Here is a 576,716-nt window from a genome sequence, read left to right on the forward strand (position 1 = left end):
TCTAACTAAGGAGTTATAGAGAATTATATTCGAAGTGTCGTTCGTATCGTATCAGATAGAGCGCGATAGTTTTAATAAGTCTACGGGCTCGGCTGTCTTGGAGTAAATAAAACTTAACTTTCATCACGGTCGATCATCACCTGTGACTGGTGATCTTTTGACAATAATTGGAGATTTTAGGTTGGTGGACAGAATTGGCCCAACCAGATTATTTTAAACAATCACCTATATTATAGGTTATAGGTCATATATAACATACTCACTGTGATAATAAATACGATTATTATTTAATTAATATGACATTACAAAACGTAAATCGTTAATTGACCATTGTCTTTCCCTACGGATAACGTTTAATGATGCAATGTGGAGTCAAGTGGGTCCTTCATAATTTTGAATTATTTAAATTTAGAACCAATTAAATTAGTTACAACTAGGGATTTCAATCCCGGGATCCCGAGCTATTTTCGATACATATGAATCCCGGGATTGATAAACATAATACCGAAACTTTCAGGATTGATTTTTTTATCCATTTTTATGGAAAATAAAATAAAAACGAAAATACAACAGAAAAAATACTTTTAATAACAAATAACTACATTAGAAATAAACTGAGTTTGAATGAAGTTTGATTTATACCCATGTGTAAGTTGCCGATTCATTTTATTTTTTCACATGAATTTATAAAAATCAGAAAGATTGGAAAAAAACAATGCTTCGCACTATTGACAAAGTAATTCCACCATGATCTCATACGTTTTACGGCAGTTTCATATAGTTTCATATTTGGCTAACTAATTAGATTTATGGAGCGGATAGGCCAAAGTACACCATGATTTGCTTTACTATTTTAAATCTCGCTAATCCATTCATTAAGTCATTACCATCAGAACCAGCAATCTCATATTAAATTTACATTATTATTTATATTACAATATTATTTACTCCATTAAACTTATGTATTTCTAATATTAATATTAACAATAAATGTCCTAAATAGTATAAATTATACTAGATTTATTTTTGACCGATTTTATCAATGTTATTTGTAAATATAAAAAAATTATATTAACAATGGAAAAAAATTCCAATCCCGGGATTGTTAAATTGTAATCTCGAAATCTTGGGATCAGAATTTTGGCTCGGGATTGGATTCCCTAGTTACAACTATGGATTTTTTGGTTACATGTAAATTGTACAGACCTACAAACTTATCTAAAGAATGGCCAAAAATGGAACTACGAACTACCATAGGACGCCATTTTTAAAATGTCATTCGAATGTCAGATTTTGTCCAGTTACGACTCTTGATTGGGTAGTTTTCGTCAGTGGCTCTCCCATCCCATTCTTCAGATAAGTTTGTAGGTCTGTAGCACAGTTCGCCGTGAGATCGGAAAGAGATGACCGTATGGTATAAGTTTTAAAATACACGTGAATTATAATTAAAATATATATAATCATCATAATATCACATTAAATTGCATCGCATAACCACATATTTTGAAATGTTAATATGGTGTAAGTAAAATTTTAACTATTAGAGAAAATTTGTGATGTGTGTTTATCTCACTTCGCTGGTCGAGGCGCCAGGCACTCCCTAAGCCCGGGCCCCCTTCTGGGGGCCACGGTGTCAATTAATAACCCCGGCTGGTGATGATGATGATCATGACTTATATATATATAATTTTTCCTACGTTACCTATGTACTTACATAATATATAACATTTTCCAGTTCGATGCATTTTGTGAATATCCAAAACAAAGTTCAATAGAATTACTAAAGTAATGAAAAGAATCTCAGATTTTTCTTTTATCAAATGATAAGTAGGTACCTGCCGATGCCAAAATACTACAGTGTTGAAATCTGGTATTTATTTATACTCGAATATTTTCTTTGAAGTGTTTTTCAACGTCAAATTTATTTTTGTTCAGTCGATTTTAGATGATTACATTTTACAAACATGAATGTATCTGCATATTATAGTAAATTATAACTGTGTTCGAATTCAATTCTAAAATTTTTATTTAAATTAGGTGAGAATTAAAATTAATCATTATCGATTGAAAACGTTTGTTTATAACATCACACGATAACCAAAGAAAATACGTATTTAACCTTATGTGGGCAGTAATAAAAAATCGTTCTCTACCAATTAAAGTAGGTAGGTAAGTAATACCTTGATTTAAAAATATACAAAGATTTTTTTGACCATGTCTGAACCTAATACGATCATATGGGCCTTTACGAGAAATTGATGTTAAACACTTGCCCAACGTATAGGTACATACTCTGTCTTAAACACATTGAAGTTAATCCCTCCGAACCAAAACCTGCCACGCACCACACCCGGTCTTAATCGAGCGTAGATACCCGAAGAGGAGATACCCAGGACTAAGGTTGCTACCAGGGAACTCAGAAATAATGGGAGCTGAAATACACAACGGGTAAGGCGATAGCAGGTAACCGACTCGAGTAAGGGAGAATCCGGGTTAAACTTACACACGTGTTAAGAATACGTTTTACGTCGAATACTAAAAACTGCTCTCGGTTTATGCATTTACGCTCATTTAATGTTGGTGTATTACACACACTATTGCACGTGCACAATGCGTGCTTCATTTTCGTAGGATACTCACACATTCAAAAGCCTGCTTCACCATGCGGCGTGCTGAATATTGCCTATCGGTATTCTATTTATTATCTGTTCTGTGGTTGCTACGCTCAAAGTGAGCTCTGACTGAGTTTAAAGTTACTTTCTAATGCAAAGTCTGTCTTAAACACAAATTAAAAAGCAATGTGTGTATTTACCAGACATAGTATTTGAACCTAGGACCCATGACGTTATATACCGACACTTACCGCTCGGCCGTCGTGGGTAAAAAACGATACAAAGATTATCGCTAACTAATTCAATGCATTTCCATCAATAATTGACAGTTGCATGCGCGAATGCAATGCCCCCCAGGAACGGAAAAAATATAAGTTATTTGGCTGAATAGAATATTAGTTCTTTTGCACAACGGCATTCTCAATGGGTTAACCACATTCCTCTCGGCATTCTATCGAGACCTGCGACCACTGGGCGGCCTGAGGCACTCATAAATTTAATAATGTGTACACACATCAGAGGCTCCCAATGTTTGCTTTAATATTCTGATGCGGCATGTCTAAAAGACAAAACAGCGCAGACGATACAAACGGACACTAACGTTTCTAATAATTATATGGTTGCAGCATCAGTCCCATGCGGCTCCGTCTCGGGACGGAATGAGCACTTAAAATCACTTCTTTCAGACATGTTTAAAGCGTCATAGAAAGCGGCCGTGCATATCCACGGTTGTGCATATATGACGGGTGGTGGTGGGCACTTTAACGTAGGTGAGCGGATACATAGGGCGCTTAACGTTCGCGGACAGCAGAGCCAGTCCGAATTTTTCTTTTCTTTCTTAACTTCCTTCTTTAAGTACTACGGCGCAAGGTTGTAGCATCATTCCCGTGCAGCTCTGTCTCGGGATGGAATGAGCATTTGAAATCACTTCTTTCAGACACGTTTATAGCACCATGGATAGCGGCCGTGCATATTCACGGCTGTACATACATGATGGCTGGTGGTGGGAACCTAGGTAGATGAGCACCCGACGTTACAGCTGGTGACCAGGTGTTTATCGCTAAGCTCACAATGTACCCGGAAACGTGCAGGGGTCCGCGATTGACGAGCACTTATAAGTAGTAGGTAGGGTAAATATGGAAGACAGTGGCAGCTGTTAGATTTTGTTAATTCCACCCTCTCCCGCCGCCGTAAAAATCAATTATAAATTACTATTATTATAGATGTTTTTTTTCAAAATTTACCCCCTAAACCATTTTCAGACAGTTAATACCATCAAAAATAATATACCTAATTTTTTGAATTTGAAGTCACACCTGAGATAGATAGATAGTACCTATTTAGGAAATTTTCGCCCGATAGCTAAATCGATGAACCTAACCACTTTGATCCAAACGGTTGTCAGTTCAAGTCCGATAAGATTTTTTTCCAAGGATTTTCTTCTAATAATATGAATGTTTCAGAAGATTTTAATACCCACGATGGACGCACGGCTTACGCGTCGGCCTATAGCGTCGTGGGTCCCAGGTTCGAATCCTGGGTCTGGAGAATACACATATATTGTTTTTCAATTTGTGTATCAGTCATAATCTTTGCCTTCTTTATGATTAGCTTCGTTTTCTTTGTTATATATACCTTAAATTCATTTTATTTTTCGTAATTTTTTCGTGCTTTTCTCTTCCTCGTACCTTGCATTCGAGTAGATTCTTTAAGCTCAGTCAGAGCTCACTTTGAGCGTAGCAACCTCAGTCTTGGGTATTTTCTCCCAGGGCATTCCCAGGAAAAATTGAAATAGGTAGATGCTTGACATCGCCATTGTAGGGTGCCATGATACGCTCGATTAAGACCGAGTGTGGTGCGGGGTGAGTTTTGTTTTGGAGGGATTAACGTCAATGTGTATGTGTCAGAGTATGGACCTTATAGGTTGATCAAGTGGCTGACATTCATTTCTCATAAAAACAAAATCTGTCGTCCACTATGTGAAGGTCCATATTATGATCATATTAGGATCGGACATGGTCGGAAGAATAATGCATTATTGTATTACGTGGTGAAGTTTTAACTGCAACTGCATTTTTTTTTATTGAGTTATTTCTGGCATGATTGAATTCTGTGAAAATAGGATAGTTTATTTTGAGGTGAGCATAGTATTTATTATTGAATTTGGCCCAAACTTCCTGCAGACCATTCGTAATATAATATATTACCATGTGCATGCATACTAACCGCACGTATCTACATACGAGGTAGGTACCTATTATTCATGCGAACTAGAATCTAATACAGATGACAGTTATTTCGGTATCGCACGTTGTTGCCGCTAGAGGCAGCACGTCCTTGACGACTGTATTTAATTTGAAATTAGTAAATAACATAATAAATATAAATTAAAATATTACGTTAAATATATCTAAAAAGTAAGAAAAATATATTGAACAGGCCCACGTTTTCGCTTGATGCAATTATTGAAAATTGAACATTTTTATTTTTCGTAAAAATCGATTGATTTTAGATTGAAAAAAAAACATTAAAACTATAATTAATTGACAAGAGAGATTCACTAGTTCCAAGAAAACTTATTAAACAACATTAAATCGATAATTTTGTTTCAAGAAATTACTTGGAACAATAAATATTTATTTTAGTAAAACCCTTATTTTTAGCCATTTTTTCAAATTTGTCGCTTTCTCTTTGAAATAAAAAAATATATTTTATTTTTCCCATTGTATTTAGATAGGTATCGATCGATTAAAATATGTTTAAAGCTTTAATTTGATAATGAATTTCTATGCCTCTCCCCCTTAATAGTACATTTTATCTCCACATGAGTATAAAAATGAGTTCTTTTAAAGAGGTTCACAATTTTTTTCGTCAAATGCACAATTTTGAAATCAAAAATATTAGGCGGGCCGCCCCCCTTTTGTAAATATTTTCTGTTTTTAAAAAACCTATATTTTAACTAAATAGGTAAACATTATTATTACTCTTATTAATATACTAAAAAATAATATTTAATTTTTTCACCATATTGTGATTTATGAAATTGTTTTTTTGAAACTAAATCCTGCAATCTAGGCTCAAATTTTATAGTATAAATACGCAAAACAGATGCGATTGGTCATCTGTTAATTTTGATCTTAAGTTTGATTTATTAAAGCTTATTGTAAAAAAATGTATTTTCAGAAATATAGGTACATTATTTCAAATAAAGAAACCATTTGATTAGCATGTTTAACTATATTTGGATATACCCCAAGTGAAAGTCCTCATTCTTGCCAGAGGATATTTAGTTGTAAATGTAATTTATACTATTCGATATGAAGAATAATAATTACAAGATAAAAAGAACTTTTTTTAAATCACGTTTTTAAATTTTCTGTTGAATCATATAAACTAGACAATTCTATGTATTAATGATTTAGGATAAATAAGGCAATTGTCAACAAATATTTTTTTTGCTATTTTGCAACAAACAAATAAATATAGAATACTAAAATGTCATTTTGATTTAAATAGTAACGCACGTATATATTATTAATAATTTAGTTGCTAGGACCACTACCTTAGCAACCAATAATAATGGATTGTATTACGGATTTCTTCCGAAATAACTTTTCATACAAAACAGAATTAACTGAAAATAAATTCAATTCTGCTTAAAGATGGCTAAAAGTATTAAAAGAATGCACTGTCGTCGTGTTCTGATATATTCTAAAAGTTTCAAATGTATAGTTAGTCAGGAAGTTAGTTAAAAATCTTCAATCGTCCAATACAAATCTTGGACAAACAAGAATTTTTTTTTACTAGACACACAAGAAAAAAATTGTATTGGATAAACAAGAATACGCGCTAATGGTTCGTGGAGACAGCTGAAACAAAGTTTACGTAAACGCATACGTTTGAGTTGCGCACGCCACTCACGCCCCGCCGTATGCTGTCCACTCAGGCCGTACACCTACACATTTATTTTTATGAAATACACATTTATTTTGATAGGTATGTTTAATATCTTCAGAAAATTTCGAGCGCTCCGGATCGTAAACTTTTTCATTTCGAGTGCTGATACTTGGTCTTCTCAATGTTAACCTTTAGATTTATTCGTTTCGCCGAATCCTTAAGAGGAGTGAATGCACGGCGAATAAGTGTTTCTTTTTCCCAGAGCACAACCAAGATCATCCGCATGGTCTATTTCAAAACACTACTACTGCTAGGTACCTACTTACTTTAAAAAATACAAATAATAAATATAAAATTATATAATATAAATAAATGGCATAATTAAAGTTTTTGTATATTATGAACAAAATAATAATTATTAATAAAGCAGTGGCGAAGAGTGGAGGTAGGCTGTTAAGATCCGACATAAATAGTGCATATTAAACTTCGTTAGTCATACGTATTTGTGTTTATTGAACTAAGAGCGGCATGCACAATCTAAGATTTCAATCGCAATCGCCGAAAAGGATGACTTAAATATAGACTATACTGAGTATAGAGTTAAGGAATCTTTAACCATAGACAACTTTTGTTATGACCATGCCTCTTTCCGTATTACCATTTTACCACTGACAGCTGCTGTCAAAATAAATTCGCGTGCTATAAAACAGTGCATACACTCATATTCATTAAACAATTTATCTCAATATGGATATTGATAGTGTTAATTCGTTTGGCATGTACTTGCAGAATATTATTTTACTTGTATACGCCAGCCCGCAGAAATACAAGATGTCAGATGATAAAATGACACTTGACGCTAGTGTTACCTTGTTAAAAAAATATCTTTCGGTGCCTGTGGAATCACGTATAATGACTTATAACGGAAACATAAGAGTATTATAATTAAATATTAATATGTATTTATAGTTATTGCATTTATAAAATGCAGTAGTCATATTTTTGTCATCGTTTAATAATTATAAAATAATTTACCTAAACTATAGGAAAAAGAATTTTTAAATATGTTATTATTTTCAATAGAAATGATCTTAACTAAGGACAATGTTTCTGCATAGTGTTTTTTGCTAAGGAAATTTTAGTTATGACAAATGTTTCTGCATTCCGCTCTAAGACTACAATTTACAGATAGTGTTGGTTAGTTTTTAAAAATCAATTAAGCCCTGCCTAAACCAAACCATATAAGTTTTGGTATATTTTGGGCGATACGACAGAATTGTGCGCACTTTTTCATTCAGATATTCGTTGAATTAGAAATAAATTACTTATAACTTATTACACAATATGCTGATGGTTATTTTTTAAATTCATTCCGCCCTGTTTAAACTGAACTATAATAATTATAATCTATCTATAAAATATCTAAAATAATCTATGGTTTAATAGAATAATTATTTTAGATATTTTATAGATAAGTAGACGAGTATTTTTTGACTATTATCAAAATTCTGGTTTTGTTGCAGAATAGAATTTTAAAAACTAACCAACACCATCTGTAAATTATTGCAGTCTTAGTTAAATGAAAACAAATACGTATGACTGACAAAGTTTAGTGTTCACTTTTTATGGCGGATCTTAACAACCTACCTCCACCCTTCACCGCTGTAATAAAGTCTATATTATACCGCGAGAGTCAAAATAAGTATTTAATATTACGTTGTTATTAATAATATTAAAAATCCTTGAAGCGTATAAAATTGTATTGTTAAAAATGTTGACATCAGACTGTAGAGACCGTTTTGATGTTGTGTATTTTAAAACTAGTAAGTGAAATTTACAGAAATTTTACTCGCAATTCGATATTAAATTTAACGCTGCATGAAATAAAGTTTTCTCACATTGCCAGTAGCATATTAAGAGAATTTAAGGCCACGGGAATCTACATAATATATAATTCTATATGAAATGGAGCTTTAATATCGTTAATTCTATCCCGAAATTAGACTCGATATAAATAAAAAAGGATTTAAGTTACACTTTTGTAGAAAAATTGATATGTATTAAAGGGTGGGAATTAATCGCACAATGCAATAATCAAAATTCACAAAAAAAAAATAACTTTAACATTTGGAAAGTAGTTTTCACATATATTAAATGATTTCACAAATAAATAGATGAAATCACATAAAATAGTTTGTTTCACAAAACAAAAATCATAAATCACTCATTGTAAATATAAATTCACTCAATTTTGACAACTGCACACATTTGTAAAATTGATCATCACAAAGAAAAGGTAGAAATTCACAAATGTCAAACTAATAATTGTAGCAGCAATACAATTTATTAGAAGGCAATCGCAAAAATGATGCTTAGGTGTCAATATAATTAATGTTTAACGCAGTAATATAAATATGTGTATATTCATGCTGCTGTTGTTTATATATTATTTAATGTAAATCTACAACCAAATAATACCACCTAGGTGTATCTTTTTCGGTTCATCGATATAAATTTTGGTAAATGTGGCGCAGATGCCGTTATAAGATTGTATAAGTATCATTTTTGAACTTAACCTAACCTAACCTATTCTAACGTAATCTAACCTAATATAACTTAACCTAACCTAACCTAACCCAACTTAACATAACCTAACCCAACCTAACCTGACCTGACCTAACCTAACCTAACCTAACCTAACCTAACCTAACCTAACCTAACCCAACCTAACCTAACCTAACCTAACCTACCCCAACCTAATATTAGGTACCTAATAATATAATCTTAGATTGTGATAATGAAGTATCAAAATCTATGAGCATTTCAAATTTTAAATTAACAATTATTGGATCGAAAAACCTATGTGCCGACAGAAAAAGGTATTTATTATAATTGTCTACTGGAATAAACTGTTTTCGTAAAAAAAATCATAAAAGCTTATGACGGCATCTGCGGCACAATTACCTAAGTTTTAATTAACGTCACTTTCTAAATAGGTATTTATAGTATTATTTGAATCTGAAAGTAGGTGCCTAATACATACTTATGTTTTGCCAAAATATTGTTTAAAATCATTAAACCTAATTTTCATAGTGTTTGTATTCTTTTACGATTAATTGGTTACAATAGTATATTGATACGTGAAGACTACTTTTTCCTTAGTGCAAATCGATCATTTGAGTGTTGTAGTTGATTTGTGAATATCATCCATTTCCGATGTGACGAACATCTTTTTAAATGTTGTCAGCGCTTTGTGAAAACAGTCTATTCAATTGTGCGAATATATATTCCCCTTTATTAAATTACATATAAAATACATTATTGTCGAAAGGGAACTTCTTGTTCACGTATTAAAACTGTGAACTAACAATAAAATTATTCCCTCCAGAGCAGCTAATCGCTTTTCCGTTTTCCAATGAGGAACGCCCTCAAATTTATCATTTTAATTTACGCTACATTTATTTTATATTACTATAGTTTTGTACAACACGGAAGTGTTGTACAAATCTATCAATTTACGTAATTTGAAGCTTTTTATATTAAAAAATATGTCGAAAATGATTAAGAGTGATGTTAGAATTATTATTAGTAAACTTATGGTTTATTGCGAAAAAGAAACAGAGTGACATCTAAAAGGAGAGCCGATACATTATTTAAACAGGCCTTGATAACGCGCTGCCGCCATGACAGGTACGTCACTGAGAAATCTTCTATATGCGACTACAGTGACTGTTATCACCGATTTCTTCTTTTCGGGCAGCAAAATTATAAATTATTAAAAAAACCGTGACGACGCCTAAGAGATAACTTAGTAAATCTAAATTTTACCATAAAATAATATATTAATAAGATGCTCTAACTTGCTCTAAACTCCAAGGGCCAAGCGCGTATTGATAAAAAAACAATATTTATTTTATTTTGTTAATTGTCAATTCATGGTGGAACTGCATTGTATTGTTGTTTGATTTAATAAAACGCAATTTGAATGAACATGAAAGCAGAGAAGATGTGATTGAGGTCATTAAGTAAATAACATGGCAATGGGCCGACAAGTGGACAACCATTGGGCAAATGTCGTCATAAATTGGTACCTAAGGCTCACTACACAGCCATAGGAACGTCCTAAAATCTACTGAATAGACGAACTCATAAAGTTTGGAAGATGTGCGTGACAGTGAAGAAATAAGGATCGATAAGAGTAGATGGAACTAGGAGAGGCCTCCATCCAGCAGATCAACCCTGGTTTGTGATGATATTAAATTTAAACGGTGATAGAGCGAATGAATATTAATCAATTCTTATTAAATTTCCCAAAGTTTCATGGATTTAACTTACTATAATTGTAAAGTTTATATATTATATTTTATTTTTTCTGAGAAATAATAACAAACTTCATTGTTGAAATTAATACTCAGTGATGATTGTATATTTTTTTCTAAGAATATTTTGCAAAAGTTAGAATAATACCAAGAAAATAAATTTAATATTTTAGTGTACTGTTTATATTCAATAAGATGTTGAAAGAGAGCTGAATTTTTTCATGTATGTAGGAACTTGGAAATTATATGTAATTTTTTTTTGTTACACTACTTAGATCGCTTTTGTTTATACCTAATGTTGAATTCTTTTTTTCTCAAATTCTGAACATTTTCTTCTGACATATTTTTGAAAGGTTATATTATTATAATATAATGCGAGATAATACTATTATTAAATAATTTTAGGATATGCAAACTACGGAGATTTTTACTAACGTTTTCTTTGACATAGTTCATGTTAAAAATACATTTTTATATGGTGTATAGTGATTTTATACTACTTATTATATTCAAGTATACAGTAGTTAATGACATGGTTAATACATATTTTGCATTTTTTTAAGTAAAGTACACGTTTTACCATAAATAGTTTTGAAAAATTTCTTTAAAAGATATAGGTAAATATCGTCGCCCCAAAAGCAAAAGAGCACATGTGCAATTTTGACGGTTTTGAGTTATGAATGCAGTTTTCTTCGTAATTTTTTTCTCTACATTATGGGCAAAACGGCATTTGCGAAGCAAAACCCATGAATTCACAATTGAGCAAAAAAAATAAAGGTTACTTGTGTATTTGTAAACTGATCTTCATTTAATGTACCTATAGAAAAAAGGTAACATTATGTACACGATTTTAGGAACTATGTGAAATGTTTACAAAAATAATATAAGAAAAAGGTAACAAGTGTAATTATATTGTAATAAGTGATAAGGGCCTTTGTAAAAAAAAAATCGTTGCAGAAAAAGGGCACTTGTGAAATTTGTGAAAAATTTAAAAACATGTTGGCAGCGGACAAAGAGGCCCAAATAAATATTTTGGAAGATCACAATAAGCGTAAAGTGGACGATCGCAAATCAAAAGATGAAGATATAGCTATTCATAAATGCATATAGGAAAACGGTAACATGTGTCTTAAAACCTCTTAAAAATAATCAAAAATTGACAAATTATAAAAAAAATAAAAATTGCATTTCAATTTTGAGTAATTACGTCACATGGGTTCCAAATTTCATTTCAAAATATTAAGTAATAACCTCTCCACGATTTTTTTTTCACTCCAAAAACACTTAAAATGCGTTTTTCTCAAAACTCAATTTATGCACAAGTGCCGTTTTGCTTTTGGGGCGACGATAATATACCACAAGTTACCGAAATATAGGTTAATAAAAACGATTTCAAAGTGATCAATCCTGTCGTCGAAAATATTCAAATTTAGTTTATTTGTAGTTCTTATTCCACTTAAATAAATAAATTTAGACCGGGTTCGTCTGCCTCAGAGTGACATTTTCAGTTGAAATTTGGCTATTGTGGGTTCAAATCACCTCCCTTATAGTTTGACGTCATATATGTATGCCCCATATTACGTTTGCTCTTATACAAAGAATATTATGTGAGCAATGTTTGTTAGTTATTCCCTTATTCTATTAAATCCAAACAGAATAAAATATTACTTAAAATGTTACATGTACCAAGTTTCTGAAGATATTTTAATTTTTCGGGCGCGTGTGAAATAATATACAATTCGTCACTGCATAGCGCGAACTTTAAAAATAAAATCTTTCGCATATTATATTGCGAGGCAAGAAAGTGCTATTTTTCGTTGTACGGAGTCTCATTTTGACGAGAAAACTTTACGACACTTTAGTGTCTTTGTACTGATAGACTATTTATTTAAAACTTTACGCAACGTTATATGAAACGCAAGTTATTTAGATTTTATGTTAAACACTCGTAAAAGTAAAAGAAAATATATGTAATTGGAACACACTTTTTTAACATAGTGAAATATTTATATTTATTCAGAAAAACAGAGTGTTGTTATCGATAGTTAGTATACCGTAAAACCCCCTAACTTCGCCAAGTGTCCCTAACTTCACCTAAATCAATTAAACACTAAAAACTCATGTTTTTACTATTGCACCACTTTAAGTCACTGAGGCGATTTTAAAGATAATATTCGTCCTGTCACCACACAATTTTCAAACCGCCATTATTTTCGCCGTGTTTGTGTTAGTACCGTTTTTTCGAGTCCGGTTTGAAGAGATTTTTTCGGAATACCTCTGAACTTTTGCTGATTTCTACGAATCTTGTAGAGGTAGGTTCTTCATATTTTTAATATAATATAGTGATATAGTCTGCTTGCCAAATGTAACGTGCGATTTCCGATATTTATAATAAAACATCAATTATTTGAGTATGCAATGTCAGGCTATGTTTTTTGAACTACTTGTTCCTACACTTCCCCTGGCTTTAGGGTTGTCACAAAAAAAACGATTTTCTTGAAATAAATGTGTTTTTTTTATTTTTATTGTTTTTAGACTAAAAACTATTCATCACTTTGAATCACCAGTTAACAATTTTTCTCATATTTGCTTTATTAAAAATTTACTATGTAAATCAACACATAAAAATGATACTATAATGCTTTGGGTTTTGGCAGCCCTAGCGTAAATTGGTAGGTTGTATGAAACAGTCATTGAAGTGATTCCTATCTTCGCCAACGTAGATATTTCTTTAAAATATGTCAAATTGTCTCTAGCATAAGACCTGAATTTGCTTAAGGCTATTTTTTAATAGATTTCGTGAGTATCCATAGACAATATTTTTTTATTGTACCTACTAAAACACATTGGGCGAAGTTAGGGAATCGTGCCGTAACTTCGTCTATATAAAAAATAGTGATTTATTGTATTATTTAGTATGAAAAGAGTATTACTTCAATATAAATAAAATTAAACACTATCATTGTGCATTTCATAAGATCTATAAGACTTCATATTGGTGGATATTTTGGTGGCAAAACGACTTTCTGTTAAAAAACCGGGCGAAGTTAGGGGGTTTTACGGTATCGTTATAGATAGTTAGTATATCGATATATTACCGAAGTGTTATTGTAATCACTAATCATCAACCAGTTTGAGCTTTGTTTAAATGTCCTCCATTGAAAGTGGTCTTTTGCATTCATAATATACGCGAGAAGGGACCAGTCTAGAGATGAGTTGGAAATACTGTCAGCAGTTTGTGTACTCAAGTTTCGGATGAAACTACCCATACTCAGTATGTGTGGTCCAATAAACTTATTCCAAAAAACTTGTGATGATATCATCGCGAGTCGCTGTTCTGTGCACTCGCCAGTTGGTAGACTTTAAACACTTTTGACATAACATACATTAAATGCGCGCGAACGAGAAAGCACTTGAATATAGGTTTATTTTAATTTATTAGTCTATTGCGTTCGTTATTTTGTATCGCAGCATAGTGGTGAGATGACGCACAGGCTTAGGCTTATTATATGACCGCTCAAAACATGTTTAAAATTAAAAAAATCACTGTTATTCATTTTTGTTAACAAGAATATTGTAACCTAACAGAAAAACAACTCATAAATTTAAAATGTGTTTAAAATTTTATAATAAATGGGACTTTTCGACAAGTGGAGCTCAGCGTATTTTTAGCGATTCTATTGAAGCCGATACACAGTCTGAGTTCCCTGAGCCGATACGTATTTCAAATACTAATATGGAGTTGGTTTAAGTTTCAGTTGAGTATGAAACTTTTGTCGCATACGCACGCCAAACGCTCTATATCATGGTTTCCCAAACTACAAGTCGCGACCCACCAGTGGATCGCAAGCGAATGTTGAGTGGGCCCTCGCCATTGTCTACATGAATTAAAAAAATAGGAAGTGATAAATTTGATATTTCATTCAGCTATTTATAATTCAGAAAAATTTAAATAAACTTCAGTTACGGAAAATATTGTGATAAAATAATAATAATTTGAATTTCCAATGCACTACAGATGGCAGCACAGTCGCGGAATATTGCCAGCTAGCGCTGGAACTAGGATTTTTGGCTATGGTTAGCATTAAAACTAAATATCGAAATAAATTGGATATATCGGATATGGATATAAAGTTGAAGTTGATGCTAAAACTCTAATGAAGAAAAATAAGAAACAAATTAATACATCCTTCCCATTGAAATAACTTTGTAAAAAAGGTAGGTGTAGGTATTTCAGTAATATTTTTTTTTTATTTAAGTTGTGTTTCTTATTTCAACAGTCTTTCATTGGTAACACTTATAAAAAATATTTTTTTTATTTCAATTAGAACAAATTTAATAAGACAGCATTAAGTATTTCCACGACTCGCCACAAGGAAATCTGAGCATTACCAATATTTATACCCTCTTTTCTCTAAGACAGCTAAGAGGTGGGTCCCAAGATTGGAAATTTTTGTTAGATGGGTCGGAGCCCAGTCAACTTTGGGAACCACTGCTCTATATAGTATTCCAAATACTAGTAAGTATTTTGGAACAAGTTTCTATACTAAGTATTTTTTATACTGGTATTAAGTATACTTAGTCTTCAAAATCGGCCAGTTTTCCCATCTATAGATCAGTCATCCTTAAGCCAAGCTACCAAATACCCGATTCAAAATGTAACTTCCCAAGTTTATTTTTTCTGGGGAAAGAGTGCATGTTGTAATCTCGCAACCCTGGCAATTAGTTAAAAATTAACTGTGGTGTGAACAAATAATAAAATTATGAATGTGCTTTGTTGAATGTGTAAATTATATCAAAATAAATGTTTGATCAGTTCCGACCGTAAGTACACCCAGGCCGTGGCAATAACTAAATTTAGATCGTATTGCAAGTTCTTTCTTATACTTATAATGCAAAATGGTAAACCGTTTATAAAAATGGTCATGAAGGAAATATACAATCGTAATTCATTTACTGGAAAAGGGTTACCACATTGCATCCGAAGTTACGCAATAACTAGCACTACCATCGGAACTCGCCCTTTAGAGCCGTGGCCTATAGTCTATACGCCATACAAATTCTGATAGATAAATCTGATATGCCGCTTATGCTTTTTAATGATTGTATCATTATATCGACGTATTTTTGACGTATGTAGCATCCATAAATTAGTTTAACTGTTAATTTATTGACGACACTGCGTAATAATAGTTTTTTTTAATTGATGTCATTATAAGAAAACAGCTCAAGAAGACTTAAAAAATATTAACCTTTAATGACGCTTGTAAATTGTTACATCGTAATGAACAATGTTGATACTAAATACTACATGCTACTGTTTTAAATTCTATTGACCACTGCGTGAGGTACTCGTAATTATTAAAACGGGACAGCATGTATGTTCCAGGTATGGTCTTGTCCACATGGCGCGTGTCTCGCCGCGAGTGCATGTGAACACCTCAATGAGGTCACCTGTACCTCGACCGCGCGCGACAGTCATCACGGCGCGAGTGCACGTGGACGGCTCAATGAGGTCACATGTACCTGGAATGTGCGCGAATCAAAACGCGCTATTTGGACAAGGCCAGTAATATGATATCTTAATTTAAATCAGGTAGGTACATTGATTCTAAAAATTTATTATAATAGGTATAGCTTAAATGTTTGTAAGTCATGTTGAAAAATAGTGAAATAATGATTGCATTAGCTGTTATTTATTTCTTATTGGTAATTCAATAATTTAAGCTAACCTCAAAGTCGTAAACTTTGAGATTTAGTTGCCAATTTTTCAAGGTTGCAAATTGACAAAAATGCGGTGCATTTTCTTTGACTTAAAAAAAACTATGTGATAAACATTATTATTGAGCAAACACTAGTTTATCTGCATAACCACTACAAAAACACCGACACCTAATATTGATTTTTAGGTTAATGCAATGTTTAAGAATAAACAGTTCAAGTCTAAAGAATATTAAAGCCGTTTAGGTTTTGTCAAAAACAACAAAAATATTACCGCATAATATACTATGTAACAATAGGATCAAGCAACGTAAAAGTGTATTATCTATAAAATATTGTTAGTAAGGCCTTTAAATTCTATAAGTAATATTTAAAACAGTCTGACTTCTATATTATTATCTTTTTCTTGGTCGTTCCCTCATGGCAGAACAACCAAGACTCTCTTGCCAAAATGACCATCTGATTCACTCGGGCTAGAGTGAATACCAGTAGCAAAGGGTGGAAGTAGGCTGTTAATTTCCGCCATAAACAGTGCACATTAAACTTTGTTAGTCATGCGTATTTGTTTTTATTGAACTAAGATTACAATTTACAGGTGGAATTGGTTAGTTTTTAAAAATCAATTACGACCTGCTTAACGAAACCATAATAGTTTTGATATATATTTTGGGCGATACGACAAAATTGTGCACACTTTTCTATTCACACTTATTTGTTTTTGTTGGATTAAGATTATATTATATTACACATATTGTTGGATCATATTTTTAAATTCATTAAGCTCTGCCACAACCAAACTATAATAGGTAAATATTATTCTACTTTAAAATATCTAAAGTCATGTATGATTTAATTGCATAATTTTATATAATGTATATAGATAGATGAGTATTTTTTGACTATTATCTATTATGGCGTCGTTTTCGCAGGGCTTAATTGAATTTAAAAAACTGACTTCCACCATGTGGAAATTGTAGTCTTATTTCAATGAAAACAAATAAGTATCACTGATAAAGTTTAGTATGCACTATTTATGGCGGATCTTAACAGCCTACCTCAACCCATCTCTTTCACTTGATCGTTTCAGCGCACCGACGCTTTTCCTCTGCTTCGCCTTCCCTGAGGCTATCCAAAACGTCTTATTTAGGTATCGTTCCACTATTGAAGCTTGATTTGATATAAATAAGAAGGATTTCAAGTTATAGGTACACAATTATATTTTTTATCAAAATCGATGTTTTTTAAAATGAATATCAAAAAAAACTATGAATTAGTCAAAAATCTCCTCATTACAATATAGGAAACTTAATAAACTAAATTTTAATAATAAATAAGACCGTAAATAATATAATATTAATAAGATGGGATCTTTTAACCAAATCAGTTTTAATAACATTTTTTTAAAATTGTAGATTTATCTTTGACTTAGAATAAAAATATATTACTTTTAAATGTTTTCAGATACATATTTTATTAATTAATACAGTTTAAATTGTAAAGTATCAAAAAATGTTTCAAATTGCAAGCTTTGTATTTTTCCGCTATAAATATGCCTCTGGTATATAGATAATTCGCGTTAATATGTGAAATACGCCATAATAGTGTGAGAAAAAATACAGATTGATGAAATCCTGATTGGCTAAAAAGACATTAAAGTCAGAATATAATTTACCCAAAAGTGATTTTTGAAAATAGTTTTTTCATAATTGCAAGTGATTATAGATATCCAACTATTTTTGTGTATAGATTTATGATTTAGAAGCACTTGACATTATTAAGAGCATACTTCAGTGAAACGGCAAATAATTTTCAACAATAGGTAGGACGTAATTTCGCACGCGTTGCCAATCGGAGAGCAATAGTCGACCTGTGAGCATGTCAATTTGTTTTGTGATGGCGTCGGAGAAATATATTCTTTAATCATGTAAAGATGACTAAAAAACGTTACGCGTTTACTCGAAAAACAAAACATGTCAATGCATATATTATTATTATTACTAATTTAACAATAAACATAGCATTAAATGGACGCATGTTGAATTTTTATGACGAATTATTCACGCGCATAATATGCGCGTCACATAGTTGCGATCTTTTTAGATCATGCCTCAGCTGAAATATAGCCTTAACTAAAAATGATAACATTGAAAAATATGAGTTATGACTTTAGGCAACTCAATTTGGTTTTTACGCTTACTATGTTTGAAAGGAAATATGAGGCGTCTAATTCCAAAAAGCGATAAGTCCACATTTGGTCAAAATCGAGAAAAAAATACGCACGTATTCTTTGTATAATTTTACACAATATGTATTGATCTATAAATTCCAAAACGCGACATAACCCTACGAAAAAAAAATTTAGTCTCGATTTATTACAAAAAGCGCCAAGTCCGTGTTTCATATTATTTAAAGCTAGGTTGATTTCGCGCCTCTGGGAACGTTCAATATTGAAAAGGGCGTCTCCCATGCTGTAGCATCTGGTTAACTCATGAGAGTGCCATGGAAATATGTGCCTTATGCGGAGTAAATTAAAAAGTGAGGTGCAAATAGCGCTACATCAAATTTTATTTTGCCTATATTTATTACATTTAAGAGTTTATCGGTTGAAACAAATTGCCATTTGGTTCTAATGTCGACATAGAATACTACGAAAAAAAATAATCTCACGTTAAAACAAATAATTGAAGTTTCAAACATAAAAACGTTGTTTCCCGAAAATATTGAATTGTGGACTTGTCGCTTTTTGTAATTAGATGCCTCATATGTCATTAAAACTACTTATATGTCATATAGGTTTATAATGATCCAATTTTTACTTTTATGTTTAAAATAATGAAAATTTTTAAGTAAGTTTTCTCAATGACTGAATCATTTTTAAATGAATAGGTTTTTCCACACCAGACGAATATCCTGAATTGGTATGGAATTATCACATACAGCGATCGTGCCCCATATACAAAGTTCTTAATGGAAAAGCGTAAAGGCTTTTTTTTCGTTTTTCCATTTTTTTCGTGTTGTGTGAAATGATTTAATTATTTGATAAGGACGGTAAACACCATCATTATTTTGCACTTATTTTGTATGGATTATGACATTCTTCTTGTTTTTGACATACAACTTACATGGTACATCATATTATAGTATACGAGGCCTGTAATCTAGTAGGTGATTTATTCATAATTATAATAAATTACATAACTACTACTATGAATATTTCTTATTCCGTATACGTGTTAAGCACAGTTAAAAACTTTTTTCTATACATTCACTTTCAAAATTTTTATTCAGAATCTGACATATTGAATATATGCATAGTGTAACCTTAAAAATTCTGAAAAAAAAACGATAATCAATTATGCACCTCTGGAGAATTTTTGATCAACAGCACTTATTATTTTTAGTATCAGCAGAATTTCCGCACTTGCTATAAATTTGTCAGTGCTGGACTAAACGCATTTGCACTATCGACTGTTTTATTTGCAAACCGGCTAACTCCACTTGAGCAAATTAGTCAGGATGGATTAAAAACTTAATAATTGAATTACAAATAAGCTACACTATGAGTCAATACACTATTGTATCTTCAATTCTTTGTTAATTTATACCTCGAAATAAAATTCATTAGGAACAATACAATGTATGTATTGAATACATACGGGATACATGTAGGTATGTGTTATGTGCCATTCAAATTCTGTAACTGTTAGTGAGTCAGCCAGTCGAATTCGAACGGCTGAAATAATGAGTTCATTATTATTTTTACATGTTAAATCTTGTTCATTTCTTAAGTTTGTTGCATCATCTTTATTGTTCCTTTTTAGTAGTATACCAGTATATAAAACACTCTTCAGTCGGACTTCTCACAAGAAACACATATTGTACCTAGTAATATTCAACCTTATATTAGTATACCAGTAATAATATGTTATGTGATTTTGTGTTATAAATCGGAAATAAAGGACAACATTAAATATAATTAATAATATCTTTTAATAATTCCAACCCATAACATATGCATATATTTGAATAGTACCATTTAGTGGTTATTTTACTTATGTGATGATCGCATTAATTTTTTCGCTTATGCAATACTCGCATGCGATCCTCAGACTGCATTTCGACTGCTAAATCTGCAAACCGGCTAACTCCACTTAGGCAAATAAAATTGTTCAGGAAGGAGAAAAGGAAAAAAAACTCCAACTATCGAGTGGAATTTAACAATTCCAAAAATACACTTGGATTTTTATTTTTACAAAACAGCTACACTATTAGTCAATACACTAAATTTCAGCTTAACTTTTATATAAAGAGCGGAGTTGTTCCATTTATGATATTGGAAATTTGGTACTTGCAGTTGGCTGTTTTGTGTGAATAACGATAACGCATTTATTATTTATAGTTTTAGGGATTTAAAATTTTGTGTAAGCATAGAAAACATGCTTTACAACAAAATGCCATAACAATTTATTTTTTTGGTCAAAAGTGCAGTTAGCTGGTTTGTAGATTAAGCAGATCGAGAGTGACTGATTTTTATCTTGGGTTTTAAAAAGAGGTTAATAAATCCTGAGTTAAAGTAGGTAGGTACTTAAATCATATTATGTATAATTAAGGCGGTTTTAATAAAAGCATAATCTTTTCTGTGTTAGTTAACAGGTATACATATTACGTCTTCTTGGCTTATTAGATCATGACGTTATAATATTCTTATAATATTTTAAACGCTACAACTGGTCATGATGCCCAATAGTGTAATAGCAGCAGTGAAATAATTAAGCTTTAATGGCCCACATGCTCAACGTAGGTCAAAATGACCTTTTATGGTATTTTCAGAGCATAACCTTGGATATTCCTTAAACGTTGTAGATAATCTATTTATATAATTTTGAAGCCTTATTATCCTTTATTTTAAACATTTGATGACTGCATAAAGCATTTTTATTACATAAAATAGTATTCTTTTAAACCTCTCGCTCTAATGTTTTAGAATATAGTCATATTTCAGTACATCCATGTGCAGTGGTGTTAAGATTTTTTATATTTATTAATTTTTAAACGCATTAACAAAACCATTAGTAAAATTAATGTTAACATTATATAGTGACCTATTTACGATAAAAGATATATTTTATAATCTTTGTGATCTCAAATTTGACAAGAATTAGGCATTTTATTATTCAAAAAATGGGCACGATTAACACATTTGAAGATAATTCTAAAGATACTGATTATAAGCTATGTTTTTGACCATTCAAATATAATTATTGACCTAAGAATAAGGTAGTATTATTTTGAAATACGATAAATGAAGTAGGGAGTAACATCATGTTAACGAGCGTGTTTGAACATGTACCTAACCGATTTTTTTTTAAAAGTTCTATTTTGACTAACGCTGATCATGTGGGCCCTTAAAAATCATATACATGTATTGTGACCTCACCAGGAATCGAGCCCGGGCCTCCACACCACCTTACGCACTGGAGTACGGACTTTTTCATTAGTAACGTGATCAGATCAGGAAAATCTTGTCGTACTCTGGTATAGTAGTTAGTAACGTTAAGTTAGTAAGTTAGTAGTTAGTAACGCCGCGCAGTTAACACATACATAGTGTTGTCTCACAAAATTTTTGTTTTGTTTTATTATTTCTTTGAAACAAAATGGCTGAAATTACTGAATTAACGAATATTATAATCAAACAAAGTGCCCTCATAGAAAAACTTATGAATAAAGTGGAGGGAATTGAGGAATTCCTCAAAATAAATTCATTTAAATTAAATAAATCAACTCCCAGTGACTCAAATAGAGTAAATACAGTGTGTACTTCGCCAGCAATTACGTCCGCCGTAATTAGTGATAATACGGTGAAACCAATTAGTACAGCAAGTTCGAAAACGACTGTTGAAACGCGAGCGCAAAGTAAGCGCCGAGCATCGACGAAACAACAAATCGATGCAAATTCAAAAAATGCCGCGTTAGAACAATTGCGTCCTGGAAAAGAAAATTATCCTGCACTCGGGGTTATCCCAGCAGTCGCCCCAGAAGAGGACTCCTCATCGTCACCTGAGGCCTCACAACCGAAACCAGCTGAAGATTTACCTACGCCTAGGATTGTTGATGGATGGGCCACCGTCGCACGGAAGCGGCGTGTTGCGGTTCGGGGAAACCTCGCTGGACGAACAAAAACTGTTGTGAAGCAATATCACATCTGCCCGCTTCACAGAGATACAACAACGGCTGATGTTTTAACCTATTTAAATAAGTTATGTACCGCTGATTTCACAGTCGTGAAAATCAAATCAAGGGGGGACTATGCATCCTTCAAGGTAGGTATCCCTTCTGATGTCACGGACACTGTTTTGAAGGCGGATAACTGGCCACGTCATTCATTCATAAAAGAATGGGTGTCGAGAGTGGAAACTCCACGGTTGCCGGTTAGCTGACTTCGGAACAGTCACCGTTCAGATAAACTGTTTTTTTACTATCAGAATGTTCGCGGCTTGAAGACAAAATCTGTGGATTTTTTGAACGGCGTATTAGCTGACGACTATGACGTCATAGCGTTAACTGAAACGTGGTTTAATGGCAGTGTTTTCAGTCGTGAATATTTTGGTAGTGATTATGCTGTCTTTAGAAGGGATCGAGACTCCGGAACAGGCCTCAGGCAGGGAGGAGGCTGCCTCCTGGGAGTTAGAAATATGGAAGGGTTGCAGGCCGAACGTTTTCGTATTTTGGAGACTTCTAACGAGGACCTTTGGGTTAAACTAACCTGTAACGGAGAAACTGTCTACGTTTGTGTCGTGTATTTTCCTCCAGCAAGTGAAGTGGAGGCGTATAAACTTTTTGTTGAAAAAATGTTATCTAGTAACGTCGTATTTGGGGATAAGAGGGTTATTGTGATGGGAGATTTTAACCTAAACTCAGCGCGCAGCGGTGAAAGGGTCAAGAGTGAACTGGAATTTCTGTGTGCTGTTTTTGGATTTTCCCAGTACAATGATATTCTTAACTCTAAAGGTGGACTTCTGGATAGGATTTTCAGTAACGCTATTTTATCAATTTCGAGATGTACATTACCTTTGATACGAGAGGATGTGTACCACCCTACATTGGTTTTTTTACACGTATTTCATGCGATTCGCCCGCTGCGAACGGAAATTCCCTCACACGGAGCTAACTGGTGTGGGGGATGGAAGTTTGATGGTGGAAATTTCAAGCTGCTTTACTCTTTAATGAGTGAAGTAGATTGGAGTGAGTTGCGTGAGATTTTTGATGTGAATGAGGCGGTACAATACTTTTATAATGTTGTATATAATGTGTTTAATAAATGTTTTTCAAGGAAGTCACTATGTCGAGGTGGAAGACGATATCCGAAGTGGTTTTCACGGGAAATTATTAGAGACATTAGAGTCAAACACTACTATCATACAGCTTGGAAGGCTAAGCATGGTCAGCATGACTATGAAATGTTTGGCCTTTATCGTATGAGAGTGAGACAAGCTGTTCGGCTGGCCTATCGAACATATATGGAATCGGTAAGGGATTGCATTCGCGAAAATCCTAAATCGTTTTGGGATTATATAAAATCATTAAGAAAGGATGGTGGATTTGCCAATTCGATGACTTGGAAAGGCGAAGAGGTGACTGGACATGGAATGGCAGAAGCATTTGCTGGTCATTTCAGGTCCGTCTACGCAAGTAGTATTCCGAATCTGGATGTCGCCTCAACGTCAAGAAAACGATCGTGCGGTGCCCAATCCGTTGACATCTTCCCAATTGATGAAGGTGACGTGTTTCGATTTATTAAAAAACTTAAGAATACGCGCTCTTTGGGACCGGATAACGTCCCTACATTTTTTTTAAAAGGGTGTGTTGATTTTGTCAAAGGCCCACTTGCATATATATATAATCTTACAATGGAGACAGGTATCTTTCCGGAATTATGGAAGATGTCGAAGGTGACTCCAATTCATAAGAGTGGTACAGAGTCGTCAGTAGAAAACTACAGGCCGGTAGCTGTTCTCTCTGCACCAGCAAAAGTTCTGGAGATGATCATGCACAGCATGATTTCTCCAAAAATTGAGTCATTTATAATGAATGAACAGCATGGATTTAGAGCAGGCCGATCAACGGAAACCAACCTGATGGTATTCACTGATTATGTGTCGTCAGTACTAGATAGAGGCAGCCAGGTTGACTGTTCTTACAATGATTTTTCGAAGGCATTTGACAGAGTCGATCACGATATTCTAATGGAAAAACTCCAACTTATTGGATTGTCGGATCGATTTTTAAAGCTATTCGGGAGTTATTTTAGGAACCGTCAACAATACGTTTCGTACGGCCTTTATCAGTCACAGACCTTTTACACATTTTCTGGTGTCCCCCAGGGCTCAAACTTAGGGCCATTGCTGTTCACGATTTTTATAAATGACATAGCATTGGTAATTAAAAGTGCTATGTTTTTGTTGTTTGCTGACGACTTGAAACTCTTCATGGAAGTTGTCACCTTGGACGATTGTCGTCAACTTCAACTTGATATAGATAATATATAAGATTGGGGCAGGCGTAACAAACTGGACTTCAATATTGATAAATGCAATGTTTTATCGTTTACTAAAGCCTCACGAGTATTGTTTTTCCAGTACTCGATGCATGGCAGAGTTCTCTCGCGAATAGCATCTGTAAGAGATCTTGGAATTACATTTGACGGTAAACTGACGTTTAGTGGTCATATAGATACCATTTGTAAAAAGGCGCTAAAGATGTTGGGCTTTGTCTTGCGTACTTCCCGGGTCTTTTCGGATGTTACGGTATTAAAAATTCTCTATAACTCCTTAGTTAGAAGCAGACTTGAGAGTGGGTCTATCGTTTGGGCCCCGCATCAGTTGAAGTACGGCCTTATGGTGGAGAGAGTCCAAAAGAAATTTTTACGACTCCTTTACTTTCGGTTGTATGGATATTATCCGTGGCTCTATCCGACTGATTTTCTCTTAGGGATGCTTACATACTGTAGCTTAAAATTTAGAAGGGATCTTTATTTAGCTACGTATTTTTTCAGACTTATACGCGGCGTAAATGTGAACTCTGCCATTCTTGGTGGTATTGGCTTGTGTGTCTCTGATAATTACCTTAGGAATCGAGGGCATGCGTTGTTTGTTCTCCCACGGTGCAGAACTAACCTGCCATTAGTAATGCCAATTGGGAGGGCAGTAACCATGCTTAATGAAATCGCTTCGGATATTGATATATTCCACTTACGTGAGGGTGAATTTAGGTGGACGTTGTTTTATAAGTTTTTAAGATAGGGTTTATCAAAGTTCACTCTGTGTGCTTCCATCTACTTTTATTTTGTTACTTATTTAATTTATTTTCTTATTTTATTACTTTTTCTCTGTATTTTTTTTTTTTTTTTTTAATTATTAACACTTATTTTATGTCATGTCGTGAACGCTTTGAATTTATAATTTGTTATGTTCATTATATGTAAAATAAATAAATTTGATTGATTGATTGATTGATAGTCACATCTGAAAATCTCAATTTTTCTGATAGTCTGTCCCTCGTTGATTTTAATTTTAGTGTTGTTATTTTGAAGGTATCATAATCTTCTTTTTATTGTGCCATCCCCTAGCGGAGGTTGGCCACCATCATTGCGACTTTAAATTTTTTGTCGTCTACTACCCGAGACAGTTTAGTGGAGCTGCACTCGTACCAATCACGGATGTTATTAAGCCACGAAATGCGGCGCCGTCCTCTGCTACGTTTACCATTAATCTTTCCTTGAATGACAAGTTGGGGAACGCTGTAATTTTGTCCTCTCATAATGGATGATTTCATAATATCTAAGTATTATAATTTATTTTATAATATCTAAGTTAAATTCGTCTATTCAATAATTATAAACTATCCTAAACACCAAACCATAAAATGTGCAGGAAAACGAAATTTTGAAATAAAGAAAATATACTTAATTCGATTTTAGTTCAGTAATATCGATATATTAAAAAAACATTTTTGCGTTTCAAATTACAATTAATTTTGGGGAATTTTTTCCAATTTCAAATTTATGAAAAATTCAATACATTGGCAAATAATGTCACTTAGGATACTACTTAGGAAGTGGCATGAAAATATTTGTTTCATAAGTTCAATACAATCCTATGCATTTAGGTTTATAATTAATACAGAAATGTTGGAAATTTCATAGACTAGTGGATCGATTGATGTAAAAAAATGTATTTCGAAAAATTGGCGTTTAGTTTAGAATTGAATATACAATATTTTGACCTGACTTGTACAAATTTAAACAATAAAAACATTAATAAACATAAATACAATATGACAATATTTTTTCTTGGCATAAAAATATTGTAGCATTTGAAAGTCAGACCGCATTTCTACGATGTTAAAAACAGTTATGTACAATTTATAAAATTCTCAATTACTCAAGTTGGATTCCTATGCACTTGAATTCACTTAATCATTAGCTGAAAAAAATGTATTTGATTAATAACAGTCTAATAATTTCATAAATACATAGATATTATTGCATTACCAAGCCGTGTGAGGCGATAAATATTATGGTGATTGTAAGTAATTTGGCCCGGTAATTTTTTGTAAATTTTGCGCTGTATCACTATCGACTGACCAGGGCAATAATTGATCCTTCATTCTTGGTAGGTATTTTTTTTAGATAGTTACGATAGAAGCAGTCATCAGGGGCCTTATAAACTAGATATAGTATTAAGAAAACGTAAACAATAAAAAAAATTAAAACCTTGCCATTTTTTAATATTTAAGGCCAAGAGAAATATGCAACTTCTTAACTTCTTATATTTAATTATTTTGTATTGATCCTGACAGTGTTTATTACTGTACTCCCTTCTCTATGTTTAACTCATATCTCTATGTCATCCATTTAAAGCTAACCGAAAGTTTTAACGTTACAATATACTTATTATATAATTAAGTGGCGAAAGGTGAAGGTAGGCTATTAAGATCCGACATAAATAGTGCACTCTAAAATTTGTCAATCGTATTTGTTTTTATTGAATTAACACTTCAATGTGTAGGTAGTGTTTATTAGTTACATAGACATCTCTGTAGTGGCAAAGGGCGGAGTTACGCTGTTAAGATTCGCAATAAATAGTGCACACAATTTTTTTTCAGTCAAATGTACTTGTTTTCATTGAACTAAGACTAATAGGCCATCCATGGACTGAAACCGTATGCGGTTTCGAACCGTGTGCTATACTAAGCTTATATTTTCTGGTCATGGAAATATATTTCCACAAAGTATATTATAAGCATCTGATCGTATCCGTTTATACCATACACTTACAGTTACAAGTTTAGTGAAAATATATTGTCATGAACCATAATCATAAGTTTATTATGGCACACGGATCTAAACCGAATACGGTTTCAGTCCATGGATGGCCTCTAAAACGCTTTGCCAATGACATAGTAATTTTCTCGCAAGACTCAGAAGACCTCTAAAGCAGAATGCAGGAACTCGCTGAAGTAAGCAACAAAGTAGGTTTGAAAATAAATGTAACAAAGACGAAAGTCATGTTCAACTGCTTTGCAGGCCAAAAAGAGATCCTCATCAATGGCACTCAGCTCGAACAGGTGAAAAGCTACATCTATCTGGGACAACACGTGTCTATAGATGGATGTATATTTGATGAAATCGTTCGTAAAGCTAGGCTGGAGTGCTTTTGGCCGCCTGAATAATGTCATCAAAAGTGACCTTCCACTGTGCCTAAAGCGTAAAGTGTTCAACCAGTGTGTGCTTCCCGTGATAACATATGCGTGTGAAACATGGACCCTAAGTAAAAGAGAGATCCAGAAACTTAGAGTAGCACAACGTGGTATGGAGAGGTGCATGCTGGGCATAACGCGAAAGGATAAAAAGAGGAATGAGTGGATAAGGAAGCACACAAGAATTTGCGATGTAATAGAGTTTATTGAAAGCCTTAAATGGAGATGGGCTAGACACATAGCTCGAAGAAGAGACAATCGTTGGACAAATCTAGTCATCCAGTGGTATCTAAAAAGTACAAAACGTCCGCAAAGTAGACCTAGAGGCCGCTGGATCGATGAAATGATAAAGTTCTGCGAAAGTACGAGGCAACGCAATGCACATGACCGAGAGAAGTGGAAGCAGCTTGAAGAGGCTTTCATCCAGAAGTGGATAGATTCAGGCTGATGATGATGATGATAACTTAAATATGTAGATTGTATTATTTGTTAATTACTAAAATTCAATTAAACTCCGCCTAATCCAAGCCATAGTAAATAATAGTAAAAAAATATTTATTTATCTATAAAATATCCAAAACTATGTCATTAAACTATACATAAATTTAGATATTTTATATATAGAGGATTATTTTTTATCGATTATGGTTTGGTTAGGCAGGGCTTAATGAATTTAAAAAACTAACCAACACCATTATTTGTAATAATATATATTCTTAATTCAATGAAAAGGAATAAGTAAGACTGAAAAAGTGTGCACTATTTTTGTCGGATCGCCCATAGCATACCTAAATTATGGTTTTTTATTTTTGGTTTAGGCCGTGCTTAGTTGAATTTTAAGAACCAACCAGAACCATCTATAAATTGTATTCTTAGTTCAATGAAAGCAAATAATAATGACTTACAAAGTTTATTGTGCACTCTTTATGTCGAATCTTAAAAGTCTAATTTCACCGATATGCAGAGCTTAATTAGTATTTTTAATGGGAAAAGCTCTTTTGAATATTGGCTTTAAAAACTAAGCACTTTGATTAATTAAGTAAGTATAGACGAAATGGTCAGTTTAATCTTTCAAAAGTAAAATAGCAACACTAACCAACGTCTTTCCTGGAAGGTCAGACCACTGTGGAATAAACTCAGTAAAATATAAGTTCCTGTTTATGAAAAGCTCTCACGGAAAGCGTCTCAAACTGAGTAATGGTGTCCAAAGTTTTGCAGTTTTGTTTAGAGATGATATTGCGATGTCGAAAGATAGTATCAATACTAAGTCAATACAAAAAAATATAAACCCTAACTTAATGTCTTCCTATAAGAATATTTCGGAGGTGTTTTCAAATAAATATCTAATTTATACTAAGCACACTCGAAAATAGTAAAGGACAGGGATGGGCAGATAATATAATATGGTCAACGAGAGCTACATTCTGGATTTTCATATATACAAAGAGCCACACCATAATCATGTTGTCACGTAGTATTAAATTATTAAAACAAATTAAGGGGGGACATGCTCAGCGTACGTCAAAATGGAGCTTTTATGCTATTTTCAAAGCATGATCCTGGATATTCCTTAAACGTTGTAGATAATCTATTTACATAATTTTGAAGCCTTATTATCCTTTATATTTATTTTAAACATTTGATGACTGCATAAAGTATTTTTATTACATAAAATAGTATTCTTTTAAACCTCTCGCTCTAATGTTTTAGAATATAGTCATACAGTACGTCCATGTGAAGTGGTGTTAAAATTTTTTGTATTTATTAATTTTTAAAAGCATTTATAAAACTATTAGTAAAATTTATGTCGACATTATTATAGTGAAATATTTACATTACATTTATGCGACGTAAGTCTCATACTCAATTGGAACTAAAACCAGCTCCTTATTAGTATTTGAAATATCGGCTTCAATAGAATTGCTAGAAATACACTGTGCTCGGCTTTTTGTAATGTCCCATTTTATTAAAAAAATTTAAAACATTTTAAATTTATGAGTTGTTTTTCTGTTAGGTGATATATTAGTATTTTGTAGTTGTGAACATTATCGTCACAACTAAAAAATAAAAGGAAGGTTTCTAAATGGGATTTAGAATAGAGTATAGTTAAAAGCAAAAGAGAGCATGAGACATAAGCAAGGGCCATGAGTTACCTGCATCCCTTTCAAGCTGAACAATAATTACTTCCGCAACTTCGCAACTGACAACTGTAAAATTTAATTAGAAAACAAGGAATTACACGGCTGAAGGCGCGTGCAATCTATGGTTAAAGATGTAAATAATAATGTCCTGGGCGCCACACAATCGTGAGACCGTGAAAGATTATAATTATGTAACAGTGTGGAATAAAGTGGGAACAATAAATAAAAGAGCAATTTATATACTTGACAGAAACTTTATTATCGTCAAAGCAAGAAATTAGAATTACATTAAAAGGTTATTAAGCGGCTCGATATTGAAATTTGGAAATACTAAAAGAAATACGAGCAGCTAAGTTAGAAAAGAAACATTGGAAGAGTAGTGAATCAAATAATAATAGTTTTAAAATACCAAATTGGAACGACAAGAGGCTTCAAGTACTGCGGCTGCAATCGTGCTCCGTTAAGTGACGTCCATTATAAATTTTGAGTAAAACTCAAGCGAAACACGACTATACTCGACGACAGTCAGAATCAAAATGCCTTGTTGCTTGTTTCACACCTCGCGACGTCCGTTGCGGCCGGAAATTCTATCAGCGACATCTTCCAAATCACGTACGCTCCATTGACGTGGCCATAGATATTCGTCGGGGTTGCCAGAGGTATGAATGTTAGTTATGTTATAATATTCTATATTTACTATGTTATAATATTCTTGTTAACAAAAATGAATACAGTGATTTTTTTTAAAATTTTAAACATGTTTTGAGCCAAACTTGTACGTCATCTCACCACTGTGCTGCAACACAAAATTTATGACCTATTGTTCCTACGTTCGAATGCATATACTAATAAATTAAATTATAGATACTATTTTATTCAAGTGCTATATCTCTCGCGCGCATTTAATGTCAGTAATGTTGAAAGTCTACCAACTACTTGCGAGCGTTTTTTGGAACAAGTTTATTGGGCCACACATACTAAGTATAGGTAGTTTCATCCGAGACTTGAGTACACAAACTGGTGATAGTATTTCCAACTCACCTCTAGCGCACACTGGAATGTCGGGTCGTTATGACTTGACCCAGGTATACTCCGTACAGATCTCGGGAAACCCGCAGGAAATCAGGGAGATTGTCGGCGAGTGAGGCCCGACGTTCTAGTGGGCGCGCGCTGTAACTCAATGGAAGATCATTTCAACATACAGACGGCCCTTGGCTCTCGCACGTAATTGGTTCCTGAAAACCTGTTCGAATGTTGAATTTTCAAAAGTGGAGGAATGTAAAAAATAACATTAAAAAGTGTACTTTAAAATATTTATTATGTATCAATGGGTATATTGTATAATAAAGTTAACGAGGCATATTAGCAATCAGGTGTTTTCTTTATAAACTTGTCAAAAGATAGTTGAATACCAACTTTTTACGTAATTGAGAAGTTGACAGGGAGCAGACAAGAAAGGAGCGACTGTGTATGGAAGCGCAACAAGTTTTTGCATTATCAACAAAAATCTAAATTTTTAGAAATGCACGAAATAGTGAATTGTGCGAAAGTGCTTGCGTTATATCAAAACATATTATATAATAATAAACTCGGTCGCTTGCGGCCCGCGGGCCAAAGACTTCTCATTCCAGACATAGACAAATAAAAAGAGAGACAATACTGTAGAACATATTATTTTTTTCCTACGCAAAAGTAAAACCTAAGTGCGGCTTTGCTAAGTTAACGCCTCAATGATTGCCAGTTAGTATCGATCTATCACAAAATGTATTGATACACGAATAGAAACACATCACTTTTGACTACCGCAAAACACTGAAGTCCTATTTGTGGCATAAAGTTGATGGCGTAAAATATACAAGAAACGTCGGTGCGCCTTGCCCAAATAAAACGTATTTTAGTGTACGGGTGATTAGTATTTAGAAGCGAGCTGTATTTTGTTTATTCTCTTTGAGAAAATATACAAATGCTTAGTCGTTTTTTGCTGAAATGAATATCGATTCTATGAATGAAAATGTGATGAGCCAACGATTAAATATCGCAGTGATAAACTGATAAATATGTAATAAACTATTTCTTTTATTCAACGAATAAGACACAAGATTCTATATAGTGTACATACATAATTTGAAAACATCTCATGCATATACACCAGTGGCGAAGGGTGGAGATAGGCTGTTAAGATCACTAAACTTCGTCAGTTATACGTAAGTATTTGTTTTCATTGAACTAAGACTACAATTAACCGACGATGTTGGTAAGTTTTTAAAAATCAATTAAATCTTGCAAAAACCAAGTCATAATAGATAATAGTTTAAAAAAATACTCGTCTATCTATAAAATATCTATAATTATGACATTAACACTCCCGTTGCCATGAAGAACTCGCACTTTATTTAGGCCCTTAAATCATGGATACCCCATTTATTATTATATACAAAAAAATCTACTTTTAGCTATTTGTAGATAAAATGCTTATGCGTAAAAATAAAAATGCACAAGTAGTTTAATTGAATGTTTTCTATATAAAATTAATCATTTTCCAAAGTCTGATCGATATTTTGATAAGACAGTGATAGGGCTATGTAAAAAGATATACGTTAGAGAAACCCACATAATAATTTTGTAAAGTGAGACACTATTATAAAATGTTATTTGTTAGAACAGCGAGACCAATTTATGTGTTTGTTCAATTTAATTATATGACTGATGGCTCGTATAAATCCTCCCATAATATAACGAACCTTGAAATTTAAAATGTTCCGTGCATCTGACGATAAATGCCAAACTAACCCTTAATGTAATGTTATTAGTGTTTATTTTATCATGTTAACTTTGCTTCATATGACGTTTATTCCTAAACACTTACCTTAAATTCCCGGTATCTCGGGCATGTCATAAAAACCTTTTTACCCAGATTTAGAAGAATACCAACCCTTATTACAAGGTCTGTAAAGTTTACATCAGTTTGTGGAACATGTGCATTTGAAAATATACCTACCTCGAGTGACCTGCACAAAAACGCACAGCAAGCGGTCGGTTTTCCTTTGTGCATATGAGTACTTGCATATTCTACCTCTATAATAAATTATATTGTAGTTATAAATTACTAATAATAACTTATGCCCGAAAAGAATATTATTTAGTCAGGACATGCATTTCAAATACAACTAGATATTCTTTTGTTTATGAAGTATGTAGGTATACAATAGTCGCAGAAAGTATTTTTAGTATTTTCAATAGTATAGTATACACGACATTCTCGTGGTACGAACCACTATGCTTTCTTTCAGTTGGTTACGTCTAATGAATAAGTGCTTACTGATATTTATTTTTATCTTTTTTATTTAAAAAAAATAATATTAGTGAGTAGGTACATGTCTAAATAATTAATTATATTGAAACTGTTGCATTTACATGTAGTTATTATACTATAACATTAACTCCATGTTATTATGTCCCTGAAATCAGTGAATTTATTTAGGTAGGACTAATACATTTAAGATTACCTACTAATTATTAATTTTGCTTTTAATGTCATAAGTACCAAATAATATTATTTTATTATAAAAATGTTATCATACTCAATCTGATGTAGGTATAAACATAATATAATATTATTTCTCTGCACCCCAAGTCTGTAAAATCAATTCATTTTATGTTGGTATACCATTTTGGACATAGTCCGTACATAATGGTATTGACTAAATTTAATGTAAATTGCAAAAAATACCTCTATCACATGTATAAAATGTTTTTATGTATTTTGTATATATTATGTAGGTAATGTTATTCTTAATATTTTGCATTTCAGAAAGTGAGTATTTTTCTTAGAAATATAATAGTAGGTAGTTTTATTATTTCGATTGTTTTATATTATAATATAAAGTTATGAGTCACCATTTAAATTTTAATTAGATAATATTATGTAGATATATTCATTTGTAGTTTGTATAATATGTTATGCTTAGAAAATTAAGTTAAAACGTAGTACAATGAAATAGTCGTAATGGGAAAACCACAGATTTAAAAAAACCCGCAATTTAACTGTACCTCCACGGTGGTGTGGAATTCAGTACAATTTTTGAAGTAAGGGGTCTTTCACACCGTTATCTTCCACCTAAGTAAATCTAATGATTGTTTTATTATATGTAGGTAAGTATAATGTTTAGTATCTACAAAAATACACAAGTATTAAATTACGGTTCCTATCAAATACATCAGTGATTTCCAAACTTAATGTTATTACGCCTCCTTTTTAAAAAAAAAATGAAACTTGGCGCCTCCCCCCTTTATTTCATTAAATAATTCAGACACCTTTTTAAATAGTCAAAAATGTAGGCACTAATACAAAAATAAAGAAAACTTAAATATATAAATAATAAACAAGGTTTTACTACTTATATTACTACTTATACTTATTTAAATTAATTTATTTTTCATGCGATGGATGTTTAAAAAAGATTTTGCGAAAAGCGAGCCCCTAGGCCAGGATATTTGTCGGGCCCACCTACCTATCTCTGAGGTTAAGGGCAGTGTGGTACTATAATGTAGTGTTTCCTAAATTATACACATACACGGGAGTTATCATTACATATATCACTCATGATATAGGTATCACATCAAACGTACAACTACCTACATATTTAATATATCATAGTTTTGAAATCAAATGATTTTTTTACTATTAGAGTAAATTTGTGAAATAAATAATGGGGAAAGTGCATTAGCAAACTATCATAACGCTCAGTAAATAGATTTTTGTTTGCTTCAATATATCTGGCGCAAAATCATTTAAAAGTGGAAACATGACGATTTTTTTTTTAAATTTTGATTTCCAAAGCTCCAATTTTTTATGTATGCCTTCACTTTGTCTTTTTAAATCAGTCAATGCATTAGTGGTCCTTGCATTGATTTATTCACTTTTTTTTAATTTGAACTAAATAGACAAATTTAACAACAGTTATCATTCGTTAACAAATTTGCCTCAAATTTCAATATTATGATTTGATCCTTGTATATCATTTTTTCACGAGATAGCCAGCACACTCAACAATAGTATAGAAGTGAGGTATTAAAAAATTAGTCTACATATTATCTTCAGACAGTTTAACAAACAACGTTTTTTAGGACTGTTTTTATGTAGTTTATAACTAGCGGCTGTTTTATAAACTTTATTTGCAAACTGCAATCATGACGTGGCTTTATTTGTGTAAAACTTTTCGTGCCTACCTTCGCAACACTGCGCACCTACCAGTTTGGCAATATATAATATGTATGAAAGTACATTTTTATGGAGATACAATATATTTATTTTAACATAGACTAGAAAACCTCTTGTTATGAAATTCTCGAAAGGTGGGTATATTATAGACTTACTACATGCGTATAGGTACACATAGCGTAGTGATTTAATTTTTATTATGTGTAATTATTTCAGCATAATAAACATAACATTAAATAATTTTAGTGGAAACTATAAGATTGAATTATTTTTGTTTTTAATTATTCTTATATAAATATTTAACGTGTTTTGAAATTATATTATAGGTGAGATACCCGGCTTCGCACAGGGTCGCTTAGTGGATACATTTACCTTAGATATTTAAAAAATAATAATGAAATTATCTTTTTAATATTAAAATATCTGTGTAATACAATATGAAAGTAATTCTAATAGGAGTAAAGGTCAAACAAAAGAACTGTAAATTAAAATCGAATCCAAAATATGCAAACGTTATTAATAGTATTAATATGTAGTAAAAAATTCAAAATTGGATGGAACAAACAAACAACAAACTTTGTATTTTATATAATACTAACCATCCCAGGTGTGCGAACAACAACTGAGAAAAATTTCATCGCAATCTGATGAATGTTATAAGAACGCATACGAATAGAAGAAGAAGAAGAAGAAGATAATTGTACTAATTTAGAAACCTTCGCGGGTGTTGGCACAATTACTGACGAAAGTTTTATTAAAATCGGATGAATGGAATAGGTACGCATACGAATAAAAGAAGAGGAAAAATATTGTTGTACTAATTCAGAAACCTTTGTAGGTGTGGGCACAACAATTGACGAAAGTTTCATTCCAATCGGACGAATGGTATAGGAATCATACGAATAAAAGGATATAGAATAAAGACGATGAAGAAGAAGAAGATGGTTGTACTAATTCAGAAACCTTTGCGTGTGTTAGCACAACAACTGACGAAGGTTTCATCGCAATCCGATGAATGGTATAGGAACCATATGAATAAAAGAAGATATAATGAAGAAGAAGAGATAGTTTTTCTAATTCAGAAACCTTTGCGGGTGTGCACACAACAACTCACCAAAATTTAATCGCAATCGGATGAATGGTATAGGAACTATATAAAATAAATGAAGATAGAATGAAGAAGAAAAAGAAAATGGTTGTTCTAATTAAGAAACCTTTTCAGGTGTTAACACAACAACTAACGAAGGTTTTATCGCAATCGGATGAATGGTATAAGAACCATATGAATAAAAGAAGATATGATGAAGAAGAAGAAGATGATTTTTCTAGTTCAGAGATCTTCGCGGGCATGCGCACAACAACTGATCAAAATTTCATCGCATTCGGATGAATGGTATAAGAACGCATATGAATAGAAGAGGAAGAAAATAGTTGTACTAAATCATAAACCTTTGCAGGTGTTACCACAACAACTGACGAAGGTTTCATCGCAATCCGATGAATGGTATGGGAACCATGCGAATAAAAGAAGATATAACGAAGAAGATGGTTTTTCTAATTCAGTAATCTTCGCGGGCATGCGCACAACAACTGATCAAAATTTCATCGCAATCGGATGAATGGTATAAGAACGCATACGAATAGAAGAAGATAGAATAGAAAAAAAGGTTGAAGAAAATTGTTGTACTAATTCAGAAACATTCGCAGGTGTCGGCACAACAACTGACGCAAGTTTCATTGCAATCGGACGAATGGTATAGGAATCATAAGAATAAAAGAATATAGAATGAAGACGACGAAGAAGAAGAAGATGGTTGTACTGATTCAGAAACCTTTGCGGGTGTTGCCACAACAACTGGCGAAGGTTTCATCGCAATCCGATGAATGGTATAGGAACCATATGAATAAAAGAAGATATAATGAAGAAGAAGAAGATAGTTTTTCTAATTCAGAAACCTTTGTGGGTGTGCACACATCTTCTTCTTCTTCGATGACGCTACAGCTCAAGTCGAGCCCTGGCCTCCTCCACCGCTATCCTCCAGCCGGAACGGTCCTCCGCACGTCTTTTCCAGTTCCTGATTTTTAGTATCTGGTTGGCATCTTTTGTAACATTATCACGCCATCGTGTGCGTGGCTTTCCCACTGGCCTTTTTCCTCCTGGGTTTCCTTCGAGGATCTTCTTCGGTATCCGTGACTCAGGCATGCGCTGGACATGGCCTGCCCAGTTTAGCCTCTGGAGTTTTATGAAGTTGGAGAGTTTTGAATCTTGGTATAAGCGGTATAGTTCCGTGTTGTACCTAATTCTCCACTCCCCATCATCATTCATGGGTCCGTATATCCGCCTAAGGATCTTTCTCTCAAAGCAATCCACCATTTCAGCTGCTTTTACATTTAGCGTCTATGACTCGCACCCGTAGTGCACACATCAATTCACCAAAATTTCGTCGCAATCGGATGCATGGTATAGGAACGCATATGTCAGACAGACTTTCATTTGTATGTATAAGATATAGTCTATAATCTGCGCGCAAGTGCAAGCAATAAGTTGACAAAGTTTTATCGCAATCGGATGAACGGTATGGCAGCGCATAAAAAAACGAACAAACAAACTAACAAATATTCATTTTTATATTATAGATTATAATCAGGGAATCGATATTGCAAAATTATAAGTATTTTTTTTATATACTAGGGAAATTATCTAAAAGTAGGTAAGATATATCTAAAGTCTTAGAGGTATAGACTTAATACGTGCGTATAAGTTCAAGTAGCGTAGTTATTTATATTTATTAATGTGTATTATTTCAGCATAAGAAACATGATATTAAAATATATTTAGTGGAAACTATACGATCAATCGGAGTATTTTTCTTGATTAATTGTTCTTATGTAAGTATATTATTTTAATGTGTTTTAAAATACGATTTTTAAAAATACTTAATAACATGATACAATAAGATCACAGTGTTTTAAAATTATATAGGGAATCGATATTGCAAAATTATAACTATTATTTTATGTGGTGAACGTGATAACGCAAGTCCACACAGATGTTATCCTACCTAATAACATCCCTCGTTCGCTTCGGATGAATTAGCCACCCCCACTCTCCGTGAAATGGCAGCGTATGTTGGTTGTTCCATTTAAAACAGACCGAGACACGCCGTGGCTTAGATATGACGTACTTTTATCGATGTCCGATATTATACACGATTATAAGATAATTGCATGTAATATACACAGAATAAAATGTTAAACGATGACTAAACAGTATTTAAAAACATACTTTACCTTTTGAAGCAATCAATTAGCTTTTAAAATGCCTTAAAATGCCAAATTTCTATCGGGACACTGAGTGGACGGCATGGGAACGGGCGTAATTTTTTTATCATGGTAAGGGAAAGGTTAAATCATAGATAATATTGAAAATTTTATAGATGGAATAATAATATGCAGTGACGTCCAGTGGGGGTAGGCAGATTGAGTGTCGCTTGGGGGCGGCAGTTACTAGAAGGGCGGCAAATCGAGAAGAATCATTAGGTATATATAGAAATATGTACCTACCTAAACTTAGTAATCACGGAAATATTTCTCCATTAAAAACTGGTTGGAAACAAAATGTAATAATTTAACATATTAGAATGTTTAAGCGGAGTCTATTTTTTGTCGGGTTTGCGATGTCTAGTTTACTTCCGTTCTCTTTGGACATCAAATCCTTGATGATCAGCAATGACACGTGCAGATTTGAGAATTATATTTGAATTATATGTAGGTACATACTTACCTAATTAATTTTTCCAAATATTTTTGCCAGTTACTCGCGAGTTTTGAAAGTTGAATTGTATATTTAAATGAATCTGAAATCCGTGGACTCACAATATTGTCTATTGAAAAGTAGAAATAGCATTTAAATTAGATTTACTGGTAAGTATATATTTTGTTAGTAATGTATCCATACAGCACATTTCTTAGATATTGGACTCATGGAAGGATGATAAAAAATACTGTATAAAAAATGGGGTGGCATTTTGGCGCTGCCTAGGGGCGGCATTTTGTCTAGGGACGTCACTGATAATATGTGTATATGGTATGGCTTGGTTTAAGCAGGGCTGAATGGGAATGAATTTTAAAAAACTGACCAACAACATGACGTAATATTATTATGTATTCTTAATTCAACGAAAACAAATAAGTATGAATGAAAAAGTACGCACAATTTTGTCCGATCGCCCAAAGAATACCAAAAACTATTATTGTTTGGTTAGGCAGGGTTTAAATGATTTTTTTTTAAATTAACCAATTTCATCTGTAAATTGTAGTCTTAGTTAAATAAAAACAAATACGTGTGACTGACAATGTTTAATGTGCACTATTTACGTAGATTCTTAACGTAAACTTAATCTTTTTATAGCGCAATTCGATAAGTATTTCATGTAACAGCTACTGGTTAAAATCGCAGTAATTAAGTAGGATGACCGTAGCAAAATTGGAAAAGTACAGTGGCGCGAATCCGGATATAGGTTCGAATTTTTTTCTACAAAAAGATTTTTCTAGTGTGTATAAATGCATGAGATGTTTTCAAATGATGTATTTAATTTAACAATTTATTTGGAAAAAAATATAATAAGAAACATATGAGAATATAACGATTTCTGCTTGTGAAAATACAAAACTATTTGACGATTCAATTCACATACGTAAACATTGTAAATAATTGCAAGTTCAATATATTGACAATACGACACGAAACATAATATAACCAAAAATATATAACACTGAAAAAAATGTGATAAAAACGTTTATTAATGAATTTTCTGCAAACATTACCAAACCAGTGGTGGACAATATGTATGGATTTAGGAATGATTTAAACAATTATTATTAAATTTCATTATAGATATGAAAAAGACAGGCACGTATAAAATGGGAAGGGGGTCGTATCCAGAACGTCGGTAACAACCAACAAAAAAACAAACAAATTTTTATTTTTATGTAAAAATTATGTAAATTCAATAAAGAATGCTACGTTCTCAAATCTTCGGAATTCATTGAAAAAAATGATTATCAGGAAGTGCAAGTACCTATGTTAAAACTAAAATTTGGAAAGACCTATTATTGCTAACGCTATCAGCGGTTATCGACGGTAGTTTTTCATATTTTTGTATTGAATTATTATAATTTTACAATAAGTTAGTTGTAATAATTGTTAAAATAAGTGCTATGTTTTAACAGCGCCTCTCTTGGATGTGCTAACTTTTAGAGCGAAATAGACAGTTTTGACTGCCACAATACCACAATACAAACATATAATACCCTCGATAACCGCCATTAGCAGTCTTGTGTATAGAATAGATGTGCTGGTGTGTACAAACAAAATGTACCGCGACATTGTTCTCGAGACATCGACGTAGATGTTGAGCGTCGTATTGCTCCATATGTTCCCCAAGTCAGTGCTTCTCAAACTTTTTCACACCATGGCCCCCATCATCATCATTATCAGGGGCGCGACAACCCGGTGTGGGTCCTGGCCTCCTCCAACAGCTCCCTCCACCTGTCCCTATCCAGTGTGGCCGCTTTCCAATTTGGTACCCTCAGAATACGGCAGTCACTGGCAGCTCCATCTAACCAGCGAATCTTTGGCCTCCCTCTTCTTCCACGTCCTATTGGATTGCTGGACATCACTCTCTTTGCCGGTTCATTGTCATTTATACGGTGCACATGACCTAGCCATCGCAGTCTCCCAATCTTAATCGATTGAACTGCGCTGCAATCTTCGTACAGTCCGTAGAGCTCAGCATTATATCTTCTCCTCCAATTGGTGCCATCCCTGATCGGTCCATATATACGGCGGAGAATTTTTCTTTCAAAGATGTTCAGGGCTCGTTCAATTCGCAGAGTTAATGTCCAGGTTTCCGATGCGTAGGTGAGCACTGGCTTTACAAGTGTCTTGTAAAGAGTGCTTTTAGTTCGACGAGATAGTAAGCGGGACTTAAAATGTCTTAACAGACCAAAGTAGCATTTATTCGCAGACATGATTCTCTTGTTGATTTCTTCCGTAATATCATTATGTCGAGTTACAAGAGATCCAAGGTATATGAAACTGTCGACCGTATCAAACTTGTATGCACCAATATCTAACTTTGGTGCGACTTCTCGTGGTGTGACATAGACAGGCATGTATTTAGTACACCTTGGCCCCCGAAATCAAAAACCCACAAAAACAATTTAATGAGAGGGAAATTATATATTTGTATATTATTTGTACATATCGGATAACATATTGTGATCGTGTGAAAATTCGACCTCGAGATTTTGACTGATTACGAGTATTATCAGGTCCACTGATCACATTTTACCATGTTTTTTTTAGCTCGTATTCTTGTTTGTCCCGTACAGATTTTTTCTTGTTTGTCCAAGATTTTTAACTAACTTCCCGACTAGCTAGACATTTGAAATTTTATAATATATCAGAACATGAAGGGAATGCATTTAAGCAGAATTGAATTCATTTCCAGTTAATTCTGTTTTGTATGTTTCGGAAAAAATCGTTAAAAGTAATATTTACTACTCACTATATTATTAGTTGCTAAGTGGGTCCTAGCAACTAAATTATTAATATATACGTGCGTTACTATGGAAATCAATATGAAATGTCAAAATGACATTTCAGTATTCTATATTTATTAATACATAGAATTGTCAAGTTTATATGCTTCAACAGAATATTTGAAAACGTGGTAAGTATATAAAAAATTCTTTTTATCTTTTAATTATTTATGGTTTTTTTCAAATACTGAAATATTTTGCTGCTTCCTGGCAGAAGCTCCAGTGCCCCTAGGGGGCTGTGTACTCCAGTTTGAGAAGTAATGTCCTAGTGCAGTGGTCGGCAAACTCATTAGTCAACAGAGCCAAATATCAACAATACAACGATTGAGATTTCTTTTGAGAGCCAAATTTCTTAAACTTAAATTATAATGTAGGTACACTGTTGATTAACTTAATAAACTTTAGTTAAGTCTTAATTAAACTCTAGGAACACTGAATAAAACTTGATATCATACGTAATAATGATCTTATTTATTGATAAAAATTAAATTGTAAGTATGATATCCATAACAATGACTGACAAACACTCGATGTGAATAATGGCCTTGCATCTCCTTGGAAAGTTTGAGTAAGTCAGGTTTGTATGTTGTCCCGACAAATAATACAGGTCGGTAGGCCATTTAAGTTTTGAATAAGCGCGAAAATCTCGGTCCATTCAACTTTTAAATTCACGGTTTTCGTCTTCCGTTTTTCTTTGCTTATTTTTTGTAGCCATGTCAAATAGGGCAGAGGGCATTTGTGGCAGAGCCGCACTCAAGGGGCCAAAGAGCCAGATGTGGCTCGCGAGCCGCGGTTTGCCGACCACTGCCCTAGTGAATACATGGCTTTATCTTAACATGTGAAAAAATGCGTTCGTGTTGTATTTATATTCCCGTAACGTATTTACACGTCAAAGACTATTAATACGAAGAAATAAAAAAGCAATATATTTTTTTCTGTCTTCTAGCATTAAAGAAAGTTAAAGCAATTATTATAAACACAGCCATAAAAATGTGAAAACGTATTCTAGATTTTTTCCCGTACTTAAAAGTTATCCGTAAGTCGGCGAACGACAACATAAAAGGCAAAATAAAAATTGATAACATCCCAAAAGTTATGTCAACTTTTCGGAGGTAATTTTGTTTGGAACTCGCCGAACAGTTTGTGATTCAAAATACCTCTGAGCGGAAAAGTAAAACAAGAAACAAAACAAAAATAGCTTGTCGCTCTCACGTGGTCTGATCCAAACCTGTCCAATCAAGTGTACGTAATAATCGTGACTGTTCTGGCAGAAAACACTAATTCGAAAAAATTACATATTGAGTTAGTTATACCAAAATGTTCCTTATTTAAAACTGTACCGTCTGGAAACCTTCTTAATAAATAAACAGTCTTTATTTTAAAGTCATCCTTTTTACGATTACTTAATAAACTCACATGATAGACCAATTCAAACATTTTCACAACTTCAAAGTCAAATTACTCAAAACTAGTATTCTCCAATTAGTGTGTTCTGCTAGAACAGAGACGGTATGTAGTATTTACAATGACATTATTATTGGACAACGTATTCAATACAGTAACTAGCAAGAAAATTTGCGCATAGAGACATTCCCACATGTATAGGTAGACGTCACGCAATTTCCATTATGCGATATCAAGCATCGGGAATTTATAGCAATATCACCTTTATTGTAATAGCGTTAGAACAGTGTTTCTAGTATCAATGTTAATTTGAGCGAACCCGTTCGAACCGAACCATTCGGTAGACCCGACACTAAGCATCGGGAATTTATAGCAATATCACCTTTATTGTAATGGCGTTAGAACAGATTATGCCATTTGGCAGACCCGACAAAAAAGTGATTGTCATTTTTTTCCAGATGTTTCATCTATATTAATGTCATTGAGTATTTCATTACTTTTCATCGCAATAACCATTTCAACAGTAATTTTCCATAAACGCGTACTTATCTGATTTTTTTTTTGTCAATTTTGAGTTACATGGTCAAAAATGCTGAATAGCACATATTCCACAAACACGTACCTACATTAAAATATACTTAATAACAAAATAAATTTAAGCAATAACAAAAAAATACTTTACAAGTAAGTATCACAATAAAAGAATTTTATATATATTATAAACTCATATCTTGAGGTACGACCAGCGTTGGCAAATACGTGGCACGCTACAAGTTTACAACGGCACGTCTAAAACCATTTGAATACGTGTATTAAATAAGGCTCTAAGTACCAAAAAGTAGTATTGCCTGTAGTTACAAAATACCGAGTCATTGCAGTAAAATTTCATGACGCAGACCTTTTGAAAAATGTAGTTTTACAGTGTGAAACAATCACGGCAGCTTCTATAATTTTAGGTATTAATAACTCGCAAGTGTCAACACACCATCGTCAGCTATGTTATATTGAATACCGTTGACCACTGCAGTGCTACTTACACCATTACAAATAAAACACCCAACGGACGTACAACGTCGACAGGTTTAATTATTTTGCTGTATTTTTTTGACTTGCTTGAGGCACTTAGACTATAGTTGAAGTTATTAGTGTTGGTATGTAGAACATTTTTCTATAAAAATGTCAGTTTTATTTTTTTGGTACTTAGCGCCTTAATTAATACACGTATTCATTTTTTCTCCCACGTACTCATGTGAAAGAATTTTTTTCTATATTGAATCATGTACATTCAAAGACTAGAAATAGGTAGACAAAGGAAGATTCGGCAACATGTATTAAGTTTGCAATCAACGACATATCAGCTTGATATAAAAAGTCGCGCAAATAACATAAAACCTCAAAGAAAAATGAGTTTGTTATTAAAAGTTTTTATATTACCTTATTTTCTTTTATTTTATGTGTATCATTTTTTTATATATTCAATAAACAATATCGATTGTGTTTAGGAAAAAGGGCGTAACCCTCGATTTTTTGAAAAGTGCTTTTATTTTATATTAGCAATGTATACAACTAAATACACGTTCTGTTAAAAGGAAGTAAGCCGCAAATGCCGATTTATTATCTTTTTTTACTTTTTACCGTTTTAATTGAGCTTTAATTAAGTATTAATTTAAGGAAAAAAGCATTTACCGTCAATTTTAATGATTTTTCTGTAATAACTTCTTTAATTATTAGTAGAATGAAAAGATATTACTCTAAATCATCAATCATCATGCACCCAATGTCTGTGTCTATTTTTTTTTATTAATATTCAACCAAAATTATTCAAAAAACGTTTTTTGCCTCTCCTGTAAAATTTGTTCTGTATGGGTTACGCCCTTTTTCTTAAATAGTTACCAGTGCCTAATTGTTTTTTTTTTATATTCAATAAATATGATTTAGATTATAAATCATAACGTGTACACCTAAAAAGGAATGGCACGCGCCACGAACAAGGGGTTAATTTTTTGGGGGTTTTACACAAGGGGTTATTATCCGTGGGGTTTTTTTCCGGGGTGTAATTATCGCCCTAAAACCAATCACGAGAAGCACACTTTGAACACTACGGGTTATGTTTGTTCAATAAAATACGTATGTATATTAGTCATTCAATAAAGGATAACTAAATTAAATAAATATTATTGTAAGTATCTAATGATATTATTTACCGTGGTGGTTTTTATTTCAATTTAGTGTCAAAAGATTCATTTTGCGAATCGCATATACACCTGTCAAAATGTGAATTTAAATACACGCCCGAGGTGTGGTGTCAATATTTCACACCTGAGAAATTCAAATATAGAAGAGCAAAGTAATAAAATGAGCGTTTATCGTATGTGATGGGAAAAAAATATAACAAAACGCCTTCGAGCCGCGGCCCGTGACGTCTGGGTAAGGTTAGGTATATCTATTCGTGCTTGCGGCTGTTGTCACGATATTATGATGTTATATCTTGGAAGTGAAACCGTGATAGATGAGCCTTGTTGATAGAAACACAGTTTCAGTGGTGGTTAAATACATTTAAAATACTATGTTTTTGTTGTTTGCTGACGACTTGAAACTATACATGGAAGTTGTAACCTTGGACAATTGTCGTCAACTCCAACTTAATATAGATAATATATTAGACTGGGGCAGGCGTAACAAACTGGACTTCAATATTGATAAATGCAATATTTTATCGTTTACTAAAGCCTCACGAGTATTGTTTTTCCAGTACTCGATGCATGGCAGAGTTCTCTCGCGAATATCATTTGTTATAGATCTTGGAATTACGTTTGATGGTAAACTGACGTTTAGTGGTCATATAGATACCATTTGTAAAAAGGCGCTAAAGATGTTGGGTTTTGTCTTGCGTACTTCCCGGGTCTTTTCGGATGTTACGGTACTAAAAATTCTCTATAACTCCTTAGTTAGAAGCAGACTTGAGAGTGGGGCTATCGTTTGGTCCCCGCATCAGTTGAAATACGGCCTTATGGTGGAGAGAGTCCAAAAGATTTTTTCAAGACTTTCGGCTGTATGGATATTATCCGTGGCTCTATCCGACTGATTTTCTCTTAGGGATGCTTACATACTGTAGCTTAAAATTTAGAAGGGATCTTTATTTAGCTACATATTTAGATATACGCGGCGTAAATGTGAACTCTGTCATTCTTGGTGGTGTAAGCTTGTGTGTCTTTGATAATTAATTACCTTAGGAATCGAGGCCATCCGTTGTTTGTTCTCCCATGGTGCAGAACTAACCTGCCATTAGTAATGCCAATTGGGAGGGCAGTAACAATGTTTAATGAAATCGCTTCGGATATTGATATATTCCACTTACGTGAGGATGAATTTAGGTGGACGTTGTTTTATAAATTTTTAAGATAGGGTCTATCAAAGTTCACTCTGTGTGCTTCCATCTACTTTTATTTTGTTATTTATTTTCTTATTTTATTTCTTATTCTCTGTATTTTTATTTTTAAAAATTATTAACACTTATTTTATGTCATGTCGTGAACGCTTTGAATTTATAATTTGTTATGTTTATTATATGTAAAATAAATGAATTTGATTTGATTTGATTTGATTTAAAGCCAGTATTGCCAATTTAGCATTTTTCTTGCCAGAATTAAGATTTTTGAATAGACACAAAGCTTTCAAAAAATTGAACCAGGCATTTATGGCATTAAATCTTACATTTTTAGACATCTCCTTCAAGAAGCGTTTGGAAAGAATGCTTACTCACTCGCACTTATGGTTCGTTTTTGTTCAGGCCTTGGATATAGCCGACTGTCTGAGATTGTGCAATGCCTGACGAATTTTTCTCAAACATTCTTTAGTTAATAAAACTTTATGAACGTACAAATTAACATAAACTTACCGACCCTATGTACTTAGGTCAAATTAACTTAATAATAGTAATACATCGGTTTACAAATTTAGTCTCACCAATGGATTATTATTGGCGATAATTTAAGTAGACTGTATTTTGGATTGTTTGGATAGGTAGGATGAGTTGAAAAACTCCAGGCAATAACCTTTAGTTGGTGGAAAGCAGGAAGTCCCACACACTTGGCTCCACAAGTCACTCACGGATACACTACCATGGTAACTTGATAATGTCACTCGTGAATTTTGAGTACACGGTCTGCACAGGTGCGTGGTCACCTTATAGATCTGTGTTTATTGGTTTAATAAAATTGTTTTTTGTTATTGGTTTTGCAGTCAGATTGATACACATTTAAGAGGTGACAAGAATAAATGTGTTGCTAGATTTCAAAATCAGCTAAGTCCACCTTTAGGTATTTTTGTCTTTTTTGTGAATTGCTGAAGAACTACTACTTTCTAACATTTCTGCATTATCGGAATGTGGAACTTATAAATTTTAAATATTCTGTACTGAAAATAATATAAACTTTCACCATTGTGGCTGTGTACTTGAGAAAACAAAAAGCTGTTTTCCTCCTATTCATCTATTATGGACTTGGCTGATTTTGAAATCTAGCGACACAAATATATATGGGCATGATTTAGACACAATTTACACAAACAATCATGTTTGTGACAGTATATACATACGTACAATGATTTGAGTTATCCCATCTGCACCTACCATGTATATGCAGTCGCGATTTGTGCAGGGTCGCTTTCCATGACGCTTTAAACGTGTCAGAATGAAATTATTTTAGCGCGACAACACGAACCTGCACGGGACTGATGTACCAACCATTTAATTTGGTGCGTAAAGAAAGAGTTTATAAAATAAAAAAGAATCTTGACTTGCTTTGCTGTTATTTATCTTTAATGACATGAAGTGTCCTCTGTACCCGTGTACTGAAACTCTGCCGAAACAGAGGAGTTAGGAGTTGAAAGTGATGAATCTAAGGAGGGATCGGAATTATTCCGTCCTCGATATGACGCAGCATTTTTTTTAAATGCCACAAAGTTGGCCATGCTTGATATCAAGTCGGCGTGGCTAATCAGGCCTGTGTGTGAACGGACCCTGTCAAACAGCTCCTCTCGGTCGAATCCCATCAGCGGGTAGTCCCAGAGGATTGTTCAGTGTCTTGATAGTTGTACCCGCACGTGCATTCCGGTCCATGTCTTATCAAACGAAAACCGTGCAGTTTGGCTGCGAAGTCACCATGGCCAGTCACCCAGTGGCTTACCCAGTGTATTGATCTTAAGGCCGGTTCGTATTAGTCGAGTAATTTACCACTAAACGATTTAGTAACGGAAGTGTCCGAACACAGTACATTAGTGAGTGACGTATCAAAATAAATAGAGCACTGTCTCGTGGCTTGTTAGGTATTTAGTGAGAGGTAGTGAGGGTGCTACTCGACCCAAAAATTAGAATAAAATGGATTGACTCGACTAAATGATTTTACTAAATCACTCGAATAAATTTATCACTAGCTGTTGGGCCCATCGGCCCGTCCGACTTGGTTGCTACCAATGCCAATTATCTTGCATTTAACAAAATTGCAGCGTCTTATTGCGGGCGTGAAGATCTCTTCACATAATTTTTGCTGTCCGTATGACCAGTTTCGTTTTCTTTGCTGTATACACAACGTAACTTTATTTTCCTTTCGTAATTTCCATGTGCTTTTCTTTTCCTGGCACTTTCCATTAAAATAAACTCATTAAACTCAGTCAGAGCTTACTTTGAGCGTAGCAACTTAAGTCTTGGCATCTTCTCCCAGGACACTCCCAGTCCAATTGTTTCAGATGCTTCACATCACCAATTGTATGGCCCCGCGATACGATCTATTAAGACCTAGTATGGTGCGGGGCGGGTTTTGATGGAGGGCGCTTACTTCAATATTCATAGATGTTTAGTTACTAAATTACTTGCCACCGACTAATCTGTACCGGCCTTTAGTTGTTTAATCTGAAGCCTGCACGACACATCTGGAAATAATTACAAGATTAAAAGAACTTTTTATATACAACGTTTTTAAATTTTCTGTTGAATCGTATAAACTTGACTTGACTAGCCTAAACGATCAAAAAAAATTGTACTTGATAGAATTAATACTGAAATGTCATTTTGACATTTCATTTTGATTTCCATAGTAACGCACGTATATATTAATAATTTAGTTGCTAGGACCACCCACTTAGCAACCAATAATAGTGGATTGGATTACGAATTTCTTCCGAAATAACATTTCATACAAAACAGAATTAACTGAAAATGAATTCAATTCTACTTAAAGATGGCTAAAAGAATGCATTGGCATCGTGTTCTGATATATTCTAAAAGTTTCAAATGTCTAGCTAGTCGGGAAGTTAGTTAAAAATCGATTGCAAGATTAGTACCGGACAAATAAGAATACGACCTAATAAAAACGTTGTAAAATAGATACGTTTATCATCCTTTGGTGGATGCCGACCACTATATAATATTAAAATAATCGATTTATCGCTCGTTTTTTGTGGCATAAGTTATATTTTCAATAAAAGCTTTACAAGTGAACGAGGCCCACACGTTTTTATATAAGATACAATACTAACGACTGTGGAAGACGTGCAATAAATTTTCATGAAATGAGCGAGTGTGGAAATCACCAAAGGATTCCCCTTTGACACTGTGTATATATTTTCCTTTGAAAGAGCGAGTGGAAATTTTCTCACGCTAGCCGGTTCGGTGTACCAATAAAAACTCCAAAACAGCTTTCCGACTTTTGTCAAACAGAAAAAAAGGGAAACACACTCGGGGTATTTATTCTTTTTACTGCGTATTTTTGCAACATTTTTTCAAAATTACATTTAATGTATAATGCACCGATAAGGGTTGCGATTTTAATCTTGTTCCGGTATTCGCATTTTTTTTAATCCCCCAATATCCTTGGGATAAAATATACATAATATATATTTAAAAAAAAAACTATATTTATACCGAAAGAATAAATTATCATAAAAAAATACAGTACATCTTTTATAAAACTTATAGTAACATCTATCGACGTAAAATAGAACTAACAATCTCTATAATGAAATACTTATCACATGAACTGATCATATTATTATATTCAATTCAATTCAATTTATTTTTTTAACATATTGTTGACAGTACAAATTATAAGTTTAAGACGTTCACAACATGACATGAAACATTATAAAGAAGGAAAAAAGTAATAAAAGCGATAAAAATAATATAAAAAGAGAACATAATATAAATATACAAAAGCAGTGAAAATACAATTATACAGCCATATATCACCCACGGTGGCCGCGCGGCTTAAGTGTTGGACTATCACGCCGTGAGCTCAGGTTCGAATCCTGGGTCTGGCAAGTACATATATTGTTTTTCAATTTGTGTGTGAGTCAGGGTATGGACCTAATAGGTTGAGCAAGTGGCTGACATCCATTTCTCGTAAAAAACAAAATCTTTTAATACAAACCTCTACCCTGTGGAGGCCCATATGATCGTAAGGGATCGGACATGGTCTGAAAAAAAAAGTTCAAAGAAGTATACCGAGTTTGGTAAGGAGACCCTATTTTGAGAATTAATAAAATAGCGTCCACCTAAACTCACCTCACGCAAGTGGAATATATCAACACCCGAAGCAATTTAGTTGAACATAGTTATCGCCCTCCCAATTGGCATTACCAGTGGCAGGTTGGTACTGCACCTTGGGAGAATAAACAACTGATGCTTTCTATTTCTAAGATAGTTATCAGGGACACACAGATCATCACTGCCCAAAATGGCAGAGTTCTCATTCATATCTCGTGTAAGTCGATAACATATAATTATTAATCAATATCAAACCTTTCATACAAGTGGTTCACAAAATAATCTCTCAATACAATAAATTATTGTTCCTATGTTCCTAGCATACTGTGTTTGTCAGCAATATTCATTAAACTATCAAAAAATAAAGCTATACTACAATGTAATATTAAAATAGATATGATATAATAAACAGCTATACAACAGTTCTGTGTTTATTAATCAATTATGTATCCATATAAAAAGCTAACATTAACGACCAACTAAAAGGGTCGTCACACCAAATTAAAATAAGGAAAAATTATAAATGGTGACCCCGACGGAAAGTAATCAACAACTACACGCTTGTTATAATATAATATCGTATTAATGTCAAATAATATATTATTTAATATGAGTATTATAATATTTAACAATATTCGATTAAGTCATGAGGTTGTGACTAATATTCACTTTTCGTAAAAACAAAAATGCATTAATTATGTAATACAATCTCCAATCTGTGAAGGCCCATAATATGATATTTTGAAAATCGGACAAGTTGTTAAAAAAATATTTAAATAATTATGTCAACCCAAATTTATAACTCAATTACAATATGTAGGCACGAGGCGCTAACTAGTTTTGAGCCCCCCTACGATTAAAAAATAAAAAACGGACATAGTAAAAATAAAATCTATTTTCTAGAACCACATCCTGTAAAAATGAAGATGTCAGTGGAAACACGTAATAATATTTGAGGTTTATTATTTTGTGTATAAGCACGTACGATCTGTTTCAGTACTAGTGGTTATGATTAGAGTTGGATATTTCCCGGGAAAATCTCAATCTCGAGATTCGGGATTTCCCGAAAAGAATTATCGAGAATTCCCGAGATATCGGGAAATTTAAAAAAAATCTGTAAAAATCCTAAAATCAGTGTAAAAACAAACAAATTCCAAAAAAATATGATTTTTTTTATTTATTTAAGAAGAAAAACAAAATAGAAGTAGGAAAACAAAAATAATTCAAAACATTACTTATTAAAATAGAATTTGAAAAAACACAGACTGTCAATCGCTGCGTCTGACAATCGCATGCGCTTTTGAGACACAGAATTCCCTGATGTTGCAAAAATTGCGCTCATTTTGAGTCGACGTTGGCTTAACTGTGATCAGTCTTTGAACGTTTTGTGTTTTATGTCCACTTTTTTCATATAGAAAAAAATCCCGAAATGTTTAAAATTTCAATTCTCGAGATTCGGGATGGGAAATCACGAAAATTTTTCGAGAATTCCCATCGAGAAATTCCCGAAACCCAACTCTAGTTATGATATAAGTAGTCTTTTTTGGCGTCAATTGCAGGTATTTTGATATGTTTTGGGTAATAATTTATACTCAATTTGTGCGAAATACTAGGGCATTTTAATAGTTATATGACTGGTTTGAACTGTTTCGAAGCTCCTTTTAAATCTTCTCTCAAATAAATTACTTCATCTGCGACAAAAGAAATCGCCGCTGGTTACAAATTCCAATAAAAAGACTTACCGAATATGTTTTAGTACATAATGTTACTAAAACATTTAATAACTATTTTCACTTAAAGCGGAAGAAACCGGTCCTGATTATTATTAAACTGTGTGGAATAGGTACCTACTACACAATATTGTATTTTATTTAAATTCATCATCTTCATCAGATAGAATTGATCCGCTGCTGCATGAAAGCACCTCCTAGCTTCTTCCATTATTCTAGGCCCCTAGTTTATCCAGTGGGTTTTAAGACGTTATTGTTATCGTTAAATGCCCTTTGGTACCACTATATAACGGCATTTAATCAGAGGTTTATTTTAATTAATACAATGTATTTAATCTAAGAATTGATCGTTAATACCATAAAAGATTGTCTTGTATGTACGATTTTGCAGAAAAAAGTTAAATCAGATCTTGTACCTCAGGTATTATACTTTTCAAAGCATTTTTAACTTATGAGTTTATTCATAATAATTTATACTTACCTGAAATCTCTAATATAAAAAACCGTAGTTTTCAAGCAACTGAAAAATCTTAAATGGCGTTTGTACGAAAGTACATACTGATTTTCGTTCACATATTATATAAGTAGTTTTATTTAAAACGTTTTATATAACAATATTATGTAATCAATAACAATGACCTGTCAAATCCCTAAGTTATGTCGGTACCTACTAGTAATTCTTTAATTTTGACTTATTGAAGGGATGCCACACGTTATTTGAATTATTTATTTTATTTAAATTATTATTTGAATCAGAAACGGACTCTCAGCAAAAAAATCTATATTTTTCACTTAGTTTAAATTTAAAGTCAATTTGTTTAAACATCCCAAGTTTGAAGACGTTTCAAATCCCGACGAATCCCGGTATCAATTTCCTCAAGAAGTCTTCATACAGAGCCCTCGACGTCAGTGCAATCTCCATACATATGACCTATTAAAAGCTTTCTTGAAGCACCACAAGAAAATTATTAAAAATATCCGCAGGGATTTTCTTTTGCGATTCTTTGTGTGTTTGACGTTTTCGACGAAATCTCCCTATTCTCAAAAACTAATCATTTTTTAACGAAGTAGAAAAAACTCATTAATGAAAATAATTTTCATCTAATATTTCTTATAATAGCGTGGGCATACCTAATAATATAATGTATAATATTTTAATATTTTTTCTACCCACGATGACCTAGCGCTGGATGGGGCAAATAGACGTGTTCAATAGACTACGAATATAGAAGAGGGATTTTCAACATGCTGTCTTCAAATAAAACAAATTGTTTAAAGAAAAAAGGGTCACTCGGGCGATCACACAAAAGTCGGCTTATAATGTCGTGGGTTTCAGATTCAAATCTTGGGTCTGACAAATATTGTTTTTCAATTTATGTTAGGGTTCAATGAAATTGACATTTATTTAAAAAAAAAAAGAGTATTATTGCATTACAGTAATTGCTCAATGCGCCATAATACATACAAATTATTAAAAAAATGACTCAATTACAAATAACAACCAAAATAACAAGAAAGTAGAAAAGAAAGTAGGTATGTGCTTATGTAGATATTAAAGTAAAATGATAAATACAATTATAAATTTAACCTATATAATACTTCCACAAACATGATATTAAAAAAATAATCAACTTTAATGATGATCAAATAAGTTAATCGCACGACACACAGCATCATGAAATATCACATCCGTTCTGCGACGTGGTATCACGAAGACCGTAGAGTAAGTTACGAGTGATATTGATGAGAACATGAACAATAATATTTGCCAGTATATACGGATTGTAAATGAATCCACGAAGAAATAAAAAGAAATGCACATACATAATTATTCTGAAAATACTCATGAAAAAATATAGCTAATAGAAAAAAATATTTTTCGAAAAAAATAAAACACCCGGCTGGAATCGAACCAGCGTATCTTGGGTTTCGCACCCTGTTCATTACCACTATGCTACGACTGCCATGCTTAATTGCGACAAACTTTGATTTTACTATTGGCTTTTTATTAATATCTGCTCATTAGTGCTCTCCAAATTGAGTTACGGTAGGTGATCGATTTTTATATTCACAAGCTTAGTAAACCACTCATATATATATATATATGAATATTCAGTAAATTCCAAGATTGATTCCATTGATCCCATTGATTCCTTAATGTAGTGTGCAATTGGGAAATCTGCTGACCGCTGCATTGTTGCATCTTCGAAGCATTTCGATTACCAACCCGAGGTAGTCGAACCCCATCGAAGTAATATGTCACACCTGTAGATTATGCTGATTTTAGATGCGATGATTGTACAATAGTTAAATGACTTACGTTATCGAAATAACGCGGACAAGGCCTGAGACGTTACCCGCTGCAGCAGGAATAACTGGAAATTGGAAATACTTAGTCACGTGTATGTTATGTCTTACCATGTTTTCTTTGGTATTTCAGACTATTATATGAGCAGCTGCATCGGCTTGGCGGAGTACAGTAAAATAAAAGTGGGTCACAACTTAAAGGTTGGAAACCCATACCAGGTAGTAGATTTATTTTTGAATAGGGTAGCGTGTGAAATATATATAATTAATTATTGTTTTGAAGGGGTAGATGGAATGTAAACATAACATGTCGGCATTTTGATGAAATCTTGTATTATAAATAACCAACCGAGATTTGATTGACACCCGTAGAATTTAATTAACCGGCCGGTTCTCTGCCAAAGCGAAATAGTCCGCGGATATGGCCGGGCATACAATGCCGGCCATACAAAAAACGCGGACTTATTCGCCTGTCTTTGAAGACCGAATGCCTGTCTCGGGCGTTTGTTTTGAATAATTTAAAATTCGGAAGAATACTGGTCAATAATGAGACATTTAGCATAATATTATGATGTCTAATTGTGTTTGATAAACTTTCAATATATTTAAAAGAAAATAATAAGGTTTGTTTTTGCTAAAATATTTGCGGCCTATCACTTGCCGCCATACAAAACCTTCCGGCACTTAAGAGCCTACATGCTCAGCGTAGGTCAAAATGGAGATTTTATGGTATTTTCAGAGCATAACCCTGGACATTCCTTAAACGTTGTAGATAATCTATTTATATAATTTTGAAGCCTTATTATCTTTTATATTTATTTTAAACATTTGATGACTGCATACAGTATTTTTATTACAAAAAATAGTATTCTTTTAAACCTCTCGCTCTAATGTTTTAGAATATAGCCATATTTCAGTACATCCATGTGCAGTGGTGTTAAGATTTTTTGATTTATTAATTTTTAAACGCATTTAAAAAACCATTAGTAAAATTAATGTGACATATTTACGATAAAAAATTATATTTTATAATCTTTGTGATCCCAAATTTGACAAGAATTAGGCATTTTATTATTCAAAAAATGGGCACGATTAACACATTTGAAGATAATTCTAAAGATACTGATTATAGGCTATGTCTTTGACCATTTAAATGTGATAAACATCCTGCGAATAATGATTGCTTTATAATAATTATTGACCTGAGAATAAGATATATAATATATTGGTATCAATATTTTTATTCAACGAATAATTCACAAGATTTTAAAATGTAACATTGTTTACTCATGATATATAATATGAAAACACCTACTAGAAAAAAATACGACGCCTGACCGGACTATAACTCGTATCCATTAGATTCCGGCCATTGTGCTTTACCAATTGAGCCACCTACGCCATTTCTAATTATACATTGAAAAAATATATAATATTTTAGACTTTCACCGTTGTTTGTTACTGTAATAGATTTTTGGGTTTATTTATCAGATTACCAGATCGAATATCACTACATACAATAAATTTATCAATGTATTATCTCTTCAGCATGACCTCTACAACGGGCCCGAAACGTTGAGGAAATAAGGAGAGAGAACACGTGGTATACACCCAAAAATCTATTACGAAAAAAAAATTGTTTATTAAACATTATTAGTTGTGATTATTTAATAAATTGACGCTCCTCACGATGGCCGATCGGCTTATGCGTCGGCTTACAATGTCGTGGGTCCCAGGTTCAAATCATAGGTCTGGCAAATATACATATTGTTTTTCAAATTGTGTTTGGAGTCAGAGTATGGACCTTATAGGTTGAGCAAATGACTTACATATATTTCTCGAAAAACATAAAAGAAACCTCCATTCTCTGGACTATATATCATTATGATCCAATTAAGATCAGACATGGTAAAAAGAAGAAAGAATTTAATATGTATGTAAAATTTTGTTTGCTTGATAGAGATATTATCTTAATTAGTACATATGTATCATTCGTAATTGTCAAGAATTAATCAGTCATTGAATAGTCAGAATTTTTTAAAGTAAATACCAAGCGATGACCCAGATTAGTTGTACGTAATTTTTCCTAGTGCAAAAAAAAACAAACAGTTCCGTCGGATGTTTACTATTACTTTATTAAAATAATAAGCAGTTACCACTCTGTGGCATCCAAGCAATTTTGTTTGATTGGTCAATGTTTATCACAGATATCAATCTGTATGCATGTTCAACGTTAACAAACAGTATCTACAATTTTATAAAATAGACTTCAACGAAAAAGTTTTTTTTTGTTATTTTGTATACGAGGATCTATCAATACGGTTATGAAATAATAAAAAAATGGAAAATTGATTTTTTTTAATTCAAAAATAACTTTGACTAAGTACCTAAATTCATTTCCGGTAAAATCAGACTTGAAATAATATATTTTTTTAATAAACAATTATTTCTTTTATTCAACATTTTATATACTGAATATACATAATTTGAAAACATCTCATCTATTCTCACTATAAAAAATCATTTTGTTGAAAAACAATACGAAACTTGACGGGACTTGAACCTGTATCTGCTGGATTAGCGCTAGTATGCTTTTCCAATTATTGAACATAATATATAATATTTATCTGAAAACACTCATGAGAAAATATAGCCAATAGAAAAAATAGTTTTTGTAAAGAGTGTTTTCAGAATTATGTACATAATATGTTCAATAATTAGAATGGTACATTCTTAAAATCTCGTGAATTATTCGTTGAATAAAATAAATAAATAATTTTCAGATAAAGCTACGGGAATCTTATTGAATCACGACAATTTTAACTAGTAATTATTGATATATGAATGATAATTAGGAGGATAATGAGACGAATGATAATTGGCAGATACAGGTTCAAGTTCCGTCGGGTGTATTTTTACAACGATTTTCTTAGGTCGTATTCTTATTTGTCCGGTACAAATCTTGCAATCGATTTTTAACTAACTTCCCGGCTAGCTAGACATTTGAAATCTTTAGAATATATCAGAACACGATGCCAATGCATTTTTTAATACTTTTAGCCATCTTTAAGGAGAATTGAATTCATTTTCAGTTAATTCTGTTTTGTATGAAAAGTTATTTCGACAACATTATTGGTTGCTAGGGTCTGGGGTCCTAACAACTAAATTATTAATATATACGTGCGTTACTATGGAAATCAATATGACATGTCAAAATGACATTTCAGTATTATTTCTATCAATTACAATTTTTTTTGATCGTTTAGGCTAGTCAAGTCAAGTTTATATATTTCAACAGAAAATTTAAAAACGTTGTAGGTATATAAAAGCTTCTTTTTATCTTGTAATTATTTCTTTTTTTCTTCTGGGTATGCTATCAATGCAATCCCTGTCCACCCGAAGAGTGATTGTGCTTTTAAAGCATTTCTTTTTACTTCTTTGTGGGTTCATTTACAATCTGTATATACTGGCAAATATTAATTTTTATGTTCCCACCAATATCACTCGTAGCTCCACGGTCTTCAAGATACCTCGTCGCAGGACAGATGTACCTAATGTTTCATGATGCTATGTATCGTGCAATTAGCTTATTTGATGACACCATAAAGGTTGATTTGTTTTTTATTAACTATATAATGTTTGTGGACGTATTAAATAGGTTAAATTTATAATTGTATATATTATCATATTTCTTTAATATTTGCATATTATACACATGCTGTCTTTTCTACTTTCTTGTTATTATTAGTTGTTATTTGTAATTAAGATATTTTTATGTATTATGGCGCATTGGCCAATTGCTGTAATGCCGCAATACTCTTTTTCTAAATAAATAAATAAATGTAAATACATTATTTTTCTACAAAATGATTATTTCTGGTGTGTATATGAGATGTTTTCAAATTATGTATATTGAAATAATATTATAATGGTTCTGTGGTACAGGTATGATTTTAACTTTAAAGAAATCTACTTGTTTTAACTGTTAATATCACACGAATATTACGACACCTTTACAAAATCGTTGAGAAAATTAAATTTTCTTACATCCCGATGAAAACCATTCCAAGCTCAAAATTTTCCGACTTCACTGTGAATCTAGTAAAGCTAACATTTTCCAAACAGCGTTTGATTAAATTAACTCATGTATAGCGGAATATATTTATAGATTCAAGGTAGAGATTCTGCACTATACATAGATGTAGGGATAAGATTGCCGTAGTAAGCTGCACTTCAATTTTCTTTGGAAAGAAAATACTAAATTTATGCATACGTCAGTAAAATTAGCTTTTCTTATTTACACCGGTATATAAAACGTCAGTAGGTTACGTCAGGGACTTAACTACGAGTTACAACAATGTTTTATTACTGAGGATAGTAATCACTGAAATTACAGTCGTTGCCAATAATATTATTTCATCTAGAGCAATTGTACGCTGATTTTGTTGCTTCAGTCCAATGACATTAATATGGACGAAGCATCTGGAAAAAAAATGACACTCACTTTTTTGTCGGGTCTGCCGAATGGAATACCTGATCTGTTCTAACGCCATTACAATAAAGGTGATATTGCTATAAATTCCCGATGCTTTTTGTTGGGTCTGCCGAATGGTTCGGTTCGAACGGGTTCGCTCAAATGAACATTGACACTAGAAACACTGTTCTAAAGCCATTACAATAAAGGTGACATTGCTATAAATTCCCGATGCGTGATATCGCATAATGGAAATTGCGTGACGTCTACCTATACATGTGCGAATGTCACTATACGCGAATTTACTTGCTAACTACTGTATTGAGTGTGTTGTCCATTAATAATGTCATTGGCGTCAGTACATAAGCCGAGAGCACAAAAAACAGGCGTCTTTTTGACACGTGTTTAAGTTTATCGCATATTTACTTGCTAGCTACTGTATTGAGTGCGTTGTCCATTAATAATGTCATTGCTTCAGTCGCTTTAATTTAGTCACTTTCTTGATGATGTGGGTCTAGTGACCTATTCAGTGATCACTTTTCTCTACAAGACATTCAGAACTCTTATTATTATGTGAATAATTGGAGAACGCATTTCTAGAAGATCGCCTAGAGAATTTTTTAAGAGAGAAACCTTTGCGGGTGTGCGTACAATAACTGACGAAAGTTTCGTAGCAAACGGATGAATGGTATAGGAACCAAACGAATAAAAGAAAATAGAATGAAGAAGAAGAAGAAGATGATGATTTTTCTAATTCAGAAACCTTCATGGGTGTGCATACAACCACTTACCAAAATTTCATCGCAATCGGATGAATGGTATAGGAACGCATACGGGACAGACACACAGACAGACAGACATACAGACAGACAGACATTCATTTTTATATATTAGTATAATAGCCTATACTCTTCCCGCAAGTGCAAGCAATAAGTTTACAAAGTTTTATCGCAATCGGATGAACGGTGTGGCTGCGCATTAAATACGAACAAACAAACACACAAACAAACAAACAAATATTATTTTTTATATATTAGATTTGGACAAGTATGCAGCCCTCGTAGTACAGTGCGTAAGGCGCTGGTATTTCATCCGGGAGTCCCGAGTTCGATCCAGATGAGGTCACAATATTTTTATGTGATTTTTTCAATGCCTGGGGGTTTATGAATGTTTTTTTTTTTTTTAAATAAAATACACTACTGTTTCACTATACTATCATTGGATATCATGGCATGTTGTAATGATAACAGAGAATATATCGTCTCTGTTCTGGCAGAACACACTAACTGGAGAATACTAGTTTTGAGTAATTTGACTTTGAAGTTGTTAAAATGTTTGAAATGTTCTGTCATGTGAGTTTATTAAGTAATCGTAAAAAGGATGACTTTAAAATAAAGACTATTTATTAAGATGGCTTCCAGACGGTAAAGTTTTAAATATGGAACATTTTGGTATAACCAATGACATTATGGTATAACTAACTCAATATGTCATTTTGTCGAATTAGTGTTTTCCACCAGAACAGTGAAGATACGTATTATTAGTATATACGACAAGCTATTTTTGTTTTGTTTCTTGTTTTTCTTTTCCGCTCAGAGGTATTTTGAATCACAAACTGTTCGGCGAGTTCCAAACAAAATTACCTCCGAAAAGTTGACATAACTTTTGGGATGTTATCAATTTTTATTTTGCCTTTTATGTTCCCATTATGTTGTCGTTCGCCGACTTACGGATAACTTTTAAGTACGGGAAAAAATCTAGAATACGTTTTCACATTTTTATGGCTGTGTTTAAAATAAGGAACATTTTGGTATAACTAACTCAATATGTCATTTTTTCGAATTAGTGTCTTCTGCCAGAACAGTGACGATATTAAAAAAACCGTGCTCTATGGCAGGAGGAAATGTTCAAATAAGAGTTACAAGAGAGAAACAAATATCTGGCGTTTTCCTCTCTACCCAGATTTCGCGCGCGCCTTCTGTCACCTACATACAATATGGTCGATAATTAGTAGTTAGAGTGTGACCTATGTCTGGTGATCAGGTTAGGATCTGGTGGTGTGGCATGTGATTTGAGACTATGACTTAATTGTGACCTTTTGAAAAATACTATAATATATTTTTATGACTTATGCAACCAATATTCTACTCCTTCTTCGGCCATATCCGCCCCTTAATTGGAGCATATGAACACCACGCGGCGCCTCCAAGAATCCCTGTCGCTTGCCAGTCTTCTCGGTTCGTTTCAGGTCAAACCTGTATCCCGTAGTTCCACTGTATACACTCTATAGATAGTATTTAGCGGCCTTATAGGATGCCGGAATCCGGTCGGCTTGAAGAACAGGCAAGCCAGGTTGAGGTTCTCTTCTGGCATCCGCAGCACGTGGCCGAGCCAGGTCCAACGTCGCTTCTTCACTCTCATCGTGATGAGAGGCTGCTTGGGACGTTTTCTTATCTCCTCGTTGCTCCTTAAGTCATACCGCACATCCAGCATCCGTCGTAAACATCTGTTTTCGAAGCTCAGTATAGGTTGCCTTAGTATAAATAATGCGCGGACGGGGCGTAAACCCAAGAGATGCAGATTCGATTCCTGCCGGGTGGCTTACTTTTTTAAAAAAGATTTTTTCTATTTATTATAATATATTTTCTCAGAAGTGTTTTGCAAGGTTAATAATTTAATAATTTTCAATAGTTAATTCAAAATATACTACTTTAATTATACGGTTAACCGCGCCATCGAGTAGTGAATCTACAAATACCCGAAAAGTCGAGTAGTTTGACACACCTATTCCTAATAAATATTCGATCATGTTTTATAACAAGAAAATTTTTGCGCAGAATTTAGCAATTTTCACCAAATAGGTTTTTGATCGAAAGCTTAAGGGTGAAGCTCGATTCGTGAGATTGCAGGGTTTATGTACAAAGTATAAAGACGTATACATTTTAATATTATGTTATTATTCCAAGTATATTATAATTTTATTACAAAGATGAATGCTTACTTAGGAAATTAATGGTTTATGAAACGGAGTTTATTGCTTTGCCTTACTGTAAATATACGCCCTCTAACTATACCAGAAATAGATGGGTACACTCCATTTAACGTTGTGAGGCAGATGGTAACCTCAAATTATACTAGTTTATATTATATTAAGTGTTAAGTAAATAATTAAATTATTTAAGTAAACGTCGAATCTATTAAAAGCTTTATTAGTCTTTGATTATTTAGTTGGAAATGACAAATAAGATTTATTATTTATATTAGGTATGAAATGCGGTACCGTTTTCAAACATCTTAATTATTGGGAAAATCGATGCAAAAATGCTTGAAAAAGTTTAGTGTGCAATATTTATGTCGGATCTTAACAGCCTACCTCTACCCTTTTTCTACTTCATTATCACCGGTATCTTTAAGTGAAATGGTCTCTACACCAATAATAATTAATTAATCTATCCACTAATGAGGTAAATCAACATAGGTGGATTATTATTTAATATTACCTACTTGAAAACAGGGTTAGACTAAGATTGTTTTGACTACAGACTGTAAATAAAAATATATAACGTCAAACTTTATTTAATTATAAAGTAATCAGTTTTCAATTGGCGGAGCAAATAAAACATAGTTATTAGAAATAATTCGCTTACAATACTTAAAAGCTAGCTAGCTCTCAAAATGAGACGCCTCCTTAGCAATCGAGATCTTAACCTAGGTCTGAGACTGCGTATGGTACGTTGTTATGTGCTCTCAATTCTTTTCTATGGTATGGAAGTATGGACGCTAAACCAAGAGATGTCACGGAGCCTTGAAGCTTTCGAGATGTGGCTGTATAGACGCATCCTCAAAATTCCTTGGACTGACCGGGTGACAAATGTTGAAGTTCTCAATCGAATGGGGAAGGACCGAGAAATTCTACGTAGTATCAAAACCAGGAAACTACAATACCTCGGCCACATTATGAGAGGACAAAAATACAGCATTCCCCAACTTGTCATTCAAGGAAAGATCAATGGGAAGCGTAGCAGAGGACGGCGCCGCATTTCGTGGTTTAAGAACCTCCGTGATTGGTACGAGTGCAGCTCCACCGAACTGTTCCGGGTAGCAGACGACAAAGATAAGATCGCCTTGATGGTGGCCGACCTCCGCTAGGGGATGGCACAATAAGAAGAAGACTCAACTGGAAAGTAACAGATAGATACAAGTCAAAGTCTTATTCGGTTAAATTCTTTTTTTTAATGGGCATATTTCTGACATTTAAAATATTTGTGTATGTTCAATAATAAGAATCTAACATTATTAAATTTTGTATGTACGCAAAATTGAATAAGACCAAAAATATTAGGATACCGTAGAATATAACGGGTACAGAATATACACAAAATACATAAATAAATAGTAACTAAGTCTTAATATTCACCAAAACATACTATTGTGTATATTTTAACCTTACCATTACGTACTGTATTTATTACCTAAGCCTTAGCTTTCAATATAAACCACAACCGTGTCTATCTGGAAGCTCCCAGGATAATAATTTTAGGTTAGCAAAATGTTAAATGCTCATCTCTCTTCGAAATCACAGGCAACTTAGTGAGAATGGAATAAAGCAGCAATATCCAACCATTTTGGATTTACTGTAAATAGTGCGGTTACTGCTAAAAGTTTGTAAGTCTCAGAAACATGTTACGGAGTGATAGGTATGGGTTTACGGAGAGTGTTGATTTACACTTTTCCACTTATTAAAAACACCGATTCAGGGACATTAAGTATATTTCGCTTGGCAAGTAACAATTAATTACTAACAACATTTGTAAACGCGCGATTTGGCGCGAAAAAGGTAGCGAATCGTATTTAGAGGCGACGTAAGGGCTCAACAAGGGTAGGTAGCCGACTGCCTGTATCTACTGTCGACCCTCCATCCGCCCAGGAACAGATAACGGTAACTTTATTTTTCTTTGTTTCGCTGTGCATCATGGTCTAGCATTGACTCATTTACAATTAAGTACAATAATATCATTATATTCCCAACTCTGTCGATTGGAGGATTTTTGATGGGGGATTTAGGCATTTTATGGTAATATAATAAATATTATTTGGTATCAGGAGTTATGATGATTTTAAAGTTTGACATCTTCTATAAAATCAGTCATAATCTAAATCTAATTGAATTAATGTTTTGTTTATCAGTTTTCTTAACTATACACAAAAGGTTATTTAAAAAAGAAACGGTCATACTTACCAACTTTTGGCAGATACGATTTTACACATTTAGTTAGTTTAATGTAAATTTATATTGTAATCAAGAAAAAAAATCGTATGACTGTGGTTCTGTTGTCAGTGTAGTTAATTAATTCAGAAAATTAAATCAACCATATTATAATGCTTCAATTATTTATCGACTAAAGTGAACCTATTGATTTATATTATCTTCCAAGGATAGGAAAATGTTTTGAAAATAGCATTTATTACATAAAACACTTTGTAAGTATAGTTACAAACTTTTGGCATGATGATATATTTTGATACCAAATTTTATATCGTAATTAGCTTTACAAACCGTTTGCTGTACCTACATATCGCACCGTGAGTGTAAAACTAAGGCATCTGCAAAAGACATATTTTGGATATATTGGGCTTTGAAGTCTTCGTTCTGTTAGGAGAAATAGAGTTTCTAAAAAAACCATAATATTTGGTTTATATCTACATTATATTGCATGTTCTTTCGATTACTTCACTTTTACATTATCAAGTTCACGACTTTTGCAGTTGTTTTGCGTTTTATGTCGAAATTGAAAAATTTGCAGATGCCTTAGTTGTAAAAAGTTCGTCGATTGGACGTAAACATATTGTTAAATATCAATTTACAAACTTTTCCCTGACCAAGTCGTATTGCAAAATCAGCAGTTACAAACTTTTATTAATAATAATATGCCCACATGAAAACATACTTTCCCGTAGTTAGATAAGATCCAAATTATTTTATTCAACGTAGATAATTTACCTGAATCCTATACATAATTGATGATTAACTGAAATTGTTTCATGTATTATATAATATACATAATAATATATTTTCATGAATATCGACAGGAAATGCGAATTGATAGAATGAGCTCGTGAACAAGTGGTTGGAGATCGCTGGATTAGGATATGGATCGGTGGTTTGGAGCCAGAGCTGCTATCGCTGGTTACTAGGCCACTCGATCTGAATTAAATTGTTTTAGAGACAGGCATTAGGGCTATAAAATAGATACATTAATTTGTATGGACTAATAATTAATTGAACTGAACCAATAAAATAAACACCCCGCACTGATATTTAGTGTGTTAAAAGCGTCGATGACATTGAGCTACTTTACAAGCTGCTTGTCAGTGAGTTTAAAAGCGGGCGAGTCAGCAGTGCGATTGTGATGATGGCACACAAAACTTTCCACTCGCTCAGAAGCCAACGATCTAGCGAGTTGAAAGTGTCATTTTGGTACTATTTTGACAGGACGTATTGAGTAGTTCTTTTTTTTACCGCCAGGTTCGCCACAATCGCTCTACTGCGCATAAGCAGATAGGCCCATACGCCAGCGTGTAGCGTGTAAAGTAGCCCGGCTTTCAATTTTCTCGGTAGATAGGTTACAATCTGCTTGTTAGATAGTTCGATGATGACACTGGGCGAGTTTTGCAGATTGTAAATTCGATGGCTTGTAACTTGTAAAGTAGTTAAATGTTATCGACGAATAAGAAAATACAATTTATTAAATATCTGTAGTAGGTCGTTGTCTTGTACAATAGCACCTGCCCCGTTTCAAATTTATCCTTAATTAGCGACGGGAATAACACTGACATAATATTTAAATACCCGTAGCCAATTTTTGAAGCAATCAGTATCTAAGCTGTACAAACACCTTGCTTCGATTTTGTATGAAGATTTTTATTTCTGCTTCGATTTATACAACTCCATCTAAAAGCAGCGGAGGGTTATGACTTCCACGTTTCCCCGTTAGATGCGCTAGTTTGTCGCTTGCAGTAGTCCATTTGAATTTCGTAGGAAGTGTTATTTTGTATTTAAATTCTTATTAAAGTATTTAATGTTATTTTTTTTTGTTATTGTTACATATTTTATTAAAAGTAGGTTTGTGAAATATACCAAAATTTCTGTTTACATTCTCGTACTTACCTTTGTAAAGATCTACCATCGTAAGTTGGCAGCCGGTCGAATTTGAAGCTAAAATTGTTTATCGAGGATAAATTTGTTATAAATGCCATTTAATTTTACAACATGTTTCTCGAATTATGGATTGCATAATATTTGTACAGAAATTTACTACCAATAATAAATTATAAATTACTATTTTTTTGTTAGTTATGGTAAAATTCTCAATGTCATACTAGCGCCCTCGCTGAAACGCCAATTTATGATGGTAGATCTATAATATCATTATTATAAGGTAAATAATTGACGTAATCATCTTTTTTAATGATAAATTAACTACGTACTTTATGAATAAATTGTTTTAATAATGGTACCATAGGCGGCTCTCGTGGTGTAGTGCAAAAAGCTCTGACCTTCTATCCGGGAGCTCTGGATTCGATTCCCGATTTTTTCAAAGCCTGTGTGTTTGTGATTGATCAAAATTACTAACAGCCTCGTGGTACAAAAAAGCAAGGACGTGGTTATTAATTATTAAAAAAAAATGCTACCATAAAGGTTAATAATAAAATACAGCTGTCTTGGAGTCCATAGACTAAAATGTATTGCAAAATAAAATATGTAGGTACGCCTAATATTTATTTACGTGTCATTTTCTGACACTGTTCGAAGCACTATGCTTACTTATTAAGCTATATATTTCTCGTTTTCAAGCAAGTTTTCATATTTTATGATACTGCTATTTAAAAAATTGGGCTCTTGGGAGTTCACTTCATGAAAGATAGTATTTCGCAAAAAGAGCTCGCTATCCGAATGGGAATAGCTGTACCAATATTCAACTCGATGTAGAATGTTTGTAACTTATTGCTATACTCAATAAAAACCAAATGACGTATGTTTGAAACTTACATTTTGAAAATGCTGATTTATGGTAGACATGACATGACACCTTACAAAGGCTTAAGCGCCGGCTAGACGCTCATGCTGTACCTCAAGCTTACCTGCGCAAACCAGTTTGTATCAAGAAGCCCGTGTGTATGGACGGGAAAACGTAATTTCCATGTGCTTTACTCTTCCTGGCACCTTGCATTGTCAGAGCTCACTTTGAGTGTAGCAACCTCAGTCTTGGGTATTTTCTCCCAGGGCATTCCCAGGCAAAATTGAAATAGATGCTTCACATCGCCACTGTAGGGTCCCGTGATACGCTCGATTACGACCGAGTGTGGTGCTGGGCGGGTTTTGGTTTGGAGGGATTAACTTCAATGTAGCTCGCACAAACTATACCGCGCAGGCAAGTCGCTGCCGTCTAGTCGGCGCTTTAGAGTAACCGTTTACCGAGCTTCGAGAATAGATGCTTTCGGCAGATGCTGGGTGGTATAAATTTTGAAGTTATGAGAAAATAATATTCCTCTCAATTTCAAAGTAAAAAAGCAATGTTGGGCCTGGAAAATGATTGATTTTTTTAGTTGTTCTCACATAATGTTTAATCTCAGAAAAAATGATGTGTTTAAATTCTGTTCATTATATGGATTACCCCTTAGAATAGATATTGTAAGATATAAGAAACTATTTTTCGGCATTCCTACCTAAACCATTTCAATGAGATAATAATATTTTATTACAACGTTTTTATTAGCTCGTATTCTTGTTTGTCCGGTGGTTGTTTGTCCAGTACAAATCTTGCAATCAATTTTTAACTAACTTCCCGACTAGCTAGACATTTGAAACTTTTAGATTATATCAGAACACGATGGCAATGCATTCTTTCAATACTTTTAGCCATCTTTAAGCAGAATTGAATTCATTTTCAGTTAATTCTGTTTTGTATGAAAAGTTATTTCGACACCATTATTGGTTGCTATCGGGTCCTAGCAACTAAATTATTAATATATACGTGCGTTACTATGGAAATCAATATGACATGTCAAAATGACATTTCAGTATTATTTCTATCAAGTACATTTTTTTTTTGATCGTTTAAGCTAGTCAAGTCAAGTTTATATGATTCAACATAAAATTTAAAAACGCTGTACCTAGATAAAAAGTTCTTTTTATCTTGTAATTATTTTTCTACAACATGATTTTTTCTGGTGTGTATATGAGTTGTTTTCAAATTATGTATATTGAAATAATATTATAATGGTTCTGTGGTACAGGTATGATTTTAACTTTAAGGAAATCTACTTGTTTTAACTGTTAATATCACACGAATATTACACAATACACCTTTACAAACTCATTGAGAAAATTAAATTTTCTACATCCCAATGAAAACCATTCCAAGCTCAAAATTTTCAGTTAATTCTGTTTTGTATGGAAAGTTATTTCAGAAATATCCGTAAAAAGTAAAATACTATTATTGGTTGCTAAGGGGGTGGTCCTAGCAACTAAATTATTTATATATACGTGCGTTATTATGGAAATCAAAATGAAATGTCAAAATGACATTTCAGTATTCTATATTAAATATTAGTTTGTTTGTTTTTTATTTATTTCGTATCAAGTACAAGTTTGAGCATATTGAGCATAATAATTCAACAGAAAATTTAAAAACTTTGTATATAAAAAGTTCTTTTTATCTTGTCCATCCATCTCTTCACTTTGTAAGATATATTTTGCTCAAAATAAACCATTTATAAATCACTTCTTAATAATATAATAACAATCTTTAAGTAGGACAATATTTCTCTTGTAATGTCGTATCATGAAAAACCAATAAAAGCAAGTAAATCCCTTTTATCCAACTGATAAAGCATTTTTATATTGTAATATAAATGTCGAATAAACTGGGGAAGATATATAAAATGTACGATATGAGATCTTCATTATTCAATGTCGTATTCCTACGATCATTGCGATGTTATCAATCTTTGTAATCCTGCGACAAGAGTTTATCAGTGGGCAGGGAAAATATATGCGAGGTCTAATAATTAGGTTGACCACATTATGTTCTTTGTTATCAAAATGGGACAGGCTGGCATTTTAAGACGATTGTTTTCTTTATTAACAAACCTTTATCAACTACACTTGGGGTCCATTATTTTATAAACATAATTTATTGATTGTTTAAGGCTATATCTCAGCTGAGGCACGCTCTAAAACGATCGTGACTACGCGACGCGAAGATTGTGGAAACAACGCTTGCTGAACGAAATATAATTTGTCATATAAATCCAACAGGCGTCCATTTAATGTTCTGTTTATTGTTCTATTAGTAACAATAATTATATATTCATCGACATATTTTCTTTTTCAAGTAAATGGGTAACGTTTTTAGTCATCTTTACACGATTTAAGAATTAATACCCCCGTCGCCATCATGAAACAAACTGACGTATTCACACTTCGAGGTTCGCTCTCCGATTGCCAGAGAGTCCAAAATTTCGTCGCGCCTATAGTTGAAAATTATTTTCGTATCGTCTTAATTAAAATAAATGGTGGCGCTTTTAGCAGTGGACTATAATTTGAAGGTGATTGTGGATTACGGGTCTAGGAAGGGGGGTTTACATAGGATTCCAGACACTGATCTTTATGTTGAGGGGGCTGGCGCGCTTCGGTGTTCACGCATTCACGCACTGATAAACGGACAGTACACTTTGAATAGATGATATATTATGAGGTTGATGAATGATGATGATAAGTTCAGGATGGATGATATAGACGCAACGTTCTCTCAAACCGTTACAGACTTAATGCAAGGAAGGTCGAGCAGGTATGTTTTGAATCACTTGGTAGGCTATACTTCAGTTGAGGCATGGTCTAAATAGATCGTGGCTAGGCGATGCGCGGATTGTGCAAATGACACGTGCCGAACGAAATGTAATTTGTCATAAAAATCCATTATGTGTCCATTTAATGTTATATTTATTGTTACATTACTAATAATGATAGTATATTCATTGGCATGTTTTATTTTTTAAGTACATACGTAAAGTTTTTTAGTCATCTTTACACGATTTAAGAATATTTTCATCCAACGCCATGACAAAACAAATTGACGTGCGGACACCTCGACTGTCGGTCTCCGATTGGCGACTAGTGAGAAATTTTGTCACACCTACTGTTGAAAATTATTTGCCTTCTCACTGAAGTACGCTCTAAAAATAGCGCGGAAACAAGCACCTGTTCGTATTCTTGAGCTGAGTGACAATAATAAATAAAGGGATTTGAGTAGGTGGGAAATAAGGATGACGGTTCCCACAATCGGCCCAACCAATAAATAATGTAAAATAATATTATGATGTGCCATAAAATAATGCTATACTATTCTCGATTCTGGCAGCACTAATTTTCGATATTTGAAAAAAAAACGATTGTTTTGTTTATTGTGACGTTAAAAAAAACAAATGAACTGACATTATTACTCTGACAGATAATCTGTTGATAATAAATACCAGTGCCCTGAAAATCAGATTATATTTTCGAAGTAATTAGTGAAACAATATGCCTTTTATATGGTTTATAGTAATTATCGTACACCTGTGCCCTGATTTCAGAGTTAACTCGTTTTGAAGAATAATAATTGTGTTTTGTGATAATATATATATCGAGTATAATATAGAAAGAATTTGATTTGTTACAGATTGACGAAAAGTTATAAAGAAGTATGGTGTCGGATAGGAAACACAAAAAAAGCAGAAATTATATCTCTGAAACACCAATTTCTTTAAAATAATGCTCGATTCAAATTAAGACAATTCGAGAGTGCACAAATCGAACTGCGAGCGTTAAAAATAATAAAGATTCAAGAATATAGGGATAAGGATTATTCTGTAGGTTCAGTTTAACTGTTGAATTTTATATATTTTATTTCATAAGTGCATGAGTGTTTATAAAGAAGTAAATAAATATTCTTTAAAAACATAATTATTATAATATGTTACTAAAATTCTAGAAAAATGTTTCACAAACTGGATTTCAAGCTATCTTATTTTAAAGGCCCACCATGTTCTGTAATGGTAAAAAATTAAGCAATCGGCCTATTATAATTGGAATTGTAGTATAGACGGAAGCTGTTTACGAATGTCATTATAATGGAGTTGATTTTCTCATTCTAGAAATAAAAATTTCAAATGGATAAAAAGAATTATTTTAAACATCATTGTTATATGTTAACAATACAATTTTATAATGTTATATATATATTATATCTATGAATTATGTGTATTTCCTGTATAGCGCTGACAATTTTCAAAATAATAAAATTTTACTTAAGTATATTATTATGTAGCATTGACGGTTCTAAGAATATCTGAAATATGAAGATGACGAAGTGCATTGTAACTGAAATATTTACAGTTTAATGGGCCGGATAACCTAAGGTGACAGGCAAGTATATTAGTCTATGCAGGCGGCTATCATAGTGCAGTGCGTAAGTATTTTATTTATATTAAGACTATTTTTATACAATCTTGCAGTCTACGTATATATCAATCATAATAATACGGATTTAATTGATAATATCATCGGTTTTGAAAATAATTATATTTTAATTAGAATAAACTATGTCTTTTATTCAACGAATAAGACAAAATATTTGAGAATGTAACATTATATATTATCGTCACTGTTCTGGCAGAAGACACTATTTTGAAAAATTGACATATTGAGTTAGTTATACCAAAATGTTCCTTATTTCAAACTTTACCGTCTGGAAACCTACTTAATAAATAAACAGTCTTTATTTTAAAGTCATCCTTTTTACGTTTACTTAATAAACTCACATGATAGACCATTTCAAACATTTTATAAACTTCAAAATCAAATTACTCAAAACTAGTATGCTCCAGTTAGTGTATTCTGCCAGAACAGAGACGATATATACCAGTGGCGAAGGGTGGAGGTAGGATGTTAGGATCTGACATAGATAGTCCACAATAAACTTTGTCAGTCATACGTATTTGTTTCCATTGAACTTAGTCTACAATTTACGATGGTGCTGGTTTGTTTTTTTAATTGAATTAAAATCTGCGAAAACCTAGCCATAATAGATAAAGGCAAGGTTTAATTGATATTTAAAAACTTACCAACACCATCTGTAATTTATTGTAGTTTTAGTTCAACAAAATCAAATATGAATGACTGACAAAGTTTAATGTGCACTATTTATGTCGTATCTTAATAGCCTACTTCCACCCTTCGCCACTGTTTTATAATGAATATACATATTTTGAAAACATGTATATTCAGTATAATTAAAAATGTTACATTCTCAAATCTTGTGTCTTATTCGTTGAATAAAAGAAATAGTTTATTAAATTATTGGCAAGTCTAAGTACAATTTAAAAACTAGATAATGGAGTAATACACGTTGTTGGTTAGTAATTGAGGAATTAATTGATACTTATCTTAATTTAATATACTAAAACTGATAGCCTACATATTCCGTAAGATGCTTATGGGGCTCAATAGCTCAATCCGTGTCAGCCAATGACATTATTAATGGACGACGCACTCAATACAGTAGCTAGCAAGTAAATTCGCGCATTCGCATGTATAGGTAGACGTCACGCAATTTCCATTATGTGATATCACGCATCGGGAATTTATAGCAATATGACCTTTATTGTAATGGCGTTAGAGCAGTGTTTCTAATGTCAATGTTCGTTTGAGCGAACCCGCTCGAACCGAACCATTCGGCAGACCCAACAAAAAGCATCAGGAATTTATAACAATATCACCTTTATTGTAATGGCGTTAGAAGAGATTATGCCATTCGGCAGACCGGACAATAAAGTGAGTGTCATTTTTTTCCCAGATGATTCGTCCATATTAATGTCATTGGTGTCAGCACATTGATCGGCGATATTAAACATCCACTTCCCGTAGTGTCCAATTATGACAAACTCAGTAAATAACTGACTGAAATGCTAATTTCCGCGATATCTATTTTTCCACATAGTCAGCTATATCCGATAACTCAAACTCCATATAGTAGCTGATTCAATTGTAATAATTATTTCCTAAAAATTCTTTTCAATAAATTATTTTGATTGTGGGTACATCAATAAATAGCGGATCATAATTCATTGGAGATGTCACTCGAACATAAGTTCCCGGTCTGTTAATATCTCAGTCTCTGTATCGTTCCGCACAACATCTCATTCTACCGAGATTCGGACCTCGGAATGGTATCATAAGTATTGTAACCTAACTACTGTAACATGCTCTCGTACCAACTGTTTTTGCTGCAAATAAAACTCGCTCCTGCATAACTACCAAATCTCGACCTCTTCATCTATAACGCCATGACTCCCACAGCGGTGATCCCCATATGTCCGTAGCTTAATTATTGGAAAAGCATACGTGCGCGAATCCGGCAGATACAGGTTCAAGTCCCGTCGGGTGTCGTATTTTTTTCTACAAAATGATTTTTTCAAATGTGTATATGCATGCGATGTTTTCAAATTATGACGTATATTAATTTAATTAGATTTAGTATAAATGATTCTAGAAATAGGTTACATGACGAAGTGCATAGTGACTGAAGTATTTGCAATCAAAGAGGTTTTGTCATCAAAGGTAACATTATAGTAACGTCTGGAATGATTCAAATTCAAATTTATTTATTTTTACATACTTAACCGTGAACATTACAAATTATAAATTTAAGACGTTCACAACATGACATTTTTAAAAAAAGGAACAGTGTAAAGAAGAAATAAATATATGCAGTATCACAAAAACAGTATGAAAAGTAAAGTAAAATGTATAAAAAAATATAAATTATAATGAGCTAAGTGGACCTTATTTTAAGAATTACGTCCACCTATACTCATCCTTACGTAGGTGGAATATATGAACATCCGAAGCGATTTGGTTGAACACAGTTATTGCCCTCCCAATTGTCATCGCACCCACGATGGCCGCGTGGCTTAAGCGCTGGCCTCTCGTGTCGAGGGTCCCAGGTTCGAATCCTGGGTCTGGCAAGTACACATATTGTTTTTCAATTTATGTATGAGTCAGAGTATGGACCTAATAGGTTGAGCAAGTGGCTGACTTCCATTTCTCGTAAAAATAAAAATCTGTTAATACAAACTTCCACTCTGTGGAGGCCCATATGATCCTATTTGGATCGGACATGGTCGAAAGAAAGAGAAAAGAATTGTCATCACAAATGGCAGGTTAGTTCTGTTCCTCGGGAGAACAAAAAACTGATGCTCCCGATTTCTTAGATAGTCATCAGGGACACATAAGTCAATAAATAGTACCGAGAATGGCAGAGTTCTCATTTACACCACAAGTCTAAAAAAATACGTGGCAACATAATTTCTAGCATTTAAAATACAGTATGTACGCATACCTAAAAGAAAGTCAGTTAGATAAAGCCACGGATAGTGTTCATATAACCTCAAATAAAGAAGTCTCAAAATTTTTAATCAACGTGACGGTTAGAAAACGGTTTGAAATTGGAATATAATTTGGTCAGCCTAGGTTCAATACATCGTAAATGGCATACAATATGGCGCCAGTTCTCGAAATACTACGACTGGCTGAACAATTCAACTTCCCTAACTGTTACGGTTTATTCTAGAGAAAAGGTTGCACACTTCACATAGTTTCCGAGATTGTATCTCAACCATAAACTAGGTACGTATTTAGATAGCAATCTTGGTATCAATGTCAAGTACTTTTTCGGTTCAAGTCGTACTTTTTTACTCTACGTCTCTGTGTGATTTCAGGAATATTTACTTTTTAACTGAGCCTGATAAAACTGAAATAATGGCTCAATTACATGAACGCTTAAAAATGCGTTGTTTTAGAAACTTAGTATCTCGAGAATCTAGCGATTGGAATAGTAACAATTCGCAGAAAGTATAATATTATATACTGTCATATTAATACTATCGACCGATGGTACTTGATGGAATATGAATTTAAATTCTAATGGTTTTAAGTTTTAAACTATTCCATTTGAGTCGTTTTTTGCCACCCGGGTTTCGCCTTTCGGCATCTTCAGGCACTGTGTACACTCACCAAAAGGCAAATAAACACTGACCACGAATACTATTAACTCTAAATTATATAACTAATCAATACAATAAAGTAAGTAACAACTCCATTACCTACCTATCAAGTCAAGGGTCACGATAAAAAATATATCAAAGAATTTATAAATACATAGTTGAAGTGTTAGTAAAAAAAACCCCCTATCTTATTAATAATAATACACTCGATAAGCATCATAGAGGTAATAAGCATATTATAATAAATCGTCAATACCTAATAATAGATCATTAGTATTTATACACCATAAAAATACTACACTTAAGAGGTGTAAATCGTCCATTCTAGGAACAATGGTTACGTATTGGAAATTAATGGAGTTATCTTACTAATGAGATATTATATCTATGATATCAGTCTTTAAAGGTTATTAGTTAAAAAAATAATATTCAATAGTATTCTTACATGATACCTACCAAGAAATATTAGAAATAAATAGAGCACAGTTGCAGAGCCTACCTATCTTGAATGATCAACTTAGCTTTCCTAGTAGCCCATTGCTCAAGATTTAAATTTACGGACGATGCCTGTTGTCCATGTGACGGCCACACATCTCAAACTATGTGGCATGGCATAAACGACTGCCCTATACTAGAAAAGGGGCGATGGACTCTCAGGACTCTATGTAGATATAACCATGAAATTGACTTCAAAAAACTTTACGAACTGCTAAACAACAGAACAACACACGAACACTAAATAAACACAGAATATTTATTTTAATTCTGGTCATAAAGAAAATTAAGATATAAATGGATCCTCCCCCACCTTGTGCAAAAAAGCAAGGGCATGGTTATTTATAACACCTCAGACATACAATAAATCATATTTTTTTTTCAATTTTACACTCATTTTGTGGAAAATATTCATTTTTTAAAGATTTATACTTTCGAATAATGTGGCAGCTGTTCTGATTTATGAAAAACGTCCACTGGTCTGTTAGAAATACCGACGCCCAGCGGGACCTGAACCACTAATTGAGCCATGTGCATCCTATTTAAGTATACTGACATTTACTTGTCGTATTTACACTTGAACGGCTCAACACTGCGTTATTTTTTAGCTTTTGTGACTTAAATTAAAGTATCAATTACAAGATATTCATTCATATATCAGGTATATAATATCTGAGGCGTTTTCAAATTATGTATTTCCAATAAAGAATGATACATTCTCAAATATTGTGAATTATTTGATATTAAATAATATAATAAATAGTTTATCAAATTCTAACCTCAATTTATTAATTGTTTATTTTATTTATTAGTGAGTTACAGAATTATAAACAGTATGAAATTATAAATGAGTGGTCCATAAGCCGAGTGAGCCAAGTCCATTCTTTTGAGTTTTGAGTAAACTAGTTTCAAACATAATATTTGAGTATTTATAATTCTTTATGGGTAAGTGACTAGTTTACCTCGGCACGCAGTTTATCAGATACTGCAGTATATCAATGAAGTGAGAGCTCTATAATAATATAGTAGGTATCTTTAATCTAGAGTGAATGTGGTAAAAGATTTTTGAAGTTATACTTCTTGCTTTTCTTCTTCTTTTCTTCTTCTTCTTCTTTTGGCGCTTTTGGGAAATTAGATCAGACTATATTTTTGGCGTGTGACATGTAACACATTATTTATTTTTTCACACAAAAAAACGCACTCGATTGGATTCGAACCACCGATTGTTCGATTATCAGCCGAACGCACTACCTTTACGCTACAGTATGATACTGCAATCGTGGCGTTTATACAGTATAATATTATAGTTTTGAATTGTTCCGTTAGCTAGGCAGCGAATTTATTATTATATGTACGAAGAATTGTTCCGTTGCCTAGGAAACGAATTTATTATTGTTTACCAAAATAAAATAAAAACAACAAGAAATAATTAAATAATTTATTTAGTGATATAAATTTGTGTCTAGAAATAAACCAGCGGCACTCAAATAAGCGGCCCTTCTTTATTGTAGTTTTTATTGATATGGGGCTATTAAAACGTCAATTCTATCTTATATCATACTTTATTATTTGACATATTTGAAACATGGCGTCTCGCGCAATGATGTGATCATAGCCGACCATATTGACCATAGTATGGATTATTTTGCTGGGTGAAAAATATTCCTTCGCGTTGTGAGCTGTTCCTACTACTTTTTATATTTGATTAGCTATCAAAACTAAGCTTAATATTAAATTTTCAAGTGTGATAGGTACGTTACTTTTGTTTGGTATTACATATTCAGTTTATGTGAAGACTATTTTCTAACTGTTTGAATATTGTTGGTTGATGTGAATTTTCACTAACGCGGTGTGCGATTATTTTATTTTGTTACGCCAAAGAAGTATAACTTCTAACGCGCGTACATAAGTACACACAATGATTTTTTAAACATATTATTTGTCTATGTATATTGAAGCGTATTATTGGAATGTGTCTGATTCATATCTAAAGTAAACGGCCCGGTGATTTTATCTCTGCCTGGGTGGAGTTTCCGCTTTGGTTGCGCTAGCAAATGACCCTTTACCTCTTCTTCCCTAACTTCTACCTTGTCTGACTCCCCGCGAAAACTTTTCTCTCTGTCTCCACCGAGAGAAAACCCAAAGTAAAAGTTGTTTTTATCTTTCATTCTAATAACAATAAATTCCAGTGAGTGTTAACTTGAATAAATTCTGCGTAAATTTGTATAAAAAAATGATTTACATTAGTTGACAAAGTTTATGCTCCTGTTGACCTTTCAAAGCCATAAAAATGTTAATTTATATTTTACATTCTCAGCGTTGTTACGTTAAGTACGCAAATTTATATCTTAAATTATATGCTTTAAATACCTACAATACAATGTATGTATTGAATACATATGTGATAAACGTAGGTATGTATATATTTTAATAGTACCATTAAGTGGTTATTTTAATTATGCGATGATTGCAGTGATTTTTTCGATTAGGCTAATGCCACATAGGAAGGTACCTTGCTTGGTGGCTACGTGCTAGGTGATATATCCTAGCAAACGGACGCACACTATACTATCGCAATGGCCACACTACACGCTTCTCTCCTCGCTACGTGATTATTAGTCACCCAGTGAGGCTTCCGGCGAACAAACGTGTTGGTTGTTTTTATTGTGTGATCTAGTGATTTTGCAAGATGGCGGATGTTTCTTCAGTATGACAAATGTAAAACACCGTATATTTTGAGGTTATGAATAATGACGCATGTGATGAATTGACATTATGCACCCAACAAGTTCGAATTTGAGACTTTCGAAATTTTAAACTTAAATTACCTCTGAGAGAAGTAGCTTTCTGGTTAGTTTTGAGAGTGACATATCGTTGTAAACTTGATCGCTCACAAATGTCAAATGAATTTGTACCTAAGCACATAGAGTGCAATGTAGCAGTCGTGTTTTTAGTAGACAAGCATAGCACCTAGCGAAGCATATACCTATGTGGCTAGGCGAAATGCACCGTGACATGCACCTCAATGTGGTTCCTGCTTTAAGTTGCGATTACACAACAAACGCGACAAACTTAGTCTATGGTCTCGTCATTCTGCAGAATATTTTGAATGATCATAATAATCTATAAATTTAACGATGAAGAGTGCTAACTCTAATGTATTAGTATTTTGAATTATTATTCATTAATTAATTTTAACAGTTTCTTCATGTGCATCCGTTAACATTACCTGCAATATTGCATCTATATAATTATACTATTTTGAACAGAATCTAACCTGCTGACTATAAACAATAGATAATAATTTAATAGAAAATCCATAGAGAAAACCACTAACCACTAAACACGCGGTTTTTACAAGCGTCAAAAATATTTAGGCATGTAGAAAATGATAAAAAAAACGTTTTAAATACCAAGAAAAACGATATTACACATTTTTTTCCTGTAGCGGCAGCTTACCGTGACAGCACGTGTCAGTATATAACGTGATAATAATGTATTTTAACCTTAATGCCCATTTAGATTTGTTTACACCGGCAGTAGCGAAGGGTGGAGGTAGGTTGTTAAGATCCGCCTTGAATAGTGTACAATAAACTTTGTCAGTCATACGTATTTGTTTTCATTGAACTAATACTACAATAATTTATAGATGGTATTGGCTAGTTTTTAAAACTCAATTAAACCCTGCCTTAGCCAAACCATAATAGTTTTGGTAGATTTGGGCGATACGACAAAATTGTGCACACTTTTTCATTCGTAGTTATTTGTTTTCGTTGGATTAAGAATACATTTAATACAGATGGTGTTGGTACATTTTTTTTAAGTTCATTAAGCCCTACCTAAACCAAAGTAGAAGAGATAAAACATATTATTCAAATATCACTATTTATGGCGGATCTTAACAACCTACCTCCACCGTTCGCCACTGTTCACCGGTAAATATTATGGTGTACCTAATATCACTTTCAAGACTGTAGTAAATTATTCTGCCAAAAGTTATCATATCCATATTATCTGTTTAGTTAGATACAAAAGTAAATAAGGTTGTTTCATTAAATTAATTTATTCCACCACTGGTTTCAGACCGAGACCCCAAATTAACCGAAGTAACCTTGCCTTGTTTATTTGTTACAGGATTAAAGATGTTGTCCCCCGAGTTTATGGAGAATTTGGACGTGAAGAAGTTGGAGTGTGATGCCCTCAATAATAGTACTGATCCTCCCCAAGGTATGGCTCATGTTTTCTCTTCAGTTCTGTTGTTTTACTTCACTCGAGCTAATGAAATTTGTGCTAAATATATTATGAAAATATACCTGTATCATATTACAGTGTATTTAAACGTTGTATTATAAAATATTTTATTATAAACATTTATATGAATTTGATATTGAGTTTGAATGGTATCTTTACGCCTTTCGTGTGTTATTTGAATGAGATTGTTATACCTATTGATATATAAAAATAATTTTAATAGAATAGTACAAAACTTAAATCAATTAGAGTTTAAATTCAAATTTCATCAAGTACCCTCGATCGATAGTATTAATATTAATAAAAATATTATTGATTTAATTAACTATTTTTTTTACTCAACGAATAATTATTCATAAGATTTATGAATGTAATATTCTAAGTATTGAACTTACATAATTTTGAAAACACGTCTGTGAAAATGTATTATAACCAAAAGAAAAAATCTTTTTGAAAAAAGTAAGCGCAGGAATCGAATCTGCATCTCTCGGGTATCGCGCCTTCCGCGCATAGACAACTTTGCTAACGCTGTCATACTAAATGCGACAAATTTTAACTATTGGCTTTTATATTATTCTCAGAAGCGCTTCCCAAATTGAGCTACGATTGGCTATCGACTTTTGTATTTTTTTCTGAAAATTTGAAACTGGGGACCTTTCTTATTTTTTCGGTTTAATTCATAAATCGATGTATTTTCTTTTATTGTGCTGTTAATTCATGTTGGAAATGCATTGTATTATTGGTTTAATTTAATAAAACTATTTTTTTTAGTTATTATTCCACTTTTAAAGAAATTTAATATTACATAATATTTTCAATAAATCTGGACCAGTTTCGTCCGCCTCAGAGGGATATTTTCAACTAAATAATCTGTATAAAACAGGCATTTACCAAAACAAATTCAAAATGCGACACAAATATTCTACCGATACATTGAATTATTATCCGTCCAACAATATTTAGTTTAGCGTCGTCCTTAATGATGTACTAATATGAATATCCAGTTTCGTTTATTTTTATTTTATTGTTATTGACAAAGTATTTCAATGCATTTCCACAATGAATTGATAGTTAACACAATAAAATAAATTAATAAAAAAAAATATTTGGAATATTATAATATATAGCACGTTTTGGTTAACAAAGTTAAAACGGTTATTTTAACATAATATCACTCAACTCCAAAATAAATAAGTGATAAATATGATATGTCGTATTAAAGCAGTTAATTACCCCGGGAAGCTAATTTTCAGGTGGGGGTTTTTTTAACACGGCCGATCATGGCCGCGTTAGCTGCGAGCTAATATTGTTGAATAGTAGATACAGTAGAACCTCGATATAACGGAATAATGCGGGTGAGGAGATGTCCGTTAAATACGAAACTCCGTTATATAAAACATACTGGCGCGAATCCAGCAGATACAGGTTCAAGTCCCGTCGGGTGTCGTATTTTCTTCTTCTATAAAACGATTTTTTCTAGTGTGTATATGCATGAGATGTTTTCAAATTATGTATATTATCCCATATTCTTCCACACTTGACATCGGTTGCCTGTTCCTCCACACCCGTTAGGTATTTCAAGTCCCGTTATTTCTGAGTTATCTGTTCGAAAGCTTTTCATGAGGCGGCTGAGACCCATATCAGATTGTATAGATCAGTGGTTTCCAAACTTTACGTTACTACGCCTCCCTTTTTAAAAAATCTAATCTTGCCGTTCCCCACACCCCCTTTATTTCATTAAATACATTTTTACATAAAGCGCTTTTTTCTAGTAAACGGGCTTGATATATGGATTGCATTGCATCTAATGCAGAAAACTCCGTTTCTCATAAATATGATGTTACAATCAGTAGCAGTACCTACTTGCATTGCTTTTCTTGACAAAGTATTATAAATAATTCTCCAGTTCGATTCAACCAACATTGAACAAAGGTTTTTGTTTCCATATACGTAGCCATTTTTATTAGTCAGGAAATACACTACAAATAATTATAAAATAAAATTCTACATGTGAATTATCATCAATCACACACATCACACAATCACATCAAATTAGATCTCACAGACACATATATTATAAAATGTTAATATTATGCAACCGAAACAGTGCCGCAGGTGACCTTTTTTACTAATATAACGACTTTGGGTACTGTTCGGTTATCAGGAACACAGCGGAAAACACATTTTGAAAATACCCGATATACTGGATTATTTGTTAGTTTGGGTTAGTTTAGGTTAGGTTAGGTTCGGTTAGGTTAACCTAACAAATAATCCAGTTTATCGGGTATTTTCAAAATGTGTTTTCCGCTGTATTCCTGATAACCGAACAGTACCTGAATTTGTGGTGTGTGTTTATCTCACTTAACTGGTCGATCCGCAACGCCGGGCTCCCAGGCTGGAGCCCTGTCAGCCCCCCTCTTATAGGGGCCATGCACAATAGTATAGAAATTAGGTAAAATAAAATTAGTCTCCATATCTTCATACAGGTTTGCAAACAACCTAACTTTTATACGACTGTTTTTATGTAGTTTGTAACTAGCTGCCGTTTTATGAACGAATTATGAATTATTCAAACTGCAAACCTGTGGCTACATTATCGTGTTAAACTTTTCGCGCCCCTCAGTTTGGAAAATCGCTGGTATAGATAATGTAAAAAATCATCCCCAAGAGAAAATAAGACTCACGCTGTTTTATTTTAGTAAGTAGGTACCTGTGTTAGTAACATTACCCTTAAATATTATAATTAAATTAAAATGAACGAAAATTCCATTTAAAATTAAGTGTTTATATTATTCAACTAGTGCCAGTGAACCTAAAAATAATTGTATTATTTTAAGTGTTAAGGGGGGACATGCTCGTCGAAGGTCAAAATTGAGTTTTTATTGTATTTTCAAACCATGATCCTGGATACTCCTTAAACGTTACTCCCTACTTTAATTATAGTTTGTCAATTTATGGCTACGGCCGTATGTTGTAGCTTAACCACTAGGGAATGACAAAAGAAATGGCGTATTTCAAAAAAACACTACCTTATTCTTAGGTCAATAATTATTATAAAGCAATCATTATTCATAAGATGTTTATTACACTTGAATGGTCAAAGACATAGCTTATAATAAGTATCTTTAGAATCATCTTGAAATGTGTTAATCTTGCCGATTTTTTGAATAATAAAATGCCTTATTCTTGTCAAATTTGGGATCACAGAGATTATCAATATAAATTTTTATCGTGAATATTTTACAAAAATTATCTCGTAATAAATTATACTAATGGTTTCATAAATGCGTTTAAAAATTAATAAACGTAAAAAATCTTAAAACCACTGCACAGTTATGTACCGAAATATGACTATATTCTAAAACATTAGAGCGAGAGGTTTAAAAGAATACTATTTTATGTAACAAAAATACTTTATGCAGTCATCAAATGTTTAAAATAACTATAAAAGATAATAAGGCTTCAAAATTATATAAATAGATTATCTACAACGTTTAAGGAGTGTCCAGGATCATGGTTTGAAAATACAATAAAAACTCAATTTTGACCTTCGACGAGCATGTCCCCCCTTAACAATAACCTAAATTCTCATTTTGTAATCCCCATGATATGTTAGAGATCCTACATGGCTTAATTATATTTAACTAATATAATATTTCCTCATACCAATGAAAATAATAATATAATCATGATAACTTGTCATTATTACAAGGTCGTCATGAAAATGGTGTAGTATGAGAAGAAAGAAAATATCAAATACAAATTGAGTGGTTCATATTGGTTACCAATCTCATTGATCAGTATTTTTAAGACACCGTGAAACGTAAAAGTTTTAAAACTATTGACTTAGTACAATCTGTTTCGATTATTAAAAATGTTTATATTTTTATGTCGATGGTTGAAAATATAAGTTATCCGTTAGGTACATTAATCTTATAACTACTTTCTTTGTAAAACCTTTAAAAGTCTTTGAATACGAAAAATATTAAAAAGAAGATAATATTTTGTAAAATATTATCTCATCTGTTCTTTTTCACATTTCTATTAACGGTTTGTTCATTATGTTTTTTGAGAGATAACAGACACTCTTTTACATTTTTGTTTAATATCTGACTAAAAGATTATGTTCAAGGATCAGTGAAGATAATCGCAATATGCTTTTTAATCAGTTAGTATTTTTTTAATGAAAAATTCTTGTTTTCAAGGAGCTGTTAAAACAAAACGAAGAAAAATAAATACAGGGTATCTACCACGGAACTCAGAAATATTGGAATCTGAAATATCTAACAGGCGTGGAGTGACAGGCAACCGATCTTGAGTGTGGGCGAATATGCGATAAACTTAAACACGTGTCAAAAAGACGGCTGTTCTTTGTGCTCTCGGCTTATGTACTGACGCCAATGACATTATTAATGCACAACGCACTCAATACAGTAGTTAGCAAATAAATTCGCGCATAGCGACATTCGCACATGTATAGGTAGACGTCACGCAATTTCCATTATGCGATTTCACGCATCGGGAATTTATAGCAATATGACCTTTATTGTAATGGCGTTAGAACAGTGTTTCTAGTGTCAATGTTCATTTGAGCGAATCCGTTCTAACCGAACCATTCGGCAGACCCGACAAAAATCATCGGGAATTTATAGCAATATCACCTTTATTGTAATGGCGTTGGAACAGATTATGCCATTCGGCAGATCCGACAAAAAAGTGAGTGTCATTTTTTTCCAGATGCTTCGTCCATATTAATGTCATTGACAGACGCTCATTCAATATTTGTGTATTAAATTTGAATGTTGAAACATACACTATTGCGAGTCTATAATGTGTGGTTAATTTTCGTAGGATATTCACACATTAAAAACCCTGCGTCAAAATGTAGTGTATTGGAGTAAAAAAAAAGTGTATGTAACATCTACATTGAAAATCATCATCAGCTTGAATCAATCCACTGCTGGATGAAGGCCTCTTCAAACCGCTTCCACTTCTCTCGGTCCTGTAAATTGCGTTGCCAGGTACTTCCGCAAAACTTTATCATTTTATCGATCCAGCGGCCTCTAGGTCTACCTTGCGGACGTTTGTACTTCTTGGATACCACTGGATGACTAGATTTGTCCAACGATTGTCTCTTCTTTGAGCTATGTGTCCAGCCCATCTACATTTAAGGCTTTTAATAAACTCTATTAACTCGCAAACCCTTGTCAGCTTCCTTATCCACTCATTCCTCGTTTTGTCCTTTCGCGTTATGCCCAGCATGCACCTCTCCATACCACGTTGTGCTACTCTAAGTTTCTGGATCTTTCTTTTACTTGGGGTCCATGTTTCACACGCATATGTGATCACGGGAAGCACACACTGGTTGAACACTTTGCGCTTTAGGCACAGTGGAAGGAACACTGAAAATATAACCATTTTTTTCTTGGACCATTATGCGGGTACTTGTAATATTATAACTACAGAGCTTTTCCAATCAAACACTAGAAAGTTTTGCGGAACATGATAATTATTATACTTTCTCGTATTAAAGGTTCAAATTACTTAATCTCAATGGAAAAGGTGATATTTGAAAATTGCCATCAGACGGACAAGATGCATTTTGAATTTGGACTTCAACCGTTATACTAGACTGCAAAATACTAGTTTTGGAATTGTTTATAGAATAATATGTGTATGCCCTTTTGAATAATATGGAATACAATTCATATTTGGTTAAAACGGGACAAGATGATTTTTGGAAAAGGGCGACTTAAATTTATTATATACTATTATATTAACCCATTGGAGACAATTGGTGCCAATTTGGCACCGCTAAATACAAGATGCAGGACATGGTAAAAATCAAACATTTTTAATCATATTTTTATTTTTTTTAAAGTTGAAATTATTTAAAAATAGACGTAGCTACGAGTATCATTTTAGAGAAAAAATAATTGATTTAAAAAATCTATTTTTATTTAAATTTATAAAAACATAACAAATGGTTATCCATCTAAATATCTTGAAGAATATTAAATTTAGCTCCGGTTTTAGTATATCTTTATTTTATAACATAGTTCAGTAATGAACGTTTTACCTTTGTCATTTTGTTTCAAAAAGGATTTTTATTGATTCCCTGATATACAAAGTTAACTTAAAATATAAAAAAATAATAGTAAAACTCAATATCTACAATATTTAAAAGATTTATTTTAATCTAATGAATAATAAATTAGTTATATAATTATATCAATCATAGTTATCAGTGTGGCTTTTTAAAGTGATCCTGAAAAATCTACGTTGTCTTCAATGGGTTCAAAATTCAAAATTGTCAATAATTGAAGTTGAAATGGGGATTCATAGTCTTTCAATGTTCAACGAATAAATCCATACAAGGGAATTATTATATAAAAACCGGTGACTATGAACGTGTCCGGAAACTTGTACGTATGCAGTTCGCCGTATCACACTTCACCGTCAAATGTTGTATCATCGGAAATATATGGCCGTATAAATTAAAGACCGTCCAACCTCTTTGGATCGTATAGTACTGACATAAAATTCACATCTAAATAAAACACGGTTCTTGTTGGTTTACACTTTACAAGAAGCCAGCAGCAAACAAATTTTGAAAATAACCGTTATACTGGATTATTTGTTAGGTTATGTTAGTTTTTCATTCTTGAATTTTTCCAAAATCAACTATGAAAATTGAATCATTGTTCATATTGAATCTAATTCCTAATTAAAATTGGAGACCGTATAGTATACGGTCGTGTCTTTCCGATCCGAAAGCTCACGGCGAACAGTGCCATGGTGAAATGTTTTAAGTACAATTTCATCATTATGTCCAAAGTTATCGTTTCCGGAAATTTGTACGTATGCAGTTCGCCGTATCACACTTAACCGTGAAATGTTGTATCGGAAATAATACGCCATATATTAAAGACCGTCCAACTGACATAAAATTCATGTCTAAATAAAACACGGCTCTTGTCGGGTTACACTTTACAGGAAGCCAGCAGCAAACAATTTTTGAAAATAGCCGATATACTGGATTATTTGTTAGGTTGGGTTAGGTTAGGTTTGGTTTTCATTCTTGAATTCATGAACTTTGCCAAAACCAGCTATGAAAATTGAATTATGTTCGTATTGAATGTAATACAATTGGATACCGTATAGTATACGGTCATCTATTTCCGATAGAAAGCTCACGGCAAACTATGCCACGGTGAAATGTTTTACGTTCAATTTACATGACGTAACCGACTATGAAATAATATTACGCAACTAACGTTCTTTCGAATAGTATTCAGCAAGATAGATGTAGTTTAAAATGAACTTTTTTACACGTCATCAGCTAGTTTATCATTCTTCTAAGCCTCGAAAGTACGCACCGTAATTATTATGAAGCCGGCAAAGGGGCTCAATAATAATTTAAAGCCGGCATTTAATAATTCTGGCGCGGTTCGTGGGTTCTGAACCCGGTCAATTAATATTCAGGGAGTGTTGCAGACGGTTGTTGGCGGCGTGGCAAATTTAAAGCAAAAGGTTTTCGTACGGTGGGTAAGCTGAATGCCAAAAATAGCAACCCTGAAAACAACCCCACGGATAACAGATACATAGTCAACTATGTAGGGTTAACGTAAGTGGCATTTTTACTAACCTCATATCGTCGGTAATTTTCTACAAACACCAATCTCAAAAAACACAACTTTTCAGGAGAGGCAAATAACAACTTTATTCTCTCAGTTTTTAATTAAGAAATAAATTTTCCTTCATGAAATATCCATTCCGTATAATTATACAGATTTTCATGAAAAAAGTGTTATGTTTCTTCAATTTATCGCACTATACTTTCGACCGATCAGTCATATTGTCGGAGATACGAGAATGCGTTGCAATTTTACTGTGAATATTACTGCAGGAAACACGTATCTTGACTTACGAGAAAGAGCTTCAGTATAATCATCTTTTGGAGTTCAGTATTCTGTATACTCACAAACACGTAACTCAAGATACGAGTTTATAATATTTATAATAGTCTTTTATTGTGATACGAGTTTATGTAATTGCTTAAATCTATTATGTTATAAAGTATAATTTGAGATACGTATTAGTGGAATATGTGCGTATTCAAATTCTGAATTTATTACATCAAATAACTCATAACAGACAAAAATTGATATACGTGTTTGTAGAAAACTAGCGACGTTATTGAAATGTGCGATCATTGGGCGAATTTAAAATGCATGTGCTGAATTGGGCATTAGCATTGACAATTAATCTCCGACGAAAAATCCCTTCAATTTGATGGTTTTCGTGAGTTATCATTAATTTAAGATAATATGTTCTTATATACACAGTGTCGCAACCCAGAAAACAATCCCACGGCCAACAGATACATAGTCAACTATGTAAGGTTAGCGTAGTGGCATTTTTACAACGATTTTCTTAGGTCGTATTCTTATTTGTCCGGTGGTTGTTTGTCCAGTACAAATCTTGCAATCGATTTTTAACTAACTTCCCGACTAGCTAGACATTTGAAACTTTTAGAATATATCAGAACACGATGCCAATGCATTTTTTAAATACTTTTAGCCATCTTTAAATAGAATTGAATTCATTTTTAGTTAATTCTGTTTTGTATGAAAAGTTATTTCTATAACATTATTGGTTGCTAGGGGGTCATAGCAACTTAATTATTAAATAATATATACGTGCGTTACTATGGAAATCAATATGAAATGACATTTAATTATTCAGTATTTCTATCAAGTACACATTTTTTGATCATTTAAGCTAGTCACGTCAAGTTTACATGATTCAACAGAAAATTTAAAAACGTTGTATATAAAAAGTTCTTTTTATCTTGTAATTATTACTGACCTTATATTGAAATGTGCGATCATTGAGCGAAATTAAAACGCATGCGCTGAATTAGGCATTAGCCACAAAATATATTAATAAATAGAAATGTAAATACCATCGCCATGGATCAAAGATCTGAAGCAGGGTAGTTTATGGCTTGTCCACCATAAAACCCAAGTTAAAAAAAAACACGTCGACTATTGACTGTTGAAGGTTGAAAGGACTTGACATTAATGTGACAAACTAAAATACATACTATTAACTTTTGAAAATAGCATAATGTTCTTTAACACATGTTTAAGTTTATTCCATATTTTTCCACAATCGAGATATTTAGCCTGTTATATATACCACACCTAGTAGGGTAAGCCAGTTTCCATTAATTTTGTGTTCCCTGGCCTTAGCATTGACAAATTCAGACGAAAAATACCTTCAATTCGACGGTTTTTGTCAGTTATCATTAATAGTTTAAGATAAGTTCATTATATACAATGTCGTATCGAGGAATTAAACTGCCGCCTCTTTAATTGTAAAACCAGATTATATCTAAATTATTCAGTAACCATATTTATTGCTGTCGTCATTTTTTAAAAAATACTGACAAATAAAATAAAAATCATTAATCTTAGGTACTTACTAAAATACTACTAGTCTTGAACAGGCACATATTACCAGTGCACCATTTATAATAAAAAAACCTCCTTTCCATGAAACTTATACTCAAAAGGATTATCTTTTATTCCTTTCTATTTGCCGCCTTGTATGATGAGCTCTACCCCCCACTAGGACAACACTGTATAAAAAAAACTCGTCGGTCACTCAGTTAGACACTATCCATTATTATCTGCGGAAATCCATTGTTCTTGGAAGAGATCGTAATTTCTAGGTTATGTCATAAATGTAGTATTTCTTTAAGCATGGCGCCATTTTTATTAAAATATAGTTCTTACCCTTTTATCGAATATATCGAACGTATTCTCATCCCCATAGTAAGAGTCCAATAATTGAACCCGTAGGTCAAAATTGGTTGCAACATCCATTTATTCTCCCTTATCATGCATTTAAATAAACATACCACAACAAAGTATAGCTTGATAGTTTTGGAATGAAACAAACTAGGTTGGAAATCTTTTGAGGTACCTGGAGAACATGGCCAATCAAGATCCAATATAGCTTCTTCACTTCAAAAGTGATAAGAGGCGGCACGTTCCAAATTATTATTTCTTTACTACTGGTCAAGTCACATTCAGCAGAACACACTCAGAAATTCAGTATACAGTAGCTCTTGTGCTGTGTATCTTTACCCTAAAGCAGTACTATCAGAATGAAAACGTCAAATGTGTTGCTACATTATTCAAAATTAGCCAAGTCCACCTTTAGGTATTTTTGACTTTTTTGTAAATTGCTGAAGAACTACTGCTTTCTAACATGTCTGCATTATCAAAATGTGGATTTTATTAATTTTAAATATTCTTTACTCGAAGTAATATAAACTTTCACCCTTGTGACTGTGTATTTGAGAAAACAAAAAGCTGTTTTTCTTCTATTCATCTATTATGGACTTGGCTGATTTTAAAATCTAGCGAAAGAAATATACAACATTTAGTTTTCTAGTTGAATATCGGTCCAGTCTTTACGAAGTATAATTTTCCTCGATGTACTCCCCCAGGTTCTTAAAACTATCGATACTTTCGATGTATTGACACACATTGCATTTTTTAGGCTTCATGACTCGTATTTGAATTTGGCCTCCCATCGCACAAATGCGGCCCTGACAGAGTCCTTATTAGCTAGTTGCGTTATCAAATTATTGTGAACACTGACTGCGTTGCTAGCAGTGTTGCCAAACAACGTCCCGCTTTTTAAACACAAATAGATTGTTCCATGCGGGACAACTAAATTCATGATTATTCAACAAATACAACTAAGACGTCAAGGTTAAGATAATATTATATCCAAGTTATCCCGGAAAAGGAGACTAAAAATATTTTCAAAATAATTTTATTTATTTTAAGCATATTGCTATACCGAACGGGTATTTTCTCAGATGAATTTAAAATGAGCTATCGAGGGTAGTTTTGTATCGAAGTATTAGTTAGTTAGTTAGTTGATTTATTAGTTTAGTTAATTAGTTAGTTGTAATTGTTACAATAAGTGCTATGTTTTAACAGCACCTCTCTTGGGTGTGCTAAGTTTTAGAGCGAGATATACAGTGTTGACTGTTTAGAGTTTAGACGGCTAACTCATTGTAACAATTATAATACTTCGATACAAACATAAATGAAAATCTACCCTCGATAGCTGTCGATAGCAGTCTTGTATATAAAATAGATGTGCAGATGCAAGAATATGTTCTATTGAGTTGATAACATAGTTACTTGTTCAATTTAATATGATATTATACTAATGTGCTAAATTTTACCAATAGGTACATTATCTCATTTAGCGCTAACACCGCGACTGGCGCGTTTTGAGTAGTTTGCCATTAGATATAATTGACGTGTTATTTATATGTGGTAACAAAATCACTGCTAACCTTTTAATTACCTTTTAAGTAGGCAGAAAGAAACTCTTTACGAAGTAAAATCTTCAGCCAAGTACAAAATAGGTGAGTGTCTGGAAAATATATTATTTGTGTCGCTACATTTCAAAATCAGCCAAGTCCACCTTTAGGTGTTTTTTACTTTTTCATGAATTGCTGAAGAACTACTGTTTCCTAACATTTCTGCATTATCAAAATGTGGAATCTATTAATTTTAAATATTCTATACTCGAAATAATATAAACTTTCACCCTTGTGACTGTGTATTTGAGAAAACAAACAGCTGTTTTTCTCCTATTCATCTATTATGGACATGGCTGATTTTTAAATCTAGCGACACATTTATTATTATTATTTTGATCGTTAAAGTGTTTAATAGTTTGTGTTGTGTCATTTATGATTGCTATTATAGAAATAATATTGAATTACTCGTTTTATAGGTTATTCCGCTATTTGATTCTAAATCCCGATTTGGTAAAATAATAACATGGCAACCCTGGGTTCTAGATACTTACATATAAATGAAACCTCCCTAAGGAGGTGAACAGAGTATCTATATCTGTTACAATAATTGTTTTGGGTAAAGTAATTATTTCAAGATAACATCAGAGACACCAAGTTATAGCATTGATAAGAAGCGAGATGACACCATTAATTACTACTTCAATTAAAGCATCTATTCTCAACCTTTGTGTACGTAATCAATAATGGCTGGGTATATCACAGATTTTTTTCTTGTGTCTTCTCTTCTCGCAGAAATTGGCAATCAATTTCGTTACTTATAAATGTATCATCGAATAATTTGTTTTTCGTCGGGGTGTTTTCGGTGTTAGGGAATTTCCTGAAATGTGTACCGAAAGGGACGATCTGTTAAAGTCAGTCCAGCCAGATGTTGGGCCCAACGGTCCCGCCTGACCTGGTGATTACAGAGACCAATTTTAATGGTTTTAAAAAAATTAGACGTCTTAATGCAGATATGAAGATCGTTTGGCAGTTGTACATCAGCATTTGTTTTATATTTTATTATTCTTTTTGTCTGTTCTGCAGGCTTCTCTCTCCCATGGATATACTTATTATTTAAAGTAATGCTTAGAGAATCTCATTTTATTGAGAATGGCTACAGCAAGGAGCCCAAAACTTCGAGGAAAGAATGAGGAAAAACACGCTGTAACAACTCAAAAATCTATCACAAATATTTTTCTTCTTCCTAGTGCTACAATCCTAAGTGAGTCCTGGCTTCCTGCAGCATCTGTCTACATCCTAGTTTGTTAAAAGTCACTTACCTCCAGTTTTAGATGCTAAAAATCATATAACCTACGTGAAGATACCTTCACTTAGATTGTTCGGCAACTTTGTATTAGCTTTTATTACTTACTACAATAATTTTAAATTTTGTATCTGCATGCGTCTCTCTTCTATGGGTACTGTTAAATTAAAGTCATGTAAATTCAATTAAAGCATATTTGAGTGCATAGAGATCTCAATATTGGGTAACTGGTCCTGATACACTCCTAGTCATAAAAAAAAATCGGTTCATATCAAACGTAGGGTCTTGTGATTCGTGCGGTGCGTGGCGGTATGCTTTAGTGGGGCCATTAATTTCAATGTTCATGCTATTCACGTTTTTAGTATCTGTTATCACCCTTTTACTGAGATAAGTATGCCAATAATTAATTGCTGAAAGTTATACCTACACAATGAATCACTGAGATTTTTTTAATAATGTATTTAGAAGAATAATAGCATAATATTATATTAAATTTATAAAAAAAATTGTCCTGTAACTTCAAAGCAACAGTAAGATATCTGAAATAACCCGCATATTAATACGGTTATACAAAAAAATCTTACCATTATCATCTGTTATAATATACACCGTAGAAAAAAAAGAAATATACATAATTAAAGTTAACGATTTGATATGTATGAAAAAAATCATCAAAGTTCAATTATCTTAAAACTAGTCTTTTTGACTTATCACTGTGTGTTTTCACGTAGCAACATAATATGAACATTAAAAATGTACAGATATCTCCTAGACCAGTGCTTCTCAAACTGTTTCGTACCACCCGTGGCCCCCGAAATCAGAAAATAAAAATTCAAGGCTCCGCCCCCAAAAATTTTAGTCTTCAGTAACTAACAGTACTTTATTTACCATTAATTTTTATTATAAGTACATTTTTATTAAATAATTGAATGAGAGGTGTGTGATTTCATATTTTTACGCAATACATCAATATCCGGTACAATGATTGAAATGCTAAGTTTGCTCCAAAGTCTCCGTTGAAAAACACGACCTGTGTTTATTTTTCATTACCAGTAATGATTAAAATGCTGCTTTGCATAGGTATGTTGTCGTAAAAGGAATTATGGTTAACAATGCTGCTTCCGCGATTGACGGATATTCTTGCTGCCGGCTTATCCAAACTTCTGCAAGACTTATTTCATTAAATTCGACTTCAAGGGAATTATCTGATATAATATCCTCTTGAGCTGCTCACGTTATAATAATATAATCATATTTTAAGGACTTAGAAAATGGTGTTCTTATCCAATTATACTTTGATCTTCATCTAAGTTAGGGAAATATTATCGTCCAGTGATCACGATCAATCCTGGGTCTGGCAAGTACACATATTGTTTTTCAATTTGTGTGTAAGTCAGGGTATGGACCTAATAGGTTGAGCAAGTGGCTGACATCCATTTCTCGTAAAAAACAAAATCTGTTAATGGTATGCTATCAATGCAATCCCTGTCCACCCGAAGAGTGGAGATTAAAACGTTTCTTTTTACTTCTTCGTGGGTTCATAATTATTTTTACAATCCATATATACTGGCAAATATTAATTTTCATGTTCCCACCAATATCACTCATTACTCTACGGTCTTCATCATACCTCGTCGCAAGACAGATGTTATGTTTCACGATGCGGTGTATCGTGCGATTAACTTATTTGATGGCACCATAAAGGTTGATTTATTTTTTATTAACTATATAATGTTAGTGGACGTGTTAAATAGGTCAAATTTATAATTGTATATATTATCATGTTTCTTTAATATTTACATAAACACATGCTGTCTTTTCTACTTTCTTGTTATATTAGTTGTTATGGTACTGTTCGGTTATCAGGAATGCAGCAGAAAACACATTTTGAAAATACCCGATATACTGGATTTTTTGTTAGTTTGGGTTAGTTTAGGTTAGGTTAGGTTGGGTTAGGTTAGGTTAGGTTAGGTTTGGTTAGGTTAATTTAACAAGTAATCCAGTTTATCGGCCATTTTCAAAATGTGTTTTCCGCTGTATTCCTGATAACCGAACAGTACCGTTGTTATTTGTAATTCAGATATTTTTATAAATTTGTATTTATTATGTATTATGGCGCATTGGCCAATCGATGTAATGCCGTAATACTCTTTTTCTAAAATAAATAAATAAGTAAACAAACTTCTACTCTGTGGAGGCCTGGTCGGAAAAAAAAATATTATGATTTTTTTTTCAAATACTGAAATATTTCGTGTTTCCCTCGCAGGAGCTCCAGGGCTCCCCCAGTTTGAGCAGTACTGTCCTAGACGACTAAAACAAGATTAAAAATTGCGCTGACGCAACAATCCCTGATAATATCAAATTTTTATCCAAAATTGAACAACACGATATTTTTAATACTTATTCATTTCTTTACTGATGTACAGCTTTTGTCATTAGTTAGATTTACATAACGTCGACACTCTATGCATAAGGCATTTAACATTGTCCTAAATAATTCATTTTTTTTACATTTTACTCTGCTTAATTTTTTATGAAATCCAATTCAATTATATTCCAGGTACGCATTTACCCGAATGTAAAAAATACTGTGGTTATTTACTCAAACATTCAACGTTTATTTAGCGGCTATGAGATTTTCGCGTGTTTTCTTCGGTAAACTTTGGAAAATATAAATTCAGCCATTGTTATTCGGCGGCCGGTGCCTCGCCAATATTTTACTATGCAAATTTCGAAAACACTTTTTTGAGTTATTTTTTTTATTTTGGATATTGTGTTGCTTGACAGGGGGGCCGGGGCGCCCACGCGGAGCCCGCGACGAATACTAATGTTGACACTGTATTTGTTTAGCGACTATTATTTAATAGATTTCGTGGAAATTTTATTTGTAATACTTTGAGAATAAAATATAAAATCCAATAAATGATATTTAAATCTGCTAATGAAAATTTTCTCTGTGCCTTAGAAACAGCTATTAACAAAAAATTGAACTGATGATTTCAGACGATAATTAAGTACTGTTCACTCGAAATAATTATCATATTGCATTGTATTAGATAATAATGATTAGTCGATATCAAACCTTTCAATCAAACAGTTTACAATATTAAAAAATCTCTCAATTGAATAATCATTCCTCAAATACTGTGCTTATCCGCAATTTACATTAAGATGATACATCAGTGAAACGGCAAATAATTTTCAACTATAGGCGCGACGAAATTTTGGACTCGCTGACATTCGGAGAGAGAACGTCGAGTTGAGAACATGTCAATTTGTTTCGTGATTATTGTGTATTAATTCTTAAATCGTGTACATATGACTAAAAACGTTACCCATTTACTTGAAAAAGAAAACATGTCAATGAATATATTATTATTGTTACTAATAGAACAATAAACAGAACATTAAATGGACGTATGTTGGATTTATATGACAAATTATATTTCGGTCGGCATGCGTCATTTGCATCCCTCGACCCGCAATCCGTGCATCGCCTAGCCACGATCTTTTTAGACCGTGCCTCAACTGAGGTATAGCCTTAAACTATAAAAATAATAAAACCATAATATCATGTAATATTATAATAAAGGTACACGAAACAATAAAAAAATATTAAAACAGTAACAAAATTGGTGATGGTTTGATGGCTTCATGAGCAACAAGGAGATTAGGGAACGCACCAAGCAGCCTCTCATCACGCTGAGAGTGAAGAGGCGACGTTGCAGATGCCAGAAGGGAATTTTAACCTGGCTTGCCTATTCTTCAAGCTAACCGGATTCCGGCGCCCCGGAAGGCCGCTAAATACTATCTATAGAGTGTATAGGGTGGAGCTACGGGATGCTGGTTTGACATGGAACGATGCAAGAAGACTGGCGAGCGACAGGGATTCTCAGAGGCGCCTCGTGGTGTCCATATGCTCCAACTAAGTATAAGATATGGCCGAAGAAGTGTTTATTAAAATGAAATATGTATCCATATATAGTTGGACATCATACCAAAATAAAATACCAAACAACTACAATAATTAAAGATGATCCCGACGGAAAGTGATGAACAACTACAGTGTTGACATCATATAATAATCTGAATTGCCGAAGCATAGAGACTTTTCCCCATAAGGCAAACATCTACTAAAATATATTACAATATAATAATTATTTAAAAACTATGATGTTACTATTCACTATATGGCATTAATTAGGTGATTATAGATAGGGTCAGGTGTTAGCCAATTTTATTGATGACATCCTTGTACTTATAAACAATAATAGTTATGAATAAAATTAGTTTTGCACTAATTCGAAACCTCAACTAAGAGGCCATCCATGGACTGAAACAGTATGCGGCTTAGAACCGTGTGCCATACCTAGTACTAAACTTTGTTCATGGACTATCATACACTTACAAACTAAGTGAAAATATATTTTCGGACTACATTATCGGTACCTACCTACCAATTTTAATGAATCTAGACTTTAGATATTTCAAAAGATTTTTTTCTAAAATAACGTACTTGCAACTAGGGAATCCAATGCCGAGCCAAATTTATGATCCCGGGATTGGCATTTTTTCGAGAGTTTATATTAAATTTTTGTATAATATACAAAAACATTGATAAAATAATAATGTGAGAGTAAAACAGTTTTATTTATTTATGAAAAGATAACCAATACAAGTTCAACTAAAATAAAAACATTTTGTGTTGGCAATAAATACAATAGCAAAAATGAAATATTTAAGTAATTAAAACATTATTCTGAATAATATGCCCAAAGTAATACCAAAGCATGAAGTGTATATTTTTTTAGTTTTTTCTGATGTTGTTACCATTGCGTAAGGTAGCAAAGAATGGTTATGTATTATCAGGTGATATTCCCTATGGCCAGTGGGTCTCCAGCTAGCATTTTCTGGTAGAAACGTCTCTTAAATGTTTCTTGATTTATTTACTCTATTTATCAAATCATATCACGGATGTTACCAGAATCGTACATATTATATGGAATTTTTAATTAATGTTAAACTATTTACAAATCTAAACGATTTTCATTTACAAAATTTCGTATAATCAATATTATGTTTAGCGTTTACATTTATTACATGAGAATGCTGTTTCTGATAGTAAAGACTTAATCATTGGGTTAGGCGGATTATAAATAGTAAATTAAATCATGGTTTATGGTCTTTCCGCTTCATAAATCTAATTTGTCAGCCAAATATGAAACTGTCGTAAAACGTATGATACGAGTATGATGGTGGAATCACTTTCTTAAAACTGCGAAGCATTGTTTTTTTTCCAATCTTTCTCATTTTTAATAATTTATGTGAAAAAATAAAATGAATTGGCAACACATGGGTAATAAATCTAACTTCATTCAAACTCACTTTATTTCTAATGTAGTTATAGTTTATGTTATTAAAAGTATTTTTTCCGTTATATTTAAGTTTTTATTTTATTTTCCATACAAATTGATAAAAAAAATCAATCCCGAAAGTTTCAGGATTATGTTTTCCAATCCCGGGATTCATAGGTATCGAAAATAGTTCGGGATCCCGGGATTTGAATCGCTACTTGCAACAATATGAGTAGGGGTGCGATGATCCAAAAATTAGCCGCTATCATGGAATTTTATGGGCTCACAATTATAAAGACATTGGAAAAGACAAAAGGGCTTGGCAAAATATTAAAGTTTTTAACAAGATTGGGAAAAGGGTCTGAACAACGAATCCTCACTCATAGGAAAAGACGCTATATGACAGCGGGTTGCACTCGAAGCCTTGATAAAAAATATTTGTTAAATAATATTCACGAATCGGTAGTATGTACCTACTAATACTCACACGACATGATTATTAGGATTCAGATTTTTAAGATTGTGGCGGTATGACTTCGAAAAGATACCCATAGATGGCGCGGCCCATTGACTAGACACCGTAAGCGCTATGTAGACAGATTAGGTTTTAACTCTATTTTTAGCGGCATGACTTCAAAAAGAAACCCATAGATGGCGCTGTCCATTGACTGGACGTCGCAAGCACTATGTAGACGGATGAGGATTTAACTGTATGTTGAATCCGTAATTGATGTCTCTCGGAAATCTCTCGTAGTCTTACAGTCAGCCAGTTTAGTCTGATTAGCTCTGACCCTTTTGATCATACATGTCCTCTATTTTGAGACTAAGCAACTTACACTATCGAGATTCGTTTCTAGTGATAAGTGTGGTATCTAGTTGTCAAATGTGATACCTACCTACCTAAACTGAACTAATCATTTGACAAGTTAATCTGGTTATTTAGGCGAGCGAGTCATCTTATCTTGTTAATCTTTTTTGTGTACCGTTTGAAGTATTCTCTGTTATTATTGATTAAATCTTTGTGAACTTTGCATGAATACTAAGCCGGAAGTGTTTCTATTTTTTAACTAAAACATACTATAACTGGCGACCAACGCGGGCCCAGAGTGTTTCTATGTTTTAAATAAATAAAAACCATCCTATTATCTACAGGCAGTATATAAAAACGAAAAGGTATAATATTTTTTTAAATCTTCCTAGAATATTATTTATTTTCATCCCGAAAATATGCTATCATAAAATATAATATGGCAGCCTCCAGAAATTAAAAAAGTTTTGATTCATTCCAAGAAAAAATAATATACATACAAGTGGACAGTTCAACGAGGTCTCAAGTCTGTCTTATTGTAATAACTTTTCTCATAACTGTCTTTAAAAAGACGTCAAATTAATTGATTTAAAATTTCAAAGAAAGTCGTCGTTTGTCATGCATTTAAAACATATTTATAACGGTTTGCTATTTGGTTATCACGAAATTTTGACATTAATTTTGTTAATAAACTATTTTTTATTCAACGACTAAGACACAAGATTTGAGAATGTAGCAATATACATAAAAAGCATACTGCCGCGAATTCAGCAGATACAGGTTCAAATCTCGTCCAGTATGAATATGCATGAGATGTTTTCAAATTATAGATTTTGTTGAAAAAATTACCGGATTTTTGCGTTCTAATGAAACGTAACGTAAATAAAGCTACAGTTTCTAAATATATATGAAAAAAGATTGACTTTTGTGAAAATTGCGATTTTAGTATATGTTATACATGCCAAAATAATGTAGGCAATGGGGATCTTAACATTTTCTTCGCACTGTGCCAGTTATACATATTTTTTTTCATTAAGTTTCTTACACAAATAAAATAGCAATGTTAATAAAATTAGTTTTTAAAATTTAGTTAAATCCTGCCTAAAATAAATCATAAGGGATACATTAATATACATGTATGATGTACCTAATGGCACAGATAAAATTTTTCAATTTACGTTTTCTAAAATTGCCGATCTGCTTTGAAAATATTCCGGTGGGTGGCTCATCATATATTTTACAACCTGATAATAAATCGATTGCTCGTTTACATTAACCTACGGCTAATGGCTATCTCTGTCTTGGGTATCTGCTGCTGAGACATTCGTGATAATCGATACCAGGATTCAAGCAACAGGAGCGACAAGGGTAAAAGAGATAATTTGAGAGAGATGACAGCGTCAAAAATACAAATACACAGTACGTAGGTGCGTATACAAAAAAATTGTCATAAAAAATAAACGACAAACAGACTGCTATCTTTTACAACAGTCAATATTTTTAGAAAAAGATTTTTTATGGTTTACACATTGCTGCCTGATAGCAACGGTGAGATAAAGTGAAATACTTTAATTAAAGTATGCCAATCGATTACTGACAGTTATACCTACATGATGAATTACTGAGATTTTTTTAAAATATAAATACTCGATTTAAAATTAAAATAGCAATATTAAATTTATTAAAAAAAACGTCCTGTAACGTCAATGCAACAGTAGGATATCTGAAATATCCCGCTGTTAATGCTATAGAAAAAACGTTACCATTATCATATATAATAAACCACAGAAAGAACATATTAAACGTATACCTAGTTAACGATTTGATTTGTATGAAACAAACATTAAAGTTAAATAATCTCGAAACTAGTAATTTTGACTTAACCCACTGTTTCTTTCAGGTAGCGACATTTTATGAACATTAAAAAATGTATGTACATAAATCTTCTAGACGACAAAGACAAGATCCAAATTGCGCGGGGGGACATGTTCGTCGAAGGTCAAAATTGAGTTTTTATTGTATTTTCAAACCATGATCCTGGACACTCCTTAAACGTTGTAGATAATATATTTATATAATTTTGAAGCCTTATTATCTTTTATAGTTATTTTAAACATTTGATGACTGCATAAAGTATTTTTGTTACATAAAATAGTATTCTTTTAAACCTCTCGCTCTAATGTTTTAGAATATAGTCATATTTCGGTACATAACTGTGCAGTGGTGTTAAGATGTTTTACATTTATTAATTTTTAAACGCATTTATAAAACCATTAGTATAATTTATTACGAGATAATTTTTGTAAAATATTCACGATAAAAAATTATATTGATAATCTCTGTGATCCCAAATTTGACAAGAATTAGGCATTTTATTATTCAAAAAATCGGCAAGATTAACACATTTGAAGATGATTCTAAAGATACTTATTATAAGCTATGTCTTCGACCATTCAAGTGTGATAAACATCTTATGAATAATTTATTTATTTATTTGAAAAAGACACGTTGAGTACATAACAAATTATTAATTCAGGACGTTAACAACATGACATTTAGAATAAAAATTACAAGTAATTAGCTCGGAAAAAAAGAAAGCAAAAATAGTTTTATACAAAAGAAATAAAATTTAAAAAAAACAACAATGATTCAAAAAGTACAAATTAGACAATAAAATAGAATTAAAAAAACAGAATATATAATGGATCGCCAAAAATATCTACATCTCTAGGGAGTGCATTGACCAACCGCACAGCCCTCGCTATTGGTGCCTGGTGAGCCTGACATGAGGAAACAGCTTTCACCCAAAATAGGTCATGGCTGCGACCACGCATGTAATTGACGGGTGTGTAAAAATTTATATATATATTCTATATATATATTCTAATATATTCTAAAACATTAGAGCGAGAGGTTTAAAAGAATACTATTTTTATGTAACAAAAATACTTTATACAGTCATCAAATGTTTAAAATAACTATAAAGGATAATTAGGCTTCAAAATTATATAAATAAATTATCTACAACGTTTAAGGAGTGTCCAGGATCATGGTTTGAAAATACAATAAAAACTCAATTTTGACCTACGACGAGCACGTGGGCCGTTAAGAACATACATAAGTGAAAAGGCAAATATTTTTCAACAATAGGTGGGACGAAATTTTGCACTCGTCGCCAATCGGCGAGCGGCAGTCGAGGTGTGAGCACGTCACTTTGTTTTGTGATGGCGTCGGAGGAATATATTTTTATATCGTGTAAAGATGACTAAAAAAACGATATGCATGTACTCGAAAAAGAAAACATGCCAATGAATATATTATTATTATTGTTACTAGCATAACACTAAATGGACGCATGTTTAATTTTTACAGTCCACGCATGGCATAGTTACGATCTATTTACACCATGCCTCAGCTGAGGTGTAACCTTAATTATCCAAAATTATACAAGACGATAATTTTAAAACTTCAAGAGTAGATTTTTAAGAGTTTTATCTCGAGATAAAAATATTTTTTATTTTAATATTGTATAACAATGTTATTAATGTTTTAAGTTCTGAAGGGGAGTCATATTATTTGACAAACATAGATTTATGGTATTATTGTTTTAATTTAATAAAACCCATTTTTTTATTAGAATCTGCTTTTATTTAGCTTATTGCTTCATTTTTTGTTATAATGTTAATAATTTAGAATACTTTGTTTAGCTCAATGATGTAGTATGAAAATATGGAATGTTACATTCTCAAAACCTTGTGAATTATTCGTCGAATAAAAGAAATAGTTTATTAAAAATTGTTAGCATGTTCAAGTAGACGTTATAACTAAAATATGTGGCGAGAGCCGGGCGTCGGTTAACTATGGTAATCAATGTTCCTTAATTTAATACACAGAAACCGATAGTCAATAAGAAACGCACTTTGATAAGCATTTCATGTGCGACCAACTTGTTTAAATTGTCGCAATTAGATATGTGGCTCGTAGCATAATTGGTTAATGCACAATGGGGCGATACCAGTGGTTATACGGGTTCAAATTCCGTCGAGCATCGTATTTTTTAACAAATATGATTTTTTGTAGTGGGTATATAAGAAAGATCCCCAGTCCAGATCTAGGGTAAAAAAGGCTAAAGAAGGAAATACAGTCAAAACAATGAAATTATATACCTAATGTTTGAGGCTTTCGCGGGTGTTTTTTATCATAGTAGATTTTTGGGTTTCCACCATGTGTCATTCTTCCATCTTCACTCGACGTTTCGAGCTCGTTGCAGAGGCTATTATCAAGAGATGATATGTTTTATGATGAAAATGTAGTGTAGGTATGTGAATGTAAACGTTGCTCTAAGAATGTCAAAAGGAATCCGATTAGCTAAAAGCAAACGTTGCTCAGAGTAATCTGTCAATCGTTACGACCAGGGATACCGGCTCGAATATTGGATTTTGCTGATAGTGCCGGAAGCCATGACGTTTTTAACCGTAATCCATCATCCCTATTAATATTTTCAGGGTTTCTATGGATTTCAATGGCCTCCTTTACCAAACGTGCGAAATATCCTTTATTCCGACCCAATATCTTGGTTTCAAAGTCAAATTTGTGTCCTGTATCCATCGAGTGCTCGGCAATTGCAATTTAAACAATGAAATGAAATTAAATACTTACATTCTGTCTTAATTAATGATTTACTATTTAACAACAAGTTTTTATTTACTTTATGTTAAATTTTTGCACACATTATTTTTGTTCATGAGTTCTCTTAAGTTTTTCATAAAACCATCTTGAATAAATCATAGCTGGTAGGTTTTTATTATCACGAGATTATGGATTCAGGAACTTATTTTTACATAACCATAAAACTTCCCTACTCAATCATAATAAAGATAACGCGTTTGTAAAAGTGATTTCTTTTGTGTGGATTTTCATATTACCTACGTTGGCGCAAACACTAAAAGTAAAATTTAGAACAATATACATAATTTATTTGAAAACAACAGAATCTTTCCAAAATTTAGTTATAACGCATTGGCTAATAATTTATTAAAATATATTTTTTGTTCAACGAATTATTGAAAAAATTTGAGAATGTAATATTTTTATTGTCCTATCTAGGTAATCCAATCCCGAGCCAAAATCTTGATTTCGGGATTACTATTTGACGATCCCGGGATTGGCATTTTTTTCAATAGTTAATATAAAATTTCTATATATACAAATAACGTTGATAAAATCGGTCAAAAATAAATTTAGTAAGTATAATTTATACTATTTAAGAAATTTTTTGTTAATATTGTGTACGTTCAATCTGAGAAATACATTGGTTTAATGGAGTGAATAATATTGTAATATGCATAATAATAATGTGAAAGTAAAACATTTCTATTTATTTATGAAAAGATAACAAATACAAGTTCAATTATAATAAAAAAAACTGACAAATGCATTAAAAAACATGGTGGAATCACTTTGATAAAAGTGCGAAACATTGTTTTTTCCAATCTTTCTTATTTTTATTAATTTATGTGAAAAAATAAAATGAATTCGGTAATAAATCAAACTTCATTCAAACTCAGTTTATTTTTATTGTATTTGTATGTTATTAAAAGTGTTTTTTCTGTTATATTTTCGTTTTTAATTTATTTTCCATAAAAATTGATAAAAAAACTCAATCCCGAAAGCTTCGAAAACTTTATATCTATTTATATAAACTTTTTAGTCAACTTTTAAGATAATCTGCCAACTGCTCTGAAATGAAGTATATTGCATAGTATTCTTTCGCTAGGTGTCGCACTAATGACGTCATAATATTATGTTCTGTCAAAACCATCAGACTTCACGCTTATGTATTATGTTTATATAAGAAAATTTGTTTTATAAAAATGCCTATATGCTATCATTACCAATTAAATTACCTGTATCCTACATAATCACAATAGAATTTAGTTGATTCTGACTAGGTAGGTAATACTTTTTTGTAATTTGAAGGTATTAACAATAACTTACTACTTAGGTACCTATCTTATTAGTTATTAAAGTAGCTTGATACTGGTTCACGACTCCTTCAGGTTTTATGGAATGATTAATTTATTTTAATATGGATACTATAGCGGCACGACTTCGAAAAGAGATCCATAGATTGACTGGACCCCATTGACTGGATATCGCAAGCGCTATGTAGAGAGATTAGGATTTAACTCTATGTTTAGCGTCGTGACTTCAAAAAGAGACCCATAGATGGCGCTGCCCTTTGACTGGACGTCGCAAGTACGATGTAGACGGATTCGGATTTAACTCTATGTTGATTCCGTAATTAATATCAATTTATTATGATGATATATTATCTTATAGCCAGTCAGTTTAGTCTGTTTAGTTCTGACCCTTTTGATCATACAGGTCCTCCATTTTTAGACTAAGCACCTTCTTTCTTTCGACCATGTCGTCCGATCCTATCGGATCATATGGGCCTCCACAGAGTAGAGGTTTGTATTATGATTTTTGTTTTTTACGAAAAAATAATGTTAGCTACTTACTCAACATAATATTATTAGGTCCATACTCAAACCTAAGCACCTTACACTATCGAAATTAGTTTTTAGTAATAAGTGTGGTATCTAGTTGTCAAATGTGATACTTACCTGAACTGAGCTAATTCTTTGGCAAGTACATCTGGTTATTTGGTCGAGCGAGTCATTTTATCTTCTTAATCTAATGTCGTGTACTTACCGTTTAAAGTTATTATTATTATTGTTGATTATACTCTGTGATTTCTCAATACATACTAAAACCAGAAGTGTTTATATTTTACTAACTAAAACATACTATAACTAGCGACCAACATGGGCCCAAAGTTATAAACAAATAAAAACTACCCAATCGAAGTACCAGATGTTCTCATAAAAAAAAATTAAACACTTCATCGGGCGGTAATGATTCACATTGGAATGTAGGCGATTAAAAAAACTCCCTATACACTCTCTTAGTTATAGTCTAAATAATACTCTAAACTCTTTGCTATATCCACTTTTTGCTTCGATTTATTAGGCCCCGATTACACTGACTAAACTAGCCATCCAAATACAATTGAACTTTTTGCTCTGCTCAAGTATTAATGAACATCATTAAGGTTTAAAGTTACATCGCCCATTTGTATTTAATTAGTTTTGTAATTCGATAAAAACACCGCCTGTTTGTACGGCGGTTGTAATTAACTCATTTAGTTGAACGATACAGTGTTTTGTCTATTCTAGATTAGTATTAGTCCTGTTCGAACGAAATTTTCGAGAATTGAACAAAATTTTGTCAAACGTAGGTACTATAATTATATTTTTAAGCATTATTCACTATTATTAATAAACTGTTATAAATTTTGACCCTGATCAGCATTAAGTTAACTTTGGCCCGATGCATGAAATGTCCCACCAAACCACACCGGTCTTAATCGGGCGTATCACGGCACCCTATGTTTAGTTTGAAGGATCATTTTTTATGACTGGAAATATCTCAGGAGCAGTTACAAGACTGAGGACGCCATGCACTCAAATGTGATTTGACTGAGAGTAGCACAGCGTGATATGGATAGGTACATACTGGGCGTAACTCGAAAAAACAAAAAGTGGAATGAGTGGATAAAGAAAGAGATAAGGGTTTGCGATGTAATAGAGTTCGTTAAAACCTCAAATAGAAATGGGCTGGACACAAAGCTTGAAGATGGGATAATTGCTGGATCATCCAGTGGTACTCAAGAGGTACAAAACGGCAGGAAGGTAGACATAGAGGCCGCTGGATCAATGAAATGGTTAAGTTCTGCGGACGTAGGTGGCAACGTACCTCACAGGACCGAGAGAAGTGGTATCAGCTTGGAAAGGCCTTCATCCAACAGTGGATAGATTTAGGCTGGTGATGATGATGATGATGCCATGACTTTCAGTAAGTTAAGAGTACCCATGGGAGAGAGGAGCACCTAAAGGCAAAATTAAAAATTGTAGTAAGTAACAAAAGCTAATACAAAACTGCAGAACAATCAAAGTGAAGAGGACTTCGCGTTAGCAATATGACGCCGCAAATTTTCTAAATGCAACAAAATTGGCCTTTGTGGCGACCAGGTCGGACGGTCCAATGTGCTCAACAGCTGGTTGAACCGAATCGAGCAGCTCTTCCCTTTCCGTAAACATTTTAGGACATTCCCGGAGGATATGGTGGTTTGCAAAAGAAGAACAACAAACTAATATGTCATTTACTTCGATCATAACAATATGTAGTTGGTTGGACCAATTGTGGTAACCCTCATTCCTTTCTTCCCACCTACTTCCAAATGCTTATGCATTATTGTCACAAGACCGGTCGACCAGCAGTTACGGGTCATGAGACGACCGTGATTGCTTAAAACAATTAGTTAGCTCGAGTGACATCAAGAAAACGGTCGCGTGCGGGCTTATTATAGAGCTTAGCCGTCGTTAATCACAGAGTGACTCAAAACGCATATGTTTGACCTTCGTTGCGCTAAATCTGATACAGTTTGAGCGAACGTCGCGTCTATCATCCATCCTGAACTTGATCATCGAAAACCAAGTAAAACCGTGAGAATGACATTCCAAACCGTCCGTTAACCAGAGCGTGAACACTGAATTGGCTCCAGCGCGCGCCACCCCTCTCAACATAAAAGATCAGTGTCTGGCATCTTGGTTAAACCACCCCCCTTAGATCCGTAATCCACAAAATTAGCGTACACTACTAAAAGCACGACCAGTAGTTTTTCCGTTTCTGTCGTCTGTGCGCCTAACTGTTTCATAAAGCTTTGGGATTAAAATAACAATAAAATAGTTAGTAAACAGTTAGTAGTCGCAAGTTATCTATTAACTGCCGTGTGACCATTCCTAACTATTAGTGTTAAATTGTAGTCATAGTTGTGTGCAAATGGAGTTGTACCCGCTAAAAGCACGAGTCGAGTTACAAGTCGGGGAAAGTTTAACAGACCAAAGTTGTTGTTTTGAGTTCGCGCGAGTCTCAAGTCTTGAATCGTGATGCGTATTGTTCAGAGGCGCTTTGGGACTTCCCCGGGAGAACTTTCTTCTGCCTGTGCAGTGTTCAGATTAGATTTGATCGTTTGATTCAGGCGTTTTAAAGTTATTTTATCTTTTATTTGAGGAAATTAACCTTTAAAGTTAAAGTGAACTCTACTGAATATTATGTTCATACCTAAAAGTTTCATGACAGTTTATTTCTGCACTTTCTAATGGCGTTTTAATGTTTTTAGCGATTTAAAAATAAGTACAGTCTCTTCTTGGTCGTTTCCTTGGTTACATGTAAATATAATTGTACGTAAAACATTTCACCATGGTACAGTTCGCCGTGACCTTTCTAATCGGAAAGAAATGACCGTTTATTATACGGTCTCCAATTTTATTAGATTCAATATGAACATTAAATCAATTTTCATAGCTGATTTTGGCAAAATTCATGAATTCCAGAATGAAAACATAATCTAATCTAACAAATACTCCAGTTTATCGGCTATTTTCAAAAAAAATGCTGCTGGCGTCCTGTAAAGTGTAAACCGACAAGAACCGTGTTGTATTTAGACATGCCTTTTTTATCAGTACTTGAAAATTTGTTTGCTGCTGGCTTCCAGTAAAGTGTAAACTGACAAGAACCGTGTTTTATTTAGATATGAATTTTATGTTAGTACTAAATAGGTACGACCCAAAGAAGTTGGATTGTCTTTAATATACGGTCATATATTTCTGATACAACATTTCACGATGAAGTGTGATACGATGAACTGCATACCTACAAGTTTCCGGACACGCGTTTCCTTATGGCTTAGGATCGTGACCATCTTGGAATTTTATCATCTTTTGAGCAACCAAGACTTTCCACCCCTCTCAATCCTCTGCTTCTCTCAGGGCAGAATGACTGCTGTGTTTTAGATACACGGAATATTAATTTATCTCTTTATCACTTACTATTGAGTTAAGCCTAGTACCCACGAACGTTTTTGCTCGACGGTTTTGGTCGATCGAGCATGTTGACTTGGAAGAATACTCGTCGTTGCGTCCACATAGTCGAGCAACTCGACACAAGACGCTGTGAGGCAACCGTCACACCGCCACGACTTCGACCATAAGTGAGAGCGAGGCCACACAAGGCTTGCCGGTGCTTCCTCACTTCCTCACTCAAACTGCATCGAGCAAGAGTTACGGACCTTGAATCTTTTTCGGATCAAGAAGTTTGCTCGATCTCGAACAAAAAAACATCGAGCCAGATGGTGCACACGTGGAGACATGTTGGAATGAGCGTAAAACCGTCGAGCAAGAACGTACGTGTGTACTTACTATTAAAAATATATGATTTTTTTAATAGGGCAACACTTTGCCACCTCAAAATATAATATTATTCCACTCAGTCGTCAAGGCAAGGCACTCTATATTATATTTTGGAGGTAAACTATGAGTTGGAAGCGATAGAAGGTCGTCTTGCTTGAAGAGTTGTTTGGAGGAGAAAGTTTATTGATAGATTATAATCGCGGGTAATGATGTACTAGTGAGATCGATGTGATCAAGAGATTGATTATATTAAGGGGGGACATGCTCGTCGAAGGTCAAAATTGAGTTTTTATTGTATTTTCAAACCATGGTCCTGGACACTCCTTAAACGTTGTAGATAATCTATTTATGTAATTTTGAAGCCTTATTATCCTTTATAGTTATTTTAAACTTTTGATGACTGCATAAAGTATTTTTGTTACGTAAAATAGTATTCTTTTAAACCTCTCGCTCTAATGTTTTAGAATATAGTCATATTTTGGTACATAACTGTGCAGTGGTGTTAAGATTTTTTACGTTTATTAATTTTTAAACGCATTTATGAAACCATTAGTATAATTTATTACGAGATAATTTTTGTAAAATATTCACAAAAAAAAATTATATTGATAATCTCTGTGATCCCAAATTTGACAAGAATTAGGCATTTTATTATTCAAAAAATCGGCAAGATTAACACATTTGAAGATGATTCTAAAGATATTTATTATAAGCTATGTCTTTGACCATTCAAGTGTGATAAACATCTTATGAATAATGATTGCTTTATAATAATTATTGACCTAAGAATAAGGTAGTGTTTTTTTGAAATACGCCATTTCTTTTGTCATTCCCCAGTGGTTAAGCTACAAAATACGGCCGTAGCCATAAATTGACAAACTATAATTAAAGTAGGGAGTAAAATTATGTTAACGCGCGTGTTTAAAAGAGTTGTTAAGAGAGTTAGAGCGAGAGGTTTAAAAGAATACTATTTTATGTAACAAAAATACTTTATGCAGTCATCAAATGTTTAAAATAACTATAAAGGATAATAAGGCTTCAAAATTATATAAATAGATTATCTACAACGTTTAAGAAGTGTCCAGGATCATGGTTTGAAAATACAATAAAAACTCAATTTTGACCTACGACGAGCACGTGGGCCGTTAAGGAACTGAGAGACTTGATTTGAGTAGAGTAATGGTTAACTATATCGGGTGAAGAACTCGTGACAGTAGTAATGCGTCTTGTGATGGACTCAATGAGTTGAGTGAGGATTTATGTATTATCCTTCCAATTTATAAAATTAATGCATTAGGTACATATATTGTTAAAGATAATGTCACAATTACCAATCATAACAGACCCTACTGATCTAGTTATGATTTAGGAAATGCTGACGATATTATCGCTCTATTGTTTTGTTTCGACAGCAAAACATACATATTAAAGTATATCACTCATTAAATAATGCTGAGTGGAAAATGGAAAAGTACTTCATAAATAAAAAAATAATAAGTTTGAGTATTATTATGTTTTAAAATATATTTTTTTCTTTCATAGGTACCTATTGCGTGGGAACATTTGACAGCTGGGTATGCTGGCCGCACACTCTTGCCGGAACCTCCGCTTATGCAACATGCCCCAGCTTCATCACAGGATTCGACCAGAGCCGTAAGTAACATGTTATTAAATTTATAATGTAACTAGTTGATACATGTACCTACCAGTTGGAACGGGTGGAGGTAGGCTGTTAAGATCCGTCATACGTATTTGTTTTTATTGAACTAGGACTACAATTTAGAGATGGTGATGGTTCATTTTTATTAGTTTTTATTTAGGCAATTAATTTTAAAAACTAACAAATACTACCCCCACATCCTGAAGCGGGCCCCCAGGCTAGTAACTTTGGTGGGCCCCCCTAACTATCGCTAAGGATAAAAGCAGTGTGACACTCTACAGTAGCGTTTTTCAAATGGTGTACGCGGTAAAATTAATGTGTATATTTAGTGTTTTTTTTTTTTTTAATATATATTTTAATATATCCATTTCAATTATGAGGTTGTCGAGTATCGATACACAATTAAAAATTGTAGCGTACAACTAAATATTTGTAAATAAAAACATTATTGAAGGAAAATAGCGCTTTATTTTTTATTATTATTAAAGCAAATTTTTATTATTAAAGCAAATTTGTGATGTGTGTTTATCTCACTTATCTGGACGACTCGCCTTGCCAGGCCTCTCCTGAGCCCGGGCACCTAGGTTAGAGCCCTGTCAGCCCCTCCCTTGTGGGGGCCATGCACTGTAATCTAAGTTCAATGAATGTATTATTCATTTGACTGACAAAGTTTATTGTGCACTATTTATGTTGAATCTTAACAGCCTACGTCTACCCTTCACCGATCGAAAATCTTCATTTACTGCAAACAGGTATTTGCATTGCATTTGAAAATAACCAATAACTAGTACTACCATCGTAACTCGCAATTTAATGCCACGGTCTATCTATTGTAGTGGGTCTTGGGTGCGATCGACCAACATAATATAATACCGTTGGACATGCTTGATCTAGATTCTAGACTTACTTCCTAAACTCTAAAGATTCTGTACTTAGCAGTGTAAATTAAAATATATAAAATATCCCTGTGTTTCCCTATCTACTCATTTGCTTATGAAAATATTCCATGAAAATAAATTTCATTGTATCTGAATTCTGTTAGTAGAGCCACGCAATCTGGTTGAATATCATGCACAGTGTAAACCTTCTCGCTTATTTTCATCTGAAAAATAAACCCCTAGGGCTCAGTTCTGTTCCTCAGTGACTGGCTGACTCTATTTTATGGTGTTACTGAATAGTGATGTCCTATAAAATTATTACAAACGGTTCGCTAATCTGAAATCTATAATTTTAATTATTTGTAGGTACCTATATCGAATTATTTAAGCTGGCACTATAAACCGATCGGGTCCATCGCTAACTGTCAGCATTGCTTTTGACATAGTCTACCAACCTCCTCCGGGGGTGGCCCAAAACCCTAGTTTATATACGGGCTTCTTCATAAACTTTACTCTTGAATAGCTCTAGATTCATCACACCTAACATTATATCACCCGAGTCTTAGAAGAGGGAATTATCGTTAGTAAAAAAAAGACAATAATTTTATATCTATGAGTTCAAAACCAACTTAATTGAATAGTTTATTTTCCATAAGGAAACTTTAAATACTTGATTATTATAATATAAAATTTAGATATACTATGTAAGAAGAATTGTTCTCAGAACCAAACTGGCAAGGTATGTATTTGGGCGCCTGGATATTATCTTTAAAAATGATCAATGTATTGCTACCAACGCTCACGTATGCATGTGACACATAAATTCTTAATGTAAGAGAAACACATAAATTTTGAGTTGCGTAACGTGCATATTGGGTATAATGCGTAAAGATCACAAAAAACAATAGATGGAAGCAGATTAAATGGAAATGGGCTGGACATGTCGCTTGGCGAGTGGACAACCACTGGACAAATGCCAATATACAGTGGGACGGGCATTAAACGCTCACAAAGATACCCTAAAATCAGATGGATAGACGAACTCATAACGTTAGTTGGGTGTATTTACGTGGCCACACGAGGGTCGCGTGGCTTAAGCGCCGGTATATAGTGTCAAGGGTCCCAGGTTCGAATCCTGGGTCTGGCAAGTACACATATTGTTTTTCAATTTGTGTATGAGTCTGTGTATGAACCTAATAGGTTAAACAAGTGGCTGACATCCATTTCTCGTAAAAATAAAATCTGTAATTACAAACATCTACTCCGTGGAGGCCCATATGATCCTATTAGGTTCGTGGTTACATGGTCGAAAGAAGAATGAATTAGGGATCAAGAAGAATGGAGGAACTGGGGGAGGCTTTTATCGTAGCGTGGATTGCCCCCGGTTGATGATGATGACATTGTTTTAAAAGAGTTTTTGCTTGTTTCTTTGTTTTTAGATCAGTTTATATTCAAATAAAATTGAATCTTTATTAAAATATTTGGTTAATAAGGTTGGTCGATAAGTTTTTATTTTCATTTGAAATGGAATGAACTGTTTTTCGTAATTTGTCATTATTATTTAAATATTATTTCTATTGGTTCGCATTGAAAATTACAAGAAGTGGTGCGCAAAAGCCGCCAAGGAACATCACTACCTCCGAACCTTTAAATATTTGATTTGCTTGGAACATATTTTAAGAAGGCAAACACTCGTTACGCTGGCTTCTTTGTTTGCGTAAAAACTCACTTGCATTAGCGCGCTCTGACAGGAAATCTCGCCCCGCCAACTACCGGCTCTGTAAACTTGAAAGGCGTGTGCACATTATTTATTTATCATTTCATTATTCTACTTTTTGGGCGGTGATGTGCTTTTGCACCGTTGATGTTAGACGATATCAGTTTTTTTTATACTTAATTTGGGAATAGTTAAAAGAAAGACATATAGGTACGTATTAGATTGTATTTCAAACCAGGTTGCCTGCCTGCCAAAGTTACGATTAAAATTAGGCATATCCAACTCGTCGACAGCGGGATGGATTTTGACTGAGCTCACGGAACGTCCATAGGAATTGAGTCGTGAAAATGTAAAAAGTGTGTACCTACATTCAGTAATACAATATAGTAAATATAGTAGTCTAGAGTACATTGAGATTTTGAAAGCGAAGTATTAATGATTCCTAATTATTTATTTACATATTATTATCCAGCTTACGTGTAAGTCATTTTAAAATGAACACTGACGAGGCCCACATGATCTCTTAGTATCGCTTAATTCCCGTATGATAATGAGAATGCTTGTACTTTAAATTGCATTAACCAAACAATTCTTGTGGATGTAGGCTGTGGTGATCCGACAAATTTAATATAGTGGACACTTTGTTATTCATACTTATTTAAATTCTAATGGATTCAATTTCTGTACTATTCCATTTAAGTCGTTTCTTGCGACCCGGGTTTCGCCTTTCGGCATCTTCAGGCGTCGTGTACACTCACCAAAGGCAAACACACACTGACAACGAAAACTCTTAACTCTACCTTATATAGTAAATCAATACAATAGAGTAGGTAAAAACTCATTACCTACCTATCTAGTCAGAGGTTACAAAAAAAGAGAAAAAATACAACAAACAAATTATGAATAGTTGAATTGTCAGTAAAAACCTAATTAGTAAAAACCCTATCTTATTAATAACAATACACTGGATAGCATATTGATATAATAAATCGTCAAACCCAATTAGGTTACGCGCCCCTCAATCTCAATTCCTTCAACGAAATTGATTCTAAAAACTACATATCTTATTTCAGCTATCATAAACCCATATCCATTACTTCTAACGATTATGTGGAGCAAAAATAAAATAAAACCATTTTACCTTTTCTTTCGAATTTGAACAACCAGCATTCAAAGAATCAGTAAGCAAAGCATGTTCCATGTTTAATAATGTGACTAATGAACTAATATGGTCTGTGATATTCTAAAAATATGTAGGTACGTAGGTAGTGTAATAATTTAAAAAGCAATTTAGTAGGTCATCGATTATTTTTGGGGATGCTCGGACCGCGTATTCGGAAATTCGTTCGTAAAACAGTTCACCGCAGGACACCTATTTGTGCTCCGCAGTATGTGAAACATGAGTTCGTGTAACATTTAATCAAATGCTGAGTTCTTTTGTTTGTTCGTTTCGTTCATGCGAATTTTATGAGATGTCTTTACTAGGTTAGGTTAGTGACACACACATGATTTTCCGCCCCTGTGGGGGGCACTCCCATAGGGAGTAGTGCCTCCCAGCCGCTCGGTCTGACCCTGGTAGTCAATGTGCCACCGGTGTAATGATTACGACCCTCGACAAAGCCGAACAAAAACAGACAATATGACATATATGTATAAGTCCCGCAGTTTGCTCTGGCAGGTCCCGCTACTTCCCAGGGTGAACTGTGGATGTATAAGTCGGTCACGGACCATGTATATATAAGGTAAAGTGTCATAGGATTAAATTAGGATTAAATGTATATTGGATAAAGGGGTGAATTAAAATTAGATTAGACATAATATAAGATTTGATTTGTTATTATAATATGTAATGTAAATTGTAAATTAATATGTAATGCAAGGGTTAACGAGGTAATAAAGGGGGACTTATGGATGGGCGTTAGTAGTATATAGTAGTTAAAATAATTAAGATAATTAAGGGGGGACATGCTCGTCGAAGGTCAAAATTGAGTTTTTATTGTATTTTCAAACCATGATACTGGACACTCCTTAAACGTTGTAGATAATCTATTTATATAATTTTGAAGCCTTATTATCCTTTATAGTTATTTTAAACATTTGATGACTGCATACAGTATTTTTGTTACATAAAATAGTATTCTTTCAAACCTCTCGCTCTAATGTTTTAGAATATAGTCATATTTCGGTACATAACTGTGCAGTGGTGTTAAGATTTTTTACGTTTATTAATTTTTAAACGCATTTATGAAACCATTAGTATAATTTATTACGAGATAATTTTTGTAAAATATTCACGATAAAAAATTATATTGATAATCTCTGTGATCCCAAATTTGACAAGAATTAGGCATTTTATTATTTAAAAAATCGGCAAGATTAACACATTTGAAGATGATTCTAAAGATATTTATTATAAGCTATGTCTTTCACCATTCAAGTGTGATAAACATCTTATGAATAATGATTGCTTTATAATAATTATTGACCTAAGAATAAGGTAGTGTTTTTTTGAAATACGCCATTTCTTTTCTCATCCCCTAGTGGTTAAGCTACAACATACGGCCGTAGCCATAAATTGACAAACTATAATTAAAATAAGGAGTAAAATTATGTTAACGTGCGTGTTTGAACATGTACCTAACCGAATTTTTTTTTATTTTTTTTAAAACGGTACATGTTTAAACACGCGCGTCAATATCGTTTTACTCCCTACTTCTATTATAGTTTGTCAATTTATGGCTACGGCCGTATGTTGTAGCTTAACTACTGGGGAATGAAAAAAGAAATGGCGTATTTCAAAAAAACACTACCTTATTCTTAGGTCAATAATTATTATAAAGCAATGATAATTCATAAGATGTTTATCACACTTGAATGGTGAAAGACATAGCTTATAATAAATATCTTTAGAATCATCTTCAAATGTGTTAATCTTGCCGATTTTTTAAATAATAAAATGCCTAATTCTTGTCAAATTTGGGATCACAGAGATTATCAATATAATTTTTTATCGTGAATATTTTACAAAAATTATCTCGTAATAAATTATACTAATGGTTTCATAAATGCGTTTAAAAATTAATAAACGTAAAAAATCTTAACACCACTGCACAGTTATGTACCGAAATATGACTATATTCTAAAACATTAGAGCGATAGGTTTAAAAGAATACTATTTTATGTAACAAAAATACTTTATGCAGTCATCAAATGTTTAAAATAACTATAAAGGATAATAAGGCTTCAAAATTATATAAATAGATTATCTACAACGTTTAAGGAGTGTCCAGGATCATGGTTTGAAAATACAATAAAAACTCAATTTTGACCTACGACGAGCACGTGGGCCGAAGTAATATTAATATTAATCATATTATGTACATCGATATCGCTATATGTTTGGTTGATAGTCTGACATCCGTCAACCTTATATAAATGTGTAGCATATGGCGGTATCGGTGATCAGTGTGGATTTGTAAGAAATACAACCACCCCTAACGGATAAAAAGGCAAGATTATTAAATCCAAAGGCAGTCTGTTTTGTCACTTGTGGGTTCCGGAGGTCGCTTCGGCGACGCTTGTTGTCCCGGGACCCTCACGATCACGTCTGCATAACTAATTAGAAATAATTAAGTTAATGTTAAATAATTAGTTAATAATAATCAAGTTAATTTTTAAATAATTAAATAATAATATTCGAATTAATTTTTAATTAATCAGTAATACATGTGGTTATTTTTGTGACTTCGGATATTAGTTGACTCTTGTTTATTGAGACTTCGAACTGTGAACTTCGAATATTAATTGATTTGACTTTTTCTTTTTTTTACTAATTGTGGTGTATGGATAATAACAATAAATCGAGTTTCTTTTAATTATTATAACCTTTGGGACTTTCGATACCAATGTGAATGATACCTTTGGACTATAATCCTTGATGAAGGAATGCCATAAGGCCAAACATATTCTAATAACAATAAAATACGAGTTCTGAAGATTTCATCTGGTGTTTAATTGACTTTGTGCCCCGTGACTTCTTGGTTACTCCACGTCCATGAGGTTCCTGCCTGTTCCTCCACATTAATGAACCTCCACTTCCAAGTGCCTGAGCTAGTCAGGAAGTCGGAGGCCTTCATTAGGTTAGGTTAGGGTTACTTGTTAATTGGAACAGTACTATTTGCAAACTATCGCCGCATTTTGTAAGATACGTACAAATGTATTCCACGGTGATATGTTCAACGAAGAACTACTCGTCATTTGATAAAATGTTACACAAACACATGTTTCACGTACTGCGGCGCACGAATAAGTGTCTCACGATGAACTGCATACGTACAACTTACATGTAACCCTCGGACCGCACGTCACTGATATGTAGCCATTTTTGCATTTATGTCTCGCTTTGAAAATATAACTTACTCTATCACATAATTAAACATTAATCTTTTAATTATCCTTTAATCTAGAATAAAATTTATAATATAGTATTTATTTTAGAAAATACAATAAACAGTTTACTAATTAGGGGGATATAATGAACGAATACTTAAGTGCCTGTCTACCTTTCCAATTGAAAAGCGTACTCAGTAATTACTTCAACAAGAATTCATTGTGTTAGATTATCTATAAATACATCTTTCAAAATAATATATTAGTCAGCATGGAGGGTGTTTGGTAGCATATCACTAATTAAATCAGGCGTAAAAAGGATTTATCCAAACAATTCAAAACGTTTAAGCGGATTTTGGAGGGAGAAAATAACACGGTTAGACGTTGCAAAGTAATATGTAACATAAATTTTCACAGCCTACAGGCGTATTTAGTAATTTACCTAAGTGGGAAGTAATTATGTAGGTGTACTATATTTTATTTTTTGGAAATAATTTTGGTAATGCAGTTAATTTAGGTTCTGGTGAAGACTGCTGGAGAATATCATGGATGAAACACTAAAACAGTGCCTTGGTACAGTCGAGGCTATATTGTATTATAATCGGTAAAATATCGAGAGCGTTGACAGCTTCAAATACCTGGGAGTACACATCACGGGAGATAGCATTTTGCAGAGAGAGGGAGAGAGAGAGAGCTAGCTACCTAGGTTCCCACCGCCACTCGTCATATATGTGCAGCCGTGAATATCCACGGCTGCCTTCCACGATGCTATAAACGTATCTGGAAGAAGTGCTTTTTTCCAAATATTAAATGGCAATTGAAGATAACCAAATATCTGACTTCTAACCATCACACCAGTCAATTTGTGACTGGACACGGTGGGTTCGCTGGCACGTTCTTTGAGCTTTGACTTCTAAGGCGTCCGACATGTCCATGCGGAGGGAGAATTTACGATGCCAATCACATCATCTGGTAATGTCTTAGAATGTGTTCCGAACGGGAGACAATGCTCAGGTCGGTCCAACCAGCTGTTGAGCCCATCGGGCCGTCCAACTTGGTTGCTACTAAGGCCAATTATCTTGCATTTAAAAAAATTGGGCGTGAAGATCTCTTCACACAATTGTTATATTATATACACTAGAATCTTTTTTATTTTTATAATTTCCCTGTGCTCTTCTCTCCCCGGCACTTTGCATTAGAAAGTAACTTCTTTAAACTTAGTAAGAGCTCACTTTGAGCGTAACAACCTTAGACCTGAGTATCTTCTCTTAGGGCATTCTCGGTCTAAAACTGAACTAGATCCTTCACATCGCCAATGTAGGGCCACGTGATACGCTCGATTAAGACCAAGTGTGGTGCGTGGCGGGTTTTGGTTTGTAGGGATTAACTCAAATGCTACAACCATGCACCGTAGTGCTTAAAAAAGGAAGTTACGAAAGAAGGAAAAAAATGTTATACAAATGGGAATGGCTGGAGCAACATTCAACTCGATGCGTAGTATCCGGGACTCACAATAATTGTACTCAGTCAAAACTAAATGCCGCCTATTCGACGCTTGCGTTCTGACGGTGCTGCTGTACGGTAGCGAATCGTTGCACCTTACGAAGGCTCAGAGCAACCGTCTACTGAGCTTCGAAGACAGATACTGGTTGTGCGGCGGGGTTATATGACTTTAAGGGTAACGAAGAGATAAGAGAACCGAGAAGTCTCTCATCAAGCTGAGAGTTGAAGAGGAAACGTTGGACCTGACTCAACCACATGCTGCGAATGCACCATCAACTTGGCTTACCTGTTCTTCAAGTCAACCGTCCTGGTAGGTCACTAAAATCTATCTATAGAGCGTATACGGCGGAGCTAAGGGAGGTTGGTATAACCTGGAATGGTGCAAACAGTCTGGCGAGTGACAGGGATTCTTGGAGGTGCCACATGGTGCTTATATACTCTAACTAAGGAGCGGATATAGCCGAAGAAGAAGAAAAAGAAGAAGAAGAAGATATATTAGGGAGAGATGCTCGGCTTGCAACGAATTACATGTTTTTTCTTGAGTGGGTACACTCATATTCAAAGCATTTTAGAGTAAATGAACTGACTAGGGCAACTTCACAAAATAGACAATATTAAATACAATCCCGATAGACTATATTCAACACGCAACATTTTAAGGCAGGGTTTTGAATATGTGAGTATCCTACGAACATGAAACACGCATTATGTACGTGCAATAGTGTGTGTAATAAACCAATAATAAATGAGCCTCAATGCATAAACCGAGAGCAGTTGTCAGTATTCGACGTTTGACATATTCTTGACACGTGTTTAAGTTTATCTCGGATTCTTCCTTACTCGAGATCGGTTACCTGCTACTCCTTACCCGTTAGGTATTTCAGTTACCATTATTTCTGAGTTCCCTGGGTAACTTGTATTTTTAAGACATTGAATTTAAATTTCTAAGTAATTGATCTTTGTAAACAATTACTGTTATATGTATTAAAATAATAAGTAAGGCATTTGTTGTAATTGAGTTAAAAATTGAGGCTTCTAGCAACTACCCTATTTTGCTCTCCCCTCCATCTGATATGGCTAGTATATAATATAATGTACACCTGTAATTTTATTATTGTAGTTATGTTCCTAGGTAGGTATTAATAATTATTGGCAAACTGTACTGATAATATTGTGGAACAGGTTAGAGGAACTAATCAGTATGGGCAGACTGTCTCCAGCTGATAGTTGACAGAAAAGTTATAATTGAGTGGAGAGGTTGGGAATTTTCAATGGAATAATCATAACATCACAGTGAAAAAAAATTATAGGTCTTAATAGTTATATTTATTTCTACGAATTCTTAACTGTCAAAGGCTTACTTTACTACGTATTCATTAAAAATTTTCATTTCAAAGTTACGATCATTATCAAATTCTGAAAATTTATTAAGAAGTACTTAGAATTTTAATTCTAATATTACGTTCATCCCTTATATAGTATTGATGATTATTTTTTTTCGACCATATCCGATTCTAATAGGATCATATTATCGGCCTCTACAGAGCGGAGGTTTGTATAACAGATTTTATTTTTACGAGAAATGGATACCAGCCACTTGCTCAACCTATTAGGTCCATACCCTGACTCATACACGAATTGAAAAACAATATGTGTACTTGCCAGAACCAGGATTCGAACCTGGGACTGACGACGCTATAGGCCGACGCTTAATTCGCGGCCATCGTGGGAGTATATTGCTATACCGAACGGGTATTTTCTCAGATGACTTTAAAAATGATCAGCGCATCTATTATATACACAAGACTGCTATCGGCCGATATCAGTAGCTATCGAGGGTGGTTTTGTATCGAAGTATTAGCACTTATTGTGACAATTACAATTAGTTAGTTGTAATTGTTACAATAAATGCTGTTTTAACAGCACCTATATTGGACGTGCTAAATTTTTAAACGAATTAAAAAACAATATGTGTACTTGTCAGACCCGGGATTCGAACTGTTATGCATTAGATCGATACGTCGATAAGAGATTCTAATTAGAGAAACCGCAACTTCCTGTGATAACAATAGCATCCTCTGATATCAATAATATTGTCAATTAAAATATTGATTCATTTTATTCTAATTAATTCTAGAAAACCACAAAACAATAATATCATGTTATTTGTGTTTGATAATTGGAAACATCTAGAACATTATTCAATCTATATATGAACGATTGCACACGTAATTAATTTGTTAGTTCCCTGTCGACCATTGTACCTCACACATTGTAAGCTGGCTTTCTGTCAGTTGTAATAAATCTGTATTACTGTAATTTTTCACCGTTTAATAAATCGAACATCTATCAGAAGTTCTTATCTTTCAATTTGATATCTCCTGTGATTATTTCCGCCCTCTTTCGCTATTCCTGACAAAACAAAAGAGACTTTAACAGAGTCCTATTTCATAGTCCTCTGTATAATAATAATAAAATAGCAAATAATACCTTACAAGTATAAAGACTATTTAAATTCGTATATTACGAAACCTAAAAGTACTAGTGGAAGTGATTAACTATCTTACTTAAACTACTCCGCTTTTTGGGGACGTAACAGAACGACGCTATAGGCCGGCGATTAAGCCGGCGAAATAAAAATATAAATTTCGGTAGTGATATTTTTTGATAAAATTCACCATGTTAGCAAAAGATGTGTTGTAAAACTTTTTATATGTCGTGTATAGTAAGGTACTAAGCGATAAACTATGATAAATTATGTAAATTGCCAAGCAATATCACCAAGTAGACACTGAATATATTGAAAAAAAAATGTACATTTTTCAGACGAGCAACCAGCAATCCACGGCTTTAGAAGCAGTCGGTACTAGAGATGGGAAAACTGGTCGATCTTGAAGACCAAGTATACTTACTACCAGTATAAAAAAATACTTAGTATAGAAACTTGTTCCAAAATACTTACTAGTATTTGGAATACTATATAGAGCGTTTGGCGTGCGTATGCGACAAAAGTTTCATACTCAACTGAAACTAAAACCAACTCCATATTAGTGTTTGAAATACGTATTGGCTCAGGGAACTCAGACTGTGTATCGGCTTCAATAGAATCGCTAAAAATACGCTGACTCCGCTTGTCGCATAAATAAACACATTTAAAATTTTAAATTTATGATTTTTTATTTTCTGTTAGGCTACAATATTCTTGTTAACAAAAATGAATAACAGTGATTTTTTGAAAAAAAATTAAACGTGTTTTGAGCGGTCACACAACAAGCCTAAGCCTGTGCGACTTCTCACCACTGTGCTGCGACACAAAATTTATGACCTATTATTCATACATTCGAACGCAATATACTAATAAATTAAAATATACGAGGGTGGGTCAATAATTCCTTAGAAAAAAGCATTAAAACAGTTTTTATTTTTGTATTTTTTTTTTATTTCTCAACATAATCTCCTTGGAGCTCAATACACTTGGTTAGACGTTTCTCAATATTTTTTAAACCGTCAGAAAAATAAGTTTTCGGAAGGTCCTCAAAATAAGCATTTATCCGATCGATGACTTCTTCATTTGAAAAAAAACGTTGTCCACTTAGCCATTTTTTTAAGTTTGGGAAAAGGAAAAAGTCACTGGGGGCTAAATCTGGCGAATACGGTGGGTGGTCGACCAATTCGAACTTCAATTCTTCAATTTTAGCCATTGATCGTAAACATGTGTGAACACGGGCATTGTCCTGATGAAAGAGGATTTTTTTCCTGTTTAAATGAGGCCGTTTTTCTTCAATTTTGTTTTTTAGCTGGTCCAATAAAGATGCATAATAATCCCCTGTTATTGTTTTTCCTTTTTCCAAATAGTCAACGAAAATAATTCCACGTGCATCCCAAAATACAGTAGCCATAACCTTACCAGCTGATTTTACGGTTTTCGCCTTCTTTGGACATGGTTCGCCTTTCGCAATCCACTGCTTTGACTGTTCTTTCGTCTCGGGAGTATAGTGGTGTATCCATGTTTCATCTACAGTCAGAAAGCGACGAAAAAATTCATCCGGATTGCGTTGCATGAGCGACAACAGGGCTTTAGAGGCCACCACCCTATTGCGTTTATTGTCGACTGTGAGCAAACGCGGCACCCATCTTGCAGAAATATTTTTCATGCCCAATTTGTCATGTAAAATAGAAATGACGCTACCTTTTGAGATCCCTGTAACCTCAATTATCTCACTCAACTTTAATCTTCGGTCACTTAACACCATATCGTGGATTTTATTGATCATTTCTGGTGTAGTCACCTCTACAGGACGTCCTGAGCGTGGTTCATCCTTTGTTGATGTACGACCACGTTTAAATTCATTTAACCAGTTATAAATAGTTGCAAGTGAAGGAGCAGATATGCCGTGAACTAAATCCAACTCATTTTTTATTTCCTTTGCTGTTAACCCTTTTATATTAAAATGTTTAATAACAGCTCTAAACTCAATTTTCTCCAAGCAAAAAAAAACAAGCAATTTTTTTTTTAAATGTACGAGAAACACACAACAACCCGACCAATCTGATTGAAACTTCGCAGCATACTGAATCGGTAGTGCCGCTGCATGGAAACAAACCGCTTACAGTACTAGTCGCGCCACCTGTCGGCTTTTCTAAGGACTTATTGACCCACCCTCTACCTATATTCAAGTGCTATCTCGTTCGCGCGCATTTAATGTCAGTTGTGTTGAAAGTCTACCAACTGGCGAGTGCACAGAACAACGACTCGCGATGACATCATTACAAGTTTTTTGGAATAAGTTTATTGGGCCACAAATACTATAGTATGGGTAGTTTCATCCAAAACTTGAGTACGCAAACTGGTGACAGTATTTCCAACTCACCTCTAGTCGGTACTGCCGTAGATACATATCACTGCAGTGGCGAAGGGTGGAGGTAGGATGTTAAGATTCGAAATAAATGTGCACTACTTTGTCAGTCAAACGTATTTGTTTTCATTTAACTAAGATTAAAACATGTAGATGGTATTTGTTAATTTCTACAATTCAATTAAACCCTGCCTTATCCGAGTCATAGTAAATAATAGTCAAAAAATATTCGTTTATCTATAAAATATTGGTAAACTTATGCCATCAAACCGTATATAATTTTTGATATTTTATAGATAGAAGAATATTTTTATCGATTATGGTTTGGCTAAGCAGAGATTAATGAATTAAAGAATAAAACAACACAATCTGTATTGTTAATCTATCTTTAATTCAACGGAAAACAATAAGTATGATTGAAAAAGTGTGCAATATTTTTGTTGAATCGCCCATAGCATACCTAAAATATTGTGGTTTGGATAGACAGAGTTTAATTGAATTTTAAAAACTAACCAGCACCATCTGTAAATTGTATTCTTAGTTCAATGAAAACAAATAATTATGACTGACAAAGTTAAACTATGGACTATCTATGTCAGATATTAACAGCCTACCTCCACCCCTCGCCACTTCATCGCGGTGTATGGGGTTGTTTTTCTTGAGTAGTTATGTTTATGAAAAGATTTGACTCGTTCTACAGATTACTTAAAGTGCTAAAAGTCTCGAAATAATGTTATGGAGTAATTACAATTTGAAGCTTAACATGCCCTCTAAAATCAGGCACAATAGCGCCTGTACACGTGCATGGATTTACTGGCAGCAATAGTGAGTATTTTAAACTATCGTGACAATAACTGATTACACGTAAAAGTGAAGACTATCTCTCCAATTCATTCTTTAAGAGTGAGCGAGACGCGTTGTTGTCATTTTATGGTACTATTTCGTACTATTTGACAGAAAGTGAAAATCGGTCAACCTGAAAATTCGTTCGTATTTCATTTTTTTGCCGGCAGGTTCGCCACTGTCGCTCTACTGCGCAGGCGCAGATCGAAAAAATCCTACTGTCGCATGAAAATTCACAAGCTTCCAAACTTTTTTGATTCATAGATGCAAGCTTGCAACTGCATGATAATACAGGTTTACCCATACATTTTCTTGTTATGACCTCGGTAATACTTACTGTCAACAGTAAATCCGTGCATTGTAATACCTATATTATTATATGGGATGACCTTGTTTTTTTTCTAGCATACCTATTTATATAATATAGACACATAGTCCGTTGTTAAGTCTAAATATTTAAATTATCGACTTACTAACATTTGGCAGCACCCCACGATATACTTCCGTTGGTTCATATATAAGTTTCGGCAAATAAGTTTTCACGCATTTGAAGACAAAAACGGTGTGTGAAAGTATAATTTATTATTTTAGTAATATTTCTTCCTTTTCGTCTCCTTCTTATAAATGGTTATTACCTATTTAACTTCGTAACAAAACGCTATAAAGTTGTTTCTGGTTTTTGAGCATTTATGTTTGTATTTCATTATTAAGTAAGTTATTGTTTGTATTATAATAATAAACTTATTGTGTTTGTTTAATAATTCCACAGTTAGCTACATCTAAAAAAATTAAAAATAACACACAATTCTTTTGAAAGATAAAGATAGTTACGTGAATTGTAATTGTTTTTCATTTAGTCATCGAATATAAAAAATTAAAAAAACAAATACAATCAAATACCTGAAGTTTGAGTCTACATAATATTATATCCCATAAATGAATAATTCATGAATTATTCAGTAATCGTTTGTTTTTTATGTTTACTATATCGTAAACTATTTATATAGGTAAATATTTTTTAAATTAACTTTTAAATATTAGGTATAGCTAAAACCAAAGATGTTGAAACTTCCTTTTAAATATATATATCGATTATGGAAAGGAAAACGGCAATAATCCATACATAAAAATTTTACAGGCCCCACAAAAACTTTTTGTTATGGTTTTCAGTCATAGTTAAAATACAAAATAGTCATAACCTTGAAGTGCATGATATTTAATAATTTGCTTTTTATTGAGTTAATTAAAAAAAAAACCAATAAAAATGATGGTTAAGTCGTTTTTCCAACGTCACATCCTTCTTCTTTTTTTAATAAAATGTTAGCTAAATTTAGATAATAAATTGGACACAGCGTGTATTTAGTAGTGAACAAAGTTATTATGCAATAAAACCTATTTTGAAAAAAAAACTGAGGGTTACGCCCTTTTTCCTTTCTTGAGTCGAAATGAAAAAATGAAAAAATTACGAGTAGCGCAACGTGACAAGGTGCATGTTGACTGCAACGGGGAAAGATCACAAAAGAAACCTTTAGATAAGGTAGCAGGCAAGAGTGCACGATTTGATAGATGTCGCTAAGCAGATGAAATGGCAATATACTTTTAGTTCAGATTTGTTAGGAATGGTTTATCCTGTAGATATAATAATTTTATGCTCCATATCTATGAAATAAGGATTTATTCAAAGTCTTTGTAGTATTAGCTGATAATATTAATAGATAAGTATACCTACACTTATTATATTGTGTACAGTTTTAATATTAATTTTAATCCCTTAGTAAAATACTATGCGAGACGTATTATACTATCTTTACTTAGTAATTTTCACTAAATCCCTTTTCTTTGTCATATTATGGGAGTGTATAAAAATTCACTCTTCTAGTGCTACTCGCTTGAGAGAAAATAATAATATTTCAAGGCAGACAGAAGATATGTGGCAATTTCTACTCATGTATGCTAAAATCGTAGACAATGCTTGTCCCTACTTTATAAGACCTAGTGAGAAACGGGTGCCAAACTTTCAAACATAATAAGTTAAAACAAAAGATAAAAATAATATGTTATGAATTAATCGTTCTCGGGGGATGGCCAATATTCAAATATAATTAAAAATACATCAATTTTGAAAACAATTCTGAGAAAATATATTATAACCAATAGAAAAAAAAGTAAGACACCTCGCAGGAATCGAACCTGCATCTCTCGGGTTTCGCGCCCATGTATATATACCACTATGCTATAGGCGTCATACTTTATTGTGATAAATTTTAACTAATGGCTCTTAATACTCACTGAAGCGCTTTCCAAATTGAGTTACTATTGGCGATCGGCTTTTGTATAGTTTTGTAGTAGTATAGTAGTATCCTATAGTACAAGTAGTATAGTAAGAGTGCGCGGCAGTATGAAGTTAGCTGCGAATCAATCAGCTGTATACAAACGCAAGTTTGAGAATAGAATTATTCTGTTGCCTAGGCAACGAATTTATTATTGTCGGCCATTTGCAATTCCTTACGTAAACAAACGATTAAATGTCAAAGTAACAGTTGTTCCTTTAAAAATAAAAAAAATACGAAAAATAATTATATAAGATAAATATTTAATAATATAAGTTAAAGTGTATAGAAATAAACCGACGGTGCTCCAATAAACGGCCCTTTTTCTTGAGTGTGTTATTTAACAAGATACTTATAGCTAGTTGAAGAATCTAGGTTATCACAAGTTTTGTTTTTGTTTTGTTACGCTAAAGAAGTATAACTTCTAATACGCGTACATAAGTACACACACACCGATATTTTTTATTCAACGAATAATTCACAAGATTTAAGAATTATACCATTATAATTATTATTGAACATACATAATTAGAATGTAACATTCTTAAATATTGTGAATTATTCGTTGGATAAAAAAATAGCTAATCAAATATAATAATTATTGAGTCGATGTAAAAAAAACTGGATAAGCAATTTCTTCTTGGTCGTGCACTCATGGCTGAGGATCGTGACCACATTTAAATTTCGCCATCCTTTAATCGACCAAGACTTTCCATCCTTCTCGATCTTCCGCTTCTCTCAGGGCAGAATGGATGGTGCCCCCAGTCAGCTCTTTCACTTGGTCGCTCAATCGCGCAGACGCTCTTCCTCTGCTTCGCCTTCCCTGGAGGCTACCCAAAACTACCAGTCTTCCCAGGTTGTCCGGTCCGCGCCTGACAACATGTCCAAAAAACTGCAGAATTCTTCTCAGCCATATCGTCGAGAGCCGTTCCTTTATCTCCAGTCTCTGGATGATTGACTGGATCGTCCTGTACTCCGTCCAAGAAATGCAAAGCATTCGGCGCCAACACCACATATCAAAGGCATCAATTGCCTTCCATTCTCTTGCCTTCAGGGTCCACGACTCGACTCCGTATAGAAATATCGAGAACATTACTGTTTGCATAAGCATCCTTTTTGTGGCAATCGAAATTCTCCGATCCTTCCATATAGTAAGGCGTGTCATCGCATTTTTTGCAATCTGTGTGCGCCTTCTTATTTCCTACTCCAATATAAAATATTGTCCTCTATAATGAAGGAAGTATGTTCACAAGACAAGTGGGGGAAACTAGACGCTAAACGATTTTTCTTCATCAAATTACAAACATTCACTGTTGGATATATGCCACTTCCATTTTTCTTCTCGCATCAAATTCAAGTCTGCCACTCTTTTGATGTGATCTGTCCATACCAAAGGCTGTTTTTTAATACTTAAAAATACTTTTTTTTTTCGACTTATACGAGGTATAAATGATAACTCTGCCATTCTGGGCAGCGTTAACCTGTGTGTCCCTGATAACTATCTGAGAAATAGAGACCATCAGTTGTTTATTCTCCCAAGGTGCAGAACCAACCTGCCACTGGTAATGCCAATTGGGAGGGCGATAACTATGTTCAACGAAATTGCTTCGGGTGTTAATATAAAATAGGGTCTGCTTAACTCATCCGGTGTACTTCCTTGTACCTATCTAATTTATCCACTGATCTATCTCTTTTTTTATGTTATACTGTTTTATATTTATGTTTCTAAACGTCATGTTGTGAACGTCTTAAACTTAAAAATTGAATTGAATAAATTGAAAAGTCACTTTCACGGCTTTAATTCTAGAATCTTTCTACCCCACTTTCATCCCTAACTCACTATCCACAGTCTTGAGGTAGATACTTTGTCGTTTACCTTGGTTGATTGAAAACGAAATTAAAATTATTAAATTTCCACTTTTTAGTTTGACTAGGTCAGCATCAATTGAACACAGCTCCTCGATTGACCGGTAGGACACCCATTGCGTAAGGCAGGGTGTCTTAACTTTTTATTTGATTTCGTGACCTAAGAAGAGATAAATACAATAACATAATATGCAGACAACAATTAAATAATATATTGATAAGGTACAATATATTCGTTATTTTTTGAAAAAAAGAATCTATTAATTGTATAAAAAATATAATATTCTTCTGTTTTTGCAGTTGTAATCACTGAGTTGTCAACTAACGTTGACAAAAACATGCCAGACGAAGTACAATAAAATGATAAATTTTGTGAAAATAAAATTTCAAGTAAATTTACGTATTCTACCAAGAACGAAGACAATACCTAAATTTAATATCGCGTATCGAAAAAAGTGCAGAATTCGACAAAATGTCTATAGTGGAAAAACCACACATTTTAACAGAAATATATTTCAAAATTGACAACAAATGCCTATAATATTGTGTCAATAGCGTTCAAGTTTCGTTACATTTTATTATTCATTTTAAAAATAGGTGTTATCTGACAGTATTGTACAGATCATCATGATTAGAGTTGGGTTTTTCCCGAGAAAATCTCAATCTCGAGATTCGGGATTTCCCGAAATGATGAAATTTTGAATTCTTGAGATTCGGGATTTCAAGAATAGGGTTCTCGAGAATTCCCGAGATATCGGGAGATTAAAAAAAAACCTGTAAAAATCCTAAAATCAGTGTAAAAACAGGCAAATTCCAAAAAAATATGATTTTTTTCTTTATGTAAGAAGACAAACAAAATAGAAGTAGAAAACAAAGATAATTCAAAACATTGCTTATTAATATAGAATTTAAATAAACATAGACTGTCAATTGTTGCGTCTGACAATTGCGTACGCGTTTGAGACACAAAATTCCTTGGTGTTAAAAAAATTGCACTAATTTTGAGTCGACATTGGCTTAAATGTGTTAAATGCACCGATCAGTCTTTGAACGTTTTGTATTTCTGTCCACTTTTTTCTTGTAGAAAATCATTTTTTCAATTAATATTGATAATAAAGAAATCCCGAGAAAAAATTCTCGAGATCCGGGATTTCCCGAAATGTAAAAAATTTCATTTCTCGAGATTCGGGATGAAAATCTCAAAAATTTCTCGACAATTCCCGTCGGGAAATTCCCGAAACTCAACTCTTATGATGATCATCATCAGCCAGGGTAGATCCACTACTCCCTCCTTGGCACTCTCCACTCTTCTCGGTCCTTAATTATTCGCTGCCACGTATATCCACCGAACTTTATGAGTTCGTCTATCCAACGGGATTTAGGGTGTCCCCGTAGGCACAGTTAGTGATACATACATAAAATATGTAGGGAGAAGCCAGAATTAGTTTTGGAAAATTTAAAATACGAGAAATTTTCTGTTATTTTCGACGCGTTCTGATTCGAAGGGTTTTAAAAATGATGTCTGTACATTTATGATATAGTATTTATTACAAAAGTATTGTTTTTGTTGAAAATATTTCGCGATCAACTCAATAAATTATGTCAAATGATCCGATTTTAGGTCGCTATTTGCAAGTTAAGAACTCCTGGAGTAAGGTATGTGTCAGAAAATCCCTCTTAAAATTGTAGCGTAGCTCTTTTGAAACTTCAAAGGATGGAAAAGATGAAAGCGCTCAGTCTTAAATTATTTTTTTGAGACTCCACCGAGAATTCAGCGTAATAATCATATTATTATATGAAATTAAATAATAATTACAATAAAATTACGATATTAAATAATGTTGCTTAAAAAAATAAACAAAATCTTACTTATGTAGTTATATTTGAGTGTTTCAGAACCATAGTGAACCAAGTCCATTCTGGTTATTTTTGAGTAAGCTAGGTTCAAACATAATATTTGAGTAGGTATTTCCAATTCTCTAAGGGTATGATTTTCCTTACAAAATAACTTAAATGTACTCAAAATAACACTTAATAGAATAAAATTGTAATCATATCATTACAGAAATACTCAAATATTATGTTCTTATCGCGACTGTACACGTGCATGGATTTACTGGCGGCAGTAGTGCTTATTTTAAACTATAATGACAATAACTGTTTACACGTAAATGTGCTGACTGTCTCTCCAATTCATTCTTTAAGAGTGAGCGAGACGCGATGTTGTCATTTTATGGTACTATTTGACAGCTAGTGAATATCGGTCAACCTGAAAATTCATTTTTTTTGCCGGCAGGTTTGTCACCATCATTCTACTGCGCAGGCGCAGATCGAAAAAATCTTACTGTCATATGACAATTCAGAAGCTTCCAAACTTGTCTGATTCATGTATGCAATCTTGCCAACTACAGGATAATACATATTGTGTACACATTTTCTTATTGTCAACAGTAAATCCATGCACGTGTAAACGGGGTATTAGATTCAAATGTTTTCGGTAAGTCATAGCTGTACAAAAGTCGTGAATTAATTACAATCATGGCCCCCACATCCTGAAGCAAGCCCTCAGGCTAGGATATTTGGTAGGCACCCCTGTCTATCGCTGAGGGTAAAGGCAGTGTGACGTTCTACAGTAGCGTTTTCTAAATTAATGTGTACTTTTAGCTATTTTTTTGTATTTTTTAATAAATCCATAATATGATTAAATTAATGGAGTTGTCGAGTATCGAGATAGCATTAAAAGCATGACACATCATATTTAAAACATATTTAAAAATACTAATATAGAGCAAATTTTTGATGTATGTTTATCTCACTTATCTGGTCTCTGCACGCTGGGCTCCTCCTGCGCTCAGGCACTCAGGCTAGAGTCCTGTCAGCCCCCCCTTGTAGGAGCCATAACTACAATCAACCATACCTACTTTCATCAATGTTGTATGTTAGGGGCTGGCCTTTAATCCGGGTTCGATCCCGGTGAGTTCAGAATATATATATCTGATTTTCTTAAAGCTTTGGTGTTTGTGATTGTTACACATATATTACTAAATACACTACTGTCATTGGGCCTCTTGGCCTATTGCAGTGTTATAAAGAATATATAATATGTATTTATAAGATATCAGATTTTGATTCAATAATCTAATATATAAAAATTAATATTTGTGTGTTTGTTTGTTCGTATTTAATGCGCAGCCATACCGTTCATCCGATTGCGATAAAACTTTGTAAACTTATTGCTTGCACTTGCGGGAAGAGTATAGGCTATACTAATATATAAAAATGAATGTCTGTCTGTCTGTCCCGTATGCGTTCCTATACCATTCATCCGATTGCAATGAAATTTTGGTAAGTGGTTGTATGCATACCCATAAAGGTTTCTGAATTAGAAAAATCATCATCTTCTTCTTCTTCTTCATTATATTTTCTTTTATTCGTATGGTTCCTATACGATTCATCCGATTGCAATGAAATTTTGGTAAGTGGTTGTATGCACACCCATAAAGGTTTCTGAATTAGAAAAATCATCATTTTCTTCTTCTTCTTCATTCTATCTTCTTTTATTCGTATGGTCCCTATACCATTTATCCGATTGCGATGAAACCTTCATCAGTTGTTGTGGTAACACCCGCAATGGTTTTTGAATTAGTACAACCATCTTCTTCTTCTTCTTCTTCTTCTATTCTATATTCTTCTATTCGTATGCGTTCCTATTCCATTCATCCGATTGCAATAAAATTTTCGTCAGTAATTGTGCCAACACCCGCAAAGGTTTCTGAATTAGTACAACTATCTTCTTTTTCTTCTTCTTCTTCATTCTATCTTCTTTTATTCGTATGGTCCCTATACCATTCATCCGATTGCAATGAAACCTTCATCAGTTATTGTGGTAACACCCGCAATGGTTTTTTAATTAGTACAACCATCTTCTTCTTCTTCTATTCTATATTCTTCTATTCGTATGCGTTCCTATTCTATTCATCCGATTGCAATAAAATTTTCGTTAGTAATTGTGCCTACACCCGCGAAGGTTTCTGAATTAGTACAACCATCTTATTCTTCTTCTTCTTCATTCTATGTTCTTTTATTCGTATGGTCCCTATACCATTTATCCGATTGCGATGAAACCTTCGTCAGTTGTTGTGGTAACACCCGCAATGGTTTTTGAATTAGTACAACTATCTTCTTCTTCTTCTTCTTCTATTCTATATTCTTCTATTTGTATGCGTTTCTATTCCATTCATCCGATTGCAACAAATTTTTCGTCAGTAATTGTGCCAACACCCACGAAGGTTTCTGAATTGGTACAACCATCTTCTTCTTCTATTCTATCTTCTATTCGTATGCGTTTCTATACCATTCATCCGATTGCAATGAAATTTTGATCGACTGTTGTGCTCACGCCGCAAAGGTCTCTGAATTGTTACAACTATTTTCTTTTTCTTCTATTATATCTTCTTCTATTTGTATGCGTTCTTATACCATTCATCCGATTGCGATGAAATTTTGACCAGTTGTTGTGAGCACGCCCGCGAAGAGTTCTGAATTAGTACAACCGTCTTCTTCTTCTTCTATTCGTATGCGTTCCTATACCATTCATCCGATTGCAATGAAACTTTGGTGAGTTGTTGTGCCCTTGCCCGCAAAGGTTTCTGAATTACTACAATCATCTTTTTCTTCTTCTATTTGTATGCGTTCTTATGCCATTCATCCGATTGTGATGAAATTTTGACCAGTTGTTGTGCGCAAGCCCGCAAAGGTTTTTGAATTAGTACAACCATCTTCTTCTTCTTCTATTCGTATGCGTTCCTATACCATTAATCCGATTGCAATGAAACTTTGGTGAGTTGTCATGCGCATGCCCACGAAGGTTTCTGAATTATAAAATCATCTTCTTATACTGTTCGTATGCGTTCCTATACCATTCATCCGATTGCGATGAAACTTTTGTCAGTTGTGTGCGGTTTCTAAATTATTATTATATAACATACAAAGTTTGTTGTTTGTTTGTTCCATCCAATTTTGATTTTTTTTTACTACATATTTATAACATTAATAACGTTTTCATATTTTGGATTCGATATTAATTTAGTGTTCTTATGTTTGACCTTTACTCCTATTATAATTATTTTCATATTGCCATATTGTATTACACAGATATTTTAATATTAAAGAAATAATTACCTCTTATTATTTTTCAAATATCTAAGATAAATATAACCACGAAGCGACCCCGTGCGAAGCCGGGTACTTCAGCTAGTATTTAATAAATACTATATTAATTCTGTCTAATCTAATTCTAATTCTGATCGTATATATATTGTATTCGTAATATTAAAAATTAATATATTTCGTAGCCAATTAATATCCAAGGAACATTGAGATACATCACTGTATCATTATGATTTTAATATACATTTATAAATGGCCACTACAGATTTAAATATTATATATAAATATATATATATGTAGGTAATATAATGGGTGCTGGCTCATTAGGCCTTAAGGGGATGGCGTGCGTAAAATCACTATTACAGGCAGTTTACAACCCTTAACTCTGCGGTATCTTTATTGCTTAAATTTAGCCCTAATGAGTCTTGAAGGAATACATATACGCAAGATGTTGCTATTATAATTACTATCAGCAACTATAATCTTTTACTTAAGTTCTAAACTTTGATTAAACAAAACTTTCTAAAATATTAAAATAAAACTATTTAAAAAATTATAATGCATGTAATATATATTTTAACTCTATAATCTGCACGATTATGTAGCTAAGCTAAATGTATCTAACTTTTAATATTTTTAAAGCAATTTATATAATATACTTTTAGGATACACATAATATGCATACAAAAAGGGTTGACAAATAATATTTACACCGAATGGGAGTTGAACTTATATCCATCGAATTCCGGGGGCTATGCTTTACCATTAAACTACAATACACTCATTACAATTACGAAGAAAAGTCGATGGTTATGCATATAACTAGAAGTTTCAAATTAAAAATAGTATAATAGCATTTTTTACACAGAATGGAAATATAAATAGTTTATCACTAGTAGTACCAGCTATTTCGCAAGCCGTTGCGGCTAGCTTGGTGACCTAACCACACAGTGGTGAATTTTAATATAATTATGAAATATTATTGTTTGTATTTTAACTGTTTTATTTCAATATTTTTTTACTAAAAAAATATGAAATATACATAAAATAATGATCTGAGTTAATATTATATTTCCCTGTTTGATCTTAGGCGAAGCGGAGTGGAGGTAATATTAACATATTTTTATAATGCGAAGTTGTTGATCATTCGCAAAATTTATTGGGTCTTTGTACTGGATCAAATACAGGTTGAAAAATAACATGAATAATTAATAAAATTACACTCTCGATATCTAAAATAGTGTAACTCATAAGCTTTGGTTTACTTTTTAACAGATGGTTAACAACTATAAGTCATGATGTCATTTAAAGGGAGTGGTGTACTTGAAAGAGTTCCCACATGGTCATTACGTTTCTTTGTTTATTTATGTACAGCATTTTTTTAAAGATTACAGAGTTTTACAATGTTATAATAAACTTAGATTTTAAAAGGCAAGAAGTCAGTGACTTATCTAATCTCCTTAACATCTGGATAATACAAAATTACGTTTTTTAACATTAACAAAATACAGTATTTAGAGCGTGGCAAAACATCGACTGACTGAGAAAAAATCATAGAGCGGTAGCTTCATCCGATCAGATGCCTTTCATTTTAGTTTTGTGTATCATGCGAAAATGGCGGGTCATTTAAAGTTTATAAAATTTAACCCGGCAGGTTTAGGTCGAAAATTATTCCGACCATCATAATGCATCGGTTTACAAAATAAATGCCACCTTACGGTATTATCAGTTGTTGGGCCCACCCTGACCCGATCAATACAAAGACCAATTTTGTTGCGTTTAGATATTTTGCAGCTTCATACTGCCAACGTTTTCAAAGATATTTTCACTTATATTGTTCGGCAGTTTTGTATTTTAGCTTTTTCGTTACTTATTAAAAACTTAAATTTTGCCTTCACGTGCTCCTCTTTCCCATATGTAGGTACACTTAACTTAAAGTTCAGTAAATTTAGTCACAGCACATTATAGTGCATGGCGATTTCAGTCTTAGTAACTGCTCTTGAGATATTTCCAGTCATGAAAAAACGATGGTTTTCATTTAAACGTAGGGTCCCGTAATCCCGTGAGTGTGGTTTGATAAGGCAATTTACTTCAATGTCACCTTACGCATTACCACGGTGGTGAAAATAGTTATATGGGTTTATACGTGAATGACTGAGAATAAAAACGTAATTAATAATTTATTATAATAAATATAATTATTATACTTATATATTTTTCCGACCATGTCCGATCCAAATAAAATCATATGGGCCTCCACAGGGTGGAGGCTTGTATTAAAATATGTTTATTTTTACGAGAAATGGATGTCAACCACTTGCTCAACCTGTTAGATCCAGCGCTCGAAATGGAAAAGCTTACGAACCGGAGCGCTCGACAGTTTTCTGAAGAACAATACATAATTATCATAGTTAGAAGACATAGTTATCAAATTTTATGTGTATTTCATAAATATAAGTGTGTTAGATTTTCTATTATATGGCCTACCTAGCTATTATAGCTCAGACGGTCAAATTATTTTTTCCACGAGACAGAGCGATAATTTTACCGATTTCACGAACAGGAACGGCGCTTCGGTGCGCTCCGGTCCATTTCGAGCCCTGATTAGGTCCATACTCTGACTCATACACAAATTGAAAAACAATATGACGTGTACTTGCCAGATCCAGGATTCGATCCTGGGACTCATGCTATTAGAGGCCGACGACTGTTGTTACATATTTTGCATCTACATAAATAATTGCAAGTTTGATGTTCTGTGTAATGTGATACAATCTTCCTCACGATTTCAAAAGCACTCTACTATGTAAGAGGTTGCATTATTGTAGGTATCTACTTCCTGATGCATATCATGAAGAGCTCGCCATTATATAGCCTTCCAACTTGTTATCTTATGTTAATGTAATAAAGACCAGGCGGGATGCGTCCCTATTTGAGACTAGAGGAGTTCTGGAGAGAAAATGTCTTTGAACCTAAATAAGGCTACTGCGATATTATTTAGTAACATGCTTTTAGAGTCTAAAGTCCTTTAGACTAATAGTGTCCTTATTAAAGGTAGGCATATATGCTAATAATGGGCTTCCCTTAAATGTTGACAATTCTATTAAAAACTTATCACATAAGGTAGTAGAGTTGGTTCTTCATAACTTTGCACTCCGGGCTCTTGGATGGAAATGATGTAATATATCTTTTTATTGCATAGTGTCGCAAATTTGCGACATTTCAAACTATTTCGATATAGCCAATGCCATCTGTGTAAATTATCAAATATTATCCTTTTTCGATGCCTAGAAAACTGCTTTACCATAAACATCCTACTTTACCGGTTTTGTTTGGACATTTCAAGAAATAAAGCATTTCTGTATTATAGTCTATGCATTTCTCCTTTGACAGTTGACGAATTCGTATGTGCGCGAAAATCCGCATTAGTAAATAAATAAAAAAATATACAGAAGATTGATATTGGTTGAATAAAAATATCTACACATAAAATAAGTGTGATCAAATTGTTATCATTTGGTTTTGTATTTTGTCATACTGAAATGTCAGATTTCCTAATGTCGTAAATCTGCGAAATCACGCAGTAATATACACAATTTAATGGAATTTTCTAAAAAAAATAATATTATTTTTCCTTCATTCACAAGGCATTTTGACACCAAGAAAAAATAAAATTTTTCAAAAAAAAAAAAATCATGCAGTGAAGGGATATTGTAAAAATATTTTTTACGTATTATATTATTATCTATTTCTTTTCTTATTACTACATTTATTAATACTAGTGAATATCATTTGATTTAATGTTATGCGAGGTAATTAGGCAAAGAGGCGAATCGGTGTAATAAAAAGTGCAAAGTTATAAAACGTATACTCTAACATATTTGCCTAATCCATAGTCGATCATCATCCGGGGTCAATCCACTGCTGGATGAAGGCCTCCCCAAGCTTCTTCCAACTCTCTAGGTCCTGTATCATTCGCTGCCACGTATTTCCGCCGAACTTTACCAGTTCGTCAATCCAGCGGCTTTTAGGGCGACCCTGTGGCCGTTTCGTGCCCCTTGAGTACCACTGGATGACGGCATTTGTCTAGCGGCCGTCCTTTCGGCGAGCAATGTGCCCCGCCCATGTCTATTTCTGCTGGTTGGCAACGTCTATTACATCGTGTACTCCTGTCAGCTTCCTAGCCCATTAGTTTCTCTTACGGTCTTTTCGTGTGATGCCCAACATGCACCTCTCCATGCCTCGCTGTGCAACTCTTAGTCTTTGGACATCTCTCGTGTTGAGGGTCCACGTCTCGCAGCCATACGTGAGCACGGGTAGTACACATTGGTTGAACACCCTACGCTTAAGACATAATGGTAGGTCACTCTTGAAGATACTATTCAGACGTCCGAAAGCACTCCATCCCAGCTTTGTTCTTCAAGCAATTTCATCGTGCATGCTTCCGTCTATGGGCACCTGCTGTCCGAGATAGACGTAGCTGCTGACTTGCTCGAGTTGGGTGCCATTTATACAGATAATCGCAGGGTCAGAAAAACAGTTCCTTATCACTTTTGTCTTTGAGACATTTATCTTTAGGCCGACCGTTTGACTGACCTTGGAGGTCTTTCGGGTCTTGTGAGATAACAACAACAACCATAGTCGATAATAGTAAAAAAATATTCGTTTATCTATAAAATATATAATTAAACCATACATAAGATTATATATTTCATAGATAGAAGAATATTTTTTATCGTTTATAGTTTAGTTTACGCAGGGCTAAATGAATTTAAAAAAAATGAACCAACAATATGTGCAATATGTATTCATAATCCAACGAAAACAAATAAGTATGAATGAAAAAGTGTGCATAATTTTGTCGTATTGCCCAAAGTATACTAAAACTATTAAGGTTTGTTTTAGGCAGGGTTTAATTGATGTTAAACGCAATGATTGCCTGATGGTGAAGTATATAATATGGACCTGCTGTATGAAGAATTAACTTGCTGAAACCTTCTATTGATGTGATTGCGAAAAAACTGAAAGACTCAGTTACACAGAAATGGCATCAGTTATTCATGTTATTCCCAGAAGAAGATTCTCAACACATTTTCAAAGGTTAAAACACAATCGCTGCGGACTTTTAATTACTTTTTAATTACCGTATTTGAATAACATGCTAATTGGATCGATCGGCCGCTTAACGGGGACAAGCTACCTAACCGAAAAAAAAATATTTTTTTTTAAAAACGGTACATGTTCAAACACGCGCGTTACCATGATCTTACTCCCTACTTCATTTATCGTTTGTAAATGTATGGCTACGGCCGTATGTTGTAGCTTAACCAGCGGGAAATGCCAATATAAATGGCGTATTTCAAAAAAATACTACCTTATTCTTAGGCCAATAATTATTATAAAGCAATCATTATTCGTAGAATGTTTATCAAATTTGAATGGTCAAAGATATACCTTATAATCAGTATCTTTAAAATTATCTTTGAATGTGTAAATCTTGCCAATTTTTTGAATAATAAAATGCCTAATTCTTGTCAAATTTGGGATCCCAGAGATTATCAATATAATTTTTTATTGTAAATATTTCACTATAATAATGTCAACATAAAATTTACTAATGATTTTATAAATGCTTTTAAAAATTAATAAACATAAAAAATCTTAACACCACTTCACATGGACGTACTGAAATATACTGACTATATTCTAAAACATTAGAGCGAGAGGTTTAAAAGAGTACTAGGGAAGAGCTACAATTATTGGCCAGTTAAGGATTTTTTCAACTTTGTTAATTTTTTGTGGACAGATATCATTAGGAAGGTGAAATAAAAAATATTATTTGTTAAATTGTTAATCAATTAACAGAACATTTAAAAAAGTATTTTACATCATTAAAAAAATAATCAAAAAAAAAAGCAGAAATCTACAATTATTGGCCACTTTTTTCAATCATTGGCCACCAAAAGATGCAATTATTGGCCACCCCGAAATTGCTGTAATAACATTATTTAAACAAAAATTAAAAAACAGTTTATGTAATATTATGATCACACATCATTATTAAGTGTTCAATCAAGTACTTAATGCAACTTTATCGTCATTTTATTAGACATATGTAACATATTACTTAAAAATACAAAGCACACATTCACATTGAGTTACAGTGAGATATATTTAATTAAATACGTAGAGCTTGTTAGAAATTGATTTCAAAAATTCAAAATAAATCTTATACCTAGCTAATAGAAGTTAACAAACATCTTGACGTAGCATAGAGGATAAATGAGAATCATTGAAGTTTTCTCACAGTCGCAACAGCATACAAAACTTTTCAGTAGAGGATTTTTGCGGAAGGAATTTTAGTGTGCTTCTTGGTATTTCAAATCTTCTTGTTACTGAACGCAAAGACTCTTCACTGTGGTCTTTCATATACTCTTTTGCTTCTTTTATTCTTCAGTTCTTGACTATATTTCATTCGTTTATTTTGATGAATTTTTATTCTGGAACAATCAAGAAAAAAGTTTCTATTATCGGCCATCAAAGCTACAATTATGGGCCAGGTGGCTAACATTTATCTACGAATGTCGGAGAAATATATTAAAAACAAAGATAATTAATAATACTGTTAAAACACTATTCAACTAATAAAAATAAATGTAATACTTTACTAATTAGTCACATATTCTATTATTAGCAAGGCCGGCCGATAAAGGAAAATCGACGTATTTTGAAATCAGCTATTGGCCACCATCATAATATACCTACCCACCTATTTTTTCCAAAATATATGTCTAATGATGTATACATAAATCAAATACATAGATACTTGTCAATTGGATTAGCATTTTGTATGATATTAAATGTATAACATACCTTTTAACATAAGTCATGTCCTTGTACAATTTACAACAAATCGCACTTATTTCACGGTTTCGCTCGAACTGTCAGATAAAAATGCGGTTTTGAGGTTGTTTTATAATGCTAAAAGTAACAATTATCTGTTTTACCAACGGAGGAATAATTGACGAGATTTGAAAGTGGCCAATAATTGAAGCTGGCCCATTATTTTATGTAATAAAAATACTTTATGCAGTCATCAAATATTCATATCCACGGCTGTGCATATATGACGGGTGGTGGTGGGCACTTTAACGTATGTTCTATTAGTAACAATAATAATAATATAAATTTACATGTTTTCTTTTTCAAGTAAATAGGTAACGTTTTTAGGCATCGTTACACGATTTAAGAATTAATACCCTCGTCGCCATCATCAAACAAATTGACGTATTCCCAGCTCGACGTTCTCTCTCCGAATGCAAGCGAGTCCAAAATTTCGTCGCGCCTATAGTTGAAAATTATTTGCCGTTTCACTGATGTATCGTCTTAAGTGAAATATTATGTTTTATGAATCGACTAAATCGCACGGATAAAATTGACGAAATATGATTTCGCTGAGTTTCTATGTGCGATGCTGCTAAGTGGCGTATTATACCAATGCTTCTATATTTATTTGCACTTTATTATAGCATATAAAACACACATACTCTTGCAAGAAACATCACATTGCTGACCAAATTTTTATTACGCAACGTGACCATTATGTTGTAAAAAGAAAACAGTAACCATAAACATTTCTCCCCAGTACAGCAAATAAAATATTAACGGGCAATTCCGTAATCTATTAACTAGTCATTATGGTGAATATAATTCTATACCTAACTATAACGGAAGGTGCAAAAGTCACGGAAGAAAATTATTCAGTAACCTCACCTAATAATATCTACCTACAATATTAAAAGTTTATGTAAACTTTTAGATCGAAAAAGCTTAAATTAAAGAACAAAATGAGCGTAGTTATACACATAGCAGCCAGGACACAATTTTGAAAAAAAATGAGTTATTATGATTTCCATAATCTCGCACGTTTGTTTTACATTATGCACAAATCAGCCGAGCCGCTGTCTTACAAAAATCTTATATAAATGCGTTTTAAGGATTTTGAAAATCGCAGAATATGACATTTTCGATCTGCATAAAGCAACCAAGCTGCTGTCATACAAAATGTCATATAAATGCGTTCTAAAAATATGCCATATTCGATCTGCAAAAAGCAACCACATGATAATATTATGTACTTACCTAAATATTAAAATCCTGACTGTAAGGTGTGTTTTTCTACATTCAATTAATAAACATTATTTTCTCAATTACATTATATCTTTTTCATTTTATTATATATAATATAATATATAGATTTTTCATATAAAAATTAGTGCCAGGCAGCTATATATTAATGTATAATTTACAAGTTTTTCGAATTATTTTAAGAATTTTGAAATTCCCATAATACTTGAATAACTTAGAAGGTATTTTTTAAAGAAAATAGATGCAAAAATAACGTATTATATTTTTTTTATTACAGAAATAAGAGTTAGCTGCATTCAAGAATGAACATTCTAAAAACCCCGTTTTGCACAAAATAGCCTGGCTAAAACACCTAAATTTCATAGATTTTATGCTTTTATCTCTTTATAAAGTACACAAAATCATATTTATATATAATATCTATCATTCAAAATATATAAACAGTATACAGAGGCTTTGTGGATTTAAAGAAATGCACTTTACATAAAAGTGGTTCTATCTTTGTTTGAGGTTTGTGTGGACTGGCTGCTTTGCGTATAACTACGCTCATTTATGATACCTAGTTACAGCAGTGATGAAGGCTCCACACTAGGCAAATTTTTAAAGCCTACCTTCTTAGAAAAATAGACTAAAGACATTATAAGCTTCTAAAATAAACAAGCCCACCTGTCGTCAGAATCTTTATTACAGTATTAAATTTAGAATTCGTCTCAAATTAATGTCAAAAAATGTGCGACAGCGCCAACTATATAATTCAGATTTATTTGTATGACCGTCAGGTCACATGACCTCAGACCCGTCTACCGAAATGTATGCAATACGATAGGCTCGAAAGGCGACGCCTAAAACTATTATAAAATATTATTGTCTGCGACTGTAGCTTTGCCAAAAATAATAAATTATTAATAAGATATTTAAAAAAAAAATGATGAGTATAAAGTGCAAACCAAATTGAAGTGCATGTCGCCTACTGTCACGCCGTGGCAGCAACAAATTTAGTGTACGGTTTTGTAATTTTGCAGAATACTTTAAACGAGCACCATCTCCATAAATTCACTGAAGAATGACACTGATGAAGAGTGCCAACTCTAATGTATTAGTGACTTGAATTATTATTAATTTTTCATACTGATTTCAATAAAGTTTATCAGTATCTAAAATGACTTGCGAAATGACATCCACAGATAATATTTTGAACAGAACCCAACCTGCAGACCATAGATAATAGACAACACTCATATAGAAAATACATAGTGCCAACCGTTTAAAACAAAAAAAAAATTGATTTTGACATGATAGTCGAAAAGTGTAGGCATGTACAAGATGATTAAAATGTTCAATGAGTCATGCAGGTGTCGATGCAGTGCAGTTCAACGTGAGGTAACCTCATTGTTAATCTAGTGATTTTGGCAGATTTTGACAACTGACAATATTAGTTTAAAGGTTCAAAGTGTGCTACGGAATGGAAGCATCAGTCTGATAACATTTTAAACACAAAGATAAACGACATAACACTCTTTTTTCCTGTATCGGCAGCTTACCGTGACGTTACGTGATAGTCCGCAACATGCACCTCAATTTGGTTCGCGCTTAAATGTTTAGAAAAAATACAGTGAGCTATTAAAATTTCATTGATTTAGTGTGTCGGTGTCATTAGTGTGTACTAGTATGTTTTTAAATCAATAAATAAGGGATACCTATTAGATTAGGTACCTATCATAAGTTTAGATTTATTGTTTGAGATTTTATAGAATAGGCATGTTCCCACAGTTTTCTTGTAAGAAATAATAATACATTGTGATGTTATATCCTGGGGTCGATATTTAGGATGTTTTGTGTGAAAATCTATTGATTAGAGGGGGATGCTCCCCTGAGCATTGACCGTGTGAATGTATCGCATATAAATTATGTGTATTAATTGTAAAACTTACTATATAATACGGTGCGTGCTACCATTAAAGGAAAATTTTGTTACAGATTTCATACCGATCATACGTATGTTAAATACCTGTTAATACTATTGTCAAAAAGATGAATCAAATAAAGTAATTTAATAAGATAAATTTGTTAACTACTTATTTTGAACTAATTATAGCAGACTGGTCAAACCGTGCTATAACAGTAAATAAATAAATTAATGAATGAGTGAATTGCCCCACTGTCAGTGGCGAAGGGCGACTTTTTGAAAGAGGTAGGCTGTGGGAGTAACCATGCTTGTCAGATATATTTGCGGGAAATAAGAAGATAACCCAATATTACTACTGATGAATAGGTACGCTAAAACGAAGAAATTTTAAAAGCTTAATTGGTTTGTTATAATTAGTTCGTAAAAATAAGCAATTAGTTTGAATTACTTATGTATTTTCCTAAAAAATTATAAACGTAATATACGCTCAAAATATATTACCTATATCTATGAAAATATCCGTTGTTGTATATATTATGTTCCATAACAGTTTATAATTTAACCCGTAAAACTATACATTTTAAAATACTTCTATATTTAAAACACAGACTTAGGTAGGTACAATATCAGATATCTAAATTGTCTAATGAGTAAACTAATAAATAAATAAAAATCACGAGATAAATTATTTTATATTTTTAACAACAATCAATACATATTTATGTGATTGAATCCCATAGAAATTATTTTTTAAATTATCTTCTTATTAATTATTTTGAATAAATGTGCTCTCGCGACGTAAGCGCTAACGAAACAGTTTGTACATTTGTATGCGGGACGCCAGATATTTTGAGATAATGAGAAAAAAACTTCATATTGAAAAACCCGTCGGTTCACGCGAAAATAATCCTATACAGTATGTGAAGCGAAACGCGGTGAGTTCTATTTTTTTTAAACTTTCGAGAGATGCCATAGATGGTGCTTATTGAAATATGGGAAAAGATCGTAAAACTATGACAATTATTATACGATAGATGTCTTTGGGCATATTGAATATATTATTATTTGTGATAAAGTATATACATACGTCAACGTGAAAATAAAAAAATATTTTTATTAAGAAGGTATGCTTTAAATAATCACCTAGTATGGAGTCTTCGCCACTGCCCACTGCAATATGGCTTACTAGAAGTTTGCTTGAGAGGTGTTACTTATAATGAGTAAAGGTCTCCATTTTATTTATTATTTGAAATACTACCTACACGCGTCGATCGGCTGATGAGAGAATCAACAAAAGAAAATATATGTTCCAGCCAGCCTCTCGCGTGAAGTGTTTCTCCCCCCAATCAGTCACGTATTCGCGAGACTCGATATAGTACAAGTAAAAGCGTATATTATATTATTTTACGAGTATGTTTCGTTGTTACACTTCAGAACGTATATATCAGACAGGAGGCTTCGACCCAATTCAATGGGTCCACGCGGTCTCGCATATTGAGTGGAAATGAATTTAAAGCGTCAATTACATTGAGCTTTTTTACGAGCTGCTTATTGGCAAATTTCAAAGCGGGCGGTTCAGCTACTGCGACTTCATGATTACACACAAAACTTTCCATTCGCTGATAAGCCACAAGCCAGCGAGCGATTTTGACGGAACGTAGTTCGTTTTTTTACCGGGAGGTCGCTACGCTCCATAACAATGTTACCATTAAACGTCAAAAATGTAAATTTCAAAATGAGTAGTTCGTTTTTCCACCACCATCGCTCTACTGCGCAGACGCAGTAATCCCACACGCCGGCGTGTAGTGTGAAAAGTTGACCGGCTTTCAACTTTTCTAGGTGGAGTGTTTACAACCTGCTTATTAGCTTATTCGATGATTACACTGGGCGAATTTACAGGCAGATTATAAATTTGCCAATAATCAGCTCATAAAAAAGCTCAATGTAATTGACGCTTAAGTGAAAACCTCAGTGATACGCATATCATAGAGTTTCAAAAATTTTCACAAATAGCAATAGTAGCACCTACTAACACTGTCATCTAGTTGGATCCTGTGTGAGGATGCTCTGGGAGTTTTTCATTTTAGGATAAGAGTTGATGGGGTTTTTCGGGTACTTGGATCACACCATTATTTACCAATTAAAACAAGAAAACATATAGCTAGACTAGTTTGATGAGTGCCGCATGGGTACTGGTAACAGTGTAGTGAATATTGACAAATAAATGTTGGTTAGTAGATAGCATGACGTGCTGCTCCAATTCTACTAACTGGCTACCTCGCGAGAGAAATATCAAAGCAGGACAGCATGTATATCCCAGCTATATACCTACCATCCGAATTATCATACGACCAGTAAGTTGTCCTTTATGGGTCGGAATCCTGGTGCATGATCAAAAACATGGAAAGTATTCTGTAATAACTATGCAATATGTGAAATATAATAGAATAATTATCGACTGGGATCACGGTTACATATAAATTATACGTAAAACATTTCACAGTGACACAGTTCACCGTAAGCTTTCAATCGGAAAGAGATGACCGTATACTATACTACCTAACCTAACCTAACAAGTATATAAGCTATTTTCAAAATTCGTTTACTGCTGGTTTCCTGTAAAGTGTAAACTGTTAAGAACCGTGTTTTATTTAGATATGAATTTTATGTCAAAAGTACTATACGACCCAAAGAGGTCGGACGGTCTTTAATTAATGTACGACCATAATTATATTTTCGATACAACAATTCACGGTGAAGTGTGATACGGCGAGCAGCATACGTACAAATTTCCGGACACGGTATATTCCAGCTATATACCTACTATCCGAATTATCATAAGACCAGTAAGTTGTCATTTATGGGTCGGAATCCTGGTATTCTTATCTCTATTTATTAATTTTATAATCTTATTTCTATAATTCTATTATAGAAAGTAACGCCCACGGTGGCCGCGCGGCTTAAGCGATGGACTATAACGCCGTGGGTCCCAGGTTCGAATCTTGGGTCTGGCAAGTACACATATTGTTTTTCAATCTGTGTGTGTCAGGGTATGGACCTAATAGATTGAGCAAGTGGCTGACATCCATTTCTCGTAAAAAACAAAAATCTGTCAATACAAACCTCTACTCTGTGGAGGCCCATAATATGATCCTATTAGGATCGGACATAGTAGAAAGAAGAATATTATAGAAAGTATTCCGTAAAAACTGTGCAATAAGTGAAATATAATAATTATCGACTGGGGTCACATCATTCCCTCTAATATTTCCTTTACTACCTTGCTTCATAAAATCAACCCTTATTTCACCCACCTTCATTTAGGTACTCCTTCAACCCCCTCCTTCCACGTGTTGCTATAACGGAGAGGTAAAAGGCAATTGATGTAAAGGAAGCACGTGTAAAAATTACCACAAAATAAAAATCTCAGCATAATGCAGCTCTAAAGAACGTTAATGTTTGTTAGGTCAGATAGAGTGGCAAACCGTGATCAGCCAGCCATTTTCTTTTAGTGTTTTGTTGAGAGGTAAGTGATATTGGATAAAAAACAAAAATAAAAATTTTCGGTTTGATTTTGAAGCCGAACTGATAAACCGTTTGAATGTTGCATATCGTCACCTTACTATTAAGACCTCGTATGTCCGATATTATGAAAAAAATGAAGTTTGTTCGACAAAATTTAAACAAAAAAACATTTTAAATCATATCAAAACCTTAGTTCTCTAGACCATGGGTCGGCAACCTTTTGCCACGAAGGGCGCAATACAAATTTTGAACATAGCCGCGGGCGCATAATATATATATATATATATACTTATATTATACTTTTCTTTAATACTGATATCTATTAAAAATTCCAATAGAACTTAAAGTCTTGATATAACCCCGAAAATCACAGAAATATGCATTAATAATAATAATAATATGGAGTGCTATAAATTAAGCACCATATTGTTAATCAAATTATGTAAATATTTATTTAATAGAAGATGCACGTATTAAATCGACATAAATCAACATAAAAAATATAGATATAACTAATATTTCAAGTGTTAAAATAAAAAATACAAATAGGTTGGTACTAAAAAAGTTAAACAATAACCAAGATTCGAATTTTCAATATTATTATAAATTGAAATTGTTAATATGTATTTTTTTTTTTTTTTTTTGTGATTTTACCGAGGCTTTGACTGCGACTCGCTGTCATATCGCCTCTTCTCTTCTAGAAGGGGATCCTTCGATCAGGTCCTCACTCCTATTCTGTTAAATGGTTTTATAATTATTTTGTCTAGCTCTTCCGTCTTTCTTTCTTTCTTCTTTAGACGCCAGTGTTTTATGCACCAGAATCGCTCTCCTCCGTATCCATCCCTTCTGTATTTTCGATACATCGTGTAATCATTGAATTTCAGATAGTCTAATTCAGACCTCAGCCAAGTCTCTGAGATTAATAATATGTATTTTAAAATGGATGTTCGTATATTATTTAAATGCACATACATATGTTTATATACATGCTATGCAAAAAAAAAAACAATGCGACACTCATGGTACTGGAAATTTTCAGCTAAGGTACCTACATACTTAGAATTACTCGTCCTTAACGAACGTATATTTATTTCATTAACGGCCCACATGCCCAACGTAGGTAAAAATGGAGATTTTATGGTATTTTCATAGCATTAGCCTGAACATTCCTTAAACGTTGTAGATAATCTATTTATATAATTTTGAAGCCTTATTATCCTTTATATTTATTTTAAACATTTGATGACAGCATAAAGTATTTTTAATACATAAAATAGTATTATTCTGAACCTCTCGATCTAATGTTTTAGAATATAGTCATATTTCAGTACATCCATGTGCAGTGGTGTTAAGATTTTTTAGATTTATTAATTTTTAAACGCATTTACAAAACCATTAGTAAAATTAATGTTAACATTATATAGTGAAATATTTACGATAACAAATATATTTTATAATCTCCGTGTTCCCAAATTTGACAAGAATTAGACATTTTATTATTCAAAAAATAGGCACGATTAACACATTTAAAGATAATCGGAAAGATACTGATTACAAGATATGTCTTTGACCATCCAAATGTGATAAACATCCTATGAATAATGATTATTTTATAATAATTATTGATCTAAGAATAAGGGAGAATTTTTTTGAAATACGCCATTTCTATTGGCATTTCCCAGTAGTTAAGCTACAACATACGGTTGTAGCCATAAATTGACAAACGATAAATTAAGTAGGGAGTAAGATCATGTTAAAGGGCGTGTTTGAACATGTACCGTTTTTAAAAAACGATTTTTTTTCGACTAGGCTAGTAATAAATGCCATCCGTTAGGTAATTTTGAAATCTATGTATTCTGTCCATTTTAAAATCAGTATTATCACTAAAATACCGTTAAAATCCTTAGTGAAAAAATGGACATCTGCTAAAATTTCTTAGGAAAAAGGCAGTAATTGCACCAATTTATTGCATTTACTGCTTGTTTATTATTACGTTGTTTATATTTTAAAATAATACTGATAAAAAATATCACCGTTTTTTATTAATTCACAGTACAAAAATTTGAAAAAAAAACTCATTTATTTCGAAAATGTGTGAGAGTCAGTTACTGCCTTCTTCCTTAAAAGGACAGTATATACCTACCATTCAAATCATCATTATTTTAACATCCTAGGTACTAATAAAATATTTATCACCGTTTTTTTATTAATTCACAATACAAAAATTTGAAAGAAAAAACACATTAAAAGTACGTCATAAAAGTATGTCATTTATCTTAAAAGTGTGTTAGAGTCAGTTACTGCCTTCTTCATTTGAAAGGTAGTATTTATACATACCTACTAAATTAGTGGTAACTGTAAAATATTTATACTACGTTAGGTACTTATGTTTTTTTTGTAATCCATATAATATGTATTAAACTTTTCCATTAAACCTGTCAGGTATATTATATATTAAAACTACGAGTATTAAAGTAGGAAGGTCGAGCACCTTAATGGAAAAAGCGTCAATTATTGTTCGTCCAAAAGCTTTCAAATAATGGATTTTGCTGCTTAAAAACTTTCGTTTTAAATTGAATGTCTATTATGCCTACGAACAGTTAATTGAAACATAACATGAATAATGCTTTCATCTAACTTTTCCTATTAATAATATTGATATTTGGAAACAATCAATCTAATATTTGAGTAAATAATAATTCTGTATAGTCTCCAGTAGGGATTGCAATACCGGTATTTCAAAACCGATATTCAATTATTTATCGATACCAAAATACCGGTTTAAAAAATCCAAAATACCGGTATTAAGAAAGCATACACGTTTATGTTTTTCGAAAATGAATTTAATGTCATTTTATCATTACTTATTACTTTATTGTATATTAAATTTAGTCTAAGTATAAGTTTTCTACTGTCAAAACGCAAATATATTGACTTAAACCAAAAAATATATATAATACTAAAACAAAATCCTTCAAATATACTAAATTAATAATTGTCACAATGAATTAATATATTTTGAAAAAGAAGACATTCGTGACAAATAGTTCCAATTATTCAATAATTACTATTGATCCAATGTTGGTAGTACATTAAACAAACATTGAATTTGAAAGAGATTTTCCTGTACCCGGATTTATAGTTCTATAGTATATATAATTAGCAATTCTATAGTATATATTATATCTATATCTACATATTTATAAAAGTCAACATAATAAATGTAGGTAGGTACCTTAGGTTGCTATAAATTAATGTTGTTAATAGATTATAATAGTTATATTTGATACCTATTAATACTGGTATTCAATAAGAAATACCGAAATACCGATATTAATATAATTCATTCGGTATTCCAATCCCTAGTCTCCAATACGAAATATGTACATATTTGCAGTATTATTGTAACAAACGTTGAAATGAATATTGAGTTATTTTTCAAATGTCTTTTTCTGTTATTATAACATAAATAATAATGACATTTTAAGGAATAGAAAAGCTATTCATTATAAACTTAAAGTTTTTGATAAAGTAACTTTTATACTTAATAATAGTAAATATTAATTAAATTCTACGATTGTCAATCAAAATTCAGTAATTAATATTATTTTGATAGGTATGTCAAAATTTTGACAATGAAAATTCCGACAGTCAAATGCCGGCATGTTAGGTTTACATTCCAACCACCATCTAAACAAATATTCAAATATCTCTCGCATGCTTCTCTTAACACGAAGTTAACAGAGATTCAAATCTTTCTAATAATGTACTCAGTTCTCAACCTTTTTGGAATCGTGATTGTTTCTATATAACCAAGTTATCTACGCACCCCTCCAAATATAATTAAAAGAGTATTGAACATTCTTAACTTGAAAACACCTCAGATATATATACGATGCCCGATAGGATTTGAACCCGTATAACCACTCGTATCGCGCCACTGTGCATTAACTAATTATGCTACGAGCCTCCTATCTTATTGCGACAATTTGAATTAGTAGGTCCTACATGAAGTGCTTATCGAATTGCGTTATTATTGACTGTCGGTTTCTGTGTATTAATAATCAAAAAATATTAATTAACTTAATTAGTAACCGACGCCCGGCTCTCGCCAGATATTTTAGTTATAACGTCTACTTGAACTTGCTAACATTTTTTTTTAATTATTTTTCTAATGGGTTTATATATCTGAGGTGTTTTAAAGTTATGTATGTTCAATAATTGGAATGTTACATTCTAAAAATCTTGTGAATTATTCGTTGAATAAAAGAAATGGTTTATTAGAATAAACGACACACAATGTGCATTTTATTTATTGTAAAATAAAAGCAGACAAGAGTAGAGGGATGATAGATTCTTCTGGCACTGCAGCCATAACGAAATCAACTTGGAACGGCGTTAGTATCATTCGAAAGTAACAATACCAACACCTAAATGAGTCACATACACTGCCAGAAGCATATTTGACACCAATCTACGTGTTGTGATAGAGGTCGCTAAGCAAATTAAATGACAGTGTTACCCAAAGGCACTAAACGATCACAGAGATGCCATAAAACCCGCTGAATAACTAACTCATAAAGTTCGGTGGGTATACGTAGCAGTGAAGAACTAGGGACCGACAATAGATGAAGAAGAGGCCTTCATCCAACAGTGGTTCGACCCCGGTTGATGATAATTATGAAAATATTACACTCTGTGTGTTTACCATTCGTAAAAAGTAGTTTCTTCTAGTCTAATTTTTATTTTTTTACTTACTTTGTTTGTGAAAGGCATTGCCAACTTAGCGTTTTTCTTGCAAAAAATGCATCAAGCTTATAGCGTTTTTATTACAATAATATTTGATGCCTTTCAGCTTTAAATATGCTGAATATAAGCTAGATTTTTAGTTCATTTATTCAGATACGAGTATATTTAATTAAGGTAGGTCAGTACTTGTGAAATAAAACAATACAATGAAAAAATATGAGCATTCTTGGAATTATAGTGATATATTGGTATCAGGTATTATAATTTAATGTGTCTTTAGGCATATGGCATAGGATTCACGATTATCGAAGATTCCACTCTCTGGTATTACCTAATTATTAATTATCGTAGGTTGTTTGATTAATTATTTATTTTTTGCAAATTTTAAAATGAGTTTCAGGGAAAATGTGGTCTGTTTTTTATGTATGTATACCATTTTTTTTAATTTTTGCACTTTTTTCGGTCAGAAAAAACAGGTAGAGTGTAAATAAGTAAAGTAAATCTAGCGTTTTTCAGCACATTTATAGCCGTTAAAGGCATCAAACAATATGGTAATAAAAACGCTATAAGCTAGATGCATTATTTGCAATTTCTGGCATATTTTTGTCACCGACGGTTGGCCACACTATTTGTGAATATAATATTGATTTAAACTTTTTGGCCACTAGGATTAATCTAGACCAGAGTGAAAAAAGTAGGACCAGTTGTATTTTATTAAAATGTTTCATCCGAGATTCGATAATTTTATTATTAATTTATTATCCGTTTACACGTTTCACTTTGGTTGATTACTTATTCGAGATAGACTGAACTGTGTAAATGCGTATTAACATTTTATACATACGCGATGTGGATCATCAGCCTGAATCTACCCACCACTGGATCAAGGCCTCTCCAAGCTGATTCCACTTCTCTCGGTCCTGTGCATTGCGTTGCCACGTACTTCCGCAGAACTTTATCATTCCATCGATCCAGCAGTCTCTATAGTGCAGGATCCCATAGACTTGTCGTATACATAATATGCGGAACGCATTCTGACAATTGGAATAGGTTTTGGGGGTCACCAAGATATATAATGTCGATGTTGCCAGGCGATATTAGTGGTCAATTTTTTTTTATTGAGGTTTTAATTTTTTTTCTTATAACCCACCAAAAATTGTTCTGAGTTCTTCAATAAAACCAATACGGGATCAGGGATTGATTGAAAATGCAATAATTGTACCATGCCATCAGCATGGTCGTAGAACGGTCCGTCCCGTTTAAAAAAATAAAAATAGCGGGTAGTGAAATGTGTTCAAAATTATCGATTCTTAGGACCCTTCTTGGCTTAAATTATTTTATTTAGTAGCATTTTTGTATATAATCACCTAAATTGGTTTCTTTACTATATCTATGCATATGACATTCGTTTTAGTATTATGGTTAATCCAGAAACAGTGTAGGTTGCATATATAGGTAGGTGAATAAATGAAATAACAATAACCACTAACCACACTAAGTTCCTACATATTTATTAAAGAAAAAGAAACAACAAGTCAAGTGTTCAAACTCCTTTAAGTATCATGATCACAGTTTTTACAAACACTACTTACACATTTGCACAATGCTATACATGTCAAAGCCGATTTCTTATAACTACGTGATAATGTACGGCAGTTAGAATTACATTTGCATGGTTTAATTAAATAATTTGGTAGAGGTTCATTCGTCATTTGTCTTGGATACGAATTATTTTCTCGTAACTCATAGTCAAGTTGTAGGACATCAAGAGGCTCAAATAGTGGAACATATGAGCTTTCCCGTAAATAAACTTATGCTGAAGGCTTTAAACAGTGTAAATACAATGAATCATATGTGCCTATCACTCTTGACAAATTTAAACTAAATTCAATATTTTGGGAAATAAATTTATGCCGAAGCTCATTCGCTATTGGTTTTTGTTTATATAATAAGTAAGTGCAAACTTTTTCCAGGTCTTGAAACTGCTGTGGTCTCCAATAAACCATTTCCTAAAGCTGAAAGTGCATCCTGAACAAAACTCGTTGACGAGATGGTTAAAGCTTGTTTCTTTGTACATATGCAGTCACTAGTGGTGTCGCAGCCGGTTAAGCAATGTAATGCTGGTATAATATTACAAATATTTTCGCCAAGAGGTTCAGCTGCCAATTGGCATTCTAAAACATGGAATTTCTTCTGAGATCCCTCAAACCATAATCCATGGCAACCAATCGTTGCAAGTTTATTCCAGAAATGAATGCCTAAAATTAAAACATCTGTATCGGGACTGTGATAATCTCCAAATTTTGCATTTTTACAGCATAAAATATATGACAGAACATTCTAGACTCCAGAGTCTGCTTCTAAATGATTTTGATTTTAAATCAATGGCGTCAGTGAAAATTGATCCCTGCAATTTAAACCATTGTGTGGGGTCGTCAAATCCACCACAATGTACAGCTCACTTTTTCCGTTGATTTTTGCAAATGTGGGAGCATTTTTGCAAATACATTTAACAAGCTGTAATTTATTTTGAGGGCTCACAAAAAAATCTTTGCAATTAATCCACCACATACCTACTACATACACTAAGGGACAATCTCCAAGGCTTAGATATTATACGCATTTACACTGTTTAAGGGCTGCAGCACAAGTTTATTTATGGAAAAGCTCATCTGATCCACTATTGAGCCTATTGATTTCCTACAACTTCTAACAATTATGAGAAAATAATTTGTATCCAAGACAAATGACGAATGAACCTCTGCCAAATTATTTGGTTAAACCATGCAAATGTAATTCTGACTGCCGTACATTATCACGTAGTTATAAGAAATCGGCTTTGACACGAATATCATTGTGCAAATGTGTAAGTATTGTTTGTAAAAACTGTGATCATGATACCTAAAGCAGTTTGAACACTTAACTTCTTGTTTCTTTTTTTAAATAAATGTGTAGGTAGGTACTTAGTTTGGTTAGTGGTTATCGTTATTTCATTTATTCACCTACCTATATATGCAACCTACACTGTTTCTGGATTAACCATAATACTAAAACGAATGTCATGTGCATAGATATAGTAAAGAAACCAATTTAGGTGATTATATACAAAAATGCTACTAAATAATATAATTTAAGTCAAGTAGGGTCCTAAAAATCGATAATTTTGAACACATTTCACTACCCGCTATTTTTATTTTTTCAAACGGGACGGACCGTTCTACGACCATGCCGATGGCATGGTACAATTATTGCATTTTCAATCAATCCCTGATCCCGTCTTGGTTTTATTGAAGAACTCAGAACAATTTTTGGTGGGTTATAAGAAAAAAAATTAAAACCTCAATAAAAAAAAATTGACCACTAATATCGCCTGGCAACATCGACATTATATATCTTGGTGACCCCTAAAACCTATTCCAATTGTCAGAATGCGTTCCGCATATTATGTATACGAAAAGTCTATGGGATCCTGCACTACTAGTCATATTATTGTGATTACAGGAAGCACACTGCGCTTTAGGCACAGTGGACGATTACTTTTGAAAACATTATTCAAGCGGCCAAAAGCACTCCAGCCTAGCTTTACTCTGTGAATAATTTCATCAAATGAGATCTTCCCTGCAACAACACTGTATATAGATTTTAACAAAAATGTTGGGAAAATGAAAAAAATGCTTTCGCAAAAAGAAGCAAACATTTTTATTTTATTGTTTTAGATTATTTTTAGAAAATACAAAAAGAAAGATATCCTTGCAATAACACTGTATATCTCCCAAGTGGTCAAAACCTTGTAAGTACATCATTTCTTACTATAGAAAAAAAACGGCAACTTAAAAATTGATTTAAATAATGTTTTTAATTCATATTTTTGGTTGTTCAATACATCATGTATTGATGTCATAACTCAGAACTGCCCAAAATCGATATTTACAGTGTTGTTGCAGGGGAGGTCTCAAATATACATCCATCTACCAGTGGCGAAGTGTGACTTTTTGAAAGAGGTGAGCTGTGGGAGTAACCATGCTTGTCAGATATATTTACGGGAAATAAGAAGATAACCCAATATTACTACTGATGAATAGGTACGTTAAAACGAAGAAATTTCAAAAGCTTAATTGGTTTGTCATAATTATTAGTTTATAAAAATAAGCAATTAGTTCGAATTACTTATGTATTTTCCTAAACATTTATAAACGTAACATACGCTCAAAATATATTATCATCTTTGAAAATATCCGTTGTTGTGTATAATATTATGTTCCATAACAATTTATAATTTACCCCTATAACTAGACATTTTAAAATACTTCTATATTTAAAACACAGACTTAGGTAGGTACAATATCAGATATCTAAATTGTCTAATGAGTGAACTAATAGATAAATAAAAATCACGAGATAAATTATTTTGGTACTGTTCGGTTATACCGGAGGCAGCGGAAAACGCATTTTGAAAATAGCCGATAAACTGGATTATTTGTTAGGTTAACCTAACCAAACCTAACCTAACCTAACCTAACCCAACCTAACCGAACCTAAACTAACCCAAACTAACAAATAATCCAGTTTATCGGCTATTTTCAAAATGCGTTTTCCGCTGCCTCCGGTATAACCGAACAGTACCATTATTTTATATTTTTAACAACAATCAATATATATTTATGTGATTGAACCCCATAGAAATTATTTTTTAAATTATCTTCTTATTAATCATTTTGAATAAATGTCCTCTAGAGATGTTAGCGCTAACAAAACAACTTATAGATTTGTATGCGGGACGCCAGACATTTTAAAATTATGGGAAAAAAACTTCATATTGAAAAACCCGACGATTCACGCCAAAATAATCATATACATACAATATGTGAAGCGAAACTCGGTGTGTTTAATTTTTTTAAACTTTCGAGAGATGCCATAGATGGTGCTTATTTAAATATGGGAAAAGATTGTAAAATTATGACAATTATACGATTGATGTCTTTGGGCATATTGAATATATTATTATTTGTGATTATATAAATACGTCAATATGAAAAAAAAAATATTTTTCTTAAGAAGGTAGGCTTTAAATTATCTCCTAGTATGGAGTCTTCGCCACTGCCATCGACTCGTATTTTTATAAATATATATCCTACATTTTATTTATTTTAATCAAGAAAAGTAGGTACTTAATCAGTTACCAGGAAAATGGCATTGCTCTTAAGTCTATGTTGGAATAGTATAATCGCCACAAAACAATGAGAAGTGATAAACACAATCGCTCCAAGCAGTTCCGCCATAACAATTCATTTGCTATTTGCAGACCGAAACCGATTTTACGTACATGTCGTAAAATGCACGCTGCGGCCTCATCATTTCGCATTTTAATTTGCAATATCGATAAATGTTTAATTAGTAACTAATTTAAAAATAAAATTATTCATTAGGAAATCTGTGATAACTGATAATTATTCAGATTATCAGATATCAGATTATTATTGCATTCATCAATATTTTCCTATCTAGATGCAAGCTCTTTTCTCGTTTTATTTCTCAATTCTTATTATAGTTTTCGAATAAAAAAGTCTAAAGCCTTAGACCAGTGTTCCGCAACCGGTGTGCCGCGAGACGATCCTAGGTGTGCCGCGGTGCAATAGCCAAATAAATTGTCGTACGTGGCTGGTAATATATTTGAGCACCTGCATGAACTTAATAAAACAGTGCAAGGTCAGAATGAAAATATATTGACGTGCTCTGATAAATTAGAAGAAGTCAAAAATAAAATGGAACTTTGGCAGAAGGAGTTAAGACAAGGATCTCTACAAATGTTCCAAAGGAACTACCAAACCACCATTGAAAACAAGCAATTAATTTTGGACCGTCTCAAAAACATTTAACTTTGCTGCAAAAGAAATTTCATAAGTACTTTCATACAATAAATGCGACAGGATACGAAACTCTTTTGCAACCAATGCCGAAAATTCTATAGAAGCGCTTTTCCTATAAATTCGAGAGGAATTTGTTGAATTGATAAACGACAGGACGCTAAATCTGAAGTTCGCCGATGTTCCATTGGCTATTTTCTGGATTTTGGTTAATAAAAAATATCCTCGGATTTCCAACAAGGCTATCGCAGCTCAGCTCCCAATTTCGAGTCAAAAAAAATCACCTGCGGCGCAATTTTACTACGCTAGTAAGTATTAATATTTTAAAACATGTGATTGTAGGACACATATTATTATTATTGTATCAATACTCGACAAATAAGTATGCGTTTGGTTTGTGGGCGAGCGAACGCATTCGTTTACAAATGTTTGAGACCATAGACCATTTTGCTAGTGCTCGCCCAAAGTGCTCGTACTAGATGCTCAGAATTAATATATATTTATATAAAGTTATTTTAAAGAAACACATTGACGATACCCCGGTCCTGGAATAGTCTCAAAGGTACTTTATCTTTAACCGGTCCTGCCCTCGGACCGATTAAGAACCTTTGTTTGGCTAGCTCGATACTATTCGGGGAGAGGGTGATCAACTTAAGTTCTTGATTGACACTTTTGGAATACACTTAATCAATATTATTTAACTTTATATTATTTAGAACCATCACCTAGCAATAGGTTGGTGTCTAGGTTATTAATTATCCGATTGACTTTCAAATCGAATTTATTTTCGTAAATATTTACGTAAACGTCAAAGACAGCTGACTATCTGTCACTTTCCTTAGTATCAGATGTTTTTCGTAAAATGTTTCGTTGATTATTTTCAAAATAAAAACTCCTTGTGGTAATTCAGTTTAAATTATTCTCGATAAGTAAATTTATTTTATTTCACCTTATAAGACCGTTTGGTCCCGTTATCAACTGACAACCCGAATCACACACGTCATCTACTGTGACGTCAGGCTGTGACGCGACAGGAATATCCCGCGAACGAATATATCGGGGAAATATCCAAAAACTAAGCGAATTCGGATCGCCTTCGGGCACAACCTCCCAGCAATATTGAAAAATCGACGACTGACGGTATAGAAAAAAACACGTCCCTTTATACTCTTCGAAAGGGAACTCCCCGAGATTTTGACGTCATTTGAAAAATGGACCAATGGGAGATCTTTCTACCTCCTCCACAGAGCTAAGAGCCAAAGTTTTGGACCAATCACAGAAAAGCCGTTTATTTCCCGGCTTTTCCGGAAAATTATGATCATTCAATAGAATAACAATATACAATTAGTTAATATCTATAGGCGGTACAAGTTTGATAACAATCGTAAAAGTCTTTATAGTGCTTTCGACATAGATTGTCCAAATATCTGTTAGTTCGTTTATCGGGTTAATGGAATAAGAAAAATGAAAATATTTTCGCTAAAAATAAAGCGTAACAGAGACGTGAATCATTAAAACTACCGACCGGCTACGTATTCGCAAAGAGAATGGTAGAAATCAAACTTGTCCGTTTCTTTTATGCAGAACTTTTGCGGGCTAATTACGGACAGCCAGAAGGGATTACAATTAAAATTTATTTAATTACATTTATAGAGCACTTCAACTTAAAGGTATAACATTAGTTTCAATCTAAATTTCTATGACAAGTCTTCATTTATTGAGTTTGAAAATTACCTATTTCGGGTAATTTAATATTGATCTGTCAGGGTTAATTGACAGATCTAAAGAACAATTTTTATTTGTAAATTAGGAACGCAACCGAGTCCTCAGACTTACATTATCAGAATTTCCATTTTCGAAATTCCTTCATTTAACTTTTACAAAAGTAGGTACTTAAATTGGTACCCTTTTTATTACGATTCGAAATATTATTTTTTATTTAAATTGAGTGTGCGTAATCAGTACTTACAAAACGTAATCATTAGATTTTAATTACGACAATATTTGATATCATAATTTATTTATTTAAGTTATTTTGCTTTGGTATCGGCAATTAGATCGAGACCAAATTTGAAAAAATAAAATTTATTTTTATATAATTCAAAATCAGATTAAATACAAATGGACATTTATTTACAATGTTTAGCAAATGATATCCCATAAGTCGTTTACAATTTATTATCTATTTTTAACCTTAATCCTATGCATTTCAATTACTTACATTTCACCTTATAAGACCGTTTGGTCCCCTTGAAAGAAAATTCATCCGTAGTTCATTCTGAGGGGCTATAAGTCACTCAGATTGTACTATGGGACTCAATACACAATTACTATAGCTTTGTTTAGAGATAGGCCACGTATTTTCAAGTAAAATCGACATTTAAGGTCGGATCGAAAAGTTGTGACGTCACTAATTTATTAAGGGGAAATGCCGGCTGATGGCCTACATTTTGTGGCCGTGTCAACATAATACATAATAATATACAAATAAATTATCACGAACATGTATCAACCTATCTATGAAACGTAATACCATCTTCTTGCTTATCAGTACGGCTACCACATTTTAATACAATAAACAGAACGATCTTTTCTACTTAATTAATTAAAAATATTTACCATTGACTTTATGATTAACACTAAAAAAATTTATAGAATATAAAATAGATATAAAAAATTTAATAGCAATTTTAGCAACACGCTCTCGCAGGTTATCGACACTTAGTTAAACAAAAAACTAAGATTTGGCAGCGACACCATAGCAAACACATCTGTAAACCTTTTATCGTACTCTAGCGCGTGACGCAGAGATTATAAGGGTGCCGAATACTTTCTCACCCGCACTTATGCATCGTTTTTGTTCAGGCCTTATCTAAAGCTCAAATTTCATTGGCAGATTCTCAGGCCAACCGGCTGCTACGATCGCCCTCGAATGTAAATATTTACTTTTGAGTCGTTACCGAATTGGAACGATTCCTATTTTTGCGCACGATCGTGTCAAAGATTACCGAGAACTTACGAAAATATCCGAATTAACCTTGAGCTTCCAAGTGTTACCGCATGGGCGTGTGTTATTCATTAAATAATGTGACTTATAACACCAACAGTTTTAATATTATTACTGTCACTATTCATAATTTGTTTGTTTTACTTTTTTTTATTGTGATCCTGTTGATAAGTTTTTGCCTATTTTATTGTATTGATTTGTTATATAAGTTAGAGTTAATACTGTTAATAGTATTCAGTGTTAGTAATTTCAGTGAGTGTGCATTCTGCCTGAAATGCCGAAAGGCGAAACCCGGGTCGCAAAAATCGACTCAAATGGAATAGTACAAAACTTAAATCCATAAGATTTTCACATGGTTTAAAATGAATTTGATACCCAGCTATTTTTATTTATATAGATTAATTCTTAGAATCACTTGGTATATTTAACTCAAGGATGACAAAATTGCAAAATGTGAGTTGTGACGCTAGGCGACTCATATTACATTTTGAAATAATATTGATTCATTTTATATTATGTTCAAATTATTAACATAATAATTATATTGTAATATACAGCGGTATATATATGGCAGAAGGGACCATCTGTCATTTTCGAGAATGTTCAGGAGAGCACAAATAATATTTCAATTTACTCTAGTAAACAAAATAATTGAGTGATTATACATCAAATTTTAGTATTGTTTAACCCAGGGGGGGGCAAACTTTTTGGATGGAGGGCAAATTTCAAGAATTCAAAATGAGCGGCGGGCCGCAAGTAAAATACCATTTTAGATATACACTATTTATTATCACGAAAAATAAACATTACAAAAAAAATTAATGAGAAAAATGAAACTGTTGTACATTTTATAACATTTTTTTTAAATTCAGGTGTTAATTTTGTAGTTGATATTCTCAAAACTGCTTGTAAATGAACATCGGAGATATTTGATGGTAAAGAATTTTTATTTAGGTTCATGATCGAAAATGTTTGTTCACATAGGTTGATCCAAAAATAACGAACATTTTTCTTGCATCTTTAAATTGGTCGAATTTGTCTGAATTAAGGGCATTGTAAAATTTGGAGATTTCTTCACGACGATGCAATTCTCTTAAATCAGTGTCACAATGCAGATCAATAATCTCAAATTGTAGCTATGTCGGTACACAATCAATATCTATTGAAAATGGATCGCGTACTATTGCTAAACTTGTCTCAATTTTTCGGAAGTCACCAAATCTTTGTGAAAAATCGTCATTCAGAGCTTTAATAATTTTACCTTATTCTTCAAATTTATATTCTGATATATTCAGCAACTTCAAAGTGGTTCACGTTGTTATTCGATATTGGAATAACTTGAGTTTTAATTAAAATCCATTCAACATTTTACCATATCATGGGCATATATTTTTTCCCCTTGCAACGCGGAGTTAAAAGTATTTAAATGTGTCACGATGTTCAACGTAGAAAATAGTGGTTACATAATATGAGACGAGACGCAACGAAGACGTATTGATATAATACATTTACGAAACAACAAATTCTTAAAATTTTAATCTATTGTCAATTTTTTGAAAAATTATAAAAAAGTTATTCGTAATCAGAAGTACAATTAATGATGGCGGGCCGCAAAAAAATACCCGGCGGGCCACATGCGGCCCGCGGGCCGCAGTTTGCCCACCCCTGGTTTAACCCGTTGGAGTGTTATTTGTTTAGTTTAAGGAAAAAAATAAACATTTTCGGTTTAAACGAGATATTTGACAATATTATTGTAAATAGCCTCTTTTGTCATTAAAATCTTATTGCAATTTTGTCAGATGTCTGATTTTGTCTTATTCATATTGGTAGTGATTGTGTATTTAAATCGATATTTTTTATGTTGTAGAATATATCTATACGAGGGTAGCCATTTATATTTCGGGAATAACAAACAAAAACTATTTTTTTTTATAAATGAAAACAGTTTTATTGTTTTTAAAAATATTCTTCACGATTATTTATACATTTTTCTATGCGTTTAAACCAATCTGGAAAGCATTTTTGCCACTTTGCAGAAGGTAACTCCAAAACATGGTTTTTGATTGCATCAACCGCCTCTTCTAGTGTAGAAAATCGTTGACCACGCAATTTATCTTTGAATGTCGGGAATAAACGGAAATCATTCGGTGCCAAATCGGGGCTGTACGGCGGATGACCAATCAATTTAATATTTTGAGTGCTCAAATAGGAGCTTGTTTGGTCTTGATGAAGGATGATTTGACGCCGATGGTTGCTTTTCCTTATTTCACCAAAAACTGAAAAACTGAACTTCGAAGTGCTTCGAGCGCGAGCAACTTTTGTTGGCTTAAGCTCATTTTGGAAGACCCATACGGTCGACTGCTGTTTACTTTCGGGGTCATACGTATAGATCCAAGATTCGTCATATGTAACAATCTTATAAACGTTTTTTGAAGCACCTTGATCGTATTTTATGAGCATTTCCATGCACCAATCGACACGAGCCTTTTTTGTGCGATTGTCAAATTATGCGGGATCCAACGCGAACATAGCTTCTTCACGTCTAAAGTTTCATGCAAGATCGTATACACGCTTGTGTTACTAATGCCCAGGGATGCCTCAATCTCACGGTATGTCACATGATGATCTTTCATTATCAGTTCATGCACAGTATCGATGTTTTCTGGAGAAACAACCGATTTTGGACGACCTTCACGCGGCTCGTTTGTGAGCAAACGACGGTCCACGATAAAATTCGTTAAACCAGCGATATACCGTAGTTTTTGATGGTGCTTTATTGCCATATAAAACATTACGTTCACCGATGCACTGTTCCCGCAATAATCCACGTCGAAAGCTGTGAAAAATAATCACACGAAAATTTTCACGAGTTAATTCCATTTTTTGGTCGAGATAAATTTTTCAAATGAATTAAAAAAAAGCGTCCGTTTGTTAAAAAATTCCGAGTACTTTTGCCATTAAAGGGTCAAACTTCAGAATACAGAAGTCAAATTGCACCTAGCAACACCAGTGTTGCCAATTCCCGAAATATAAACGGCTACCCTATGTACCAGTGGTTCTCATATGTAGCCACAGTAGCTGCATAAACCCACCAGAGGACACGCTATTTTCAATTCCAAGCTATACTAAATATTGTTCATAAGGTGCATATTTTTGATGGTCTGCATGTGATGCATAACGTGCCATCTGTAAAAGTCTTCAGAAGTTTCTATGGCAGAAGTGCCAACTGGCGTATAGTACGTTATTTTTTTACATTTTAAGATGGCTCTTTCGGCATTTTTAGTATTTATAGTGCACTTACAGATGTGTCCTTTTGCCACATTGAAGATTAATGCATTTCAAAGCTTTGTAGAATAAAACTTAAAAACAGAAAAAATTGCAGATGGTCCCTTCTGCCATCTGACTACCGATTGTCGGATCTTATTAAAATTAACGAAATAAGAAGCCAAATATATCAGGTTATTTTAAGCAAGAAATGCTAAATGCTAATCTTGATAAGGTTATATAAATTATGAAGAACTTGTTATTATACCCGATAAAAAGTCGAATTAAGTTTCCCAAAAAACGTCCTTATGTCTTTTAAAATACGATTTTGATCACATCCCTTATCCAATTTCGTTAATATAGTGCAACAATAAATAAAAATTGGTTGCAAAAACAGCTGTGGCGCAATATCTCCCCATTTCCCGTAACGATAACCGTAATAGCAATCAGCCATAAATACAGATTTAAAAAGTGTAATGAATATACACGACTTTTACGTGCGCGGTAATCCTCCATACCACAGAGAAGTTTACAAGAAAAATAGTACTACCAACTGTGCGAACTTTAAATTCATATCATAACTTCTGGTTGATTTATAACGCCGACATAAACAAGGATTACTCTAACATTAGGAACAGTCTAACATTAACGGCGCTGTAAGGCCTAGTGTTGTAAACTGTAAAAAATATGTCCCGCTTATTTTTTTAGCACAGATATATTATTTTTAAGGACTAAAATGATTATGGCTGTAAAATATGTGCGATATAAGTGAAGTGCTTTTAGAGAAGGCATATTCACTGAGCTTGTATTCTGGATGATAACTTCTTATTACCGTGCCATGCCCTAGAGAAGGTCAGCTACCACCAGGGTGATCTATACCTTATCATTTACTAATAGTTAAGTAGAGCTACCACTCACGGATTTCATAATCCACGAAATGCGGCGTCGTCTTCTGCTACACTTAGACCCGTTTCACACGGGATATCTATGTGGCGCCACTGACGTGGCGAGATTCCGCATTGACACGTAACTGAATGGGCGCGTTCAGACGGAGACACACGAGTGTCGCGTTCATTAATATGTAAATGCGGAATCTCGCCACGCCGGTGGTGCCACATAGGTATCCCATGTGAAACGGGTCTAAGTGTAGCAGAAGACGACGCCGCATTTCGTGGATTATGAAATCTGTGAGTGGTAGCTCTACTTAACTATTAGTAAATGATAAGGTATAGATCACCCAGATCAACTACAAAATTAACACCTGAATTTAAAAAAATGTTAAAAAATGTACAACAGTTTCATTCTTCTCATTATTTTTTTGTAATGTTTATTTTTCGTGATAATAAATAGTGTAGGTATATCTAAAAAATGTTATTTTACTTGCGGCCCGCCGCTCATTTTGAACTCTTGAATTTGGCCCTCCATCCAAAAAGTTTTCCCCCCCTTGCCTTAACCTATGTCTGAGACTGCGTATGGTTTATTGATATGTTCTTTCAATTCTTTTCTATAGTAATATGGACGCTAAACCAAGAGATATCAGGAAGAGTTGAGGCTTTCGAGGTGCGGCTCTATAGACGCATCCTCAAAATTCCTTGGACTGACCGTGTGACAAATGTTGAAGTTATCAACCTAGAAGTTCTGCGTAGGATGATAACTGGAACCATACAATTGAACTACAATATCCAATCTATAACGTTGTTTCAAGCCAGAGCTTCCACATAATATTTTGTGACGACCTATAAACCTGGTGATCGGTTCAATGGTTAACAGTGATGTCAGCTGTCATATTATACTGAATATATATTATTAACTGTCTATGTATGTCGTATGGAGAGTTCCAGTGACGTCCCGTGGGGGTAGGCAGATTAAGCGTCGCTTGGGGGCGACAGTTACTTGAAGGGTGGGAAATCGAGGAGAATCATTAGGTATATTATAATATAGAAATAGGTACCTAAACTTAGTATCTACCTAATAACGAAAATATCCTTCGATTAAAAAAATCAGCCCACTGGTTGGAAACAAAATGTATTTAGAATTAACATACAAGGTTTAACACGACTGTATTTTTTGTCGGTTTCGCTATGTCTAGTTTACTCCTGTTGTCCTTGGACGTCACGTACTTGATGACCAGTAATGACACGTGCAGATTTGTGAATTATATTAGAATTATAGGTAGGTACATAGGTTCTTACCAAGCTTGCGTGTTTTGAATGTTGTCACGTGTATTTTTAAATGTATCTGAAACCGTGGACTCACAATATTGATTACTGAAGTAGAGATAGCATTTAAATTGGATTTAGTGGTATACATTTTGTTAGTAATGTACCCATACAACACATTTCTTAAATATTGGCGTCATGTAAGGATAATAAAAAATACTGTATAAAAATGGGGCGGCAATTTAGCGCTGCCTAGAGGCGGCATTTTGTCTAGGGACGTCACTGGAGAGTTCTGTAGGTTTTTGGCAACATAGCTGAATAACAATTTAGAAAGTCTCATCGTCAGCGAAACCGTTGATTTGGAAGAAAAGTTTGCATATACTTTCGACAGTCTGATATAGTCAAGAAATCTACGGACCTTTCAACACCTTCAGTCAACTAATTCAGTTAAAGTTTATCAAATATTCATCATGATTAGTGAGTATTGTTAATATTTACGTTTATTATAGCCTTTACGTTCAATAAGTAGTTTTCGCCCTGCTGTTAATTTAATATAATATTGTGAAAGTTCTGTGTATTTTGAAGCAAATTGCGTCAACGCGTTTCAAAATCGTTTGATAGTTTCTAATGATTTTCGTACCGCAATCCAAACTTTGCTCAGTTGTCAATACTACTTGTTGAGTCGAGAAAACTCCCCACCCCGAACCCGTTTTCAGAATACAACAGGGCTGCGAGTTCCGGAGCCGAAATTGTAATAAACGGTTACAAAATGGTTGTGAAATAATATTTAGAAATGGCGCCACGGGACGATAAAGTTTCAAAACCACTGACAAAATCAGTAATATCAAAAATAGTTGTAATCATTATTATTGTTTATTACCGTATCCGGAAATTTGTACGTAGATAGTTCACCGCAGGACACTTATTCGTGCGCCGCAGTACGTGAAACATGAGTTCGTGTAACATTATTAATAAAATGACGAGTTCTTCGTTGAACATTTCACCGTGGAATACATTTGTACGTATCTTACAAAATGCGGCGATAGTTTGTAAATAGTACTGATCCAATTAGATTAACCCTAACCTTACCTAACCTAGTAAAGACATCTCCACATGTTGTAGTATACGTTAAAACATACTTTACGGTGAAATGTTCAACGAAGAACTCGTCATTTGATTAAAAATGTTATACGAACTCATGTTTCACGTACTGCGGCGCACGAATAAGTGTCCTGCGGTGAACTGTTTACGTAAAAATTTCCGGATACGGTAATAAACAATAATAATTATTGGAACTACTTTTGATATTACTGATTTTGTCAGTGGTTTTTAAACTTTATCGTCTCGTGGCGCCCTTTCTAAATATTATTTCACAGTGTCCTTATTATCTCAATAATAAGAATGGTGTTCTTCTTAAGCCTTAAATCAATCCGCTCTTTAGTAAACTCAAAATGTTGCCCTTTATTATTTTTATTCTCAGATTTTACGTAAAGTCAACCATTTGTCCTTAAGGTCAAATTTAATATTGTCACTGTATAGGCTAGTTGTCATAACCCTCACTTTCCACCGAAGTGACATATTGATGTCAATGGACTAACTGTATACTCTTACATGAACTGGCCAAGTATCATAAATCCCAAAAATTATTTCATATTAAAATAATTCAAAACTAATTTTTATGCCATTTGTAACTTGACAAAAATATTCCAGCCAAATGCTGTAACCTTCTAAATGTCAGCCACTGGTGTGTCAACAATTTGTAATAAAATAATAAATAAAACCAATGCCTGCAGTGTTTTCATTTCCTGAACAATTTGATATTTGAGGGTTACGACAATTGGCTTGGACAGTGACGATATGATATTATATGTACATATACATACATTGTTAGCGCCATGGGAGAAAATTTTATCGATTCTACGGAATCCAGTTTATTTAAAGTTGTATAATGTGCATTTGTCCCTAAATTTGTTGCTCCCATGCCACGCATGACCTCTTAGCTACACTTGTCGTTGCTGCAGCTACACTAATTTCTCTCAGACTCTATGTGAACTACTCCAAAATATCTTCCTGACAGTATTTTTAAAACAGCAATTAGATAGGTGCTGCTCAAAAACAATTTTGTATATTTATATACAATTTACTGATCATAAAATATTATACATTTATTAAGAATAGGTTTTTACATATTTCACTAAAAAAGGACAACATGCACTTAAATATATATTTTACAAAAAAAATATTCTGAACCGTGAATCTTAATTTGCATTAAAAAAATCTGCGGCTTCATTAGTTGTACTTCTTATCCGGAGCTTGCCAACACTGTGCGCAAAACGACAATGTCATAGATAATATATACAGAAATCTTATACTTATATGCCTAGGTATATATAAGCATTTCATGTAATGAATACTAGTTAAAATCGTCGTAGTTAACTAAGCTGGCCGTAACTTAATTGTAATAGCTTAACTGGGGCCAATCCAGCAGATACAGGTTCAAGTCCCGTCGTGTGTCGTATTTTTTTCTGCAAAATGATTTTTTATAATGTGTATAATATGTACGAGATTTTTTCAAATTATGTAAGTATATTCAAAAATCTTAAGGACAAATCGTGTCAAACTACATCCAAAATAATAACTTGGATTACACTGATAATGTTCTCTATTTGCTTCTTCTGTGTATTAGTAGAAGATTCAATAGACACGGATACAGTATATATTATATAATATATATATGTGAAGCCTCAATTTGATTAAGTCATAATACTTAGAGACAGTGATGGTCTTGAGTAGAGGCTTAAGGTGATTAAAATCTTTTTTTAAGAAGATAAAGTATGCAGTATATGTCATCGCCTGGTACCTGCTTATATATATATATAATATATATATATTATATTATCCTGGAAAACCGCTAAATACCATTCAAGGGATGTATATGATGTAGTTATGGGATGCTTTGGCATTTAAGATAACTGAATATTAACATGATGAAGTGGCAGGAAAACTAATTCAATCTTGCTATATGCACTGTTATGTTTAACTAAGTTTAAAATTAAATTTACCAACAATGTCAAAGTTGTAGTAGCCTAGTTCCATCATTAAAATAGCGATATGTCAGATATTGTTTGAAGTATTTATTATTCCAGTGAATATCTACTGCTGTACAATAAATTGAATTAAACGCTGGGAGTATTTATTATTCATAATACGATTTTCTTGGCAAGTGACTCGGAGGAAATATAATATAATATTATTTCATTAGCGAACAGAAGCATTAAAACAGCTTTAGACAAATAGAACAATTATTATTGTTTGCCAAATAGGAAAACAATAACAGATGACTCTGTAATGTGAATCTAATATTCAAATAAAGCCTTAATTTACATCTTCATTTATATGAAAATCAATACTATTATGATACAACGACTGTTTATGTGGATTTGTGTGTCAAAGGTATTCAATAATAATAATACAGTATATTCAATAAATTCACTATCTTCCAGTGGCTAAAGATGGAGGTAGGCTGTTAAGCTTTGCCATAAATAGTGCACACTAAACTTTGTCAGTCATACGTATTTGTTTTCATCGAAATAAGACTACCATTTACAGATGGTGTTGGTTAGTTTTTAAAATTAAACCATTTATCTTAGTACCTATCTTTAAAAGTATATGACTGGGAATATCTCAGGAGTAGTTACTTAAGACTGAGGTCGTCATGCACTCAAGTTTATTAATTTTCTTCTTCTGACCATGTCCAATCTTAATAGAATCATACGGGCTTTCGAGTAGAGGTTTGTATCGCATAATCTTTTACTCGGTTTTATTACAAAACTGCCGGAATTCAGCGCCACGTAAAACCAATGTCAGTAGGAAACCCGTGGTATTTTTGATTTGGCCAATCCATCTGGAATGACTCTGTAGTTATTACAACGTTTTTATTATGTCGTATTCTTATTTGTCCGGTGTTTGTTTGTCCGGTACAAATCTTGCAATCGATTTTTAACTAACTTCCCGACTAGCTAGACATTTGAAACTTTTAGAATATATCAGAACACGATGCCAATGCATTTTTTTTAACTTTTAGCCATCTTTAAGTAGAATTGAATTCATTTTTAATTAATTCTGTTTTGTATAAAAAGTTATTTCGATAACATTATTGGTTGCTGGGGGGTCCTAGCAACTAAATTATTAAATAATATATATACGTGCGTTACTATGGAAATCAATATGAAATGACATTTCATTATTCAGTATTTATATCAAGTACAAATTTTTTTGATCGTTTCAGCTAGTCAAGTCAAGTTTATATGATTCAACAGAAAATTTAAAAACATTGTATATAAAAAGTTCTTTTTATCTTATGATATAAGTATTCAAAATTATTTAAAGTTATTACGCACAGCTACTAACTTTAATTTCGGATAGCCACATAATATTATATTAAAACACGGGACTTATCTTTTTATATTGACCTTATTGTCTCACTTGTTGTTGCAGACTACATTACGATATTATAATATTATTATATTATAATAATTTTAATGTATTGAGAAGAGGTTAATTAGTTTTACTTCATTTTCGGATGGCAAAAATGTTCTTGTGCCAAATGTTCGATGACACGTGTCTTTATTATTGACTGAAACAGTTAGTTTTATTTTTATGTCAACCAATATTGCCATCTTATCAAAGTCTAATTATTAGTGCACAGCCTCCAAAATTATAGTATTTGTGAGAAAAATATAGTACGCATTGTCATCTGTTAAAAATGTATAAGTATTTTGTGCCTCACAAAAAAATAGCGGAGAATTTGAGAAATTCGAATGCCCTTTTTCATTTAAAAGAAGTGGTTTACTTTGCCTCTTTTGAGCAACTTCGCCTCGCCAAATCTTCTTCTATTACGAAATTATAGTACTTTGCACTAATTTTATTGCACGGAAATATTGAAATTTAGATTAATTTTGGCGTATTTTTTAATGCCATTAGGATAAAAATACATTTTTCCGATATTCAAAATTACAGTATTTTGGGCTTACTATACCTTTTTAATATCGTACATAGTACGCGGAACCAAATTATAGTACAAATACTCTAATTAGACAACATATATAATTTTGAAAACACTTCTGAGAAAATATATTATAACCCCGCAGTTTTAAAAGCCGCTAGTTAAAATTTGTCGCAATTAGGTATGACTCCTTTAGCATAGTAGTTCTGTGTGTATGGGCGTGATATCCGAGAGATGCAGGTTCGATTCCTAGGGTCTTACTTTTTTCAAAAAGTTTTTTTGTATTGTTTATAATAAGTAATATATTTTCTCAGAAGTGTTTTCAAAATTATGTACGTTCAATAATTAGAATTTTACATTCTTAAATTATTCGTTGAATAGCAAAAATAGTTAACTATAATACTTATAGTACGGTTGGCAATTGATACTGCTGCTATTGTATTATATATATCTGCATAGCATTAAAAAAGCGCATCTTAAATAAATCTTTCTGCATTCCAATAATGGGTATTTTCATCCATCAATTTATTCCCATTTAAAATTATACTGCTTTAAATAAAAACCATTTTCTGCTAAGTGAAGCATTTTTATGTCTACAGGCATTTCTCGTAAATTATTTATGCGTTTCAAATGAACCGCAATGGCTATCAAATATTCAAATGCATCTTCACTTAAAGTATTAAAGCATATTAAATTGTAATGACCTTATAAAGTTTATTGATGCACTTATTATTTGCACGCACTTAAGTGACTGCACGCATTATTGTTATTGGTGACACATACATTTTATTCATTTGTTCAGTGGGATTGAATTTAATATTGATATTACACGTGTGCTCAATGGGATATTATATTCATTTTCTTATGATTTCACTGAGGTTTTGACTGCAACTCGCTGTCATATCGCCTATTCTCATCTAGAAGAGGATTCGCCGATCAGGCCCTCACTCCAATTCTGTTAAAGAAGTTTACAATTGTGCCAAGCACTTTTAAATTCGTTAAAATTCTTAAATATATCCGCAATTTGCAGCTGTACTCTGTGTCATTTTTAGGCATTTCCAAAACATCACATTCATTGAAGAGCTGCGAATCGCTTCTTCCCATGAGGACATCAAATTTTTTACCCATTGTGTGTCCTCTTCTTAGCCTCAGTATCAGCTTAAGCTCATTTCTCTTCAAAGGAGAGACACGAAACAGGGCACCAAACGTGGAAATGGTAAAATGGAATTACTCCAATTACCCTTTTCTAGGGATGCTCTGTGGTGAAAATCTGTCCACTTAATTTATTTAAATTTATACTATAACAGACCATGCGGCCCAGTGACTATTATTTATTAAAACTAGGTTTTAACTGAGGCACTTTTAATTCCACCAATCAAGAGGACGTAATCTGCTTTGTGATCAATTAAGGTGTGAATAGTAATACGGTATCGTGTGAAAACAAAAATTTATACACAATATAATGTTGACAACAGTTATATTATATAGAATTTACAAACGGAAAGTTATATAATATAATACATAGAACTTTTCGGTTTTTCCCATTTATTTGAAAAAATCACCATGTGTTACCTGTCAGGAAAACGTAAAACGGAAAAGATTGAAGTGAGATTCGAAAACATGTCATCTTTTGCTCGCCTAACAAATGCATTTAATCATTTAAACTACCGACTCCTGGCAAATAATGTGAAAAAATAACCTTTCTCACAACAAACTTGTTTTCTGATGATGTCGATTTCATTATTAACATCTCAATAACAGTATCGAAGGGTGGAGGTAGGCTGTTTAGATCCAACATAAATAGTGCATATTAATCAATGTTAGCCAAACGTGTTTGTTGTCATTAAACTAAGACTACAATATGTAGATAGTGTTCGTTAGTTTTTATAATTCAATTAAAACCTACCTAATCCAAGCCATAGTAGATAGTAATAAAAAATAATCATTATTTATATATAAATTATCTAAAACTATACTATAAAACGATATATAATTTTAGATATTTTAAAGATAGAAGAATATTTGGTACAGTTCGGTTATGAGGAATACAGCGGAAAACACATTTTGAAAATACCCGATGTACTGGATTATTTGTTAGTTTGGGTTAGTTTAGGTTAGTTTAGGTTAGGTTAGGTTAGGTTTGGTTTGGTTAGGTTAACCTAACAAATAATCCAGTATATCGGGTATTTTTAAAATGTGTTTTCCGCTGTATTCCTCATAACCGAACTGTACCGAATATTTTTATCGATTACGGTTTGGTTAGGCAGGGCTTAATGAATTTTAAAAAACTAACCAATACCATCTGTAATATAATATTATATTCTTAATTCAACGAAAACAAATAAATATGTCTGAAAAAGTATAGAAAAGTGTAGAAAAACCCATAGCATAGGTACATATACTATTAGGTATGGTTTGTTTTAGACAGGGATTAATTGAATTTTAATAACAAACCATCACCACCTTCAAATTGTTTTTTTTATTTCAATGAAAACAAATGAGTATAACTTACAAAGTTTAGTATGCACTATTTATGTCGAAGCCTACCTCCACCCCTCGCCACTAGTCAATGAAGCATTCAGAATTTAATATATCAAATTAATACTAACAAATTGCGGTAAGCCTATCGATCTGAAAAGCAATGTCATCTCAATTAAAATTATTCTCCAATTCAATAGACCCCTTATTAATTCTTTCATAATTAAAATATCCATTGCTTTCAATCTCGAAAAGCTATTAATATCTTAATAATACATCGAAGCCTTATTGGATTTAATGAAAAGTTTCATGAAATTAATTTACTGACAATCGGTATTCAGGAAATTAATTTTGAACCCGTAGAGATGTGTAACATAGGTTTTTTAAATACTCGGATAGTTGAGTAGTTATGTAATCCACCAAGAAGATTTACACGTGTAATGGATTTGTATGAATAGTTCGTTATAAGCATGTGACTATAAATATCATAAAAACTGTCTGTAAAACATAAACTTTGAAGGCGATTTACTAACTACGCTTGATCGATTATACTATTAACAAGTATATTAGAATTATTATTATATTATAATATTAACGATAGTCCGCGATTTTGCGTGAGATACGGGAAGAATTCATACATTATAAAGATATTTCATAAAATATATCGAATGATATCAGAAGATAATGAAGTGTTCGTCATTAGAACCTTTCAATCTAGCAATTGATAATCTTTTTATTGAAAAGTCGTTCCACGCATACTGTATTTGTTAAATAATGACGTAAAATTATTAAATACTAAATTCATATAGATAACTAAAAACATAAATTAATTGATAATATCTAAATATAATATCGTCGCGTTTTTCAGTGGACTGTATTTTTTTTAAGATTGCGATGGTGAATGTGAATGCTGGGGGGGGGGGGGGGGCACTTATAGTCTAGGCGCTAACCTTATTGATCTTCTGGACAAATATTTAGAAAAAACAAACAGATACTTTAATTTTATTATAACGGTAGATTGTCAATAGGTACCTACTTATGTTGGTATATTATGTTACCGCTATTAAGTATCTAAAATTTAAACCTATTATTATTGTTACAAATCAACGTTTCTGTTAATTTCTAATGGATTTAAGTTTTATGTTATTCCATTTGAGTCGTTTTTTGCTACCCGGGTTTCGCCTTTCAGCATCTTCAGGCACTATATGCATTCACCAAAAGATAAATACACTGTAAATACATCTGTTAATTACAGAAATTGTGTAATAAACAAATCTTTGTTTTAAAATAATTGAAATTATGATAACATAGAAAATTATATATTAATTGCCTTATAGTGTTTTATCATAATTTCTGTAATCATTATGGACAGTTTAATATCTTGGAATAATAGTTTGAATACAAGTAGTATTTACAATGATACTAGTGTAGATGTTTTATATTATAACAATAAAACTGACATGATATTGTCTATGGTCATTTATAGATCATAGACAATGACGCAACAGAAATGATATAGTCGTCATTGAGCTTTACTAAAATGTAGTCGACACGCGCTGCTCGTACATGTCTCTTTTAATAACTAAATTCTAAAGTATTATTTAAACCTTTACACTCAAACTAGAACTAATTTAATGTATTTCGTAGTGCCGTGTTACCGAACTTTATTACCATAATATAAACTCAAGAAAATACCAACTCGTGTTTCTATACATCACTTCCCGAACATAATATTATGCCACACACTCACACGATGCAACCATTAGAACAAAATAGCTAATATCGCGGGTAAAAAGATCACATCATACAACATCCCCCGATACTTATAGTATGTAACTGATTGCAGGTTATCTGTTGCCACATCTCTAGATTAGTATCACAATAGCAGCGGGCCGCTTTTAGTACGATAGGACTCCTTTGTCTAAAACCTCTAAGTCTCATACGATCAAAAGGGCCTCGTCTTCTTTCGATTCCTGACTTCATATTTCTTCCTGTGTCACTCGTTAGTCTTTGCAGGCTGCGTCATGACGAATTGGTGCCCCCTTCTCCAGCGTAAATTAAATAGAATTTTACTCAACAAAAGCGATAGAGAGCACATGAGGGGGCGTGAACCCACGTTACATTGAACGGGAGCTTTGCAAACTATGGAGCTTTTATCGACAGTTATATCATCATCATCATCATCAGCCGGAGTCGATCCACAATTGGATGAAGGTATTGTTTTTATTGAACTAAGACTATAATTTACAGATGGTATTGGTTATTTTTTAAAAAATAATACTCTTAAGGTAGAGAGGGTTCAGAAGAAATTCTTGAGACTATAGATGTATATTTGTATTTTCATTACTTTTGTATGTTTATATTATGTTCTCTTTCTATATTTTCGTTGTTATCCCTTTTATTACTTTTCTTTTTATTTCTTCTTTATAATGTTTCATGTCATATTGTGAACATCTTAAACTTATAATTTGTAATGTCAACAATATCGACTGTGTTTAGAAAAAAGGGCGTAATCGATTTTTGAAAAGTGCTTTTATTAGATATTAACAATGTATACAACTAAATACACGTTCTATAAATAGGAAATAAGCCGCAAATGCCAAATTTTTATCTAAATTCAGGTTTTAATTATGCTTTAATTAAGTTTTGATTTAAGGAAAAAAACATTTACTTACCCTTAATTTTAATGATTTTGAATGTCTGTGCCTATTTTTTTTATTAAAATTGAACCAAAATCATTAAAAAAATGTTTCTTGCCTCTCCTGTAACATATGTTCTGTGAGGGTTACGCCCTTCTTCCTAAAGACGTCGATATGTTAAAAATAAATAAATTGAAAATACACCATTCATTAAATAGTCCAACTCTTAAACACAGATATTACAATAAAAACGTTTTGACGATGAGTTTTTAAAAACTACATCGCCTATCATTTTTTATAGCAGGCGCTCTTCACCACTATTGTCTTCAATGCCCTTCTGCCATACGAGTAAATTAAAAAGTTAGTATTATTTCGTCCATAAAAACGTTTGAAAATGTCTGCCACGAAAAGAATATGCTGGTGATATCGCACTGGAACAAATGCTCCCCAGTATTAAATCATGTCGAGGGAACTTAATTTCGCTGTCGAATAAAATCGTGACTCGAACCTACGTATGCGTCTTACCCAATAACCCTCAAAATATATTTTATACTTCAGCTCTCATGTAAGCCTCTGGGAAACTCACATATATATATGAATCATATTATTATGTTATAATAATTTATTATATTATGATTCAATTGACAGACTAAAGAGACGAGATGGAATTGAAAAGGTTGGTGGTAGAATTTTTGTTATTCAATTGAACGTGTGCTAGGGATTGCAATCCAGTATTTTTTGATACCGAAATACCGGTTTTAAAAATTAGACAGTGCCTACCGATATATTCGGTATTGAAAGTTGAGAGATTTCACTATGAACCTTAGACTATAGATACATCTAGACGCCACCCGTTGCATTGCTTGCGTTTGGTTTGTGGGCGAGCGAACGCATTCGTCTACAAATGTTCGAGACCATTTCGCTAGTGCTTGCCCAAAGTGCTCGCACTAGACGCTCAGAATTAAAATATAATTTTCTATTTTTTTACGTTATATAGTATTTTTAAGCTGTCAAAATGCAACCATTAGGTAAAGATATCCATAATTTAAGTTATTTTAAATAAAAACTAGGTCACTGATATTAAAATATATAATAAAATACAAATAAATTATCACGAATATGTATCAACTTACCTATGAAACGTAATACCATCTTCTTGCTTATCAGTACGGCTACCACATTTTAAGACAACGCACATATCATCTTTTCTACTTAATAAACTAAAAATATTTACCATTGACTTTATGTTTAACACAAAAAATATCAATTTTAGCAACTCGAGCTCGCAAGTTATCGACGCCATGTGTAGCGTTTCGCCCCGATTTGATGGCGATACTTTTGGAAACTAGCTCACAGATATGTAGACCTTTTATCTTACTCTAGCGCGTGTCGTAAAGATTGTAAGGGTGCCGAATACTTTCTCACTCGCACTCATGCATCGTTTTTGTTCAGGCCTTGCTATGAACTAATAACTATACACTATAATATTATTTTAATGGACTTGCGTAAGTAGCAACGTTCCCTCTAATTTTTCTATTGTGTGTGCGGATCATCAACGCATCTGTGTAGGGTTGGTGTCATCCGGTGCGGTAAATTAGCACTCCCCCACAAACACACACATACAATTTCTTTTTTAATGACAAAGCTTAAAATTTAAGTTCACAAGTTCGGCGAATTCGAACGCATAATATTCGGGAATATCTGTGTATTTAGATCGTGACCATATCCGGGCCCCCAAGGCCAGGATCTTTGTCGGGCCCTCCTACCTATCGCTATGGTTAAAAGCAGTGTGATGCTCTACAGAATCTTTTTGTGTTCCAGGTAAAATTAAGTTTATTCAGTGTATTTTTAGCGATTTTTTGTATTTTCCAATAAATCTACTTGAATTATGAAGTTACCATTAGAGCAAATATGTGATGTGTGTTTGTCTTATTTATAAGGTAGTCGCGCCACTCGGGCCTCCAAGCTAGAGCCCTGTTAGCCTTATCTTGCCATGATTTATATACATGATTATGCATATCTTGTACAGAAAGCGTAGAAGCTTTTATTTTTATAGCCAGTAGTACATTATCGATTAACACTTTGACTAAATCGCAACCAGATGTTTTGCGCTCAGCGATCTCAATCCTATTCTTTCGTTCTTCGGGTGTTTCCGTCACTATTTTCAAAAGTCCACCTCTTTTCAAATTTTTCAATATCGTAACAGCATCCCGGTGTATTTTTTGACTTAAACGCCTTTAAGTTTAATATTAAACCTCCATTCAATCCACTTCTTTCCAGACGTAAATTCTCCTTGCATATTTGCTGCGGAGAATATGATGCATTTAACACAACCATCTGTATCCGAATAACAAATATAACACCAATTCTTACTTTTTGCAAATGCATTGAAGATTGCATTTCTGTTTCGTCGATTTCAGAGAGCCATTCCAATTTAAAGTTATCGCAGGATTTCTTCTTAATGATCGCATTTGAAATATCACATCCACCCCTTTTTGACATTTTTAGGGGATAAGTTTTCTATAATTAATAAAAATAGTAATTGTACTATATATTATTTAACTGTGCTAGCAATCACATTGTTCACTTGAATTGTTTGTTACGTACACTAAACATATCTGTGGTTATTTATTACAAAAATTGATTATTAGTTTTGTATTATAAATATTTTAAGTAAAAAAACTGCTTTTTGGCACGAACACTTTTATCGTTTCAAAAATGTGATGTATTCACAATAAGGACCACTATGAGACTGTACTGACAATGTTTCTTGCAAGTTGAAACATGTGAAAGACTAAAAAATGTAGAGGACCCGGTACATATTTAATTTACATTTTCGCAAACTTTATTTTACAATATTTTTTGTGAGGCTGTGCGGGGGATGAAAACATGCGTGCGGACGTATTTTGGTAGGTGTGCGCGCGCACACGCGCACACCTTAGAGGGAATATTGGTGGGTAGGTATCTTTGATGGTAGATTTAATGTTTTCTACGGAAGAAGTTACTTATACAATAATGGGGAAATACATTTTTTTTAACAAAGCAGTGGGCAATATTGTGTTTGGCTTTGCTTCTTACGGGATAAAAGTAAAGAAGTTATTAAGTTTAAAAAGTGCAATACATTAATAAAACGTTACGTGGGATTACCAGTGGGGCATATATACATCTAAGAATACTACATAATATAAATTTATTGAAAGATCATTCGAAGAAAAAAGTGCCAATCTTAGACTATAGATACATCTAGACGCCAATCATTGCATTGCTTAAAGAAGCTGCGTGCCATGCGTTTGGTTTGTGGGCGAGCGAACGCATTCGTATACAAATGTTAGAGACCATAGACAATTTCGCTAGTGCTCGCCCAAAGTGCACGCACTAGACACTCAGAATTAAATTATATAATTTTCTATTTTTTTACGTTATATAGTATTTTTAAGCGGTCAAAATGCAACCATTAGGTAAAAAAATCCATAATTTAAGTTATCTTAGAGAAACACTAGGTCACTTGATATTAAAATACATAATAATATACAAATAAATTATCACGAATATGTATCAACTTACCTATGAAACGTAATACTATCTTCTCGCTTATCAGTACGGCTACCACATTTTAATACAACACACAAAACCATCTTTTCTACTTAATTAACTAAAAATATTTACCACTGACTTTATGTTTAACACAAAAATAGCAATTTTAGCTACACGGTTATCGACGCTTAGTTAAGCAGCAAAATAAGATTTGGCGGCGATACTATAGCAAACCATCTCCCATATCTGTAAACCTTTTATCTTACTCTAGCGCGTGTCGCAGAGAATATAAGGGTGCCGAATACTTTCTCACTCGGACTTATGCATTGTTTTTGTTCAGGCCTTGGTGCCAATAGTTCAACTACTAGGTATTTGTAAACATCAGCATCTCTTTATCTATTTTTAAAGGTTTACACGAGTACATATTTTGATATTTTTGCTATAAAATATTAATTGTTTTTAAGACATCTTTATATTTAGGTATATTAATTGGTAGATATGTTTTTCCATATATTTCACGAATACCGGTGTTCAATAGAAAATACCGAAATACCGGTATTGATATTTTCATTCGGTATTGCAATCCCTAATTGGCGCCATGTCTGAATTATTTGAGAAAATATAATATAATTAAACACATAATATATATATATATATATATATATATGTAATATATATCAAACTCTGTCTTTTAAACTCTTTCAGCTATTCCCCAAAGATCAAATCTCAAACCAATTATGTTCCTCATATTCGTCAATGATATTGAAAATGCCACAGATAGAATTGAATTTTTACTTTTTGCAGATGAACAAGTAAAGCACATTTTCCAATATTGTGATAATACGTATTATAGGACAATCGATTCTGATATTATAACTTTATTCTATACATTTTAAATGAAAATTAATACGTTCAAAATCGCTACGATCAGTGATAAAATGAATAGAATGAAAATTTATCTTTCGACGTAGTTATATGCATCTATTATCATAACCAATCACGTCATAAAATATCTTTTCCAAGCTTCATTGCACATATTTATTCAATATACGAAAAACTGCATTATCATATTCCATTTTCATCCGCAAACGTTTTGCGTTAATATTATTTCTTTTAACGAGGAATTCAATCGTGTAATAATTCGTTTTTTTCGTTATATCGTGGTATAAATGGCTACAGAGCAGTGGCGAAGGGCGGAAGTAGGCTGTTAAGATCCGACATAAATAGTGCACTTTAAACTTTGTCAGTCAAACGTACCTATTTGTTTTCATTGAAATAGTTCTAAAATATATAAATAAGTGGTATTAATTGTTAGTTTTTTTTTAATTCAAATAAACCCTGCTATATCCAAGCCATAGTAGATAATAGTCAAAAAATATTCGTTTATCTTTATATAATATCTAAAATTATACCATTAAACCATATATAATTTTAGATATTTTATAGATTGAAGAATTTTTTTATCGATTATGAAGAATTGATGATCTGAACGGGTTGGCCTCACTCGTTTCGGCATTTTACGACACACAAAAACCCATGGCACTCATGGGAAATGGGTGCAGTTATTCTGAACATTCAATAATATTACGACGTGGCATGTCTAAAAGACAAGAAAGTGCAGACGACACAAACGAATACTAAAGATCTTAATAATTAATATGACCGTTAGGTCACGTGCATTATAATATATAATCACTTGTGGATTTGACAGCTAGTAATAATTAACTCGTCGATATAAGGCATAAAGCCCACCAAAGTGGACGAATGGGCGCAGTCGGCGTGAGAAACGTATATACATAGCCATAATCACACGCCTCTTGCCGCGCATTACCTCTCACCTATGTAAACAGCGGCGCCGATCACATTTCGTTTCGTGTTTCTTTGCAAAGCTATAAAATTTAGTAATTTATTTGTCCGCTCTAAATTCATTTTCACAATGATGTCATTGTGCTAGCATAGTAAGTTATTATTTGTAATAACAATAAGCGATGTAAGCGCACGGTGTAGAATAAATTAAAATATGTGTATGCAGAAAAAGCGCGCGCCTGTTTGACGACGCTCCTGCCGCTGAGTAAATTAGTGACCCTCGCGCCCCTTTCGCATGGTATTTTCGTTTTATTGTCATGCTATGACGTCAAAGGACGCCGCGCTCGATTCTGCATGCGTTGAAATATAAGGCGCGCGTGGCGTTATGGTCGTCATACGCTGAGTACACTCTATTGTATTCATCGTGATTCACCGCCCAAATTGCAAAAAAGAGCGCGCACCCCGCACGTCCTATTCTATGGGCGCTATCGCTAATAATAATCCTTAACTCCTGTAGACCATGTGTTTATCGCTAGACCAAAAAGCAGAGTGTTTGAGTATAGGGAATGTATACGGAAAAGTGCGGTGATCCGCGGTGGAAGCGATGGGAAGTTTTACGTAGTAGATAGATTATATTAACTACGCCCCCGCCCACCGCCTTAAAAAATAATATGTAATAAATTATTTTGGATAATATCTTTTCAAAATAATTACTAGGTACCTAAACATTTTTCTGTGTGCGCACCTATTCTGATGTTGTTCCAAATTATTTACTATCATGATTTAAAATTTTCTTGCATTCTACAGCATAAACATTCATAATATGGAGTTAAAACAATACAAAGGGAATGTAATTTTACATTAAAAACACACAGCAGTTCTTTTGTTAAATACGAACTATTTCTAAATTACATTATATTTAAAAAAAATGCAATTAGTTTTAAAACACTGCAGCATGATAAATCGCAGTCTACTTTCAAACTTATTCAATTCCAACGGCTGATAACTTTGGAAAACATAGTTTTAAAGCTCCTGGTATAATTTATTCTTCAAAGCAAACCTCGAGTCCTTTGTAAAATTTTAATCAGTCCCAAAGCATATTATCATATTTAAGTCCACCCCATAATGAATTCTACATAAGTCAGTTTATCTGTATGTACAATATGTAGTGATATGTTGTAAAAGTTTTCTTCGGAAAACTGCATTTGTAATTCCAGTTTGAATTAAATTCCACAAGTCCGGACGCTTAATACCAGTGGCAAAAGCTCCATAGTAGGCGATTATTTGAAGCTTACCTTCTAAGAAAAATAGATAGAAAGTATTTAAATCTAAATACTAAAATAAAAAAAATGCGTGGGAACCAATTGAATAAATATCCTCAGAATAATAATTATTATTTAAAAAAATATTTAATGAGAGCCACCTATCGTCAAAATAATGTAGAATAAATTAATAATAAGTGACAAACCAGCGCCTCTAGCGAGTATTGAATTAATGTCGATTCACTCGACAATAATTTGCCGAGCTTATCGTATGAACTGCGTTCCAAAAGCATTGGAGCAGTCTGCTTTTATTCATACGAATCTATAGGCTTATAAGGCAAAGCTTATATATTTAGTGTCGAGGACTGTCGCATTGACGCTTTATTCAAATAATAATTAATAATGCGATAATTAAACAAAATAATTAATATTTGTTATTTTATACGTCATATTATAAAGATAGAATAATTTTAAAAATAATTAATAATATTATCTCGTGATTATTATTTATCATTTAATTCAATCATAGAACATTATAAGTATATTATTTGTTTGTTTAGTTGTTTGTCATATTGGGCTGTTGACAATATTTACCGATGATATATTTTTAGGCGTATGTTACATGTAGGTATAGGAAATTACATAATTTATATTTATTGCTCAATAATTCTACATCGTCAGTGAGCTATTGAAATTTCATCCATTTAGTGTGACGTTGACATTAGTGTCTACCTATTCATCCGTAGTAATATCGTATTATTTCCCGTGAGTATATCTAACAAGTGTGCTCTTTTTCTTTGATCTCCACAGCCTACCTCTTTCCAAAAGTCACCCTTCGCCACTGCTTAATTCTGCCCTGCTACGTAAAAAGACAGTGTTTTTGATTTTAGTCAAATGAGAACCCACATTATGTAAAACTGTTGTGTCACAGAGTGTTGTGTCACAATCTCTAAATAACGGATTGTAATACCTAATGAATATTTCAATTCCGGTATTTTGGTATTTTGTAATTGAATACCGATATTAATCCCGGTATTCATCAAAACATATTATTATAGACAAATAATTACAAGATAAAAAGAACTTTTTATATACCACGTTTTTAAATTCTGTTGAATAAGTATAAAATAATTTAGGACAAATAAGGTAATATTGTCAACCAATCATTTTTTGCTATTTTGCAACAAACAAACAAATAATATAGAATACTGAAATTTCATTTTGATTTCCATAGTAACGCACGTATATAATAATAATTTAGTTGCTAGGACCACCCCCTTAACAACCAATAATAGGGATTGGATTACGAATTTCTTCCGAAATAACTTTTTATACAAAACAGAATTAACTGAAAATGAATTCAATTCTACTTAAAGATGGCTAATAGTATTAAAAGAATACATTGGCATCTAGTTCTGATATATTTTAAAAGTTTCAAATGTCTAGCTAGTCGGGAAGTTAGTTAAAAATCGATTGCAAGATTTGTACCGGATAAACAACTACCCGACAAATAAGAATACGAGCTAAGAAAAACGTGGTAAAATAAGAACCAAGTCAATAAAAATCTATATGAAAAACTATTTGATGGCAACTCAAAGTACATACCTACGTTTATTATATTGACCTTTATAAATATGTATAGATCATAATATTTAACTGCTAGAATTTTCACAAATAATATAAGTTCAGGTGCAGGAAAATGTTTCTCAAATTCATTGGATGTGATATCAGCGTTGGATCAATAGTTATACAAAAATTATTGGAGATATTTACCGCCGTATCCGGAAATTTGTACGTAAACAGTTCACCGCAGGATACTTATTCGTGCGCCGCAGTACGTGATGAGTTCGTGTAAAATTTAATCAAATGACGAGTTTTTCGTTGAACATTTCACCGTGGAGTATAATATTTGTCTCGCTACATTTCAAAATCAGCCAAGTCCACCTATATGTATTTTTTACTTTTTTGTGAATTGCTGAAGAACTACTGCTTTCTAACATTTCTGCATTATCAAAATGTGGAATTTATTCATTTTAAATATTCTATAGTCGAAATAATATAAACTTTCACCCTTGTGACTGTGTATTTGAGAAAACAAAACGCTGTTTTTCTCCTATTCATCTATTATGGACTTGGCTGATTTTGAAATCTAGCGACACATTTGTACGTATGCTACAACATGTGGCGAATTTTATGAGATGTCTTTACTAGGTTAGGTTTGGTTAGGGTTAATCTAATTGGAACAGTACTATTTGCAAAATATCGCCGCATTTTTTAAGATATATACAAATGTATTCCACGGTGAAATGGTCAACGAAAAACTCGTCATTTGATAAAATGTTATACGAACTCATTATGTATACGACAAAATATCGAATAGTAGGGCAGGTAATTGAATTGACAATCGGCACTTTATTACCGAAAAGACACATTTATTTCGGTACTAATTAATTAACACATTTGACAAAGCATTATAATAATTTTGATAAATACAACATATTATTATGAATGTTTTCCAGACCTGGAATTCAAACACGGCACTGACGAATTTATAATCCGATACGTTACCGCTTGGCCATCATGATCAATGTTTAATTGAAATATAGAGTCGCCGTCTTAGATGCCGTAGTTCGCGGGTTGGATCCCGAGGTAGGCAAAAAAACCAAGATGTTTTTAAATGTATACTTATTATTCGTAAAACTGTCTGATTATATTACAACCTCCACCGGTTAGGAGGGACCTTGATAATTTAGGTACTTAGTATAATATATAATATTATTATATATAATTTAATTCAATTTTTTTCTAGTACCTACGCCACTGGAATGCGATGGATATTTAATTTATATTTCATTAATTTAATCTCTTTTCTCGCATGTATGCGAAAACCATTTTCTCATTCGCTATTTAGAAAGTTTGAACGCTTTGAGAAACTTTTATAGTAGTTTCCGACAATACGTACACTAAGCACTACAATACTAAACACCCTATACTTCATAATAATTTATGAAGTACCAATGGCGAAGACTTTACTAGACGATTATTAATCGTTTATGCGATTCCAAAATATAATACTTTACTCGTATACAGTGGCGGCTCAATGACTTTCTAGGTGGTGGGGTTTAGCCATTAATTATTAAATATACATACCTACCTACTTCCTCATAATTATTATACATTATGTACAGAGCTACGATTTTATTATTGGGAAATGAGTATTTTTTTAGAATAAATAATATAATTAATTATCCGATTCATTCCTTAATCACATCTAAAAAGCGTGCATAAAACTATTAACCTAGTTAATAATAATTATTATTATAGACTTATAATAATATTATCGGTTTTGAACAACGACATACAGCGAACTTTTTTTACTCACCAAGGGGTTATTTAAATCGCTCCCCGGTATACGTGTACTAACGCTAATGCAGTCGCATCCTTTGTAGAATGAGATTTGTACCGCCACGACTGGATGTCACCGAGCGTTGCCGACTCAAGTAGAAAGCCGATACATTCACAACGACTGATACTAATTTTTCTGCCCCTCCCATTGTTTTCGATGGATGACCTGTCAGTGCCTGTCATTGTTCTATAGAGTGCTCATACTGACGCGTCTGTCGTATTCACACTGGGAATGGTTTGATTTGGATAGATGAGTTACATAATAAATAGTACACTAGCATTAACACACCTTCTACAAATGTAATGCATAGATCAATGGCACATATTTTTGGAAAATCGAGATTACCACCGGTTTTTGTGTGAAGGTCTAGTCTGACTTTGACAGCTGATGAATAACAGGAATGTATATTATTTATTAATAACACTGATAGTTATATTTGATGTGAGAATTTTTTATAATTCAATTTGAAACAAGAAAGGGCGAATCAATATGTCAAACAATCTGGGATCTGATTTTCACAGCTGAAAAGTGGACCACTCGTTGCTTGTGCAAAAGATTATGTTCAGGTTTTATTAATCTAAAGATGGCGGTGCACAGAGTCATCCCGGTCAGCGAAGAATAGCTTCCTAATTCGTATTTGTTTGATGTGGGGATGGTACCTACGAAGCCTTAAAGTAGAGCCGCCCCTGCTCGTATATATAACAATATTATCATACGGCGATAGTAGAAAAAAAAATCTTAAGTAAAGCATGTTCAAAATTAGAGAACTGGTCATATATAATGGGCCATAGTGAACCTGGCAAGGCATTAATCCACATAATAGCTTCCCGTTTGGCCTTGTGTATAGCTGAAACTCCTCCGGGGAAGGCATGCATGCTACATGACTCCACAATATGCTCCGTGTTCTGAATTTAGATACACTCGCAACGTAAAGTCTCATAAAAGCCCCACTTATGAATCATTTAAGCAAATCTGGAATGCCTACAGCAGATTTGGTTCAAACACACTGTATATTTGCGTGGAAGAATTAAGTCAGGAACCTAATGTTTGGAACAGGTAGTATCATAAAATAGCTTGAAAAAGCTTTAAACGGTGTCTGAAAATGCAACGGAAATATTGGGCGTACGTCACGCTGTCACGGCGACAAATTTAGTCTATGATTTGGACATTTTGCAGAATATTTTGAACGATCATCACCTCTGTAAATTCAATGATGGAGCGTGCCAACTCTAATGTATTAGTATTTTGAATTATTATTCATTACTCATGCTAATTTCAATTAATTTCAACAGCTTTTATGTGTGCGTACGTTAAAATTACTTGCAATATTATACCCATATATTATACAACTGACAATGTTCGTTTAAAGTAAAGGTTCAAAATGTGCTACATGATGGGAGTATCAGTCTGATAACATTTTAAACCAATAAAAACGACATTATAAACTTTTCCCATACCTGTAGCTTACTGTGACGTCGCGTGATAGTACGCGACATACACCTCAATAAATTTCACACTTAAAAGTTATATTTTAGTGTATGGATTAAAACCAATGACAGGCCAAGTTAACATATAAATAAGAAAATAACCTAAAATATGGTAATGACATAATCATATTATTTTATGAGTAACCATTATATAAGCATTAATAAAACGACTTATTCTTTAAATACGTAGCTAATTATTTATCCTTAAAGCTACTTACGTCAATTATTTAGTTTATAGGTGTTATAAAATGGTATCCATGTAGGTACCTATATTACAAATAATAATAAATACTAATAATATAATAGTAATAATTTAAATACAAAATAAGACTTCCAACGATAATATTTAAAAGCCAAAAAGTAATGAATAACATAGCCTAAACTAGATATTCAATCTATTTTCGATCTGTCAAACATAAAATAGACGACCGCTAGCGACAAACTAGCGCCTCTATCGGGGAAGCGTGTGAAACTCATAAGCCTCTGCGACTGTTAGATGTGGTTGAAAAAAAGCAGAAATAAAATAAAAAAATTAAAGCAAGTTACATTAATAGCTTAGATATTATTGCTTGTTTCAAAATTTGGCATCCAGGAAGCTTGTCCAGCGGATCCACAATTATTATATGGGAGTTCTTTACGCTTTTAAAATAACATTTTTTTTAGATATTACAGTCTGGTTCCAGCGCATCTATTTTATTCAGAAGACTGCTTTCGGCCGCTACGGCAGCAATATTAGAACTTATTTTTACAATTACAATAAGTTAGTTGTAATTGTTACAAGAGGTGATACTCGTATGTTTAAACAGCACCTCTTTTGGCTGTGGTAAATTTTAGAGTGAGATAGACTGTTTAGACGGCTAACTTATTGTAATTGTTACAATAAGTTAGCCGTCTAAGCAGTTAATACTTCGATACAAACCTACCTTAGATAGGTGCCGTAGCGGCCGAAAGCAGTCTTGTGTATAGAATAGATGCGCTGGTCGGATATAGGTATTATAAAAAAATTAAAAAGGTAGACCAAGTGTGATTTGAACTTTATAATATCTTTTCACTATCTGTGTAACTGCTTTTGTTCTTTGAGCTATCGATTCGCCTACGACTAATGCGAATTAAATCTGACATTGAATATAATGTTATTTAACAAGGTTAAGTGGTCAAGGAGAGCGGCCATGATGTTCAGACTTAGAGCAAGGTGTATGAATTGTTTTTAAAAAGTATACTATACAAAATATTTTTATTATATGCAAACTATAGCGATTTTTTTATATTGTTACAGGAACTGCACACAAAGAATGCGAATCAAATGGCACTTGGTTCAGACATCCTTCATCGGGCAAAGAATGGTCCAACTACACAACTTGCGTGAATGTGGATGATTTAATGGTAAATAAATGTCTTATTACATCAATACGTCTTAAGTTATAGCGTTACCAACCAGTGTCAAAAACGGCAGTTTCCATTTTGGTAAAATGTTGGCGAGTCATTAAAAATGTGTTTGTATACTAATAATAATAATAATATATTACATTTTATAGTAGAATTTTTATACTGATTTCATAACATTTAAAAATATTTACAAGATAAAAAATAACTTTTTATATACCACGTTTTTAAATTTTCTGTTGAATCATATAAACTTGACAATTCAGTGTATTAATAATTTAGGACAAATAACACAATTGTCAACAAATCATTTATTTTGCTATTTTGCAACAAACAAATAAGTATAGAATACTGAAATGTTATTTTGATTTCCATAGTAACGCACGTATATGTTAATAATTTATTTGCTAGGACCAATAATAGTGGATTGGATTACGGGTATCTTCCGAAAGAACTTTTCATACAAAACAGAATTAACTGAAAATAAATTTCAATTCTGATTAAAAATAGCTAAAGGTATTAAAAGAATGCATTGGCATCTTGTTCTGATTTATTCTAAAAGTTTCAAATGTCTAGCTAGTCGGGAAGTTAGTTAAAAATCGATTACAAGATATGTACTTGATAAACAACAATAATACAAGCTGAGAAAAACGTGGAAACGTGGTAAAAATGGAAACTGTCGTTTTTATTTCTATAGCCTTTATATACCTACTAGAAATCTGTGCTTAATCAATTAAGCCAGGGCATCTTATCTAATAAGAATATTTTATATTAGGTATATTTGAGGTATTTTCAAATTATGTTGTTCAATATTTTTGATATATGGGGAATGTCAAGTGACAGACATACATTAATTCTATAAATTTGTTTATGCGAAATCTATAAAAAAGTAACTATTTTGTTTTACAAATTGACGTTTTATTTGGGTTAGAATCAATCCATAACATGATTTTTTTTAAATAGTCATAGGTACGTATAGAGTTGGGTTTCGGGAATTTCCCGTCGGGAATTCTCGAAAAAATTTCGAGATTTACCATCCCGAATCTCGAGAATTGAATTTTTTAACATTTCGGGATTTCTTTATTATCAAATATTATTGAAGAAACGATTTTTTTAATTGAAATAAATTACCAAATTTGAGTTTGAGTGTGTCACACAGTGTATGAAAAAAGCGGACAGAAAATACAAAACATTCAAAGACTGATCGGGGCATTTAACACAATTCGACTCAAAATGAGCGAAATTTTTCAACATCAGGCAATTTTGTGTCACAAAAGCGTATGCGATTGTCAGACGCAGCCATTGACCGTAGTTTGTGTTTTTTGAAATTCTATTTTAGTAGGTAATGTTTTGAATTATTTTTTTTTCCTACTCCTATTTTGTTTGGCTTAATACTCCACAAAATCATATTTTTTTGGAATTTGTCTGTTTTTACACTGATTTTAGGATTTTTCACAGGGTTTTTTTTTAAATTTTCTCGATATATCGAGAATTCTTTACTGAAAATCCCGAATCTCGAAGATTGAAATTTCATCATTTCGGGAAATCTCCAATCTCGAGATTGAGATTTTGTCGGGAAATACCCAACTCTAGGTACGTAGATACATTATATAATTAAAACTGTCAACATGTCTCATAAATCTTTGTTATGATTTTATAAACTCGCTATCGGCTATACAATTATTTCTTGTTAGACAATACTTTATAATGGTTCTTCCACAAAATAGTGTTATATAACTCTTGTCATATTGAATATGATCGTATAGGTAACGTAAAACAAGGTTCTATCTCAGAATATGAGTAAAAGCTGCACATTAATTAATTATTATCAATCAATTATAGACCAAGAAATTATCTATCCGATTTACTAAAAACAATATATGAAAAAACTTAGTCATGTTATATAATGAATTTAAAACTGTCAAAATTTTAGTTTTTTCGGTCTCCTGAATATTTGTGATTTCAGACTTATAGCGATTTTTCTTGTGACCGTCAAATTGAATTATTCATTATATTATTTGTTTATTAGTTTCCTGTCTTGTCTTATAAATCGTGGCACTAATTCATGGTTCTTGTATTTCTTTATTTTCAGAGAAGACAAACTGTCGTAGCTGTTTACGAAGTGGGCTATGCAATATCACTTATAGCGTTGCTTCTTTCCCTTGGCGTCTTAGCATATTTCAGGTATGTATTACCTATTATTTAAATTATATTTGCGCCAGAAACAAAGTCTTAGGTAGTCGTAGTAGGTGATAGTTTGTGTTCAGCAATCTTCGGATATGATTGCTGAATCTTTAAAAAGTGAATAAAAACTGTAAAAAGGTGAACTCAGAATAGGTCATGTCCTATGGTGCGTGGTGGGTCGGTTTACCCAGATAGATGCGTCACTTAGTGTTACAATATTCTAGTGTAGTCGACGTTGAAGATAAATCTTCCCGAATCGCCACAACAAACTCGACTTACTATTTATATACAATCGACACCTGCCAGTGGCGAAAGGTGGCTTTTGGAATGAGGTAGGCTGTGGAGAAAGCACACTTGTTAGATATATTTACGGTAAATAAGAAGATAATCCGACATTACTTCTGATGAATAGGTAGATACACAAAAATCGATGAAATTTTGAAAGCTCACGGATTGTATAAAATTAAGCAATTTATTTGAATTATGTATTTTCCTAAACATTTATCCCGTAAATCCAGACATTTTAAAACACTTCTATATTTAAAACACAGACTTATGTACAATATCAGATTTCAACTGATATAACTGACCGAATAAATTGTCTTAGTCCATGAATGAACTTACTTAACTAACTGATTAATAAAAATCACGAGATAAATTGTTTTATATTTTTTTTAACAACTGTCAATATTTATAAGTGATTCAATCCCAAAGAAAATATTTTTTTAAATTATCTTATTAATTATTTGGAAAAATGTGCACTTACGTAATATGTAAGCGCTCCTTAAATAGCTTACCGATTTGTATGGGCCGCCGCAGACGTCTTCAAATTATGAGAAACAAACTTCATATAAAAAAAAACTTTCGATTCACGCGAACGCAATCCATACAATATGTGAAGCGAAACGAGAAGTCGCTTATTTTTTTAAAACTTTCGGGACATGCATAAATGGTGCTTATTGAAATAGGGGAAAAGATCGTAAAATTAATATGACAATTATACGATAGATGTCGATGGGCATATTGAATATATTGTGATTATATCATTTAATATGTCAATATAAAATTAAAAAATATTTTTTTAAGATGGTAGGCTTTAAATAATCGCCTAGTATGGAGTCTTCGCCACTGACACCTGCAGACCACTTTTAAGGCCGTACGATATAGTCCAATCCTGTAGGATCATAATCACATATTGTTTTGAATATCTAGTTAGACCTGAATGATGGAATTATTGACTGTATAGTAATTAATATTGTATGATAATTCTCACAGGGGCGAAAATAGTAATATTCATCTTTATAAAATCAGTCTTAATGTTTTTAATGTATCATGAAGTTACTGCCAAATGTTGGTAAGTCTCGAAATCATGTTATGAAGTAATTGCAATTTACAAGTTTGACATGCCCTCCAAAATCAGGCATACCTTACTGCTAATTTATTTGTGCTTTATATGTGGATGTTCTATATTATATCGGATGGCCTTGATTTATTATTACCATACATATTTATATAAAGACACATAATCTGTCTTTAACTCTAAACACCTAAATTATTGACTTACCAACTTTTGGCAGCAACACACGAATTAATATTGTTTACCTACACAATATTGTAAACTAATATAAATGTTATTATTATATAGTGGCTTGGAATGAATGCTGTAATATTATTTGTATGTAAGGTTTAATTTTGAATAGGTAACTTATCTACAGAGACAAAATATTTTGTATAATGTTATATCATTTTAAGTTTGCAACTTTGATATTACGCCTCACATGTTGATAATATTTTCTCTGCGAAAAGTTACTATACCTAAGTAATATAATTAACCTGTGCCTGTCTTAGAAGGTACGGTTTGTTAGTATATTGTTGCCAATTTGGTTATCATTAAATTTTATCGATAAGAGCTGAAAGTTCAAAATGAAGGTCGCAGTGTTAACCAACATTAATAGTGATTAAATAAACTATTTCTATTACTCAACGAATATTTCACAAAATATCAGGATATAACATTATATTATTTATTGAAAATAATATTATATAATTTCAAAACATATCATGTACATAATTATATTATACCCACTAGAATAATTATTTTTGAAAAAGAAATACGACATATCGGGTGTGCTTTTCCAATTGCGAGTTTCATTGATAGCTACCTTGATTTAATATACAAAACCGATAACCTACATTATTAACGCAATATGATAAGCATTTTATGTAACAACTACTAAGTTATTAAGAGCGTACAAAGTGAAACGGCAAATAATTTTCAACAGTATGTGGGACGTAATTTCGGTCGCGTTGCCAGTCGGAGAGCGATAGTGACATGTGAACACGTCAATTTATTTTGTGATGGCGTCGGAGGAATATATTCTTAAGAGGGCTCGCACATTAGAGCTCGCCGCATGCGTCTTACGATGAATTCGTCGATGTGACGTCATCGTAAACCAAGAAACAAACGTTATCAAATGGAGCTTCGCAGATTGGCCGATGCAACTGCCATGCTGCGACGCTCCTGTATGCGACGAGTTGCGTTTGCTAGAGCCTGCATGTCGATATCGACAAATGTCGACTCCGCGTATGCGCACAGCCGCACAATCAGCCATTTCTGTCTCTGTCTACACTGTCATTGCTCGCTCATCGCTGGTCACCGCGTTTGACGTTTGTTCATACAATCAACACAATAAAAATGGCAGACGAGAGACTTCTCCTTAAATGTTTCCGGTACCAATACATATTAATCACTGTTTCCGCGTCTGATGACATATTCGCGCAATGGCGTCGTCTAGCTAGAGTATATTTTGACGTTTCGGGAGATTACGCGCGACTGCGGCGAATGTCGATGTCGCTAGAGATGTGCGAGGTTGTATCATGCAATACTGACCGGCGGGTCTAGGAAGTTTTGATTTATGGCCGTCAGGCACACAAGGCGAATTGTGATGTGCTAGCCGGCTTAATCGTGTAAAGATGACTAAAAACGTTCCGCATGTACGTGAAAAAGAAAACATGTCAATGAATATACTATTATTATTAGTAATATAACAATAAACATAACATTAAATGGACGCATGTTGGATTTTTAAAACAAATTATATTTCGTTCGGCTCGCGTCATTTGCACAATTCGCACATCGCCTAGTCACGATCTTTTTAGAGCATGCCTCAGCTGAGGTATAGCCTTAACTAGGATATCCGTTAATTATTATAAATGCACATTGGATCGAATCCAGTGGTTACAGGTTGAAGTCCAGTCGTGTGTCGTATTTTTATTTCCAAAAAACATTTTTTCTAGTGGGTAAGTATATATATTAGATGTTTTCAAATTATGTATGTTTAATAGTGATTAAATTATATTCTATCACACTATGTAAGTAGGTGCTGACGGTATAATTTTCATGTTATATTGTGATGATTTTGAATTTTTTTTAGGTCAGCCAAAATGATCAATCACAGAAAAATAAATGAAATATGAAACTTAAATAAAATAATTAATGATTATCCCTATAATAGGCGGATACAGAAAGCATAATTAAATCCAATTCAATTAAATAATACTAAATACAGTTATGAAAAATACATTAGACTATTTAAAATTATTAATATAAAAAAACACTACTTATAATATAAGAATGAAAAATAAAATACCTATATTAAAAAAATATAAAAAATATAATATAAATATAATGAGAAGAAATGTTATATAAGAGAAAATACAATAAAACATTATAGTTATCTAGTAATAATGAGTAGTATAGTATGCTTTATTTATAAAATAGAAACATTTCCGGTTTAGTATTTATTCAGAGTTCACAGAGATTTAATCAATATTAACAAAAAATAATTCAAACGATACACGAAATTAGGTTAACAAGACAAGATGACTCGCTCGACCAAATAAACAGATGATCTTGCCAAAGGATTAGTTCAGTTCAGGTAGGTATCACATTTGACAACTAGAAACCACACTTATCACTAGAAACGAATCTTGATAATGTAAGGTATTTAGTTTCAAAATAGAGGACCTGCATGATCAAAAGGGTCAGAGCTAATCAGACTAAGCTGACTAGATGTAAGACTGTGAGAGATAAAAATTACAGAGTTAATAGAGAGTTAAGTCCTCATCCGTCTACACAGTGCTTGCGGCATCTAGTCAATGGGCAGTGCCATCTATGGGTCTCTTTTCAAAGTCACGCCGCTACAGTGGTAAATTTTATAGCAACCTAATTGTTTTTGTTAGTTCACTATGCTCCTTACTCCCATGGGTACTTTTACTATAAAGTATATGTAAACTCAGTCGATGTACACTAAATTACGCAGCGACCGTAGTCTTGGATATATGCACATGAGACATTTTCAGGCATAAAAAAACTACTGATGCTTCCTTCATACCAAACGTGAGGCCTCGTGATACGGTCGATTAAGACCGAGTGTGGTGCGGAGTGGGTTCGTTTCGAAGAGTCTTTGTTTGTATTCTGTAACTACATTCTTGATCATGTTTTCGATAGGTCCTAACATGAGCGATTGTATATTTACAGTTTATAGTATAGTTCTCATCGATCCTTTCTTCATTGTTTTTACTGAGCATTCAGATAATCCATAATATTAAGTTAATCCATAAGAGTTTATAAATGAGACGTCTAATTACAAAAAGTGACAAGTCCACAATTCAATATTTTTGGGAAACAACGTTTTTATGTTTCAAGCTTCAATTATTTGTTTTAACGTGAGATTATTTTTTCCGTTGTATTCTATGTCGAAATAAGAACCAAATGGCAATTTGTTTCAGCCGATAAACTCTTAAATGTAATAAATATAGGCAAAATAACATTGGACGTAGCGCTATTTGTACTTCACTTTTTAATTTACTCCGCATAAGGCACATATTTCCGTGGCACTGTCATGAGTTTACCAGATGCTACAGCATGGGAGACGCCCTTTTCAATATTGAACGTTCCCTTATTGGTTGACTTAAAAACGCGTGAAATCAACCATGCTTTAAATAATATAAAACACGGACTTGGCACTTTTTGTAATAAATCGAGACTTAAAATATTTTTTTTCGTAGGGTTATGTCGCGTTTTGAAATTTAAAGATCAATACATATTGTGTAAAATTATACAAAGAATACGTGCGTATTTTTTTCTCGATTTTGACCAAATGTGAACTTATCGCTTTTTGGAATTAGACGCCTCAAATATAGTATTTCATTCTAGAATAACACTTCTTGGCGAATTTGATTCAACAATATATTTCAATGTTTGTGTTACTATAATAGTAAATGAATTTTAATAATAACATTCATTAATATATCATTGAATGGTTAGCGATAATATTTAGATTAACTCGATAAAAATTGCGAAGCGGTATAAAATGTTTCCTACGTGCTTTTAATTTATTTTAAGATCAAAATGAAGCTTCGGAAGTAAATAATGAACATTCAATTTTCATTGAATACTTTTCTTAATATTTATATTAACTACTTTATAAGAAAACCACATATTATCATTCATTAATTGCAATTAAATACTTCGAGATTGCCAAGTCAAAAGTGCCATATGGAAAACTAATTTAATTGTTTTACCATATAATTATGTTAGGTACTTATTTCATCATTATCATCAGCCGGGGTCAATCCACTGCTGGATGAAGACCTCTCCTAGTTTCCGTCACTCTTTTCTGTCCCAAATTCGTAGTTGCCACGTACTTACATTCACGAACGTTATGAGTTCGTTTATCCAACCGGTTTTAGAGCTTCCCTGTTTGACGGCATTTTGTCCAAGGGTTATCCTCTCACCAAGCGACATGTCCAATCCATTGGTTACATGTACATTGTACGTATTACATTTCACCGTAGCACAGTTTGCCGTGAGTATTCTTATCGGAAAGAGATGAAAACATTACGCGTTGTTCGTGGAACATTGTAGACAATAATGTACCTAACCAAACCTATCAAATAAGCCAGTATATCAGCTATTTTCGAAATTTGTTGGCTTCCTGTAAAGTGTAAACAGACAAGAACCGTGTTTTATTTAGACATGAATTTAAGAGGTTGGACGGTCTTTAATATACGGCCATATATTCCCGATACAGATTTTCACGGTGAAGTGTGATACGGCAAACTGCATACGTACAAGTTTCCGAATACGAATTATTTTATCATTGTCATCAGCCGAGGTTGATTCACTGTTGGGCGAAGGCCTATCGCAGCTTCTTCCACTTTTATGGGTTCCTAATTATTCGTCGTTGCCACGTAGGCACACCCACAAAACGTTATGAGTTCGTTTATTCAGCAGGTTTTAGTATTTCCCTGTATGACGGCATTTGTTCAGCGGTTGTCCACTCACCGCGAGAATTTCATCTGCTTAGCGACCTCTATCCCATCGCGTACTCTTGTCTGCTTCCTTATCTATTGTTTTATTTTGTGATCTTTCCGTGTTATGTCAAACATGCACCTTTTCATGACAAGCTGTGCTTCATGCAATTTTTGGATTTCTCTTTGATTAACAGGTCATGTTTCACATATTGTATACGTGAGCGTTGGTAGCATATTATATTGGTTACACTTTATCAATAAAACACAATGGGAAGTCACCCTTTAAAGATACTATTCAGGCGTCCAAATGCACTGCATTTTCTGCAATCAATCTCGTCATAAATACTACCGTAACTGGGCATTATTTCTTTGTCAAAGATAGACGTAGTTGTTGACCCGTATGATTTAAGTGCCGTTAGTGAGAATTGGTTTTGGTTCACCAAAACAGTCCATTATTATTTTTGTATATCTTTGTAATTAAACACAACGCAATTTGACAAGCATTTCATGTAAAAATTACTAGTGAATTCCAACGTAATTGGATAGGATGATCGTAGCTTAATTGGTAAAGCATATTGGCGGAGCGCGAATAATTTTGTTGTAAAATGGATGACTTAGCTCAAGTCTGATATAAAGATTATGTGAAACTATTTAATGTTATTTAGAGGTATAATTAAAACAGCTATCACAAGGTAAACTAACCATAGTATATTATTTTCATTGACGGATTTAATGCTGTTTATAATAGAGATTAACAAGATTTAAAAAAAATATATATCATTCAATACGAACAGGTATGTTCCTTTTGTAATTTATGGGTCGATGATTTTTTTCATTACTTAGTCCAGTGGTCGCAAACCACGGCTCTTTGGCCCCTTGAGTGCGGCTCTGCCACGAATACCCACTGCCCTATTTAACATGGCTACAAAGAAGAAGCAAAGAAAAACGAAAGACGAAAACAGTGAATTTATAGTTGAATGGACCGAGACTTTCGCGTTTATTCAAAATTGAAAGGAGAGATTCTATCTGGAGAGACACTTTACAACTAAATACGCTCTCTCACGTCATTTAGCACTAAATTTAATATCCTGTCGGTGATGCAAGAAGAAAGCAGTTTAGGAACTTTAGAAGAGTTAAGAAAAATCAAGTTCTGTATTTAATTACTGAATACAATCTTCCAACAATGTTAATATTGCAAGTTTTGTGGTTAGTAAAAAGATTTATAAGGGAGGATATCAAGAGTAAATTGAGAAGTCGTCTTATTGATGAGAACCTGGAATCGTGTTTAAAATTAAAAACAACAACATACAAACCTGACTTACCCAAAATTTCCAAGGAGAGACAAGGCCATTATTCACATTAAGTGTTTGTCAGTCATTGTCATGATGATTTAATTTTATAGATACCATGCTTACAATTTAATTTTTATCAATAAATAAGATCATTATTACGTATGATATCAAGTTTTATTCAGTGTACCTGAAGTTTATTAAGTTAATAAGCTGTGTACCTATATAATATAATTAAGGTTTAAGAAATTTGGCTCTCAAAAGAAATCTCAATCGTTGTACTGTTGATATTAAATTTGGCGCTGTTGACTAACTTTGCCGACCACTGACTTTGTCTATCAGTGATTCCCAACCGGGTTACAGGTAGAAAAGTCATATCGAAAGAAAAAGTGTCGACACTAAAAATTTTATATTTTATTACTAGGCACCTGAAATTCAGTGAGTATTATAAATACTATTCACAATTTATATATGCCTTATTACTAGGGATTGCAATACCGGTATTCAATTATTTATCGATACTGAAATACCGGTTTAAAACATTCAAAATACCGGTATTTTCGGTATTAAGAGAGCATACACGCTTATGTTTTCCGAAAATGAATTTAATGATTTTCTTATTACTTTTTAGTATTAGTACTATACTGTTGATTAAATTTAATGTATTAAGTTTTATACGCAAATATATTGACTGAAACCAACAAAATTTAAATATTAATAAAACAAAATCCCTCAAATATACTTATAGAATTGTCGCGATAAATTAACATTTTTGAAAAAGAAATATTTTTAACAATAATTCTTCTATAAATATTGATCCAACGTTCATAGTACATCCAACAATACTGTTGAATTTGAGAGAGATTTTCCTGTATCTGTGGGTCTATTCTATACTTATCGACCGCTAAAGTGATAAAGTGATAAATATTATCAAACTTAGGGTATTGTTGTTTTTATTTAATAAAACGCAATTTTTTTTTGTTGTACTTATTCCACTTTTAATCAATAGATTAGGACCGGTTTCGTCCGTCTCAGAGGGACATTTTCAACTGAATACATTTTTTTAAAACAATATTTATCAAACAAAATCCAAAGCGACAGAAATAATATAACAATAGGTACATAAATTATCCGTCCAATAATACCTTCCCAATAACGTATTAATTTAAAATTATTTAAAACAAATTATTTTAAATATTAACACACCACAAAATATGAAACAGTCTACACTTACAATAACATTAATATCAACAAATATTTATGATTAGTCAAAATTTACAATAATTTTTTTTATAAAAAATAATAAAATAAACAATATTATCAATTATTGAAGTAAGTACAATATGATGTTTGTAATTGTTGCAATAAGTGGTAAATTTTAATAGTAGCAAGAGAGGTGCTACTTTCCCGCACGGTTATGCAGGTCATGTAATGCTTAGAGGTGGCACATCTTAAGGGATGCTAAATTAAGGAAGGAATGCGAACAATAAAACTGTTTAGGGCAGATTAAGGTTGACATTTTTTTATATCGTGGGGCTAAGAGTCTCGAAGTCATGTTATGGAGTAATTGGCATGCAAAAACTTTGAAATGTTTTTGTCAAATAGTGTACTGAAGCAGCGATGTATCAGCTATGTAGAGGTTTCTCAAGATTGAAAAAAATAGTTACGCTAAATAAAAAAAGTTGGGAACCACTGGACTCTATATTATGCCGCTTATTTTGTAAATAGGTATGATGTAGGAATCCAATTTTATACCGAATTGTTTATTTTACTTTGAAATGCGGCATGTGGCTTGCCCACAAACATCGGTTGCCAAGTGTTTAAAGTTTCTGCGGATTTATTTAAGACCAATGTAAAAATCAATGATTTTTTTCTTATTTTCTATGACTGAGGAAAATATTTGTATCCGCTAAAATGTTTTGTGTTCATCGAAATGATTTTTAGGTAATTTGTAATTGTGAATCTCAGATCCAGTGTGTCTCAAGTTTGATTTTACCAAAAATTAGTTTCATACAAGTTTTATGTCAAATATTACCTAATTAGAGTGGCGTTTTTGAAGAATCACTCCATTTTATTGTTTTTAAAATCATAATTTTTGAGTAATTCTACGAGATTTGAGTAATGTATAAGTATGTAGTTTTTTTTTAAATTATTAATAACCATATCCTTGCTTTTTCGTACAATGTGGTTGTTAGTAATTTTGAACAATCACTAACACGCTTTGAGAAAAACACATAAATATTGTCTGTCAGCTGAATGTAGCTGAACCGGGATCGAACCCAGAACTCTCTGGTGGAAGGTCAACGCCTTAACGCACTGCACGAGCCGCCTATATATGTGGTTGTTCGATATTCCAATTATATTTTAATTTGGTATTATGTCTAAGTATAGTTTTTTTTATATGGATACATAGTTGATTAATAACCACAGAACTATTTTTTATGGCTGTTTATTTTTTTGTGTGTATTTTAATATTACAATATGATATTGATAGTATGGCTTTATGATCTTGATAGTTTTTTGTGTATTGCGGACAAAATGCAGTACCTATACGATTATTCAATTGAGAGATTATTTTTAAATTGCTTGACTGAAAGGTTTGATATCGACTACTTTTTATAGAGGCACCTAGCGGAACAATACGAAGCTTGCAATTTGAGGCATTTTTTTGATAATTTACAAATTAAACTAAGTATATTAAATTATAAATATGTAGCTAGCCATTCAGGGGTACCATATCAGTGGATACCAGAAAACCTGAACTGAAATGAGGCTAATAAAATAAAAAATGGGCCAAAGTATGTGGATAGATTTCCACCATAGGGCATCATTAGAAAAGTGGAAATGCAGTAAGTCTATTCTACCATCACCACGGGAGGTGCCCTGGTTTGTAGAGTCTCCTTTGACGAGGAATGAGCTCAAGTTAATACTGAGGCTAAGAACAGGGCACACAATGGGCAAAAGATTTGATGTTCTCATAGGAAGAAGCGAATCGCAACTCTGTGATGAATGTCATGTTTTAGAGGACATTGTACATATAGCACTACAATGCCTTAAATATGAACTTCACAGAGTACAGCTGCGAATTGCGGATATCTATGAGAATGTCGACGAATTGAAAGGTGTCCTGGCGGTGAGTAAGACGGAAGAGCTAGGCAAAATTGTAAAGTTATTTAACAGAATGGGAGTGAGGACCTGATCGATGGATCTCTTTCTAGAAGAGAAGAGGTGATATGACAGCGAATCACAGTCAAAGCCTCGGTAAATAAAAAAAAAATATGTTTCTGAAAACATTAAAAATAAAAATATTTTTTATTTTAAGTCAAAGATAAACCTACAATTTTAAAGAATATGTTATAAAATATGATTTTGTTAAAGGTATTAAATATATTATTATTTTAGGATCATAATTATTATTAAAATGTAGTTTATTAGGTTTTCTATTGTTTAATAAAGAAATTTTTGACTGATTCATAGTTTTAATATTTTTTATATTTATTTTTAAAAACCTTGATTTTCATAAAAAAATATAAATGTGTATATCTTGAAATTAAGTAACAGATCATTAATCACATCTAATTTTTTTAAATGAAAGACTCTGAATCAATACTGAGTGGCTCGATTCCCATGGTTAATTCAAAGCCACGAGTTTCGGCGGACGCTTTGGTGTCTCTCTTATCTCAAACTTTCTTTGACATCTTATATATGTGTTACTAGATTTCAAAATCAGCCAAGTCCATAATAGATGAATAGGAGAAAAACAGCTTTTTGTTTTCTCAAAAACACGGTCACAAGGGTGAAAATTTATATTATTTCGAGTATAGAATATTTAGAATGAATAAAATCCACATTTTGATAATGCAGAAATGTTAGAAAGCAGTAGTTCTTCAGCAATTCACAAAAAGGTAAAAAATACCTTAAGGTGGACTTGGCTGATTTTAAAATGTAGCGACACATATAACTACTTCATTTACTTTATTATTTTTTTCATGTATACGTGATTAAATAAACGTGTCTTTTCAGATCACTGAGATGTGCCCGGATAACTCTACATATGAATTTGTTTGCATCGTTCGCCGTGAACAACGCCCTTTGGCTGGTGTGGTACGGCGTCGTTATGCGTCGACCGGAAGTCACAGCGGAAAATCCGGTAAGTTTTTACTTCCGGTATGAGAATTTACAAACTGTTGCTGACCACATCAAAACTCTTCTTATAAATAATTAATAAAGGAAAGGTGTAAAAGAACCATACTGTATATTTTTTCAATCGGAATATTAAATTTTATTTAATTTATAAAAAAATGCTTTCAAATATAAAATAAATTACGTTTTATCAGTATTACTTGTTATAGCTAAACAACTTAAGCACGGATTTTTTCGTTCTGTGTATAGCCTTATACATATAGTTGGAGCTCCGGGGCTGGGCCCCCTATCTCCTTCGTCTTAGTTGTAAGTTTTGACTTTTGTAGGCTTTGGTTTGGTACGAGTTTATAATATAATTACATACATAAACAGGTACAAGTTTATATAATTACATATACAAACAATACAGTTTTTTTCATCCTGGCCGTGATGTAACCCAGATTTAGGTCACATCACTGCTCAGGTGGTTTCTAGTGAGATCGCTGCTGTGACATTGATAACCTGATTGTCTCCCACGAGCAGTATTTTATCTTTTATACTTATGTCCCTGAGATGAAATGAAATATGTGTATTTATATTTTTTTAATACTAGGGACCTGAGTAAAACACAATTAAATACTTTCATGCGCATATAGTAAGTGTGTAAATGCTGCGTATGTGTGTGAAAAGTCTGTTTTACACGATACAATAATATATTTACAGTTTTAAAATGAATACTCCATCTCGATCGGTGTATTACAAAAAATCTTTACAAAAACAAGCACGAGAAATCATGGTTTTTAATGGGACAAAATATTTAAAAGTGATGAACAAAACAGTACAATTATTATAATGATATGTAGATAATGTATATTTTTATAGAAAATGATTAACACAGTATGTTTTTTTACAACAATTAAATAAAAATATAAATACCAATTAAAAGCCAATATTATTTGTACATTATAAAAAATGTGATTGGGCAATGCTGACTCAAGTAGAAAGCCGTTACATACACAACGACTGGTCTTACTTTTTCCGCCCGTCCCGTTGTTGTCTATGGATAACCTGTCATTGCCTGTCATTATTCTATAGAGTGCTCATACTGACGCGTCTGTCGTGTTCACACATGGCATGGTTTGATTTGGATAGATGAGTCAAATGATAAATAATACACTAACATTAATACACCTTTTACAAATGTAATGCATAGATAAATGCTACATATTTTTTGGAAATCGATATTAGCACCGGTTTTTGTGTGAAGGACTAGTCTGACTTTGACAGCTGACGAATAACAGGAATGTATATTATTTATAAATAACACTGATAGTTAATAATATATTTGATTTGAGATTTTTTTATAATTCAATTTGAATCGAGAAAGGGCGAATAAATATGTCAAGCAATCAGGGATCTAATTTTGACAGCTGAAAAGTCGACCACTCGTTGCTTGTGCAAAAAGTTATGCTCAGGCTTTATTAATCTAAAGATGGCGGTGGATTGGGCCATCGAAATATTAATAATTTATTTAATGTAATATACTGTTCACTTCTACTAAGTCATAAGTTTTGTGTTCTCCTAATTATTTAATTAATAAATACCTCCAGCAATGTATAAGTAGGACTTATTGTGGATTTAAAAATTTATTTCCTTGCACACTCAATAATTCACCAGTATTAATTAACCTAACTATCATAATAATAATTAATAGGTAAAATTATTTTAATTTATGTTTCTATCGTTAATTATCGAATAATAATTGGGCATCTAAGTGAATTACTGAGAATAGAATTATTATAAATTAAAAATATTATAATTTTACCGAATTTATTTTCTCAAAAAACAGCAGCACATGAATCGTCTATACGTGAGTACGGCGACTTCCTGTTATCGCCGAGATCGTGTTGTGGACAGTAGTTTAATAATTATTCATATTGAAAGTAACGTTGACGATTTGCTACGTGTAATACGGGGTGTTACCTTCTTAGTCGCTGCCATACCATCGGAAACAGCTGAATCTAACCGAACATCAAACAGTTAACGTTTATGTTGTCGGACTATAGCAAACAGTTAAGACTGCAGATATATAAATAAGAGACAGCGGATAGACTTATCTCTTACACACAAGGTTAATTTTATTTTCAGTCAAAAGCCTATCAAACTATTATAACACGTACGTAGATTATATGTAAAATTATTTATCTTACTTGATAATTAATAACTATATATATTGTGTCGTACCTATCGATTTAAAATTTCAATGCCATTTCAATTTATTTATTTTTTAACATATTGTGGATTACATATTATAAGTTGAAGACGTTCACAACATGACATGGAACATTATTATAAGGAAGAAAGAAAAAAAGTAATAAAAGGGATAAAGATGAAAATATAAAAAGAGAACATAATATAAACATACAAAATCAGTGAAAATACAATTACACATCTATAGAAGTTCAAAGAAGTACACCGAATTTGCTAAGGAGACCCTATTTTAGGAATTTATAAAATAGCGTCCACCTAAACTCAACTCAAGCAAGTGGAATATATAGCGTATTATAACATAGTTATTGGCCTCCCAATTGGCATTAATTAGCAGTGGGATGGTATTTTTTTACAACGTTTTTATTAGCTCGTATTTTTGTTTGTCCGGTGGTTGTTTGTCCAGTACAAATTAAATCTTGCAATCGATTTTTAACTAACTTCCCGACTAGCTAGACTTTTGAAACTTTTAGAATATATCAGAACACGACGACAATGCATTCTTTTAATACATTTAGCCATCTTTAAGCAGAATTGAATTCATTTTCAGTTAATTCTGTTTTGTATTGAAAGTTATTTAGGAAAAAATTCGTATAAAGTAAAACACTATTATTGGTTTCTAAGGGGTCTTAGCAACTAAATTATTAATATATACGTGCGTTACTATGGAAATAAATATGAAATGTCAAAATGATATTTCAGTATTCTATATTTATTCAGTATTTCTATCAAGTACAAAAAAAGGATTTATTAATACATAGAATTGTCAAGTTTATATTATTCAACAGAAAATTTAAAAAAAACGTGGTATATCAAAAGTTCTTTTTATCTTGCAATTATTATACCATTTTATTTTACTGAATTAATAAATAAATATTTTTACGACATATTTCTTATAAAAAAACATAAATATGAAGGTGATTTCAAAACATCTCTCATTAATCATGAATTTCCACCAAATAAACGCCGAGTCTACTAAAAAATGATAACCATTATTGTTATTAATATCAAACATTACTCGACATTTTTTTTCAAAGAAATATGTCCCCTTAGATCTCATAGAAAATAACGGACCTACTTGAATAATAGTAAGCAGACCAGAATAAAAGTTCTATCTTGAATGACCCAAAAAAGCTTAGAGAAAAATTTCCATTCAATATTTTTATTTACAATGATTTTCAAACATGAAAGAAAAATACTGTTGTTATATTATGAAAATGAAAGAAATTGAAAGTCAATACCATAGAGAACCTAATTATTAAAAAGGCAATTTTGTATGTACGTATGCTAATAACGTTAATTACACTTTTACATCAGCTTAGAATTATTTATTTGTTTGTATATAAACTACGTGTGCACATTAGATTAAATAATTACAAGATAAAAAGAACTTTTTATATACTTACCACGTTTTTAAACTTTCTGTTGAATCATATAAACCTGACAATTCTATTTATTAATAAAAACTTTTTATTGTACTTGATAAAAATACTGAATAAATATTATAGAATACAGAAATGTCATTTTGACATTTCATATTGATTTCCATGGTAACGCACGTATATAATTAATAATTTAGTTGCTAGACCCCACTTAGCAACCAATAATAGTGAGTAGTAAATATTACTTTTAACGAATCTTTTCCGAAACATACAAAACAGAATTAACTGAAAATGAATTCAATTCTGCTTAAAGATGGGCAAAAGTATTAAAAGAATGCATTGTCGTCGTGTTCTGATATATTCTAAAAGTTTCAAATGTCTAGCTAGTCGGAAAGTTAGTTAAAAATCTGTAATTTGAAAAAGATTTTTACTGGACGACTGAAACAACCACCGGACAAATAAGAATACGAGCTAATAAAAAAGTTGTAAAATTCTATTAAGAAAAGATGATGTTCTAGATAGGTACCTACTACTTACTGAATATATCGTTAGTTATATTCTGTAAGTTATAATAGTTAGTTAAAAATCTTGGACAAACAAGAAAAAATCTGCACCGGACAAACAAGAATACGAGCTAATAAAAACGTTGTAATAAAATTAGTATAGTTTCAGAAAAAAATGAGAATGGTATACATACACATACTAATAATGATAAAAGCAATACAACGTAAATGAAACATTAAAATTTAGAAACGAAGACAGTGTCCTCGAATGAGAAGAAAGTACCTTATGCATTGAAACATCAGGACCGTGGAGTTAGGGTTACATGTAAATTGTACATAAAACATTTCACCGTGGCACAGTTCACCGTGAGCTTTCTTATCGGATAGAAATAACCGTATAATAATACGGTCTACAATTTTATTAGATTCAATATGAACATTAATTCAATTTTCATAGCTGATTTTGGCAAAATTCATGAATTTAAGAATGAAAACCTAACTTAACCTAACAAATAATCCAGTATATCGGCTATTTTCAAAATTTGTTTAATGCTGGCTTCCTGTAAAGTGTAAACCGACAAGAACCGTGTTTTATTTAGACATGGATTTTACGTCAGTATTATACGACCCAAGAAAGTTGGACGGATTTTAATATACGGCCATATATTTCCGAAACAACATTTCACGGTGAAGTGTAATACGTCGAACTGCATACATACTCGTACAAGTTTCCGGACACGGTTGTTAGCGGCGACAAATCGTCGCCCCTGCTGAAATATAACAAAAAATCGATGTATGTACGCGCGTTAGAAGTTATACTTCTTTGGCGTAACAAAACAAAAATAAAACTTGTGATAACCTAGATTCTTCGACTAGCTCTTAATTATCTTGTTAAATTACACACGTAAGAAAACGGGACGCTTATTGAAGCGCCGTTGGCTTATTTCTATACTCTTTAACTTATATTACTAAATTATATAATGGTTTCTCGTTGTTTTTATTTTTAAAGTACTAAATGTCATTCTGACGTTTGTTTACGTAAGGAATCGCAAATGGCCGATAGTAATAAATTCGCTGCCTAGGCAACGGAACAATTCTAAACTATAATATTATACTGTATAATCGTCACGATTGCAGTATCATACTGTGGCGTAAAGGTAGTGCGTTCGGCTGATAGCAGAACAATCGGTGGTTCGAATCCAATCGAGTGCGTTTTTTTTTTTTGAAAAAATAAATTATGTGTTACATGTCACACGCCAAAAATACACTTGGATCTGATTTTCCAAACGCGCCTAAAGAAGTATAACTTCAAAAATCATTTTGTGGACTTTTTTACCCATCCGACATATTATATTCTCAATTTATTTTTATTATTCTTTTCAAACATAAATTCCAGTAAGTAAGTGGTCCAATTCCAAAAATAAAAAAGCAGTACCCATTTCGATCACTATAAATCCTTTACTAAATCATTAAAATAGCCAGAAAACGAGTAATTGCTTGTTTATTTTGTCGAGCTTTTTATAAAAATACGGATTTTCTTTAGTTTTATTTATAAAACAAAATGCTGTTAATGGTATAGTGAAGCATGTGTTTGAATTTGCGGCTTTAATAATATTATTTTAACCACATTTTTACCGTATTCCTAGAAATATATAGCGAATAAATAACAACCCGTACTTTTTAAAAACAGTTTTTAACAGCTTTAAATTTAAGTTAGGCTTCGGTCACATAGGTAGGTGCTTCCCTAGTCTTGAGCTAGATGCTATGCTTGTCTACTAAAAACAATACTGCTACATTGAGCGCTAACTAAACTAAACTAAACTAACCAGAAAGCTACTTCTCACAGAGAATTTAAATTTAAAATTTCGAAAGACGCAAATTCGAGCTTGTTGGGTGCATAATGTCAATTCATCCCATGCGTCATTATTCATAACCTCAGAATATACGGTGTTTAACGTTTGTCATACTGAAGAAACATCCGCCATCTTAAAATATCCGTAGACAAAGGCAAAATCACTAGGTGACACAATAATCACGTAGCGAGGCGTGAAGCATGCAATATGGTCATTGCGATATAATAGTGTGCGTGTTCGCTAGGGTATGTCACTTAGAATGTAGCCACCAAGTAAAGCACCTGCCTATGTGGCCTTAGCCTTATAGAAAATTCAGTAGAAACTAAGTTTTAAAAAATTTAAAACTTCTTCCCTTCTTATTATAGTATTGTGTAGGCACTATGGGTAGGTATATGTATAAAAAATACGATGCCTGACGGGACTTGAACCTATAACCACTAGATTTGCGCCAATGTATGCTAAAAAACATTGGTGTGAATATTTCTCAAAAAAGATTTTTTCTATTATATAAATATCTGAGGTGTTTTCAAATTATTATTATTTAGTTGAAAAATCCTGAGAAATTTGTGTAAAATCATTTAGGTATAAATTTTCTCATTTCTAAATTGTTTTGGCGGCAACGTCTGGGTGGTAATAGTCAAGCAGTTTTGATTCGAGCGGTTTTGTTGGGACCCCTTGTACTATATTATAAAATAAAAAAACTATTTTGATTTGTTATGATTAGGCTTAGGATTCTTAGGTATTTAAATATTTTTTTTGAGTGGCCTCACAACAAAATATCAAAAATATCTAAGTATCTGTTTCAGACAATTTTGAAACATTTAAGCCGTATTTGTTAACACCTATTTTCAAATATTTTTGGATAATTGTGTCGCTAGATTTCAAAATCAGCCAAGTCCACCTTTAGGTATTTTTTACTTTTTTGTGAATTCCTGAAGAACTAATGCTTTCTAACATTTCTGCATTATAGAAATGTGGAACTTATTAATTTTAAATATTCTATACTCGAAATAATATAAACTTTCACCCTTGTGACTGTGTACTTGAGAAAATAAAAAAAAACTATTTTCTCCTATTCATCTATTGTGGACTTAGCTGATTTTGAAATCTAGTGACAAGATTATATATTTTTACATATTTTGGGTTTAAGCACCTATTTTCACATAAACACAAAATTTCAATTTCAAAACCCAAACATTCCAACTTTATTTCAATAACAAAAAAAAATAATGGGAAACCGTTCCATAAAAAATGAATAATTGGCATTCATCACTACTTCTAATTATGGTCATCTGGTAAACACAATTTATTGAAATGTTAGAATCATGGATCATCTACAAAGTCACTAGTGGAGCAAATTAATATTTTAAACAATACTACTGCTAAAATAAGAAATGTTCCTGGACCAATTGGAATAAAAATAAGTACGAAATTAAACAGTGTTTTAAATAAAAATACTGGACTTTTCCACTCCAGAAATAGTTTCATTTACAAACTCAATAATAACGTCTGTAGAAATGGAAAGAAGTTTTTCCATGTACCTACTTACAAAAATTTTCTAAGATCAAATCGTCAAAGAATCGCTTTCTAAAATTTTAAGCATTATTTTATTATTTATCGTAATAAAGCGTTTTCTGTTTGTGAATAAAATAATAAATTAAACTGTTAAAATATATATTATTTATTGTAATAGGTACATACTTACTTAAATTTTTAGCACCTATTTTTGTTTTTTAGCACATTATTATGAAATTTTAATAACATATTTTCCAATTATATCTACATGTGTTGGGTCACTACGCTTTGTTCGGTGTGTGGGTTGAGGATGATGATAATGAAGTCTACGATGTAGTAGGATGAGATTTATTAGCAGCGTATCGGTACAATAGTATATTATACAATGATTGTACATATAATCTACTGAGATAGTAACGAGCTAGGTACTTGGATTCGAGTGACATTTAGATAAATTATTCTTCGTTATTTATACAATAAAAAGTAATACATTAACATTAAATTCTGGTACATAATCATATTGGACTAATTATAGAGTCAGCGTTTTAAATCGAGTAGCTTGTGAAATATTATTTATTATTACCATCGTAAGAAAATATGATACCATGAAAAATGATTATTCGGCTAATACACCGTAATGATATAATATGCTGTGATATGATGTAATAATATACCGTATCTAATATCGCCAATCAACTTGCTTATCTAGCTAAGATTTGTTTACTGGAAATTGATTTGCTGGGAATATGTTATTGCAGAATAATTTGATACATTAAACAATAGATATTTGATCGCTACTATACTACAGCTACACATGTTTTAGATACCTATTATTCATTTTTTAGCTCCTAAAAATCCTAAGCCTAGTTATGATTTTCATGATGTGACTGCGTTAATACTATTTTGTAAAATTTAGTATATAATATGATGTCAAAAATACTCTATTATAACCCAACTCTATTTGATTGAATGTAAGTGACGTTAGTCTAAACCATGTTTTTTTTTTGTTAATAATAAATCGAGGGAAATTTTCTTTTATCCCTTAGTTTGCTCTTAGTAGTGAAGAGTTTTTTTTTATTCTTATACACAACGTAATTTCCATAACATGGAAACGTCATTTGGCGTTTGGAAAGTTTTTTTTTCTCTCCGTATTACTTCTTCTCCCATAGGGAATTTCGCACTCGACTTGCAAATACTGGCAACATATGTACGAATTTTGATAAGCGCATATGGGGCGCTCTTCTTAAAAACTGACTATTTCCAAAAACGAAAAACAATAAATGATTAAGTACATTAATTTTATCAATATTATGATATATTGTAATTCAATTAGTTTACCAGTATTTAGAAAAAAAAACACTCTAATAGTGTGTTATTTTGCCAATCAAAAACACATAAGTATCTATTTTTTTGAAAATACATAATTTTGAAAAACACTTTCTGAGAGAATATATTATAACCAATAGAAAAAATCTTTTTTTGAAAAAAGTAATAATTAGAATGATACATTCTTAAATCTTGTGAATTTATTCGTTGAATAAAAGAAATAGTTAATCTATTTTTTTATAAATTAATAAACTATCTATAGCTACCAGTGGCGAGGTGTGGGGGTTAATAGTTGTCGGTCATAATTATTTGACTTTTATTGAATTATGAATACATATTATTACAGATGGTGTTAATTAGTTTTTTTTTTAAATTCATTAAGCACTGCCTAAACCAAACTATAATCGATAAAATACTAATATTAAATATCAAAAATTATTTATTGGCATAATTTTAGATATTTTATTGATAGACGAATATTTTTTTACTATATTATTATGGCTAGGTTACGTAGGGTTTAATTGAATTTTAAAAACTAATTTACACCTTCTAAAATTGGTCGTCTTATTTCAATGAAAAAAATACCCATGTCTGGCAAAGTTTGGTGTGCACTATTTATATCGGACCTTAACAGCCTACATCTACCCTTCACCACTGATAGGTACTTATAATAAAATCAAAATGACTTATAAACTAAGTACGTTATTGCTACCATTGACCGTAATAGAGTTTCGTTTCGATATCTAAAAAGGTTCCGAACTTATAAGATAAACCTTCCTAAAATTAGCGTGAGTAGGTAAGTTAGAATGGTAAGGTGAGATACCTATATAGAGTGAGTGTGCCCTTCGATCTAATGGTTGTATTTCATTACTTCAACCATACATTCAGTATATCTTTTAGTCATGGGCTCTTTCCTATATAAAATACCATTGTTGATTGTTTCTAAAACTCACTATGTTTATATTAGTTACCAAAAAAACTGAATATTTTTTTTATACAACACAAAGGCACGCATTTTATTCATTACTGCACTGACTCTACAAACGAATGATTATTTCTCAAACTATATTATAATGTTTGAGGCTTTCACGGTTGTTTTTATCGTAGTAGATTTTTGGGTGTCCATCGTGTGTCCTTCTTCTTTCTTTACTCGACGTTTCGGGCTCGTTGCAGAGGCCATTATCAAAAGATGATATGTTTTATGATGAAAATGTAGTGTAGGTATGTGAATGTAAACGTTGCTCTAAGAATATCAAAAGGAATCCGATTAGCTAACAGCAAACGTTGTTCAAAGTAATCTGTCAATCGTTACGACCAGGGATACCGGCTCGAATATTGGATTTTGCTGATAGTGCCGGAAGCCATGATGTTTTAACCGTAATTCATCATCCCTATTAATATTTTCAGGGTTTCTATGGATTTCAATGGCTTCTAACTCACTCAATACTCTAACTAGGGCTCCCATAGATCTCCATAAATTATGTCACACTATTTTCAGTATTTTAAAACCCCCATCGCCACATACCCTTGTCATAACTTTGTCACATTTTTAACCCTCCCCTTCTCTAGTCATTAAAAACAAACTTGTTGAAAATGAACGATTTAAGCATAATTTTCCCGCAGGATTTTATTCTCAGATAAAAATGAGGCTATATTTTGTTGGTATTGTTAGTTGTAATATCACATATTCTACAACCCTCCTAGGCTATTCATAAATAATCACATTATAATAATATAAGAATCTATGACATGACGTCATAACAAATGGACGAACCCCACAATTTATTAATATTTTTTATTATATTTTTTTTTACTGCTATTAGTGTAGTAGTTAGTTTTGAGAAATAACTCCATATAATGTAATATACATACTGGCATATTTTATATATTATTATGAAATCGTTATATACGACGACAACACAGTTTTTTCCTATATTTTAGGTATTCTATACATAATATTATTATGAAATATGTTTCGTTATATTATTGTTCTGATTTTTTCTACAGTAATTTACTTATTGAAGTTGTAATATCTAATTCCATAATATATTCAATATTTTCATAGCTACCAAGCTGACCAAACTATATATTTTAATCTACTATATTGATGTTTAACCCTAGCAATACGACGTGGTGTTATAAACTATATGCGTCAAATATGCGTCAAATATGCGTCAAAACTTTCCAATAGTTACCTGATTCATTGCACATAATAATATGACAGTGACCTTTTGAAGTTATACTATATATATATATATTTAGGCGCGTTTGGGAAAACAGATCAGAGTATATTTTTTGGCGTGTGACGCGCGCAAATTTAACGCATTAATTTGGCGTGGGACGTGGGACGGAAGTTTTTCCCGGCGATGCAACATAATTTATTTTGCGCGGCGACGTTCGGGTGTTCCAAATAATGTTGCAACTTTTATTATGATTTTATTATAATTATTCATTACGATTTGAGGCTATATTTATTTAAGTATTATTTATGAGTAAAATTATATATCAATAAATAAATAAATTTTGTGAATGTTGAGTTGGTAAATAATTTAAACAATGGTATGTTGTAAATTTACAATATTTAGACACTTCATACACAAAAATACATATTTTTACAGTTTAGGATAATATTTGTCGCATATCCCATGTCAATTTATTTATTAGCGGTTTATAATAATTGAAGACAATAATAATTATTATGTTTCATCACAATAGCCAATATCACGTTTCAGTTAAAACATTAAATAAGCTATGTTTTACTTTTGATTTGTAATAAATTATTATTGTTTACGAAAATAGTTGTACAGTCATCTGTTTAAGCATAGATGGTCGAAATAGCGCTTTGCTAAATTTTTCAAACACAGGTTTTGAGATTTTTTTCTTCCAAAGTAGGTAAATTCTGCAATAATATTATTTATTCACATACATAATATTATTGCTTACGGTACATAATATATGGATAAAATACCCTTGAGACCGAAATGAATATAATCATAATAACACGCCAATAAAATTTGATTCTTTATTAATTCATCATGGGAACTTCTGAATCGATTATGACCTCTGTATTATAAAGATGAGTTTTTTGTTTTGTTACGCCGAAGAAGTATAACTTCTAACACGCGTACATAAGTACACACACCGATTTTTTTTATTACAGCAACAAGCCACCGGGCCCAATTTAACAGTCGACAGTCTAAAGTCGGCCACAAAACTGAATACTTGAGCGGCATATTTGTGCATTTTTTTCACAAGCCATCAAAATACATGATTGTGTATACGACAATATTACATTGACTGTACAAGCGACATTTAAAGAATTACCAACAAGAAATGAAGCGCCTAGTTTCAAAAGCCCCTAAAACGGTTTTTGAAAATTTTTGAGTTGGATATGGATTTAGATGGATATTTTTGTAACCTATATGATGGCCAAAGATTGAACTTAAAAAAACGCAACAAAACTGTCAATACGTATGATCAAAAATTAAGGTGAAATTCAAATTCCGCTAAAATGGTTGTGTGTGCTTTTCAAATACTCCTAAAATTGAAAGCCAAAATACTCATACATTAATTTTGCAGATTTAATAGATATGATTTTTTCTCATTTTTCTCAAAACTAACTAAAATCGTTTTTCTCATTTTTCTCAGAACTACCTAAAATCGTTTTAGGGGCTTTTGAAACTAGGCGCTTCAAATGCTATGTCCGCATTCACAAGGGACAAGAAAAGACTGAGTGGCCAATAGAGATGGGAAAACTGGTCGATTTTGAAGACTAAGTATACTTACTACCAGTATAAAAAAATACTGAGTATATAAACTTGTTCCAAAATACTTACTAGTATTTGGAATACTATATAGATCGTTTGGCGTGCGTATGCGACAAAAGTTTCATACTCAACTGAAACTAAAACCAACTCCATATTATTAGTATTTTAAAATACGTACCGGCTCAGGGAACTGAGACTGTGTATCGGCTTCAATATAATCGCTAAAAATACGCTGAGCTCCGCTTGTCGAAAAGTCCCATTTATTATAAAATTTTAAATTCATGAGTTGTTTTTCTGTTAGGTTACAATATTATTGTTAACAAAAATGAATAACAGTGATTTTTTTAAAATTTTAAACACATTTTGATTGGTATATAACAAGCCTAAGCCTGTGCGTCTCACCACTGTGCTGCGACACAACATTTATGACCTACGCAATAGATTAAGGCCATGCATTAGTTGAGGCACGGTCTAAAAAGATCGTTGCTAGGCGATGCGCGGACTGCGGGTCGCGGGTGCAAATGACACCTGTCAAACGAAATATTATTTTTCATATAAATCCAACATACGTTCATTTTATGTTCTGTTTATTGTTCTATTACTATACTGAGGACGCTATCAGATTTGCACAGAAATTTGTTGAGGACTCAGAAGGAGTTATTGTGGCAGGCTTCTTTTTGGACATAGCCGGTGCCTTCGACACCGCATGGTGGCCATTAATTCTATCTAAGCTTCGGCTCCGACAGATCCCGGGGGACCTCTTTGCCCTAGTGCAAAGCTATTTTAATAAAAGGGAAGTTATATACGACTCTAGCACTGAATTGATTTACAGGGAGACCACCATGGGGTGTCCGCAGGGTTCCGTGCTTGGCCCCTTGCTATGGAATATACTTTTTGACGATGTTTTGACGTTACCTCTGCCACCGGGCTGCGCGCTCGTCGCGTACGCTGATGACCTTCTTTTACTAGTTGGCTCGTCGAGCCGTCCGACACTCGAGCGCGTAGCTAAGGACGCATTATCGAGAATCCTTAACTGGGGTAAGCTTAATAAGCTTGCATTTGCACCTGGCAAAACGGAAGCTATCCTCCTAAAGGGCAGCTCAAGGATAAACATAAATAAGCGATCACCCGCAGTGCGCTTCGGCGACTCTGCTATAAGGTTTTCTCGAGAGGTGACCTACTTGGGGGTCGTTCTGGACGAGAAGCAGACCTTTTTGAAGCATGCTAAAGTAATTGTGGCTAAGGCCAACTCAGTCTATCAGAAGGTTGCTCGCCTGGCGGGCAACAATTGGGGCCTAAAGCCTCGGGCCCTGAGAATCGCCTACGAAGCTATATTCATGGGCATTGCTGGCTATGCCTCCAGCGTGTGGCACACCAAAGCCTCGCTGACAATTGTGAAGAGGGCTCTGCTTAGCGGACAGAGGGCTGCTCTGATTGGCCTTACTAAGGCCTATAGGACCACATCTTCGGATGCCCTGGCGGTCCTTGCGGGGGTCTTTCCCCTCGACTTGCACGTTCAAATTAGAGGATCGATCACTCTCCTTATGAGGAGGATCAATACAACTCTCGCCGGTGTCCCTCTGACACCGCCATCGAGAGTGGAGGGCGTGAGCTACAGAAAAACTGTATCTGAGCTGGTCTACAAGACCGCATATGCGGCATGGCAGGCGAGATGGGTGGCCTCCTCTAAGGGCCGCCAGACTTTTCTATACTTTCCAGATGTCTCGGTGAGACACATGACGAGGAGACTGGTGCCTACCCACTGGACTAGTCAATTCATGACTGGCCATGGAAACTTTGCGGCCAAACTGCAGGGGTTTGGTTTGGCAGGACATGGGTCGGGTTGCTCATGTGGACTCGACCAGCTGGACGAAGAGCACGTCCTGTGGGACTGTCCACTTATGGGCCCCGAACGAGCGGAGTTGTTTGCCCGGGTCCGACCCCATTCGGGCCCAATAGGACACGCGGACATGGTGGCAACCGAGGCCAATTTTGCGGCCTTTACTAAATTCGCCAGAGCGTACGGGGGGCGGGACACTCTCGACTCCCCTTGCGACTCTTCAAACTAAAGTCACTCTGATAGTTGCCATATAAATTAACATCATGCATTCGCACTTCGGTGCAAGGTTGCATCACCAGTCCCGTGCGGCTCTGCTCGGGACAAAATGAGGGCTTAAATTCTTTGATCTGGCACACGTAAGGGTTATGTTAGCCGGCCGCGTATGACGTGGCTGCATATACATAACGGGAGCGGAGGTGGGAATTTTACACACCATGTTCTATTACTAACAATAATAATATATTCATTGACATGTTTTCTTTTTAAAGTAAATGGGTAACGTTTTTAGTCATCTTTACACGATTTTAGAATTAATTGACCCGTCGCCATCACGCAGCAAAGTGACGTGCTTACGACTCGAGATTCTCTCAGTGAATGGCAGCGAGTCCAAAATTTCGTCGCGCCTACAGTTGGAAATTATTTGGCGTTTCACTGATGCGTCACCTTAATAAATTAAAATATACCTATTATATTCAAGTGCTATTTCGTTCGTGCGCATTTTAATGTCAATAGTGTTGAAAGTCTACCAACTGGCGAGTGCATAGAACAGCGACTCGCGATGATATCATCACAAGTTTTTTGGAATAAGTTTATTGGGCCACAAATACTAAGTATGGGTAGTTTTATCCGAAACTTGAGTACACAAACTGGTGACAGTATTTCCAACTCACGTCTAGTGGCCAACACTAATATTGCTGAATTTAACGGTGCTTGGACAATGCAACTGAAAAGCGTCGTCACTGGATCGTCCAGGATGGAAAAAAATGAAGAAGATCAGATCCCGCTACGGATTGCAGTGTCAGAAGTGGTACAATTTAAATTTGATTACATTTAGATATCACTAATGGAGCTTACATATTTAGGTGATTTATTAAATAAACAATTTGTATTTAGATAGTGTAAACGCTAATACGGAATAATTTTAGAATCATTTTAGCATAATTTCCGCACGTCCGAGCGGTATGCTTGTGTCTGGTGAAATAATTAATGCGTTAACAAACATCTGGCCACAATTATTTAACCCTATAACGCATTCGAAACAAGCGATGCGTTAATTATTGTATTATATAGTTAAAATACCTTGGGATTACATCCTAAATTAGTTATCTGATAACTGATGTAGCATTACATCATAGCAATTTTATAAAAAAAATACACAGTTTTAGAGTTTTGAGGTAAGATATCTACGGTATACCAGTTGGAATTTGTATACAACTTGATACAAAGTTAGTAATTAATAATTATAAGATAAAAAGAACCTTTTATGTACCACGTTTTTAAATTTTCTGTTGAATCATATAAACTTGACAATTCTATGTCTTAATAAAAACATTTTTTTGTACTTGATAGAAAATAAATACTGAATAAATATAGAATACTGAAATGTCATTTTGACATTTCATATTGATTTCCATAGTAACGTTCGTAGGTATATATTAATAAGTTAGTTGCTAGGAACCACTTAGCAACCAATAATAATGTTTTACTTTTTCCGAAATAATTTTCCATACAAAACAGAATTATCTGAAAATGAATTCAATGGCTAAAAGTATTAAAAGAATGGATTGTTATCGTGTTCTAATATATTCTAAAAGTTTTAAATGTCTAGTTAGTCGGGAAGTTAGTTAAAAATCTTCAATCTTCCAATACAAATCTTGGACAAACAAGAATTCGAGCCAATAAAAACGTGGTAAAATAGTAAGTAACTATTGAAATTCGTTTCTAGTGTTAAGTGTGGTTATCTAGTTGTCAAATGCAATACCTATCTGAACTGAACTAATTCTTTGACAAGTTCATCTGGTTATTCGGTCGAGCGAGTCAATTTATCTTTTTAATCTATTGTAGTGTACATTTTGAAGTATTCTCTGTTATAATTGATTGATCTCTGTGAATTCTGAATAAATAAAAAAACCGGAAGTGTTTTTTTTTTATAAATAAACCATCCTATACTCTTTATTACATTTAATGTATGTTAAAACTGAAGTCGGATGTGTGAAATTGGCAGATAATTTGCCTAATTCATGAATAAGGCAACGGGCTTGCATGCTTCATGAAATAGGCAAATTTTTGCCGATTTCATGTAATACGCAATTTCACATATTCGGCGTAACATATATAAATGAGTTTAAGTGTTAACATCATGTTAAAAGGAGTTGTTTGTAATCACGATGGTAATGATAATAATAATCGAAGTAAAACAAATATGTTAAAAAAAAATGTTTTTGGAATACTAAACTAAGATGTAAAACATTCAATTTCAAAATGTTTATCCGTTAAAAGTATGAAAATCACGGATGTTATTAGGCTGTTCCTTCTACCTTTTATGGTGAATAAACATCTGAAATTTATAGCAACAAGCCCTCCAAAATGGTTAAGAATGCTTCCCATACAATATTTAGCTCATAAAGACGCAGTAATGGGCTATAAGAGTGATGGTAAACCGTTAGATCTTCATTTTAAAGTTGCAAGGAAAAAATGTATTTTGTGAATATGAAAAACGCCTTGAAAAAAATAGGTTCAACATCTCAAGTGTTGTGTTACCTCTAACAACCGAATTGCAAGCTAAACATCAGTATAGTCACAATCACATTACCAAGAAGTTTTACAAAAACTCTGCTATGCATCGAATATTGGAGAAACATGGATAAAAGAGTACAGTTAAATATAGTCATCAATATTGAAATCCAATCTAATATAATATATACATATTTATTATCTTTACAATGTTGGAGTTTACAATAATTTTTGTTCAAGGTTTTATATCTTTAACGAAGACCTTAAAGTCTTCAGTAAACATCGAAGCCATGTCGTTTATAATTACGTCATTATGTTTATACAAACCGTGAACAATAATGGTGCCAAGTTTGAGCCTTGAGGTACACCAAAAAAAAATGTTTGCAATTTTTGCTCGCTAGAGTTCGTAAATAATTAATTCCCGAAAAACTTTTTCAACATGATGTCATGATCACCTCGGTCAAATGCCTTCGTGAAGTGATTGTAGAAACAGTCGACCTGATGGCCTTTATTATTTATTAAAAACTATCAGGATTATTATTTTTGACTAACCTGCTCTAAACCCATGTTGTTTGTTAAAAATACAATGGATTCAAGAACTTTTGCTGGTGTATTACTCTATAAGTCTATAACTATAAATCGCAGAATAGTTTTTTTTCTGAGGATGCTCTCAAATGTGTAAATAAAAAATAACCCATAGCTTACGGGCCGCACAAAATTGTGTTTTTGCTAATTACTTTTCAAATGAAAATTAACACGTTAATTACAAAATTAATTAAAAGGGCCAAGTCAGTTTCATTCAATTCAAGTCAGTCCAAGCCAAATGTTTGATCTGGTTACCATAAAGGCATTTTTCTATTATCATTTTTCTAATATTCTTTGTCTTTATGGTAAAAATTGTTAGAATTAAATTCAGTAAACAGTCAATGTATACTTGTTTGGCGATCTTAACTCTGCGTGGCTACTCCTGAGATATTCTGTCACTTCACGTCACCAATTTTCGTCTGGTGATATGCCCGTTTGAGAACTGGTATGGTAGGGGGTATGGGTTTGATTATGTATACACAAATCAGTTACTACAACTAGTTCTCCACTCATGAACCTGCACATTTGGCCATATATTTTCTAACAAGGACAGGTCAAACCAGTATCTGCCATTCTTGTGGAAAGACGTTATATTTCTGCCAGGCCATTGCTTAACACTCAACTTCCATTTGATGATTAGATACAGAAGTTCATATTTCTTGGGATACCGCATAATGTGACGAAAGTATAAAATACTTTTTCCCTTTAGTATTATTTATTTGCAGTTTTTCGTCTTCGTTATTCAACGAATAATTCATAAGATTTAAGAATGTATCATTCTAATTATTGAACATAATATAATTTGGAAAAACACTTTTGAGAAATATACCTATTACTTCCCAAATTTTTTTTTTTTTGAAAAAAGTAAGACACCCGGCAGGAATCGAACCTGCATCTCTTGGGTTATTATCCACTATGCTAAGAGGTGACATACTAATGACGACAAATTTTAACTATTGGCATTTTAATACCTGTTCATCAGCGTTCTTCCAAATCAAGCTACTATTGGCAATCGATTTTTGTTTATTAAATGAAGTGTTTTTCAAAATTTTGTATATTCAATAATTAGAACTGTACATTCTTAAATCTGGTGAATTGTTCCTTGAATAAAAGAAATAGTTAATTAAAAATCATTAGCAAGTACGAGTAAGTTACATCATAAAATATTGGAGAAATCCATGACGTCGGTTAGTGATTGAAGTAGTAGGTACCTACTTTGATTTAATAAACAAAAACCGATTGCCAATAGTAGCTTGATATGGAAGAACGCTGATGAGCGGTATTAAAAGGCCAATAGTTAAAATTTGCCATCAATAGTATGTCACCTCGTAGCATAGTGGATAATGCGCGGATGGGGCGTAAACTCAAGCGAAGCAGTTTCGATTCCTGCCGGGTGTCTTACTTTTTTCAGAAAGATTTTTTCTATTGGTTGTAATATATTTTCTCAGAAATGTTTTTCAAAGTTATGTATGAAGTAATCTTGTAGGATATTTACATATGTTTTGTAGCATCGCTGAAGTTTAAGATAGATTGGTCATCACGATAGAAACAGTGTCTGTGCCACGAGAACACGTAGTGTGAAGTACCTACATATATCAACCACGTGAAGATTCTTAATTGCAATACTATAAAACAAAGGTTATCCACGACACCCCTTTTTGTCGACGGCGGCGAACACTATGCTGGAGACCGCACTAATGACTTTCGTGGTTTACGGTCGAGACTGTTGCGTCGCACTGTATCTACCATTCCGCTTGTAATTTCAGCGCACTGTTTATACTTTGAGACTTCACAAGACCGGCCAGATTAAATGTAACGACAATGCGCGCGAAAATAATTATTACTTAGAACACAGGGTAAGATTAGAAGATTAGTCTGGAAGCCTTAATGTGCAAAAGATAACTCGAGTTGGTTATAAGTATTTCTGAGTTAAAAATCGAAAAAAAAAAACATTTATTTTTATGGTTATAAAGACAATACTGATTATAATATTATTCTATGTGTGGTATTTTTCATAATATTATAGTAGATCCCTTTTCTACTAACGTTATAATATTGAAGCTACCATACTTTTCCTGCATACAATATAGATATACAAAATGAAAAAAAACATTGATTCGATTTATTTTTTTTGTTCCCAAATCATTTAGATAAATGTAGTCATCTCTATTTATAGCACCGAGATGAAAAAAATACGCTTTGTTCGCGGAGCATTGCAGACAATAATATTCCTTCAAGAATGAAAACCTAACCTAACCTAACTTAACTTAACCTAGCATAACAAATAATAATCCAGTATTTCAGCAATCTTCAAAATTTGTTTGCCACTCGCTTCCTGTAAACTGACAAGAACCGTGTTTTATTTAGATATGAATTTTATCTCAGTATTATACGACCCAAAGAGGTTGGGCGGTGTATAATTAACATACGGCAATATATTTCCGATACAACATTTCACGGTGAAGTGTGGATACGGCGAACTGCATACGTACAAATTTCCAGAACCGCCATACCATGCAAATTTTACGTAATCTGGTGGATTCAAGTCCAGATGCCTGTATCTGTGCAATACAATGAGTCGTTATTATAAAGTTCATTATAAACCCTAATCAAAAACAGTATTTTCAAGAAGATAATTTTGTTTATCCAAAATCTAGATGGGTTGTGCTTGATTAGAAAAAAATGTACAGTCCACCTATACGGAGTTGGTGACCTTAGAACGGTTGTAAAAGTATTTGGCCAAATACTGGATACGATCTGGCTTTATGCTTTTGTAGATTTAAATCACTAATCAGCTTTGCGTTAAGCCACATGAGATGGTAAGCCGTATTAACAGCGTCCCTTAATTTTGCAGAATAAGGGTCGCGGGTAGGCTAGTTATAATTGCATTAATTCTACACAGACCTTACGTAACGTCTTTTATCTTTTAAGTCAGTTATAATAATTACTTTAATGTTATATACACGGAGCATATTTCCTGTAATGTAGTTAAATGGGGTCATAAAAATTTAAAGAGGGCCTCTAAACAGTTTAAATAAATTTATTGAATTGTACCTGAATTCATAAATTCAATTTTCAGATACACATAATAGAAAAATTAGAGGCAATGTTGAATATGAGTACTTGCTGAAATTTACGTTAGAGTTTGTCGTATATTATAATTATTATAATCAACGTTGTTTAGTTGGAGGTAGACAAAGAAGTAAGTATACAGTACCTATGGGACTGGCCGCCGCTCCTGGTCTAAAGGAGGCCGGTCTCCGGGCTGAAATCGCAGGAAAAAGGCTCCCGCGGATAATTGTATTCAACGTGCCGGTCAAGACGACGGAGGACGACCTTAAGGAAGCCATTAAGGCCAACACTCAAGAGGCTACGGGTCTCCCCTCGGAGGCATACCGCCATGTTAAACTGAGCCACAGGGCAGGCCCCAGAATCGGAAAATGTCACATGGTGATATCGGTCCCGGCAAAGGTGAGGGAAGCGCTCATCAATGACGGGCGCATATATATGGGATGGGAATCCTTCCCAACCAAAGACTTTTGTGGCGTCGTCAAGTGCACAAGGTGTCACTTATACGGCCACATGGCAAAGAATTGTTCGGCGAGAAGCGCCACATGCGGCCATTGCACCGAGGAAGGACACGATAGGGCTGAATGCCCTAATATTAAGGCCCCCGGAAAGTGCCCGGCCTGCGCCAGGCACAAGAAGCCACATCAACATGCAGCGATCGACCCTGATTGCCCAGCGCGCAAGTACGCAATGGCACAGGAGCGGAACCGAACGGATTATTCGATTCAATGATTCGGTTCGGTCAGTTAAATGCGGGCAAAGGGAAGGCTATAACGGCGGAGCTGATCAAGACGGTTCGGGAAATGGACATCGATTTGGTCCTGGTGCAGGAGCCTTACTCCTACGGCCCCAACCTGGGTTTCAGTGGGGGTCGGGTAATGCACCACGGCCTGGGGTCCATGGCCTGCATCTTCGTTGCGAATCCTACCCTAGTGGTGCTACACCTTGCCCACTTGTCGAGCAAACTCTTTGCCGTAGCGGTGGTCTCCGACCGATCGGGGATCTCCATTGTGGTGGTCTCTTCTTACTTTAAATTCAGCGTAAACATCCTGAAATGCGTCGAGCAGCTCGATAAAATTCTGGTTGCATGCCGCGGCAAACAGATTATAGTGGGAGCGGACGTCAACGTTCAATCATGGCTGTGGGCCCCCCGGGGGCCGCGGTCTGGCCGGGACAATCCGGCGCCCCTCGAGGAACTCGTGGCAACTCACGACCTGACGGTGCTGAATAACTCTAATGGTCCAGCCACATTCTCTACCAACAATGGGGAATCTCACATTGATGTCACTTTGATATCCAATGGTTCTGCCGGACGCGTCGTGAACTGGACTGTCCATTTGGAAGCGTCAGCAAGCGACCACCGTCTGATCACGTTCGCCTACAGGACCGAGAGGGGCCACGCGTCTCTCGCTCCACTTGTGAGCGAGTCACTGCCGAGGCGTTTCAGGACCAAGGGAACCGACTGGGTACGTTTTGACCGCGAGTTTGCTGAGGGTCTGGACAGGATGGCCTCGCGCCCTCCGCCAAAAGACATGCACGCTGCGGCTGAGGACCTCACGAATCTCATTATTGAAAAAGCGGAGGGCACTATCGGAAGGACGACCCCGAGACCGCCGAACCTCGCACCCTGGTGGAAGCCGAGACTGACAAGACTGAGAGACACGATGAGGAGGGCCAGAAGGGCCTTACAAGCAGCGCGAAGATCGCTGGAAGGGCCGCTGCACGCGGACCATCCGCTTGCGGTCATCTACAGGACCACTAGACTCAAGTTCAAAAAGGCAATCAGTAAGGCTAAGAAGGTGCACTGGAGAGAGTTCGTCACTGAAATGGGTGGCAATGATCCGTGGGGCCCCCCCTTTCGCGTGATGAAGCTGGGCTTACGGCCCGGAAAAGTCATGTCGGCGGTACGGCGCCCCGACGGATCGTTCACCAATAGCTCTGAAGAGTCCGCCACAGTCCTGTTGGATGCTCTTATCCCGCAGGACAACGAGTCGCTCGACATTGACAACGACCGATTTCAGCAGCTTCGCGTCTATGCGCTGCTCCCCTTAAACACTCCGCGATCCACAGCCACTACCATGTCCGAGCTAGGGATCCTGTTTGCCAGCCTCCCGATTGGCAAAGCCCCGGGGCTTGACTGCATAGATAACGCGCTAGCGAGAAGTGCGTGGTCTCTTGCCTCACACGAGATCACGCAACTCTACAAAGAATGCATGAGTAGTGGCATATTCCCCGACTGCTGGAAAAAGGGTCATCTCACGGTGATCCCCAAAGCCGGCAGTCGCCCTCCTTGTGACCCGAAAGCGTATAGACCGATTACGCTCCTTCCCGTCTTCGGGAAGATATTGGAAAGATTGATAAACAGCAGGATTGAGTCCCACCTGTCGGAAAACTGTCCAATCTCGCAAAGACAATTTGGGTTTAGACTCGGAAAGTCCACCGAGGATGCGATTCGCTTTGTGATCGATTCTGTGGAGAGCTCTGGCAAGGACCTCGTTGCCGGGATTTTTCTCGACATAGCGGGCGCGTTCGATACTGCGTGGTGGCCCTTGGTTCTGGCAAAGCTTAGGCTGAAACAGATCCCCGGGGACCTCTTTGCCTTAGTTCAAAGCTACTTCAGCAATAGGGAGATAACCTACGACTCCGGCCCCAGCCTGATTCACAGGAGGACCACCATGGGGTGTCCCCAGGGCTCCGTCCTGGGACCCCTTCTGTGGAACATTCTGTTTGACGACGTTCTGTCCCTGCCACTGCCTCCGGGCTGCACGCTCGTTGCGTACGCCGACGACTTGCTCCTGCTTGTTGGGGCGACCAACCGACCGGCACTTGAGCGTGCAGCCACGGACGCCTTGGGCAGAATCCTTAATTGGGGGTTGCTGAACAAGCTGACCTTTGCCCCGAGCAAAACGGAAGCTGTCCTCCTCAGGGGTAGTTCTCGGGTCAACATATCTCGACGGCCGCCCACGGTTCGTTTTGGCCAGACCTCAGTGCGTTTCTCCGAAAAGGTTACGTATCTGGGAGTAATTCTTGATGACAAGCTGTCTTTCGTTCACCACGCCAAGATGGCCGTCTCTAAGGCCAATTCGGCCAATCAGAGAATGGCCCGAATGGCGGGCAGCAATTGGGGACTTAAGCCTAGAGCCCTTAAGGTTGCATACGGCGCAATTTTCATGGGAATTGCCGGTTACGCCTCCAGCATTTGGCATTCTCGAGTAAACTCCTTAACTCTCGTGAGACGCGCACTATTAAGCGGGCAGCGACTTGCGCTGATCTCGCTTACCAAAGCCTACCGCACAACTTCTACTGACGCGCTTGCCGTACTCGCGGGGGTGCTACCCCTCGATCTGCACGTCCAAGTCAGAGGATCGATCACCCTCCTCTTGAGGGGGATCAGCACAATACTCGCCGGTGTCCATCTGACACCACCGCAGAGATCCGAGGACGTTCCTTACAGGAAGACTGTAAGTGACATTGTGTACAAGACCGCATTTGCGGCATGGCAGGCGAGGTGGACCGCCTCCCCCAAGGGGCGGCACACTTACCGTTTTTTTTCCAGACGTATTCTGCAGGCACCAAACTAGAAGACTCCAACCTTCGCACTGGATTAGCCAGTTCCTCACCGGCCATGGCAACTTCGCCGCCAGACTCCACGAGTTTGGCTTGATAGTAGATGGGCCGGGTTGTACCTGCGGGCATGACCACCAAGATGTTGAACACATCCTCTGGGATTTCCCGCTTATGGAATTCGAACGAGCGGAGCTGTTTGCCAGGGTCCGTCCTCACACGGGCCCAATTGGTCATGGAGATCTGGTAGCAACCGAGGCCAACTTTGCGGCATTTGAGAAATTTGCAGCGTCGTATGGGGAGTGGGATAGTCCCGACTCTTCTGTAGACTCATCCATTTCAATTCGTGACACTCAGTATGCGGGTACACAAAGCGCTTAACGTCAGCGGACAGCAGAGCCAGTCCAAAAACAAACATTTTCTTTCTTAACTTTCTTCTTTCAGCACTACGGTGCATGGTTGCAGCATCAGTCCCGTGCGGCTCCGTCTCGGGACGGAATGAGCACTTAAAATCACTTCTTTCAGACACGTTTAAAGCGTCATAGGAAGCGGCCGTGCATATCCACGGTTGTGCATATATGACGGGTGGTGGTGGGCACTTTAGTACCTATGGGACGCCATCGAGAGTGAAGGGCGTGAGCTACAGAAAGACTGTATCTGAGCTGGTCTACAAGACCGCATATGCGGCATGGCAGGCGAGATGGGTGGCCTCCTCTAAGGGCCGCCAGACTTTTCTATACTTTCCAGATGTCTCGGTGAGACACATGACGAGGAGACTGGTGCCGACCCACTGGACTAGTCAATTCATGACTGGCCATGGAAACTTTGCGGCCAAGCTGCAGGGGTTTGGTTTGGCAGGACATGGGTCGGGTTGCTCATGTGGACACGACCAGCAGAACGCAGAGCACGTCCCGTGGGACTGTCCACTTATGGGCCCCGAACGAGCGGAATTGTTTGCCTGGGTCCGACCCCATTCGGGCCCAGTAGGACACGCGGACATGGTGGCAACCGAGGCCAATTTTGCGGCCTTTACTAAATTCGCCAGAGCGTACGGGGGGCGGGACACTCTCGACTCCCCTTGCGACTCTTCAAATTAAAGTCACTCTGATAGTTGCCATATAAAATAAACATCATGCATTCGCACTTCGGTGCAAGGTTGCATCACCAGTCCCGTGCGGCTCTGCTCGGGACAAAATGAGGGCTTAAATTATTTGATCTGGCACACGTAAGGGTTATGTTAGCCAGCCGCGTATGACGTGGCTGCATATACATAACGGGCGCGGAGGTGGGAGTTTTACACACCATGTTATAGTACCTTTGGGAAAGAGATATAAGGTAAAATTCCAAGTTATTGTTGTGTGAATAGGGTGGAATTTTCTAACTACTGTTGCTTAAAAAAAAAAAAGTTTATTTTCAAAGTCATCTGTTTTCATGTGTGGATATTACAAATTTGAAACAGTGACAATCTTAAATGAAATATAAATAAGAAATCGGTACAACAAAACAGTCATCATCAGCCTGAATCTATCCACTGCTGGATGAAGGCCTCTTCAAGCTGCTTCCAGTTCTCTCGGTCCTGTGCATTGTGTTGCCACGTACATCCGCAGAACTTTATCATTTCATCGATCCAGCGGCCTCTAGGTCTACCTTGCCGACGTTTTGTACTTCTTGGATACCACTGGATGACTAGATTTGTCCAACGATTGTCTCTTCTTCGAGCTATGTGTCTACTCCATCTCCATTTAAGGCTTTTAATAAACTCTATTACATCGAAAACCCTTGTCTGCTTCCTTATCCACTCATTCCTCTTTTTGTCCTTTCGCGTTATGCCCAGCATGCACCTCTTGTACACGTTGTACTACTATAAGTTTCTGGATCTCTCTTTTACTTAGGGTCCATGTTTCATACGCATATGTGATCACGGAAAGCACACACTGGTTGAACACTTTGCGCTTTAGGCACAGTGGAAGGTCACTTTTGAAGACATTATTCAGGCGGTCCAGCCTAGCTTTACTCTGCGAACAATTTCATCAAATATACATCCATCTATAGACACTTGTTGTCCCAGATAGATGTAGTTTTTCACCTGTTCGAGCTGAATGCCATTAATAAGGATCTCTTTTTGGCCCGCAAAGCAGTTGAACATGACTTTCGTCTTTGTTACATTTAAACAAAATAGTAACGTCCTCGTAAATTCAACTGATGGAAGTGGAATATATCGATGTTTGAATGAATTTGGTTGAACAGAGCTATTACTCTCATTCTTTACATTATTCAGTTCTGCACCTCAAGGACAAACTACTAATGCTCCCGATTTTTTTGATGTGCATAAGCAATACCAGATCAACACTGGCAATAATGGCAGAGTTATCAATAATTGCAACATTTTTTCTGACGGTTTAAAAATTGAAATTAGTCATTCGCCCGATACAACTATACTATGGGTGGGAACAAATAATATATTAATGTGAATTTGATCGTGCTGCGGAATTATAATTAGTGACGGATGTATTGTCGAGCGTACCAACATTATTAAATTTACTCTACTATATAAGCATGAATGGGGTAGCTAAATTTATCCACAGTAAAATAATACTGACCATGGCGGGTGTCATATAGTTAACAGTAATATATTAATTTATGATTTTACCGAGGCTTTGACTGCGACTCGCTTCTTCTCTTCCAGAAGGGGATCTGCCGATCAGGACCTCACTCCAATTATGTTAAAGAACTTACGACTTTTACAATTTTACCAAGCTCTTCCGTCTTACCCACCGCCAAGGGGGACGTTTTGATTCGTCGACATTCTCATAGATCTCCGCAATTCGCAGCTGTACTCTGTGTAGTTCATATTTAGGGCATTGTACAGTTATATGTAAAATGTCTTCTAAAACATCATATTCATCGCAAAGCGGCGAATCGCTTCTTCCCATGAGGACATCAAATCTTTTACCCATTGTATGATATGTTCTTAGCTTCAGTATCAGCGTAAGTTCATTTTTATTCAAATGAGACTACAAACCAGGGCACCAACTGTGGCGATGGTAGAATGCACTAACTCCATTTCCCTTTTTCTAGAGATGGCCTATGTTGAAAATCTATCGACATTCTTTGGCACATTTTCTTTATGGCCTAATTCCAGTTCAGGTTTTCTAGTATCCACTAATATGGCATCCCTGAATGGCCAGCTTCCTTTGCCAAATTATCCACCCTTTCATTGCCCTCAATATCCATGTGGGATGGGATCCATTGATTAATTATAATAACTGATACACTTTTTTGGTATAACATAGTGCTGAAATCCCATGACAATCCTGTTTTATGAACTATTCATGTTACGCATTAAACTACTGGCAAGGAAAACCACGTGTTATCTACGTGGCATTTTTATATTCATAATAAAAACTTAGCTGCATATTGCACATAAATCCTAACTCGATATAAATAGCGGTTGGATATTTTTATCGCATTATTTTATATCAAACAGCTTGGCATTTTCCCTAGAGCATCCGGTGTCTACTAAAACTTCCGGAAAAAGAGGAAAACCAGATACCTACTTACATAAGTATTGTTTGCTAACTTATTCCGATGGGAGCAGGGATGTCCAACCTACTTGAAATTATTTCAAGTGGGTTGTGATTCCACTATCAAAACTGGCAGAGATCTATTACATTCCTCCACTGATATTCAATATATTAACTGAGGATACTAAAGTTGTGATTATATATTATTGAGATGCATGTCGCGTACTGTTATGCTGTCACGGCGACAAATTTTCGTCATTTTGCAGAATATTTTGAACGAACGCGATCTCTGTAAATCCAATGGTGGAGTAACCTAGTAACAAGTCTCTGTAAAATCAATAATATTTTGAACTGAACCCAACTCTCAGATAATAGACAACATTATTATAGAAAATACATAGTGCCATCTGCTAAAAACAAAAAACATGCGATTTTGGCATGATTCGAAAATGTGTAGGCATGCAAGAAATTGATGAAATAGGTTCATTGAGTCATGCAGGTGTCGATGCAGTCCAGTACAATGTGAGGTGACCTCATTGTTGTTCTGGTGATTTCGGCAGATTTTGACTTCGGCAGAACTTTACTGACAATGTTTGTTTAAAGGTTCAAAATGTGCTACGGGATGGAAGCATCAGTCTGATAACATTTAAACAGCAAGAAAAACACATTACACACTCTTTTCCCGTAGCGGCAGTTTACTGTGACGTCACGTGATAGTACGCGACTTGCACCATCATATATTTCGCGCTTAAGCGTTAGAAATGTAACAATACTTTAATTTTTCAGCAACGGCCCACATGCTCAGCGTAGGTGAAAATGGAGATTTATGGTATTTTCAGAGCATAACCCTGGATATTCCTTAGACGTTGTAGATAATCTATTTATATAATGTTGAAGCCTTATTATCCTTTATATTTATTTTAAACATTTGATGACTGCATAAAGTATTTTTATTACATAAAATAGTATTCTTATAAACCTGTCACTCTGATGTTTTAGAATAATAATATAGTCATATTTCGGTACATCCATGTGCAGTGGTGTTATTAATTTTTAAACGCATTTACAGAACTATTAGTAAAATTAATGTTAACATTACGTAGTGACATATTTACGATAAAAATTATATTTAATAATCTTTGTGATCCCAAATTTGACAAGAATTAAGCATTTATTATTCAAAAATGGCCACGATTAACACATTTAAAGATAATTTTAAAGATATTGTTTTATAAGCCATGTCTTTCACTATTCAAATGTGATAAACATTCTACGAATAATGTTTGCTTTATAATAATTAATTATTGACCTAAGAATAAGGTAGTATTTTTTGGAAATAGGCCATTTCTAGTGGCATTTTCCCGTAGCTAAGCTACAACATACGGCCGTAGCCATAAATTGACAAACGATAAATGAAGTAGGGAGCAAGATCATTAACGCGCGTGTTTGAACATGTAACTAACCGAAAAAAAATATTTTTTAAAAAACGGTATCACATTTGAATGGTCAAAGACATAGCTTATAATCAGTATCTTTAGAATTAACTGCAAATGTGTTAATCGAGCCCATTTTTTGAATAATAAAATGCCTAATTTTTGTAAAATTTGGGATCACAAAGATTATAAAATATAATTTTTTATCGTAAATATGTCAGTATATAATGTTAACATTAATCTTACTAATGGTTTTGTAAATGCGTTTAAAAATTAATAAATCGAAAAAATCTTAACACCACTGCACATGGATGTACTGAAATATGACTATATTCTAAAACATTAGAGCGAGAGGTTTAAAAGAATTCTATTTTATGTAATAAAAATACTTTATGCAGTCATCAAATGTTTAAAATAAATATAAAGGATAATAAGGCTTAAAAATTATATAAATAGATTATCTACAACGCTTAAGGAATGTCCAGGGTTTTGCTCTGAAAATATCATAAAAGCTCTATTTTGACCTACGCTGGGCATGTGGGCTCTTAAAGAAATGCTCTGTGGGGCCAATCCAAGCCTTGTCAGCAAACACCAGTCGAACTGCATGCATTGCTATAGAGGAACTGACCCCGGATTGAATATTCATTAATTCATCTACAGTCAGTGCGTTATTCAATTATGCATATTATGTCAATAAATTGCTAAACGGAATTGATTCGATAGGCATTCTACTGCCGCGCATCGGACTACTAACATCTCTTTTGCGTTATTATTAATCTTATACTGCCATCTTGTATTTTATACACGTATACAGCAATATAATATTCTCACATCTTTATTCACTTGAATAGCCAACAAGAATGTATTTATTCCATTATCAAATTAAATCAAATTTATTTATTTTACATACTATAATGAACATAACAAATTATAAATTCAAAGCGTTCACGACATGACATAAAATAAGTGTTAATATTTTTTAAAAATAAAAATACAGAGAAGTGTGAGTTAACAATACAATAAGTAATAAAATAAGAAATAAAATAAAATAAAAAACAAAAAAAAACAAAATAAAAGTAGATGGAAGCACACAGAGTGAACTTTGATAGACCCTATCTGAAAAAATTATAAAACAACGACCACCTAAATTCACCCTCACATAAGTGGAATACATCAATATCCGAAGCAATTTCATTAAACATGGTTACTGCCCTCCCAATTGGCATTACTAATGGCAGGTTAGTTCTGCACCGTGGGAGAATTAAACAACGGATGTCCTCGATTCCTAAGATAATTATCAGAGACACACAAGCAAACATCACCAAGAATGGCAGAGTTCACATTTACGTCGCATATAAGTCTAAAAAAATATGTAGCTAAATAAAGATCCCTTCTAAATTTTAAGCTACAGTATGTAAGCATCCCTAAGAGAAAATCAGTCGGATAGAGCCACGGATACTATCCATACAGCCGAAATTAAAGGAGTCTTAAAAATTTCTTTTGGATTCTCTCCACCATAAGGCCGTACTTTAACTGATGCGGGGTCCAAACGATAGACCCACTCTCAAAACTGCTTTTAACTAAGGAGTTATAGAGAATTTTTACTACTGTAACATTCGAAAAGACCCGGAAAGTACACAAGACAAAGCCCAACATCTTTAGCGCCTTTTTACAAATGGTATCTATATGACCACTAAACGTCAGTTTACTGTCAAACGTAATTCCAAGATCTCTTACAGATGATATTCGCGAGAGAACTTTGCCATGCATCGAATACTGGAAAAACAATACTCGTGAGGCTTTAGTAAACGATAAAACATTGCATTTATCAATATTGAAGTCCAGTTTGTTACGCCTGCTCCAATCTAATATATTATCTATATCAAGTTGGAGTTGACGACAATCGTCCAAGGTGACAACTTCCACGAAGAGTTTCAAGTCGTCAGCAAACAACAAAAACATAGCATTTTTAATTACCAATGCTGTCATTTATAAAAATCGTGAACAGCAATGCCCCCAAGTTTGAGCCCTGAGGCACACTAGAAAATTATCGCGCATATCACGTCAAATTATTACCCGACAACAAGATCTTGTCGATAACCCGAAAGTCGCTGTAGTCGCATATGGAAGACTTCTCAATGACGTACTTGTCATGACGGCAACGCGTGTTTAAATAATGTATCAGCTCTCTTTTTAGAGGAGATTCCTTATAAAAATGGCTAATGTTTCCCCTTCCAAATCACAATGAAATTATATTATATTACAACTATGTACACGTTTTTGTACACGTTTTACATACAGCTCGAAGAAGTCCATCCAGTGGTACCCAAGAGGTACAAAACGTCCGTAAGGCAGACATGGTTAAGTTATACGGAAGTACGTGGAAATGCAATGCACAGGACCGAGAGAAGTGAAATTCGCTTGGAGAGGTCTTCATCACGCAGTGGACAGATTCAGGCAGATGATGATGCTGACATGTTTTTTCTACGATTATATTCCAATGTTGCGATCAACGCATTAGACATCCCTGCATAATAGAGCACGTACTTGATTTTGGTTTCTAATTACATGGTTAATGTAGGTACATGACTGATAGTATTTTATCAATTTATGGCAAGTAAATAATAATGGATGGGAAGGGAAATATTAAATAACAAACGGTAAGTATCTTAGCAGTCAATATTTGAACTGTGCCGTAAATGTACAAAGTTGATATTATAATGCTTAGTTGTATTATGGTAGTTTGAGAATGAATTTTGCAAGCTTTCATTCATACACGTTACGTTATATGTACTTATAATAAAATTGCTAATAACTGAATCGATTCGACTGCAGTCATAAGAAACATTTTTTCATGAGGGCCAAATTAAATTTAAAAAAAAGTTATAGGAAGCGGCATGTTTACAAAAAAATATGTTTTCGGTACAGAAACAAGGTTGACGTCTTTACGCATCTTTCTCAAAAAAGAAATACCCACCAAAGTACAATTTGAAATTTTTTTCTTGTCTTTTTAGCATATTTAGTACATTCTTGCGACCATGTCCGATCCTAATAGGATCTTATTATGGGCCTCCACATAGGTAGTGGAGTTTTGTATGATATTTTGTTTTTACGAGAAATGGATGTCAGCCATTTGGTCAACCTATTAGGTCCATACTCTGACTCATACACAAATTGAAAAGCAATATGTATACTTGCCAGCCCACGATTGGAACCTGGGACCGTCGACACTATAGACCGGCGCTTAAGCCAAGCGCATCATATTCACAAATCAATATCTTTTAAATAATTCATACTTGGTAATACTAATATGTCGTTTTATTTATTAGATAATAGGTATTTTGCTATGCGTTTCAATGTTTCTACTGTGAGAATTCCATATATGTCACGGAATGCCATCTCACTATTATATAATATTATAATATGTTATACAGAATATTATATGTTTATAATATTAATGCTATCGACCGAAGATGCTTGATGGAATTTGAATTTAAAGACATCAGTGTGTATTTGATTTTTTGGTGAGTGCCTGAAGGCGAAACCCGGGTCCCAAAAATAACTCAAATGGAATAGTACAAAACTTAAATCCATTTGAATATATTATATTTATATTTTGAACTAATAATTATGAACATTTGAAAAACACTTCTGATATTATTATAACCAATAGAAAAAAGCAAGACACTTGGCAGGAACGAACCTGCATCTCCTGGGTTTACGCTCCAATCCGCGCATTATCCACTATGCTACGATATACTATCTTACCTTTTTCAAAAAGATTTTTTTCTATTGGTTATAATAATATTTTCTCAGAAGTGTTTGAATGGTACATTCTTAAATCTTGTAAATTATTCGTTGAATAAAAGAAATAGTTGATTAATAATTATGAATTTAAAAATAATATATTATTTAATAAATATTCTGGTAATCTGGAATTTTCAAATCAAACGTGAAAGTAACATATGTATTTATTTAAAAATAATTGCTTACATGTAAGGATAAGAATTATTGATAATATCATATATTATCATATATTATATATAACTTTGTAAGGAAAAAAAATATTCCGGTACCGGGAATCGAACCCGAGCCTCCTGGGTGAGAGCCAGGTATCCTAGCCACTAGACCATACCGGATGACGGCAACGTTGACTTTATGAACGTAGTAAAATCGAAAAAGAAAATATATTATGTTTTATGCAGTCAGTAAAATTTAATAATAGACACGATCGTTTGTGTGTCAATTTCCCGCGAACTCCATTTTGACAATACAACTTTTCATTTGGAAAGGCGTGGGCAGAAAATTTTAATAGGTATGAAGTAAGTAAAATTTATGATCTGACAAGGCGCAGTGCAAATCGATTTATTTGCGTTAATCCAATTAAGAAGCGTGGCCTAATTAGTGAAGTATTTTCTTAATCGGGGTAAAGGAAGTCATTACGCGCAGGTTTTGGAAACCTTTTTGTCAACATATTTATTTAAAAAAAAATTTGTCATCATTAAAATAACTTACAGAGCTTATTATTTATTTATTTAATCCTTTACTGCATAGTGTCGCAAATTTTAGACATTTAAAACTATTTCGATATAGCCAATGCCATCTGTGTAAATTATCAAATAATATCTTTTTTCAATGGCCTAGAAAACTGTTTTACCATAAACATCCTACTTAACCGATTTTGTTTGCACATTTTAAGAAATAAAGCATTTCTGCATTATAGTCTGTGCATTTCTGCTTTGACAGTTGATGAATTCGTAATCCGCATTTGTAAATAAATAAAAAAATGTACAGAAGATTGAAATTAGTTGAAAAAAAATATTCACACATCAAATAAGGTGTGTACATTAGTTTTTTATAATTGTTATCATTTGGTTTTGTATTTTGGCATACTGAAATGCAAGATTTCCTAATGTCGTAAATCTGCGACATCACGCAGTAACATGAAAAATGTAATGGAATTTTCGAAAAAAAAATATTATTATTTTTCCTTCATTCACAAGGCATTTTGACACCGAGAAATTTTTTTTTTTTCAAAAAAAAAATCTTGCAGTGAAGGGTTAAGCTACACTACCTACCTACCTGGAGCATTGGTGATGGTCTATTATTAAGTAGAGGTTGCTACCCTCAGCAATGAATGTCGTATTGGTTGCGCTTTTAACAGTGGACTGTATACTTTTGAAGGTGATGGTGGATCTAGGGGGGGGGGGGGATTTGTGGGCGAGATACTAACCTATTATGATTTTGATGATGGCTCCGTGGTCTAGTGCGCGGTACTTGACGGTACACAGTTGATCGATGATATATGAGGTAGATGAATGATGAGAGCCGGTATCACGGCTTGCCAAGTATTCAGAAGTTTCGCTTGAATGACGGCCACACTATATCAAACTGACCAGGCCGTGGCTCACGAAAAACTTTTGAATTAGTCTGTATAATCGAGTTAATTATAAACTGTCGTTTAGCGGTAACAGGTTTATGCAACAGCTGTCTTGAATCCACTAAATGTTATTTGCATCACGGTCTATCATGATCCGTGAGTGCCGGTCACTCGGTCTTATGACAATAATACTGGGATTTGAGGGAGGTGGGAAGTATGGATTAATGCATATATAAATGGCCGACTGGTTCAGGACAGGATCAGTTCAGGTCCAGGACAATGGATGACAGGTGACCTCATTGAGGACACGTGGACGAGGATTAAAGGTCCGTGAGCATTGGTAACACACATTGATTGAACACTTTATGTTTAAGACACAGTGGATGGTAATTTTTGAAGATATTATTCATGTGCTCAAATGCATTCACTAAATGCAACGTATGCAATTAATGCAGTTGGTTATGCGAGCATTTCGTCATACATACCCACTATAAATGATATGTATAGCGGTAAAGTAAATGATGAATTAAATATGGATAGTACTATTTTTGATTCAATAAAGCTCACAATATAAAGATATACGTATATCAGATGTTACCTCAGCAATAAATCATTCAAACACATTTAATATAAATCAAATATTTGTTTCCAAATTACATTAAAATTTCTCTATTATTCAACATCGGCTAAGCGAATTCTCAGACTTAGGAATAGTTAGTTGGTTGAAAAAAAAACTGAAATCGGTTCAGTGTTTTTTTTTGTCCGACTTACAACTGGGACCGTTTGTGTCTGGGACCTTATGTTCAAGTCATAAATGGTTGATTTATGTTTCATTACGAAAATTTATTCGCAATTTTTTGTTGTCTAAATCAGTGCTTCCTAAACTTACAACATGCAAGAACCCCTTAAAGCTTAGTGCAGACCAAAACATCTGTACATTAAGGGGGGACATGCTCAGCGTAGGTCAAAATGGAGCTTTTATTCTATTTTCAAAGCATGATCCTGGACATACCTTAAACGTTGTAGATAATCTTTTTATATAATTTTGAAGCCTTATTATTCTTTATATTTATTTTAAACAACAAACAAAAAAATATTTTTTCTTAAAATGGTACATGTTCAAACACGCGCGTTAACATCATTTTACTCCTTACTTCAATTAGAGTTTGTCAATTTATGGCTACGGCCGTATGTTGTCGCTTAACCACTGGGGAATGCCAAAAGAAATGGCGTATTTCAAAAAAACACTACCTTATTCTTAGGTCAATAATTATTATAAAGCAATCATTATTCATAGGATGTTTATCACACTTGAATGGTCAAAAACATAGTTTATAATCAATATCTTTAGAATTATCTTAAAATGTGTGAATCTTGCCCATTATTTGAATAATAAAATGCCTAATTCTTGTCAAATTTGGGATCACAGAGATTATCAATATAATTTTTTTATCGTAAATATTTCACTATAATAATGTCGACATAAATTATACTGATAGTTTTATAAATGCATTTAAAAATTAATAAATGTGAAAAATCTTAACACCACTGCACAGTTATGTACTGAAATATGACTATATTCTAAAACATTAGAGCGAGAGGTTTAAAAGAATACTATTTTATGTAATAAAAATACTTTATGCAGTCATCAAATGTTTAAAATAAATATAAAGGATAATAAGGCTTCAAAATTATATAAATAGATTATCTACAACGTTTAAGGTATGTCCAGGATCATGCTTTAAAAATAGAAAAAAGCTCCATTTTGATCCACACTGAGCACGTCCGCCCTTAATATTTTTTCCGATCCCATTGAAATGCAAAAATACGTAAACATTTATTAGGTGTATTAGACAATATTACATGGTGTACGTAAATAAGCCGTTATATTTGAAGACAATGTTCATTAATTATTCATTAAATACCGGGTGGTATATATTAGCATGGTGGCACTCGGTGGGCCGCGAATTTTAATGAAAATTAAAACCCTATAGACATATCATTATTACCATTTTTGGAAATATATTAAAAGTATAATATTATAATGACTTGTATTTTAGTTAAGTATTTAAGGCAGTGTGTATACCATATATGAAAAAATATTTTAAACAATTTCCAGGGGCTATTATAATTAGTATTAAGTACAACGTGTATACACGCTCATTTTCTATGGTCGGCCTTGCGCGCACGGAATTGTAAATTGCGTAAACGCGCTCGTGGCATACTAATTTATTGTTCAAATTGAGCGTGATTGCCACTGCTGAATATTCTCGCCGTAAATACATCCTAGGAGATTTCCTGGCTATTAATAGTGGATTTGATAGTGTGTCCTGGCCTCTGATACTTCAAAAGAGACTTTCAAGAAACTTCTTCGCGTCATTTCAAAGCTACTTCACCAATAGATCGATCGAGTTTTGCGTAGGATCAACTACAGTATAGAGGCACACCAGCATGGGTTGTCTCCAGGGCTCTGTCCTCGGGCCCCTTCTCTGGAACGTTCTTCGACAATCTCCTTAGAATTCCACTTCCAACAGACGAAGCATATATGGTCTACAGTCTACAACTTTTGAATCACTCATAATGGTACGCATTTTCGGTTGTATGCTTACTTGATACTTTACATTGACGGCTTGTCAAACACTATCTTTGGCATTCCACTTAATTCTCCGGTGTTACTTGTGCAAGTATTGTTAGTGTAGAAGTCGGAAAGGTAAAAGATTAAGTTATAGGGGTAGGCTATAAATACACTACATTTTGAAGCAGAAATTTGAATATGTGAGTGTCCTACGAACCGCACATTATCGAAAACCTTCGAATACACCAAAATTGAATGAGCGTCTGAATTGTATTTATTAATCTGCTTTGTGAGCTTAACCCGTCTCAGAAACAATTGAGTGATTCTTTGTAATAAACGATCTTCTATTTATTCAAATTATTTTTAAATAGTGTTCTAGAAAAATGTTCTAATTTCAAATAAGTATAAAATTAGAGAGAGTATTTAGATATTATACAAATGTATAAATATTTATTCAACACAGTATATGAATCGATCAGTATGATATTAAACACATTTACCCACTTATCCGTACTGATAAAGTATACATTAAACATTATTGTTGATTTAATATAAAAGTGGCGTCCTTTCATCAATGAATAATTCATTTCATTCACTTGCTTAGCGGCAGGAGGTAGAATATTTAAATAAAATGACAGTTACAAAATATACAAAATCACATTGTCGAGATATTGAACATCACAGGATCGTAAGTTTGGTGTGAAGCACAAGTATTTTTTTATGACTGAGAACAAGTGTGCTTTAATTCTCATCTTAATCGATTATAAATGTCAATAAAAAAATGATTACAAATGTTTTTAAAAAACACTATGTCTTGTTATGCGGTATTTTTTGTATACAAAAATACAAACGTGGAACAACACACTGAGTATTATACCCACAGGAAAAACCACATCAAATCTAGATGTCATATTTTAGTAGCTAAGTATATACTCAAATTTAATATAACGTAGAAAAACACAGTTTCTTTGTTTTTTTTTTCAATTTAATATCAGGATAAAATTAAGTAAGTAGGTATATTATTCTGCTTATATGATTCGTAAATTATTTTAATGATGTAAATTATAAACGGTTTTTTCTAAACAGTTTTAATGGTTTTTTGACTCTTCCAAATGGTTGACATTTTCGTGTTAATGTCTTATTCCACGAGGTAGTCGTTATGTATGTATAATAATTTGTTATCTTACATATTATTATTAAATTTATTGTAGATAGTGTAATATTGAATTTAAGTTATCTGATTCATAATAGTCTGATCGTTTCCTCAAGTATGCGACGTGAATAAATGAAAGAAGACATTTTAAATAGTTAGTTCACGTACACATATAAGATAGAGCTAAAGAAACGGTTTGGAATCTGCAAAATTTTTATTACTTACCAGATTTATATGAAAAACGTGAATCGATTGAAACACCAGTTTTCCAATTTTCAATATATTCAAACTAATTCCAAAACTATTGTATGTAGATGTGTAAAAATTTAGTGATACATTGGAGAGCATTAAAATAACTCACAAGAATGCGCGATTTTTCTTTATAAATACTTACATATATTTTAATAAACTATTTCTTTTATTCAACGAATAATTCACAAGATTTTGAGAATCTAACATCTCATAATATATTGAACAAACATAACTTGAAAACCCAAACACAAGTTTATAAATAGTTTTTATTTACAGTATTCATGGATAGTTGTATTTTGGTCTGGACCAAGCATCAGTGGTAAGGGTGGAGGTAGGCTATCAAGATCCAACATAATTATATAGTGCACACTAAACTTTGTCAGTTAATCGTAACTGTTTTCATTGAAATAAGACTACAATGCATAGATAGTGTTTGGTAATCCTTAAAATACAATTTAACCCTGCCTAATTCTAGTTATAGTAGATAACAGTAAAAAAAAATATTCGTTTATACATAAAATATCTAGAATTATGCCATTAAACCAAATATAATTTTAGGTATTTTGTAGATAGAAGAATATTTCTTATCGATTATGGCTTAGTTTAGGCAGGGATTAATGAATTAAAAACAACTAACCAACAACATCTGTAATGTGTATTCTTAATTCAACGAAAACAAATGTGTATGACTGAAAAAGTGTGCACTATTTTTGTCGGATCGTCCATAGCATAGCTAAACTATTATAATTTGGTTAGGCAGGGTTTTATTGAATTTTAAAAACTAACGAGCACAAATCTGCAAATTGTATTCTAAGTTCAATGGACACAAATAAGTATGAATGACATAGTTTAGTGCGCAATATTTATGTCAAATCTTAACAGCATACCGTTCTCAACCCCTCGCCACTGACAAGCATAAATGTCTCGCTAGATTTCAAAATCAGCCAAGTCCACCTTTAGGTATTTTTTTACTTTTTTCTGAATTGTTGAAGACTGCTTTCTAACATTTCTACATTATCAAAATGTGGAATTGATTAATTTCAAATATTCTGTAATCCAAATAATATAAATTTTCACCCTTGTGACTATGTACTTGAGAAAACAAAAAGCTGTTTTTCTCCTATTCAATCCTCAATATAGGTACCTAATAAAAATTATATAAATTACATCTTGCACGTATTACCGATTTTTACAAAAATTTTCATTATGTAGCTTAATCACCACTGTAGTAAATATTATAGTCAACTTCCTGTTTTTCCGGAGCTTTTGTGTTTTGTCGCGTACGTCGAAAGTGCTGGCAGAACTTTCCGAATCGCGAAACGTGGAGCTTTGCAGCAAAGTCCTAAATAGGCACTAACTTTTGAATGTTATGTCACGTTTATGCCGACATGAGCCCAGCTGTAAAAGCCTGGCATAAGAAATTTCTTGTGATGTCCGCCACAACATAGCGAGGGGCCGCTGTGATAAATTATGGTAAAACTTAAATTTTGTAGCCATAGAAAAAATATATTAAATTTAACCATGTTACCTGTTCGAAATGATTTATGCAGTAATTAATAAAATAATATCATTAATTAGAATACAAGTCATTAGTAAGATCTCTTGTCGTCCCTATTTGTCAATTAGGTATTGACGAAGGGTGGAGATAAGCTGTTTTATATGTAAATTATGTACTGTTTTATATGATAAATTCAAAGCACAAGGGTGCATGATGACCTCAGTCTTGGGTAACTACTACTGAGATATTCCCAGTCATACAAAAATACTGATGCTTTACAACCAAACGTAGGGTCCCATGATACGCCCGATTAAAACCGGGTTTTGTGCGGGGCGGGTGTGGTTTGGTGTTGCCATTAACTTATATGCCTCTTCAAGCCAACTGGATTCTGGCGACTTGTAAAACTGCTAAAACCATTCATAAGGAGTATCGTCAAGATTAAGTATGTTGCAATAACTAGGAACCGAAAATAGTAAAAGGATTTAGAAAAAGGTTTACAGATAGTGATGATTATAATAATAATCTATAGAAGATAGCAGTAGCGAAGGGTGGAGGTAGGCTATTAGGATCCGCCATAAATAGAGCAAATTAAACTTTTTTAGTCATACGTATTTGTTTTTATTGAACTAAGACTACAATTTACAGATGGTGTTGGTTAGTTTTTATAAATCAATTAAACCCTGCCTAAATCAAACTATAATAGTTTTGGTGTATTTTGGGCGACTGGAAAAAATTGTGCACACTTTTTCCTTTACACTTATTTGTTTTCGTTGGATTGTCATATTGTTGGTTCATTTTTTTAAATTCATTAAGCTCTGCCTAAACCAAACTATAATAGATTACAAATATTATTCTATCTAGGAAATATTCAAAGTTATGTGTGATTTAATTGCATAATTTTATATATTTTAAAGATAGATGAGTAGTTTTTGACTAATATCTATTATGGATTGGTTTTCGCGGGGTTTAATGAATTTTAGAAACTAACCTACACCATCTGTAATTTGTAGTCTTATTTAAATGAAAACAAATACGTATGACTGATAAACTTTACTGTGCACTATTTATGGCGGATTTTAACAGCCTACCTCCACCCTTCGCCACAGCTATTTGTATTCATGCATATTATGAAAAATTATGTTTTTCAAATACCTACCTTGCAATTTTCGGTCGTATGTACAATGCGTAGGTACATTTTGAAACAAATGAATCTGCAATGCTTCATAAATGACTTTACTATGGTAGAACTAAAGGTTTTTTTTTTTAAACCATGTCCGATCCTAAGGGGCCTCTGCTTTGTATAGTGTTATATACGCATAAAATATTTATTTTATAGTCACCACCAAAATGAAAAATACACTCAGGTTAGAATCGCTACCAAATGTCGTAATACAAACATAGATGAATAGGAGAAAAACAGCTTTTTATTTTCTCAAATGCACAGTCACAAGGGTGAAAGTTTATATTATTTCGAGTATAGAATATTTAAAATTAATAAATTCCACAGTTTGATAATGCATAAATGTTAGAAAGCAGTAGTTCTTCAGCAATTCACAAAAAAAGAAAAAATACCTAAAGGTGGACTTGGCTGATTTTGAAATGTAGCGACACAAATAATAATATTATGATTACATCAATATAATAATATGTCAAATTTAAAATTGATGATTGCATTCTCAACAAGCGGCTCTATCGAGGCCTTTCGGTTTTACCATAAGTGGGACATCACTGAATGGGCTGTAATATGATTGACCCAAAACTTTTGGGAAAATAACGTTTTTTCTTGGACTGTAAAAAGTGCTTTGAACATCTGCCCACCAAAGTGAATAAATATCTTATTGTCGTTGGGTTCTTTTAAAATAAAAAAAATATGTTATTGAGTGATAGAAAACTTTACGCAAACTATTCTATACCTATACCATATTTCACATATTATATAAAATATACAATAACTGTATTATGATAATAATAATATTTCTAGATAATTTTAGTTGTTGATATTGACAGTTATTTTGGCGCCATTTTAAGAATGATCGATCCCAGAACCATCGTGATTCAATTTCAATGTCAATTTATTTATTTTTTAACATTTTGTGGACGTTGCAAATTATAAGTTTAAGACGTTCACACCATGAAATGAAACATTATTATAAAGAAGAAAGAAAAAGAAAAGTAAGTAATAAAAAGGATAAAAATGAAAATATAAAAAGAGAACATAATATAAACAATATGCAAAAGCAGTGAAAATACAATTATACATCAAAAGAAGTACACCGAGTTTTTTAAGGAGACCCTATGTTAAGAATTTATAAAATAGCGTCCACCTAAACTCACCCTCACAAAATAGGAATATATCAACACTCAATTAATTTGTTTTGAGAAGGTATTATTGGACGGATAATTTATGTACCTATTGTTATATTATTTCTGTCGCCTTGTATTTTGTTTGATAAATATTGTTTTAAAAAAAATGTATTCAGTTGAAAATATCCCTCTGAGGCAGACGAAATCGGTTCTAATCTATTGATTAAAAGTAGAATAAATACTACAAAAAAATGCGTTTTATTAAATTAAAACAACAATAAATATGTGTACTTGTCAGAACCAGGATTCGAATCTGGGACTTACGACGCAGCAGGCCGACGCTGAAGCCGCGCAGCCATCGTTTATTCTGTATGTCATTTGGTAGTACCCAATGTTGCGTGGTCCAATTGTCCTCACGTCCAGTAGACGACATCCTTACACACATTTAATGTGGATGTTAAGCTGCGATACAATGACGTAAATGTCCGAATTAAAGTATACTGTTGAAACACAGAATATAAAAATAATGTATTAACGTATATGAAAACAAGAAGTAAATTCTTAAGTACATGCATGCATTATGTATACATTATATATTATATCGATTTCCTTACAGCTTTTGTGAAGTATAAGATTTGGAATTTAGCAGAAATTTCATTCTTAACAAAGCGAAACATATAAAAGGAAATGTATTAATATACGTAACATTAAGGGCGCAAACATCCCTTTCTACAAACAAAAGTTGATTAATTTGAATGTTGTTTGTGCTGTATTACTGAAGTTTGTACGATTTTGCATTTAATTCTGTTTGAGTTGGCTATATAACGAATGAAAATATCTGGATATATATCTGAGAACATTGCGTTATTAGCAAGATAAACACGATGTGTGTTATTAGTGGATATTTTATAATCAAGGTAGAATTCAAATTTAAAAAAAAAACATCCGGTGTGCGAAAAGAAAATATAAATAATTATTCATTGTAGTCTATGAATGTGTAAACAGTCAAGCGATTTTCTTAGAATATTGCCAAATCATCCTTCTTAAATGTTTGCTAAGTAAATTATTTCAGATTCTATGTCTGAAATATTTATTGGCAAAAACAATTACTTGACATGGCATTCATCTATGCGCACATATAGAAAAATAATTATAAGATAAAAAGAACTTTTATATACCATGTTTTTAAATTTTCTGTTGAATCATATAAACTTGACAATTCTATTTATTAACAATTTAGGACAAATAAGGCAATTGTAAACAAATCATTTTTGCTATTTTGCAACAAACAAATATAGAATACTGAAATGTCATTTTGATTTCCATAGTTACGCACGTATATATTAATAATTTAGTTACTATTACCACCTCCTTACCAATCAATAATAGTGAATTGGATTACGGATTTCTTCCGAAATAACTTTTCATACAAAACAGAATTAACTGATAATGAATTCAATTCTACTTAAAGATGGCTAAAAGTATTAAAATAATGTATTGGTATCGTTTTCTGATATATTCTAAAAGTTTCAAATGTCTAGATAGTCGGGAAGTTAGTTAAAAATCGATTGCAAGATTTGTACTAGATAAACAGCCACCGGACAAACAAGAATACGAGGTTAAAAAAATGTGTTAATAATAATACTGAGAATCCATTTTGTTAACTGATCGTGACCATCCTTAAATATAGTCATTTTCTGTACGACCAGGACTCTACGCCCCCATCTTCAGCACACCAACGCTTCTCCTGCTCGTAATATTGGTTGGCGATATGTTTTAATGGACTGTATATTTCAGTGGCGAAGGGTGACTTTTGGAAATAGGTAGTCTAAGGAGACAGCACATTTGTTAGATATACTTACCGGAGAATAAGAAGATAATCCGATATTACTACTGATGAACAATATGACATAAAAATTAAGCAATGAGTTTGAATTATGTATTTTTCTAAACATAGATAAACGTAACATACGCTCAAAATATATTGTCATCTTTGAAATAATCCGTTGTTGTGTATGTGTTTCATAACAATACTTTATAATTTAACCCGTAAAACTAGACTTTTGACATTGTCACAAATAATAGTTGCTATATTGCACGTGACCTAATGCTGTTGACTAGTACGCCAGTGTCTGTTTGTATCGTCCGCACCGCACTATCTCATTTTTATATGACAGATAGTAATATTCTCCTATGCGCCTGCATATATCGTTCAATCCTTTAAAACCTCTCGATATAATGATAATATAATAATATATGATTATTCATACACGAGGATTGTGATCTGGAAGATTTCTCCTTTGTACAGCCTTAACCACAACCCGCTACACTAATATGAAGATCCAGTGGAAAGTACGACCTGTGTCAGTAGATAATCCGTTGAATTTTTGATTTTCTCTGTCCATATGGTCTGAAGAGAGCTTTTTTCATTCTTTCCAACTTTCGACCTGGCCAAAGGTCTCATCTTTTATTATTATGTTAGGTTCATAATTTATATTCATAATTTCAATTTAATTTGTCTCTAGAATATCCAAAAGATTTTCGAACAATTCATATTTAACATAGGTACATAACTTGAAAACACCTCAGATACATACCAACCAGAAAAAATCATATTTGAAAAAAAAATACGATGCTCGACGGGATTTTAACTCGAATAACCACTGGTATCGCGCCAACTGTGCATTAACCGATTATGCTACGAACCTCCTATCTTATTACGACAATTTAAACTAGTAGGTCCAACATGAAATGCTTATCAAATTGCGTTATTATTGACTATCTGAGGTGTTTTCAAGTTATGATTGTTCAATATATAGAATGTTACATTCTCAAAATCTTGTGAATTATTCGTTGAATAAAAGAAATGGTTTATTAATTCATATTATTTAATTTAAAAAATGTGTTTAATTGGAAATCTATTTTATTTATATTGAATTAAATTTCGGTATGGTAGTAATATCAATTTTCGATTTATTTTAAATTATTCTGTAGTATGGTATTTAGTGGTGGTGGGAATTTCCGGAAAGCATGCGAACTTCAGTTTATATAAATAGGCTTCAGACAAACCGTCATTCTGATCTATTAAAGTATGTCAATTAGGTACTCTATATTTTGTGTTATTTCATTTAACATACAGATTTGTATTTATATTGACTTGATCGTAAAATCTGATACGGTCACAGCAAACATAAGCGGAGTACTTTGTGATCTTTAGTCGTCAATTGCCCTCTCCATGTTTGTCTTGGAAGTTGATTTTAAGCGACATCACACAGCGCGATTGAAACGCCATTAAGCCTCTCGCTTCAATCAAAATCCCTTCCAATCAAAGGGCTGAATATTTAATCACCTTACAGAACCAATATGCCCACACAGCGATTGATAACTTGGTATAAATTGGGAAGCGAATATTAATTCAGGGGTCAACAGCACAACATGAATTTAATAGGGCCACGTGCTGTAAATTTAAGACATTCTTAGAATTAAAAACGAATTATCAATAATGGTGTTTTTTTTTAAATTAAATAACGGTATTTAATTTGGTAAGTTTGTAAAGTTGTGATTATATTGAGATGCACGTTGCGTACTATCACGTGACGTCACAGAAAGCTGCTACGAGAAAAAAGTGTGTAATGTCGTTTTTCTTGGTGTTCAAATTATCAGCTTCGGAATGAGGGGACCGCCTTTGTATGTATCAAAAGTATTCTTCTGATACGATACTGGTTGGGCCAATTACGATCCAATATTTCCTACTTACATATCATAATTATTGTCGCCATCCAGGCACTGTAATACCAAGCATGTGTAATAACAGTAATGCTTCAAATTCATTATCATCAAGTTATATGCTGTCAAAGTAAGCTGCCGCTACGGGGAAAAAGTGTGTAGCACCCATCACGTAGCACATTTTGAACCTTTAAACGAACAGTTTGTCAGTTGGCAAAATCTGTCGAAATCACCAAAACAATAATGACGTCACCTCACGTTGAACCACACGCAATGACGTTTTGAACGTTTTCATCATATTCTATACTTTTTCGAATCATGTCGAAATCATGTTTTTGTTTTTAGTGGTTAGCTCTATGTATTTTCTATTAGAATATTGCCTATTATCTATGGTCTGCAAGTCGGGTAATGTTCAAAATATTATCTATGAATATAATATTGTAAGTAATTTTAACGCACGCTTACGTGTAGAAACTGTTAAAATTAATTAAATTAGCATGAATAATTAATAATAATTTAAAATACTAATACATTAGAGTTGGCACTCTCTGTAATTGAATTTAGAGAAGTGGTGATCGTTCAAAATATTCTGCAAAATGACGAAAACATGGACTAAATTTTTCGCCGTGACAGTGACGTGACATGCATCTCAATTTGATCATAACTTTAATGTACGAGAAATCAAAAAAATACGTGAAGCGCACCTTGGCATGGAAAGGTACGCGTAAAGATCACAAAAGACACCAATGGATAAGGAAGCAGATAAGGGTACGCGATGTGATAGAGGTCACTAAGTAGATGAAGAATGGCAATTGGCCGACATTTCGCTCGGTGAGTGGACAACTGCTGGACAAATGCCGTCATACAAATTTATTGGACTTCCTCATCTACTCTCTGTATCAAATCATAACGAACGTATATTTATTTCATTAACGGCCCACATGCTCAGCATAGATCAAAATGGAGCTTTTGTGGTATTTTCAGAGCATAACCCTGGATATTCCTTAAACGTTGTAGATAATCTATTTATATGATTAAGAAGCCTTATTATCCTTTATATATATTTTAAACATTTGATGACTGCATAAAGTATTTTTATTACATAAAATAGTATTCTTATAAACCTCTTGCTCTGATGTTTTAGAATATAGTCATATTTCAGTACGTCCATGTGCAGTGGTGTTAAGATTTTTTAGATTTATTAATTTTTAAACGCATTTACAAAATCATTAGTAAAACTAATGTTAACATTATATAAAGACATATTTACGAAAAAAAAATATATTTTATAATCTTTGTTATCCCAAATTTGAAAAGAATTAGGCATTTTATTATTCAAAAAATGGGCATGAGTCTTAATGAATGATATTTCATTTGACAGTGCTGCGCCCACTTGTTCTGGCGTTCAGTCGTCCAATGCCATTATATGGTAGATACGTATTTTCTAAACTACACTCAAGAGTTTGATAATTTGACCGACCTCTAACCGACCGATTTGACTCGTCTATTTATTTATCTATATATCTATTTTTCGTAAAGATTTTAAATTATATTATAATAATATTAGATTTTATAGATGGCATCACATAATAAAAATTGGACATATTTAAGCAAAAGCCATTCAACCCTGAAACTGCCTATCTGAAAAAATCGCGTTTGAAAGTTGAAGGCAGTACAAAGCTATTTTAAAATGATTTTTTTAAATTTTTTTTCACCTATAGAAATAAAAATATGCTGCTTAATTTGGTATTGCCAAGCTTTTCAAAAAGCTTTCAATAAAGTTATAACACCTATGGAATTTTTCGGGTTGGATGGGGTCTGCAAAATGAAAATCATGTTTTTGTTTGTAGGTACAAATAATAGATTATGACGAACACAATATACAATATTATTTTATTATTAATGTCAACTAAGTAGATAATAAAACATTTTTGTATGTAATTAACTGTATACTTAAGTAAAGTAGAGTGGGCAACAAAGAAAACAATTTAAGTACATATTCATATTAACCAAAATATTACACTTTATTCAAACATGATAACTGATAACACACACATTTTGATCACAATAAACAATAAGTATTTAATGTTGATTATACATACAAATTTGAGCTTTGACTTTCGACTTGAACTTTTTCAACAAAACAATTTTTTTTCATTTATTCTAAGGTACGTTCAACCCACATGTATTTATTCCATACATTTATTTGCATGGTAATTAATTTATTGTGAAAAAGAGCTGAAAGCGCTCAAACCACTTGGATGGATTAAGCGTGTTTTTTTTGAACAATTGTATAGTTGTGGATTAGAAAAACCACCATATTAATTTTTGTGATCGTCGTTTGGGTTGGATGTTTTCAGTAAATTCAGTGCAGACTATCTTTGGTTGGGCCGATTATGATCCCAATCCCATCCTTAAACCCGCAAAAATATGTCACACCTACTATCCCCATTATTATAGTCATAGTCAGCACTTAAGACGATACATCAGTGAAACGGCAAATAATTTTCAACTATAGGCGCGACGTAATTTTGGACTCACTGGTATTTGGAGAGCGAACGTCGAGGTATCAATACGTCAATTTGTTGCGTGATGGCGACGGGGGTATTAATTCTTAAATCGTGTAAGGATGACTAAAAACGTTACCCATTTACATGAAAAAGAAAACATGTCAATGAATATATTATTATTGTTACTAATAGAACAATAAACATAACATTAAATTGACACATGATGGATTTATATAACAAATTATATTTCGTTTGGCATGCGCATTTTCACCCTCGACCCGCAATCTGCGCATCGCCTAGCCACGATCTTTTTAGACCATGCCTCAACTGAGGTATAGCCTTAACAATCACGGGTCATAAGTAGACCGTAATTTAATGACAGTGAGTTATTAGTAGACAACGAGAGAGTCAACTTGCTATAGTATGACCGTCGTTTAAGCAAGAACTCAATATGAGTCTCGTCTATTCATTTATTCAAATAAACATCTATTCAAACCATGTTGCCGGCACAGGGTGTCTGATTATTCATACAAACGTCATCATCATTCATAATAACCCAAGTGTAACAGTGAGAGTGACACTCCAAAACTATTTACCTACTAGTGCGTGAGTGCATGACCCGAAACCATTTACAGCACGCGCCCTCTCAACATCAAAGATCAGTGCCTGGCATCCTGTTTAAATCGCCCTCTTCAGATCCGAAATCCACAAGGATCCTTCAAAATTACAGTCAACAAAAGCTCAACCAATTTTTGAATAATATGTGAATATCTCAATATTGCAAAAATGAGGGTTAGATGGGTTCTACTTAACTACGTCAAATTATATGATATTACTAGCTGACCCGGCAAACGTTGTTCTGCCATATAAATTATTTCTAGTGAATATTTTGGTTGTTAAATAAAAAATAACGAATGTATCGTAAGTGTGTGGGGATGGGATCTATGACAGAAAGAGGAATAGAGCGCTGTAGACGATGACCGCCGATAAAAACAAAAAAACATCAACCATTCATTTTCTCAATTCAAAATGAGTAATGATGTTCATAATGAATGAATTACCAGTGACAGGATCTCGTTATTTAATGTTTATGCAATATCCGTCTTGTCCCTTCCAGAAAATTAGCGGATATTGGAGAGCGTCGTATGAACGGTGTGTGTCAGCGATGAACTCCAGATTATTGTTTCTTCTTCGAATCACGATTTATCGCGTCGATGTGCGGTCGCCAACCATGATTTCAGCAATGTCGTCAACAACAGGCGCATTGAATCGACGCACGTGCTCTCCAGCTGGTGTTTTATCAGTATTGATGACAATTAATAGCGTGATTGTCACTTTGCAATTCGCGCATGTGTGCTTTGAAGAATTTCAATAATTCATTGTGCTCATTCAACAGAGCGTCCAGTTCGCCGACGATGCGCCTGGCATTAGGCAAATTGAGGCCATTGTAGCCGCAACGTGCATCCACATGATTGATGTCCTCACCGCCCATGAAGTAGATTTGTAAAAATTTATGTGGTTCGTTTGGCATTGGCAGCAATGAGCCTACTTTGTGGTATACTTGGCCTTTGATTTTGAACGTAGAATGGAATTGTTGACCATTTGCCGCAGTATTGTGAACTATTTCTGTTGCTCCGAACGAAGTCATTTGGAAGCATGAATTGAATGTGCGAATGGACTTCAGGAATAGGTTTGAATCTGGAACTGTGCCGATGAGCAAGCCGTTCAATGGTTCTGGTGGTATCTCAATTTCTGGTAGTTGCACTTTTCCTGATGCGCAACACATCCCGGCTGACTCATGTTTGAATTTGAGCGCATGACAATGGGGACATTCTTTGTCCATAGCACAAATCAGCACTTTCGGATGAGTGGAATATTCAATATCTAGCTCGTACTCGAATGCGAGACGAAGGAACGAAGCGGATATAAATGTTCGATGTACTTGTTGGCGTTGTCGGTCATTTGCTCTGCGTGTGTTAACTACGAACCGGCGCGCTTGGCTCCGTTCCAATTTTCGTTGTTGATTTCGTTCAGCTCGTGCCTCTTGTGATTGAGATGCACGCAATTGCGACATGCTTACACGCACATTTTTGTTATCTTGTTGGATTTGTTCGTCTGTTCTTTCTGCTCTACTATTTTGCATGTTTGTTGCTTTATTCGTTCGACGGCCCAAATGGCCCCCCTTGCGTCTTGCTGGCATTGTGACTTTGATACACGCACATAAAAATAGATAAATTAAAATAAATCGTACAAAATTTTGCACGCACTGCGTTGTGATATGCCGAATGAAATGTCAAAATGACGCGACGCTTCTCTTGAATTCTTCTCGGACGTAGCGCTATCTGTCATTCAACAACATAAATAATTTCGTTCTGTTTGAAATACGAACGACGGTTAAATTTGTTCATACAAAAATACTATAATTGCGATTAAAAAATAGAAGGGTGGGGGTAAGAGGATGAAAATTTGTAGTTATAGGTATTTTTTTATGCCAAATAATAAAAAAATACAAAAAAAAATGTCAAAAAAATAAAAGAAAAATTTTCTGGATAGAGATACCCTAATCACCTAGCGGTATGAAATATACTTGTTGACCTATTCTCATACCTAACAAATATACATTAAAAAAATCATAAAAATCGGTGGAGCCATTTCGGAGGAGTTCGACCACAAACATCGTGACACGAGATTTTTATATATATAGAGATGTTTGAACTGTTTTGAGGCTCCTTTTAAATCTTCTCAAGAATCGATTGCGTCATATATGCCTCAAATAAAATCGTTGCTGATAATACGCGCCTTCGTAAAGGATTAATTATTTTTTTGTTCTGTAACCACGGATATCATTTATTTAAAATTTTATAGAAAATAAAACTCTTTCATGAGATTAATTTAATTTTAAGTGGTCATTAAAATAATAATAAGTTAAATTCCTTGATGATAAGAGAGAAAGGATCAATATTATGACAAGTATATTTTCCTACTAAGTTTATTCACATTGTAGACACCTTAGTGAAGGTGAAAATATTATAAAATATGTATTATTTTGACTCCTTTCAAATTTAATATTATATTACCATATAAACATAAAAAATATTCATATCTTTTGAAAATCCTTATCGAAAGCTTTTTGTAAATATTATATTTTCACATTTATTCAAATAAAAAAAAAATGAATAAAAATGATCGTAACAGTATCGTCGAAAATTTTCGCAAATATTATTGTTGAAGATTGCCATGGCGTGACGTATAGGGCTGTCAAATCAAAAGAAAAAAGTATTGATACTAGGCATCAGTATCTGGCGACGCAAATTGGGATGAATTCCAGCGCATCTATTCTATACACAAGACTGCTTTCGGCCTTTACGGCAGCTAAATAGGGTAGGAAAGTATCGAAATATTAATACTTATTGTAACAAGTACAGTAAGTTAGCGGCCTGAACTGTCAAAACTGTCTGTCTCACTCTAAAATTTATCACAGCCAAAAGAGTTACTCTTAAAACATAGCACTTATTGTAACAATCACAACTAACTTATTGTAATTGTTACAATAAGTGCTAATACTTGGATACTTTCCTACCCTAGATAGCGGCCGAAAGCAGTTTTGTATATAGAATAGATGCGCAGATGTGGATGCTAGGGGAGGGCGATTTAAATACAAATCAATCCAGATACTAACCTTAATGTTGATTGGCTGTATTGCTGAAGCGGGTTCCGGATTCATGCAATCACGCACTGATAAACGGACGGTTTGGAATGTCACTGTCGCGGTTTGACGTGTATTTTAGGATGGATGATAGACGCGCCGTTCGCTCAAACCATATCATATTTAGCGCAACGAAGGTGGTTAACAGATGCGTTATAAATGAGTCACCCTGTATGCATAGCGGTTTACGGTCAATTCACAAGTGTCGGTATCGACGGCTTTACATGCGTTGAGTCGACGGGGTTTGCAATGTGACTAACTGTCATTTGTTTGTTCACATGCTTGGTATTACAGTTCCTGTGGGTCTATTCTATACTTATCGAACACTAAATTGATAAATAGTATCAAACTTAGGGTAGGTTTGTATCAAAATATTAGCACTTATTGTAACAATTACACAAAATGCTCGTGATGCAAAAAGTGTGATGCTCTACAGCAGAGTTTCCAAAGAAGTATTTTGTGAAACCCATCTGTTACGTGAAGTAAAATAATTAAGGTTATTACGTGAAATATTGTATTTTTAAATAAATCCACTTGAATTATTGAGTTGTCGTCACTCAGCATCGTGTGAAGCACTGATCGCGACCTCCTTTTGTGATAGCCAATTAACATGCGACCCTTCGTCACATTGGATAAATATAAAATTTCATTTATTAATCAGGAAATACGCTAAAAATAATTTGTAAAATAAAACTCTTCACGAGAATCATCATTTAATTACGACTATTACAAGTATATCAATCATCATATTAATATCACATCAAATTTTATTGCAAAACCACTATTTTAAGATGTTATTACTTCTGTTAACTTTTTTACTATTATATCAAATTTTTGATGTGTATAATTATCTCATTTAGTTAGTCAAGACACCGACACAAATTTTGTCATTAACAGCGAACCAATCAAACGTGTGACCCATTATAAATATTTAGGTACATGCGTCAATGAGAAATGGGACCAGTCTCAGGAAATAAAAACTACAATTATTGAGATCGCAAAGAGCGCCTTTCTCAAAATGAGACGCCTCCTTAGCAATCTAGATCTTAACCTAGGTCTGAGACTGCGTATGATACGTTATTATGTTCTCTCAATTCTTTTCTATGTTATGGAAGTATGGACGCTAAACCAAGAGATGTCACGGAGACTTGAAGCTTTCGAGATGTGGCTGTATAGACGCATCCTCAAAATTTCTTGGACTGACCGGGTGACAAATTTGAAGTTTTCAATCGAATGGGGAAAGATCGAGAAGTTCTACGTAGTATCAAAACCAGGAAACCACAGTACCTCGGCCACATTATGAAAGGACAATAATACAGCATTCCCCAACTTGTCATGCAAGGAAAGATCAACGGTAAGCGTATCAGAGGACGGCGCCGAACCTCCGTGATTGGTAAGAGTGCAGCTCCACTGAACTATTCCGGGTAGCAAACGATAAAGATAAGATCGCCTTGATAGTGGCCGACCTCCGCTAGGGGATGGCACAATAAGAAGAAGAAGTTAGTCGAGCTAGCACACCAGACCCCATGATATAGTCCTGTCCTAATTTGATGATTTTTATAATAAAAATTATATGTCTAAAACGATCAGGAAAAATATTAAAATTATTATTTTTGTTTTTATTTAATAAAACGCAATTTTTTTGTAGTACTTATTCCACTTCAAAAAAATGCGTTTTATTAAATAAAGACAACAATACAATGGAGTTCCACCATGAATTGACAGTTAACAAAATAAAAGAAAAAAAATATATTATTAGTATTCTTTTTGTTTATTGCGAAGAAGAAAGGGAGTCGTACCTAAAAAGAGAGCCGATACATTATTTAAACACGCGTTGCCGCCATGACTGAGAAGTCTTCTATATGCGACTACCGCGACTTCCGGTTATCGACGAGGTCTTTTTGTCGGACAGTAGAGATAAAGTAATGAATTATCAGATACTTTAAAGTTTCGTTACTTTTTTGACGTCCCTAGGCGTGGAGCGTTTTTTCCCCAAACGCCTGACAAAATGAAATAAAAACATTCATTTTCCGCTATACCGAATCTGGAATGCCTTCAATCTCGTTTCTGTGAGGTGATGTTAGGTGATAGTATGATGAAGGTTGCCCTTGACTCGATATCCACGCGTGAATGTATTTTTTAGTGTTACCTATTTATAACTATCTTCACATTTTCTCAGGAATTCAAGCCCGGAGTCGGTACAGTCGATTTTAAATGGGAGATTGCTGAGATTGCAAGTGTTATTATTCCAATACTCGATGCGTAGCCGAGTTCTGTCACCTATATCATCTGTAAGGGACCTTGACATTACGTTTGAGAGTAAACTGCCATTTAGCCATATAGTTACCATTTGTAACAAGGCGCTTACGGCTATACCTCAGCTGAGGCATGGTCTAAAAAGATCGTGACTAGGCGATGCGCGGATTGTGCAAATGACGAGAGCCGAACGAAATATAATTTGTCATAAAAATTCAACATGCGTCTTTTTTATTTTATGTTTATTATTATATTCGTAATAATAACAGTATATTCATTGAAATGTTTTCTTTTTCAAGTACATGCGGAACGTTTTTTAGTCATCTTTACACGGTTAAGAATATATTCCTCCGACGCCATCACAAAACAAATTGACGTGCAAACAGGTCGACTATCGCTCTCCGAATGGCAACGCGGCCGAAATTTCGTTCCACATACAGTTGAAAATTATTTACCGTTTCACTTATGTACGCTCTTAAGATGTTGGGCTTCGTCATGCGTAGGTACTTCCCGGGTCTTTTCGGATGTTAGGGTATTAAAACTTTTATTTAATTCTTTAGTTCGAAGAAGGCTTGAGAGTGGATATTTTGTTTGGGCACCGCATCAGTTGAAGTATGGTCTTATGGTGGAGACGGTTTAGAAGAAATTCTTGAAACTTCTTTACTTGAGGTTGTATGGATACTACCCGTGGCTTTATCCAACTGACTTATATTTAGGTATGGTATTATATACTGTAGTCTGCAATTTAGAAGAGATCTTTATTTAGCTACGTATTTTTTTCTACTTATACGAGGTATAAATGAGAACTCTGCCATTTTTGGTAGTGTTGACCTGTGTCCCCCTGATAACTATCATAGAAATAGGGATCATCAGTTGTTTATTCTCCCAAGGTGCAGAATCAACCTACCACTGGTAATGCCAATTGGGATGGCGATAACTATGTTCAACCAAATTGCTTCGGGTGTTGATATATTCCACTTGTGTGAGGGTGAGTTTAGGTGGACGCTATTTTATAAATTCTTAAAATAGGGTCTCCTTAGCAATGTATGTATTACATATGTTCTCTTTTTATATTTTCATTTTTATTCCTTTTAATACTTTTCTTTTTTTTTCTTCTTTATAATAATATTTCATGTCATTTTGTGTACGTCTTATACTTCCACAATATGTCCAAAATTAATTAAATTAAGTATGCCAGTTTGTGCACTTTTTTTCGCGTGTTTGAACATGTAGGTACCTAACCGATTTTTTTTTTTTAAACGGTACATGTACAAACACGCGCGTTAACATGATCTTACTCCCTACTTCATTAATCGTATGTCAATTTATGGCTACGGCCGTATGTTGTAGCTTAACCACTGGGAAAAATCAAGAGAAATGGCGAATTTCAAAAAATACTACCTTATTCTTCGGTCAATAATTCGTGGGTCGGGATGTGAAGTCAGATAAGTCACAAATTGTCATTTTGAGATATAGCAAAAACAAAGTTCAAAAAATTTCCCACATTCCCCTAATTATAGTTATGTTTTTTTATGGGTAACAAATCAAAGTACATGTAATTAGCTTTCAATTATAAGTCCTAGAAGTATCCTAACTATTTTGTTTCATTAAAACTTAATTGGTTTAAAAAAAAGGGAATTGACTTAACTGGATTTGCACAAGAAATGATTGACTTACCTTACTACGCACAAAGTAATATTGTTATTTTTTCATGTTAATCCGACTAATATTAGCAATAAAACACACATTTTAGACATAAATCTTATTGGTTTATTGAACAAAATATTATATAAATTTAAAAGTAGCATTTTTATAACTTTTTTTACTTTAATGTTATTTAAGTAGTGAAAAGGCACACAAACCTGAATATTATAATGGTTCATCGTTATCATTAAACTTCAGTACGGATTTCTTCAATGGTATCAGGTTAAATATCGTTGACTATCTCAGATGTCTCAAGTGACTCATAAAATTGTCTATAATACGGTGAAATGTATGGAAGTAAGTATATCAAATCTTTCGTCTTGTCTCGTCTTATATATGAAATTTGTTAAAATGCAGTCGTCTCGTCGAGAGTTCTTTTAAATTTAACTATTCCCGGTTCGTGTTTGTTGAATTGAAGCCACTTAATATATCTCCAAACAAAATTATTCCCATATGTCTATTTTTCTGAGTGGCAATGGTCCTTTTAATCGATCCAAGTAGTTAAAAAAATCTGCACGCGTCATTTCAGTGACTTTAAAAGGATTTTTATTTGCAGCCTCACACATTATCATTTCTGAAGGCTTTGTATCATCCCTTAAGTTACATTTTTGGTGATTATTACTTCTCGATATTACAATCGAGAACGAGGGTAACAGGTTAAAACATCGTTGTGATGTGTAATCGTGGAAGCACTATTTGAGCATGAAGGGCGGGGTTCTTCAATGTTGGTAAATTAGACTGTAATAATTCTTGAATATTAAAATCAGGATCTTTTATGCTATCAATTGAATCGTCAACATACAAGTTATTGGCGTATGTGGTTGTACCTAGAAGCAAGATTATTTGTTTGGATATTGTGTACGTGTTTTTAGATTTAAATAAATCAAATTCGATAAATTTGATATATTTTTTATTATTTACAAATAATACACATACTTATTTATATAAGTCATAATTTATTATAATATGACTATTTTACTTAGGTTCTGTTGTTATTTTTTTTCAAAATTTCTCAAAACATCTTAAAAAATACGTTAGATTCACCAAAATCAACACTGAGTAGGTATGACGTTTGAAGTTAAGCCAACTATGAGTAATAAGGTAAGTCACACAAAATGTTGACTTATCTGACTACTCATGTGACTTAACTGTGTACACACCCCGTAAAATAAAAAATATGTTTTGACTGAAACTGCATCTCGCCAATGGTGAGACGTACGGCTTAACTGACTACACACAACGAAAGATAATTTTTTTTTTAGTATAGTGGCATTCATATCTCATTTTTGCTGTTTTGTGACTTACCTGACTACACATCCCGACCCACGAATTATTATAAAGCAATCATTATTCGTAGGATGTTTATCACATTTGAATGGGAAAAAAACATAGCTTATAATCAGTATCTTTAGAATTATCTTCAAATGTGTTAATCGTGGCCATTTCTTGAATAATAAAATGCCTAATTCTTGTCAAATTTGGGATCACAAAGATTATAAAATATATTTTTTTATCGCAAATATGTCACTATATAATGTTAACATTAATTTTACTAATGGTTTTGTTAACGCGTTTAAAAATTAATAAATCTAAAAAAACTTAACACCACTGCACATGGACGTACTGAAATATGACTATATTCTAAAATATTAGAGCGAGAGGTTTAAAAGAATACTATTTTATGTAATTTAAATACTTTATGCAGTCATCAAATGTTTAAAATAAATATAAAGGATAATAAGGCTTAAAAATTATATAAATAGATTATCTACAACGTTTAAGAAATATCCAGGGTTATGCTCTGAAAATACCATAAAAGCACCATTTTGACCTACGCTGAGCATGTGGGCCGTTAATGAAATAAATATACGTTCGTTATGATTTGATACAGAGAGTAGATGAGGAATTCCAATAAATTTGTATGACGGCATTTGTCCAGCAGTTGTCCACTCACCGAGCGACATGTCGGCCGATTGCCATTCTTCATCTACTTTGTGACCTCTATCACATCGCGTACCCTTATCTGCTTCCTTATCCATTGGTGTCTTTTGTGATTATTACGAGTACCTTTCCATGCCAAGGTAAAAAAGTAAAAAATAATGTTTTTTAAATTGAAACTGTGAATTTCAGGCTTCGTTTTTGGAAAATGTAAAATTACATAAAAGTTTTCAAGGGTGTTTAATGACATTATATTATAATAAATTTAATTTGAAGTACGTATAAAAAATATATTAAAAAGTAAGCCATGTCTAAAAATAATAAAATTTATATTTTCTATTGTTGATTCTGCAAAATTACATAATAACCTCTGTAGCATGATAGAATTGCTGCTTGTAAATTAGCTACTTAAAACTGTCGTGCATATATTTCATCGTCCACGACAACTTTGAGTGAATTTATTGAAAGCGTGATAAGTTTAACGTTCCCAGAATAACCCACTTTTAACACGAAGTATTACACACAATGTAAGTAAAGAGCTATTTAACATAGTATACAAGCCTATGTATAAACAACGTCTCAGTATTTTTCGTCTGAGGCAGAGGTGATCAAATGTTCAGGGTTTTTGTGAATTCAATGCAAAGCGCTTCCAATAATAACTTTTAATTTGGTGATTTACAGTAAAGTTATTCTGGTTTAAAGTAAAACTATACTGCCCTTCCAAGTTAAAGAGCAAGAATTATGAAAAAATTGTGAAATTGAGTTATCAATAGGTAATTTTGAAAGCTATATAGTATTCTGTTCACTTTAAAATCAGTATTATCACACTTCTTCTCGGTCGTGCACTCATGGCTGAGGATCGTGACCACATTTAAATTTCGCCATCCTTTGAGCGACCAAGACTTTCCATCCTTCTCGATCTTCCGCTTCTCTCAGGACAGAATGGATGGTGCCCCCAGTCAGCTCTTTCGCTTGGTCGCTCCATCGCGCAGACGCTCTTCCTCTGCTTCGCTTTCCCTGGAGGCTACCCAAAACTACCAGTCCCTCCAAGTTGTCCGGTCCGCGCCTGACAATATGTCCAAAAAACTGCAGAATTCTTCTCAGACATATCGTTGAGAGCCGTTCCTTTATCTTCAGTCTCTGGATGATTGACTGGTTCGTCCTATGCTCCGTCCAAGAAATGCGAAGCATTCGGCGCCAACACCAAATCTCAAAGGAATCAATTGCCTTCCGTTCTCTTGCCTTCAGGGTCCACGACTCGACTCCGTATAGAAATAGTCAATAGAAAAAGTCAATAAAAATCACTAAAATACCGTTAAAATCCTTAGTGAAAAATGGACATCTGCTAAAATGATGCATATAGCAAAAAGACAGTCATTGCACCTATTTATTGTAGTTATTGCTTGTTTATTATTACTTTGTTTTTATTTTACCATCCTACTAATAATAAATATTACCGTTTTTTTTATTAACGCATTCGCTGCTGAGTAGATAATGATTTTTTAATTAGAACATTTAAAATGCACGTTAATTACATCGATCGGCCGCCTGGTCATTACGCGCATGTGCGTCTTCAGCGTCCAAAGTATTAATCCACAGTACAAAAAATTGAAAAAAAAAACAGATTATATCATTTACCTATCTCGAAAGTGTGTGAGATTCAGTTACTGCCTTCTTTCTTGGAAGGGCAGTATTAATACTGATCATAGTAAACTAATGATTCTGTATAATCAGGTCAGGGCACGTGCAATCTTATCAATGAATTTACTTAATCGAAAAATGTGACGTCCCTACACTAAAAAAACTTAGATTATACTCACTTTATGTTATATCGCTAATAGATCGATCCATAAATTATTCAGCAACAAAAACTGTACTTATTTGTATTCTTTACGATTATTTTGTGTTGAATGAAATTTTATTTAAAAACTTGCAGTTATCTGTAATGAACAAAGTCATCTTATAAAATAGTTATAGATTTTATTCACAGGTGCCACTGTTAATTTACAACAATATTAAAAATTTTATGTGATCGATTAGAAAAGTAATCAATATTAAGATTAACGAGTTGCCATTGTGTATTCAAGATTTTTATCGTTTTCGTTATTAGCTTGGATAGTATATTATGAGGTACCTAGAGACATCTTGCAGTGTAAAGCAGAAACAATCAGTCTACAATCTCAGTATATTCAATAAAGAATCAAAATGAGAAGTATCAATACTATCGACCGAAGGTAATTCATGGAATATGAATTTAAATTCTAATGGATTTAAGTTTTGTAATGGAATTGTACAAAACTTAAATCCATTAGAATTTAAAATGACAAGGTTGAATTGTCATAATTATAAAAAAGTAATATCTATTCAATAATATAGTATGTAGTTAATAACAATATTCACTGGTGGATGAAGGCCTCTCGAAGATGATTCTATCCTGGTCTGCCCTGCGAGTTGTGTTGTCACGTACCTTAGAATTTGACTATTTCATCGTTCCAGTCTGACATTATTTTTTTACCCCTTGGGCTACAGGATGACTACATTTTTGTCTCTTCTTTGAACTATGTAACGATTTTATTTCTGGTTTTTAGCAAAGTGTAAAGAGTCAATTACATTCTTCTTTGTATTATAAATAATGGTAATACGTTTCATAAAAAATGTTCACGAGATTGTTATATTGCAATATTTCAACAAGCATGTTTGTAACAAATGGCTACATGCCTACATATAATACAATATGTCATCCATATGGGGCCATGGGGGTGTGGTAAAATCTGACAGTGGCGCCATATGGTGAGAAACGCGGGTAAAGGGAAAATTTCGGAAATAATAAATTTTAATATCCAAGAAAATACGATGATTAATTCTTTAACCCTATTTTGAAATATAAGTACATAAAAAAATTGATATATCAATCACCCTTATTGCAATATATTGATAAAATTAGGTAACTAGCTATCTAAAAGAAATCAATGTTTAAGGAAGCATACAAGAGTAGGTACGCGATATAATAGAGTCGCTAAGCAGATGAAATTCTTAACACATATCGTCATATCGTGTACTCAAGGGGTGCTAAACGCTCACAGGGATGCCCTAAAATCCGCTGGATAGACGAACTTATGAAGTTCGGTAGATGTACGTGGCAGCAAAGAACTTGGGACCGAGAAGAGTGGAGAGAATTAGGGAAGACTTTTATCGAGCAGTGGATCGATCCTGGCTGATGATGACGATGATGATGATGATCTACCTAAAAAAATTAGACAAAAAAAAAATATTGGTGGAATAGGATTTCTTAACCTTTTAAGTCGCGACCCAGTATTGGTAAATAAAATAACAGTACTAAACACTTACTATTAGTACTAATTTGAACAATATTGGCATTGCAATAGAGGCTCTCCCAGTCCTCACCTGCCCGCAAAGTAACAGCCACATTGTAATCAGGCTATATCACAATACGTCCAGAGTGTTGCCAGATACGTACATGAAAGTTTTAGTGAACAATTAATTAATACTTACCAAGAAAATGTTACTACTTAAAAGTTAAAAACTTAATCTTGCTTGTCATGAAAATTCAAAAATGGAATTAGTAGGAAAGGTAATTTGAACAAACTTTGTATTTTTTATAATATGTAGATATCAATCGGGGCCTCCTAGGAAAATAAAATCAAACAAATATGTTATGATTTATATTTACTACATAAATTAATCATGTTAAATATACCGTTTTAGCAATTTACATTTTTATTAATTCATTGAGTTGCCTAGAGTCATAACTACTCAAATAATATTTTCGAAAATCGAGTTTTGAGATAATCGGAAAAACCACCAGAGCACTTAAATATTAATGAGTGAGTCAGTCGATTTACATTATTTTTTTAAAATATATATATTTTACTCAAAAGAGCGGAATTCAGAAACATTTGTCATAACTAAAATTTTCTTAGCAGAAAATACTATGCACAAACATTGTCCTTAGTTAAGATCATTTCTATTGAAAATAATACCATATTTAAAAATTCTCTTTCCTATAGTTTAGCTAAATTATTTTATAATTGTGAAACGATTACAAAAATATGACAACTGCATTTTATAAATGCAATAACTATAAATACATATTAATATGTAATTATAATACTCTTATATTTCCGTTATAAGTCATTATACGTGATTCCACAGGCACCGCAAGATATTTTTTTAACATGGTAACACTAGCGTCAAGTGTCATTCTTCACCTGGCATTTTGTATTTCTGCGGGTTGGCGTATACAAGTAAAATAATATTCTCCAAGTACATGCCAAACGAATTAACACTATCAATATCCATATTGACATACATTGTTGTTAAATGAATTTGAGTGTATGGACTGTTTTATAGACATGCGAATTTATTTTGACAGCAGCTGTCAGTGGTAAATGGTAATACAGAAGGGGGCGTGTTCATAACAAAAGTAGTCTATGTTTAAGGATTCCTTAACTCTATACTCAGGATTGTCTATAGTTAAGTCATGCTTTTCGGCGACTTATCCTTAGGAACGAAATATTAGATTGTGCATGCTGCTCTAAGGCTGCAGACATGGTACAGCTTACTATAAGAAATAGAGCTCCCTGATTCGTTAAAAAGCTCCTTGATGACAGAACTCCATTATTCAATATAAAATGTGAGTACCAACAGCCAACTTTGTTAACGATTTTAACTTGTTTTTAAGTGACTTTTGATAGCCAACTATTTTTCTTTATTATTAATGCCTTTAGAGTCATTTGTATTGTTATATTTAACTAAAAAATGACAAACATTGCAAAACGTGAGTAGTTATGACTCTAGGCGACTCAATTGAACTATTACCTGATGACCTGCTCGATGTAGGTACATTTAGAACCTTCAGTATCAGAAGATTCTTTGTAAAAAAAAAGTGTTAGGTATCCCCTCTCGAAAATATGTTTACCATTCTTAGTAATATTTCCTAACTACTTAACATATTATCGTAAAGCATTTCTTTATACGTGCCATGATAATCAAATATCATCTTTGGATTTGAATTAAATTTGAAATTCATATCTGACAATATTGCCTACAGATGTTGAAAATATTTTTTTACGTCTTTTGTCAGTGACGTACCTACCTATCTACGAAAAGATCCGCTGTATATAATTCTACGATAAAAGTAAGACTCTGCAGAAATTGAAAATGTAATTCAATTACTTTTTGTAAATAAAATGCCATCGAAAATAATGATATAAATCACAAACTTCCTGGAAAAGGTTGTTTTTTTCAGCTACGGTTTTCGATGTAATATATTTTTATTGTATTTTAAAAATATATTAGTCATTTAAATAAAAGGAGTATCTTTCTGAAAATAAGGCACCTCATTAGCAAGCCATTTATACCTCAAACTAGACGTAAGTCTGGTCTCACATTGAAAATCGTTTCGACTGGGATATGGTCATAAATCAAAAACAATGTTGCAACTCTCTTCCGTACGCACAGGCAAGGCCATGCCGGGATAGCGATATCACGTGACTAGAATAAACGAATTAAAAAAAAGTTTCTTTAATATGCGCCAATACGACATTTTGTTATTCTATCTGTGTCTATGTCTCAAATGGAAATGGGCTGTACACATAGCTCAAAGAAAGGACAATCTTTTGATAGATCTAGTCATCCAGTTGTACCCAAGAAGTATAAAACGTCCGCAAGATAGACCTAGAGGCCGCTGGATCGATGAAATGATAAAGTTCTGCGGAAGTATGTGGCAACGCAAAGGACCGAGAGAAGTATAATCAGCTTGGAGATGCCTTCATCCAGCAGTAGATAGATTCAGATTGATGATGATGATGATGACCTGTGTCCTATGTCGAGTGAAGTTTGTGAGACGCGACAAGTATATGTTTTTTTCTACCACAAAATATCCCACCGACGCCAAGTACGGCAGTACATTAAATTACATCGACAAATTCGACGTGTTACAGTGTAACGATTTTCAGTGTGCGACCGGGCTGAAATAGCGTATATAAAATCCCAGTCCATTTCTATACCATGGACAAAATTATTATTATGGACACTAATCCAGGGATACCACTAAATTTTATTGGACTGATAGGTAGACAAATTTTGATGTTCTCAAACTAATGGAAAATTGCCTAGGATATCTGCATAGTTTCAAAACCATAAAACTACAACATCTCGTCCACATTATGCATGAGAGGACTAAAGTAATTGATTCTTCAACTTATTATCCAAGAAAAGATCAACGAAAAACGTTGATATGCGCGCTTATTCATTAAATTATTCATATTTTTCATCATAAGTATCGTAGCAGGTTGTCAATAATATAAATATTTATTGGACCAATGTTGCCATGTCAGATAATTTGTACGCAAGAAAATTCTGTGAAATCATTAGGCTGTTCTACAAATAATGGCAAAAAAACTTATTTTTTTCATACCGGTAATATGCACGATTTTAAATATCTTAATGGTAAATTATTTATTTCAAAATAAGTAATGTTCATTTTTTATCTCATCCTGCTGAAGTAATGAGTAAAAGATAGACAAGGCTCTTTTTACAGTAGGAGAATTATTACTAGTTCACATACATAATTTTGAAAACACTCATGAGAAAATATAGCTTATAAAATAATATTTTTCGAAAAAAGTAAGACACTCGCCAGGAATCGTGCTTAATTGCGACAAACTATTGGCCTTTAATACATACTCATAAGCACTCCAGTGAGTATTAAAAGGTCAATAGTTAAAATATGTTGTAATTAAGTATGACTCTTTTAGCATAGTGGATTATGTGCGTGGGCGCGATACCCGAGAGATGCAGGTTCGATTCCTGCGGGGAGTCTTACTTTTTTCTAAAAGATTTTAGCTATTGGTTATAATATATTATTTTCTCAGAAGTGTTTTGAGAATTATGTATGTTCAACAATTAGAATGGTACATTCTTAAATCTTGTAAATTATTCGTTGAATAAAAGAAATAGTTAAGTATTTAAATATTACTAGTTCAGCAATGAGTGCCCGAAAGAAAATAAAAACTGATATTTTTCACGGCGAATGAGAAATTGAGTAGATATAATATATTTATGATGTTTTAATTGTCTTCAGTCAGATATAAGTATGTTTATTCAATTCAAAGAATGATAATGAGGGAGTATGCTAGTTATTATACTGGATATTTGAAGACAGCTTAGATACTTAAAGCAGTGATTTCCAAACTGGGAGGCGCGGAGTGTTGCAAAGGGAGGCGCGAAAAGTTTAATACAATTATTAATGTAGCCACAAGTTTGCAATTTGCAAATGCAAAGTTTATAAAAAGGCCGCTAGTTATAAACTACATAAAAAAACAGTCCTATAAAAGGTTGTTTGCAAACCTGTCTGAAAATATGGAGACTAATTTTATAATACCTCACTTCTTTAACTATTGTGAAGCGCGCTAGCTATCTCATAAGGGTCAAGTCATAATGTTTAAATTTGAGGCAAATTTGTTTTGGAACGATAATTTTGTTGTTAAATTTGTTTATTTAGTTGAAATTTAAGAAAAAAAGTAAGTGAATAAATCAATGCAAGGACCACTAATGCATTCACTGATTTAATAAATCAAAGTGAAGGCATTCATTAAATTGGAGCTTTGGAAATCAAAATTACAAAAAAAATAAGTTCGCCATGTCTCCACTATTAAATGATTTCTACGCCAGATATATTGAAGCAAACAAAAATCTATTTACTGAGTTCTTGGTTAGTTTGATAATGCACTTTTCACATTATTTTATTAATAGTAAAAAAAGTCGCTTTAGGATGTGGGGCCCATGATAGAATACATTTGTTAATGAACGATGATGAATTTAGATTAACTACTATTGAAATTGATTCAAGCACATTCGTCGCATGAAAACAAATTAATTTAAAAAAATAATATAATATAAGTAGGTAGTAAAACCTTGTTTATTTTTATATATTTTTTTTCTTTTTTGTGTTAGTACATTGTTGACTATTTAAAAAGGTGTCTGTATTATTTAATGAAATAAAGGGGGAGGGGAGGCGCCAAGATGAGATTTTTTTTAAAAGAGAGGCGTAGTAACATAAAGTTTGGAAACCACTGACTTAAAGAAAAAAAAAATTCTTCAGGCATCCATAGCGCCTGGCCGAGCCAAGTCCAATGTCACCTCTTCCTTAGTAAGGTGCAATGACTCGCTACTGTAAAGCATCACCGCGAGGATTCAAGCGTCATTACCATCATTTTATTATTCTACTATCATTAATCTACATCAATTATACACCATACTAGCACCCGGTCTTAATCGAGAGTGTCCGAAGCTTCCAATCTTGGTATCCGAATATCTCACAAGCACTCACCCAAATTTGTAGTATCCGTTTGTATCATCCAGTGTCTGGAAACTTGTACGTATGCAGTTCGCCGTATTACAATTCACCATGAAATGCTGTATCGGAAATATATGGCCGTATATTAAAGACATTCCAACCTCTTTGGGTCGTATATTACTGACATAAAATTTATGTCTAAATAAAACACGGTTCTTGTTGGTTTACACTTTACAGGAAGCCAGCAGCAAATAAATTAAAAAAATATCCCATATATTAGATTATTTGTTAGGTTAGGTAAGGTTTTCATTCTTGAATTCATGAATTTTGCCAAAATTAGCTATGAAAATTGAATTAATGTTTATATTCAATCTAATACAATTGGAGACCGCATACTATAGGGTCATCTATTCTCGATAGAAAGCTCACGGCGAACTGTGCCACGGCAAAATGTTTTACGTACAATTTACATATAACCGTATCATCCATGCCACTCTGTTCCATTTTGTCAAAATTCTACATGGCTATATTCAAAGCAAACATTTCCATTCATCTAAATATTTTTTTTTCGTTTCTGGGGGATATATTATTAAATTTATTATTAGAAGTGAAACACTATTAACTGTAAATATATTATATAGCGTTTCTGAGGTAAAACAAACCGTATATTGCACCTTGTTGGTATATAATATGTTATTTTCCTAACACTGTTTATCAATTAATTAATTCAAACGTGTTTATGATGATAAGCAGATGCGGCTTACACAGACTGATCTATCTATAAACGTCAAAATAATAAGCCCAAATTATTTACAGAATAAACTCAAGGTAAACTCGATTTTGGTTTTAGGATTCCAGTGGAATATTCATTTCAAATATCAATAAATAATAATATATCCCTTAGAGACCAAATGGGAAGGACGAATGGGAGAGGAAAAATAAAACCTTTTTTTATTTAGGTAGGTAGCTATTATTTTGTATTGTTGACTAATACATTACTAATGTAAAGTAAATAAAAAAAAAATATCATTAACGTAAATACATAAAGTTTTATAGAGAATATGTATTTTGAAAATTTTGATATAATGTATTTAAAATACGATTATCACAGCTGTAACCAAATTGACTTCAGTACCAAAAAATACAATTTTCTTATTATTACATACCGAATACGTACGTGGTTGAAGTATTATTATTATATTAATTTGGTACTGAAAATACATTTTTTTAATAATGTCAAAATACGCATTTAATTTAAAAATATATTTTTAATAACAAGAATCTAATATTACTACTTAATTTAATCTTATACGTATTCGGTATCAAATAATAATTGGAAAGTTTATTGATACATGTAATATGAAGATGTTATAATTAACAACTGACACCTGACGCCATCTATATGTGAGATGTAAAAGCATTATATCGATTCAATCATAAGGATGGTTTGTTCACTTTGGCAAAGTTTTTGAATCCTTCAATGACGCAGTTATTAGATTAGGTCCTCGTATTTGTAAGGCCTATCAGCAGGGTGCCCGAACTCGACTCGGTGAGGTCACAATATATTTAAGTGATTTTCCAAAACATAGGTGTTTTTTATTGTTTCTCTCCTATTACTAAACCGCCCAACGCCCACAGTGGCCGCGCGGAATATCATGCCGTGGGTCCCAGGTTCGAATCATGGATCTGGCATGTACACATTTTGTTTTTCAATTTGTGTGTGTGTCAGGGTATCAACCTAATAGGTTGAGCAAGTGGCTGACATCCATTTCTCGTAAAAACAAAATCTGTTAATACAAACCTCTACTCTGTGGAGGTCCATACTATGATCATATTAAGATCGGACATGGTCGAAGAAGAAGAAGAAGATTTCTCCAAATCGCAGTCAACTATTTGTTGTAAGACCGTCAGAAGCTCCGGCCTAATCTCTGAAGTGAGTCAATTTAGTGTACGTTTGTTTATGTAGTCACATCTCGAAGGAATACATATTTTATTATGGTATAAATGGTTTATTTTTTTAAAGCATTTTACTCACACTTTGCACACTACAATGGCAGATGTACGAGTATATTATTGCTCAATTTTGGAGAAATTCTTGCAGTACAATGAAAAGTTTACCTCTCCGCCAAAACTACAGCACATGAAGTTTGCTTACGTCATTTAAGTAGAGGTCACAGTAAACTAGTGGTTTCCAAACTTTACGTTACTACGCCTCCCTTTTAAAACAATCTTATCCAGGCGCCTCCCCTCCTTTATTTCATTTAATACATTTTTACACTAAGGCGCTTTCTTCTACTAAAAGGGCTCAATATATGGATTTAATTGCATCTAATGCAGAAAATTCCGTTTCGCATAGATATGATGTTACGAATAGTAGCAGTAAGTACCTACTTGCATTGCTTTTCTTGACCAAGTATTTATTATATTATTCTTCAGTTCGATTCAACCAAAATTGAACAAAGGTTTTTGTTTCCATATAGCCATTTTTATTATTCAGGAAATATGACAAATAATTACAAAATAAAAATTCTTCATGTGAATTATCATCAATCATACACACCACACAATCACATCAAATTGTATCACACAAATACATGTATTATAAAATGTTAATATTTTGTAACCGAAACAGCGCTGCAGGCGTCTTTTTTTTACTGATATAACGAATTTGTGGTGTGTTTATCTCACTTAACTGGTCGACCAGCAACGCCAGGCCCCCAGGTTGGAGCCCTGTCAGCCCCCCTATTTTGGGGGCCATGCATAGAAATGAGGTATAATTAAATTACATATTATCTTCATACAGGTTTGCAAACAACCTAACTTTTATAGGAATGTTTTTATGTAGTTTATAACTAGCTGCCGTTTTATAAACTATGCACTTGCAGACTGCAAACCTGTGGGCCCTGTGGCGACAATATTGTGTTAAACTTTTCGCGCCTCCCTTTGCAACAGTCCGCCCCTCCCCAGGGAGGCGCACCCCCCAGTTTGGAAATCGCTGTAGTAAACAGAGACGGCGTAGGTTTACGTGCAGGCAAAGTCGAGTTGTAATTGTCGGAAGATGTACGGAAACTTCTATAATGGGAATACCTCAATGTCAATGCAAGACAAGTTGCATTGTATTCTCATGCCATCTGATATTTAAATAAACACAAAATAATTAGGTTTACAACGAATTACAACAATTGATTTTATGATTTTTGGCATAGTTTATTTATAAGGTCATTATTTTTATATAACATTTATGTTACACCGAATGTTTGAAATTGCGATTACATGAAATCGGAAAATTTTTGCCTAATTCATGAAAAATGCAAGCCCGTTGCCTTATTCATAAATTAGGCAAATTATCTGCCGACTGCATGAATTCGGCAGAGTATGGAATTCTTAAATTGTCAACATGACAGTAGAAAAAAGTAAATTTAATACGGATGGTTTTATTAGTTATAATTGGAGATAATATAATATTATTATTATTAGGTTAGGATAAGTTAGGTTAGGTTTTATAATTCTGAATTAAACTGAATGTCTATTTTGAGGTTAGCTAGCAACTGTCAACAAACTATCAAATTTTACTATCACACACAAACAATCGACCATTGCCTGATACCTAAGCACGAATTGAGTTTGGCTTAGTTGCAAAAAACATCACCGGAGCGCCACTATCTAATTTGCCCAATGCATAATCTAGGCAGAAAAATTACTGCCAAATTCACGCACTTGCAGATATTTTACCTAATTCATGAATAAGGCAACGGGCTTGCATTTTTCATGAAATTGGCAAAATTTTGCCGATTTCATGTAATACTCAATTTCACACATTCGGCGTAACATATTATATTAACAGTCTAAGCCCATATTATTTTGATACTCGAACATAACCAACTGATTCCGTCGCTTGTACTGGTAAAACTGGCCAAAATAGAATAATTAGTTGCTCATAAATCAATCAAACATCGGTAACTCGTGGTGCAGTGTGAAAGGCGCTGGTCTTTCATCCGGGAGTTCCGGGTTCTATTACCGATGAAGTCACAATATATTTATGTGATTTTCTCAAAGCGTGGGTGTTTGTGATTGTTTCACTTATATTACTGAATACACTACTGAATGTTTCACCACACTACTCTCATAATGTCTTTTGGCCTGTTGTATTATTATAAAGAATATATCAGTGGCGAAGGGTGGAGGTAGGCTGTTAAGTTTCAAGATAAATAGTGCATACTAAACTTGTTCAGTCATATCTATTTGTTTTCATTGTATTAGTTCTTAGGAATACAATTTTCAGATAGTGCTGGTTAGTTTTTAAAATTAAATTAAACCCTGCCTCGCCAAACCATCATAGTTTAGGTATGATATGAACGATTGAACAAAAATGGTGCACACCTTTTCAGTCATATTTATTGGTTTTCGTTGAATTAAGAACACATATTGCAGATGGTGTTAGTTAGTTTTTTTTAAGTTCATTAAGCCATTTAAATCCATTCATCATCCATAATCGATAAAAATATTCTTTTCTCTATAAATATCTAAAATTACATATGGTTTAATGGCAAAATTTTAAATATTTTATAGGTAAACGAATAATTTTTGACCATTATCTTCTATGGCATGAATTAGGTAAAATGTAATTGAATTTTAAAAACTAACAAACACTTTCTACACATTGTAATCTTAATTCAATGAAAACAAATACGTTTGACAGACAAAGTTCAGTATGCACAATCAATGTCGTATCTTAATCGCTTACCTTCACCCTTTGCCACTGATATATATATATTTATATTAAACAGTTGGGTTGTCTGTTACCATGCATTTTCGGTAATCGTCAGCCCAACTGTCATCGATCGTCTTTTAAGTTATGAACGAAAAATAAAAATTATTCTATTTTAGCCTCAAATCTAGGGAAAGATTCAAAATGATATTTCACTATCGGGAAAATCAGCGCATACAATCGGGGTGCGATCACTGAAATTTACATCTTCTTCTTGGCTGAGGATCGTGAACACTATTTAATTTTGCCATCCTTTGAGCGACCATGAATTTATATCCTTCTCGATCTTCCGCTTCTCTCATGGCAGAATGAATGGTGCCCCCAGTCAGCTCTTTCAATTCGTCGCTCCAGCGCGCAGACGCTCTTCCTTTGCTTCGCCTTCCCTGGAGGCCAACAAAAACCACCAGTCCCAGAAATTTACAAACATGACGTTAAAGTGTATAGTTTTTAATTCCTTAAATTTTTCACCGTCTTGCTAGTAATGGTAAGATTTATCAGTAAATCATTGTACAATAGCACCTAGCAGGCTCTTATCATGCCCTGGGGAAGTGAGGGTACTCCGACAATCCTTATGGCAATGAAAAAATATGTGATAGTCTATCAGCTTGTTCCAATCACCCACACCATCGATGATACGTTTGAATCCTCTCAGTGGCCAAGGCAAGGTTGGGAAATAAAAGTCTAGGCGTATCTCTAGCACTGACAAGAAAGAAGAAGAATTCCTTATCACAGTTGTATATAATGGCATTCAACTACAGTAAAATGAATACACTAATCTTTTTAAAACCGTCCCTAAGCGAACCCTTTATATTGAAATAATAAAATCGGATTTTTACTCGTTCCCACAGAGAGATAACAACGATATAAAAATTGGGATCTCTCGAATATATCACTGTCTATTTACGTAATCCCGATTTCCCAAAGGGAAAATTTGCCGTCAACGTCTCAAGGAGAGACTTGCTGCCTTGGTGCCTTCGCTTAATAGTGAGCCCAAAAACAATGCCAACGTATTTCGGCTTACTTTTTTTTGTTCGCCGACTAAGTAGCGTTTATCCGAATAAAGCCGACAAAAAAATTATTGTCAAAGACAGAGTACGACCACTTGGAATTGTCTAGGCATTTTAGTAATAGTTGGAAACGTTTTGTTCTTAAGTTTTAGTAGGTAATATATTAAGGCTTATATTGAATGAAAGGGTATATAATATAATATATTTGACATTCGAAATGAAATACTGGCATAGTATCTACGCCTAAAATAAAAATGATATTTTGAACATTGATGGATCACATTTCATTACATCAACCACTTATATTTGGATAGATTTTACACTAAAATAACGTACTTCTCGAACATACTAATATTTAATTAACTACCAACCAACATAAAATATAATATTAATTATTATAATCAATAGAAATAAACTAACCAACACCATCTGTAAATTGTAGACTTATTTCAATGAAAAGAAGTACGTATGACTGACAAAATTTATTGTGGACTATTTATGTCGGATCGTAACAGCCTACCTCCTCCCTTCACCACTGGTTGGAGCATATGGACACCACACGGCGCCTGCGCCTCCATGAATCCCTCGCCAGTTTTCTTGCGCCATTCCAGATCAGGCGGGCATCCCGTAGCTCGATATATACCGTTTAGATAGTATTTAGCGGCCTTCTCTTCTTCTTGGTCGTACACTCATGGCTGAGGATCGTGACCACTTTTTATTGTTGCCATCCTTTGAGCGACCAAGACTTTCCATCCTTCTCGATCTTCCACCTCGACGCCAAAATCTGGTTGACTTGAAGAACAGGCACACCAGGTTGAAATTTTCTTCAGGCTCTCGCAGCACAGTCGAGTCAGGTCCAATGTCACCTCTTCACTCAGCATGATAAAAGGTTGCTTGGTGTGCGCTCTCTTATCTCCTCGTTACTCCTAAATTCATACTACTACACACCCAGTAACCATCGCAAATATCTACTGTCGAAACTCAATATACGGTTGCTCTGAACCTTCGTAAAATGCCATGACTCACTACCGTAAAGAAGCATTGTCAAAATACAATCGATGAATAGGTGGCATTTGGTGTTAACCAATGAGTGAAAGTGTGTCCCAGACACTCCGAATCGAGTTGAATGTTGCCCCAGCCATTTCCGTTCGGATAGCGAGATCTCGTTGCAAAGTACCTTCTCCTATGTTGTGTACCTACAAGTAATCGAAGCTGTCCACTTTAGGCAATATTATAATTTATTTATTTTTCAATGGTATCTCTAACACTTGCGAAAAATACAAGGAACTTTAAAAAAAAAACATTTAATATAAGTTGGTTGGGCCAAATATGGTGGCTGTCATCCCTTATTTCCCCACCTACCTTATATCCTTATTTATTATTGTCACAAGACCAGGCAACCAGCAATTACGGGCCATGAGACGACCGTGATTGCGAATAACATTCAGTTAGTTCGAGTAACATCAAGAAAGTGGTCGCATTACGGGTTTGTTATAGATTAGCCGTCGTTAACTACCGAGTGACTCAAAACGCATGTTCGACCTTCGTCGAACTAAATCTGTTACGGTTTGAGTAAACGTCGCGTCTATGTCATTCATCCTGAACTTATCATCATCATTCATCAACCTCATATATCATCCATCAAAAGTGTACCGTCCATTTACCAGTGCGTGAACGCCAAACCGGCCACAGCGTGCGCCAGCCCTCTCAACATAGGTCTGGCATCCTGTGTAAGCCCCCCCCCCCTAGATCCGTAATCCACCAACCAGCATCACCTTCAAATTAGTCCACTGTTAAAAGCGCCACCATTATTATTATTTTATATTACTTTTTCATAACTAAAAATATCTGTGAGCTTGAAGTCTTTTTTTTTAAATAACGGTTAGTTCAGTAGAATTTCATACGACAAAATAATTGTATTATTTTTTATATACTTAAGTAATTCTTTCGCATCAAGCAGGATATTTATTTCAATAACCTTAAAAGAATTCAATAATGTCACAGTGACAAATTTTGGCGCGTGAATTGAATGATTGATTGCCCAGAAATAGTTTGGGCGAGTGTGAAGTGAGGCGCAGGTGCATCCGAGCTTTTCACAAAAAGCTCTTTTCATTTGGGACGCTGCCAAAGTTGAGGAAAGTTGAATTGAATCAAGCTTTCGGTCGGTCGCCTTACCGGATATCCGATTCCATTATACCTGTGGGGATTCCTATAGAAACTTCTAATATAAATGCGGGAAATCGTTGAGTATTTAACGAATTTTACGTGTTTTTTGAAAAATATGTACCAAATTTCCCAATTCTGTAATTTGTTTTTGTTTTATTTCCAAATCAAAATAATAAAAGGATGTAATGAACACACATACTTTTGAAAACACTACAGTGGCGAAAGGTGGAGGTATGCTGTTAAGATCCTACATAAATAGTGTGCACTAAGCATTGTCAGTCAAACGTACTTGGTTTCATACATAATTTTGAAAAAATTAAGACACCCCGCAGGAATCGAACTTGCATCTTTCGGGTATCGCGTCCATGCACATATAATCAATATGTTAAAGGAGTCATACTTAATTGTAACAAATTTTAACTAATGGCTTTTAATAGTCACTGAAGTGCTTTCCAAATTGAGCTACTATAGATACTACTTAGATATTATTAACTATGCATAGTCGAATTATTCAGTTTGTGCTCCCACTCAGATTAATTAATTTTTCTCATATTATTACTAAGTAACTTGGAAAACCTAATATTATGGAAACACTGTGATTTTAATTAAACTGAATATTTTTATAAATAAACAATGAATATACTTTAAACATATGTACTACATACATAGTTCTGAAACACTCATGAGAAATATTATAGCCAATAGAAAAAATCTTTTTTGAAAAAAGTAAGACACCCGGCCGGGCAGTGCATTACCACTATGTTACGACTCCCATAAAATACCCAGCAGAAAACGAACCTGCGTCTCTTGAGTATCGCACCCTGTGCATTATCACTATGCTACGACTGCCATGCTTAATTGTGACAAATTATAACTATTTTAACTGCCGGGTGTCTTACTTTTTTCAAAAAAGATTTTTTCAATTGGCTATATTTTCTTATGAGTGCTTTCAGAATTATTATGTATGTTCAATAATTAGAATGGTACATTCTTAAAATCTTGTGAATTATTCGTTGAATAAAAGAAATAGTTAATTAATATTGTACTACATTACAGTGATATTTGATAGTTTTAGCATAAAAAAGATTTAGACGAAAGGGAGTGAACGAAAAGAGCAATGCAATAGTTTAAATGTAAATATAATCACAACAATCACATTTTTTCCGACCATGTTCGATCCTAATATGGGCTCCACAGAGTAGAGGTTTCTCTTAACAGTTTTTTTTTTACGAGAAATGGATGTTAGACACTTACTCAACCTATTAAGTCTAACTCTGACTCAAACATAAATTGAAAAACAATATATTGTGTACTTGACAAACCCAGAATTCAAACCTGGGCCGATAATAAGAAGAACAATAAGAAATTTTATATTATGAAAGTCATTGTCGAGTTTAAATTACTGTTTAATTACTACAGTAATGCTGACATATTTAATACTTAGAAATGAAAAAGCACTATTATAATCGGTATATATTTATAAATAAACCATAGGTATTAGTTTGTACCCACGATGGCCCAGTGTTGCATGTTGTGATTTCATTTAAACATTGTGGCCAAGATCCATACCGGATTTCAGAGCCAAGCAAGTTCACGTAAATTACAACAAAAAAAATCTTGGAGTGATCCGTGACGTCGGTTAGTAATTAAAGTAATGCCTGCCTACTTTGATTTAAAATACGAAAGCCGATCGCCAATTAATAGTAGCTCAATTTAGAAAGCGCTTCAAAGTGTATTAAGAGCCATTAGTTAAAATTTGTCGCAATTAAGTATGACGTCTTTAGCATAGTGGTCTATGTACATGGGTGCGAAATCCAAGAGATGCAGGTTCGATCCTGTGGGGTGTTTTACTTTTTTCAAAAAGATTTTTTTTATTGGTTAATATAATATTTTCTCAGAAGTGTTTTCAAAAATTATGTATGTTTAATTTAGTTTTAATATCACTAAAACATTATAATATTCATAACGATGCCCATTAGCAAGTTCAAGTAAGTTACATAAAAAAATCTTGGAGTGATCCGTGACGTCGGTTAGTAATTAAAGTAATACCTACTTTGATTTAAAATACAAAAGCCGATAGCCAATAGTAGTTCAATTCGGAAAGCGCTTCAGAGAGTATTAAGAGTCATTAGTTAAAATTTGTCGCAAGTAAGTATCACGCTTTTAGCATAGTGGTCTATGTACATGGGTGCAAAACCAAAGAGATGCAGGTTCGATTCCTGCGGGGTGTTTTACTTTTTTCAAAAAGATTTTTTCTATTGGTTATTATAATAATATATTTTTTCAGAAGTGTTTTCAAAAATTATCTACCTATACATAATAAATGTTGTAAGCAAGGAAAAGCTCATTTTAAAATAAATCTCAAAGTTGCTTGTCCACAATCGATCGTATCTACGGCTGGAGTCGAACTTCACAAACCTTTTCCATTTCCAATCGCAAAGTCACGACTCATGGCGACGCGTTGAAAATAAAAGATCTCCGATTACTTTGTGTTGTGTTGATTGTAATTGAGTGTTGTGATATCAGAGCTTAAAGCTCGTGGAATCTGTTAGAGAGACACAGTGCTTCTCATTATGTGGTGATTCGCGTATTCTAGACATTTTTTTTTACTGTGAATTAAACAAAACGATATTATTGTATAATATGGGTTTTGGTATGTGACCTTGTATAATTTTTAATAAACTATTTCTTTTATTCAACGAATATAACACAAAGTTTCAGACTGTAATATTCTATATAGGTACTGAATAAACATAATTTGAAAACATCTCATGCATATACACACTATAAAAAATCATTTTGTAGAAAAAATACGACACCCGACGGGAGACGATTTTTCTAGTGTGTATATGCATGAGATGTTTTCAAATTATGTATATTCAGTATAATATATAATGTTACAATCTGAAATCTTGTGTCTTATTCGTTGAATAAAAGAAAGAGTTTATTAAAATGATTAGTAAGTCTAAGTACGTTATAAAAATTAAATAATGGAGTAATCCGCGACGTCGGTTGGTAATTGATACCTACCTTAATTATTTAATATACTAAAACCGATAGCCAACCTTATAACGAAATTCGATTTACTACTAATTAAAGTCAAATTAAGGTCTAAGGCGCCTGTAGTTCAATTGGTAAAACATATTGGCGCAAATCCAGCAGATCCAGTCCCGTCGGGTGTCATATTTTTTTTTACAATACGATTTTTCTAGTGTGTATTATATATGCATGAGATGTTTTCAAAATACTTGTAATATTTCTTTTCGTACTTTCCTCAAATGTTTTGGGTCCATAACAATGTTGAGTAATGTTCGCTGTCATTTTATTTTAAAGCAGGTCACTGGCAGTATTACAGTTAGTACCAAAAAATATTGATGAAAATATCTATAGTATAATCAATAATGGACTAATGGAATGAACTGACGAATATTTAGAAATTTGACAATCAGTATAGATCGGCATTGATCATTATGAGTACAAATTGAGATGCGTTTATTTGTTCATTTCTAAGCCTGTTTTTCACCCACTTTCTACAATTAACTTACTCGTATATTATGTGAAATATTGATAGTACTAAAATATCAATAGGCCAAAATGCTTTTGATTGTAAATGGCAGAAAAAATGACAGTCTAATACTAATAATGCTGTGGAATGAAATTAATACAAAAAATAGCATGTTTGGCGATAGTTTAGATGGACTGTATTTAGGTTTATGTTTCATATGGATGAAGGGACTCCAGGTACTTACCTTTCGATGTTGGGACTCTTGGAGTACTTCTATATTTCAGGTCACTTACACGCATCTTTGTTATGTTCATGGTGAGCCAGGACACGCCACGTACGGCATTACTCGAAAGCTAGGCGTTAATGTAAATTGAGCTTTGGAAGTTCAATGTTGTTTATGATAGTCGGTTAAATCTTTTATCGCAATTTAATAGAATTGAAACGTATTGATATTTGACCAGCGCTCGAAATGGAAAAGTTTACGAACCGAAGCGCTCGCCAATTTTTTGAAGATATTAACATAGTTAACAAATTCTATGTGTATTTTATAAAAATAAGTTTGTTAGATTTTTGTTACATGACCTATCTTGCTCAGACGGTCAAATTATTTTTTCCACAAGACGGAGCGATAATTTTATCAATTTTACGAACCGGAACGGCGCTCCGGTGCGCTCTGGTCCATTTCGAGCCCTGTATTTGACGACTATGATCCGCTATCCAGGTTGAATGTATAATGCTAACCTAACCGGTACAAATATTATAATTATTTTGTTTGGTATGAAGGTATTAATTGTAATTGTCACATACTTTTTGAAGTTATACTTCTTTTGGCGCATTTGGGAAAACAGATCAGAGTGTATTTTTGGTGTGTGACGAAGTTGCGCGCGCCGATGTAAAACATAATTTATTATTATGATTATATTCATTTCGGTCTCAAGGGTACAACCAAGTAAAGAGCACGTGTTGTAAACATAACCAATATTGTGGCATAATAAATATATATGTTTATAAAGAAATTTCTGGAGACTAACATTTTACACTGTTAATTTATATTCATAAAACTTTATTTATTGGAGTGTATATTTATTTTTCATTGTAAAGATTGTATATCATGATTCGGGGCTATATTTATGTAAGTATTATTTATGAGTAAAATTATATATTATCAATAAATAAATAATTTTTGTGAATATTGAGTTGGTAAATAATTAAAAAAGTATATTAAAATTTGATTTTCTATTAATTCATAACGCGCACTTCTGAATGGATTATAACCATATGAGTCGCTTAGAATCATAACTCACATGTTGCAATTTTGTCGTTTTTTAGTTAAATATGCCAAGTGATTCTAAATGAATTAATCTATATACCGAAAAATAGTTGAGTATTAAAAGTCAATTTAAACCATGTGAAAATCGTTGACAAAGTTCATTGTTGGTGTAATATGTCGTATATTTCAAAGAATAGAGTTTTGTCACCAACGCCTTCCTAACCAATCGGGGAGCTCTATTTCTCATAGTATGCTGTATGTCTGCAACGTTAGGAGTATTAGGTATATATATTAAAAAAAAAAAAAAAGTTATTTGACTCTCTCACTCATTAATATTCTAGGGAGTTCAATACTGTTCTTCTAATTACAAAAAATAGTGCTCTGTTGGTTTTTAGCGATTATCTCAAAACTTGATTTTTGGAATATGTGAGTTATGATTCTAAGCGACTCATATATGGCAAAGATGAGTTTTTGTCCAATATAATAATTAAATTACAATTATCATGTGCTATATATGAGACACAGATGCATCACGTACGTTTTCATCAACCTAATCCACTGTAATAATAATAGACTCAGGTAACGGCTTATTTTGTTTTCTTACTCCAAAGAAGTATAATTTCTAACGCGCGTACATAAGTAAACCGATTTTTTTTTAAATTTAGTTATTGCCAATAATATTATCTTAAAAACCACACTACTGGCATCGTAATACGAGGGTGGGTCAATAAGTCCTTAGAAAAGCCGACAGGTGGCGCGACTAGTACTGTAAGCGGTTTGTTTTCATGCAGCGGCACTACCGATTCAGTATGCTGCGAAGTTTCAATCAGATTGGTTGGGTTGTTGTTTTTTATTTTCGTACATTTAAAAAAAAAAATTGCTTGTTTACAAAAATGGAGAAAATTGAGTTTAGAGCTGTTATTAAACATTTTAATATAAAAGGGTTAACAGCAAAGGAAATAAAAAATGAGTTGGATTTAGTTCACGGCATATCTGCTCCTTCACTTGCAACTATTTATAACTGGTTAAATGAATTTAAACGTGGTCGTACATCAACAAAGGATGAACCACGCTCAGGACGTCCTGTAGAGGTGACTACACCAGAAATGATCAATAAAATCCACGATATGGTGTTAAGTGACCGAAGATTAAAGTTGAGTGAGATAATTGAGGTTACAGGGATCTCAAAAGGTAGCGTCATTTCTATTTTACATGACAAATTGGGCATGAAAAAAGTTTCTGCAAGATGGGTGCCGCGTTTGCTCACAGTCGACAATAAACGCAATAGGGTGGTGGCCTCTAAAGCCCTGTTGTCGCTCATGCAACGCAATCCGGATGAATTTTTTCGTCGCTTTGTGACTGTAGATGAAACATGGATACACCACTATACTCCCGAGACAAAAGAACAGTCAAAGCAGTGGATTGCGAACGGCGAACCATGTCCAAAGAAGGCGAAAACCGTAAAATCAGCTGGTAAGGTTATGGCTACTGTATTTTGGGATGCACGTGGAATTATTTTCGTTGACTATTTGGAAAAAGGCAAAACAATAACAGGGGATTATTATGCATCTTTATTGGACCAGCTAAAAAACGAAATTGAAGAAAAACGGCCTCATTTAAACAGGAAAAAAATCCTCTTTCATCAGGACAATGCCCGTGTTCACACGTCATGTTTACGATCAATGGCTAAAATTGAAGAATTGAAGTTCGAATTGGTCGACCACCCACCGTATTCGCCAGATTTAGCCCCCAGTGACTTTTTCCTTTTCCCAAACTTAAAAAAATGGCTAAGTGGACAACGTTTTTTTTCAAATGAAGAAGTCATCGATCGGACAAATGCTTATTTTGAGGGCCTTCCGAAAACTTATTTTTCTGACGGTTTAAAAAAAATTGAGAAACGTCTAACCAAGTGTATTGAGCTCCAAGGAGATTATGTTGAGAAATAAAAAAAAAATACAAAAATAAAAACTGTTTTAATGCTTTTTTCTAAGGAATTATTGACCCACCCTCGTATTTGTTAGTATACTTATATTTATAAAAGATGATTATAAATTATACCTTATGTGAAGAATATTTATTGTAAAAAATGGTGAACCTTTGCTAAACGACTCCATGATCAAACGACAGACTCTGTACGAAAAGTTTGAGAACCGCTATAAATACTAGACGTATATTACAAAGTTAGTAAAGTCTGTTAGTTCTTTTGAAACACCCTATACCTGTCTGGAAAAGTACCTACTATATAAGTTCTTTTTGTCTGATTGAAAAAGGTGAGATTTTGTATTGAAGCCTTTTTTTACAAAATGGCGAGTCAGGTGAAAAGATGTTCTTTTATTGTTGGAAATTCTCACGATTCGAGAGATTTTTTACACAATGAATGACATTGAAATCGTAATTTTAATATTCCTTTGACATAATTACATTGACACACAATAGAATAATTCCATTTTTTTTCATTCCTTTATACAAAAAATATAAATGGTTAAGACGGTAATAATAAAGACGGTCTTTTAAATAACAGCATATTTCAATTACCCATACTATTTCTAGCGCTCAAGATTGCCAAGCAGAAACGTGTTTACTTAATGGTTTCATGGGTTTCGTGTTCGATTTTTTGGTCTGCCAAATTAATATGTTGATTTTTCTATCTGTACGAGGGTAGTCTCAGAAGTACCCGACCTAACAAAGAAAACACAAACAAATTGGGAAAAAATATCTTTATTTCTCTACCTAGTGTCCTTTTAGGTCGATACACTTTTCCCAGCGATGTTCAATAGCTTCGATACACTGTTTATAGTGAGAATCGTCGAGCTCCTCAAAAATCAACCGCAGACTCCACCTCTTCATTGTTGGCAAATCTTTTACCACCGAGCCACTTTTTCAAGTTTGAATCTTTTTAGACACCCCGAAGGAATTGAACATGCATCTCTCGGGTATCGCGCCCATGCACATAGACCACTATGCTAAATGCGTCATACTAAATTGCGAAAATTTTTAACTAATGGCTTTTTAATACTCTTCTGAAGCGCTTTCCAAATTGAGCTACTATTGGCGATCGGCTTTTGTATTGTAAATCAAAGAAGGTATTACTTTAATTACTCACCGACGTCACGGATCACTCCAAGATTTTTTGTTGTAACTTACTTGAATTTGCTAATAATTTTTAATTAACGAAATAATATGTAGGTATGTTCAATAAATGTTTAATCAATCAAATTTATTTTACATATAATGAACATAATAAATTATAAATTCAAAGCGTTCACATGACATAAAATAAATGTTAATATTTTTTTAAAAATAAAAATACAGAGAATAAGTAATAAAATAAGAAAATAAATAAAATAAGTAACAAAATAAACGTAGATGGAAGCACACGGAGTGAACTTTGATAGACCCTATCTTAAAAACTTATAAAACAACGTCCACCTAAATTCACCCTCACGTAAGTGGAATATATCAATATCCGAAGCGATTTCATTAAACATGGTTACTGCCCTCCCAATTGGCATTACTAATGGCAGGTTAGTTCTGCACCGTGTGAGAACAAACAACGGATGCCCTCGATTCCTATGGTAATTATCAGAGACACACAAGCCAACACCACCAAGAATGGCAGAGTTCACATTTACGCCGCGTATAAGTCTGAAAAAATATGTAGCTAAATAAAGATCCCTTCTAAATTTTAAGCTACAGTATGTAAGCATCCCTAAGAGAAAATCAGTCGAATAGAGCCACGGATAATATCCATACAGCCGAAAGAAAGGAGTCTTAAAAAATTCTTTTGGACTCTCTCCACCATAAGGCCGTACTTCAACTGATGCGGGGCACAAACGATATACCCACTCTCAAGTCTGCTTCTAACTCAGGGGGGGGCAAACTGCGGCCCGCGGGCCGCATGTGGCCCGCTGGGTATTTTTTTGCGGCCCGCCATCATTAATTGTACTTCTGATTACGAATAACTTTATATATATATTTTTGAAAATATTGACAACAGATTAAAATTTGAAGAATTTGTTGTTTCATATATGTATTATCTCAGTAGGTCTTCCTTGCGTCTCGTCTCACACTATGTAACCACTATTTTCTACGTTGAACATCGTGACACATTTAAATACTTTTAACTCCGCGTTGCAAGGAAAAAAATATATGCCCATGATATGGTAAAAAGTTTGAATGGATTTCTATTTAAACTCAAGCTATTCCTTCGACAAATATTGAATAACAACGTGGACTACTTTCCAACTTTGAAGTTGCTGAATATACCAGAATATAAATTTGAAGAATATGGTAAAATTATTAATGACGATTTTTCACAAAATGTGGTGACTTCCAAAAAATTGAGACAAGTTTAGACATTTTCAATAGATATTGATAGTGTACCGACAGAGCTACAACTTGAGATTACTGATCAGCAGTGTGACACTTATTTAAGAGAATTGCATCGTCGTGAAGAAATCTCCAAATTTTACAATGCCCTTAATTCAGACAAATTCGACCAACTTAAAGATTATGAAAGAAAAATGTTCGTTATTTTTGGATCAACCTATATATGTGAACAAACATTTTCGATCATGAACCTCAATAAAAAATCTTTACGATCAAATATCTCCGATGCCCATTTACACGCAGTTTTGAGAATATCAACTACAAAATTAACACCTGAATTTTAAAAAAATGTTAAAAAATGTACAACAGTTTAGTTCTTCTCATTATTTTTTTCGTAATGTTTATTTTTCGTGATAATAAATAGTGTATATCTAAAAATGGTATTTTACTTGCGGCCCGCCGATCATTTTGAATTCTTGAATTTGGCCCTCCATCCAAAAAGTTTGCCCCCCTCTGTTCTAACTAATCTTACATTCCAATGTTATATTCTTCAACATTGTGAATAATTATTCGTTGAATAAATAAAATAGTTAAATTATTTAAAACTGTAGATGTTTTGGTGATATACCTATAAAGATTCTTTGAATATAAAGGAATGTTACCTGAAATACGTTTATTGTAATTTATTCGAAAAAGAATTTTCATATGAAATAAATTTAAGGTATCAAAAAAGGCATGTACAGTGAAATGAAGACATACGGTAGGTAACCCTAATTTGGTATCCTCTATGCTCGAGCAGATACTGTAAATTCTACAAGGCAGGTTCACCAAATCTGGAACGCGATGAATTTACGAAGGACGCGGTTTTATCCCATTTCCAGTATGACACGGTAAATATTTCGGATGCCTCAAGAAGAACATTTTATAAGATATAATCGTGCAAGCTTATTACATTCTTTGTAGAGTATTTAAAGGAATATAACTGGGCGACAATGACGTCCCTAGGTAAACTGCTGCCCTTAGGAACCCTCAGACTTAGAATGTCACTCCCTTTCATTTTTACAACATTTTTCTTAGTTCGTATTCTTAATTGTCCGGTGGTTATTTGTCCTTCCTACAGTTACTATTGACGATCGGCTTTTGTATTGTAAATCAAAGTAGGTATTGCTTTAATTACTAACCGACGTCACGGATCACTCCAAGATTTTTTGTTGTAACTTACTTGAATTTGCTAATAATTTTTAGTTCGAATTCTTATTTGTCCGGTGGTTCTTTGTCTGGTACAAATCTTGCAATCAATTTTCATCTAACTTCCCGACTAGCTAGACATTTGAAATTAGTAGAATATATCAGAACACGATGCCAATACATTATTTTAATATTTTTAGCCATCTTTAAGTAGAATTGAATTCATTTTCAGTTAATTCTGTTTTGTATAAAAAGTTATTTCGACACCATTATTGGTTGCTAGGGGTCTGGAGACGGAGTCTTCACGGAGACTTGAAGCTTTCGAGATGTGGCTGTAAAGGCGCAACCTCAAAATTCCTTGGACTGACAGGGTGACAAATATTGAAGTTCTCAATTGAATGGGGAAGGACCGAGAAGTTCTACGTAGTATCAAAACCAGGAAACTACAGTACCTCGGCCACATTATGCGAGGACAAAAATACAGCATTCCCCAACTTGTCATTCAAGAAAAGATCAAGGGGAAGCGTAGCAGAAGACGGCGCCGCATTTCTTGGCTTAAGAACCTCTGTGATTGGTACGAGTGCAGCTCCACTGAACTGTTCCGGGTAGCAGACGACAAAGATAAGATCGCCTTGATGGTGGCGATCTCCGCTAGGGGATGGCACAATAAGAAGAAGAAGGGGTCTGGGATCCTAGCAACTAAATTATTAATATATACGTGCGTTACTATGGAAATCAATATGAAAATATGTCAAAATGACATTTCAGTATTATTTCTATCAATTTCAAATTTTTTTGATCGTTTAAGCTAGTCAAGTCAAGTTTATATGATTCAACATAAAATTTAAAATCGTTGTATATAGAAAGTTCTTTTTATCTTGTAATTGTTAGTCTCAAATTGTATGCAAATTCTTTCTTGGGCATCTACCGACCTATTTTTTATTAGTCATAATCTACTGAGGATTGGAGCATTTTAAAGCAACGTACGGAAACGTGGAGGTCTGATGTTTCGTGAAAATGACAGGTCGCCATCCTCCGTGATTTTTTTTCTTATGTAATAAACCGACATTGGTTAATACAATACAAAAAATGAATAATAGAATAGTTACCAGGATTTTTAATGCTTCCATAATTTTTTAAGCTGAGATGTAATGGAAAACCGATACTGCTATCAAAAGTTGTAATATTCGTATTAATTACTTCATTTGCCGCCCTTTAAAATATGTCACCTCTAAGCAACGTATGACTTGCTTACCCTTACGAGATGTCTTTGCTGGAAGATACACCTATCTTATCTATGTTATTATCATTATTGTGGATAAACCCACTGCTAGTGAAGGATAAAAAACTCTTAGACCTTTACGTTATATTGCTATGAAAAAGAAAATAACGTAGGGTTAGTGCCAAAAGTTGATTAGTCGACATATTAAGTATTTTGAGTTTATGATCACTTATGTGTATTCAGAAAAATATGTGTGCCTAAAAAAAGATTGCTTCTGATCCAACGATTGGAAGGTACTATTTAAGCTAGTAACATTATTACTGCTTAAGTCAGGGAAAAGTTTGTAAGTCGACACTAGCCTATATCTTTAGATACAATAATTATTGTACACAATTTTTGTACAACAAAAGGTTTGTTCTTATATTGTGAAACCTAAAATGTCAAAATATAGCATCATAATTTAAAACATGGTATGCCAAAGTTTATAACTACACTTACAAAGTATTTTTTTTTATAAAATTAACGCTATTTTTCAACGCATTTTATCATCCCTGGAAAATAAAAAATACTAGTTCCATTATAGTGAATAAGTTGAGTTGATCTAACTTTTACTTGAATAAATGACATACATATATAATACTGACCACAGAATAGAAACGATCAGATATTCGATACTTTTCTTCATTGTTTCCAATACACAATACAATACCTACACAGCAAACTATTAACATGTGTAAACTCTTGTCTGCCAAAGGTTAGTAAGTAGGTATAACCAATTCTCAATAAAAAATCTTTTGTGAATGATTTTTAAATAATAATGTGGGCTATATTTTAACATGCAGGAGTAATAGAATATACTTTAATCTATTAAAAAAATGGATTTTATAGAAAAATTTCAAATACTTTTGACAACGTTTTGGCATTATATTGCCAAACCAAGTTAAAAATAGCGGCATATTTTTACGATTGTCTCCCTTATTTCCCGTAAGAAGTGTAGCTACAAAATATTAAAGAACTTACCTATTAATTATCTTATAATGTCTAATTAAATGTAAAAAAAAAACTTTGGAATTTAGCGTCCGCTGCACCCTGTAGTTGGAAAAAAAATGAAAACGAATTGAAAAATGTAACTGCATTCGTTTTATGTGTAATGGCATGACCGGATACTGGATCTATACATCCGGATTCGAACGGAAACGGAAACCGGCCGGAAATGCCTTTTCACTCAAGCGATGTGCAACATGCAAGCCTTTTTTAAATGCCAGCCTTAATCAAAAATGCAAGTGCCGCTCTTAAAAATTCCATTTACGTAATTGCACCATTGATTCATTGTACTAGTAAATTTCCGGGTGATTTTTAATTTACATAGTAATTCGAATTGAAATCGCCTGTTTAAAATACACAATCTTTATATTATTTTATTACAAATATTTTTTAATAAGAATTATTATATTTATTGTTCTTTCACTTTCTATGTTTTTATATGCAGTGAATGAATAAATTTGTATATTAATTTTATTCTAGTTTTTGTACATCTTTATAATAGTGACATACCTACCTAGTGTAAGAATGGGGGGAGGAGCGAGTCGAATAATAAACAAAAACTTGACGGCGGAGAGGTATTTATTTAAATATAATAAAAAAAGCCGAGTTTCTTCTGCGCGACCTCAGATTAGCGGCAAGTGACGACAATCTGTAACCACATCCTATGCGAATATTATAAAATGTCTACTGAAAGAGAAGAGATGCGCAAATCAGTTCAACCAGCTATTTGGCCCATTGATCCGTCCGATCTGGTCGCCACAAGGGCCAATTTTGTTGCATCTAGAAAATTATCGCTTTCAAGATCTCCTCACTTAGATTATTCGGCAGTTTTGTTTTAGCTTTTGTTACTTATTACAAAGATTTTTTTTTGCCTCTGCTTCCTCCTCTCTCCCATGGTTACTCTCAACTTAAAGTCGTGTAAATTTAGTCAAAACACATTTGAGTGCATGGTGACCTCAGTCTTGGGTAACTCTTTACTCCTTAGAAATGCCCAATTATTAAAAAAAATGATGCTTCACTACAAACGTAGGGTCCCGTGATTCGCCCGATTAAGACCGGTTGTGGTTTGGTGGGGCCATTAACTTCAATGAAATCACGACCCCTCTCATACTCTCATAAGATGACTTCATTTCAATCTGAAAAACGTCGCTGTAACTGTTCTCAGAAATGGGTTACTGGCAAACATTCAAGGATAGATATGTTATAATACTACAGCTGATTTAATTTGGACAGAAACATTATTAAATTTAAGTTAACTCTTAGTTATAAGATAACCCGAATTAAGTTTTGGCCGTATCTATAATATAATATATTACGTTATTAGGTAGGTATACCTTATAAGATTCATTGTCAGTTTGATTTTGTGTAATAGAACCTACTTAAGTATTGAAATATACATTTGATTGACAACTTACAAATAATTTTGGCATCATACAATTATTTAATGAATAGCTGTTTTTGACAAAATTATTGGGAATTTGTTTCTATAGTTTTTCAATATTGTTATTTAATCGACATTGATTATATTGATTTTATTTATTACATTTTGTCACATTTGTCCCATTTGTCACATTTGCCACTAGGCTCGATTTTGTTTCATTTGTCACATCATTATAAAATTGATTTAGCCGACTAATTATATTGATTTCATTTATATTTGTCCCATTTGGTCAAATTTTGTCACGCTGGTCACATTTGTCACATTAAATTTGTTCAGCGTGACAAATGTGACAAATTTGCCATATCATTATAATATTGATTTAATCGACAATGATTATATTGATTTATTATTGTCCCATTTTTCCCATTTGTCACATCATTGTAACACTGATTTATTCGAAATAGATTTCATTTATAATTATTGTCCCATTTATCCCATTTGTCCTATTTTCCCCATTTTGTCATATTTGTCACATTTACCAGTTGGCTCGATTTTGTTTCATTTGTCACATCATAATAACATTGTTTACATAATTATAATATTGATTATATAATATAATTGTCCCATTTATCCCACGTGACCTATTTTTCATGGTATTTGTCCCATATTTGTTCTATTTGGTCACATTCACAATCCAATTCATCTTTAAATTTAAAACGAAATAATTACAAGATAAAAATAACTTTTTATATACAACGTTTTTAAATTTTCTGTTGAATTATTATGCTCAATATGCTCAAACTTGTACTTGATACGAAGTTAATAAAAAACAAACAAACAAATAGAATACTGAAATGTCATTTTGACATTTAATTTTGATTTCCATAGTAATGCACGTATATATTAATAATTTAGTTGCTAGGACCACCCCCTTAGCAACCAATAATAGTATTTTACTTTTGACGGATTTTTCTGAAATAACTTTCCATACAAAACAGAATTAACTGAAAATGAATTAAATTCTGCTTAAAGATGGCTAAAAGTATTAAAAGAATACATTGGCATCGTGTTCTAATACATTCTAAAAGTTTCAAATGTCTAGCTAGTGGGGAAGTTAGTTAAAAATCGAATGCAAGATTTGAACCGGACAAACAAGAATACGAGCTAATAAAAACGTTGTAATAATAAAATAGTGTTTATCGTTAAAATGCAGCTAATTAAGTTCTCTCAAACTATGTATGAACACTCTTTAGTAATTCGGAGTTTTAATGTATTTTTTTTAAATTTAAAAATCGATTTTTATATAAAATAAAAAGTACATAATGATACATAACTTGATATTGTTTTTATTTATATCAATTATTTCAAGCTTCGATATTAGTATTATAATCGCACCAAATCTAGATTCGCATCTGTTATAATATAATATAGTATGTAGTTTTAATAATAAATCAACGTTGGTCGTTCACACACTGTTTGTTAGTTCTCGTAATACTATTTTGTAAACAATTTGTGTTCGATAAATGTTGTGTTATATTATGTTTAAAGATTGAATTAAAATGGCCGATGTGTTGACGCTACGGGCATAATATATTATGTAGGTGCACCCTGAATATCATGCTGTGGTGGGTTGGTAAGGAAACTTTGTCATTGTTTTACAACCTAAACTTTACACTCTCAAAACTATATTAAATGGAAAATATTAAAACTAATTTAAGGTATATTTTGTCGAAGTTAAAATTCCAATTACATACCGACCGTGTTTAGGAAAAAAGGCGTAACCCTCGCAGAACAAATTTTACAGGAGAGGCAAAAAACGTTTTTTTGAATGACTTTAGTTTAATATTTAAAAAAAAAATAAGCACAGACATTAGGTGCATGATGATTGATGATTTGGTGTAATATATTTTCGAACTAATAATAAGCAAAGAAGTTATTACAGAAAAATCATGAACATTGAGGATTTACCCTTTTTTCCTTCAATTAAAACTGAATTAATCTCAATTAAAATCTGAATTTAGATAATAATTCGGCATTTGCGGCTTATTTCCTTTTATAGAACGTGTATTTTGTTGTATACATTGTTAATATCTAATAAAAGCACTTTTCGAAAAATCGAGGGTTACGCCCTTTTTCCTAAACACAGTCGACGCATAGTATATTATCGTTTAAAAATAATTAAATGCGACAAGACTAAAAATACAGTAATATAATATGGAAACACAAAGAATGAGCTAGGGACCCTATTTTAAGAAGTTATAAAACAACCCCACCTATACTCATTCTCATGGAGGTAGAATGTATCAACATCCGAAGCGATTTGGTTTAACAGAGTTATTACTCTTCCAATTGGTTAGTTCTGCACATTGGGAGAACAAACAACTGATGCTCCCGATTTCTAAGATAGTTATCAGCGACACACAAGTCAATGCCACCAAGAACGGCAGAGTTCTCATTTAAACCACGTATAAGTTGAAAAAATACATGACCAAATATTGATAACTTCTAGCACAGTGGTGGCAAACTTATGGCACGTGTTTGAAGAGAAAAAAATTACCTATAATAATAATAAATGATAGATCGCATTGTATAAAAAGTAGCAGGCAAATACTCTTCAAGAATAATCATTACGATTAATTTAAATATTATATAATTGTATAGGTCGGTCTTTAGACTATATGCATCATATAATATAATAATATTATTGGACTAACCGTATCAAGCGGCGAGGAATGCCGCGCCTTGATCCTCTAATTTTGATCGATTTACAATGCTTGAGACCACTGTAGCGAGAGAATACCTTATTTGATTGAAGGAATTCTGGTGTTAATTTGTGTGTAAATAACCAAACTAATAATTATATTAAAAAACAATTCCATTTCTACCAACAAAAAATTACTGCACCAAATAATTAATTAAAATAATAACCAAGTAATTGTGATGTAGGAAAAGGTAGGTGGAAGGTAAGGTAGGTAGAATTGTATGGATAGGAAGGGAATTGGAGGGGAAATATATAAGCAGGTGCGCCTGGGTACGGGGAGCGTGGAAACTGGATAGGAGTTCGATAGAACATGAGACTAAAGGAATGCAGGGTCGTGGGTGGTTTGACATTACCTCAAAAACCTCAGTTACCTATCCGGTTACTTTACTCATTCGGTTGTTTCTGTAATATAAAAGACATAAACATGCAATTAGGAATATCTCGGTTTGAGCGCCACTCTATGAAATGCATAGAGACAATGATAAAGGTAATTTAAATAAAACGCGTGTAAAGAATTTTAACAGACGTATAATTAATAAAATTACTAGCGGGCGAGAGTGTATAAAGGTGTAAAATAAGTTAATCGATTACGAGCGCCTAGCGTAGTATAATTTAAACAATTTAGAACACAAATGAAAGGCTAATTCGGTGGACCGTAACGTAATGAAGTAACAATAAATACCACAATACAAATATGATCTCAGCTCTTCGCCGCCCTCGATTCCCTCCAGGACGGAATCGAGGAGTGCGTTTTCAAATGTTTCGGGACCATCGGCTTCTTTCGATCTCCTGGTCTGAGAGGGATGTCCTTCGGTTGGCCATGATAATCGTCTCCAAACATCAGGAACAGAGAGCCATGTGCCCCGGTCCGAGGCACGGAACTTAAGAGCCGGTCTTCAAGAGAGGTCTTCTTCGCACCAATGTTCAGAACAGAGAGACTGAATTTCACTTCTCCTTGATGTTAAAAAGCCGCCTTGCTTCTTTAGCGCCGTAAATAGTTCAGACCAACTGCGTTGAAACTATCGTAGTGCACATGCGTACTGAGGTCATCCTTTGCCGGGGTGTTGCCATCATCAATAAAGTGTGTCATGTGTAAATAACATGACATAATTGAAAAAAAATGATACAGCTATATTATGTGTGCTATATTCTGTAAGTAGTATCTAGAACATCATCATTTTTTAAATAGAATTTTTAAAAACTTTTCCCCCCATAACTGCTCGGCACGTAAGACAGTTGAAAAATAATATTTGGGAAATTTTGGCACGCGTACGTAAAAAGATTCGCCTACCCTGTTCTAGCATTTAAACTATTACTATCTAAGCATACCTAAGAGAGAGCCATTTGGATAATACCACAGATAGTATTTATATAATCTCAAATAAAGGAGCCCCAAAAAATTGTTTTGAACTCGCTCCACAATAAGGTCGTATTTCAATTGATACAACTATTAATGATAAAAAGGTTAAAACGGACTTTATTCTGGAAATATAGTCTTGAAATTGCAAAAAAATACATCAAACATACGTATAAGTATGAATCGGTTCTGTCTCTTTCATACATGCGAGTAATTTCTTTCGTTTGAGTTACGTCAAGTAGCAAAATTCGACAGAGACACTGTCGCTCTCAGTGTAAATGCCGGAATCATATTAAGCAGTATTTGAAACAGCCTTTTATTTTCATTCCCTTTTTCTTTATCTCGCTTCAACAACTTCAGCGATTTATTCCAACAGACACAATTGTCGCGTCTTGAAGCAGAGCTGTGATTTTTTCCGAACCCCTCAAATCCTGAAGCCTGCTTCACATGTTGGGATTTTGTAATGTGTTGAAAACGTTTTTTTTTTATATATATATCATACTGCCAGGGGATAAAAACACATTTGCACAAGTTTTACTTTGGACGTAGCGTAAAATAGATTTATCAATTTTCTTCTGCTTACTTTTGTGTATTCGCGTTTGATTTATCGTTCGCAGAACCCGTTAATATATCATTCTGCAATATATGACGATTATTTTGTAGTTATGTTTGAAAATATTCTTGTAGTTTTGATATTAAAGGTCTGAGCCGTAACTTGAATATATTGAAAAAAAGTATTCAACATTTTAGGCTGATAGTTACAAAGTCTGTAACCTCAACATTTAACCATTTTGAGATAATCACAAAAAATCATCAAGCACATTTACAACTATAAATTTTTCCTTCTTTTCCTTTCCTTCAACTATAAAACATATTATTATTGTTAGTAAACAATTAGTGAAATAAAATATCATTAGAATTTATAATAATTACAAGATAAAAAGAACTTTTCATATATCACGTTTTTAAATTTTCTGTTGAATCATATAAATTTGACAATTCGATGTATTAATAATTTAGGACAAATAAGGAAATTGTCAATAAATCATTTTTTTGTAATGAAATGAAATTTTGATTTCCATAGTAACGCATGTATATATTAATAATTAAGTTGCTAGGACTATCCCCTTAGCAACCAATAATAGTGGATTGGATTACGGATTTCTTCCGAAATAACTTTCCATACAAAACAGAATTAACTGAAAATGAATTCAATTCTACTTCAATATGGCTAAAAGAATTAAAAGAATGCATTGGCATCGTTTTTTGATTATTCTAAGAGTTCCAAATGTTTAGCTAGTCGGGAAGTTAGTTAAAAATCGATTGAAAGATTTATACTGGATAAACAACCACCGGACAAACAAGAATACGAGCTAAGAAAAACGTGGTAAAAAATCATCTTTACAGTTAATCGTAAAACATAAAAAATGCCGGTTTATAATATATATAAACGATTTTGCAAATACACTTTGATTTAATTATATTTCACTAATAAACGGAGCTCGATTTAATGTTTTAGGAATATACATACGATGGAAAAATACTTACTGAATCAGAATCTAGAAAAATATAAAAAAAACAGTAAAAATGAAGATTTGCGGCATTAAAACTAATGGCATCATTTTAAAACAAAATAAGGACCAGCGCATCTATTATATACACAAGTCTACTATCGGCGGCTATCGAGGGTAGTTTATCATATTTTTATGTATTAAGGCTGTTAATTGTTACAATAAGTTAACCGTCTGATTGACTTTGATCTTCATATATTATAATTAATATAAATTATCGTAATAATTGGCGTTGTAGAGAAATGTCACATATGTCTAAAAAAATGCCAGCATATACGTGCGCCATGAAAAGCGACGCCACTTGGTTGTCCATATGTAAATAGGAAGCCGATTAGTATGGCAAGATTTTTAATCTAGATCGCTTCGTCTATCAGGATTTTGAATGTGAAAAAAAACAGTTATCTAGCCTTATTCAACCCCATCAGAAACGCAACCAACATATTATACTTTTAGGTCCGTTTATTACTATCGAACGAAACCGTTGTGAATAAGTACCTTTATCAAATTGAATTGATCAAAATTTTGAAATTAGCAGGAAATTAAATTATATACACAATACAATTGTATTTACAAAACAATAGACCAGATCCAGCATAGATAACTATTAATTAGTGAAATCAAAAAATCGCGGGAAAATTTTTTCACACCTAAAGATTAATGAAGACTTTAAAATATTAATCTTTTGAAAGATAGATAATATTATATTTCCGTTATTCGATTTTTCGTAAAATTATCAAAATGTTCCGAGGGCCGTATGAAACGAAATATTCGCTGTATTGACAAAACGTATCACTGTGCCAAAAAGTTTTCGTTCGTTTGATCGAAAGCTTTAGAGTAGGTACATTTCTAAAACATTAATAAAAAAACTCCATACTTGATTTTGACAAATAAATCATTACAATCAATAGTTGTTGTGCTAGAGTGAAATTGACAATAATAACGTAAGCTTATACCCCGTGCATGGATTTACTGCTGACGGTACGTATTATCGCGGCCATACGTGTAAACACGTATTATCGTGCAAATTGCAAGATTGCATGCATGAATCAAAAAAGTTCAGAAGCTTCTGAATTTTAACGCGACAATAATTGAACCGTGCAATATCTGCATCTGCGCAGTAGAATGATAGTGGCGAGTCTGCTGGTAAAAAAAGAACTACACCGCGAAGAGTCTCATTTTGAGGTTAACCGATTCTTACGACCTGTCAAATAGTACCGAACAATGACAAAATCGCATCTCGCTTACTCTTGAAGAATTACATTAGTGAGACAGTTATCACTTTTACGTGTAAACAGGAAGCGCCTGGTTTCAAAAGCCCCTAAAACGATTTTAGGTAGTTCTGAGAAAAATGAGAAAAACTCATATCTATTAAATCTGTAAACTATGTAATTATTTTTTACTTCGTAAATTCTAAAAAGTATTTTAGCTTATCGATTTTGGGGGTATTTGAAAGCACACCCAACCATTTTAGCGGGTTTTGAAATTTACCCTAATTTTTGATAATACGTATTGACGGTTTTTGGCGTTTTTTAAAGTTCAATCTTAGGCTAGCATATTATAGGTAACAAAAATATCCATCTAAATACATATCTAACACAAAAAATTCAAAAAACGTTTTATAGGGATTTGAAATTAGGCGCTTCGGTATTATTATCGCGATAGTTTGAAATACACACCATGGACCCCACATCCTGAAGCGGGCCCCCTATCTATCGCTAAGGGTAAAGTCGGTGTGATGCTTCACAGTAAATGGTGTATTCAGTAAAATTAGGGTATATTTTTAATACATCCATTTGAATTATGGAGTTGCCGAGTATCGACACACAATGAAAAATTGTATCACACAACTATATATTTTAATATAACAACACTATTGAAGTAAAAAAAAAGCAGGCGACTTTTTTCACTAATTAAAGCAAATTTGTGATGTGTATTTATCTCACATATCTGGTCGACTCACCAGGGCGGGCCCCTTCTGAGCCCGGACCCCCAGGCTAGAGCCCTGTCAGCCCTCCCCTTGTGGGGGCCATGATACACACTATTGGTGCAAGTAAATGCAGTCATGTGTACATTGGTTTACATTTTGTAGGTATATAAAAAGAATTATTTGAAATATCATAATAATTTTCTAAATTCTTATGTTAGTGTTTTTTGGACGGTAGAGTATTATGAATAATTCTGTATTTTTTTAATATACAGAGAGCTTTACAACTCCTGTTCAAGTATGTGGTTAAATCTTGAAGCTCTCCCAGCTGTCAGATTTCAGTCGGAGGCTTTCAAAAACCAATACTGAAGGAGTGAGACCCGAGCCGAGGCGGTTTTTCATAAATGAGTTTGAAATTAATCTGAGAAATATTATTGATGCTTGGCTATTTATAGTGGATTATCCAGAATTCACGGATTAAGATTATCAATTTAATTTTACGACTGTACCCTAGAATATAATGGATTAGGTACGTCAATATAACGATTTAAAAATGTAAGTGTTTACTTATTGGAAATATTGCAATTATTTAGATATTTTTCTTTCAATAAATAATATTATATTCTCGTTAAAGCTTAAAAAAATATATAAAATGATTAAGTTAATAAGTCGAAAAAAATATGTAGCTAAATAAAGATTTCTTCTAAATTGCAGACTGCAGTATGTAAGCATGATAATTTTGTCTACAACATCGACAAGGGAATGAAAATCAATGAGATAGTCATGTCCACAACATAAAACACGGCGATGACAGGGTTATAATTATTGCTGATAACATACAAATAATTACAAGATAAAAAGAACTTTTTATATACCACGTTTTTAAATTTTCTGTTCAATCATATAAACGTGACAATTCTATCTATTAATAATTTATTACAAATACGGCAATTGTCAACAAATCATTTTTTTTTTGCAATTTTGCAGCAAACAAATAAATATAGAATACTGAAATGTCATTTTGATTTCCATAGTAACGCACGTATATATTAATAATTTAGTCGCTAGGACCACCCCCTTAGCAACCAATAATAGTGGATTGGATTACGGATTTCGTCCGAAATAACTTTGCATACAAAACAGAATTAACTGAAAATGAATTCAATTCTACTTAAAGATGCATTGACATAGTGTTCTGATTATTCTAAAAGTTTCAAATGTCCAGCTTGTCGGGAAGTTAGTTAAAAATCGATTGCAAGATCTGTACTGGATAAACAACAATGGATGGACAAACAAACAAGAATACGAGCTAAGAAAAACGTCGTAAAAAATAATTCTTTTCAAATTAAAAATTATAACACGGTTAAAAAGATCTATCTTCAATTTAAGGTTACTTTATTATTTAGTAAAGAATACAATTTGTGGGGTTCAAGTTGGTAAGTCGATAAGTTCGGTATTTAAATTTAACAACGGACTATGAGTCAATATATAAATATGTATGCAGAAAAACTCAAGGTCATCTGATATAATATAATATAACATGCACATATTATTAACCCAATGTTTACGGGCTCTTTTAATTAATTTTTTAATTAATGTGTTAATTTGCATTTGAAAAGCAATTAGCAAAAACACAATTTTGTGCGGCCCGTAAGCATTGGGTTAAGACGGTACTCACTTTAAACGGCAAATAATTTTTAACTATAGGTGCGACGAAATTTTGGACTCGCTGGCAATCGGAGAGCGAAAGTCGAGCTGTGAACTTGTCAATTTGTTTCGTGATGGCGACTGGGGTATAAATTCTTAAATCGTGTAAAGATGACTAAAAACATTATTCATTAACTTGAAAAAGAAAACATGTCAATGAGTATATTATTATTGTTACTAATAGAACAATAAACAGAACATTAAATGGACGCATGTTGGATTTATATGACAAATTATATTTCGTTCGGCACGCGTCATTTGCACAGCCTAGCCACGATCTTTTTAGACCATGCCTCGACTGCGGTACAGCCATAAAGCATGAAGAAATTAGCATTATGCCTGATTTTAGAGAGAAAATCGAACTTTAAATAATTGCCGTTATCTTCTCTATAACATGATTTCGAGACTTATTAATTTTTGGTAGTAACCCCACGAAATATATAACCCACAAGTTAGACTCATACGATGGTCGAGCGGTTACTAGTCGGCTTATCATGTTGTGGGTCCAGGGTTCGAATTGCGGATCTGAAAAATTAGCATGTTGATTTTTTTAAATACGTGTTTGATGTCAGACTATGAACCTAATCAGTTGAGCGAGTGGCTAACATTTTTTTATTTCTCGTAAAAACAAAAATCTGTTAATACATTGTCTACTCTTTCTTCTTTTCTTTCAATCATGTTCGATCCTAATATGATCACATGGGCATCCACAGAGTAGAGGTTTGTATTAACAGATTTTGTTTTTTCGAGAAATGGATGTCAGCCACTTGCTCAACCTATTAGGTCCATACCCTGACAGACACAAATTGAAAAACAATATATTGTGTACTTGCCAGACCCAGGATTCGAACTTGGGACCCACAGCGTTATAGTCCAACGCTTAAGCCGTGCGGCCACCGTGGGTGTAGAAGAATATATGATCATATGGGCCTCCACAGAGACGAGGTTTGTACTAACTTAAATTAGTAATTTTTACGAAAAATGGATGTTAGCCACTTGTTCAACCTACTAGGTCCACACTTTGACTCCAAACACACATTGAAAATGACCGACCGACCCATGATTTGAAACTGGGACCTTACGACAATACAAGCCGACTCGTAAGCTGCTTGGCCGTCGTGGACGTTACCTATGTAGTATAAGATATAAAAAATATCGGCGTAGCTTATTGTTAATGGGCTGTATACACGAATTATTCAAAAAACGACACACTACAATCTGTATTATCAAACGTTATTTAGATACTGAATATAATATTATTAATTTGTAATATCACAATGATGATGAATCTATTCACGCTTGCAATTGTCTGCGGTGAAAACATTTTTTTTTTGTTACCTATAAAATCAAATATTTAACTTGGTCATATTTTTTATTCCTTTCAGATCTGGTGTCAATGTCTCCACGTCATAATCCAATACGTACTGATGACCAACTACTCTTGGATGCTGTGCGAGGGCCTGTATCTTCACACAGTGCTCGTGTCTGCTTTCGTGGCAGAGCAGCGACTCTTGAGAGGACTGGTTGGCTTAGGATGGGCTTTACCGGCAGTTGCTGTCACCATATACACAGCAGTCAGGGTCAGCAGTAGTGATCCGAATGATCAGATGGAGTAAGTGAATTTGATATATTGTCTAACACATCTGCATGGAACGATTAAAAAGTGACTTTTCAAGATCGGGGGCAATCGTGATGGACGGTGAAACGATAAAATCAAACTGGCAGCAACATTCTTTATTGAACATACATAATTCTGAAAACACTATAATAATATACTAAACACAAAATAATATATAGCCGATAAAAAAAAATCTTTTTTTGAAAACAGTAAGACTCCCGGCTGGAAATGAACCAGCGTCTCTTGGGCTTCACGCCCTGTGCATTATCACTATGCTACGTCTCCCATGCTTAATTGGGACAAACTTTAACTATCGGCTTTTTATTAATACCTGCTAAATAGTGCTCTCCAAATTGATTTTCTTTGATTGGTTTCAGAATTATGTATGTTCAATAATTAGAATGGTTCATTCTTAAATCTTGTGAATTATTCGTTGAATAAAAGAAATAGTTATTTAAAATTATTAGCAAGTTCAAGTAAGTTGCAACAGAAAATATTGGAGAGATCCGTGACGTCGATTAGTAATTAAAGTAGGTAATAAATACTTTAATTTAGAATACAAAAATCGATTGCCTACCCGCTACCGTAACTCAATTTGGAGAGCACTAATGAGCAGGTAGGTATTAATAAAAAGCCAATAGTTAAAGTTTGTTGCAATTAAGCATGGCAGTCGTAGCATAGTGGTAATGCACAGGGCGCGAAACCCAAGAGACGCTGGTTCGATTCCAGCCGGGTGTCTTACTTTTTTCGAAAAAGATTTTTTCTATTGGCTATATTTTCTCATGAGTGTTTTTAGAATTATATATGTTCAATAATTAGAATGGGACATTCTTAAATCTTGTGACTTATTCGTTGAATAAAAGAAATGGTACAGTTCGGTTATGAGGAATACAGCGGCAAACACATTTTGAAAATACCCGATATACTGGATTATTGGTTAGGTTAACCTAACCAAACCTAACGTAACCTTATCTAACCTAACCCAACCTAACCTAACCTAAACTAACCCAAACTAACAAAAAATCCATTATATCGGGTATTTTCAAAATGTGTTTTCCGCTGTATTCCTTATAACCGAACAGTACCAAAGAAATAGTTAATTAACATTCTTTATTACTTCGTTGATACGGAACACTACTAAGTAGTTATGTCCAATAGTTCAAGGAAGCTACAAACTAAAATGTCTTGGAGTGATCCGTGACGTCGGTTAGTAATTAAAGCAATAAGTACCTACTTTGATTTAAAATACAAAAGCCGGTAGCCAATAGTAGCCCAATTTAGAAAACGCTTCTGAGAGTATTATAAGAGCCATTAGTTGAAATTTTTCGTAATTATATATGGTACTTTTAGCATAGTGGTATATGTGTGTAGGCGCGAAACCCGAGATATGCAGGTTCGATTCTTGCGGAGTGTCCTACTTTTTTCAGAGATTTTATTATATTGGTTTTAATATAAAAAGTATATACTTATGTTCAATAATTAGAATGTTACATTCTTAAATCTTATGAATTATTCGTCATCAGCCTTTATTAAATTATTATTGACAGTCAACTTATACAAAATAATACAGAAAAGATGATTTTTATTACATGACAGTACTTTAAATATCGACAAGTTTTTGTGATTTAAGCTATATTCCAGCCAGATATTATATTAAGCTCTCTATGGTGATTATAGTAATGATTTATGACAGGTGATTCTGAAAAATGTTTACATCGCCCTGTTCTTACATAAAATTATTGAGCTTTACATTTTATCTCCATCCCATTAAATAATGCATATTTATGGAGACAGGTAACGGTTTACATAATTTATGAAAGGGCACCTGTGAAGCCTGCGGTTTCCGGATATAGAGTCTGTAGAGAGTAAAGTAGATTATTTTAGTTACATAAAAGGATAGAACCTTGACTCGGCAAGTCTACCAAAATACTGAAAGTTTTCAGTAAGAATATTAATGTACGAAAAGCTTAGTGAAGCTTTAAGCTAAAATAATATTTATACAGTATCATTAACTTTGTCCGTAATATACCTAGGTATTGCATTAAATAAGACAACATTAATTATTATTATTACATAGTACTAATTCATTATCATCATCAGCCTGAATCTATTTACTGCTGGATGAAGGCCCCTCCAAGCTGATTCCACTTATCTCGGTCATGTGCATTGCGTTGCCACGTACTTCCGCAGAACTTACCACTGAATGACAAAAGTTGTCCAACAATAATTGTCCTTTCTTCGAGCTATGTGTCCAAACCAATTCCATTTGAAGTTTTTCGCAAACTCTATTACATCGCAAACCCTTGTCTGTTCCCTTATGCACTCATGTTATGTCTAAAACCTTCAAATGAAATGAATAATTCTAGTGCTAATAATTAATATACAGAGTTCCAGTGGCGAAGGGTGGATGTAGGCTGTTAAGATCTAACATAAATAGTCCATAATAAACTTGCCAGTCACGCGTATTTGTTTTTATTGAACAAGTCTACAATATACAGATAGTGTTGGTTATTTTTTTTTAATTCAATCAAACACTCCGAAAACTAAGCCATAATAGATAATAGTCAAAAAATAATCGTATAATAAATTTTATTTTTATTTTAGTTTAAACAACACTCATTGCATTATTCAGTTGGTCATCTATTAACTAAGCACTAGTTACGTAGCTTCACAGCAGTGAATTCTATCCTTGCACTCCACTCATATTATATAATATTATGTGTTACCAAGCTCAACCAAAAACTTTCTTTGTTATACTCATATGCCGGTTGTGTTCAGGCCTTGATTCAGGTGTTCATACAAAATCCACACCAATATCTATATAACTTTTAGACATCATTGAGAGTTACTGACGCTATTTTGAGGATAAACTATTATAAAAATCACAAGCTTTTAGTCAATGTGCAGAGATTTAACAACCTCTTGCAATTTATAATCATTTTGTAGTGAAACCAGTGCTGTTATGACTTCAAACATTAGGTTCAGTTTTGGGTTCGCATTAAGTATTAAAATCGAATGGGGTTCGATTCTAAAAATTTTAAAATTGAAACCTATGCTACAGGGTTTGGCTTGATTGTCGATATATTTTATTTTCATGTAACAACTCAAAAATTATACTATTTTACCACGTTTTTCTTAGCTCGTATTCTTGTTTATCCGGTGGTTGTTTATCCAGTAGAAATCTTGCATTCGATTTTAACTAACTTCCACTAACATTTGAAACTTTTAGAATATAATTATCAGAACACGGTGCCAATGCATTCTTTTAATACTTTTAGCCACCTATAAGTAGAATTGAATTAATTTTCAGTTAATTCTGTTTTGTATGAAAAGTTATTTCGGAAGAAATCCGTAATCCAATCCAATATTATTGGTTGCTAAGGGGGTGGTCCTAGCAACTAAATTATTAATATATACGTGCGTTACTATGGAAATCAAAATGACATTTCAGTATTCTATATTTGTTTGTTTGTTGCAAAATAGCAAAAAAATGATTTGTTGACAATTACCTTATTTGTCCTAAATTATTAATACATAGAATTGTCAAGTTTATATGATTGAACAGACAATTTAAAAACGTGGTATATAAAAAGTTCTTTTTATCTTGTAATTATTTGAAGACATATTTACCAGGGGAAATATAATATTATACACATAGACAGACACCCCAATTCGACTAGATTAGTAAACAAACTTTTATAAAACATTATGTACATCGGTATGTATAACAGATGAACTGGTTCCATCACATAACAAAAATACTCTTAGAATGCCAAAGTTAATAAAACATTCTGATTTATTAAAAGAATTGATTTATTCTAAGGGTTCCAAGGTTCGTTCCCGGTTTCGTTCCTAGCTCTGATTCAAACACGTGCCACTTGCATTCTATCTCTGGAATAAGTATGAGGATAATGCAAACGGATTTCGCTGCTACAATGTAAATAGCGACGTTGAACAAATGGATGGAATTATTCCGCTCAGAGATAAAAGGTTTCCTTGCATATTTGATTCCTATCTAACCACTTGTATGACGTCGCGTCTACTGTACTATTCTTGGGTCTAGGGAGATTCACCGCCGACAATAATTTACATTCCAACAATTCACAGCTGTGACAAATAAGCTTTCCCACAATCCATGAGGTCAGATGCATACATTTAATGTCGGCGATTTTGAAATAATAACGAAAGCCAAGCACATAAAATTGAATGACAGATGCAAATATCTTAATTAACATGCCAACGCTGCATTCCGCGATCAAAACTGTTACCGTTTTTCACATTACAATAATAATTTTCCGATAATTGGGATTATACTATTTTTAATTGGCATACAATGGTAAAATAATGAAAACTGCATTATAATATAAATAATTACATAATTATAAATTATTAGCATAGTCAATGGCTGCGCTTTTATGTGGACTGTATAAAAGGAGGTTAAGGATTTGGATGTTGGAGGGATAACGGAACCAGCGATGTGTCCAGGCACTAACCTTTGATGTAAAGCTGGTCCGAACTGCTGGCGCTTGGGATGATCTTCTAATTCCCGGATCCTGCATACATACACTTGTTGCTGATTGTAATGTACTTATAGCACTCTTAGTGACGAAGCCCACTAGAAGCCGCGTTCGGGGCGCTCACTACAAAGTAGGCCCCCTCCCACCCGCGCATCACCCTTCACCTATGTAATAAGGGGCACAAGAAGCTCAAAATAATTATTATTATCAGCGTCTCTCATAACAAAGCAATAAAAATATTATATTATTTCTCGGGGCTTGTAATTAAAATTCACGACGACATCATTCTACCAGCGAAATATCGGACACGCAGCAAGTTAACAATGAGTTCACTGTTATTAAATAATGCATACCATGCCCGTCTATCGATAACGCGTCCAGAAGCGGATAAAGTAAAACAGCGCGCGCCTCTTTTGCTTGCCGTGTTCAATGAATGAGCTACGTTATATTTTCGTTAATTCGTCCCGCTGAGAAGCCAAACCACGGGTGAATCATGGGGCGGGCGGGCAAAATGCGTCGTCGAATCCAGTGTGCTCTGGCGTATTTGATTACGTTGTATTTTCGATGATTCACGCGCCACTTGTGAAATTTTGCGCGAGTGCCCCACTCGACGCGTTCTATGGGCGCTATCGCTTACACTTACTTTCAAATGAGTGAACCGGAACTTTCTTTATATGGATGGTGTCACTTGATGCAGCGGTCGAACTGTAACTCGTCTTTATGCAACATGGTTGAATTGTCACTTATGAGTCACCCTGTGTACGTCTACGATCAATTTACAAGAGTCGGTATCACAGCTTGTCAGGTGTTTAATCGATAGGGTTTGTAATGACTAATGACTAATGAGACACGCGAATTGAATAACTGCGTTCACGACGGTCAAACTGTATCAAGTCTTGACTCGCTCATTGTCTTGATGTAACTAACTCTTTATCAATCATGGTCGAGTGATTACTCCGTAGATTCCTCTCCATGATTAGGGGTAGAAAGGAAATAGTGGGATGAGGATGCTTATAATTGGCCCAACCAATCCATTTATATAAATAATTCCCCAAAAAGGGAGAATTTACATATTATGAAGTGCTAGTACCCAGTGACAGCACTTTGCCATCATGGGAAATGCTGAAATTTTTTCAGTTGTATCTCACATATTGGCTGAAAATATTGAAAAATATTTCAAATTAAATAAATCTTTAATAAGAATATTATATTTTTTATCGTATCTTTATCGGTTATAGAGCTTTAAAGTAGGAATAAATATTTAAAACAAATTTGGAATTTAAAATTTTGAATATGATTTATATAAAGATTAATTATGTTTAACACTCTTTAAGTCAATATTATACATGGACGAACATTTAAAATGCATTGATTAACATGGAATACTTAATGAATCATAATACCTATAGCAAACATATTATATACCCCATGCCCACGATGGTCAAGCGAGTAACGCGTCGGCTTATAATATTGTGGGTATCAGGTTCAAATCCTGGGTCTGGCAAATACAGATATTATTTTTAAATGTGAGTTTGGAGTCAAAGTATGGACCTTAATAAGTTGAGCAAGTGGCTAACATCCATTTCTCGTAAAAACAAATATATGTTAATACAACCTCCTCTATGTGATCAGACATGGGTTAAAATATAATATACTTATATATATAAATATATTTTTACACCTCCGTTCAGATCAAATTTAATATACACACATAATATTATTACAAGTGTAAAATTTGGAGAACCAACGTAATCCAAATTTTCCGACTAAAATGGCCTGGTCATTTTCAATTGATGAATTTGGGTGAACCAGCTGGGAAAGTTTTTGATGCGAAGTCGTTTTTGTGAAGCAGTTTTGTCATCAATATTGCAGTGGTTGGGAAGGGAAGAAGGCTTTTAGGCTAGAACCTCTTCAAGCTGTTGCTCTATGAATTTCTGGTATAAAAGACATCATAAAATATAGTAATGGATAATATTATAATAATTGAAGGGAGGCTGAAACTATACAATATATTTGTGATAACTGAGAAATTAAGATGTAGGTAATTTTTCAATCAAAATAACTTAAATACGTGGCAGCGTTTTACTTAAAAAGAAATCAAAATTTTAAATATCTACTTTAACTAATTTATAAAAGTTAAAGTAATAATAATTATTAATATCAATTAGGGAATTTTTAAAAGATTTCACGACATTTTAAAGAGAAGCTTTTAAAAGAAATTAATCATATTGCAAACATTCATAAAATAATCGGATTAATTATTACTCTAAAAGAGTCTCTCTGGAAAATTCAATTTCGCATATTAATTTCTGATTGATTGAATTTCGAATAATTCTGCAAAATATTTCATTGAATACAGTCCGCGAGAAATCTTATTAGCTTCAGTCGGCGAGAAAGGTGTGGTGTGGAAAATTGAGTTTTTGAAATTAAAAAAGTTCTATGGGTTTTCATTTAAAATTTTCGGCCTCTAAATTATTTTTAGTTTTCAATAGTAAATGAAAATTTTATTACTAAGTATTAATAGGTACTAACACCCTATGGATGCTCCCAGTGTGTTTTTGATAATAATGATTTGCCATGCGTTTCGGTTATAGTCGATTCGCCCTCATTTTACCGGTTAAAGCAGTGATTTCCAAACTGTTAGGAGTTTCGCGAAGGGAGGCGCGAAATGTTTCACACAATTAATGTAGCCACAGGTTTGCAATTTGCAAATGCTTATTTTATAAAACGGCCGCTAGATATAAACTACATAAAACAATCCTATAAAAGGTTGCTTACAAACCTGTCTGAAATTATGGAGACTAATTTTATAATACCTCACTTATATAGTATATTGTGAAGCGTGCTGGCTACCTCGTGAAGAAATGAAATAAAAGGGTCAAATCATGATGTTGAAATTTGAGCCGAATTTATTGAGGAACGATAATTTTGTTGTTAAACTTGTCTATTTGGTTGAAATTTAAAAAAAAATGAGTGAATAAATCAATGCAAGGACCACTAATGCATTCACTGATTTAAAAAGACGAAGTGAAGGCATTCATAAAATATTGAAGCTTTGGAAATCAATATTAGTGGTTAGTTTGCTAATGTACTTTTCACGTTATTTTATTAATAGTAAAAAAAGTTTGTTTCGAGACTATTAAATATTTTAAATATGTGGTTATATATTGCAATTTGATGTGATATCTATATATGATGATTGATATAGGTACTTAAATGATAATTTTTGATATATGATGGTATTTAAAAAGGTGTCTGTATTATTTAATGAAATAAAGGGGGGGGGCGCCAAGATTAGATTTTTTTAAAGGGAGGCGTAGTAAAAAAAGTTTGGAAACCACTGGGTTAAAGTATTTTTTTAATTTAGTTTCGATCGAGTTCTCGTATGTGTCGTCAATTTTTACTGTATATCAATAAATTCGTTTGCATAATCGGTGGTCATCCTAAAGCAACAACCACCAAAAACATTCCAATTCTCTCTCCTTCAATGCTATACCTTATTCCCCAAGAACCAAAAGGAGGTTTTTTAGAGCGGAATGCAGAAACATTTATCATATCTAAAATTTCCTTAGTACAAAACACTATGCAGAAACATCGTCCTAAGTTAAGATCATGTTGTCTATGGTTCACCTCGTCTTAAAGCATCGTTCGTTTTTTCACCTCGTCTTAAAAGCTTCGTTCGTTTTTTCTATTGAAAATAATACCATATTTAAAATCTCTCTTTCCTATATTTTAGGTAAATTATTTTTTAATTGTTAAACTATGAAAAAAATATGACAACTGCACTTTATAAACGCTATAACTATAAATACATAATTAATATTTAATTATAATACTCTTATGTTTCCGTCATCAGTCATTCATATACGTGATTTTACAGGCACCGCAAGATATTTTTTTAACATGGTAATACTAGCGTCAAGTGTCATTCTGTCTGACATCTTGTATTTCTGCGGACTGGCGTATAAAAAGTAAAATAATATAAAAAATAATATGCACATGTCAAACGAATTAACACTATCAATATCCATATTGAGATAAATTGTTAAATGAATTTAAGTGTATGGACTGTTTTATAGACACGCGAATTTATTTTGACAGCAGCTGTCAGTGGTAAATGGTAATACAGAAGGGGGCGTGTTCATAACAAAAGTAGTATATGGTTAAGAGTTCCTTAACTCTATAATCAGTATAGTCTATAGTTAAGTCATCCATTTCGGCAACTTAACCTTAAGATCGAAAGTTTGGATTCTGCATTCCGCTCTTAGAACCTACCTGTGTTTTGGGCGGCTTCTGTAAACAAGCTAGAACCGTAAAAGCACCTCTGGCTTTCTCGACTCGGCATTACAGTGAAATCATATAGTTTCAGTTTTCAATTAGAGTGCAACCTAAGTGTACAATGGAATGTGCTTTGTTCAATTTTTTTATTAAATTTGTACGTTATATAATCTATAGAAAACATGGTTATACTTAGGGATTGCAATACCAAATAAATATGTCAATACCGGTAGTAGCAAGAAAAGGTAAAAGAAAAGTAGCAAGTAGGTAGCAAGAAAAAGAAGTACATATCAATGAATATAACTATTGTAATATATTTAAAATACTATTTTATATGACATTTTATAAATATGTATTGATTATCGTATTTTAGAATGGGTAGGTACAGAAAAATCTCTCTCAAATTCAACGTTTGTTGGATGTACATACTACCAACGTTAGAACAATAGTATGTAATAGATTAATTGCAAATGTTTGCAACGAATATTTTCTTTTTCGAAATATGTTTGGCAATTCATCGCGACGATTCCATAAGTATATTTGAGGGATTTTGTTTTAATTTCATTTAACTTTTGTTGGTTTAAAAGTTAATATATTTGCGTTTTGGCACCATAAACTTATACACAAAATTTAATATACAATAATAAAAATAAATAAAAAAGCCTTTTTATTTCTTACAAACAAAAGTAAATGACAGTTAATTGACTATATACTATCTAATAAATATATATATAACCTATGAATATATCTATTATGTATATATATATCTATCTATGATTGTATTATCAAGTTATTTTCTAGTTTATATAATATTATTAATTATTATTATTTTTTAATATTTTTGTGTAATACATTATATATATTAAGATTTTTTTATTTTGTATATAATACTATAAGATAATGTTTATAAATTAAACAGTGATATGTAATTAGTTTGTTTGGTTTGTAAGAACCCCTCTTCGGGCGAAGGCCTCCTCCAAAGAGTCCCACTGGACTCTGTTTTTGGCTATTTGTAGCCAATTTGGGCCCGCTCTCTTTATGATGTCGTCTTGCCATCTCGCATGTGGTAGTCTTCTATAGCATTTCCCTTTTGGGCCGTTCCATGAAGTAATTATTTTTGTCCATCTCTCATCTTGTAGTCACGCTACATGACCCGCCCATTTCCATTTAAGTCTTTGAGCATGGATTATAGCGAAAGAGATTAAATATACAATACAGTACCTAAATAATTAAAAATAACATTAAATTCATTTTCGAAAAACATATATTTTATTTTGGATATTGAAAACGGTATTTCGGTATCAATAAATAATTGAATACCGGTTTTCAAATACCGGTATTGCAATCCCTACTTACACTAATATATTTTGACTTTTTAGTATTATGCTCCAAGTTTCAGACTGTTTTGAGAAGATTCTTTAGGTGCTGCTCAATTCGGCACCATATTATGTTAATGCGATGAGAGAAAAGGTTTTTTCACAAAAATGCTTGAACGAAATAGTAATATTAGAAGTTGAACTAGGAATTCTGCATAATCTAATGCGCTCCGTCCACATTAAGGTTAATGGCCCCACGAAACCATACCACCCCGCACCACACCCGGTCTTAATCGGGCGTATCACTGAACCCTACGATTATATGTGAAGCATCATTTTTATTTTCATGACTGGGAATGTCTCAGGAGCAGTTACTCATGACTATGGTCGCGATGCACTCAAATGTACTTTGACTGTATTACGTGATTTTAAGTAAACTCATTTAGCGCTGACAACGCGACTGGCGCATGGCCATTAGATAGCTATTAGATACTATTAGCATGATAATTAACTAGTTATTAACTGGTCAGCAGTGAATGTGATAACTCCTAGGCACATATAGGAGAGATGAACACGTAAAGTCAATATTAAAAATTGTAGTAGGTAACAAATTAAAGCTAATACAAAACTGCCGAACAAATTGGCCTTTGTGGCGACCAGATCGGACGGTCCGATGGGCCCAACAGCTGGTTGAACCGACTTGAGCAGCTCTTCCCTTTCCGTACAAACGCGCTCCATCCACAAGCAGTGTCTTGCGAAGTTCATCCTGGATAGCTTCTGACATAACTTTGAAAAGCGAAACGATAGACAGTGGAAAAAAGGCATGCAGCTGATCATTATCATGTCAAAAAAATATTTGCACAACGGTGAATAATAAATAATAATATTCTTCAGATATTTTTCTTAAAAACATGTAGAAATAATGCTATGTTTGTTACTTATTTTTCTTACGGTAGATTAAATTCGAATTAAAATATTAATTTATATCCAAAGCGAGCTTGTCGCCCGCGGGATATACCTACGATTAATTTAGGGCATGTTTATATGCCTTCCACCGCAAGTATTATTTTCTTTTATAACTCATTTTACGAAAATATTGAGCTATAAAATTACAATGCTACATGCTTTTTAATTAGATAGGTAAATAACAGCGGGTAACTGATTTTAAATTTAGAATGTGTAAGTAAATAAGTAATCGAAATACAGTACTTTAACTTTTATCCACCAATAGTAAAGTTGTAAAATTGGTTTTTAATAACTATTGTACTTTACGCATAAATGAGCACATTAGTTTCAAAACCTACATGACGACCCTTTTTTCAAATTTTTATGGCAAACTGTTTTCTATTTCAATATAATATTATACGCATCAAAATATAATATACATTCACTTTCGTAACGTTTCTAAATATATAGAGATACTTACGAATGTAACGAATGTAACGCATGTTAAAATTGTATTTAGTTTCTAAACCTACCCAAATCCAAAATGGTTAAATTTCGCATAAGGTTTCATTAATTCAACCAATGATATCAGAAACAGAAATGGCCGTATAATTTTTTCATAAAAGTAAACTTTCAAAACAACCTTAAATCCATACGATTCACTTTAAAAACCCACTTAAATTGTATTTTTAATCATTGAAAATAACATATTAAAGGTTGCTATTACATGATAAATCTTAATAATGGTGTTATTATTATTTATTTTCTTCATTAATTCTTTCAACTAGTCTCTTTTAAATATTAATTAAGCTCACAGCAGTTTTTTTCCAGTTTGTCAACAATTTGGTTCGTGTAGTTAGATAGGTTTTGAATCGCCCATGTCCCCCATAAGTGGGGAGCTGACAGGGTTCTAGTTCAGGGGCCGGTGTGGCGGGTCGACTAGATAAAAGAGGTAAACACACATCTTAAATTTACTCTAACAATAATAAAATCGTCTGGGGCGCTATTTTACTTCGCGGTTACTATTTAAAAATATATGGTTGCGCGATGCAATTTTTGATAGTTGTTTGTTGATACTGACGACAACTCAGGGTCCGTCCTCACACGGGCCCAATTGGTCATGGAGATCTGATAGCAACCGAGGCCAACTTTGCGGCATTCGAGAAATTTGCAGCGTCGTATGGGGAACGGGATAGTCCCGACTCTTCTGTAGACTCATCCATTTCAATTTGTGACACTCAGTATGCGGGTACACAAAGCGCTTAACGTCAGCGGACAGCAGAGCCAGTCCAAAAAACAAAAAAAAAACTTTTTTAACTTTCTTCTTTAATCACTACGGTGCAAGGTTGCAGCGTCAGTCTCCTGCGGCTCCGTCTCGGGACGGAATGAGCACTTAATATCACTTCTTTCAGACACGTTTAAAGCGTCATAGAAAGCGGCTGTGCATATCCACGGCTGTGCATATATGACGGGTGGTGGTGGGAACTTTAACTCCATTATTTGATGTGGTAAAAATTCGCTAAAATACACTGAACTTTATTTGACCTTGAACACCATTTATTTTAATAAACGCAACTGTAGAGTGTCAGACTACTTTTAACCTTAGGAATAGCTAGGGGGCCCGTTTCAGGATGCGGGGGCCATGATGGTGCCCATACACCACGTTTACTAATTTTTTGACACTTCTATGTAGGTATATTTATTAACATCCGCGAGAGCTTTCGACTGATATTGACATAAGTATTAAAGAAAATATTACCTACACCCAAAGATGTCGTATGTTAAAAATCGACTTTTCTATGCGACTCAATAGTTCGCAGTTTTTGAAGCCATCTATCAAGAAATTATTTCATAGTCGCTTGGTATATTTAAATACTTCATAGTTTACTGTTTTACTAGTAGGAAACATAAAATTATTATATATCTACACTCTATAGTCTAGCAACCCTATCTATAGAGCGGACAAAATTAAACTACAATACATAAGTAATAAACCTAATGACGCCATCTTGAATACATCATTCCGTTTTCTAATTCTGTTCTGTTTCAAGTATCTACATTATATCGATTGTGTCTCCCGGGATAATTCTATAGATAAGCTTGTTGCAGTGTACATTTATACTAATTTTAACAACACTGCAATGAAAAAATAATGTCATATAATACCTACTATTTCTTTTGTTTTATTCGTAATATGTATTTTAAATATCGAATTGCATATTATCATTTTTTTCGCGGGTTTTCCAGATGTAATACTCATGTCAAACAGAGATGTCGTTATTTAAATGTTGCCAACTTTAGTATGTATACGATTTTATATTCTAATTACGCAAGCATACAAAATTCACTGATTTAAAATCAATTTGTAACCAAATCTCATTTTTATTAATTTTATGAATAAATTAATCACTGTAGAAATAATATTAATTAAACTACTATATTTAAAACAATAGAATTGAATTTACTAACCAAATATGGGATTTTTGTTTATTTATTTACTGGACGAGGGTTGTAAGAGAGCAAATTTTTAATGAGTTCATAACAGGGGTCACCAACTTCCATATTATCGCGGTTGAATTTTATAATAATAAGGATTCATAAACTATCTGCCAAATTTACATAATAAATGGAAAAAGAACGTTTTAATATAGTTTTTCATTACTATCTGTTATATACATAATATTTTTTTAAATAACCGCGATGCAATCATTTAAATAAGCAAACATTGCATTTTTACGGTTTTTCACCAGTATGTGTCATTTATATAACTAATATAGAAAAAATCAGATGTTTTCTCAAACAAAATGTTTCAGATATAAATTTGTGTTAAAGGGAAACTTAATTGAGCGTAGTTATGCACAAAGCAGCCAAGCTACAATTTTGAAAAAAAATGAGTTATTGTGATTTCCGCAATCTCACACGTTTGTTTTACGTTCTGCACAAATCAGCCAAGCTGCTGTCATAAAAACATCTCATATAAATGCGTTTAAAAGATTTTGCAAATCGCAGAATATGACATTTTTGATTTGCATAAAGCAACCAAGCTGCTGTCATACAAAATGTCATATAAATGCGTTCTTAAAATATGGTATATTCGTTCTGCAAAAAGCAGCCAAATGATAATATTATGTACTTACGTAAATTTTTAAAATCGTTCCTGTAAGGTGTGTTTTTTTACATTCAATTAATAAACATTATTTTCTCAATTACATTATATGTTTTTCATTTTATTATATATAATATAATATACAGATTTTTCATATAAAAAATAGTGCCAGGCAGCTAAATATTGATGTATAATTTACAAGTTTTTCGAATTATTTTCATAATTTTGAAATTCCCATAATAATTTAGTAACTTAGAAGGCTATTTTTAAAGAAAATAATCAAAAAATAAAGACTTTTCTTACAAAAATAAGAGATGCACAATCTAAAAAAAATCATTTTACTCAAAACACCTGGACTGCTAAAACACCAAAATTTCATAGATTATATGCTTTTATCTCTTCAAAAGTTATACAAAATCATATATATATATATATATACTATCTATCATTCAATACAGAGGCTTTGCAGATTTAAAGAAACATAATTTACATAAAAGTGCTTCTATCTCTGTTTGAGATTTGTGTGGCTCGGCTGCTTTGTGCATAACTACGCTCAATTATTATGTAGATTCTGAATAATATTTAGGTACGATTTATTAACAGTTCCGTTACCGTAATGTCACCCTAGGTTACCCAGCCTATTTCAGTTAATATTCACTTCTCCATCTTCATATTTTGGTGATTTCCAGAAATATCAATATTACATATAATTAAAATGTTATTACTTAAAAAAGTCTACAGCATTACCGAGTAAGTTTAATATATATAATTTATAGATATTCTTCATATATAGTAAATGATGATGATGAAACCTTAATGTAAATACTTATGTTACCAACATAAGCATTTTCCTTTTACCTACTGCAATATTGTCAATCACGTACGATAACCCAAGGTGACATCACCAGAACCGACGGAATTTAGCATCGTAAAGGGATGGTTAAGTACCTAGGTAAAACAATTTTTTTTTTATAAATGCATACTTAATTATAATCCATATTAATTTACAATGTGATCAAGGTTTTTTGTTGGTTGTGATATTTTTGACAACTATTAATTAATATTATTCTTATATAAGTTTTAAACTTGAAAGTTACTTATATTGATGGGTAGTTATTGTCTTATTTTCTTGGTTGCACTATTTAATTCAAAATAAGATTTATGTTAGATGCATAGAACACAGAGAACAACGTAATCTTATAAAATAACACACACCAAAATTGCTTTATAAAACAATAAATTAATGTTGAACATACCTGGCCTATACGATTTCAATTACAGTTTTATATACCATTCATTGCAATGGTGTTCCGTGGTATCCAATTATTAACTAATTCTGCTAGGTACTATTTTAGGGAATATCGATGTTTAATGACCAAGGTCCAAGCACGAAAATATTTTAATTGCAATTATTTGAACGAGTTCGTTTTTACGGCAAATTTAATTAATACTGACCAGTTGCGAGCATTTTTGAAGAGATTGAGAGTGTCAGAATGGTCAGAAAAAGCAAATACCTAATTCAAATCAATAATTAATCTAACCTTCAACTTTACTGTGTTAATTATTTTATATATTTTTGAGTCATTGAGTGTTATGTAATGATTATTCTTTTTATAAGCATACATCGTATTTTACGGGTCAAGGATGATTTGGCGCCGGTCCAACTGGACGCCACGCAATTCGAAATCAAATTGACGTTAGGTATTTATAGTTACTTTAAAAAATATATATATTTAATATTATTATTTATATTTAAATTTATTATGATTTAATAGTTGGTTAGAAATTAAATATACACATGTAAATAATGATTTAATCGTGCACATGTTAAAGTTCCAACGAAAAATGACTTTTTTATTTTATATAAAGCCTTAGGCATGGTAATTCTCAATCTGCAATAAAAAACCATTATGTTAAGAGTAAAATGAATTAAAACTACTGAGTAGTAGATAGAAACTGATTAAAATTCCTCGTCTACGTTCTGTATACGTGTCTACGACAGTGCGGCGTCCAATTATACTATTTCCTATTTTACGGGGTTTATCCAGTATTGTGTCATTTTACATAAAAATAAATTTTAAATATTGTTTTTATTCAATGAATATTTTTTGACAGACTTTATGGTTTGAAGAGTTGATGAATATAATAATATGTATATTTGTTTTTCAATAATTTAAAACCGGGTCGTTCGCAAAGACAACAATATCGTCAAAATGATTTAAAACTACAAAACATAGTCGCCGATATTAACGAAATTTTATTGTTTAAATTAAAATGTTATTGGTATTGCACCGATTTGGCGAGTTGATTAAAAAACGACATTTGGAAAAACAATGATTTTTCAGGAGAGAGAAAAAACATTTGGAATATTTTTTGACGTTTTCATAGGAACAACGATTTTTCAGACTTACTTATCTTCTGAACTATGCCATATTTGTAAAATCAAAAAACAGGGATATATAGATATCGTAAAAGCCCACAATATGGCATTCAAATGTCGATATCTATAAAAACTGACATAAATGTCCGTCGATAGGTTAATTGATAAACCACATTGACCGAAAAGAAAAAAAGACGAATTTAATTTCCGCTAGCTAAAATATTCCAAATTATCTATTTAATAATATGAAATTTATACATAATATATTAATTACTATTTAGAATTTTTTATTTGTTGTAAGTTCACTGAGATCCTCTATTGCATGGAAACTTTTAATTAGAACTAGCCACAGTAACATCAGTCAGAGCACATTTAAGTTTGTAGTGACATTAGTCTTAAGTATCTGCTCTTGAGAAATTCTTAGGCGAAAACAACTATTGATGCTTCACATCCATATGGGATACGCTCAATTAAGACCGCGTGTGGTGCGGGGCGAGTTGGTTTGGATACGTCTATATTTGTATTGCCCCAGGATGATGAGATGTGCTGTTAGTTGCAAGATGTCACTAAAATAAAAAAGAATATATTTATTCCAAGAATTGGCAGTTAAAAAATCAATACTAGCATGAAACTGTAATAATTATTCTGAATATAATATATTTTTCACATCTATATAATTTAATAAATTTAATATTTTTTACCCCTAGATGCTGGATGAACGAAACATCGCAGACGACAATCCTGGTTGTCGTTGTAGCGGTGACGATTTTCCTGAACTTGGTGTTCCTCTGCAACATCGTCAGGGTCTTGTGCGTTAAGCTGCTAGCTGCGCCCATGCCTTCGAGGTCCACTCAAGGTCCTTCAAGAACAGCACTTCAGGCTTTCAGGTAAGAATCTGAAGAGAAAATCTATTGATTTTTTTATAATAATAATACTATCGATCGAGGATACTTAATGAAATTTGAATTTAAATTATAATTGATATCATGATTTTTTATATTTTTCTTTTTCATGATTTTGATAAAGGTAGTAGAAATGTGTTTTATCACATAAACTTATGCAAGTATTCTTATTTCAATACTTTCGTTGGCGCATTGAAAGTATGCAAAAGATTTTCTTTATAACCGTACCAATACAATGTTGAAGTTGTATTACCTCGAAAATTATGTAGATCAAAGATACACATTTTCTTTTGTACATTATTATAGATAGTGTTTAGAGTATGTACCAGACTACGCGTAAGGCGAGAAAGGCGTACTTCGCAGTCCGTATTCCGCAACCGTATTTTTTTTCGCTCGCAGATTTTTTTGTTTACTATTAGATTAGATGTTATAAATATTTTATTATGGAATACACTGTAATCTGTAAACCAGTATTTCATTTAAAATAAATTACACCGCTTCTCTCTGCAATCTTCGATGTTATCAATATGTCCCCGAAAAATCCAGTAAGATACTTTTAGTAAACAAATACACCACTGTCATCAAGACGGAGTATCTAAAGCTTCCTGGTAACTCTTCGGAGTGAACCTATGTACTATATTTCACAGTGGCGAAGGGTGACTTTTGGAAAGAGGTAGGCTGTGGAGATCTGATAAAAAGAACACACTTGTCAGTTATACTTACGAGAAATAAGAAGATAATACGATATTACTACTAATGAATTTGTGTACACACTAATGACAACGACACACTAATTTAATGAAACTTCAAAAACTCAATGATGGCATAAAATTAAGCGATCGGTTTAAATTAAGTACGTATTTTTTCAAAACATTTATATATATTAATAAAAATCATTAGATAAGTCCTTTTTATTTTTAAAAACAGTCTATTTTTATTAATATTCGATTAAACACCATATAAATTATTTTTTTAGATTATTTAATTATTAATTATTTAGTTTTAGGCTCTGCGATCGGAGCTTACTTTAGTTCATACAATTCGATAGACTGGGCGGGGCTACGTGACGTAAAGTCTATATGAAAAAAAAAATGAGAATTATTTGAAACATAATCTGACATTCATTTGCGTCAAGACAGATGGCGCGCTGTGGTATATTTTTTAAAACCTTTGCAGATTGTTTTGTAATTATCTGTGTAAAAAATTCCTACACATACGGCATCTCTCGTTGGAAAAATAAATTATTTTATAGAATATTTATAATCAAGTGATTATATAAATAAGTCAATATGATATTAAAAAATATTTTTCTTAAGAAGGTAGGCTTCAAATAATCGCCTAGTATGGGGAGTCTTCGCCACTGATATTTCAAGACTATGGGTATACGGTTAGTAGGCAAAAATTAAGCTCAATATAAAAATTCAACAGAAAAATGATGCTAATTTTAATGTTCATAGAATATATAAAATAGGACTTTAATATAATGAATAGTCTGGAAGTAAAACAGTTCCGTATTCCGACCAGTTTATTTTAATTATGTAAATAGGTGTGTAAGTAAGTACGTAGGTAATATTATTATAATTAGAATTAATTAATTAGCCATTACTAGTTACAATTTTATAATAATTACTCTAATTAGCCAAAAGTGTCCTGAAAATATATGCTAATTATATATATCCAATGAAAATTCCCTGCGGAATGGACCAACATACTTTTTATAGCAGATTAGGTTAATTGGGTATGTAGATACCTTCGTAATAATGTAAGTATACAGAGAAAACACAATACTTTAATGGAGCTATTCACTTGAAAAGGGTAAATGATTAAATAATTAATTACTAGTATGGTTACATGTAATTTGTACGTAAAACATTTCACCATGGCGCAGTTTGCCGTGAGCTTTCTTATCGGAAAGAGATGACCATATACATAATACTATACGGTCTCCAATTATATTAGATTCAATATTAACATTAATTCAATTTTCATAACTGATTTTGGTAAAATTCATGAATTCAAGAATGAAAACATAACCTAACCTAACAAATAATCCAGTATATCGACTATTTTCAAAATTAGTTTTCTGCTGCCTTCCTATAAAGTGTAGCAAATCGATAAAAACCATGTTTTAGTTAGACATGAATTTATGTCAGTTCTATACGACCCAAAGAAGTTGTTTAATATACGGCCATATATTTAAGATATAACATTTCACAGTGAAGTGTGATATGGCGAACTACATACGTACAAGTTTATGGATACGTGTTAGTATAACTACACATTTTTTTTTAGATACAACCAACCAATTTCAGTCTTTTTCATCTCCTGTTAACGTTTTTACTTCACTCTATCTACCCTAAGCTATCTTTAAAGCATTAACCTCAGGGATGCTGTCTTTATATCGAATTCAACTGTCCTTACACACTGTAAGTATCCAAACCTTCCATTTTACTTTCTGGTATATTAAATAGAAACCTTTTGAGTGGTTGGTTATCTTACATCCAATGGTTATTTACGAACGATATGACATAATATCCGGGATAGCCATTGTATAACCTTGGCAACCTGTATCACATCGTGTACTAACTCTTTATACAATGTTTTATTTTCTGGTCTATCCGCGTTATGTTCTGCATAGGTAAACCTTTCTGTGATACGTTAAGCTACTTTTAAATTTTGGACGCATATTAAATTTCTTCGACATCCTTATTTTCTTTAGCAAACGAGTATTTTCCGACTAACTTTCTTCAAGGCATGCTCGCCTTTCATTCTCTTAAAGCTCGTTGATCACTTCTGCTCTTAAATCATTTTCTCTTGCTCGCACGTGATATAGTTTCCAATTCCGATATTCTAGAAAATTAAAATTTTTATGCACCCGTCAATTCCATGTGTGGTCGCAGCCATGACCTATTTTGGGTGAAAGCTGTGTCCTAGTGTCTGGCTCACCAGGCACTAATGGCGAGGGCTGTGCGGCTGGTCAATGCACTCCCTAGATATATAGACATTTTTAGCGATGCATTATGTATTCTGATTTTAAATTATATTTTATTGTTTATTTTTAATTAGGAATTGTTTTTTTATTTTACTTTTATTTTATTTTTTTGGTGTGTTTTTTTTCTCTACCTTGTTTTTTCTCTAGTTGATTTACATGTACTTTTTATTCTTAATGTCATGTTGTGAACGTCTTTAATTAATAATTTGTTATGTGCTCAACGTGTCTTTTTTTTTAAATAAATTAAGCTATAAATGTTTCAGGTGCATTATGAAACGCAAATTGATTGAACATTTGTTAGAGTTGTGTCAAAATCTGTAATTTTTAATAATACTACTCATATCCACTAATGCGGTCCATATCAGTTTGGTCCTGCGTCAAATCTTCTTATACATACCTCATTAATCAATAAATTTTATAATATATTTTTATTATGAGGAAACACACTAAAAATAATTATAAAATAAAATTCTACACATGAATATTATCATTTAACTATATCAATCTTCATGTCACATCAAATTGCATCGCACATCATTTAAATTAATATTCTTTATGTTATATAATAGCGCTATAATTAATATAATTACTATTGAAACAAATTTGTGATGTTTGCATATCTCACTTGACTGTCTACGCTAGAGCCACCCTAGGCTAGATCCCTGTCAGCCCCTTCCTTGTGGGGTCCATGACCTACCTACTTTTAAAAGACAAACAATTATTTATATCTAAAAACATTCACAAATCTATTCCCCCTGAATTGATATAAATAGGTAGTTAAACATGTATCAAATTTTGAGATAACAAACGGCTTACATTTTACTCACACGCTAGTTTTGTGTAGACAATGTTGCTAAATAATTTAGGTTGGGCTAGGCAAAATGTCGATAGTCGAAAGCTAAATCCATCCCAGGCCAGAAAGCTCACGAACCGAAAGTTCAATTTGGTTTGTCACCTCGCGAAAGCTTTTGTATCACCTCCTTCCCGTTTGCTTCCCCCGCACCCCACCTGTTGAGACCTGTTGATCACGTAGGGTTGGCGTAATCTTTGCTTGAGCATATTTACCTTCCGCAAAGTTTTATTACATATGTTTTTGGTGATACATATACGTGACGTAATTGTATATTATAAGAAAAGTAACATATAATAATATTATGACTTGGAATGTGGATTATTACTGTAGGTGAATTTTTGAAAAGACTCGATTCCGGTAACAATAGTAAAGATCATTTTAATCTATTAAAGAGAATTAATATTTATTTGCTACAGTGCGGAACTTGTTATACACTTTATCTGGGCCAGACAGGCAGACTTTTATTACTAGGTATAAATCGGTAAGACAGTTTTACAATTCACCAAGCACCTTAGGTACTCGTATATAGCGTAGCCATAATATGGATTCAACTCATAGTCTTATATCTGTACATCTATGTAACTTTGGTTATCAAATTGAACTCATGTACTAATTAATTATGATACATCAATATTTATAAACCATTTCTTTTATTATTTTTATTATATTTAATGAATAATTCACGAGATTTGAGAATGTGATATTCTATATAATGAACATACGTACCAGTGAATATACGGGTTCAAATCCTGCCGGGGGTCGTATTTTTTTCAAATGTGATTTTTATATTTTATTTTTATATATTTTAAATATATTAAATCTGCGGTATTTGCAAGTTATACCTATATGTTGAATAGATATATTTAAAAAATCAGAGATTACCTAATTGATGTAGATGTGGGTTCTTTAAAAACTATAATTAATAAATAAAAATAAAAAAAAGTAAATGAAACTACACTACTGTTGTGCAAAGAAAAGGGGTAGACGAATGAACAGAATACACGTTCTCTTTTGTAATAAATTAGGAGTTGCAAGCATCCAATTTTTGTTTTTTAAATTTATTAAAATTAATGTCGTTTTGAAGAAGGATTTGTATCCCGAATCAATATAATATATATGTCACTCAGTTATCGTAGAAATAACAAAAAAATCTGTGTGTGTACTTATGTACGCGCATTAGAAGTTATACTTCTTTCGCGTAATAAAACAAAAACAAAACTTGTGATAAACTAGATTCCTAGTTCTAGCCGTTGGTTTATTTCTATAACTTTAACTTATACATTACTAGCTGACGTTTAATCGTTTGTTTACGTAATGAATTACAGATGGCCGACAATAATAAATTCGCTGCCTAGGCAACGGAACAATTCTAAACTAAAATATTATACTGTATAATCGTCCCGATTGCAGTATCATACTGTGGCGTAAAGGTACTGCGTTCGGCTGATAACCGAACAATCAGTGGTTCGAATCCAATCAAGTGCGTTTTTTTTTCGTGTGAAAAAATAAATTATGTGTTACATGTCACACCGTCGCTATAAGATTTGTTTCCCGAATATCCATTTTGTCGAAATCGACATTTTAATGCAGTTCAATTTCTGTTATCGAACTCTACCGAAATCATTTATAAAAACAATATATTTTTATCTAGGAACAGAGATATTTTTTAAAAAAACCCGTATACGCCATGTTAAGTTACAATTACTCCGTGGTGTTCTCCCGAATGTCCAACTATTCTTACCTGAATATCCAAGTTAATTTCGGTCGAAATATATCTCTGGCTGAGTGTTTATTTCCCGAATATGACTTTAGCCAATCAAACCGCGCTCACGCCGTGCATTTCGCTCCCACATTCACGCTGTCTAGCTCTAAAACAATCACGCCCACTTTCATATGTTTCGGCCGTCCGGAGACTTCTTTCAAATTTCGTCTTATTGATATTGTTTTTAACGTTACTATTGTTTTAATAGTGAATTCATCAAATTTGAAGAGATCATTCATAGCTGATACATCACCAGTTCGCCCTGAACTTACAGTAGAGTTGTGGAAGTGACTATTTTAACCTAAATAACTGCATTTTGTTTTGATAAATGACACAAAATCCCAACGGTTATATGAATTCTACAGTATGACCCGGCAACTACTATGACGTAAAAAATAATTATTATTTCAAATTATTATTAATCAAACATTGTTTGTCTTTATTTTACTTTTAATCTAGGTATTTCTATGAAAATAAAGGCGATGCTATTATTTATTTTTGAATGCGCTGATAGTTAATTTAATTTAATATGTATGTTAGTAACTATTTATTTGGTGGATATTAGTACCTACCTAATATTAGCAGCTAATGGTAATTAATTTATACATGCTATTATTTTGTGTTGTTATTCCTTACAATAGTAAATATATAATATTTATTTAGTGGTTTGTAATAAGTTTAATTGTCAATTATAGAAATATATAGATATAATAATATATAGATATATAGGTATAAATAGATTTTTTTTTTTTTTTGGAAAAAGTATTAATATAAAATTGTTAGCAAGTACGAGTAAGTACCATCATAAAATATTGGAGAAATGACCGTGACGGCGGTTAGTAATTGAAGTAGTAGATACCTTATAATATATTTTCTCAGAAGTTATTTAAAAAAATTATGTAAGTATGTTCGATTATTAGAATGGTACATTCTTAAATCTTGTGAATTATTCGTTCAATAAAAAAATAGTTAATTACTTAAAAACTATTTTATTACTTAATCCGAAAAAAAAACCGAAAAAACGATTGCCGCATGTTATTATTACATACGAACTTGGGTAATTACGATCATTAAGTATTTAAATAGTAGAGGTAAATATTAACAATTATCGTGTAAATAAATATAACATTTGAGGCGCGTACTTTTTGACCACGCAGTAATCTGTGGGCCGTGCAACAATACGCTACGGTCTTAAATCCCGAACGTCCATGTTTTGTCCCGAATATCCATTATTCTGAAGAGCGCTAAAAATTTCCCGAATATCCACAGTGAGTACTTGTAAATAAAACGCATTTTCTGTGCATTTAATGATTTATACCAGTATATTATTCTTGGAATCTATTCTTAGATAATGTTGCAATCATACAATATTGAAAGAATGATTGATACATCTACTGATATTAAAATATACGACAATGAAATTTGTTTTTCGTCTCCTGTAAAATTGACATTTGGTCTATTCGGGAAACAAATCCTATAGCGACGACACGCCAAAAATACACTCTGATCTGATTTCTCAAACGCGCCAAAAGAAGTACCATTATTAGCCGTTCCTCTTATACATGCTATTTAGTTTTCTTTCGTGGTTTATTGAACCAATTACGATGGTATACAACATGGATTTAGGCCAGAATAGATGTCAAAAATATGTATATTGCAAAATTTATAAATAAAAGCACTTAGATGCTTCATACGTATCAACAGATCTAAGAAATTTTCTATGTTGAGGATGTGGTCAGATGGAGAAGACAAACAAGATTGTTGTATATGAAAACGTGGGAATGGTATTATATTATCTTGATGAAGTAAAAACGTGCTAGTCGTCGCCCACGCTAACTGGGATAATGCTTTGTAAATATCTGAATAAAACCACTATATTTCTATGCTTAAAGAAGAGGAGAATCTTGTTGATTTTGGTTCATTTTAAAAGATTGACATCTTATCATTGTTTTTGTACTCCTACGGCCTGGGGGTTAACCTTTCCAAATTGAAAATATATTACATAGTAAAATACTACAAATTATCATTGTAAAAATGGAAATGTTACAATAAATACATTTTTATTAAATATAAATTCAGTGTGTTACAAAATTTATTTGCCTCAATTAGACTAGTAAACTTAAAGCGCCTGTACACGTGCATGGATTTACTGGCAGCAATATTAATTGTGTGTAAATTAAACTATCGCGATAATAACTGTTTACGCGTATAGTGACAGTCTCATCAATGTCATTTTTCAAGTGTTGTTATCATTAATTAATGGTGCTATTTGATTGGTTGTGAAAATTTCGTTTCGACAGGCTCGCCACAATCGTTCTACTGCGCATTCGCAGCTATCTCATAAGTTCCAACTGTCGCGTGAAAATTCAGAGGCTGCCAAACTTGTTTGATCCATGCATGCAATGTTGCAAATTGCACTATACTACCCTTACAATAAAGAAAGCAGTAACTCGCAAAATTTGTGAAATTGAGTTATGAATACCATCCGTTAGGTAATTTGGAAAGCTATATATTCTGTTTCTTTAAAAGCAGTATCATCACTAAAATTCCGTTAAAATCCTTAGTGAAAAAATAGACATCATCTAAAATAATACAATTTTTTAAGCAAAAAGGCAGTAATTGCACCTATTCATTGCAATTACTGCTTGTTTATTATTACTTTGATTGTATTTTAACATCCTACTAATAAAAATTATCACCGTCTTTTATTAATGCACAGTACTAAAGTTTGAAAAAAACACATTATGTCATTTATCTCAAAAGTGTGTGAGATTCAGTTACTGCCGTCTTCCTTAGAAGGGCAGTATAATAGTGTTTACATGTGCATTTGTTATGGCCGCGATAATACACAATATTATCAGCAGTAAATCCATGCACGTGTAAACAGTTTATTAGTCTACATATACATTTCATATTACTAACTTCCATCTCTACTATTCTGATATATAATAATCTTTAATGAACAAACATGATTGATACCAGTTAAAGTGTGTCACTAATTTTATTCAGATACTTGCATTCTTGTTAATTTATTATGGTAAAAATAACTAGCAGTCGTACAACTGAAACGATTTTTAAATTGTGTTAATATTGGCGATTGGCTTGTACGGTTTGAATCAAGGTATCAATAATAAGTACCTACCTAGTTACTTTGATATCCCAATAATACAAAAGAGAACGAGAAACTGGAAGAAATAAAAGCCCGAATAACCGCTGCAAATAAATCGTACTTCTCATTGCTGCCCATATTCAAATCCAGAAATGTCCACAGAAAAACTAATACCCAGCTCTATAAAACCGTCATACGTACAGTCGTTGCATACGGGTGCGAGTCAAGGACGCACTACACGACTTTGAGAGAAAGATCCTGAGGCGGATACACAGACCCATGAATGATGGTGGGGAGTGGAGAATTAGGTACAACACGGAACTATACCGCTTATACCAAGATTCAAAACTCTCCACCTTCATAAAACGCCAGAGGCTAAACTGGGCAGGCCATGTCCAGCGCATGCCAGAGTCACGGATACCGAAGAAGATCCTCGAAGAAAACCCAGGAGGGAAAAGGCCGGTGGGAAAGCCACGCACACGATGGGGTAATAACATTACAAAAGATGCCAACCAGCTGCTAAAAATCAGGAACTGGAAAAGACGTGCGGAGGACCGTTCCGGCTGAAGGACGGCGGTAGAGGAGGCCAGAGCTCGACTTGAGCTGTAGCGCCATCGAAGAAGAAGTAGTTACCTTGATTCCTCATAGTTGACGTCAGGATTTCTCCAAACTTTAGTCTTAACGTACTTGCACTTGCCACTAATTTGATAAACTATTTTTCTTAGTAGTTATATTTTTGAGGTATTTTAAAATTAAATATGTTCAATAAAAAAGCTCAAATTTTGCGAATTATTCATTTAATAAAAAATATAGTTTTTTAATAGTCTTGCTAGTCCCGTTTAAAATATATTACTAAAGAACTTATGAATTTATCTTATTTTTTCTCTTTTAAGGCCCCGTTTGATGTTACGCTAGGCAGTCTACATAATATGTGAATAATATATTATTATATTATCTCAAAACATCTCATATTGGATTTCTAAACCTATAAAATTCATTGACTTATTTACTACATTACGCTTATCGAGCACCTAACTTATAAAATAAAGTTTTAATATGTAACCATGCGGTATTCTTTTTACGTAAGTAATTAATAACACTGTATTTTATATGTATCATAATTATTATCTGAATTTTTTATGGATATCGGTATATACCTATAATTTATTACCACTATATATTTCGATAATATCAGATATATTATATATATATTATTATCACGAGTATATGGTTAATGAAAATGTTATCTGAAGATCATAAATAAAATATACCTACACAGTAAAATAAGCGTGTTTAGAAAAAAATTCTTCGATGTCTTTTTTTACGACATAAATGATTATTTTTCTTTCAATAATTCGTCAAACGATTACTTTCCGACTGGCTTCTACAAAACATGCTCACTTTTCACTCTCTTCTGCTCTTGAGACATTCGGTTTTCAATGGTTTTCAATCCTGGCGTCCTAAAGATTTAAAATTTATATGCGCCCAAGGCCTGAACAAAAACGATGCGTAAGTGCGAGTGAAAAAGTATTCGGCACCCTTATAATCTCTGCGACACGCGCTAGAGTAAGATAAAAGGTTTACAGATGTGGGAGATGGTTTGCTACGGCGTAGCCGCCAAATCTTACCTTATTGTTTAAGCGTCAATTACATTAAGCTTCTTTACGAGCTGTTTGTTGGCGAAGTTAAAAGCGGGCGATTCAGCTACTGCGATTTCATGATTACACACAAAACTTTCCATTCGCTGAGAAGCCACAAGCCAGCGACTATTTTGACAGAACGTAGTTCGTTTTTTTACCGGGATGTTGCTACTGCGTTTGCGCAGTAGGCCCACATGCTGGCGTGTAGCGTGTAAAGTTGACCGGCTTTCAACTTTTCTCGGTAGAGTGTTTACAACCTGCTTATTACCTTGTTCGATGATTACACTGGGAGACTTTACAGGCAGATTGTAAATTCGCCAATAAACAGCTCGTAAAGAAGCTCTATGTAATTGACGCTTTAACTAAGCGTCGATAACCATGCTGCTAAAATTGCTATTTTTTGTGTTAAACGTAAAGTCAGTGGTAAATATTTTTAGTTAATTAAGTAGAAAAGATGGTTCTGTGTGTTGTATTAATGTGGTAGCCGTATTGATAAGCAAGAAGATGGTATTACGTTTCATAGATAAATTTAAACATGTTTGTGATAATTTATTTGTATATTATTATATATTTTAATATCAAATGACCGTGTTTCTATAAAATAACTTAAATTATGGATATTTTTACCTAATGTTTGCATTTTGACCGCTTAACAATACTATATAACGTAAAAAATAGAAAAATATATTTTAATCCTGAGGGTCTAGTGCGAACACTAGCGAAATGGTCTATGGTCTCGAACATTTGAATACGAATGCGTTCGCTCGCCCACAAACCAAACGCACGGCACGCAGCTTCATTTAGCAATGCAATGGGTGGCGTCTAGATGTATCTATAGTCTAAGTATGCGCCTGTCAATTGCCGACGTGGTCGCAGCCATGACCTATTCTGGTTCAGAACTGCTGTTTTCTCGAGCCAAGTCTATCAGATATCATTAGCGGGGGGTGCAAGACTAGTCAATGCGCTATCTAAAGACAGACATTTTCAATGATGTGCTGTGTATTTTGTTTTTGAAACTTTATGTTTTTCTTCTTTTCTCTTGTGAGGGTAATATATTTGTTATAGTGTACATATCATGTTGTGAACGTTCAGAATTTTGATTTTTTATGTCTTCCACAATGTTTTGATTTCTTAAATAAATAAATAAACACATAAGAGTTTAAGAGGGACTATCCCATTTATTCGTTGTATTGACAAAATCACGTCTCTTTCAAGAATGATTAAAGTAATTGATACATTAATAAACCATTTTTTCTTTTATTCAACGAATAATTCACAAGATTTGAGAATATGATATTCTATTTGAACATACATAATTAGAAAACATATTATGCGTATACCAACTACAAAATAATTACAAGATAAAATGAACTTTTTATATACCACGTTTTTAAATTTTCTGTTGAAACATATAATCTTGACAATTCTATGTATTAATAAAAACTTAATAGAAATACTGAATAAATATTATAGAATACAGAAAAGTCATTTTGAGATTTCATATTGATTTCCATAGTAACGCACGTATATATTAATAATTAAGTTGCTAGGACCCACTTAGCAACCAATAATAGTGAGTAGTAAATATTACTTTAAATGATTTTTTTCCGAAACATACAAAACAGAATTAACTGAAAATGAATTCAATTCTGCTTAAAGATGGCCAAAAGTATCAATATCTGATATATTCTAAAAGTTTCAAATGTCTAGCTAGTCGGGAAGTTAATTAAAAATCTTGGACAAACAAGAAAAAAAATTTACTGCACAAGAAAAAATCAGTACCGGACAAACAAGAATACGAGCTAATAAAAACGTGGTGAAATACGACACACAATGGGATTTAAACCTGTAAGTAACCGCTAGATTTGCACCTGTGTACTTTTCCACTTAAGGTAATTCCATTAGTAATGACTATGTACCATCTGCTAGATGACAGTCAATTTAAATATATATTTGTTATAAAAACCACGAAAATAAGGACTCAATGTTGCATAATATTATCTCTAATTTCAATAACCGTTAAAAAAGTCATCCTACTTCGAAAAGCTTCGAATAGGCAGCATTTTATTTTCTCCAGATTGAGTTGTGCAATTTCCCGTTATATATACCCCCTGGTATTAAAAGCCATCAACCGGCGCTTAAATGTACATCGTTTATTAAAAATACATAATTCTGAAAACACTCATGAGAAAATATAGCCAATAGAAAAAATCTTTTGTTGAAAAAAGTAAGTCACCCGGCAGGATCATACCTACGTATCTTGGGTATCACTCCTTGTGCATTACCACTATGCTACGACTGTCATGCCTAATCGCGACAAATTTTAATTATTGGCCTTATTAATACCAGCTCATAAGCTCTCTCCAAATGGATTTACAGTAGGCGATCGGTTTTTGTATTCTAAATTAAAGTATATTATATTACTTTAATTACTAACCAACGTCACGGATCACTCCAATATTTTCTGTTGTAACTTACTTGAACATGCTAATAATTTTAATTAATTATTTCTTTTATTCGACGAATAATTCACAAGATTGTGATTTGATGATTAACTCATTAGTGGCACAGGTGTCCATATGGACACAGAAATTTTGTAGTCGGTGTGACATGAATTTTTATTTGTTTTAAAAATCATTTCTTTACATTTTTTGTGTATCAGTAATATAACAGAATATTAATATTAAAAATAAAATTTGCAAATTATTGCCGAGTTCTGAGAAAACAGCCGTGTCCATATGGACACGCGTGACACTTATGTTATCATATTTTTTTTTTGATTCTATGGTTTATTAGTAGAAGTATGATAGTTTTCAATAAACATTACACACAAGCTAATATTGCATTTTCTTCACTGCGTTCTGATTTCAGATGTTTCTTTTTCTTTTAAAAAAATCGGTCACAGCGTCGATTTTTTATATTTTTTTGAATAAAATAATTTAACCCATTAAATCGTATATCTGCTAGAACCATTGATTTTGATGTACATAGTTTTGAATATCCATCCTATCAAGATCCATCAGCGTTCTTGTTTTCCACATTTTTCCCGTAAAATTGATATTTTGTGCAGCTAGGTGTAATTGTTTGTAGAATCTCCAGTTGCAGTATAAAATATCTAAAATAAATAAATATTGGTCAATCTATGTTCTTGCATTCCTAGATTTCACTTGTGTATCTGCTTTTAATCGTCTATGATGTAAATTATCGATTGTTCCACCACCATCCTCATCTGTTAAAACCACAGGATTTGGTCGGTGGTGAGATATATAATAATATTATATTCGTCGACATTATCATCATCACTAGCTTCATAAAGTGCATCCAATGCATTGTTTATCAGCATTTTTCTTTCTTCAATCTTGGACATATCCCAGAAACTAAATAATTTGACAAAATGAGAATAATATATTTTATAAAAAATATAGTGATAACAAATCATAATTTAAATTTGTAGTGTTCAGTGGCACGCGTGTCCATATGGACACGCATTAATTGATTATGCAATAACACCACATAAACAAAAATAGTTCCATTTCTAATTACATATACTGAAACTGCACACGTTTATAATGCATTCAATGACAGAAATATTATTCTTTGAAACAATATAATCAGAAAACCACGGTTACCTTTAACATAGGTCCATCTTTTTGTGATTATAAAATAAATGGCCACTTTGACACTTGATATTTATTTTATTACGTCAGCTAGATCATTCAAATGACGAACAATTGAAGCAGTGTACTTATTTCAACTGACTAACGTTTATAAGCCAAATTGTTATTTTAAAATAACAATTAGGCAAAGTAAACTGTACTATAATAATTGCGTGTCCATATGGACACGGGTGACACTAACGTGAGCAATTGTGTCTGGCACTAAAGAGTTAATGCACAGGGCGCGATACCCAAGAGACGCAAGTTCGATTCCTGCCGGGTGTCTTAATTTAAAAAAAAAAAGATTTTTTCTATTGACTATATTTTTTTCTCATCATGAGTGTTGTCACTATTATGTATGTTCAATAATAAATTAGAATGGTACATTCTTAAAATCTCGTAAATTATTCGTTGAATAAAAGAAATAGTACATTGTCCTTCGAACGATGGTTTTCCGTTGTAACAAACTGTCAAAATCGTTACACATAAAACGCAAACGTAAATAATAATAAAAAATCGCATTTGCACCTGCCGTAAGTAGTGGAATCTGATTTTATCTCACCAGAGATAGGACCTTTCTCTAAAACCTGGAACATCTTGCCACTTGGACACTTGTAAATGCCAACAACCCCGTCCGAGTTGCAGAAAAGGTAAAAAGGTTCGAAACCGAATCAATTTCACAAACGATCTTGTGAAGACATTGCCATCTCCAGGTATTATCATTTGGGCGGGAAAATCCCTATTTTTGAAACATCGGATTCTTCGGGAATCCCGGGAGCTTTCGCAAATCGTTTTATGACCTTTTATTTTCGGGGAAAACTTCCCAGCACAACTTGCGATTGTTGTAAACGGAAGAAAACTTGTTATAAAGGGAGGAAATTCAATTTTTGTTTTCCCCTCTTTTGTATCCTTTTTTCTATTGTTTACAGCGCCTCCAAGATCGCTATACTTAATCACTAAGTGGTCAAAAGGATTTTGGAGGGAAAGTTGATGGTTACAAGTACCCATTTTGGTGAAACTTATCGCTTATGATAGGCGAAGAAAAATGCTTTAGATTATTGAACACTTCTATACTAGTAAGATACTTGGTACATAACGTCGCTATAGGATTTGTTTCCCGAATATCCATTTTTGTCGAAATTGACATTTTAATGCAGCTCAATTTCTTTTATCGAACTCTACCGAAATCATTTATAAAAACGATATATTTTTATCTAGGAACAGAGATATTTTTTTAAAAAACCTGAATACGCCATGTTAAGTTACAATTACTCCGTTGTGTTCTCCCGAATATCCAACTATTCGTACCTGAATATCCAAGTTAATTTTGGTCGAAATATATCTCTGGCTGAGTGTTTATTTCCCGAATATGACTTTAGCCAATCAAACCGCGCTCACGCCGTGCATCTCGCTCCCACATTCACGCTGTCTAGCTCTAAAACAATCACGCCCACTTTCATAATATGTTTCGGCCGTCCGGAGACTTCTTTCAAATTTCGTCTTATTGATATTGTTTTTAACGTTACTATTGTTTTAATAGTGAATTCATCAAATTTGAAGAGATCATTCATAGCTGATACATCACCAGTTTGCCCTGAACTTACAGTGGAAGTGACTATTTTAACCTAAATAACTGCATTTTGTTTTGATAAATGACACAAAATCCCAACGGTTATATGAATTCTACAGTATGACCCGGCAACTACTATGACGTAAAAAATAATTATTATTTCAAATTATTATTAATCAAACATTGTTTGTCTTTATTTTACTTTTAATCTAGGTGTTTCTATGAAAATAAAGGCGATGCTATTATTTATTTTTGAATGCGCTGATAGTTAATTTAATTTAATATGTATGTTAGTAACTATTTATTTGGTGGATATTATATACTAAGGATATTGGTACCTACCTAATATTAGCAGCTAATGGTAATTAATTTATACATGCTATTATTTTGTGTTGTTATTCCTTGCAATAGTAAATATATAATATTTATTTGGTGGTTTGTAATAAGTTTAATTGTCAATTATAGAAATATATAGATATAATAATATACAGATATATATAAATAGATTTTTTTTTTTTTGGAAAAAGTATTAATATAAAATTGTTAGCAAGTACGAGTAAGTACCATCATAAAATATTGGAGAAATGACCGTGACGGCGGTTAATAATTGAAGTAGTAGATACCTTATAATATATTTTCTCAGAAGTTATTTTAAAAAATTATGTAAGTATGTTCAATTATTAGAATGGTACATTCTTAAATCTTGTGAATTATTCGTTCAATAAAAAAATAGTTAATTACTTAAAAACTATTTTATTACTTAATCCGAAAAAAACCGAAAAAGCGATTACCGCATGTTATTATTACATACGAACTTGGGTAATTACGATCATTAAGTATTTAAATAGTAGAGGTAATTATTAACAATTATCGTGTAAATATATATAACATTTGAGGCGCGTACTTTTTGACCACTCAGTAATCTGTGGGCCGTGCAGCAATACGCTACGGTTTTAAATCCCGAACGTCCATGTTTTGTCCCGAATATCCATTATTCTGAGAGAGCGCTAAAAATTTCCCGAATATCCACAGTGAATACTTGTAAATAAAACGCATTTTCTGTGCATTTAATGATTTATACCAGTATATTACTCTTGGAATCTATTCTTAGATAATTTTGCAATCATACAGTATTGAAAGAATGATTGATACATCTACTGATATTAAAATATACGACAATGAAATTTGTTTTTCGTCTCCTGTAAAATTGACATTTGGTCTATTCGGGAAACAAATCCTATAGCGACGATAAAATGAACATAAAATTTTATGCACAGATTATTATAAGACCAACACACGTCTAAAGTATTGAAAAAAAAACTGTTAAGAAAGCATATATTATTTTATAATTTTATGGGTAGGTAGAGCTACAAAAAATCAATATCTAATATTTAAATTTCATTGCCAAATTTATTATTATTATTATTTATTATTATTATCTTATTGATGTTATACCCCGTTTACATGTGTATGGATTTACTGTCGACAGTATTATCGCGGCCATAACAAGAAAATGTATGGGTAAACATGTTTTATCCTGCAGTTGCAAGCTTGCATTCATGAATCAAAAAAGTTTGGAAGCTTCTTAATTTTCATGCGACAGTAGGGGTTTTTTTCGATCTGCGCCTGCGCAGTAGAACGATAATGGCGGACCCGCCGGCAAAAAAACGAACTATACTCATTTTGAGGTTAAACGATTTTCGCTGCCTGTCAAATAGTACAATAAATGACAAGATCGCGTCTCGCTTACTCTTGAAGAATGAGATTGGAAAGACAGTCAGCACTTTTACGTGTAAACAGGTATTGTCACGATTGTTTAAAATACGCACTATTGCTGCCACTAAATCCATGCACGTGTACATGTGCTATAAATGCCACGTGACAATTACTGAATCTATACACAGTATGCATATTATATAATATATAAATGGTCTCTGTGATTTTATGTATGTGTTACTTTCTGCAACCTGCCATCATTTAAGAGAAAGAAAATTAAAGTGAACATCAATTTTACTTTTTTGCATAATATGTGCGCCTCCAGGATCATTATCGAAATAGTAACACTGTAAAAATGACTTATTATTAGGCAGTATTATTTGATTTTTGAGCTGTAAATAAAGCCAACATAATAAGAGTAGTATTACACTAGACCAGGGGTCGGCAGAAGCGGCTCGCGACCCACATGCGGCTCTTTGCATATACGTTTGCGGCTCTTCAGACATAAACTCCAATTTCACCTCATCTCAAGCAGCCTTATAACTTATGAGTTCTTATATTATACTCCAGATGCAGTTAATAGATTTAAAAGGCAAGGAACTGTGGAGCAAAAATTCGCAGACCTGAACACCCGCTTGGAAGAACTCGAAATAGAGAAATCCAATTTGATTTCTCAGCACAAGTAAACAGCTATAATACAACTGTCTAAAATAGAAATAATAATATTTGATACATGGAATAGTTTGCCTGAAACATATGACAAGTTAAAAAAACTAGCATTTGGTATTCTCACAATCTTTGATTTTACATTTATATATGCGAACAAACATTCTCATCTATCAACCAAATAAAAAATAAAGTAAATACGTGTATTAATTAAGACGCCAAGTACCAAACAAATAAAAACTGACATTTTCATAGAAAAATGTTCTACGTACCAACGCCAATAATGTCAACTATGGTCTAAGTGCCTCAAGCAAGTCAAAAAAATATAGAAAAATATTTAAATCTCGCGACGTTGTAAGTGCCTTGGCGTGTTTTATTTATAATCGTATAAGTACCACTGCAGTGGTCAACGGCATTATATATAAAATGGCTGATGACGGTGTATTGACATTCGCGAGTTCTTAATTCCTAAAATTATGGAAGCTGCCGAGATTGCTTCACATTGTGAAAACACATTTTTCAAAAGGTCTGCTTCATGCAATTTTACTGCAATGACTCAGTATTTTGTAACCACAGGCAATACTACTTTTTGGTACTAAGAGCCTTAATTAATACACGTATTCATTACTTAGAAGCAAAATAACGGATGAAAATGTATAATCATATAGGTATTTAATTAAAAATGAGTAGCTATTTGCCAGATATACCTAGGTAGTAAATAAAAATCTTGAAATGTTTTCCCGTAAACATCCATATCCATAGACATATTTATATTACATATAATATGCGGCTCTCTGGTACCTGTTATCCTGTTTCCTTAACAATTTGGCTCTTCTCACTTAACAAAATGCCGACCCCTGCACTAGACAAATCAATAGTCTTTTGTGTTTGAATGTAAAATAGCATCCTTTATTGTGTCGACTGTTTGCTGTCAAACAAATAAATTGCCCATCATTATTGTTTGTTCGCGATACTTTTAAAGCTCCCACCAAACAATTTGCAGGGCCGTATAAAATATTTAAACGCCCGTTCAATTAAAATTTAACAACTGGTAAAGTAATATTTATAATTAATATCTTTTATTCAACGAATAATTAATAATTACATTGTTAAATTTAACAAGATAATTAAGAGCTAGTCGAAGAATCTAGGTTATCACAAGTTTTGTTTTTGTTTTGTTACGCGAAAGAAGTAAAACTTCTAACGCGCGTACATAAGTACACACACCGTTTTTTTTAAACTGCGATGCACGACGGGATGTGTACATATAAGGTTTAAGTTTCTATTTATAGTAAGTCTATATATGAGGTGTTTTCTAAATTATGTATATCCAATATGATGAATGTAACATTCTCAAATCTTGTGAATTATTCGTTGAATAAAGTAAATAAATAATTCGATTAGTAGCAAATACAAGTACGTTATAACTAAAATTTGGATTGATCCAGATATTGGTTAGTAATTAGGGCAATTAATTATTGATACCTTGATTTAAAACACAAAAACCGATAAGTAGCCAAACATAACGCGATTTGATACTGAACCATTTCATGTAAAAATTTCTAATATTAATAATATCGACCGAGGGTACTTGATGGAATTTGAGTTAAATTCTAATAGATTTAAGTTTTGTAATATACCATACGCCTACAATGGCTGGGCGGTTTAATCGTCGGCTTGAAACGTCATGGGTCCCAGGTTCGAATCATGGATCCGGCAAATACACATTTGTTTTTCAATTTGTGTTTAGTGTCAAATTATGGACCTAATAGGTTGAGCAAATGGCTAACATCCATTGCTCGTAAAAACAAAATCTATTAATACAACCTCCACTCCGTAGAGCTCCATGACGTGATCCTCATAGGATCGAATATGGTGAAGTAGTAGTTGTAATAACATACCATTTGAGTATTTTTTTGCGACCCGGCTTTCGCCTTTCGGCATCTCTAGCCACATGCATACTCACCATTGCGGTAAATACACACTGACAACGAATAAAATCAACTCTAACTGAAATTAATAATCCAATAAAGTAGGTAAAAACTTTATAACCTACCTATTAAGTCAAGGATCACAATAAAAAAATATATTATTTAGATATGTAACGAACAACAATTTTTAATTTTTTAACTATTATAATTTAGATTTTGCACCCTTAATACATCCCTGAAGCTAGGTATATGAAGAAGTGTATCGATTACAGCTTAGCTCCGCGCCCTTACTTTGTTTATATTACACCCCCCATTCCTACACTTTGAACTTTTGTAGAATAGATAGTTTAAAGAGAAAAGAGAAGAAAATGCTTTATAGTGGCTATTATCATTATCATTATTATACAGGCCCATGAAAACACTGATTTAACCTCTACTGCAGCATTTCCCAAACATGATTTAGCCACGAATCCGTACATCATCGTCGACTTAATAAAATGTCAAAACCTTCGATGCAACAATTTTTCAAAAATATGTTATTTTCATATTTTCTGTTCCACATACTATTTACCTACACACCTTCAAAAGTTACCACTCATCGTGTCTTAAGCATAGTGTTCTACCCAGTGGTGAAGGGTGGAGGTAGGCTGTTAAGATTCGACATAAATAGTGCAGATTAAACTTTGTCAATCATACTTATTTGTTTTCATTTAACTAATGGTAAGTACTGGTTTTTTTTGTTTAAATCAAGTGAACCCTGTCTAAATCAAATCAAAAAAGATATTATTATTATAGATAATAATATTCTATCTATAAAATATCTAAACTCATGTATAGTTTAATGGGATATTTTTTAAATAAGAATTTTAATTTTAGAAATTTTCGAATATGTTTTTACTATTATCGACTATGTTAAAGGAATTTTAAAAACTAACAAACACTAGGTATCTACACTTTGTAGTTTTAGTTCAATGAAAACAAATACGTTTGACTGTCAAAGCTTAGTGTGAACTATTTATGTCGGATCTTAACATACTATCTCTACCCTTCGCCACTGCAGTTCTACTTGTGATAACGTAATATGCATGTCAAACATGTACTATTGTATTACTCAATGTTAGTAATCAAAAAATTGCAAATAGCGGCAGGGAAAGGTGCATGTTGGGCATAACGCGAATAGACCACAATAATGCAATGGCTGGACAACCGCTGGGAAAATTAATGCCATCATACAGTGTTACCCTAGACCCTAGAGGTAGTAAACGACTATAATATGAATGCCTTAAAACCCCTTGGATAGACAAGTACATCAATTTCGTTGGATGTACGTAGCAGCGAACAACTAAGGACCGACAATAGTGAAGGGAGTTAGGGGAAGCCTTCATCCAGTAGTGGATCGACCCCGGCTGTTGAAGATGTTGATGACATTACACCGTATATCATCAAATTTAAAAAATATATTATTGTAGAAGTGATTTGAACATTATGTGGTATAGGTGGAGCAGATAAAACTCAAAAATTGATAACTTTGAACCAAGGCCTAAGCAAAAATGAACCATAAATGCGAGTGAGAAAGCATTCGGCACATATATATCTCCTCAATATGTGTAAGGGTAAGATAGAATTTCTACGGCTGAATTAAATATTTTTTGTACCTGTCACCGGTAAAATATACTGATATGAATGACTACATCTATTAAAAACTGCGAGCACGTGTTGCTGAAATTTATTGTTTTTGTTTCAAATATAAAGTTAGTGGTAATTATTTTTAATTAATTTAGTAGAAAATATGGTTAACTATGTTGTGTTAATTTGGTAGCCGTACTGAGAAGCAACATGATGGTATAACGTTTCATAGTTAAGTTAATAATAATAAAATTAAGGTTCTACTGTACGTCATACTTTACTCTCTTTATATTATTACTCTGAGCCTTTAGACCCTGATAAGAATCCATGTTTCATAATCATACAGGAGCACAGGTAGCTATCATGCATTTAACGGGATTCAAACCGTATTTGATTTCCCCACTGAAACCAAAAGTAGAACCGAACTTTTTAAATGATTGATCTAACAGCTGAATATTTACAATTTTTATTTTTATTGTTTGCATGATACTCATTATCTATTAAAAACAAATAAAGTAGGTAATATCAATCGATCAAAAAGTATTAAACACTCATCACACAATCATAAAATGGCAGTAATAATATATTCACGACTATACGAGATTGACTTAACATGTTTTAACACAACGTATAACTAGGGATTGCAAAATCGGTATTTCAAAACAATATATCAGTATCGATATATTATATCAATATCGAAATACCGGTTTTAAAAATCCAAAATACCGGAATTTTCGGTATTAAGAAAGCACACTCGCTTACGTTTTTGAAAACGAATTAAGTATAAGTTATGTGCTGCTAAAATGCAAATATATTGAGTGAATCGAACAGAGGTGAAAAAATAATACTTAATAAAAATTTCATCAAATAAATTTATATAAGTACCTAATTGTCGCGATGAATTATCATAATATTATTTCAAAATCCGTGATAAAATGTTCAATTATTCTATAATTATTGATGACTGACAAGCGTTGAATTTAAGAAGCTTTTCCTGTAGCCGGACTTATTTTCACTTGATGAACTTTTGAGAGCTTAGTTAAAATTATTTGTAAAAATCACCAGTTCTCCAATTATGATCAATAAGTACATATTTTTAAATGTAAACATAATAATAATGTAGGTATGTAGGTTTTTGCTATAAAATAATATTTTAAAAAGATTTTAATAGCTATATTTATTGATAAGCTCCTACTTCTGTATTTTTTTAATGTTTAAGAAATATCGGTATTAATACCGGTATTCAATCATAAATACCGAAAAACCGGTATTGAAATTTTCATTCGGTATTGCAATCCCTACGTATAACCAACGATTTTATTATAAGTTTTGAATACACGTCATAATATTGTACGCTTTAAAAAGTTTTTCTATGCTTTTATCTATTATTCAATATTAATTATTTTTTCAGACCATAGTGAAAGTAATTCAATCCTTATTATAAACTAGAAAAATTAGCTGGTGGCAGTACCATCTTTCAATATTTCTGAGTGTGGCTGAGTTCTGCAACATAAACTATTTCCACCATACTTCTTTATAACTTTTCATCAATTCATCATCATCGCTACTACAACCAAATGTGGGTCTTGGCCGCCTCCAGGAAACGTCTCCACTCCCCTCTGTCTGCCGCAAAATCTCTCCACCGCCTCTGTCTCAGGGATGCTGTGCCTCTTTCTATACAGTCCAACCACCACAGTCTAGGTCTCCCGACCCTCCTTTTCCCTTCTGGTCTGTTGAAGAGAAGCCTTTTTGGTGGTTGGGTGTCTTCCATCTTTGAGACATAGCCTGCCCAACGAAGTCGCCCCACTTTCACGTGTGAGACTACAGGGAGGTTTCCATCAATTCATAATTGAATCTATTCGATATGCTGGTAATATACTGTAACGAACGATAGGCGCTGTTCAAATGTGTGCCGAAAGTGTCCCAGGAGCAACTTCCCAAGACCTTGGTTGGCGTGCATTCTTTCGTTACGCCACGGTATACACCTGCATAACGAGTGTGGAGACGTGGCGGGTGGTGGAGGGAAAAGCAACTTAATGCACTGTAAGCATCTGTCAAACTATATGGGTGTCAGTTAATTTTTCAAATTTAGAATTTGCGTTTAGGTTTATATTTTCTGTTACGCTCTCACATACACGTTGTCGTATTGAAAATATACCTAATCAAAAAATAGGTATAGGGGTGAGCAATTGAGCGTAGTTATACGCAAAGCAGCCAGTCCACACAAACCTCAAGCAGAGATTGAAGCACTTTTATGTAAAGTGTGTTTCTTTAAATCCACAAAGCCTGTGTATACAACTGTTTATACCTTTTGAATGATAGAATTATTATATATATATATGATTTTGTGTACCTGCTAAAATGATAAAAGCATAAAATCAATGGACTTATGGTGTTTTAGCAGTCCAGGCTGTTTTGTGTAAAACCGTTTTTTTAGAATATTCATTCTGGTATGCAGCTAACTATTATTTTTTTAAGAAAAATCTTTATATTTGCAACTATTTTCTTAAAAAAAAACCTTCTAAGTTACTCAAGTAGGTAGGTATTATGGGAATTTCAAAGTTCTGAAATTATTTTGAAAAACTTGTAAATTATAAATTAATATTTAACTGCCTGGCACTAATTTTTACATAAAAAATCTATATATTAAATTGTATTATATATAATAAAATGAAAAACATATAATTTAATTTAAAAAATAATGTTTCTTAATTGAATGTAGAAAAACACATCTTATACAGCCAGGATTTTAATAATTAGGTACACAATATTATCATGTGGTTGCTTTATGCAGAATGGCATATTATTAAAACGCATTTATATGAGTATATGATATTTTTGTATGACAGCAGCTTGGTTGTTTTATGCAGGTCGAAAAAGTCATATTATGCGATTTGTAAAATCTTTAAAATGCATTTATATGAGATTATTGTGTGACAGCAACTTGGCTGATTTGTGCAGAACGTAAAACAAACAACGTGTCAGATTATAGAAATCACAATAACTCTTTTTTTCAAATTGTGGCCTGGCTGCTTTGTGTATAACTACGCTCAATTATTGGAAAAAATACGTTTGAGTTGTCCACTCAGGCCTTACAAAGAGTTTTATTTCAATCATTTAAAATAATTGCGGTTGACCCTTAACATGTATTATATTGAATTCTAATTTTACATTCTTATTTGACTTACTTCTAGTTAAGAATGGTTTGTTTTATTTTTAATCCTCGCTAATGACTTTATTTTTGGCTCAGACTCTATTACTTGCGTAAAGGTAGTGTATTGCTTGACTTTTTGAAACTCGAGCGTTAAACTTTTTTCATTACCAACAAGTGCTTAGTTGGCATGACTTTCAAATAGAATAAATAATACCACATCACAATGATGAACACAATTTGGCAAACACTACGTCATTTCTATCACGTGCGCAAACAGAGGGACATATCACGACTTAAATATATGATATCTTGTAAATACAAAATATATTAAAACATTTTTAATTAATGTTTTGTTCCTACTATTCTTTATTTAAAAATCACAGAAATATAATTGACAGCAAACGATATATTTTGATACCAGAATTTAGACGTAAATTTCCGATGTCCGATACTAGGAAGATCATAATATGGGCTTCCATAAAGTGGACGTTATATTAACAGATTTTTATATTATATGAGAAATGGATGTCACCTGCTTAACCAATAAAGTTTATATTATTTTTGGTCCAAACATAGACTGATAAAAATAAAATATATTTTTTTCAAGTCCGGAATTCAAACCCGAGACCCACTTTATTATAAACCAACGCGTAGCCGCTAAGCGTAACCCTTCGTCTGGGTCGAAACACTAAATTAAAAAAAACTGAGGTATTTACCAAATTCTGCCATCATCATCGTCAGCCTAGATCAATCCACTGCTGGATGAAGGCATCCCCACAGTTCTTTCCACTTTTCTCAGTCCCTACTTCTTTCCTGCCACGTACATCCACTGAACTTTGTAAGTTAGTCTATCGGCAGGTTTTAGGGTGTTCCTGAAGGTTCCTATGGGTAGCACTGTACTACGGCATTTCTCCAGTGGTTGTTGACTCACTGAGCGAAGTATCCAGCATATTGCCATTACATCTGTTTAGCGACCTCAATCCCATTGCGTACTCTTGTCTGCTTCTTTATCCGTTTGTTTCTTTTACGCGTTATGCCCAACATGCACCTTTCCATGTCACGTTGCGCTACTCGTAATTTTTGGACTTATCTTACATTAATAGTCTATGCATACGTGAGTGTTATGCCGGGTCCACACTGGCAACATATCGCGCGACAACCTTGTTAAATTTTACGATAAGTATGATAATTATCGTAAAATTTCGCGACATGTTGCCAGTGTGGACCCGGCATTAGCAGTACACGTTGGTTGAAAACTTTAGAAACAGTTGGAGGTCACTTTTGAAGACACCTACTATTCAGGCACCCAAATGCACTCCATACCAGTTTGGTTCTGCGAGCAATCTCGTAATACTTACCACCGTCAATTTATATTTATTGTCCAAGATAGAAGTCGTTGTTGACCCGCTCGATTTGAGTGCCTTTAATTGATTTTGGTTCAGCAAAGCAGTTTAACATTAATTTTATTTGTCTTTGATACATTTATCTTTAAATCTACTTTCCTGCTTTCATTTGCAAGCTCCTGCATCTTGATCTGAAGTTCTTCTGAGTCATTTGTAAAGACAACGATGTCGTCCCCAAAACGTATGTGACTGAGGCATTCGCTGTTAATGGCAAATCCACTGGTATCCCAGTCAAGTTTTCCAGAGTAGCTGTGAATAATTTGGGAGAGATTGTGTCACCTCGTCGGACACCTTTGCTAATATGAAACTTGCAAGAGCAACCAAATTCTGTACTTAATAAAAACGTTGAAGAATACCAATGCTAATCAAAGATTATGCTAATGCGGCATTTTTCTTATCATTTCATAGAGTTTGTACAATACAAAGGTCAGTGGTGGCGAACCTATGGCACGCGTTTGAAGATAAAAAAATAAATATAATAATAATAATAATAAATGACAGATCGCATTGTATCAAACATAGCAGGCAAAAATACTCTTCACGTTTAATGTAAATATATAATTGCATAGGTCGGTCATTAGGCTTTATGCGTCACATTTAATATTATCGTACTAACCTCATCAGGCGTCAGGGGATGCCATGCAAACATCTAATTTTGATCGATTTACAATGCTTGAGATCACTGTATCGATAGAATGTGTCAATTTGTGCGTAAAGAACCAAACTAATTAATACAATAACAAACAATTTCATGTCTATCCACAAAAAATGGCTTCACCAAATAAGACAAAAAAACTTGGTGGACCTAGTAGTAGTAATTCTGACAGACAGTTTCAAAATTGGTGGAGCGAAATTTATGGCGTACCTAATTGAAAAAAGTGATAAAGCTATATGTGTGCTGTTCTGTGAGTGGTATCTAGAACATCATCATTAAAAAAATATGGTACCAGTCGGTTATGGGGAAGCCAGCGGCAAACACATTTTGAAAATATCCGATATACTGGATTATTTATTAGGTTGGGTTAGTTTAGGTTAGGTTAGGTTAAGTTAGGTTAGGTTTTCATTCTTGAATTCATAAATTTTGCCCAAAATTGGCTATGACAATTAGCGCGGTTCCCGCCTCACTTCCCCATAACCGATTTGTACCAAAAATATTCCATGAAAAACTGTTCCGCACATCAGACAGTCGAAAAATAATATTTGGGAAATTTTGGCACGCGTACGTAAAAAGGTTCGCGAACCCTGACGTATGTGATCGTTATAAATATACGACGCATGACTCTAGAGCTTTAAATCATTTTGAGTGCCTATCAGTATCAGATAACAATATAAAATTGAGGTCCTTATCTACGCCAATTTCTGTTCACACAAGTGTGTAATCAAAATATATATGTGTGAAAAATGCGTTTAGAATGAAATATAAGCCTTATTCCGAGAGGAAAGTTCAAACAAATGATCTGGCACAAATGGCTCCGTTATCGATTGCTCAAAGCCTTGCCACTTTCCGCTCGAAAATTACCATTTTTTATTGTCTCACGCGAGTTTGGAAGGGTCTCAAACCAGAGCGTTGTGTGCTGTCAAAAGTTCACGTGATGTAATGCGTACATTTTGAATTTTACGCGTCTGAACACCAGAACGCCTTACGTCAGGAATAATGTATTATTTTGTAAAGTTTTTGTAAGGCTTGGTACTAATTGAGCCGTGTCTGCAGAAAGTATCCAAACCACATAACAGGCAAACTGAGAGATGTATTGACGTTTGTTAAAGACTAAAATAATAAAATTAAAATTCAATTTTAATAATGTATCAGCCAGCTCAAAAGTGTATGCAGTTAACCGTTAAGTTAATTATTAATACCTAATTGCCTTAAGCTAAGAGTTGTAATAAAATGTCTCCAACATATTATGCAGCATTTCTCTGTTGGAAAATTAAGTTTGTTTTTTTTAATTGATAAAGGTTTCATAGTAATCAGTGGCGAAGGGTGGAGGTAGCCTGTTAAGATCAGCCATAAACAGAGCACACTAAACTTTATTAACCATACGTACTTGTTTTCATTGAAATAAGACTAAAATTTACAGACGGTGTTGGTTAGTTTTTTTTTAAATTCAATTAAACCCTGCGAACACCAAGCCATAATAAATAAATATCAAGTCAAAAAATACTCGTCTATCTATAAAATATCTAAAATTATGCTAGTAAATTGTACATAACTTTGGATAATTAATAGATAGAATATTTTTGGTTTGGTTAGTTTGGTTTTGGCAGGGTTTAATGAATTTAACAAAATGAACTAACAATATGTGTAATATGTATTCTTAATCCAACGAAAACAAATAAGTATGAATGAAAAAGTGTGCAGAATTTTTTCGTATCACCCAAATTATATCAAAACTATTATGGTTTGGTTTAGGCAAGGTTAAATTGATTTTTAAAAACTAGCCAATACTATCTGTAAATTGTAGTCTTAGTTAAGTAAAAACAAATAAATATGACTAACAAAGTTTAATGTACACTATTTATGGCGGATCTTAATAGCCTACCTCCACCCTTCGCTACTGCCATAGTTTAACTCTAATACTAAGATTGGTGTGATTCAATCAACGTAAATTGTTTTTTATAGCGTGAATAATAATAATAAATCTGGTAAGATGGCAAAACATGATATGTCTGAATTGTTCAGGAAAACAATTTTAAACTTCGAAAAATATTCAAACAATGAACAAATTTAATCACTTATTCATTCAACTTATTTCTTCCAACTTATAAAACCTATTAATACGTGTTGTTGTATCTTGTTAGATCTCATTGATACGGGTTTGAAGGTATACACAACTCAATTTGCCAAAAAATGGACATATCATGTTTTTCCATCTTAACACAGAAATAATATTAGTTAGTAAAATTCAACAGAATGTGAATGTGAATACATGGTAAGAAAATCGTTAGTTTACCAGCGTTAGATTATTTTTGAGAAAATTGTGGGTAAGTTATTTTTTGCACACCAACGTAAACTTATATTATAAAAAAATGCTAAATGCGAAAAGGAATAATTATTGTGGTGCCTACATTTTTGATAACTAGCTATTATAATGAATGAAACGAACATTTTCAAATAAATTGTGAATAAATAATTATTTAAATTCAAGATTATTAATATTAACACTGTTTTATCAAAAGACATTGAACAGGATCTTTGTAGTAAGTAGTCCAAATATATTATTATTCCCATTAATCTTTGTTAGTTATACGTATTTGTTTATATTGAACTAAGACTACAATTCCCAGATGATGCTGGTTAGTTTTTAAAAAACAATTAAACCCTGCCTAAACCAAACCATAATAGTTTTGGTATATTTTGGGCGATATCACAAAATTGTGCACACTTTTCCACTCATACTTAATTGTTTTCGTTGAATTATAAATACATATTACACATGTTGTTGGCTATTTTTTTAATTCATTAAGCCCTGCCTAAACCAAACTATAATAGATTAAAAATATTATCCTATCTATAAAATATCCTAAATTATGTATGATTTAATGGCACAATTTGAGATATTTTATAGATATATGAGTATTTTTGACTATTATCTATTATGGTTTGGTTTTCGCTGGGTTTAATTGAATTTTAAAAACTAACCAATATCATTAATTGTAAATTATGTCAATGAAGACAAATACGTACGTCTGACAAAGTTTAGTGTGCACTATTTATGGTGGATCTTAACAGCCTACCTCCACCCTTCGCCACTGCACGATTATGACGGATAAAGTGCACTATGTATATCAAATATTAACAGCCTACCTCCACCCCTTCTCAGTGAATTATTGTGAATCTTAAATACCTTCTAAATAAAAAAACGTGCGGCGTTTTATTGCTGTGTTATTTACTTACGTTGAAAATCTTTTCAGTGTCGCAGAGCTGTTAAGGGGATTATCCCCATTACATCGATTTTGTATCAATCGGATTAACGACCCACGTTCGCTTTTCAGGGCTACCTTCCTGCTCGTGCCACTGCTGGGGCTGCAGTACCTCGTCACGCCGTTCCGGCCACCCGCTGGACACCCCTGGGAGATCGTTTACGAGTTTGTCTCCGCCACTACGGCTTCGTTGCAGGTAATGCCAGTGCCATTTTATTTGGTCGTAAGAAACCGGAACTCGGCTTTAGTAGTAATACTGTAATGTTATTGTCAAGCGTTATCGGTTGCCCACTGTAAAAAGAAATGTCAAATTGAATACTTTATTACAACAGTGCTCCGCAACCTTTTCTCACCCACGGCACACTAAAGTACTTTCCAAAATTCCGCGGCATACCACACGTAAAACAATTTATACACCAAAACATGGACCCCACATACTCTAAAATGGCATTTTTTAAATGGTGGCGAAGTAAAATAAAATAAATGGTATCGATTGTATGTAATTTTTTGTATTAATAACACATCCAATTGAATTATGGTTAGTAGTTGTCAGGTTAAGAAGAATAAATTATTTGTCGAATATTGACATGATAATAATAAATTGTATCCTACAATCACATGTTTTAAAATATTAATACCAGTGTAGTAAAATAGCACTGCAGGCGACTTTTTTTAGTATTAGAGCAATTTGTGTTTATTTCACTTATCTGGTTGACCTGCCACGCCCCCCCCTGAGCCTGGGTTTCCAGGCTAGAGCCCTTGGGGGCCATGCACCAAAATTACATTAGTTTATGTTTTTTTATTTGATACATAATTAAATATACATAAAACACGAAGAAGAACTAAATGTACATATTTCCATGTATTTGTATTATCAATATAAATATTACATTTGTAGAGATCCTTGTCTTAACTCCTAATTTATCAGAGCATGTCAATATATTTACATTCTGACCTTGCATTGTTTTGTTAAATCCATGCAGGTGCTCAAATCTAATATTACCAGCCATGTACGCAAATTTGGGTATTAAGTAAGTATTACAATATACCTAATATACAAAAATATTTGTGTTTTTTTTTTTAAATCAATTCACCGCGGCACACCTAGCATCGTATCATGGCATACCGGTTGCGGAGCACTGCTCTATTATATTGGAGCGGAGGTTCTTGTGTGGATCGAGGTGAGAGTACATTTACTAATTAATGACTACAATGACAGCTGGTGTGAAGTTATCCGTACAAAGTAGCGCGCGGTGAAGTATGTTCAGCCTGAGGCGTTCTGAAAGTGAATACCGCGTCTGAGGCATGTTGGTAGAGTGCCATGGTTATAAATGTAAATTGTACGTAAAACATTTCACTATGGCATAGTTCAATTCAAACATTAATTCAATTTTTATGGCTAATTTTGGCAAAATTCATGAATTTTAGAATGAAAACCTAACCTAACCTAACAAATAATTCACTATATCGGCTATTTTCAAAATTTGTTTGCTGCTGGCATCCTGTAAAGTGTAAACCGACAAAAACCGCGATTCACTACTTAGACATGAATTTTATGTCAGTACTATTTTTTTCCCCCGACCATGTCCGATCCTAATAGTATCATATGGGCCTCCACAGAGTAGATGTTTGTATTAACAGATTTTAATTTTTACGAGAAATGGATGTCAGCCACTTGCTCAACCTATTAGGTCCATACCCTGACAGACACAAATTGAAAAACAATATGTGTACTTGTCAAACCTAGGATTCGAACCTGGGACCGACGGCGTTATAGTCTAACGCTTAAGCCGTGCGGCCACCGTGGGTGCAGTACTATAAATACGACCCAAAGAGGTTGGACGCATTTCCGATACAATATTTCATGGTGAAGTGTAATACGTCGAACTGCATACGTACAAGTTTCCGGACACGGAGTGCCATATCCCATCAACTTTAACTCGATATTTATTGAAATGAATATTCGATAAATTACAGAAAGCTTTTATTGATGTACGTAAAAATTGGGTAATATGCTGACTGCCACTTTGCAGCGTTTGGCTGACAAGGTTTGGGGCTGTTGATCCATACCAAAATATGTCATACTTGAAGAGTCGCGCACTATCACGTGACGTCACAGTAAGCTGCCTGAGGGCGATAACTATTTTCAGCCAAATTATTTCAGGTGTTGATATATTCCATTTGCGTGAGGGTGAGTTAAGGTGGACGATATTTTATAAATTCTTAAAATATGGTCTCCTTAGCAAACTCGTTGTACTTCTTTGAGCTTCTATATAATATGTTCTCTTTTTATATTTTCGTTTTAATCGTTTTTATTATTTTTCTTCTTTATAATAATGTTTCATATCATGTTGTGAACGTCTTAAACTTATAATTTGTAATGTCCACAATATGTTAAAAATATAAATTGAAATTGTAACGCACATACATTGTCATACACGTAAAAATACAGGGCAAGACCAATTGAGGCCATTACTTGTTACGGCAAATAGACTACATATAAAAAAAATGTTTTCCCGCACAATTGCGAATGTGCTCAAGTTTCTGTGATATAAAATTCTGTGAAATGTTGTCATTTGATAAAGCCATATTGTTAATTAATATTACAAAATGATTAAAATATACTGTCAAACTCGGTGATAAAACTGGCAATTTCCAGCAGTAATAAAATTATAAAAACATCCAACAGGTGGCCAGCGCTGGGGTCAAATAAAATTAACACGCACGATTATAATAAATTAATTTAGCCCCAACGCGAGAAGTGCGGAGAGCTGATGATAAAAGCTTGCACGAAAGCCCGGAAATCCCCGTGGGGTTAATTTATCGCCCTGTCATAATGGCGCCGGTTAATTCGACGTCATTTTAGCGGTGTGTTTGGGGTAGTTTTTATTTGAGCTCAAATTTGATGCCGCTGTTAATTGCGTCGTGAATTTCAAACTTTATGGCGCGAATGGTGTCACGTAAACTTTATTTGGTTGCCAGCAATAAAATTCAATAATGAAAATATTTTGGTATTTTATTCTGAGATCTTTTCTCCTGCATGAAAATCTTATAAGATTGTTACGTACAAAATCGCTATAATAGGATTGGATTGTCGAATATCCGTTTTTGTCAAAATCGATCTTTTCATGCAAATTGATTTTTTGTATCTAAATGGACCAGAACCATCCTCTTCTTTAAATTGCTTTGTAACGAATACAGCATTCATATCCTATGAAAACAACAATTTAAACACCTCCATGTATTTTAATATAGTACTCGTATAATGAAATTTGTTTTTCGTCTTCTGAATATTTGACACTTAGTCTATTCGACAAACCAATCCTACAGCGACGAAATGATGAAATAAAAAATGCTTTATGTATTCAGTTTTAGCGAAAATATATCAAAAAAAAAATTCTTGTACCTATATATCGTGGGTTTCTGCCAAAAGTTGGCAAGTAGATAGTTTGGGTATTTAGAGTTAACAACGGATTGTGTGTCTATACAATATAAAAAAGTATGCTGGAAAAAATCAAAGCCATTGGATATATTATAGAACATGCACATACGGCACAAAGGAATTAGCAATATGCCAGATTTTATATGGCATGTCAAACTTTCAAATTGCAATTTACTCCATAACATGATTTCGAGACTTACCAACTTTTGGCAGTAACCCCACGTAATATAAATTTGTGTAAATCTAGGGCGAATTAAAAGTCATTGCAGATTATATTCTTATCGTAAGAGGTTATAGTGATTCAAGTAATACCTTATCGTGTTGACATATAAAGTAAAATCACATGTTGTCTTTCAATTCTAGTCTTAAAATCGTGTCATGGAGTACCTAATTGTAATTTGAAAGTTTGACATGTTCTCCAAAATCAGGCATAATGCTAATTTCTTTGCGATTTTGTTTTGTATGCGACTTGATATTTTTTTCTAGCATTTATATTCTATATCGTCACTGTTCTGGCAGAAGACACTAATTCGAAAAAAATACATATTGAGTTAGTTATACCAAAATGTTCCTTATTTCAAACTTTACCGTCTGGAAACCTTCTTAATAAATAAACAGTCTTTATAAGTCATCCTTTTTACGATTACTTAATAAACTCACATGATAGACCATTTCAAACATTTTAATAACTTCAGAGTCAAATTACTCAAAACTAGTATTCTCCAGTTAGTGTGTTCTGCCAGAACAGAGACGATATATAGATACAAATAATCCGTTGTTAACTCTAAATACTTACGTAAATTATTGACTTAAAAACTTTTGACAGCTACCTTACGATCTACAGAATTAAATATTTAAACGAACCAACTGAATTTAAATATAATATAACAAATATCTCCCGAGGTTACATAACTATTTATAAGTATCATACAATCGACAAAACTAGTATTTACAGGTGATATTCATACGTTCTTCAATATCTTATTATTAACAAATTTTCCCCTAGAACAGGGATCAGCAGTTTGACAAGTGAGAAGAGCCAAATTTGTAAAGGAAACAGGAAAACAAAGGTATCAGAGAGCCATATATGCGGCATATACGAAAATGTATAATAATATGGATTTTTAGGGGGGGGAAAAGTTCAAGATTTTTCATTAAAAAAAATTAAAATGGAGTCTATGCATCGCTTATGATAGCTTTACTATAACTGGGAAATATCTACTTATATTTTTGCTTGAATACATGATTGTAAATTTTCGTCAATTGTTCTGCTTTTAAATTTATTTTTTATTTGGTTCATAGATGAGAATGTTTGTTCGCATATATATTATTATGTAGAGCCAAAGATTGTGAGAATACCAAAAACTAGTTTATTTAACGCGTCATATGTTTCAGGCAAACTATTCCATGTATCAAATAGTATTGTTTCTATTTTAGGCAGTTGTTTTATAAATGAACGAGCCCTGAACATCTTTGAAAGAAAAATTCTCCGCCGTATATATGGACCGATCAGGGATGGCACCAATTGGAGGAGAATATATAATGCTGAGCTCTACGGGCTGTACGAAGATTGCAGCGCAGTTCAATCAATTAAGATTGGGAGATTGCGATGGCTAGGTCATGTGCACCGTATGAATGACAATGAACCGGCAAAGAGAGTGATGACCAGCAATCCAATAGGACGTAGAAGAAGAGGGAGGCCAAAAATTCGCTGGTTAGATGGAGCTGCCAGTGACTGCCGTATTCTGGGGGTACCAAATTGGCAAGCGGCTACACTAGATAGGGACAGGTGGAGGGAGCTGTTGGAGGAGGCCAGGACCCACACCGGGTTGTCGCGCCCCTGATGATGATGATGATGTTTTATAACTGTCCACTTGTGCTGAGAAATCAAAACTCATAAGTTAATAGGCTGCTTGAGATGAGGTGAAAATAGAATTTATGTCTGAAGAGCCGCAAACGTCTACGCAAAGAGCCACATGCGGCTCGCGAGCCACTTTTGCCCACCCCTGCCCTAGAAGTACACGGCGTTAGAAATCACTCTCACACCTCTCAGATCCAAGCAATATATTTTGCCCTACGAATACATGGGTAATGAAAAAACGCGTGATAATAACGTACTTACATAATACAATACAAAAATGAATGGTAATAATACATGTGATATACTGCCAGGCAAAACAGAGTGGTAAAGAAAATGATGAGCTCCATATCGTTCAGGGCGCCCAGCATCCGAGTTGCCTGTGATTTATTACTATTTGACGGGTCACGAGCCACTCTGTCATTTGCAGTAGCGCCGGTTCGCAATCTATGAGATGGCTTTGCGCATCACTACTGTAATAATAAAATAAGTCCATAAAAACTACACCCCATATTTTGTACTGAGCCCAGTTTACACAGTTTTGACATTTTTAATAATGGAAGCCTTGGTAGGTAATGTTATGTAAGGCTTGGGGGTCGGACAAATCCATTAAACAATAATTTAGGGAGAGAATAGTTTATATTTTAAAGACCAAGGCAGACTGCGTACAGTTTACAATTTTTTTTCTATGAATTATCAATGTTAATTTTCATGAACTAAAATCAAGCGACTCCCGAAGCACGGTGAGCCTTGATTTCTCGGAATACGGGCAAAATGTAAAGGTGAAATGTTTGTTACACGCCTTATAGCTATATCTTTAAAACGGTTGAGGTCGGGTGTATAGTCCAAAATAACTGTCAACGTAAATGACTCAATTAAAGTCGTATCCGGAAATTTGTACGTAAACAATTCACAGCAGGACACTTATTCGTGCGCCGCTGTACATGTAACATTTAATCAAATTACGAGTTCTTCGTTGAAGATTTCACCGTGGAGTATATTTGTACGTACCTATGCTATAACATGTGGATATGTCTTTACTAGGTTAGGTTAGGTTAGGTTAGGTTAGGGTTAATCTAATTGGGACAGTACTATTTGCAAACTATCGCCACATTTTGTAAGATACGTACAAATGTATTCCACGGTGAAATATTCAACGAAGAACTCGTCATTTGATAAAATGTTATACGAACTTATGTTTACGTACTCTGGCGTACGAATAAGTGTCCCACGATGAACTGCATATGTACAACTTACATGTAACTAATTAAAGTAGTATATACATTATTATGCAACCTGTCTGAATATAATATATAGCGGGGTAGTTGACGCTATAATATTATATTAACATGCTCCCACAATAAGTATGTTTTTTTAATGGTTAGTGAAATGGTTGTTTAGTGAGATGATGTGGAAGAGATAGAAGGTCGTTGTTTCGTGGATGTTTGGAGGTGAGTTTATTGATCTTTAAAAGAATACAATAATAGGGATGATAACGTGAGATTATAATCACAGGTAATTTCCATTTCAATTTGTCAATTTATTTATTTTTAGCATATTGTGGACATTACAAATTATAAGTTTAAGACGGTCACAGCATGACGTTATGAAATATTATTATAAATAAGAAAAATACTTAATAAAAACGATAGAAATGATTATACAATAATTACAAGATAAAAAGAACTTTTTATATACAACGTTTTTAAATTTTCTGTCGAATCATATAAACTTGACTTGACTAGCTTAAACGATAAAAAAATGTGTACTCGATAGAAATAATACTGAAATGTCATTTTGACATTTCATATTGATTTCCATAGTAACGCACGTATATATTAATAATTTAGTTGCTAGGACCCCAGACCCCTAGCAACCAATAATAGTGGATTGGAAAACTGATTTCTTCCGAAATAATTTTTCATACAAAACAGAATTAACTGAAAATTAAATCAATTATACTTAAAGATGGCTAAAAGTATTAAAAGAATGCATTGCCATCGTGTTCTGATATATTCTAAACGTTTCAAATGTCTAGCTAGTTGGGAAGTTAGGTAACAATCGATTGCAAGATTTGTGCTGGATAAACAATCACCGGACAAATAAGAATACGACCTAATAAAAAGAGAACATAATATATAAACATACAAAAGCAGTGAAAATACAATTACACATCTATAGAAGTTCATAGAAGTACACCGAGTTTACTAAGGAGACCCTATTTTAAGAATTTATAAAACAGCTTCCACCTAAACTCACCATCACGTATGTGGAATATATCTAGAACCTATAGCAATTTGGTTTAGCATAGTTATCGCCCTTCCAATTGGCATTACCAGTGGGAGGTTGGTTCTGCACCTTGAGAGAATAAAAAACTGATGCTCTCTATTTCTAAGATAGTTATCAGAGATATACAGGTCACTGTCCAGAATGGCAGAATGATGCTACTGCTGAAATTGATGTGATCAAGAGATTGATTATATTAGTAAACCAAGAGACTTGATTCAAGTGAAGTGATAGTTAACTATGTCGAGTGAAGAATTCGTGAGAACAGTAGTGCCTCTCGTGATGGACTCGGTGAGTTGAGTGAGGATTCATGCATTGCCCTTACAATTTATACAAATTCAGTATATATATTAGGGTAGAGATATTGTCGCAATTTATAAATCAAAACAAACCCTACTGATTAACGAATATTATCGCTCTATTGTTTTGTTTTGACAACAAAATATACATTTTTAATGTGTTACTCATTTAATACTGAGTGGTATGATTGCTACAGTTGAAAAGTGGAAAAAAATATCAAAATAAATTTATAAAATTTGAAAGTCATGCTAAATTACTACGTATTTATTTTTAATCCCATGTGGACAAGAAAATATTGACATATATTTATTAGCCATAAATGTAAAAATAAACTTTATTTTGAATGAGTCGGCATATTTTTCGAAGAACTCGCACATCCCAACGGTACATTCTCATATATTACTATACGGTCCGTAGTTTTCATATAATATACGATAATATAGTGACCCAACTCTCAAGAGAGGAAGTGACGGATATAAAGTATGAATTCCGCTAATATACACGGTGTTTTATAAGTAATAGTGAATAATGGTAGGTTTATTCAGAGTAAAAAAGTTCAAATAAAAATATGTTGAATTGTCAGTCGATTTGGAGAAACAGATGTTTGATACAGGTGTGAAGTAATAAATAAGCATAACTGCATAAAATCAAGCATAAACTGACTGCGTACTTTGCCAATATTTTTACTATATTATGTCATGGTGTTGTCGCCAAAAGAAATTAATTGGTAAGTGAATAATTTAAGTATATAGAATTAATAATGGATTGTGTCCATAATATTGAAACATGTATGCTAGAGAAAAAAAATAAGGTCATCCAATATATAGAACGTGCACATAAAGGACAAATAAATCACCATTATGCCTGATTTCAAAGAAGATGTTAAATTTTAAAATTAAAATTAGTACATAACATGATTCAAAAACTTTTGGCAGTAACCTCACGGTCATTGTGTAAGGAATGGTATAAGGCAGCATATAAGTAAGCTGATGGAGATACTTATTGCTACGCAACAAGTGACAGAAATGAATTTTGCAAACTAGGCGCCTATTAAAAATACTGGATCTGGCAAAAAAACGCTAAGATGACAACGCTGACAGTTGCTGCTTCTAGAAAATATAGTCGACCTGCAACTCCCTACTACCCTTCCAGCACTCCTTGAGAAGAGCGGAGGATAAGCATGTGGCAGGGATGACACAAATAAACATATTATTTTTCTGCCATCTAGTTTATTTTTATTGAGATAAACAACTCAATCCGTGTCAGCATATTGATCGGCGATATTGAATACATTGCCGAAATTACGAATTCTTTAACATCCATTTCACGTAGTTACAATTCACAATTATGCCAAATTGAGTAAAAAGCTTACTGCAATTATTATTTTTGCGATATTCATTTTTCCACATAGTCGTACACGTAAAAGATGACGTAAACTTCATTTAGTAGTTGACTCAATTATAATAATAACTTCCTAAATATTCTTTTCAAGATATTATTTTGATTGTGAGTACGTCATTAAGTAGCGGATCATAATTCATTGTATATGTCACTCGAATATAAGTTCCCTGTCTGTTAGTATTTCAGTATCTGTATCGTACCACACAACATCTCATTCTACCGAGATTCGGACCTCGGAACAGTATTGTCATAGTATTGTAACATAACTACTGTAACATACTATTGTACTAACTGTTTACGCTGCAAATAAAACTCGCTCCTCCATCCATCGGAGCAACCACTAAATCTCGACCTCTTCATCCATCATGCCATGTCGCCCACGACTTTTGCTTTTGATTACCTTCACATTTTTTTACACTATCTGACATATTTTTGTGAATGACGGTTAGAAGCACTGGCAACCTAGTTCCATCACAAAAACCGAAATCGAATGCCATATCAATGTATTTACCATGTCGGTATAATTGTCTACTACTAGTCATATGATTTGCAAAGACCTGTATATTATTATATAGTACATAATATATAGACATATCATTTTAAGATAAACTTTTACATTAAAAATAATTTACACTAAAACCCAGAAAATTATTTAATATTCCTCCTGAAACACCCTGTAAAAACAACATGTTACATTCAACCATTTTTCATCCAAGATGAAACGTTGTCTCATATCAAAAATGCAGTTTCAATTACAGGACACACTTTGTCACTGTATCTTGAATTTATGTATTCCAATATTTTTTTTTTACAAAACAAAACGGTTACTTGTATAAACCGATGTCTTTATAGGGTATAGTGTATACCTACTAGTTGTAATTATTATAACTAAAATCTTTAAGTAAGTGGGCTTGTACAATTAGTCAGACGATTTTTGATAAAATAACGCAACACATAAAGATAAAGAGGAAGCGCCTCTGGCGGCGAAATTAAAACTAAGCTGACAGCTGCTGCCAAAAAAAATACGTTTCGTTACATAACATGAATCAATAAAAAATACATATCGATTATCTACGCAAATACCAGGTAAAAATAATGATTACTTTTCATGCATTTGTGGGAATTGAAAACTTTATAGTTTTTAGAGATGCATATTTTGTGAATAATAAATAAAAGTTATATGTAGGTACTAGAAATACTTTTTTACTCGGTGCGTGATTTTAAAAATGTCAACAATTTTTATTGTGTTATGCAGCGTTGCCATTTTTTGGTGCTGTTTCTGTTTTGGTAGATTGTCATAATTAATATACATCGTTTCGTAAGTTATATCATCGGAATTCTACTTCGTAAGTAAGTTTTGGAAATCTTCGACATTCTTCGATATTTGCGTTATTTACGTTGAAAACTTTTTCGGATAGTACAAACGTCCTAAATATAACTAACGCTTAAAGCGTTTAGTATGGGAAAAATAAGGGGTTGTATTGCTTTTTGATATCATCCACCATGCCTTTTGCACACGGCAGTAGCACAGTATAATATTATTGTAGTATTTTCATTCGCTTAATAATTATCGTGTTTAAATTTGTATTCAAATTCGATTTTTCAAATTTTTTTACATAATAATGTGAACATTACAAATTATTAATTTAAGACGTTCCCCGCATGACATTTAGAAATAAAGAAATATTATTAAAACTGTATTATATTAAAGTTGATAAACAGCAGTGGCGAAGGGTGGAGGTAGGCTGTTAAGATTCGACATAAATAGTGCAAATTAAACTTTGTCACTCATTCGTAATTTTACTGTTTTTATTGAACTAAGAACACAATTTACGGATTGTGTTGGCTTGGCAAACCATAATAGATTTGGTATGTTATGGACGATTCGAGAAAATAATGCACACTTTTCATTCATAGGGCGTAATGCTCAATTCGTACTTACCACAAACTTACAGTAATATGGTAAGTACCCGAAATCCATCTGTTAACTATAGATTATAGAGATAAGGAATCCTTAACCATAGACTACTTTTGTTATGAACTCGCCCCCTTGCCCCCCTTCTGTATTACCATTTACCACTGACAGCTGCTGTCAAAATAAATTTACGTGTCTATAAAACGGCCCATACACTCAAATTCATTTAACAATTGATCTCAATATAGGCATTGAACAACTATTAAATATCCGTGACATTTAATACGACATATTTTCCTTTACTTTTGTTGATTCTGTACATGTCTTAATTTAGTAAAACCGATTATCGAATTGAAATGTCAGTGTCAATGAATTATGAATTAACTTTTTTTATTCGGATTTAGATATGTATGTAATATTAAACCAATAGATAGGTAGTTGAAATATATAAGTACTTAGTTATCTACACACCAACATGGTTATATTAGTTTTAATCATTCTATATAATTATTCACATCATGGCATATTTGTAATAATTGTAAATGACAAAATCTGACATTTCAACGGCAAGTGTTACCGTATCGGGAAAAACATGGGTCAAAAAATAACTTATATTATTCACTAATTGCAGAGACATTTAATCATTTTAATTAAATATTAATTGTGTATTTATAGTTATTGAATTTATTTTGTATATTTTTCATATTTTTGTCATCGTTTAACAATTACAAAATAATTTACCTAAATTATGAAAAAGAGAATTTTTATATATATAGTATTATTTTCAAAAGAAAAACAGAACGAAGCTATTGCAGATCTGGTGGACCATAGACAACTCGATCATAGCTATGAAAGGCTTTCTGGATAGTGTTTTGTTGTAATTAAATTTTAGTTATGACAGACGATTGTGCATAGGGCTCATACTTATTTGTTTTCGTTTAATTAAGAATACATATTATTATTACACATAATAATATATGTTGGTTTGTTTTTTAAAATTCATTAATTAGGCCCTGCCTAAACCAAAATTGATGAAAATATTATTCTATCTATAAAATATCCAAAATTATGTATGGTTTAATAGCAAAATTTTAGATATTTTATAGATTGATGATTACTTTTTGACTATTATCACTTATGGCTTGGTTTCGCAGTGTTCAATTGAATTTTAAAAAACTAACCAACACCATCTGTAAACTGCAGTCTTATTTCAATAAAAACAAAGACGTATGACTAACAAAGTTTAATGTGCACTATTTATGGCGGATCTTAACGGCCTACCTCCACCCGTCGCTACTGCCTGTATCACATAACATACAAACAAAGATGGGGGTTATGAGTAGATGAACGAAATGAATTAAAATATTAGAAAGTTTTTAAACAGTTTTTAGAAAAAAATATTAGGTTGTTTTGATCGATATAGACTTTTATAAAGCATGTAGAAATTCTAGAGATTATATTATATTCGCTATAAATCAATATTGTGTTGTCAGTTTAGTAAACAGCGACCCACCTTTGTCAAGCTACAAGTCAACAGGTTTCCGATCCGACTCCCTCCCTCCCCGTCATTCAAAATCCACTCGCGTCAACGTCACGCCAGACAATAATCTTCTATATTGGAATTTTGGCGGGAGGATTTCAGCCAGTAGGCACTATTATGATAAATTTCGGTAAATAATAAATTTGATACCCATGATCTATTTTTAGTTATATAAATAAATATTTCTGGGTCTGGTGACCTCAAAACCTCCAAAGCAAAACGCACGAACTCGCTGAAGTAAGCAACAAAGTTGGCTTGAAAATAAATGTAACAAAGACTAACGTTATGTTCAACTGCATTGCGGGCCAAAAAGTGATCCTCATCAACGGCACTTAGCTCGAACAGGTGAAAAACTACATCTATCTGGGACAATACGTGTCTATAGATGGATGTATGTTTGATGAAATTGTTCGCAGAGTAAAGCTAGGCGTGTTTTTGGCCGCCTGAATAATGTCTTCAACAGTTACCTTCCACTGTGCCTAAAGAGCTCAAGTGTTCAACCAGTATGTGCTTCCCGTAATCACAAATGCGTGTGAAATATGGACCCTAAGTAAAAGAGAGATCCAGAAACTTAGAGCTGCACAACGTGGTATGGAGAGGTGCATGCTGGGCAATACGTGAAAGGACAAAAAGAGGAATGAGTGGATAAAGAAGCAGACAAAGGTTTGTGTTGTGATAGAGTTAATTAAAAGTCTCAAATGAAGATGGGCTGAACACATAGCTCGAAGAAGAGATAATCGTTGGTCAAATTTAGTCACCCAGTGGTATTCAAGAGATACAAAACGTCCGCAAGGTAGACGTAGAGGCCGCTGGATCGATGAAATGATAAATGTCTGCGGAACAACGTGGCAACGCAACGCACAGGACCGCTGCAAGCAGCTTGAACATTAATTTTACTAATGGTTTTCTAAATGCGTTTAAAAATTAATAAACCTAAAAAATCTTAACACCACTGCACATGGACGTACTGAAATATGACTAAATTCTAAAACATTAGAGCGAGAGGTTTAAAAGACTTCTTTTTTATGTAATAAAAATACTTTATGCAGTCATCAAATGTTTAAAATAAATATAAAAAATAATAAGGCTTCAAAATTATATAAATAGATTATCTAGAACGTTTAAGGAATGTCCAGGGTTATGCTCTGAAAATACCATAAAAGCTCCATTTTGACCAACGCTGAGCATGTGGGCCGTTAAATCTTGTGAATTATTCGTTGAATAAAAAAAAATAGTTGATTGAAAATATAAAATATTATTTAAAAAGATGCATAACGTAACGTGGCATGATAGAATGATAATAGTTAAAACTGATTTATTTTACAGAATTATAATCGAATTTCCAGTTCGTTGATATGATTATTTTACAAAATTGTTTGATACAATGTGTGTACAACAAAGCTTTCTATATTAAGTAATTAGTTTTTTATATGCTTCTAATCGTTTTTTAAATTAAAAATATGAAAATTTTCTGTGAACTCAATATTATGGTTGTAAAACTTTACAAACATTTCAAACAAACTATGCACGTTTTTAAGAACAATATTCTTTTCCGAGAAATAATAACGAGAAAGAACAATATATTAAAAAAGTCGAGTTTTGAGATCGCAACAAACCACCAGAGCACTGTTTTTTGTAATTAGAAGAAAAGTATTGAACTCCTTTGAATGTATGAGTAGATTTACATATTTTTTTAAATATATATATAATATATAATACTCCTAAGGCTGCATACACACAGCACACTATGAAAGATAGAGGTTCTTGATTGGTTAGAAAAGGCCTTGGTGACAGAACTCACATTATTCATTGAAAAAATAAATGTGAGTTATGACACCAACGGTCAAATTTGTCAACGATTTTTACATGGATTAACGTGACCTTTAATACCCAACTATTTTTCTTTATATAGATTAATGCTTTTAGAATTACATTTAAGGTATATTTAACTAAAAAATAAAAATAAATGCAAAATGTGAGTTATGACTCTAGGCGACTCAATATTATAAACAAGTACCTATACATAATTTTGACATTATTCTTTTCAGACGCTTTTTAATGGGTATTAATTTATTCTGTAGATGCTTATTACTGATTAACAGCATAAAACTCTAAACCGGATTACCCTCATTTTAACTAAGCTCAGTTTAAACTACTTTACACGAAGTCAACATAAAATTGTAGCCGCTTCTATACATTGAACGATTAATTAAAAAAAAATAGTAAAGGCCTGATTCATACAATGTCGACAGTAGGTATATAAAACAAATTAGTTAAGAACACTAAAAATAAACAAGTGATTAATGATTAGAACGCCCACAATGGTCGATCGTCTAACGCGGCGACTTATAGAGTCGTGCGTTCCAGGTTCGAATCCTGGGTCGTCTGGAAAATTCACACTACATTATTTTATCATAGTGTATTTGGGGCAAAGTGTGAATCTAAAAGCAATGGCGAAGGGTGGAAGTAGGCTGTTAAGATCTGATATAAATAGTGCACACAAAACTTTGGCAGTCATACTTATTTTTTTCGTTAAACTAAGAGTACAATTTGCAGATGGTGCTAGTTTTTAAAATTCAATTAAACCCTGCATAAATCAAATCATAGTTTAGGTATGCTATGGGCAATCCAACAAAAATTGTGCACACTTTTTTGTTAAATTAAGGTTAAATTGTCGGTTAGTTTGTTAATTCAGACCTGATTTAACCAACCAAACCATAATCGATAAAATATATTGTTTTATCTAAAAATATCTAAAATTATGTATGGCATAATTTTAGTAGATAATAGTCAAAAAATATTCGTTTATATATTTTTTTGTCTATAATCTACTTTGGCTTGGATTAGGCAAGGTTTAATTGAATTTTAAAAACTACAAAACATTATCAGCTGCATATTTCAGTCTTAGTGCAATGAAAATATGATCAAGCTTAGTGTGCACTATTTATGTATGATCTTAAAAGCCTACCTCCACCTTTTGCAACTGTTTAATAGTGGATAATACATATTTTTATTGTAGAAACAAAAAAAACTGTTAATACAACTTCACTCTTTCAAAAAAGTTTTTTTCTATTGGTTATATAATATTTTCTCAGACGTGTTTTCAAAATTATGTATGTTCAATAATTAGAATGTTACATTCTTAAATCTTGTGAATTATTCGTTGAATAAAAAAATTGTTAGGTAATTAAAAATATTGTTTTTACCTTTTTAAAAAACTATATATAGTAAAATAGATATTTAAAAAATTAATGCCCAACTGCCTCAACAACAAAAACCCTAAGGTCACGTGATAGAATGACACTGGTTTTAACATTGTACGTAAATATGTGTTTTTTTACAATACGTGTGTAATAGTTTGAATGAGTGATATGCGTGAAATGTACCAAATTACTTAGAGCCTTTGTATGATTGTATTGGTTTCTGCTACGTATTAGTACCAATTATATTGACTCAGTATGAGTAGATACAATATGTCCGTCTAGCTGGCATTTAAATCGTAATACATTCTTATATTTACGACAGATGTCACTGGCAAATTATATTAGTTTTGTAAAATATATAATAATCGAGTTATTATTTTAAAATACACAATTGATTAGTACATATTTTTCTTTATAATATAAGCTTTAAATAATCACCTAGGATGACGTCTCGTGCACTGTATATTTATATATCTAGCTGACCTGAATCTGCATTAACAAGTAGACTTATATGTGGGTATATGTGTCAAGCAAAAATCTCGCTGCAAACCGTCAGATAAAAACCACGTACCTACTGGAATACTGCAGATAAAATTAGGAAGGATTTTTAATCGGATTATCAACGTAAATTTATTCCGGGGATAGAATACGGGTAGCATATTATATATATTGGTATGTTTGTAAACGTTTGGCGAATGTCAACAAACTTACTTGAAGGGGTTGTATTTTTAGTTCATTCTTAAAAATTGTGTGTATTATTCATTGATTAAAAAAATATTTGATTTCAGAATACAAATTCAAATTTATGCCAAAAACCGAAGGCGTTCCTTTGGGCTGTGTAGTCAATGATGATAATCACAGCGACTTTTTTTCGATAATAACGTTACGATAAACAAAATAACGATAACACGTTGTGTCAAATGATGTAACGGCTATTTATCATCTAAATTAAGCTGGAAATTTAATGAAAAAGAAGGAAGTAATGTGAAAAAAAACGATTTAACCATCATATTTGTTGGGTTTTCTTTAATAATCTCATGTAGCGGAGTGACTTCGAAAAGATACCAATAGATAGCGCTGCCCATTGACTGGACGCCGCAAGCGCTATGTAGACGAATGAAGATTTTATTCTATGTTAACACTGTAATTTTTATCTCTCATAGTCTTACAGCTAGTCAGCTTAGTCTGATTTGCTCTGATCCTTTTAATCATACAGGTCTTCTATTTTTGAAACTAAGCACCTTACACCATCGAGATTAGTAAGTTTCTAGTGATAACTTAGTGTGGTTTCTAGTTGTCAAATGTGATATCTACCTGAACTGAACTAATTCTTCGGCAAGGCACCTGGTTATTTGTTCAAGCGAGTCATCTTATCTTGTTAATCTTTTTTGTGTACCGTTTGAATTATTCTCTGTTATTATTGATAAAATCTCTGTGAACCCTGAATAAATACTAAAGTGTTTATATTTTATAAATAAAAACATACTATACTCAATAATTAATATCAGATTAGGAATATAAAAACCAAATTATTAACTATCAAGGACTTCAAGGTTATCTATTTTGTATTTTTACTTCGACCTAAAACCATAACAAAAACTTTGTGTGCCTGCTGTAAAATTATAAAATTGGATTCGTATGGGTTACATAATTTTTCCTTTCTACAGTCAACAGTACCCGTATAAGATTTTACTTAGAAATATGATTATTTTTCATTAACTAGTAAACAACCGTATCTTATTCTTCCTAAATTTGACTTATAATTAGATTCAATTTCATTTTCTCAAAAAAGCTAAGAGAAAAATAAATACTAAGTATCTCTAATTACTTATATCACAACAAATTTTAATCATCACATTAGCAAATTGTTTACGTTAAAATATATTATAAATTTAAATTTATAATGATAATAATATTATATAGCATTATAACTATTTGAAGAACAATTAAATTTAATATTATTATAAATAATTTAGTATTATAAATCGGGTTATTTTGACTTGTCTATCTAACTTTTGGATAATACTGTTTGCTTACTAGTTAGAATCTTCCTGTTTCCTTCCTGAACCACAGAGCAACCGTGCAGGATTTTAATTTGAAGGGTTTAGTGTAATAAATAATAACAAAACTACCCTGCGGGTGGTTTATTGGTTCAACGATTTTGACAATTAGGTAAATAAGATAAAATGTAAGTTGAATTTATTATTGCAATCAAATAGTAACATTTTATAATACATTGAAAATTATATAGAAAATTAATTGACAAAATATGTTAAATTAAACGATATACCTTTATAGTTATTCAATATATATGGAGAGCATATAATGCGAAGAGCCCTAGATCATTGGCAAGGCGGAATAACAATTGGTGGCCAGAAAATAAATAACTTAAGATTCGCAGATGATACCACACTAATCGCTGCTGATGAAAGAGAACTCACAGAGTTGCTACATCGGGTAGAGGAAGAGAGTCGCAAATACGGCCTCCTTATTAATAGGAATAAAACCAAGTTAATGGTTGTTGATCGGGCCAACCTTTTATCAACACCAAGTACACTCCAAAACCTCGAAACAGTCGACGAGTTTGTATATCTTGGATCGACCATCAGTGGAAAGGGCGGATGCGAAACGGAAATAAGAAGGCGCACATAAATTGCAAAAAGTGCGATGACACGCCTTACCACTATATGGAAGGATCGGGGAATTTCGATTGCCACAAAAATGATGCTTGTGCAAACATTAGTGTTCTCGATATTCCTATACGGAGTCGAGTCGTGGACCCTGAAGGCAAGAGAACGGAAGGCAATTGATGCCTTTGAGATGTGGTGTTGGCGCCGAATGCTTCGCATTTCTTGGACGGAGCACAGGACGAACCAGTCAATCATCCAGGGACTGAAGATAAAGGAACGGCTCTCGACGATATGTCTGAGAAGAATTCTGCAGTTTTTTGGACATATTGTCAGGCGCGGATCGGACAACCTGGAGAGACTGGTAGTTTTGGGTAGCCTCCAGGGAAGGCGAAGCAGAGGAAAAGCGTCTGCGCGATGGAGCGAGCAAGTGAAAGAGCTGACTGGGGGCACCATCCATTCCTGAGAGAAGCGGAAGATCGAGAAGGATGGAAAGTCTTGGTCGCTCAAAGGATGGCAAAATTTAAATGTGGTCACGATCCTCAGCCATGAGTGCACGACCAAGAAGAGATACCTAAGTACATAGCAGTAGCGAAGGGTGGAGATAGCCTGTTAAGAAGTTTACATTAAACTTTGTAAGTCATACGTATTAGTTTTTATTGAACTAAGACTACAATTTAGAGATGTTTTTAAAAAGTTAGTTTTTGAAAATCAATATTAAACCCTGCCTAACCAAACCATAATAGTTTTGGTTCACTTTGGGTGATACGACATAATTGTGCACACTTTTTCATTCATACTTATTATTTGTTTTCGTTGGATTATTCGATGATCCTGGATATTTCTTACACGTTGTAGATAATCTATGTATATAATTTTGAAGCCTTATTATCCTTTATATTTATTTTAAACATTTGATGACTGCATAAAGTATTTTTATTACATAAAATAGTATTCTTTTAAACCTCTCGCTCTTATGTTTTAGAATATAGTCATATTTCAGTACATGCATGTGCAGTGGTGTTAAGATTTTTTACATTTATTAATTTCTAAACGCATTTATAAAACCATAAGTATAATTGACATTGTTAAATTGAACTATTTACGATAAAAAATTATATTGATAATCTCTGTGATCCCAAATTTGACAAGAATAAGGCATTTTATTATTCAAAAAATGGGCAAGATTATACATTTGAAGATAATTCTAAAGATACTAATTATAAGTTATGTCTTTGACCATTCAAGTGTGATAAACATCCTACGAATAATGATTGCTTTATAATAATTATTGACATAAGAATAAGGTAGTGTTTTTTTGAAATACGCCATTTATTTTGGCATTCCCCAGTGGTTAAGATACAACATACGGCCGTAGCCATAAATTGACAAACTAAAACTGAAGTAGGGAGTAAGATCATGTTATCGCGCGTATTTGAACATGTACCGTTTTAAAATAAAATCGGTTATGTATTATTATTAAGTTTATATCATTCAACCTAAATCAAACAAACGAAATGGAACCGTTTGGTTTCGGACCGTTTGGTAAATGTCCACGGAAACGCTTTTCTGACGACTAATTAGTGTTTCCAGTACTGAAAATTAATTCATAACATATTAGTCTCTAAAACAAAAACACATTTATTGAAACGTCAACTTGTTATGAAATTCTAACCTCCTACCGTCGTCTACAATAATACAAATTCGTATTCATTCATTTTAAATGTACAAAATATAAAGAATGCTTTGTGAATAGATAGCCATTTAGTTTATTTACAAGATTTATAGGTATGATTAGTTTTTAAAAATTACTTTTGATGATAACTTTTTATAATTGACCACTTTTGTTCATGTCGACAGTATGATTTTGTGACTTAGATGACAATCGAACATATTAAATTGATAAAATTCGTTAGGTAGGTAATATAAAGATCATTCTGGGTTGATTTAACACAGTTTGTAGTTTAGAATCTCCGTTACAAAATATAAATAAAATAAAAATAACTTCTTGGTCTGACATAATAATTATAGTACCTAATGATATTAAATCGAACTCTTCGCATAGAAAATATGGCTGCATTTTGAGGTAATAAGACCAAAAGCGGCGTCTTGTTCGCGTAGGTATGGTTACTTATGAATTATAGGTAGGTATTGATTATTAATCTATAATATACTTAATTCAAGTAAACTTCTACGGTGTAAATGTCTAACATATTAATATGAATACCTCACGATATATAAATGCCGAATAATGCTTATCAACACTTTGACAGATTGCCATTAGTCTATGGATCGTCGGATGACGTTTCATGTCAAACCATTTCTGATGGTCCGAGAACGGTTTGATTTTCAATGATACACTGAACCAATCGTCAAATCTCAAATCATTTCCGGTCTACTTTCTACTCATACAATTTGTACGTATATTGTCTATGGTTTAATTTGATTTGTTTCGTTCAGGTTGAAAGATACGAACCTATTATTATATCTATAAAATATCCAAAGTTATGTGTGATTTAATTGAATAATTTTAGATATTTTACAAATAGAAAAGTATTTTTAACTATTATTTATTAATATTATATCAAATTATTAATTGAATTTGAAAAACTAACCAACATCGTCTGTAAATCGTAGTTTTATATCACTTCACCACTGGTACATAAATATATAAATTAATAAAATAATAACTTTAAAACTATTTATAAAAAAGGTTTTCCCTAAGTATATAAAATACCTCATCCAGTCCCTTGGGTACCTCAAAAGTACCTAAAACAGCGATTGCATTACCTCTTTGGATTTATATACTTCTTATTCGCTGTCTCCAGTACTCAGTTGAATGGCATTCACCTATTTTATCAGTCAAGTGTCGACCGATCTCAGCCACTGTCTTCAAAGCAGACGGTCCTCAGGATTCAAATGTCTCGAAACCCAGGGGACAGACAATATAATTCGGTGACAGACAGTCGTATTTTTTGGTTTTGTTAGACTCAGCTAAAAGAGCTGCTGAACCTGACAATTGAACTGATTTATTCAGGTGAGATACCATGAGTGTATCCAGCACAGTGGCATCCCAAACCATACATTTTCCTTCCCTCCATGGAATCATCGAAGCTTCGAATTTTTCAGTCTACCCTTTTGGTAGCGCTTTTTGCAGTGGACTGTAATTTGAGGATGCTGGTGGTAGATTACGGATCTAGAGAGGGGGGGGGGCTTTACATAGGATGCCAGAAACTGGCCTTTATGTTGAGAGGGCTGGTGCGCTCTAGAGCCGGTTCGGTTCGGAATGTCACTTTCACGGTTTTTGTTGTTTTGAGATGAATGGTGACGGCAAGTTCAGGATGGATGATTGACGCGACATTAGCTCAAAACGTATCAAATTTAGCGCAGCAAAAGTCGAACATATGCGTTTTGAGGCACTTGGTATTTAACGACGGCAAAATTATATCACAGTCCGCACACGATCGCTTTCTTGACGTCACTTGAGCTAACTTTTGAATCAGTCCTACACGCCTAACAGGCCTACACGCACCCGTTGTATTGATCTAACTAAGTGTTATTCTCAATCACGGTCGTCTCATGACCCGTGATTGCTGGTTGTCTGGTTTTGTGACAATAATAAATACGGATATGAGGTAGGTGGGGAAATAAGGAATGACGGCCACCATATTATACCCAACCACCTATGTTACTTATTTTTTAAAAGCATTTTCATTACATAAACCTGTGAAAAGTAACACACAAAAATGTATGAAATTAATATTAAATAATTACAAGAAAAGAAGTACTTTTATATACCACTTTTTAAAATTTTCTGTTGAATCATATAATCTTGACAATTCTATGAATTAATAAATACTTTTTTTGTACTTGATAGAAATACTGAATAAATAATATAGAATACTGAAATGTCATTTTGACATTATTTCATATTGATTTCCACAGTAACGCACGTACATATTAATAAATTAGTTGCTAGGACCCCCTTAGCAACCAATAATAATAACTTTCCATACAAAAGAGAATTAACTGAAAATGAATTTGAATTCTGATTAAAAATAACTAAAAGTATTAAAAGAATGCATTGTCGTCGTTTTCTGATATATTCTAAAAGTTTTAAATGTCTAGCTAGTCGGGAAGTTAGTTAAACATATTCAAACGTCCAATACAAATCTTGTAAATCAAGAAAAAATCTGTACCGGACAAACAAGAATACGAGCTAATAAAAACGTGGTAAAAATGCTGTCTGTGATAAAATACATGTCATTTTTTTATAAAGAACAAAATAAATAATATCATAAAAACACGATAAATATTCAAATTTTGAAATTCGAATTTTGAATTCGCAAAAAAGCAAACAAATTTTACTTTGCACAATGTTTGTATTTATGATTCGTCATAATTGTAAAGAAAAATATTTATGTTAAAAAATATCAGAATCATTTTGATTTTTGTCTCTCAAAAGTGTCGTTTCTGGCAAACCGTTTTTCGTCTTTCTAGAGAAGGCCTCTATCTAGATACATAACTACTCATAGAGTTGACTAAACTAGCAATTTGTTAACCGCAATAATTCACAACTGGTATCATAGTAAAATATTTTTGCTGTTATATCAGTATAACTGCAGGGCGTTTATCGTTCTTCATGCTAAGGTATACCCTAGAAACGCTGTATGTACATATTGCATAGCAGTGGTGAGGGGTGAAAGTAGTCTGTTAAGATCCGACATAAATAGTACATACTAAAATTTGTCAGTCATACTTATTTATTTTTATTGAACTAAGGATACAATAATTTGCAGATGGTACCTGTTAGTTTTTTTTAATTCAATTTAAGCCCTGCCTAAACCAAACCATAATAGTTTTCGGTTCGCTGTATCACAGCTGTTGTACCGGAAATAGATGGCCGGATGGATGTATTGAGATTACCTTGTTTGTGGGTCATTTCACCATGAAGGAAGTTTAACGACATGTTACCCTAAACAAAGTATTTTGTGTAAGTAATTGTTGATTTCTACAAGTAATATGTGGTGAATTTCAACGATACTACCTGTAATATTGGTTCCAAAACATTGTATTAATTACACTTTAATTTAATTTAAATACCGTATCTACTAGGACCTGAATGTTACTATTTTATGACAGTATAACAAATAATTTTAATCTGTAAATTTCTTAGTTTAAATAATAACAACGCGATCTCAATGCGGTACGGCCGTCTGTTTACTGTATAATAGCTCACGGATAACACTATGATACGGTAAACTTAATACGTACAATTTACGGATATCTTATGAAACGAATTAATTATTCTGAATAATTGTAAATCGAAGAGATTAAAAATAATTTTGTTTTATTTATTTTATGTGTTTAAAAAAGATATGCTATCATAATGGGATATATATTTATCATACAAAGTTTGTTATAGAATGAGTTGAAGAAGGCAGGAAGGATCATATGAATATAATATTCCGATAGGTGAGCTTTTATGTTAATACCCGTTGAACCAGCTAAAATCCGAGGCCTGATTAAAATATAACGAAAGAATAATATCTAAAAATATTCCTACAAAGGTAATACTTCACTTAGGTATCTAAGATGGCCGCTCCCCGGGGTGGGACACATAATATCGAGAGTGATAAATAATATTTACGTAGAATCGATTCATCATTTATTTTTATTCCGAGAATATTTTATTCCCATGGGGATGTTTTGTCAGCACTAAAAATAACTCCGTTACAGTAAATGGCCACCTCAAAATTTTATAAGAAATAGAAAATACGTTAAAGCATGAACATGCAGCGGCACAAAAGGCGGCCATTTTGAAATTGGTGTCTGGGAAAAATTTTACATTATAAAACCGTTATACAAATCACCATTATAATACATTTTGTTTATCGGACATTTTTCTAATTAAATGATTTATATTCAGTTTTAAATATAGTATATTTACAAATGATTAAACAATACTTATAATTATATCTACCTACCTATTACAAAACAAGCATAATTTTTTTTTGATTAATAATGATTCTAGCTCACCTTTCACTATCCGGGTGAGTGCTGTCATCTATTATATCATCATCCTGTATATTCATACAAATTATTGTTTATAACTACCTACTCTTTCCGATGTAATCAAGATTCCGTCAAAAATGGCTACAGACTTTGTAAGTCTTTCAAAAGACTTTAAATTACAAAGTTGGTAGCGTTTCATTGCCAAAATTTTAACCACCTCACACAGCATTAAGAAAAAGGTAAAGCACTCACCCGGAGAGTAAAAGATGTGAGTTTAAGATCATCAAACTTTTTGCTAGATTTTTTTTATAATGGCTTTGTTTCTGAGGTGTCAAAAGTATGTATTTTATAGAAATATTACGTAACGCCTTGAATAAAAAATAATTTATGTGTTAGCACTATAAACACAGTTTTTAGATTATCAACGTGTGTTTTTCCCCCTTCTTTCCTCAATATTTAGGGGTCGTTGCAGAAGCTATTCTCAAAAGATACTGTATTGAAGACCACAAAAATCTATTTCAATAATAATAAACGACCGCGTAAGTCTCAAGTATTATAAGTATGTATTATTATTTATTGACGATGGCCGAGCGGTTTAAGCGTCGCCCTATAACGGCGTGGGTCCCAGGTTTGAATCGTGGGTCTGGCAAATACACATATTATTTTTCAATTAATTTGTATTTGAGTCATAGTATGGACCTAATAGGTCGGGCAAGTGGCTGACATCCATTTCATGTGAAAATAAAAATCTGTCACTGCTGACATTTAATTACCACATTTAAATAACATGTTAATTACATCGAATGTGCAACTGCTCCAAACGCGCTACTGGCGGTGTTAGCACTAAATGAGTTTTAATACAAACGTCCATCCTGTAGAGGCCCATATTATGATCTTAGTAGATCTATCATAGTACTTAGTCAATACTTTGTTACTGTAAATCTGTTCGCGCGTGCAATTATTCGTGCGGTCAACTTTCCGGGTACCGTCTACGTCAAATCCAAAGATTACGTTAACCCAACACCATTATGCTCGGATGGTTTATCTGCAAATGGAATGATGTTCAGTCTAATTAATATTGTGTCTAGAAGCCTTCAAGCTTGGGTTTCTATTCAAAACCACTTTGCACTTGATTAAAAGTAGATGGAGATGGATTTGTAGAGTGACAACAGACGGAAACACACCTGGATCTTACAAACTTATACAAGTGTTTCTGAAACTTTTTTACAACTGACGCCCCTCATCGAGAACAGTGAAAATGTGTCGTATTTTTCAATAAATACTATCACACCCATTGTATTTATAATTATATTTGTTCATAAAATCTTCATTTTGATTCAATAAAATAAATATAAAAAAATGCATATTTCACACAATCATTAAGCCAGCACCAGATCTAAACTCGCCCGTCTGCCGCACAGCCATAAATCAAACCTTCCAAGAACGTGGTGGTACCTAGCGACAGTCTCACGTAACCTCTCGAAACGTATAGATATTTGGATGCGGCGATCGGCGAGCCGGTATAGGTATAGGAATGACCAATTCGTAGGTATTTATATGCATCCTGGCGTCACCGACTCGGAGCCTGATAAGCATGCAACTTGTAGATTGCAACAGCAGATGTTTTTTTTCAAACTAAACAGTCGCATTCGACCAATCTGCGGAGCTCCATTTGGCAACGTGTGTTTTATGAATACCGATACAAATACTAAGTTGAATTTAATGCACCAGAGTTTGCAGGATTGCTACTTCGACAGATTTTAGAATTATATTTTATGGTATATTTGACTACTTTACGATTGTTTTTTGTAAATCTTGTGGCTTATGCCCAACATTCCATAGTATAGTTTCAGTAGTTAACCTTTATTATTTTAAAAGCTTACATTTTTCATGAATTAAGTGATAACTGGCTGCATAATGTGTCATATATTATAGCATATTAATGCTCGAATACACTACTTACATCGTTTTGAAAATACTAAATCAATTACTCATAAAATATATATTTTTCACATATCGAATCATATAAAAGCACCTCTCTTGCTGCTGTTAAAATATAGCACTTATTGCAAAAATTACAAATTACTTATTATAATTGTTACAATAAGTGCTAATACTTTGATACAAACCTACCCTTAGTTTGATAATATTATTTATTACTTTATCACTTTAGCGGTCGATAAGTATTATATAGAATAGACCCACAAGAAGGAGAAAAACTTAATAATTTAACTATCGAGCAGAATTTAACTATTCCAAAAATAAACATGGATTTTTTTTTACAAATAAGCTGCATTATGAATTAATACACTATTTTTTATATATCAAGACAATTTATATAAAGAACGGAGTTGTCCTATTTACGATATTAAACATTTGGCACCAGGGAACTCAATTATCTGTCCTGTGTTTGGCACCTACGGTTGGCTGTTTTGTGTGAATAACAATAACGCATTTATTTATAGGTTTAGGAGTTTGAAGTTTTGTGTGAGCATAGAAAACATGCTTTATAACAAAATGCCATCGAAATCTCATTTTTGGTAAAAAAAAATTGTCCAACATAAACGTAATTGTTTTAAACACACATAATTTTGAAAAACACTTTTATATTTATATATTTATAATACATATATATTATCCCGGCAGGAATCGAACCTGCATCTCCTGGGTTTACGCCCCAATCCGCGCATTATCCACTATGCTACGAGGTGACATACTTTAACTATTGGCCTTTCAATAATACCTACTCATCAGCGTAGCTTCCAAATCAAACTACTATTGGCAGTCAGTTTTTGTTTATTAAATCAAAGTAGGTACCCACTACTTCAATTACTAACCGACGTCACGGATTTCTCCAATATTTTATGATGTAACTTACTTATACTTGCTAATAATTTTTAATTAACTATTTCTTTTATTCAACGAATAGTGCTTAAGATTTTTAAGAACGTACCATTCTAATTATTGAACATACATTATTTTGAAAAAAACTTCCGAGAAAATATATTATAACCAATGACATTATTAATGGACAACGCACTCAGTACAGTAGTTAGCAAGTAAATTCGCACATAACGACATTCGCACATTTATAGGTAGACGTCACGTGACAAATTCCATTATGCGAAATCACGCATCGGGAATTTATAGCAATATCACCTTTATTGTAATGGCGTTAGAACAGTGTTTCTAGTGTCAATGTTCATTTGAGCGAACGATATTGATATTCAAATATGAATTATGCTATTCGGCATACCCGATAAAAAGCATCGGGAATTTATAGCAATATCACCTTTATTGCAATGGCGTTCGAACAGATTATGCCATTCGGCAGACCCGACAAAAAAGATGTTGCATCTGGTCCAGATGCTTTGTCCATATTAATGTCATTGATTATAACCAATAGAAAAAATCTTTTTGAAAAAAGTAAGACACCCGGCAGGAATCGAACCTGCATCTCCTGGGTTTTGTATTTAAAATAAACATAATATAATATTTAAGTTGTTATCTCGCGCCTCTCAGTTTGGAAAACGTTGATTTATACAGTATTGTTCGCGTAGACGTAAGACAGCCAGACAATAGTTGCTCAAATAAAATTGAATTGAAATCGTTACTCACTCACTTTGGATTAGGATTACGTTGTGAGAGTTTTCTCATGGAATGCAATTAATTCTGAAAGTAATTTTGACGGAGAGTGTAGGGATATATTTTTTTTATTTAACGGAGGAAATGCTTTCAATGGGTCGAAAATAAGGAATAAATTGTATAATTTTAATATTGACTTGGAAATGATAATATTATTATGTAGGTACTTTGTAGAATACTGCCCTTCTAAGGAAGAAGGCTGTAACTTGCAAAGTTTGTGAATGCCATCCGTTAGGTAATTTTGAAAGCTATATATTCAGTTCACTTTAAAATCAGTATTATCACTAATATACCGTTAAAGTCCTTAGTGAAAAAATAGACATCTTCTAAAATAATACATTTTTTTAGCAAAAAGTATTATTTACTTATTCATTGCAGTTACTGCTTGTTTATTATTACTTTGTTTGTATTTTAACATCCTGCTTATAAAAATTACCACCGTTTTTTATTAATTCACAGTACTAAAGTTTGAGAAAAAACACATTATGTCATTCATCTTGAAAGTGTTTGAGAGCCAGTTACTGCCTTCTTCATTAGAAGGGCAGAATAAATATGAACATTGTCGCAAATAATATATTATATCGCAAATGGTTTCAATTATTTTTTTTATTTTATAAATCAATTAAAAATCCCAATATAATATAATTAAAATTAATTGTTTGCATAAAATAAACGGTTCAGTTCAGTTATGATGAATACAGCGGAAAACGCATTTTGAAAATAGCAGATATACTGAATTATTTGTTAGGTTAACTTAACCAAACCTAACCTAAGCCAACCTAACCTAACCTAAACTAACCCAAACTAACAAATAATCCAGTATATCGGGTATTTTCAAAATGTGTTTTCCGCTGTATTCCTCATAACCGAACTGTCTCATACCAAATAAACTATTGTCCATGATGATAATATTATATGCGTGTGTTAGAATAATTTAAAGAAAGAAAATAATTAACCATTGACTCATTATGAATCACAAACATTGTTTAGTTTAAATAATTATAATTAAAAGATGGTAATTTACGTGACTATTGTTTATTAAAATTCAAATGGATTTAAGTTTTGTACTATTCCATTTAAGTGGAACGTTTAAGTTAAATGGAATGCTACAAAACTTAAATCCATTAGAATTTAAATTCTAATTCCATCAAGTACCTTCAGTCGATAGTATTAACATTGTATATTTTTATGATGATTTATTATTGATTTAAGAAAATAAAAACTTGTGGACCATAACAAATCAAAATTATACAAAGTTCCACGGAAACTACTTGAGGAACACTACTGTGATTAACCTTAGCGATAGGTAGGGGGGCTGCCATAGATCCAGGCTCGAGGGCCCGCTTCAGGATGTGGTGGTCATGGGTGGATCTATTGTAATAATTTCCTGCTAATGTAGTTATACGTAATACTTTCAACATATTACAGCTATATATACTCAGGCGATTTTCAAAATTGTCAATTATCAAATTATGTATAAGTTCTTATGTATGTAACTGATATTATGTTCTCTTTTTGTCAACAGGGCCTATGCGTAGCAACTCTATACTGCTTCTGTAATGGAGAGGTAAGATGTCAATTACAATTTACTTTTTTTAAAAATGCTTTTACATTACACCTGTCCCGCTGGACATTCCTAAGTAAAGTGCTTTTTTAATGTTAAGTTTTATTTATGTAAATCTATTGCTAATATCTTTTTTTTATTTGGTTTTTATTTTGGGAGAAATATAACAGTTTATTAAGTTGGAAATGGGTGATAAAAAAACAAAATTTAAATAATGCAATTTTTAACATATTATGTACCTACCTTATGCCAGACGAAATCCCGAAGGCCAAAATCCCGAATGGTCGATATCCCAAAAATATCCGATTCTTCGCCCCATCACTGAGTAAAGTTAAATAACATGAAAGTAAGATTTAAAATATGTAATAAATGAGCCTTATATAAATAGGTATGCCAGAATCAAGATTGTAATTTATTTGTTAACAATATATTTATATTATAACTATGTAAGTCGGTAATTTAAGTATTTGGAGTTATAACGGACTATGTGTCTCATATATTATAAAGTTCTATGCTAGAAAAAAAATACAAGGTAATCCTATGCACATAAATCACAAAGAAATGAGCATTATGCCTGATTTTAGAGGGCACACTAAACTTACAATTGCAATTACTACATAACATGATTTCAAAACTTACCAATTTTTGGCAAGAACCCTACCTTATATGAATAACAATAGAGAATCATTAACTAATAAGAAATAAAAAAATAATATTTCGTTACTTTACAATGATTAATTTGTACATTTTTACAGCGAGTACCAATTTAATATATTTAAGAAATCTGTGAAGTGTTTATTTTTAGTACCTAGTATTATAAAAATGGTCTCCCCAATTTGACATTGTGATCGAGTGCACTGGATATCGGCTTTCGGGATTTCGACCCATACTCCCTAAAATCATTACTGATTATAACCTTTTTTAGAATACAAATATTTTTCATTAAAATGTAAAACTTAACATAAATTTAAAAAACAAGTTTACTAAGAGGCTTAATATCCAAGGTGTTGGGAATATGGTTCGACTGTGATAGAATACTGCGAATCGGATGACAACCTTCGATAAAAGACGACAACAAAAAAAAGACGGGATATGACAATATTTCCATTTTGTTATATATTTTTTTAAATTATCTAGGTACTGTTTTACACTTCCAAATGGTCCCCATTTGGGGATGTCTCTGTGAATCTGAAGAATCCCGTATCAGTACCCAGCCCGACTTATAGTTAGGGTTGATTACGAAAATAAATACTAAAAAACTGGCAATGTTGTACATGTTTGGCGCCAAAATTTAATATTGGCAACGCCGCATTGGTACCGCTTCGTAAGCGGCCGTTTTTTTTGGCACGACAGAACGCTACAGACAGGCAAACAGTAAACATTACTAACTCGCGCTACGCATATATGAAATTATAGAAATGTAACCATTAGTAGGTATTAACGTAATTAAAACTCGTCGTTTCTGACCACGATTCCGGTGTGTTATTTGTTCACCTCCAAGTCCCGAATCCAGACGAAAAATCATAAAAAAATAAAAGTGACAGCATCTTTTCACTTTCGCAAATGGAGGGAGATGACAGTACGTTACAATATTAACGTCATCAGTTAAATATAAAATGCAATTTTGTTTTTTAGAACTATTCTCAGATCACACTTAAAGTGTTAATTATTGTCAATGAATTCTTGGTTGAAACTTGAAAGTTGGCGATGTATTCTAAGTTATAATTCAATTCAATTTATTTATTTTACATATTGTGGACAAACAAATTATAAGTTTAAGACGTTCACAACATGCATGAAATAGTATTATAAAAAAGAAAGAAAAAGAAAATTAATAAAAGGGATAAAAATGAAAATATAGAAAGAGAACATAATATAAACATATGTGAAAATACAATATTTATACATATATAGCAGTTCAAAGAAGTACACCGAGTTAGCTAAGGAGACCCTATTTTAAGAATTTATAAAATAGCGTCCATCTTAACTCACCCTCACGCAAGTGGAATATATCAACACCCAAAGCAATTTGGTTGAACATAGTTATCGCCCACTCAATTGACATTACCAGTGGCAGGTTGGTTCTGCACCTTGGGAGAATAACCAAATGATGCTCCCTATTTCTAATATAGTTATCAGGGGCATACAGGTCAACACTGCCCAGAATTGCAGACCGATATTGTTATGGCAGAGTTCCCGATATTGGCCCCTTAAAGATAGATAGATGCCTATCATAGTAAGTTATGCTTTTTATTATGGTTATGCATCGTACTCATGGACTTTGACAAAATCAAATAAATATATTATGACCTCTCCAAGAATTGAACCCGAGTGATATACCAAAGCCTTACTCATTGGACTACGAGGGCCATCATATTCTTAACATCAGTACTAGATCTAGCAAAATGCTTGGTTTTGTTATGAGGGTTTCAAAATCATTCGAGAACGTCCGAGTCCTGCGTACATTATACGTATCATTTGTGTTGAATATTCTTGAATATTCCAGCATTATTTCGAGTCCTAATAGGTCCATCTACACAATTAAGTTGGATTGAGTCCACAATAGATTTCTTAGATTTCTCTACTTAAGAACATACGGGTTCTTTCCTTATGATAATGATAATAAAATGAATTTCCCGACTCGTTTTCTTCTGGGTATGCTATCAATGCAATCCCTGTCTACCCGAAGAGTGATTGTTATTTTAAAGCATTTCTTTTTACTTCTTCGTGGGTTCATTTACAATCCGTATATACTGGCAAATATTAATTTTCATGTTCCCACCAATATCACTCGTAGCTCTACGGTCTTCAAGATACCTCGTCGCAGGACAGATGTTATGTTTCATGATGCTGTGTATCGTGCAATTAACTTATTTGATGGCACCATAAAGGTTGATTTATTTTTTATTAACTATATAATGTTTGTGGAAGTGTTAAATACATTAAATTTATAATTGTATAATATATTATCGTGTTTCTTTAATATTTACATATACACATGCTGTCTTTTCTACTTTCTTGTTATATTAGTTGTTATTTGTAACAAAGATATTTTTATAATTTTGTATTTATTATGTATTATGGCGCATTGGCCAATCGCTGTAATGCCGTAATACTCTTTTTCTAAATAAATAAATAAATATTAGCATATTATCAAATACGTTGATAATTTAATATTAGTTCGATTTATAATTATTAACATATTACATAAATAGTTTCTTACAAAAAACTTACGAGTACCATAGTAAATAGCAGTTCATATACTTCTTATAATATTCTACTTTCATTAAATGTTAAAATAATTCATGAAATTCATAATCGATATACTTTTCACGATCCCGACGTATAAAATAACCCTTCATCCGGGTTATCTCACCATCAACTTGACGCAATGATGCCAATTAACGAGATATCAATCATTTTCCAACCAACCCCGCTTATCTCTACCCCATATTTGGGGTGAGATCTACTATAAAATACAGACTGTTTCTTAAGCAGGAAATAAATTATTTTTATATTAATAATTGTATCATAAATGTCACAATGCATACAATTAAGGAATCCAATCCCGAGCCAAAATTCTGATCCCGGGATTTCGGGATTACAATTAGACAATCCCGGGATCCCGGTAATGGTCACGGGATTTGCATTTTTTCCATTGTTAATATAAAAATTTTATATTTACAAATAACGTTGATGAAATCGGTCAAAATAAATCTAGTATAATTTACAATATTTAAGACATTTATTGTTAATATTGTATACGTTCAATCTTGGAAATACATAAGTTTAATGGAGTAAATAATATTGTAATATAAATTATAATGTGAATTTAATATGAGATTGCTGTTTCTGATAGTAAAGACTTAATGAATGGGTTAGCGAGATTTAAAATAGTAAAGCAAACCATGGTGTACTTATGGCCTTTCCGCTTCATAAATCTAATTAGTCAGCCAAATATGAAACTGCCGTAAAACGTATGAGATCATGGTGGAATTACTTTGTTAATAGTGCAAAGCATTGTTTTTTTGCAATCTTTCTCATTTTTATTAATTTATGTGAAAAAATAAAATGAATCGGCAACTTACACATGGGTATAAATCAAATTTCATTCAAACTAAGTTTATTTCTTATGTAGTTATTTGTTATTAAAAGTATTTTTTGTTTTATTTTCGTTTTAATTTTATTCTCCATAAAAATTGATAAAAAAAATCAATCCCGAAAGTTTCGGGATTATGTTTATCAATCCCGGGATTCATAGGTATCGAAAATAGCTCGGGATTCGGGATCCCAGGATTAGAATCCCTACATACAGTATTAGCATTAATGTTTGAATGTCGAACAATATAACCTAAGTAAGTGTTTATGCCAATTTCATGTATCTGTAGTATTCTTTGGTTCGGCGAAGGATAGGAATTGTAGATGAGATACGGTAGTAGTTGTTCCTGATGATGGAGGAGGCGAGATTTTATTTACTGTCTCAAATAACTATAGTGGTAGGTACAATCGTTGCAATATAATCCGTATAACAGTAGTTCGGTGCGATGTGTCTTTGACGGAAACTTGTAAACGAGTGAGACGTCCAATCAGGGAACTCAGAAATAATGGGAACTGAAATAAATACACAACGGGTAAGGCGAAGCAGGTAACCGACTCGAGTAAGGAAGAAACCGGGTTAAACTTACACAGTGTTAAGAATACGTTTTACGTCGAATACTAAAAACTGCTCTCGGTTTATGCATTAACGCTCATTTAATGTTGATGTATTACACACACTATTGCACGTGCATAATGCGTGCTTCATTTTCGTAGGACACTCACACATTCAAAACCCTGCATCAAGATGCGGCGTATTGAATATAGCGTATCGGTATTCTATTTATTATCTGTTCTGTGCGTCCAATCGATTCTGACCCGCTATTTATTGACCAGCCGCATTATGAAATAATATTTTGAAATTATGATGAAATAATATTAATTTGCATTGTTATGAAATTGCAGATCCGCTATCTCATAACATAACGAAATCATATTATATATGGGTACTGACTGATTGTACGTGAAAATTGAATGTTTAATAAATAATATTATAATTTAAATCTGGGTTACAGGAATCCTATGATAGCCACATATCCAAACTTTATTCTTACTTTCACGGCCGTATAATCCCGTAAATAAGACATAATTTGAGTTACTCTATCTCCATTATGACGCTATAAATGTGTCAGAATAAAAAAGATTTTAGTGACACACTTACTTGTCCCGAAACGGAGTTGCACGGGACTGGTGTAGCAACCATGCACCTTGGTGCTTAAAGAAAGAGGTTTGTAAAAAAAGAATCCTGACCTGCTCTACCATCATTTATCTTTAGTGGTATGAAATCTGTAACTGTGTAATCGTGAAACTCTGCCGAAACAGAAGAGTCAAGAGTTGAAAGTGATGAATCTTTGGAAGGATCGGAATTATTCCGTCCTCCATACGACACAGTAAACTTTTCAAATGCCTCAAAGTTGTCCTTGGTTGATATCAAGTCGGCGTGATCAATAGGGTCTGTGTGTGGATGGACCTTGGCAGATAGTTCGGATCCCATCAGCGAGCAGTCCCAGAGGACGAGTTCAGCGTCTTGATGGTCGTCTAGATTTCAGGCAGTATTTGTATAATAACTGAATATATTAATCTATTGGTTAGCATTTTCTTGGCCAAGAATAATCATTAGGCCACTCCCTGATAAGTACAAACTTTAGTTTATGGATAAAATTACAACTGATGTCTAGGGTAATAGATATTACACATTATTAAATTTGATGCATGACGTGTGCTATACTAACAATCATTGGAAAAAACTTTAAAAGTGTAGGTAGTCAGATATCATAAGTAATGATATGTGTGTAAAACTATTTACTGAAGTTACGGGGAATTCATGAAAAAAACATTCTGGATGGTACCTATGTAACTTATACTTATTTAAAAAAGCCGAGGAATAAGTAAGACAAACGATTGATGGATGGTAAAAATAATGGATGATTTTTGTAAACGTTTTCATATATCATTTTGAAAACTACGTTTATAAAAAGTGAATATTTTCTAAAGAGAAAAAAATGTGTTTTTTTTTTAATAATATTTTACTTTCGCCGAATATAATATTTCTTGGTGTAATTTTATTCTGAAATAATACATGGCTATCATATTATTACGATTGTTGCTCACATTGTTTGTTTAAGCATACAGGCAATATGACACGATAGAAAAGATACCGCCTAATATCGAATGAAATTGTACGAATATTCTAAAATAAAATTATGTTTAAAAATATCGCACTACCTTAAAAATACTGTAATAATCAAAAAAATAATTTTGCAAGAAATTCAATAAATTTGAAGTATCGAAACTTTCAAATAATATTTTAAAATTTATTATGAATAGATTGCATGTATGTATATTAAGTACCTACATACCTTTATATGACACAATGATAAAAATGCACAGAAAAGATTCTGAGTTCCCTGTAAAAATGATTTCGTTTCAGCCACCCAAATTTCTCATTTTACGTTCTCTCGTTACGTATCACAATTGGACGTATTTCTGCAAAAAAGATCCAACCCACACGTATAGCACAGAAAATTGAATATTTATTTTGAGAGAAAATATTGATTTAAAAAATATGGTAAGTACATGATTATTAAATTTAAACACCTGACAGGATACTTTAATAAAACTAAATAATCACACATCATTTTAAATCAATCTAGAATCAAATAATGAATTTACAGAAAATTTTCAATTGCAGAAATACGTCAAATTACGACAGTATTTTATTAGTGTTATTAATTTTAATAAAATGAAATTTTTTATCATACTTATTGCATTTTTATTTAATATCTTGACCGGTTTCGTCCACCTAAGAGGGACATTTTAAACTGAAGAATATTCAACACAACAGGCATTTATCATAACAAATTCAAAAAGTGACAAAAACAATCAACCAATACATTGACGTATCCTGTCAAACCAAACATTCTTAATTATTAACATAATATAATAAAAATATAAATAAATATACACTTAGGTGGGCGAAATAGATCCAGATAATATTAAATAAAAGTGGGATAAGTACAATAAAAAATATATATTATTAAATTAAATTATTAATAAAATGTATTTCTACCATTAATATTATACAATTAACACAATAAAAGGTATTTTATTAGGACACCTCGTAAGTCCGATATTATTATGGAAAACTTTAAGGTTATTCGACAAATTTTAAACAAAAAACATTTTAAAACATATCAAAACCTCGGTTCTCTAGACACAAGTATGCTGTCCATATTATATCGACAAATTTTAAAACTCGTAAGTCTCGTGGTTTCAAACATGGAATTAAAACCTTGTATTTCATAACCAGTGTTAGCAGATTCATCGATTAGAGAGGTGTTTAAAAATATTGTTTTTATTACGTTTTTTCTTCCCCTCAACATTCTTCTCAAACAGACTTACGAGGTTTTAATAGTAAGGTGACGATTTGCAATTTTCAAAAACATTTTTTAATATTTTTTAATTTAATATTGCTCCAGGATAATTTTCTTCATGGGCACATTTACATGCTTATTAAAAAAAGATTACTGCACTTAATTTAATTTAAAGTATTGACGAAATTAAAATAATATTCACAATGATAATACAAGAAGATAATAATTATTGTGAATTAACCACTTTCTTTTACGTAATACGGATTTGCATACCTTCTTTATAATTCGTACTTATAGCTAATTAAATTTGCCACATGGAAATTAAATATAATAAAATATAATATAAAATATGTCTCATACTGTACACACTGTTTCAAAATAAATTAATAAGGGTTAGAGCATACAGTTAAAACATTTAGGTAATCTATTTAAAATAACATTGCCAGTATGAATACAAATTAAAAAATATTTATAATAAAAATAAATAAAAAAATATTCTGAAGGTCCCTGTCACTATTATGTACCTACGTATATTTGTATAGAATGAAATAGGGGAAGACGTGCTTCGTTAAAATCGGAAGGCTTTACCTTTAATCTCTCGCCGACATTATATTATAATATAGCAGGGATCAATCTTGTCTCGTTTCTCTCAAGTGTTCTCTTTTTTTTCACATACAAAGCTTCCTCTTTCTGACGTAATATTCCCACGCTGAATAAATCGACGATATTTCTAAGAAAGTTCAGTTATGAGTAAAATTATCTCGATATTTTTATCATTACGTTTTATAATAAAGTTCTATAGTAAAAATATCAATTTATATTGGGCTAACGATATTGTAAATATTAGTTTATTATTTCTGTATGCGAAATAAAGACACTTTTTTTTAATAAAATATTTTCAATACATAAACGCTTAGTACGCAATTAGTTTATCCATATTAATACTATCGACCGAAGGTACTTGATGGAATTTGAATTTAAATTCTAATGGATTCAAGCTCTGTACTATTCCATTTAAGTCATTTTTTTGCGACCCGGGTTTCGCATTAAGAATAATTTAAAGAATAATGATCTATTATTAGGTTTTGACGATTTATTATAATAATATGCTATCGAGTGTATTGTTATTAATAAGATAGGGTTTTTACTAATTAGGTTTTTTACTGACACTTCAACTATTCATAATTTGTTTATTGTATTTTTTGTGACCTCTGACTAGATAGATAGGTAATGGAGTTGTTACCTACTTTATTGTATTGATTTAGTATATAAGGTAGAGTTAAGAGTGTTCGTTGTCAGTGTGTGTTTACCTTTGGTGAGTGTACACGACGCCTGAAGATGCCGAAAGGCGAAACCCGGGTCGCAAAAAACGACTTAAATAGAATAGTACAGAGCTTGAATCCATTAGAATTTTAGTTTATCTATGTTTTTATTTGTCTCATCGATCTGAAATTGTCGTCAATACAAACATAGATCCCTCCAACCTCCGAAACACGGATAGGGCTAATGCTCGACGTGTGTCTTAAGCGTAGTGTTCAACCAATGTGTGCTACCAACGCCCACTTATAGTGTGAAACATGTAGTCGTAATTTAAGAGAAATCCAAAAATTACTAGTAGCGCAACGTGGTATATTGGGTATAACGCAGAAAGATCAGAAAATAAACCAATGAATTAGGAAGCAGACAAAATTATACGATGTGATGAGAAATGGCGATGGGCTGGATATTTCGCTTGATAACCAAATCGCTTCGGATTTTGATATATTCCACCTACGTGAGGATGAGTATATGTGGACGTTGTTATATAAATTCGTAAAAAAGGGTCTTATTAGCTCATTCGGTGTACTTTCTTGTATGTAATTTATATTTTTTTGTATTTACACTTTTCTACTGTTTTATTAACTTAATACTGATCTATTTCTTTTTAATGTAATACTATCTTAATAATAATTCTTTGTTTCTGAATGTCATATTATGAACGTCTTAAATGAATAATTTGTAATGTTCACTATATGTAAAAAAAAAAAAAAAAATGAATTTGAAAATAAGTGAACAACCAAGGGGCATTAAATGACCACAGAGACGCCCTAAAACCAGCTGAATATACGAACTCATAAAGTTCGGCGGATGTACGTGGTAGCAAATAGCCAGAGACCGAGAAGAACAGAGGGAGCTAAAGGAGGCTTTCATACATCAGAAGATATCTGAATATCACCGAAATTAAAATATTATTAATTACGTATTCCTCTATCTATACTATCCTCTGATTTAAATGTGTGGTAAATGTCGATAGATGTACCTATATTATTTACCACAGATAAAGCTCAACAATTGCAACATTTCGGCCCTATTTATTCAATTTTTTTTTTTTTTTTTTTTACATATTGTGGACATTACAAATTATAAGTTTATGACGTTCACAACATGACATTTAGAAACAAAGATACGAGTATATAAAATATAACAGTGTTACATAAAAAAAGAGCTATATCAGTAGATAAATTAGATAGGTACAAGGAAGTACACCGGATGAGCTAAGCAGACCATATTTTAAGAATTTATAAAACAACATCCACCTAAACTTACTCTCACGTAGGTGGAATATATCAACACCCGAAGCAATTTCGTTGAACATAGTTATCGCTCTCCCAATTGGCATTACCGGTGGCAGGTTGGTTCTGCACCTTGGGAGAATAAACAACTGATGGTCTCTATTTATAAGATAGTTATCAGGGACACACAGGTCAACGCTGTCCAGAATGGCAGAGTTCTCATTTATACCTCGTATAAGTCGAAAAAAATACGTAGCTAAATAAAGATTTCTTCTAAGTTGCAGACTGCAGTATGTAAGCATGCCTAAGAGAAAGTCAGTTGGATAAAGCCACGGATAGTATCCATACAACCTCAAGAAAAGGAGTCTCAAGAATTTCTTCTGTACCCTCTCCACCATAAGGCTATACTTCAACTGATGCGGTGCCCAAACAATAGACCCACTCTCAAGTCTGCTTCGAACTAAAGAATTAAATAAAAGTTTCAATACCGTAACATCTGAAAAGACCCGGGAAGTACGCATGACGAAGCCCAACATTTTAAGCGCTTTGTTACAAATGGTATATGGCTAATAAATGTTAGTTTACTCTCAAACGTAATGCCAAGATCAGTATAGTATAAAGTAAAAGTCCAGCCATATACCCCCGTTTCAGACGGGACACCGGTGTTGCGCTCGTATATAATAAAGAGGCCTTTGTATTCGAATAAAGGGGCCTTTGTATTATATTTATGAAGGCCCAGAGTTAATGAGTCAATGCATAATTTCGCGATATAAATTAGAACATAAAACTGGCTGCGGTCATAAAAACATGTGTGTGAGTATGTAGCGGTCGACGGAAAAGTGTACCATACACGCTTTGACTCATTAGCTCGGGGCGTTCATAAACATAATACAAAGACCCTTTTATTCGAATTCAAAGTCCTCCTTATTATATACGAGCGCGACACCGGTGTCCCGTCTGAAACCGGCCATAGGAGCACAGGTAGTAGCACACATGCATTGAACCGGATGCAAACCTTATTAAATTTTCCCACTGGAACAGAAACTGGAAACGAACATATAAAATATTGATCTAACAGCTGAATTTATACCATTTTTATTTTAATGTTTTGCATATTAATGAATGCTCCATTCTAGTACCTAATATCAATCGAATAAAAGTGTTAAATGCCGATCACACGGTCATAAAATGGCAATAATAAAATATTCATGACTATAATATTATGAGATTGCCTTTTCATTCATATTTTAACACTACGTACACTCATTCACTGATAATTTTTGAATAATATGTATGGTTTGACGTTTTCCTATGCTCTGTCCATCAGTCGCGAACAGTGGAGGTAGGCTGCTATGATCGATATAAATAATGCATAGTAAACTTTGTCAGTCAAACGTATTTGTTTTCATTGAACAAATACTACAATGTGTAGATAATGTTTGCTAGTTTGTAAAATTCAATTAAGCCCTGCCTAATCCAAACCAAGCAAGTAAAAAATATTCGTTTATCTATAAAATGTGTAAAATTACGCCATTAAATCATACATCATTTTAATTATTTTATAGATAGAAGAATATTTTTTATCGATTATGGCTTGTTTTGGGCAGGGCTTAATGAATTAAAAAAACTAACCAACACCATCTATAATAATAATAATAATATGTATTATTAATTCTACGAAAACAAATACATATGACTAGGGATCCCGAGCTATTTTGGATATCTATGAATCCCGGGATTGGTAAACATAATCCCGAAACTTTCGGGATTGATTTTTTTATAAATTTTTATGGAAAATAAAATAAAAATGAAAATATAACAGAAAAAATACTTTTAGTTACAAATAACTACATTAGAAATAAACTGAGTTTGAATAAAGTTTGATTTATGCCCATGTGTAAGTTGCCGATTCATTTTATTTTTTCACATAGAATAATAAAAATGAGAAAGATTGGAAAAAAACAATTCTTCGCACTTTTAACAAAGTAATTCCACCATGATCTCTTACGTTTTACGGCAGTTTCATATTTGGCTGACTAATTAGATTTATGAAGTGGAAAGGCCATACACCGTGATTTGCTTTACTATTTTAAATCTTGCTGACCCATTCATTAAGTATTTACCATCAGAAACAGCAATCTCATATTAAATTCACATTATTTTTTATATTACAATATTATTTACTCCATGTACATACAACTTATGTATTTCCAAGATTGGAACATACACAATATTAACAATAAAGGTCTTAAATGATATAAATTATACTAAATTTATTTTTGGCCGATTTTATCAATGTTATTTGTAAATATAAAAATTTTATATTAATTATGGAAAAAATGCCAATCCCGGGATTGTCAAATTGTAATCCCAAAATCCCGGGATCAGAATTTTGGCTCGGGATTGGATACCCTACGTATGACTGAAAAAGTGTGCATTATTTTTGTTGGATCGCCCATAATACTCGTATAACGAAAATTTTCAATACGTGTACGTAAAAAGATTCGTGTACCCTGAGCAAAAGAAATTGACAGAAGTTCTCGGTAACAGAGTTTGTTGGATATCCCAGTGAGTGAATCAATGACTTTTTTTCATTATTCGTCAAAACATAAAACGGGTCGCAAATGTTACCAATTGTTTGCTTCGTCATTCGGAGCACCTGCGTCGATACGTCTTGAATGCCGATTCCGTTTTTATGGACCAATCCCAGCGAAATGACTTCGAAATGTCACGGGAAGTTCGTCGAGTCCGCGTCGAGTATTTCACGACAACCTCATAAAAGTTCCACGATAAAAGACGCTTCCGAAAGTGATAAAAAAATACCCAGTTGGATCATCAATATCTTTAGATTATCGTCAGTGTATTAAAGATATAGGTAAACTTTGGTCAATGTTACGAAAACTAAACTGATATTCTACATGAGGCCGCACACCATGGCCCTCACATCCTGAAGTGGGCCCCCGGGCTAGGATCCTAGGCGGCCCCCCTACCTATCGCAAAGGATAAAGGCAATGTGACGCTCTACAAGTAGAGTTTTCCAAATGGTGTACGCGGTAAAATTAGGCTGCGCGCACACGGCAAAGCGAAGTTTCGGATTCATCCGCCAAACGTCGTTTGCGGGTCGAATGCGTTTTGTTTGCGTTTCGTTTACGGCGATATATCGACGATGCTGTCCAAACATCTGGACAGAGAAAACACAGTTTTCAAGGAAATTCATAAACGCCTTTTTTTGAAACTGCACCCTGCTGCGAGAGTATTTATCTCTCATTACAGTGGTGTACAAGGGTAAATAAATCAATATAAAATCAGTACATAATATTGCATTATACCTACATTTATTTTCCCACTATTGCTTCTTTTGGAGCTGGACTGTTTTATATCGAAAGCGTTTTGAAAATTACCTATTGTTGTGCCTATTATGTATCATCATAAACTTTGTCTGATCAATACTATCGACCGAGGGTACTTGATGGAGTTTGAATTTAAATTCTTATTGATTTAAGTTTTGTACTATTATTATTTATTAATACAATCAAATAAAAGATTATAAGTTAATACACGAAGAAAGGGTAAAAACCTTATTACCTAGATACCCACTAAGTAAAGGATGAAGTATAAAAACATAATATTGTGAATAATTTGAATACTTGCATTGTTTCTAAAAACTTGTTGTAAATACTATTAATACATTCGGTAGGTAAGCAGTTTTACAAAATAAAATAAAAAGTTTTGACACAGCACAGCTATGAGAAGAAGTATTTCATCAGAAGAAAGGCTCGCCATAACTAGAAGGTAAACTAAACTAAACTAAAAAATATACATATACCTATACAAGTACATAGGCACATACCTATCAATAGTTAGTAGTAGGTAGGTATTCATTATTCTCACTACAATATATTATTATTGGTACCCGTTTAAATTTTAGTGTATATATATATAGATCATCTAGATGAACAGATTTTGAGGGAGATATTTCAAATGTTCATTTATAATATGTGACAAAACAAAACACCCGGAAAAAACCTGGCTGTTCTGTTTTATCATGTTTTGTATTGTTATTGTTTTGTTTTGTCATGTTCTGTTTTGTCATGTTCTATTTTGTCATGTTCTGTTTTGTCATGTCCTGTTTTGTCCGGTTACCGTATGACTTAGATGGTAACCGGTCATACCACGTGTCTGGGCAGTGTAAAAATAAAACCCAATCATGATGAATTGTTTGCAACCAGAAAGATTCACTTGAATGCTTAATGCTTATTTGGACTATGTCTGCATTTGCATATAGCTATATAAGGCACATATTGTATGACATAATTTATTACTTTAGTCCGAAAAATTTGAAAAAATCCTTCTTTCTTAATAATTAGTGTCATCAAGAATTTCACAGTGGCGTTTATGCAATGGGGAAAAAAACAGATATAATGTAATTAAAATATTTTATAGATGTTTTGTATATAATTTGTTAGAACAATGTATTATATTATTATATCTATTGTATCTTTTATCAAATAAATATTTAAAACATATTATAAATAAACATTTGAAATATCTCCCTTAAAATCTGTTCATCTAGATGATCTATATATATATAAACTAAAATTTAAACGGGTACCAATAATAATATATTGTAGTGAGAATAATGAATACCTACCTACTACTAACTATTGATAGGTATGTGCCTATGTACTTGTATAGGTATATGTATATTTTTTAGTTTAGTTTAGTTTACCTTCTAGTTATGGCGAGCCTTTCTTCTGATGAAATACTTCTTCTCATAGCTGTGCTGTGTCAAAACTTTTTATTTTATTTTGTAAAACTGCTTACCTACCGAATGTATTAATAGTATTTACAACAAGTTTTTAGAAACAATGCAAGTATTCAAATTATTCACAATATTATGTTTTTATACTTCATCCTTTACTTAGTGGGTATCTAGGTAATAAGGTTTTTACCCTTTCTTCGTGTATTAACTTATAATCTTTTATTTGATTGTATTAATAAATAATAATAATACAAAACTTAAATCAATTAGAATTTAAATTCAAACTCCATCAAGTACCCTCGGTCGATAGTATTGATCAGACAAAGTTTATGATGATACATAAGAGGCACAATAATAGGTAATTTTCAAAACGCTTTCGATATAAAACAGTCCAGCTCCAAAAGAAGCAATAGTGGGAAAATAAATGTAGGTATAATGCAATATTATGTACTGATTTTATATTGATTTATTTACCCTTGTACACCACTGTAATGAGAGATAAATACTCTCGCAGCAGGGTGCAGTTTCAAAAAAAGGCGTTTATGAATCTCCTTGATAACTGTGTTTTCTCTGTCCAGATGTTTGGACAGCATCGTCGATATATCGCCGTAAACGAAACGCAAACAAAACGCATTCGACCCGCAAACGACGTTTGGCGGATGAATCCGAAACTTCGCTTTGCCGTCTGCGCGCAGTCGCTTTGCCGTGTGCGCGCAGCCCTAATGTGTATATTTGTGTCGCTAGATTTCAAAATCAGCCAAATCCATAATAGATGAATAGGAGAAAAACAGCTTTTTGTTTTCGCAAATACACAGTCACAAGGGTGAAAGTTTAGATTATTTCATGTATAGAATATTTAAAATTAATAAATTCCACATTTTGATAATACAGAAATGCTAGAAAGCACTAGTTCTTCAGTAATTCACAAAAAAGTCAAAAATATCTAAAGGTGGACTTGGCTGATTTTGAAATGTAGCGACAGTTTTAGTGTTTTTTATGTATATTTTAATACATCCATTTGAATTATAGAGTTGTCGAGTATTTTTTTTCTTTTTTCGACCATGTACGATCCTAATAGAATCATAGTAGGCTTGTATTGACAGATTTTGTTTTTACGAGAAATGGATGTCAGCCACTTGGTCAACCTATTAGGTCCATACTCTGACTCATACACAAATTGAAAAACAATATGTGTACTTGTCAGACCCAGGATTCGAACCTGAGACCCACGACGCAATAGGCCAATGCTTAAGATGCGCGGCCATCGCGTGTGTATTGATATACAATCAAAAATTGTATCATACAACCACATAAATTTAAATAATAATATTACATACTGAAAGAAAAGAGCACCACAGGCAACTTTTTTTACGATTAAAGCAATTGTGATGTGTATTTATTTCACTTATCTGTTCGACTCGCCTTGCCGGGCTCCTCCTGAACCCAGGCCCCCAGGCTACAGCCCTGTCAGCCCCCTCTTTGTGGGGACCATGCCGCACATACATTACAACTACTAGACGTTACTGCAAATAACAGAAATTTCAGAGTTGCTGTTAGAAGTAGCAACGGTTTAGACTCGAGGATATCTTGCGGGAAATACAGGTAAATCATTCTACAGTGGCACCATAGACGTTACGCGTATGTATTGAAATTGTTTGCTGCAATGCCTGGTTTAATGCTAACAAACAATACCACTACAACTGCAGGTCGCTTTTTCCGTAGCCATGGTGACACTGTAGAGTGATTTACCTATACACGCGTGCAGGGTGCCCCTCCACATAAAGAAAAATGCAGCTTTCCGACAAAAATCAAAAATTCAGTTGGTGTAGACATAATGTTCTCCGTGATATTCTGAACCATTTGACATAAAGTCAAAAGCAGTATAAAATTTATTTCAGTATAAAAATCGATATAATATTGTTGTTCGTTTGTTTCACGAAAACGGTAATTATTATTCTAAACAAGAAGACAGTATAATGAGATTCATAAGCAAAAATACAGCATCGATTGAAAATATACTGGTTTTTGAAATAAGAATTTTGAATAAGAATAACGGTAGTAATAATTACAAGATAAAAAGAACTTTTTATATACCACGTTTTTAAATTTTCTGTTGAATCATATTATAAACTTAACAATTATATGCAGTAATAAATACTTTTTTTGTACTTGATAGAAATACCGAATAAATATAGAATACTGAAATGTCATTTTGACATTTCATATTGATTTCCATAGTGACGCATGTATATATTAATAATTTAGTTGTTAGGACCCCCTTAGCAACCAATACTAGTGTTTTACTTTTTCCGATTTTTTTCCGAAACATACAAAACAGAATTAACTGAAAATGAATTCAATTCTGCTTAAATATGGCTAAAATAGTGCATTGTAATCGTGTTCTAATAAATATTCTAAGAGTTTCAAATGTCTATCTAGTCGGGAAGTTAGTTAAAAATCGATTGCAAGATTTGGACAAACATGAAAAAATTTGTATTGGGCAAACAAGAATACGAGTTAATAAAAACGTGGTAAAAAGAAAATGCGTCTTTCATAATATTATCCATACGAAATCCAGCGTATCCGGAAATTTGTACGTATGCAGTTTGCCGTATCACACTTCACCGTAAAATGTTGTATCGTAAATATATGGTCATATATTAAAAACCGTCCAACCTCTTTGGGTCGTATAGTATCCAAATAAAATGCATCTCTAAATAAAATACGGTTCTTGTCGGTATACAGGAAGCTAACGGTAAACGAATTTTGAAAATAGCCGATATACTAGATTATTTGTTAGGTTAGGTTAGGTTAGATTGAGTTAGGTTTTCAATCTTGAATTCATGAATTTTGCCAAAATCGGCCATGAAAATTGAATTAATGATCATATTGAATCTAATTAAATTGGAGACCGTATAGTATAATGCCATCTCTTTTCGATAGAAAGCTCACGGCAAACTGTGCTATGGTGAAATGATTTACGTACAATTTACATGTCATTTCACACACAGAAAATAGTATCGTGCAATACAAAGTCCCGCGACGATTGTTAACTGACTGAAGCGGATTTTCCTTCACATAGGCACGCAGTGAAAATTATCATACTAGTATTTTTCGCAAAAATTATTATTCGCTACGTGTAAAACCGGGCTTAGTGTTCCTACTGACTGTAATAGTTTTTCGATATACTTACGATTCCCATTAATCTTTTTTTTTAAGTAGTCTACATAATTCTATCCACATTACGTACCGTTTTTGTGACAATATACAAGATTTCTTGCTAACTCTGATATGACTGTATTTATCCAAATCCGTTATAAATGATCCTTCAGAGCAAAGAGCTTTTGGAATGCCTATTCAGTAGATAATATTTTCACTTGGGAACATTAATTCTATACGCGATAAGTCTTATAGGAATTTTGGCACATTAGCCAAAATGGTACATTTTTTATAATATTACCAACTGAAATATCTTTTTAGTTTTTTGTGATAATAACAGTATATCTTACTGCCTCATTGTGATTTAAACAATTAAGTATTTAAGCCCATTAAACATTGTTATTAATAAATTGTTTATAGAAGTCTCCAAAGTTTGACTAAAAAAGAAGGTATCCATTGTGACAACTAAACCGTGGAAATGAAAGTTACTGTAATTAAAACAATTTTGGTATATTTAATGATTAAGGCGAAGTCTTCACTGAGCCTTTTTTAAAGAAGCACCTAGCGGAAAAATACGAAGCTTGCAATTTGAGACATTTTTTTGATAGTTTACAATTTCAACTGTATTAATGAATAAATATGTATCTGAAAACATTAAAAAGAAAAATATTTTTTATTTTAAGTCAAAAATAAACTTAATGTTTATCAAAATGTGAATTCGTTGAATCGGACCGCACCCTATTATTACATATATTTTATGGTCATATTTGTTTTTAAAATTTACTTTATTAAGTTTTCTAAGCACCACTTAAGAGATTTTTGACCAATTCTTAGTTTTAATATTTTTTATATCTATTTTAAAAAACATCGATTTTTATAAAAAATATAAATGTATAATAATTTATACTATTTAAGACATTTATTGTTAATATTATATACGTTCAATCTTGGAAATACATAAGTTAAATGGAGTAAATAATATTGTTATATAAATAATAATGTGAACTTATTATGAGATTGCTGTTTCTGATAGTAAAGACTTAATGAATGGGTTAGCGAGATTTAAAATAGTAAAGCAAATTATGGTGTGCTTATGGCCTTTTCGCTTCATAAATCTAATTAGTCAGCCAAATATGAAACCGCCGTAAAACGTATGAGATCACGGTGGAATTACTTTCTTAATAGTGCGAAGCATTGTTTTTTCCAATCTTTCTCATTTTCATTAATTTATGTGAAAAAATAAAATAAATCGGCAACTTACACATGGGTATAAATCAAATTTCATTCAAACTCAGTTTATTTCTTAAAAGTATTTTTCTGTTATATTTTCGTTTTTATTTTATTTTCTATAAAAAAAAATCAATCCCGAAAGTTTCGGTATTATGTTTATCAATCCCGAGATTCATAGATATCGAAAATAGCTCGGGATCCCGGGATTGGAATCCCTAGTCTTAGGCTGCAGACTATTATTTCTACTTGGCATTTTATCATAAAGCATTTGTCATGGAGAGCCACTAATAAAAATAAAAAACTGTAAAAGTATGTAAGCTCGACAACTTGGATAGATTACTCACAATGAAATTTAGTTTCACAAATCGAAATATTTTGCTTCTTGCTAGTGCATGACAAAATCGAACAGTAAATCGCGTCGTCCGTCAATAATTGTATAGTCATTGAAATGTTTTAAGTTAATCTTCTAAAGTTCTGCTTCTTTAGAAACCAAAAATACCGGTAGCAATACATACTGTGATCCCGGTTTTTGAATTCCGGTATTGCAATATCTAGCTATAATCTATTTGGAAAATGGTCGCACGAATTTTTACATCGAGCGATAATATTCGTTGCGTGTGAAATGGCCGTTAGATATACATCGATTGAATACGATATGTAAATAATTGTTTCTATTTCTTTGTTTTAATAATATATATTTTATTATTGTTTTTTTTTTCAGGTGATAGCTCAGGTGAAACGGAAGTGGCGCATTTCAATGTTCAGGCCGAGGTCCAACTCCTGCACAGCCACCACCGTCTCGGTACGTGACAAAAATGTTCGTACCCTATCCAATGCGATAAAATCGTACAAATCCACATTTATTATTTCTTTAACTTCTAATTTGTTTGATTTTTTTTTTGTTACTAACTCACATTTGCACTTTTACTAAAAACGTAATAACTCGATTTACCAAGTTTCACCAAATAATATCATGCTTACTTATACTTTAATTTTTGCACTGCACTGCATTCATTAACTGATATTTTTTATAATCATTATTATTTATTCTAAAAATACAATGCACTAACTCAATTTACCAATATTTACGGAATAAATATCATTGGTGTTAATTATTGCATTTTTTTATTCAAAAATAAAACGCACTAACCCAATTAAGCAAGTTTCACGAAATAGCCGCGGCAAGTTTATCGTGAAGTGTGGCCGTTTCGTGAACTACAACCCTCTCTACCCTTTCCTCTTCGTTTTCCTCAATCATTAAATTTTGTCGTTCATTATTTGTGTGTGCTGCAAGTTCGTGTAATGTAAAGCGTTTAAACGTATTAATAATGCAACAAGTGTTGAGAAGTGATAGCAAGAGGATTATAAGTCATGTTATAACATACGGCGAAGAAGAATAATAACAAAATGATCTCACTGGTGCCATATGTTATAACTTGTGACATGAAATCACCCGACGACATGACGTAATTGTGACGTAACCTCAATAAATGCATCGAGGCGAGCCGTCCAAGCACACGGCTCACCATAGATATTATTATGCTAAAACACCTATTTGTGTATGGGGACAATGAATAACGCCAGTATTAGAGTAGCGTTAATTTCTCGAATGCTATTGACTCACTCCGGTAGTACGTCACAATGATGTCATATGACGTCATGTCGTCCGGGCGACTTCAACTCGCAAGTTACAACATAAGGTCCCTGGGCTTATAAACTTTTGCCGGTAATAGTACACACATTATTATTCAATCAGAAATGCATTTTAAATATTAAGTTTTATAAATGTGACTGTTCTATTTTCAAAAGCGACATTTCGAAAATAGTCTCGTATATTCATACGTCGTTAACGGTTTTAAAGTTCATTATTTGGTCGAGTTTCAAACGGGAAAATTTAAATGCCAATATTATAGCGCGCTATAAGAAAACGATAAAGTCGAGAAAAGTTTTACGGTGCAGTAAATTGACTTGAGCCGCCACTGGCATTATCTTAATAATGCAAAAGTATATTCATAACTTTAAATTAATTCTAATTTAATATTATATTGTGTTCTTATAACTAGCCTATTCCAATATTATGAACATTTATCCTCCCGTAAATAAGCCCAATAATTGGAGTTATTCCAAAAGTGCACAAAACTATCATATTTTTATTAGGTCGAGAAGTAACTTTATTGTGATATATTTGTATTACATAATATTATATTCAATATACCGCTGTAAGACGTTTTATAAGGTAATTTTAAAGTTAAAACTAAACCAATTCCTACTTACATTACAATATATCGCCATGTTCGATTCAAAGATATTCATATGGGCCTTCACAGAGTGGAGCTTGTATTAACAGATTGTTATTTTTATCAGAGATGCATGTTAGCTACTTGCTCAATATATTAGATTCATACATGTATATAGAAAAACAATATGTGTATTTGCCAGACTCAGAGTTCGAACCTGGGGCCGTGGACGTAATCCGTAACACGTAAAATAAATAAGCGTGTTCGGTCTTAAAAGGAGTTTGTTTGTCTCGACAAAATGGATGTTGTATTAACACTTTTATCAGAACTAATTGTTAGCTATTCATCTAAAATATTAGTTACTTGCAATGGATCAAATATACATAACAAAATAGATTACATTATAACAACTTAGAGGGATATTAGTTATGGGTTGTCGAAAGTTTTGGAACAGTCTTATTTATAGTCGACAATTCCGAAGCTAGGTATATAACCCGAAAAAGTAATTACAGTTAATGTTTCAATTAAAGTATAATTAATATAATTACAAGATAAAAAGAACATTTTTTACATACAACGTTTTTAAATTTTCTGTTGAATCATATAAATTTGACTTGACTAGCTTAAACGATCAAAAAATTTGTACTTGATAGAAATACTGAATAAATATAGAATACTGAAATGTCATTTTGACATTTCATATTGATTTCCATAGTAACGCACGTATATGTTAATGATTTAGTTGCTAGAACCACAGACCCCTAGCAACCAATAATAGTGTTTTACTTTTTACGGATTTCTTCCGAAATAACTTTTCATACAAAACAGAATTAACTGAAAATGAATTCAATTCAGCTTAAAGATAGCTAAAAGTATTAAAATAATGCATTGGCATCGTGTTCTGATATATTCTAAAAGTTTTAAATGTCTAGCTAGTCGGAAAGTTAGTTAAAAATCGATCGCAAGATTTGTACTGGATAAACAACCACCGGACAAACAAGAATACGACCTAATAAAAACGTTGTAAAAAATAACTTTATAAAATCCATACTATCGACCAAGACAGTATACTAATTGATGGTATTTTAATTTAGATTCTAATTGATATATGCGACCCGAGTTTCGCCATTCTGCATCTTCAGGCACTATGCCAACTCAGCAATGACAAATACACACTGATAACGATTACAGGTAATTATTTTTTTTAATAATATGGTAAATAAATACAATAAAAGATAGTAAACACCATAAAATTATGAACACATTAAAAATATACAATGAAAATTGTATTTTTGCCAATAATTGCAGAATCAAATTCGCGATTCAAAGCAAAGCTTCAGTATCAGTTTCCTAATAACAAAACTACTGCGGATCCACAGAGGGTCCACATAAAGAAGAAGAAACATCGTAAAAACGTCTACAGAATAAATATATTTAGCTATTTTAAAAATATAGATAACAAACAACCTACAAACTTCAACCCCATTTTGAGAAAATGTGAGGGCTGTGTGTGGGCTGGCTATTTTGAAAGGGCAGAATGCTCAAGTAACGAAGGGAACAGAATTTTTCTAACAATAAATAAAATACATAAAAATAAATATAAAGTAAAAAAATACCTCTTTTCTTTCCAACAGTCAGTTTTACCGGTTGCAGAATTTCCAAATACGTCCGGAATTTAATTCTGCAGATAACAAAGACAGTGAAGCAATAAATTATTTAATAAAAACGTGAAAACCTTTCTAACATTTAGTTCTATTATTTAAAAGAGGAAATGTCAGCTTTTTTTTTAAATGTCAAAGTTATTTATATATAAACATTAAACTTACAGAAATCACATAATATCGAAGTAGATAGGGTTTGGTCGTGTAGATTAATTTTTCATATAAATAATTTTCGCCAAAAATACTTTAATTAATTTGGCGGCACTTTTCAGTGGACTTTATAATGATGGAATGTTTCTGGGGATGCTGGGGGGGGGGTTATATCAAGGATGCCATGCACTAACCTTTAATAATGATGGGACTGACTTAGTAATCTGGTTGTCACTCACTCGCGTGTTACTGTTTATTGAGTCACCCTGTGCGCGGCTCTTGACAGTCAAACCCAGTTCACGTAAATGACGATTTTACACGTTATAGATATTTACAAGCACACGTTTGCAGAATGACTCCCTATTAATAGTAAGTAATGGCAAAGGTAATGATGTTAGGTGGGTAAGACATTTATATTGTATTAGGGCCGCCATAATTGGCCCAACCATAATTTATTATTCTTCTAGGTTAGTGTTATTCTTCTAGGATTTTTTTAAACATAAATTAATTATCCTGACCATTAGTGATCGTACATAATTAATGCAATGAACAACGGATACTCTTAGTTGAACATCTAAATATTTTAGGTTATTTTGATTTAGTGTTTTTGTTTTATTTAGAAATTTTGTTTTTATTAAGCTTTTGTTATTTATATCTAATTGAGTTTTAATATTATTTAATTACCAATATCTTTGCAAATCTCATTTTATTGTTTAGACGTTTTTGGAAAAGTACTTACAGAATCAAAACTAAGACAATAATATCAGAAAAATAAAAAAAAATAGCAAACCAACATTGATTAATAAATTAAATAAATAAACATTTTATATTATAGTAAATAATGACTATCCCTTAAGTGCCTCTACCGCCAACCTTTTACAGTATATTATGTTTAGTGTATATGAACGGAAATATAAAACTCACATATAAAAATAATATCGAAAGGTATGGTAGGTAAAGTTGTTATACGAGACTGATAAGAAATTTAATATAACATGGGTCGGCTTATTTATTCCGTTGACCGCGATAACTTTGGCGTAAATTATTTATTTTGAAAAGGTTGCGTGAAACTTTAAATATGGAACCTTATGTATTTTTACATCATTATAATGGAACATGGAAAATTTATTTAGTTAGGATATGAATAAAAACTTAGTGATACAATCCATTTTATAAATGGATATTCTTTGAATAAATAGTAATAAAATAAAAGTATTTTTTATTCAACGAATAATTCACATGATTTAAGAATGTAACATTATTTTTATTGAACATACCGTCCGTCGGCTAGGGATTGCAATACCAAATGAGAATGTCAATACCGGTTATTCGGTATTTATTATTGAATACCGGTATTAATACCAACAGAAGTAGGTGCTTATCAATAAAAATATAGCTATTAAAATCTTTTAAAAATATTATTTTATATCAAAAACTTACATTTATAATGTTGACATTTAAAAATATGTATTGATTATAATGGTAGAACTAGTGATTTTTTAGAAATAATTTAAATACATTGATAATTTTTAACTAAAGCCCTCAAAAGTTCATCAAGTGTAAATAAGTCCGGCTGCAAGAAAAATTTCTTAAATTCAACGCTTTTACAGTCATCAATCATTATTATAGAATAATTGAACATTTTTGTCACGGATATTTCCTATTTCGAAATAATATTATGATAACTTGTTTTATTATTTTTTTACCTCTGTTGGATTCACTCAATATATTTGCATTTTAGCAGCACATAACTTATAATAAATTATTATTCAAAAACGTCAACGAGTGTGCTTTCTTAATACCGAAAATTCCGGTATTTTGGATTTTTAAAACCTGTATTTCTGTATTGATAAATACTGGAATACCGGTTTTCAAAATACCGGTATTGCAATCCATCCCGTTGGCCTACTATGCAAATATTCTATGTCTGTTTTATGTAGGTAAATATTCTGGGGAGAGTTAAAACGTATTATTTAACACATTTATTTTATAAATAAAAAAGTTTTTCTTCGATATTATTTAAAGTACCTACTCTTTTTTGATATATCATAAATTTAAAACTTTGTAATTATTTATAAAAGAAATGTAATAAATAAAACGTTTTTAATAAAACAGACATAGAATGTGTCATCTCCCTCCATTTTCGAAAGTGAAAAGGTGCTGTCACTTTGTTTCTTTGTATGGTTTTTCGTCTGGATTTGGGACTTGGAGGTGGACAAATAAGACACCAGAATTGTGGTGGAAACGACGAGGTTTATTTGCGTTAATATCTACTAGGTTATTACATTTTATATATTTTTTTTTACGGGGGAAGAAATGTATGTGTTTACGATTTGGCTGTTTGCAGCGTTCTGCCACGCCAAAAAAAAACGGCCGCTTACGAAGCGATACCAATGCGGCGTTGCCGATCTGCCTTTTTTCCGCCAACCATGTACAACGTGGCCGGTTTATGATTATTTATTTTTGTAATCAACCCTTACTATTTGTTAGCTTGTAAGTTGGAGTGTAACAAATGTTTGCATAGTAAAACGAGGATACATAATTTTAAAACACTTCTGAGAGAATATAAAACATTTTCTATGTGTTTTTTCTATTGGTTATATTTATGTTTTCATTCAACTTAACCATGCTTAATGCATTTAAAATAGAAATAAGATAACTCTTTCTATTTATAGTCCAAACTATAAATTAAAAATTAGAAAGGATCCTTATGCTAACAGAGAACCTAGCAGCAAAATATGAAGCTTGCAATTTGAGAATTATTTTTGATAATTTACAATTTCAAAAGTATTAATTAATAAATATGTATCTGAAAACAATAAAAAGATTTTTTTTAAGTCAAAGATAAACTTACAATTATTACTAAATTTTATGTTATGTATTACTAAATTAGTAATATTAATAATTATACTAAATGTAAATTTGTTACATATTTATGTCACAAGTTACGTTATTATTACATTATTTTTATGGTCATATTATTTATTATTAAAATTTCTATTTTTTCTCGTCTAGATTTTTGACTAATTCATCGTTTTAATATTTTTAATATTTATTTTAAAAAATATCGATTTTTATAAAAATATAAATGTGAATAACTTGAAATCTTTTTTATTTATATCAAATCGAGCTTAAATATTGGGACCATACCCAAATAAGATTTTATCATAAAACACATCAGATCAAGACCTGAACAAAAACGATGCATAAGTGCGAGCGAGAAAGTATTCAACACCTTTATAATCTCTGCGACACGCGCTAGAGTAAGATAAAAGGTTTACAGATGTGTGAGACGATTTGCTGTGGTGTCGCTGCCAAATCTTAGTTTGTTGCTTAACTAAGCGTCGATAACTTGCAAGTGCGTGTTGCTAAAATTTATATTTTTTGCGTTAAACATAAAGTCAGTGGTAAATATTTTTAGTTAATTAAGTAGAAAAGATGGTTCTGTGTGTTGTATTAAAATGTGGTAGCCGTACTGATATGAAGGAATATAGTATTAAGTTTCATAGTAATTTGAAACATGTTCGTCATAATTTATTTGTACATTATTATAAATATTTTAATATCAGTGACCTAGTGTTTCTTTAAAATAACTTAAATTATGGATATCTTTACCTAATGGTTGCATTTTGACCGCTTAAAAATACTATATAACTCTAAAAAAATAGAAAATTATATTTTAATTCTGAGCGTCTAGTGCGAGCACTTTGGGCGTGCACTAGCGAAATGGTCTATGGTCTCGAACATTGGTGTACAAATGCGTTCGCTCGCCCACAAACCAAACGTACGGCACGCAGCTTCATTTAACAATGCAATGGGTAGAATGGGTAGCGTCTAGATGTATCTATAGTCTAAGCATCAGATATATTATTATACCTACTAGAAAAAAGCATTTTTTTTCATGTGTTTTCGACTTCAAAATAAAGTTTTCAAATAGAAGACATATGCGGATTTCAGGTTTCGATAAAATTATTGGATACTATAAAATTTAAATTATTATTTAAAATGATGGAAAATCTAATTTAAATGTAATAAAATAAACAATTATTTATTCAATAATACGAATTGGTACAATCTATTGTTTTGAATGACATTTCAATAATACGATTTGCTTGACTATAACAAACTGTGAATAATTTCATTCTCTCTCAGCTTTGTTACAGATGTCTGATTTCTCAGTCACATAAATCAACCCAAAACATGACTAAATCCAATGCGGCGAAGATTCACGTCGGTTCTCGTCTCGTTCGCCCAGCCTTCCCCTGAAAATGTAATTGAGCGTTATTTATTTGCAGAGTAAACAATATCCGCAAGGTTACAAAATTTTCCTTTTCACTCACATTTCGTGGAAATCTATCCGGATTTTTTTTCGCGAAAAACATTTTCCCGTCTAATTTCTAAAAAGAAAAGTTTCCTTTTCTTCTATGATAAGAAGTCAGTAATAGTTATTAACGTATCCTAGCAAACTAACTATATGTAATAATAGAGATACTATTTTTTTTAAACTATATCCGATTATGGGTAGATCATAATATGGGCCTTCACAAAGTGAAGGTTGTATGGTGATAAACAACTCAATCCGTGTCAGCATATTATTGATCGGCGATATTAAATACCCATTTCCCGGAGTGTTCAATTATTTTAAACTCAATAAATAGTTTACTGCAGATAATTTCCGCATATCTGTGTTTTCACATAGTCAGCTATATCCGATGACGCAAACTCCATATAAAATAGCTTACTCAATTATATTAATTATTTCCTAAATATTCTTTTCAAGATATTATTTTGATTGTGAGTACGTCAATAATTAGCGGGTCATAATTCATTGGACTTGTAACTCGAATATAAGTTCCCGGTCTGTTAGATTCTCAGTCTCTATATCGCTCCGCACAACATCTAATCGTACCGAGATTCAGACCTCGGAACCGTATCATAAGTATTGTAACTACTGTAACATACTCTTGTACCGACTATTTACGCTGCAAATAAAACTCGCTCCTCCATCCATCGGAGCAACCACCAAATCTCGACTTATCATCTCTCCTTCTGACGGCCTCTTCAGTTCACACCATGGCACCTAAAGTTGTATTAATATTTTTTTGTATTTTATAAGACATGTATGTTAGCTACCTGCTCAATCAATAAGGTCTATATTTTAAGTGTAAACACATCATCATCAGCATGAATCTATCCACTGCTGGATAAAGGTTTCTCCAAGCTGATTCCACTGCTCTTGGTCCTGTGCATTCCTGTGCGGTCCTGTACAGTGTCATCGATACAGCGCCCTCTAGGTCTACCTTGCGGTAGTTTTGTACTTCTTGGATACCACTGGATGACTAAATTTGTACGACAATCGTCTTTTCTTCGAGCTTTGTGTCCAGCTCATCTCAATTTGAGACTTTTAATGAACTCTATCACACCGCAAACCCTTGTCTGCTTCCATATCTACTCATTCCTCTTTCTGTCCTTTCGCGTTACGCATGCAACTCTCCATACCACGTTATGCTACTCTAAGTTTCTGGATCTCTCTTTTACTTAAGGCCCATGTTTCACACACACATGCGATTACGGGAAGCACACACTGGTTGAACACTTTGCGCTTAAGGCACAGTGGAAGGTCACTTTTGAAGACACTATTCAGGCAGACAAAAGCACTCCAGTCTAGCTTTACTCTGCGAACAATTTCACCAATTATACATCCATCTATAGACACTAGTTGTCCCAGATACATGTAGATTTTCACCTTTTCGACTACTGATACTAATAAATGATGTATAAATTTGCCAGATCCTGAATTCAAACCCGAGACCCAATTTATTATAAACCAACGCGTAACCGCTAACCATACCTAACCCTTCCTCTGGGTCAAAATACTAAATTAAAGATTTTTTCTCAAATGCATGACGTTTATTATGCTATCATCATCGTCAGCCGAGATCAATCCACTGCTGGATGAAGGATTCCTCTAGCTCCCTCAACTTTTATCGGTTTTTCGGTAACAGATTTTTTTTACAAGAAATTTATGTTAGCCACTTCCTCAACTTATTCGGTCCAAGCACACATTGAAAAATAGCACTAAATTTTCCACACCCGGGATTCTAACCCGGGAGCCACAAAATGATATGCGCGTAACCGATTGGCCATCGTGGTTAGAATTCAGTTTGACAATACAAATTTTCACAGGTCCCCATTTAACTTTAACGTGACCAAAATGCGTATAATTTGATTTTTAAAATAAAGAATTTTTTCCAGAATACTGTACTTTAATAATATAAAGGTTCACTTGGATTTAGGCAGATGTCGATAACCCCAGTCTAAATAAAGAAAAACATGATGTGGTTTACGGCCCGCTTACGTAAAGAACGATATATTCAATCAAACATTAAACCAAGCAAGTGTTTTTTTGAAATTATACGTCATGTTTGTTGAGGACAAAATATAAACTCTTTTCGTAGTTATGTTATCTTATGCGGGCAGAAAGAATGACTCTAACTTATCTGTACCCTCATTTTGTATTTCAAAGTTAAGTAGTATGAAGAATAAAATTGTATGGAGTCATAATTTTGTTTTATATGTAATACCCAGTACAAATAAATTACAAATCATGTTGTTTCTACCTACCTAACTTTATATTTTAAGCTCCCAAAACCTCAAAATGTGAACCCAAATCATTGCCTTCTGCCGTCCATTGGAAATTGGAATGTAACCGCAATTGTAAGGTTTTGTTATGGTTATATTAATAATAATTTCGTAAATTTGCTGTTTAGTAATATAATAGCTTTTGATATCTTTACATTATGTAAATCGTAAATTTGCTTTTACAATAAATTCTCGCCGTCATACTATGTCCAAATTGGAGGTTTTTTCTTGTCCATGTTGGGTAGGTATGAAATAAAACTTTTACTTATTAAATGCTTAGGATGGCCGCGTGGTTTAAGCGTCGGCTTGTAACATCGTGGGTCCCATGTTCGAGTCAGAGTGTGGATAGAGTTGGGTATTTCCCGAGAAAATCTCAATCTCGAGATTCGGGATTTCCCGAATTGATGAAATTTTGAATTCTCGAGATTCGGGATTTCCAGAAAGACTTCCCAAGAATTCTCGAGATATCAGGAAATTAAAAAAAAACTATAAAAATCCTAAAACCAGTGTAAAAACAGAAAAATTCCAAAAAATACGTTTTATTTTTATTTATGCAATAAGACAAACAAAATAGAAGTAGGAAAACAAAAATATTTCAAAACATTACTAATTAAAATGGGATTTCAAAAAACACAGACCGTCGAGTCAGAGTCGACGTTGGCTTAATTGTGTTAAATGCCCCGATCAGTCTTGGAACGTTTTGTGTTTTCTGTCCACTTCTGTTCATATAGAAAATCGTTTTTTCAATTAATATTTGATAATAAAGAAATCTCGAATCCCGAGAAAAGATTCTCGAGATCCGGGATTTCCCGAAATGTTAACAATTTCAATTCTCGAGATTCGGGATTGAAAATCTCGAAAGTTTCTCGAGAATTCCCGTCGGGAAATTCCCGAAACCCAACTCTAAGTATGGACCTAATAGGTTGAGTATATGGCTAATATCCATTTCTCGTAAAAAAAAATCTGTTAATACAAAACCTCCACTCTGTGGAGGCCCATAATTTTATCTTATTAGGATCGGACATGGTCGGAAAAAAAATGTATAAATTGTTGGCTTCCTCATTGTTTACTTACCTAAAATTTGAATTATTTAAAATTCACTCCTGTTTTATTTAAAGTGATCCGCGGCTTACTTCTTTGCTGCTTCATAACTTTGCACTCCGGCTTTACGGTAAAAATGATGTAATATATTCTAAAATTATTTTTTTTACATATATTATATATTTATTTATGTATTACTTCTTATATTAATACAAGTGAATATCATTTGATTTCATTGTATGCGAGGTAATCAGGCAAAGAGGCGTATCATTTAGTAACAAGTGCAAAAAAAGTTTAATGTTATAAAACGTATACTCTACCACTGGAAAATTTAATATCAATAGCGTGAAATCTTTTAAATATGTCGCGAAATGGCTTCACACATATTATAATGACAGTTTTATTAGACGATTCAAAGATATTTATTATTTTGTCAATATACACATCGAAGGAATTTCCATTTTTTTCCAGTTGATTCTGTGTCTACATGTCGTTTTCAATTTTCGGTCCTTGAAATACATAAAAATAAACAGACTATCCCGAAAAAACGAATATAAGAAAGATGGGCGTAACGTAAAAGTTGTAATTTTTGGCGACATGTAGGTATGCAGTCTGCTACGTTTGATAAAACCGTTCACTTTGTGATACTAATGTAAAAAAATTCGTTATTTAGAATGCAAAAATTAACTAAAGCTAAAGCTATTATAAAAAAGTGATAAATATACTTTTAGTCCATTCGATCTGTCTGTACTTTCTGGTTGCAAAAGGTGGGGTAGAAAATAATTTATTTCTACTTGTATATATGGTAATGAGTGAGCAAAAAACTATTAACAAAAAATTTGCTAATTCGGATGACTTCGGCACAACTTTTGGCGGGCAAAAAACCGCAAAATTTTGGAATTTTTTTAGGTTTTTCGCTTATATCTCAAAAACGGTTGGTCGTAGAAAAAATATTATTAAATACAGAATTATAGCTTAGTAAATTTACTGAAACGTTTATATATGTTTTTTTTCTATCTCTAATCGCTTATGATATTTGCTGTTGAAAACAGTATATGTATTCATCGCTCATTCTAATGATACTGTCTTCAAAATGGTCATAAATAAATTTGAAAAAGCTTTTGCGTTTGATAACTCCGTTTGATCAATACTACTAGTAAGGTGATATAGTGCACCTACTTCTTCTTTGGTAAGTTCAATTGTATCCCAAATCAAGGTGAAACTAAGAGATGTGTACGCACAGCTCTAGCATACGCGTGTCCGGACATTATTTTATCGACGCTGTTCATAAATTATTGTAGTGAAAAGAACATTCAAACCACTTCCATCCATTATCTCATACCTATTGTTCCCATGAATGACATTAGAGTGTGGAAACCTAGTCTAACTACAATATTATCAAGTTCATGGTGATGTTCCACGATATATCTTGCTTTATAATATAAAGACTGGTCGAAAGTTATAAAACAAGTTTTCTGACCATTTTTTTACACCGCTCTGCTGCAAGTAGAAGATCAGTGTACACATTATTGTACTGGGTTAGTAGCGAGTTGATGAATGTAATGCACGTTATCTTTGACCGTTCATATGCGTCAGAAATGGTAACCTGTTCCATGAATGCATTCCAACCCGGTATACTGTCATTTTTGCACCATTTACCGTACATCCAAAGGAGATCGGTTGCCAATGGGATTGCGGTCCTGGTGAGGGTATAGGAATGTGGCCCTATCTAACACTCCCACTACCCCCACGCACCATATGGAACATTGGGCCCATTGACCATAAAGTCTAGTGTGTAACTCCAAACTGTTTATTTGTAAGATCTTTAGTTTTAAATGGTATTTCTTCTCATTAAAGTTCGATTTTTACTAAAACGCGTGTTTTAGAATACATAATATCGTCTCTGTTCTGGCAGAACACACTAACTGGAGAATACTAGTTTTGAGTAATTTGACATTGAAGGTTGTTAAAATGTTTGAAATTGTCTACCATGTGAGTTTATTAAGTAATCGTTAAAAGGGTGACTTTAAAATAAAGACTGTTTATTTATTAAGAAAGTTTCCAGACGGTAAGGGTTGAAATAAGGAACATATTGGTAAAACTAACTCAATATGTCATTTTTTCGAATTAGTGTCTTCAGCCAGAACAGTGACGATATATACTGTTTTCAACAGCAAATATCTCATGAACGGCTAGAGATTTAAAAAAACGTATTATATAAACATTTTAGGAAATTTATTAAGCTATAATCTAATAAAAAGCTAATTCTGTACATAACAATATTTTTTTCTACGACCAACCATTTTTGAGATAAATCACAAAATTTTGCGACTTTTTGCCCGCAAAAAGTTGTGCCGAAGTCATCCGAATTGGCAATCTCGTTTTTTTCTCACTCATTACCATATATACAAGTAGAAAAAAATATCTTCTACGCCACCTTTTGCAACTATGACGTATTTTTCGGTCTAATTTGACTGGACTATTTGTCGTATTCCAATTATCTTGAGATATAAACAATCGTCGGTTAAGTGTAACCACTGCCTGAACAAAAACGATGCATAAGTGCGAATGAGAAAGTATTCGATACCCTTATAATCTCTGCGACACGCGCTAGAGTAAGATAAAAGGTTTAGAGATCTGGGAGATGGTTTGCGACGATGTAGCCGGCAAATCTTAGCTTATTGCATAACTAAGCGTCAATAACAGTCAGTGGTAAATATTTTTAGTTAATTAAGTAGATAAGATGGTTCTGTGTGTTGTATTAAAATATAGTAGCCGTACTGATAAGCAAGAAGATGGTATTACGTTTCATAGGTAAGTTGACACATGTTCGTGCTAATTTATTTGTATATTATTAGGTATATATTTTAATATCAGTGACCTAGTGTTTCTTTAAAATAACTTAAATTATGGATATCTTTACCCAATGGTTGCATTTTGACCGCTTAAAAATACTATATAACATAAAAAAATAGAAAATTATATTTTTATTCTGAGCGTCTAGTGCGAGCACTTTGGGCGAGCACAAGCGAAATGTTCTATGGTCTCGAACATTAAATTGTAGATGAATGCGTTCGCTCGCCCACAAACCAAACGCACGGCACGCGGCTTCATTTAGCACTGCAACGGGTGGCGTCTAGATGTATCTATAGTCTATGGGTGTAACGGTTCTAACACGGGCCCAGACTACCGCACTTACTGTTTAGAGTGAGATAAATGATGTCAATTAGAATTATACACTAGTATTATCAATATTTTATTAAAAAAAACTAATTAATCGATAGGTATCTAGTTATCTCGGTTGTAATACCATAATCAAGAATATTATAGACAGTTGAGTTCTCGAAATCGGTCACTATGTGATTATCATTAATATTATTATTTGATATGCACGATATTGGTTTTCCTCCCTGAAAAGGGTGGCGATCCCCGAGCTAGCAAGAATATGCAGATAGACATGTAGGAGGTCGTATCCGGAAACTTGTACGTACGCAGTTCGCCGTATCACACTTCACCGTGAAATGTTGTATCGGAAATATATGGCCGTATATTAAAGACCGTCCAACCTCTTTGGATCGTATAGTACACACTTTACAGGAAGCCAACAGCAAACAAATTTAAAAAATAGCCGATTTACGAGATACTTATCTATTAGGTTAGGTTTTTATTTTTGAATTCATGAATTTTGCCAAAATCATCTATGAAAATTGAATCAATGTTCATATTTGAATCTAATAAAATTGGAAACCGTATAGTATTCGGTTGGCTCTTTCTGATAAGAAAGCTCACGGCGAACTGTGCCACGGTGAAATAAATGTTTTACGTACAATTTACATGTAACCGTCGGATATCAGAGGAAAAATCAACTATCACAAAGTAAACGATTCAGCTACTAACGAGGAAGACTGATAGTATAGTATAGTTATCGTTTTATTTTATTCTGATAGCATTTATACTATTGCTGGAACTTCTTCAAGACAGTTTAACTGAATGTGTTCAAGGTTTTGTGTTATTTATGTTCTATACAAGATTCCCGAGTATTTGACGAAATTTATTCCGGTTTATCGACTAACATTAAATTTGTCTGTTTACTGAATTCCAAGAAATAAAAGAATATACTAACGTTTCTGTATATCTCTATGTATCAGTGGCAGTGACGTCCCTTGGGGGTAGGCAGATTGAGCGTCGCTTGGGGGCGGCAGTTACCCAAAGGGCTACCTTACAAAAAGCTACCTAAACTGCGTAATAACGGAAATATCTTTCCATTAAAAATATCAGCTCACTGGTTGGAAACAAAATATATTAATTAGGTACTATAAAAGTTTTAACAGGACTTTATTTTTTTGTCGGGTTCGCGATGTCTAGTTTACTTCCGTTGTCCTTGGACGTCACGTTCTTGGTGAACAGCAATGATCATCACTAATTTAAAATGTCTCCAAATATGTTTGCCAGTCACTCGCGAGTTTTGGAAGTTGTCAGGTGTATTTTTAAATGTACCTATTTGAAACCGTAGCCTCGCAATATTGTCTATTTAAGCAGAGATGGCATTTCAATTAGATTTGGTAGTACCTATACCTATTTCTTAGATATTGGAGTCATGAAAGGATGATAAAAGTACTAAACTAAAAAATGTGGCGGCATTTTGTCTAAGGACGTCACTGATTAGTGAAGGTGGTAAGTGGAGATTTGACGTAAATAGAGCACACTACAAATTATTGTCAGTTATACTTATTTGTTTTCATTAAACTAAAAATATAAATTAAACTCTGCCTAGGAAAAAACATAATACTTGAGATAGAATGTGGAGAGCTGACAAAAATAGTACACACTTCTTAGTCATACTTATTTGTTTTTATTGAACTAAGAATACAAATTGTAGATGGTATTTAATTTTCGATTAAGCCCTGCCTAAACCAAACCGAAATAGATAAAAAATATTCTTGTAATATCAGCTATAAAATATCTAAAGTTATATATAATTTAATGGCATAATTATATAGATATTTTAAAGGCAGAAGAATGTATTAATTTATATAATATATCTATTATGGTTTGATCAGGGTTTAATTGAATTAAAAAATACCATCTGTCGCTTATATTTCTAGTTAAACGAATAAAAATATTAATGACAAAGTTTAGTGTGCACTATTTATGTCGGATCTTAACAGCCTACCTCCTCATTTCATCACTGGTTAACAGCTATAAATAATATTGCACTCATGTAAGCCGGCTCTCGTGGTGCAGTGCGTAAGGGCTGGCCTTCCATCATGGATAGGGATTCCAATCCCGGGATCCCGAGCTATTTTCGATACCTATGAATCCCGGGATTGATAAACATAATCCCAAAATTTTCAGTATTGATTTTTTTATCATTTTTTATGGAAAATAAAAAGTTAGGTTATTAGGTTATTAATAATATATATTATAAAAAGACAGTGTTTTCATGCAATTAACATGATAGTAAGACCTTTTTAATGTGTGCATTTTGTTTGAATGATTCATTTCTGTTTTAAGATTCAAAACAGCCCTTAAATGTGTACTTAATTATTACTACCCGTAAACAGTAGGTAGGTACGTACTTATTACAATGTTTTTCTTAGCTCGTATTCTTATTTGTCCGGTGGTTGTTTTTCCGGTACAAATCTTGCAATCGATTTTTAACTAACTTCCCGACTAGCTAGACATTTGAAACTTTTAGAATATATTATCAGAACACAATGCCAATATATTCTTTTAAATCATTTTAATTAATATTAATACTTTTAGCCATCTTTAAGTAGAATTGATTTCATTTTCAGTTAATTCTGTTTTGTATGAAAAGTCATTTCGGAAGAAATCCGTAAAAATTAAAATACTAGTATTGGTTGCTAAGCAGATAGCCTAGCAACAAAATTATTAATATATACGTGCGTTACTGTAGAAATCAAGTGTCAAAATGACATTTCAATATATTTATTCAGTATTTCTATCAAGTACCTACAAGTTTTTTGATCGTTTAAGCTAGTCAAGTCAAGTTTATATGATTCAACAGAAAATTTAAAAACGTTGTATTTAAAAAGTTCTTTTTATCTTGTAATTATTTTAATAATAGACTTAGTGTTGATATAATGTCAAATTCAGGTATTGATAAACCAATAGACATATTAAAACGCTTTCAAAAGTGAATTCTTACAACAAAATAATCTCTCAAGTCGCTAATATGTAATTTAAATTATGTAACGGCTGACCAGCTTCTTTTAATCTCTAGTCTAGACTCTAAGCTGCGGTTATATTTTCATTTTATATTGTGTAGGTAAGCAGAAATTTAATATCTGGATTAGACATATTTATAAAATATATAGATACTTTAAAAATTGACCGCTTCAGATAAAAGTTATCGGTGTAATTTTTTACTAAGTATCTTTTACTAAAAATCGGTCTGTGTACTTATGTGCGCGCGTTAGAAGTTCTTCAAGAATTCCTCTTGGTTCTCTGCTTCTCTCAAGGTAGAGTGAAGGCTACCTCCAGTCAGCTTTTTCACCTGGTCGCTCCAGTGCGCCTACGATCTTTATATATGGATACTCATCTGTGCGTCCTTAGATATTCACTGATTCTATAAAAAGTCCAAACGAAGCTACTTATCATACTGAATTTAACTTTGGATGCCATCCGAGCGGCATACGTCGAGGTAACTTGTTAATCAAAGAGATCCGTTCATATGTGCAGTCAAGGTTAAAGTGACTGAGTCAAAGAACTCTAAAGCCCTTCTGCCGCTAGGTCTATCTTCCGGACGTTTTGTACGCCTTGGATCCAATGGATGACTAAATTTGTCCAACGATTTCTCCCTTCTTCGAGCTACGAGCTTTTTTGAATAATAATATTATGGAATATTGTGTTTTATTACGTAGTTTTAATGTTTAAGAAAAAAAATATCGGTGTGTGTATTTATGTACGCGCGTTAGAAGTTATACTTTTTTGACGTAACAAAACAAAAACAAAACTTGTGATAACCTAGATTCTTTGACTAGCTCTTAATTATCTTGTTTAATTACACACTTAAGAAAAGGGGCCGCTTATTGGAGCGCCGTTGGTTTATTTCTATACACTTCAACACATAATACTAAATTATATAATTAATATTTATCGTTGTTTTTATTTTTAAAGTAACAACTGTCACTCTGACGTTTATTCGTTTGTTTACGTTAGGAATTGCAAATGGCCGACAATAATAAATTTGTTGCCTAGGTAACGGAACAATTCTACTATCAAACTTGCGTCTGTATACAGCCGACTGATTCGCAGCTAACTTCATACTATCGCGCACTTTCGTAACGGTGTGCGCGCGCAGCTCTCAATTTCAGTCTCTACCAAACACCCCGAAAGAAGTATAACTTCAAAAATTATGAATAGATTAAATATTTATTTAAAAAAAAAAACAATTTTAATTCATAATAATATATGTATCGATGGCCTAATATTAATATCCCGTAAGTGACTTTTTACAAATTGTGCAGGAAGCTTAAAAAACTAAATATTTAATATCCCGTATCTGACTGTTGTAACTATATGACGTATAGAATGCCAATTAATAACTCACTAATTTATTTTTGAAAACTTACATAGAATATCGCAGATTTTACCAGCAAAATGCTTTGTCCATACATAAAGTGCCTAGTTTCAAAACCCCTAAAACGATATTAAGTAGTTCTTCATTTTTGTGCTGAATTTCAAAATCGGCTAAGTCCACCTTTAGGTATTTTTTACTTTTTTGTGAATTGCTGAAGAACAACTGCTTTCTAACATTTCTGCATTATCAAAATGTGGAATTTATTAATTTGAAATATTCTGTACTCGAAATAATATAAACTTTCACCCTTGTGACTGTGTTTTTGAGAAAACAAAAAGCTGTTTTTCTCCTATTCATCTATTATGGACTTGGCTGATTTTGAAATCTAGCGACACAAATGAGAAAAATGATTTCGATAGTTTTGAGAAAAACTCATATCTATTAAATCTGTGAACTTTGTGTATTCATTTTTTAATTCGTACATTCTAAAGAGTATTTTGGCTTATCCATTTTAGGGGTATTTGAAAAGCACACCCAACCATTTCAACGGGCTTTGAAATTTACCCAAATTTTTGATCATACGTATTGACGGTTTTTGGCGTTTTTTATAGTTAAATCTTTGGCCATCATATAGGAAACAAAAATATCCATCTAAATATAACTCAAAATTTTTCAAAAACCGTTTTAGGGGAATTTGAAACTAGGCGCATGCACCTCTACTCCTAAGTTTCTATTTTTTTCTTTTACTAAGGGTGTGTGTATTTTGTATAAATCTTATGTGATATTAAAGTATTATTTCTCTTAATCTTCCCTCAGTTTGTCCGCTCGACGCCACACGCCCTGCCTGGAGAGGAGAAAGTCTGACTGCAGGCCTGCGGGACAACGGCCGCGTCCCGCACCAATCACCACAATGGCGACGGAGAGGACCTCAGGGATGAACTGCTTTAGGCTTCGACTCTTGGATAATACTTTCTTTCAAACATGAGTTTCGACTGTCAAACGATCCACGTACAGTTCATCAGTTTTGCATGGGTTATTAATAATAATAATTATCTTTAATTATGTTAAAATAAAATTAAGTATTAGATTAATAAATTGGCATTAGCTTATATGACATTTTTTTTTATATTGATGTCACTTAATTTAATTTAAAATTAAATGTGAATATTGTTTTACTTTTAAAGACCAAAAATATATCCTAATAACAACATATTATAAAATTATATTATTTATTAAGAATATTTTTATCACAAAGGTCATGGAAAGTATGTCAGAAATAAACTTTGGGCTAGATGCATAGTAATCATGGCCCCCACATCCTGAAGCGGGCTCCCGTGAGCGAGCCCTCTTACCTATCGATAACGATTAAGGCAGTGTGATGCTCTTTAGTAGCGTTTTCCAAATGGTGTACGCGGTTAAATTAATTTGTATATTTTTTAGTGTTTTTTGATTATTTTAATACATCCATTTGACATACAGAGTTGTCGAGTATTGAGACCCAATTAAAAATTATCTCGTACAACCACATAATAATAAATTATAATATTAGTGAAGGAAAATAGTGCCGCAGGCGACTTTTTTTACTAGTGAAGCAAATTTGTGATGTGTGTTTATCTCACTTATCTGGTCAACTTGCCTCGCCGGGCTCGCCCGTGCCCCCAGGCTAGGGACCTATCATCCCCTCCCCCTCTTGTTGGGGCCATGTTAGTTATAATTAAGTGGCCATAAGCAACGCTACTGAAATTATACATACATACCTATAGAAACTTCTGCAATCAAAACATTATCCGATTTTTTATCAGATCTATAGATCCATAATTTTATTATTGACTACAAGAGTGTTTGATATTTTTTTCACCTGACGGCACACTGGGGAAGGAGAATTTTGTAGCACATAATATAAAAATCATCCAAAAAATTAAATATTAATAATAAAATAATATTTATATAGATCGGTAGGTAATTTAGATTATAATTGTATTAGTGACAAAATACAATTTTATTGGTTTTGAGAATGAAGTATGTCAAAATGCGGCTTCAAATCAGATAAAAAATTACGTAACTACTCATCTACCACATCTCAACGTAGGGCCTCATAAAATGCTCGATTAAGACCGAGTGTGGTTCGGGGTGGATTAATTTGCATGGAACTTTACTGTTAGGTAGTAAGAGATTCTTTTGTCTACGGCGTTGGATATGTACTGCAATTTGGTTGCAATCCTTTGATGGACGACATTATAATATTAGATTGCCTCTATTCTTTTAGCGTGATCTTCTATAATCATGACGTATTTTATAAATCCATCGAAAAGCCAAAGTCAAAAGTCTACCAACTTAGGTTTTAACCAAAATCAAACAGAACACGTTTTTACACACAAATTTAATCGGGCAGTCAGATTAGATCAAGCATTTTGCAATAAAATAAATTAGTTTCTCTTCTTCTTGGTAGTTCCCTTATGACTTAGGACCGTGATCACCTTTAAAATTTGAGCGACCATGACGTTCGACTCCTCTCGATCCTCTGCTTTCCACAGAGCAGAATGAATGTTGCCCCCCGTTAACTAGTAACTAATAAAAAAGTAAGGAAGGAACATACTGATTCATTTCAGTATAAAAACGGGCAACCAAATTCGCCATTTTGGAGAACGCCGATTTTGTTTAACCAAATATCATGTGGTCTGTTTGTACGTATGCGTATAAACTTCGTATGTGTACTGTATGTTTGTGTATCATGCAATGTCGGCCATATTTTCCGGCCTTTCTGATTACCATGATTTGTACATAATATTATGCTCATTCTTTTTTTTTTATTCGTAGGCTCCTTTACTTGGTCTCTCCAACGCACTGACGTGCCGAAAAATATGTTTAAAAACAATATTGTCGAGAGCCGTTTCTTTATCTACACTCTCTGGATGATTGACTGGTTCCTCATGTTCTCTGTCGAATAAATACGAAGCGTTCGATGCTAACACCACATTTTGAAGGCACTAATTGCCTTCCGATCCCTTTTCTTTATGGTCCATGACTCGACACCGTATAAAAATAATAAGGAGAATACTAATGTTTCCACAAGCATCATTTTTGTGGCAATTGAAATTCCCAGATTTTCCACTAATGTTCAATTATATATTAATAATCGAATTTCGAATAATATTTGCTGCTAGTCAATGATTAGCCCTACCGACAACCGTTGACATGGTCTTATTCATATTAATAAGGAGGCCATATTTGCGACTCACTTAATCTACTGTAGCAGTGTAGTAGCTCTATGAGTTATATTTCATCACCAGCGGTATATCGTTGTATCTGTGAATTTCGAGTTTGTTATTTTCTGGCCAACAATATTTATTCTGCCATACCAATGATCAAGTGCTCTCCGCATTATAATATACTCTCCATATTTAAAATTAGTTCAAACAACACAAAATAAAACCTAAATTAAAATAAAAAAAATATGAAAATTTACCGGCTCAATATTCTTCCTAAATTTGTATTGAAATGCAATAGAAACATACGTACATACATATTACAATAAAGTTGTTAAATTCAAATAATACATAATGAATTAATTATATACGTAGTACAACATATCATGTAGGGTGCTTGTCATCTCAAGAATTCTTTGTAATTCTATCATCCCTTCTCCGCAGTTTTTATCCATTCTACTATAATAATTTTCGTATTTGTTCATCTCCTGTTACACCACAACTGGCTAATCAACAAGTTACACAAGTGTGGTATACCACCTCAGCTATTGTCAACATATCATGTAGGGTGCTTGTCATCTCAAGAATTCTTTGTAATTATATCATCCCTTCTCCGCAGTTCTTATCCATTCTACTATTATAATTTTCATGTTTGTTCACCCCTGTTACACCACAACTGGCTAATTAGCAAGTTACACTTGTGGCACACCACCTCAGCTACGGTCAGGATATTCTGCAAGTGTGACATACTTATATGAAGGTCAAACAACAAAGCCTGGTTAGCAAAACGCCACGAAGTTGCAACGGTGCATCGATTAACATATTGCTAATAGTGACATACTTCAATAAAACTTTGCATTCATTGAATATTCATTTAGATAAATAGTGAGTCATAATTGATGGAATATCAGATTCAGTCTTAGTCCCTCAGTAGCAGTACACTCATCATACATCGTACATTATCGCGTCTCATCCAGAAACATTCTCTCACAGTGCCTCTTACTGATCAGTGAATCTCACAATTCCATCATCTTTTCTCCGCAGTTCTTATCCGTTCTACTGTAAAAAATAATTTGCACATTTTGTTCATCCCTCGTTACAACACAACTGGTATTAATTAAAAAACCTGAATCCCATAGGGACCTACTATTTTAAAAATCTTTAATTTCCATCTGTCAATACTAACATAAACTACTAAAAAAATGATAATATATTGGTTTGAGTCTAGAATATTAGTTTTCTTTTATATTTCATGGATAAAATTGTCACAAGCCTGGAATAGTCTAATTTGCAGACTGGGTACTTGCTAATCATTCTCGCCCTTGCCTTATTGAATTTATTTTGTTTGTAGAGTAAATCATGAAAACTTTTCGTCATTCTTAGGAATTTTCGTATACTCCGCGTAAAATATTTTCACTTAAAAAATGTTTTTACTACGTATGTAATAATAATAATATAATATTATACGAAAATCTCACAACAAGGAGAGCTGTTTTTTACATAACGTTATTATTAAAGTGTTTATTTTAATTTCATTTTGACAGACTTATGAAAAATAAATGTGTAAAAATTAAATTTGTTTAAGGATAAACAAACAGCTATCATAGCGAATGATATAAAATGTAATTTCCAGATTCTGGATACGAAAATAATATTATATTAAATTTATATTTATTTAACCAAAGCTTTTTTCTTTTTACTGTTCCTATGTTTTAAGTGATACATACATAATATATTTCAAATTAATGTAATAGCATATTAGCGAAAAATAATCTTCTTATATAAGTACGTTTTTAGGTTTAAAATAATGTCTATTTTTTGAGCCCTAACGTATATTTTATTAAGTGTATGTTTCAAGAAAATATGATATTGAAACCAATGTCAACTCTGCCAACTAAGTTATATGTATTTTATCTAATTGCGATGAAATAAACTAGGTAGTAGTTTTTCACAATTCGTTGAATAGAAAAATAGTTGATTAAAATTAAAGTGGGTTTATACAGTTTTAACGAAGAAATCATGTCGCCAAACCAAATATGCCGCACCAGTGCTTTTCAATACCGCCCGGACAAATCCGCGTAGACAAAACCGCGTAGACAAAACCGCCCGCAAAAAATACAAAAAAAAAATATTAAACAAGTGCTTTTTTAGTCTTTCAAATTGCGTATCGATAGAAATTATTAACATACTGACGATAATAAGTGTAATTTGAGATTTAATACGTTGGAACTGTTACTAGAGTAATAACTTAAAAGCATCAACTTTTAACACTTAGTACTAAAAACAAAAAAAAATGTCTATAATATGTGTTTAATCCGACGCAGCTACATAACTTATACCTGAGTTTCCTAATGGAATATCTGGAATATCTACTTTTTTATATCTTTATTCGAATGTTTTTGAAGTTATACCTACTTCTTTTGGCGCGTTTGGGAAATCAGATCAGAGTGTATTTTTGGCGTGTGATATGTAACACATACTTTATTTTTTCACACGAAAAAAAACGCATTCGATTAGATTCGAACCACCGATTGTTCGGTTAACAGCCGAACGCACTACCTTTACGCCATATTATGATACTGCAATCGTGACGATTATACAGTATAATATTATGGTTTAGAATTGTTCCGTTGCCTAGGCAGCGAATTTATTATTGTCAGCCATTTGAGTGTCAGTTGGTACTTTAAAAATAAAATCAACGAGAAACCATTATATAATTTAGTAATATAAGTTAAAGTGTATAGAAATAAACCAACGGCGTGCGAATAAGCGGTCCTTTTTCTTGCGTGTGTAATTTAACAAGATACTTAAGAGCTAATCAAAGAATCTAGTTTATCACAAGTTTTGTTTTTGTTTTGTTACGCCAAAGAAGTATAACTTCTAACACGCGTACATCAGTACACACACCGATTTTTTTATTTTATTTGTGTAACTAAAATATAATATTAGGTAAAAATAAAAATTGTCTCATTACTAAATTGTTTTGGCGGTAATGTGTGGGCGGTTTTGGTTCAGGCGGTTTTGTCGAGACTCCATGAATAATAATGTCCATGACAATACACGAGATATTAAATTTGTCTAATTGATTTCAGTAAATCTCTCACACTGATCATAGAAAAACAAAAGTTTAATTAAAAATAGTGATTTTGTGAAAAAAATACTCATTATGACACGTATAAAGTTTCAGAATAACTAGTTATTTGTTTGTTTGTTTTTGGGGAGGTACGCAATTTTGTGTTTGCCTCCAAAATCGACAAAGTGTTTTTAGATAACGAAACTTAGTTGATTTCAAAGTTTATCTAACACTCAATTTAGTTCAAATGGATTGTAAAGTTTTGTCCAACATTATAACAATATATCGCTCTAAAGCAGGGGATTCCAATTTATTTTAAAAATACGCATAATAACTACATAATAATAATAATATGGAAGTCATATTATTTTGCAATGAAATTTCCATAAGTAATTTTAAAGATTTATTTTCTTCTTCCTGAAACAATAACCCAAAGTGGATTTTGGCCTAATCTAGCATCTGTTTTCATCCAGTTTTGAATTACCATTTTTATCCAATCCAAGTCAACAGTATTCCGCCTTCTTATAAATAATATCAACCAGCAACGTACGCAAGAGAAAAATGGAGTCAGAAAAGAAACAAGAGGCTCAGAACTTCATATAATATTTTACCGGTGCTTTTCCCATTAAAGAATATTTTATGCCTTTGGATACCTTGATAATATTATGGTCTCAAAAAGATGTATGATATATGCCACAATGCTTTAGTTTTTTCAACCAAATCTTGTTGCTACGTATTACCGACTATTGTTTCAACTTTCATCAGAAATTTGTGACGGTGAACAACCACAGACCATGTCAGCGCAATTGCAACAATGCGCTAATCAGTGAGTTACACAAGTGTGGTACATCACCTCAGCTACGATCAACAAATTCTGCAAGTGTGACATATTTCAATGAGGGTCAAACGATAAAGTCGGGTTAGCAAAACGCCACGAAGTTGCAACGGTTCATCGATCAGCATATTGCTAATGGTCACCTACATCAATAATGACTTGCTTAATTTATCGATTATTCATTTATATAAATAGAGAGTCGTAATTATTGATGGAATATCAGATTCAGTCTAAGTATTTCGATAGCAGTGTACTCTATCATCGCGTCTCGCCCAGAAGCATTCTCTCACCATGCCTGGGACTCAAGCATTCCCTCCACCGAGCCTCGGAGTGCTAACATCTACCCTGCGTTATTTATTTTTGTACCACCTGTATACCATTTTAGCAGCAATAAATTCTCGCTCCACTCAACAACCTCTGGTCTATTAATTCATCTCCAACTCCTTTACCCCAAAGATTTTTCACTGCCGCTAGTATCGACTCAAAAGCGTCAAGAAAGATTGATGTTTATAAGATACGGTGTAAAAATACTTATTTTTATTTATTTTCTATTATCTATTTTCTCCATAAACATACTTCGTTTAAACGTAAAACATTCTGGAAGAGCTCATGATACATGATAGAGTCTTAACTATATATTTCTAATAAACTCCTTACTTTTCTATAGAGCAGTTGTCTCTCCAGAGGTAACTGAATGAAAATTATTGTCAAATATAACTGACTATAATCCTCAATAACAAGGAAACAACTGGGAGGAATAAAATATATATTTATTTTAATTATTGTTCAATATTTGACAGCGGACATGTTGTTGGCAAAACCTTTTATAACGGATACAGCATTTCAACCCTTTTAATACTGTGCCATTTTAATGAAAAACTTTTACATAAGCGGTTAAAAAGAGCCACTCTTCCCTCGTTTCAAAACTCATCTAAAATTTACCTTATCTCGAAGGATATTGTATACTCCAATATGCTTTAAACTTTGTTGATTAATTTATTGTTGAATACGTGATAGTTTTATCTAGTTTTCAGGATGATTTTGTTAGAATTTATTGTTTAAAATTCACAATATATATTCCTATTTGTATATTCTTATACCTGATAATATTCTAGAAATTTGTCCAGTCGCGGCGTCTCCAGGAATACCTGTCCCTTTTGAAACTTCGTTAGTCTGCCATAGTTATACCAGATTCATGAAGCTTTAGTAGTAGACAAAGTATGAATTTATTATATTTAGTGGACTTTCAGGGAATAAAATTGCTATTGGCTTGCAGAAATCTTTGGCTAGGTTTAAACTCTGATTATACAGTCATTGCATATGATCAATGCAAGTTTCACTTCAGAATATCTGACAAAAAATTGCGTGTTCCGCTCTTTTACCTAGTCATTATTGGCAACGTCATTCCACGTTGTACTCAGTACCTGGGAATGGGACGACTGGACTCCGGAAAATTGGACGCCGCACTGTCGTAGACACGTATGCAGAACGTAGACGAGGTATTTTAATCAGTTTTTATCTACTACTTAGTAGTTTTAATTCATGTTACTCTTAACATAATGTATTCTTTATTGCGGATTGAGAATTACCATGCCTAAGGCTTTATATAAAATAAAAAACTCTTTTTTCGTTGGAACTTAAACATATGCACGATTAAATCATTATTTACGTCGGCATATTTACATTCTCACCAACTATTAAATCATAATATAATCATTTAAATATAAATATAAATAACAATATTAAATATTTTTTTAAAGTACCTATAAGTACCTAACGTCTATTGATTTTTGAATTCCGTAGCGTCCAGTTGTCCCGGTGTCAAATCGTCCTAGACCCCCAGTACCCACCACAAGTAGTACAATATCGTCGTGTCCGGAAACTTTTACGTATGCAGTTTGCCGTGCAATGTTGTATTGGAAATATATGGCCGTATATTAAAGACCGTCCAACCTCTTTGGGATATACTATATAGTAGTACTGACAAAAAATTCATGTCTAAATAAAACACTGTTCTCGTCTGTTTACACTTTACAGGAAGCCAGCAGTAAACAAATTTTGAAACCAGCCGATATACTGGATTATTTTGTTTATGTAAGGTTTGATTTCCATTCTTGAATTCATGAATTTTGCAAAATCAGCTATGAAAATTAAATTATTGTTCATATTGAATCTAATAAAATTGGAGACCGTATGGCGTGTAGTATACGGTCATCTCTCTCCGATAAGAAAGCTCACAGTGAAATGTTTAACGTACAAAGCTGTGGAGCTCTAATTTTTCTTGTCTAGAATAGAGATATACACTGCAGTTTGGTCGCCAATCTTTAATGTAAGATGGAACCAAAAAAAAAAAACTAATATATTTACAAAAAATCTATTCAGTTCACGCAAATTTTACCACCATAGACAATTAATATATTTGAACACAAAAATTTGTTTTATTACAATTTTATTCTTAGATTTTTTTAAATCATTTTATTTGTTTACTTTATTATCAGACCCGCTGTCGAATCCCACTGTCTCGGTAAATTTCAACTGATAATGTTTTAAATTTATAATGTTTCAGAAAATAATTAACAATTCACTAAACTAACTGGGCTTTCACAAATTCACGATAAAACTAAAGTATTATCATAATAATTGACTATACGTAACTAAAAATATTTTTTTAAGCCATTAGGTTGATACAAATATTAAACTCTAGTCTTTTGCAAACTTTCATTGATTTTTAATTTAATAAAACGATTATTTAAATTTGTATTTTTTTTTTAATCACATTATCGATGTTTTCATTATACATATATTATCAGTGGCGTCCCGTCCGTAGATACTGTGGATGCAGAGCACGCCTAGAAATATTCAATAACACAGCAATAACATTATGCAATTGGATAATATATTATTTATTTAACTATATTCTTCTAACAAGGTTTCATTTATAAAACGGAAACCACAAAGCTTAAGCACACGTATGCGTCAGGTATAATGTTAAATGATATATATATATATATATATATTATAATACAGGTGGGTATTACGAATTATTATATTTTTTAGATAGTTTTATAGCATTAATTGGTATAGTAGGTATATTTATACATTTTTTTTCATCAAAATATATCGTAATTTCAATTAAATGTTTATTAATTCATATATAATTTAGAAAAACACTTTCTGAGAGCATTCATTACAACCAATAGAAAAAATCTTTTTTTTTTGAAAAAAGTAAGCCAACCCGACGGGGATTCGAACTCCGTATCTCCCAGGTATACGCCCTGATCCGCTGCATTACCATTATGCTACGAGGTGACATACTAATAGCGACAAATTTTAACTATTGGTCAATATTAATACCTACTCATCAATGTTATTCCAAATCAAGCTACTTTGGCAATCGATTTTTGTTTCTTAAATCAAAGTAGGTAACTATTTACTTATTACTTTGATTACTAACCGACGTCGTGGAATTTCTCCAATATTTTTTAGATGTAACTACTTGCACTTTAATATTGACCAATAGTTAAAATTTGTCGCTATTAGTATGTCACCTCGTAGCATAATGGTAATGCAGCGGATCAGGGCGTATACCTGGGAGATACGGAGTTCGAATCCCCGTCGGGTTGGCTTACTTTTTTCAAAAAAAAAAGATTTTTTTCTATTGGTTATAATGTATGCTCTCAGAAAGTGTTTTTCTAAATTATATATGTTCAATAATCAGAATGATATATTCTTAAATCTTGTGAATTATTCATTGAATAAAAGAAATAGTTAAGTTTATTAATTCATTATGAATTTTTGTTAAAATTTTAACGTTTGTCACGTTACCAAAACACGCATTCAATATTTGTAAATTTTAATGACGTTTTGAAGGCTTTGTATTTCTAGGGTTTTATCATAAAGTAATAAAATAAATCTCGCTTCTAATTATTCGTCTATCAGAAGCTGGCTTCATATTTATATTATTTATTAATCGATTCTGTGGGTGACAGCTGTACCCATAGAGGTATTAAATATAAAAAGGGGCAAGGAATCGGCTTTCTCATACAACTGAATGAAGCAGGCCAACAAAAGCCGACGCGAGAAATAGCGAACCGATAAAAAAAATGCAGGGCATCACGGAGGATTTACTTTAGTCATTATAACGTAATCATATGATAATATAATGTTAATATGGAAATCTTGCCGCAAATTGATTTCAAGCCTGCCTCACCATACTTTTTCCCCATACTTGCTTGCTTCACCATACTTTTATATAACCTGCCGCCCCTAGGCTGTACCAGATGAAGATGAAACCAAATTCAATTCAATTTCGTTAGTATGACTATTACACTCAATACATTTCTTTATGATTATCCATCGCTTAATTTGTTCCAATAGGTGCTATTTGCTTTAATTATTTATATATATAAGCCAAAACAATATATTTGTTTGATTTCCATTTCCCATTGAACCCCAATTGACATCTACATAATAATATAAAGTTTGTTTGTTAATTTTCCCATTCATGCCAATTCCAAATTTAAATTTTCATGACAGATAAAGTTTCCATAATATTTTAGATTCGATTTTAATTTCTTTTGTTTGACTTGTCTGTCAGAATAATTATCATTTTGACACGTTTTTTCGATATATTATTATTGTTTTGTATATCGATCAATGAAGCAACCTCGTAGGCAGCCGGTTACTTCATTTTTTATATTATAATAATTATAAACAATCTTTTATTTTTGTTATTTAAAATTATCTCATTTTGTACCCGTAATCTCAGCTGTTCTGGCAGTAAAGAAATATTTTCTCTCGATAATTCACTTTTAATTTTTTAAACCCACCCCAAGTGAGCTTTTGCGCTGTAAAAGCCCTTGAAAATATAGAAAAGCGGGCGGATTTTTTATGAATATTTTAAAAGCAAACAAACGGAAAGCGAATAAATGAATTTATTCCACTTCTCTGCTAAGTAATAAAATCAAGGTTTTTAATATCATAATGTAAACATAATAAATTATAAACACTACGACTTTGATTAAATTTATCAACAGCCTACTACTAGGCCTAAAAAATCCAACATACAATAATAACTCACACGGGAAATCTACTGAATATAGATATATTATCATAAATTATTGCCTATGTTATAAAAATAGTACCACACAGTGATTTCAAAAATCTTTGTCGCTTGCCAGTCTAAATGGATCACCCCCTCCAAATGACCTCGTAGTCCAGTGCGTAAGGCACTGACTTCTGATCTTCCCGGTGAGATCACAATACATTTATATGATTTGCTCATTATCAATGACATTTAGCAGGATGTGAGTGAATAAGACAACAACTATAATAACAAGAGACTCGGCGCAGTGACACTAGTTTAGCTATGTGAGTTTTAATTTTCTAAATCGCCGCTACTCAAGTTATAATTCTTGTTTTTTATATCGTTTTATCTATACCAGGGGTGCTGTTAAGAAATGTTACTCTTTATAGTTTACAGAAAATTAGCTATTGGAATGCGACATAGCATTTATATCACTATTTATATTTAGTATGTTGTAATATAACTGCAGACCATGTCAGAACACAGTAGCTCCACCGTATAAAGTACTATTTAGTGACCTTTGAAGATACCCTACTGGTTAGCTACCAGAAGATAAAACAAGCCCTAGACAATATCCATTGCAAAAACAAATATTCTCAAAGTATAACTGAAAGTTTCAGACATTACCTATTAAGTTGAATGCTGCTCAAGCCATTGCCATTCATATTAAAAGCTCTGGTTGTGAAGTACGTTCCACAGTGATATACAACCAGATATATAAAATGTTTGCACTAACGGCACTGGCTACCCGGGCATTAACCCAATATTTTCACCCTCCTTTTTAACTTTTCCCTTTTAAAGAACAAATTCATAAAAAATGTGTTGTTAACATTTTTAAATTTTATTGCTCAAACAAAGAAGTGTGATAAGCAGACGGCACAGTAATAAAACATTTTATTTTGCTCTCAAGACCAGTCAAAGTAAATTGTATACATCGATCATACCACTCTGGATTACAAGTGTGACACACCTCAATATTTATGTTTGTTGTCAAAAAAAAGTAATGGAAGCAATCGTCAGCATTTCCTCAATCATAACTTAGATCAATAGTGTATGTTATGATTTGTTTAATTGCGACAATGCATCATGTAATGAACTGCATTTGTAAAAATAACAAGGGATAAGCAACTCATCTCGAGTCCGTCATTCGGCTCACTACTCATCACGAGTCCGGCCACTCGACACAGTCAACCATCATTTACTCGAGTCTAGTCTCGCAGTTTGATTAATCTCTCAGTACATCCGTACGCGTGATTTTTTTAAGACACGTTGAACACATAACAAATTAACAATTCAAAACGTTCACAACATGACATTTAGAATAAAAAGTACAAGTAAATCAACTAGAGAAAAAACAAAGTAAAAAAATAATTTTATAGATAAGAAATAAAAAATAAATAATAAAAAATAACTATAATTAAAAAAAATACAAATTAAACAAATGTCTACATCTCTAGGGAGTGCAATAAACAGCCGCACAGCCTTCGCTATTGGTGCCTGGTGAGCCTGACATTATTGAGGAAACAGATTTCACCCAAAATAGGTCATAGCTGCAACCATGCATGTAATTGACGGTTGCATACAAATTCATCACTCTGTCAACTTTATCATTGTATTGATAAATAAACTCTCTCCTCAAAACTTCCAAGCAACTACGACCTTCTCTCTCCACACCGCATAATCATCCCCACATTGGTGACCCCGACGTGATTCTCTCTTAACTTATCATCATCCCCGAATGTATTTATGCTTTCGAAGTAAATACAAAAAAATGTACATAAATTATGTTCTAATTTTTTAAGAGACCTAAATCCAATACGGTTTTCTTTATTTAAAAAAATAAATTTTATATTGCCATCTTTTAATTATTCATCAACACTAACTAATCAATTAATAAAAATAGATAATTCATTGGTTTGCGTCTACAATAATAGTTTAATTTTATAGCTAAAAAAAATGTTTCTACTCACTCGCAGCGTGGGCATTTGCTAATCGGCCCTGCTCATTGCCTTTGATGTTTATTTCGTTTGTCAAATTAATCATGACAATGATTTTTCATAAGAGATCAGTAGGCTTTACTCATCCGGAAATTTTCATATACGCGCATTAAAAGTATTCACTTTAACAATAATTATAAGAGGGTTGACTATTTCTATAAAAGTGATTATTAAAATTAAGCTTAGTTATAAGACAATAATATATTTCGATTAAAAAATATACTTAATAATCTAAAATGCATGATTTATAATATTGTATTATATTGTTAAAATTATCCATATCTTTGAGGAAAATTGTATATTCGTGTAAATAAGTTAAGATCAAATTTCTTTTAAATATATAGTAACTATTATTCGTTTGGTATATAATATCCTCCATCAAGAAAGAACTATTAATCATTATTTGATGTAAGATGTATATTTTGTGTTTTGTGAATATTCTATTTTGCAAAATAAAGCTGTGAATGTTGGAAATATATGTTTTATTTATAATGTTCTCAACCCATTAAGGTAAAAAATCCCCATCCCGTTTCTATATAATATGAAGCGCCTTGTTTCAAATCACCCTAAACAAGTTTTTGAAAATTTTTTTGTTAGATAATAATGTATTTAGATGGATAGTTTTGTTACCTATACGATAGCCGAATTGAACATTAAAAAACGCCAAAAATCGTCAATACGTATGATCAAAAATTAAATAAATTTAAGTAAATTTCAAAACCCGCTAAAATGCTTGGGTGTGCTTTTCAAATACCCCTTAAATAGATAAGCCAAAATACTCTTTAGAATGTACGAATTAAAAAATAAATACATAAAGTTCACAGATTTAATAGATAGGTATGTTTTTTTTCATTTTTCTCAAAACTACCTTAAATCGTTTTTCTCATTTTTCTCTAATTAAATATAAATTAAAAGGTCCACAGTGAATGGGTTAATAAACCATTTCTTTTATTCAACGAAAAATTCACAAGATTTTGAGAATGTAACATTCCATATATTGAATATACATAACTTGAAAACACCTCAGATTTAATATACCCTACTAGATAATATCTTATAATATATTATATCCTATTTCACTTGTATGACACAAATAAAACTTCAATTATCTCTAAACTAGTATTTTTTATTTATTCCACTATTGTTTTGAGGCAACGATGTGCTTGTCGGTTTTTGCGATTATCTCAAAGCTGACAGTGAAGTAGTAACCGAAAGTTTTTTAATTGACGTTCTTGCAGTTGTTAAATGTTTTGATAATAGATAAATGGATTATTTTTGTACATTAAAAACTCTCACGTAGACAGTAAGCGGTGTGAGTTATAATCCCCCATTCGAGCTTTTTTGGAGTTATTTCTTTTCAATTAGTAATAAAGAATATAAAAAATATATAAATTTAAAAATAACAATCTATTTTCAAATAAAAAAAACAATGTTGAATATTCAACGAGCACCTTTAGCTACGGAAATGCTTATTTAATTTAAACCAAACAATAAACTTGGACGAAAATATTTTAAATCGTCAAGATTTGATGAGAAAATTGAATAATTTCCCAGGCACAAAAGCAAACAGCAAAATTCCTATGTACTCTGATATCGTGTTTTTACTTCCACCTGTTGCTAGGGTAGAGAGCTTTTTCCATCCCCTCTCTGTCCCCACGTTCCCCTTACAACGCATGCCTGTTGCCTATTTTTCCAGAAACCGCTATCTAATATTTGAAAAGCTTTGTACAATAAATGAAAAGACGGAAGATACTTAGGTATTAATATTCTTTATAAAATTTATTATTTTAGTGTTCTGTTGATACCTTTATAACTAGGCTTACCATAATATTATTTTTTCCACACCGATACAAAATAAAATTAAAATAATTACAAGATAAAAGAACTTTTTACATTTTTAAATTTTCTGTTGAATCATATAAACTTGACAATTATTACTATGTATTAATAAAAACTTTTTAGTTTACTTGATAGAAATACTGAGTAAATATTATAGAATATTAAAATGTCATTTTGACATTTCATATTTATTTCCATAGTAACGCACGTATATATTAATAATTTAGTTGCTAGGACCCCCTTAGCAACCGACAATAATAACTTTCCATACAAAACAGAATTAACTGAAAATGAATTCAATTCTGCTTAAACATGGCTAAAAGTATTAAAAGAATGCATTGTCGTCGTGTTCTGATATATTCTAAAAGTTTCAAAATGTCTAGCTAGTCGAGAAGTTAGTTAAAAATCTTCAATCGTCCAATACAAATCTTGGACAAACAAGAAAAAAAATGTTCTGGACACACAAGAAAAAATCTGTACCGGACAAACAAGAATACGAGCTAATAAAAACGTGCTAATAAGAATCATTTATTCATTATTGAATAGAACAACACAAAATTTAAATTGAAAATAGTTATTATTATGTTATGAATGTTTTTAATGAATGACTTATTATTTTTAATTCTTTCAAACAAAATCAAAAGAAGATAAATCCATCTTAATTTAACACACTAACCGAAAGCTTTTGATTATTAATTCAGCCATTATAAATTATTATATCTATCTTTATACCAAACATTGTTCATGATTGAAAAGGCCCTTCCGACAGGAGACGATGTGCCTGGTTGATAACACTTCATAATATTCAAATTTAAAATCTAAATGCGAATGCATTTATCCTAAGCAGATGAGATGGCAATGGCCTGGACAAATGTAGTCATACAGTGACGCCCTAAAACCCGTTGAATAGACGAGCTCTTAAAGTTCGGCGGATGTACGTGGCAGCAAATAACTAGGGACTGAGAAAAATGGAGAGAGTTAGGAGAAGTTTTTATTTAGCAGTGGATCGACCGTTATTATCTAAAATTATGCCATTAAAACATTTATATAGAATATTATTTTTTATCAATTATAGTTCATAATTAACTATTTCTTTTATTCAACGAATAATTCACAAGATTTGAAGAATGTATCATTCTAATTATTGAAAATAAATAATTTTGAAAAACACTTTCAGGGAGACTATATTATAACCAATAGAAAAAATCTTTTTTTTTTTGAAAAAAGTAAGCCACACCGATGAATCCACGACGTCGGTTAGTAATCGAAGTAATAGATACCTACTTTGATTTAAGAAACAAAAATCGATTGCCAAAGTAGCTTGATTTGGAAGAGCGCTGATGAGTAGGTATTAAAATTGACCAATAGTTAAAATTTGTCGCAATTAGTATGTCACGCCGTAGCATATTGGTAAAATGCGACGGATGGGGCGTAAACCCGGGAGATACGGGGTTCGATTCCCCGTCGGTATGGCTTACTTTTTTCAAAAAAAAAAAGATTTTTTCTATTGGTTATAATATACTCTCTCAGAAAGTGTTTTTCAAAATTATGTATTTTCAATTATAGTTCAGTAAAGGCAGGACTAACACCGTCTGTAATATGTATTCTTAATTCAACGAAAAGAAATAAGTAGGACTGAAAAAGTGTGTACTATTTTTGTCGGATCTCCCCTAGCACACCTAAACTACTGTGGTTTGGTTTAGGCAGGGTTTAATTAAATTTTAAAAACTAACTAAAATTATCTTCAAATTGTATTCTTAGTTCAATGAAAGCAAATAATACGTACGACTGACAAAGTTTAGTGTGCACTATTTATCGGGAATCCTAACAAGCTACCTCCACCCACGTCACTGCCACGGGCACCTATTATACCAATTCTATATCATTAATATATGTGTCGCTACATTTCAAAATCAGCCTAGTCCACCTTTAGGTATTTTTGACTTGTTTGTGAATTGCTGAAGAACTACTGCTTTCTAACATTTCTGCATTATCAAAATATGGAATTTATTAATTTTAAATATTCTATACTCAAAATAATATAAACTTTCACCCTTGTGACTGTGTATTTGAGAAAACAAAAAGCTGTTTTTCTCCTATTCATCTATTATGGACTTGGTTGATTTTGAAATCTAGCACACATATTTTACATTATCATGATTTTTCGCATGAGAATTGATAGGACATCTTGGTGTTGTAGGTATACATATACATATTGTCCGGTATGGCACAAGTCTGCGCACATAACCCATGTGGACACTGCGCTCAACAATACCGGCTGGACCGTGACGGGGTGCTTGAACCCTACGCCTGTCATTAAAGTTCGCGTGGTTTCAGCAATCGCCCCCTCCCCCTCAATCCTGAGTTGCGACTGAACTGTCGAGCCGTGCGGACGTGTTTTTGCATCGCTATTATTTCGCTTTCGTTATCTTCAATTTTGACCCTGCTATTCACAAGTTTTTGATCCCGTTTCTATACTAATACCTTCGCCTGCCCTTGGAATACGATTTGTGAAACTTTTGTGTGTTTTCCCCTTGGACTTTCCCGGGAATTGTGACTTTTAATTCGTTTAATAATAGTTACGTAATTATTGTAACAATAATATTTATTGTGCGATAAATTGTGGTTGAGTGAGTGACGTGTGACGAGTGTTACCTAGCGCCATGGTCAACCACAAAGGGGACCCCATGCAAGTGTAAGGAATGTCCACTAGGAAGCGGAAGTCGGACGTGGCTGAGGGTATTGGTGACCCAAAGCAGGCCCCCAAGGTCAAGGATAAAAGGCCTGAGAAAGAAAAAGAGAAAGACAAGCAGAGCGCTTCCACCACTACAAAGGGCAAGGGCGTTAAGTCAAGGGCTGGTTCAACCTCAGCATCTTGCGAGGAGATCAGTCCCGTGGCTTTGAGTATTCTCTCTGAGTCTCAGGAGAGTGCGTCCAGGGCGACGATTGCCATCAAAAGGGCACTTGCCACCCTCGAGAAGGACAGTCGTATTGCCAGAGCAACCGTGAACGCAGTTGCCGAGGAGCTTGAGATGGCAATCACTGAAACGTGGGCCATGGCGATAGAGCTAGAGGCACACAAGGCAATTGTGAAGGATCGTGCCTCCTTAACGAGAGCCATCATTCAGGCTCCTTCTAATGCTCCTCCCAGGGCTCTTTGGAGTGACGTTACCCGTAGAGAGGCTCAACCAACTAGAGTCTCCGAATGGCCACCAGTTCCTCCGAAAACTGTCGCCAGGCCGGGGGTGATGTTTTATCCGACTAAGGAGGGCCAAGAATCGACTGCCACAAAGGAAGCGGTTATGAAAACTATTGTGCCTGAAACTTTGGGAGTGCACATCACCGGAGTACGCAAGATCCGGGGAGGCGGGATCATCGTGCATCCCAAAAGTGACGACGAGGCTAAGCGGCTCATGGCTGCCCCTGGGCTGACTGAGGCCGGCTTAAAGGCCCAAGTCGCGGGGAGAAAGCTTCCCCGCGTCATAATTTTTAATGTACCCATTGAGACGACAGAAGAGCAGCTAAAGGAGGCAATCATAAACAATACCCAGGAGGCGTCTGGCCTTGCATCTGAGGGTTACGCTGGAACTAAACTGAGCCACAAGGCGGGACCGAAGACCGAACGTTGTCATATGATAATGTCGATCCCTGGAAAGGCTCGAGAGGCGCTGCTTAATGATGGCAGACTTTTCATGGGGTGGAATTCGTTCCCTGTGCGTGACTTTTGCGGAGTTGTCAAGTGTGCAAAGTTCCACTTATACGGACACATGGCTAAGGGTTGCAACGCTAAGGTTACAACGTGCGGCCACTGCACTAAAGAAGGGCATGACAGAGCAGACTGCCCCACCGCTGACGAACCGGGCAAGTGCCCTGCGTGCACGCGCTACAAGAAGCCGAACGGCCACTTGGCCACCGATCCCGACTGTCCCGCGCGCCTACACGCTATTGAGGAGGAAAGAAGCCGCACTGATTACTGTCCGCAATGATCTCCTTCGCTTAGATAAACGTGGGCAGAGGTCAAGCCACATCTGCCGAGCTGCTTGAGGTTGCTCGGGATCAGAATACGGACATAATAATGATACAAGAGCCATACGCCTTTGGTCCCAATCGGGGCCTAAGCGATGGCCGTATCATACAAGCTACCCTGAAATCTCTAGCTTGCATATTTGTAATTGACACCGCACTGACTGTGTTGCATCTCTCGCATATATCCAATGAGCTCTTCGCGGTGGCGGAGATTGCTAATAACAGGGGGCTCTCCATTGTAGTTATATCTGCGTATTTTCAGTATAGTTCTTCTACCCTGTATTGCACAAAACAACTGGAGAAAATCTTATATGCTTGCAGAGGCAAGCAGATAATTGTTGGGGCGGACGTTAACGTCCAGTCCTTGCTCTGGGCCCCCTCTGGGCCCAGACGTAACAAGGACAAACCTGAGCCACTCGAGGAGCTCTTGGCCGCCTTTGATTTGACGGTGCTAAATGACCCTAACGGGCCGGCCACTTTCTCCACCAGAAATGGTGAGTCACATATTGATGTCACTCTGACATCCAGTGGCGTTGCCAGACGCGCCGTGGACTGACAGGTCCACACGGACGCGGTGGCTAGCGATCACCGTCTGATCACATTTTCGTTCAGAGTTGCGGGAGATGCGGCCCCATTGAGCCAAACCGAGAGCCTACTACTTCCCAGGCGCTTTCGGACGAGCGGTGTCAATTGGGATGCTTTTGACGTCAAAATTGGTGGACTGGCCTCTGCCATGTCGGCTGACGATCTCCACCAAAGAGCCAATGACTTGACTGCGTTCATTACTCAAACTGCGGAGTCCACGCTGGGTAGAACCTCTCTGAGGCCACCCAACCTTGCGCCATGGTGGATACCAAAATTGACGTCTTTGAGAAGGACCATGAGACTTGCCCAAAGAAAATTGCAAAGAGCTAGAAGATCTCAGAACGACTTACCCAGAAATGACGAACCTACGGAGATTGCTTATAAATCCGCAAGGGCAAAATTCAAAAAAGAGTTAAATAAAGCCAAGAAAAAACACTGGCGGGATTTTGTCTCTGAAATGGGGGGCTATGATCCGTGGGGACCGCCTTTCCGCGTGATAAAGCTGGGCTCAAGGCCTGGTAAAGTCATGGCGGCTATGCGGCGCCCCGATGGCACCTTTGCGATGGACAGTGCAGAGTCTGCATCCATACTGCTGGAAGCTCTAATTCCACAGGACATACCTACGGCACATCGTCGCTGCATATTCAATATGACCTATGTGCAGTTTTTGGTCAAAATGAGTTAATGATACCACTCGAAGCGGATTTTTTTTCCCCACAATCTGAACGTATGCTTATATTTAAAAAAAATCTGAGACAGCATGAATACCATATTAAATAAATCGTATGTACAGCTATTCTAAAAATGCATCTGAATTAGTCGTATGTGAGGAATGTTGCACATACGATCATTTCATTTTGCACAAATTTTTTACCGTAGAGCACATCCGATTTATTTCACACTGACTATGATTTTAACAGTTTGCTACAAATCGACTTCGTTGCCGTTGAAGGCGTTGTTTCAGACTGAAGACATCACAATTTATCGATTATTTTTTACCATCTTTCAAAGACTTAATTTACAATACATTACACTTACGTATTGACGTTTTATAAAATCCTTATTATCCATTAATTCGTCAATAATACTGTGAAAATATTCACGCATGGTTTTTAGATTATGTTCTTGAAGCGCTCGGTACCTATGTCATGTTTATCACAATGTAGTGGCCTTTCTTCAGTATTATTTAAATATCTTTTTTCAAATTAGGGAAAGATTTTATTTTTCATATAAACTGTTAATAATACATCAACATTACGTAGTATTCTTATTTTATGCAGGGAACTAATAAAGGTGTAGGTAAGAATCGGTAATTCTACATGCACTTAAATATTTTGAGGTTTACCTCCGCCAAATACATAGTATACCTGCCTATAATTAGGCACAATACATATTACCGAGATGTTTTCTTTTATTTTTCAGAATGATTAATAGTCGCGGGTATAAAATATTAGGTACCTACTTCTTTTGAGGCAACAAAATGGAATTGAAGACACTGAAACGTCAGTATCACGTAAAGTAAAAAATGTTTCAAATACGATATATTTTTAACGTTTACCCCACCCTCGCCATGTAATGAAATTATTTAATCCTCAACCTTCAATATCATATTAACCAGAGGAAATTTATAATATGCCCACACTCTGTAAAGACGGTATATTATCAAACTGTAATAACATACTGTGTGAAACTGCAGGAGAATTGATATTACAAAAAGAACCAGAAAATGAAAACCAAATGCCTACATCATCATCATATCAACCAGAGGAAATTTATAATATGCCCACACTCTGCAAAAAGGTATATTATCAAACTATATACTAAGATAAATGTCTCAAAGACAAAAGACAAAAGTGATGAGGAACTGTTTTTCGGACCCTGCGATTATCTGTATTTCTGGCACCCAACTCGAGCAAGTCAGCAGCTACGTCTATCACGGACAGCAGGTGTCCATAGACGGAAGCATGCACGATGAAATTGCTCGAAGAACAAAGCTGGGATGGAGTACTTTCGGACGTCTGAATAGTATCTTCAAGAGTGACCTACCATTATGTCTTAAGCGTAGTTTGTTCAACCAATATGTGCTACCCGTGCTCACGTATGGCTGCGAGACGTGGACCCTGAACACGAGAGATGTCCAAAGGCTAAGAGTCACACAGCGAGGCATGGAGAGGTGCATGTTGGGCATCACGCGAAAGAACCGTAAGAGAAACGAATGGGTTAGGAAGCAGACAAGCGTACGCGATGTAATAGACGTTGCCAAACAGCTGGAATGGAGATGGGCGGGGCACATTGCTCGCCGAAAGGACGACCGCTGGACAAATGCCGTCATCCAATGGTACCCAAGGGGTACGAAACGGCCACAGGGTCGCCCTAAAAGCCGCTGGATTGACGAACTGGTAAAGTTCGGCGGAAATACGTGGCAGCGAATGACACAGGACCGAGAGAGTTGGAGAAAGCTTGGGGAGGCCTTCATCCAGCAGTGGATTGACCCCGGCTGATGATGATGATATACTATGTGAAACTTCAGGAGAGTTGATATTATAAAAAGAAGCAGAAAAAGAAAACGTAATGCCTCCATCATCATCATCATCATCATCATCATCATCATCATCATCATCATCATCATCATCATCATCATCATCATCATCATCATCATCATCATCATCATCTGAAGACAATAACTACTAATATTGTGCTTTGTGAAAATACTGGTGAAATATTACATACTATGAACAGTATGGACTATACGTCATTGTCGTTGGACATTCCTGTTACGCATTTGATGAAACGAAATAAAATAAGGAGAACGTTAGGAGAGGCATACATTAGGTACAGAAAAGTGAATGATAAAAATGTACTCGATGCCGTGAAACCTAGAAAAATATTGGGCGAACGGTGTCAGCATAAACCACCCAATAAAATATTGAAAACCTCATATTTGTGCCATTTAGTTACGGAAGACGACCGGAATGACATTATAAAAAAATATTTTTATCTTGTTCTTATTTTTATAACTGTAACAATGCAGGTATTTCTAATAACTACCTAAGTATATACTTTTTATATCGGCCCAATGTTTTCTTATCTTGTTCGTTTATATTAATATGTTTTTGTGAAAAAATATTTATTAAATCTTTTTTATTTAACAATATTCCACAAAAAGTTTCTTTTCTTGAATGATCCTCCAAAACTCCTTTTGCTACATAAGCATACCCACAGGTAGTCAATTTTTGGAGCATGGGTTGAGGGTTTAATCCCTCGGCTGGCAAAATATGCATGTTATTTTTTCAATGTGTGTTTGATCCAAAGCGAAGACCCAATAGGTCGGGCTGTTGGTTAAAGACCATTCTCCTAAAAAATCTTAATAATATAACCACTACTCTGTGGACGCTCTGACTTGGCACAGAAAAATGGTGACTTATTTTTTAATATTTTTTATAAGTATAGGTACACCAATAATATTATAATAATATCACACACAATTTTCGTTCATGCTTAAATGCACTATTCTAATGTTTAGATGAATCAATTTTTGTATGAATTCTAACAAATTGTGTCAGTATAAAATAAATCGTATGTGCACAAAATGATGCATAGAATAAGTCGTATGTGCAAAATAATCGGAAAATCGCGTATTTTATGTTGAAATAGTTGTTTTTTTTGTTTTTCCAAACTCAAATAACATGTGAAATATTTAGGTCGAATTTAAAAAAAATAAAAAATGTACAAAATATTTTTAGTTATTTTTTAAAACAGTTTTTTTCGATTATCTCAGAATGTGTAAAATGACACATACGATTTATTGAATATGCAGCGACGACATGAAGATGACAGAACCTGTCAACTAAGACTATCTGCAATCTTGCCGTTGGAAACTCACCATTCTCCTGAGCTTACCCAGTCGGAGGTGGGATTAATTTTTGATGGCCTCAGGGCGGGCAAAGCCCCTGGACCTGATGGGATCAGCAATGTGATTGCCAGAAGGGCGTGGCTTCGAGCACCTCATGAGATAGTCGGGCTGTATGCTGACTGCATGAGCAGGGGCATCTTCCCGGACTGTTGGAAGAAGGGTCTCCTTAGGATTATACCTAAGATGAGCACACGACCACCGCATGACCCAAAAGCGTACCGTCCAATCACTCTTCTGCCAGTGCTGGGTAAGATATTGGAGCGGTTAATCAGCAGAAGACTGGAGGACCACCTTGAGAGAATCTACCCTATCTCGGAGAGGCAATTTGGCTTTAGACCCGGCAAGTCTACTGAGGACGCTATCAGATTTGCACAGAAATTTGTTGAGGACTCAGAAGGAGTTATTGTGGCAGGCTTCTTTTTGGACATAGCCGGTGCCTTTGACACCGCATGGTGGCCATTAATTCTATCTAAGCTTCGGCTCCGACAGATCCCGGGGGACCTCTTTGCCCTAGTGCAAAGCTATTTTAATAAAAGGGAAGTTATATACGACTCTAGCACTGAATTGATTTACAGGGAGACCACCATGGGGTGTCCGCAGGGTTCCGTGCTTGGCCCCTTGCTATGGAATATACTTTTTGACGATGTTTTGACGTTACCTCTGCCACCGGGCTGCGCGCTCGTCGCGTACGCTGATGACCTTCTTTTACTAGTTGGCTCGTCGAGCCGTCCGACACTCGAGCGCGTAGCTAAGGACGCATTATCGAGAATCCTTAACTGGGGTAAGCTTAATAAGCTTGCATTTGCACCTGGCAAAACGGAAGCTATCCTCCTAAAGGGCAGCTCAAGGATAAACATAAATAAGCGATCACCCGCAGTGCGCTTTGGCGACTCTGCTATAAGGTTTTCTCGAGAGGTGACCTACTTGGGGGTCGTTCTGGACGAGAAGCAGACCTTTTTGAAGCATGCTAAAGTAATTGTGGCTAAGGCCAACTCAGCCTATCAGAAGGTTGCTCGCCTGGCGGGCAACAATTGGGGCCTAAAGCCTCGGGCCCTGAGAATCGCCTACGAGGCTATATTCATGGGCATCGCTGGCTATGTCTCCAGCGTATGGCACACCAAAGCCTCGCTGACAATTGTGAAGAGGGCTCTGCTTAGCGGACAGAGGGCTGCTCTGATTGGCCTTACTAAGGCCTATAGGACCACATCTTCGGATGCCCTGGCGGTCCTTGCGGGGGTCTTTCCCCTCGACTTGCACGTTCAAATTAGAGGATCGATCACTCTCCTTATGAGGAGGATCAATACAACTCTCGCCGGTGTCCCTCTGACACCGCCATCGAGAGTGGAGGGCGTGAGGTACAGAAAAACTGTATCTGAGCTGGTCTACAAGACCGCATATGCGGCATGGCAGGCGAGATGGGTGGCCTCCTCTAAGGGCCGCCAGACTTTTCTATACTTTCCAGATGTCTCGGTGAGACACATGACGAGGAGACTGGTGCCTACCCACTGGACTAGTCAATTCATGACTGGCCATGGAAACTTTGCGGCCAAACTGTAGGGGTTTGGTTTGGCAGGACATGGGTCGGGTTGCTCATGTGGACACGACCAGCAGGACGCAGAGCACGTCCTGTGGGACTGTCCACTTATGGGCCCCGAACGAGCGGAGTTGTTTGCCCGGGTCCGACCCCATTCAGGCCCAATAGGACACGCGGACATGGTGGCAACCGAGGCCAATTTTGCGGCCTTTACTAAATTCGCCAGAGCACGGGGGGCGGGACACTCTCGACTCCCCTTGCGACTCTTCAAACTAAAGTCACTCTGATAGTTGCCATATAAATTAACATCATGCATTCGCACTTCGGTGCAAGGTTGCATCACCAGTCCCGTGCGGCTCTGCTCGGGACAAAATGAGGGCTTAAATTCTTTGATCTGGCACACGTAAGGGTTATGTTAGCCGGCCGCGTATGACGTGGCTGCATATACATAACGGGAGCGGAGGTGGGAATTTTACACACCATGTCCCCCTCAATCCGACGCGAAACTGCAGCCCGTGTTGAAAAAGCAGCCCAAGAGAAGGACCCGCGACACTTTATGCATGGGTATCAAATAATATGCAAAACAAGACTAAAATCCAGAAAAAGCTTTATGGCGACAACCATACCCGAAAGACTATCCGCATGGGAGGCGAACCTAGCCTCTGAGGGTTCTGAAAATTGGGTAAAGCCACCAGAGCATTTCCCACCCGGAGCCAGTCTCGGGTACCATGCAAAAGTCCTAAACAGACTGAAAACCACGGTAGGGTGCACCCGAGACAATATGGAGAAGTGGGGGTTCTCCGATGACCAAACCTGCGAGTGTGGTGAAATGCAAAGCATGGAGCACGTATTAATTTTTATGCAAGGTTTGCTCAGTAAACTGCAATTTCGACGAGATTCTATAACTAAGTAACTTCTAGACTCTAGAGCGAAACATTGTAGCTATTAAAGACCTGCCACGACGAAGAAGATGCATATTTCCCACCAAAATTTAAAGGATATTCAGAGTTAGTTTTCACATATAAGTACCTACCACCAAATTTTAATAATTTTATTATTGTTCGCTATTTGAAACTTGGGTCAATACTCAAAAATGATTTCATCATCTTTACAAAGTTTTAATGAAGTACCTACGTATTATTAAATTTTTATTTATGATAATTAATATTTGTCTAGACAAACTTAAATTCTAATAATTTTCGATAATAATCTAATATACGTACATAGTTTTTATAACTGTATTTAAGTTTGTTAATTATAAGTATATTATTCTATTACACAAATTAAATAACAACCTTAATAGAAAATAAAATCACCTAGACAAACTTATATTCTAATAATTTTCGATAATAATCTGATATACGTACATAGTTTTTATAACTGTATTTAAGTTTGTTAACTATAAGTATATTATTCTATTACACAAATTAAATAACAACCTTAATAGAAAATAAAATCACCTTTATTATTTAATATCAAATTTATTTGTGAATTTTATTCATGCAACTTTTGATTGCCAATATTTTCACAAATTTAAAAAAAAATCTACATGAATCGAGAGACTGAAAAAGCTGAAAAACTTTGTTTGCAACTGTATAAATTATGTATCTCTCACTGGCTGCAAAATTTACAAATTACTGTTTACTTTTTTCAAACTTTATAAAACGTTAATTAAACCACGAAGTCAGATGTGTTTTTTTGTCCTCAATTATTTAAAAGATACACAATAATTATTATTACTAATAATAATTTTAATTGTTATATTTATTATTATATTCTTGTAAATAATTATGGTTTCAATCAAATAATAATCATCATCTCATCATTTTGTGTTGAGTATTCTTGAATATGTCAGCATTATTTGGAGTCCACACAGGTATGCAGGTCCGTCCACACAATTAAGTTGGATCGAGTCCACAATAGATTTCTAAGATTTCTCTACTTAAGGACATAAGGTATTCTTCCTTTATGGTAATGATAATAAAATGAATTTTTCGACTCGTTTTCTTTTGGGTATGCTATCAATGGAATCCCTGTCCACCAGAAGAATTATTGCTCCTTTAAAGCATTTCTTTTTACTTCTTCGAGGGTTAATTTTCAATACATATATACTGGCAAATATTAGTTTTAATGCTCCCAAGAATATCACTCGTAACTCTACGGTCTTCATGATACCCCATCGCCAGATGTGATGTTTCATGATGCTGTGTATCGTGCGATTAACTTATTTGATGTCACCATAAAGGTTGATTTATTTTTTATTAATTATATCATGTTTGTGGACGTGTTAAATAGGTTAAATTTATAATTGTATTTAACATTTTACTTTAATATCTAATTTCTTTTATTTTGTCAACTGTCAATTCATAGTGGAACTGCATTGTATTGTTGCTTTAATTTAATAAAACGCATTTTTTTGTAGTAGGTACTTATTCCACTTTTAATCAATAAATTAGGACCGGTTTCGTCCGCCTCAGAGGGACATTTTCAAATGAATACATTTTTTTTATAAAACAATATTTATCAAACAAAATCCAATTTGATAAATATTGTTTTATAAAAAAATATATTCAGTTGAAAATGGAATAAAATGGAATTTCAAAAAACACAGACTGTCAATCGGTGCGTCCTAGGGGCGGCAGGTTATATAAAAGTATGGTGAAACAGGCTGGCATAGTGAAAAAGTATGGTGAGGCGGGCTGGTAATCAAGTTGCGACAAAATTTCCACGTTAAAATTATATTATATTTGTACGTTATAACCAAAGTAAATCCTGCGTAATGCCCTGATTTTTTTTTATCGCGTCGCTATTTCTCGTAAGTTGTCAGCTATTGTTGGGCTGCTTCATTCAGTTGTATGAGAAAGCCGATTCCTTGCCCCTCTTTTTCTTTTAATACCTCTATGGCTGCGTCTGACAATCGCGTATGCGTTTGAGACACGAAATTCCCTGATGTTGCAAAAATTGCGCTCATTTTGAGTCGACATTGGCTTAATTGTGTTAAATGCCTCGATCAGTCTTTGAACGTTTTGTGTGTTCTGTCCACTTTTTCCATATTATATAAAATCGTTTTTTTTCAATTAGTATTTGATAATAATGAAATCCCGAATCACGAGAAAAGATTCTCTAGATCCGGGACTTCCCGAAATGTTAAAATTTTCAATTCTCGAGATTCGGGAAGGAAAATCTAGAAAATTTCTCGAGAATTCCCGTGGAGGAAATTCCCGAAACCCAACTCTATATCGGAGCAACCATCAAATCTCATCTCTCCTCCTGACGATTCTCCATCTACACCTTCTGGTCATCCCCAAAATACTCTTTTTCTAAATAAATAAAACAAATAAATAAATTAATTAATTAATTTTTCACAATTTTCAACGCACATTTAAGTCTTCTATTATTATATTATTATCATCATAAATTGTTCATCAAAAACATGATCGAGTAGCCAACAACTAGGTAAATGTAAAAAAGTAAATGCGAGATGTCATCCAAATATTTAAATATAAATTTTTACGTCAAATACTTGGACCGATGATAGTAAATCGAACATGGCGCATCCACCCTAACAATTCTGCCCTAATATTTTAGACCCCCGCATATCAAACGGTTTGAGGGCGTGAATACTCAGATGAGAAGTCCTCTTTGCAAGATTCAAAATTTTTACAAGAAAGGGTCTGAACCCCGGTAGCAATTTGACCCTTGGGCCGCTAATGTAATAGATATGCGGACGGTACTGATGTTAAGGCTTTCACCATATCACGCCTGCACCACATCCAGTCTATATTTAAATACTCCGCCTATCAGAAGCACCAGATGAAAAATACAAAGCATGTAATTTTAAATATTTCTTTGATAGAATTGATACAAAAAGATGATGCTGAACCGGGAATTAAACTTGGGCTGAAAGCTTTTACGGTTTCGTTGGTTGTGATTCTTATTCGGTAGGTCACCCAGAGTTTCTCAGATCTCATTGATAAATACCATCACATTTCATACACAAAACTTTAGACGATACCAAGCCTTTGTTGTAATGTTTTAATATAATATTCGATAGAATTCGATACAGTGTATAATATATATGTATATTTGAATCTTAAATCCAATACTACTTAGATCAGGGATGGCAAATAGGATTTGATCGGCGTGCCAAAATAAGCCGATTTTTCTAATTCGTAGCGCGTGACATTCATTTTTAAGTGTACTCATGATAATAATATAATATAATATATTGGACGCTAAAGACGCACCCAGCGCGTGACGATTACGGTGGCCATTCGATATAATTAGCATGCTATTTAAATGTGGTAATTAAAACGTAATTATCTAGTCAGCAATCAATGTGCTAAAACATATTTTTTTAATATAAAAAAACTATAGGTTGCATTGGTAACTATAATATTGTTTATTGAATTTATAAAAATATCCATACAAATAAATTGATAAAAAATATATAAGGTAATATTATAAAAACATTTTATAACACACTAATTTTTGTTTCATGTTATTTGCAAGACTTTTTATATCAGGCTGATAATAATATGTCGTTGATTGCAAATGAATATATGCAGCTGAATCTTCCTTTGTCAACCTATTTCTAGTCTTTGAATGTACATGATACAATATAAACGTCAACTGTCCAGTGTTGCCACAATATACATACTTAGGTATACCTACAACAACATGATTTCGCTCTGATTTTATATTTTTCCACCATAAACATTTGGAATATTAAAAATTAAAAGGAATTTATTTTTTTGGCGTGCCGTTGAAAACTTTTAGCGTGCCAAGTTGGGCACACGTGCCACGTATTTGCCATCGCTGACTTAGAGACAAGTGACTCTGCTGGTTCATGTCTTTAGCTTTAAGATGTCTTTAAATTATTCAATTGTACCAATACTTATTATTTTCTTAAGCAGGTATGCTTTCAATAATAATCTGTAATACTACATAGTATAAAGCGTCAATTACATTGAGCTACTTTACGAGCTTACGAGGGATTACAATCCTTTTAGTATATTTATATTATATCCATAGGAAATAATACGAATAATTTTAATTAATATGTAGGTGCCTAAATAGAAAATGTCTATAAAGATTGTGTCAAAACAATTCAATAATTTTACATAATACAAGAGAAAGGGTAGTTTAAAACTTGGATTCTCATTTCAATAAAACCAAAAATACTGTGTTTTTACTGAGCAGGGCAGTATTGCATTGTTTATGATTTTTTTTACAACGTTTTTCTTAGCTCGTATTCTTATTTGTCCGGTGGTTGTTTGTCCGGTACAAATCTTGCAATCGATTTTAACTAACTTCTCGACTAGCTAGACATTAAAAAAAGCTAATGCATTTTTTTAATACTTTCAGCCATCTTTAAGTAGAATTTAATTCATTTTCAGTTAATTCTGTTTTGTATGAAAAGTTATTTCGGATGAAATCCGTAATCCAATCCACTATTATTGGTTGCTAGGGGTCTGGGGTCCTAGCAACTAAATTATTAATATGTACGTGCGTTACTATGGAAATCAAAATGACATTTCAGTATTATTTCTATCAAGTACAATTTTTTTTGATCGTTTAAGCTTGTCGAGTCAAGTTTATATGATTCAACAGAAAATTTAAAGACGTTCTATATAAAAAGTTCTTTTTGTCTTGTAATTATTTTATTTTTCTTCTCTATTATGAGGATAATATTAATTTGCTATAGGTATTTTAGATAAGTATTTATTTTTATTTAACTCATTTGTTTATAATTACCTTTTTTATATTTTCAATCACATTATTCCAAAATGTTTTGTTTAAAAAACACGATATTTAATTTTACTTTTTCAACAAAATCAACATACTATTTCACTTTATTTGTTAAAATAATTCATTTTCATTTATTTCAATTTATTTTACCCTTTTTGTGGGCTAAATTTTTTTATCTCAAAGTAACTTTAAATGTTAATTTAATATATTATATTTTTTTGTATTAAGCAACAGTATTAAGGTTGCTTAAAAAATTTTAATTTAGATTTATAGAGTAACTTCCATTTTCAATTATCCCCCGGCCAGCTTAGCATTTGTTTTATTTTTTTGAGCGAACGTAAAAATAACGAAAAGTTCATTTCGGTCTTTTCGGATTTATCTGATAAAATTATTCCAGAGCCAAAGCTTTTATAATTCTGCGTAAGCAGTCTAAAACACGACCGTTTAACCATAAGTTTACTAGAGTACTATCGGCGATAGTCTGAAACAAATGTGAACTAAATAATTTTCGATATAGCCACAGGCGTGGTAAATGAGTGGTGAAATTCATCAGACGTTTTATTTGAAAATTCTCACATAAAAAAGTGGAGTCCAAACCAAAACTATACACCAGGGTTGGCTGGCAAACCTTGGAAAAGCCCTGGAAAATGGTTTAGCCTTCGCCAACTTCTGGAGCGACACATTGTAGCTATTGAAGATCCGACAAAACGAAGAAGGAGACATCTTTCTATCTACTTTTTAGTATTGGTTTTAGTTTTGAAACCTTGCAAACGCTATTATTTAATATTTTAGCATATACTATATGTACGAGTATAATTCATATTTAAATATTAAATCCAGGATCCCGAGATCAGAATCAGGAAAATTCTATGCGAAATTACCCTATACTATAAATAATATCGCGGAGTCGCTGCCAAAAGTTGGTAAGTTGATAATTTACGTACCTGCCTATGTATATAGTTAACAACGAATTATGTGTAAATAATTATATAAATATGATATATAATCTGATATGTAGAACATACACATAAAGCACAAAGAAGTTAGCATTGTACCTCATTTTAGAGGGTATTTCAAACTTTGAAACTACAAAAATTACTTCACTACATGATTTCGAGACCCCCATGAATAATACCTAATATATTGTAACTAATTTTATTGTAATATTCAAAACAAAATTTTCCCTTATGGAAAGATAAAACGGGATGACAAGTTATCAATAAAAATAAATGTAGACGATGTTGCATCTAATGCCCTTATATAAGAATCTAATACATTAATTTCCCTGGTACATTGTATTTTCTCGTAAACATCATGACGTCGCGCTGTGATTTAAACACTGCCATAAAGATGTATCCATTTACTACTGAATTTATTGTTAACCCTGCTAGTTCTGTCAGGTTTATTTTTTATTTAATTACATAAAAACGCAAGTAATATTATATAATAGAATATTAAGTACGTCTATTCTACCATCACCACGATAGGTGCCCTGGTTTGTAGAGTCTTCTTTGACGAGGAATGAGCTTAAGGTAATTCTGAGGCTAAGAACAGGGCACACCATGGGCAAAAGATTTGAAGAATGGGAAGAAGCGAATCGCAGCTCTGCGATGAATGTCATGTTTTAGAGGACATTGTACATATAGCACTGCAATGCCCCAAATATGAAATTCACAGAGTACAGCTGCGAATTGCGGATATCTATGGGAATGTCGACGAATTGAAAGGTGTCCTGGCGGTGGGTAAGACGGAAGGGCTAGGCAAAATGGTAAAGTTATTTAACAGACTAGGAGTGAGGACTTGATCGACGGATCCCCTTCTAGAAGAGAAGAGGCGATATGACAGCGAGTCGCAGTCAAAGCCTCGGTAAAATCACAAAAAAAAAAAAAATATTACAAAGATAACATATAATTATGTAATTTTCTTTCTAACACTGCAGTCAGTAGCACATACGAATAGTTATAGCGGGTATATATACGTGAGTATACATTATACACCTACCTATTAAGTCAATGATCACAATAAAAACAAAACCAACAAATTATGAATTATTGTAGTTGAAGTGTTCCTATCACTAATTTCAATTTCAATTGATTTATTTATTTATTTTTAACATGTTGTGGACATTACAAATTATACGTTTAAGACGTTCACATTATAACATTTAGAAACAAAGAAATATAAAACAGTATTACATAAAAAAAAGAGATAGATAGTATGTTATTAAACAGTAGAAATATGTACATACAAAAATATTAATTAGATAGGTACAAGGAAGTACGCCGGATGAGTTAAGCAGACCCTATTTTAAGAATTTATAAAACAACGTCCACCTATACTCATCCTCACGTAGGTGGAATATATCAACACCCGAAGCAATTTCGTTGAACATAGTTATCACCCTCCCAATTGGCATTACCAGTGGCAGGTTGGTTCTGTACCTTGGGAGAATAAACAACTGATGTTCTCTATTTCTAAGATAATTATCAGGGTTAATTATCAACGAATAATTTTATTATTCACAAGATTTAAGAATGTAAAATTCTAATTCTACATTTTTTTGAAAATACTTTAGTATTTAAAAATATATAAAGGCTGGAAGAACACGGTATCAAAGAACATCTCTCGGTCACCTGTATGAGAGACGTTCATCATTTCTTCGAGCACATTAATAAAAGAGATCCTAGTCAGACTGTAAAAGTGAATGATCTCTGGTGGGATTGAAGGGGGGAAATTGCAAGGTCGTACACCTTCCAGGTGGAGTGAGATCATTAAGAAAGGGAACGGGACAACTGGACGCCAGAACAATTGGACGCCGCACTGTCATAGACACGTATACAGAACGTAGACGAGGAATTTTAATCAGTTTATATCTACTACTTACTAGTTTCAATTAATTTTACTCTTAAAATGTTTTTTTTTTATATTTCGGATTGAGAAACGCTTAAGGCTTTATATAATAAAATCTTTTTTCGTTGGAACTTAAACATATGCACGATTAAATCATTATTTACGTGTGCATATTTAAATTCTCACCAACTATTAAATCATAATATAATAATTTAAATATAAATAATAATATTAAATATATTTTGTAAAAGTACCTATAAGTACCTAACATCTATTTAATTTCAAATTGCGTGGCGTCCAGTTGTCCCGGCGCCAAGTCGTCCTAGACCCTTAAGAAAGCAACTAAATTAACAACGATGTAGCTTTACGATGACCTCAAACCATCTAGATTTACTGCAGTGGGTGCCTTTGGGATTCTATAATAAAATATTGATATGCTTGGAGAGTCTACTATCAGGTAGTTGTTTTATTGTGTGTCTAATAGCATTGCACGTTCCTTCCAGTAATATAATGGAAATTAGTAATGCAGCACGTCCAACTAGACTAACTAGAGGAATATTTCGCTTGTAGATGTAAGATTTATACCACATAAACAATATTTATCCATATTAAACGAAACGATGCGATCTTCATAAAAATATTGAATCATCAAAAAAACGATGTCGTATTTGGAATCCACTGTTGTAGTAAAATATAATACTGCTTGCGGTTTTGGATTAACAGATTTTTTAAAAATTGAAACTGGGCCGCCTTACAAAGAGGTTTCTTAACAGATTTTTATTTTTTACGAAAGATAGATGTTAGTCACCTTGCTAAACATATAACCCAAGATGGCCGAGCAGCTTATAATGACATGGGCCCCAGGTTTGAATCCTGGATCTGTAACATTTAATACGTATATTTTTTTTCAATTTTTGATGCAGCGACGGTGGGATGAATCAACCAAGGGCCAGCACACATATATGTTTTTTTCCAAATATTAAATGGCGATTGGAGATAACCAAATATCTGACTCCTGACCATCACACCAGTCAATTTGTGACTGGACACGGTGGGTTCGCTGGCAAGCTCTTTGGCCTTGGACTTGTAAGCCGTCCGACATGTACATACGGAGGGGAGATTCAGGATGCCTTAGAATGTCTTAGAATGTGCTCCGAGCGGGAGGAGATGCTCAGGTCGGTCCAACCAGCTGTTGGGCCCATCGGGCCGTCCGACTTGGTTGCTACTAAGGCCAATTATCTTGCATTTAAAAAAATTGCGGCGTCTTACTGCGGGCGTGAAGATCTTTTCACATAATTTTTGCTGTCCGTATGATTAGCTTCATTATTTTGTTTTATATACACTAGAATCATTTTTATTTTCATAATTTCCCTGTGCTCTTCTCTCCCTGGCACTTTGCATTAGAAAGTAACATTAAACTCAGTCAGAGCTCACTCTGAGCGTAGCAACCTTAGTCCTGGGTATCTCCTCCTATGGCATTCCCGGCCTAAAACTTAACTAGATGCTTCACATCGCCAATGTAGGGCCACGTGATACGCCCGATTAAGACCAGGTGTGGTGCGTGGCGGGTTTTGGTTTGGAGGGATTAACTTCAATGTACTCAGAGTATGGACCAAATAGTTTGAGCAAGCAGCTAACATCTATCTCTCGTAAAAAAAATAAAAATCTGTTAATTAATACAAACCTCCACACTGCGTAAGCCTATATTACCATCAGATTAAAATCAGACATGGTCAAAAGAAGAAAGGGAGTAAAACCTATTAGGTCCATACTCTGGTATGAATCACACATTAAAAAACAACATGTGAATTTTTTCTGACCCGGGATTCGAACTTGGAAGCAACGACATTATACGCCTGACGCGTAGCCGCTTGACATTCGTCGGCATTAGACTAACAGCTGATGCAGGTGATGATAGTTGTGAAGTTTGCTACAAAGAATTATTTTAAATTTATTTAATTGTTGTGGATTTATTATATTATAACTCTCAAATTTTTGAACATACATAATTTTGAAAAACACTTACAAGTAAGTTACACCATAAAAAATATTGGAGAAATCCACGACGTCGGTTAGTAATCGAAGTAATAGGTATCTACTTTGATTTAAGAAACAAAAATCGATTGCCAAAGTAGCTTGATTTGGAAGAGCGCTAATGAGTAGGTATTAAAATTGACCAATAGTTTAAATTTGACGCAATTAGTATGTAAATTCGTAGCATATTGGTAAATGCGACGGATGGGGCGTAAATCCGGGAGATGCAGGGTTCGATTCCCCGTCGGGGTGGCTTACTTTTTTCAAAAAAGATTTTATCTATTGGTTATAATATACTCTCTCAGAAAGTATCTTTCAAAATTATGTATGTTCAATAATTAGAATGATACATTCTTAAATCTTGTGAATTATTCGTTGAATAAAAGAAATAGTTAATCTCAAATTTTTCCTTGAGAGAAGAAAATTTTTGATTCGACAGTAAAGTTTTCCTAGGATGATGTAAAAAAAACTTTTCTGACGGGATTGTTTTGATATATTATTTTATACCTGGCAGATTTTTACTGTAAAAGCTTTCCCATATTGTATTATAGATATTTATCAGAGAGAAAATGCTTCGTTTAATTTTAGTCCTGTTGACGTAAAAAATGTCTCATTATCGTCTTCAAATGAAATCCAATAGTTCATAATAATAATAATAGTATTATTTTGAGACACAATTTATTTTGCTTAGAATTGGGTATTTATTTTGTCACACGTCTTATATAAATAGGCTTATTTATCATGGGTGATGGTCTTATATGGTATAAATATTTTTTATAACATTTTTTTATTAATTATATTTCTGCAGATATTCTTATTATTTTCATTTTGTTTTTTTATATTGTATATTTCATTTATTATCATACCGTAAACTAGAGGTGAGTTGGAAATACTGTCACCAGTTTGTGTACTCAAGTTTCGGATAAAACTACCCATACTAAGTATTTGTGCCCAATAAACTTATTCCAAAAAACTTGATAGTGACCAAACTTGAAATGACCAAAAAACTTGACAGTGAAAATGATATCATCGCGAGTCGCTGTTCTGTGCACTCGCCAGTTGGTAGACATTCAACACTATTGACATTAAATGCGCACGAACGAAATAGCACTTCAATATATGTATATTTTAAATTATTAGTCTATTGCGTTCGAATGTATGAATAATAATAGGTCATAAATTTTGTGTCACAGCACAGTGGTGAGATGATGCACAGGCTTAGGCTTGTTATATAACGCTCAAAACATGTTTACAATTTTTAAAAAAAACACTGTTATTCATTTTGTAACCTAACAGAAAAATAACTCATAAATTTAAAATTTTATAATAAATGGGACTTTTCGACAAGCAGAGCTCAGCGTATTTTTAGCGATTATATTGAAGCCGATACATAGTCTGAGTTTCCTGAGCCGATACGTATTTTAAAATACTTATAATATGGAGTTGGTTTTAGTTTCAGTTGAGTATGAAACTTTTGTCGCATACGCACGCCAAACGACATATATAAATAGCATTCCAAATACTAGTAAGTATTTTGGAACAAGTAAAGTATTTTTTTATACTGGTGGTAAGTATACTTAGTCTTCAAAATCAACCAGTTTTCCAATCTCTACTGTAAACGTCTTGATCATAATTTTAATTTCTAATTAATTAAACTATTTCAAAATTTATTCAACAAATATTTCACATGATTTGAGAATATAACATTCTATATCGAGTGCTAAAAATCAAACAACGTTACATACAAAAAAAGTTTTTTTTTTAGATAACGTTATTTTACATTCTCGGCTACATGATAGTTAAACAACTACACCTATGTCAATCTTTTTAAGTTTCTTCATAAATCGTCAGTAAAGCTTAACGTTAACTACACAAAGTCACCCTTGTTTTCATATGTGTTTTAAAAACATACCTATAAATTTTAACATCACCATAAGCAAGATAAATACCTCAATTCTAGGTATTTTGTGGGTTGGTCCACTCTTGCTCCCACTGCCTCAAATGTACAATACACACAAAATTATATAATATGAATATTAGGTTTTAAATAAACATCTCTTTTGTAGAATTACAAGAAACTCAAAAAACGTTTTTTGGCTCTCCTGTAAAGTTGCACTTAGATAGTGTTGTTTGGCATTCAGCCTTCGATATGTTATTGAACTTACATTATAAAATTTGATTAACAATCAATTAATCTACAACCATTTGGGTGATAGCGAATGTTATATTCATTTATTTCTAAGATCTATAACCGCGGAGATTAAGTAGAAGTATTTTCAAAATCTACAATCAATGTAGATTATTTACGAGAAATAGATGTTAGTCATTTATTCAACCAATTATGTCCATTCTTTCAGTTCAAGCACACATTGTTTGTTTTCCCAATATGCAGAACTAACATGCCATTAGTAATGCCAACTGGGAACCAAATCGGTTCAAATGTTGATAATATATTCCACCTACGTGAGAGTGAGTATTATATAGGTGGGCGCTGTTTTAAAAATTCTTAAAAAGGCTCTACTTAGCTCATTCGATGTACTTCCATGTATTATCTTTATAATTTTTGTATGTATTCTTTATACTGTTTTAATACTATTTCTTTGTTTTTTAATGTCATGTTGTGAGCGTCTTAAAGTTATAATTTGCAAAGTTTGCTTTATGTAAACAAACGTTGGACCTGGTTTGGCCACGTGCTGTGGATGCCAGAAGAGAAGTTCAACCTGACTTACCTGTTCTTCAAGCCAACTGGATTCCGGCGTCCTGGAAGGCCGCTAAATACTATCTATAGAGTGTATACGGTAGAGCTACGGGATGCTTGAAACAAACCAAGAAGACTGCCGAGCGACAGGGATTCTTGGAGGTGCCTCGTGGTGTCCATATGCTCCAACTAAAGGGCGGATATGGCCGAAGAAGAATACTATTTTTTACAACGTTTTTCTTAGCTCGTATTATTATTTGCCCGGTGGTTCTTTATCCGGTACAAATCTTGCAATCGATTTTTAACTAACTTCCCGACTAGTTAGACATTTAAAACTTTTAGAATATATCAGAATACGATGCCAATGCATTTTTCTTTAAATTTTAGCCATCTTTAAGTAGAATTAAATTCATTTTAAGTTAATTCTGTTTTGTATGAAAAGTTATTTTGACACCATTATTGGTTGCTAGGGGTCTGGGGTCCTAGCAACTAAATTATTAATATATACGTGCGTTACTATGGAAATCAATATGACATTTCAGTATGATTTCTATCGAGTACAAATTTGTTTGATCGTTTAAACTAGTCAAGTCAAGTTTATATGATTCAACAGAAAATTAAAAACGTTGCACATAAAAAGTTCTTTTTATCTTGTAATTATTTGTTTTTAAATGTCATGTGAACGTTTAAATTTATAATTTTTAAAGTTAAGTATAGTTAAATTAATAACTTTGAATTGAATTGAATTGAATCCAAAAACAAAACGTAACATTGCTAGACCGGGACTTAATAAACAGACATGAATCACTACGCCATCGTCGTATTATGATATAATTATAACATTTCTGTAATGATTTTAAAATAAAATACGACAGGAAGATTGGAAAGCAATTCAGTGAATATTAAAAGCCATTAGTTAAAATTTGTCGCAATTAAGTATGACTCCTTTAGCATAGTGGTCTATGTGCGTGGGCGCGATACCCGAGTGATGCAGGTTCGATCCTGCGGGGTGTCTTACTTTTTTCAAAAAGATTTTTTCTATTGGTTATATATTTTCTCAGAAGTGTTTAAAAAGATTATGCATCTTAAATAATTAGAATGTTACATTCTTAAATCTTGTGAATTATTCGTTAAATAAAAAAATAGTAAATTAAAAATTAATAACATATTTAAGTAAGCTACGATAAAAAATCATGGAGTGATCCATGACGTCGGTTAGTAATTAAAGTACTTAATACCCACATACCTACTTTAATTTAAAATACAAAAGTTGATCACCAATAATAGTAGCTCAATTTAGAAAGTGCTTCAATGAATATTAAAACCAATTAGTTAAAATGTGTCGCAATTAAGTATGACTCCTTTAACATAGTGATATATGTGTGTGGGTGCGATACCCGAGGGCGAGACGCAGGTTCGATTCCTGCGGGGAGTCTTACTTTTTTCAAAAAGATTTTTTGGTACTGTTCGGTTATCAGGAATACAGCGGAAAACACATTTTGAAAATACCCGATATACTGGATTATTTGTTAGTTTGGGTTAGGTTAGGTTGGGTTAGGTTAGGTTAGGTTAGGTTAGGTTAAGTTAGGTTTAGTTAGGTTAACCTTACAAATAATCTAGTTTATCGGCTATTTTCAAAATGTGTTTTCCGCTGTATTCCTGATAACCGAACAATACCATTTTTTCTATTGGTTATAATATAATTTCTCAAAAGTGTTTTCAAAATTATGTATATTATTGTAAAATGACAGTTTACGTAAAAGCACCAGTGAGTGACAAATCGTCTTCGGGTCGCGTTGAATTTAAATCGGATCACACTGTGTAATTTTCCCGATGGAACGGTTAGAGAGATGCTTCTATTTGCAGCTCGGGCACGTTTCCAGCCAGCTACACAACAGACATACTTATATAGCGCATGTTAATGCAGTGCATTTTGCTACTGCACACGTGTTTAATAAACTCCCTACTGCGATTGGATTAGTATTGCATTTTAAGTTTTTGCAACACTGAGTATGCATCTACATTACACACCATCTATTTACTAAGGCCATGCAGTAATTGCCAAAACAATGGAATTACTCCTCGGAGACTAAAACAGCTGCCGTTAAATGTATGATATAAGTACCTATTACGGTTTCTCAATTATTTGTGTACTTACTTAATTGTACAATTTCAGCAATGCACTATGAATTTCGTTTTTAAAATCATATTTTATGGTTTAATTTGTATTTTTTACAACGTTTTTCTTAGCTCGTATTCTTATTTGTCCGGTACAAACCTTGCAATCGATTTTTAACTAACTTCCCGACTAGCTATACATTTGAAACCTTTAGAATATATCAGAACACGATGCCAATGCATTTTTTAATACTTTTAGCCATCTTTAAGTAGAATTGAATTCATTTTCAATTAATTCTGTTTTGTATGAAAAGTTATTTCGACACCATTATTGGTTGCTAGGGGTCTGGGGTCCTAGCAACTAAATTATTAATATATACGTGCATTACCATGAAAATCAGTATGGCATGTCAAAATGGCATTTCAGTATTATTTCTATTAAGTACATTTTTTTTTGATCGTTTAAGCTAGTCAAGTCAAGGTTATATGATTCAACAGAAAATTTAAAAACGTTGTATTTAATAAGTTCTTTTTATCTTGTAATCATCTTGAATTATTGTTGTTTTTTTATTCTCTACTAATTTGATTAACTTTTTATTCTAAATCTTATGTTGTGAACGTCTTGAATTAATAATTTGTTGTGTGCTCAATGTGTCTTTTTTAAAGTAAAGTAATTGATTTAAAATAATTATGGATATTTTTTCATGCATAAAATTTAAATTTAATTTAAACTTATAAATTATAAATTTAAACCTTTTTTCAATTTGAAAACACCTCAAATATATTGTTATTATCTATAAGAAAAAATACGACGCCCGGCGGACCTTGAACTAGCATCCATTGGATTCTGCCAATTCGCTTTATCAATTAAGCCATGTGATTCCAATTTATATAAGACGAAATTGACTAGTAGTATTTACATAATATTAAAGTTCATCTTAACAAATTGTGTTAATTTTTGGCAATCGGCTGTTGTAACTTAAATCATGGTAAGTAACAATAATTAAATTAAATTACTATTTCGGTGGAACAACTAAACCATGAAATTGCGCAGATTGCAATTTCTTCTACTGCGCACGAAATACTCGTACATAATAATTATGGTACATATAATTACTGTCAACATTATTACTTCCGAATGCTCTTACATGAGGCCTGTGGCTTTATTTCACTTTGTGACGTCATATTTTGTGAAAAACTATCGAACTTCACGGTTATTTTATAGTATGTTTATAAACGGCGTCTGAGTCTCTCAAAATATGATTAGTTATAATGTACTTGCGCTTGCTAATAATTCAACAAACTGTTTTTTTATTTAATAATTATTTATTATTCAACGTATATCCAACGTAATTTAAAAATACCTCAGTTATAAGTACTAGAAAAATCTTTTGTAAGAAATACGATGGAAAAATGTTGGTCGGACAAGATTTTAATTTCGTAGAAAATATTTTCCTTGCTCAAAATGAAAAAGTGAATTGAAAAAAAATCAGAATCCTGACAACAACGAGTTTCTAATTTGCAGAACCAGACAATTTTCCTATATTTACGAATCTAGAGAATTGAAGAAAGTCGAGTTTTCAGAAGACCTATATCTAAATCCAAAAATTAAAAATTAGGAGTAGCGAAATGTAGTATGGAAATGTGCATGTTAGGCATAACGCATAAAGATCAAAAAATAAACCAATTGATAATGAACCAGACAAAAGTAAAGAGGTCGCTAAGTACCTAGATGAAATGGAATATGGGCTCTAAAAGCCCACAGACACGCCCTTAAACCTACTGGATAGACGAACTAAAAAAGTTCTGTGGGTGTACATGGCAGCAAAGAACTACGAACCGAGAACGGTGGAGGGCATTTGGGAAGGTCTTCATTAAGCAGTGAATCGACTCAGATGATGATGTTATCTGAATAATTACACAAAAATCATGAAAAAATTAAGTTAATGTTTACGAAAATTCATTTATTATTTTATTAGATAAATGCTGGATAAATATTAATATGCTTACGAGGCGCTGCAAATTTTGGCATTGCACTACTTATGTGTTGTAGTAGTTTACTGAAATAAACTCAACGCCTGGAAAATAGTAGTTAAGTATATAATATCGATTCGTCAAAACATAAAAATTTTGTTTGGAAATTTTTTCAATCACATAAGCGACTAAAAACAAGTATTTAGAAAAAATGTGTTTAGAACATTTTTCCTAATCATGAAATAAATAATTGTATTATCGAGTTTGTCTTTAATAAAATAAGCATTTGACGTGAAGAAATGTAAAGAGAAAAGTAATTTAATAAAGTCAATGAGATATACGTGACATACCGGAATAATTAAATTCAAAATGTAAAGCTTTCATCTGACAGCCATATTAAGCTCACGGTCAATTGATATCTTTTATGACGGAATATGCTTTGTATGAATCATCTGTTTTTGTTATTTGTTTGAAGTGTTGAAGCCATTTAAAAATATGGCTTGTATTTAATATTTTGTACACCTGCGGATTTTTACTAAGCCCACATATTATTATATCACAATCTTTTGCATATCCATCGATCGTTCCAAAAAGTAACCGATCATCATTATGATCAGAACCATTTTTAGTCTACACTCCCCATACCCCTTTTTATGACGTGATCACAATGACACCCCAACCATTCATACGGTCCACTGATTCTGTCGTAAATATTATTGTAACTAAAATGTACTAAAATATTACGGAAATGATGGATTGACGGTAAATAACAGTTATTATTCGACATTGAAAAGAAAAAAGGGCGTAATCCACACAAATCAAATTTTACATGAGGCACAACAATGTATTTGTCATGGTGTTCGGTCAAAGTTAAAATACAAAATAGACATAATCTTGAAGTGCACGTTTAGGTATTAATAATTTTGTTTTTATATACCTACCTAATCTGATATTAATTATTGAGTTAATTAAAAGCAAAACATAGAGAAATGATAGTTAGGTCGTTTTTTCCCACGTCACTTCGTTCTTTTTTTTTTTTTTAATTTCTAGCTTAATTTAAATAGTTAATTCGCATTTTCAGCTTACATCGTTTGGATGTAACGTGTATTTAATCGTGTAAAATCTTATTTTGCAATAAACCCTATTTTGAAAAAACTGAGGGTTACACCCTTTTTACTTTCTTAAATCGAATGCGTTACCGGACGAAAATAATATTCCACTTGGACATGTACAAAACTTTACTATCTATAGTCTAGCTAGACGATAAATTTTAATATTATTTTTCAACAGGCCATGAGACTAAATTTAAGTAGTGCAGTGAATCAGTAGGTAGTACAGTAGTATAACCTAAATAATCAATTATGCATCCGGAGTTAAAGAAAATTATATAAATAAATAGTAACCTCACTATGAATCGAACCTGGAACCTCTGGCTGATAACCCACTGCCTTACGCAGTAGATGACTGGACAGATGGAAACTGTAGATAGACTAAAGAAACCAGGACCAATAATATTTTGAGGAAGTCAGGTTATTACGATGGTTGAATAAACTGAAAAATTGGCATCCATGGAATACGATACAACTGTAATGTACTGCGTGATATCTGTGCCTTGACAAGCCAATAAAGCACCTATAATGTATAGCTCACCTCAAGAGAAGAAAAAGTTAGTATATTTCAACATAGTCTAAAATCTAAAACACAAAAAAAGTTATAAAAAAAAATCCCTAAAGAATATGTTCATTAAAAAATAAACGTAATACACATTCTTTTTGTATGGAAATATAAATGAAGTTTTCCAAGAAAATTTTAATTTCATTAAATACGAGGGTGGGTCAATAATTCCTTAGAAAAAAGCATTAAAACAGTTTTTATTTTTGTTTTTTTTTTTATATTTCTTAACATAATCTCCTTGGAGCTCAATACACTTGGTTAGACGTTTCTCAATTTTTTTTAAACCGTCAGAAAAATAAGTTTTCGGAAGGTCCTCAAAATAAGCATTTGTCCGATCGATGACTTCTTCATTTGAAAAAAAAACGTTGTCCACTTAGCCATTTTTTTAAGTTTGGGAAAAGGAAAAAGTCACTGGGGGCTAAATCTGGCGAATACGGTGGGTGGTCGACCAATTCGAACTTCAATTCTTCAATTTTAGCCATTGATCGTAAACATGTGTGAACACGGGCATTGTCCTGATGAAAGAGGATCTTTTTCCTGTTTAAATGAGGCCGTTTTTCTTCAATTTTGTTTTTTAGCTGGTCCAATAAAGATGCATAATAATCCCCTGTTATTGTTTTTCCTTTTTCCAAATAGTCAACGAAAATAATTTCACGTGCATCCCAAAATACAGTAGCCATAACCTTACCAGCTGATTTTACGGTTTTCGCCTTCTTTGGACATGGTTTGTCTTCGCAATCCACTGCTTTGACTGTTCTTTCGTCTCGGGAGTATAGTGGTGTATCCATGTTTCATCTACAGTCACAATGCGACGAAAAAATTCATCCGGATTGCGTTGCATGAGCGACAACAGGGCTTTAGAGGCCACCACCCTATTGCGTTTATTGTCGACTGTGAGCAAACGCGGCACCCATCTTGCAGAAATATTTTTCATGCCCAATTTGTCATGTAAAATAGAAATGACGCTACTTTTTGAGATCCCTGTAACCTCAATTATCTCACTCAACTTTAATCTTCGGTCACTTAACACCATATCGTGGATTTTATTGATCATTTCTGGTGTAGTCACCTCTACAGGACGTGCTGAGCGTGGTTCATCATTTGTTGATGTACGACCACGTTTAAATTCATTTAACCAGTTATAAATAGTTGCAAGTGAAGGAGCAGATATGCCGTGAACTAAATCCAACTCATTTTTTATTTCCTTTGCTGTTAACCCTTTTATATTAAAATGTTTAATAACAGCTCTAAACTCAATTTTCTCCATTTTCCATTTTTCCATTTTCCACAAGCAAATTTTTTTTTAAATGTACGAGAAACACACAACAACCCGACCAATCTGATTGAAACTTCGCAGCATACTGAATCGATAGTGCCGCTGCATGAAAACAAACCGCTTACAGTACTAGTCGCGCCACCTGTCGGCTTTTCTAAGGACTTATTGACCCACCCTCGTATGTAGCTACGTCAATAAAATTATATTTTACAAAGGAAAATATTCTTATATAAATAGAAAATTTTAAGATATTCCAACACAAGAATTTACCTCAATATATTATAAGTTTCAATTTCGAGCAAATATCCACTTGAAACAATATAATATTCTACATATTTTAATCCAATATGTAGGTATTAATAATTAATGTTCATCAAAGTCTGTTGCACTAAACGGCAAGTCGGTACTTAATTAAAACTGTAATATTTACTGCAAGAGTTTTGATATCATCACGTACGTTGCATTACTTTTTACCACGTTTTTATTAGCTTGTATTCTTGTTTGTCCGGTACAGATTTTTTCTTGTGTGTCCAGTATAATTTTTTTCTTGTTTGTCCAAGATTTGTATTGGACGGTTGAAGATTTTAACTACCTTCTCGACTAGCTAGACATTTGAACCTTTTATAATATATCAGAACATGGCGACAATGCATTCTTTTGATACTTTTAGCCATTTTTAAGCAGAATTAAATTCATTTTCAGTTAATTCCGTTTTGTATGGAAAGTTATAATTGTTGGTTGCTAAGGGGGTCCTACCAACTAAATTATTAATATATACGTGCGTTACTATGGAAATCAATATGAAATGTCAAAATGACATTTCAGTATTCTATATTTATTCAGTATTTCTATCAAGTACAATAAAAAGTTTTTATTAATACATAGAATTATCAAGTTTATATGATTCAACAGACAATTTAAAAACGTGGTATATAAAAAGTTCTTTTTTATCTTGTAATAATTTAATATAGGTACTATCTGATTTTTTTTTAATGATAATAATATATATTATAATAAATACTATACGATATTTTTAAGACGATAGCTATTCAAGTTATAATATCATTATCAAGACTACAAAAAAAATGACTTAAGTATACAACTGAAAAGTAGAATGAGACGGTATGATCTCACTCCCTTACCTTAGGTACACCACTAAATCTAATTTAAATGCCATCTCTGCTTCAATAGACAATATTGCGAGTCCACGGTTTCAGATACATTTAAAAATACACCTGACAACTTCCAAAACTCGCGAGTGACTGGCAAACATATTTGGATAAATTTTTAATTAAGTAAGTATATACGTACCTATAATTATATTGTAATTCGCAAATCTTAACATGTCATTGCTGATCACCAAGGACGCTACGTCCAAGGACATTGGAAGTTAAACTAGACATCGCGAACCCGACAAAAAATTACAGTCCTGTTAAACCTTTTATAGTAATTAATACATTTTGGCTCCAACTACTGAGCCAATATTTTAAACGGAAAGATATTTCTGTTATTACTAAGCTATTAAGGTATCTATTTATATATATATTTCTAATGATTCTTCTCGATTTGCCGCCCTTCGGGTAACTGTCACCTCCAAGCGACGCTCAATCTGCTTACCCACACGGGATGTCACTGTTGATAGGTAATCTAATATAGGCACTTGTTTGTCAAGAAATTTATATAATTATTAATATCATGATCATGAGCCTGAATCTTTTCACTGCTGGATGAAGGCCTCTTCAAGCTGCTTCCACTTCTCTCGGTACTATGCATTGCGTTGCCACGTACTTCCGCATAACTTTATCATTTCATCGATTCAGTGGCCTCTAGGTCTAGCTTGCGGACGTTTTGTACTTCTTGGATTCCACTGGATGACTAGATTTGTCCTACGATTGTCTCTTATTCAAGCTATGTGTCCAGCCCATCTCCATTTAAGGCTTTTTATAAACACTTTTACATCGCATACCCTTGTCTGCTTCCTTATCCACTTTTTCCTCTCTTTGTCCTTTCGCGTTATGCCCAGCATGCACCTCTCCATACCACGTTGTGCTACTCTAAGTTTCTGGATCTCTCTTTTACTTAGGGTCTATGTTTCACACGCACATGTGATTACGGGAAGCACACACTGGTTGAATACTTTGCTCTTTAAACACAGTGGAAGGTCACTTTTGAAGACATAATTCAGGCGGCCAAAAGCACTTCAACCTAGCTTTATTTATTATTAATTTATCTATTATTTTATAATTACATTATATTATAATATATCTCATGAAAATCAAGCAACCCTGATCGACAAAACCAGTACTTTGAAAACGCGAATACTGGATTAGGTATGACGTCTGATTAAAGACACGTCTTATCGTATGGTGAACTTCCCTCTGAAGTAGTCTACTTTATATGAAAGGAGATTGTTTACCGAGCTGAGTGCTTTGTGGAATCATCTGAAACTCTATGGAAATTAATTTATTTTCAGCTTGATTCTCGACAATATACATATCTTTGATAAAGTGTTTTACACATTGTATTTGTATTATTCTGTGAAGATATAATTATAATTGGACAACTTTATTTATGACTAAAATGGAACTAATATTGTACGCATCTGTTGTATCGGATATACAGCGTGTTTTTATGTACCGTTCTGATTTTTTTTGCTCTAATTTTCGTTGGTAGCCTTCAGTCAGTTTTTGTAACATGACTATCGCTTATGTCGGTAAAACGAAATACAATGATGAACTCTATGACTTATTTATAAGGATTCGTTTATCGTAAAAAAAAACAATAATATTGGATTTATTAGATGGAAGGATGCACATCAAAATAGTTTACATATCGTATACCACATGGTATAAGTTATATTTACCTCAAAACTAAGGATTGTTATACTGATATTTTGAAACAGGTATCCCAGTATTTTTCTCTACCGAAATACCGGTTTTAAAAATTAAATAATCTCTATATATATAAAAATCTCGTGTCACGATGTTTGTGGTCGAACTCCTCCGAAACGGCTCGACCGATTTTTATGAATTTTTTTATGTATAATTTTTAGGTATGAGAATAGGTCAACAAGTATATTTCATACCGCTAGGTGATTCGGGTATCTCTATCCAGAAAAAAATTTCTTTAAGGCTCGACTGATTTTTATGATTTTTTTTATGTATATTTGTTAGGTATGAGAATAGGTCAACAAGTATATTTCATACCGCTAGGTGATTCGGGTATCTCTATCCAGAAAAAATTTTCCTTTATTTTTTTGACAATTTTTTTTTTGTATTTTTTTTTTATTTGGCATCAAAAAATACCTATAACCCAAAATTTTTACCTTGCTACCTCCACTCTCCCATTTTTTAATCGCGATTTTAGTATTTTTGTATGAACAAATGAACCGTCGTTCGTATTTCAAACAGAACGAAATTATTTATGTTGTTGAATGACAGATGGCGGTACGTCCGAGAAGAATTCACGAGAAGCGTCATGTTATTTTGACAATTCATTCGGCATATCACAAGGCAGTGTGTGCAAAATGTTGTACGATTTATTTTAATTTATCTATTTGTATGTGTGTGTGTGTTGTGTTACAGTGTACAATGCCAGCAAGACGTAAGGGGGCCTATTTGAGCCGTCAAACGAATAAAGCAACAAACATGCGAAACATTAGAGCAGAAATCACAGACGAACAAATCCAACAAGATAACGAAAATGTGCGTGTGAGCATGTCGCGATTGCGTGAATCTCAATCACAAGAGGCACAAGCTGAACGAAATCAACAACAACAATTGGAACGGAGACAAGCGCGCCGGTTTGCAGTTAACACGCGCAGAGCAAATGACCGACAACGCCAACAAGTACATCGAGCATTATCCGCTTCGTTCCTTCGTCTTGCATTCGAATACGAGCCAGATATTGAATATTCCGCTCATCCGAAAGTGCTGATTGGTGCTATGGACAAAGAATGTCCCCATTGTCATGCGCTAAAATTCAAACATGAGTCAGCCGGTATGTGTTGCGCATCAGGAAAAGTGCAACTACCAGAAATTGAGACACCACCAGAACCATTGAACGGCTTGCTCATCGGCACGGATCCAGATTCAAACCTGTTCCTGAAATCCATTCGCACATTCAATTCATGCTTCCAAATGACTTCGTTCGGAACTACAGAAATAGTTCACAATACTGCGGCAAATGGTCAACAATTCCATTCAACGTTCAAAATCAAAGGCCAAGTGTACCACAAAGTAGGCTCATTGCTGCCAATGCCAAACGAACCACATAAATTTTTACAAATTTACTTCATGGGCGGTGAGGACATCAATCGCGTAGATGCACGTTGCGGCTACAATAACCTCAATTCGCCTAATGCTAGGCGCATCGTCGGCGAACTGGACACCCTATTGAATGAGCACAACAAATTATTGAAATTCTTCAAATCATACATGCACGAATTGCAAAGTGACAACCACACTATTGTCATCAATCCTGATAAAACACCAGCTGGAGAGCACGTGCGTCGATTCAATGCGCCTGTTGTTGACGACGTTGCTGGAATCGTGGTTGGCGACCGCACATCGCCGCGAGAAATCGTGATTCGAAGAAGAAACAATAATCTGGAGTTCATCGCTGACACACACCGTTCATACGACGCTCTCCAATATCCGCTAATTTTCTGGAAGGGACAATACGGATATTGCATAAACATTAAACAACGAGATCCCGTCACAGGTAATTCATTCATTATAAATATCATTATTCATTTTGAATTAATATTTATGAATGAATTAATATTTTTGAATATGTTGTTACAGGAGCCGAAACAAACAAGAAAGTGAGCTCGATGGATTTTTATGCGTATCGTATGATGATTCGACGCGGTCAGGACAACGTCATTCTGCGATGTCGTGAGCTGTGCCAACAATTCATGGTTGACATGTACGCGAAGGTAGAGAGCGAACGACTGCGATTCCTACGACACAATCAACAGAAGCTGCGTGCGGAAGAATACATTCACTTGCGAGACGCTATCATGAGCGACGCCGACACCGCCGAAATTGGTAACTCTATCATTCTACCATCATCCTACGTAGGCAGTCCACGTCATATCCAAGAATACATACAGGATGCTATGACTTTCGTGCGCGAGTACGGACGACCGTGTTTATTTATAACGTTTACATGTAATCCAAAGTGGCAGGAGATTACATCTTTGCTATTGCCAGGCCAAAATGCAATACATCGTCATGATATTACAGCACGTGTGTTCAAACAAAAATTGAAGTCTTTAATGAGCTTCATTACAAAATTACACGTATTCGGTCCCACACGTTGCTGGATGTATTTGGTAGAATGGCAAAAGCGAGGATTACCTCATGCACACATTTTGATTTGGTTAGTCGACAAAATACGCCCTGAAGAAATCGATAGTGTAATTTCCGCGGAAATTATAGATCCGTCTACTGATCAACTACTGTTCGATATTGTTACCACAAACATGATTCATGGCCCATGCGGTGATCTGAATCGTTTATCGCCTTGCATGGCAGATGGAAAATGTACAAAGCGTTTTCCTAAACATTTCACCAACGACACGATCACAAATGTCGACGGATATCCAATGTATCGTCGAAGAAATACTGATAATGGCGGACAATCATTTACACTAAATATCAACAACGCAGACATTGACATTGACAATCGTTGGGTGGTACCATATTCGCCTCTGCTGAGCAAAACATTCAATGCTCATATCAATGTTGAGTTCTGCAGTTCGGTGAAGAGCATCAAATACATTTGCAAGTATGTGAATAAAGGCAGCGATATGGCTGTATTTCAAATTCAAAATACCGATGTGAATGCTCCTCGATTGAATGACAACGACGAAATAATGCGCTACCAAATTGGCCGGTACATCAGCTCCAATGAAGCTGTCTGGCGTATCTTTGGTTTCCCAATTCATGAACGGGACCCAGCAGTTATACATTTAGCTGTCCATCTTGAAAACGGCCAGCGCGTATTTTTCACCAACGAGACAGCAATTGAGCGTGCCATAAATCCACCAAAAACTACACTCACCAAATTTTTCGAATTGTGTAATCGTGCGGATACTTTTGGTGCCTTTGCACGAACATTACTCTATTCCGAAGTACCTCGCTATTTCACATGGAATCAAACAAAAAAATGGATGCCCCGCAAGCAAGGCACACCAATTGTTGCGTGCCCCGGCCTATTCAAATCAAACACTTTGGGCCGAGTATATACAGTCAATCCAAGGCAGATTGAGTGTTTCTATCTGCGACTGTTGTTGGTTAATGTCACCGGCTCATTATCATTTCAAGATATACGCAAAGTGAATGGGCAACAGTATCCAACATATAAAGATGCATGCCTTGCACTCGGCTTGCTCGAAGACGACAATCACTGGGACGATATGCTTGCTGAAGCAGCATTGGGCTGTACAGCAACACAAATTTGTCTACTATTCGCTATAGTGTTGACTACATGTTTCCCGGGACGAGCAGACACGTTGTGGGATAAGCACAAAGATTCAATGACTGACGATATATTGCATCGAATTCGTACACGGTGCAACGATCTAACGATTACATTCAGTGACGCTATGTACAATGAAGCATTGATTACTATCGAGGATCTTTGCGTTGTCATTGCCAATTTACCACTCAGTCATTTCGGTATGAGTTTGCCAAATCGAAGTACTTCTGATTTAATGGACACCGAAATGAATCGTGAACTGCAGTACGATACTGCAGAAATGGCAGCGATTGTTACTCGCAATGTCCCACTACTGACTCATGAACAAAAAATCATTTACGACCGCATTATGCTGGCAGTTTTGGCGGGACAAGGTGGATTCTTTTTTTTGGATGCACCAGGTGGAACTGGCAAAACATTTCTCATTTCGCTAATTCTCGCCAAAATACGATCAAATAATGGCATTGCATTGGCTGTTGCATCATTTGGCATTGCAGCAACTTTATTGGATGGAGGCAGAACAGCTCATTCAGCATTTAAGCTGCCACTGAATATTCATAATAACCCAGACGCAATGTGCAATATAAAAAAACAATCGTCCATGGCCACAGTGCTGAAACAATGCAAAATTATCATCTGGGATGAATGCACTATGGCACACAAACATTCTCTTGAGGCGTTGAACAGAACACTTAAAGATATAAAAAACAACGACAAACTATTCGGCGGCACTCTATTATTCCTTTCAGGTGATTTCAGACAAACACTTCCCATCATTCCACGTTCAACGTACGCTGATGAGATCAACGCTTGCTTGAAATCATCGCCACTGTGGCGTAATGTTGAAAAGGTCCAGCTAAAAACAAACATGCGCGTGCAAATGTTACAAGATCCATCTGCTGACACATTCTGGAACCAATTGTTAGATATCGGCGATGGAAAAGTTGCTGTCTATGAAAATACTGGATGCATAAAATTGCCCACTAATTTCTGCAGAATCGTTGATTCGCAAAATGCTCTCATTGACCGCATATTTCCCGATGTACGCACACAATACATAAATCATGCGTGGCTAGCAGAAAGAGCCATTTTGGCAGCAAAAAATATGGACGTTGACGATTTAAACTTCAAGATACAGCAGTCATTGCCAGGCGATTTGGTATCATACAAATCGATCGATACAGTTTGCGATGTCAACGAAGCTGTAAATTATCCAACAGAGTTTTTGAACTCACTGGATTTACCAGGCATGTCAACACACCTTCTACGACTGAAAGTTGGATCTCCGGTTATTTTACTTCGGAATTTGAACCCACCACGGCTGTGCAATGGCACGCGATTGGTCATTAAAAAATTGATGAAAAACATTATCGAAGCCACCAATTTGAATGGCAAATTCCAAGCCGAAAATGTTTTGCTGCCACGAATTCCAATGATTCTTACAGACGTGCCAATTGAATTCAAACGCGTTCAATTTCCTATTAGATTGGCATTCACAATGACAATCAATAAGTCGCAAGGCCAAACTATGTCTGTTTGCGGCTTAGATCTGGGCACACCATGTTTTTCACACGGACAATTGTACGTGGCATGTTCTTGCGTGGGCAAACCATCGAGCTTATTCGTGTTAGCTAAAGACGGACTGACAAAAAATATTGTACACTCAATTGCTCTTCAAAATTAATATTGATTTTCTTTATTTCATTTTCCTACTTTAGGATAAAAAAATTATAATTTTTTTTCACTTTACATTTAACTTTTAAGAGATCAAACAATGAATATGTTATCGGCGGTCATCGTCTACAGTGCTCCATTCCTCTTTCTGTCATAGATATCATCCCCACACACTTACAATACATTCGTTATTTTTTATTTAACAACCAAAATATTTACTAGAAATAATTTAGATGGCAGAACAACGTTTGCCGGGTCAGCTAGTACCGATATATTATTCGGTATTCAAACATTATACATTTATTTCCGTCAAGACAGATGGCGCACTATGGTATATTTTTTAAACCCTTGCAGATTGTTTTTTAATCTGTGTAATACATTTCTACATACACAATATACTTAACCTTGACTGCACAGATGAACGGATCTCTTTGATAAATAAGTTATCTTGACGTATGCCGCTCGAACGGCATCCGACGCTAACTTCAGTACTATAAGTAGTTTCGTTTGGACTTTTTATAGAATCAATGAATATGTAAGGACGCACTGATGAGTATCCATGTATAATATAGATATAACAAGGTGGACTTGGCTGATTTTGAAATAAAGCGACACATATCATTCTCTCATTGGCAAATTAAATTATTTTTACAGAATATGATATAATCAAGTGATTATATTATAAATATGTCAATATGCAATTAAGAAATATTTTTCTTAAGAAGGTAGGCTTTAAATAATCGCCTAGTATTCACCACTGAACAATGTGCTTCATTGAAAGGAATTATGGGTTTGCGGACTATGCGGTCTAATAATATATTATACAGAAATTATTTTTTTAAAAACTTGAAACTTGTCACAACGTAAGTTTTTAATAGCTAGCTCAACAGCGATGAATATATTATCGTCACCTCAATACTACAACTAGATAACTCTGATTTGGTCATTGTTGGGAAAATGAAATTAAAACTTTACTTGATTAACATAAATCTAGGCTATATTATTTAAAATAAAAATGAAAAATTGTGATTGTTTAATTGGAAACGATTAAATAATGTTCAATTGTATGAATAAATATTGTAGATATATGCATATTATTTTATGCAGTTATGGATTTAAAGTTATCTAATATTTTCAAACATAAAATAATTAATACAGTTCCCATAAACTTCTGACTCTCTCTCTCCGACCATGTCCGATCCTAATAGGATCATATGGGCATCGACAGAGTAGAGGTTTGTATTAACAGATTTTGTTTTTTACGAGAAATGGATGTCAGCCACTTGCTCAACCTATTAGGTCCATACTCTGACTCGTACACAAATTGCAAAACAATGTGTGTACTTGCCAGACCCAGGATTCGAACCAGGGACCCACGGCGTGATAGTCAAACGCTTAAGCCGCGCGGCCACCGTGGGTGTTCTGACTTAACTACCTAGTTTTATCATATTGTAGAAAAGGAATTAATGTAGAATCACATTTAATATCTAACTAAAAAACAGTAAAAATCAAGTTACCTAGTAGTAGTATTAAGGTGACGATATACTTTTGTCAAAAATTGGTTAGTAGTTAAACGGTTTAAAATTTTCCCATTAAATTGGAGGCTCGAGTCGTAATCCGTTTGCTTGACTGAGTCCTAATCAGTGGAGATAGGGCTACCATTAATATACGAGATGATAAAAAATTGGCCTTTGCAATTTACTGAAAGCTTTTGAATAATGAAACAATTCACTTAGATGCTAAGTAGCTTTTCTTATTGGAAATCACGGTGGCCTCATTCTGTCTGAATAGAAAATTGTGGCTGGTGCTTAATGAAAGTTGTTACTTTGTCGTCAAAAGGGGAGAAGCAATATGTAGCACCACTTTTGCGATTTTATGGCCTGAGGTGAAAGATTTACGGTGACAGAGGCGTCCCGCCGAAGGCTGCGCATCAAATGAACTGAAGGAATTGGAACAGCGCCTGTTAAACTATCCTATCGCACGACCCATTTCAAAAACTCAGTGCTAAATGGTTATTTAACTGAATTTTTGGATCAATGAATAAAGCAGTACTTTTTCATACCGAGAATTTCGGTTAAACTCCCAGTAAAACTTCAATACACCTATGTGTCTGGGTGTTTCTGTGATTGGCTGATTGTATTATACGAGGTATAAATGAGAGCTCTGCCATTCTGGGCAGTGTTGACCTGTGTGTCCCTGATAACTATCTTAGAAATAGAGAACATCAGTTGTTTATTCTCCCAAGGTGCAGAACCAACCTGCCACTGGTGATGCCAATTGGGAGGGCGATAACTATGTTCAACGAAATTTCTTCGGGTGTTGATATATTCCACCTACGTGAGGATGAGTATAGGTGGACGTTGTTTATAAATTCTTAAAATAGGGTCTGCTTAACTCATCCGGTGTACTTCCTTGTACCTATCTAATTTATATTTTTTGTATGTACACATTTCTACTGTTTAATAACTTACTATATATTATGTCTATTCTGATCTATCTCTTTTTTATGTAATACTGTTTTATATTTCTTTGATTCTAAATGTCATGTTGTGAACGTCTTAAACTTATAATTTGTACTGTCCACAATGTGTTAAAAATAAATAAATTGAAATTAAAATTGAATAAGGTAAATAAACATTTTAAGAAAACGAACTATTATTATTATTTCATTATTATTTCAATATAAACATAGTATATTTTCAACTTTGACCAAACAAAAGGTATTTATGAATTAATTACTGTTTTAAGTATAATTCTTTGTTTCTATATGTCATGTTGTGAACGTCTTACACTTATAATTTGTAATGTCCACAATATGTTTAAAAAAATAAATTGAAATTGAAATTGAAAACAAACAAATTTTGTTTCGTTTTATTAAGGACACCGTGAAAAACTCGGTAATATACCTACATTAATATATAAATGGGTTGATAACTTTATCATTAAAAGGTACAGTCTCAGTGAATGACTTGAGTTCAAATGCTACCTACTCAGTTAATATTTTTTTTTACTAAAATCTAACCGCTTCTGGAGAAAAGTAGGAGCTTCTCCGAACTGATTCAGAAAACCGTCAGTTGACGTATTTATTGCTAGAGATGATTTTTTTCTATATATAGCTATATGCATGAGATGTTTTCAAATTATGTAATATGTTAAACAGTTATTTTCACGAAAGTTGAATTTACACACTATTGGTGACAGAAAATCCATGCACGTGTACAGGCGTTATTATACTGTGTTCTCGAACCGTCTAACTCCATTTGGGAAAATTGTTCAGGAAAGAGAAAAAACTTAATATTTGAACCATCGAGCTTAATTTAACAATTCCAAAAATATACATAATTTTTTTTTAAACAAATTAGCTGCACTATGAAATAATATTGTATTTAGCTTACCTTTTAAACATAAACACAATTATTTTTATAATATAAAGAGCGAAGTTGTTCCATTTACGATATTGGAAATTTAACACTTGGTTATTTTGTGTGAATAACGATAACGCTTTTATTTATATGTTTAGGAGTTTGAATTTTTGTGTGAGCATAGAAAAAAATCTTTATAACAATATGCTATTAAAATCTTATCAGTTATCTGGTTTGCGGATTAAGCAGTCGATTTGCCATAGTCTCAATGGTGTATTTCGTCACTGTTCTGGCAGAAGACACTAATTCGAAAAAATGACATATTGAGTTAGTTATACCAAAATGTTCCTTATTTTAAACTTTACCGTCTGAAAACCTTCTTAATAAATAAACAGTCTTTATTTTAAAGTCATCCTTTTTACGATTACTTAATAAACTCACATGATAGACCATTTCAAACATTTTAACAACTTCAAAGTCAAATTACTCAAAACATGTATTCTCCAGTTAGTGTGTTCTGCCAGAACAGAGACGATTTGGTAGCTCGCTTGGCTGACCATCGAATGGTGAACAATTCAAGACTGATCCAGGCCTACCGTGTTCAATTTTCAAATTGATTATGGCAGTTATTCGTTATTGGATTCATTTTACCAGCGAAATTAATATACCATACGCTCATAAGTTTAAAATTAAAAAAATCTTTCGCGGGCTACTTGAAAAATGATGCGGACCGCACTCTAAGAAATGTCAATGAGACGATTGTTTGAAAATCAAGCAGAAGTCGAATAATATTAGTATTGATTTCAAAGAATAAATACTTTCTTTAACTCTTTTAGTTAAAATAAAAACTTCTGCAATGTTGATAAAGGCATGACTGACGTAACTTTATGTATTTAAATAGTTAACTAAGTAAGAGATCAAACATAAATGCACTAACAGATGATGATAATTATAATAATCTATAATAAGGTGGGGTAAAGAAGAGGACGATGTGACTTTTGAACGAGAAACTTCTGTATTGCAATATTTTCAAGATATTCAGCATATTATCATCAACATTATCAGCTGTGGTCGATCCGCTGCTGGATGAAAGCCTCTCCTAACTCTCTGCTTCTCTTCTCAATCCCTAATTCTTTGCTTCCTCACACATCCACAGAACTTTATAAGTTTGTCTATCAAGCAGGTTTTAGAGTACCTCGTTAGTGTCACTTGGGTATTACTGTATGACGGCATTTGCCCAACGGTTGTCCATTCATCTAGTGCAGGGGTCGGTAGTTTGTCAAGTGAGAAGAATTAAATTGTCAAGAAAACAGGATAACAAAGGTACCAAAGAGCCGCATGTATTATTATGTATATGGTTTTTAGGGGGGAAAAAAGTCAAGATTTTTTATTAAAAAAAATAATTAGAACGGCGTCCATGCATCGCTTTCGATAGCTTTACTATATCTGGCAAATAGTTACTTATTTTTAATTGAATACATGATTGTAAATTTTCATCCGTTGTTCTGACACTAAGTTTATTTTTTATTTGGTTCATAGATGAGAATGTTTGTTTGCATATATTATATGTAGAGCCAAAAATTGTGAGAATACCAATTGTTAGTTTTTTTTAACGCGTCATATGTTTCAGGCAACTATTCGATGTATCACATACATGATATTATTGTTTCTATTTTAGGCAGTTTTTTTATAGCTGTCCACTTGTGCTGAGAAATCAAACTGGATTTCACTCTTTCGCGTTCTTCCAAGCGGCTGGTCAGATCTGTGAATTTGTTGATCCACAATTCCTTGCTTTTAAAATTTATTAACTACAATATCTGGAGTGAACTAACATCTGTACCTATCGAGCGGTGTCAATTTAAGTTTATTGACATTTATTTTGAGAGGACGTACGATAAAAGCTAGTGTAGTCTTACTTGCTCTGAACTGGTGTGAACATACAGGTGAAGAATATGAGTAGAGTAAAGAGTGGTAGAGAGTATGCAGTATAAGTCTAAGTTTGTTCGGCAGCTCTATCGCAACTCATAAGTTATAAGGCTGCTTGAAATGAGGTGAAATTTGAGTTTATGTCTGAAGAACCGCAAACGTCTATGCAAAGATCCGCATGCGGCTCGCGAGCCGCTTATGCCGACACCTGACCTAGTGACATGTCAATATCTTTGCCTATTTATCTGCTTCCAATAGATTAATAAGCAAAAAAGAGTTCGCGATTCAACGCATATTTGATGGAATTCGTGATAATGTGTAAAATAGATTATCACAACAAAACATCACTAAAATGAATATTTTAGAATTCATATAAATAATCTATCTACCGTCCCCCCTTACCTGAGTTTCAAAAATATTAATAATTATAACCTTATACAAACTCAAATTTCAGTACCTTTGGAAAAACTCAGCAAGCGTCACACGTGTCGAAGAACAGTATGTTTATTTTAGTGATTATTAAGTAATAACCGATTTTATAAATTATTGCTTTATTATTATTTTCTGACTCTATACACTGAGTCACTGATTTCCAACCTACCTGCAAGTTAAATTTGATACCCCCCCACCTGTTACATTTTCTAATAATAAAATAACAAATGAACATCTTAGTTTTTCGATGCCAAACTGTTTTCGATTTCAATATCTACTATCAATAATTATTAACAATATTCATTCAATTGCATAACCGATTCAATATGTATAACGTATATTCATCATCATCATCATTATCAGCCTAAACATATCCACTGCTGGATGAAGGCCTCTTCAAGCTGCTTCCACTTCTTTTGGTCCTGTGCGTTGCGTTGCCACGTACTTCCACAGAACTTTATCATTTCATCGATCCAGCGGTCTCTAGGTCTTCTTTGAGCTATGTTTCCAGCCCATCTCCATTTAAGGCTTTTAATAAACTCTATTAAATCGCAAACCCTTGTCTGCTTCCTTATCCACTTATTCCTCTTTTTGTCCTTTCGCGTTATACCCAGCATGCACCTCTCCATACCACGTTGTGCTACTTTAAGTTTCTGGATCTCTCTTTTACTTAGGTTCCATGTTCTAACGTATATTATGAATCGTAATATAGTTTGAAAACCTACCCAAGACCAAAATGATTCAATTTTGCATTTAGCCCATACAACCAAAATTACAAATTGAAATAAATAGAAAAATTTGTGTTTTCTTTTTTCATAAAATTAAAGCCATATAAGTAAACGTTGTTGTATGCAGGGTGCTACATTTGTTTTAAAATAATCTAAATCCATATGATTCACTTTTAAAATTTACTAAAAACGACAATAAGTCCATTTTTAAAGACAACTTTTTGAAGGTTACTTTCGCATTTAAAACCTGATAGGATAGCGTTATTATAAATATAACATTACGTTTTCATTAATAACCTTTGATTTACTTATCTAATTTTTTATTACAACGTTTTTATTAGCTCGTATTCTTATTTGTCCGGTGGTTGTATGTCCAGTACAGATCTTGCAATCGATTTTGAACTAACTTCCCAACTAGATAGACATTTGAAACTTTTAGAATATATCAGAAGACGATGCCAATGCATTCTTTTAATACTTTTAGCCATCTTTAAGTAGAATTGAATTAATTTTCAGTTAATTCTGTTTTGTATGAAAAGCTATTTCGGAAGAAATTCGTAATACAATCCATTATTATTGGTTGCTAAGTGGGTTGCTAAATGGAAATTAAAATGAAATGTCAAAATGACATTTCAGTATTCTGTATTTGTTTGTTTTTTATTTACTTCATATCAAGTACAAGTTTGAGCATATTGAGCATAATAATTCAACAGAAAATTTAAAAACATTGTACATAAAAAGTCCTTTTTATCTTGTGATTATTTTATATGAATTATCGCCCACAGTAGTATTTTTTCCAATATGTCAACATTTGGTTCATGGATTTAGGCAATTTTAATACGTATTAATATATTTGGATTTACTCCTGTTACGTTTGATAATCATGTTATTTACCCAGTCAGTGAAAGATGTGAACTAAAATCCCACTCAGTCGAACTGTGTCAGTGAGTCTCCTAGAAAATTTTAAATTAAGACGGTACTTCAGTTAAACGGAAAATAATTTTCAACTATAGGTGCGACGTAATTTCGGACTGGCTGGCAGTCGGAGAGCGAAAGTCGAGCTGTGAACATGTCAATTTGTTTTATGATGGCGACGGGGGAATTAATTCTTAAATAGTGTAAAGATGGCTAAAAAACGTTACCCATTTACTTGAAAAAGAAAATTTGTCAATTAATATATTATTATTATTAGTAATAGAACAATAAACATAACATTAAATGGACGCATTTGACTTTTTATGAGAAATTATGTTTTGTTTTGCACGCGTCATTTGCACAATCTTCGCGTTGCATAGTCACGATCGGTTTAGATCATGGGTGGCCAACCTTTTCAGCAGCCTGACCAGATTCTAAAAATGAGATTTTCTACCGGGCCGCACAACCGATTTTTTTTATTATACAAAACAAAAAAGAAATATATTATATGTTATATTATATTAATAAAATAAAACAAAAATGAGAGTCAAACATATTTATTAGATTAGACTTTTTTTAAATAATAAAAAATAAATAAAATAATATTAAAATAATAAATTTCAGTGAGAAGTTTCATTTTGTGTGGCAGAACTAAGTGCATTAATATCGATATCGAGTGAGGTTGTTCCTACACGCAAACAGTTTTCCAAATTCACATCAGTGATTCGTGTTCTCACTCGTGATTTGATATGGTTCATACGACTAAAAAGCTGCTCACACGTGTAAGTGTTTCCAAATAGCGAAGTCATCATTAGAACATGTTTGTAAAGTGCAGGAAATTTCTCCTTATCCAAATATGTTTTGTAAAACTCTTCCAACCCATCCTGATGGAATTTCTACTTTAACTGTTCATCGCAACACATTTCACAATGTTCCATTTGTAAATTTCCCGGTAATAAATTCACGTCTACGGAGAATGGAGTTGCAAATGCAGCAAAAGGCACACGGTGCTTTTTAAATTCTTGAGCTAATATCGAATCTCAATTTGCAAAATTAGCTCATCTAGCGGCACCATTTGATATTATTTTTATTTTCTCACTGCTCCACGGGCGACAAGTTGACACTCAGTGGGCCGCGGGTTGGCCACCCATGGTTTAGAGTTTAGACCATGCCCCAGCTGAAGTATAGCCTTAATGTATTTTCAATAATAAAAATCTGACACTTTTAAATTTTGTATGTAATATTCAGTATATTATACCGATATTCAATGGATAAATATAATACCATTTAAAACCACAAAAAATATAAAATTCATCAACGCGAATTAATGCACAAAACGCGCACAAAATATTCAAAGAAAATAAACAACCTAAGACCTTCATTAAAGTATTCTTGAAGAATTAACAAGAATAATAATATATGACCCAGATTTACGAACCACTCAAATTGAAATGAGAATTTATTTCGGATTTCCGAGCAGTCAGGTCATAAAACATCCTATCTTTACATATAATTCTCGTATTCATTTTTTTCCAAAACAGTAAAAATATACGACGAACATTTTCCTAATCTTCCTAGATTTGTTTTTATGTTTTAAATTGTTTTCTTTTGCAATTTTGCCGCACATAATCAAAAGCTCTTTGAAAGAAAACAAGTAAAGCTGTAAAGCTCCCTTCTTATAGCTTTAGCTAGCGCCCGCAGAAAGCTGTAAATAATACTAATATTGTGTTATTCATAAAGCAACTATCCCACATATGCAAAAAGTTCACATATTAATCGATCCGGGTTTAATGCTGTTTTTCTACCGAACCAATTTCAAAGTTAACCAAAAAACTATTAACCTAGTCACGTATTTTAATATTATATGAGAAATAGTTTTCTGTCCCATAATCAGAAAGGCAGCTATTTGCCAAAGTCACATTTTGAAATAATGAGACATTAACGTAAATACTGTGGATGAATCATTTGATTTATGATATAAGATAAAAACAGTATATTCTCAATCGATGCTGTATTTTTGGTAATGAATCTCGCTATACAGTCATCTTGTTTAGAATAACTACCGTTTCCTTATACTGAAATAAATTTTATACTGCTTTTGACTTTATGTCAAATGGTTCAGAATTTTTATATTGAATTGAATTTGTAATATTTGTCGAAAAGCTGCCCTTTTCCTTATGGAGGCAGTTTTGTCATAGGCGAAGAATACTTGTTAGAGGGACGTAGAAGACAGCCATACTGCCCTGCTAAGTAAAAAACAGTGTTTTTGGTTTTAGTGAAATGAGAACCCAAGTTTTAAACTAAATCTTCTATTATATTATATAAAATGATTGGATTATTTTGACATAATTTCTACTGTATATTTAGAACGACCTCTCTGCTATTATTTAGACATTAAAAATAAATAATCTCGCATATCGTATAAAAGTGATAAAATCGTTTATTGAAACTGCCTCTATTATTATCTCGTTTATTCTGTTTCTTTTTGAAGATGTCCGGTTCTAAGAAGATCATAATATGGGCCTCCACAGAGTGGAGTTTTGTATTAATAGTTTTTTTTTTTACGAGGAATGGATGTTAGCCACTTAGCAGGTTATTAGCAAATTATTATCAAGCAGATTAACTTGAATATTATGTTAGTAATAATTCATTTTATTGAATATAATGTACATATTTTGAAAAATTGCATGAACGTGCGCATTATAAAAAAATCTAGGAAAACTTGGACGGAATAGGATTTGAACTCACACCCTTAACTGTCCGGGTAATAATTGGTCTTAGCCATTAATCAATGCTTAGGCATTATAAATTCCGTTAACAAAAAAACAATTTTGTAAAATAAAGTATGATAATGATATTACTGACATAATATTAAATAACTTGCATCAGGAGTTATCAAAATTTTATTAAGTAAGTATAATAGTTTTTAATTTATTAAAGTATTGGACAGTAAATCGAGTAAGTTTGGTTACCATTGATTATTTGTTAATGTATATTTTTGAGGATTTTGAAATCATTCAGCATTGAATAAAAACCATTTAAGTTGTGGCGATCAACGAGTCCTGTGAGTATAAGCATTGTCAGCAAAATTCGTGTCATATTATTTAATTATAATAAATGTACATACATTTTTTCACAGGCCGTCAGCGTATCGGTTAATGCTTACTCAGCAAGAAACGATGATGGTGATAAATAAGATTGCCTATGCCTTATCACATACATTTCACACATATCAAATTACCTATTGCAATTATAAACCTTTACCACAGTAATATTATTAATATTTTCATTTCTCACCAAAGGCATGGGATACTCAGTGTAAGCATTTTTCAATCGTGAAGAGTTCAATAAATAGGCAATCACGATTGAATCAAAATCTCACTCTGCATTTTATCTTGGTGGAAAACTGTCACACTCTGTTTCATCATCCCTCACCAAAAAAATCTACCTTGCTGTTATCTTTTATCATTGTACCTATGTATACTACGTTAAAATTCCCACCACCACCCGTCATATATGCACAGCCGTGGATATACACGGCCGCTTTCCATGACGCTTTAAACGTGTCTAAAAGAAGTGATTTTAAGTGCTCATTCCGTCTCGAGACGGAGCCGCACGGGACTGATGCTGCAACCATGCACTGTAGTGCTTAAAGAAAAAAGTTAAGAAAGATTTTTTTTGTTTTTGGACTGGCTCTGCTGTCCGCTGACGTTAAGCGCTCTGTGTATCCGCATACTGAGTGTCATGAATTGAAATGGATGAGTCTACAGAGGAGTCGGGACTATCCCGCTCCCCATACGACGCTGCAAATTTTTCGAATGCCGCAAAGTTGGCCTCGGTTGCTATCAGATCTCCATGTTCCATTTAAACTGTACAAATTTGTCAATTAAACACGCAACCGCTCTCAACAATCATACTTCAGTTTTTCATTAATCTTTTTCATTACACCATCGTTCGCATACCTCCAAATAGTTAATAAGCATAATGGTTAAAATAATACTTTGTCTCTTTTTAAAACATTTTTTTTTGGTACAAATTTTTAGTTGGTGACTTTCTGTATGAAGCCATTAAATCTATAAATAATACATATAAATGAAAATGTTTCCCATACAATATCCTAACATAATATCAACTCAACGAATCAAGTTTTTTCGGTGGAATTGTAAAAAAAACAGTACTATTATTATATTTTTTTATAACTTAGTTAATCTTGCTACAGCTAGTCAAAAATGACTGTAACTGTGGTTTTATCCGACTGACCTATGCCGCGTTCTCGCATGGAGATTTTCATTCTATTGTCGGTTGAATATTGAATAATGAACAAGAAATCAAAAGGAATGTTTCCACGTATCGATTTGAATTTGTAGTGCTCGATGAGTGGGTTATCACTTTGGGAGTCGTCGATGTGTCGTAGGTTATGGTGTTGAGGATGATGATGAAGAAGTCGAAGATGTATGCAGGAGCGAGTTTTATTGGGCGTAACGGTTGGTACAATAGTATGTTACAAATTCAATAGTTCTACTTTTGTTTCCATTGAACAGTTCTAATTCTGATACCAAGCCCTATTTTCCATCACAATTTTATACCACACAGATATGATTTTGATTCGAATATTATATTGCTAGTCGTACATTATGGTCAGAGGAATAATTTGGCATACTTAGTTAAATTTCGATATATTTGCGACAGTTCTACTTTTGATACTATACGACTCAATACTAAACTTATGATAGGTACGGATCCGAGGTCCGCATCTCGATACAATTAGATGCTGGGCAAAGCGATATAGAGACTGCGATGGTAACAGACTGGAAACGTATATTCGAGTGACATTTCGATAAATCTATATTCGTAATTTATACAGTCGAAAGTAATATCTAAACATTATATTCTAGTACATAATTATATTGAACGAGTCAGCGGTTTAAATACGAGTAGCTATGAATTTTATTTATTATTACCGTCATTATATAATATGATACTATGGGAATGGATATTAGACTAATTTTCCATTGCGATACCGTATTTCATATCGCCAATCTATCTGCTGACAAAGGTAAAGAGTTGTTTAGCGGTATATGAGTCCCTTGGGAATTTATTATTGTTGTCGAATAATTTGATACGTTAAACATAGATATTTGATCAATAATATACTGACAGCTACAAATTGAACCGATGGTCATTACCAAAACCGCGTCAAATTTTATTAAACAAAAAAATTTTACATGGCGATGCAAAATATTGCCAAAAAACAAAATAACCTCGAACGTACCTATCTTATTATTTTCAACTTTACTTAATAACACACAGTCGTATACGTCGATACGTTTTTGTGTTGCAATGTACTACATTACATATTCTAATTAAAATGCACACGGCCTGTATACGTGCTTAGATTTACTGGCACCAATAGTGTGTAAATTATACCATCGCGATAATAACTGATTATACGAGAAGACAAAGCTTTTTTTCTATCACAGGCCCGTTAGTACTTAAGGCTTATATCTCAGCTGAGGCATAGTCTAAAAAGATCGTAACTAGGCGATACGCGGATTGCGCAAATGACGCGAGCCGAACGAAATAAAATTTGTAATAAAAATCCAACATGCGTCCATTTAATGTTATGTTAATTGTTATATTACTAATAATAATAGTATATTCAGTGACATGTTTTCTTTTTCAAGTACATGCGGAACGTTTTTTAGTCATCTTTACAGGATTTAATAATATATTCCTCCGACGCCATCACAAAACAAATTGACGTCCTCACAAGTCGACTATCGTTCTCCGAATGGCAACGCGGCCAAAATTACGTCCCACATAGTGTTCAAAATTATTTTCCGTTTCACTTATGTACACTCTTAACGTTAATATGCTGACTCTGTTAATTTGGAAACCGACAATTATTATTTATTAATGCAGTCATTGAATGTAATATATCTATCTATTGAATGTAATCTATATCGTTTCATCTGTCAACCCCTAACCCCAAGACGTAATCCTCATTTAAGCACACGCCTACCCCCGTGACTACTATAATTCGATTAAACTTTAGTTTATTACATGACATGGAAAACATTACATTTTTATTACATTATAAAGATCTTATAATATGGCGACATAGACTCCTTACGAAGCAATTATTAATAAACGCTTACGTTAAAAATGCCAGAAAAGAAGCCGCGATAGCAAAGGTCTATATTATTATATTACAGTAGTAGCGAACCTATGGCACGCGAATATTTTATTTTGAAGAGAATAAAAAACCTATAAGTAATAATAACAAATGACAGATCGCATTGTATAAAAAATAGCAGGCAAATAGTCTTCAAGAATAAGCATTACGTTTAATATAAATATATATTTGCATAGGTTGTTCTATAGGGTTTATGCGTCATATATAATATTATCATACTAACCTTATCAGGCAGCGGGAGATGCCGCGCCGCGAACCTCTAAATTTGATCGATTTATGGTGTTTGAGACCATTGTAGCGGAAGAATGTCTCATCTGATTGGAGCATTTCTAATATTAATTTGTGCGTAAAAAACCAGAAAAAGTAATACAGTAACAAATAATTTTATTTCTACCCACAAAAATGGCTGTACCAAATAAGAAACAAAAACTTGGTGGAGCTGGTACCTAGTAGTATTTCTGGCAAACAGTTCCAAAATTAGTGGATCGAAATATATGGCATAATTGAAAAAAAAATGATAAAACTGGTGTGCGGTTCTGTGAGTGGCATTTTTAATAGAATTCTTAAAAACCATTTTCCTCATGAAAAACTGTTCGGTACGTCAGACACTCAAACAATGATAATATTTGGGAAACCTTGGCACGCGTACGTAAAAAGGTTCGCCAACCCTGTTATATTATGTAACTTTTACCTTGGTGAAGAATTATCTTTGTTACCATATTCAAATTATGTACAGTGAAATTTTTATTCTACCTCAATAAAATATGGATTATAACTAAGCTTACCATACGTCCCGGTTTGACTGGGATTGTCCCGGTTTCACACGTTGGTCCCAGCTATTCAGCGTATGAATGATTGTCAATAATAAATTGTCATGATTGACCGTAGTAGCGTATATTATGTGATGACACAGCGGGGAAGGGTGCGGAAAAGGTTCATTCCAGCGAGAAGTACGGACTAGTATAATAAATAAATAAAATTATTTAAATTTCTGCTACAGTTGTACATACTTTAAATTTAAAACAATTGTTGGTGGTTAAATTTGTTTCTTTGCAATGTATCCCGTTCCTGTGTCGGATTAGAGTTTCATAATTATGGTAAGCCTAATAATTATAACTAGCATAATACTATAAGTTAAAAATGTATGAAAAAAGACGGTGATATTAATTTTTATTGATCGTAATTTTTTGTCATCAACATTTGTGCAACCTTGTCTATAGTTTGGTTGATTTATTGAAGGCTTGTAACCGAACAATCGGTGGTTCAAAAACGAGTGCTTTTTTTTCGTGTGAAAAAATAAATTATTTGTTACATGTCACACGCCAAAAATACATTCTGATCTGATTTCCCAAACGCGCCAAAAGAAGTATAACTTCAAAAAGGATCCATATAATAAATAGGTATCAAAAGTGATTTTATTGTATTTAAAGGGCCTATATTATTATATTAGTATACACTGTATGGGGAATTTTATTTTAATAATATCACCACACTTATTGTCAAAATTCGTTCATAGGTTGGCTAACGTGGCCGTTGCCAAGGCGACCAGTTCGTCTATTTTCTCTGTCAGATAAATAATTCTAGAAACATTACAAGTAGGTATAAAAAACTTTTTCTTTTCAATCTTCCTACTAGTTTGTCAGTCGTTTTATATTAATATCCTTGCATTTTAAATAGATTCGTAATACCCCATTCATACGTGCATCGATTTACTGTAAGAAAATGTATGAGGAAACATGTATTATCCTGCAGTTTGCAAAATTGCGTGCATGAATCAAAAAGTTGAAAAGCTTCTGGAGTGTGCTGATTTTTTTTGCACAAGTAGAACGATAATGGTGAACCTGCCGGTAAAAAAACGAACTACTTATTTGAGGTTAACCGTTATTCAATACGTCCTGTCAAATAATAGTAGTATAAAATGACAACATCGCGTCTCGCTTACTTTTGAAGAATGAGATTTGAGAGACAGTACTTTTACGTGTAAATAGTAAAGTTATTGTCGTGATAGTTTAAAATAAGCACTATTGCCGACAGTAATTCCATGCACGTGTACAGGCGCTATTAAGTTAAATAGGGGGGTTTACATGAGATTTACATATTCATACTTTACTTTTACTGTTTTCTGTTATTTTATTTGTTATGTTTTTATTGTTTGTTCTATTATGTATTATCTTAAAATACTATTTTTAAGATAAGAAAACGCTCATCTTTCAAAATATTTACATAAAACATTGAAATTATTGTATTTATTTCGCATTATTAGTATTTTTCATCTCTCATGAACATTTTTGTTTTTGCATTATAGACCCTTTTTATGAAGACGCCTCCGTTTGTTAAAATATATTGTGAATTTTTCACAATATTGACAAATTCACAATATTAACTAATCATGTTTAGCGCAGACACACGACCTGTCCGAATCTGTCAAATCCAGGTGGGGCGTGGGAACTTTCATTTTTTAAAAGGGCATTGTGAAGATAGTGTGGGTCACAGAGAGGAGATGAAAGGCTCAATGAGAGGGGCTGGATTTAAGGTTTGTGTTTGTGTGATTATATAATCCGACAAATATCATGTGAGCTGCTGGTTGACACCTTACCTAACGACGTGATTGTGTTATTCTCTGACGAGGCACATTTTCACGTTAGTGGTTGTGTAACAAACAGAATATGCGGTACTAGAGTGAAATAGATTCCAAAACAAATTCCAGGGTACTTCATGAGAGACCCATTCATTCGAATCTTGTCACGGTATGGTGTGCAATTTCATGAGTAGGAATCATCGGCCCTTAGTTTTTTCAAGAAAACCGTTGTGCTGTAAACTTGAATTCAGACCGTTATTTGACAATGATCCAGGATCCGGATTGCCTGGTATCGAAGAAATGGAGCTAGAAAATGTGTGGTTTCAGCAAGATGGGGCCACAGCCCACACTGCCAGGGTTTCAATGGATTTTTTTAGACAAGCCTTCCCCGGGGGGCTGAGCTCCTTGAGAGGGGATGTAAACCGGCCTGCGTGCTCGCCTAATTTAGTCCCCTGTGATTATTTCTTGTGGGTGGGGTGGGGTTATCTCAAATCCCTGATTTATAATGATCGTACACAGACCCTGGAAGACCTACAAAACCATATCCGAGCCGAAATTGCCAATATACCGGTCGGAATGCTTGAAGGAGTGAACCGAAACTTCCGAATTCGACTGAATCAGTGTATTGACAATGGAGGGTGACATTTAAAAGATATTATTTTTAAATCGATGTTAAATCAAATATTAAATGTTGTGTGACAGGCGAAAAATAAGAATTAAAAAAATTTAAACCTGTACAGTCTTTTGTTTCATTTTCATAAAAGGAAGTTCCCATACCCCACAATGTATTATTACAAAACGGCTACAAACCCGTTTACGTTTTAAGAATGAGGTGGCAAAACAGTCACTACTTTTGTGTGTATACAGTAAAGCGCGGAATATAATATTATGGTGAATGTCGTCTACTATCACGTGACGTCAAAAAACTGTATATTGTCGTTTTTCTTGGTGTTTAAATTTTTATCAGACTGATGCACTTATCCCGTAGCACATTTTGAACCTTTAAACGAACATTGTCAGTTAGCAAAATCTACCGAAATCATCAGAACAACAATAAGGTCACCTCACGTTGAACTGCACTGCATCAACACCTGCATGACTCAATGAACGTTTGTATCATCTTTTACATACCTACACTTTTCGACTGTCATGTCGAAATCACTTTTGTTTTTTGTTTTTTGTTTTTAGCGGTTGGCACTATGTATTTTCTATAATAATGTTGTTTATTATCTATGGTCAGCAGGTTGGGTTCTGTTCAAAATATTATCTATGGATGTCATGTGGTAAGTAATTTAAACGTACGCACACGTAAAAACTGTTAAAGTTAATTGAAATTAGTAAGAATAATGAATATTAATTCACAAAACTAATACATTATAGTTGGCACTCTTCATCAGTGTCATTCTTCAGTGAATTTACAGAGATGGTGATCGTTCAAAATATTCTGTAAAATGACGAAGCTATATACTAAATTTGTCGCCGTGACAGCGTGACGGTAGGCGACATCTCAACTTTATTGTCGCGATAGTTTAATTAACACAATCACTGCTGAACTTATTACCTTTTAATTAGCACATTTAAATAACACGTTAATTATATATAATGGCCAAGTACTCTAAACGCGCCAGTCGCGGTGTTAGCACTAAATGCGTTTTAAACCATTGCCGACTCGAGTAGAAAGCCGATACATTCACAACGACTGGTCCTACCTTTTCCGCCCATCCCGTTGTTGTCTATCGATCACCTGTAATTGCCTGTCATTGTTTTATAGAGTGATCATACTTACGCGTCTGTCGTGTTCACACAGGGAATGGTTTGATTTGGATAGATGAGTTACCTGATAAATAATACACTGGCATTAAGACACCTTCTACAATAATGTAATGCATACAATATATTACATTATTAATGCCACCGGCTTTTGGGTGAAGGACTAGTCTGACTTTGAGAGCTGATGAATAACAGGAATGTATATTATTTATAAATAACACTGTTAGTTAATATTATTTGATTTGAGAATTTTTTATAATTCAATTTGAAACGAGAAAGGGCGAATCAATATGGCAAGCAATCTGGGATCTGATTTTGACAGCTGAATAGTGTACCACTCGTTGTTTGTGCAAAAAGATATGCTTAGGCTTTATTAATCTAAAGATGGCACTGGTTAAACCCATACTCGTGTACATGCACTATTAGGCTTAAAATAAATCACAGTTCAAATATAAGTCTTTAAATACTTCTAATTTATTCGCCAAATATCAAATCCAATTCACAGATAATTCGCGGCGGCATGTTAAAAATACCAAAATAATTGATTCATCTATTCCACAGATATAACTGTCTCTAGTGCTCATTACTTAGTCATATAAAATAGGACGAGACGGAATGGGACAGCGGCTAAAAGGTTTTCGCGGTATCCATTACAATATTTTCCCATTCTGTCCTCTGCGTTGATACATTGTAAGGTTTATTCTCGGATGGCGAGTTTTATCGAGTGCAAAATTGCATTCTTTAAGAGACCACAGAGGTTTCGCTTACCGAGTGGAGTGGGACAATTCATGATTTCCGCCCATTTCGTAAGACTTGTACATTTACTTAATTGAATGCTGCGATTCCTAAACGTAGAGAGAAATCAATCACCATTTATACTCCAAGACGGTACACGTTAGTTCTCTGAATATGAGTGGCAGACTTCGTACAAAACGATTGTTTTTTAATGTTACCTGACTTGAGGCGTCTAATTCCAAAAAGCGATAAGTCCACATTTGGTCAAAATAGAAATAGAAAAAAATACGCACGTATTCTTTGTATAATTTTACACAATATGTATTGATCTATAAATTCCAAAACGCGACATAACTCTACGGAAAAAAATATTTTAAGTCTCGATTTATTACAAAAAGCGCCAAGTCCGTGTTTCATTTTATTTAAAGCTTGGTTGATTTCGCGCGTGTTTAAGTCAACCAATAAGAGAACGTTCAATATTGAAAAGGGCGTCTCCCATGCTGTAGCATCTGGTCAACTCATTACAGTGCCACGGAAATATGTGCCTTATGCGGAATAAATTAAAAAGTGAGATACAAGTAGCGCTACGTCCAATTTTATTTTGCCTATATTTATTACATTTAAAAGTTTATCGGCTGAAACAAATTGCCATTTGGTTCTAATTTCGACATACAATACAATGGAAAAAATAATCTTACGTTAAAACAAATAATTGAAGCTTGAAACATAAAATCGTTGTTTCTCGAAAATATTGAATTGTGGACTTGTCGCTTTTTGTAATTAAACGCCTCACTTAACTATAGCGTCTGCACTGTCGGCAATAGTGCTTATTTTAAACTATCATGACAATAACTACTGTTGTAACTCCGATGACGAAACTCTGGTGTATGAAGTCCTTCGTTTCGGGTACTTTGATGTGTAAGAGAGGCATTGTAGAGATTGATATCACATTATAATATAGGCAAAAGTATAAAATTAATAACACAGAACTTTTAATTTGTTACCCGAAGATCGTCCCTCGCAAAATCGCTTTCGAAATATTATTTGTAATATTTATCAGGACTTTTACATTTTCAGGCATGGTTGGTCGATTAACGGAATGGTTGTTATTGTTTTATATTAGACTTTTGATGCGGAATTGGAGACATTCTTTTGGAAGGGGTTTTAATTTTGATCTTACTGTTTACACGTAAAAGTGCTGACTTTCTCTTCAATCTCATTCTACAAGCGTAAGCGAGGCGCGATGTTGTCATTTTATAGTACTATTTGGCAGGATGTATTGAAAATCGGTTAACCTCAAAATGAGTATTTCGTTTTTTTACCCGCATGTTCGCCATTATCGTTCTACTGCGCATGCGCAGATCTTACTTGCGTATTAAAATTCAGAAGCTTCCAAACGTGTTTGATTCATGCATGCAATCTTGCCAACTGCAGGATAATATAATATGTTAACCCATACATTTTCTTACTGTATACAGTAAGTATTATCGGGGCCATAACAAAAAAATATATTATCCTGCATTTGCAAGCTTACATGCATGAATCAAAAAAGTTTGGAAGCTTCTGAATTTTCATGTGTCAGTAAAACGATAATGGTGAACCTCCCGACGAAAAAAACGAACTATAGGTACTCATTTTGAGGTTAACCGATTTTCACCACCTGCGAAATATTACCATAACAACATCGCGTCTCGCTTACTCTTGAAGAATGAGATTGGAGAGACAGTCAGCACTTTTATGTGTAATACCCCATTTTACACGTGCATGGATTTACTTTTCACAAGTTTAAAATATTGAATATTTATGTATATTTCATTTATAAACTTTAGTTTAATAAGTATTTTGTTAACAAATAGATTCCACAAAAATGAATGTTTTATTTCCCTGGCTGTTTTGTTTTGTCACTGTTCTGTTTTGTCATGCTCTGTTTTGTCATGGAACCATATCTATCTGACGTTCTATTGACATAAAATAATTACAAGATAAAAAGAACTTTTTACATACGTTTTTAAATTTTCTGTTGAATCATATAAACTTAACTTGCTAGCTTAAACGATCAAAAAAATTTGTACTTGATAGAAATAATACTGAAATGTCATTTTGATTTCCATAGTAACGCAATTATATATTAATAATTTAGTTGCTAGGAACCCAGACCCCTAGCAACCAATAATAGTGGATTGGATTACGGATTTCTTCCGAAATAACTTTTCATACAAAACAGAATTAACTGAAAATGAATTCAATTCCACTTAAAGATGGCTAAAAGTATTTAAAAAATGCATTGGCATCGTGTTTTGATATATTCTAAAAGTTTCAAATGTCTAGCTAGTTGGGAAGATAGCTAAAAATCGATTGCAAGATTTGTACCGGATAAACAACCACCGGACAAATAAGAATACGACCTAATAAAAACGTTGTAAAAAGTGAGACAGGCTGTTCGACAGAAAAGTTTTGAAACTTCTGGTATATGAGGGAAGGATTATCAAAACTCATCGAAGCGTTATATTATTAGGATCACCAATTATTTTATGCATCATCGGAGCCATTATTTTTCGTTAAAAATACAGAATCGTCGCATCTCATTGGAATAATGAAAAATCATTTAAGGACCAATCGCATTATTGATTTTTTAAATGCCAGTAGCTACTTTAGTATCAAATGTAAATAATTGAAATAAAAGTCAAAACTCTTGGAAATCCAAACAGTTTAAATCTTGATGAATTGTACGAGAAAGTTTTTACCTAGTATAGGTAAATAATTGATAGCATTCAAATAATATACACTAGCCTTTGAAAATAGCAAAATGAACAGCAGAATGCAGAACTAATCTAACTAACATATTAAATATTTTAGAAGTGAGTTCTTTGAAACAACCTACTTCAATTGCTTATTATTTGTATAGATAAATTATTTATATTTGGTTTTTTAGTAGCACTATTAATGAATATGGCCCACGATGGCCGCGTGGCTTAAACGCCGGCCTATAAAGTCGAGGGTCCCAGGTTCAAATCCTGGGTCTGGCAAGTACACATATTGTTTTTCAATTTGTGTATGAGTCAGAGTATGGACCTAATAGGTTGAGCAAGTGGCTGACATCCATTTCTCGTAAAAAGAAAATCTGTTAATACAAACCTCCACTATGTAGAGGCCCATATGATCCTATTAGGATCGGACATGGTCGAAAGAAAAGAATATAAATAATAAATAACTTAAGTCAAGCTTAGGATATCTCAATAATATGTTCAAAATGATTGGGTGACTAGGTACGACGAAATAATGAGCTAACCTAACCTAACCTAAATAGATTCCACAAAAATTAATGTTTCATTTTTTCTGTGGCTGTTTTGATTTGTCATGTTCTGTTTTGTCCGGTTACCGTAAATTGATAGCATTCAAATAATATAAACTAGCCCTTGAAAACAGCAAAATGAACAGCAGAATGCAGAACTAATCTAACTCACATTTGAAATATTTTAGAAGTGAGTTCTTTGAAACAACCTACTTCAATTGCTTATTATTTGTATAGATAACTTATTTATATTTGCCTTTTTAGTAGCACTATTAATGAATGTGCGTATATAAATAATAAATATCTTAAGTCAACTGTTTCAAAGAACACTTCTGTAAAATATTTTAAATGTGAGTTAGAATAGTTCTGCACTCAGCTGACGATAAGATTACAACATGATGGTATAAACAAAATTATCTGTTTTGACGTTCTTTATTGCAGATAATATAATGTAATTTTCGCATTTTTGTGATTTTTCATATAAATCTTTACAAAATCTTTTTTCTTAACAAAAATATTAAGTATTTATTTTTTAAATAATCACAGTTGCTTTTTGGATAAAAAATTGAAAGATCCAGACGTCGGTCAGTAATATTAATGTAATTATTGATATTTAGGTTTAAGCCAATTACCAAAAAAAAAAAATAACGCAATTTGTTGAAAATTTTAAGGTGTGAAAATTACTAAGTAGTTATTAGATTGAAGGCTCGTGATTTAAGAACCAATTTAAAAAAAAATCATTTTATTGAACGTTTCAAGGTGTGAATATTATTAGTTAATTTCGTCATAATTAGATTGGAGGCACGTGATTTGATTGGTAAAGCGCATTAGCACGAATTCATTGGATGTCTGTTCAAGTCCCGCTGGACATCGTATTTTCTAGTGGGTGTTTTCAAATAATTATGTAATAATATGTTCAATTAATACGGAATGTTACATTCTCACTTTTTTCTTCTTTCGACCATGTCCGATACTAATAGGATCATATGAGCCTCCACAGAGTAGAGGTTTGTATTGATATATTTTGTTTTTTACGAGAAATGGATGTCAGCCACTTGCTCAACCTATTAGGTCTATACCCTGACACACACAAATTGAAAAACAATATGTTTACTTGCCAGACCCAGGATTCGAACCTGGGACCCACGGTGTTATAGTCCAACGCTTAAACCGCGTCCACCGTGGGTGTCACTGCTTGTGAATAATTATTATTCGATGAATAAAAGGAACATTTATATTATACCTACATAATATTATGGAGTGTAAGTCAAAAGTTTGGAAGTTTTTCAGGACTGATGCTACGAGATTGAATAATGTAATATACTTAAACAAAATGATTTTTTTGAATAAACTATTAATTACTAGTGGCAACTTCAAAATATAAAAACGATAAGTTAACTTGGCGTTCAGATAAGTGCCACTCACCTACATACTTTTATATATTCAGTAAAAAATTTTGGCAAAAAAAAATCTTGAATAATTTTTAAGAGATAATGAGCTGTAAAAAACCAAAACTTACAAACACGCCCGGCTCTTTTCAGAGAATTTACGATAAAGCTTTTTAAATTTCAATCAATGACGTCATTAACCTTTATTTTACTGTAATAATAAATTCATGTGCCCTCACAATATTGGCAACATACTATTATTTAAATCAAACTATTTTTTTATTCAACGAACAGGTAATTCACAAAATGTGAGAATGTAACATTCCATAATATTGAATATACCTACATCATTTGTAAACGCCTCAGATATAAATAGGTAACTATTAGAAAAATACGATGCCAGACGAGATTTCAACCTGTAACCACTTTACCAATTAATTAAGCTACGATCATCGACGATTAATAAATGACGATTTTAACGAAAACGTTCTTACATGAAATGCTTATCAAATTGCTTTCATGTTGGCTATTGGAGTTTGTGTTTCAAATCGAGGCATAAAAGTAAATCCCAGGGAATACCTAACGGGTTTGGAGTAACAGGCAACCTATCTCGAGTGTGGAAGAATGTGGGATAAATTTAAACACGTGTAAAGAACACGTCATCATAAGCTTAATCTTCGTTCTTACAACTGATCTCGGACTCAGAACTGCACTGACACTTATTCAATATTGATGTATTTGAAGGTTGGAACACACTATTGCACGTCTATAATATGTGTTTCATTTTCGTAGGATACTCACACATTCAAAACTCTGCTTATTGGAGCACAGCATATCTGTATTATATTATTTATTTATTTTTTCTATGGCAGATCCCGTCCAGTACCGTATTTTTATTATATCATAATATTTATAATATATTATCTGAGGTTTTTTCAAATTGTGTATATTATTTAGATCGGAAAATGTGTTTATTATTATCTTCTATCTCTTTTAAATGAAAGTTTAAATCTGAAATTGATTACTTGCTTATTTTTACTGAAATATACATTAAGCTATCTAATTTAACTTGACATCACATAATGGTAAAGGTTAAGATATTGATTTTAATATTTTTATATTAGATATGGTGTGATCTCGATAGATACATTTTTTTATTGGCTCTAAAATCCGATAGGGATTTTTGGTAATCTCACGAAGAGGTTTTATTTACAAAAAATGAACTATAGTCGCTTACTTGACATATTATTATGTATATCAATATGGGTCCATAATTTGTTAGAACCGAGATTTGACCCCGATACTAATTACTTCGCAAGTGGACGAGAATGGAAAAGGAGTGCAAGTAGACCACGAATTTGGAGACTTGAGGGTCAAAGAGACTTGAAAGTGATCAGATGGAGAAGGAAAACGAAGGACTGTGCAACTTATGCAGCAACACTATGAAGGCAAAATTGAAAAAATGAATACGCACATATATTTTGTAGAGACGTCTACGCTTCTACGCTTTTACGCTGTAGCAATACCGTATGCTGGACTGTAATTATTTTGTCAACTTTTATTTTATTTTCATACTAAATTTTAAAAAAGAATTTGTAGCGTTACCATAGTAACACAAAAAATGTGAACCGGTGGAATTATGATTAATTGGCCAATACAGAGACAGTTTAATTTTTGTTTAAAATTCGAGCCTTTTAGCTAGACGCGTTGCTATTCAGTGCCAACATTGGTGCTTTGACATTCGTATTATACCTGGGAAGGGACCAGTAATCTTTCAGTCAAGATTGCAAGCTTCTGATTGAAAATGAAATTTTCTTAAGCTTATTTTTTTTAGGGTATGGGCATGTTGTAATCTCGAGTCCCTTTTATTAATTTAAAAATCAATTTTCTAACCGTGTATATGTCGCATATAAATGTGTATATTAGTATCAAAATAAATGTGTTTGGGTGGATCCAACCGTAAATTATGTACTTATTATCAATTACTTACCACCTTCTCCTTCGAATTAAAATCATGTCGAGTTTCCTGCCATTAACTTACTGTAAAACCATTAACTCTAAACAGTAAAGAGTACACACAATAAAAGGGAGACTTACAAAGTATAAAGCAACCACTGGCGATATTTTTTTCACATATCCGCGTTATATTATAACCAGTAAGATAATATAACCCGATATATTTAACCTGACTATGTTGGGTTACATACAATTATATAGATTGTTTTCTACGCACCCACTTCAAATATTGTAAGTCACGGGTTTTAAGCCAGCGCGTGAGATTCGGACGCTAGTCACTACAACACCATAAATATTTCAGTATATCTGGTAACACTGGGGTCCACCGTAGTGTTGATAGCTCATTAAAAAAAAAATAATGAAAACAAACAATATTATTAATAGTAGAACACGAATACTCAACACATAAATGCACAAGCCAACATATTACGTTAATTGTTATTGTACAACGTTTTTATTAGCACGTATTCTTGTTTGTCCGGTGGTTGTTTGTTCAGTACAAATCTTGCAATCGATTTTTAACTAACTTCCCGACTAGCTAGACATTTGAAACTTTTAGAATATATCAGAACACGATGCATTCTTTTAATACTTTTAGCCATCTTTATGCAGAATTGAATTCATTTTCAGTTAATTCTGTTGTGTATGGAAAGTTATTAAAAAAAAAATCGTAAAAAGTAAAAGACTATTATTGGTTGCTAAGGTGGTGGTCGTAGCAACTAAATTATTAATATATTATATACGTGCGTTACTATGGAAATCAAAATGAAATGTCAAAATGACATTTCAGTATTCTATATTTTGTTTGTTTGTTTTTCATTTACTTCATATCAAGTACAAGTTTGAGCATATAGAGAATAATAATTCAACAGGAAATTTAAAAACGTTATCCATAAAAAGTTTTTTTTATCTTGTAATTATTTTTAACTTAACCTTATCACTGACAGCCAACAATTTGTACTAGGAGGACACTAAGTAGGCCAGCTATTTTTGAAATAAAATAGACCCCTAAAATATGAATTAGGAAAAGAATGATATATATTTAATGTGAAAACTTACCAAATCAACACGTTTCTCGAGTTTATCGTGAATATTTATAGTAAATATTCACGATAAATTGTAATAAATATACTATAATAATAAATATTGTTTAGAAAATAATATACACAAACAGTTTATTCAGAATTTATGACGTTTATTTTTACTCGTCCATGGCCTGACGCAACATACATGTTTGACGAGTTAATTCGGCTCTGGCAGTGATCAGGTCTTTATAACTGTAATATTATTACGCCTTCTCGTATAACAATGAATGCTGTAAAAACTTGAAAGGTACTCTAAAAATACCGCCTTTAAAGCATGGCCAAATACAGCCGATACTTAAAAACTAAGTAACTCCACTCTAACTAACTTTTATACGTGATCCTTTCCCTACAAAAATGTGGTTACAATATACAATTTATCGACTGTATCGGTTAAAAATGAAACGTATAAAAATGATTGCCACTCTAAGGCACTCAAAAATATTCAATTGTTATGACGCTAACATGCAGTCAAGGTAAGCTCGATTGTAAGCTTAGTCCACTTCTATTCTCTTCATCACCTACTTTCACTTCAACATTTAAATTCTGGTTTTACACCGAGAAGTTTTGTGCATGCGTCAAGTAGAAACATTCGTTTTGCTGTCTACATGGTTCATCAAATCTTTAACTTCGTCAGGTCTAATCTATGGTTGGATCATAGATAATGCACGTAAATGTAGAGTATATGTTTTATAACTTTGCATTTTTTACTACACTTGCCTGATTCTTCTTCTTCCACCCTGTCACGTCATAACATTGGGGCATAGGGCAAGCACAAGTTGGCGCCACTTCCCTCGGTCCATCGCCAACTTCTGTGCCTCCCGCCATGTCAGACCTGCAGCACGTAGGTCGCTTTTGTAGCATCGCTGCAGGGTGAGGGAGGGCCGGCCACGGCGACGGCTGTGCCACAAGGGTACGAAGTGCCGCACTCTTTGGCGGCATCCGGAATGCATGTCCCAGTCACGTGAATCGTCTCTTCGTGATAACTTCAAGAACCGAAGGCTGTTGTGTCTGCTCACGAACTCGGGTGATTGTAACGCGGTCGTACCAATGTACCCCTAAGATTCGGCGGAGACATCGATTCTCAAAGCTCAAAAGCCGAGACTCTTGAAGCTTAGTAAGATGCCATGTCTCACAGCCATACAGGAGCACAGGTAGCACGCACGCGTTAAACAAACGACATTTGGTCCTCACAGAATACAGCCTTGACCTCCATGCGACTCCAAGTTGGTTGAACGCAGAGCCCGCCACACGCATGCGGATTCCATGCTCACTAGAAATACTAAGTGCCTGATTACCTCGCATAAAATAAGATCAAATACTATTCACTTGTATTAAATGTGTAGTAATAATTAAATGAATAGATAATATACCTATCTAAAAAATAGTATTTTTATAATATTATATTCCACCATTTTTATCCTAGGGCCGGAGTTCAAAGTTAAATATATGACAGCAAACTTTTAATTTTGTTTTTACACCTAATACTGTAATGTCGTACTTTTTCGTCAAAACCGTCTATGCATAATTTCTTTTTAATTTATTTGTATAATCTCGCTAGGTACGCAATTCGTGAATAATTATCCAAATATCCAATCTGATTGACTATTATTGTAGATTTAGAGTATAGACTAAAATAAATATTGTGTTTACCATAGACTAGTAGCTCCACGAACCACCCGAAACTTCCCGAAAAAATTCCAAGTTGCTGGAGTGTTGAACAGAAATCCAAAGGGGTCGGATCTGCCTGTACTAGTACTTTCATCACAAATAACGGCTATTTTGAAACCAGTTTGAGGCACGCAATGCGCAGAGGACGCATGCAATGTGATGAATTCGCGAAACGAATGGAAAAAAAACCCGTATGTGGACAAGGCTTATTACGTGGAAAGCGCATTGGCTCTCATAAAATGCGCTGGCTTTCAGTATTAAATACGTGATAATAAAAGTAGCATCGCACTATTTTAAGACACTAGCTAAGAGCTTTTTTCAACATTGTTGCAAACTTTAAAAGCTCATTGGATTGAGCTGTTAACTTTGATGACTACAAGCGGCTTATTGCTGATTTTTACCGCGTATTATTTAGGTTTTTAAATTTGAAGCTGTATAAACTATTTGGTAAAACATTTTCAGTATTTTATTTACGTAAGTAAACTTTACGAATTATAAAAGTTTGACAACAATTATGTATTTATTGGTAGGATAAGAATCTGGATAATACTGATTTTTTTTTGATATTTATTTAATAACAATCAAGAGTTTTTTCATTTTTTGTTTACAAATTTCAATTATCAATGCGCATTATGGCATATTTTTATGTAAGTGTCCATGGCCCACTAATAGTAAGGCCGTGTCACGAAACAAAACTTCAACTGTAGTGTTAGTTTTTCAGTACACGACTCTTTCATAATGTCTACTAGCAACATTTTTTCCTCGCTTTGATATATTATTGTCCCATATTTCTCTTCAATTTTTGTTTAGTGTCTTTCCATTCTGAAAAATTCTTAATTCTCTTTCTTGAAAAATGCTTTTCTTGCATCTCTTCCAATAGTCTGCATACTCATTGGTGGTTATAGAAAGATAAATTTCCAGAAGAACACTGCATCAACTTAGTTACAGCAGTGTTCGGCTAGGTAGATAGGTACTTGTTTTTTACTTTTGATATATAAGAAGGACATTGTAATATCAAAGTCACTGCAGTGTTCTTCTCCATAGTTTACTCAATTTATTTAAAAGAATATTGAAGTTTTGGGTATATCTCGTTAAATATTTTTTGTAGAAATACGCCAGTGTTCTCCTAAGATAGAGAGATATAGTAGATAAACTACATCCATAACTCAAAACAGCCAAATTCAGACTTACGACAGTGTACTTCCGGGGGTGCGATATTCCAAGACAACTAACATAATTACTACATATTAATTACATAATTACCCAAAACATACTTAGTATATTATTAACTAAAAAAACAATAATTTAAATCTTAAGAGCATACTTCAGTGAAACGGCAAATAATTTTCAACTATAGGTGCGACGAAATTTCGGACTAGCTGCCAATCGGAGAGCGAAAGTAGACCTGTGAATACGTCAATTTATTTTGTGATGGCGTCGGGGGAATTAATTCTTAAATCGTGTAAAGATGACTAAAAAACGTTACCCATTTACTTGAAAAAGAAAACATATCAATAAATATATTATTATTATTACTAATAGAACATTAAATGGACGCATGTTGAATTTTTATGATAAATTTTTCAAAATTATGTTTGTTCAATAATCAGAATGGTACATTCTTAAATCTTGTGAATTATTCGTTGAATAAAAGAAATAGTTAATAATGTTATTTTATCGAAGCCTGGGTATTTCACTTATACTACTATAATATCGTTTCACTGCACTACTATCATAAGGCCTCATGACGTGTTGTAGTATTAAAAAGAATGTAAGTACATATTATAAATTTAGGCATAATTTGGTAAAATAGGTTATACACTTTGATTTTGTCAGAGTCAGACGGATGTAGCTTCGAATCGAGTTTTACGGTACCCATATTTTTATTCAGAATTCTACAATAATCAAAAGTGAAACACGTGTCGTAAAGCAAATTTTATATAATAGTATGGTAAACTCCAAGTAATTTACTTATTTTATAAATTATATCAAATTGTTATCATATAAAATATACTAAAATTAATATCTAGTTAATATTATGCTCTGAGTTTTATATAAAGGTAAAATAAGGGAGAATATTTTAAGTCTTTCTTGTAAACTCAAAATATGTTTCAACGCAAAATAAATTTTCATTGGAACTCATTGCTTTACTGACATACTTATATTTTCCGTAGAAAAATCTTCCTCCAAAAGCTCCCCAATATTCATCTGTCAAATTAAACGATAACATCTTGGTTCCCTAAAAATAACACAGTATGTTAATACAAAATGTATATTCCAGCCATAAATAATGATAAAAAGCTTTAATTAAACTTAGTTGCACATGCATCAGATGACAAAAACAGTAAAAACATGATAACTAGCATTGATATAGGTACTTAAAAAGTTTTACTTTACAAACACACATACAAAAGTGAAAGCTTTTGCAGAATAATCCAATGCGGTATAGATCTAAGATGTATAGGTACCAGTGTATCTATGTGACAATGATCAACAATTCCATAATAATATAGAGCCCCCTGTGACAAGTAAATACATTTAAAAATAACCAATAATGATTTTATTAATTTATAATGTTCGCTCGTTTAATAATTATAAAATCTCAAAAAGGTTTTAATAGATACCTTTTCGGAGATATTTTCATCCAATAGAAATACAAATTTCTAGTATAATACTAATGATAATAATAATAATTAAAAATTACTTTTAATGAGTGTAATAAATACTTGTTTGAGTTAATTTCTTTTAATACCCCTCCAAATAATCCAAAATCATACCCACCCATGTTTTCCTGGACACATTTAATTTAGTGCTGAATGAACCGCACCAGAATACATGCTGACCGCGCGCACCTTTTCAGACCGTGCTCTCTAAAGCCACGAGTGACTTGAGAGCAAAAAGTGTATAATTTCCTCTGCTCTACATCAAAAAGGTTAGAGCCCGGAGTTTCCAAATCCATCCGAACCCCTCCAAAAAACTCACCAAATATTACATTCAAATTAAGGTTTCGGAAAGACTATAGTAGAACCATTATTTATCTTGGCCAGCGCTCGAAATGGAAAAGTTTACACGGTATTAACATGGTTATCAAATTTTATGGGTATTTTATAAACAAAACTGTGCTAGATTTTTTGTTATATGGCATATCTAGCTCAGACGGTCAAAATATTTTAACCACGAGGCGGAGCGATAACTTTACAGATTCCACGAACCGGAACGGCACTCCGGTGTGCTCCGGTCCATTTCGAGCCCTGATTTTAGCTGAGATTTTAGTGGGGTTCGGGACCGTAATTATGAATTAATTTAACTAATGGCTTTTAATATTCACTAAAGCGCTTTCTAAATTGAGCTACTATTGGCGATCAGCTTTTGTATTTTAAATCAAAGTAGATATTACTTTAATTACTAACCGACGTCACGAATATTAAAAGCCATATTAGTTTTAAAAAAATTGCAATTAAGTAGGTATGGCGCCTTTAGCATAGTAGCTTTGTGCGTGGGCGCAATACACGAGGGATGCAGGTTCGATCCTACGGGTGTCTTACCTTTTTTTAAAAAGATTTTTTCTAATGGTTATAATATATTTTCACAGGAGTGCAGTTTTCAGAATTATGTATGTTTAATAATTAGAATGTTACATTTTACGTGAATAAAAAATAGGTATATTTAAAAACACTTTAAAATGTAAAATAGGTATCAGATTTTTTTCTATTAAATAGCATTTGTCACTAGATACTGCTAGTAACCATAGTAATGCATTTCGCCTTAAAATATATTAATAAAAAAATGTAGATACCCACCTTTTTTAGAATGATCTTATTACATGGTGTGTTTGGTTCCACGAATTTATCAAAAACCATTTGGCGATAGTCGTCTGACAATTCACAAAAATTTTTGGTGTTTATTGATATTATTTGTGTGTATATACCATTCACTAATTTGAATTGTTTGTGGCGATGCTAAAAATATTACAGTAATCAATATTTTAATATAAATAATAATATAATATAGTATTGTGGGGTTGCTGACAAAAGTTTATAAGTCATTAATTAAGTCGCCTAGAGTCATAAATCACATTTTGCAATTTCGTCATTTTTTAGTTAAATACACCAAGTAATTCTAAAGAAGCTAATATATAAAGAAAAATAATTGGCTATCAAATATCACTTTAAACCATGTAAAAATCTTTGACAAAGTTGACTGTTGGTGTCATAACTTACATTTTTCAATGGATAATATGAGTTTTGTCTTCAAGGCCTTTATAACCATACAGGGAGCTCTATATCTCATAGTATGCTATGTGTCTGCAGCCTTAGGAGTATTATATATATATGTATTAAAATAATGTATATCGACTTACTGACTCATTAATATTCACGGGAGTTCGTTACTTTTCTTCTAATTACAAAAAAACAGTGCTGTGGTGGTTTTTGCGAATATCTCAAAACTCGATTTTTGGATTATGTGAGTTATGACTCTAGCCAACTCAATTTTGGTATGTGTGTATATAAATATGTATGCTAAAAAAATCAAGGTTATCCAATATAGAGCATGCACATAAAGCATAAAGAAATTTGCGTTATTCCTGATTTTAGATGAATTGTCAAACTTTCAAATTCTAATTCTGCATAACATCATTTCAAGACTTACCAACTTTTGGCAGTAACCCCAGGTCGTGAGGTTGCTGTCAAAAGTTGGTTAGTCAATAATTTAGGTATTTAGAGTTAACAATGGATTATGTCTACTTATATAATATATAAATATGTATGCTAGAAAAAAAATCCAGGTCATCCGATATATAGAACATGCACATAAAGCACACAGAAATTAGCATTACGCCTGATTTTAGATGGATGACAAACTTCCTAATTCCAATTATTGCATAAAATAATTTCGAGACTTACTAACTTTTGGCAGTAACGTTATTATAAACATACATAAAATTTATTTGAAAGCAAATATTTCTTCCAATACTGGAGATACCCAACGCTTCGTCAAGCTAAAGATAGTAAATTTAACAAATTCAACGCAAAAATAGCTACTATTACTACTTCATCCTGTCGCACCCTAGCATTGGGGCGTAGGGCAAGCACAATTTTGCGCCACTTCCCTCGGTCCATCGTCAACTCTCACCTCTTTCGCCATGCTAGACCTGCAGCGCGTAGTCCCGCACTTTTGTCATCATCCAGAACACATGTCCCAGCCACGTGAAGCGACTCTTCGTGTTTACTTCAATCAACAAGAGCTGCCGTATCCACTCACTAAATCGATGCTAGATCATTATCATCTCTTGATAATGGCCTCTGCAACGAGCCCGAAACGTCGAGGAAAGAAGGAAGAAGTACACACGGTGGAAACCCAAAAAACATTAAAAATTAAATAATAATATACCTTGGCTTCTATGATCTGATCATTTCCACGCCTAATGCTATAATATGGTATCCAAGTTTGGAGATTGGAAGTAAAAAGCCGTAGAATTTGAAGTGGCTACTAGGTCAACGAGCTAAGATCGAAGATTGCTTATACCTACCGAGTATAATTTTCAATTCAATGATTGACGATTTTTTATAATACCTACAAAGCTTAATATTTTTTTTCCGACCATGTCCGATCCTAATAGGATCATATGGGCCTCTACAGAGTAGAGGTTTGTATTAACAGATTTTGTTTTTTACGAGAAATGGATGTCAGCCACTTGCTCAACCTATTAGCTCTATACTCACACACAAATTGAAAAACAATATGTGTACTTGCCAGACCCAGGATTCGAACCTGGGACCCACGGCGTGATGTTCAACGCTTAAGCTGCGCGGCCACCGTTGGCTGTCTGAAAAAAGTCTGTTGAAATTTATTTTACCTACATTCCTATTAATTCAAAAAAATAATAATATAAAAATTATTTTTAGTTACCATTTTGAGCTCTGTGTCTTTTAAATAGGTAATATTACAATTAAGAAATGTGCTATTTTGCGAATCCTTATGAAATATGCAGCCTCCTTCTGTTGCGTTTTTCTTGTATGGGCCATGGCATATTTTCACTTCATAATATCTTTCGTTGTATGGACCCTATTGAGAAAAGTAAGAATATTAGTAACATATTCAGTATTATAGCTTTGTGTTGATATTACCTACATAGTCAGCGTAATATGAATTGAGTAGCCTATAAAACTGTTTTATGAAGAAATATTATTATTACAAATTGAAAATATCTGTTAGGATGAAACCAGTCTAGGTTATACATTGTAATAAATAAGAATATTGTGGAATAAGTATCAAATAAGAGATTTAATATATTATTAACTTTTCTCTCAATAAGTTGATTGTGTAAAGAGCTATTATGGCATGTTGCACTATCCTGTTGGAACCACATATCGTTCTGATCAAGTCCAGAAAAGATCAGTAACATGTTTCTGTAGGTGACGTTCTCCATTGACAATAACTGCATTGCTATTTTCGTTTTTTAATAATAGATTCCAATTAAACCTTCAAACTGTTAAAAGCGTACGTCAGTGAAACGGCAAATAATTTTCAACAGTAGATGCGACGAAATTTCTCACTTCGGAGACCGATCGTCGAGGTGTCCGCACGTCGATTTGTTTTGTCATGGCGTCGGATGAAAATATTCTTATATCGTGTAAAGATGACTAAAAAACTTTACTATGTACTTAAAAAAGAAAACATGTCAATGAATATACTATTATTATTAGTAATATAACAATAAACATAACATTAAATGGCCGCATGTTGGATTTTTATGACAAATTATATTTCGTTCGGCACGCGTCATTTGCACAATCCGCGCATCGCCTAGCCACGATCTTTTTAGACCATTCCTCAACTAAAGTATAGCCTTAATTTTTGTGGATGTACCTAAAGATGTTTCAAGAATAGAATGTGGGTTTTTATTACTCCAAATGCGACAATTATGCCTATTTACGAAACGATGTTATCAAAAATGAGTTGAATTCATGATTGAAGATGATTTTTTCATGAAATAATGGGTTTGTTTCAAGTTGCTCTAAGCCCAATCACCAAAAATTTGACGCATCAAACGGTCATTCGGTGTTTTTGTGTTAACTGTATTTTATACGCTTTCAAATGCAAATCTTTATGAAGAACATTTCATGCAATAATATAGTACAAGTTCTCTAGAACAACGTGTAATTGATTATTCAGAATTTTCATCATTCTTCTTCTTCGATGCCGCTACAGCTCAAGTCAAGCCCTGGCCTCCACCGCCGTCCTCCAGCCGGAACGGTCCTCCGCACGTCTTTCCCAGTTCATGATTTTTAGCAGCTAGTTAGCATCTTTTGTAATGTTATCACCCCATCGTGTGCGTGGCTTTTCCACTGGCCTTTCCCCCCCTGGGTTTCCTTCGGAGATCTTCTTCGGTATCCGTGACTCAGGCATGCGCTGGACATGGCCTGCCCAGTTTAGCCTCTGGAGATTTATGAAGGTGGAGAGTTTTGAATCTTGGTATAAGCGGTATAGTTCCGTGTGGTACCTAATTCTCCACTCGCCACCATCATTAATGGGTCCATATATCCGCCTCAGGATCTGTCTCTCAAAGCAGTCCACCATTTCAGCTGCTTGCATATTAAATTTATCGTCCATGACTCACACCCATATGCAACGACTGTGCGTATGACGGTTATACAGAGCCGGGTCTTAGTTTTTCTGATTTTTGGATTTTCATCCACACTTCGATATTTTCAGCAATACGTTTACGTTTTTGACAGGTTTGATTCTTAACATTACAAACATTACCATTTCGCACCGTGAGTGTAAAACCAATTATTTATTAAACTGGCGCTAGGGGCCGTTCAGGTCCATGGCCGACTGCACAACGTTTCTCCAGGCATCTCTGTCCAGCGCTCTCTCTTCCCAGTTGACTATCCCCAGCCTTTCCGCATCCCTTTGAATGTTGTCCGCCCATCTCCGTCGAGGGCGGCCAAGAGGTCGAGTGCCTTTGTAAATCCTATAGAGAGTTCTAGATCTTTCAGATCGTACAACGTGGCCCGCCCATCTGAGCCTTCTTGACCTCAGAATATTAGTGATTCTAGGTTGGTATCGGTCGAAGAGCTCAGCGTTTGTGCGGATGCGCCACCGGTGGTTCTCATTGACGGGTCCAAGTATTCTCCGGAGGATTCTGTTTTCAAACACTTGGAGCGCCTTTTCTTGTTTTTCTGTTAAACCCCACGTTTCACATCCATACATGACGATTGGCTTGATGACCACGTTATACACCCGGAATTTCGTTTTGATGGACAGCATTTTGGACCTGAACAGACGACTCAGCGCGAAGTACGCTGCATTTCCACTTCTCAGTCGGTCAGAGAGCTCTAGGGACATTTCATTTTTAGAGGTAATGTTGGAGCCCAAGTACTTGAAGAGAGAGGTTCTCTCGAACGAGGAGTTTCTTATTCCAATGTTTCCAGAGGGTTCAATGCCTCTTGTCATTTTCAAATACTTGGTCTTTCCCACATTTACTCGTAGGTTCAACCTTTTCGCTGTGTCCTCCAGAGGAGTGAAAATATCTCTGACTTCTTCTTCAGATTCTCCGAGCACCACCAAATCATCTGCGTAGCCCAATATTTTATGGGACCCATTCAGGGTAACTCCACCTTCTGCTTTCAGAGCTTCTCTAACGGCTTTCTCTAAAGCTAAGTTGAACAGCATGGGTGATAAGGAGTCGCCTTGTTTTAGTCCTGCTGTCACCTCAAAAGATTCTGATATACTACCTTGCATATGAATTCTACTTCTGGATCCGTCCATGCATACTTTTATTATATTTATAAGTTTTGACGGTATTTCAAATTCTTTCAATATATTCCAGAGAGCTTCTCTATCAATAGAGTCATATGCGGTTTTAAAATCTACAAAGAGACAGTGTACATCTTGGGCGTATTCCCATTTCTTTTCAAAGATTTGGCGCAGTGTAAAGATTTGATCGGTAGTACTGCGGTTTCGTCTAAAGCCGCATTGGTAGTCACCAAGAATGTTTTCGGCATATGGTAGAATTCTTTCGAGAATAATGTTCGACAGAACTTTGTATGCAGTAGGAAGAAGAGATGCCACGGTAGTTTGCACAGTTGAGTTTGTCCCCTTTCTTGAAGATAGGACAGACCAGTGATTCTTTCCATTCTTCAGAGATCTTTTCTTCCTCCCATATTTGTTGCAGTAGCTCAAGCATGGCCCTAAGAAAGGTTTCTCCTCCATGCTTGAGAAGCTCCGATGGAATATTATCGTTTCCTGCCGATTTGTTATTCTTTAAATAACTCAGTGCTCCCATCAACTCTGCCTTATTTGGTGGCGGTATAAGAGGTTCTGCTGTCGCGATTTCTGGCGATTCCAAAGGTTCATCTGGTACAGAGCGTTGAAGTAAGTTTTCAAAATGGGACTTCCATATGTTTAGCACTTGCTCTTTGTTTGCCACTATCTGACCCTGTTGATCTTTGATTTGTAGCGTGCTAGGTTGAAAGCCTCTTTTTTCAAAGCTCACTTTCGAGAAGAATGATCGAGTTTTATTTCGTTTTGCTTCTTCTTCCATCTGCTCAAAATTACTTTTGATGAAGCTTCGTTTGCACTTTCTCAGATGCTTTCGGACATTTTTGCACGTCTCGCTATATCGTTTCTGTGCTTCTTCGCTCTGCGTATTTTGCAGATAGAGTGCTCTTTCTGCTCTTTTCTCCTCCACCATTTGTCGGCAAGTGTCGTCGTACCAAGGGCACTTTACTTTCTTGGGTGCCAGTCCTATCGAGACTTCAGCAGCTTTTACCATTCCTTCTTTTAGTCTCTTCCACCTCTCATCGATACTCCAGGCTTCTCCTTCGGTGAGTTTTCCGATTTGGTTTTGTAACTCTTTTCTGTAGCTATCTCTTCCGTTTGGAGTTGTCAGCTTTTCTATATGGTACTTCACTCTCGTCTTCGCATTTGCGTGGGCTGTCTTTTTAAGTTTTTCCCTAAAGGTTGCTATCGATAAGTTGTGGTCCGTATCACAGTCAGCGCCTCTGTAGCTTCGAATGTTTTCAATAACTTTATGGTGTCGTCTATCAATTAGAAAATGGTCAATCTGGTTAAAGGTCTTCCTGTCCCTTGAATTCCAAGTCACTTTATGTATATTTTTACGAGGGAAAGTGGTACTTCGGGCGATTAAGTTTTTGGCGCTGCAGAAGAGAGCCACTTTTTTACCATTTTCGTTAGAATGATCATGTAGGCTCTCTTTTCCAATAAAGGGTCTGAATACAGCTTCCTTCCTTATTTTCGCATTGAAGTCTCCTAGCACACATTTGATATCATGTCCCGGTAGCCTGTCAAAAGTCGCTTCAAGGAGATCATATAAATTATCCTTTTCGGCCTCTTCTGAAGTCTCTGTCGGGGCATGTACATTCACAAGTGATATATTAAACCATCTTCCTTTGATTCTGAGCACACATATGCGCTCGTTTACGGGTTCAAAAGAAAGTATAGCATCTGCTACTTCTCTGGCGACCACAAAACCTGTTCCGAAAACATGTTTCCCCTCTGTGTTTCCGCTATAGTAGATAACATGCTGTCCGACTATAAGTTCTCCGCTATCCGGCCAACGGGTTTCCTGGATGGCGGTAATTTGGACCTTATATTTTGACAGTTCTTCCACTAGGTTTTGAGCTGCGCCAGCTCGGTATAGGCTAAGTACGTTCCAAAATCCTATTCGTAGTCCATTTTTTGGTCCGGGTCGTCTATAAGCGGTTGCCATATGTCCGAGGCATTGTGTAGTATTAGTAACCTTTGGTGATTTCACGGGAGAGAGTGGTTAACCCTCTGCCCAACTCCCAACCTGGAGGGCCAGGTCTGTTGGTCCGCGGGAGAAATTTTATTTTTCTCCTACCCTTGATTAGGGCATTCTCCTATCCGCCACCTGGAGACGCGCTCTCTAGGGGTTACAGACTCCCCCGAGATTATTATATATAGATTAATATATGCAAACAACTGCAAAAGTCGTGATTTTGATCATGTAAAAGTGAAGTAACTGAAAGATCATGAAAGATATAATATATAGAGATATAAATCAAATATTATGGTATTTTTTAGAAATTCTATTTTTCCTTTACAAAACGAAGTCTTTAAAACCTAATATATCCAAAATATGTCTTTTGCAGATGCCTTGGTTTAACACTCACGGTCCGATTATTTTGACTTGAATTTTCTAATTAAATTAAATATCTATTTATTTCAACATACTTACATAATTTTGAAAACACTTCGGGGAAAATATATTATAACCAATAGAAAAAATCATTTTGAAAAAAGCAAGACACCTCGCAGGAATCGAACCTGCATCTATCGGGTTTCGCGCCCATGCACATATACCACTATGCTAAAGGCGCCATACTTAATTGCGACACATTTTAACTAATGTCTCTAAATGCTCACTGAAGCGCTTCCCAAATTGAGCTTCCGTTGGCGATCGGCTTTTGTATTTTAAATCAAAGTAGGTAGGTATTACTAACCGACGTCACAGATCACTTCACGATTTTTTGTTGTAACTACGAGTACCTAAATCTTTTCAATTTATATTGTATCATTTGCAACACTTTCACATTTTTGACAATGATTTGAAAATACTATTAAGTAATTATCGTGGAATCATAATTAAAACAAAATTCTCATAATAATGAGACGCCAAATGTTGTGACTTTACTAATTATGAGTGTAGAAACTGCCATTGTATTTAAATTTATATATTATATCGTCTATAGAAAGGAAAAATGGTGCAACCCTCAGTTTTTTCAAAATAGGTTTTATTGCATAATAACGTTGTAAACGACTAAATACACGTTGTGTTCAAAGAATGTAAGTTGCAAGTGCCGATATATTATCTTAATTTAGCTAGCAATCAAAAAAAGAAGGAGTGACGTGGGAAAACGACTTTACCATCATTTTTGTTGTTATTTTTTTTAAATTAACTCAATAATTAATATCAGATCAGGGGTATAAAAACCAAATTATTAATTGAGGCGCCTAGTTTCAAAATCCCCTAAAACGGCTTTTGAAAATATTTGAGTTAGATATGTATTTAGATGGATATTTTTATTACCTATAATTTATATGATGGCCAAAAATTGAGCTTGAAAAAACGCCAAAAACCGTAAATACGTATGATCAAAAATTAGGGTACATTTCAAAACCCGCTAAAATGGTTGGGTGTGCTTTTCAAATACCCCTAAATGGAAAGCCAAAATACTCAATAATACTTAAATAATACTAAATAAATCAGAATGTAACGAATTGCAAAATAAATACATACAATTCACAAATTTAATAGAAATGATTTTTTCTCATTTTTCTCAAAACTACCTAAAATCGTTTTTCTTATTTTTCTCAGAACTACATAAAGTCGTTTTAGGGTTTTTGAAACTAGACACTTTAATTATCATGCACTTTAAGGTTAATTAAAAATGTTGTATTTTAACTTTGACCAAAAACAATAACAAAAACGTTTTTGTGCCTCCTGTAAAATTTGATTTGTGTGGATTACGCCTTTTTTCCTTTCCACAGTCAATAGTATAATATTGATATTGTTATTTGTGACTTAATTAATAATATTTTAGTAAGTTAATTATTAATATGAAGTACTTACGAAATCTTTAAGGAAATATTTCGGTACACCCAATGCATTGCTTACATAGTAATAACTACTTTTTAAAAAAACAATCAGAAATATTTTGAAAAGTATTTGGCCGAACATCGTGATATGTACTGTGTTTCCATTCGACGTGCATAATGGGACTAGTAGCTAGCTGCATAATGATAGTACATTATAATATTATTAGCTATCAAGATAAAAATCCTGTTAAGGCGACTCATCCTATATATCGTCACTGTTCTGGCAGAAGACACTAATTCGAAAAAATGACATATTGAGTTAGTTATACCAAAATGTTCCTTATTTCAAACATTACTGTCTGGAAACCTTCTTAAGAAATAAACAGTTTTTATTTTAAAGTCATCCTTCTTACGATTACTTAATAAACTCACATGATAGACCATTTCAAACATTTTAACAACTTCAAAGTCAAATTACTCAAAACTAGTATTCTCCAGTAAGTGTGTTCTGCCAGAACAGAGACGATATTATAAATAGTAAAATAAAATATTAATAAAAAGTAAACGTGCAAAAATCGGTGTGTGTCAATGACATTATTAATGGACAACGCACGCAATACAGTAGCTAGCAAGTAAATTCGCGCATAGCGACATTCGCACATTATAGGTAGACGTCACGCAATTTCCATTATGCGATATCATGCATCGGGAATTTATAGCAATATCACCTTTTTCGTAATGGCATCAGAACAGTATTTCTAGTGTCAATATTCATTTGTGCGAACACCGTTCGAACTGAACCATTCGGAAGACCGACAAAAAGCATCGGGAATTTATAGCAATATCACCTTTATTGTAATAGCGTTAGAACAGATTATGCCATTCGGCAGACCCGACAAAAAAGTGAGTGTCATTTTTATTCCAGATGCTTCGTCCATATTAATGTCATTGGTGTGTGTACTTATGTACGCGCGTTAGAAGTTATACTTCTTTGGCGTAACAAGTATCATACTGTGGCGTAATGGTTGTGCGTTCGGCTGATAACCGAATAATCGGTGGTTGGAATCCAGGACGCTTATTTTTGTGTGAAAAAATAAATTATGTGCTACATGTCACACGCCAAAAATACACTCTGATCTGATTTTCAAAACGCGCCTAAAGAAGTATAACTTCAAAAAACATAAAATCAATAGCGACTTCCATCCATTATGTAATGCCATTTTCCAACCAAGATCTGAAAATGAGGATATTAATTTCAAAATTAGTATCCTCCTTTTTTATTTTTTTTTTGATATTTTTATTGTTACGGATAGGTATTTTATGTCACTAATTCCTAATTTCAAATCGTTCGTTTTTAACCAATACTTAGATTTTTGTCCGATTACCTTAAAATGGTGGAATATGGAGATCACTGACTTTAAAACTAATAGCCTTACATTATATAATACAAACATAGACCCCTCAAAACCATTTGTCCTTACACAAATTTACTTACTTACACTTAAATGTAGTTTGAACTGTCTACGTCGTACCAATTAACGCCGATTAATTACATCTTCATTTCAAGAGACCACGCGTCGCTACTTCCGATGAATCACAAAATACCCCCAAAAATGGCCGTAAGTTTCTCAATGTCCATCGTGTCAGCGATCTGATACCATTCATGTCTATGATAGGTAGATATGTCGCTACTTGGTCACCAACCTTAGATCAAGGACGGAGACGAATCACCACGAGAAGAATAATTAATTATTTGTAGGATTTTTAATAAATTAAATAAATAAAGTCGTTTTAAAACTAATTAAAAAAGCTTATATTCGGCATAAATGTGAACAAATGGGATGAATCACCTTAAGTGAATTATGAATTTTAATAATATAGAATATTTAGATGGAAGATTAAAATATATGTTTATGCAACATAAATTGAAAAATAATTACAATTTAATAAGGGAAGGGGGGGGGGTATTAAATCGATTCGTTTACCGGAAGTACAAACGTGTGTAATTTTTGATTTCTTTCTTCTTGTAGCAATGTAGCACATGCTTGGCAGTATAGGAGTATTGTATCCACCAAAGCTACACAAACATAGACCCTCCAAATCGAATGCACCATACCACACCTGGTCTTAATCGAGTCCATTACAAGCCCCACGTTTGGATGTGAAGCATCAGTAAGTTGTTTTTTTAAATCTGGGAATGTCTCAGGAGTAGATACGCCAGACTAAGATCGCCACGCATTTTCTTTCCTTTCGATGATACGTCAAATGATTATTTTCTGACTGCACCTCTACAAGGCTTGCTTACTATTCACACTCTTGAATCTCGTAGGTCACTTCTGCTCTTGAAACATTTCTGCCTGATTGCCAGGGATGGTTCCGAATCCTGCGCATCTATTCTATACACAATACTGCTATCCGCAGCTATCTTGGGTAGTTTTTCATATGTGTGTATCGAAATTTATAATTGTTACTATAAGTTAACCGCCTAAACACTCTAAACAGTCAAAACTGTCTATCTCGCTCTAAAATTTAACACACCTTATTGTAACAATTACAACTAATGTATTGTAATTGTTATAATAAGTGCTAATACTTCAATACTATCTCCCTACTAACTACCCTCGATAGCTGCCGATAGCGGCCAACAGCAGACTTTTGCAGTGACGTCCCGAGACAAAATGCCGTCCTTAGGCGACGCCAAAATACCGCCCCATTTTTATACGGTATTTTTTATCATCCTTTCATGACTCCAATATAATATAAATGTGTTATATATTTACATTACTAACAAAATATATAAGTACCTACAACTAAAACATACAAAAATTAATTTAGATATAGAAAGCGAATAAATATAATATAGGCAATTATGTTAGACACTATACTTACTCAAATCACCAGAGTCTGAGGTTCTATTTGATTGATAGATTTGGTTTGTACCATTTTTAGCAATACACAGATTTATTATTTTCGCACAATATTAACTATGCTAATCAAGGCCTGAACAAAAACGATGCATAAGTGCGAGAGAGAAAGTATTCGGAAACCCTTATAATCTTTGCGACACGCGCTAGAGTAAGATAAAAGGTTTACAGATGTATAGAAGATTTTTTTTCCAAATCTTTGGTTTTTGCGTGTTGTTAAAATTTACTTTTTTGTTTTCAACATAAAGTCAGTGGTAAATATTTTTATTTAATTAAGTAGAAAAGATGGTTCTGTGTGCTGTATTAAAATGTAGTAGCCATACTGATAAGCAAGAAGATGGTATAACGTTTCATAGGTAAGTTGATACATGTTCGTATTAATTTATTTGTATATTATTATATATTTTGATATTGAGTGACCGTGTTTCTTTAAAATAACTTAAATTATGGATATTTTTACCTAATGGTTGCATTTTTACTGCTTAAAAATACTATATAATGTAATAAAGTAGAAAAATATATTTTAATTCTGAGCGTCTAGTGCGAGCACTTTAGGCGAGCACTAGCGAAATGGTCTATGGTCTCGAACATTCGTATACGAATGCATTCGCTCGCCCACAAACCAAACGCACGGCACGCAGCTCTAGATGTATCTATAGTCTAAGATGCTAATAGTGTACCTCTACAAAATGTCATCAAAATAATTTTAGCTATTTCTATATTATAACAAATGATTCTCCTCGATTTGCCGCCTTTCGAATAACTGCCGCCCTCATGTGACGCTCAATCTGTCTACCCCCACGGGACGTCACTGGTCTTTTGTATAGAATAGTTGCGCAGATTCAGGTTCATTAGAACGGGTTTATTCAAAAATACTTTTTGATATTTAAAACCATTTGTCCCCACCACTTGATAGATGCTAGAGCCGTCACTCATGTTCTTAAGACGGTACTTCAGTGAAACGGCAAATAATTTTCAACTATATGTGCGACTAAATTTCGGACTGGCTGGCAATCGGAGAGCGAAAGTCAAGCTATGAGCACGACAATTTGTTTCGTGATGGCGATGGGGGAATTAATTCTTAAATCGTGTAAAGATGACTAAAAAACGTTACCCATTTACTTGAAAAAAAAAACATGTCAATGAATATTACATTATTATTATTAGTAATAGAAAAATAAACGTAACATTAAATAGACACATATTGACTTTTAATGACAAATTATGTTTTGTTCTGCACGCGTCATTTTCAAAATCTTCGCGTCGCGTAGTCACGATCATTTTAGACCGTGCCCCAGCTGAATTATAGCCTTAAGTAACTTTTTTTTTCAAAATAATATAATATATATAATAATATATAATAAACACATGTAATGTAAGTACAAGTTTATTATAATATTTTTTTGAATAATTACACATTAAATTTGTCATCATTACTCACGACCCTTTGTTACTTAATTATTTTTATTTTTTCTTGTAAACTCAGCGTAGGTCTCAATGCAAACTAAATTTTCTTTTAAGCTCATGAACTTGTATATATATTTATATTTTCCATAAAACTGTCTTCCGTCATAAGCCGACCAATACATGTCTGTCAAGTTAAACGAAACCCTTTTGGTGCTCTAAAAATAAACAAAGTACTGTAATATACAATAGTTTTGTTTCTGCTGCAAACAACAAATTAGTTTTTGATAATAAAATATTTTTGTACGCATTCGTCAAACCTAAACATTTTACATATTAATTAAAAATGATGATCAACAGTGGTGGAGTTTCGATAATTTTTTGTATGGTGGAACTCTTAAATCATTTATCAAAATCGCCTACAGAAATGGCCCAGAAGGCATACACCCAAAATGGCATCAATTACGAAGTGCGCCGCAGGCAAAAAATACTTTAAGTAGTTGTATTATTCATTCAGCAGCAATTGTCTTTAACGCAGATGACGCAATCGATTCGTTGGAAGATTTATAAGGGGGCCTCAAAACAGTTCAAACCGATCATAAAATTATACAAAAATCTTAAAAAGATAATATGTATCTCTCACAAACTGGCTATAAAATATTAACCAAATCATAACAAAATTCTATGATTCTATGATCTAAATTCAAAGTTCAAAAACTAGTAACATGACAGAATATATAATTCGGTGTCTCAAAATCTGTCAGTGCTTCAGGCCTCCAACTCATTAAACCCGCCACTGTCATTCATATTCTTTTCTTAGGAATTTCATTACATTTATTTATTGCGTAGAAAGGAAAACCTTGGCTAAACCAAACCATAATAGCTTAGGCATGATATGGGCGATCCGACAAAATAGTGCGCACTTTTTCAGTGATACTTATTTATTATCGTTGAATACATCATAATTATTATTACTAAACAAACCATATAAAATATTATTTTATCTATTACATATTATTATCTAAAATGGTGTGTGGTTTAATGGCATATATTTAAATATTTTATAGATAAACGAATATTTTTTGTACTAATATCTAATATGGCTTGCATTAGGCAGGGTTTAATTGATTTCTAAAAACTAACAAACCTATACTATCTAAACATTGTAGTATTAGTCCAATGAAAACAAATACGTTTGATTGACAAAGTTAAGTATGCACTATTTATGTCAGATCTTAATAACCTACCTCCACCCTTCGCCACTGACTGTGAGTGAGTCCAAGTTATCCAACACCAATAGGTTTAATGAAAAAAAGCATTACACCAATGCTTTGCTGTTACATGTTTCATGTTGCATTATTTTATTTTGCGATATTTAGGTCAAATTTGTCAAGTCTTAATATCTCTATGGTTGAGGCTGTTCAATAGGCATTCATTATATTTTCCAAAAGAAAATGGCAGATCCATTGTATCACGTTATCACTGGGTTTGATAAATTTTAAGAGCGTCAATTCGGGTTAATTAATCCTGAGGAATTACTGAAATTAGATGAATTTAAATATGCACACAAATAAACAACAACACAAACATGGACCCTCCAAACCAATCCACCCCGCACCACACTCAGTTTTAATCGAGCGTATCACGAGGCCCTATGTGTGGTGCGAAGCATCAGCAGTTGTTTACGCCTGACAATGTCTTAGGAGCAGATGCCCAAGTCTTAGGAGCATGAGACCTTTGAGTTTTACTGAAAGACGTAATTTTATAAAAAATGCCATTGAGAGAAAGGCACGGAAATAAATAAATTTAATGATTTATAAGATACAACAAAACAAAGCTAAAACAATACGGACAATGAAACAATGTTAAGAGATTTTCACGTCCGCAATAAGACGCCGCATTTTTTTTAAATGCAATATAATTGGCATTTGTGGCGACCAGGTCGGACGGCCCGATGGGCCCGATATTTAGTTGGATCGACTTAACCATCTTAAACAACAGCTATTTGGTGGTTCATAAACTCTCTTAAATGTTCTTTATGGGCCAAGGCTGAAATATTTAATATTAGTTTGCAAATGACTCTTTGCCACGCTGTTTTTGAATTAAATGCTAAATAATCACTTAGTGATAAAACTCTGCAGCACGAATATTTCAGTAGTTTTCTCGACGTTTCGGGCTCATTTTTAAGATGTAGTTAAGTATACTTAGGGATTGCAATACCGAATGAAAATGTCAATACCGGTTTTTAGGTATTAATACCGGTATTTCTTGAACATAAAAAACAGAAGCAGGTGTTTATCAATAAATGTAGCAATTAAAATATTTTTTAAATATTATTTCATAGCAAAAACCTACAGACCTAAATTTATTATGTTGACATTAAAAAATATGTATTGATCATAATTATATTATAATATATATTATATTATATATAGTGATTTTTTTACAAATAATTTGAATATAATGATAATTTTAACTAAAGCCTTCAAAAGTTCATCAAGTGCAAATAAGTCCGGCTGCAGGAAAAGCTTCTTAAATTCAACGCTTGTACATTCATTAATAATTATAGAATAATTGAACATTTTTTGTCGCGGATGTTTTGTATTTTGAAATAATATTATGATAATTCATCGCGACAGTTGGTTTTATTATTTTTTCACCTCTGTTGGATTCACTCAATATATGTGCTTCTTAATACCGAAAATTCCAGTATTTTGGATTTTTAAAACCGGTATTTTCGTATTGATAAATACTGGAATACCGGTTTTTAAATACCAGTATTGCAATCCCTAAGTATACTGTAAGATGTATGACTGCGAATGAACAACCGTGAAAGTGACAAACATATTTTGCTATAATTATTAGTTTATACCTTTTTGAGAGTGAGCTTGTTGCATGTTGGTTTTGAGTCAAAGAATTGCTCGATAATGGACTCTAGATGTTCTGTTGGCACATTACAAAAATTTTTAATGTTCAATGCTAGCAATTGTATATATGCACCATGCACTAATTTATATTGTTTATGACGAAACTGAAAGGAATGCAATAGTAATAAAAAAACAAATATTTCATTCAAGTATACAGGTATATAAAGTTAATTAAAAATTTAAATAAAACCTGAAAGTAACAATTATTATTCACAACAACATTAAAAAAATAACGCGCAAAAGAAATAGGCGTAGAATATTGAATATATTATAATACAACATAATATTATTAATACACAACGTGATAACATTTGAAATCCAAATTACACTGAATTTCCACCCCCTACCACTCAACAAATTGTAATAAATATGGAAATTTCATGAACTCAAAAGCATGAAGCAAAAAAAGGACTTACGGTACACTGATTAAGTTAGCAACGAGTGACTACATATTCCTACCATGACATTTTTATATTAGGTATGCCAATTTTCATATCATATAAAAATACATCGCAATAAGAAGTTGAGCGGTCAGTAATAACCTGTGCTCGAAATGGACCGGAACGCACCGGAGCGTATAATTCTCGTATCTACCTATTCAAATATTAAAAATGGCGCTCTGGTTTGGAAAATATTATGACAATTATTGTTACATTAATTTACATTTTTTTATAGTTTAATAAGAAACTTATATGTCGTACACACTATTTCTATGTACAAACAATAATACAATTCTGTATTGTTTTAACACGAACTTTTTATGCTATGGCTTAAATTCTTATTAATAAGAGTTTGGTACCATATCATACTATTTTGGTTTAGTATTCTAAGAATCGCCTTCTGACATCTTCAGTGTATGTAGTAGAGTATACGATATTATTAATTAAACTAATTTAATGATCGTAATTAATACATCATTTGCATCACAGTACAAAGCAGTGATGTCACGTAGGATTAGATAAACCATGTACTTACTGCTTACCTGCCAACATATTTCATATTTCGTGAAAAGTTGTTTTTTCGCCTGCACACTCAGTTATTCTTAATTATTGATCATACATAAGTTTGAAAACACTTCTGAAAAAATATGTTATAACCTATAGAAAAAATCTTTTTTAAAAGTAAAATACCCAGCAGGAATCGAACCAAAGCAAAAGACTGTCATCTTCGTTAGGGAATAAGTTTTATTTAAATATTCAGTAAATTATTATTATACTGTTTAAAATTATTATAACTACTGTAAAGCATTTGCACTGCTACGAACAGTAACCATCCACCTGCCCGATAATATTTTATCTAGAGGCCTCACGCATATGTTCCAATCGGGCCTCGCACTTAGGCCGGCACTGGCTATATACATTCTTTTTAGGATTCACTTAAGTTAATATTAAATTAAAAAATATCGAGCAGTCTAGTTACCAGTTTTATAGCTGAGTCCATTAACAAGGTAATGTCACATATAAGAAATGTGCTATTTTGTGAACCCATAATATGCAATTTGCAATCTGTTTCTGTCGCATTATTTAGGTATGGGCCGTAACATGGTTTCAAATCGTAAAAGTTTTCGTTGTATGGACCCTATTGAAAAAAGTTATAATGAGCTTTAAGTTCATATTATGTATTGCATGTAGTAGTCAAGTAATTTAGTACGTTGCTTGTCGGAATGTATTGTTTTCTTATTTTGGTGTGGAGTCAGTCAATGCATTGAGGGTGCAATTCCTTAAACTCACCACTGCCTGATTGATTAGAAAGGCCATAACGTAATATAAAAATTGGAATCTATGAATTCTTGGAAGAAACAATCGGAACCAATTTAACGCCAAGTGATTCCAGACCATCGGCGTCAATTTCGTGCCGTCTCTCCTTGGTATAAATATATATTTTTATTATGATTTAGATTTTCCTTCAAACCCAAAAAATACCTCAAATTTAAAAAGACAATAATAATTTAAACTATTTCAATAACTTCCCAATTTTTAAAGAAATATTTAATAAATCTATTCATGGTGGAGCTGCATTGTTTTATTGATTAATTAAAATAAAATGCAAATTTTTTAGTACTTCCACTCTCTGAGGCGTATGAAACCAGTCCAGATTTTTTGAATTATAAAAGTGGAATAACTACTAAAAAGTGCGTTTTATTAAAGTAATTATTAATATTTAATATTAAACATAAAACAAAAGTGTTGTAGCAGTTTACTTAAATCTTGTAAAATTTTATACAAAATTAAATGAGTGATTTTCGATGTTCAACTATTTCACTTGATATAGTATGTCGATTGATATAATATTATTTAAAATCACTTGACTTAATATAAACATAATGTAAAATAAAATTACAAGATAAAAGAACTTTTTATATACCACGTTTTTAAATTTTTTGTTGAATCATAATTTTAACTTGACAATTCTATGTATTAATAAATACTTTTTTTTGTACTTGATAGAAATACAGAATAAATATAGAATACTGAAATGTCATTTTGACATTTTATATTGATTTCTATAGTAACGCACGTATATATTAATAATTTAGTTGCTAGGACCCTCTTAGCAACCAATAATAGTGTTTTACTTTTTACGAATTTTTTCCGAAATAACTTTCTATACAAAAACTTCGTCACTGTTCTGGCAGAAAACACTAATTCGAAAAAATGACATATTGAGTTAGTTATACAAAAATATTCCTTATTTCAAACTTTACCGTCTGGGAACCTTCTTAATAAATAAACACTCTTTATTTTAAAGTCATCCTTTTAAGGATTACTTAATAAACTCATATGATAGACGATTTCAAACATTTTAACAACTTCAAAGTCAAATTACTCAAAACTAGTATTCTTCAGTTAGTGTGTTCTGCCAGAACAGAGACGTTATATGGTATCTCAAGATTGGTCAGTCGTCTAGATAGTGGATATAAATAAGATTTGACGCCAATTTAGCTTAAATTTCTATAAATATTTCAAAAGTATTTAACATAACTTACGAGTATATTATCAAAGTAAGTAAAGATGAGCTTAATAATTGAAACTTACGAATTCTTTGAGTAAATTTGGTATAGTGAACGCTTTACTTCCATAGTAATAAGTATTATTGATTGCAAAAACAATAAGAAATGTTTTGAAAAGCGTTTTGGCAAACATTGTCATACGAGTACCAGCCAATATAATATTATTAGAACTCGCAATCAACTGAATTGAAAAAGCCAATATAAAAATCTCTAAAAGCGATTCGTTCCAAATATCCAGGCATGTCCAACATCAAGTAGGCCATAATCTATCACATTTTTCCATTATTCAACGTAAACAAACGTATTACGAAAATAGGTAAATACCTAAAAAATTTACAGACTATTAGAAACTAAAAATAAATCGGTGTGTGTACTTATGTACGCGCGTTAGAAGTTATACTTCTTTTGCGTAACAAAACAACATAAGCCGATACCTGAGTATATTGTTAAAACAGTGGATTAGGTTGATGAAAACGTGCGCGATTCATGTGTCTCATATAGCACATGATAATTATTGTAATTTAATTATTGTATTGGACAAAAACTCATCTTTGCCATACACCAGTTATAATCGATTCAGAAGTGCCAATGATGAATTAAAATTATTTACCAACTCAACATTCACAAAATTTATTTATTTATTGATATATAATTTTACTAATAAATAATAATTACATAAATATAGCCTCAAATCTTGATACACAATTTTTACAATGAAAAATAAATATACAATCCAATATAAATAAAGTTTTATGGATATAAATTAACAGTGCAGAATGTTAGTCTCTGGAAATTTGTTTATAAACATAGATATATATTTATTATGACACAATATTGATTAAGTTTACAACACGTGCTGTTTACTTGGTTGTATTGAACGACTAACTAAATAACACTATGCGCATGCGCATGAACCCCTGAGTCAAAATGAATATAATCATAATAATAAATTGTGTTGCATCGGTGCACGCAACTTCGTCACACGCCAAAAATACACTTTTCCCAAATGCGCCAAAAGAAGTATAACTTCAATAAATGCCGATGGTAATATAAGCAATCAGCACACATGTTTTTATACAAAAATATTGTAAAATAAAGTTTCTTTTGCCAGATTTTAGTTTTACTTGAATGCACAAAACCATCACATGCGCAATTCTTCGAATAATTTCTCGGAAGGCGAAGGTTAAGTGCGACTAACGCGAGCACGCAAGTGAAATTTTACCTCGAGCCGGATCATTATATCCGTTCCGTTTTATCACGTGCCAAAGTATACGAAAAGAAGATACATACGTTAGTGTTTATCAATGACCACTTTACATTTCTTAGTCTTTGGCATGTTTCATCTTACAAGTTACCCTAGTTCAGTGGTCTCATTAGTCAACAGAGCCAAATATCAACAGTACAACGATTGAGATTTTTTTTGAGAGCCAAATTTCTTAAACTTACTATATAGGTAGGTACACTGTTAACGTGATATCATTCTTAATACATCATGATCTTATTTATTGATACAAATTAAATTGAAGGTAAGGTATCTTTAAAATTAAATCATGACAATGACTAACAAATACTTAATATGAACAATGGTCTTGCATCTCCTTGAAAAGTTTGGATAAGTCAGATTTGTATGTTGTTGTCTTTAATTTTAGGCACGATTCCAGGTTCTCATCAATAAAACGACTTCTCAATTTTCTCTTGATAAGGTTAATGCTTGAAAAAGATTGTTCGCATCGATATGTAGAACCGGAAAGGGAAAGAACATTAAACGCTAGTTTTTTCAACTGATCATATGAGTCAGGAATACTATTCCAGGTATTAAAAATCATCATGTCTTCCTTCTCCAAGTCTTTCAAAGCAGACTACTCAACTTGTGCTGTGAAACATGTTCACATTTGTTTTTCTCCAACATGTCCATAGTAGCACAGAGAAGTTCAAATTTAGAGCTCCATAATTCTTTATCCATAAGCTTTATCTATAATGTTGATAATCTTAATCAACAATTCTATAACTTTGCAAATGTCTGCGCACAAAGCTCTTCTTGACGAATGGTGCAATGGTAAGCAAGTAAGTATCTCGTGATTTTTTTTCTTTCAAAATAGCAACAACCTTTTTTCTTACGCCGGTCATACTTAACGGTCTGTTGAAATTGACACAATTTTATCTAGTGAAATATGATATTTTTCCATACACTCAATTACAGCATTTGCAATATCCTCTCCACGTGTTTGATATTTGAGTGGCAATAATCCTACAAGACCTGTAGATTAAATAAATCGTACAAAACGTAAAACTTGTGCCGTATCATTTATGTCACAAGACTCGTTAAATGCTATTGATAAAGCTGAAACCAATTTAAGATCTTCGACTTGCTGGTTGGTTATATTCGAAGACATTTTGACTGTTATATCTTTTACTGTTTTAGCCCGTACGTGGTCATTTGTGGCAGAGCCACACCCAAGGGGCCAAAGAGCCACATCGCGAGTCGAGAACTACATGGTTCTAAGTGTTTGTCCTTGGAGAAACAAAAGTAACAATGAGTCAGCTTAGAATACAACTTCATTGTTGGGTTTGCTTTTTCAAGGACAAACACTTAGAACCTTGTAGTATTAGGCTCGCGACATGTGACTCGCGAGCCATGGTTTGCCGACCACTGCCCCACTTACGCCACTGCTCTGACGCGTTGATAATCCGCACACACAATAGAAAAATTAGAGGAAACGTTGATTTTAAGTCTGCATAAGGGCGACACTTTGCGTAGGGATGTCACTGTTAATAATATTATTACTGAATGATTGTAAGAACCTACACGCTTTTATGTGTTTACGATTCGGTGCAATCGACCAAAACCTATTTTGCAATCGACGAGTTGGTGATGCCTGATGTATTATACGCATAAATAAATAAAAATGTAATAAAAAGCATTAAATCGATTAAAATATTAATAGCTACTTCTGTTCATCAAATAGCTAAGCCATAATATTACTAAATATATAACATTACATATTATTTTATTATTAAAAAAAAACATGACGTATATGATATATATAATAAAAATGAAACCTTGTAATAAATGGAGCGTCAATATTGTGACTAGAATCAAGTTTTGTTTTTTAAAAAAATCCTTCAAACGAAAAAAAAAACGAATTAGTAATACTTATTGCAGTTTCTCATTAACACGATGATGTGTACAATAATTTTACATTAATAGTATTATTTAGTATTAATATTATCTTTTATGTAGTCATGAAATAATAATTTCTATGCTAATAAAAAATAAGGTATCATTAATCTCCCTACAAAGTCTACACCTTATTTCGTAGTAACCCGCATAGCTACTTCAAATTCTTCATTTTCGATCATCACACTGATTGACACTAGCATTGAGAAGTTTTATAACAAAGACTATTGCTTCATCATGAATTGAAGAAACCTTCACAGAAAAGATGCATCTAGGTTTATATTTTTTTTCTGTAATGACATTACTTACATAACATTAATAATTGAAACATTTTACACAGTGTTTTGATAAGTTTTTAAATTAAGAGAGATAGTTTGTTGTGTTTTAATTATTGCAGGAAGCTGGACAGACGGAAAATTTCCATTCAATCATGTCACCATGCGGGGCGAACCAGCGCCATCTTTGCGCCGGCTTTGGGCGAACACATTACGATCACGTCACATGTTAACACGTGCTGTCATGCTGATAAATTTAACCTATAGTATGGTAAATATAAAAATAATATTTTCCATAAATTCAATTATGAAAAGTGCCAACCCGAGTTGTCAGATTTCGAAGAGGAGATTGAAACTATTGTATAATAATATGCTCTGGCAGTTTTTCATCAACACAATAAAAAGAGCATGGATCTATGATATATTATTATATTATAGCAATAAAAGACGAGAAGCATTGTGTCAAGCAATTATTGGCAGTCAAAATTACGTACAATGTTTACAGTAATTGTCTCAAAGCGTCCTTACTGACAAACGATTTTGTACGTAAATAAATTCTCCGGCTCATATCACTAGTAAACTAGGTACTACCAGGGGCGGCTCTACCTTAAGGGTTCATAGGGACCATCCCCACATCATTATCATGACAAAAATATGTCCGACATTGTTATCAGAATCTACTTACTTAATTACATGATTAAAAATGATAATAAACTATTTAATTTATTTTATCCATCTAAACCCGTCGCAATTTTATAGAGATATTTATTATTATTATACAAATAAATAAAGCAATGATTGTAAATTATGTAATAACATAATGATGATTACGCGGTATTAAAATAATTAATTAAATTAAATACGCTCTATTTCACGGTGAGATAATATATGTACAAATTAAAAAAGCTATGGCGTATATTTTTACGCTAACCGGGTCACTCAGTCCCATACTATCGCCGCGGTACAAATCTCGTTCTACAAACCATGTGAATGCATTAACGTTAGTATACCCATAAGGGGGAGCGAATCAAATCACCCCTAGTGGAGTAAAAACGCTCGCTGTGTGTCGTTGTTCAAAACTGTCTGTCAAGTTTACAAAAACAATTATTTTTAATTAAGTTATTATTTCTAAGCACGCTTCTTAGGTGTGATTAAGTAATGACTCAGATAATCATATTATTTATTCTGAAAGATTACTCATTTCCTCATTAATAAAATATAAAATCATATTATTATAAGTAGCTTGGTACATAATGTATATAATCTGAAAAAGTAGGTAGGTATGTATATTTAATAATTAATGGCTAAACCCCACCACCTAGTAAGTCGTCGAGCCGCCACTGGGTACTACTATAATAATAATTATTGAATGAACAATAATATGTACAATATCTAACATGACAATAGAAATTTTTGTAATATACCACCAGAATTTCGAAAACAGGTGCTCGATCAATTTTTGGACCCAAACACACCATGTACTGAGCTTACTCTTTAAAAAGTTGGCATCTTATATCAGTTCTCTCAGTTCTATCATTATCTTAGTTCAGTCTTTGAACGGAAGGGCGAGTCGGTTATCTGTATAAAAGGAGATATTATTATCTTACATTCTTGGAGAGATTAGCGCATAGTGAGGATAATATCATCTATCCATTCCAGCGACATGTTAAATTTGGGCCTTAATTACATAAATAAGTGTGTAACAAAGCCCGAATCTGTTGTTACTTTATTACTGTCTTCTGGTAACGATATCTCGTCTTCTCCGGCTCCGAGGCGTAATGTGATGCTGGATTCGCCTATCAGATTATCTGGACATACCTAACAGACGATTCCAGCAACACAGAAGAAGGCATACCCGTCAAGGGTTTGTAAGGAATATGCCAAGATGAAGAAGAGAGGCGAGACTCGGTACACGTGTAAAGAGTGTGATGTTCCTCTGCACAAAGTAAGCACAAAGAAAAAACAATTCAACTTTTACGGTGCCATCAAATAAGCTAATTGCACGATACACAGCATCATGAAACATAGCATCTGTCCTGCGACGAGGTATCTTGAAGACCGTGGAGCTACGAGTGATATTGGTGGGAACATGAAAATTAATATTTGCCAGTATATACGGATTGTAAATGAACCCACGAATAAGTAAAAAGAAATGCTTTAAAAGAACAATCACTCTTCGGTTAGACAGGGATTGCATTGATAGCATACCCAGAAGAAGTAATGTGAGGAATGTGCCAAGATGAAGAAGAGAGGCGCGACTCGGTACACGTGTAAAGACTATGATGTTCCTCTGCACAAAGTAGGTTGTTGGCAAAAATATTGCACTATTCTAAATTATTAAACTGTTTTCTATTGTTCTTCAAAGTTAGATTGAAATATTCCTATAAATAACCTAATGAACTAAGATTACATTATTTACTATAAAAAACCAATTTCACTCAAATTTGTCCGGGATTAGGGCTAGATTTATAAAAACCTGCCGGGTCTGAAAGTATTAATATCTTTATATTGTATATAATCATCATCATCGTCATAATTTTCATCATCATCATCATCAGCCAAGGTCGGTCCACTGTTGGACGAAGGCCTCGTCTAGCTTTTTCCACTCTTTTCGATCCCTATTAGTTCTTTGCTAGCACGTATATTCACCGAACTTTATGAGCTAGTCTATCCACCGGGTTTTAGGGCATCCCTGTAGATTTTTAATACCCTTTGGGTACCACTGTATGCACATATATATAAATAATCATAATTAGGTACATATAAAATATATAATTTTGAAAAACCACAGAAACACACCTACCTATTATTATATCAACAAGAATAATCGTCTGCCCTAAATCTATTTTGTACATATTATAACGATTCAGCTACAAATTTGATCATATTGACGGTTTATTTGGTTAGTAAACTCATTTAGTGCTAACAACGCGACTAGCGCGTTTGCATTACCTGGTCATTAGATATAATTAACGTGATATTTAAATGTGGTAATTAAATATTAATTAACAGGTCAGCAGTGATTGTGTTAAATAACATGCGCTGTGCTGCTTGTTTTAATACTTTTATAAATTTATTTGAAAGTAGAGAAATATAATTTTATAAATTCCACCACGTCAACCAGTTCAATTTTCGTAACGATTTGATTTTAGTAACATAAACTTACCACCCGTAGAAAGTAGTTTTACTTCAAATATATGGCTATTTCCTCAAATTATGTTCATATTTTAAAATTTCAATACAAACTATTGGAGATTTCATTTTCACAATAGTAATGAATTCCTAATTATATTTCCTAGTCGTCCTCTTAGCATCGGCTTACAATTTCGTGGATCTCAGGTTCGAATCCTAGGTCTGGCAAATGCACATATTATTTTCAATTTGTGTTTGGAGGCAGAGTATGGAACTAATATGTTTAACAAGTAGTTAACTTCCATTTTTCGTAAAAATAAAAATCTGTTAATACTAACCTTTACTGTGTAGACTGTAGAGGCCATACCCCCACATCATAAGCAGGCCCTCAGGCTTGGATCTTTGGGGCCCCCCTACCTATCGCTAAGGATAAAGGCACACGCTCTACAGTAGCGTTTCCCAAATGGTGTACGCGGTAAAATATATGTATATTAAATGTTTTTTGTATATTTTAATACATCCATTTGACTTGTTATCGAGTATCGATACCCAATTAATATTTTTTTTGTATAACCACATAATTTTAAATAATAACATTATTGAAGGAAAATAGCGCCGCAGGCGACTTTTTTCTATTAAAGCAAATTTGTTTGTTTGTGTTTATCTCACCTATTTGGTCGACTCGCCTTGTCTCAAGAAATCAAGGAAATTGACTGCATTGACTTCCCATCAAACACAAACACAAACACGTTCACATATTTCAGCGCTAAACAAAGTCACGAGGAGTACTATATAAACATCTTCCACAATATAATAAAGGACAAAAACCTAAATAACAAAGAACTACGATCACAATACCTACAAGACAAATCTACAAGATCTGATCCAATAACCAAAAGAATCTTACCAATCCCACCAGAGTCTTTGAAGAATACAACAGAACAGACTCCCACAAAGCCATGAACCAACCGTCAGATCCCTGCTCAACGCCAATCATCAACGCCGCGGCAGAACCAGATGCAATAATGCCGACAAAAAATCAAAAGAAAAAGAACAAATCAAAGAAGAGGGACTCAAAAGCAACATAAAACCTAAGAATCTCAAACGCGCCACGACGCAGACGAAGACTGGCAGAGACGCAGACGAAGAAGGAAGAACAGAAAATTAACTGAGCATTTGAACTTTTCAAACAACACCATTGCAATTGGGAGACTAAAAACCTACCGTGGACCTCATCAAGTGCCGGGAAAACCAAATAAATTCAACAAACCTGCAACTCCGATAAACAACTACAGACGAAGGGGATGGCGCAATAGCATATTATGTGCCCCGTACTCACAGGAATACCCTAAGTCAAGTCAAGTCTCGCCTTGCCGGGCCCCCAGGCTACATCCCTGTCAGCTCTTCCCTTGTGGGGGCTATAGTAGTAGATGCCCATATGATCCTATTAGGATCGGCATGGTCAAAAGAAAGAGTGATTGATGTATTACATCTTGTGAAGTATGCTCTAAAATGTCTTTCATTTGTAAAGGTTCGCATGTAAATTTAACAACATAATAGGCATATAATCGTATCTGCACATCAATATTATAGGCGTGTACGTGCGTTTTTTATGATTGCTTGGATGTGAGATAAAATGAGTTGCCTAGAGTCATAACTCACATACTCCAAAAATCGAGTTTTGAGATAATCGCAAAAAACTACAAGTAATTAAAAGCACAGTATTGAACTTTCTTTAATATGAATGAGTGAGTGAGTCGATTTACATTACTTAAAATATATATATATATAATACTCATACGGCTGCAGAAATACTGTACACAACGATTAATAGAACTCCCTGATTAGTTAAGGTTAGGTTACGTTGAAAAATGTGAGTTATGACCCCAACAGTCAATTTTGTCAACAATTTTGACATGGTTTAAAGTGATTTTTGACACCAAACTATTTTTCTTTATGTAGACCAATGCCTTTAGAATCACTTGGTATATTTAACTCAAAAATAACAAAATTTCAAAATGTGAGTTATGACTTTGGGCCAGTGCTCCGCAACCGGTGTGCCGCGAGACGATGCTAGGTGTGCCGCGGTGCAATATCCAAATTTTCATACATGGCTGGTAATATATTTGAGCATTTGCATGAACTTAATAAAACAATGCAAGGTCAGAATGAAAATATATTGACGAGCTCTGATAAATTAGAAGAAGTCAAAAATAAAATAGAACTTTGGCAGAAGGAGTTAAGACATCTCTACAAATGTTCCAAAGGAACTACCAAACCACCATTGAAAACAAGCAATTAATTTTAGATCCGTCTCAAAAACATTTTAACTTTGCTGCAAAAGAAATTTCATCAGTACTTTCATACAATAAATGCGACAAGATACGAAACCCTTTTGCAACAAATGGCGAAAATTCTATAGAAGCGCTTTTCCTATAAATTCGAGAGGAAATTGTTGAATTGATAAACGACGGGACGCTAAAAAAGTTCGCCGATGTTCCATTGGCTATTTTCTTGATTTCGTTAATAAAAAATATCCTCGGATTTCCGACAAAGCTATCGCAGTTTAGCTCCCATTTTCGAGTCAAAAAAAGTCGCCTGCGGCGCTATTTTACTGCGCTAGTAAGTATTAATATTTTAAAACATGTGATTGTAGGACACAATTTATTATTATTATATCAATTTATACTCGACAAATAATTATTCCTAATCCGACAACTAACCATAATTATATAACTAGAATATAACCATACAAAAAATCGCTAAACCTAAAATCAATACCATTAATTTTACCTGGAACACTATTTGAAAAACGCTATTTTAGAGTATCACACTGTCTTTAACCTTAGCGATAGGTAGGGGGCCCCGCCAAAGATCTTGGGCTGGGGTCCCCCTTCAGGATGTGGAGTCCATGTTTTGGTGTATAAATTGTTTTACGTGTAGTGTGTCGCGGAATTCTGGGAAGACCTTTGGTGTGCCATGGGTTGGAAAAGGTTGCGGAGCACTGCTTTAGGTGACTCAAATATATTAAATGGCAAAAGGCAGTATGTCCATTGCATTATATTGGCACATACGACTTTCTGCCAGTACACACGTAGAACCAAAAAATCACAACTTTTAGTGGCATAAGGTAGTATGTTATGTTTTATAAAATATAATATAGAAATATTATTTTTATAGTTTTCGACGAAGTCAATTTAAAATTTTCGAACCTTTACTATAATTTTAAATGTCGATAGCTCAAACTAAATAAATGGCATATTATTAACATTAGTGTTGAATGTAAAAATACTTTATTAAACGGAATTGCAAATATATTAAATTTAAAATCAATTATTTCAAAATACCCTTAAAACCATTAGATGCAACCTTATACAAATAAGGGAATGTTGTATAATATTTTTGTTTCTAATGATACCTAATTGTAACCTAGCAGTCAGAAAACCTTTGCAACTAAACGCCAATCACGCTTTTTGTTAAAAGTGTTAGCAGCTGCGTCCGAAAACTGACGCCTACTCCGGATATTTTCGTACGATCATGGTAATTTTCGTTGTAACTGTCATCCCGATAAAAGTAACAATATATTCATTTACTTGTTTTACTCATCCAATAATATTCATTAATATTCTTGCAGAAATAATAAAAAAAAGAAGTATATATTATTGTATGTGGAATTGAGGTCATTATAATATTAACATTAAGTGTAAAATCTATAAAATTATTTTGAATTTGGAATAGTAATGCCACTGCACTGATAACATCTTGATTGCTATATTATGATAAATATTTGACTTATCGGGAAGCCAGAACAAATCTAAAATAACATATTATTATAATATCAATTTTGTGTATATTTATTGCGAGTTTAAAATATTTGGTAATTTATTTAATATAATCTAGAATTATTATGTAATAGTATATAGATAGCAATAAAATTGATAACATTTTCACCATATACATATTATATTTTTGTCTTGATTTATCTGTCTGTAACGCAGCGCAGCGCACACACACACACACACGCGCGTAAACATACACTCTCACTATGTCTGAATATAGAACACATTGAACGCATTGAGCGAAAATTGTAATATGTATTAATACCTTTTAGAACTCACGTGAGTCCTTTCTTCGGGCAGGTACTTCGATGTATTGGTGAGTGAGAGACATTGTAACGGGCACAAACATAAAAATGGATAACACAGATGTTTATTTTATAATTGCGCGGAGAATATGTTTTATTACACTAAAGCATGGACAAGCATTGGTTTTATTACAATAGGACAAACATTTATTTTAAAACGGTTCGCCGGGAACTTTCACTTTTGCACGACACTGTCAATATAAGGGTTGATTCATTTTTGTCACGTCATTTCACAGTATTCACTTTTATTACATCGAAAAGGGTGGGGGCTTACTTTGTGATGGTGCATCCGCTGCGTGTGCAGCGGATACTCGCGTGGTCCCCAGCAGCTTCGCGATTATCTTTCTACCTTAGGGGTGAATTTCAGACTGGCTGATTTTTTAAAAAGCGTCTTCCTGCTCGTAAGATGCGGGAGAGGGGCTGGCGGGGATACTTCCTAAATTTCGGACAAATGTAAACTGCGGTCGCCTAGGCAACAGCTTTCTCCGTCGGGGTCGGATGTATTTTTACTGAAAAAGGCAAACAGGTAGTTTGGGGACGCTGAGAAACCTCACGATCGTTTGCAAAATATTTATTTTATAATATTTATCAGGGGTTGCAAACTTGCGGGGCATATAGTGATTTTACGGGATGGTAGTCGTTGTTTTATGTAAGGTTTCTAATATGGGATTGGCGACGTTTCTTCGCGAGGGGTTATATTTGGTATCAGTATGTATAATAGAATATTGTAATATGTACAAAAATGTATAATATATTGTATTGAAATATGAAAATTATAATATTTTATAGTATTTTGTTTTTATAAGCCATTGACTAGCGATTGCATATGACTGAGTCATCGTGAAATACGGATAGACTAAGTAGACAGATATACACAATGAAGAAAAATTTTGGGTACTGTTCGGTTAAAGCGGATACAGCGGAAAACGCATTTTGAAAATAGCCGATAAACTTGATTATTTGTTAGTTTGGGTTAGTTTAGGTTAGGTTAGGTTGGATTAGGTTAGGTTAGGTTAAGTTAGGTTTGGTTAGGTTAACCTAACAAATAATCCAGTTTATCGGCTATTTTCAAAATGCGTTTTCCGCTGTATCCGCTTTAACCGAACAATACCAAATTTTGTTCTGTATTGCTAATGTTCGACGTAGAGGCGGGCGCTTCTGCATATTGTTGCATGTGCATTATTTTTGAGAAATTTATTTTGAGATATAGAGGAAGAAGTCTATCAAAATCGTCACTATTAATTATTAGATGTCTTACAATAATATATTAGTTCAATAAAAATCCTACATTTTTATGTTTATTTATTAAATAAAATATTAGTTTAAAAAAATCGGTGTGTGTATTTATGTACGCGCATTAGAAGTTATACTTATTTGGCGTAACAAAAAAAATAATTATTGTATTGGACCAAAACTCATCTTTGCCATGCAGCGGTTATAATCGATTCAGAAGTATCCATGATGAATTAATAAAATTAATAAATTATACAAATTTTATTGGCGTGTTATTAGTATTATATACATTTCGGTCTCAATGGTATGTTATCAATATAGGTACCATCAGCAATAATATTATTATTATGTATGCGAATAAATAATATTAGTGCAGAATGTACCTACTTTGGAAGAGAAAAATCTCAAAACCTGTGTTTGAAAAATTTAGCAAACCTCTATTTCGACCATCTTTGCTTAAACGTAAAACATAGCCTATGTTTATTGGTTTAACTGAAATGTGATATATTATTATTATTATTGTCTTCGATTATTATAAACCGCTAATAAATAAATTGACATGGGATATACGACAAAATAATATTATCCTAAACTGTAATTTTTTTTTTGTGTATGAAGTGTCTGAATATTGTAAATTTACAACACACCATTGTTTAAATTATTTACCAACTTCTTCTTCGATGGCGCTACAGCTCAAGTCGAGCCCTGTTCTCCTCCACCGCTGTCCTCCAGCCGGAACGGTCCTCCGCACGTCTTTTCCAGTTCCTGATTTTTAGCAGCTGGTTGGCATCTTTTGTAACATTATCACCCCATCGTGTGCGTGGCTTTCACACTGACCTTTTCCCCCCTGGGTTTCCTTCGAGAATCTTTTTCGGTATCCGTGATTCAAGCATGCGCTGGACATGGCCTGCCCAGTTTAGCCTCTGGAGTTTTATGAAGTTTGAGAGTTTTCAGATTCCAGGTTCTCATCAATAAAACGACTTCTCAATTTTCTCTTGATAAGGTTAATGCTTTAAAAAGATTGTTCGCATCGATATGTAGAACCGGAAAGGGAAAGAACATTAAACGCTAGTTTTTTCAACTGATCATATGAGTCAGGAATACTATTCCAGGTATTAAAAATCGTCATGTCTTCCTTCTCCAGGTCTTTCAAAGCAGACTACTAAACTTGTGCTGTGAAACATGTTCACATTTCTTTTTCTCGAACATGTCCATATCAGCACAGAGATGTTCAAATTTAGAGCTCCATAATTCTTTATCCATAAGCTTTATCTATAATGTTGATAATCTTAATCAACAATTCCATAACTTTGCAAATGTCTGCGCACAAAGCTCTTCGTGATTTTTTTTTTCTTTCAAAATAGCAACAACCTCTTTTCTTACGCTGGTCATACTTAACCCCGTCTGTTGAAATTGACACAATTTTATTGAGTAGAATAGGTATGATGTTTTTCCATACACTCAATTACAGCATTTGCAATATCCTCTCCACGTGTTTGATATTTGAGTGGCAATAATCCTACAAGACCTGTAGATGAAATAAAAGGTATAAAAGGTGAATCTTGTGCTGTATTATTTATGTCACAAAACTCGTTAAGTGCTATTGATAAAGCTAAAAGCAATTTAAGATCTTCGACTTGCTGGTTGGTTTTATTCGAAGACATTTTGACTGTTATATCTTTTACTGTTTTAGCCCGTACGTGGTCATTTGTGGCAGAACCACACACAAGGGGCCAAAGAGCCACATGTGACTCGCGAGCCGTGGTTTGCCAACCATTGCCTTAGTTATGCACTGCTCTGATGCGTTGATGATCTGCACACACAATAGAAAAATTAGAGGGAACGTTGATTTTAAGTCTGCATAAGGGCGGCACTTTGCGTAGGGATGTTACTGTTAATAATATTATTACTGAATGATTGTAAGAACCTACACGCTTTTATGTGTTTACGATTCGGTGCAATCGACCAAAACCCATTTTGCAATCGAGGAGTTGGAGATCCCTGATATATTGTACGCATGAATAAAAAAATGTAATAAAAAGCAATAAATCGATTAAAATATTAATAGCTACTTCTGTCCATCAAATAGCTAAGCCATAATATTACTAAATATATTACATTACATATTATTTTGTTATTAAAAATAAACACGTATATGATATATTATATAATAAAAATGACTAGTTAAACCTTGTAATAAATGGAGCGTCAATATCGTGACTAGGATCAAATTTTTGTTTTTTAGAAAAATCCTTCAAACGAAAAAAAAACGAATAAATAATGTTGCAGTTTCTCATTAACACGACGATTTGTGTACAATAATTTTACATTAATAGTATTTTATAGTATTTAATATTATCTTTTATGTAGTCATGAAATAATAATTTCTAAGCTAATAAAAAATAAGGTATCATTAATCTCCCTACAAAGTCTACACCTTATTTCGTAGTAACCCGCATAGCTACTTCAAATTCTTCATTTTCGATCATCACGCTGATTGACACTAGCATTGAGAAGTTTTATAACAAAGACTATTGCTTCATCATGAATTGAAGAAACCTTCACAGAAAAGATGCATCTAGGTTTAAAATTTTTTTCTGTAATGACATTACATACATAACATTAATAATTGAAACATTTTACACAGTGTTTTGATAAGTTTTTAAATTAAGAGAAATAATTTGTTGCGTTTTTATTATTGCAGGACGCTGGACAGACGGAAAATTTACATTCAATCATGTTACCATACGGGGCGAACCAGCGCCATCTTTGCGCCGGCTTTGGGCGAACACATTACGATCACGTCACATGTTGACACGTGCTGTCATGCTGATAAATTTAACCTATCGTCGCTATAGGATTTGTTTTCTGAATATCCATTTTTGTCGAAATCGACATTTTAATGCAGTTCAATTTCTTATATCGAACTCTACCGAAATCATTTATAAAAACAATATATTTTTATCTAGGAACAGAGATATTTAAAAAAAAAAACCCGAATACGCCATGTTGAGTTACAATTACTCCGTGGTGTTCTCCCGAATGTCCAACTATTCGTACCTGAATATCCAAGTTAATTTCGGTCGAAATAGATCTCTGGCTGAGTTTTTATTTCCCCAATATGACTATTAGCCAATCAAACTGCGCTGACGCCGTGCATCTCGCTCCCATATTCACGCTGTCTAGCTCTAAAACAATCACGCCCACTTTCATATTTTTCGGCCGTCCGGAGTCCTCTTTCAAATTTCGTCTTATTGATATTGTTTTTAAAGTTACTATGGTTTTAATAGTGAATTCATCAAATTTGAAGAGATCATTCATAGCTGATACATCACCAGTTCGCCCTGAACTTACAGTAGAGTTATGGAAGTGAGTATTTTAACCTAAATAACTGCATTTTGTTTTGATAAATGACACCAAATCCCAACGGTTATATGAATTCTACGGTGTGACCCGGCAACTACTATTACGTAAAAAATAATTATTATTTCAAATTATTATTATACAAAGATTGTTTGACTTTTAATCTAGGTATTTCCATGAAAATAAAGGCGATGCTATTATTTATTTTTGAATGCGCTGATAGTTAATGTAATTTAATATGTATATTATTAACTATTTATTTGGTGAATATTATATACTTAGGATATTGGTACCTACCTAATATTAGCAGCCAATGGTAATTAATTTATACATGCTATTATCTTGTGTTGGTATTCCTTACAATAGTAAATTTAATATATAATATTGTTTGGTGGTTTGTAATAAGTTTAATTGTTAATTATAGAAATATATAGATATAATAGTATACAGATATATATACATAGATTTTTTTTTTGGAAAAAGTATTAATATAAAATTGTTAGCAAGTACGAGTAAATACCATCATAAAATATTGGAGAAATCTGTGACGTCGGTTAGTAATTGAAGTAGTAGATACCTACTTTTATTTAATAAACAAAAACCGACGCCGATAGTCGCTTGATTTTGAAGAATGCTGATGAGCAGGTATTAAAAAGCCAAAAGTTAAATTTTGTCGTCATAATTGTGTCACTTTGCAGCATAGTGGATAATTCGTGGACTGGGGTGTAAGCCCAGGAGATGCAGGGTCGATTCCTGCCGGGTGTCTTACTTTTTTCAAAAAGATATTTTCTATTGGTTATAATATATTTTCTCAGAAGTGATTTTAAAAATTATGTATGTTCAATTATTAGAATGGTACATTCTTAAATCTTGTGAATTATTCGTTCAATAAAAAAATAGTTAATTAAGTACTTAAAAATTATTTTATTACTTAATCCGAAAAAAACCGAAAAAGCGATTGCCGCATGTTATTGTAACATACGAACTTGGGTAATTACGATCATTAAGTATTTAAATAGTAGAAGTAATTATTAACAATTATCGTGTAAATAAATATAACATTTGAGGCGCGTACTTTTTGACCGCTCAGTAATCCGTGGGCCGTGCAGCAATACGCTACGGTCTTAAATCCCGAACGTCCTTGTTTTGTCCCGAATATCCATTATTCTGAGAGAGCGCTAAAAAAATCCCGAATATCCGCAGTGAGTACTTGTAAATAAAACGCATTTTCTGTGCATTTAATGATTTATACCAGTTTATTACTCTTGGAATCTATTTTTAGATAATGTTGCAATCATACAGTGTAGAAAGAATGATTGATACATCTACTGATATTTAAATATACGACAATGAAATTTGTTTTTCGTCTCCTGTAAAATTGACATTTGGTCTATTCGAGAAACAAATCCTATAGCGACGCTATGGTAAATAGAAAAATAATATTTTCCATAAATTCAATTATGAAAAGTGCCAACCCGAGTTTTCAGATCTCGAAGAGGAGATTGAAACTATTGTATAATATGCTTTGTGAGTTTTTCATCAACACAATAAAAACAGCAAAAAAAGAACATGGATCTATGATATTATATTATTATAATATAGCAATAAAAGACAAGAAGCATTGGGTCAAGCAATTATTGGCAGAATTAATAGCAATAATTAATAGCAATAAGGCAAAATTATGTACTACAGTAATTGCCTCAAAGCGTCCTTACTGACAAATGCTTTTGTACGTAAATAAACTCTCCGGCTCAACCTATCACTAGTATACTAGGTACTACTATAATAATAATAATTATGAATGAACAATAATATGTACAAAATCTAACATGACAATAGAAATTTTTGTAATGTACTAGCAGAATTTCGAAAACAGGTGCTTGATCAATTTTCGGACCCAAACACACCATGTACTAAGCTCACTCTTAAAAAAGTTGGCATCTTATATCAGTTCTCTCAGTTCTATCAGTAACTTAGTTCAGTTTTTGAACGGAAGGGCGAGTCGGTTATCTGTATAAAAGGAGATAATATTATCTTTCATTCTTGGAGAGATTAGCGCATAGTGAGGATGATATCATCATTATCATCTATCCATTCCAGCGACATGTTAGATTTAGGCCTCAATTACAGAAACAAGTGTGTAACGAAGCCCGAATCTGTTGTTACTTTATGACTGTCCTCTGGTAACGATATCTCGTCTTCTCCGGCTCTGAGGCGTAATGTGATGCTGGATTCGCCTATCAGATTATCTGGAAATATATCTGGACATACGTAACAGACGATTCCAGCAACACAGAAGAAGGCATACCCGTCAAGGGTATTTATTTATTTATAAAAAGAGTATTACGGCATTACAGCTATTGGCCAATGCGCCATAATACATAATAAATACAAATGTATAAAAATATCTTAATTACAAATAACAATAAAAAGACATCATATTGTGTAAATATTAATGAAATATGATAATTTATACAATTATAAATTTAACCTATTTAATACGTCCACAAACATTACATAGTTAATAAAAAACAATTCAACTTTTACGGTGCCATCAAATAAGCTAATTGCACGATACACAGCATCATGAAACATAGCATCTGTCCTGCGACGAGGTATCTTGAAGACCGTGGAGCTACGAGTGATATTGGTGGGAACATGAAAATTAATATTTGCCAGTATATACGGATTGTAAATGAACCCACGAATAAGTAAAAAGAAATGCTTTAAAAGAACAATCACTCTTCGGTTAGACAGGGATTGCATTGATAGCATACCCAGAAGAAGTAATGTGAGGAATGTGCCAAGATGAAGAAGAGAGGCGCGACTCGGTACACGTGTAAAGACTATGATGTTCCTCTGCACAAAGTAGGTTGTTGGCAAAAATATTACATTATTCGAAATTATTAAACTGTTTTCTATTGTTTTTGTAAGTTTCATTTAAATATTCCCATAAATAACCCAAGAAACTAAGATTACATTATTTACTATAAAACACCAATTTCACTCAAATTTGTCCGGGAATAGGACTAGATTTATAAAAACCTGCCGGGGCTGAAAGTGTTAATATCTATTTATTGTATTTCATCATCGCCATCATTGTCATCATCAACATCATCATCATCAGCCGAGGTCGGTCCACTGTTGGACGAAGGCCTCGCCTAGCTCTTTCCACTCTTTTCGATCCCTAGTAGTTGCTAGCACGTATATTCACCGAACTTTATGAGCTAGTTTATCCAGCGGGTTTTATGGCATCCCTGTGAATTTTTTAATACCCTTTGGGTACCACTGTATGCACATATATATAAATAATCATAATTAGGTACATATAAAATACGTAATTTTGGAAAACCACAGAAAGTAGACTGTAGAGGCCATGCCCCTCACATCCTGAAGCGGGCCTCTTAGGCTAGGATCTTTGGGGGGGGCTACCGATCGCTGAGGATAAAGGCACATACTCTACAGTAGCGTTTTCCAAATGGTGTACGCGGTAAAATTAATGGGTTTGGGTCGAAATCCCGAAGGCCGGAATCCCGAAGGCCGAAAGCTGAAAGCCCGAATGGCCGAAATCCCGAAAGCCTAAATCCCGAAAGCCGAAATCCCGAAAGCCGAAATCCCAAATACTGAAATCCCGAACGCTGAAATCCCGAATAGCCGAAATCCCGAATGGCCGGAATCCCGAAGGCCGAAATCCCGAAAAATAAAAAAATACAAACATCAATAATTGCGCAATCTTGAATTGTGCATTTTTTTCAAGAGAGACAAAAATAAAAATACAAACATCGATAATTGCGCAATCCGAAAACTGACGCCTACTCCGGATATTTTCGTATGATCTTGGTAATTTTCGTTCTAACTGTCATCCCGATAAAAGTAATAATATATTAATTTATTTTCTTGACTCATCCACGACTTGACGAAACGATTCAAACTAACATTCACGATTGGACCTAGCGATCGGCGAATCTGCTTGTGTAATGTGCGCTTTATTATATTGTGAATGAACTATGAACACTATATTATTTCGTTTTATTGGAATTATTATAAATATAGGTACATTTATAATATTTGTTAGTTTATTAATATTCTTGCAGAGATAATAAAAAAAGAAGTATGTATTATTGTATGTGGAATTGAGGTCATTATAATATTAACATTAAGTGTAAAATCTATAAAATTATTTTGAATTTGGAATAGTAATGCCACTGCAATGATAACATCTTGATTGCTATATTATGATAAATATTTGACTTATCGGGAAGCCAGAAAAAATCTAAAATAACATTATACTATAATTTCAATTTTGTGTATATTTATTGTGAGTTAAAATATTTTGTAATGTATTTAATATAATCTAGAATTATTATGTAATAGTATTAATATAGATAGCAATAAAATTGATAACATTTTCACTATATACATATTATTTGTCTTGATTTTTCTGTCTGTAACGCAACGCAGCACACACACATACACACGCGTACACATACACTCCCACTATGTCTGAATATAGAACACATTGAACGCATTGAGCGAAAAATTGATATGATAATATATTGTAATAATAATATGTGAAAATAATAATATTTTATACTATTTTGTTTTTATAAGCCATTGACTAGCGATTGCATACGACTGAGTCATCGTGAAATACGGATGGAAAAAGTAGACAGATATATACACAATGAAGAAAGAAAGAAAAAAAGTTTAGTTCGTATTGCTAATTTTGTTCGACGTAGAGGTGGGCGCTTCCGCATATTGTTGCATGTGCGTTATTTTTGAGAAATTTATTTTGAGATATAGAGGAAGAAGTCTATCAAAATCGTCACTATTAATTATTACATGGCTTACAATATATTATTATGTTCAATAAAAATCCTACATTTTTATGTCTATTCATTAAATAAAATATTAGTATAAAAATTTTATAATTTATTTTCTCAGAAGTATTTTCAAAATTACGTATGTTCAATAATCATTAGAATGTTACAATCCTAAATGTTGGGAATTATTCGTTGAACAAAAAATAGTTAATTAAGATATTGATACTTTCTAATGAAACGACTGCATCGTCTGCTTCATAGAAAATCGTCACTCTTCTCATAAGTTGTAATATTTGAATTCATTACTTCATTCGCTTGTACCTATGCAACGCATGACCTGCCTATCCCCACGGGACGTCACACCTTAAATAACAGGCAATAATAATCAGCGACGAGCTACTTGTAGCCATTAAAGCTAACTGCTCAATTCAGTGAGCTTTTAAAGTTTGCAACAATGTCGAAAAAAGCTCTCAGAGTAGTGCCTTAAAAGGGTGCGATGAAATTTTTATTGTCACGTATTTAATTCCGAAAGCCGGAGCTTTTTATGAGGTTATGCGCTTTCTGCATCATAGTCGGATTTTCCTAGACTGCTTACGGCTATTATAACGCTCGAAAAGCTTTAAGTGTTTCATCATCATCATCAGCCTGAATCTATCCACTGCTAGATGAAGGCCTCTTCAAGCTGCTTCCACTTCTCTCAGTCCTGTACATTGCGTTGCCACGTACTTCCGCAGAACTTTATCATTTCATCGATCCAGCGGCCTCTAGGTCTACCTTGCGAACGTTTTGTACTTCTTGGATACCACTGTATGACTAGATTTGTCCAACGATTGTCTCTTCTTCGAGCTATGTATCCAGCCCATCTCCATTTAAGGCTTTTAATAAACTTTATTACATCGCAAACCCTTGTTTGCTTCCTTATCCACTCATTCCTCTTTTTGTCCTTTCGCGTTATGCCCATAATGCACCTCTCCATACCATATTGTGCTACTCTAAGTTTCTGGATCTCTCTTTTACTTAGGGTCCATGTTTCACACGTATATGTGATCACGGGAAGCACACACTGGTTGAACACTTTGCGCTTTAGGCACAGTGGAAGGTCACTTTTGAAGACATTATTCAGGCGGCAAAAAGCACTCCAGCCTAGCTTTACTCTGCGAACAATTTCATCAAATATAAATCCTTAATTAACTATTTCTTTTATTCAAACGAATAATTCACAAGATTTAAGAATATATCATTCTGATTATTGAACATTATATAATTTAGAAAAACACTAACTGAGAGAGTATAAATATATTATACTATATATTATACTCTCTCAGTTAGTGTTTTTCTAAATTATATAATGTTCAATAATCAGAATGATATATTCTTAAATCTTGTGAATTATTCGTTTGAATAAAAGAAATAGTTAATTAAAAATTATTAGCAAGTACAAGAAGTTGCTTAAAAAATATTGGATCAATTCCTAGACGTCGGTTAGTAATCTTCGTAATAGTAAAATAGCTACCTACTTTGATTTAATAAACAAAAATCGATTGCCGAAGTAACATGATTTCGAAGAGCGCTGAGTGGTAGGTATTTAATAGCCAATAGCTCAAATATTTGTCGTCATTAGTATGTCTTCCGTAGCATAATGGCTGAATGCGACGAGTTTGGGGCGTTTACCCGTTGGAGATGCCGGGTTCGATTCCTGACCGGTTGGCTTACTTTTTTCAAAAAAGTTTTTTCTATTGGTTGTGATATACTCTCTCAGTTAGTGTTTTTCTCAATTATATAATGTTCAAATATAAATCCATCTATCGACACCTGTTGTCCCAGATAGATGTAGCTTTTCACCTCTTCGAGCTGAGTGCCATTGATGAGGATCTCTTTTTAGCCTGCAAAGCAGTTGAACATGACTTTCGTCTTTGTTACATTTATTTTCAGACCTACTGTGTTGCTTAAATGTTTAATTGTAGTAATTATTTTTATTCTGAGATACTTTTAAATCAATATAGGTAGTAAGCCGAACATTGAAGATAGTGGCTCTGTCAAACCACACCGGTCTTAAGCCACACTTAGTCATATCATGTATTCATTCTACATGTATCATTCATCAGTACTTTTGATGACTTGGAATGTCTAAGTAATTATCCAAGATTGAAGTCGCCATCCACTCAAGTTAAGTGCAATTTTACTGAATTTACATGACTTTGAGTTACAAAGTATCTATGGTAAAGAAGTGTTCATAAAAGCTATACAAAGCTGCCGAACAATCCAAGTAAATTGTACATTAAAACTCAAGTAATAAGCATTCGTAAAATATTATATACTGACTCAATTACTTCACACTATCGCGCATGCGTATAATTCCAGATTCCCACCACGTTTTGTACTGTCACGGGCTGGCATGGTAAGCTAGCGCTATGGGAAAAAGTGTGCCCTTATACCCTTACAGAATCATAAATACTAAAATATTATGTTTGAAGCTAGCTCACTCAAGAATAACCAGAATGGACTTGGTTCATTATAATGCTTGTGAAACACTCCTATATCATTGATCTATGCTCTTTTTTATTATGTTGATCAAAAATTGCAAAAGCATATTATTATAGATGATAATTCAATATCTTCTTCAAAATCTGAAGAACTGCTTCAGTTCGCACTTCTCATAATTGAATTTATGGAGATCATTTAAAATATTCTGCGGAATGACGAAAGCATGATAGCACGTGCCAGCATGTGACGTGATCGTTATGTGTTCGCCCCATACGGTGACAGGATTGAATGGAAATTTTCCATCTGTCAAGCGTCCTGCAATTAAAACACAACAAACTATCTCTCTTCATTTAAAAAGTTGTCAAAACACTTAAAAAAATGTTTCAATAATTAAGGCTATTTAAGCTGGGGCACGGTCTAAAACGATCGTGACTACGCAACGCGAAGATTGTGCAAATGACGAATGCAGAACAAAACATAATTTGTCATAAAAAATCAAGATGCGTCCATTTAATGTTATGTTTATTGTTCTATTACTAATAATAATAATATATTCATTGAAATGTTTTCTTTTTCAAGTAAATGGGTAACTTTTTTTAGTCATCTTTATACGATTTAAGAATTAATTCCCCCGTTGCCATCACAAAACAAATTGACGTGTTCACAGCTCGACTTTCACTCTCCGATTACCAGCCAGTCCGAAATTTCGTCGCACCTATAATAGTTGAAAATTATTTGCCGTTTCACTGATGTACCGTTTTAATGTTATGTAATTAATAATGTCATTTCAGAAAAATATTTTCAACCTGGATGCATTTTTTCTGTAAAGGTTTCTTTAATTCGTGAATGATGAAGCAATAGACTTTTGTTATAAATCTTCTCAATGCCAGTGTCAATTATATTAGTGTGACGGTCAAAAAATTTTAAACAGCTATGCAAGCTTCTCAAAAATAAGGTGTAGACTTTGTAGGGAGATTAATGATATCTTGTTTTTTATTATCTTAGAAATTATTATTTCATGATGACATACAATGTATTAATACCATAAAATACTATTATTATGAACATCGTCGTGTTAATGAGAAACTGCAACATTATTTCATTTTGCCATGATATATTTATACATAGATTTAAAAAAAAAAAAATTTTGATCGTAGTCACAATATTGATGCTCGATTTATTATAAATACAAAAGTTTAACTAGTCATTTTATACACATTTTTATTTTTACTAAATATTATGTAATATTATATTATATAATGTAATAGGTATATATTATTTAGTAATTATGACTTTGCTATTTGATGGACAGAAGTCGCTATTTTTTTAAACGATTTTATGATTTTTATTATATTTTTTTTTTATTAATTCGTGAACATCAGGCATGTACAACGCGTTGATAGCAAAATGGGTTTTGGTCGATCGCACCGAATCGTGAACGCATAAAAAGTGCGTACATTCATTCAGTAATAATTATTAACAGTGACATCCCTAGGCAGGGTGCCGGACGAAATCCCGAAAGCCGAAATCCCGAATGCTGAAATCCCGAAAGCCTAAATCCCGAAAGCCGAAATCCCGAAGACCGAAATCCCGAAAAGTAAAAAAAATACAAACAATAATAATTCTCAACAACTACCAACTCGAAAGCAAAAAATACTACTTTTTATAAAAGAAAATGCAATAAAATATATATTATATATTGACAATTATTAATACCTTAGTTTCCAATTTTCCACAAAAAAAATGGTTTTTTTGTCTCTCCTGTAAAATATGCGCAATTCAAGATATGTGCTAAGATTGCGCATTTTTTTACAGGGGAGACAAAAAACAATTTTTTGTGGAAAAATTGGAAACTAAGAAATTAATAATTGTCAAAATATGTATTTTTTTTTATTGCATTTTCTTTTATAACAAGTCATATTTTTTGCATTCGAGTTGGTAGATGTTGAGAATTAATACTGCTTGTATTTTTTTATTTTTCGGGATTTAGGCCTTCGGGATTTCAGCATTCGGGAATTCGGCATTCAGGATTTCGGCTTTCGGGATTTAGGCATTCGGGATTTCGGCCATTCAGGATTTCAGCATTCGGGATTTCGGCCTTTGGGATTCCGGACTTCGGGATTTCGACCGACCCTAGGCCGTGCCGCCCTGAAGCAGAATTATAATATCGTCGACATTCATTTATAGTTTCAAATAGTCTGCAAATTTGCTAGATATTTACCTATTTTATTTCTTTACGGTTGACAAAAACACCAACAATCCTACATTATCACACATACCATCTACTGAAAATTAGAGCATTTTTATTTCTCCACAACCTATTCTCAAACAGTAGGTAGTCGTTTTAGGTACTGAAACCCCCGAGATTATCACTTCATTTAGTGGAAAAATCAAGTTGACCGTCTGACCTAGATAGACCATATAACAGAAAATAAATTATAAAATACACAAAACATTAGAAAAAATTCGCAATATTTTCGGAAAATTATCGCGCGCTCCAGTTCGTAAAATATTATATTTCGAAGGTACATGGAGGTCTGTGGCTCTGAGAGGTTTGGAGACACCCTTCATCGTGCGACAAACTACGATACGCATTACGATATTAGTATGTTTTACAAATTGATCTTTTCTTCTTTGTATTCCATATCCGTTATCAGACGTCGGCGATGAATTTGGCCATTTGGCCCCTGTCCGTCGCTGCTCTGAATAGGGATGGAGTGCTGAGCTCAAACCAGTCCCTGAGGTTTTTGAGCCAGGACGTTCTTCTTCTACCAGGGCCTCGCTTACCGGAGATCTTCCCTTAAATGATGAGATGTAGAAGGCGATACTTCTCGGGATGCCGCATGATGTGGCCAAAGTATACCAGTTTCCTGGTTTTTATTAGTTTGACTATTTCTTTAGTCTTTTTCATCCTTGACATCACCTCGACATTTGTAACTTTGTCCTTCCAGCTGATACGAAGCATGCGCCTATACACCCACATTTCAAAAGCTTCAAGTTTTTTGAGAATCGTTTCTGTGAGCGTCAAAGCCTCTACTCCATATAAGAGGACCGAGAAGACGTAGCATCTCACCATTCTAGTTCTGATTCCCAGGTGTATATCATGGCTACATAATACTTTTTTTAGACGAGTAAACGCCACCCTGGCTTTGTCGATTCGGCATCTCAATTCCGTGGTATGGTTCCAGTCATCATCCAGAGTGCAACCCAAGTATATAATGGAATGTGTTCTCTCTAATGGGACTCCATTCACTGTGCACGTTCTGTCATCTATATGGGACTTACTTCCACTCATGTATTTTGTCTTTTTAATGTTCAGATTGAGACCGTATTTATCACAGGCCTCCGTTACCTTGTTAATGAGAGTTTGTACGCCTTCTCGACTGTCTGCGATGAGCACTGTGTCATCTGCATACCGCAAGTTATTGACAAGGACTCCATTTACTTTGATCTTTTCTTTTGATCCCAGCAGTGCTTCGTCAAAAATCTTTTCAGAATATATGTTGAAGATCATTGGGGATAGTATGCAGCCTTGTCTCACTCCTCTTTGAATTTCGATGCTGTCTGTCATTTTGTTGCTGACTTTAATAGTGGTTTTCTGTTGCCAGTAAAGGTTTGCAACAAGCCGTAGATCTTTATCGTCAATTCCTGTGGATTTCAACACGTCTATCATTTTTGAGTGTTGAACTCTATTGAATGCTTTTTAGAAGTCAATGAAACATAAGAAAACGTTCGTGTTAATGTCGCGGCATCGTTGTATGAGAATTTGGATACTAAAAAGATTTTTTCTGGTCCCTTGGCCATTGCGAAAGCCAAATTGTGTTGAGCTTATATGTTGTTCTAGTTTTTTATTCATTCGGTTATGAAGTATGCGCAGGAATATTTTCAATACATGACTCATTGAGCTGATCATTCGGTGTTCACTACATTATTTGGCATTGGTTCTTTTAGGTATTGCAATAAATGTGGACTTCAGCCAATCGGATGGTATGACTCCCTGGTCGTAGATAGAATTAAAGAGTTTGACCATGAGCTGTATTTCATTTTCTCTCAAAAGCTTTGGGATTTCTGCTGGAATTTTATCAGGGCCTGTAGCCTTTCTGGTTTTGGCGTTGTCAATGGCTCTTTCAACTTCTCTTTTCAGTATGGGAGGTCCAGTCGCGGCAACTTTCACCCCGTGATCAGTGGGTCGTTCATCGTTGAAGAGTTCTTCTACGTATTGTTTCCATCTGGTTAACTTCTCGTTGATATCAAGGATGATGTTGCCGTCGCCGTCATTTAGACTATTGGTACCTGTATAACGGCAAATACCTGCCATTTCTTTAACTTTTTATGTAAAAGAAACATGTCATAGTTCTTGTCATAAATTTCTATTTCTGTACATTCTTTGGTGAACCATTCGCCTTTTGCTAGGCGTATTTTCTTTCTCAGCTCTCTGTGTAGTTCTTTGTATTTAGTATCATTTCTGTTCTTATAACGCCTTCTTACTTCCGTAATATCTAAAATATCATTTGTCATCCAAGTTTGCTTTTTAGTAGGTCGTTCAGATTTTAATTTTGATCTTATAATATTATTAGTTATTGTTTTAAATTCAGTCCATTTTTCCTCGATTTCGAGTTCCGGTTGGATTTTTTCGATCTCCTTCTCCAGTGATTTGCTGACTTCTTGTCTTATTTGATTGATTTTTAATTTATCAATGTCAATTCTTGTTGGTTGCTCTGACTTGGATATTTTCTTGAAGCGAATTCGTATCTCTGCCAAAAGTAAGTTAAGGTCCGAATTCACATCCGCACCGGGGAAAGTTTTTACGCTTTTAACAGTGTTTCTATATCTTTGCCTTATCATGAAGTAGTCGATTTGATTTCTAATAATATTAATCTGGGAGTCCGCAGGTGATTTCCATGTATATAAAACGTCGTTTTGGCAGTTTAAAAAATGTATTCATTATTGCCAATTCGTTTTCTATGCAGAACTGTATAAGTTCATTGCCTCTTTCGTTCCTGGTACCCAATCTGAAATTCCCGACAATGCATCCGTCCTTGCCATTTCCCACTTTCGCGTTGAGATCCCCCATTACAACCGTTATATCCCCGTTCTTTAGTTGTTTCATCAGATGGGTCAGTTCTTGGTAAAAATTTTCAATCATCTCCTGCACACAGCCTGCAGTAGGTGCGTATTAGGATACAACAATTTCTATTATAGTCGTGTTATCAGGATCCTTTATGCTTCGACCATTTTTTTATACTAAGATGTTCATAGGTACTTGCTAATGAAGCGACAGCATTGTAATTGCTCCCAAGGGTTGTAATATTTGTATTTGTTACTTCATTTGCAGCCCTTATAATGGGCCACCCCCTACGCAAAGGATGACTTGCCGACAACCCACAGGAAATCACTAATAATATAATGATTTAATTTAGATTTTGAAGGATACGATTTAACGTGAAAGTGGTTTTAATGAAGTCCACACGACTGAGAAAAATATAATGATATATCAATTCCCATGTTTTGTGCTTAGGCGGAATTTACTTTTACAGTTGCGCAGTAGGCTCTTTGCACTGTAGGAGAATAGTTGAACGATAATAGTGCAATGAGTATTCAAAAGAAGCCCAAAACTTATAATTTTCACGACGAACATAAAATTGAGCATTTCTTTTTGATAGTCAAACAGGTTGTCAGCTGAATGTAGAACTATTTTAACTCACTTGATTTTTTTAGAAGGGAGTTTTTTGAAACAACATACTTTAACAATTATTTATCATTTATATAGATAAATAAATGCATAAATCATAATTTATTAGAACTGTTGATGAATAAAATGATACTTATATAAATTTAAAGTAATAAATAATTAAATTAGGCTGTTTCAAAAAACACTTCTGTATTTTTTTTCAAATGTGAGTTCTGCATTTAGCTGCTGAGGTGTTCTAAATTGGTAACGTCTCGGTGTTCGCTATAAAATATATTAATCTACGTTTGTTTACGTTGAATAATGGAAAAATGTGATAGATTATGGCCTACTTGATGTTGGACATACCTGGATACATGGGACGATTCGCTTATAGAGATTTTTATATTGGCTTTTTCAATTCAGTCAATTGCGAGTTCTACTAATATTATATTGTACTCGTATGACAATGTTTGCCAAAATGCTTTTCAAAATATTTCTTATTGTTTTTGCAATCAATAATACTTATTACTATGGAAGTAAAGCGCTCACTATACCAAATTTACTCAAAGAATTCGTAAGTTTTAATTAATCTTATCTTTACTTACTTTGATAATAAAAATGATATTAAATACCTACTTTTGAAATATTTGGAGAAATTTAGGTTAAATTGGCGTCGAACTTCATATCTGATCAATATTGAGATACCATATGAGTGATTCATACTGATAAAATTTCACATAATAATATTTCAAAGGTCACAATATACTTATTCATATAATTGAGTAGCCTATATTCAAACCCTATAATATATTGCAACATTGTCATTTTTTAACATTTTGTTTAATCGAGCCAAGTGATTTCAAATATTATTTGAATCGACATATTACTAATAAAGTGAAACAGTTGAATATCGAAAATCACTACCATTGAAGCCACATTTAATTTTTCAGAAATTTTTTACAAGATTTTACAAATCCTGCTACAACACTATTGTCTTATGTTTAAAAATATTGATTAATTAAATAAAACGCAATTTTTTAGTACTTATTCCACTTTTATTATTTAAAAAATCTGGACCGGTTTCGTCCGTCTCAGTGGGACATTTTCTTGAAATTTTTTAATAACATTTTTTATTATCGATTAATATAACGAAACCGGTCTAGATTTGAGGAGCAAACATTCAAAAAGTGATTTGTCACACATTTTGAAAAATGCCGTTTATTGTCAATTCTGATAGTCCATATTTAAATCTATGAAAGGAAACCAGAATCAGTGTTCAAAAAACCTTTTATCTTATAAAAAAATATAATGCCTTGATTTTCATTCAAATAGTGTTTTGCCCACAAGTTTCATGCAAATCGTGTTTTGTCCAAATTTCAAATCAAAAAATGAACCACTTCCGCGAATTTTGGATTATACAAAATACCAGGTTTAAAGTTCTTTCCTTAAACAGTTTTATAATAAAAAAAACCATTTTGAGTACAATATGTTTTTCTTGATTATCTCAGCTCAACATCTGTGTGACAAATCACGTTTTGAATGTTTGCTCCTCATTTTAAAATAATAAAAGTGGGATAAGGACTAAAAAAATGCGTTTTATTAAATTAATCAATAATACAATGCAGTTCCACCACGAATTCGCAGTTAACAAACACAATAAAAGAAATTTATTATTTATTTTAAAATTGGGAAGTTATTGCAATAATTTAAATTACAATTGTCTTTTTAAATATGTGGGTATAATTTTGGGTTTTAAGGAATATCTAAATATAAAAAAATATATATTTTTACCAAGGAGAGAAGGCACAAATTATTGACGCCGATGGTCTAAAATCACTTGGCGTCAAATTGGTTCCCAATGTCTATAATGTCGTTGAATTGGGTTACAACTTTACTATTTACAAAGATTACTTTAATATTTTGTTATGGCCTCCGTAATCAATCAGGCAGTGGTGGGTTTGAGGAATTGCATCGTCAATGCATTGACTGACTCCACAAGTTAAAAAAAAATAAGAAAACAATGCATTCCGACAAACAACGTACTAACTTACTTAAGTGATATTACATGCAATACATAATAGGTAATATGAACTTAAAGCTTTATTCGACAATGTAACTTTTTTTCAATAGGGTCCATACAACGAAAACTTTTATGATTTGAAACCATGTTACGGCCCATACAGAAATAATGCGACAGAAACAGATTGCAAATTGCATATTATGGGCTCACAAAATAGCACATTTCTTATATGTGACATTACCCTTTTAAAAGACTCGGCTATAAAAATGGTAACCGGACTGCTCATTATTTTTTAATTTAATATTAACTTAAGCGAATCCTAAAAACAATGTTTATAGCCGGTGCCGGCCCAAGTGCGAGGCCCGATTGGAGCATATGCGTGAGGAAACTGGTAAAATGTTATCGGCCAGGTGGATGGTTACTGTTCGTAGCGGTGCAAATACTTTTCAGTAGATTTAATAATTTACTGGACATTTGGTAAAACAAAACTTATTACCAAATGAAGATGACATTTTTTTGCCTCGGTTAGATTTCTGCTGGGTGTCTTACTTTTTTTATAAAAGACTTTTTCTATTGGTTATAATATATTATTTTCTCAGAAGTGTTTTCAAAATTATGTATGATCAATAATTAAGAATAATAATCGAGTGTGCAGGCGAAAAAAACTACTTTTCACGAAATATGAAACATGTTGGCAGGTAGGCAGTAAGTACATGGTTTATCTAATCCCGCGTGATATCACTGCTTTGTACTGTCTTATAAATGATGTGATGTGATGATGAATGATTCACGATCATTAAATTAGTTAAATTAGTAATATTGTACAATCTACTACATAGACTGAAGATCAATCAGAAAGCGATTCTTGGAATATTACACCTTAATAGTATGAAATGGCACCAAACTCTTATTAATTAGAATGTATGCCATATCGTATTATTGTTTGTACATAGAAATAGTATGTACGACATATAAGTTTCTTATTAAACTATCAAAAAATGTAAATTAATATAACAATTATCATAATAATTTCCGAACCAGAGCGCCTTTTTTAATATTAAGATAATGTCGAGAATTTTATAAACCGGAGCTGAGCTCCGGTGCATTCCGTTCCATTTTGAGCACAGGTTATTACTGACCGCTCAATTTGTTATGGCGAATAATTGTATTTTTATATGATCTGAAAATTGACATACCTAATCGTCTCTGTTCTGGCAGAACACACTAACTGGAGAATACTAGTTTTGAGTAATTTGACTTTGAAGTTGTTAAAATGTTTGAAATAATGGTCTTTCATTTGAGTTTATTGAATAATCGTAAAGAGGATGACTTTAAAATAAAGACTGTTTATTTATTAAGAAGGTTTCCAGACGGTAAAGTTTGAAATAAGGAACATTTTGATACTAACTCAATATGTCATTTTTTCGAATTAGTGTTTTCTGCCAGAACAGTGACGTAATATAAAATGTCATAGCTAGAGTGTGTAGTCACTCGTGACTAGGGATTCCAATCCCGGGATCCCGAGCTTTCGATACCTACGAATCCCGGGATTGATAAACATAATCCCGAAACTTTCGGGATTGATTTTTTTATCAATTTTTATGGAAAATAAAATAAAAATGAAATTATAACAAAAAACAATACTTTTAATAACAAATAACCACATTAGAAATAAATTAAGTTTGAATGAAGTTTGATTTATACCCATGTGTAAGTTGCCGATTCATCATATTTTTTTTTTTAATAAATTAATAAAAATGAGAAAGATTGGAAAAAACAATGCTTCGCACTATTAACAAAGTAATTCCACCATGATCTCATACGTTTTACGGCAGTTTCATATTTGGTTGACTAATTAGATTTATGAAGTGGAAAGGCCATATGTACACCATGATTTTCTTTATTATTTTAAATCTCGCTAACCCATTCATTAAGTCTGTACTATCAGAAACAGCAATCTCATATTAAATTCATATTATTATTTATATAACAATATTATTAACTCCATTAAACTTATATATTTCCAAGATTGAACATATACAATATTAACAATAAATGTCTTGAATAGTATAAATTTAATTATACTAGATTTATTTTTCACCGATTTCATCAATGTTATTTGTAAATATATTTTTTTTATATTAACAATGGAAAAAAATGCCAATCCGGGATTGTCAATTTGTAATCCCGAAATCCCGGGATCAGAATTTTGGCTCGGGATTGGATTCCCTACTCGTGACTAACTTAATCAGTGTACCGTAAGTCCTTTTTTTACTTCATGGTTTTGAGTTCATGAAATTTCCATATTTGTTACAATAATTTATACAGTGGAAACGACGGGAATTCAGTGTTATTTAGATTTCAAAATAATGTTATCACGTTGTGTGTTAATAATATGTTGTATTATAATATTGTATACCTACTTATTTTGCGAGTATTTTTTTAATGTTATTGTAAATAATAATAATTGTTACTTTCAGTGTTTAATTTTACATACCTGCATTATATACTTGAATGAAATATTTGTTTTTTTTTTAATATTGTATTCTTTTCAGTTTCGCCATAAACAATACAAATTAGTGCATGGTGCATATATACAATTGCTAGCATTGAACATTAAAGATTTTCGTAATGTGCCAACAGAACATCTAGAGTCGGTTATCGAGCAATACTTTGACTCAAAACCATCATGCAACAAGCTTACTGTCAAAAAGGTATAAATTAATATAATATTATCAAATGTTTGACACTTTCACTGTTGTTTATTCGCGTACATACATCTTACAGTATACTAAACTACATCTAAAAAATGGGCTCTACAATGAGCCCGAAACGTCGAGGAAACTACCTACTGAAATATCAGTGCTGCAAAGTTTTATTACTAAGCGATTATTTAGCGTTTACTTTAGAAAAAACGTGGCAAAGAGTCAATAATTTCAAATTAATAGTAAATATTTAGGCCTTCGCCCATAAAGAACATTTAAGAGAGTTTATGAACCACCAAATAGCTGTTGTGTATGATGCTTAAGTCGATCCAACTAGCTATCGGGCCGTCTGACCTGGTCGCCACAAAGGCCAATTATATTGCATTAAAAAATGCGGCGTCTTATTGCGGACGTGATGATCTCTTCACACAGTTTCTTTGTCCCTATTATTTTAGCTTTGTTTCTTGTATCTTATATGTCATTTATTTCCGTGCCTTTTCCTCCCATGGCACTTTTTTTATTAAATTACGTTTTTCAGTAAACTAAGTCAAAGCTCATTTGAAAGCGTGGCGATCTCAGTCTTGGGTATCTGCTCCAGAGACATTCCCAGTCGTAAACAACTGCTGATGCTTTACACTAAGCATAGGGCTTCGTGATACGGTTTAGTTTGGAAGGTCCATGTTTATGTTGTTGTGTATTTGTGTGCATATTTAAATTATATTAAAAATATAATTTTAGTAAAACCTCTGGATTAATTAACGAGAATTGACGCTCTCAAAATTTATCAAACCCAGTAATGACGTAATACAATGGATCTCCCTTTTTCTTTTAGAAATAATGAATGCCCATTGAACAGCCTTTACCGTAGAGATATAATAATCTTGACAAATTTGACCAAAATATCGCAAATGAAAATAATGCAACATGAAACATTTTACAGCAAAGTGTAATGCTTTTTTTCATTAAGTCTATTGGTTTTGGATAACGTGGACTCACCCACAGTTAGTGGCGAAGGGTGGAGGTAGGTTGTTAAGTTCTAACATAGATAGTGCATACTAAACTTTGTCAATCAAACGTATTTGTTTTCATTGGACTAAGACTACAGTGTGTACCTAGATAGTGTAGGTATGTTAGTTTTTAAAATTCAATTAAACCCTGCCTAATGCAAGCCATGGTAGATATTAGTAAAAAAAATATTCGTTTATCTAAAATATTTAAATGTATGCCATTAGGCCATACATCATTTTAGATATTTTATAGATAAAATAATAATTTATATAGTTTTGGTGGGGCAGGGCTTAATGAATACAAAAAAAAATCTGTAATAATAATTTATGTATAATTCAATGAAATCAAATTAAGTTTGACTGAAAAAGTATGCACAATTTTGTAGAATCGCCCAAAGTTTACCAAAAGTCTTATGATTTGGTTGAGGCAGTGTTTAATTGATTTTTAAAAACTAACTTAGTAATACCATCTGTAAAATTGTAGTCTTAGTTCAATAAAATCAAATACGTATGACTAACGAAGTTTAATGTGCACTATTTATGGCAGACCTTAACAGCCTACCTCCACCCTTCGCTACTGATTACAACTAATGAAGGTATTTTTTGCCTGCAGCGCCTTTTGTTATTGCTCGAATTTTGAGTGTATGCCTTATGGGCCAAATCTGTAGATGATTTTGAAAAATGTTTTAAGAGTTCCACCATACAAAAAAAGTTAGGAAACTCCTCCACTGTCGATCATTATTTTTAATTAACAATTGTCAACAAATGCGTACAAAAAAATTTATTATCTCAAACCAATTTGTTATTTGGATCATGACGAAGTGGCTACCCCAACGGAAGAGACCCAGAGGCCGTCCAAGAAGGAGATGGGCTGATGCGGTAGAAGTGGACTGGCTTCATATAGGAAGACCCGGTAACTGGAAAAGTGTGGCGAGAGACCGGAGTGAGTGGAGAGCGGTTGTGGAGGAGGCCAAATCCCACCCCGGGATGTAGCGCCGTGGAAGAAGAAGAATTTGTTATTTGCAGCAGAAACAAAACTATTGTATTACAGTACTGTGTTTATTTTTAGGGTACCAAAAGGGTTTCGTTAAACGTGACAGCAATGTATTGGTCGGCTTATGAAGGAAGATTGTTTTATGGAAAATATAAATATGTATCTAAGATAATGAGTTCAAAAGAAAATTTAGTTTGCATTGAGACCTACGCTGAGTTTACAAGAAAAAATAAAAATAATTAAGTAACAATGGGTCGTGAGTAATGATGACAAATTTAATATGTAATTAATCAAAAAAATATTATAATAAACTTGTACTTCCATTACGTGTGTTTTATTTTGAAATAATTGGTTACTTAAGGCTATACTTCAGCTGGGGCACGGTCTAAAATGATCGTAACTACGCGACGCGAAGATTGTGCAAATGATGCGTGCAGAACAAAACATAATTTGTCATAAAAAGTCAACATGCGTCTATTTAATGTTATGTTTATTGTTCTATTACTAATAATAATAATATAATATTCATTGACATGTTTTCTTTTTGAAGTAAATGGGTAACGTTTTTTAGTCATCTTTACATGATTTAAGAATTAATTCCCCCGTCGCCATCACGAATCAAATTGTCGTGTTCACAGCTTGTCTTTCGCTCTCCGATTGCCAGTCAGTCCGAGAAAGAAAAAATAAAAATAACGAAAAAGGGTCGTGAGTAATGATGAAAAATTTAATATGTAATTAATCAAAAAAATATAATAATAAACATATACCTACTTACATTACGTGTGTTTTATTTTAAATAATAATTTATCACTTAAGGACATGAGTGACGGCTCTAGCATCTATCAGGTGGTGGGGACAAATGGTTTGAAATATCAAAACGTACTTTTGAATAAAACCGTTCTAATGAATCTAAATCTGAAGTTAATAAAACGCTGCCAAAAAATTAGGTAAATTGTACATTGAAAGTATTAAGCATTCGTATTACCTAAGGCCGGCCGCACACTAGGCGGCCAAGCTCCCGCAGCCTGGCTACGACGGTCAACACGATCTAAATATATGCCGATTGCGCATTCAGCCGTGGCTGCACGCATTTAAATACGACTATATACATATAACCACATGTGACAGTTCAACACTTTGTTTATATTATTTATTGTAATACGCTGTATACGTCATTTTTTTAATAAATGTGTCTCCGCCGTAAAGTTCATGTTGATTATTGGATTCCGATTTTTCATTTTGTGCGTGGAGTTCTAACATCTTTGATTATGGTACTCGTACATACGTATTCCGATCACTCACAGTTCACCAGATGGAATATTCTGTAAGTAGTAAACGAACACAATTTTCAGAGATAAATCATTGTACAGAATAGTATAGATCAGGGTCGACGAACCTTTTTATGTACGCGTGCCAAAATTTTTCAAATATTATTTTTCAACTGTCTGACGTGCCGAGCAGTTTTTCATGAGGTAAAAATAGTTTTAAAAAATTTTATTAAAAAAACGATGATGTTCTAGATACTACTCACAGAACATAGCAACGTATTATAAATAGCTTTATCACTATTTTCAATTACGCCATACATTTCAATACACCAACTTTGAAACTGTCTATCAGAATTATTACTACTACTAGCTTCGCCAAGTTTTTGTTTCTTTTGTGCAGTAATTTTTTGTGGGTAGAAATAAAATTTTTTGGTAATGTATTGATTAGTTTGGTTCTGATGAGGAATTCTCTCGCTACAGTGGTCTCAAGCATTGTAAATCGATCAAAATCAGAGATATACGCGGTGCGGCGTCCTCCGCCACCTGATGAGGTCAGTGCGATAATATTACTGGTTATATATTATTTTTAAATACTATTAAAACCGAAGAAAATACGTATGGCTATGTCATTATTATTTTGTACAACATTTTTCTTAGTTCGTATTCTTGTTTGTCCGGTGGTTGTTTGTCCAGTACAAATCTTGCAATCGATTTTAAACCAACATCCCGACTAGCTATACATTTTAAACTTCTAGAATATATCAGAACATGATGCCAATGCATTCTTTTAATACTTTTGGCCATCTTTAAGCAGAATTGAATTCATTTTCAGTTAATTCTGTTTTGTATGAAATGTTATTTCAGAAAAATCCGTAAAAAGTAAAAGACTATTATTGGTTGCCAATAGGGTGGTCCTAGCAACTAAATTATTAATATATACGTGCGTTACTATGGAAATCAAAATGAAATATCAAAATGACATTTCAGTATTCTATATTAAATTTGTTTGTTTGTTTTTTATTTACTTCATATTATCAAGTACAAGTTTGAGCATATTGAGCATAATAATTCAACAGGAAATTTAAAAACGAAGTAAGTATATAAAAAGTTCTTTTTATCTTGTAATTATTAATATTACATATATATTTATTTGAATAAGTTTTTCGTAAAAAAATATGTTTTATATTATTACAGGTACAGGTATTTTTTCTCATCAAAATAAAACATACGCGTGCCATGCAAAATCATCTCGCGTGTCATAGGTTCGCCACCCCTGGTATAGATGTTTATAAGCACAGCTACTCGTAAATTTCCCTACAAAAGGTGCCAAAAGATTTATATTCAAGCACGATAGTCCGATGCAAGTTTACAGAATCTTAAGTGCCACGTGGCTGTCACAACCTGCCAAAATCTTGTTTGTTTATGGCACGCTTTTATAAAAAAAAATATGGCGTATGTTCCACTGGAAAATACTGCCAGCTATCTATGTTATTTTTATTATATTTTTCTTAGTATCCGTACTTTTTCTTTTTTAAACTTATCTAGGAAACCTTCTGGCTAAAAAAATATTATGTAGATTTTTTTACGCTGTAAAATGTGTTGACTGAATTTAAAATATTGTTTTTCAATTTTGTATATTTTGAATTGGAATAAAAATCTAATAAGATTAGTGAAAAGTTAATAATATTTCAACAACTGAGCTTCAGTCTGAGAAGTATGTATTGAAAAACTGTACTTGGTTGGACCATTTTATATTCCCATTTCACTCCTTATCGCCTCACCCACCTCCTAATCTCCAGTGTTATTGTTACCAGACAATCAATAAGCAATTACGGATCATGAGAGACGGTGTTACAAAGAACATTGAGTTGCATCTCGATAGCGGGCGTGAGCGGGCTTCTAATAGCTTTCTGTCGCTTAAGCGATTGACTCAATAGATACAGACTCATTCAGAATCTATCATCATCATTCATACACCCTCGCATATAATCTATAAAACTGTGTCACAAAGTGCGTGAGTGCACGAACCGGGTGACCCAAAACAACAATACCGCGCGAGTAAAAGTTGAAACCAGACAACGGAGCCATCATACATCATCACAAAGGTCAGTGTCTGATATTCTGTTCCATTGCCCCCACCCCTAGATCCGACCTCCTCATCTTCCCTCAAAATAATTACAGTCCACTTAAAAAGCTCGACTAGTACCTATGTTATCATAATAACAATAACCTATATCCGGATATGTATATCAGTAGGGGATACTGAGGTGGGTTGACACAACGACGATATCTCAAAATGTATAACTGTTACGAATATAGCAATATTGTAGTTTGAACTCTTTTAACAAGTGCACCGACCTATTGCTACATGCCAAGGTTGTGTGACAAACGGTTGTGATGATAATATAACATATTATTATGTGCTGCAAAATTCACTAAAAGTAAATTTTCGGCCACTTTTTTGATGAACTTTATTTATGTTTCTTATATTAGTTATATTTATCTTATATTAGTAGGCACATCATGGCCCCCACATCCTAAAGTGGGCCCCCAGGCTACGATGTTTGGCGCCGCCCCACCCCTCACAACCTATCGCTGATGCTAAGAACAGTGCAATGATCTACAATAGGAACTCCATGGTACCGGGTATTTTTCAATTTTTTTGGCATTTTTAAATAAATTCACTCGAATTGTCGGAACTCGGTATCATAATATCATATCACCCCTTGCATTGATGTATTATCTATTGCCTATTACCTTGGATGAGAGTGAGCTTAGGTGGGCGCTATTTTATAAATTCTTAAAATAGGCCTCCTTAGCAAACTTGGTGTAGTTCTTTGAACTTCTATAGATGTAGATTTTCACTGTTTTTGTATGTTTATATTATGTTTTCTTTTCATATTTTCACTTGTATCGTTTTTATTACTTTTTTCTTTATAATAATGTATCATGTCATATTGTAAACATCTTAAACTTATAATTTCGTCACTGTTCTGGCAGAAGACACTAATTCGAAAAAATTACATATTGAGTTAGTTATACCAATATATTCCTTATTTCAAACTTTACCGTCTGGAAACCTTCTTAATAAATAAACAGTCTTTATTTTAAAGTCATCCTTTTTACGATTACTCAATAAACTCACATGATAGACCAATTCAAACATTTTAACAACTTCAAAGTCAAATTACTCAAAACTAGTTTTCTCCAGTTAGAGTGTTCTGCCAGAACAGAGACGATTTGTAATGTCCACAATATGTTAAAAAATAAATTGAATAAAAAGGCACTGATCGCGACCCTCTGTTATGATAGCTAAGTAACATGCAACCCTCGCAATATCGGATAAATAGTAATTTTTATTAGTCAGGGAACACACTAAAAATAATTTAAAAAAAAAGTGTACTCGTGAATTTGTTTTCCTGTTAGAGCGAATTTGTGATGGGTTTTTATCTCACTTAAGTGGTCGACTCACCACGTCGGGCCCCTGCTAAGTGCGGGCTTTTAGGCTAGAGCCTTGTCAGCCCCCCTTGTGGGGGCCATGAGACACATAATATACACCATTGAAAGTGCTTTTATTATATAAATGAATTCTCACCACTTTTTATTAGCTCGTATTCTTGTTTGTACGGTAGTTGTTTATCCAGTACAAATCATGCATTCGATTTTTAACTAACTTCCCTACTAGCTAGATATTTGAAACTTTTAGAATATAACAGAACACGATACCAATGCATTTTTTAATACTTTTAGCCATCTTTATGTAGAATTGAATTCATTTTCAGTTAATTCTGTTTTTTTTTTATGTTTCGTAAAAAATTCGTTAAAAGTAATATTTACTACTCACCCTGACACCCACGGTTTACTGACACCCACAGTGGCCGCGTGGCTTAAGTGTTGGACTACCACGCCGTGGGTCTCAGGTTAGAATCCTGGTTCTGGCAAGTACACATATTGTTTTTCAATGTGTGTTTCAATTAAGTGGCTGACATCCATTTCTCGTAAAAAAAAAACAAAATCTGTTAATAATACAAACCTCTACCCTGTGGAGCCCCATATGATCCGATTATGGATCCTTTTATTGGACATCGTCGGGAAAAAAAATATTGGTTGCTAAGTGGGTCCTAGCAACTAAATTATTAATATATACATGCGGTACTATGGAAATCAATATGAAATTTCAAAAATTCTATAATATTTATTCAGTATTTCTATCAAGTACAATAAAAAGTTTTTATTAATACATAAAATTGTCAAGTTTATATGATTCAACAAAAAATTTAAAAACGTGGTATATAAAAAGTTCTTTTTATCTTATAATTATTACAATACATTTTTCATCTCTTCAAAACAATATTAATTACTAGTTTCATTATAATGGATAAATTTAAGTAGATCCAACTTATCTGTATCAACAACTATGACAGTGACATCGCGACCACTAACATAAAATTTTCAAAGATTTTTCTCCCTTGATTTTAATAGGAATGCACATTTAACTACTATCAATATATTATGTAAAATATTATCTGCTAAAAATTGGGAAAAAGTGTGAACATATCTTAATATTTATTATCTTACCCATATTGTGTATAATTATTAAATAGTGTGGACTATTTTAACATATTGACATAATAGAATATTGGTACACCGATCATTAAAAAAACTTAATTCAATAAGGATTAATCCAAGAGTAATTTTATAGAAGACGTCAAACTTGAAAATGGCCATAATTTGTTTTGAAATAGTGCTATAATAGTACTAAAGAAGAGGATTAATAAAATAGCGACAGAATAAAAAAAATATTGATTTAAAAAAATACATAACAGAAGATAAAATAACAAAAATAATTACAAGATAAAAAGAACTTTTTATATACCACGTTTTTAAATTTTCTGTTGAATAATATAAACTTGACTTGCTAGCTTAAACGATCAAAAAAATTTCTACTTACTTGATATAAATAACACTGAAATGTCATTTTGATTTCTATAATAATGCACGTATATATTATTAATTTAGTTGTTAGGACCATCCGCTTTGCAACCAATAATGGTGTCGAAATAACTTTTCATACAAAACAGAATTAACTGAAAATGAATTCAATTCTACTTAAAGACGGCTAAAAGTATTAAAAACATGCATTGGCATCGTGTTCTGATAATATATTCTAAAAGTTTCAAATGTCTAGCTAGTCGGGAAGTTAGTTAAAAATCGATTGCAAGATTTGTACCGGACAAAGAGCCACCGGACTAATAAGAATATGAACTAAGAAAAACGTTGTAATAAAATCACATCACATAAAATATCATCAAGGCAATAGCTTTTGTTCGGCCTAATGTATCGCTGAAATTCCTCTGGGGAACCTGGAAGTCATACATGTTGCGTGACTCCACGATATGATCCGTGGTCTGACTCTCACCGCACTTGCAAAGTGGGGATTATTTCAGATCCCACTTATGCCCTTGAAGAATAATAAACGAATATTAAATACACACAAATAACACAAAAATATATTAGCTATCGTAGAATCATTTAGCACGAATATGTCATTTCATCTTGGTACCTTTTATCTATACGACGGAATTTCACTAAAAAGAAAGTAGATACGTGAGACGTACAATGAAATTCCTCTCATATTACTTTAGTGTTGCCATAAAACAATTGACGACAGGAAGGACACCCTGAGTAATAAACATGCACCAAGTTATTGCAGAATTAATGTCCTGTCACCAGACTTGTCGCCAACTACGTATACTAAAACAACAAGGTTCCAACAAATTATACTTATATTGTGTGACTATGAGATGGGTTTTGACTAAAGAAAGTGCAACACATAATTATATTATATGTTTTTTATCGCCCGTTAATGACTAAAACTGTGACATAATGGGATACTATATGGCTAAAAACATTGGTAGGTATTGTAACTTTGTGACTTATGTTGCTTTACGATAAACAGTAGAAAACTATTTGTCGTGATTTTGAGGAATGTAGTAGTGGTCTGTGATAATGGGTATTTTATTTACAGTCGAATCTTTTGAAAGTATTTATTTTTATGCAGACTGTTGACATTACATAATTTGATAAAGCATATATTTTATAATAATATGATAGCTGTTATACATGGTTGGAGAATTGATTTTAACTTATTTTAAGAGGCTAAAGATTACAACATGCTTTGTAGCCTCCAAAAAAGCTTAGGTAATACAGTATAACCTCGTTTTTACGTGCCCGGAATTCACGTTTTCCCGGCAATTGCGTGTATTTTTTTCAGTCCCGATGTATTTCAGTACATTTAATACCCGCATTTACGTTTTTCTTTCCCGCAATTTACGTCGGAAATATTCAAAATATGCGAGTTACGCGCACTTGACAATGATTGGGTCGTGACATTCGAACGATTTTTCAATAAAAAATTTAATTGAATGTTGTTTTTTAATAAAACGTTATTTTTTTAGAAACATTAAATTTAGATGTTCTTTTTTTCAATTTACATTTTACATTTTCTTACGTCTTACATTTACTTTTACATTTTCCCTACAATTAGGTTTTTTTTCTTCAGTCCCTTAAAAAACGTAAAATAGGGGTTATACTGTATATATTATATCAGATGCTTGCTGAAAGAACAGGCAAAAGTGGTTCTACTGATTGCTTCTAGACAATTGCAAAGTATAGATCGCGCAACCAGAGTTGTTGCGACACAGACACGAAAGATTGTGTGTATTGGTAAATTTATGAAGAATACAGTATTTTTTGACAGGCTGTTCTTTTTTTTTAATGCGTCTATGTGAGTATTCGGCTGCCTCAACTCTGGTTGCGCGATCTATAATTATACGTTGAAAAGCACCAATTTCAAACATAATTCAAATTGGCTCTGCTTCGGTTAATTAATCACGATGGCAGCGCTTCTTAGTAAAATATAGAAAGGGGATAATTTGGGTTCGGGGGGCGGTTACACTGGAATCAATCGAGGCACTAACCTTTGATGTTAAAATGGCGGACTCGCTGGGCTGGATCCGTGTTCACGTGTACTTATGACGGATGGGTGGGTAATGAGTTTATGATTGTTTATGAATTACGGTGATTGACTTGGTATTAGTCAAATAGTAACCCGTAATTGAATTACTGCGTTGATGGCGCTATGGCGGTCAAACTAGGGCAAGTCTTGATGCTCTCGCAGTCTACAGGTAACTGCTTGTCATTTATTTTTTATTATGTCTAATACTAACGCCCACGGTGGCCGCGCGGCTTAAGCGTTGGACTATAACGCCGTGGGTCCTAGGTTCGAATCCTGGGTCTGGCAAGTACACATATTGTTTTTCAATTTGTGTGTGTCAGGGTATGGATCTAATAGGTTGAGCAAGTGGCCGACATCCATTTCTCTTAAAAAAACAAAATCGGTCAATACAAAGCTCTACTTTGTGGAGGCCCATATGATCCTATTAGGATAGGACATGGTCGAAAGAAAAGAAAAGAATACTACAGTGCCTGGATGGCGACAATAATTATGATACGAAAGTAGGGAATCTGTATGGGATTAGTGCTACCATAATTGATCCAAACATACGATAACAACAATACATCAACAATACAAAAATACATTAATTGAGTAGGTGCCTATCTATTACATATGAATTAAGTATAGAGCGTGCGATTCATGGTAAATTAAAGTGTCAACTTAGCAAGTTTTGGCAGCAACCTCGAGTTGAAGCTCAAAGGCATAAAGCCCACCAACGCGGCGCTCGGTGCGCTCTCTACGAAGTAGGCCCCCTCCCATCCGCGCATTACCCTTCACCTATGTAATAAGGGGCTCAAGGAGCACAAAATAATTATTATTATCAGCGTCTCTCATAACAAAGCAATAAAAATATTATTAAATTTCTCGGGGCTTATAATTAATATTCACGATGACATCGTTATACCAGTGAAATATCGGACACACAATAACTAAACAAAGAGTTCACTGTTATTAAATAATGGCTTCTCGCCCGTCTATCGACGACCCTGCCAGGAGCGTGATTTTGCTTGCCGTGTTCAATGAATGGACTACGTTGTATTTTCGTTAATTCGTATCGCTGAGAAGCCAAAAAACGATGAATCATGGGGCAGGCGGGCACAATGCGTCGTCAAATCTAGTGTGCGCTGGCGTATTTGATTACGTTGTATTTTCGATGATTTACGCGCCACTTGTGAAATTTTTCGCGAGAGCCCCACTTGCTGCGTTAATTGGGTTTTACGCCAAAGAAGGGACATTGCTGTCACAATCGAACAAATCCAACGGTACCGAAAAGATAGAACATTTGTTTATGGTAACCCGCTGGACTGACGAAATGAATAAGTGGAATTGACTGGAAGAGCATTTTATCCAATACAGGCTGATGATAATAATTGTTAAATAGAATTAAAAATAAACATATAAACTTACTGTTTACCTAAGTAAGTATATATATATACAAAAAATTCAAAAAAAAAAAATATATAAAAAGGTTTATAATAAGTCAACATAAAAAAAACCTCCTCCTGTGAGTAAAGTTGATAAGCTCTCGTATGATCAAAAGGAAATAATATATTTTCTGCAGATGTACATATTACATATTATACTCAACCGAATCCCTGTAAAAAGCGGCTTAAATTTCCCAAAATATACAAAAATAATAATAATAAACTCCGGTCCGCCCCCAGACTTGAATAAATCTTTCAAAACAAATATCTTTATGGGTTTTCCAGAAAAAATATTAACTCTAGAATGATTTCTTTCGGTTTTATGTTTACCGGCAGTCGACATCGATTGCCAGCATAAAAAGGTTTCTTCTAATTTATTTAGGTCAATGGATTTATCAATTGATAAGAATATTCTAGTGGAAACTATTCTCCTTCATTTCTGTAAGTGACAAATTTATACGACAATTTTTCGTTATTTAAAAGGCAATACAAAAGTATTGCCTTTCTGAACTGCATTTTCCACAAAAGTTTTCGTGCGGAGGGTCGCTAAATACCAGTGGCAGTGGTGAATAGTGGAGGAAGATCAGACATAAAAAGTGCACACTAAACTTTGTCAGTCATACTTTATTAGATTTCATCGAACTACAATACACATTGGAGATGGTACTGGTAAGTTGTTGAAATTCAATTAAACCCTGTCTAAAACAAACTATAATCGATATTAGATAGATAAATATTCTTTTATTTATAAAATATCTAAAATTATGCCATTAAATCACAGATAACTTAAAATATTCCTTAATATATTTCCATGAAAAGAAATCATTTAAGTTTACTATTGCACACGGTTCTAAACCGCATACGGTTTCAATCTATGGATGGCCTCTTATAATACTTCAATCATATTCCTGTTATACTAAATATTTAGTTAAAGTATGACCTTATGGTGGAGAGGGTTCAGAAGAAATTCTTGAGACTCCTTTACTTGAGAATGTATGGATACTATCCGTGGCTTTATCCGACTGACTATCTCTTAGGTATGCTTACACACTGCAGTCTGCAATTTAGAAGAGATTTTTATTTTGCTACGTATTTTTTTCGACTTATACGAGGTATAAATGAGAACTCTACCATTATGGGCAGCGTAGATCTGTGTGTCACTGATAACTTTCTTAGAAATAGAGAACATCAGGTTTTTATTCACCCAAGATGCAGAACAAACCTGCCAATGGTAATGCCAATTGGAAGGGCGATAACTATGTTCAACCAAATTGCTTCGGGTGTTGATATATTCCACTTGCGTGAGGGTGAGTGTAGGTGGACGCTATTTAATAAATTCTTAAAATAAGGTCTCCTTAACAAATTCGGTAAACTTCATTGAACTTCTATAGATGTATAATTGTATTCTCACTGCTTTTGTTTGTTTATATTATGTTCATTATCATCATCAGCACTACAACCCAATGTGGGTCTTCGTCGCCTTCAGAAAACGTCTCCACTCCCCTCTGTCTGCCGCAAGCTCCCTCTACCGCCTCAGTCTTAGGGATGCTGTGTATCTTTCTATACAGTCCAGCCACCGCAGTCTAGGTCTCCCGACCCTCCTTTTCCCTTCTGGTCTGTTGAAGAGAAGCTTCTTTGGTGGTTGGGTGTCTTCCATCCTTGAGACATGGCCTGCCCAACGAAGTCACCTCACTTTCACGTGTGAGACTACAGGGGGATCTTCATACAATGCATATTTATAGCTCATGTTTGTACCTTCCTCGCCAAGTGCCGTCCTCTTCACATTATATTATGTTCTCTTTTTATATTTTTATTTTTATCGTTTTTATTACTTTTTTGTCTTTATAATAATGTTTCATGCCATGTTTTGAACATCTTAAAGCTATAATTTGTAATGTCCAAAAAAAATAAATTGAATTAATAATAATAGTTCTTTTTTTACTGAATAAAATGAATGTTAATTTTTAATAAGTCGGAAAATCCATACATTTTTATTTTAACATAAAGAAGCACCTACAAAAGAAAATATTATTTATATTACGAGGGTGGGTCAATAAGTCCTTAGAAAAGCCGACAGGTGGCGCGACTAGTACTGTAAGCGGTTTGTTTTCATGCAGCGGCACTACCGATTCAGTATGCTGCGAAGTTTCAATCAGATTGGTCGGGTTGTTGTGTGTTTCTCGTACATTTAAAAAAAAAATTTGCTTGTGGAAAATGGAAAAATGGAAAATGGAGAAAATTGAGGTTAGAGCTGTTATTAAACATTTTAATATAAAAGGGTTAACAGCAAAGGAAATATAAAATGAGTTGGATTTAGTTCACGGCATATCTGCTCCTTCACTTGCAACTATTTATTACTGGTTAAATGAATTTAAACGTGGTCGTACATCAACAAAGGATGAACCACGCTCAGGACGTCCTGTAGAGGTGACTACACCAGAAATGATCAATAAAATCCACGATATGGTGTTAAGTGACCGAAGATTAAAGTTGAGTGAGATAATTGAGGTTACAGGGATCTCAAAAGGTAGCGTCATTTCTATTTTACATGACAAATTGGGCATGAAAAATATTTCTGCAAGATGGGTGCCGCGTTTGCTCACAGTCGACAATAAACGCAGTAGGGTGGTGGCCTCTAAAGCCCTGTTGTCGCTCATGCAACGCAATCCGGATGAATTTTTTCGTCGCATTGTGACTTTAGATGAAACATGGATACACCACTATACTCCCGAGACGAAAGAACAGTCAAAGCAGTGGATTGCGAAGGCAAACCATGTCCAAAGAAGGCGAAAACCGTAAAATCAGCTGGTAAGGTTATGGCTACTGTATTTTGGGATGCACGTGGAATTATTTTCGTTGACTATTTGGAAAAAGAAAAAACAATAACAGGGGATTATTATGCATCTTTATTGGACCAGCTAAAAAACAAAATTGAAGAAAAACGGCCTCATTTAAACAGGAAAAAAATCCTCTTTCATCAGGACAATGCCCGTGTTCACACATGTTTACGATCAATGGCTAAAATTGAAGAATTGAAGTTCGAATTGGTCGACCACCCACCGTATTCGCCAGATTTAGCCCCCAGTGACTTTTTCCTTTTCCCAAACTTAAAAAAATGGCTAAGTGGACAACGTTTTTTTCAAATGAAGAAGTCATCGATCGGACAAATGCTTATTTTGAGGACCTTCCGAAAATTTATTTGTCTGACGGTTTAAAAAAAATTGAGAAACGTCTAACCAAGTGTATTGAGCTCCAAGGAAATTATGTTGAGAAATAAAAAAAAAATACAAAAATAAAACCTGTTTTAATGCTTTTTTCTAAGGAATTATTGACCCACCCTCGTAACATAAATAAATGATTATAAGTACTTGGCTTAATTTTAACGACAGTACATACTGGGAACACTTATGAATAAAAAAGAGACAAGAAAATTCGAAAAAAGGTAACCCGATTTAGTGTGTCGTGTTAGAGCTTACGAAAAATATCTCTCTGGCAAAATAATATTAAAATTTTGGGCAAAAATTGGAGTTTAATATGGCCGGTCAGCGAATTATTGTTTGCCAACGCTGTTATATTATTAAATATTCAAATGAGATTTTACGTGTCTTCAATAAACGAAAGCGAAATATGCAAATATCTTATTATTTTTTCATTAGGTTGTAGATATTACTCTGTAGGAGTTTTCTCAACAGAGTATTTTTTTAATATTAATACTATCGACCGAGGATACTAAATGGAATTCGAATTAAAATTCTTTTTTGTACTATTCCATTTTAGTCGTTTTTTGCGACCCAGGTTTTGCCTTTCGGCATCTTAAGGCACATGTGCACTTACCAATGGCAAATATACACACTAACAACGAATACAGTTTATTCTGTGTTATATAATAAATTAATACAGAGGCGTCTAATTCCAAAAAGCGATAAGTCCACATTTGGCCAAAATCGAGAAAAAAATACGCACGTATTCTTTGTATAATTTTACACAGTATTATGTATTGATCTATAAATTCCAAAACGCGACATAACCTTTTGAAAAAAAGTATTTTAAGTCTCGATTTATTACAAAAAGCGCCAAGTCCGTGTTTCATATTATTTAAAGCTTGGTTGATTTTTTTTTATTTATTAAGGAAACAAACAGTTACATATTGATTACAAAAATTTAAAATAAAATAATGAAAAGTTATTGCAACCAGCAAAGTTTCAGTGTGTTTTAGTTTCATCAGTTTCAGTTTCAAAGCGCGTGTTTAAGTCAACCAATAAGTGAACGTTTAATATTGAAAAGGGAGTCTCCCATGCTGTAGCATCTGGTAAACTCATGACAGTACCACGGAAATATGTGCCTTATGCGGAATAAATTAAAAAGTGAGGTACAAATAGCGCTACGTCCAATTTTATTTTGCCTATATTTATTACATTTAAGAGTTTATCGGCTGAAACAGCTTACCATTTGTTTTTAATTTCGACATAGAATACAACGGAAAAAATAATCTCACGTTAAAATAAATAATTGCAGCTTGAAACATAAAAACGTTGTTTCAAGAAAATATTGAATTGCGGACTTGTCGCTTTTTGTAATTAGATGCCTACTTTTAAACCAGATACAAACTTTACCACCTACCAATCAAGTCAAGGCTTACGATAAACAATATAATAAGCAAATTACGAATAGTTGAAGTGTTTGTAAATCGGTGTGTGTACTTATGTACGCGCGTTAGATGTTATACTTCTTTGGCGTAACAAAATAAAATAATCGCATACCGCGTTAGTCAAAATTCACATCAACCAAAAATATTCAAACAGTTAGAAAACAGTTTTCACATAACCTAAATATGTAATACCAAATAAAAGTAACGTACCTATCACACTTAAAAATATTAAGCTTAGTTTTGACAGCTAATCACATATAACAATAAATTCGTTTCCTAGGCAACGGAACAATTCTTCGTATATATAATAATAAATTCTAGCCTAGGCAACGGAATAAACTTTGTAGTATTATTATTATACTGCATAATCGTCACGATTGCATTATCATACTGTGGCGTAAAGGCAGTGCGTTCGGCTGATAACCGAATAATCGTGGTTCGAATCCAATCGAGTGCGATTTTTTTCATGTGAAAAAATAAATTATGTGTTACATGTCACACGCCAAAAATACACTCTGATCTGATTTTCCAAACGAGCCTAAAGAAGTATAACTTCAAAAAACCTACCCAATTACTAATAATGTATGTAAATCGTAAAAACACAGTGTCTCACTAATACTCACTAATAATTTTACGATAGGCGTAGTAAGGTAGTAGGCCTAAAAATAACTACAATTATTGTAGTAAGTAACAAGAGCTAGTACAATATCTAAATGAAGAGATCTCCACGTTGGCAATATGATGCTAAATGTAACAAAATTGGCGTTTGCGGTGACCAGGTTGGACGGTGCGATGGGTCCAACAGCTGGTTGAACCAACTTGTGAAGCTCTTTCCTTGCCATACACAATTAAGAACATTCGATTAACAAATGATGTGGTTTGCATCCTGTATTTCTCCGCTACATGGCTATGGGTAATAAGACTAAGCTCATGGAGCCTGCTAGCCTATGCAGTACAGCGTAATTTAGAATGCAGGCTTAATTAGTAACCTTTAACACACAGGTAAGCGCGAAGTGACGATATTATAATCGTCGCCACTTTTCACTAATTGATGGCGTTCTATTTTTTATCTGAAGCCGTCGCTGGCGGAGGTGCCGTTGTGTTTTTTTCAGTGGATAATCGTCGGAGTAGATATTTGGTTACAATTAATAATTCTAAAACATACAATTGAATCACATTTTTTTTTCATAATTTATATTGTGGACATTACAAATTATAAATTTAAGATGTTCACAACATGACATGAAACATTATTGTAAAGAAGAAAAGTAATAAAAACGATAAAAATAAAAATATAAACGAGAACATAATTATAAACATACAAAATAAGTAAAAATACAATTATACCTACACCTATAGAAGTTCAAAGAAGTACACCGAGTAAGAAGACCCTATTTTAAGAATTTATAAAATAGCGTTCACCTAAACTCAACTCATGCAAGTGGATATATCAACATCCGAAGCAATTTGGTTTAGTTAGTCATTTAGTAAAGTTATCGCCCTTCTAATTGGCATTACCAATGGTAGGTTGGTTCTGCACCTTGGGAGAATAAACAACTGATGCTCTCTATTTATAAGATAGTTATCAGGGACACACAGGTCAACACTGCCCAGAATGGCAGAGTTCTCATTTATACCTCGTATAAGTCGAAAAAAATACGTAGCTAAATAAAGATCTCTTCTTAACAATTGCAACTGGCTTCCAGTTGCAAGACAGCAATTATCTATACTATAATTATTAATTGAAGAATATATTATTTGGATGTTTGTATGTTTGTACCGTCCTTCGATTTTTCTTTAATATACAAATCCACACGCGCAGTCAGATTTCGACAAAATTTGTACAGTAAACGGAGGTTAACGAGCCGGAGTGCGTGGTCGGTGTCTTGAATTTCAGATTTAGCCCGTTGTACCCTGGGGACAGTTTTACGGTTTTTGCGGAACAACGGCACCGCGTATTGGGCCTTGAAACGCGGAAGTTAATGCTGCAACCCTCATCTAAAAATGTCGTCAGAATATTGTGTACATTTAAAAAATATTGGCGTTTATTTCAGCTCGATCAGAGGTCAAATGGCAAAGTCAGATGCAAATAATTATG

The 576,716-nt window shown here is 33.3% G+C and overlaps 3 protein-coding genes, 1 non-coding gene and 1 pseudogene across 4 annotated transcripts; 2 read left to right on the forward strand and 3 right to left on the reverse strand.

Moving 5' to 3' along the window:
* Nucleotides 1-80,469: 80,469 nt before the first annotated feature.
* Dh31-R (Diuretic hormone 31 Receptor) lies at nt 80,470-420,657 on the forward strand. Its single transcript, XM_085944554.1, has 11 exons — nt 80,470-80,558; nt 111,265-111,375; nt 190,449-190,555; nt 192,648-192,739; nt 204,370-204,496; nt 303,738-303,964; nt 321,220-321,399; nt 351,486-351,609; nt 381,171-381,212; nt 401,103-401,183; nt 420,475-420,657. Exons 1-11 carry the CDS (start codon nt 80,474-80,476, stop codon nt 420,520-420,522), a joined length of 1,224 nt encoding a protein of 407 aa, XP_085800680.1. The 5' UTR covers nt 80,470-80,473; the 3' UTR covers nt 420,523-420,657.
* Nucleotides 237,898-237,969, reverse strand: TRNAE-CUC (transfer RNA glutamic acid (anticodon CUC)). Its single transcript has one exon. It is a non-coding gene; the product is annotated as a tRNA-Glu (tRNA).
* LOC147073620 (uncharacterized) lies at nt 371,566-373,094 on the reverse strand (annotated as a pseudogene).
* Nucleotides 420,658-440,453: 19,796 nt separating the features above from the next.
* On the forward strand, nt 440,454-484,846 carry LOC147073621 (uncharacterized). The gene is made up of 5 exons (XM_085944664.1): nt 440,454-440,874; nt 442,002-442,105; nt 444,123-444,651; nt 470,933-474,270; nt 484,790-484,846. Exons 1-5 carry the CDS (start codon nt 440,454-440,456, stop codon nt 484,844-484,846), a joined length of 4,449 nt encoding a protein of 1,482 aa, XP_085800790.1.
* A 26,521-nt stretch (nt 484,847-511,367) lies between these two features.
* Nucleotides 511,368-511,928, reverse strand: LOC147073622 (uncharacterized). Its single transcript, XM_085944665.1, has one exon. It carries the CDS (start codon nt 511,926-511,928, stop codon nt 511,368-511,370), a length of 561 nt encoding a protein of 186 aa, XP_085800791.1.
* Nucleotides 511,929-576,716: the final 64,788 nt, after the last annotated feature.

This window comes from Rhyacophila brunnea, unplaced genomic scaffold (assembly GCF_057557595.1).
Source record: "Rhyacophila brunnea isolate RB1 unplaced genomic scaffold, BYU_Rbru_1.0 scaffold_17, whole genome shotgun sequence".
NCBI classification, from domain to species: domain Eukaryota; kingdom Metazoa; phylum Arthropoda; class Insecta; order Trichoptera; family Rhyacophilidae; genus Rhyacophila; species Rhyacophila brunnea.

Bases quoted from the DNA above. Each gene is read 5' to 3' on its own strand.
- LOC147073622 (XM_085944665.1), bottom strand. From the start codon at position 511,928: ATGGAAGAAGAAGCAAAACGAAATAAAACTCGATCATTCTTCTCGAAA.
- Dh31-R (XM_085944554.1), top strand. From the start codon at position 80,474: ATGTTGTCCCCCGAGTTTATGGAGAATTTGGACGTGAAGAAGTTGGAG. The intron at 111,376-190,448 runs GTAAGTAACATG...ATATTGTTACAG, and splicing joins CACAGGATTCGACCAGAGCC to GAACTGCACACAAAGAATGC. The intron at 351,610-381,170 runs GTAATGCCAGTG...TTTTGTCAACAG, and splicing joins CCACTACGGCTTCGTTGCAG to GGCCTATGCGTAGCAACTCT.
- LOC147073621 (XM_085944664.1), top strand. From the start codon at position 440,454: ATGTCGGCTGACGATCTCCACCAAAGAGCCAATGACTTGACTGCGTTC. The intron at 440,875-442,001 runs GTGCAGAGTCTG...GTGAAACTGCAG, and splicing joins TGGCACCTTTGCGATGGACA to GAGAATTGATATTACAAAAA. The intron at 444,652-470,932 runs GTGCCTTTGACA...ATGTTGTTACAG, and splicing joins CTTCTTTTTGGACATAGCCG to GAGCCGAAACAAACAAGAAA.